At 43.6% G+C, this 576,716-nt stretch overlaps 2 protein-coding genes and 1 long non-coding RNA gene across 8 annotated transcripts; 1 reads left to right on the forward strand and 2 right to left on the reverse strand.

The window, feature by feature from the left end:
- Nucleotides 1–146,562: 146,562 nt before the first annotated feature.
- SEPTIN7 (septin 7) lies at nt 146,563–412,630 on the reverse strand. 6 transcript variants are annotated; one of them, XM_030204198.1, is made up of 16 exons: nt 363,286–363,290; nt 362,448–362,453; nt 355,328–355,332; nt 350,735–350,834; nt 308,806–308,912; nt 285,738–285,838; nt 255,713–255,847; nt 242,909–243,026; nt 238,412–238,504; nt 229,793–229,889; nt 211,740–211,791; nt 210,065–210,190; nt 200,002–200,022; nt 175,900–176,035; nt 159,850–159,987; nt 146,563–147,053 (listed from the first exon to the last, which is right to left on the reverse strand). In XM_030204198.1, exons 2-16 carry the CDS (start codon nt 362,449–362,451, stop codon nt 146,955–146,957), a joined length of 1,332 nt encoding a protein of 443 aa, XP_030060058.1. In that variant the 5' UTR covers nt 362,452–362,453; nt 363,286–363,290; the 3' UTR covers nt 146,563–146,954. The 6 variants fall into 6 exon arrangements, with proteins under 6 accessions (XP_030060058.1, XP_030060083.1, XP_030060066.1 ...); XM_030204223.1 differs by lacking the exons at nt 355,328–355,332; nt 362,448–362,453; nt 363,286–363,290 and adding exons at nt 406,917–406,918; nt 412,460–412,630 and having other exon boundaries at nt 350,735–350,831; XM_030204206.1 differs by lacking the exons at nt 355,328–355,332; nt 362,448–362,453; nt 363,286–363,290 and adding exons at nt 406,917–406,918; nt 412,460–412,630.
- Nucleotides 328,700–341,340, reverse strand: LOC115470742. Its single transcript, XR_003942234.1, has 4 exons — nt 341,267–341,340; nt 338,654–338,659; nt 333,568–333,577; nt 328,700–328,710 (listed from the first exon to the last, which is right to left on the reverse strand). It is a non-coding gene; the product is annotated as an uncharacterized LOC115470742 (long non-coding RNA).
- A 17,577-nt stretch (nt 412,631–430,207) lies between the features above and the next one.
- On the forward strand, nt 430,208–546,522 carry HERPUD2 (HERPUD family member 2). Its single transcript, XM_030204253.1, has 9 exons — nt 430,208–430,520; nt 444,051–444,446; nt 457,463–457,540; nt 458,915–459,019; nt 477,757–477,911; nt 492,051–492,173; nt 498,648–498,965; nt 514,855–514,966; nt 545,858–546,522. Exons 2-9 carry the CDS (start codon nt 444,300–444,302, stop codon nt 546,017–546,019), a joined length of 1,200 nt encoding a protein of 399 aa, XP_030060113.1. The 5' UTR covers nt 430,208–430,520; nt 444,051–444,299; the 3' UTR covers nt 546,020–546,522.
- The last annotated feature ends 30,194 nt before the right edge of the window (nt 546,523–576,716 follow it).

Genomic DNA, 576,716 nt, shown 5'->3' on the forward strand with positions numbered 1-576,716 from the left:
CCCAAAACATACACCTAGACTATCACAGGCCACTTAGTATAAGGACCACTGAGTTCTAACATCGTTGAAGATTGAGCTAAAAAAGTAAATTTTCAATAAATTACGAAATAACTCATAATCACTAGTATATCTAATTTGTTTAGGAAGAGAATTCCAGACTTTGGCGCATTGATAAGAAAAGTTAGCATTGTGGATTGTTTTGTAAGATACATTTCTGCAACTAGGGAAATGTAAAATGAGATGTTCTCTGGATGACATGGAAGCATTGTGTGACAGTAAATCAATGAGTTCAATCGTATAGGACACTGACATACCAAATAAAATTCGATGGACCAATGCACATAGCTTGAACAAAATTCTGCTCTTTATAGCCTTTATTTATTAGCCTTTAAAGTGGACTAACATGGCAACCATGCTACTGCAATAAAAATAAGAATGCATTAAAAAAGACTGGCATCAGAGGTTCTCCTCTGTTACTGTAGTAAGAGTTTTCCTCTTTAAAGCAAGTTTAGATATGTTAGGCAGAACATAGAAGTATATGGCCTAAACCAGTGGGTTGTGTCCTCAAATAGGGTCACAGAAGCAGGGCTGCTAAATAGTAGTAGTAGTAGTAGTACCTCTCCTAAGCAGTGAGGATCCTAGGTCGGCTGCCACCAGGGCGGATCGCCGATGTACACCCCCCCTCCGGGTGCAGCATGACACCCCCCCGGCGCAATGACACCCCCCCCCCCGAGTGTAGTCTTGGCTGCTGGGAGCAGCCACGTGGCTCTCGGCTCCGCTGGCTCCCTGCTCCCTCTGCCCCGGAACAAACCTGTTCTGGGGCAGAGGGAGCAGGGAACCAGCAGAGCCGACAGGCGCACGGCTGCTCTCTGCACCCCTCCAGCGGCGTGCACCCGAGGCGGACCGTCACCACAGCCCCGCCCTTGGTACGCCACTGCTCCTATGAGCTTTGCCCACAAGTGACAGTCAGCATAGGGTCTGTGAGTCAGTGAATGATCACAGGCTCTGGCCCTTTCCTCTTCTATGGACTTTGTGTTAGGCTTGAAACCCACATAGAGCACTGAAGTCTGTCAAAGCTCACTGACACAGAGGGATATTGTAGTTCGGAAAAAAATTTTTAGTTCTAGTTTTTATTCATGTGCAAAACGTAATTTTAATTCTTACTTAATTCTAGTTCTATCAACAGAGTTAATTTTAGTTTTTATTCTGTTACAAACTCATGACAAATAATTTCAGTTCTTGCTTTTTAAAAATTTTTTATTGTGAACAAAACAGACACAATTATAAGCAGATCAAGAACAGCCCTCAGGATATCACATGCACATAACTTAGTGCATTTTTTCAGTGTAAAACCAATAACACATGACTAAAGTCCTGATGCTCAAAACTCCGGCACTATTCCGAATAGTGCCGTAAAAATAGCAGTGGAACAGCGCCGAAGAACAACGCCCTAATGCTCAACGCTAATGAGATGCAAATATAGGCACGCTCATAGTGTTTAGCATTAGGGAGGTTTGGCGGGAGGATTGAGCTTGGCGCATGTGCAGAAGAGTTCTGCAGTAAACATGGCTCCTGTGCGCATGCGCCTGGTAAAACCCAAATGTGAAGCACACATTGGCATCTGCCTAAATATAAGCATTTTATATTTATTTTTAGCATGGATGTTTAAGTTTAGATGCAGGAAACAGATGCCAATGTGTGCTTTCACTTGGGTCTGCTGTTTCTTACAACCAGCTCTTAAGGGCTTGCACAGGCTTCCGAAATCCTCTCTTCCATCTCCCTAATGCCTGCTCCAACCTGGCATTATTTTTTTGCAGCGATAAGACAGTTTTGTTTCAGGCAGGGGAGTAGCCAGACTTCGGTGGGAGGGGGGTCCAGAGCCCAAGGTGAGGGAGCACATTTTAGCTTCCCCGGCACCGCCGACCTCCCTGCCACTTTTGACCCCCCCCCCCCCAGCGCTGCCGCCCATCCCCTGTCCCTTTTGCCCCCCCCCCCGCTGCTGCCAACCCTACCCCGTCACCACCAGGTACCTTTGCTGGCAGGACGACAGGACTCACAGAAACAGAATCCAGATCAGCAACGCGCCAGAGACCAGCACTGAAGAGGACTTTGGCTGGCGGGGGATGGTGACCCCCACCAGCAAAGGTACCTGACGGCGGGGGAGGGTTGGTGGTGGCGGGAGGGGGGGGTCAAATGTGGCAGTGGAGGGTTGGCGGCTGGGGGGGGTGAAAGCATGAGGGCCAGGGCTAAATCTGCGGGGGCCCATGCCCCCGTGGCCCCACCTAGCTACGCCCCTGGTTTCAGGCTCTGTTTTCTGAGCATTGGGTAGGAATAGAAAACAACCTCATTAATATGAGCTTGACTACATTGGCATGCTACTTGCGTTGTTCATCTGTGCACTCGTTTGTTCCCACGCTCCAGGCCTCTGAACATTCTGTGCAGGTACATGCGGGTACTAGCACCCACATTTACTTTTGAGCATCGAGGCCTTAGTGTTTTTCTCCATGTGAAATGAAACCAATAGACAAACAGACAATGTCCACTATAACAGTTCGAGTTTAGCATGTAGTTTCAGAAATACTCTCTCATGTCCAAGCTACTTTCAAGTCTGTTTCTTTGGCCAGCAATCATCATTCCACACAGAGAAAAGATCCTTATTCATAAGTTTGTGATGTTGCTGCAGACAGAAGATCTAGAGCCAGAAGAAATAATGTGTCATAGACTGCACTTCTCTGATGCCAAAATTGAAAAACAGTCTGCGGTATTATTTGTAGGAGTCTAACTTCTGCAATGTTCTTGTTTATTTGCACTTCAACTGTTTCTTGAACCTGAGCAGGACTTCTTACTTCTGTCACTTTCAGCTATGTGGCAATATAAATAAGTTTTCCTATGCCTACCAAAGTGCTGCTGAGGGTGTTAAGAAGGAGGTGATCCACCGAGGTGGATGAACACCAACTCCCACGAGAGAACAGCAGTTAGAGGGAAGTGGGAAGTGGATCAATGACTCCAGGGAGACGGGATACTGAGGGTGTTGACATTTGAACTCTGTCCTGCAACAGGTGGCTCACTTTCTGAGAAGGACTTTTTGCAGATTTTTTTCATTGCTGCCCAATCAATTTTGAATTGTTTTTTTTTTTTTTGGAAGTACCAGAATAACCACAACTGAAGGATCGAGAAGGCATGCAGCAACTGAAAGATGATCAAAAGTACTGCTATTGACAGTGAAGGCACTGCTGCGTGTCAAAATCAAGGAAAATTGATTGTTGAATTCTTGTAAAAATGTCTCCTTCGTGCTCCTTGGTACATTTGTCTTTTCTGTGTAACATTGCAAATTGAGTAAAGAAGAAATATTATAAGACAGGGAGCATGAATCGCTTTGCAGTGTGTCTGGTCAGCAAATAGTTGCAACAAACTGCAAAGTTCCTCCAACTTTGTCCATTCAGACTGTAGCATGGAATCAATATTCAATCCAGAAAGAACCTCATTAATATTTCCTTTCAGCTCAAGAAGACGTCTTGACATGTCATAGGTGCTGTTTCACCGTGTAGCACAGTCATTTAGAATTCCTTTACCACACTTATTACTGAGTCTCTCTGTAGCCACAGAACTTTTTCTGAAGTTATTAACCATTTTGCACGCCTTCATCAGGATATCAACATAGCTGTTTCGATATAGATTCTTAATGGTTTACTGAATCCAATGTGCCACACAACGTATCAATGGACAGATTGTGTTATGAAGAATATCAAATTCTAAATTCAATTTTCAATCACCCCATTCTCTTGTGAAATTTCATCAGACACTGATATCAGGATCAACATTGTCTTCTTCTTCTTCTTCATCTGATTCATCCCTGTGTGAATTAGCAATAGGTGATGTACCATTTTCCACATTACTGCTTTGACTATATTTGCACCATTATATTTTGCCAGGCTTGATACCCACTCTATCAGACTTTTATCTAGGCATTGTGCAATCACATCCCCAGTATGTGTTTATGTTTATGTTTCAACAATTTTTATTGAAGACAAACTGAACTTACACTTCACAATAGGATGTACCTGATATTCAGAAATACTGTATCCTGTTACGCTCTGTAATACCTTATTATACATTGCTTCATCTTCAAATTTGTATTTTCCTCTCCTCCTATCTTCCCCCCCTCCCCCCCTTTTCCCTTCCCCCCTCCCCTCCCCCGAAGATTACACTGCGTTTATTACAAATTCCTATCATATGACATCATTCTGGCCCATCATAACTTGTTAAGTACAAGACTTCTACCACGATGTGTAAGAGTACTTATAAAGGGTCCCCAAATCTTTAAAAATCGATTTTTCCTTTTGTAGGAGCTTTTAGCTTCTTTCAGCTCCCACATCAACAGTTGGTGTATTTGATTTCTCCAATGCCAGTATTCAGGAGGATCAGATGTAGTCCATGACTGCAAGATACATTTCCTTGCAAGTAAATACAATTTGCGGCAAAGTAGCTTTTCATCTGCCCTCACTCCCCTAAAAGAGTCCGGGCAATCCAGGACCAATTGTATAACTGTTCCTCGGACCCGCCTTGACACCACAAGGGACACAAAGTTCTCCACTCTTCTCCAGAACTGTTGTATTCTTATACATTCCCAAAATGCATGATAGTAAGTATTTTCATTGCTATTACATTTCAAACATATGGGCGTATGTATACCTCCTGCTCTAAATAGTTGTACTTGCGTGAAGTATGCCCTGTATAAAACCCGGAAAGCGCATTCTCGATAAAGTGCCCCACTTATCAGTTTAGGTATTCCTCTTATATGAGCTACAATATCCCAATTTGCAAGACTTGTCCCCACATCAGCTTCCCATCTTTGTCTAAGCTGGGCTAACTCTACTCCAGGTCTTAACAACCATATCTTCCCCTGAATGGCAGAAACGGATGGGGCTTCTTCTGAGATCTCTATAAACAGCTCCTGAATCTTTTTACCTAAACCATTTTTTAGTGCTTCAATATCTAAGGTCTTGATATAGTGTTTCAACTGACAGTGAGCATATATATCGCCCCATGCTAATTCCCCCTGTTGGAATATTTGCCCTAATTGTTTGATCTGACCCTCTGAATTAACCACCTGTCCTATATTCCTAATACCTGCCTGTGCCCACCTCACAAAAGCCTGATTCTCTAATGTATGTGTTTATGTTTATTAAAAAATGTAATATACTGCCGCTTCTTGAACAACATTGCAGCAGTTCACAATAAAATAGAATAAAATCGAAACAGAAAAGAACTTCATAATATATAGGACAGAAACAACCATACTAGAATAAACATGCAACCAGGCAGCTCTACTGAATAGGCCACTGACGACCAGCAACCCGCATTAAGAGGAGGGAAGTGGGAAACCAAAAGAATAGAAGAAAAGTGAGTTTTTAAATGGACCTTAAAGCAAGAAAAAGACAGTTTAGATGTAAGGCTAGAGGGAGATCATTCCAAAGTTTATGAGCAAGAAAGAAAAACACAGTGTAATGGGTAGCCTCATAGTGAGCTTGATTTGGGGATGGGAGAACCAAGTGGTGTGAATCAATGGAACAAAGAGAACAGGAAGGAGTATAAGGGATAATAAGAGAGGAAAGATAAGCTGGTGAACTGGAGTGAAGAGTTTTGTGAGTAAGACAAAGAATTTTAAACCAGGAATGATATTTAATTGGAAACCAGTGGAGTGAAGACAAAAGAGGAGTGATAGAATCAAACCTGTGTGCTTTACAAAGAAAACAAGTTGCAGTGTTCTGTAGTGCCTGCAGATGACGGAGTTGAGGGTGTAGAAGTCCCACATACACCATATTAGCATAGTTAAGAAGGGATAGGACAAAAGCATGCAAAAGAATGTATAAGTTAGAAAACTCAAGAAATTTAGAAACTGAGCGAATATGCCTCAGAACAAAATAGCCACGTTGAAGAACAGAAGAAATCTGGGAAGAAAAGGAAACAGCTGAATTGAAAACAACACCAAGATACTTAAACGAATCTACAGTGGGAACTGGTGAGTTAAAAAGTACTAGCATAAGTGTGGGACCAGAAAGAGGGCCTGAAATCCAGCAAGCGACAGTCTTCGAGGTGTTTGATACCAAATGATTAGCAGAGATCCAATCAGAAACAGCATTAAGACATTCTTAATCTAGGTATAAAGGAGACATGGGACAAAGCAGGAGAATATCATCAGCATAAATAAAAAATGTTATGTTAAAACTTTGAATCAAAGTTGCAAATGGGCTAAGAAAACAACAGACCGGGGGCGGAGCAAGATGGCGGCCGTAACATTCTAACGCGAAACAACTCGAGGAATTTTGCTGGAGTTAAGCCTTTCACATTTGCCTTGTTGTTGCTTTTAACAACGATTTACTCTTACCTGTTTACCACGATGCCTCATACTAAGAGAAAGGCTTATGTTAGAACGGGAGCCCAGCCGGTTCTTACATCGACACCAACCCAGCAAACAATCGAAGGATATCTCGCGAGAACCAGTCAGGCGTTGGGAGTTCCCGCTGAGCAATGTGCGCAAGGAGAAGCCATACTCCAGGGACAGGACATATCGTTGTCCCCCCCAACGCGTTCTCCTCCGCCGCAACCGGCAGAGATCGGCTCTAGAGGGGAATCACGGACCCACGAAAGTGGAGGTCTTGTATCACATCTGGGCCCTATAGCCGAAATCTCTCCCGAGGCCCTTTTACCAACTGAGGCTCAAGCTGCGCCGGTAACACTTGAGGCAATATGGGGGACGCTCCAGACTGTTCTGGCATCAACAAGTAAGATAGAATCTTTAGTAGTAAATGTTCAGACTTTGACTTCTTCTTTTACTACTATGAAAAATGATGTTGCAGATAAGATAAATCATTTATCAGAAGAAAATATTAAGCTGAAGGAAACTACTGTAAAATTAATACAAGACAATACTTTGATACATGGGAGATTGGAATATTTTGAGAACTTTAATAGGAAACTAAACCTACGTTTTTTGAATTTCCCCAAGACTCCAATCTACCCACCCCATGAAATTTTCAAAAGATATCTAATAGAAAATTTGAAATTTTCAGAAGATAATATACCTCCGCTGAATAAAATATATTACCTTCCAATGAAAAAAGATAAGGAAAAAGAAAGCGATATTCAACCGGATGGAAAAGACCTCAACATATCAGAACTATTGGAATCTTCTCTGACAGAGTTTACTGAACGCCAAACTCTCCTGGTATCTTTTATTTTTCAGCAGGATCTGGAAAATGTTAGGAAAATTGCGTTGAGAAATTTACAAACCCCATTTTATGGGAGTAAAATTTAGATATTTCCAGACGTAACGAAACAGACGCAAGCCAGGAGAAAGGAGTTTTTGGCACTTCGATCAGCAACATTGGCTCTAGGAGCCTCCTTCAACCTGAACTATCCATGTAAATGCAACATCAAATATCTCGGGGTTAAATATGTTTTCCTAAACCCTGAACATTTAAAACACTTTATTGCTCAGAAAAAGATAATTTAATACATGTTTTTGCCTAACAGGTATAATTTGCCTTAAGTAATAGATTTAAAGAGATATAATGTAAAATCTGGTTTAAATTTGGGCTAAGCCTTTCTACTTTGTTGAATTATTTTTTTCTTATTTTGAAATCTCATCTCCTGAGTAACTGCTTAAACCCCTCACCCTATGGTGGTCTAATACAAGTGATACAATTTTTGTTTTTGTATATTATGTTTATATTATTAATATGTACTACTTTGCCTACTCAAGATTTAAATGCTTGTGAAAAAATTGAAATTGATAAATAAAAGAATAAAAAAAAAAAAAAAGAAAACAACAGACCCTTGAGGAACCCCATATGATAAAAGGAAATTAGCTGACTTAGAAGAATCAGTGACTATAGAAAATGACTGAGAGGAAAGAAATGAGACAAACCATGAGAGAACTGTTGCAGAAAGACCTAAAGAAGCAAGATGAGATAGTAGTAAGCTATGATCAACCAGGTCAAACGCGATGAAAGATCTAGTGAGACTAGGAGAGTGACCTTACAGGCATCCAAGTTGGAATGAAGTTCGCTCAAGAGCGCTGCTATAGTAGTTTCAGTGCTGGGGATGAAGAACAGATAGATCAGAAACCCTGGTGGACAATTGATTAAATACAACACGTTCAGTGATTTTAAATAGAATACATAAGTTGGAAACAGGACGATAACTTTCTGGAATTCCAGGATCAAGCAAAGCCTTTTAAAGTAGCGGACAGACTACCGCCTTCTTCCAGGATTGAGGGCAGGGCCGTGCCGATGCGGTAAGTGAGGTAAGCGCCGCAGGGGGGCACCCACCCTCGCCCCGGCGCCCCAGCCCAATCGTGGACTTCGGACGTCCCTGCTGCCCTCACAAGCGTAGCGCTTTTGCGAGGCAGCTCTGGCTCTCCCTCCTTCCTTCCTTAGTTCCCGCTCTGGCTCCCCGATCAGCAGCCCCCCCCCCCGCGTGTTTTAACCTTTACGCGATGTCAATCAATGAAGAACGCACAACAGACTCGTTCCCAGCTTCTCTCTTCACACAGTGTCCCGCCTTCAGCGTCAGCGATGATGCATTTCCTGTTCCCGCGAGGGCGGGACACTGTGTGAAGAGAGAAGCTGGAAACGAGTCTGTTGTGCGTTCTTCATTGATCGACATGCGTAAAGGTTAAAACACGCGGGGGGGGGGGGGGCTGCTGATCGGGGAGCCAGAGCGGGAACCAAGGAAGGAAGGAAGGAGGGAGAGCCAGAGCTGCCTCGCAAAAACGCTGCAGCCTGCCACATGTAGGGGGGAGGGCAGGGGAGAGGAGAATTGTTGGCCATGTATGGATGCAGGGCAGGGAGAGAGAAGAAATCACTGGACAGGAGGGGAGAGGGCAGAGCAGGGGAGAGAATTGCTGACAGGCATTGATGGGAGGGCATGGATGGGAGGGCAGAGAGGCATGGATGGGAGGGCAGCAGCAGGGCCCAGGGAGAGGACAAATTGCTGGAAGGGGAGGGGAGAGAGGAGGATTGCTAGCTATGGATGCAGCAGGGAAGGGCAGAGAGGGACAAGGATGGACATGGGGGCCCATGGAGAGTACAATTTGCTGGAAATGGAGGGGAGGGGAGGGGAGAGAGGAGGATTGCTGGCTATGGATGGAGGAGGGAACGGCAGAGAGGGACAAGGATGGACATGGGGGCCCAGGGAGAGGACAAATTGCTGGAAATGGAGGGGGGAGGATTGCTGGCTATGGATGGAGGAGGAGGGAAGGGCAGAGAGGGACAAGGATGGACATGGGGGCCCAGGGAGAGGACAAATTGCTGGAAATGGAGGGGAGGAGGATTGCTGGCTATGGATGGAGGAGGAGGGAAGCGCAGAGAGGGACAAGGATGGACATGGGGGCCCAGGGAGAGGACAAATTGCTGGAAATGGAGGGGAGGAGGATTGCTGGCTATGGATGGAGGAGGAGGGAAGCGCAGAGAGGGACAAGGATGGACATGGGGGCCCAGGGAGAGGACAATTTGCTGGAAATGGAGGGGAGGGGAGAGAGGAGGATTGCTGGCTATGGATGGAGGAGGGAAGGGCAGAGAGGGACAAGGATGGACATGGGGGCCCAGGGAGAGGACAAATTGCTGGAAATGGAGGGGAGGGGAGAGAGGAGGATTGCTGGCTATGGATGGAGGAGGGAAGGGCAGAGAGGGACAAGAAGGGACATGGATGGGAGGGCAGGACCCAGGGAGAGAGAAGAAATTGCTGGAAATGGATATAGAGCAAGAAATGAAGAAGAAAGGAGGAAAGTAAAGAAATAAATGGAAAGGAAGCCCTGGAAATGGAGTTAAGAGGACAGATAGCAGCAGACTCAGATACTGGGCCAGCATGATCGGAAAAAGAAAGTCACCAGACAACAAAGGTAAAAAAAAATCATTTTATTTTCATTTTAGCGTTTGGAATATGTCCACTTTGAGAATTTACATCTGCTATCTTATTTTGCAATGTATAGCAATTTGTTTCTAAGAATATTGCTGACAGTTCCTGTCAGTGTGGCAAGTGGTGAGCGATCATTTTCACCGGGGGGGGGGGGGGGGGGCGCCAACTGATAGTCTGCAGGGGGGCGCCAGAGACCCTAGGCACGGCCCTGATTGAGGGACATGCCCTGTAGAAAGACTTTGAGAAATCAGATGAAGAGCCAAAGGAGTCAAACCATGACTAGAGTATTTGAGCCAACAGGAGGGGAAAGGATCCAAGGAGCTAGTAGTAAGCCACATGGATGAAAGCAGATTAGTGAACTGAGAAGGAAGAGAGAAGGAGGTCCAAGTGGCATTCAGTGAAGAAGTAGAGCTGGAGGATAAACTGCAATCTGGTGAAAATACAGATGGGTCAACAATGGGACTGGTTGAAGGAGGAAGAGATTCTTGAAGGCTGGAAACCTTAATAGCAAAAAATGATGCTAAAGCATCAGCTGTACGACAGGATGATGAGGAATTAGAGGGAGGGTGAGAATTTCCGAGTAGGACATTGAGAATGTTACATGGAACATATATATTACTTCTTTAGGAAAACAAAACCTCAGTTTCTCTGCAAAGATTGCTCTGCTTTGTTGCATCATTTCCAGGGCTTTGGCACTGCCACAAGGTTTGAATTTGGGACCCAAGCTTTTAAGCATGCTTCTTTGAAAGCTAATGAAAAATTGTATTATTAGTCCAATAAAAATGTATCATCTTATTTTATTTTCTATGTTTTGTTTTATTTCTATTTATTACCTTTAAAAGTGGACTAACATGGCTACCACATCACTTTTCTCCAGGCTGTTTCTGAATTCAGATGAATCAATCGTTACTGGACTGCTGGTAGCAATAATTATAACCAAAACTGATTTGATGCATACACAGACCGCACTTTGAGATTCATGAATTCAGAAATGGTAGGATTCTGACTTACTGGATTCTTTTGGTTACTGGTCATTGAATCGTCCAGCTTAAATTTTTTTTCTTGCTGACTCCTTTGAATGTAAGATTTCAGTTTCTGTTTTATGGAAATGATCCACATGTTTTCTAAGACTGGTTGGGTTTTTTCCCCGCTATGAGCATGTGGCCCTCACATTCGCTTTTAAGCCTGGTTAGGCACCTGCGTTTCTTTGTATTCTTGCAGTATTTGAAAAATTCCCACACACCACTTTCCCTCTTCAGTCCAACAAATAACTTGGACAGACTCATTTTATTTTCCTGAAGTCGCTGATATTTCTGCTCTTCTGCTGGGCATTTAAAAAACTTTATTTTCAGTATTTGCACGACAAACCCACAGATTTTGTTGCCAGAAAATGTGGTTATAGTTATAGCTGATTTGGAGTTTAAAATATATTTGGCAGGTTTCTTAAATAATTATTGACAGGTAGTCTTCTTGGCTAGCTTTTCAGCATACTTGGAAAGAACTTGCCTTTTGTGATCTGGGTACTTCAGCTCGACAGATTGCAGTGGGTGGCATGACTGGCCGGGGACCTTCTCAAGCTGTACCAGCAATACCACACCCAAATGGCACAGAAAAAACCCCACTGCTCTTCGGCTCCATATATTATATTGAGAAGCGTAGCCAATGCGTGGTGGGTCGGGGATCTTCTTCTAAAGCTCTTCAACTTGGCTGATTGCTGTGGTGTAGCCATAGGTGGGCCTGAATGGGCTGGAGCCCAGGTACTCAGTGCTAAGGTACTGTACACACTCAACAGTGGCACGGGCACACTCTTTGCTCAGCTCAGCTGTACTAGCTACCAGGGAATCTAGGCCAGCTGAGGATGACACTGAAAATGCTGCTCTTCACTGTCTAGCATCATCTTCAGCTAGCAGGGCTTGGGATCCCTGCTAGCTACTGTTAAGAGTGTGCCAGCCCAGGCCGGAGGGTTGGAAAACAAGTCTACATCACTTACAATTTTTGTTCCACTTTAAGAAAGTTTTATTAACGGAAATTAATAATAGTTCTTATTCTATTCAGATCAATAAATGTTTTATTATCCAAATTTTCTTATGAAAAATATGATATCTTTAGTTCTAGTTCTCAAGAACCAATGACCAAAACTTTTCGTGCTGATTATTATTCTTGTTAACAAAAATATACCTGCTGACCCACAAGGCCTAGTGCTGCTATTTCTGTTGCAATTACTATTGACTTCATGCTTTGGATAAGTTGGGGTGAGAAAAAGGAAGTAGATGAAAAGAGGGGGAGAGGAGGTCTGCTATTTATTTTCATCATCATCATCTGGGATTATATTGAATAAATATTTGGGAAGCTGACTTAAACCACAGCGCAACTCGTTTTTAAAGACACCTGCTGATGTGTTTGTTTTCATGAGCTGACATCCACTCTTCGTGAAAATGCTTCATAAGCACACAGAAATCATCAGCCAGTTTCATTACCTTTCAGTACTTGCTGTAAAACCACTGAGGTCAAGCCCGCTAATTTGATTTATAACCCAGTGTTAAGAGGCTCAGCCATGGAGAGCACTCGGACAGCCTGGAATGGTAGGAAGTGGATAGGAAATATTCAAATATATACCAGTCATAATCTCCTAGAGGACTTAAGCTTGCTGCTAAAAATATCGACCTCAACTAATCTCCTTACCATCAAGAGTATATTTTTAGGAATGGATCATTTTTCAGTAAACAGAAAGCTCTTCATTTGTACAGCAGAAGAAAATAGATGTCTGTAGAGGTGTGGAGTAAAGTCAGCGTGTATATTGTTACTTTATAAATGTTTATTTTCCTATATACCACCTACAAGTTGAAAAACTATCAACACAGACACAGTAGGAATTTTCCTGTTCCTGGAGGGTTTACAACCTGAGGTAATAGAGGGTTAAGGGACCCTTTTACTAAGCCATGGTAGGCTCTACATGCATGCAGCACACGCTGAAATGAGACTACCGCCAGGCCAGTGTGCCCTCCTGGCAGTAATTTAAGATGTGGCGCGTGCCCATAATGCCTGGATGAATTACTTATTTATTTCCTCCTACACGTGCTGGTTCCAGCGGCAATCGGCACTTGACACACACCATGTGTGTAGCGTGTGAGCCTTTACTGCTAGATCAATGGGTGGTGATAAGCAGGGGCGTGGCTAGATGTCATGGTGGGAGGGGCCCAGAGCCCGAGGTTTGGGGCACATTTTGAGTGCGCCCGCTGCTCCTCCACCGCCACGCCTTGCCTCGCCCCCCCACCGCCTCGCCCCCTCACAAACAAATACCTTGTGTCAGTGTGCACAAGAGGAGCAAGAAGAAAGAAGAGCAGGGGGTAAGCCACAAACGCGGCTGCACCAGAGATCGCGCTGAAGAAGGCTTTGGCTGGCGGGGGTTGGGGACCCTCGCCAGCCAAACCAGGGGACCGGATGAAATTTGCAGGGGCCCAGGCCCCCGTGGCCCCCGGTAGCTACTCCCCTGGTGCTAAGGGCTCAGGTCGGTTTTTGGCATGCACTGGTTTCATTTTTGCTGCAGGCTCTCTTCCCGTCCCATTTTTTAAAAACCCAGTGCGCGCCCAATACATGAGCCTACACCACCACAGGATACTTTTTTCTGTGGCTTAGTAAAATGACTCCTAAGTGATATGCCTAAGATCACAAGGAGCTGCAGTGGGATTTAGACCCAGGCTTCTCTGTTTCTCAGCCTGCTGCTCTAACAGGCTATGTAAGTAGTACAACAAGCAACACGTCTAAAGAACAGAATCCAGTCAGTCAGACTATGTGAATTTGTTTTTTTTAATTTTTTTTAAAACCGAAATGCATTAAACTTTGGACTTCAGACTCAGTTTAAGAACAGAGACACCACCCTGCTTATAATCGAACGAGAAAAACGCCCAAGTTCCGACCTAAATCGGGAGATGGACGTTTATCTCACAAAAACGAATAACGCGGTATAATCAAAAGCCGAATTTGGACGTTTTCAACTGCACTCCGTCGCGGATGCGGACAACGTTGATGGGGGCATGTCAAAGGCGTGGTGAAGGCGGAACTGGGGCGTGGTTATCTGCCGATCAGAGATGGGCGCCTTTCGCCGATAATGGAAAAAAAATATGCGTTTTTAGCGAGAATTTAGGGCACTTTTCCTGGACCCTGTTTTTCCACGAATAAGGCCCCAAAAAGTGCCCTAAATGACCAGATGACCACTGGAGGGAATCGGGGATGACCTCCCCTGACTCCCCCAGTGGTCACGAACCCCCTCCCACCACAAAATATGCCGTTTCACAACTTTTTATTTTCACCCTCAAATGTCATACCCACCTCCCTGGCAGCAGTATGCAGGTCACTGGAGCAGTGGACTTCAGGCAGGTGGACCCAGGCTCATCCCCCCCCCCCCCACCTGTTACACTTGTGCTGGTAAATGGGAGCCCTCCAAACCGCCCCCCAAACCCACTGTACCTTCGTGTAGGTGCCCCCCTTCACCCCTTAGGGCTATAGTAATGGTGTAGACTTGTGGGCAGTGGGTTTTGAGGGGGATTTTGGGGGCTCAACACCCAAGGGAAGGGTGCTATGCACCTGGGAGCTGTTTTACCTTTTTTTTTTTTTTGTAAAAGTGCCCCCTAGGGTGCCCGGTTGGTGTCCTGGCATGTGAGGTGGACCGGTGCAGTACGAATCCTGGCCCCTCCCACGAATAAATGTCTTGGAGTTATTCGTTTTTGAGCTGGGCGTTTTCGGTTTCCATTATCGCTGAAAAACAAAAACGCCCAGCTCAAAAAAAGATAAACGTCCATGTTTTTTCGAAAATACGATTCGGTCCGCCCCTTCACGGACCCGTTCTCGGAGATAAACGCCCATGGAGATAGGCGTTTCTGTTCGATTATGCCCCTCCACATAAGCTACTTAGTCCACTAAATACTTGTTTTATCTAGAAAGTGGTTAGTTTGTTTTTGATGATCCAAAAATAAAACAAAGGACATTTAAAACCTGGCAATTGCTTTCTAAAGATAAAAATAAGGAAGGCAGTCATACAAAATTTATTTCCCTAGACTCTGGGCACTAGGGGCGTGTAAATCGGAAATCTTTCTGAAATCGATTCAACAAATTTTGGTCTGATTTCCCAGTAGCTCTGAAAACTGTGAACAATTCTTTCGAATTGGAAGCCTGTTGAAAATTCTGCCATAATGATCTATGGGTGACTTTCGACAAGACACACAAAGAAACCTTTGGTGGAGATGAACAGCAAATAAGGCACAGATACTTCAGAAGTGGCAAGTGTTTGTGAGATATGGTTAGAAGCTAGAAAAAGATAACAGAGACAGCAATCGAGAGGGATTTTTATGTGTTCTACATTTTGTACGTGTTGTGTAGTTACATCATTGATTCCTAAAGTTGTCCTTGGGGAACCCCAGCCAGTTGGGTTTTCAGAGTATCCACAATGAATATTTATGAGATGGATCTGCATAGGTATGCAAATCTATGCCATGAATATTCATTGTGGATATTCTGAAAACCTGACTTGCTGGGGTTCCCCCAGCACAAATTTGGAAATCCCTGTTACATGGTTTGTTTTGTTTTGTTTGCTAAAGAGTAGACATGGAGGCTCTGCCATATCTGGCCTCATATTCCTGTGGCCCTTCAGCAACTGGAAGTTTACAAACTTGCCCTCTCTGCCAGGGAAGGATTAACTGGTGGATCCTAGGCAAACAAGTGAATTGGATTCCCTACTGTAGTTTCAAACATTTTTTATTGGTGACCACCAAACTCAAACATGAAATTGTTGATCTGCTGTTACTAATCTGTAACTTGTCATTAAAGTCATCCATAGTACCTGAAGATTAGAGGGGGACCAATGTGGTGTCAATTTTTAAAAAGGGTTTCAAATCGTACTATAGCAACGATTTACAGTTAAAAGTCTCTTAATATATATTACGTTAAAGGTTAGCATCCATTATGTTAATAGTGTTATTAACTGGAATAAAGTAAGAAGGTAACTGGTAGAAGTCACTGCTAGAATTTTGTTAGTATTTCAAACTTGTTCTAAAGGTTTGTATAATAATAACTTCAAATAAGAATGCAACAAGTATAGGAGCGCTTCGAGTATGTGTAATGTCTTTTACTCCTAACCCTTATTCACTTGTTCAGAACCCTTATTTTATCATCCTCACTTTAATATTCCCTTATCTCTTATTTGTCCTGTTTGTCTGTCCTGATTAGATTGTAAGCTCTTTTGAGAAGGGACTGTCTCTTCATGTTCAAGTGTAGAGTGCTGCGTACATCTAGTAGCGCTATAGAAATGATAAGTAGTAGTAGTAGTAAGGGTGATCCGGGAAATTACAGACTGGAAAGTCTGATATCAGTGCCGGGTAAAATAGTGGAAACTATTAGAAAGATCATGACAAAGACTGTGACCTATGAGAGGGAAGGAGGGTAGGATTTGGAAGAGTAGGGGAGAGGAAACCAAAATATCAGAAAATAGTTACATATTATGGTGCTTTGTATGTGGGGGAACCTTGAAGAACCAACAAGGTCCCCAATTACGTTGAGAAGTTATCTTCTGCTGATTAATACTGTCATTTGTTAGGCTGACAATAAGAGGATTTTTAATTTTTTTTGCAGAGAACTAGAGGAAGTTTGAAGGAGGGAATTGACATTAAACTTAAGGGAAAGAGCTCAGAAATAATGGAGTCAGTATTCAGCAGTAGCAAGCGTTTTTTAAAATTCCAGCCACAGCTTTGAAATAAACCCTATGTATTCTGCGCTTTTACTCAGATAGGTGGTGCTGAATAGATAGACAACCAACTGCCAGTGGTTTTCAGGATAGTGACGCTATTCAGCCGTTATATATATGATTATGGGGTTCATTTTCGAAACAGAAAAACATCCGAAAAAAAGCACATTGTGACAGATGGACATTTTTCATGCAGATCCCATTTTTTAGACATTTTTCTATACAGTTCATCTGTAGTGCATCCAAATCACAAGGAGGCATGCCGGGGGTGTATTCAAGGCAGGATTTGGGTGTTCCCAACACTTGCATGTTCTTCTGCCATAATGGAACAAAGCAAAATCGTCCAAGGCTAAAACCTAGACATTTTGGGCTAGACCTGTTCTAATAATGACTATCAGGCTTACTTTCGAAAGAGAAGGACGCCCATCTTTCGACACAAATCGGACGATGGGTGTCCTTCTCACAGGGTCGTCCAAATTGGTATAATCGAAAGCCGATTTTTGGCGTCCCCAACTGCTTTCCGTCGCAGGGATGACCAATGTTCACGGGGGCATCGGAGGCATAGCGAAGGCGGGACTTGGGCGTGCCTAACACATGGACTTCCTTGACCCATAATGGAAAAAAAAGGGTGTCCCTGACGAGCACTTGGACGACTTTACCTGGACCTGTTTTTTTTACGACCAAGGCACAAAAAGCTGCCCAAACTGACAAGATGACTACCGGAGAGAATCAGGGATCACATCCCCTTACTCCCCCAGTGGTCACTAACCCCCTCCTACCCTCAAAAAAGTATCTTTTAAAATATCTTGTGCCAACCTCTATGCCAGCCTCAAATGTCATACTCAGGTCCATGACAGCAGTATACAGGTCCCTGGAGCAGTTTTAGTGGGTGCAGTTTACTTCAGGCAGGCGGACCCAGGCCCCCCCCCCACCTGTTACACTTGTGGTGATAAATGTGAGCCCTCCAAAATCCACCAGAAACCCACTGTACCCACATCTAGGTGCCCCCGTTCACCCATAAGGGGGGGCACCTATTTTTTTTCTACTTTAGATAATGTTGACTGTTGGAAGACTTTCCAATTTATTTACTACAGTATTGATGGTTCTTATTTGTTTATGTTTGGATATATTTGTACAAAGAAAACCACCCCAAAGGGGTGGAGGTACACTGGTTCCTACGTAAAAGGTTGCAGAAGCAAGAGTAGGAAAGGTAGGCTCTTCTAAAAACCGGAGGAGACGTCTATAAAGAAACAATTCTTTATTGCAAGTGAAGTGGCAATGACTCTTTGATTTGTTTTTATATTATTTTTAATTGAATTTTCAATACATACCACAAGGATTGCACAACAAGCAATTAAATAATCAACAAAGCTAAAGAAACAACAATATATGATCAGAAACACTTCAAGAGACCACGTCAAGGAAAGCAAGAGCACAGAAACAAAGCACTGAAGGGAGGTAGCACCAATCAATATATTCTGAACCCAATATTAGTATCACCCTCACCCCTCATAAATTCCAGCAATAATCAACCCCTTAGATACCATTTGTATTTAGAAATTCAGATAATTGTAAAATCTCAAAGAAGACACATATATGCCCTTGAAAAGAAATGAAATATTTTACAAGGACATTTGAGCAAAAAAAGTAGTTCCTGCAGACAGGACTCTCGGTCTAAGGAGCAAATAGTACTTCTTTCGAGATTGGATGGTTCAAGAAAGATCAGGAAATATACTTAACTTCTGACCACAAAGCAAAGACGTCTTTTTCAGGACAGTAAGCTTATCCTGTTCCTTAAAGAATATGACCAGGAGAGTGTCCTATTGGAAACATCAGGAGATTCTGAAAAAGCAGACACATGCAATGTGTGGAAGTAGATAGCAGGTCAGGCCCATCACCTTCCACACTCCTCACAATCTTCTGTACAGGCAAATAATACAATTTAGAAATAATACTGGTATCCAGATGTGGAAGATTCAAAATCTCCAAGAAACAGTTCCACAGGGTGTATATCAAGTTCTCCAATAAACATACATATAATAAATGAGTCTAGTTTTTTTGAAGGTGATCTATTCCAGAAAAGAAGCTCAATGAAATTCAAGTCTTAGGCTCGGAGAGAAGAGTAAAACCCTGAGTTCAGGGAACAGCCTCTCTCAGAGGGACAAGCTAAGGGGTCCCTTCCTCCCCTAGATGTGGTCCAGTAAAGATGCAGGTAGAACCACACAGGGTAGAGTGAGTCTTGGCTCCCTCTAAAGACTAAGAGGAAAGGAGAAAGCACAAGGTTACCAGTCTGGTCCATGGCTTTCTCCTGGTGCATACTCAAAGGAGAGAGCCCTGTTCCCAAAGAGACTAAATTGATCAGAGCTTGCCAGTCCAATCCACAGCTGTCTTCTGAAGCACAGAATGCCAGAGAGAAGAGGAGAGACAGATCAACAGGGAGATCTGATCCTGATCCTCAGAAGAGAGAGAGAGAGAAAGAAAGAGGGAAGCTGCTGCTTGTGTACAGTTGTTATCAAGGAAAGGATTGGATGCTAGAGAGTGCTGGGATCAGGGCCATAGCAAGCTAAAAATGCAACCTTTGCGACTAATCCACTCCCCTCCTGAGGACAAGCCACCTGTCTGTACGCCACCCCCAAGCCTACCTGACCAATGCCCAGGATTCAAAGTGGTGGCTGCGACCTCTAATAGTAGTCCCGTGTGATTTTGGTGCCTCCTCCTCCCTTGTACCCTGTGCAACTGCACCTCCTGCACATACCTTGCTATGGTCCAGCTGAGACCCTGGGAAAGATGGGAGGTATGACGCATGGCTTAGGTGTTTTATGACCTACCTGATCTAAGAGAAAGAGAGCAACTGGGGAACACAGAGAGAGAGAGAGAGGGGAGTGAAGTACAGGGCTTGACCTATGCCCATAAGATAAAGTTGTTAACTGCAAGGACTGATAAAGCGGAGAGAGGCTGCTAGCCACCTTTAAAGAGATGAAAAACACAATTCAGTCTGTCCAGTCTCCAAGGAGGTGTGAAAGATGTATGAGCATGAAAGAGAGATCAATGCTCAGAGGAGACCAAGAGTTATAAATGCTTTAAAACAGTTGCAAAAAGTATAAAAAAAAAGTTTCACATTGTTCTAATGGATTATTTCCCTTAGTGGCTTCCTATCCCTTATTTTGTATATATCTACACAATATTGGAGGGCCCAATAAATGGGAATTGTATTGTAATTAAGACAATCTTCTAGCTACATGTATGTTTTTGACTCTATGGACTAGACTCAGCAAATGGCACCCAAATTTGGACGCCAAAAAAAATCCAATCCGAGCGCAATTCTATAAATTAGGCTTCAAGTTGTGCCATTTTTAGAATAGCGCTTAGAGATGATTTCCCGCCAAACTTTGGACACAAGGATATACATCAACTGAAACTGGGTATAAATCCTGGCATGTAAGTTAGGTGCACATCCCCGGTATTCAATAATACTGCACGCATCTGTAGTGAAGGCCCCTGACACAACCATGCCCTCTTCCATGGCCACAACCCCTTTTAAGTTGTGTTCTAAAATATTTGCACATGATCTTTCTAGAATAGTGGCTAGCAAGATGCATGCCCAAATCCTAATTGGAGCCAATTAACTGCAACTATTGTTTGTTAGCACCCAATTATTGCTAGTTAATGACTCATTGCACAATGAAGTGGCGCACGCAACATGGGCATGCACCCAAATTTCAGCATGCAATTTTGGGCACCATATATAGAATCCAGGCCCAGGGTATGTTTATCAAAATGCTAACCAAATATTTAAGCCTGCCATTAGGGGAGGCTTAGTCTATGTGCAGTGGGAAAGAAGGTTTTGGGAGATTTGGAGACAAATTTTAGGAAGAATGTATAAATCGTAATTTACACATCTAGGTCAGGATTTGTAGTTCTGATAGTGTTTTAGAGCATGTTCTGCTGTTCTAAAATACAGGCAGAAATAATACATGTGTAGGTGCAGACAGAAATAGAAGAGTAGGGGAAGACCAATTTTAGAAAAATACATGTAGGAAAAATAAATGGAAAAATGGAGACTTATATGCAGTCCTGCTTTCACCTAACTAGTCATTTTGCTAAGCTGCATGTGTGTATGCTGGCATGTTCACACAGAAGTGGCAACCCCTTCCCCCACTCTGAAGTCCCCCCCCCCCCCCCCCCGGCTCTGAATCTTCTCTCTTCAGAATACCCCAATCTTTAATATATTATTTCCCATCTCCTCAAATCCTCCCCTCCCAATCCCCATATCCATTCCCCCCTAAAATCCCCCAATCTCTCCAGATCTGATATCCCCTCCAGAACCCTCGATAAGCTTGACTTCTGAGGCCAAGCCCCACCAGAATTTGTCCAAGCCCTTCCACCAGTCCCAAGCTCCCCAGTGATCCCAGGATTTAACCGGAGAGAATCCCTAGTGGTCCAGTGGAATGGAGTGGGAGTGCCCCCCCTCTGCACCTTCCTCTGGTGTCAGAATGGCAGCACTGGCCTCTAGGGCAAATCTTGTTGTACTGTCACTTGTGGCCAACCTACCATAAGAGGACAATGACCTCTAGTGGTATTACTATGACACTTCCACCATTTGAGCACATGGAGCTGGTTGGGGTAAAAGCAGAGGGGTACCTCTCCCACCTCATTCCACTGAACCACCAGGGATCACCTCCAGATAAGTCCCAGGGGTGGCTGGGGGAGTCTAGGAGACCAGAGTGGGGGGAGGGGTTAGTTGGACACATTTGGGTTGGCCTCAGAAGTCAGGCTTATGGGGAGCTCTGTGGGCAATAAGATCAGGGGTGTTGGGGAATGGAAGGAGGGATTGGATAAGGGGATTGGGAGGGGGAGGAATCATGGAGACTGGGGGATCAGATCTGGGGGTTTGGGAAATCATGTGAGGGATCAGGGGTTGTATGACTACTTTTTTGGGGGAGGGGAAAATTCTACCAGGGGGTTTGAGACTTGGGGAGGGTGAATCTGATTGGGGGAACTGTAAACTTTGAGGTTGGGGGGTTAGCCAATAAGCCATAGTGAAAGGGTAGCTTTTACGACAACTTACTGCACTTTGTGGGAATGAGCAGGTGTAAATCCTGAAATTTACTTGTTGGGACAGACACGTGTATTCCATATATTATACTGGTAATACATTTGCACATTGATATCATGCCCTAGCTACCGCCCACAACACGGATACAGCACAACCCTCCCACATGAGCAAAGCAGTTATATACATGTATAGAACAGTGGCTGTCTAAAATCAGATTTTCCATGTATATACTATATACATATGCGAGTGCCAGTTTTTACACATGTATATCAGAATTAGGGCTTCTAAAATCAGGGCCTTGATGTGTTTTAGCCACAGACCTTAACTAACCTGTTTGTGCACCGGTCTCTAACAGGCCATAGCAAGCTATGTGTAGGTGGTGTGGCTGCACAGGGTGCAAGGGAAGATGGGGTGTGAAAATCGTGCCCCTTTCATTGGTATCCCTTGCAAAGTGGGTGGGGCGGGGGAGTGCAGCAGCATTTGGGGGTATTTGCACAGGGCGCGGGCCGGACATGCTATGCTCCTAGTAGGGTATCCCTCAGCCCCACTGATCTGAGAGGTAACCTACATACAATATCAATAAATTGGATGAATAATTACAGAAAGGAAATCAAGTTAGACTGAAGCAAGATAACTGTAGCAGGTTCATAGTTTATTATCAGTTTGTGCCCTGCAATCCTTACTCTCTGCTCTGATGTGTATAATTCGAAGCAGACAACAGCCAAGTCGAAGTCTCTATCTGTGTGAGCAATTCTAGACACTGCATCTCAAAAAAGATATAGTGGAATTAGAAAAGGTACAAAAAAGGGTTACGAAAATGATAAAGGGGATGGGACGACTTCCCTATGAGGAAAGGCTAAAGTGGCTAGGGTTCTTCAGTTTTGAAAAGAGATGGCTGAGGGGAGATATGAGAGAGGTCTATAAAATAATAAGTGGAATGGCTTGGGTGGATTTGAATCGCTTGTTTACTCTTTCCAAAAATACTAGGACTAGGGGGCACGCAATGAAGCTATTAAATAGTAAATTTAAAACAAATCAGAGAAAATACTTCTTCATGCAATGGATGTGAAGAGATGCCACAAAAGCAGCTTCTCCTCACTGCAGTAGAAAAATAACTGTGGTAACCACGCTCTCATGGTAGGCGGGAAGGCACTCACGCATGTGCAGTGGAATGACTCTCGTGCTCCACAAAGCTCTGGTTTTTAGCTTGTTACAGGCTCTAGACTGGGCAATGCAGGATTGCATTACCCAATTGTGAGAATTATGGCCTGCTTGTCCTTGGGAGAAAAATATTTAGAGAAATACATACGGTATAGTACAGGTGACTGCAATTAATCATAATGCATTTTACAATAAAACTTATGTCGAAACAGAAAATGCAAATTGTATTACATTGTTACAGAATGATTAAATTTCAGTTTAGAGTTAAGAAAGATATACAGAAATACTCAAAGACCATATAAGATTGAATTAGAATTCAACTTTTTGTTGTAAGAACTTATTACAAAGAAAGATTCTTAGTGATTTCCGGAAACTAGTACAATCTAGGATACCTTTCATATTTTTTGGTAATAAATTCCACCACTTAGCACAGCTGAAAGGAATTTTCTTACAGGCGGGGTACTGAAGAAATAGGAAGTCCTTGGATCATCGGATGGAATTATGAGCAGGAAGTTCAATCAAGGGAAGCATGTAATCCGGTGTCAATTCATAAATGATTTGGAAGGCAAATGCACATAATTTATAAGCTACCCTAGATTTAATCAGTAACCACTGTAATGAATGAATGAAGCAACAGAGAAGCTTTGTTAAATCGTGAAACATTACAAACAAGTCTTGCTGCTGTGTTTTGAGCAGTTTGTAATTTCTTCACTATTTTGTATTTGCAGCCCACATAAACTGCATTGCAATAGTCGAAATAGGACAGTTTGATCTAAGCTTCTGAATAATAAGAACATAAGAAAATACATTAGCCATACTGGGTCAGACTAACGGTCCATCTAGCCCAGTATTCTGTTTTCCAAACAGTGGCCAAGCCAGGTCACAAGTACCTGGCAGAAACCCAAATTGTGGCAACACTCCATACTACAAATCCCAGGGCAAGCAGTTGGACTTTATACTAGCTATTTCCCATGTCTGACTCAATAGCAGACTATGGACTTTTCCTCCAGGAATTTGTCCAAACCTTTTTTAAATCCAGATACACTAACTGCTGTTACCATCTCCTCTGGCAAAGAGTTCCAGAGCTTAACTATTCACTGAGTGAAAAAGTATTTCCTCCTATTTGTTTTAAAAGTATTTCCAAGTGTCCCCTATTCTTTGTACTTTTGGAACGAGTAAAAAAATCGATTTACTTCTACTCATTCTACACTACTCAGGATTTTGTAGACCTCAATCATATCTCCCCTCATCCATCTCTTTTCTAAGCTGAAGAGCCCTAACCTTTTTAGCCTTTCCTCATACGAGAGGAGTTCCATCCCCTTTATCATTTTAGTCGCTTTTCCTGGAACCTTTTCTAATTCTGCTATATCTTTTTTAAGATACGGTGACCAGAACTGAACACAATACCCAAGGTGCGGACGGACCATGGAGCTATACAAAGGCATTATATTATTTTCGGTCTTATTCCCCATCCCTTTCCTAATAATTCCTAGCATCCTTTTTGCTTTTTTGGCCGCCGCTGCACATTGAGCAGAAGATTTCAGGGTATTACCTACAACGACACCCAGATCTTTTTCTTGAGCACTGACCCCCAAGGTGGACCCTTGCATCGGGTAACTGTGATTCGGATTACTCTTTCCAATGTGCATCACCTTGCATTTGTCCACATTAATTTTCATCTGCCATTTGGTCACCCAGTCTTCCAATTCCTAAGGTTTTGCTGCAATATTTCACAGTCTGCACGTGTTTTAACAACCTTGAATAGTTTTGTATCATCTGCAAATTTGATCACCTCACTCATCGTACCAATTTCCATATAATTTATAAATACGTTAAATAGTACCGGTCCCAGTACAGATCCCTGTGGCACTCCACTGTTCACTCTCCTCCATTGACAGAAATGACCATTTAACCCTACCCTCTGTATTCTGTCCAATAACCAATTCCTAATCCACACCAGAAGCTTGCCTCCTATCCCATGACTCTTTAATTTTCTCAGGTGTCTCTCATAAGGAACTTTATCAAAAGCGTTCTGAAAATCTAGATACACTACATCAACCAGCTCACCTTGTTTATTCACGCTTTCAAAGAAATTAAGCAAATTGGTGAGGAAAGACTTCCCTTGGCTGAACTCTTGCTGACTCTGTCCCATAAAACCACATTTGTCTATGTGTTCTATAATTTTATTCTTTATAATGGTTTCCACTATTTTGACTGGCACCAACATCAGGCTTACCTGTCTATAATTTCTTGGATCACCCCTAGAACCCTTTTTAAAAATCAGCATCAACATTGTCCACCCTCAAATCTTCAGGTACTACGGACGATTTTAACGACAGGTTACATATTACTAACAGCAGATCAGCAATTTCATGATTGAGTTCTTTGAGTACCCTTGGATATATGCCATCTGGTCCAGGTGATTTACTGCTCCTTAATTTGTCAATTTGGCTCAGTACATCTTCTAGGTCTACTGAGATTTCTTTCAATTCCACCGCATCACCATCCTTGCAAACCATTTCCGGTACAGGCAGATCTCTTACATCTTCTTCCGTAAAGGCGGAAACAAATAATTCATTCAGTTTCTCCGCTATGGCCTTGTCATCCCTGAACGCCCCTTTTGCTCCTTCATCATTTAACATTCCCAAGAATTCCCTCACAGGCTTTCTGCTTCTGATGTACCTGAAAAAGTTGTTACTGTGAGTTTTAGCCTCTGCGGCAAGTTTCTCTTCATATTCTCTTTTAGCCTTCTTTATTACTGTAAGCCCCGCCACCCAGGAGCCAACCACACCTTACCTTTACTTTATTCTTTGTAGTCAATGACCTTTACCTCAGGTGTGGCGCTCTTCTGGAGGATGGTCTAACATAAATTATATAGAAATTAAGGAAGGAGAATGGGTTAAGAAATGAGGAAAGTTCAGGGAAGGAATGGGATCAATTTTACTTTTCTTAAATTACACAAATTTTATTAAAAAAAAACTTTAAAACACCAAGTTATAAGAAAATATTTTTATGCAAACAAGAGAAAGCATGTACAAACAAAAAAAAACTTGATAAGTAATGTTTTTTTTCACGAACACCTTTTTAATCACAATTTTTAATGTTATCAACTCACTGTCTAAACTAGAAATGATTCTTTGTGTCACCTTTTTGTCTTTCAGAATTAATTACTTCAGGAACTTAGTTTAGCAGGTAAGTATTATTTTGTGTTTGAATTATTATTCCATACATTTAAATGTCCATCTGTCACCTCACTTTATTCTTTTGGGTCTTTCTGGTTATTCTTCATGTTTTTCCCTTTCTTTAGTTGGAGATCTTAGATGTTCTTCCCAGGTTTCTCCGCTCAGGAACCCTACTGCCTGACTTTAAGAAATCAACAAGGCAATACTCTGAAGCTATACTAAAACTATCATAAGAAATTTTATTATTTCCCTATGCTAACTAAGAAAACAAACAGCTAATTCAAAGAGTCCCTTCTGACCCTCCCCACAAATATATCCTCTTATAACAGTCATGTACTCACAGGGCACCAACTATAGACTACTAGCTCAGAACAGGCTTTTGTTATATTTATTTTGTTACATTTGTACCCTGCACTTTCCCACTCATGGCAGGCTCAATGTGGCTTACATGGGGGGGGGGGGGGGGGGGGGGGGGCAATGGAGGGTTAAGTGACTTGCCCAGAGTCACAAGGAGCTGCTTGTGCCTGAAGTGGGAATCGAACTCAGTTCCCAAGGACCAAAGTCCACCACCCTAACCACTAGGCCACTCCTCCACTACTTTTCATGTGAAAGTCAAAGTGATAATTTTCTCATTTATGCTCTCAGCCACCTTATTCATCAATATATTTTAAACAAGAGCATATTAGAAGCAAAACCTCAAATATCATATACTACCAACTTTTACTGAGGTCTCAATGATAGTGTAAACAGCTCTTGATGCTAAAGTCAGAACAGCTTTTTTTTTTAATTGTAGCACCTGCCAGCTCTGTACTTTCTCACCCAGGGCTGTCTATTATATAGTATGAAAGTAAAATATTTCTACATTCCAGTTCTCTATTAATAAAGATATTAACATTTAAATTTAAATAAACATGTATCCAGAACAGTATTATACAGCACTAATGCTGCTGCTGCTTTTTATAATCAATGACAGATTTCTTGTTCTGTACTTTAAAACACAGGGTTTCCTCCAATGACAAGCAGCTTTAAATACCCACACCAGGGGTGTAGCCACGGGTGGGCCTGGGCCCACCCACTTTGGGCTCAGGCCCACCCAGCGACGATGCAGAGCGACGACAAAAGAATTGATCCCCCGCCGGCACGCAGGCCTTCTTTCCCCTCCCTCCCTCCCTCCCCTTCGGGCAGCGCCGCAGTCTATCGCTACAGCTGAGCAAAGCTGCAGCGCACCGGGTTCGTCTCCGTCCTGCCACTACTTCTGCCCTCTGGCTCCGTGATCTTTGTTTGCTTATCTGCAGCGGTTCCGGATCTGTGTGCTCCCAGGGCTGTCTGTGTAAGCTGCCTGCGACTGCTTCCTCTGCACTGGGCCCCACCTCTTCAGAAGAGTAGGCGGGGCCAGCGCAGAGGAAGCAGTCGCAGGCAGCATACAGACAGGCCTGGGAGCGCGTGGATCCGGAACCGCTGCAGAAGAGCAAACAAAGATCACAATGGAGCCGGAGGGCAGAAGTAGCGGCAGGACGGAGACGGACTCGGTGCGGTGCAGCTTTGCTCAGCTGTAGGGATAGACTGCGGCGCTGCCCGAAGGGGAGGGGAAAGAAGGCCTGCAGCCAGGTGCCAGACTGTCGCTGGGGAAAGGGAGGGAAAAACGTGTGTGTGTGTGTGTGGTGGTGGTGTGTGGGTGGGGGGTCGGGGAGAGACAGGAGCACTGTTGGGATGAGGGAGTGAGACAGGGTAGAGCTGGGGAGGGACGGAGAGATGCTGCAAGGGGAAAGAGAATGAGAATTGTTGGATATGGGTGGGATGGGAGAGGGAGAGAAAGGGCATGAGAGAAAAAAACATTTTGGACATGGAAGTGGAAGGGAGAGGTGAGAGGGGAAATGTTGAACATGGCAGTGAGGGAAAGGAAGGATGGAGAGATGATGATGGTGGTGGTGGGGGGCAGAGAGAGATGTCAAACCAGGGGCTCAAGGCAGGGAGAGGGAGAAAAGTTGTACATGAAGGTGGAGAAGAAGAGAGGAAAGGAGAGATGCACAAGTGAGGGAGGGGAGAAAGAGGGAAGATGGATCCAGGGAGAGAAGATAGACAGTGGATGGTAGGGAAGAGAAAGGGAAAATGCTGGACAATGGGGGAGGGAAGAGAGAAAATTTTGTGCCCACCCACTTTGTGCTCAGGCCCACCCAAAATTGGCTGTCTGGCTACGCCACTGACCCACACTAAAACAGCAGTGCCGGTCTCTTATTCTTCTAAAAACAATCTGAATGCAGCCCTTGTTAAAAATTTCCCTAAATCTCTCAGGGAAATTTATCTGGGACACTAGGCTACCTCTCAGATGGCTCTTTCCTCAAATTGGGCCCAAATATAAAAGGAGTTTGCTTCAGGAAATTCTTTAGCAGACACTAAGTCAATCACTCCAGTCCCTAAAGCCTAATGTCACCACGGGCTTCACAACTCAACTACTTCAGGCACTCTTGAATGATAATTTCAGAATTCCTTTTAAATTAAGTTAAAATTCAGTTCTCTCACACAGCACTCAATCATACAGCCTACTTTGACAAGAATACCCACCCAACTGCCTTCCATAGCAGTTTAGAACTCTGCCCAGGACTCTGACAGAACCCTGCATGCAGCTCTGTCAATGTTCTGGGCACATGCTGCATTTTAAACCCTTTCACCATCCTAATACAACCATTTCAGGAACTTTCCAGCCAATGCAAATAATAAAGCAGCAGGCCCAGCACAGCCTGCTCTCTCTTCCTCCCTACAGCTGCCACACATGTAGTAGACCTGCGAACGTGCACCAGAACACAGTGCACCGGTGCACAGACTCTCTCTCTCCCCACATGCAGCAGAGCATCCTGTCACAGTGGTACTTTCGCGGCTTCTGAGCTCTGGCTGCCCTATACCAATGCCGTTTAGGACTGCTCTGACTGCAGCCACAGCCTCAATCCACACCAGCCCTGGACCACAAGGTATTTTATTTTATTTTTAATTAAACCCACTGGGTTACATTAATGCTTTGCATCTGACTTGCCAGTGCTTATGTTGCTTCTTATTTCCTTCGTTTGGGTCCTTTTTCCATTCTGTGAAGGACAATATTTTGGCTGTAATGGCCACTTTTACTTCAACTTTAACCATGCAAGCTAACATTTTCTCTTTTTTCCACCTTTGCAAATATGTGGAATGCATCTGGACTGGGCTTCCAAGATGGTATTTTTGAATAATATCCATGCCTGATTTAGTGTCCTCACCTTCCAGCCTTTTTTTTAACCATTTTCCTCATTTTATTATAGTCACCCTTTTGAAAATTAAATGCAGCTACAGTAGATTTTCTTTTGCGGGTTCATCCCAGATAGTAGCTCAAACTTTATCATATTATAGTAACATAGTAACATAGTAGATGACGGCAGAAAAAGACCTGTACGGTCCATCCAGTCTGCCCAACAAGACAACTCATATGTGCTACTTTTTGTGTATACCCTACTTTGATTTGTACCTGTGCTCTTCAGGGCACAGACCGTATAAGTCTGCCCAGCACTATCCCCGCCTCCCAACCACCAGCCCCGCCTCCCAACCACCGGCTCTGGCACAGACCGTATAAGTCTGCCCAGCACTATCCCCGCCTCCCAACCACCGGCTCTGGCACAGACCATACAGTGGGGGAAATAAGTATTTGATCCCTTGCTGATTTTGTAAGTTTGCCCACTGACAAAGACATGAGCAGCCCATAATTGAAGGGTAGGTTATTGGTAACAGTGAGAGATAGCACATCACAAATTAAATCCGGAAAATCACATTGTGGAAAGTATATGAATTTATTTGCATTCTGCAGAGGGAAATAAGTATTTGATCCCCCACCAACCAGTAAGAGATCTGGCCCCTACAGACCAGGTAGATGCTCCAAATCAACTCGTTACCTGCATGACAGACAGCTGTCGGCAATGGTCACCTGTATGAAAGACACCTGTCCACAGACTCAGTGAATCAGTCAGACTCTAACCTCTACAAAATGGCCAAGAGCAAGGAGCTGTCTAAGGATGTCAGGGACAAGATCATACACCTGCACAAGGCTGGAATGGGCTACAAAACCATCAGTAAGACGCTGGGCGAGAAGGAGACAACTGTTGGTGCCATAGTAAGAAAATGGAAGAAGTACAAAATGACTGTCAATCGACAAAGATCTGGGGCTCCACGCAAAATCTCACCTCGTGGGGTATCCTTGATCATGAGGAAGGTTAGAAATCAGCCTACAACTACAAGGGGGGAACTTGTCAATGATCTCAAGGCAGCTGGGACCACTGTCACCACGAAAACCATTGGTAACACATTACGACATAACGGATTGCAATCCTGCAGTGCCCGCAAGGTCCCCCGGCTCCGGAAGGCACATGTGACGGCCCGTCTGAAGTTTGCCAGTGAACACCTGGATGATGCCGAGAGTGATTGGGAGAAGGTGCTGTGGTCAGATGAGACAAAAATTGAGCTCTTTGGCATGAACTCAACTCGCCGTGTTTGGAGGAAGAGAAATGCTGCCTATGACCCAAAGAACACCGTCCCCACTGTCAAGCATGGAGGTGGAAATGTTATGTTTTGGGGGTGTTTCTCTGCTAAGGGCACAGGACTACTTCACCGCATCAATGGGAGAATGGATGGGGCCATGTACCGTACAATTCTGAGTGACAACCTCCTTCCCTCCGCCAGGGCCTTAAAAATGGGTCGTGGCTGGGTCTTCCAGCACGACAATGACCCAAAACATACAGCCAAGGCAACAAAGGAGTGGCTCAGGAAGAAGCACATTAGGGTCATGGAGTGGCCTAGCCAGTCACCAGACCTTAATCCCATTGAAAACTTATGGAGGGAGCTGAAGCTGCGAGTTGCCAAGCGACAGCCCAGAACTCTTAATGATTTAGAGATGATCTGCAAAGAGGAGTGGACCAAAATTCCTCCTGACATGTGTGCAAACCTCATCATCAACTACAGAAGACGTCTGACCGCTGTGCTTGCCAACAAGGGTTTTGCCACCAAGTATTAGGTCTTGTTTGCCAGAGGGATTAAATACTTATTTCCCTCTGCAGAATGCAAATAAATTCATATACTTTCCACAATGTGATTTTCCGGATTTAATTTGTGATGTGCTATCTCTCACTGTTACCAATAACCTACCCTTCAATTATGGGCTGCTCATGTCTTTGTCAGTGGGCAAACTTACAAAATCAGCAAGGGATCAAATACTTATTTCCCCCACTGTATAAGTCTGCCCAGCACTATCCCCGCCTCCCAACCACCAGCCCCGCCTCCCACCACCGGCTCTGGCACAGACCGTATAAGTCTGCCCAGCACTATACCTGCCTCCCGCCACTGGCTCTGGCACAGACCGTATGTCTGCCCAGCACTATCCCTGCCTCCTAACCACCAGTCCCGCCTCCCAACCACTGGCTCTGGCACAGACCGTATAAGTCTGCCCAGCACTATCCCCGCCTCCCAACCACCAGCCCCGCCTCCCAACCACTGGCTCTGACACAGACCGTATAAGTCTGCCCAGCACTATCCCCGCCTCCAAACCACCAGCCCCGCCTCCTGATCTCGACTAAGCTCCTGAGGATCACTGTTTCCCAGGGGACCCAACACCGCCACCTCTTGCACTACACCCTGCACACCACCAAGGACCAGATCCAAAATGGCTCCCCCTCTCGTCAGTTCCTGGACCAGCTGCTCCAAGAAGCAGTCGTTTATTACATCTAGAAATTTTATTCCCCTGGCACTCCCTGATATAACATTTATCCAGTCAATATTGAGATAATTGAAATCACCCATTATTATAGCATTGCCCAATTTGCCAGCTTTCCTAATCTCTGTAAACATTTCTTCATCCGTTCGTTCTGCCCCAGCGGACGGTAGTACAGCCCTACAAGAATACTCCTTCCCTTCACACATGAAATTTCTATCCATAACTATCTCGCTTATCCTTTCCCTATTCTCTTCTTCCCCTGTTTCTTCTATTTTATCTAATTAATTGTATCTGTACCACCTCTGATCTGGCGTTAGCCTATCAGTGCATTATGAGCCACTTTGAGCCTGCAAAACTGTGGGAAAAACGTGGGGTATAAATGTACAATAAATAAATAAATAATGATTCCAGGCTGCTATCTGTGTCATGTGGAATGTTTATTTTATTTGACTTAATTCCCTCTTTAACATATAGCGCAACCCCCCCCCCCCCCCCTCCAATTTGATCCTCTCTATCATTGCGATACAATTTGTACCCTGTTAACACTGTGTCCCATTGATTGTCCTCTTTCCACCAAGTCTCTGAGATTTTTTTTTTTTAGTTACATTTGTACCCTGCACTTTCCCACTCATGGCAGGCTCAATGCAGCTTACACGGGGCAATGGAGGGTTAAGTGACTTGCCCAGAGTCACAAGTAGCTGCCTGTGCCAGAGGTGGGAATTGAACTCAGTTCCTCAGGACCAAAGTCCACCACCCTAACCACTAGGCCACTCCTCCACTGCCTATTATATTTACCTCATCATTTAGTACTGTATATTCTAATTCTCCCATCTTATTTTTTAGGCTTCTAGCATTTGTATACATGTACTTCAAATTGTGTTTTTTCCTTTGATCTACAAGCAGCTTAGAAGTTGAAGGGGATAATGCACATCCTTTATCCTGCTCTCTCATTAAGCACACCTGGCTTATTTTAAGCAGTGTTGAAACCTTTCTACTGGGATTCCCTAAATATCCTGTTTCAATAGTATCCTTCAAGGATACTCCACAGTGAACCCTGCGCTCCTGGGCGACTGTCAGCTTTCCCCCCATTCTAGTTTAAAAGCTGCTCTATTTCCTTTTTAAAAGTTAGCGCCAGCAGCCTGGTTCCATCCCAGTTAAGGAGGAGCCCATCGTTTTGGAACAGTCTCCCCCTTTCCCAAAATGTCACCCAGTTCCTAACAAATCTAAATCCCTCATCCCTGCACCATCTTCTCAACCACGCATTGAGACTTCGGACCTCTGCCTGCCTTTTGGGTCCTGCACGTGGAAAGGGGAGCATCTCTGAAAATGTGACCCTGGAGGATCTGGACTTCAGTTTTCTATCTAAGAGCCTAAATTTGGCTTGCAGAACCTCCCTCCTGCATTTTCGTATGTCATTGGTACCCACATGTACCAAGACAGCTGGTTCCTCCCCAGCACTATCTAAGATCCTGTCTAGGTGACGCGTGAGGTCCACCATAAAGCTTTAAAAACGTTTGTTACCATTGCTGATGCTTGAGGCTCAAAAGAAAGGTATTGATCAAATATTATACCCAGGATTTTCATATTCTGTTCTAATGGATATTTGCATTTGTCTATGGTGAATTCTTTAGGAAGGTAAGAATGAAACATATCTGTAAAGACTAGAAATTTAGTTTTTTTACAATTTTAGATTGAATGCTGATGTCCATGTTTCCATTAGGTCCAAACCTGATTTAATGCTGTTCAGAATTTCATTAATATCATTATTAAATGGTAAATAAATGGTCACGTCATCAGCGTAAATGATGCTTTGCCAGGCATGGGTCCTTCTTCCTGCCATGTCCTACCTCAGCACAGAAGCAGACTTCTGCCCGCCACCAGAAGCCTCCCCTCACACCCAGGGATGCAGAAGGGAGCCCAGCTCAGGAGCAGGAGATAAAGCAGTAAGTTACTGCTTCACAACCAGGTGTCTTATTTCCATTCAAACTAGGGGGGGGGGGGGGGGGGGGGCTTAAGGCCTGGCTTGTCTCTTGGTGGCCCTGGGAAAATCTGTCAAGGGCTGTGACGTCCTAATTCTCAGACCAGAGCTGCAACACCTGCAAGCCCATGCTGTAATCCTGCCAGGCCACCAAGCCATGCTGTAACCTTCACCAACTGACTCACTAATTTAAAAAAGCTAGACTTATGCAGCCAAGCCCAAAAAGTATAAATAAATAATTCTGTTTTCTACTGTTATCCATCACTTGCTAGGGAAAAGTAACAACTCTCATTCCAAAAAGTTAGGAACATCTATGATGTCAAGGGGCATTGGAGGCTGACTGCTTTCCTCTTACTTTCCTTTGTAACTGAAACACATGTACCTTATTCAACCACAATAGCACCTGTATTTGTTTCTTTATCGGACTTGGCAAACGCCTTTATGGCACTATGTAAGCCACATTGAGCCTGAAAATAGGTGGGAAAATGTGGGATACAAATGTAACAAATAAATAACCTGCTTTAGAGCCATCAGCTCGGCACAGTCAAAGATGAGGATAATACGAACAATATTGCAGATGACTAGCCAGGTGATAAAGTGAAGGATAAAGCAGATTAGGGAGATCCAGGTGTCCCAAGGCTCTGTTCAAGCATTCCAGAGGAAGGGGCCATGTTTCACAGGCTGCCAATACCTCATCAGCACCTGTGAGAGGAAGAGATCTGAGTCTGAATAAAAGGTAGGTCTTCTTTAACACATTGATTCCAAACATGGCAGACCCTGCTTGCAGAGCGAGAGCAGTACAGAAGACATACACGGATCATCACTACCAGAGTTTTCACGTAAGAGTTTAAAAGATAATTTGCATGTAATTTTTACATATTAGAAAGCTCTGCACCACTTTAGAAGAATTTGAAGGTCAGGACATGGACTTGGAATGTGGATAGAGGGAGAAAGGTGATTTGTATTTCTAGCTCTTATATGTGTGTGAGTAATGTATCTGTGAGGATAACCTATCTTTTAACCACACAACAGAGAAGTACCAAGGATAAATTAATTTGTATTCTTCACTTTTCATATTTGGCTGAGGACATCAAAAAGATTTTAAGAAAACACTGGTAATTACGCCAGAGCCTAAAGACCAATCACTGACTGCAGCACATACCAGAGGACAAAATCTGAAAAACAAGTTGGTCCCATTGGCCCTTGCTGCTCCAAAGGTTATAAATAAGAAATCTAGTCATTTCAAATGTGGCAAACACATGTTTTGTAAACAAATGATTGTGTCTGTGTTAGGCTTCTCACGGAAACACGGGGTTTGTGAACCCTTGGACCACACAGGGTCTAGAATACACAAGGGAGGCTAGGCAGAATACTAGACTAGGACTCTCAGACAAACAATACCACACTAGGTAGAAAGTGAACAGGCTCAAGAACAAGGACTGAAAGCTGCCAAGCAGCCACTAAGAAAGAAACACAGACAAGGAATACAGACCAGAAACAAGACTAGGAACTAAGCAATAAAACCAAAGCTAAACTACACACAAACTAACTAGAACCAGACAAGGAACTCAGACTAGAAACTGGACTAGGCAGAAGTGCACAGAGCACACCAACATACCAGGGACCTTAGACGATGCAAAGGCAAACACAGAAGTTTCCAGGTGGTTAATAAAGCCCATCAGCAGCTGAAGCAGCTGAAGTTCAGTTCAGCTGCAGGAATCACAAGGCCGCTATGGGTGCTGTTCAGGCACAAACAAGAAAAGCAAGTCTGGCAGCTCGGAAGATCCGGACCGGATTGGGCTAAGTCTGGAACATGTGACAGTCCATAGCAGTCACCGGTTCTGGCCACCAGAGGGCGAGGTGAGCACAGACAAGGAAACAGTCAAATCTTTGTATCCCCTAACAACAATGTTTTCGGAGGCATTTTAGCATAGAGATAGTTTGGGGTGCTCTATTGGCAGAAGGCAAAGGCCATAGGGCAATTATATTACAATTTGATCTTTCACATGCCTTTGATTTAGTTGATCATTGTATGTTGTTGGAAATCCTAGATGGGTTTGGTGTTGGAGGTAATGTTCTATCCTGGCTAAAAGGTTTTCTTACTTTTAGGGCGTACAGTGTGAAATTTAATAGATTCCTATCTGAGTCATGTTAGACTGTTAGGCTGTCACTGAAATGCTTTGATGTTTCACTTATATATACTGTCACCTACCAACATTTGCTTATTTCCGATCTGACGAAGAAGGGCAACCTTTGAAAGCTAATCAAGAAATGTATTAAGTTATGTCCAATAAAAAAGGTATCATCTTATTTTCTTTTCCATGTTTATTTTGATTTATTTCTATTGATTACCTATCTGAGTCATAGAAGGCCACTTGTGGTGTTCCACAGGTTTCACCCCATCACCTACTCCATTTAATGTATTAATGTCTACTTTAGGTCAGGTTTTAAGCTCTGCTGGTTTTAGAATTTTCAGTTACGCAGATGATATTACCATATTTCTTCCTGTCTCTCAGATAGCTGAGGACATTGTAATTAGAGTAAGAGGTTGTATCCATCTACTTGAGACATGGCTTGAAGCTTAATAAGGATAAGACTACATTTCTTTTATTAGGACAACCTACTAATATTTGTCCTGATAATATATTGAAGTTAACCAGTTAACATTTCACTTTTGAAGAAAATACTATGATCCTTGGTGTTACTATATCAGGAACTCTGTCTTTGGATTCCCAGGTGAATATACTTATTAAGAAATCATTTCTGTTGATGAGAAAACTTAGAAGAATACGTAACTGCTTTTATCTTCATATTTTTAGACTGATTGTCCAAAGTTTGCTTCTGTCTAATTTGGATTATAGCAATGCTATCTCTGCAGGCTGCCAAAAAGGTCTTTTAAAGAAGATTCAGACTATTCAGAATAAAGCCACACGTCCAATGTTTTCTGCTCATAAATATGATAGGTTTTCTCCATTATTGCGGGACCTCCACTGGTTACCAGTGGAGTACATAAGTACATAAGTAATGCCACACTGGGAAAAGACCAAGGATCCATCTAGCCCAGCATCCTGTCCACAACAGCGGCCAATCCAGGCCAAGGGCACCTGGCAAGCTTCCCTTGGCTCGAATTCAATTTAAAGTTTGTATTTTAGTTCATAAAATTCTTTTTGGACAGTCAACAGACTATTTGCTCAGTTGAGTCCAAATGTCTAACAAAAACAGAGGCCTTCGAGATAGCCTTTTTACTTCATTACCCTAGTCCTGCTAAATTGAAAAATAAGACCATTTATTCTGCAAGCCTCGTGTTTCAAGCCCCAGTGTTATGGAATTCTCTTCCTGTACAATTAAGAAAAATGCAGAATTTATCTACTTTTCGAAAAGCCTTGAAAACTTTTCTTTTTAAGAAGTTTTATGATTAGATTTTACTTTTTTTCTTCTTAATATGTATTAACTAATTAGTTGTTAATTCGTAGGATATGCCTGCTCCTTCTTGTTGTGATCTGCCCTGAACTCTTTTGGGTAGTTGCAGAATATAAGAAGTGAAGTAAAAGTATATTAAAGTTAAGGTTAAACTATAACAATTTACTAATTGTACATCAGATTTTGTTGGTTGTTGTTTGTCCCTGTAATCTGTAATATATTGGAAAAACATAAGACTCTCAGAGCATAAGAGCTGCATAAAAAGAGGGCGGCCGATGGCCAACTTAGTTGATCACTGTAAAGAAAAGAATCACATGATGAGGAACAAAGATTCTGCATATTACAAAAACTTTCATCCACAGAGAGGTGGCGATCTTAACCGGTGCCTAAAACAAGAAGAACACCACCACATTTTTGTTCAACACTTTTCAACCTTCAGGGCTCAGATTCAATTTTAGATCTGCCTGTTTTACTTTAAAAAAAAAAAGATGAGGGGTGGAACTATGCCACAGCCTTTTATGGAGAATGTTTTATGAGTTTTAAAAATTTTTTATTCATTTTTTATTAGGGCTACATTTTAATTGCTGTTAACTCTTTGATTAATGCATTAATCACCAGCAGCGGCGTTAGACGTATGCTGCCTGCAACCTGGTCTGAAGCTTTTCCTCTGACCCGTCCCACCCATGCAAAAACAGGAAGTGATGTCAGAGGAGCTGGGACAGGTCAGAAGGAAAGTTTCAGAGCAGGCCACAGGCGGCATGGACTAGATTCTGTAAATGTCATCAAACAGTTGGCGCTGAAAAATTTAAACACTGAGCACAAAATGTCTAAAACCATCTAGGAAATGGAGATTTTTGAAACAAGAAGATAAGATGCTTTTTAGGTTCGAAAATGGCCATGTTCGCCACTTGACTTTTGGATGTTTTCAGCAAAATGTCCAAAATTGGATTTACACAAACCAGGACTTGTAGCCACCAACTCAAAGAGAGTGCTTAAAACAGTTCACACCAGTATAATATAATAGAAATTTTTTATGTATGTAGAGTACCCTCAGATATTTACCACTATTACTGCAGTCAATAATGCTGCTACAAGGTGGCATAGCACTTCTTTCATCGGGTAACTCTAACAAATATTTTGGGAGGAGCAACATATGCTCATTTTTTTATGCTTCCCAATCACCTCAGTGCTATAAAATCGCTTATCACTTTTAAAAATGTATATACTAGGTGAAAACTGTACACTTATCTTAGCAAATTCTTGCCTCCCTGGCAGAACTATCTTGCCTTGCTGAAACATTCATCAGTTGCCTTCCCCTGAAACCACCCGACTCTGCAGGGTTTCAATCACTTTCCTCAGGGACAAGGGTTAAGGCTGCATAATTCTTTTCTTCCTCATTCTTTTTTCTTCAGCACCCTCTTTCCTGCCCAGTGCATCTGTAGACTGTCTTTCTCTCAGCGCCAATTCAAAATGGCTGCCGAGAGTTCAAATGGCGGCCTCTCAAGACTTCTGCAGAAGTCTTACAAGGTCACTACTTGAACTCTCGGCAGCCATTTTGAATCAGCGCCGGGAGAAAGACATCTGCAGATGCGCTGGGCAGGAAAGAGGGGGCTCTTTCCTGCCCCAAAGAGGTTACTAGACCACCAGGGCACCATACTAAGGTAAAGGAGGGGAGGGGTAGTGAATGGAGTCATGTGGGTGGAGGGAGGCTGGAAAATTGGGGAGAGAATATAGATATGGGGGAGAGAGAAAGAATCTGGCTTTCTTTGGGGGGGGTCAAAGTGACAGGGGGTGGGGTGGGGTGTGACAGGGGGCGGGGCATGTGCCCTTCTTTTCCTTAGGGCAAATACAGTAACCCTAGCCACAGTGCTTCAGAAATACTAATATTCAGGGGTTCCCAAACTTTATCGGTTCGCGGCACCGCCCTAGCCACATGGGTCTCCGCGGCACTCCCCCTAGCCACATAGGTCTCCACCCCACCACCACATAGGTCTCCCTTTCCCTGCAGCCCTCAGCCTTCCCCAAATCCAGCATCGCTCACTACCTTCCTTCATGTCCAGGATTGCTGATGCTTCCTTCTCTTTTTTTTGCTGCTGCTGCAGTGCTTGCAGCTTACATTTTCGGGCCATCTACGATTCACAAAGACACTTCAGGGCCTTCCCAGTCTGCCACATCCGGCCCTCTCTGATGCAACTTCCTGTTGTGAGGGCTGCACGCAGCAGAAGGAAGTTGCCATAGTGCTTGTGTGAATTGTGGACGGCCCGAAAATGTAAGCTGCAAGCATTGCAGCAGCGGCAGGGGAAGAGGAAGGAAGCAGCAGATGCCGGGCCTGGAAAGTAGGGAGCGATGCGCCACGGCACCCCTGAGAGTTTGCTGTGGTGTACCAGGGTGCCGCGGAGCATAGTTTGGGAATCTCTATTATTAATGAGGTCAAATCTGGTAATCATTTTTTATGAATTAGTTCTCTCGACAATTTTTAAAATTATATTCTTTTTATTACAGTTTCTTCAAGGGCTCTATTTGTTCTTTTTGAAGTGGTTGATTTTAAAGGTAAATGCATTCACCTTTTCTATATAACTTTTAGACTGTCCCAATGCCTGAGGATAGTCTAACAATTAAATCCACTACTGCTTTTGAGAATCCAAGCACGAAATATTTTCAGCTGTGCAGAACCCTGCTAACAAAATGTAGGAATTAGGACAACAGATATCTATCACTTAGTGCAGAACCTCAAACTATCAGGGATCATTCAGAAACCTCTGTAAAAAATTCACAGAGCACCAACCATATCCCTTACTGCAACTTCTGCCTTCTGATCCTCCCAGTCTATGTTAAGAAAATAAGAAAAAGAGGAATATTTATCAAAGCAAACTAAGCTTCATTTCAGAAAAATTTAATTGCTTAAACTGTTTTTTGTTTAAATGTGCATGCAGCTGCTAGTAGCCTGTATGGTAAGAACAAATGAGAGGATGAGTTGAACTTTAATACATCCTGTTTACACAGAGATAGTGACAGTTGAGGAGAAGCATGCAGGAACCAAGGGGCCGACTAAGGAGGTCTTTTACTAAGATGCACTAACATTTTTAGCTGGCGCTAAATGCTGAGACGTCCATTATGGATGGCTGGGCTGGCTGGAAGCTGTGTTCACATCAGGCTCCTGCAACTTAGATTAAACAATTTGTTTTTTGTTTATTTACAACTCAGACTTTTACAGACTTCTGATCAGTCTGTGTTTAGACATTAGTTCTCAGTTTTACTTTGAACTACTTTCATTTATTTTGTCTGCAGAAAGGAAACTTATCTTCTCTTCTTATTACAAACAACTGTCCTCATGTTTTATTACCTGAGCTGGATCTATTTGTACATCTAACACTCCTGGACAGCAAAAAAAGCCTATAGCAACCTGCCTGAACTGGACCATCCAAAAATATCAGAACCAGTGGCATAGCTAGGTGGGGCAACGGGGGTCTGGGCCCCCCCCCCCCAAATTTCATCTGGGCCTCTGGTTTTGCTGGTGGGTTCCCTAACCCCTGCCAGCTGAAGCCTTGTCCTGCGCCGATCTCCAGTGCCGCCTTGTTCCCTGACCTGCTCTCTCTTTCTTCTCACGTCTGGCACGCTCCTTTTAGTTTCAGTTTCACTTAAAGGAGCGTGCAGGACGTGAGGAGGAAGCGAGAGCAGGGCAGGGAATGTGGCAGCGCCGGAGACCGGTGCTGGAGAATGCTTCAGCTGGTGGGGGTTGGGGACCCCTGCCAGCCAAGGTTTTGCTGCTGTGGGGTGTGGTAGGGTGGTGGGGGGACTGGCGAGATGATGGGAGGACCGGCAAGGCGGTGGGGGGGGGATGGTGATGGGCCACCAAACTAAAATGTGCCTCCCACCTTGGGCTCTGGCCCCCTTCCACCACAAGGGTCTGGCTACACCCCTGATCAGAACTAGAAACTATAATCTGTGAGATGAAGTTTTATTTTCTCTACAAATCTATTTTTAAGATACTGATTCTGTTAAAACTAAAGTCCACCATCTGTATTAGTCTCCAAAGAAATTTACACAGTTTTTACACAGAAGTGCAAAGTACAGTCATTTGTTTCTCTTTTACTGACAGTCTTTGATCTCCCAGGCCTCTCTCTCAAATAACTGGGAAAGCTTTTAATCCTATAGTGCCAACTGGTAAGATTACTGATCCTCAGAATTTTTTAGGGCATAGTTCCACACAGTTAAAAAGAATATGCTTAGGCCCAGCAAACCAAGAGACCTTGGGGATCCCAGTTGTGTGAGTGAAAGGAAACTATATTCCCCACCAACCAAAGAGAAGGCAAAAGTGCAGGTCAAACACCTACATAACAGTGCTTAAAAGATCACTTCACTGCCATACCAAAGCTACCCCCAGCACCCCGAGATCACCCTTTGGAACTATAGGACTGATGAATACCAGATCAGCAGCTAAGAAATCTTCAGTGTTCCATGATCTTGATATTTTAGGAATAAGTGAAACCTGGCTAGATGAAAACGGGGGTTTACCACTGGCTGAACTATGTCCAACAGGTTTCAATATCCAACATCAACCAAGACCAGGAAGACAGGGTGGGATGCAATCAAACTGTGCAGAATCACCATTCCCCAACTAAATGAATCAGAATCTCTTTTAATCCAGTTTGAAGAGGAGAAGCGAATCTTGCTGCTCATGGTATACTGAGCACCTTGTAACAAGAACTCCTGGACCTGATTACTCAAGTGACCCTGAAATACCCTAGGATAGTGATCATAGGAGATTTCAATCTACACATCAAAACCCCAGATACCACCACAACTGCCTTCCTGGACATGATGACAGCACTAGGATTCACAAAGGCGATCAATTCTCCAACCCACAAAAAGGGTCACATACTAGACTTGGTATTCTACAAAGGGGTTGACATCCCAAAATTCCAAGGTAGCAGTATTGAAATAATACCCCAATCATGGTCAGACCATTTTCTAATTAAGTTTTCCCTAAGTGACCACCTGAAACAAATGGCACCTCCCAGAGTTTGGAAGGAGATCAGAGACAAAAATAAAGCTGACTGCTGGGAATTTCCTAGAAGCCTTGGGACCATCTACATGTGGATGAAAAGACAGATACAGTGTCAGAACAGGTTGACATTTAGAATACACACTTAGCTAAGACCTTAGAGAAAATGACACCACTAAAAAGGTCTTATGCCCCACTCACAAACGCTCACCTTGGTTTTCTCCAGAACTTCGGATCCTTAAATGGGAAGGACAGAAACTGGAAAGGCGATAGCGTAAATCTCACCAGATGAAGACAGGCTAAACTGTAGGAAACGCATGACACAGTATCGCCAAGCCTTAACAGCAACAAAAAAAACCAACAATATTTCTCTCAGTGCATTGCACAGGCTGCCAATTCAACCATGCAGCTGTTCAGTATAGTAAACAGCCTACTGCAACCCCCACAACAGAACCAGCCTGCCCAGTCTAAACTGAACTGCAATGATTTTGCCGCATACTTTGCCAACAAAATAAAAATCTCCACCTGGATTTACAGGCAGTCCCATCCAGTCTCCAATCAGCTAACCAGGAGTGAATAATCTCGCCCCCTCCTGATACAGACATATGGGACACTTTTAATCCAATAACACAGGAGAGCCTTGACAAAATCCGAAGAGACCTTCAACCAACTACATGCTCCCTCAACCCCTGCCCATCAAAGATTGTGCAGCAGGCAAGCAGGGGCCTCATAGAAGGCACCACAAAAATTGTGAATGCCTCTTTTTCTAATGGGCAACTACCAACAGCATTAAAAAGGGCAGTGGTGCACCCTTTGCTAAAGAAAAACAACATTGACCAGGACAAACTTGAAAGTTCCCAGCCAGTATCTAACATCCCATTTCTAGGAAAACTTGCAGAACAAACAGTCTGTGTTCAACTCATTGATTGGCTAGAAGAGAGAAGCTGGCTAGATCCATACCAATCTAGATTCAGACCTGGTTATGGAACAGAAATGGTCCTCGTATGCCTACTAGATGATCTTCACAGAAACTGAGACAGGGGATTTGCCTCAGTGTTAGTACTGCTAGATTTCTCAGCAGCTTTTGACACTATGGATCATGATACCATGTTAGCACGACTGGCAGAAACAGGTATCAATGGAACAGTACTTGCTTGGTTCAGATCCCATCTTTCAGACAGGCAGCAGTCCATAATGTTTGGCAACACCTCATCGCCACTATGGGCACTGACCTGTGGGGCACCACAAGGATTAATACTGTTACGTATTCTGTTCAATATCTACCTCAAGCTACTAGACAAGCTGATTCGGTCAATGGACCCTCAGTTCTACATCTGTGTGGTTAATGTGCATCTACTCATACCCATTGAACCAGACTTACCTACAGCTCTGAATAAAACTGATTATCTGTCTAACATCAATTCAATAATGGGCTAAACACAGCAATCTTTGCCTGAACCCAAGTAAAACTGAGCTTCTCTGGGACCGTAATACAAGTGGACACATACTTGATATCAAAATCTCTTTTGGGAAGTAAGAACTCCCCCTCAAATCACAAGTCAGGAACCTTGGAATACAGTTAGATTCAACACTTACTCTGATTCCCCAAATCCAAGCAACTTTCAAGAGCTGCTTCTACTATTTGCATCAACTTATGCTACCTCTGTTCTTACACAGAGAAGGCAATTTCTTGTCTCAGTTGTCCGTGCCATGATAACATGAAGACTAGATTACTGCAATGCAATTTACACTGATTTGGCTACAAAGGGTCTGCACCAGCTCCAATTGATTCAGAGTGCTGCAGCAAGACTAATAGAAGGTTGCAAGCGACGTGACCACATCACACGATTTTTGCAAAAACTTCATTGGCTACCAGTACGCTACAGGGCTAAATTTAAAACTGTTTGATCTTCAAGGCCCTTAAAGGAAATGGCCCCAAGTACTTGAAGAACAGAATCACCCTCTACACACCTTCAAGGATACTAAGGTCCTCCCAAGGAGTATCCCTAACAACACCCTCTCCAAAAAACATTACACGATGTGAGACCCACAAGCGAGCCTTCTCTGGAGTAGCCTCCACAATCTGGAATGCACTCCTTGAAAGGCTTTACTTAACACAAGACTATCTCTACACCAGGAAGCAGGTTAAAGCTTGGCTCTTCATATTATCTCCACACTCACACACACACACACACACACACACACACACACTCTCTCTCTCTCTCTACACACACACACACACACACACACACACACACTCTCTCTCTCTCTCTCTCTCTCTCTCTCTCTCTCTCTCTACACACACACACACACACACACACTCTCTCTCTCTCTCTCTCTCTCTCTCTCTCTCTCTCTACACACACACACACACACACACACACACACACACACACACACACACACACACACACACACACACTCTCTCTCTCTCTCTCTCTCTCTCTCTCTCTCTCTCTCTCTCTCTCACACTGACATGGGCTGCACATACTGCAGCAGGACATGTTTATCCATTCCTACCCTAGCTAATATTTAATCAGCTCTCTGACCTCATGTGCAACTTTCTTTAAATTAGTTCCCTTATTTTCTAACTCATCTTACTCTCTTACCTCTTACTCTCTTACATATCTATCTGTTGCATCTTTGCTTATACCCTATGCTGTCTATTAAAATGTTTTATTACATATTATGTTGACATAGCATACTGTACCATACTTTGTACTGTTATTGAATATTTTTCCTGCCGTAATTGTCTATTACTTATGTTTGATATATTCTTATATTCTTACTGTACACCACCTTGAGTAAATTCCTTAAAAAAAGTGGTAAGTAAATCCTAATACATAAATAAAATAAAATAAATATGTCTGTTTCTGTATTCTGGTAAACATGTTTTTCTTTTCCTTGGTCTTACAGCTGTCTTTGATTTGATATATCATGGTAGATTTTTATGCTGTCTCTCTGATCTTGGTATATATGAGGTCAATTGTTTTTGGTTCTATGCATACTTTTCTGATCGTACTTTTCATGTTTTCTGGTCTCTGTGCATCAAAAACACTGAAAACTGTGGTTCCGCAGGGTTCGATAATTGATCCTTTGCTTTTCAATATCTATCAGTTCTTCTTCAGACTCTTGGATTTCTTTTCTTTCATGTATGCAGATGATATACAACTTCTTTATCCCCTTGATACCTATTCTGCAGACACTATTGCATTAGTTTCTTCAAAGCTTGATCGCATTACTTCTTGGTTAGCAGATAATGGTCTCAAGGTCAATCTTACAAAATATGAATTTATGGCACTTACTGGCAACACTCCCCTCCCTCTCTCTGTCATTTCTCCCTCTGTGGATGGTGTGCTATTACCAGCTTCTCCCTTCATTAAAATTCTTGGAGAAACTATTGACACATCTCTGAAATTTCATTTACAAATTTCTCAAGGACTTAAGAAATGCTTCTTTATTCTCAGACTCTCTCAGGCTCGATGAGTTCACTTTTTCCTTCATTTTAAGACACATCTTCTCCTTTCTTTAGTCATCTCTAAGATTGACTTTATCAAGGTCTCCCATGAATACAACATAAATTATAGTTAATGCAGAATTGTGCCATCAAATTATGACACAATAAAAACAAGTATGATCATGTTTCTCCTCCCTGTGACTAAGCATTAGTTGCTAGATCCTCATGTGTTTCGTATAAGATTCTTTTTCTTACACACTAAGGAGCCCTTTTACTAAGCCGTTGAATTGTAGGCCCAATGCATGTCAGTTTGGAGTTACCGCCTGGCTACCGTGTGGCCTGTGCGGTAATTTCATTTTTGAAAAGATATTTTCTGGCTATTTTATTTTCTGGCGCACAGCAAAAATTGGGTGGTAACTCTGACTTGATGCGTGTAGGTGATTACCTCAGGGTTAACACGAGAGACTTTACCATTAAGTCAATGGCTGGCGGTAAGGTCTCAGACCCAAATGAATGCGTGCCAATTTTTATTTTGCTGCATTACCATTTTTGGCCCCCCAAAAAGGCCTTTTTTGCAGGTTCGCTGAAAAATGGACCTGCTCACATCCAATACATGTGTCTACACCAGCACAGGCCACTTTTCAGCGCAACTTAGTAAAAGGACTCCTAAGGGCACTGTTTACTGAGGTGCGTTAGTGTTTTTGGCACACCTACACTTAGCACGCGCGCTAACCATGTAGGCACCTACAGGAATATTGTAGGCACGTACATGGTTAATGCGTGTACATGGTTAACATGCATTAAAAATATTAACGGGCCTATAACGCTGCATAGTAAACAGGGCCCTAGGTTTATCAACTCTGGCTTACCTGGTTTGCTGCCTACTTGTCCTTATGCTCAAGCTCTTTGTTCTTCAGAATAACAACTGTTAACTATTCCTTCTCACAGAAAGGTTTGTTTTCACATCGCTCGTACAGTGCTTTTTCTGTTGTTGCTCTCACTTTATGGAACTCATTGCCATTGTATATTAGACTGGAATCTTCTTTGACTAAATTCAAGGCTCACCTCAAAACGTATTTTTTGAGGCCATCGTTGGACAAGTTATGCACTAAGTTGACATTTTTGCTTCCTCACTGTAGAACGCTAATATTTGGACTGGCTATATGGTTATGTCACTTTTTCCCCATCATTTTGGGGTTTTTAAATTAATTTTTAAATTGTATTAGTTTTAATTAATGATATATATAGTTTTTATGTTTATAATTATTTTATATTAATTGTAGTTCGATTCCCGGCACAGGCAGCTCCTTGTGACTCTGGGCAAGTCACTTAACCCTCCATTGCCCCATGTAAGCCGCATTGAGCCTGCCATGAGTGGGAAAGCGCGGGGTACAAATGTAACAATCAGTTATATCTGGTTAGGATATGTTAATAAAACTACTTTGTAATCCTTATATATCTGTCTTGTCAATTGTTTTTGTTGTATTTTTTCTTCCCTTAATTTAATTTTTGCATCCACTATGATTTTTAGTAGAATGTACGGTATATCAAATAAATTTGAACCTTAAACCATGAACTTAAGTTAGATGTCAGTGCACACAGTTCAAAGCTAAAAGGGCTTGGCTCACCATAAATAATTTTTTCCTTCAGAGGGAAAATAGTGTAAAAATAAGAATGAAGAAGTCTCCTAAAAGCGATTATATTTGGGATATGTTCAGGAAAAAATCAACCCTATTCATCATGGCTTGAAAACTACATGGATTGTTCTGGAGGATTTTTTTTTTTTTTTTTTTTTTTACATAGATGCTTATTCCATTCTCTCCACCCACTACGTGACCTGGCTTGAAGACTGGGACACCCACATGTAAACACATTTTTAATTAGTTTCTATCAGCCCTCTCTCTTGTCTGAACATATTTATTCTTGCTTGAAATTGCTGTAAGGTTATAGAGTACTGTCACAGCCATGTGGCTTTTATTATTTCTTATGGGAGTGAATTTGAAATTTGGCACATATGAAACATTTTTTAAACCTTCCAGCAAAACAGAAAAATTAGTAGGAACAAAGCTTCATCTTTTATTCTATTAGTTGACACAACATAAAATGGTAAGACTGTCCTTAATTTTAAACATTGGCTTATACATTCCTTTCCTACACAAAAGGTGCTTTTAAAGAGCTAGTATTGGGACCAGCCCAGTGCATGCTATGTGTAGGACCTAGATTCGATTTCTGAGTCAGAGCTTCTGCTTCACCAGGCCATTAGAAACTGGGGATGCTGTGTGGATCTGGTTCAGAGCCCCTGCAGGAGGGAGTCCTAGTCATCACTCAGTGGCAATATCTTGTGATTAGATTTAGGACACATGATTGCAGGGTTCCAGAAGGAGCTGGTGTGTTGCCCTGGCTAAGGGCCATTGCATTCTGCACGCTCCTATCTAGCAATGATTACCACTGTCAGTTAGTAATCAGTCCACTTAGCTGCACTGTACTCTATTTTTACTGCTATTATTATTTGGAGCTCTTTTCATTTCTTCTGATTATATTTTATTGTGAACCGCTTGGAGAGTGCGCTCAAGGGCGATATATCAAAACTGAATAAAACTTGAAACCTGAAAACTTGATTGCCACATTGGCTGCACTAGATGAATTGAAAGGAGATATAAATTGAAGAACAATGCTAGTATAGGTGTGAATAAGGCCTTATGGTGCTAAATCAAGTTTTCAAGTTTATTCATTATTTTCTATCCAGCCCATCAAATAGATGTGTGGGCAGCTTACATGTTAAATGTATATAGAAGTTATAAAAAAACAAATAACATGTATCATACAACCAGACAATGACAGGACATGACCAACAGGAAAGAGGGTAGACGAATAGAAGGGCAGAGAACTGAGTTAGACGCCAGGGTGGGCACAACATGGTAAGCCATGGTAAGCACGGCAGGAATGCATCGATGTTTAGGGGTGTTGTCATGAGTATTGCTCTTCCTTCTATTGTGCTGACTGTATCAATTCCATCAAGATTTTTCACCATTTCCCCAAGTCATTACATATTTATTTTCACTGAGTTTCTCTCCCTTATTCTCCTTTGAGTGTTACAGCTTTTCCTCTCAGATGGGCTGAGGTTCTGGCCATCTCCTTGCCTCTGGGGTGGCTAGATGCAGACTCTGTGCAGAAGGCAACAATTTTGGCTGAGCAACTGAACTTAGTTTGTTCTGAGTACTACAATAAAGAAGATTTGCTTAAGAATTGAGAGTCTACTGGTAAAGCTTCTACTTGAGGATTGTTTAAGCTGGCTGTTGAAGCTACTCTCTACTTTGCCTAGAACAGTACAGGAAATCAGTGTCGAAAAAAAATATTTCCCAATGCTCAACACTAATAGTATGCAAATTATATGCATATTGTTAGCAGTGAGCATTGGGAAGTTAAAGGGGAGGAACGTGCCTGTAAGCAAAGCTCTTGTGCTCATGCCCAGTCAAACTGGGGAGCAGGGAGTCATTGCAGGGAGAAGAGGCACTGGTGCCTTCTGGGACAATATGATCTCCAGCACAAGTCAAGAGAACACTAAAAAAAATGTAAACAAACTTTAAAGCTTCGGCATCATCGGAAAGGCATCTCTTTTCTTCAGCCTTGTGGCAGATAAGATTTGCAATTACACATAAAGCCATTTTTGATAGTACAGCACCAAACAATTTGACAGCATGCCATAAGATTTTGTGACCCCTGATGTAGGCAACTTTCACTGAAACATGGCTCCGTGTCAGATCTGTTCAATTGTGGTGCTTTATCAATAAACCTCTTGTTTTGACCTGTGAGACTTCCTTGTAGCTTCTTGTGGATTTCCATTACCTTACCCTACCCCTCTTCTTTTCAGATCGTCATCTACATTGGGAATTTCTTCTGGTTCTGACTGATCCTCAGCCTACTGCTCTAACCATTATACTAACTCTGCTCTGCATGGACATCTGTGAGACCATTTAATTAGATGGATGTTCTTATGCTGCCACACAGACACTCATGCCCCTTGTTTACCCTGTTCATAATTTGGGTATTTCAGTTTGCAAATGGATGCTCATGCTAGATGTTTCCAGCACACAGACGTCCATCTCATGTATTTTCGAATATGTGGTACCCTGTTTGAAAATATATATGAGATGGATGTCCATTTGTAGCGTTCTGACTTGGATGCCTCTATTCTGAGTTGGACGTCCTTTCAAAAATGCCATTCCACGTCTGTAATACCAAATAAATGTCAGTTTAATGCCCAGTTAGAATAGTAAGGTTAACGTGCAAATATACAAATAAACTTATTGTAATAACTATAGTATAATGTCAGTATCATACACATTTACATAGCACATTATAATATTCATACTATAGATCCTAATAAAAAACTTAAACTGCAGCAGAGGAAGAGGGAGTGGCCTGATATGCAGCCGCTTTCCTCTTCTACTGCTTGTGCTGAAAAGCGTTGGAGAGAGAGGAGATCAAGGAAGGGAAGCTGTGGAATGCAGCAGGAGGGGGGAAGAGTGTTGCAGGTACTGTGGAGGAAGGACAGGAGGAATCCTTTCCACACATCTATCCAGGACACGTCCTGATAAGTGTCTTTCTATACAGACACAGAGCTGGAATAGCTCCTCTTGTTGGACCAGAAGCTTCAGGTGTGCCAGTTCATCCTTAATAGGAGCAGCAAGGCCCATTGAAAGTAGGCTCAGAGGGCTGGCTCATTTCAGTTGAGAGCCCAGTTCTAGAATTCTGTAGCACATTCTGTTACCACTTGACGGCCCTACAAGGGGTCATAATGTGATTCTCAGTGATCTGAGCTCAATGAGGTTTCCCAAAAGCCTTAGAAGGAGCAGCCAGAAAGAGTTCCAGGATGTTTAGGTCAGTACTGTTCAGAGGCATTATAGTATTTTCAGTCTTATTCACCATCCCTTTCCTAATAATTCCTAGCATCCTGTTTGCTTTTTTGGCCAGCGCCGCACATTGAGCAGACGTTTTTTTAGCGTATTATCTACAATGACACCTAGATCTTTTTCTTGGTTGATGACCCCCAAGGTGGACCCTAGCATTGGGCAACTTTGATTCGGATTATTCTTTCCAATGTGCATCACCTTGCATTTTTCCATATTAAATTTCATCTGCCATTTGAATGCCCAGCCTTCCAATTTCCTAAGGTCTTCCTGCAATATTGAGTCATCTACAAATTTATTCACCTCATTCGTCGTTGTGATTTCCATTTCATTTATAAATATGTTAAATAGCACTGGTCGCAGTGCAGATCCTTGCGGCATTCCACTGTTCACCCTCCTACATTCAGAAAAATGACCGTTTAACCCTTCCCTTTCAATAACCAATTCCACACCAGAACATTGCCTCCTATCCTATGACTCTTTAAGTTTCTCAGGAGTCTCTCATGAGGAACTTAATCAAACATTTTCTGAAATCTAGATAAACTACATTAACTGGCTCACCTTTATCCACATGTTTATTCATGCCTTCAAAGCAAATTGATGAAGCAAGACTTCCGTTGGCTGAACCCAAGTTGACTCTGTCCCATTAAACCATGTTTGTCTATATGTTCTGTAATTTTATTCTTTATAATAGATTCCACTATTTTGCCCGGCACCGATGTCAGGCTTACCGGTCTGTAATTTCCCGGATTACCCCAGAACCCTTTTTAAAAATAGGCATCACATTGGCCACCCTCCAATCTTCAGGTACTATGGATGATTTTAACGACAGGTTACATATTACTAACAGTAGATCAGCAATTTCATGCTTTTCTTTGAGTACCCTTGGATGTATGCCATCCAGTCCAGGTGATTTACTACTCTTTAAATTGTTGATTTTGCTCAGTATATCTTCCAGGTTCACTGAGCTTTCTTTCAGTTCCTTCGCATTATCACCCTTGAAAACCATTTCCGGTACAGGCAGATGTCTTTCATCTTCTTCCGTAAAGACCAGATGAAGTCGGAACCCAAGCCTGCACTGATGTAGGAAAGCATTCAGTTTTTCTCACGTGCCTACACACTTCTCTGGAACTGGCATACACAAATCTGGGGGCAGAACAGCTGGAGGGCTTTCACTCTCTGCTGAAGAGTCTGAAACTGTCCCCTCAGTTCTTGCAAGGTTGCTGCACGGGTTTTCAAAGTCTGTGCCACAGACTCCATTTTGACCTAGCCTCTGGCTTTGGGCTGCTACAAGTTGTCAGGACCTCCACTGGGCAGATATGTAGATGGAGCAACAAGGCCTAAGGTAGGGTGAAGCAGTGTAGGCAGTGTAGTGCAGGAATTGGGTGTGGAGCATAAACCAGGCATGAAGCAGGAACTAGGAACAAAGCACAGTAGAATAGAACTCTCTAGTAGGCAGTAAGGAGGATCTGGGTAGCAGTAAATACAGGAGGCCCATCAAAAACTGTTGTAGCAGTAAGGATTGTATGCATGGCTCTCTTTATATATGAAGCCAGATATCTGAAGACCCTGCAACATGGTGATCTGTCTAGTGATGAGCATTTAGTGATAAAGGATACCAAACAGGTATTGTCTGATTTTTGATCTGTGGGAAAAGAGAAATGAAGTCTTTCCAAGAAGGACTCTGGGAAGAAGGAAATCCAAAGGATGAACCAGAGACACCTACCCCCCCCCCCCCCCCGATTTTCAGCACTATTTAACCGGCCAGGAATGACTCCTAGCTGGTGAAATAGCCTTAAGCTGGCTAATATTCAGGGAGAGATAGCTGGCTATCTCGGCTGAATATTAGCACTTAGGAGCTAGCCCAGTCACTGGCTATGTCTCGTGACATAGCCAGTTAGCTCCAGTATTCATTGGCTGACCAACTAAGTTTAGCGGTCAGACAGACCTGCATAAATAGCAGGTCAATCTTTGGCTGCTATGAACTTAACTGGTCAGCCGATTAATATTGGCTTAACCAGCTATGTTTATAGCGACCAAGAAAATACCGAAAATTCAATGGCTGTCGCCAGATACTGCCCAGCATTCAATTTCCAGGTTCACAACCAACCGTGCAATAGCCGGGCTGCCTCCCACAGGCTATCAGCCCCCTAGTATTCTTGCAGCTTACTGAAGATGTCTGAAAAACAATACTGTGTAGACTCATTTTTCCCCCCTTGAACCTTTTGTGAGGATTGCTCTATGGAATCTATCAGACTGTTTTTCCTCTGATTTTTGTGCATTTGTACTGTTTTCACTGAGTTTTTTCACGAGTAAAATTTACTTTCTGGTTTAGAACACTCAGTGTGTGGAGATTTTTCTTGAAAGACCGAATGAAAGAATCCTTGGACATTACAGCATGGCTTCCCCCCCTCCCCCATCCTAGAATCTGTATTCCAGACACTACAACTATGTTTTCTTTTTTACTCTGTAGCATCTAGAGCAGGGGTTCTCAACCCAGTTCCCGGGACACATCTAGCCAATCAGGTTTTCAGGATACACACAAAGCAGTCATATGTGTTACTATGAAGCCTGGTATGACACTGACCCCTTGGATGGCATTTTCCCTGTTACATAGACCAGTGGTTTCCAAACATGTCCCGAGGAAACTCCAGCCAGTCAGATTTTCAGGTTATCTGTAATTAATGTTCAATAGACAGATATGCATGTACTGCCTCCATTGCGTGCCAATTTTTCTCATGTGTCCTGAAAATCCAACTGGTTGAGGGTCCCCCAGAACAGGTCTGGGAACCACTGAATAGACTGTTCAATATTCAACCCCTGCACTGTGCTCCTGGCCCAACAGCGCTTACCCACAAAGCTTCATCTGTCACATAAGGGCTCCAGCTTTGCAAAGCACAGCCCAGAGCAGGTCCATTATATTAGGATTCATACAGTGGTCTCAGTCTTCATATACGCAGCTCTGGCAATATCCCAGGACCGGGCACCAAGCCTGCAATGCCCACTTAGTTAGAGCACAATACCGAGTTACTGCATATCATCAAACATGAAGTATGGCATGCTGCCACTCTTCCTTCCTGTCCCTTTCAAACCAGCTGCTTTCAGTCTGAGAAAAAAAAGAAGGCCAAGTTAGAAAAAACAGACAAGATTCTTGAAATGGTTTTGCTTCCCAATCACTGGTTTGTCTGTTGTAGCCCAGCAGGGATGACTGGTTGATGCTCATTGCCTAACAGCCAAGCTGGCCAAACCCTCTCTCACTTCTTCTCTCCAGCAGGAACAGAAGCAAATGGATATTTTACACGTGTATTTAAATATTTTCCCAGTAGATATTTTATGCTTCCTTTAAATGTGGTTTGTGTCTTTTCTTGTAGGGTTCGTTGGGTGTGAGCATGATGGGCAGAAGTACTGTTACTAATGTACGCATACAGTGTCATATATGTAGTGCATGTGTGTGAGAAAGAACATGCAAAGTGCTGAATAGTTGAGACTGTTATATGTGGAGCAGTGTTAGCTTGATTATATAGAAAGTAGGTTTGCTGAAGTGCTTTGAAAATGCACCTTCAGCAACACTTGTTGTCAGGAGGGAATGTCACAATAACTGCAGCCTTCTTTTCTCCCTCCCCAGTCATGAATACACAATATTAGTAGGGTGCCTAGGCCCAATGCACCCTGATGCATGGCCACTGAGAGGGGAGGGGAGAGATTTCCCAGTCCCGGCCTTCAAGGAGGGCCTGGTGCCAGCAATCAAAAGAGACTGTTCTGCCGGTCACAGGTCCTTCTTCCTGCCTATGCGGAAACAGGAAGTTACTTCATAGGAGGCAGGATACAACAGGAAGAAGGACCTGTAGCTGGCAGAGCACTCGTCTCTCTCGTTCACTGCTGCGAGGAGGAGCAGCGGCAGCAATTGAGGGCGGCGGTGGGGCCCTGAAGATTGTTTGCCCCAGGCACAGCTTTGTCTCTCAGCGGCTCTGCCCTGATGGATGGAGGAACAGAACCAAGAATCCCTGTGCTGTAGTAGATAATGCTACAACCCAAACCGCAAAACCAGCCTTAACTGTTATGTGGCTGGGAAGATCCAAAGCAGGCAAATAATTTAATTTAAAACATTTCTATTCTGCTCCTTTCACTTAGTTGGAGCATATAGGATAGATTACATCATACACAAACATTATGCAAAATGAAAAAAAACTCAACAACAGTAAGACATAACAAACAATAAACAATTATAACCTATAGCACATGTTGCAGACCTTACAGATACTGGGGCTCAGAAATAGTAAGTCTGAAATCACAAGGGCCTGGAGTTAGCACAGATGTGGCACATTCCTGAGGACTTACGCCTGCTGAAACCTAGTGTAAATCCTCGCAACTGACTGGTGGCTGTTGGGCGCATAAATCCCACATTCTATAACATCGCACCTAATTTCTGGGAATACCCCAGCCCACTTATACCTTGGAGTTGTGTGCTGTGAAATTTAGGCGTGCGTGTTATAGAATAGGGCATAGGACAGATGCACACATAACTCCAAAGTACTGCCAATTAATTCCAATTAATATCAATAATTGTTAGTACCTAATTGACTAATTAGTCTATGCATACATCTGGAATTTGCACCCAACTATAGGCAACCTATATAGAATCTGGGGTAGGCAACCACCTGGGGGGGGGGGGAGGGAGGTTATCAGCATGTAGCTTTAAACAATGCTTTGCAATGGTAGCCTGTTTTACGATGCATTTCAGGTCATTACAAACCCCTTTGTTGGTCACCCTGGGTTTGGAAGTGGCAAGGTCAGTGGCATGGTGAATGAGGATGTGGTCAGTTCAGGACCTATTTTATAGAATTCCGTACCTGAAGCTCTAGGCCTGGAGAATGATTTTTCATAGTTCTGGAAAGACCTAAAATCCTACTTGTTTAGGAAGCTTTTAGAAGTATAGTAATCTATTTTGTCTGTATGATTATTTACTTTTGTTGGTCAGTATTTTTGTTTTTGTTTCATTTCTTTGTTATGCCCTTGTTATTTCTATTATGAGTGTTTTTATTGTAAGTTGCCTTGTACAAGTTTTTGCTAGGCTGATTATAAATTTTATACATAAATACTGTACGCAAAATTTCTTTCCACTTATGCAACTACAGAAACCTTATTAGTATGTGGTGCTTATACATAACAAGCGTAGGGCAGCTGGTAATCTAGTAGAAAGGATACCTGCTTATATTCTCAGTGCCCCTACTATAACCAATAGGATTTCATTTTCACCTCTTGTCTGATCTCAGTGATAGGCAGGCAGAGCAATAGCTGACTGGTGTACAATCTGGCCTCCTCCAAAGAGGGAGAGCTAGGAGGGATATATTATAATCAGGAGGCGGGACAAGCTGCAGAAGGAAACTCCTCTGACTCACTGTTGAAGTCCTATCTTTGGTTTGTCTGAGAGCTTCACAGCTTCTGACCCTAGCTGCAAGGAGAGTACCTTCAAGCCTAAGCTTAAGCCTTATAGACCAGAAATTATATGGACTTAGTACTGTGCTGCCCAAGCCAGTCTATTAAAGTCAAGGCGTACCCAGGAATATCTAGGTGTCAGAAATTTGCTTATCTATGCAAATGATTGGTGCAGGGCATAGAGAGCTCTCACCACTTTCTTTGTGATATTGAGGAGAAGGAAAGAATGGTCTATCATCTATAAATCTTTTCCAACAAGGTGACAGATTTCATCCCATCCACTGGTGGTCTAGGAACACTACTGGGCTGAAGGAAATACATAATAATCCACTACAACTACAGGGTTCCTGAGGATCCAAGAACACTTCAGCTGATCCCAACTGCAAAGAACCTGCACCGGGGTCTCAGAGCCCTGAATCTCATGGCAGCCAAAATCTGACCTGTAAGTGGAACCTGTAGTGAACTGTGCTGCACTGCTACCCACGGAAGCAAGCATTTGCTTAAAGGAACAGTGTTTACCCCCTGCTACCTCAGTAGTAGGAATAAGGAGATAAAGGAGAGTTGGACTTTCTCCAAGACTGGAGTTGGGAGCGAATAGCCTGAGAAACTTTGTAAATTCTTATTTATTGTCATTTCTTGGCTTCTACATTTGCTGCCGCCTCTGCCACATTGTATTGTGACTTCCATTGGTTCAGAACAACAGCTTTGGCTTAGAAGATAAAAGGAGAGAATATGGAGAAAACATGGAAAGCTGCTTATTGACCTCCCAGAGGATTCTGGTCCCGGCCCTGGTCCCATCCTACAAATATTTTTTTTATGTACAGGGGTTATACACAATCCAAGTCCAAGCCAGGTGACTGCCTAGGTGAAACAGATGAGCCCCAGCTTACACAGGGGCAGGTGCAACAGGAGAAGGAGGAGAACTAGATTAGGGAGCAGACTATCCATTCCAGACTCAACCCTCCCCCTTCTTCTCTGCAGGCCATCTGGAAAGGAGAGGCTGGAGCAGAATACCCTGCTGCTCTGGAGTCTGAAAAGTGACAGAAATTAAGCCCTGAGTTTACAAAACTGTGCCTTTCACAATCAGATACTTTTTTTTTTTTAACCTCTATCTTTCATCATTCCTCTGACTGTTCTTTTGCAAATAAGCTCAAACGACACAAAGATGGCTTCTCTAGTCTGGCACAGTTTAGCTCGCTGCTTTTGTACAAAAGAAAAATACATTTTCTCTTAATGTAAATTTACGTATAAAATAAAGAAGACATTCAAGCATACATAAACTAGAGAGACCACAAATGACATGTTTATATCTGTTTATAACAGACAAAAGGAAAGAAAGTTTATCTGCAGTAGAAACATTTTTTTCCTTGAGGTGTACTTTTCCCCCCCCCCCCCAAGGAATATGTTCAATATGTTAGCACATTGGACGCTTGAAGAGCAAAACCTGGTTTAAAAAATTAATTCTCATAATTAAATTCACTGTTTATCAAAGGCACATATATACAGTATAGAGCAGTAGTCAGGGCCAGTGATATAGGGATGCAAACTTAGAAGTTAATTTTTCAAAATGATTGGGGTGCTAACCCCAATGGAAATTACCCCTCCTTGGACACAGTCAAGGAGTTTGCTCAATATTGGGAGTGCTCAAGCACCTACACCTACAGACATGGCTTCTATAGGTGCAAACAGGGCTCCCATGCCAGAAGCCTGCCTAAAACAGTGGGCAGCACAGCCTGCTGAGAAGCTTTAGGGATCCCTTACAAATATCAGCTCTGAGCCCCAGCAGGTGTAACACTGGCCCTCCTAACAATTTTGTTTCAAACTACAAACATAGAGCTCCTTTTACAAAGTGGTACTCAGTGATCCACTCATTGATCTATGTAAAAGGAGTCCATACAGATTTTACCACAAATTAGATTTAAAAATGTGATTGTGCTCAGTTTCAAGTTACTTTTTATGCATGTTCCACTGTCAGAACTAGAAATTTATGTTTTAAAGCTGTACAGATTATTACACAAAACAAGCAATACGTGCCTGAATACCTAGATTGCAGCATCAGGTCATGTGAGAAACTCCTAGGTTATTGCTAAATGGAATGAAAATCGAGTTGTAGAAGAGCTCTCTCAGGTTCAGACTTGGCGTCTGTACTTCATAGAGGGATACTACAATTACAAAAAACCCCCGAGGAGAACAAAATAAATAGATGAGAACAGTAGCTCACCACATCAAAAAAATCACTCACTTGTCAATTTGTGTGCTTTAAATGTATGTGAACGTGCTGGGAGTCTTCAGTATAAAAACCAGGTTCATTTAACATGTGGTCTTCAAGAGTCAATTTAATGATCGCCGCCCTGTTTTGGGCTGTTCCATTTGTGCTCAGTATTGTGCGACCAATATGCAAGTATTATAAATCGATATCACAATATGTATAATAAAAATCCCAAAATATCAGCAAACTCATAGTCCACTAATTGACTTTGCTATGACAGTCCTGTATCTGAAAAAGCACACAATAACTTGTAACACTTCCAGGACTCCTTATATATCACTCAAAAAACCCATTAGAAATGATGGGAAGATCCAACAAAACACTCCATTTTGCAGAGTCCTTCTTCAGGAACCACCATCTGCAGTACAATGATTACAATCTCAAACAGGTATTATCAACATGTGCAAGGACTCTGATCCTTGCACATGTTGATAATACCAGAGAATGTGGTAAAGGTGGTTAGCTTAGCAGGGTTTAAAAAAAGGTTTGAATGGGTTCCTAAAGGAGAAGTCCATAGACCATTATTAAAGTGGACTTGGGGAAAATCTGCTGCTTGTTTCTGGGATGGGTAGCATAGAATGTATTGTACTTTTTTGGGATCTTGCCAGGTACTTGTGACCAGGGTTGGATACTATTAGAAACAGGATGCTAGGCTTGATGGACCTTTGGTCTGCCCCAGTATGGCAATACTTATGTACACATGTACTTATGTGCTTATGTCATGACTGCTGATAGTGTAGCTGCTCTTAACACCACTTAAAGAGGTTGCAATAAGTGCAGTTGTGCTATCAGCAGTCCTGTAGTATGGGCACTGTAGATAGAAGTGCCGTGATAATTCACTTCCCTCCTGTCATCTCCTCCCCTTCCCTCAAGTCCAAACTCCTCTCCCTGACTTCCTCTCCGGATCCAATGCTCCTGTCAAGACCCAATTCCTTTCAACATCCCTCCCTCAAAAAATCCCATTCCTGATCACAAGCTCTGCTCCCCACTACAGATCCCAACCTTCTCCCTACCCCTCTGAGCCTCCCCAAACCTACTGTATCTAGGTGTCTCCATGGTGGTACAGTGGTCCAGGGTTGGAGCAGTCCCCCTTCCACTCCTGCCCCAGGATTGTATCAAATCCAAAATGGCACCGATGACCCCTAGTGGTATTTTTGCAGTACTAATGATAGAGGGCATCCTTCCCTATATAAAGAAAATCATTTTATATGTGTAATCCTCCATTATAATGAGGATTACTAAGTGTCATCATGAGAGAACTCGCCAGTGTTTTCTAAGGGGAGGGTTGTGAGTTGTAGGTGGTAAAGGATCTAGCCCAAAGGGGTGCGTTCCTGGGTAAGTTGCAGAGGAAAATGGTTTTCATTGTTGAGTGACAGTGTGGGGGGGAGTTAGGTGTTAATAAATGTTAGTGATGGGGAGTGCATGAGGTCTTTGGTTGCTTGTACCCCCATCAGGACCCTTGGAGAAGGGAGAGTCCTGGATAGGTTCAAGACTGAGGCTGACCAAAGAGGTGGTTTCTGCTAATTTCAGCATTAACCGGGGAGAAGGAGGAGTGCTCCAGGTGGGAAATAGGGGACCCCAGCCTGGGAGCAGGAACAGTGAAGAGCTGTTTGGAGCCAAAGGTGGTAGCCCAGAGAAGTACTCCTTTGGAGGAGAGGAAGTGGACGGAAAGGAGGTCTGAACCACAGGAAGATCTGCTTGCTTTGTTTTAACATGTACATATTATAAGATTCTAAATTGCCTTTAAGAAGAAACACCATATCCCTAAATTGCTTTGGATTATAGTTTGGAATTTGATATTGAGTTGGATTATAAATTGACTGTTTGCTTCAAGGAAGAATTGAACTGCCTGTTGCAGAAGTTTAGTAAACTTTGGTTATTTTTGCATAACTCTCTGGACTGGAGTCTTTTCTCTGAGGCCCTCATGATCCAAAGCCCGCGCTGTTCCAAACAGCGCTCTACAAATAGCGCTGGAACAGGGCAGGGCTTTTCTGCATCGATGATCAGAGATAATGCATGCAAATTTAAGCAGCGCAATTATCTCTGATCAAGGGATAGAAGTGCGGGAGAATTGTACCTGAGCATGCGCTCAGCACAATTCTCCCGCACTTGTTTGACAGGTCTGGGCTGTCAAAAGCCCAAAGCTGTCAAACACAGGGGCTGGAGGTCCATGGGACGACCAAGCCCTGACTACCCCTACCGCTAGCAAGGCAAAACAGGGGCTGGAGGTCCGGCGGACCTCCAGTCCCCTCGACGATCTCACCCCCCCCCCCTCAAGTTCAGGGAGGGCTGGAGATCCAGTGGGTCTCCAGCCCCCCCAAACCCCCAGAAAATATCAAGTGGCCACCACCGGCCAAACCCTCTCCCACTCTCCCACTCAGCGAGCGACGGGGGGGGGGGGGGCTGGAGGTCCATCCCAACTTCCCCCCCCCCCGCATTGTTGTACCAATCCCTGGTGGTCCAGCGTGAGTAGGAGTAGTGACAACCCCCTCCCGGCCCCCCTACCCTCTCCCACCCTCCCACCCAGCGAGCAAAGCCACCCCAACTTCCCCCCCCCCCAGCGTTGTCATACGAATCCATGGTGGTCCAGCATGAGTCGAAGTAGTGACAACCCCCCTCCCGGCCCCCCTACCTTTAGTTGGAGGGACGCAGCCTGCTTCCCTCCTCTTCCAGTGGGTGACACCGCAAAATGGCGGCACCCAGCCCCACCCATTGCATCCTGGGATGCACTGGGCAGGGCTACAGACCATGTAAGAGAGCGATTTAGTCCTGCTCAAAACCCTACAGCCTTCTGGATTTTTATCTGGCCCCCAGCCTGCGCCCAGCTCAGTAAATCAGAAGGACTAAGACCTTTGATATGGTGTGGAAGAAACAGTGATATCTGATGGATTCATCATGGCCCTGGTCTCAGGGTGCCCCTGACCCACGATGAGCTAGCTGGTGGCCAGAACTGCGTGAGTGGTGAGACATAGGTTATATATGGAAGGATGCTACCTAGAGGTAGTACTGTGAAACTACCTCTAAGGGTAATTAGCTGGTCCAGGCTCCATTTGGAGGGGACAGGGCTTGCGTCTTGACAGGGGGATGAGATCCGGGGGGGGGGGGGGGGTCAAGGGGCAATTTACTTTGCCCTGATAGGGGGAATAGATCTAGATGGGGGAGACAGTGGTGTTGGTGTTGTGTCTAGACATGAGGATTGGACCCGGGGATGGGAGGAAGATTCAGGAAGATGTGATGCCAAGGCAGTATTTTATATATTACGTGGTCCAGTACTGCTTTACATGCTGTGGCAGATAGTGGGGGTGCTCCTGCACTATAGGACACTGGATATAATGCGGCATCCATGCAGCAAGTGTTGCCTTGTACGGTAAATGTAAGGCAGTTGCTGGGCATGTCCTCTGCGCTTACCACACAGGGTTTGCATTTACTGTGCACTAGTGGCTCCTAAAGCACAGTAAATGCAACAATTTACTGCACTTCAGAAAACACGCCCCTTAGTATCTTCACTATCTGTATTGGATTGCGCCATTTTTTTCCAAGATGTGCTTATAATTCTTGCTTAACGGAAAGAACTATGAATCTTATCATGCATACACGTAAAATGCAATCTCATTAGTGCATACTGGAGGGCTGCCTGCATTTTCCACAAAATCGATTACCAGTCTAGCTACTAGTTAAACTAAACTGAGTAATGTAACCCTACAAATGAGCAACTACAAATAGAAAAAAAACTTCCAGAGTTTTGGGAGTTACTCTGGATACTCATTTGACATTGGAACCTCAGATAAATCATTTAAATAAGATGATATTTCTTAAATTACGTCTATTGAAAATAATTAGATCTGCTTTTTTTTCTGAACATTTGAAAGTGTTGATGCTATTATTCTATCTCAGATTAATATGTTCATATGTGGGACTATACTTGAAACTGCTTAATAGGCTACAGCTTTTACAACATACTGCTGCAAAAATTGATATTTGGATGCTGTAAATTTGATCATGTGACACCACTGTTGAGAAATTTACATTGGTTGCTGATTCATGTATGAGTAGAAGTTGAGGTTGCTTGTTTACTGTTTAAAATCCTGCATGGTTATTGTCCTTATTTGCATATCCACTTAATAACTTTTCAAGTTTTTCAGAGAAATTCTCGTTTTCATTCATCATTGTTACTTGGATTTCCAACTATTAAGAAGGTTCGATATAGAAGAGTCTTAGATAATTCATTCTATCATGTATCAATCTACAAAAATATGGAACTCTATTCCTGAACAAAATCGTACTTTTCTAGAGTATCTTTCATTTTGCAAAGCTCTGAAAACGTACTCTTTTGATTTCCATTATGATCTGATACTTTACTAAATGAGTTTTGTAACCTGCTTGGATTTCTTATTGACATAAGCGGGATATAAATACCAAGAATACAATAGAATAAAAAATAGAAGCTCAGCACAATTAATTCAAATGATTCTACCTTGAATTCACAGACATTAGCAAGTTTGAGACACCCTTGTGATTATAGTAGTATAAATAAATCAGTGGCGTAGCCAGATGGCTAATTTGGGGTGGGCCTGAGGTTAAAGTTGGTGGGCATGACATTTTCTCTGTTCCCTCACCCTCCCCCATTCTCTGATCCTTCCCTTCCCTCCCCCCCTCCCCCATGCAAAATGAATATCAGAGTTGCTGCGCATCCCTAAGCCCCACCAACTGAAGACCTTTCTTCTCTGGCAGCCAGGAATCTTGGAAACTGGTGAGGCTTGAGGATACCCACTAGGCTAAAGTGGGTGGGTCTAAGGTGGGATGAGGCTACAGCAAGGTGGGATGGGGTATGGTGGGGTAAGTTAAAATGCTTAGGGTGGGTATGAGGGGGTACACCTATGTCAGCAGCAAAGGGACAGTTGGGGCACTTTTGAACACCGCAGGGAATGACCCTTGCACTATGTATCAGCTACTTCCCCCTTGTGCCTCTATTACTGATGTATTTTAATGCATATTGAATACATTCCACAAAACTCAATGCACAGTAAAATAATACACCATATTAAACAGATAGCATTTGAAGTGTTCTTCAAATATATACAGGTACTTTAACATTGGCTCCCAGTCAGCCCTAGCTCTCCAGTCCAGCATCTTCCTGTTGGCTATGTGAACAGCAGTGTTGAAGCAGCACTGGAACAGAAATCCTGAGGTTACTGGCAAGTATAAAATGATTTATCTATCAATGTTTTTGGTGGGTTGCAAATGGCCACCAAGCTTCAGCTGTACTAGCCTTTAATATACTGTTGAGTTATCAAATATATTTGGAATATGCATTATCTGTATTAACTGTGCCTAATGGTTAGAGTAGCAGGCTGAGAACTCGGAAAACCAGGGTTCATATCCTACTTGAAATCTTGGATGTCACAATCCTCAGTAAGCTCTTCAGGGACAGGAAAATACCTACTATACTTCAGTTTAACTTGCCTTGAGCTATTACTGAGAAAGATGTGATGCAAATCCAAAATCTAGTACACTAAGCATATTGTAAAGTAATATAAGACTCTACAAATGTCACTCAGGACCTACAGAGCAATTCTAGCATACCATAATACCACTAATTTACATAAGTCACACAACAAGGGTCTACCTAGAAAAAGGAAGCAATGTAAACTTTGTGTTAGGCCAGTGGTTCCCAAACCTGGTCCTGGAGGCACCCCAGCCAGTCAGATTTTCAGGATATCCACAATGAATATTCATGAGATTTGCATGCAGTGGAGGCAGTGCATGCAAATCTCTCTCATGAATATTCACTGTGGGTATCCTGAAAACCTGACTGGCTGGGGTGCCTCCAGGACCAAAGTTGAGAACCACTGTGTTGGTATTACGACATCAATACACCATATTTTCCATTTTTATTTATTTATTAGCCTTTATTAACATGTCTTCCACACTACTTTATCCTAAACTACAAATAAAATTCTTTTTTCTACCTTTACTGTCTAACAATTTACTTTTTCTAAATGTGTTGATCCCAGTCTCAGGTTTCTGCTTTCCTCTGTCTTTTAACTCTCTTGCCAGAGTTACCTGTCCATTTGCCATTTTTTAATCTCTCCTCCTTTTCCTTTTAGCTTTCTTCAATGTATTATTCTTTGCCTTTGTCCAGATTTAATTCATTCTCACTATTTAGTCTACTTCTTTGTACTATGTCTACCTATAACTTTGCATCTCTTTCCCTCTTCCCAGCTCTCCTATTCCCTAGTCTTTCACTACCTCTGTCCTCTTCCCCCTTATATCCCCTCTTTTTCTCTCCTCATTCCAATCAGCATCTTCCCTCTTTCTTTCTATCTCTCTCCCTTCCAACCAGCAGGGGTACAGCCATGGGGAGGAGGAGGATCTGCCCTCCAATTCTAGGCTAAAGCCCCCTCCAAAATTGTGGCACCAGTTTAATGGCTGGTGGAGATGCCCAAGCCCCACCAACTGAAGAGGTCCACTGGAGAGTCCCATCTGCCTGAACAGCTCTAAATTCAGCAGCATGTTTCAACCACCAATGGACTTGGGCAGCTGAACTCTTTGGCTGGGGGGGGGGGGGGGGACTTGACCATCCCTGCCAGCAAAGTTAAGATTTAAATATGGGGAGAGGAAGCAGAGAGGAAACACATGGTCCCCTCAGTCCACTCCTGCCCCCCCCCAAATTGATTTCTACCTATGCATCTGCCATTTAGCATCTCCCCTCTTTCTCTCTCTCCCCTTCCCCAGCATCTCCTCTCTTTCTTTCTCCCCTTCCATCTAGCATCTTCCCTCTTCCATTCAGCATTTCCATTCTCTCTCTCACACACACATACCTCTTCCAATATTCATCTGTCCTCTCTCTTCCCCATTCCATCTAGTGCTTCCCTCTTCTTCCCCTCAATTCAGCATCTCTCTTCTTTCTTGCTCTCTTCCATCCAGCATATCCCTTCTCTCTCTCTCTCTCTCTTTCTCTCTCCCTCCCCTCTTTGTCTACCCTTGGCATCTTCTGCTGCCTCTGCCCTCTGACATTGTGGTGGCAGCGCAACAGAAAGCAGTCATGGGGCTGCAGCCTCTATATTTATGGCTGCCCCAGAACAGGATGATGGTATTGGAAGAGTCAAGACCAGCAGCTGCAAACATGGAGATTAGAATCCTGCAACCTTGCAACTGCTTTGCATTGTTTGTCACTGCTACTACTGGTCTGGAGAAGCTGCAGCAAGATGGAAGTGGTGAAGGTCATGGTTGTGGCTGAGGAGGCTTAGCCTCCCCAAGCCTCTTATACTGGGTACCAATGACAAGGAGGCAAACATTTTAGCTGGACCAGGGCCCCCTGTAGCTGTGGCACTAGGATAAATAGAAAACAGGGGTAAATGCCAACTCATAGTAAAGCAACTTTAGAAAGGTGTAGCATGAATTGCATCCTTGACAGACAGAAAGAAAGTAATTTAACTTATAGGCCCAATGGAGGCGTATTTTCAAAGAACTTAGACTTACAAAGTTACTTGGCAATATGTGTCTTTATACTTGCACAAATGCTGCAGAAATAGTGTCTAGATTGTGTGCACTGATATCTACGCCCCCTTGGGAATAGGCTTAAATGTTAGAACACAAAGAGGGGCATAATTGAATGAAAACGCCTATCTCCATAGGCGTTTATCTCCGAGAACGGGTCCGTGAAGGGGCGGACCGAACCATATTTTTGAAAAAAATAGACGCCCATGTTTTATTCAACAATGTGTGAGCTGGGCGTTTTCGTTTTTCAGCGATAATGGAAAATGAAAGCGCCCAGCTCAAAAATGAATAAATCCAAGACATTTATTCGTGGGAGGGGCCAGGATTCGTAGTGCACTGGTCCCCCTCACATGCCAGGACACCAACCGGGCACCCTAGGGGGCACTTTTACAAAACCAAAAAAAAAGGTAAAAGAGCTCCCAGGTGCATAGCACCCTTCCCTTGTGTGTTGAGCCCCCCAAATCCCCCTCAAAACCCACTGCCCACAAGTCTACACCATTACTATAGCCCTAAGGGGTGAAGGGGGGCACCTACATGTGGGTACAGTGGGTTTGGGGGGGTTGGACGACTAATAAGCATTAAGCAGCACAATTGTAACAGGTAGGGGGGATGGGCCTGGGTCCACCTGCCTGAAGTCCACTGCACCCCCTAACAACTCCTCCAGTGACCTGCATACTGCTGCCAGGGAGCTGGGTATGACATTTGAGGGTGAAAATAAAAAGTTGTGAAACATCATTTTTTTGTGGTGGGAGGGGGTTAGTGACCACTTGGGGAGTCAAGGGAGGTCATCCCCGATTCCCTCCAGTGGTCATCTGGTCATTTAGGGCACTTTTTGGGGCCCTATTCGTGAAAAAACAGGGTCCAGGAAAAGTGTCCTAAATTCTAGCTAAAAACGCATACTTTTTTCCCATTATCGGTGAAATGCGCCCATCTTTGTTCGGCAGATAGCCACGCCCCAGTTCCGCCTTCGCCACACCTCTGACATGCCCCCATCAACTTTGTCCGCATCCGCGACGGAGTGCAGTTGAAAACGTCCAAAAATCGGCTTTCGATTATACCGCTTTATTCATATTTGTGAGATAAACGTCCATCTCCCGATTTAGGTCGGAACTTGGGCGTTTTTCTCGTTCGATTATAAGCAGGAGAGTATATGTGGACTCAAATATTTCATAAAGAGCAAGAACATACATAAATCACAGCTCCTCTCCAAACTCCTCCTCTGAGCAAGTCTACTTTACAAGTGCATCCGGAAGTGGTAGCATGGAATGTTGCTGCTAATTGGGTTTCCGCCAGGTACTTGTGACCTGGATTGACCACTGTTTGGAAAACAGGATACTGGGCTAGATGGACCATTGGTCTGACCCAGTATGGCTACTCTTATGTTCTTATGTCCTGCATTTAATTTTGGCTTGACATAATTTTATAAGAGGTTTTTTAGGCACATAAATCAACGCTTTACATCAAAAATAGTTCTATAAAATTACCTTCACAGTGGTCTCTTACAAGAAATGCAAGATATATTTTAATTGCAATGTTACATATTAGAAAAGCAAGCATGTAAGATGGAGGAATGCACACAAACTACTGCTACTTATTTCTATAGTGCTACTAGACATACATAGCGCTGTACACTTGAACATGTAAGAGACAGTCCCTGCTCGATAGAGCTTACAATCTTCAGGTTATGTGGCATGGAAACAGCATACTGGGCCACTGCTTCTGGCTACATGTGCCAACTGAGGAACCCAGGGTGTCAGACTTAAGGTATCCTAACTTCTTCACAAGTTTGCATATGAATCCCTTAATAAAACTGGTCCTGTTCAATGATTTTATGGTGCTTTCCCCTGGTAATAAGTATGATAAACTGTTTCATGATGGCATTTTTATTAGCAAAGAAACATATCATTGCAAACTGAAAAGCAGCAGGAACCACCTTAAATGATACAGTGGCATTGCTTTACACAACCTGGATACTAGAAAAAACTCTCAGCTGGAAAAATCATGCTCAGTCATTGGAGGATATTCCTGAATGTGTGAAGTCTATATCTGAACTCTTTTTAATACAGCATAAGGCGTGCTAATTAACACCTAACTTTAGATGATAAATACAGTATGATATTTTACCAAGGAAAATGATTTCTTTAATACTGAAGTTAGATTTAAGGCTGCTGTCAGGAAGGGGGTGAGCAGAGAAGGATGGTAGAGAATGTATTGCCAGTGAGAGAAAACATAAAATGTATTTGGAAGGTTACTATTTTGAAGCATGGAGTGAAACAGAAAAACTGTTTGATGCTATGTACTTTCATGAACAATGTTAATAAAAAGATTTAGGTGTTGCATTTATGACACACATAGGTACATATTAAGAATTTGCAATAAAAATTCAAAGTAAAAAAAAAGGAATCTGGTATGTACATAGACTTGCCAAATTCATATATTTAATATAACAATTTTTAAGAATATCACCAACAGTAGTACAAATTTGCAACATTATGAACGAAATCTAGGACTAATCAGTATTTTTCTCAACATTTACACATTTGATATCATTGTGTTCTCCCCATAAATTTTTGGCAGCCTGGTGCATGAAGGAGTAGGTAGCTGGGGATGGAGGAATACTTCACAGTATTATAAAATTTTCTGTTATTTATAAATGCAACCACGCTATTTCTGCAAACATGTAAGCGTTTAAAGTAAATGCAAAATCCAAGGCAAAAATTTAATTGTATAATTTGATAACTTCCCCCCTTAAGCAGTTATGTGGACTACCATTAAGTGAAGACGCCTTCCAGGGACGTTACCACACCGGAAAAGTTTTTTTCCCCCAGCAACCCTCCCGGAAATATATAGATTTATTTATTTTATTTATTTATTAGGATTTATTTACCGCCTTTTTGAAGGAATTCACTCAAGGCTGTGAACAGTAAGAATAGATCGAACATGAGCAATAGGCAATTACAGAAGTAAAAGTATTCAAATAACAATACAAAGTATGGCATAGTATACTACTTACATGTCCTGCTGCAGTATGTACAGCCCGTGTCACTCCTTGTGTGTGTGAGTTAGACTAATGAGTTAGTTTACTTCTTCCATTAAAGGCCTGGTTGAAGAGCCAAGCTTTCACCTGCTTCCTGAGATAGAGATAGTCTTGTGTTAAGCGGAGCCTTTCAGGAAGTGCATTCCAAAGTGTGGGGGCTACTCCAGAGAAGGCTCGCTTGCGGGTATCACATCGTGTACTGTCTTTTGGAGAGGGTGTGGTTAGTGATAGTCCTTGGGAGGACCTTAATGTCCTTGGCGGTGTGTAGAGAATCATCCTATTCTTCAGGTACTCAGGGCCATTTCCTTTAAGGGCCTTGAAGATCGGACATAGAGTTTTAAATTTAGCCCTGTATTGTACTGGTAGCCAATTAAGTTTTTGCAAAAATGGTGTGATGTGGACACGTCGCTTGCAACATTCTATGAGTCTTGCTGCTACATTCTGAATCAACTGGAGCTGGTGTAGGCCCTTTGTAGTCAGATGCCGATTTCTAATTAAACTAATTGCAAATAAGCCCACCATTCTACCTCCTTATTCAAACCCTCTGGCTCCATAGTGTTCTAATTGTAAATCCACGACACCACAAATATTTGTCATCATTTCCACCCTGCTTGCCTCCCTTTAACCTTTCTAGTACCACAAACTTTAAATCTGCTTCTACATGTTGAAAGTCCATCCAGTGTTGTACTAAAGGTACCCGAACTGCATCTGTGCAGATCTTACTCAAACGTCCAATAATCCGAGATTTAATAGCTCAAACTGGATATCCTATTGCAATTTTGGACAAGGACAACATAGTAACATAGTAGATGACGGCAGAAAAAGACCTGCACAGTCCATCCAGTCTGCCCAACAAGACAAACATATGTGTATACCTTACCTTGATTTGTACCTGCCTTATTCAGGGCACAGACTGTACAAGTCTGCCCAGCAGTACTTCCCGCCTCCCAACCACCAGTCCCGCCTCCCATCACCGGCTCTGGCACAGATCGTATACGTCTGCCCTCCACTAACCTCACCTCCCAACCACCAACCCCTCTTCCCCCCACCTGCTCCGCCACCCAATTTCGGCTAAGCTCCTGAGGATCCATTCCTTCTGCACAAGATTCCTTTATGCATATCCCACGCATGTTTGAATTCCGTTACCGTTTTCATCTCCACCACCTCCCATGGGGGAGGGCATTCCAAGCATCCACCACCCTCTCTGTGAAAAAATACTTCCTGACATCTTTCCTGAGGCTGCCCCCCTTCAACCTCATTTCATGTCCTCGCGTTCTACCGCCTTCCCATCTCCGGAAAAGATTTGTTTGTGGATTAATACCTTTCAAATATTTGAACGTCTGTATTACATAGTATTACAAGTATTACATAAACTACTTTCTCTGTAGTGCAATCAGTGGAAAACTTTAATTTGTAACATTTCGCTGTCCTAGGGTGAAGCGCTTCCTGTACTTGTAGCACATGTGGACAAACTCGACAATGACCGCAAGGTGTGTGTCCCCCTGTCACCACTTGACAGTTAGATCTTTCTATATACTGAGACTTACAGACAATCTCTCCCAAGTTTTTACTTCTAGAAAAAAGCAAATTGTGCAGGAAGTTCGGGAAGTCTCACAGGACTTGAAACCATGAAACGTCCTGCAGAGTGCAGCTCAAGTATATGGAGAGACCAATCCCTGTGCAGCAGGGGCATAGTTACAGGGGGCCACAGGGGCCTGGGCTCCCGCAAATTTCATCCTGGCCCCTGGTTTGGCTGGCGGGGGTCCCCAATCCCCACCAGCAGAAGCCTTCTTCAGCGCCGGTCTCCAGCGCAGCTGCGTTTGCTGCCTGCCCCCTGCTCTTCTTTCTTCTTGCTCCTCCTGTGTATGCTGATGTCATCGTACACAGGAGGAGCAAGAAGAAAGAAGAGCAGGGGGCAGGTAGCGAACTCGGCTGCGCTGGAGACCGGCGCTGAAGAAGGCTTCAGCTGGGGGGTTGGGGACCCCTGCCAGCAAAGGTATTGGTTTGTGAGGGGAAGCGACAAGGAGGCGAGGAGGCAAGGCAGTGGGGAGGTGGGGAGGAGGCGAGGTGTGGCATGGGGGGGCACTCAGAATGTGCCCCCAACCTCGGGCTCTGGCCCCCTCCCACCGTGAGGTCTGGCTATGCCCCTGCTGTGCAGAGCCAGGAAAGCCATTTCAGAGACAGCGCTGTGAATAGGGAGGTAAAAGCTGGTGACTATGAGAGGGGGAGGGGCATGAGAGAATGACTGGCTAAAGGTTGGAGGAGGCATGAGAGAGAAACTGGGTTAAAGCTAGGGTTACCATTTGTCCGGATTTCCCCGGACATGTCCTCTTTTTGAGGGCATGTCCGGGGCGTCCGGCGGGTTTTGCCTGCATGCACGTTTGTCCGGATTTCTGGACAAACGTGCGTGCGGGAGGGCGCGCGTGCGTGCAGTTGCGCGATCCATCGGCGCCGTGGGTCTCCCCTCACCTTCCTTACCATCTTCCCTGGTGGTCTAGTGATAGTGACGTCTTTCGGGGCAGGAAAGAGCCCCCTCTTTCCTGCCCGGAGCTCTGCCTTGCCCATCCTCCTTCTCGGTCTCTGCTGGTGATTCAAAATGGCCACCGAGAGTTGAAGTCTCGCGAGGCCGCTTCAACTCTCGGCGGCCATTTTGAATCCTCAGCCGAGACCGAGAAGGATGTAGGCAAGGGCAGGCAGCGCTCCGGGCAGGAAAGAGGGGACTCTTTCCTGCCCCGAAGACGTCACTAGACCACCAGGGAAGATGGTAAGGAAGGGGAGGGGAGCATGTGACAGGGGGAGGGGAGTATGTGATGGGGGGGTGCGGGGGAGGGGACTATGTGAAGAGGGGAGGGGAAAGGGGGCGGAATTACGATCCAAAAGGGGCGTGGCAGTGGGCGTGGCGGGTGCAGGCGGGGGCGTGGCATGTGTCCTCTTTTTCAGAGGACACAAAATGGTAACCCTAGTTAAAGCTGCAGGGGAGGCTCTGGAGGAGTGGGACATGAGAGAGAGACTGGGTGAAGGCTGTAGAGGGGCGTGAGAAAGAGACAGAAAAAGAGATTGGTGGGGACCCAGGCCATAGTGATATGTGAAACAAAGAGGTAGTGGCCTCTCTGCTTCACCTATGAAGGCATGTTTTGGGAAGGGAGACTGCTGCTCTGCCAGTGACTTGCAAAGGCACCTTGAGGGACTGATTTACTAAAGTTTCTTTACCCAGAGACATAGAATAGGAAAAGAGCCTTAGTAAATGAGTTTCTGAAAGAGCTACTGCTGATCTGGCAGGGGATTCCCATTCCTCTTCTATCCTCCCCACAATCCCCCCAAGAAAAAATAAAATTCACTGCAGACAATGTTGGAGGGGTGGGGAAGGAGAAGCGAGAGAGGTCTGGGCTGCTGGCTCCTAGATTTAATGAAAATTTGTCGAGGCTTGCCGTAAAAACACATCATACTCTTAAATATTAAACTTTAAATGAATATTTTCATTTGGGTGTCATCTCCATCACAGCAGCACAGTGGAGGAGTAGCTTAGTGGTTAGTGCAGCAGACTTTGATCCTGGGGAACTGGGTTTTGATTCCCACTGTAGCTCCTTGTGACTCTGGGCAAGTCACTTAACCTTGCTTTGCCCCAGGTACAAATAAGTACCTATATATACTATGTAAATTGCTTTGAATGTAGTTGCAAAAACCACAGAAAGGTGGTATATCAAGTCCCATTTCCCTTTCCTTCCAGTGCCAATTGCCGGATGCATTATGAAGTAATACAAAACCCTGCAAAAAGACTATTCAGAACCTATAGCAAATATGCCATACCATAACAGCAGAAAACCTTCCTGTGAAAAGGCAAAATTACATGTATTACTCTAGGCCCTAGAAAAACAATACACCTACTGTTGGAAAAGCAAAATCAGCAATGGCCAGCCATCTTTTTTTCCGATAATACAGTTGGGGCCGGCCAAATGTCAGCGATGGCTGGGTTTGAGATGGCCGGCATCGGTTTTGCCCATAATGGAAACTGAAGCCGGCGATCTCAAATCCGGCCAAATCCAAGGCATTTGGTCATGGGAGGGGCCAGGATTCGTAGTGCACTGATCCCCCTCACATGGCAGGACACCAAGCGGGCACCCTAGAGGGCACTTCTAAAAATTAAAAAAAAATTAAAATAGCTCCCAGGTGCATAGCTCCCTTACTTTGGGTGCTGAGCCCCCCCAAAACCCACTCCCCACAACTATACACCACTACCATAGCCCTAAGGGGTAAAGGGCGGCACCTACATGTGGGTTCAGTGGGTTTCGGGTGAGTTTTGGAGGGCTCCTATTTTCCACCACAAATGTAACAGGTAGGGGAGGATGGGCCTGGGTCCGCCTGCCTGAAGTCCACTGCACCCACTAAAACTGCTCCAGCGACCTGCATACTGCTGCGATGGACCTGAGTATGACATTTGAGGCTGGCAAAAAAAGTTTTTTTAAAGTTGTTTTTTTGAAGGTGGGAGAGGGTTAGTGACCACTGGGGGAGTCAGGGAAGGTGATCCCCGATTCCCTCCGGTGGTCATCTGGTCAGTTCGGGCACTTTTTTGGGACTTGGAACTGAAAAAAAAGGGACCAAATAAAGCGGATCAAATTCTCGTCATGGCCAGCTTTCTTTTTTCCATTATCGGGCAAAGCCAGCTATCTCGTAGCCCCGCCCCCATCCCGCCTTCTGTACCCTGCCTTGAAGTTTGGCCGACTCTGCAACGGAAAGCAGTTGGCACTGGCCAAAATCAGTTTTTTCGATTATACCGATTTGGCCGGGTTCAGGAGATCGCCGGCCATCTCCCAATTTATGTCAGAAGATGGCCGGTGATCTCTTTCGAAAATAAGCTGGCTGGTTTCCTACACAAGTCCTGGGCACTGGCTAACTCCTTGGGTCAGGTACTTGAACCAGGGCCACAAACAAAAGTGTTCTATTCTTGTGAGCTGGGTGAAGGCCAGGGCTGGGCTTGATGCCGGTAGGCTGTAGGGTATTAAGCCACTCATATCTATTTTCCCTTTAGTCTCTGAGCAAAAAAGACTTCACTTATACTCCAATGAAACTCTCCACTTCAGGTTTTTATAGTAAATGCAAATCACTTTTACTGGAACGCTGCAACAGGCAAATATCTAAACTTCATACTGCTTTTGTAACAAACAGTTCACTTTTGCTGAAAGGGTCTTTGTGCCAGTCCAAGACTATTGGTAAAACTTCTAAATACTAAATTGATAAAATCAGAGTGTTTACATATCAATCTAGTTCTCCAATACCCATCCTTTCTAGCAGAATAATCCAAGGCTATAGCTTCCGGCTCCTTCTGCAGGCAATCTGTCCCACCAGGCTTTTACCTGGTCACTGGACTTCCTCAGAATCAGACTTCTGTGTCTGTCCTCATCCTATTCCTCACAAATGTGCACTTCTTCAAGCTGCCCCCTGTCTTCGAAAAGGCTTCTGCCTGCTCCACTCCCAGGACGGGTTAACTCTTTCTATCCACCTGGAGCCTTACTCTCAGTTAAGGAAGAGTGGAGGAGTGACCTAGTGGTTAGAGCACCGGTCTTGCAATCCAGAGGTGGCTGGTTCAAATCCCGCTGCTGCTCCTTGTAATCTTGGGCAAGTCACTTAACCCTCCGGTGCCTCAGATACAAAGTTAGATTGTGAGCCCTCCTGGGACAGAGAAATATCCAGACTACCTGAATGTAACTTACCTTGAGCTACTACTGAAATAGGTGTGAGCAAAATCCAAATAAATAAATGCTCTTATTAGCAGAAACTTCCTCTTTATTCAACTTTAGGGTATTGGGCCTAACCAGGATACCCCCTCTCCTCATGGGTCCTGGTGGGGATGAAGGCAACCAAAGACCATATATGCTCTGTAACTGCAAAGCTTTTATAGCCTTCAAACTCCACCCAAACTATGACATCTACTATCCTTCTAACCCCACATGCATTGCCCACAGCAATTTTCATACAACCACTCCTCTCTGGGCCAAGCTCATTACCCTCCTACTGTTCTCTCATTAGTTCTAGTAATCCCCAATATATCTGGGGATTAAACTTATATGATTTTTATATACATTTTCAATAGAATTTTTAAATAATTATTTCAGGTTGTCTATGCAGTTCACAACCTCTTCTTTTAGTTGGATTGATTATTCAAAATACAAAGATATCAGAGAGATACATTTCCCAAAGCTGACATATCCCAATTTACTAAATTCAAAATAAAATACTTTATTCTGCCTTTTCTGACTGAACATTTGATTTTTTTCAGTCATGTTGTTCCTAGTCAGTATTTTCTGCTTTCCTCTGTCTTCTCTAAAATCTCTTTCCAGGGTTCCCTTCCATTTTCTTTTTCTCCTCCTGTCTTTTTCCATTCCTCCCTTACATCTGTCTCTGATAATGACCTTTTTGTTTAAGCCTTTTCCACTATATCTTTCTTTTCTGCCTCTCCTATAAATTCAACTTTCGCCTCTTTGGTATCTGCTCTGTTGTTCCATGATGAGCAACATCTGTTTTCCATAGATTGCTCTGAATATTTGTAAGTGATCAACTTATACAGCATGTCAGCAGCTAGTAATGCAGATCAGCAACCTGACAGATGTGGCCACATGGGATGACTGGTCTGGCCCAACCCAATCAGTCCTATCCTGAAAATGCAGTGACCTTTCCCCTTATGTCTGATGCTGAGGGCATTCTTAGAATATTCTGTTTAGAACGTAGGCTTTGTTAATCATTGCTACTCAGAACTCTATCAGTGTCCTCAGTTCCCTCTCTGTGTTTCACAACCAGGTGGCTAAACCTAAGGGGCAAGAAGACTGTAGAGAAAACAGCCTGCTGTGAAATTTGTGCCATTTAGGTTTTTGTAGCATTTTGGCTCTGATTTCTTCTGGAATGATTGCATTAGCAAATCTTTGAAGAGAAAAGATATATAGAAAGAAACCTGTTACAAACGTTTCAGTGGAAGGGTGAAATCTAAAAATCGAAGCCAGAAAACAAAAGCGAGCCTTTGGACTGTTTTTTTCTGTATATGGAGCATGGTTTAATGCCAATAACCCTCTTTGGTTGGGGATTCCTGGGTCCCAGGCTGCAAAGTGCAACTACAAACAAATGATTTTGTTCATTCGCAATTTTATACAAAGTCAATTAGCAATTTGGAGCTTTATATTTAGAACGTGAGGTTTTTTTTTAAAGCAATGCAAATTAATAATGTACAATTTAACAAGGAGGGACAGTCCCTGCTCAAGGAGCTTACAATCTAATAGACAAGTGAACGGTCGGTCAAATTGGGGCAGTCTGGATTCACTGAACGGTAAGGGTTAGGTGCCGAACGCAGCATTGAAGAGGTGGGCTTTGAGCAAAGACTTGAAGACGGGCAGGGAGGTGGCTTGGCGTAAGGGCTCAGGAAGGTTGTTCCAGGCATGGGGTGAGGCGAGGCAGAATGAGCGGAGCCTGGAGTTGGCGGTGGTGGTATTTCCTCGATTGTTTTCAAATCATTAGGTAATGCGTTCCACAGTTGCATACTCATGTTGGGCAGACTGGATGGACCATGCAGGTCTTTTTCTGCCGTCATCTACTATGTTACTATATAGTGGAAGAACACAGCACTATTCCAGATACTATACAGGATCAGAAATTCTTTATGTCTACAAGATTATGATACTTTTAATAGGTGTTGTAGTACAAGAGCTAGAAAGACCACTCCAGTCCATTCTCCAGGACTGATAGTTTTTCAAGAATTTTAGAAGTGCAGTTCTATCTGAAATGGAACTATTTCCTCTTTCTTAATGCATTATGGGTTGAAACTTGTACATCTAAAGTGAGACTTCTATGGTCTGTGTCCCATATATAGCAAGACAGATCAGGATGAGCTGGAGTGGGCTTCAACGTCAATTCCAGTAGTTAGGACATAAGGACAGTGTTGGGCAGACTTCTACAGTCTGTGACCCGTAAATGGCAAAGAAAGATCAAGTGCTCATATTTCATATCGGATTTATTGTTGGTTTAATAATGAACTGATAATCAATGTGACTGTAGGGCAGACTGGATGGACCATTTAGGTCTCTTATCTGCCATTATCTAGTATGTTACTATGGAGCTCATTTTCAAAAGAGAAAGATGTCCAAAAAGTGGCATAAATCTGCGTTTGGACGTTTTTCTCACCAAACGTCCAAATTGGGATTTTCAAAAACAATTTTTAGATGTTTTTCTATGAAGTCTGGCAGAAGTGTGTTCACATCACAAGAGAGCATGTAAAGGGCAGGATCTGGGTGTTCCTAACACTTAGACATTTTTCTGCCATGATGGAACAAAACAAAAAACATCCAGGGCTATAAGTTGGGCATTTTGGTCTGTTTTATAATAAGCCATAAAAAGTGCCTTAAATGACCAGATGATCACTGCAGGAATAAAGGAATGACACGCCCTTACTCCTTCAGTGGTCACTAAACCCCTCCTACCCTGCAAAGATGTAAATGAAACAGTACATACCAGCCTTTATGACAGCTTCAGATGTGATGTCCAGTCCTATTAGAGCAGCAAACAGGTTCCTGGAATAACCTATTGGTCAGTGCAGTGCACTGTAGAGAAGGTGACCCAGGCCCATAATCTACTCTATTACACTTGTGGTGGAAAGTGTCATCCCTCTCCCCAAACCCCCTCAAAACCTACTGTACTCACATATAGGTGACAATTGCAGCCATAAGGACTATTTTAGTGGTGTATAGTTGGGTACAGTAGTTTTTTTTTCATGGGTTTTGAAGGGCTCACCATACACTATAAAGGGGTAAAGGTGAGATGTGTACCTAGGACCTTTTATGTGAAGTCCTCTGCAGTACGCCACTACTCTGCTGGGATGCCTGTGTGGCCAATCTACTAGGAAAGCTGGCTTGATTTTGTGCATTTTTCATTTGGATTTTTTTGTTATTTTTTGAAAATGGTCCAAAAAGATAGACATACTAAGCACAACATCTTGGAAATGGTCATTTTCAAAGAAATAAGATAGACATTTTTCTGGTTTGAAGATGGTAATTGTCACTACTTGATTTTTGGACATTTTCAGCAAAATGTTCAAAATTGGATTTAGACATCATATCGAAAATGCCCCTCTTTGTAAAGTTGGGTTCTTATAACAAAGTATGGCTTTGTTCCACATATTAAGAGTTAGAAAGATGTCACTTGTAGCACAGCTGTGCAAATGTTAGCTATCTATGTTATCCTGACCCCCCCTCCAAACACACACCTTGTTTTTATATTCACAGGGGTCTTTTATTTGTCTGTTTTCACACCCATCACCAGTCATCACACTGTACTGTTAACCTTACACATTCAGGTGAAGCAAATGTTTTTGAAATTGCTTATGTCAAAATCCCCAGTCACATATACCGCTTAGTTTAGCTGTATTTAACAATATAGGCCCCAGCATTTCCTAATTCAAGGGTGTACGAATATTTGTGCTATGATAGTTGGAGTGAGTTGACATTAAAAGCACTTCTGTTTGGAGAATTTTTTTAAATGTTGTGTATTGCAACACTTTCTATTTATTGAGGTTTGCACAGCCTGTAAATCCTGCACCAGCTAATGAATAGATTATGCCCTTCAGTCAGGGCCGTGCTAACACGGTAAGCGAGGTAAGCACCGCAGGGCAGCTACCTTTCCTGAGGTCAGCTCACTTGCAAAATGTTTTACCTGAAGCTGTGATTTTCCTCTCTCCCCTGCCCTCCCCTCTTCGACCACAGTGCACACTGAGGCAGGCAGGCTCTGCTGAAGCTGTTTGAAAGAATACAACCAGTGCTATTTATGTCTTTGGTGTGGGACGAACTCCTCATTCAGGGTGAGCTTGAACAACATTCAAATTAAAGAGAACAGCCAGGTTTGGAGAGAGGTGTGCAAGTGAGACTGGGGAGAAATAAAAACTAAATAGTGTAATTGTTAAAATCTGTAAATGGTTCAAAGTTTTTGGGGTTTTTTTTCTCTGAGTTTGTACACTGAGAGGAGGGCATGACTGCAATGATGTTTGCATAATTTTCAGGTAACCCGATAGCTACAGCTAAAAGCCATTTCATTGGCTGATGGTTCCAACAGTAGTTTCAGAGAAAGTTTAGCTGACGTAGTGCAGGAGAGCTGGTAAGTGAAAATCTGATTGTTCTTTTTGGGTGTTTGTTTTTATATAAAAGATTCTCCTTGGATAGGGAAGAGTCTGTGATATGTGAAAATATATTTTGCTTTAATGAAATTGCTAAACTTTAGAGTCAGAGACTTATCAATGATCAGAAAAAGAAAGTCACCAGACAACAAAGGTAGAGAAAAATCATTTTATTTTCATTTTAGTGTTTGGAATATGTCCACTTCGAGAATTTACATCTGCTATCTTATTTTGCAATGTATAGCAATTTGTTTCTAAGAATATTGCTGACAATTCCTGTCAGTGTGGCAAGTGGTGAGCGATCATTTTCACAGTTAAAAATCATAAAAAACTAGTAAAAAATGCCCATTTCAAAAGGGAAGGAAACAGGCGCTAGCAAGGCCATCCCCCACCCTCCCTTCCTCCCTCCCTCGCTGTTCCAGACTCTGCCACCCCTCCATTTTCACCCCCCCCTTTCCATGACCCAGTCGACCCCCCTTCTCGATGAAAACCGTCCCCCGCCACCGTCCAGTACCTGTGCTGACGGGGGACCCCCAACCCCCGTCAGCCGAAGTCCTGTGCTGGCCTTCGAGGCGTTGCTTCTTCAATGATTTTGTGTCCAAGTTGCATCTGACATCAGACGCACGCAAAGGAACTTGAACCGAAGATCATTGAAGAAGCAATGGCGCGAAGGCCAGCACAGGACTTCGGCTGACGGGGGTTGGGGGTCCCCCATCAGCACAGGTACTGGACGGCGGCGGGGGACAGTTTTCGCCGAGAAGGGGGGGGTCGACTGGGTCGCGGAAGGGGGGTGCAGTGGGCTGTAACACAGGGGGAGGAGTAGGGAAACACGCTCGCGTGTTTCCCTACTCCTCCCCTTGCTTTGGTATCAGCTGTCACTGACATCACCTCCTGTTGGAGGTGAGAATTATTATATAGGATTATTTGCTATCAAGTATTTTGCAAGAAAGGCTTGTAAGCCTTGCCATGATTGCTATTGAGAATGATATATGTACCCAGTTAGATATCAAAGATTTAATTACTAATTTTGTGAACATGAAAGCATGAAAAGCTAAGTGGTTGTAAACCCTCTATTTGTTCAGCAATCCCACAAAGATGCACTCCATCTTTCAGCTCCTATTTCCTTTGCATCTTGTGCCACATTGGGGGGGGGGGGGGGGGCGCCAACTGATAGTCTGCAGGGAGCCACCAGAGACCCTAGGCATGGCCCTGCCTTCAGTAAATTACCGCCACCCTTCATAATCCTTTTTAGGATATAGGCCCCATTCTGCAGCGCCCATCTGGGAAATGGGAAGAAGGATTGGGTACCAGATGTTGATACTATTTTGTCATAAACAGCTCTCCAGGTTTCAGAAAAAGGAAAGGGTTTATCATATACAGACACTGCAACAATTTTAAAAGGAAAGCGTTCCTTGAAAGCCTCCACACCCTCATCAAATGCTCCTAGAAATGCTAAAAAATCTGCCCGCACATTCCTTAATCTACACTTCCCCAGCTGCAAAGGAGTAAAATACAAACTAACACATGCGACCAGCTTTTCTTACACGAGCACGCAGCTGTGGAATGCACTACCAACTAGCTTGAGAACAATCAACGAAATAACTTTCGCAAATCTCTGAAAACATACCTCTTCAACAAAGCCTACCCCGAAAATCCATAGTGTAATTATAACACCCCACCACTCCAACCTTCCCTGAAAGTCTTCTTTATATAATTGTTTGATTAACTCTTGGTGTTATCCTTGATCCTTTGTAATATCAACTGTATCTTTGTTATCCTTGATCTCTGCAACACCAAATGTACCTGCTACCCTGGAATGGCAATGCCATAACAGGTCGGGAGGCGGGGCTGGTGGTTGGGAGGCAGGGATAGTGCTGGACAGACTTGTACAGTCTGTGCCAGAGCCGGTGGTGGGCAGCGGGACTGGTGTTTGGGAGGCGGGGATAGTGCTGGACAGACTTGTACGGTCTGTACCAGAGCCGGTGGTTGGGAGGCAGGGCTGATGGTTGGGAGGTGAGGATAGTGCTGGGCAGACTTATATGGTCTGTGCCAGAGCCGGTGGTTGGGAGGAGGGGCAGGTGGTTGGGAGGCAGGGATAGTGCTGGGCAGACTTATACGGTCTGTGCCCTGAAGAGCACAGGTACAAATCAAAGTAGGGTATACACAAAAAGCAGCAAATATGAGTTATCTTGTTGGGCAGACTGGATGGACCGTGCAGGTCTTTTTCTGCCGTCATCTACTATGTTACTATGTTAGGTCTATGTAAGCCACATTGAGCCTACAAATAGGTGGGAAAATGTGGGATACAAATGCAATAAATAAATAAATAAAAGCATGTCAATTTCAGACAAAGCATTTATCATCAACTTTTGTGATAAAGCCCTATGTGTCCTGTGCTCATTTTGCCCGCTCCAAGGCTCCCTATCATAAACATTCCCTCAAGAGGTTGATCTACATTTCATCCCAAATCTCTGTAATCCTAGGGAAAAACTGTCAAACTCTTGTTATTAGAATTATCACCCATTCTAGTAGCTCAGGAGCTTTCTCAGTTTAGGCAAATGAGTTTGTTGTCCATGACAAATCTTTATTTGCAGCTCTTGGGCTCTAGAGTTTTTCCATTCAACATGCTATTTACCTGCCTGCCAAACAGAAGAATGATCAAATATGAGAATGTATAGGGGTCTTTTGCAAAGGCGCGCTAGCGTTTTTAGTGCATGCTAAGTTTTAGCATGTGCTAAATGCTAGAGACACCCATATATTCCTATAGGTGTCTCGTGTTTAGTGTGTCCTTATTTTTGTGTGCGCTAAAAACTCTAGCATGCCTTTGTAAAAGGATCCCATAGTTATTGAAGTCAAGTTCCACTGGAGTTCACTGGGAAGCTTATTCTGGTGTGGAAAATGTTCTCTTGTCCTGAAGAACATGCAATGGTCCTTTCCAGGATGGAGGAATATCTTCCTCCAGTTCCACCGGTGACATAACCCCTGGCAGAATGAAAGCATGATAGAGAAAATAGCATGGAAAAAAAAGAGGAGTAGAGCACATGGCAGGCTAAAGTGTATGAGAAGTTTGTCAGTGTGCAAGGGGAGTGTTCATTGACAGGTCTAGAGATGCATGATTGAAGACAACAGCTGTATGTATTTACTGCTGCCTTAGGCAGGACTAGTACTATGTTGATCTCTCAGGGTTCAGGGAACCTCTGCATAGTTCTCTACTCTTGATATGGTATAAGTAAATACTTCGAGACACCACTAGGCTCCTTCATGGTGTATAATATATTGCATTCAGTTTATATAGCCACACTTCTTCTGGATCTCTCAAAAATACTTTACCGTTCTCTGCTTGGTTCAGAAATTATACAAACATTATCCACAGTGTACTGACTGGCTCTAATTGCTTCAAGTGATACAAGTATCTCTTACTTTGCCAAGTTCGTCTCTCACCAGAGAAGTTGTCTTCCATCATTTCCAAGTCTCTATTTTGCATGGTTTCCTACGATGTTGACTATATATATCCTAATTAACTGTTTGGTTTACTTGACTGTTAGCCAAAGTTCCAATAGAACAAGATAATAATTAAGTTCTCTCACTCAATGATCTTGATTTATGTACTTTTACTATTAAAGAATGACTCGCTTACTGCAAAAACTGGCAGCTATAGCAACCATGTTGTTAGAACATAAAAACAGAAGCTTAAAATATTTTAGAACCCTTCCAGGGGCTATATAAATATAAGATGCTTCGGTGCCTAGATTATTTATAGTCACTGAAGTTTAACTGCTGCAGTTCCATCTATGACCTTCTCTTATTTTTGAGTCATACTTTTGGTTAGTTTTCACAGTTTTGCACAAGGATCAGCATGGTAGGGAGTTTAATTGAAACTGTTTTATTTATTTATTTATTTATTTTCTATCTTGTTCTTCTCTGGGAACTCTCAAATCAGACTGCAAAATATTTAGAATATGTGGAGGGGCATTTTGGATATGATGTCTATATCTGATTGTGGACATTTTGCAAAAAAACATCCAAAAAACCAGAAGAATATGCAGCTTTGTGTTTCAAAAATGACAATTTGCTGGATGTTTTTCTGCTCATCTTTTAGGGCCATTTTTGAAAAGAAAAGTCTAAGGGAAAAACACACAAAAACAAGCCATTGGAATGGATTGGGGGGCCAGCATTCTTAGTAGACTGGCCATACAGATATCCTAGCAGAACAGTGGGGTACTCTAGGGGTGCTGCAGTGGACTTCACATAAAAGGTCCCAGGTACATAGCTCACTGGCACTCCTTTATATCGCATGGTGAGCCCTCCAAAACCTACCAAAAACTTACGTACCCAACTATACACCACTACAATAGCCCTTATGCCTGCAGGTGTCACTAATATGTGGGTACAGTAGGTATTTAGGGCCCCTTTTACAAAGCAGCGGTAAGCCCAATGCAGGCTTACCACTCGCTAAAAAGGAAGTACCATCAGGCTACCGCAACCGCCCTGTGGTAATTCCCACCCCCAGTACACCGTCATATCCAGTGCTACAAAAATGTGTGTGTACCAGGCAATAATTAGTTATCGCCGAATTAGTATGGGAGCCCTTACTGCCGCCTCAAAGGGTGTCAGTAAGGGCTCCCCCCTGAAATGGCCGTGCGGTAAGTGCTTCATTTGCTGCGCAGCCACTTCCTCAAAAAAAAAAAAGAAAGACCTACCTTTTATCTGCTGTGGTAAAAGGGGGCCTCAACGCACTTCAAAAATACTTGCTGATGCCAGCACTGCAAGGTATTGGTGGGATATAAACCTGTATGGTATGGTTATGGTATGGTGTTTCATTTTAATATTATCATTAACATACCCTTTCTTCTTACCCTAGCCTTCCTGAACAGATTATAGCCTGGTATCCCAGTCATGGCTCTCCCTGGACCACATTTATTTATTTATTGAGAACATTTATATCCCACATAATCCCAACATAGCAGGCTCTCTGTGGCTAACAACAGAGAAATTACATCATACCAATGGAAGGATGGGACAGAGAATAAGGACATCTCTGTGACTGCCACTAAACCCAAGTCAACCTTTTCTGTCACAGCCTCTAGATCTAGAACCTTATTGCCCATGCTATGAGCATTATTTTACACTGCAGTTCATATGTTGCTCTTTTTCCTCCATTTCTATAGAGGTATTTAATGCTTTACTTATGTAAGGGCTTTTACATTTCTTGGGGCTTTGATCACATATCCCCAATTATTCTAGTTTAAATTCCTCTTCAGGAGATTAGCCAGTCTGCTGCAGAAAACACTTCATCTCTTCTTTGATAGATGAATACCATCCCTTTTGAGCAGCCCTTGGGAAATCATTCCATGGTCCAGGAAGCCGAAATGTTCTTGATGGCACCAACCGCGCAGCCATGCATTCATCTCCAGAATGTGAGTTTATCTACCTTTGTCTTTGCCCTAGATAGGGATGATTGACAAGAACACCACCTGTGTAACTATCTTCTTCACCCTCTCTCCCAGAGTCATGTTGATACATTTGGAGGGGTATCTAGTAGTTTCATTCATGCCAACTCGGATGAGCAGCTTCAGATAATAGTAGGCTTGATAAGTCTCAGCAAACTCTCCATATCATATCCAATCTTGGTTCCTGGCGGACAGCACACCTCTCAAGACATCATGTCTGGTCAGCAGATGGATGCCTCTGTACCCCTCAGAGGGGAATTGCCAACTAGTGGTCACTGATTCAGCAACTTTGGGAGTTTTGAGTTTTGGTTCCTCCTGTTGCTAGGATCAGGGTGACAACCATTGGACCAAGTGAAGCTCTGGGTCCAGGGTGCCAGTGAGTAAGGGCATCAAAATACCAAGCCTCTGATCTCACTTCATCTACAGATTAAGCCTTTTCTTCCCATCCCCCCCCCCCAAGTCTCTCCTCTTCTCCCTGCATCTCTCACTCCCCTGTGTTCCTGTAAAATGTATGTTAGTAGCTGGCGGCAGAAGCATCAACCTGACAGGCTACCTTCATCTAGCCCCTGGGTCTTCCCTCTGCTGTGTCCTGTTTCCTCTGATGCAATTTCCTGTGGGCTGGACATGGCACAGGGAAGACCCAGGGGCTGGCTGAAGGCAGCCTGTCATGTTGCTGCTGCTGCCAACTAAGGAAAACTTTACAGGACTGCAGGGGAATGGGGAAAGAGAGTCTGGAATGGATGTGTGTGTGAGGGAAGGGGTAGAGATAACTACCCAAGGGAGGGAGAGATGCCAAACCCAAGGCGGGGAAGGAGGGAGGAGGAGTAGAAACAATTCAATTTGGGGGGGGGGGGGGGGGGAATGCCGCCAAAGCAAGTTGGCTCAGGATACCACTATCCCTTGAGCCAGCCCTGCCTGGGAGGCTATCAGCTACAACATGGATACATACTGCTTCTTCAGTTGGAGGAAATACACATGCATGAGAGGCATGTATAGGTTTTTTTTTTTAAGTACTTGTTTCATCCAGGGCTTTTTACATGAGGGATTAGGGAAGTAATTTTTTCTTAACCCTAGAACGCATATTGGGGGCCTTTTAGGCCCCCATGCTTACATTTTTGCTATTATCTGCAAAATTACTTTAGTTAGAATTTTGAAACTCAAGGTATTACTCAAGTATGTCATTGTTGATAATATCCAGTTGTTCATATAATTTTTTTTCATAGGCATTATGGTGTAACAATGCTTGTTTGGTGAAAACTACATCTGTACGAATTGGGGGCCTTTTAGGCCCCCGCTGTTTTTATCATGTTCTCAGAAGTGTTTGTGTCTCAAGTTACTTTATTTGTACTCAGTAATGCTGGTGGAGGGGCCAGGGTGTGGATAATAACATGTGAGGATGTCATGTGATTTTTGGAGGGAGTGATAAGGCCATGACATCACCTCAGGTCCTCTGAACACTGAGGACAGTATACACTGTGAGCTAATTGCTGAAGGACCTGTGATAAGATAAGCTGTTGAGAGGAAATCTGTTTCATTTTCTAACATCTAGTCAGCAATGGCACAGTCTTCCTCCAAGTGTCTGACTGACCAAGAGATTGAAGCAATTATGTTTCAAAGCGATGATGAAAGTGAACTATCTTTGTCTGATGAAGAATATCTGCCACCAGCTAATCAAATATCCTCATCCAGTGATTCTTCTGATGATGAAGAAGTGAATCTAGTGGATCCTCAAGAAGTGATAAGTAGAACATCCAAAACGAATGTTTTTTGGGACAGTAATCCTACATTAGTCGGACGTACTCCAATACACAATATTGTGAGACAGGCTCAAGGAGCTGTGGGAAGTCCCAGTTACTTTACCCCTAAAGATGTATTCTGTACTTATTTTTCTGACAATATTGCAGAAGAGGTCCTATTATGTTCAAACCTAGAAGGAAGACGTATCGCTTCAGCAAAAAATAAGTCCTGGAAAAATATCTCAAAAGAGGAACTTTATGCATATATTGGACTTTTCCTGCTGGCAGGGAGTCAAAAATCGTATGATGTCCCAATACGAGAATTATTTCTGGACCCACTTTCTGATCCACACTATAAGGCGACAATGTCAGTGGGCAGATATGAGGAAATTAGAAGGATCATTCGCTTTGATGATAAGCGAACTTGTGCAGCGAGGTTTGAAACAGACAAATTAGCCCCTATCAGTTATATCTGGAACATATTTATCAAAAATTGCACAAAACTTTACAATCCTAGTACTAATGTTACTGTAGATGAGCAACTTGTACCGTTCAGAGGACGCTGCAAATTCATACAATACATGCCCAGCAAGCCAGCCAAGTACGGTATAAAAATCTTCTGGATGTGTGATTCTGCAAATTATTATGGCATAAATGGCGTAATCTACTGTGGCAAAGAGGTTGGTGCACCAGTACAGAAGGATCTGGGGTCTGAAATAGTCAAAACTCTTGCTGTTCCAATATTCAATTCAGGTAGAAACATCACCATGGACAATTATTTCACCAATGTTGAACTAGGCAATTTTCTGCTTGCAAAAGCTATTACACTTGTTGGTACTATAAAGCAAAACAGACGAGAAATTCCAGCAGCACTCAAACACAATCGTCAGCGAGCACTTTATGAGAGTGTCTTTGGATTCAATAACAAAGCGACTTTGGTATCTTACAAGGCAAAGAAGGAGAAATCTGTAATTTTACTCAGTACCATGCATCACGATTGCAGTGTTGACAGCAATAACCAAAAATTGAAACCAGAAATCATCCTGCATTACAATGCAACAAAAGGAGGTGTAGATAAAATGGATGAGATGGTGGGAGAATATTCATGTAAGAGGCAAACAAAACGATGGCCTGTAGTACTATTTTCAAATATGCTTGATGTAGCAGACCTAAATTCATTCATTATTTATACAGAAACTCATCCTGAATTTCATGCACAGAGGAAGGACAGGAGACGCTTATTCTTGAAGGACCTTTGTCATGAACTTGTAATACCTCACATGATAGAGCGAAGCGACTTGAAATGCTTGCCAAAGAAAACTAAAGAAGCAATGAAACGGTGTGGCGTACAGTTTCAGATTACTCCAGAGCCAGGAGAAAGAAAACGAAAGCGTTGTTTCATGTGTCCAAGAAACATAGAGAGGAAAACTGAGCGATATTGTTCCACTTGTAAGGAAACTGTTTGCAAAGAACACTCTTCTGAAAAAATAACATGTCAGAATTGTTTGGAAGACTAATATAATAGAAAAGAAAGTTAGAATAAAAATGTAGCTGCAGCTAGTTTGCTATAGATTTCTATGCATTTTTGTGTGTTTTCATGTCTTTGCGTGAAATTTGGGAAAAAAAAGATTTTTTGGTGTTTTCTGTGAAAAATTATAATTAAAATGTTGTCCACTATTCATATTTTATTGAGCAATTTTGAAATAAACTTGTGAAAGTTATTTAAGTGTGTTTTTCTACATTATGTGCATGGGGGCATAAAAGGCCCCCATGACGTTAATATGTATATTTTTAACGTCATGCGTTCTAGGGTTAAAGACATGTAGCTTATTTCCTCCTTCAAAATGAAACCAAGTTAAAATTGCAGCCTCATTACTTAATAGGTGGCACTTAGATGTGTAAGTTTGTAAAATGTGGTAGCTATAAATGTGGAAGTTGCCAAATCCGTGCTGTTCATTTTTTCAATGTGTATATATGTAAAAAGGCTTCTTCCACTCCTGCAGATATTTTAGAAAAAGCACTGTGTTGGCAGAGCTTTTTCTAAAATACCAGCAGAATGCAGCATGTCCCAACTTGAATTCCGATCTCCACATTCTGTGTAAAATTGGCTTTTTAGTAGATTTGAGTTTGAATTTTGTTTTAAGAACAACCATCCAGAAAATTGCAATTTTAAGTTCACAACCTGCTGTAGAGTGAATTTAATTATAAAAAGAAAAGGGGCACAGTGTACATACTCAACGGTCATGCCCCATGAATCTCCCATGATCCCAGGACTTTCACTAGGGTGCCGCTACACATGCTGTGCGCAAAGTGCAGGAAGGGTTAGGTTGCTTTTCCAGACCTTGCTCCTGGGTGTAGCTCAGCTTAACTTCCTCAAAGAGGGAGCCAAGCTAGCGTGCTTCCACTGCTTTAGCTAGGCCACTAATCTTCATCTGGTATTGCATTCCTCATTCAAACACATTTGAAATTTGTGGTCCTAGTAATTGATTACAGTTATCACAGTTTCAGGTCCATCTTTTCAGCAAGAATTGGCTCCACGTGGTTGAAGCTCACTTGGATGAGCAGTGAGGTACCACATGAGCAGGGAAAGAGGAGAGGGAATTTAGATTTAGCTCATGCCTCTCTAAATAGTTCCAGGTGAGTTACATTCAGGTATAGCGGGTATTGTCATGTCCCTGAAGAGCTAGCCATTAGGCTGCTACACTTGATTTGAATTTGAGGAAAACGTTGGCAGTGGATAGTGAAATGAGAGGAAGTAGCATGCTGGGACTGCTGCATTAAGTTGTGTTCAGTATGTCTGCTTTCTTATTTCATACAGTGCAGAACAAAACTGGATGATGAACAAGCCAGAAGAAAGCTAAACATTCACCAAACTTCTTGTAAATGTTCTATAAATAGATCAATCCTCACTTCTGTTCAGGAAGGTAGCAAAGTAAAGCAAGAGAACAACAGGATGAACATTGTGTTTGTTCTTGGCCAGTCTTGGCTTTGAGGAAACCCTGCCGGGACACCATAAACAGGATAACAATAGTGCTTTCAAAATCTAACTTCTCCACTGCAGCACCACAAGCTGCAACATAGGAGGTTGACACTTACTCTGATACTTCAGTCAAACTATGTACCCACACACACTAAGATGCTGACACATTCTGCAATCACTTTCTAAAACAAAGGCATTCTTTCCAAAATAATAGTTCTATCACTGCTGCTGTTTTATATTCATTATGCTGCCCATGTCCTGCATGATTCAAAATACGTGAATTTAAAGAGATAGAGGCCTTTTTACTAAACTGTGTGTTAGGCCCTTAACACATGTGTAGTGCGGGAAAACAGGCTACTGCAAAGTGCATTTTGCGGTATTTCTCCCTTGTCCGTGTGCTAACAGCACATTAACTATTTTCTTTAAATTGTTTTGGGAGAGGGTGTGTCATGGTCAGAGAATGGCGTGGAAGCAATAACCAGCTAGCATGTTTAGATTACTGCATGCTAATTGGTTAACACGGAGCTAATGCGGGAGCACTTAGGGCCAGATTCAGTAAATGGCGCCCAAAGTTAGGTGCCATTATGATCCATGCTGACAGTATTTTGTAAAGGGCAATTGTGCAGATCTTTACAGAATAGTAGCTTCGCATGCTTTCTGTACCTAACTTTAAACGACCTATACAAAATCTGAGGGGTAGGATCTCCTAAATAAGAGGTGGTGCCACATTAACGTTTGCAAGGTGCCACATGTTAATGTTCACATCAGTGGCATAGCTACAGGTAAGGGTCCCAAAAAACAACAAGGCAAACGATCTGCAAAATCCAATATGGGAAAGAAAGCCAGCAGATCAATATCACAACAAAAAGATTTTATTGAAGATACCGTGTATGAACAAATCGCCCGACACAGGCCGTGTTTCGCCCACCCAGGGCTGCGTCAGGGGCTACAATGAACAAATATATAGTAATTATCATAGATCATAATAAATAAAATATCACACACATACGAGCATAATATATCAAATATATAAATTGACAAAAAATAAATAATAAAATATGGACTATTACTAGGTGTACATAGAGAGTATACTAGAATAATTACATGCACTGTCATACAATTGTTGCATTACATACACATCCGGGAAATTATAGACCGGTGAGTCTGACGTCGGTGCCGGGCAAGATGGTGGAGGCTATTATTAAGAATAAAATTGCAGAGCATATACAAAAACATGGACTGATGAGACAAAGTCAGCACGGATTTAGTGAAGGGAAGTCTTGCCTCACCAATCTAATGCATTTTTTTGAGGGGGTAAGCAAACATGTGGACAATGGGGAGCCGGTTGATATTGTATATCTGGATTTTCAGAAGGCGTTTGACAAAGTGCCGCACGAAAGACTCCTGAAGAAATTGCAGAGTCATGGAATCGGAGGTAGGGTATTATTATGGATTAAGAACTGGTTGAAAGATAGGAAGCAGAGAGTAGGATTGCGTGGCCAGTATTCTCAGTGGAGGAGGGTAGTTAGTGGGGTCCCGCAGGGGTCTGTGCTGGGTCCGTTGCTTTTTAATGTATTTATAAATGACCTAGAGATGGGAATAACTAGTGAGGTAATTAAATTCGCCGATGACACAAAATTATTCAGGGTCGTCAAGTCGCAGGAGGAATGTGAACGATTACAGGAGGACCTTGCGAGACTGGGAGAATGGGCGTGCAAGTGGCAGATGAAGTTCAATGTTGACAAGTGCAAAGTGATGCATGTGGGTAAGAGGAACCCGAATTATAGCTACGTCTTGCAAGGTTCCGCGTTAGGAGTTACGGATCAAGAAAGGGATCTGGGTGTCGTCGTCGATGATACGCTGAAACCTTCTGCTCAGTGTGCTGCTGCGGCTAGGAAAGTGAATAGAATGTTGGGTGTTATTAGGAAGGGTATGGAGTCCAGGTGTGCGGATGTTATAATGCCGTTGTATCGCTCCATGGTGCGACCGCACCTGGAGTATTGTGTTCAGTACTGGTCTCCGTATCTCAAAAAAGATATAGTAGAATTGGAAAAGGTACAGCGAAGGGCGACGAAAATGATAGTGGGGATGGGACGACTTTCCTATGAAGAGAGGCTGAGAAGGCTAGGGCTTTTCAGCTTGGAGAAGAGACGGCTGAGGGGAGATATGATAGAAGTGTATAAAATAATGAGTGGAATGGATCGGGTGGATGTGAAGCGACTGTTCACGCTATCCAAAAATACTAGGACTAGAGGGCATGAGTTGAAGCTACAGTGTGGTAAATTTAAAACGAATCGGAGAAAATGTTTCTTCACCCAACGTGTAATTAGACTCTGGAATTCGTTGCCGGAGAACGTGGTACGGGCGGTTAGCTTGACGGAGTTTAAAAAGGGGTTAGATAGATCCCTAAAGGACAAGTCCATAGACCGCTATTAAATGGTATAACTTATAAATTTTTAGGTATAACTTGTCTGGAATGTTTTTACGTTTGGGGAGCGTGCCAGGTGCCCTTGACCTGGATTGGCCACTGTCGGTGACAGGATGCTGGGCTAGATGGACCTTTGGTCTTTCCCAGTATGGCACTACTTATGTACTTATGTACTTATATTTTCTTATATATGCTCTTTTATGTACATGTATATATATATATTATTTATATTGGACAGTGCATAGCGATATGTTTATTCATGTAATTATTCTAGTATACTCTCTATGTATACCTAGTAATATTCCATATTTTATTATTTGTTTTTTGTCAATTTATATATTTGATATATTATGCTCGTATGTGTGTTATATTTTATTTATTATGATCTATGATAATTATTATATATTTGTTCACTGTAGTCCCTGACGCAGCCCTAGGTGGGCGAAACACGGCCTGTGTCGGGCGATTTGTTCATACACGGTATCTTCAATAAAATCTTTTTGTTGTGATATTGATCTGCTGGCTTTCTTTCCCATAGCTACAGGTAAGCCCAGGCCCATCCATTTTTGGCTTAGATTCACCCAGTGACAGCACCTCACTCCTCTCTCTTCCTCTGGCAGTGTGCCATCTGCCCTTTCACTCAATCTCACCACCCCTCTCCAATGTTCCTCAGAGCAGAGAGCTGCATGGGAGCGGGGATGGTGTGGTAATTCCCTTCAGGCCTGCAGGGATCCCGCAGGGATGGACCCAGGTCCGCGGAGATCCTGAAGGGATGGATCCAGGTTTTGCGGGGGCCCTGTGGAAATGCACGGCGATCTGAACTTTGCCTCTCCTCCCCCGAGTCACAGGGTGCCCTCCTGGCACATACCTCAAGTCACCCTGGTGGTCTAGTGGATTCCTTGTAGCAGGAAAGATCCCCAGTCTTTCACGTCTGCTGCCGCTGACTCTCCCAATAATTTTCCTATTATTTTCTATGGGGAAATTCAAAATCAAAATGGAGATGTGAATACTTGAAAGTTCCATGATGCGAGAAAAAAACCTTAGGGGTTTAAGTAAGCTGTCCGATTGGCTGAGCCACATCAGATAAGCCATCCAAGCCAGCGTTTCCCTAGTAACTGTTCTGAGTCAGTTGGTCAGAAGACAGAAGAGCCGTGGAAGCTCTGCTATGGGGTGGCTGCTGCACTAGAATGGAAAGTGACCTGAATCTAGTGTCTGTGTGAAAGGAAAGTTATCTCAAACCAGTATGAAAGACATGGTGGAGGTTGTGGTTAACAATAATTCTGAAAAGGGTTTAGAGTTTTATATTTAAATCTTTTTATTATTATTTCCAGTAAGAGGTTGTCCATTACAAAATCTGCGTATCTGTACAGCATATCTGTTTGGCATTGTAATCAGCTCAGATCAGAAGATCAACAAACAGTTCTCTTACATTAACACCCCCCCCCCCCTCCTGTTCCCTGTCCCCATCCTACAGCCACTCTGCACTGGGGATGATTAAAAGAGAGAAAGAACCTTACATTATTACATGTCAAGTAAACGACCTCACATGTGGTGTTAGTGTGTCCGAAAAAGGCGACCATGTGTCCTGGAATTGCAGGCCCAGTCCTTTTGTTATGTCTTGTATTTGGAGGTGCTCCATCCGCAAATTCTGAATCATGTGGTGGCGTCACTGTTGGATAGTAGGTCCATTATCTGAACGCCAAACCTGTAATATGGATTTGATTGAAAGTAACACCAGTTTCCTCAAGAATTGGTTGCTCTCTCGTCGTTTGGGCATCTCCAGAGTATAGGCGCCAAACAAGAGGAGAGTGGGTGTGACATGCCACCGACTGCACCCATAACTTGGCAAAGTATTTGAGAAGGGTGATCCAGAAGTCTTGTATTCTTGGGCCAACCAAATGTGGCCTAGATGTGCTTCAGGTGCTTTAAACTTAGAACATTCATCTGAGGACCCAAAGCCCATCCGGCTGGCTCTGTTCAGTAGAATGTTGAGTCACAGCGCAAACTTATATCATGTCTCTCTGTGTAGTACACAGCCTGAGAAGGCAGAGCTATAAAGTCCTGCAGTTGGCCACCCGTAAACAAGTATTCAAATTCCTGAGTCCACTGTCACACTAGAGTGGCATAGTCGACATCTGGGGTTGTGTCAAGTAGTGCCCTTTGGTGGAATCTTAATGGGACCACTGTTTGAGCTCCTAGCGTGAGGGTCTTGGACAGCACCTCTTGAAAATTCTCCGTTAGGGCTGTCCAGTCCAGTGAAAGGGCATAATGACATGCTTGGAGGTATGCCACATAGTCTGAGGGAGGGATGTGGTGCTCCTGTTGTATGATGAAGGGTTTTGGTTTTCCTTCCGGGTCGATGGAAGTGTAGCAAGTAGTGGATGCCTTCCCGTTGCCAACATTTAAAGACGCTTTCTCCCATTCCTGCTGGGAAATCTGGATTCCCACAAAAAGTCAAATATAGTGTTGAGTTAGGTGTAAAGGAAGATTGGCGGTAAATCCACCTCCAGGTTTCCCTTGCTGCTTTGTAAAGATGCTTCTCGTAGATGCCCCTTGGTAAAGTGGACAAGCTATGGAGTATGCTGCTGATGTGAATCCTGGGGACCAACAGGGTCTCTAGGTCTGCAAGAGAAAAGACATTAGAGTACCTAAACTAATAGTTTATATGTCTCATTTGGCTGGCCACTGAGAAGTATTTTACATTGAGGAGGCCCATATCTCCATGGCAGATGGGGGTCTGCAATACCCTAAGAGGCAGCCTTGGCTTCTTCCCCTGTCATATATAGTGTTGCATAGCCCACCCCAACTCTCTCTCGTCATGTCCTTACAGAAACAGAAGCAACATCTGAAACAGGTGTAGCCACTTGGAGGCCAGAATCATGTTATACAGGCAGATTCTGCCCCACAAAGAACGGATAGACCCCCCAAAGACCAAATTTAGTTCTAGTCTCTGATGGCAAACAAGGTAGTTAGGTCTGACGGGAACTGAATCCCCAAATATTTTATCTTTGCCTCTGCTCAAGTTAGCGGAAACATCCCCACCCAATCTTCTCAAACTTCTCTAGTGACCGGTAGCGCCACAGACTTATGTAAGTTGAGTTTAAAGCCTGAGAGCCCTCCATATTCAGTAATCAGGTTCAGAAGCACTCCCATAGACTTTTGGGGATCTGACATGATTACCAATAGGTCATCTGCAAATGCTAGGCCTTTGTTCAGTGCGTCCTGCATTTGGATTCCAGCTATGGTCCGGTCTGCAGAGTGTGGAGAAGGGGCTCTAGTGAAAGAATGAAGAGCAACAGTGACAGGGGACAGCCATGCCTAGTCCCCCTAAAGATACTAAAGGGTGTAGAATATGTCCCATTCACTGTAAGGTGGGCCAAGGGTTCGGCATAAAGGGCCTGAATTGCATTTAGGAACCACCCTTTGAACCCAAATCTTGTCAATACTTCAAACAAGTAGGGCCAGCATACCCTATCGAATGCTTTTTCCACATCCAGGCTGACCACTAAAGCCGGGGTCTTGCATGCTTGGCAATGTGCCATGGCTAAGAGTATTTTCCCTACGTTGAAGACTGACTGCCCTTCACAAAGCCTACTTGAGCTTCTGTTACCAATGCCGGGAGTATTTTTCCACGTCTCATTGCCATAACCTTAGCTAGTAGTTTTATGTCTACGTTGAGAAGGGATATAGGCCTGTATGAGTCAATCCTTTCTTTGGGTTTTGCGGCTTGGGTATGAGTGTGATTAGGGCCATATTAGAATAAGGAGGGAAAGAGCCCTCTTCCACGAGGTAGGAGTGTAAAAGTCCTATAAGCTGATTTTGAAGACTCATAGTTGCCCCCAGAGAATCCATCCAGACCCGGGGCTGACTATGTTTTCAAAGAATGGATAGCTTGTTGTATTTCCTTGGGTTAGACGGGCTTGTTGAGGGCTGTTATAGCTTTTGGTGTTAGTGTGGGCAACGCTGCCGCTTCCAAAAAATCTGCTCATGGAGTGGTTGTGATCGTTCCCTGGTGTAGGTCCATCGGTGGTGTTCCTAGGGGGGCTGACACCCGGGGTGGATCGCCGATGCGCCCCGCCCCCTGGGTGGGGCGCCCCCCCGGCGAAAGGACACCCCTTCCCCGCAAAAGAACCCCCCCCCCAGGTGCACGCTGCTGGGGGGTGCCGTGCGCGCCTGTCCTTCCTTTGTTCTATGCTCCCTGTTCCTGTTCCGGGGCAGAGGGAGCATGGAACGAAGGAAGGACAGGCCCGTGTGGCACCCCCCCCCCCAGCGGTGTGCACCCGGGGTGGACCGCACCCACCGCCCCCCCCCCCCCTAGGAACACCACTGAAGTCCATATAGGGTGAAGAAACAGTCTGTAAACAGTTGTTGGATTTTATCATGATTCCCAGTGACAGTCCCGGCCTCGCCCCTCAAAGCTGGCACCACCCGGGAACAGCCCCCCCCCCCCCAAGTTTTAACTAGTCACGCCATCAGTTTCCCTGACCTGTTACTATACTTAAAAATTTTAAATTTCCGATACAGCAATGAACATGTGGTTTGCTCATGGATGAGAGTATTTTATGTTATTTGGGCTAATATATGCCATCAGTGTTTTGGCATATATTTAAAAAATAAAAGCATTTAAAAATTGCATTATTTTCAGAATCAGAAGTCTTCCTTGCCCATACCATCAGCCAGCTGCAGAATCCTATAAAGGGCCTTGCCTAGTCAATCAAATGAGATAATAATTTGTTACTTTTGTTACCATGTAAATAAAGTTGGTATTTATAACAGGCTCATGACTTACCAGCCCTTTGATGCAATCAAGTATTAAAGAGCCATTTTTTTAGGGAATCTAGTTGACCTTCTAATTGCATTATACTGGCTGATGCCCTTTTTATTATTCCATGCACTCGTATATGATATTATTTGCCCCAGCTGGTCTTTGTGGTGACTATTAGTTGAGACAAAGAATTCCCATCTATCCTTCAGGTGGTTCTGTAAGTTTTAGTTTGTTGCTATTTATTTTATGTATTTTTGTTACATTTGTACCCTGCGCTTTCCCACTCTTGGCAGGCTCAATGCGGCTTACATGGGACAATGGAGGGTTAAGTGACTTGCCCAGAGCCACAAGGAGCTGCCTGTGCCTGAAGTGGGAATCAAACTCAGTTCCTCAGGACCAAAGTCCGCCACCCTAACCACTAGGCCACTCCTCCACTGTTGCTAGATTGCTAGTTTGTTGCTAGGTATGCCGGGAAGCACCAATAATGCTGTAGCTGAAATGACTGTGGGGAGTCAATATCAACCCACACTATGTAGTAATCTGATATGCCCCCTGGGCCAACCCTGGCTCCTATTACTCTGTGTGTTAGAATGTAGTCCAATCTGGACATGGTTCCATGTGCTCGCGAAACATGTGTGTAGTCTCGCTCCCCAGGATGAAGAAGATACCAGGGATCTACTACGTCTAGGTCTTTGGTGAATTGGTATAAAACCCCTTCTCCAGGACTCTGAGCATGCATCTTTCCTGGGGTGTCTGATCAGTCCAGGGCCCTTTCTAAAACCAAATTTGAATCTCCAACCACCAGAAGGAATTCCTAACTATAGGTGAGCAATTTCTATAATAGGGAAGGATAGAACTGTGGTTCATAGGGGTGGGAGTGTATAAAACTAGTAGGGTATGCCAAGTGCCATGAATCCATAACCGCAACAGCAGGTAAAGTCCCTCCTCATTCTTAAAGATTAATTTGGCCTGGTAATTAAGCTGGTTATGTATAAGCACTGCCACCCCTCCCCTCCTCCTACACAAGGTGCTATAGAACACTTCCCCTACCCATTTCTGCTGGAGCTTCCTGTGTTCTTTGTCAGTCAGTCTAGTCTCTTGCAGGCATGGTATATCTACTTTATGGCGATTTAATGTTTGTAATATTTTAGTGTGCTTTAAAGGGGAGGAAATTCCTCCCATGTTCCATGACGCTAACCTACAGGACCAGCCACTGCCTCCTAATGACAAGAGCGAAGTCAAGTAAATATGTGAACAGAAGGACCCCAGGGCACCCAACCTTGCCGTACAGTCCTCCCCGCCTTCCGATACCGCAACAGCTTGCATCTCAGTAGCTTTCACCAAGACATTAAACGTTAACACACTGAAGAGAGAAAACAAAAAATTCTCCGGTGCAGGATTTGGATCCCCTGAAGTAGCAAATACTCGCCCCCTCCCCTTCCTATCTCTATCCTATCCTTGCCCTGAGGCTGAACATATTTAACTATCATAGTGCGTTGTTTTCCTTATCAAAGAACAAACTTGGAGTCACTGGTGTGCAAAGGGTTCCCCCTTCCCCTCACGCTGTACTTGTTAATCTGTCCAAGTAGCAATTACTGGTAGATTGTATTGCGTCCATGGGAGTAGTACTCCCTGCATAAGCCATGTTTGTCTCAATGGGTCCAGGTTTTAATGTGGAGTTCCTAGTTCACTTTCTCCATTAAATTCTTCCCACCGATCTCAGTTGTCTGGCCCATTTACATATTGAATTTGTCAGTACGAGGCAACAATCTCCAATTTATCCAAGAGACTACATTTTATGAGCTCCATTGTCTGTCAGTATATCCTCTGTGCAACTACTGATTGACCCCTGATGAAGGTTTTTTTAAAAACCGAAACACGGACCGTGTTGGGTCCTTAATAAAGTTTTTTTGGAGCATCTTACCTCTTGTCTTGGATTGATCCCTTGAAGTTGTTTTTCCACCTGTTTTTTCTGTGTTGGATTTTTGTGGAAATTTTTGGACCTTTTTTGCGGGCATAAGGTGTTTTGCCAGTCCTGTGCCGACTTAGGCATTGTATAAACATTCCACTTCCTTTCATAGAGGATTTTTAAAGTTGCGGGGTATTGTAGCTGGAACTTTAGTTTGTGTCTATTAGGCTGGTGATATAGGAAAGAATGCCCATCTTCAGGCAGACAGCAATACTGAATAATCCTGAAATACGCGTATGGTCTGCCCATCAAATTTGAGGTCTTGCTGCTGAGATTTGTAGGCCCTGAGAACTGCCATTTTGACTTGTATCTATGGAATTTAACCATAACTGCTCTTGGGCAGCGAGCTCCGGCTTTCAGCTGTCCCAACAAGTGCGCTCTTTCAAGTTGTATGGGGCCCCCCTCCTGCTTGTGGGTATGTGACCAATAACCACGTTTCCAACATTTCAGCTAGGGTAGCATTGCTTACCAATTCCAGGAAGCTATTATGCACAGGTTGTCCTGCCTCAACCTGTTTTCCAGGTCATCGATTTTCTCCTGCTGGGCCTGCACAAGTCCTAATCGCGCCACATCTGAGGTATGTGAATAGACAACGTCTTCTACCGCAGACACTCTGAATTCCAATTCTCCAGCCTGTCGAGATAACTCTGCGGTAAGTTGTGACATCCCCACTATCTATTTGGAAAGTTGGATAATGCGGGCATCTAGTGCTTTCACCACAGCTGCCATTATTCCTGGGTCTAGCGTATTTGGGGTGGAGACTTGTGGAAGGGGTTCCGGAGAGGCCGCCATTTCTGAGCCTGTTCCCCGTCCCCTTAGTGTATCACATCTCTGGACTTTGGCTACGGACCCTGACATTGAGTGCTGTAAAAATTTGTCCATAGACTCCCCCCGCCTTCCCAGGCAATCTCTTGGTGTTAGTTAGGCCGAAGTTGTAATTTTAGCACGTTTAAAGCAAGGATGAAGGGGGATCCTTGAGCAGCTCTCCTAGCTTCCTTCTGTTGCCACTCACTGCATCACATGACCTGTCAGGGATTAGAATTTTAAACCTGAGTGAGTGATTGGTCTGAATGGGAACAGGCATAGGCACCCGGTATAAGAGGCTTGGGGAGGCTACGCCTCCCCTGCTGTAGCAGGATGGATCAGCTGTGGAGTCCCGCTGCTCTGGGGGGGTTTAAATTGTTGATTTACCTCCATCCTCACAGCAGAAGCTGCAGTGAAAGCCTCTCTAGCCTTGTGTAACCAGTTGTAGAAATTGGTTTATGGTTTAATTTGTTTACCTTACTACTGGGAGCGCAGGGGGGGTTGGCTGGAGGTGTCCTGGGTTGCCAGGGAGATATTTAACGAGGATGACTTCCTGACCTGCACATGAGCAGTTCATACCAAAGAGACTTGCACTGACACATGAGGACAGATAGCAGCAGAATCAGATAATGGGCCAGCATGATCAGAAAAAGTCACCAGACAACAAAGGTAGAAAAGATCATTTTATTTTCATTAAAGTGTTTGGAATATGTCCACTTTGACAATCAGGTGCTCAACATTAAAAGTTTATATTTATTTATTTACTTACTTATTTATGGCATTTTATCCCACATTAAACATGAATTAGTGTGTTTTGTGGCTCTACATGAGAATTGTGATGATATGATCCCTTGTTTCATATTGTTGACGGTCTGCATTTTCCGTATGGGTGGTATATTGGTGTATTAGGTTCTACCCAGTGTAATATTTATGGTACACTAAGGTTCTGAGTGTGTTTTTGCACAAAGTTGTGCATAGTGTTTTGCAGTTGAGCGATTGTGGTTAGAATATGCTTTGAGCAACCACTTTATTCTTTGACATATGATACATATCTAATATCTAAATTTAATAAAAGGTATTAATTGTGACTTTTATTTTTATTTATTTTTTTCTGTGTGTTATCAGACAATTATGGATTTAAGCTCCACCCCTGGACCCACCCCTAACCCTGCCCCCTTTAGCCTCCCCAAACAGTTGGGCCACCGACCGCCTATGGGAACAGGTGAGAATTGGTGAAGATAAGAAAAATATACAAATCTTTTCTTTTAAAAGTGAAGTGAAAGTTCAAGAATTGGGCAAAGTGTAAGTGAGAAGAATAAGCCTAAACACTAAGGGTGATGTGCGAAAGAGGTTTGACAGAATCTCCAGAAGGAACAGCTCTTCTCTAATGATAGAGAGAAGTGAAAAGAACAGGTCCTAGAAATTAAGGAAAATTATTAGATTTTATTTTTACACTAATCAGCGTCACCACAGTTGTTATGAACTTAAACCTCAGTTCTAAATTCAGTACAAGAAGTCAGGGTTTTTTCTCATTTGAGTTTTTAGGTGAGCTCTACAACCATTGTGAGGAACATCTGCACAGAGAGAAGAGTTTCCCTGCAATTCACGGAACCCACCGTCAAGAAAGACCAAAAAGACCAGAGAACCAAGAAAGACCACATCTAAGTACAGTCACACAAGCTTAAGGAAGGACTCTAGGATAGTAAAGCACAGTAAAACAAAGGGTTATATACTTACCTGAAGAAAGAGCTGAGAAGTAGGAAAGCAGGGTTCCTGTAATAAAGCAAAGTTAACAGAAAGAATCAGTCCTTATAGGGGTGGGGGAGGGGAGTTCGAAATTAAGCTCATTTATAGTTAAAGTTGGATAGCTGGAAAAAAATACTTATCTGATGGCCTGTCTCATGACAGAAGAAATTTGTTTTCCTGAAAGCCTGTAACAGGAAAGTGTTCAGCAAAAACTAGTTAAATTGTAAGGGTCAGCTGAGCTCATAGATTGAGTAAAACTTACTTTTGTCAAAGGTTCATTTGTTAATTGAAAAATTTGAGAACATTTTGGCTGCATTTTAAAGACCATTTGCATATGAATTGCAGATTTAAATAAAGCTTTTTATAAACTCACCATCTTTTTGAGTGGCTTGTGACTCAGAAAACAGAAAAATCCTAATTTAGGTTCACTTCCTCCACTTTACTTTGAGTAGAGTGGACGAGGTTAGTGAACATTGTATCACCTTGTTCTACAGAATCAGCTTGAGGTATTTCATGACTACAAAATAACCGGTATAGTAGAGCTGGTAGCACACTCTTGGGACCAGGAGGTAAAACAAACTTTAAACATGAGAACATGATTTTGGCTCGTTAATGCACAGCAAAGTAGAAAACTTGAAGAATGCAAGGCTTGGATATGGTGGAGATTCAAAGCTATAAAGTTTTTTTGCTTTTTTAGAAACTGAACTTGACTTACTGACTTGGGTTTTCTGTCACTTTATGTTTATGGCTATAAAATATGAAACCAGCCTATTGAAAGTTTGTCTGTCATATCTGCTGTTCTCAGGATTAAACAGTGCTCAAATGCAGAACCTAGATGTGCTCAGAGTTCCAAATTTGGATAGATTGAGGTGAGGCTTGTATTTTGCCTTGATTTTTCTTACCATGATGAACACCAGCTAGTACCCTATTGTATCAGCAGAACCTTAAGAGGCCAGAAAGAATTATTTATAGATCTTACTCTGCCGACTTAATGATGATACCCTTGGCCAAACTACTATCAACCAAAATCTCAACCCATACATATACGTAGACGATGTAACGATCTACATCCCATTTAAACAAGATCTAAAGGAAATTTCCAGTGACATCAACCAAAGTCTACACATCATGCATTCATGGGCGGATGCATTTCAGCTGAAACTCAATGCAGAAAAAATCCAATGCCTAATACTCACCTCTCAACATAACACGAACAAATTCACCACCATTAACACACCAAAACTGAATCTTCCAATTTCGGACACCCTAAAAATTCTTGGAGTTACCATTGATCGACACCTAACACTTGAGAGTCACTCGAAAAACACAACCAAGATGATGTTCCAATCAATGTGGAAATTAAAAAGAATAAGACCTTTCTTCCCAAGGACCGTCTTCTACAACCTGGTACAATCAATGGTATTCAGCCATCTAGACTACTGCAACGCACTCTACGTTGGCTGCAAAGAGCAAATAATCAAGAAACTTCAGACAGCCCAGAACACTGCAGCTAGACTCATATTTGGTAAAACAAAATATGAAAGTGCTAAACCCCTACGAGAAAAACTACACTGGCTCCCACTTAAAGAACGCATCACGTTCAAAATATGTACCCTAGTTCACAAAATCATTCACGGAGATGCCCCAGCCTACATGTCAGACCTGATAGACTTACCACCCAGGAATACTAAACAATCATCCCGCACATTCCTTAATCTTCATTTCCCCAACTGTAAAGGTCTAAAATACAAACTAATGCATGCGTCAACCTTTTCCTACTTGAGCACACAATTCTGGAATGCGCTGCCGCGCAACTTAAAAACGATCTATGAACTAACTAACTTCCACAAACTACTGAAGACCCATCTCTTTAACAAGGCATACCACAAAGATCAACAAATGTGAACTCCTCCACATATATCCAGAATTGCTTTACAATATTCGATTGTTATACTACTATCATGCTCTATCATTACCATGTTACCCAAGTTCCTTCTGAAATACTAAATGTCTATTTTCTTATATATTTCCACTATTCTTGATGTATTGTAAGCCACATTGAGCCTGCAAAGAGGTGGGGAAATGTGAGATATAAATGCAACAAATAAATAAATAAATAAAATATATATACACTTACCTTTCATTCTCTGTGTAACACCTGCTCAACTTCTTTAGGGCACAACTGGATACTTGTAGAGCCAAATATCTCACAGTGATCCCAAGTTCTTCCAACAGAGAGAAAGACATGTTTTAAGGCTTTAGAGTTCTAGGTTTTCTATGGGTTCTTCAGTAAATAAAGCAAATGGATACACTAATTTTAGAGCTGCCCCAAAGTAGTTAAGTGGTTGTGTACAACCTACAATCCATAAATTTGAGAGAGTGACTCCTCTTTTTAAAAAGTTACATTGGCTTCCGGTTCATTCACGTATTAAGTTTAAAACAGCTTGCATGGTTTTTAAAACTTTAATGAGAGAAAGTTCAGTCTCTCTCTATATTTGATCATGTTGTCTACTGGATGTGCTTTTCATTCTATACATGTAAATACTTTATTGTTTCCAACATTTACTTTAGCTGAGTAACTTTTCAATATTTAGCTGCAAACATTTGGAATGATATTCTTTATCAGATTAGATCTATTTTGTCCTATTTTTTTGTTTAGAAAACAGTTGAAGGCTTTTATTTTCAGATATAGACTTAGTCTAATTTAGTCTGTTCTATTTTAGTGTGCTACTTTGTAATTCCAACTGATTGTGATGTTTCTTTTCTTTAAATCCGCAATGAATCCTATGGATATATAGTGGAATATAAGCTGCAAATAGAATAGAATCCAGAGTTCCAGACACAATAGTACAGTTCAGTAGGCAATCATTCACTTCAGCAACAGGAATTTCCAGTAACTCCCAGAACCCTACCAGGATACAATAGAAATCTCCCAGGCAATGGGGTTCCTTTTGTTGTGATCTGAACACAAACTGATGGAGATTCTTTTTTCACTGGTGGCAGTTTTGCTGCACTTAATCCTTTGGCACAGAATTACTAAGGAACCTCTACCAGCTCCATCTTACAAAGTAACATAGTAAATGATAGCAGTTAAAGACCAGCATGATCCATCCACTCTGCCCAGACACATAACCAGGGTTGTAGCTGCAGCTGTTGGAACACCCGTTTAGCTGTGCTGGATTCATGACTCACAAGCGCACTTGCATGGGTGACAGTCATTTTGAAAAATTTAGTTTTCCTAAAATAAAGAGGATTTAATTGTAGAGCAGTAAAATTAGGATAAAAGTATTAACAATAGTTGCCTTACTTGTAGTTGCTGTACTTTTACTTTTTACTCAAAAAGTATCATATTAGGCAATAACTTTTTTACTTAAGTAAATTTATGTGCTCTTCACTGTACTTTTTACTTTTACTTAAGTATTAAAATATACATTTATTTTAACTTTTACTTAAGTACTTTGACCTAGTACTTTGAACACTGTCCATGGCTTTGTATACTGTTCATAAACACTTTCATTCGTGAACAGTGTTGCATCTAGGTGAAAAGCCTCTTTTTAAGGTAGAACACTCACTCCCTAATTCACTACAGCCCCCAGATAAATTTCAACCTCCTTTCTAAAATATTGAAACTCCTCTATACAGTGGCATAGCTAGGGTAGTTGACACCCGGGACCGGTCATTTTTTAACACCCCCCCCCCCCCCAAATCCAGTACTAGGCATACCGAGAATACAAAACACTCAGGACCTATAAAGCAATTCTACCATACCATAAGCAGTAATTTGTACGAGTCACACAAGGAAAAGGAAAGCATCTTAAACACTACAGTGAGCACTAGAACATCAATTCACCTATTGTAAAACGAAAACAGATTAGTACAAATCGTCGATCCTGCACAGTCAATGCCACAGTTTTCACAAACACAGATACACCCTAATCCACTATAGAATAAGTAATCATAAACTTTCTATTTAGACAAAAATTAAACTGAACCGATGCCAGACTCTGCAAACAATGCAACACCACAGAAACAGAAAATGTCCCCTAGTACTGTGCAAAATATAAAGACAGCAGATGTAAATTTGAAAAAACTAAAAAATACCAATCACTACTTTACAAATTAACAAATAGAAATAAAACAAATACAGAAAATAAAATAATACCATTTTATTGGACTAATACATTTAGCTTCCAGAGGCCAAAATCGCCTTCCTCAGGTCAATACAGTATAGTGCTGTTACAGTATCCTAGCCTGAGCTGAGGAAGGGGGTTTTGTTCTCTAAAAGTTAAGTCAAAATGTATTAGTCCAATAAAAATTACCTTATTTACATGTTCTATTTATAAACATTTATTAACACCGCTACAATACTATATCCTAAAGCAAAAAAATAAAAATATATATTTTATTTACAGTTTGTGGTCTCTGGTTTCTGCTTTCCTCATCTTCTTTTCACTGTCTTCCTTCCATCCAGCATCTGTCTTCGCTCTCTCTCTGCCATCCAGTGTCTGCCCTCTCTAATGTTCCTTCCATCCACTGTCTGCCCTCTCTCTCTGCCCCTTCCATCCACTTTCTGCCCTCTCTCTCCCTTCCATCCACATCTGCCCTCTATTTCTACCCCTTCCATCCACCATCTGCCCGAGTCTGTCATCTCTCTCTCCCCCTTCCATCAACATCTGCCCTTTCTCTCTGCCCCTTAAATCCGTCTGCCCTCCCTCTCCCATCCATCCAGGGTCTGCCCTCCCTCACGCTCCCCCCTTCCATCCAGGGTCTGTCCCCTCTCTCTCTGCCCCCTCTTTTCAGCCCCCAGCCAGTTCTCCCTTTTCTCTCACCAGTCCCGAGCTTCAGCCCCAGCCAGTTCTCCCTGTCCCCTTTAAAGCACCCAGTCCCCACAGTTTCAGCCCCTGCCCCTTTTCAGCCCCCAGTGCCAGTACTAGCCCCCTTATCCCAACTACCCTCCTTTTCAGCCCCCAGTTCCAGCCCCTTCATCCACCACAGCCTTGCATCCCCCCTTTTCAGTCCCAGACCCATTCTCCCACCTGCCCCAGGCATGGACCCATTTTCCATCCTGCCCTCTTGTCAGACCCCAGTTCCAGCTTCAGACCCCTTCTCCCATCTGAGCACTCCCCTCCCCAGTCCCCTTCTCCCCTCTAAGCTCCCCAATCCCCTTCTCCCCTCTGAGCACCCCTCTGAGCTCCCCCACCACTCCCCAATCCCCTTCTCCCCTCTGAGCACCCTTCTGAGCTCCCCCACCACTCCCCAATCCCCTTCTCCCCTCTGAGCACCCTTCTGCGCTCCCCCACCCTCCCCAATCCCCTTCTCCCTTCTGAGCACCCCAATCCCCTTCTCCCCTCTGAGCTCCCCAATCCCCTTCTCCCTTCTGAGAACCCTTCTGAGCTCCCCCACCACTCCCCAATCCCCTTCTCCCTTCTGAGCTCCCCCACCCTCCCCAATCCCCTTCTCCCCTCTGAGCTCCCCAATCCCCTTCTCCCTTCTGAGAACCCCTCTGAGCTCCCCCACTCCAATCCCCTTCTTCCCTCTGAGCTTCCCCACCCCACCCCACTCCCCTTCTCCCCTGTGAGCGCCCCCTCTCCCATCTGAGCCCCCCCTCCGTCGAGAGCTGCAGCTCTCGTCTTCTGCCACCACCCTGCCTTTTTTTTTAAAAATCCATGCAGCCCGCGACGCAGGCAGTGCTTCCCGTCTGCCTTGCGTGCTGTGAAGGCAGAAAATCATCTCGCTGGCATCGGGCCTTCCCTCGCTGTGTCCCGCCCTCAAGAAAATAGGAAGTTACCTCAGAAGGGGGCGGGACACAGCGAGGGAAGCTCCGACGCCAGCGAGACGATTTTCTGCCTTCACAGTATGCAGGGCAGACGCGAAGCGCTGCCTGCGTTGTGAGCTGTATGGATTTAAAAAAAAAGGCAGGGTGGTGGCAGAAGACGGAGCACCCCCCACCCGCTGGCACCCGGGGTGGACCGCCCCCCCACCGCCCCGCCCTTGCTACGCCACTGCCTCTATAAAAAGCAGAAATACGAGATGGAGCTTCTTTTCTAGGAATTTCCTTAAGGTTTCAACCGGAAGTCTTACTCTAGCTCTTGCTGTTCTAGGAACCCTAACCCTCCTGAGTTGTCAGAGAAAGAGAGAGAAAATTCTAGTAATTGTCTAAATTAAACTCACTAAATCTTAAACACCTTCCACTGAGGAATATTAGAACACCAGCTAATACCTCCTTCCTGATGTCATAACTATAGCCCTTATTTTAGAAGCACTATTCATGTTTTCGATGTCTGAAGGTATAGGAGAAAGTGGGATGTTTGACCAAGGTAAACCAAATCCTGGATAAATAGATGTTAAAAACACTTGTTTATTGATGAAAAAAGACTTGACACAACCGTTGTGTTTCGGCCGTTAGGCCTGCATCAGGAGTCTCGGTTGATAGGCAAACATCTGATAAACACGTTTAAAAGTATGCGGTGAGGTGGTCCGTATAGTGGGTCTGTAGCTCAGTCACTGGAGAACTGCTGATGCGGACGTTGAAAAACACGTAATGTGTTGATCTATGAGGTGGGTCTTTAAGAAGACCTTTTTCAAAGAAACTTGCTCGTTGACAAATGGAATGCCAGCATGAAGCAAAAACGCAGAAATATGAGATGGAGCTTCTTTTCCAGGAATGTCCTTAAGGTTTCAACTGGAAGTCTGACTCTCGCTCTTGCTGGTCTAGGAACCCTAACCCTCCTGAGTTGTCCGAGAAAGATAGAGAAAATTCTAGTAATTGTCTAAATTAAACTCACTAAATCTTAAACACCTTCCACTGAGGAATATTAGAACACCAGCTAATACCTCCTTCCTGATGTCATAACTATGGCCCTTACTTTAGAAGCACTATTCATGTTTTGGATGTCTGAAAACTGGAATTTAGACATCCATCGTGCATGAATGTCCAAATTTTTGTTGGATTATTTGTAGTAAATAATTAGCAGATTTTAGTACACACAGCTTCAGCTTTAGAAATGTTAATTTCTTTCTTCATCTCTCTCTCATTCACCCCTGAATAATTCACTGCTGAGTCACTTTAAAGTTGAAGTAACAAAACATCTGTTTACTCACAGTTTGCAGTTAGATTATAATCAGACAGGCTTATATATACATATTACTATACATTTGTATTATCAGCTCCTTCCATGTGCTTAGATGGTAATGGATGCTCACACCACCATAGATCCTCTCAGGTTAGGAGAGATCATGAGCTCCATGTGCTCCATGTGCTGCATGTGCTGCATCTGCTGTGTCTAACCCCCACAGGAAGTTGCATAGCTGTGTGACCTCTCTAAGTAATTCACATCAGAGGTCACAGAGTAATCACAGAGAAATAATAGGTGACAGGCAATGCATGTAAAATACAATTACATTCCAACAAACCCCTTCTCATGCATAACTGTCATGCAATTATTTATTCATACAAAGTCCAAGCTTTATACGCAGATTCACAAAATGTTCTCTGGGTAACGGTTTGGTCATGATGTCAGCTGTCATCTCACTGGTGTGACAATAGTGTAGACTGATGACCCCTTCTTTCGCCAACTCTCGCACGTTGTGGTATTTCGTTGCGATGTGCTTGGTGCGTGACTGAACCTTGTCATTCTGTGACAGTCGGATGCAGCTCTGATTATCTTCCATTATCTGGATTGGTCTCTTTTCAGCTATTCCGAAATCCAGCAAAAGTTTTTCAATCCACATCAGTTCTCTGCACGCTTCCGATACGGCCACGTATTCAGCTTCTGTAGAAGACAAACTCACAATACTTTGTTTATGACTGGCCCATGAAATGCGTACATTTCCATACATAAACACATATCCACTAGTGGATTTATAATCAGAATGATCCCCTGCCCAATCTGAATCACAGTAACATATTAGTTTTGGATTACTATTGGCTGAAATCTTTAATTTACAATCAATGGTACCCTTTAAATACCTTACCATCCTTTTAACTGCAGTCCAATCTGATTTGGTAGGTGAGCTGACCCTTCTGCTCAAAATTCCTACTGCATTTGCTATATCAGCCCTGTATGTGGTAGCTAGATATAAAAGCTTACCTATGGCTGATCTATATTGGATGTTATCTGGTAAAGGTTCTCTTACTGTTTCATCCTTCAGAAAATCAGTGATCATGGGAGTGCTTACAACTTGGGCATCTTGCATACCTAAACTTTCAATAAGCTCATTTATTTTCTGCTTCTGGCTTAGAAGATAAGAACCATCATTTTGTTTCTCAATTTCTATACCAAGATAGTATGACACATTACCCAGTTCTTTTATCTCAACATTGAGGTTTAAACACTTTACAATGTCCTTGTACTCTTGCTCACTTTCGCTTGCAATGAGCAGATCATCAACAAAAGCTAAAATGTATGCATATTGTCCATTTGTGCACCTAGTGTACAAGCATTTATCTGCTTCACCTTGCTTAAATCCTAAATTTGTCAATATTTCATGCAATTTATCATTCCAACATTTTGCACTTTGCTTTAATCCATAAAGACCTTTGTTTAATTTACACACTAGCTGTCTTTGTTTTGTATTTATGAAACCTGTTGGCTGTTCCATGTACAAGTCTTCAGTTATATCTCCGTGAAGAAATGCTGTTTCCACATCAATGTGGTTGACTTGCATGCCTTTTGAGACTGCAATGCTCAGAAGTGTTCTTATTGTCGTGTGTTTCACTACAGGTGCAAACACTTCATCAAAATCTTCTCCATATTTTTGAAGATATCCCTTTGCCACTAGTCTGGCTTTATACCTTTCCACTTTTCCTTGTGCATTCCTTTTTAACTTGAATACCCATTTGCATCCTATAGCTTTCTTGCCAGGAGGTAATTTTGTAAGAATCCAAGTATTATTTTTATCCAATGCATCAATTTCTTCTTGTGCAGCTTTATGCCATTCAGCAGCTTCTTCTGCTGGCATTTTCTCAATCTCATCCCATGTTAAGGGCTCTTGAGCTTCTGCTGACTTTGTTAGGTAAGACAGTCTTAGGGGTGGAACACCTTTGTTTTCCCTGGATGAGCGTCTGACAACAGGTTGGTCTGACCTTTCCGCATCCTCAAAATCTGAGAGTCCTTCTCCAATTGATTCCCCTTCTCCAACTGTACTGTCTTCTTCAATGATCCTTTCTGTGTCTGCTTCCTCTGCCTGTTCCTCGTTAGATACAGGTGAGTTGCTTTCAGACATCTGCCTTGGTATGGCATTTATATACACTGGCATGTCTATTATGGTTCTAGTTTCATATTCTGGATGATAAGGCTCATCTGGGATAATCCAGCCTTTATCAACCCTTTTGTTTTCATCAAAATATGTAACATGTCTTATGCCAACAATGCCAGTTTTCAGATTCAAAATTCTATATCCTTTGTGTCCTGGAGCATAGCCAACTAAAATGCCCCTTTCTGTTGTGGAATCCAGCTTATGCCTTCTTTGCTTTGGTACATGAGCATATGCTGTACTTCCAAATGTTCTTATGTGTGACAGGTTTGGCTTCCTACCATGCCATGTCTCATGTGGTGTGCGCTCAGCGCCTTTAGTTGGCATTCTGTTTTGTAGGTACACTGCTGTGAGAATGGCTTCCCCCCATAGTCTTTTAGGGAGATTGCTATCTGACAGCATACATCTGGTCATTTCCACAAGTGACCTAAATTTTCTCTCTGCAACAGAATTTTGCTCTGGTGTATAAGCTACTGTTGTGATATGTTGAATGCCTTCTTGTTCTAGAAATGTGCGCATGCTTTGCGAAGTGAACTCACCACCATTGTCGGTCTGAAGAACCTTTGGTTTTCTTTCAAATTTATTGCTCACCATGGCTACGTATTTCTTCAGCATGTCTGTGACTTGACTTTTCTCTTTCAGCAAATAGGCCACACAATATCTAGAGAAATCATCCAAGAATATTAGCACAAATCTGTTATTTCCCAATGATGGGATATTAAACGGTCCACATAAGTCACTGTGTATTAAGTCCAGCACTTTATTACTCCTATTTCCTGTGTATGCAGGAAATGAGGGTCTCACACCTTTTTGAGTAACACAGTCTATGCATTTCTCCATTTTACCAGCATCTGCACTTATCTGAATGCCGGTGGCCAGTTGCTTACTGTAAAGATCCTGGATCACCTTAGAATCACGATGTCCCAGGCGGCGATGCCAGATTTCCAGACTACATTTACCATCATTCTTCCTTACTTGCGCCATATGTGAGGCTTCACCTGAAATGTTCAGCTTATAAACATCATTATGCATAAAAGCTTCAGCATACACTTCATCATTTTTAGAGATTGTGCACTTACTATTTTCAAAATGAATCACAAATCCCTTCTTATCTAATGTAGATACACTAAGCATATTGCAAACTGCTTGGGGAATATACAAGACATCACTTACAGGAATTTCTTTAACTTCATTAGACACTTTGCATTTTAAGAATCCAATACCTTTTGCTTGGATCTTAGCAGTCCCTGCGTTTGCAGTTTTAAGAATTCCTTCTTCTGGACACATTTCCTGAAAGAAATCTTTACAATTGGTTAAATGGCATGTGCTCCCTGAATCCAAAATCCAAGTACTTTCATTTGAATTATTATTTACCATAGTCAAAGATTTTTCTGCCATTAGAAAGCCCTTGTGTTTATCTTTGTCCTTCATACATTTCCTGGTTTGAAAATTCTTTAGTTCCATTGGCTTAGGTGAGCTAGAGGGAGTGTTTTGTGTTTCCTTACACCATTTAGATACATGTCCCTCCTTTCCACATGAGTAGCAAATCAGCTTGCCCTTGGGTGGAGTTTTCCCATAGCTCCGCCTTCCTCTGTTCTTTGCCAAGAAATTTGTTTCATTTCTCTCTGACTTGCTTTGAGAACACATCTCCTCAGAATCATTTATTATGCATTCCTGCCTTAGTTTTGATGTTGTCTGTTCAAAAGATTGCCCTTCAATGGCCTCATTTACAGACCTAAAAACATCAAACTTCTTTGATAGTGAGGTAAAAAGAAATGCTCTTTTCAATGCATCACACATGGGAATTCCTGAAAGTTCTAACTTTTGAAATGAAGACATAAGATGCATAATGTGATCATTACATTTACTTTTATCCCTTAATTTGGTTTCATTCAACTCTGCCAACCAAATTGGTTGCTGCTTTGCATATGTAGTTGCATACATAGTTCTCAGTTTATGTAAAATGTCCTTTGGTGTATCTTTTCCCTCTACTAATATGGCTTGTTTTTCAGAGAGAGCTTCCAAAAGCATGCACTTCACATAATAGTTTGCATTGTCCCATTCAGCCATATTTTCAGCTGTTCTGTCTTGGTCTAAGCATATACCTAATCTTTTTGCTCGAAGGAAACATATGAATCTTAATTCCCACTGCTGATAATTAAACTCAGTTAATCTAGGCACCTTGAGAGAATAGAACAATGGTGAATTTCTTCCCTCAGCCATTTTCTTAGCCTTCTGTCTGCTGTGTGGGGGGAGAGAGAGACAGACTGAATCTTTCCTTTAAAACTTAAGAGAAAAATGTGGCCTTTTTTTCTGCCTGGTAATATTTCTCTTCTTTTTCAATTCCTGAGCCCTGGGCCCATAACCCTTTTGTTGGATTATTTGTAGTAAATAATTAGCAGATTTTAGTACACACAGCTTCAGCTTTAGAAATGTTAATTTCTTTCTTCATCTCTCTCTCATTCACCCCTGAATAATTCACTGCTGAGTCACTTTAAAGTTGAAGTAACAAAACATCTGTTTACTCACAGTTTGCAGTTAGATTATAATCAGACAGGCTTATATATACATATTACTATACATTTGTATTATCAGCTCCTTCCATGTGCTTAGATGGTAATGGATGCTCACACCACCATAGATCCTCTCAGGTTAGGAGAGATCATGAGCTCCATGTGCTCCATGTGCTGCATGTGCTGCATCTGCTGTGTCTAACCCCCACAGGAAGTTGCATAGCTGTGTGACCTCTCTAAGTAATTCACATCAGAGGTCACAGAGTAATCACAGAGAAATAATAGGTGACAGGCAATGCATGTAAAATACAATTACATTCCAACAATTTTGATTTTACAAAACCAGGAAATGGATGTCTAAAACTGCAGTACATCTACATTCCAGGGGGTGTGAGGTCTGGGCATGTTTGGGCAGGACTAGGGAGGGGCCAAAATGTAGACATTCAATCCGATTTCAAAAGGGGAAGGGGCATCTATGTCCAAAAAGTTGAATGCCGTTATTTAGAGCTGGTACTTGGAACTCCTAGGTTACAGAAAGATGCTCTGAATGAGCAGCTGTCTACTGGAGAGATTAAAGCAAATCGTCTCACTATTCCCCAGGGGTTGCTGTCCCCTCCCTCCCCCAAATGTGAAACTAGCATGGGATACAGAGCTGTATGAAAATTTCAGGATCTATGATGGTGCTAAAATCTTTTGTAAATTAACTTCTTAACAGATCTAGGTGCAGAGTTCAGGAGTAGCCTAATGGTCAGCACAGCAGCCTGAAAAGCAAGGGACCCAGGTTCAAATCTTACTTTAGCTATTTGGGATTTTTTTTTTTAATTGCGAGCTGTCCAGGGACAGAAAACTATCTTTTGTACTTGAATATATAAGAAATCTGCAAACCAGAAGGCTATTACACTGCTTCAATAGCCTCCTTGGAAGGCTCAATTTAAGTAAAAAAAAACACAAAAAACTCAAACACCTGATGTGGGATTTGAACCTGGGTGACCTGTATCTAAGTCCATTACTCTAACAATTAGGCTACTCTTTGGCTCTATATGGATGTCTATGTGCCAGAAAACAAATGGGCAGATGATTCACAAGATCCAGAACAGCAGCAGATCATAGGAGCTGAAAACCAAAATTATCCATCATGTATTCACCATATATAAAACAATAAATACATAAATAGTTAAAAACCCAACATGGCCATGTTTCACCCTACGAAGGGCTTCATCAAGGGTTGTTAAAAGACTGTCAACAGATACATAAAGATATGTTAGTATAAATCATAAATAATGTAACTAATACAGCTACAGATCATAATAAAAATCATGTATTAAAAAAATTAGCAATTATAAACCACAGAGCTAAGCCAAAAGACATGCATGTAAAAGGATAAACCAACTCTATGTAAAAAACATGCATAAAAGTATTTAAGGCAAATAGAAAAACTCACATACCCCAGAGGTGTAGTCAAGTATGTCACCTACTGGTAAAAGCTGTAAGAGATGAATCCGTACATAATACCCCCAATTCTATATAGTGCAACAAATTTCATGCATAAATCTGGTCATATTCTGTTTTGCGCGTGCAACTTAATTGGCTTAACAAGCCAAACAGCGCTAATTGCCACTTAAGCAATTATTGCCACTAATTGGCTTTAATTAGAATTTACACGCACAACTTTCTAAGCGTATTCCATAAAGTGATGCACAAAAATTCTAAGACACAAACCTGATGGGAGGGACATGGGCATTCTTAGAATTTACATAAAGTGTTATAGAATATGCCCATTCTACGCATAACTTAGGTGTCGGCATTTACACTAGGGTTTTAGTTGGCGTAAATGCCCGCAACTAAATATAGTTACAGGAAACGGGTGCTAGGTGTATTCAATAAACTGCGCTTAAATTTAGGCATGTTCTATAAACTGCTAACTTTAGGCATAGTTTATAGAATGTGTAGGCGTATTTCTTTCGGCACTGATTTTTGTTTTTAGGCATCATAAATAGAATCTAGCCCAATAAAGTTTAAAACTTTTGCCTAAACTGCCAAACTAAAAGACAAATCACACATACCTTTTTCTTCATGCAGCAGCAACAAGTGGTGAAACAGTCATTACTGTTTTAAGACTGGTTATATCTACTAGCTGCTGTGGGGTTATAGGTCACAGTACAGAAAAATCCCTTTTGAAAAATCAACACATAAATTTATACATCAGACTAGTATAATACCTTATTTTGTAAATTGTAGTGTATATATATAGATATATCTATATATCTATATATATCTGATTCTTGCAGTCTATTTATGGGAGCTCAATTATAAAATGCCCAAAGTGTGCCCAATTGGCGCATATTGTATGCAGGAAAGTAGATGCCTACTTTCCTTTTTAGAATATTAGTGTGTGTGTATATACGTACATATTTCCTTAGGTGTAAGCACTTACACCAATTATGCGCATAAATATGTGCCCACCCATGCTCTGCCCAGATGCTGCCCTTATGAATACCCACCTGTAAACTCCATGCTACTGAAGATATGCATATAGTTACAGAATAATGCATAGGTGCATTTTTGGCATGTATGTACACATATATACATGTATCTGCTAGTGTTCTAAATATTTATGCATACAACTGGTATGTAAATGATAGTACCCACTTTATAGAATTACCCCGATAATGCCAAGCAACTTAAACTGATGAATTCATCTGGCAACACTGAAATATATAATGAAAATGGAAATCCATGCCTAGTAATATTTGGCATATGCAGGCCAGAGAGAAGAAAAAAAAGAGAACAGTTGGGAACAATAGCTGCCAGGGATGGATATAAAAAGTGAGTAGCAATAACCAAGGGACCTCATGACTGGAGAGAATATTCAGCCAATTATACAATAAAGGAGAAAGAGATTGCTTTTACATTAGGTACAAATACCATTCTCTTCTCAGAAAAGGCATTAAAGGACACACTGGTGGAGAATAAAGAGTTCATGGACAGAAGTTAGTTGTAAGAATTATACTAACAATGAATTAAAATTACTTGACCAGATAGGCAAATCAATTGCCCATCTGGGAAGGAGTCTCTCCTTAAAAAATGTTCTCTCACATTCAGTAGGTACAATCTCCCTCTTCTGGACTTTGTGTCTATTTCTGACAAACTAGGAGCCATAATGTGAAAGGCATGGAAAACTTGGATACCATAAAATACCATCATTTAAAATAAGGACAAAAAGCTAATAGGACAAGAGGAAAAAGCTAATTATTAACAAATCACTGGCAAAGGTGAACTGGGATACACAAATAACTGGCAAGGTCACCAAAGGGAAATGGGAGGTATTAAAATAATATTGCAATGTCGCCAAGAAGTATTTATAGCAATCAAATAAATGTAAGAACAAAGTTAAAATCCTACTTGGCTCAAGTCAAGAAAAAAAAATGTTTGAACCAAAAAAAGGTCTTTAAATCATAAAAAGGGGGAGAGAGAAAAGACAGCAAACAAACCTGGAAGACTTCTTTTAAGTACAACAAAAAGGAAAATAAGAGAACCTCATTGTGCCTTTTTTATTTAATAAGATTCATATTTATTTCTGCTGATTATATCGTAGTGATTATATCGTAGTGATAGGGTGAATCGGATTGGTGGAGGGGTAGCATTGTATATTAACGAGAGCCTTGAATCAAATAGATTGAAAATTCTGCAGGAAACAAAACACTCCTTGGAATCACTGTGGATTGAAATTCCATGTGCAAAGGGGAAAAGGATAGTGATAGGAGTGTACTACCGTCCGCCTGGCCAGGACGAACAGACGGATGCGGAAATGTTAAAGGAAATCAGGGACGCAAACAAACTGGGCAACACAATAATAATGGGGGATTTCAATTACCCGCATATAGACTGGGTTAATGTAACATCTGTACACGCAAGGGACATAAGATTTCTTGATGAAATCAAGGACAGCTTCATGGAACAGCTAGTTCAGGAGCCGACAAGAGAAGGAAAAATACTAGACTTAGTCCTTAGTGGTGCTCATGATCTAGTGCAGGGGGTAACGATACGAGGGCCGCTTGATAACAGTGATCATAATATGATCGGTTTTGATATTGGCATTGAAGGAAGTGAAACTAGGAAATCAAGTACGCTAGCGTTTAACTATAGAAAAGGTGATTACGACAAAATGAGAAAAATGGTGAAAAAAAGACTGAAAGGAGCAGCTCGCAGAGTAAAAAACTTGCATCAGGCGTGGATGCTGTTTAAAAACACCATCCTGGAGGTTCAGGACAAATATATTCCACGTATTAGAAAAAAGGGAAAAAAGACTAAACGTCAGCCGGCGTGGCTAAACAGTAAGATAAAGGAAATCATTAGAGCCAAAAAACAATCCTTCAGAAAGTGGAGAAGAGAACCAACTGAAAGTAACAGGATAGATCATAAGGAATGCCAAGCCAAATGCAAAGCGGAGATAAGGAGGGCAAAAAAGGACTTTGAGAAGAAATTAGCGTTGGAAGCAAAAATACATAGTAAAATTTTTTTTAGATACATTAAAAGCAGGAAACCGGCCAAAGAGTCGGTTGGGCCGCTGGACGAAAATGGTGTTAAAGGGGCGATCAAGGAGGACAAAGCCGTAGCGGAGAAATTAAATGAATTCTTTGCTTCGGTCTTCACCGAGGAGGATTTGGGGGGGACACCGGTGCCGGAAAGAATATTTGAAGCGGGGGAGTCGGAGAAACTAAACAAATTCTCTGTAACCTTGGAGGATGTAATGGGTCAGTACAGCAAGCTGAAGAGTAGTAAATCACCGGGACCTGATGGTATTCATCCCAGAGTATTAATAGAACTAAAAAATGAACTTGCGGAGCTACTGTTAGAAATATGCAATCTGTCCCTAAAATCGAGTGTAGTACCGGAAGACTGGAGGGTAGCCAATGTTACTCCGATTTTTAAGAAGGGTTCCAGAGGAGATCCGGGAAATTATAGACCGGTGAGTCTGACGTCGGTGCCGGGCAAGATGGTGGAGGCTATTATTAAGAATAAAATTGCAGAGCATATACAAAAACATGGACTGATGAGACAAAGTCAGCACGGATTTAGTGAAGGGAAGTCTTGCCTCACCAATCTAATGCATTTTTTTGAGGGGGTAAGCAAACATGTGGACAATGGGGAGCCGGTTGATATTGTATATCTGGATTTTCAGAAGGCGTTTGACAAAGTGCCGCACGAAAGACTCCTGAAGAAATTGCAGAGTCATGGAATCGGAGGTAGGGTATTATTATGGATTAAGAACTGGTTGAAAGATAGGAAGCAGAGAGTAGGATTGCGTGGCCAGTATTCTCAGTGGAGGAGGGTAGTTAGTGGGGTCCCGCAGGGGTCTGTGCTGGGTCCGTTGCTTTTTAATGTATTTATAAATGACCTAGAGATGGGAATAACTAGTGAGGTAATTAAATTCGCCGATGACACAAAATTATTCAGGGTCGTCAAGTCGCAGGAGGAATGTGAACGATTACAGGAGGACCTTGCGAGACTGGGAGAATGGGCGTGCAAGTGGCAGATGAAGTTCAATGTTGACAAGTGCAAAGTGATGCATGTGGGTAAGAGGAACCCGAATTATAGCTACGTCTTGCAAGGTTCCGCGTTAGGAGTTACGGATCAAGAAAGGGATCTGGGTGTCGTCGTCGATGATACGCTGAAACCTTCTGCTCAGTGTGCTGCTGCGGCTAGGAAAGCGAATAGAATGTTGGGTGTTATTAGGAAGGGTATGGAGTCCAGGTGTGCGGATGTTATAATGCCGTTGTATCGCTCCATGGTGCGACCGCACCTGGAGTATTGTGTTCAGTACTGGTCTCCGTATCTCAAAAAAGATATAGTAGAATTGGAAAAGGTACAGCGAAGGGCGACGAAAATGATAGTGGGGATGGGACGACTTTCCTATGAAGAGAGGCTGAGAAGGCTAGGGCTTTTCAGCTTGGAGAAGAGACGGCTGAGGGGAGATATGATAGAAGTGTATAAAATAATGAGTGGAATGGATCGGGTGGATGTGAAGCGACTGTTCACGCTATCCAAAAATACTAGGACTAGAGGGCATGAGTTGAAGCTACAGTGTGGTAAATTTAAAACGAATCGGAGAAAATTTTTCTTCACCCAACGTGTAATTAGACTCTGGAATTCGTTGCCGGAGAACGTGGTACGGGCGGTTAGCTTGACGGAGTTTAAAAAGGGGTTAGATAGATTCCTAAAGGACAAGTCCATAGACCGCTATTAAATGGACTTGGAAAAATTCCGCATTTTTAGGTATAACTTGTCTGGAATGTTTTTACGTTTGGGGAGCGTGCCAGGTGCCCTTGACCTGGATTGGCCACTGTCGGTGACAGGATGCTGGGCTAGATGGACCTTTGGTCTTTCCCAGTATGGCACTACTTATGTACTTATGTACTTATGATCCAGAAAACAAGTCATCTTTGATAAATTATTGTAACATAAAACAATAAACATAAAACATAAGATTAACATAACAAAAAAGATGATACATAAAAGACTGAGATAAGAACATCTATGTGATTGTATTTTCAATATAAATGCTATTAAATAAATAAGGCACAATAAGGATGACTGGCTGGGTGTGTCCCAAGGACTGGTTTGAGAACCCCTGTTCTACAGTGTACATATTTAAATCCGTAAAAAATTTGTGACCACTTGCAAGATCTCTCAGACAATCCAGGACCTTTTTGTGATGTTTGCTCACCTACCTGATGAATTTTAAATGCATAAAAGATCCTGAGTCAATTCTCTTCCACCTTTCAGAAGGCATTATTATCTGCTCTCTTATTTATTTTTATTTTTTTTACTTGTTTTGCTTCATCCTATGCAGCCCCAGTATTTGTCTGTTTTCTAGGCTTTATCACTGTTTTTCCACCTTCAAATCATCACATATGATCACCTCTGGCTCCTGACCTGGTTCATGTACAGTAGCATTTCACCATCTTTGCATTATATACTGCTCCCTCAGAAATGTTCATCCTAAATACATGATTTTGCACTTTTTCTCATTAAATCTTAACTGCCAACCACTTGATGACTTCTAGAATTTTCTTGCCCCTCCTTCCCAGAGACGGTCAATCACGTCTATCAGACCCCTTGTATTCACTGAGTTTGAAGTTGGTCTGTGCTCTGAAAATGGCAAGAACAAATCAAGCATACATATGTAGTATCACATCATACCTTATGCCAGTGTTTCTGAAGTCAGTCCTGGAGTTCCCCCCTTGCCATTCAGGTTTTCAGGATATCCAAAATGAATATGCAAGAAAGAGATTTGCATACAATGGAGGCAGTATATGCAAATAAATCTCATGCATATTCACTGTGGATATTCTGAAAACCTGAATGGCAAGAGGGTACTCCAGGACTGACTTGGGAAACAATGCCTTATGCTACGAGTATCTTGTTGGGCAGACTGGATGGACCGTATAGGTCTTTATCTGCCATCATCTACTATGTTACTAAGAAAGTAAGAAAATACCACTGATCAAAACAACTTTTCAAAGCATCAGCCTGTAAGAAAGCAATGCCTACTAAAAAAATATAAAAATAATAAAAATAGTTGTTTTGAATTGACTTCAGATGTTCAGTTGTGTTTATATGAGCTGAAGGACATGCCTTTTTGTGTCTCAAGCAATGTCAATATCTAATGTGCAGTTACTTACGATCCTTAGTGACAGTCTACTTTCCAGTATTCCCTGAATCCCCAAATGATTCAATGCAGAGATAGTTGCACTCCTTTAAATGGATTTTTCATCATTACTTTAAGTACATTTTTGAGACGGACATGGCTCTGCCTGATATTTTTAACTAGGAGTGTCACTTCAATTGCTAGATGCTATTTACGACAGTATAATAAAAAGTCAAAACCTAAATCATTGCTACCAGGATTAACAGTGTTGCCCAACTAAATTAATCTGTGCCTGCAGCTAAGGATAAAGAACTGAGAAAAGAGCCAGTCCTTCAAACAAGCGAGAAGGTGATTTTTAAAAAAAAGCGAAGATATTTACCTGTAGCAGGTATTTCCCGAGGACAGCAGGCTGATTGTTCTCACATGTGGGTTGATGTCCGCGTCGGCCCAGGAAGTGGCAAATTTTTGCAAGCAAAAAAGTACAGTTTTGCCAGTCTTCTGCCATGCGAGCAGCGCGCATGCGGGGAAAACTTCCTACCCATCGTGCGAGCCTGCCCCTTCAGTTAAATCAAAAAGCAAATAAACAAACAAATAACTCCAAAGGGGAGGTGGGTGGGTGTGTGAGATCAGCCTGCTGTCCTAGGAGAATACCTGCTACAGTTAAGTATCTTCGCTTTCTCCGAGAAGAAGCAGAGCTGCTTGTTCTCACATGTGGGGCATCCCTAGCATCCAGGCTCACTCAAAATTAGTCAATTGGGTCTCGCAACGGCGAGGACAGAATATAGATTGACCTGAAAATATAAACAACTAACTGAGAATGCAGCCTGGAGCAGAACAAAAATGGGCCTAGGGGGGTGGAGTTGGATTCTAAACCCCGAACAGATTCTGCAGCACTGACTGCCCAAACCGACTGTCATGTCGGGTATCCTGCTGAAGGCAGTAGTGAGATGTGAATGTTGCAGCCTTGCAAATCTCTTCAATGGAGGCTGATTTTAAGTGAGCCACTGATGAAGCCATGGCTCTAACATTATGAGCTGTGACATGGCCCTCCAGAGTCAGCCCAGCTTGGGCATAAGTGAAGGACATGCAACCTGCTAGCCAATTGGAGATTGTTTCTTTCGATCCGAACAGGATCCCATCGGAAAATGCACAAACAACTGGGTGGACTGTCTGAAGGGCTTTGTCTGCTCCATGTAAAAGGCCAATGCTCTCTTGCAGTCCAAAGTGTGCAAACTGCTTTCGCCAGGGTGGGTATGAGGACGGGGAAAAATGTTGGCAAGACAATTGACTGGTTCAGATGGAACTTCGACACCACCTTCGGCAGGTACTTAGGGTGCTTGCGGAGCACACCTCTGTTGTGATAAAACTTGGTATAAGGTGCATCCACTACTAAGGCCTGAAGCTCACTGACCCTATGAGCTGAAGTAACAGCCACCAAGAAAATGACCTTCCAGGTCAAGTACTTCAGATGGCTGGAATTCAGTGACTCAAAAGGAGCTTTCATCAGCTGGGTGAGAACGATGTTGAGATCCCATGACACTGGTGGAGATTTGACAGGGGGCTTTGACAAAAGCAAACCTCTCATGAAGCGAACAACTAAAGGCTGTCCAAAGATAGGATTACCCTCTACACGGCGATAAGCACTAATCGCACTAAGGTGAACCCTTACGGAGTTAGTCTTGAGACCAGACTCTGATAAGTGTAGAAGGTATTCAAGCAGGGCCCTTGTAGGACAAGGAAGAGTATCTAGGGTCTTGCTGTCACAACAGATAGCAAACCTCCTCCATTTGAAAGAGTAACACCTCTTTGTGGAATCTTTTCTGGAAGCAAGACAGACTCGGGAGACACCCTCTGAAAGACCCAAGGAGGCGAATTCTAAGCTCTCAACATCCAGGCCATGAGAGCCAGAGACTGGAGGTTGGGATGTAGAAACGATCCCTTGTTCTAGGTGATGAGGGTTGGAAAACACTCCAATCTCCACGGTTCCTCGGAGGACAACTCCAGAAGAAGAGGGAACCAAATCTGACGTGACCAGAAGGGTGCAATCAGAATCATGGTTCCGCAGTCTTGCTTGAATTTCAGCAAAGTCTTCCCTACTAGAGGTATGGGAGGATACGCATACAGAAGGCCTGTTCCCCCATGCAGGAGAAAGGCATCTGACGCTAGTCCGTTGTGGGCCTGAAGCCTGGAATAGAACTGAGGGATCTTGTGATTGATCTGAGTGGCAAAATGATCCACCGAGGGGGTGCCCCACACTCAGAAGATCTTGCGGGCTATGCCCATGTTCAGTGACCACTCGTGAGGTTGCATTACTACTACTACTACTTGACATTTCTAGAGCACTACTAGGGTTGCGCAGTGCTGTACAGTTTAACAAAAAAGGACAGTCCCTGCTCAAAGGAGCTTACAATCTAAAGGATGAAATGACAAGTTGGGGCAGTCTAGATTTCTTGAATACAGGTAAAGTGGTTAGGTACCAAAGGCGACACTGAAGAGGTGGGCTTTGAGCAAGGATTTGAAAATGGGCAGGGAGGGGGCCTGGCGTATGGGTTCAGGGAGTTTATTCCAAGCATGGGGTGAGGCGAGGCAGAAAGGGCGGAGCCTGGAGTTGGCAGTGGTGGAGAAGGGTACTGAAAGGAGGGATTTGTCGTGAGAGCGGAGGTTACGGGTAGGCCAGACTGTTTACGCCTGCCAGATAAGTGGTTTGGAGAAACATGCCATGACGGCGCGCCCAAAGCCACATCTGTACGGCTTCCTGACACAGCTATACCAGAAGAAGCAACGACAATAGCGATTTTGCCTTTATTTCTAACCTTGGCTGGTAAAAGATTTATGGGAAACGTTTTGCCTGTTCCTCCTGATGCCTCAAGAAAGAACAGACCCCCCAGCTTGTAAATCTATAGTCTGTAAAACTGAAGAATATGATTTTTTTTTTTTGGTCTGTAGTCAAGTAAGGTTCACTTTTTTGTACAAAATCTTGAAGGTTTGTTTGGTCATAGTTTGTTTCTCAAATGGTTTCTCGATCTTCAGGATTTGGCAGCCTTCGTTTTGGTCTTGTTAGTCCAACTTCACCCAGCCCCCGGCTAGGGCTCTTCAGCTTGGAGAAAAGGCGGCTGAGGGGAGATATGATAGAGGTCTATAAAATAATGAGTGGAGTTGAACGGGTAGATGTGAAGCGTCTGTTGACTTGCCCAGAGGCATAAGGAGCTGCAGTGGGAATCGAACTCAGTTCCCCAGGATTAAAGTCCACTGCACTAACCACTAGGCTACTCCTCTTTGCTATTTCACAGTAAGCTAACAGGATAGCAAATAAGGTTCGCAGCTTAGATGTATAATGTGTTGCAGATGCTTCAGACACTGTGTTTTATCCAGTGCTGGTCATCTTGCAGCAAGCCTCATGATAAGTTTGTAATAGTTTTCCATCAACAGTTTTGAGAGTTTCAAAAGATGTACAGCCTTTCACATAATGAAGTAGGAGACGTGAATAGAAGCACTCAGAATTATTGGGGTGTACTGTACATACACATCAGAGGGCATCAGTTTTGTAAATGCCAGGATGTTCAGGCACTGGAATCCCCTGTTTGTCAATTACATATTTTCTTGGACTTATCCCATGTAAAGCACTTTGGGACATCACAGTAGCTTTGCAAATTCATGGTTTTGGCATAATTTGAAGAATGCTGCGAGAATGGTTTCAGGAGGGTGTTTCAACCTTTGTTCAAGATTTTCAGCTTTAAACATTGACAGTGCTGAGGGGTGTGTGAAAATGGCTGAGTGGGAGTGTCAGTGGCGTAGCCAGACTGCCAATTTTGGGTGGGCCTGAACCCAAAGTGGGTGGGCACAAAATTTTCTCTCTACCCCCCTCCCCCAGCAAAATTTAGTCACACTTTTCAATGAGCTTTCAGAGGCCAAAACCTCCTGCCTCAGGTCAGTATAATGCTGTTACGGTATCCTCTCCTGACCTAAGGAAGGAAGTATTGGTCTCTGAAACTTTATTAACACAGTTACCATATTACTTTATCCTAAATTAAAAATAAAATTATTTTCTTTACCTTTGTTGTATGGCCATTTACTTTTTCTCATTGTGTTGCTCCCAGTTTCTAGATTCTGCTTTCCTTCGTCTTTCTCTTGCCAGGGTTTCCTGTCCATTCACCACCTATGGCTTTTCATCTTTTCCTCACCCTTGTTCTCCACATGCCCCTTCCTCTTATTCTCCAGTCTTTGTCCTCTCCCTCTTTCCATCCAGCAGCTCCCCTCTTTCTCTCCCCATCCTTCCAGTGTCTCCCCTCTTTTTTTTGCATCCAGCGTCTCCATTTTCTCCCTACCCTTCCATCCAGAGTCTTCCCTCTTTCTCTCCTTATCCTTCCACTCATCTACCCTCTCTCCTGATCCTTCCATCTAGTGTCTCTATCTCCCCTCTCCTTCTATCCAGTGTCTAACTCTCTACCCTTTTCTGTTCAGTCTCCTCCCTCTCTCCACATCCTTCTAGTTTCTCCCCTTTCTCTCTGCATCCTTTCATCCATCTCCCCTCTTTCTCTCCCTATCCTCCCATGTCCAGCAGCTCTCTTCCCTCTAGTCCCTTTTTCCTCTTCCTTCCTTGTCCAGCAGCTCTCCAGCCCCTTCCACCTCTCCCTCCCATGTCCAGCAGCTCTCTCCATTCCCTCTAGTCCCTTCTTCCTCCCTTGTCCAGCAGCTCTCCAGCCCCTTCCTCCTCTCCCTCCCATGTCCAGTAGCTCTCTCCCTTCTCGCCAGTCCCTCCCATGTGCCAGCAGCTCTCCCTTCCCGTCAGTCCCTTCTTCCTCTCCCTCCCATGTCCCAGACGCTCTCTCTCCCTTTCCTCCAGTCCCTTCCTCCTCTCTCCCTCCCATGTCCCAGCAGCTCAGCCATTTTCCCTCCAGGCCCACCCATCCTTCGCACGCTGTCGCTGCCCTTTTGTCCCGCAGAGGCAGCGTTCAACGTTTCCTTCCTGCCCTGTCTTCTCCCCAGGCTCCGCTGCATCGTCCCTGCAAGTGGAATCCTCCTTTTCGGCCGTCGCGCTGCACTGCCGTTCACACAGGCAGCTTCGCTCCTCCCCCGCCGCGTTCATCCGGCCCTAACAGGAAGTGCATCAGAGAGGGCCAGAATGGACGCGGCAGGGAGGAGCGAAGCTGCCTGTGTGAACGGCAGTGCAGCGCGACGGCCAAAAAGGAGGATTCCACTTGCAGGGACGATGCAGCGGAGCCTGGGGAGAAGACAGGGCAGGAAGGAAACGCTGAACGCTGCCTCCGCGGGACAAAAGGGCAGCGACAGCGTGCGAAGGATGGGCGGGCCTGGAGGGAAAATGGGTGGGCCTGGGCCCGTCCAGGCCCACCCGTGGCTACGCCCCTGGGGAGTGTACTGCTGAGTGAGTGTGAATGGGTATATTAGAATGGGTGAGTGTGTAGAACGGTGACATCACACTGAGCAATGGTGGTGTGAGAGAACAGCTCCGCATGCCATATTAGAAGCTTCAGAATATATAACTGCTGAAAGCGGACGTGGAGAGCACAGACTAAATAAAAGTACATCGGAAGATTTACGGCGGGCAGAGATGTCTGAAAGAGACGCAGCAGGGCCCCGTAAGTCCTTAAAAGACTTTACTTATATACCGCACCAGAACACGGACAAAATGGCGCCTGCAGATGAGCGGGGGAAAAAAGCTAGCGCTGAGTGTAGCATCTCCCCGGATGAGAGAGCGGAGGAAGGTGAGCTTTCAGCTAGGGACTTCTGGGCACTGCTGGATGTAATCCGCTCTGATATAAAGGCAGTTCGCAAGGATTTTGCAACACTAGCAGCGGACCTCCACGGAGAGATCATAGAGCTGGGAAGGCGGGTGGAAGACATTGACGACCATGTGGAGGGCCAGCAGGAGGCTTTGAATACTGTGGAAAATACACTGAAGGAACACAGCAGGCCTTGTGCAGATCGCTAGGGGAGAAAATCGAACATTTGGAGAATCAGGGAAAGAGATCCAACATCCGCATCCAAGGGGTCCCTGAACAGGCAGAATACCTGGATTGCGAGCGGGTCACCCAGCAAATTGCGAGCATGCTGCTGTGTGAGGAAGGGCAAGAAGTGGCCCCTGAATCAAAGTGGATCGTGCCCATAGAGTAATGGCGAGGCTGAGAGCTAATGCGCCACGAGATATCATTGCATGCTTCTCAGAATATAAGGTAAAAGAAGCGATACTTCGCAAGGCGCGTAAAAAGGAGGTTCTGCAGTGGGACTCGTTCCCTATTGAAATTTATCAAGATTTGGCCCCTGCTACACTAAAAAGACGAGTGGAGCTGAAGAACTTTACTAGATACTTATGTGACAAAGGGATCATGTACAGGTGGCAACATCCATTCGCTTTGGCCTACAATCAAGAAGGAAAATGGAGCCAGATTATGAACGTGGAGGAAGCACGTACAACATGGCCAGAGGTGGAGGCGCCTATGGGGAGCACGGAGGAGCACAGTAGATCGGAATCAACTTCTTGGCCGGACCGGCAGCGCTGGACACGTGTGGAAAGAGGCAAGGGGCGTCTTACCAGACAACAATCGGATAAGAAGCTGACACCCTCACAGAATAATATGACTTGAATATCAGGACATGTGTACTGGTAATAAATAGGAGTTTGGTATGGCTTTTGTGAGGGTGGGCAAGTGTGCGGAGGTATGGTGAACAGAATGTGGTTATATATGAATATGTGGGGAAGTTGTATGCAATTTTGGCATTTGGATGGTTACCGTTCTCTACTTTAAGTGGTGGGATAAAGTTGACCCATCGGTTGAATAGGGGGGAGGGGGGATACGGGGGGGGGGGGGGGAGGGATACACGGAATATCTCAGGAGGGGGCTTTTAACACACATATGAACTGGAGGCAGAGTAAGACCCTCGGGAAGGCTAGTACGGAAGGTGGTAATATGCCTCCATGACAGAGCTAACTTGTTTATCCCTAAATACAAGGGGCCTTAATTCCCCTATAAAACGTAAGAGGATGTTTAGAGAGGCGACGCGGGTGGGAGCGGACATACTGTTTATACAGGAGACACATCTGTTGCCCAGACACGAACACTTATTACAACACTCAGGATACCCTCTCCAATATTTAGCATCTAATCGGCACCAAAGCAAAACAGCAGGTGTGGGGATACTCTTTAAACAAGGCTGCAGCTGGGAGATACAGGAGGTCAAAAGGGATCCTGGGGGTAGATTTATTTTATTTTTATTTATTTTATTACATTTGTACCCCGCGCTTTCCCACTCATGGCAGGCTCAGTGCGGATTGTGATTGTGGTTTTGAATCTAGGGGGGCAAACATACACATTAGTGAATATCTATGCTCCAAATCAATCCCAGGGAGATTTTTATGCTTTGCTTGGCACCCAGCTCTCGAGGTATGTGCAGGGGGAAATACTGTTAGGAGGTGACTTTAATTTAACAATAGACCCCGTGGTGGATAACTCGACCGGGATGGCGGGATATGCTCAACCAGAACGGGATAAATTACTTCAATTTTTGAATCATTGGAGGCTGGTAGATATTTGGCGGGTGATGCATGGGAGTGAGAGAGATTATACGTGCTACTCAGCTCCACATGACACATATTCGAGAATAGATATGTGGATGGGAAGTGCAGGCATAACCCTCCAGGCAGAATCTACAGAGATTCATACCCGATCGTGGTCGGATCATGCTCCCATCTCGATAGTGCTGAGGGGATTTCCAAAGAATAGAAGGATCAAAAATTGGCAATTCCCTGATGGGATATTGGATGATCCAAAAAATGTTCAAAGAATTGAAAGAGAAATTAGGGAATTCCTGCAGTTTAATGATACGCCGGGAATTACGCCAGAGATCTTATGGGAAAGCCTGAAGGTGGTGACTAGAGGGAAACTGATATCATTGCAATCATACATGCAGAAAGATCATAGGGAGAGAGAAACAGCCTTGAGACAAACAGTACAACATCTAGAATCGTTTGTTAAACAAGGCCAGGCTATGGCCCGCCAGCAGGAAAACCTGCATAGGTCTAGAGTACAGTTGTTAGACTTCGAACTTCAGATTATTAAGGAACAAATGCAGCGGGTGCAACAGGAATATTATGAATTTAACAATAAAGTGAGTAAATTAGCTTATAAATTACGACAAATTAAGGGACATAATACCATTGGTAGAGTGAGAACGGAGGATGGGCAGAGCTGGGATCAAATAGAAGAGATCCAGAGAGTATTTGTGCATTACTATCAGAAGCTCTATCAGCCGGAGGGACATTTAGCTGAGAAAGCCCTCCAGAACTTTCTGGACACAGTAGATATACCTGGCTTGAGGGGGGCAGAGCAAGAATTGTTATCAGCCCCCATAACATTTGAGGAAGTGACCTTGGCCCAGTGGCGTTCCGTGCTTGGCTGACACCCGGGGTGGATCGCCACTGCGTGCACCCCCCAGGGTGCAGTGCAACACGGCACCCCCCCTGGCGTGGACCCCCCTGGCACAGCGCCTCTCACTCCCCCCCGAACATCCCCACCTGCCTACCAGCTGAGCTCCGTGCACTCGGCACCTTGAATCTGCAGCGCTGTTGACTGTAAAAGAAGAAAACCGTCTTGTCGTTGGCCCTTCACTCACTGAGTCCCGCCCTCTGATGTAACTTCCTATTTGCTCGAGGGCGGGACACAGTGAGTGAAGGGCCAACGACGAGACGGTTTTCTTTTTTTACAGTCAGCAGTGCTGCAGATTCGAGGTGCCGGGTGCACAGAGCTCAGCTGGTAGGCAGGTGGGGACTGTCTGATATGGGGGGGGGGGGGGGAGTGAGAGGCGCTGCACGGGGGGGGGGGGGGGGAGTGAGAGGCGCTGCGCAGGGGGGTGCCGTGCCATGCCGGGGGGGGGGTGGACGGAGCACCCCCCCCACCCATTGACACCCGGGGCGGACCGCCCCCACCGCCCCCCCTTGGTACGCCACTGCCTTGGCCATAAAAGGTTTGCCTAGGGGAAAGGCTCCGGGTGCAGACGGGTACAGCAATCGCTTCTATAAATGCTTTCACTCTATTTTAGCACCTATACTACTTAGAGTATTTCATGACATTCGGCTGGACTCTGTGCTCCTACGGTCCTGGCGGTTGGCCACAGTGGTATTACTTCTTAAACCGCACAAAGACCCACAAAGTTGTGGATCATACCGGCCCATATCTTTATTGGGCACTGATTATAAAATCCTAACCACAATTTTGGCCACCTGGCTGCAAAAGGTGCTGCCCCATTTGGTACATGAAGACCAAGCGGGGTTCATAGCGAATAGGCAAACCTTTGACAACACAAGACGGGCACAATACATATTAGATAGAATTAAGCAGGTGGGGCAACCGGTGGTCTTTCTCTCATTGGATGCTGAGAAAGCATTCGATAGAGTGCTGTGGCCCTTTTTGTTTGCATTATTGCGGAAAGTGGGCATTAGTGGGCAATACCTACACTGGGTCGCAGCGCTCTACCGATAACCTATGTCCCAGTTGCAGATTAATGGCACATACACTGAATCATTTGAATTGTGCAGAGGTACAAGGCAGGGGTGTGCTTTATCTCTGCTATTGTTCGCATTAGCTATGGAACCTCTGGCAATCCTGGTTAGAAATGACCCCAAGGCGCAAGGCATCCGAATAGGGAGGCAAGAAACTAAACTTATGCTTTATGCAGATGATGTCTTACTTACGCTTTCACACCCCGAGGCCTCATTAAGAGCAGTGATGCAGATACTTCAGGTGTATGGAACAGTAGCAGGTCTCAAGATTAACATTCAAAAATCAGAGATCATGCCAATACAATGCCCTGCAGGGTTACAAGAGGAATTACAATCTCATTTCCCTTTCAAGTGGTCTACTAAGTACATCAGATACCTGGGGGTTAATTTAACACCAGATATGGGGGACCTATTTCAGGAAAATTTTGTCCCCAAAATACGACAGCTTTTGCAAGAATTAGAGAGATGGGGGGGGGGGGGGGGCTGCAATTGTCGTGGATGGGTAGAATAGCAGCGGTAAAGATGACAATGCTCCTCAAGTTGCTATACCTATTCATGGCGGTACCTGTCTCTATACCGCACACCTTCTTTTGCACGCTTAATAAGAAAATGTTCGCCTTTATTTGGCGCAAAAGGCCACCTCGTGTGAATAGAATACTCTATCAATTAAAGAAGGATGGGGGCATGGGGGTACCGAACTTTGGGCTATACTATAGAGCTGCTTTATTCCAAATGTTATCCACTGTGCAGAGAGGTCCGAATAAGATGTGGACCTTTGCGGCTCAGTGGGGGCTGAAGGGGGTGCCCTTATGGGCGGTGGCGTGGCTTCCTTTACAATTGTTGAGAGGACTACTATCGGGCTTGAGGGGTCAAATGAAGGTGGTGCTAGGGGAATGGGTAAGATGCAGAGCGGCCTGGTTTCCGGGGCGCAAATATCATCTGACTACGCCCATAATATATGCCACAGATTTTATTCCTGGTAGGGGAGAAGGGGTGTATGGGCACTGGTCAGCAGCATCCCTACGACTGTTAGGGCAGATCTGGGAAGATGGGAAATGTCATTTGTTTGAAATTTACAAGAGGAATTTGGTTTGGGGGACAGGGACAAGTTCTATTATATGCAGACTAGACATATGTCCAAATAGCCTCATGCAAACTGCTCCTCAACAATTCATAACAAACCTAACAAATCACATAAACTACATGCTACAAAATGGACTCTTCCCAAAAGAAAAAGGAAAAATCCTACTCACACCAATTCCTAAAGACACAAAGAAAAACACGAGCGAAATAACCAACTACAGGCCAATTGCATCCATACCACTAATAACCAAGCTAACCGAAGGTATGGTAACCAAACAGCTCACAAACTATCTAGACAAACATTCAATACTGCATGATGCCCAATCAGGATTCCGTTCGAATCACAGCACAGAAACAGTATTAGTCACCCTAATGACCAGATTCAAACAAAGAATTGCAACCGGCAACAATATACTCCTCTTACAATTCGACATGTCCAGCGCCTTCGACATGGTTGATCATGAAATCCTAATACACATACTTGAATACTTTGGCATCGGAGGAAATGTCTTGAATTGGTTCAAGGGGTTCCTAACCCTGCGCTCGTATCAAGTCACATCAAATTCAACCACGTCCAAGGCATGGATACCTGAATGTGGAGTCCCACAGGGATCACCTCTCTCTCCAACTATATTCAACCTAATGATGATCCCTTTAGCAAAACTCCTATCAAACCATAACCTCAACCCGTACATATACGCCGATGATGTGACAATATACATCCCATTCAAACAAGACATCAAAGAAATCTCCAGCGAAATCAATAAAAGTCTACACATCATGAACACATGGGCAGATGCATTCCGCCTGAAACTGAACGCAGAAAAATCCCAATGCCTGATACTCACCTCCCAATACAACACAACAGAATTCAACGTGATAAACACACCAAACCTAAAACTTCCAATCTCAGAAACACTAAAAATCCTTGGAGTGACTATCGACCGCCACCTAACACTCGAAACTCACGCAAACAACATAACCAAGAAGATGTTCTTCAGCATGTGGAAATTGAAAAGAATTAGACCATTCTTCCCAAGATTCGTCTTCCGCAGCCTAGTGCAATCCCTCGTCCTTAGCCACTTGGATTACTGCAACTCATTATACGCTGGCTGCAAAGAGCAAATACTAAGGAAACTTCAAACAGCCCAGAACACAGCAGCCAGGCTCATCTTCGGAAAACCTAAATATGAAAGGGCAAAACCACTACGAGAGAAACTACATTGGCTTCCACTCAAGGACCGCGTTACTTTTAAAACTTGCACACTAGTCCATAAGATCATTTACGGTGAAGCCCCAGCGTACATGTCTGATTTAATAAACCTACCACCTAGAAACGCCAAAAGATCATCCCGAACTCACCTCAACCTTCATTACCCAACCTGCAGGGGCTTGAAGTACAAGACGATACACGCGTCAACCTTTTCCTACAAGAGCACGAAGTCTTGGAATACATTACCACGCAACCTAAGAATGATCAACGAACAAGCCTCCTTCCGTAAACTACTGAAGACACACCTGTTCGAACAAACTTATGGAAAGAGCCAATACACATAGAGACCACTCACTGTCCACAATGCAATACACATCCACATCTGATCCATCATCCCTTTATCCAGTCAACCATACATTCGTCCACGGAACTATGTACACTATATGTCTAGGCGCCTAATAATGCCCTTTTTTCCCATTGTCTCTTTCTAATGTCTCTGTGTTTTGTCCCATTGTTATACTACCAACGATATTCGAATGCCTCGCACAACTCTGTTCAATGTAATCCATAACTTAGTTGTAACAAATGTATTTCTATTATTCAAGTCTTATTGTAAGCCACACTGAGCCCGCAAATAGGTGGGAAAATGTGGGATACAAATGCAACAAATAAATAAATAAAATCAGAGACTTTGTACAGAAGAAAGCTAGAGAGGATTTGTCTCTGGAAGCCACAGAGCTTGAAATGGCAATGAGATCTGGGGAAGGTAAGGGGGGGAATCTCCCGAATTTACAGAGCTTTACTTCATAAGTCCCAACCATTAAATAAATGTATTCGTAAATGGGAGTCCCTACTAGGTAATACATATGCACCAGAGACTTGGAAAAAGATATTTAAACGACTGTTGTCATTTTCAGTGGCTACCCCCTTGCTGGAAAATGGGTATAAAATGCTGTACCAGTGGTATTTGACTCCTAGCCGGTTATCACGCATTTTTAAAACTGGAGTGGCGAAATGCTGGCGCAACTGCGGGGCAGAAGGAACATTTTGGCATGTGTGGTGGGATTGTCCGGTGATACAGCAGTTCTGGAAGGACTTACAGATGCGACTGCTGAGCGGCTTGGGAGCCGAGGTTATGCTAACTCCTGGCTTGTGCTTGTTGAATGTATCGATGAGGGGAGGTCGTGGTTCTTGTCACGGCCCTTTGTCCTATATTGTTACAGCAGCCAGGATTTTAATTGCAAGATATTGGAAACAGCCGGCGACTCTCACCGTGGATCAAGTGCTGGCTAAGGTGGACTACTGTTGTTTAATGGACAAACTTACAGCCTTAAGGCGAGGGGGAATAGTGAGATTTCTAAAAACTTGGACCCCTTATATGGAATGGCGGGGTTTAACCGGATGATATGTGGACTAAGGGGGTCTTCCAGCGCGGGGAAAATGTTATATACCTGAGATATCCAGAGGGGAGGAGGGGGGGCGGGGGGTTGTTGATGATGCATAAATGTGAAAGTGCCTAGATTGATATGTTAGGCTTGGATGATGTTATGTAAAGAAACATTTAATAAAAACATTTTTAAAAAAAGAATGGGTGAGTGTGAGTGAGGGTGCGCTGAAGTGTTCTACCATTGAGAGGAGGTGCGAGAATGGGTGTGAATGGGGGTGTGGTACTGAGGGAGTGTTTTGCTGAGGGGTGTGTGAGAACAGGAGAGTGTGAGTGTTTTGCTGAGGTGTGTGAGAGAATGGGTGAATGTGAGTGGGGGTGTGCTACTCTGTGGTCTGTGAGTGAGGGTGTACTGAGGGGTGAGTGTGCATGGAAGTGTGCTACTCTGGGGTGTGTGAGAACAGGTGAGTGCCAGTGGGGGTATGCTATTCTGGGTTGTGTGAGGTCATTTTGCTGAGGGGTTGTGAGAATAGGTGAGGATGAGTGGTGTGTTTTGCAGAGTGCTGTATTATAATGGGTGAGTGTGAGAATGGTTGAGTGTGACAGGGGTGTTTGGCTGAGGGGTGTGTGAGAAAGGGTGACATGACATTGAGTTTAATACTCCCTTAAATCAGAAAATGTGGAGACTGGATCCCTACCTAGCACTAACTTTTCTTTTCTGATCAATGTGAAAAGCAGGGATTTTGCCTGCTGGCGTGCACCAAGCTTGTGTTAACTTTTTAAAAAATTGCTTTTGTTAGAGGAAACATGTTATGGGTGGAGTACATGTGGAAGCGTTAAGCAGCTAGTGTGTTCACAAATTCACATTAGCATGCTAATTGGCTAACAGTGAGTTAACATAGGAATACTTAGCGAGGTGACAAGTGCTCCTGCATTAATTTTTTTGCAAGTCCCGTGTGCTAATTAGCATGGCACCTATAAAATTTAAAAAAATGAAAAAGCCCTAAATACCGTCACATTGAATCTGAGCTTAGCATGTGGGAACGTCCGCATTAATTTATTTATTGTATTGCATTTGTATCCAACATTTTCCCACCTTTTTGCGGGTTCAGTGTGGCTTACAATAAGTTGTGAGTGATAGAAATACATTAAGATGTACTAAGCCCAGATTCTAATGTCCTTTAGTAAATGGGCCTCTTAATGCACACAGAATCTATTTAATGTGCACCAACCTACAAGTTAATGTGCCTTGTCAATTTGCATTTGTTTAAAAAGTGCTAATGCACATTAAAATCATATATTTCAAAATAAATGAGTGAACCAAATCAAAAAAGTCAAAACTGGGGAAAAGGGCCAAATGAATCCAATGCAAACCAAAATTGTAGCCCTGTGCACTTCACTGATACAAACATATATCTCCCATGCATATTCACTGTTGGTATCCTGAACACCAGATCCATTAGGTAAGGCCCTTTTTCAGAAACATGATTATATGATCCCAAGAATTAGTTTTGGTTTTACTTTGACGATTCTTTGGTGGTAGCTTTAGAGGAATTCTCAGCTCTGATGCTTGTAGTCCTCCATAAGGTCTGGTTTTCAGCTTAACTAAATATGTGAAGTAACCATATTCTTACACTACATTAGAGCTGTACCAAATAGCATATTTTACTATTCAGCCAAATACAAATAATTGACATTGAGCTTCAACATAATAAATAATAAAAGAAGCAACATGAAATCAGAGATCAAGTGCTTATTTCACTAGGACTTAGCACAGAAAAGCCCTGGATTATTTGTATTTGAATTTAAATGCCTATGCAGCACAAACCATTTGGCTGTTATAATGCTACATATTACACCAGTGATTCTCAAACTGGGTTCCTGGGAACCCTAGTGTTCCTCAAACTCTGTTTAGGGGTTTCTTAAGAAATTAGATTATAGAATCTGTTTGTATAAATATACATATGTTTACTTAACGTGAGGGTTCCTTGGTGTATAAAAAAATATTTATGGATTTTAGTTTCTCCCTTATATGGTAATGAAGTCCTGCCCAGCGCATCCCAGGATGCACTGGGCAGCACAGGGGGTCGCCATTGGAGGCAGCACTGGAAGGAGGGAGTGCTGTTCTCTCCTCGTCAATAATTATTTCAAGGTACGGGGGAGGGAGAAGGGTGGGTGGGGGTATATAGCCCACTGGGCCACCAGGGAATTACTTTTTGTGTTGGGGGGGGGAGGTTAAGGGGCCTAGGGGGTCCATTGGACCTCCAGGCACTGTGCCCTTGTGTTTGGGGGGTGCACTAGGCCGCCAGGGCCTGTCATTGTGGGGTCCGGGGGTCCAGTGGACTGCCAGGACTGACGGTGGAAGCCCGGGCTGTCTTGCATGGACCGGGGGGGAGGGGGGGGTGCAGAGAGGAAGAGCCTTAACCCTAACGTTAAGGCACTATTCTGATCATAGGAGCAGAATACCGGAGCTGGATTTAAATATATTTTAAATGAACGCTGCAGTATTCCCTTTGCACTCGCACCAGGCACCCTCTGATTATGGGCGCTGGGTAAATGCAGGAGCTGGTGGCCTCTAGTGCCTGCATCTATTTTGATCATTGGGTCCAGAGTGAAAGAAAGTACTTTTGTATTTTGCAGTACCTGAAGCCTAGATAATGCCTTTTCTCTCTCAAACAACTGTGGGGAAAAACCTCAAACTGGATTGAAAGTCTCCAGATTTCCCTTTCTGTGGTCAAAAAGCAGAAGAGAATAACTGGTAGTATTGTGCAAGCTGATCAGTTGCCAACAAGAGAAAAGCTCCCTGGTTTTGCCAACAGACAAGTTATCAGTCCCTTGTCTTATCTTGTCTGTCCTCTGATTGGCTGCTAAAGAAATCACCTCATTACACTCTGGAACTTTTGGTCATTCTGGGACAGACACTCTTCTGAATAATCAAATATATCCAGCTGAGTGCAATGCTTGCAGGCTTTTTTTTGTTTGCTTTTAAACAAAGGGTCAAAGCAAACGAAGACCTGAGAAGAAGGAGTTTATATTTCAATCAGTTCAGGTCACTTTTTTCAGCATTTTATCAACATATCCTATATAATAATTCTCACCTCCAACGTTCTATGCGTCTTGTGCCTGTGTCTTCTTCGGAGTTGGTCTGCTAGGCTCCGTAGCTCAGGCTGACATCACACGCAGCACTGACCAACCGCACGATAGCAGCACGAGGCCCCGCCCCGCCACCCTCACCGCCACGCCCTCCCAAGGTCACAGCTGCTCCCCCCCTCCACCCCCTCCTGAGGTCACCGCAGCCACTGCTACCCCCTCCACCCCCCGAGGTTGCCACCGCGCCCCCCCTCCATCCACCACCCGGCCGGGCCCCATGCATTGAAATCCCCTCCAGCCACCCATGTCCAGCGACCCTCCTCTCCCTCCGCCCCCCCCTCCAGCCACCAATGTCCAATGATTCTCCTCTCTCCCCTGCCTCCCTCCAGCCACCCAGGTTGTCCAGCGAATTCTTTGGGGCAGGCAGGAAAGATCCCCCATTTTGTCTGCTTGGTGCCGGTGCTGACCCTCCCCCGCTGCCAGATCGCTCTTCAAAATGGCCACGAGTTCTGTAGATAAATCTCTCTTATCCGTCCCCTTCTCCTCTACTGCTAATTCTAGACTCCGTTCCTTTTGTCTTGCTGCACCTCACGCTTGGAATAGACTTCCCGAGCCTGTGCGTCTAGCCCCGTCTTTGGCTGTTTTCAAGTCCAAACTTAAAGCCCACCTCTTTACCACTGCTTTTGACTCCTAACCACTGCTCACTTGCCCTGTCCTTTATCCTCACCTATTTATCCCCTTACCCCTAATTGTTCTGTTTACCTGTCTTATCTAGATTGTAAACTCTTTGAGCAGGGACTGTCTTTCTCCTTCTATGTTTGTGCAGCGCTGCGTACGCTTTGTAGCGCTATAGAAATGATAAATAGTAGTAGTAGTAAGAGTAAAATATGTTTATTATTTAGAGCTGCTGGTAATTTGAAATAAAGGGAAGGTCTCTATATATCGAGTATATAATTTCTTTTTATTATGTAATCCCGCTCTGAACCTGTAATAAAGGATTTTGCAGGATTTTTTACTCTTTCAATACAAAGACTAGGGGATACTCAGTTACATGGAAATACTTTTAAAACAAATAGGAGGATATATTTTTCACTCAATAGAAATTTAAGCTCTTGAACTCGTTGGCAGAGGAAGTGGTAGCTGTGGTTAGCATATCTGGTTTTAAGAAAGATTTGGACAAGCGTATGGCGGAAAAGTTCAGAGTCTGCTATGGAGATAGACATGGGGAAGCCACTGCTCGCCCTGGAATTGTTATTTGGGTTTCTGTCAGGTACTTGTGACCTGGATTGGCCACTGTTGGAAGGAGGATACTGGGCTACTGTAGATGGAACATTGGTCTAACACAGTATGACTATTCTTATGTCCTTGTGTTATGTTCATACCAGAATCATCCATCAACTTCATTTTCAATCCCTTCATTCTAAATCTTGCTTACTTCAGTGCACTAACAAAATATACTAAAAATAAGAATTCAAATGTACTGTTTGAACAGGAAAAGATTCAGTGTGTCTGTAAAATGGCCATCACTAAAATTACTGCTATTAAAACTAACTCCAGCTCACAAGGAAAACGTGCTAATGTAACATGATGTTATACCGTACTCACTTATACTATGTCCAAAAATTAAATACGTTGACAGAGACCCAATCAATTGAGAAACCTCCACAATCTTACAGTTTTGAATGAGGAACGCTGCCACCTTCTGGTCAAAAGTATTTTATCTACTAGTCACAAATCAACTTGCTGAATAAAGTTCAGTTACCAATTGAGGGTGATTTTCTAAATAGGCCACTTAGCCTAAGCTGCATAACTATGCCTATTTAATAAAAGAACATCTATTTCTATTACTATATGAACATCGCTATTTTAGATGTTAAAAAGGCTTATAAAAATTACCCCTGAAGTGACAATATTTGTGAAGCATTCTGATGAACAGATGCACTAACTCCACGGAAAGAGCCCTTCCCTTACCAATCCCTTAGCGAATCGGTAAAAAATAGGTATGCATGAAGGAAATCGCATGCGAATGAGCTGCTCGCTGTTAGCTCATTTGCACACGATTTCCTTCCTAAGGAGGGGAAGCCAGTTGGCCAGCTGAGCATGCGCAGAGCAGCCAAGCGTTATGCTGGTTGCTCTATGAATGCCAAAGACAGCTTCATATACGCAGACAAGCTGCATGTATAACCGTCAATAAATTGCCGGGCATTTTGTGCAGCAGAGGGAGAGAGCGGGACCCTAGAGAGACTCGGGGACCGGGACGTGTGAGGACGCCCAAATCAAAACTATCTGGACGTCCCTTTGGATTATGCCCCTCCAGGTCTCTCTCAGCCAATCATAGCGTGTTTAGCTGACAGCTAAACGCGCTGTGACTGGCTGAGAGAGAACTGGAGGGGCATAATCCAAAGGGACGTCCAAATAGTTTTGATTTGGGCAACCTCGCACATCCCGATTCTCTCCGGTGGTGGGCATTTCGGGCACCTATGTAAGAAAAACATGTCCAAGAGAAGGACACCCATCACAAAATCTGAAGAAAAAAAAACATCTTTTTTTTTTTTTTTTTTTTTGAGTGAAAGACATCCCTGACGAGCACTTGGATGTTTTTTTCTTCCGATTTTTGTAATGGGTGTCCTCCTCTGCATGGGTCCCACTCAGAGCAGCCCCAAGGAGAGGAGCAGACCGCTCATTTGGTTTTCCACAGTGCATGGGGTCAGAAAATGGCTGTGCATCTACCTTGCATGCACATTATAATACTAATTAGGTCATTATAACAACTTTTAGATCATTTGCATTCCGTTTTCATTAGCTGCTACTGTGAGGAAAATGGTTCGGAGAACCCTTTTGTGCAAGTCTTGTTTTACACTTGCTCGCTAGACTGGCTAGAACTGGTTTAAAAACCACATTGCTAGCTCATTAAGTTTAGTGCATCTGGACCTGAATATCTTTACTGGATTTTAAGTTTTGAAAACTTAAACTATATACTGCACTGAGGTCATACTATTGGTATGTGCATCCTTGAGATTCAGCCAAATCTCTATCAACTACGTAGAGAAGTGTGTTCATTTGGAATTTTTTTCTGTAAAAGGCAGTAGTCCCTGAAGCCAAGAATAGGACAATCCTCCTGGTTTCTTTGAAATAATTAAACATGTGGATCAGAAGCCATGATTGCTTCTCTGGCATTTGCTTAACCTGGAATGTCTCTTAACCTTGAAGCAGATGGCCATGGGTCTGAGGCAGGTAAGAGCAGTGTAGAGGTCTTTCTGGAGAAAGATACAGAACTACAGATGGAATACTAAATGTATTTATATACATGAAATAACTTATGCATAGTACAACAGATTTATTTTCATTGTTATAGAGATCAATGGTATAATGTGTTTGGTGGAGTTTACATCTGCACAAATTAAGACTGAGGCAATCTGGCAGCCCTTTATAAGGGTCTTCACAGAATAAGCGGGTGTGATTTACATGTACCAATGCGACAAGTAGTCTGGTTTGTGTCTGATAGGCTGCTAAGGGTGACAGATGAGCACATTGCTTATTTCTGCTTTATATTAGGATACATACGTGTTTTCTTCTCATTTTAGTTACCTTCCTGTTCCTCAATGATATGGAAAAGATCAAGTGGAAGTGGATTAGTGTTATTGTTAGCAGCTCAATATTGATGGCAAAGGTATAGAAATGATTTGTAGTAGTGCAGTAGTATAATTTAGATTACCATTTTATGGTCATATTATTTTGAATGATATATATGCTGTTGCAAAAAGATATCACGAATTCTTAAAAATTACGCAGTTTTTTTTTTTTTAATTCTGTATTCTTCGTAATTTTTCCTGTAGAATTTCTCCATGATAAAGGCCTGACAAACCCCCTTTCCCCAGCATTCTCTCTTCTCAACTAGCTTGAACCCCCCTTCCTAAACTTAATCACCCTACTCCCTACAAGGTTCAATCACAATTATTGACCTCCTCTCCAGGGTGGACAACCCCAAGCTTTCTCTCTTTTCCTCAGCAAGCAGGCCCAGTTCAATCTGCATCCCACTTTCTCTGTCAAACCCCTTCCCCTGGGTTTACCCCCATAGCATTCTCTTTCATACCCCTCCAGCACATACATCCCTATAGCTGTTACTAAACCACAATAATCTCCCTCTAGTATACCCCACCATAGCTCTCTCTCTCAAACCACCCTACCCCCACTCATAGGAGCCGACTCTGTGGGTGCTTAAGCACCCCCAGTATTGAGAAAATTCCTTGTATGTGTCCAGGGAGGGGTTATTTCCATTAGGCTTAGCACCCCCAATAATTTTGAAAAGTTGGCTCCCCCACTGCTCTTTCTGAAGCCCACATATGCCATTTCAGCTTACTCTCCCCTTCCCCACCCTGGGACACTCACCCAACTCTCTCCTCTCTCCCACAGCAGTCCCCCCATGGCTTGCTATCCTTTTCTCTCACCGCATTCCACTACCCCCCCCCCCCCCCCCCCCAAACACACCCTCTTTCCCCATACACCTCTGGCATGTGCACATACCACAGGCCACAACCACCTCCTCTGCTGCTCTGGCTCCGACTGCAGAATTTGAACTGTTTGGGATATCACAGATCCTTGTACTTCAAACTTTAGTCAGCACCAGGAGGAGGATATGGCCCAATAAGCAGCTCCACTCCATTTCTGCTAAGTATCACTGGGGTGGGGGAAGTAGAAGGCAAGCCTGGGAGTGCTTCAGATACCACAAAGGGCATGAAAGAGGAGGGCAGTGGAAGAGGAGAGGAACAGCACAAGGTGGGGGATTTGTTGGAGGTGAGGTGGGCAACAATATAAGTTGCCAATGTCTTAGCTCCTGTGCAGAATGTGTGCAATTTCTGTAATGCGCAGCAGCAGAGTTCCCCTGGGAGCAGAAGTTGCAGTACAGTATTTTTTATTTTATATGGTGACTCAGTTCTGTTGCAAAAAGGTTTTGGCAAAAAGTGCCTTCATAGAAGCTTTCAGACTCATCCAGGTTTTTATTTTCTTTATGGCCTAACAACGAACATAACTGAACGTTTCATGAACATGCTGTGTCTAAATCACAATGCTTGCCATAACAATTCAATTATGGATGACTATATTACGCATGGCCTTGTCCTTTTGTAACTGTTACATCAAACTTATTCTGGGGCTGAATTTACATTATAATGGCATTTCCCCCCCCCCCCCCCCCTCCCCAATATTATACCCTTTATATTGATCATGTCCCCTTTTCCTATTTACTTCTAATTGGAGACCTGGTTGGGTTGTTTTTTTTTTTTTTTTAAATATCATTATGTTGCATCTCAATTATAAAAAGTTTTTATAATTCCTATCTTGCATTTCTTGTGCCAGCATGCATACTTTTATTACTGTTTTACCTCATGTGTATATAGCTCATTGAGATCATGCTTCATATATGTAATAGTTTCTTAATATGTTGTCAGCTCCTTTGGGTAGTCCTATGAAACCAATAATACAGGACACAAGTGTAAAGATGGCATCAGTAAGCTCCTAAGAGTAAGTATGTGACTTTGAGGCTTATTTTCAAAGCACTTAGCCTCCCAAAGTTCCATAGAAACCTATGGAACTTTGGAAGGCTAAGTGCTTTGAAAATATGCCTCTTTATATCTACTTCTGTACCCCCTATATAAAACTCTGTACCTTGAACCTCATCATTGTTTACTCCTAGTAGCACCTGCTGGAAACTTGAAATGTACATTGAGTAAACAACTACTATGGACTTGAAAAATAACATTATAGAAACATAATATGACAGAAGGCCACGAGGCTCACCTAGTCTTCCCAGTGCCTCCCTACTGTAGACCCCACTTAATTCTCAGCTTTAGCTTCATTACCTCACAGCTAAGGATCTTCTGTGCTTGAGTCTGCCACCTTGAATTCAGTCACTGTTTGAAATATCTACTACCACTTCTGTGAAGAAATACCCCTGTTCTGTAAATCTGTTCTTCAGAAAGGAACAGATTGGTGCTTTACTCTTGTTGTACTTCATTATGCCACTAACCTAAACAATAAACATTCAGAGGCAGATAAACTGGCCTTCATATTCTCTCTCTATCAGGAAGTGAAATGTTACTCAGACCATCGCAAAATTTAGGGACCTTTTTTACTGAAGTGCATTAAGTTTTGGCTTAACACACTAGAATGTAGAATTTTAATGTGCGGCAAGCCCAAAACTAATGCCACATCAAGAAGGGTGATCCTAGTATTTTATGTTGCAGCTTGTATGTAAACATTCAGATTAATGCACAGTAACTGCTCTCGGTTAATGTGGAAGCACTTAATGCCTCCTGTTTAGAAGATGGAAAGTAGTCCCGTGTTAACTCTCTGTTCACCATTTAGTATGAAGTGTAGCATGCTAGTTGATAATGTTTCCACACCCACTCTCTACCCATTCCACACCCCCTACACAGAGAGGCAAACTACTGCAAAACTCCTTAATGCACTCATGCAGTGGCATGTTTCTCCACATTAAACATACATTATGTACTTAATGCTCTGATAAAAAGGTCCCTTCATCTGTAGTGTCATTCCTTTACTTGAAGAAATAGCAGGTTAGCTAGAAATTGAGCTGTAAAATATAGATGGAAATTTCTATAAGCAGTTTTACAAAGTTCTTTAAAAAGTTCAGATCGTCATTATATTACATCATATTGTTTATTTTGTGACTTTATACAATACAAATAAAAATACAGAAATTCAATATATGAAAACAGCTAAAAGTTAAAAAAAATTTTTTTTTTTGGAAAGGCCACAATTCTCATTTCTAGCTAAATCAGAAATGATACAGATGGGTGTAAGCAGACTGGCTGTCATCTCAGAGAGAATAAAGGTGGCTGTGGAAGATAAATCAGCAGGACACACAGAAGAAATACAAGTATATTTTTGACACAATGAAATATATTGTCAGCATTGCCCCATGTCTGTAAACTTGCTTTTCTTTGCTTTTTATACATATATTTATGTCAGCTTTTACTTAATTAAATATATAATGGTTTTGTTTTGTATGTATCTTTGACATTCAATTACCCTCAAGATATTCTCTCTCAACTTTTGTTTTTCAAAGTTTCAGGACAGTACGTAGCTCAAGAAGCGTTCTTTACTGTATTTAAGCACAACAGAAGTTCTTATAAAGTAAATTTAACCCTTTAGTGTCCAATGTTCCCGTAATAAGCCATATGGGAACAGATTGATGGGAACATTGGACACTAAAGGGTTCAGCATTTTTATTTTATTAATATAATTGGCCCTTAGAAGCTATTTCTGCTGGGTTGTGTTTTTTTTTTTTTTTAATCTTCTCTCTAATTATGTTTTTGATTTGCCATACACTATATTTTTTTGTCGAGAAGTAAATTTAAATACTCAGCATTTTTATTTTAATAATATAACTGATCCTTAGAAACTATTTCTATTTTTTTTAAAACCTTCTCTAATTATGTTTTTGATTTGCCATATACTATATTTTTGTCATCAAGTAAAGATTTACCTATCAGCATTTATAGTATAAAACAGCACTATACTTTTTACAGGTATGCAATATTACCCTGAAAAAGAACCACAGAAGTGGAAAGAATACCAAAGTCCCACATGAGAATCACAACCAGACGAGAAGTGGGAACAGGATCTGGCTCTTTAAAACAAGATCTGACTCGACATGGTACCATGTTTCGGCATATATGTGCCTGCTTCAGGAGTCTGCAGAGATGTAAATGAATCACAAATATGAACATACAGAAAATCACAAATGTGAACAAAATGTTAAGGTGAAAAATATGAGAGCTATATGGACAAATGAATTGACCTTAGTGAAAATATTCGACAAACGCAAATATTTTCAATGATGTGCTACTTTAAAGACACATCATTGAAAATATTTTCATTTGTTGAATATTTTCACCAAGGTCAGTTCATTTGTCCATTCTTTTACCTTCACAACTCTCAATGTTTTTCACCTTAACATTTTGTTCATAGGACACCTAACTTTATGTATTCATTTGTCTCTCAAACATCGTCCATTTCAGATGACACTCTTATCTCATTTGCCTTAATTTAAAAAGATGTCACATCTCTTACTTGTTCTTCACCATATACTTCATGTTCACTTCACCCGTGTTCTTTGATTCATTGTCCAATAATCTTATCACATTTATTTATTTTAGTTACATTTGTACCCTGTGCTTTCCCACTCATGGCAGGCTCAATGCGGCTTACATGGGGCAATGGAGGGTTAAGTGACTTGCCCAGAGTCACCAGGAGCTGCCTGTGTCTCTATTGAATATTTTTATTACAGTTTTACTTTATTCTTCATATATTACAATTTTTAGACATTCACATTTGTGATTTTCTATACGTTCATATTTGTGATTTATTTACATCTGTGTAGACTCCTGAAGTAGGCATGTATGTGCCAAAACATGGTACCTTGTCATCATCAAACATTTTTAACTACATATCGAGAGTCCTTGGTCTGTCTTGAAGAGTCAGATCCTGTTCCCACTTCTCATCTGGATGAATTATTATCCTGAATATTTGCAATTTCACTGTCCCACCACATGCTAGACATGCCCATTCTTACCAGCAAGCACTGGTTCATTTCAAACTCATAACTAAAAATGGCTTCTAGTATTTTCTCAATCTTGCCCTAATGAAGAATTTGGTCATAGACACCATTCTTCAATCTTATGTATTTGACATATTTTCTACACCAGTCTATGTTTTCAATAGGTGGGTCAGAACACTGCTCTTTCTCTACAGTACTATCACATTTACTGTGATCTCCTCAAATTTACACACTAATGGAAAACAGCCTTACCAATGCCTATTGGCTAGGAATGCAATTTGCATTAATAGGTTTAAACATTTTTACACATGATTCACCCTCTTCATAAAAATAAGACAATTCCAGTATTATTTGGTTTTCTTGAACTACTGCTTAGGTGTCTTTTTTTCCCTACACAGAGTGATCCTTAAGTCCTGAGTTTATCCTCTGCTGCTCTCTGCAAGTTTATACATTCTAGACAGATATTAAACATATTTTGAACTTTGCATCTTTTCTTGACTCTCCTTCCTGTTCATTTTAAATGAACTGCTTTCCCTTTCTCATTTTTCTCTTATAAATTTAGCACTTGCCCATTTGCCTTTTTTCTTCTGACAAATCAGTACCTATATATTTACATTTTAGATTATTTCACTTCTGCTGAAACACCCCCACACTGGAGTTATACTATTAGCTTATGCGTCCTTATTTATTTCATTTGGATTTGGCTCATGCCTTTTTCAGTAGTAGCTCAAGGTGAGTTACATTCAGGTATAGTATTTCCCTGTTCATGGAGAGCTCATCATCTGAATTTGTACCCGAGACAAAGGAGGGTTAAGTGATTTGCCCAAGGTCACAATAAGCAGCAGTGGGATTTGAACTGGGCTCATTTACATATATATATATATATTTTGTATCCCTTTCTCTATAAGCCTCCTGAATACATACATTTGGAAATAATGATCTTTGACTAACTTGATTGTAATTTAAAAAAAAATGTTTTGTGGACTTTATCATACAATAAATATTTTTTAGTAACCTTGTACCATGTCTCCTGTTGATACATCTTGTGTAACCACTTTTTCTATTTTCAGCGTGTCTGACATACATCTACTTTTGCTTTAAGGTGGATTTTATCTGGAAATGACCAACTGGCACTTTTATTTTTTTTTAATTTACCGTAATACACAAATAGAATGTTAAAGGGAAGAAAAAATATGCAAAAAACAGCTTTATTTACTGATTCTTACTGCATAAAAAGAGAAACTACATTTTATTTAGAAGGGTCATTATATAGAAAATACCTAATTTAAATGTAACAAAAGGAAGCAATAATGATATTAAAGCTAAGGAAATCACTAAATGAAAATACATATATAAAGAAAATCCCAGAACAAAAAATAGTTATAAAAAGCCTGAGGAGCTTTGTAAGCCTATAGGTTTCTTTCATACGTATTTTCAAACAATAGAAGTGTCAAAAATAGGTTCGACTTTCTCTCTTTTTTTTTTTTTTTTTTTAATTAGAGTAATTGAAACTAAATGCTGCACTGTATGGAAACCTTGCATTATATTTGGAAAGCACAGGCTGTAATATTATGACAGTTTTTCTCTTCACTGAAAACCATCCAGAGTCCTTTTATTTTAGAATATCCTGTAGGTCACTGACCACCAGAACATGATTGTACAAATATTGTTACATTAAGATGAAGACAGTTAAAAAAATTAAAAAGGAAAGTAAGTACTCAGCATTGATGGTCTAAGTATGCAAACCCCTCAACAATCCAAAGTATCAATCTCCATCGAGAATAAAAAAAAATATCAAGCTGACCAATCCACCATTCTGGAAAAAACTGAAACAGGTTTGGTCACATGAATCCAGCATTCACTGACATCCAGGTTGGTATGCTAAGAATGGAGTAGCTAGTTGATCAATACAATCTTTTAAAATATTTTCCCTTTCTTCTTGTTCTTCTCCAAAGTTCTAAAAACAAAAAGAAAAAACAAAATAACCATTTTAAACCTATCCGGGTCAAAGACGATCAAGAGCCACTGTGCAACCCACCAGACACCTTTGGGGTGGCAGCCATGCTCTCATGGTAAAACAGTTAGCACAAATTATGTTCAATGTAAATTTTATTGAAAAAAAGAAAAAAAAAAAAAGACAGACTAGTCCACCACTGTAGTAACTCCCCTTATGCTCCAGTTTTGATATGAACAGCTACACTAAGGGAACCAAACTCAGTTATCAAGCCTAGATATGACAAGAGGTTATAAAAACAAGTAGAGCATATCAGGTAATTAGGAAATGGTTATAGTGAAGGATACATACCTGTAGCAGGTGTTCTCCGAGGACAGCAGACTGATTGTTCTCACTTGGGTCGACGTCCACGGCGGCCCCAGGAACGGCAATTTTTCAAAGCAAAAATCTTCAAAGTTTTGCCAGAGCCTTCTGGCACGCGGAGCGTGTGCATCGCGAATGGGCGGCAGTCTTCCCGCCCATCGCATGAGTGTTCCCGCTTAGTTATATCCAAAAGCAAGAAACAACAAGAACAAAAACTCCAAAGGGGAGGTGGGCAGGTTTGTGAGAACAATCAGCCTGCTGTCCTCAGAGAACACCTGCTACAGGTATGTATCCTTCGCTTTCTCCGAGGGCAAGCAGGCTTGCTTTTTCTCACACTTGGAGTATCCCTAGAACCCAGGCTCACTCAAAACAGGTCAATTGGGCCTCGCAACAGCGAGGACATAACAAGGATTGACCTAAAAACCAGAACATCTGAGTGTGCAGCCTGGAAAAGAATAAAAATGGGCCTAGGGGGGTGGAGTTGGATTCTAGCCCCCGAACAGATTCTGCAGCACCGACTGCCCAAACCGACTGTCGCGTCGGATATCCTGCTGAAGGCAGTAGTGAGATGTGAATGTGTGGATTGATGACAACGTTGCAGTCTTGCAAATCTCTTCTACAGTGGCTGACTTCAGGTGAGCCACCGACGCCACCATGGCTCTAACACTATGAGCCTTGACATGACCCTCAAGAGTCAGCCCAGCTTGGGCATAAGTGAAGTAAATGCAATCTGCTAGCCAATAGGAAATGATGCGTTTCCCGACTGCGACTCCCCTTCTGTTGGGATCAAAAGAAACAAACATTTGGGCGGACTGTCTGAAGGAGCTTGTCCGCTCCACGTAAAAGGCCAATCCTCTCTTGCAGTCCAAGGTGTGCAACTGATGTTCACAGGGCGGGTATGAGGATGGGGAAAAAATGCTGGCAAGACAACTGACTGGTTCAGAAGGAACTCCCGACACCACCTTCAGCAAGAACTTAGGGTGCATTTGGAGGACTACTCTGTTGTGATGAATCTTGAGATAAGAAGCATGCACTACCAAGGCTTGAAGCTCACTGACTATGAGCTGAAGTAACAGCCACCAAGAAAATGACCTTCCAGGTCAAGTACTTCAGATGGCAGGAATTCAGTGGCTCAAAAGGAGGCTTCATCAGCTGGGTGAGAACGACATTGAGATCCCATGACACTGGTGGAGGTTTGACAGGGGGCTTTGACAAAAGCAAACCTCTCATGAAGCGAACAACTAAAGGCTGTCCAGAGATAGGCCTACCTTCTACACGAGAATGAAAAGCACTAATTGCACTAATATGAACCCTTACAGAGTTGGTCTTGAGTTGGTCTAGGGCCTTGCTATCACACCAGATGGCAAACTTCCTCCATTTGAAAAAATAACACCGCTTTGTGGAATCTTTCCTGGAAGCAAGCAAAACCCGGGAGACACCCTCAGAAAGACCCAAGGAAGCGAATTCTACGCTCTCAACATCCAGACTGTAAGAGCCAGAGACTGGAAGTTCGGATGCAAAAGCACCCCCTCATTCTGAGTTATGAGGGTTGGAAAACACTCCAATCTCCACGGTTCTTTGGAGAACAACTCCAGAAGAAGAGGGAACCAAATCTGATGCGGCCAGAAGGGAGCAATCAGAATCATGGTTCCGCGGTCTTGCTTGATTTTCAGCAAAGTCTTCCCCATCAGAGGTATGGGAGGATATAGATACAGAAGGCCCATCCCCCAATGGAGAAAGGCATCCGACGCTAAGTCTGGAACAGAACTGAGGGACCTTGTGATTGAGCTGAGTGGCAAAAAGATCCACCGAGGGGGTGCCCCACTCTCGGAAGATCTTGTGTACAATGCCCATGTTGAGCGACCACTCGTGAGGTTGCATTATCCTGCTCAACCTGTCAGCCAGACTGTTGTTTACGCCTGCCAGATACGTGGCTTGGAGAAACATGCCTTGACGGCAAGCCCAAAGCCACATCTGGATGGCTTCCCGACACAGGGGATGAGATCCGGTGCCCCCCTGCTTGTTGACGTAGTACATCGCAACCTGATTGTCTGTCTGAATTTGGATAATTTGATTGGACAACCGATCTCTGAAAGCCTTTAGAGCGTTCCAGACCGCTCGCAACTCCAGGAGATTGATCGGAACACCTTTTTCCTGGAGGGACGAAACTCCTTGAGTGTGAAGCCCATCGATATGAGCTCCCCACCCCAGGAGGGATGCATCCGTTGTCAGAACTTTTTGTGGCTGAGGAATTTGAAAGGGACGTCCCAAGACCAAATTGGGTCGAATTGTCCAGCACTGAAGGGAATTATGAAAATCGGTGGACAGCTGGATTGCATCCTCTAGATCCCCCACAGCTTGATACCACTGGGAAGCTAGGGTCCATTGAGCTGATCTCATGTGAAGACGCGCCATGGGAGTCACATGAACTGTTGAGGCCATATGGCCTAGAAGTCTCAACATCTGCCGAGCTGTGATCCGCTGAGACGCTCTGGCCATGGAAACTAGAGACAGAAGATTGTCTGCTCTCGCTTCGGGAAGATAGGTGCGAGCCATCTGTGAGTCTAGCAGAGCTCCTATAAATTCCAGTTGCTGAACAGGAAAAAGGTGGGACTTGGGGTAAGTTATAACAAACCTGAGTAGCTCCAGCAGTTGAATAGTCATCTGCATGGACTGTAGAGCCCCTGCCTCTGAGGTGTTCTTCACCAGCCAATCGTCGAGATAAGGGAACACATGTACTCCCAGTCTGCGTAGCGACGCTGCAACTACTGCCAAGCATTTTGTGAAGACCTTGGGCGCAGACGCTAGACCAAAGGGCAGCACACAATACTGGAAGTGCTGCGCTCCCAGACAGAATCGAAGATACATCCTGTGAGCTGTAAGTATCGAGATGTGTGTATAAGCATCCTTTAAGTTCAGAGAGCATAGCCAATCGTTTTCCTGACTCATGGGAAGAAGGGTGCCCAGGGAAACCATCCTGAACTTTTCTCGGACCAGATATTTGTTCAGTGCCCTTAGGTCTAGGATGGGACGCATCCCCCCTGTTTTCTTTTGCACAAAGAAGTACCTGGAATAGAATCCCAGGCCTTCTTGCCCTGGTGGAACAGGCTCGACCGCATTGGCCTTTAGAAGGGCGGAGAGTTCCTCTGCAAGTACCTGCCTGTGTTGGAAGCTGAAAGACTGAGCTCCCGGTGGGCAATTTGGAGGTCTGGATATCAAATTGAGGGAGTATCCTAACCGGACTATTTGAAGAACCCATCGATCGGAGGCTATGAGAGGCCACCTTTGGTGAAAAAATGTAAATGTCCCTCCGACCGGTAAGTCGTCCGGCACGGACACTTGAACAGCGGCTATGCTCAGCTGGAGCCAGTCAAAAGCCCGTCCCTTGCTTTTGCTGGGGAGCCACAGGGGCCTGCCTTGCTGCATGCTGTTGACCAGAACGGGCGCGCTGGGGATGAGCCTGAGAAGGCTGTCAAGGAGGAGGATTGTACCTACGCTTATTATAGGTGTAGGGAGCATTCTTCCTTCCCCGGAAAAAACGTCTACCAGATGAGGTGGAAGCAGAAGGCGCCTGGCGGGAGAGATTGTCCATAGCGGTTTCCTACTGCGTGATCTGATCAACCATTTGCTCGACCTTCTCACCAAAAATGTTATCCCCCCTGGCATGGGACATCCGCAATTCGCTGCTGGACTCGATTATCCAGGTCAGAGGCACGCAGCCATGAGCGTCTGCGCATCACTATACCTTGGGCAGCAATTCTGGATGCAACATCAAAAGTATCATAAGCACCCCTGGACAGGAATTTACGACACACCTTCTGCTGCCTGACCACCTCCTGAAAAGGCTTGGCCTGCTCCGGAGGGAGCTTATCAACCAAGTCCGCCAGTTGCTTCACCGTGTTCCTCAAGTGAATGCTCGTGTAGTGCTGGTAGGATTGAATTTTGGCAGTGAGCATAGAGGCCTGATTAGCCTTCCTCACAAAAGAGTCCAGGGTTCTAGATTCTCTTCTTGGGGGCGCCGAAGCAAAGTCTCTAGAACTCCTGGCTCTCTTGAGAGCGGAATCCACAACCATAGAGTCGTGAGGTAACCGACTTCATCAACTCAGGATCTCTGTGAATCCGATATTGGGAATGGTGGGATTACTTAATGGTTTCATCCAGTTCCGCATAAGTGTCTCCTTGAGCACATTATGCAAAGGAACCGTAGATGACTCCTTAGGTGGCGAAGAATAGTCCAGGACCTCAAGCATCTCAGTCCTGGGCTCATCCTCAGATACCACTGGGAAGGGAATGGCCACAGACATTTCCCGGACAAGTGAAGTGAAAGAAAGACTCTCCGGGGGAGAAAGCCTTCTTTCTGGTGAAGAAGTATGATCGGAAGGAAGACCACAAGACTCCTCTGAAGAGAAATACCTGGGATCCTCCTTCTTCATCCCACGAGGCATCCTCATCGGTGTCAGACAGGAGTTCCTTAACTGTAGTCCTAAACTGGGCCCGTCTTGACGCTGAGGAACCATGTCCTCGACGGCGATGTCAAGAGGTCGACTCCCCTGCCAGCGACGATGAAGCTCCCTCCATCGATGTCAACGGGGAATCGACCTGGGTGGCAGGCGACACCGGCGTCGAGGACCTCACCACAGGCATAAAGCCAGCCGACGGTACGGAGGGCACAAGCAACCCCGGCACCAGAGCAGACTGACGCAGCAACCCCTCCAGAAGACCTGGAAGAAGGGCTCGGATGCGCTCATATAGAGTCGCCGTCAAGCAAGGCTGCGGGGTCAGTACAGGAATCGGCGTCAATCTGTGGAAGTCGAGGAGGCGGTACCGGGCTGCCCGAAGACCGACACCTCTTGAATGCCCCGGAGCTCTCAGTACTGTATTTGGAAGGAGACAGATGACAATGCTTCTTCGTCTTCGCTCGATGCACGTCATCGTCACTCCTCGGTACCGACAAGGAGTACTAGGAATCCACACACCTCCTCGGGGTCGGGTCCGAATCTGGTTGGTCTCGTGGGGCCTGCACAGCAGGAGACTTCGAGACAGGTGGAGACCCTCTCAACGTCTCACTGCTCCCAGCAGGTGGTGGTCTCCAGACAGCCATTACCTGCGCTCCTGAAGTCAATGCCATCCACCTGAGTACTGATGTCGATGCCGAGGAACCGGTTGAAGCTTCGAAAAGTCAGTCTCGAAGAGCTTTTCTCGATGCTTGTGTCCGCTTTTTCAGGCTAAGACACAACTTGCATGCGTCTGGGCGATGGTCGGGCCCAAGGCACTGAAGACACCACGCGTGGGGATTGGTACCCGAGATCGACCGGCTGCACCAAGTACACTTCTTGAAGCTGCTGGGAGTCCTCGATGACATGGACGGAAAAATAGCGGCACCAAATCCACGATTGTGGCTAAAGAAAGCACAGAAAAAGGAGAAACCGCGTACGCGTAGCCTAAGAGGGCCACAACGGAGGAGAACGGAAACTTAACAGGCCAAAAACTAAGAGCTAAAGGAAATTTTTTTTTTAAAGGGAACAGGGTAAAGAAATAAAAGAAGACAAAACGAAGTAAAAAACTTTAAAAAAAAAAAAAAAACAGCAAAGGCTCGTTCCAAGGGCTGAAGAGAGACCACAAACGCAGCCACTCTCTACAGTGGAAAAAAGGGAACTAAGTGGGAACACTCACGCGACAGGCGGGAAGACAGCCGCGCATGCGCACGCCCTGCACGCCAGAAAGCTCTGGCAAAACTCTGACGATTTTTGCTTTGAAAAATTGCCGTTCCTGGGGCCGCCATGGACGTCGACCCAAGTGTGAGAACAAGCAGCCTGCTTGTCCTCAGAGAATTACTCTTTCAAGCTGAGCTAGAAATAAAGGACACTTCATGAAATTGAATAGCAAATTTCAAACAATGCAAAACCAAATTGTGGAATTAATTGCTGGAGGATGTGATGAAGGCATTTAGATTAGCTGGGTTTATAAAGGATTTGGACAAATCTTCTGGCGGAAATCTAAAATTGATAATTAGAAAGACTTGGAGGGCATTGTGAAAACCAAATAATAATTAGAAAGAAATACTATGAGGCTGAGTCCTTTCAAAGAAAATGAGTATCTGCAGTTTAGTGTGTTTAGAATCGCTCTCCTCCATTAGCTTGTAAAAAAAGTGGGAAATACAACATATTACTGTCAAAGATAAGATACCAATGCTGGAAAAAAAAGCCTTGGATGTTTTCAAAAGGCTACCATATAGCTGTGTAGATCTATAGGTTGGGGGGGGGGGGGGGGGGGAGAGAGCAGTGTACTCATTCTTCATGCTGAGGTGATAGCAATCAGGAATAGTAGCAGCCACATGACCAACTTCAACAAAGCAGAATGCATTGGCTCGAAAAGGCAGCTTCACAAGCTGGTTAAGAATGACATTGAGGGCTTCCACACTTTAGATTTCATGCTCCCAATCATCTCATGAACCTAGAGAAACCAATGGTGAAGGGAGGATGGGTGACTGCCCACAGACATAAGCAAGCTGCAACAACACTCAAGATGAACCCATGGCATATGTAATCCTGTTCTGAAGCTGTATATGAGGTATCAGAAGCAACCCTGGATCGCACAAAAAATGCTTTATACACGAAACTGCTAAACCGCTCTAGTGGAAGCCATAAAATTTCAGAGCAGAGAGCATTTACAAGTTGCAATGATCATCTTTACTTTCAAGAGAAGTCGAACTGGAGAGACCGGCTAGTGTTTTAACATCTATGCCATCAAGGTTAGAGAACACAGGTCCAGATGTAGTAGTCCACAGCTGTTGAGAGACCAGTAAAGGAAACACTTCCCTTGCTAACTCAGATACGGAAAGCAAGCTGGATGAAACCATCATGCAGCTACTATATCATCCTGACCTTTTCCCGTTTGTAATGGGTTCATTACATCACATATAGGTAAAAATGCATAGAAGAGGTCTGAGCTCTAATTTAGGTTGAAGACACTGGTTTCTAATCTGCAATAGTCAGGCCTTCTGTAACACAAAAGGTATTTGGTGTTGTCCTCCACAGCAAATGGATCCACCTTAAGTGTGCCGCAGTGATTGAATATGATGTCAATTGATCTCCAGTCAAGGAACCACTTCTGTGGCTCTTGTATATGACTCAATATGTGACTGAGTGTTAAACTGTCCTAAGAACCCAGTATATATACATGGCTCTCAGCAGTATCCAGTGAGCAATGGCCCATTTCCAGATAGCTACCACTTCCCTGCATAGCGCACAGCAGCATTTGTTCAGGTATAATACAGTAACTTGGTTGTCTGTCCAAAATTTATTTCCCACAGGCACTGGTGTGCACACCAGGAGGACATAAGAACAGCCATACTGAGTCAGATCAATGGTCCATCTAGCCCAGTATCCTGTTTTCCAAACAGTGGCCAAGCCAGGTCACAAGTACCTGGCAGAAACACAAATTGTGGCAACACTCTATACTACAAATCCCAGGGTAAGCAGTTGCTTCCCATGTCTGTCTCTATAGCAGACTATGGACTTTTCCTCCAGGAATTTGTGTAAACCTTTATAAACCCAGATACACTAACCGTGTTACCACATCCTCAGGCAAAGAGTTCCAGAGCTTAACTACCCTGTTTCCCCGAAAGTAAGACATCCCCCGAAAATAAGACCTAGTAGAGGTTTTCCTGAACTGGTAGATATAAGGCCTCCCCCGAAAGTAAGACCTAGCAAATTTTTGTTTGAAAGCAGGGCTGCCGAGAGCCAGACAAGGCCACCCCTGGGCCCCCCCCCCCCCCCCCCACCCACCCTATGTCGCTCCCTGAACTAACCTTAAACGCCTCCTTTCACCTTCGCAGCAAGCAGCAGCAGGGCAGACCTCTCCTTCCTTCCATGCCCTGCCCTCGCGGACGTTACGTCAGGTGAGGGCGGGACACGGAAGGAAGGAGTGGCCTACCCTGCTGCTGCTTGCTGCGAAGGTGAAGGGAGGCGTTTAAGGTTAGTTCCGGGAGCGACGGAGGGCAGGCGGGCCAACCCCGATCCAACCCCGACGTTTCCCTGAAAAATAAGACAGCCCCTGAAAATAAGACCTAGTGCATTTTGGGGGGCAAAAATTAATATAAGACAGTGTCTTATTTTCAGGGAAACACGGTATTTGTTGAGTGAAAAAATATTTCCTCCTATTTGTTTTAAAATTATTTCCATGTAACCTACTTGAGTGTCCCCTAGTGTTCGTACTTTTGGAACGAGTAAAAAAAAAAAAATTGATTTACTTCTACTCGTTCTACACCACTCAGGATTTTGTAGACCTCAATCATATAAGCATTGCACTCAACTCTAAAGGGTATATTTGAGAAGTGCTCTCCTACCTTACTGTAAACATTTGCTTTACCGCTCATACTGAACACAAATCAGAGCGGTTTACAAAGATAACAATAAAATCAGAAGATGAAAGGAACTCCAAAACCATGGGGATAGAAAAGTAAAATACACACACATGTATCGATCATTCAGGGACTCCAAAAGATGGAGAAGGAGGAAATGGGAAGGAATCAGGGAAAATCGGGGAAGAACTACTGTGTCATTTAGTCAATCCCTCATGGCATTCTAGTGTCAGGATGAAGGGAATGCTAAGGGGAAAAGCTAGGTCTTAAGGGCTGTTCATAACAGAGACTAGGAGGATTCTGCTCTAAGAGCGCAAGGCAGAATTCCAAAGGAGCAAGGAAGGATGCAGAATTTCTAGTTTTCCCCCCATCTATTTGGGGTGAAGGTGGGAGAACATGTCAGCAATCATGTAAGGAACTAAACAGTGGACCAGAGTGTTAAGAATGTGGAGAGGGACCAAACAGATGCAGCTGTTGCAAACACGTCAGATGAACAGGTTATTGACATCCCAGACGGTGTTACTGAAGAGGAGTTTCATCGCTACGTAGCTGTTGATTACGATCTACAAACAGCTGACGACAGCACTGATGTCCAGATAAGCAACTACATGCAGGCAATGACGGCTGATGATGAAACAGAGGATGAAATGAGCAGCGAGGCACATGGTGATGAAATTCAACAACCTCCTGTCACTTTTGTAAGAGTGCTGGAGAGTCTCAACACCATGCAGGCCTATCTGGAGACCACTGGATGTCAGTGCTATGACAGCTTTTACCGTCTGGCAGACGTAGTCTATGGAACTCACAGACCCAATAGTGTACAGAGGACTATAATTGATTACTTCAAGTAAGCCTAAAGTCAGTTAATGGAGACTGTATACTGTATGTATAATAAACAGTACTGTACACATATGTTTATCAGATGTCAAGCTTCTTTGGGTCACAACAGTTAAGTGCACGCTCTGGTTAACTGCATGCATTTTTTTGGTCCCAGACCCTTGCACTTAAGTGATTGCAGTGTGTGGTGTGTGTGCGTGCGTGTATGTGTGTGTGTATGACAAGCCCTCATGAATTCAGATAATTTTTTTCTTGGGGGTGAGGGGGGGGGGGGGGGAGGGTCTGTTTCAGAACCATTGGATGACATAACCCAAAAATGTAGTGGATTTCATCTTGTTTGTTAAGAAAGGAATCTTGCTAATGACTTGGACTCGCCATGGTCAGGACACATGCATGTTGACATTGATGGACCATTGGTCTGATCCAGTACAGCATCTTATTTTCTTACTGAACTTCTAATCTCTGCTTGGCTGACTACTGCAAGTATTAGCTAGGAAACACTAGCCTCTTGTGGACTGAGTTTAGATAGTTCAACAACTACAGTCTATTGAGTCTTGACTTTGATAGCTTTTGGGCTTGCAGGCAATATACAAGAAATTAAATAAATCAGATAAAAAACCGTGACCATCTTGAATAAGAATTTAGGATGAGTAGGTAGGATTATCTCATTATGATGAAACTGAGCATGAAGTTTGTATATGACTAGCTTGAGGTTCATTGATCTTTCTAGCTGAAGTAATTGCAAACAGAGTATTTTCCAGGTTAAATGTCTGAGGGGTAAGAATGCCAATGGTTTCATCAGATATGAAAGATCATCATTCTGGACCCTTGAAACAAATAGTTTCTCTATTGGTTACCTGACATGAAGCCGCCCTTTTATGAATTTCAAAACATTAGGACACTGAGAATGCAGAGCTCTGTCTCAAGGCATGATAGGCAGAGAGTGCATTAAGTTTTACTCAGAGATGATGTCTGCAGACCAAGTTAAGAAAGATAGTAAAGGTATGGAAGTATATTTGGAGGACAAGGAAATGGGTTATGCCCATTCATAAAGCACCAGATTGAGAACCTTCATTGGAAAACTATGTATACCTTGTGCAAGCTTTCCTTGCTGTTGGGGGAGACAGGTTAAAGGAGAAAACTAGGCACTGCGTTATGTCCATGCTGTTAAAACAAGGAGCTTGAGAATATAGCAGGTCGGATGCCCCGATCTTGCATTAAGGCGAAAAAGATTCAGAACTTGCATGGAAGGAGAACAATCTCTTGAAAAAAAGGAAATCAGTTCCTATGAGGCCAATATGGTGCTGTGACCATCATGCTGGGTCTCCTTTGGGATTTTTAACAATTAGTGAGATAGGTGGATAAGCACAGAGAAGGGGTCAAGTCAGTTTATGGCTAGCAAATCATGCACTAGTTGAGAAGTGGCTGCATGCACTGAACAAGAGCTCATTATTGTAAGCATCTGAGTGCATCATTTCCAAAAATTACTCTGAAAAGCTTGGAGATCTAGGAGTCACTTGTAAGGCTCAATAAGTCTGCAGTTTACCAACTGGTTTTGATTCCCTGGTATGTAAATGATTGGACTGCTATGCGACTGATGAGTACAAGTCCTACATGTGTTCTGTTTCTCAGTATAGCTGAAGGAACCTAACATTTTTGTCTGCTGATGTAACATACTGTCATTTGATTGGCTTTAGAGAAGAGGTATCACTATTCGAAGAGCATAAAACATTACTCAACTCCAGATGAATGATATGAAGCAGTGTCTTGGCTTCTGACCACATTCCTTGGTTGAGTCAAGGGTTTACGTGAGCTACCCAACCTATGCTCACTGAATCCTATAGTTAGTATGCACCAATTCTCCTGAAGTGCAATGGGAAACACTAAAGCAGACTTGTTTTGACTGTCCACAGCTGTTACCAAATTTGAAGGGACGGTGATGACAAACTCTGGACAAAGTCTAGCTTCACTCATTATACTGAAACTTGAGATCCCTTTGGCTATCTCATCTTGAGGTAAACAAAGGCACCACATACACCAAGGAGGCCATATGGTCAATCTTTTGTAAGCAGGTTGTGGCTGTGACCCATGGGGAGTAATAAATATTTCTAATCTAATGTGAACTTATCCACCACACAAACCTCAATTGGTGGTTTGAGGGCCTTACAATGCAAGAGGCCCAAGACAGTGTATGGAGAATTACATCAATCACAGTACATTGACTAAAAACTAACTTCAAATTAACAAAATAAAACACTCCAGACCTTAACAAATAAAAAAGGTTTCAGTTTCCTTCAAAACAAGTGGTGACAGAATCTTTGCAGTCTAGCGCTTGAAACATTTTTCCCCTGGGATCTTTTCCTGTCAGCATATTGGGAATGTCTTCATCTTGTTTTTCTGTAGCTAATACTACAGATGTCTTCTATTTTGTTAGAACATAGCATGGTGAGATGACACAGCTGTGGGCTTGGAAGATAGCACAGTGGGAAGATGATGCAGCCCGAGGAAGATTCAAGAACAATACAGTTAGGGGTTGGGGCCCAGAAAAGGTGTATAGCCTCAGAGTGTGTGTCTGTATGTGTCTGGGTAGTGCTGGTGGGAGCGGGGAGAAACGGGGGACACTGCCTCAGTCTCTTTAGACAGGGGGACATGGAATACAAGTGTGTACAGAAAGAAAATATGCCACTCTGCCCTTCCATCAACTAATCCACATAAATATAAATGGGGGATCTACGCTTTACAGCCTCCCAATCTGATCCTCCTTCTTCCTTCCAGGATCTTGTCCAAAACTTGTTTAAACCCAGCTTCATTATCTCCCTGCAGCCACCTCTTTTCCAAGCTTAAAAAAGTCCTAACCCATTTAGCCTTCCCTCTTTAGAAGTCATTCCATCCCTTTTTATCATTGTGGTCACTCTCTTCTGCGCCTATTCTAATTTCACTATATGTTTTTTTTTCAGATGCACATTTTTGTATTTGAGATTGACATATTTTTGTATTTATTTTCTTTCTAAGAAAAGAGAAGACCATGCATGCAATAAGGTAAAACCCAAAAGGAAAACAAACAGCTAATCTTGGAAAAAAATGAAGAAAAATAAATTATAAGGAGCTCACTGGTATCCCTAAAATGCTTTTAACACCAAAAGAGATTGTGTCATTCCAACTCATCTGTTGACTTCCTTTTAGTTAATTTTTAATTTGCCAAAAAACCACTTTCTGGGTATATGCATATTTAATTACCTGGAAGATTCTGCTGTTCCAAATACGTTGCTGAGCCTCCCAGTTTGATTTTTCATCTTCAAACTGGCGACGTTTTTCCTCTAATTCTTTGTGCTGTGCCTCTAAGTTCTTTTTCATTTGTTCATGTCGTCGCTGAAGCTGTAACAAAATACATATATATTTACATATTAGATATAACTGTGGTTAAAAGGCTAAGAGACATTTATTAGGGCAATAAATGTAAGGCATCTGTTTGCTAATAGTTGTTAGTTGCCTGCCAAAGCTGGAAGTTGTTATTTTCTTTTTAACTAAATGTGCCTCAATTTTTTTTAAACTGCTAAAGAGAGGTGGTAGTTGAGAAGTACTTTCTAAAATTTACTGTATTAGTCCTAGATATCTTTCCAATGTGGTTGCGAATTTTTTGTTTTTGGTCCAGCAGTTTTTCTGCTTCTTTGGGTTTCCTGAAATAGTAAGCCTTCATGCACAACTTGCTGAGATTCCCCACTATTCTTCACTTTTATGTCCCTCTAGCCATCAGGTTTCATCAAGGAGCTTTCGCTGAAACCCCACCCTCCAGGAGCTAAATCCTGCCTCTGCAGCATGCCTAGCTGCCCTGGAGAGCAGAAGACATCTGGGAACACCACTTCTCAACAGGTCACAGGACTGACCTTGAAAAGTTTTTTCTTCTAAATATTAAAACTGCATGCTTCAAGTCCAATCAACACTTTTTCTGTGTTGAAAGGAATAACTGGTACTGTTCATAAATGGTTCTCCTCTTTTCTAAATAATGTTCCTTTAGGGTCTCAATCTCTCACTTGCTCCTCCCACTCCCTTTCTTGTAGTGTCCCACAGGGTTCAGTTCTATTCCTTTGTTATTTAACTTGTATGTTAGTCCTTTAGCATTGCTCGTTCAATCATTTGTAATCAACTCATTCCTTTGCAGATTAGTTTCTACTGATACAATATACAGATCTGCATTCAAATTGATCTGAAACCAATTCAAGGTTGCCTTCAGAAGGTTGCTAGATGATCAATATAATCTTGTTCTTAACCCAGACAAGACGATAGCAACAGATTACGGGTCTTCTACCTACACCTTCTTTAAATCCAATCCTGTGACAGGCAGATTACTTCTGTATCTTCATTTAAATACTTGGGGATTTTATTGATTATGCTCTTTTTTAGTCCCCTGGTTTCTTATGTTCTGAAGAAAATTTTTTGTCAGCTTTATTAGGAACATGGTGGACCTAGAATCTCTGTGTTTATCGTATGCATAGATCAGTGTCAATATGACTATTGTAACATTGTTTATGTTGGCATTACTAAAGCAAATCTAAAGTGATTACAGACACTTCAGAATACTGTAGCTCGCATTATTTGCCGAGCTAAATATGACAGAGTCACTCCTCTTCTTCAGCAATTACATTAGCTTCCTATAGAATTAAATTCAAGGTTCTCACTCTGACACACAAGGCTCTTCATATTGTTACTCCTTCTTATTTGGTAACTTTGACTATTCTTTATACACCAGCTTGTACTCTTCGGTCACTTACTGATAACAGATTGGTGTTACCACCCCCCTTCTAGGGCTTGTATTGAACCCACATGTGCGTCAGCTTTTCATCTTTTCTCCAGCTTTATGGAATTCACTGCCTCAACCTATTCAATTAGAAAGATCTTGCTCTCTCTTGTACTGCTTTAAAAACCTACTTCTTTCAATTAGCATTTGGCTCTCAGTGATGTCACCTTTCACCCAATTATTTGGCCAGTACCCTGCAGCAGGCAACCGTTAGAATACGTCTTTTATGATGTTATTTTGGGTTATGTTTGATTTTAGTTTGGGTGAATGATCTATGTTTCTTGTATGAATGGAATGTTTGTTTTAATTCCTATAATTTTATGGAGTTTTTAAGATAGTATGTTTCTTACATTATACTGTATATTGTAAACCATTCTGGCTTGCTTTGCAAATAGAGATGGTATAGAAGAAGAATAAATGATAAACTATAGGGAAATAGAGAAGGTGCAAGTAAACAGACCTATTTAAAAAAATGTACAATAGCTCTGCTTTAAAAAGTTAAAAGTGCAATGGACCACTGTTATTCAGCTGATATTTGATTTTATAAGTAATCCTATGCAAAGATAAATAAATAAAAAACCTCCATTTACCAGAATACAAACTGTACATTGGAAAGAATAATCTGAATCACAAGTTACCTGATGCTAAGCTCCACCTTGGGAGTCAGCACTTAAGAAAAAGATCTGGGTGTCAGTGTGCGGCAGCGGCCAAAAAAGCAAACAGGATGCTAGGGATTATTAGGACAGGGATGATGAATAAGACCAAAAATACTATAATGGGTCTCCACATTGAGTATTGTGTTCAGTTCACCGAATCTTAAAAAAGATATAGTGGAATTAGAAAAGGTTCAAAGAAGAGCGACTAAAATGATAAAGGAGATGTAACTCCTCTCATATGAGGAAAGGCTAAAGAGGTTAGGGCTCTTCAGCTTGGAAAAGAGACAGATGAGGGGAGAAATGATTGAGGTCTAAAAATCCTGAGTGGTATAGAACGAGTAGAAGTAAATTGATTTTTTACTCGTTCCAAAAGTACAAAAGACTAGGGGACACTCAAGGAAGTTACATGGAAATACTTTAAAAACAAATAGGAAGAAATATTTTTTCCCAGACATGGGAAGCAACTGCTTGCCTTGGGATTTGCCAATTTGGATTTCTGCCAGGTACTTGTGACCTGGCTTGGTCACTGTTTGGAAAACATGATACTGGGCTACATGGACCACTGGTCTGACCCAGTATGGCTACTCTTATGTTATGCTCTTATGCATTGTTTTGATGTATTTAGAATTTAGGTTAAATCTTTTTTTTATTGAAAATTCAATAAAAAGGCAATTAAACAAGGTAAAATTATGTATCATACCTGATAATTTTCTTTCCATTAATCATAGCTGATCAATCCATAGACTGGTGGGTTGTGTCCATCTACCAGCAGGTGGAGATAGAGAGCAAACTTTTGGCCTCCCTATATGTGGTCATGTGCTGCCGGAAACTCCTCAGTAATGTCGATATCAAAGCTCCATCCGCAGGACTCAGCACTTAGAGAATTACACCCACGAAGGGACACTCTGCCCAGCTCACCACCCGCCGAAACGGGGGAGGGGAATTAACCCAGCTCATCCCCCCACAGTGGGGAGGGGAATCCGTCCAGCTCATCCCCGCAGAGCGGGGGAGGGACACCACACCCGCCGATGCGGGGGGATCTGGCTTATCCTGCAACCGCAACCGCGGGAGGAGCTGACTGACCCTAACACCGCCGAAGCGGGAGGGGTACAAAGCTGCCCTACAGCCGCACGAAGCGGGAGGGAGTGCCGGCAGAATTTAAATCTCAATCCAGCCCCGTAAAACGGAGGGGAGAGGAATGCAGCAGCTCACTGTAACACAAACTCGTCTCAACTCTTGAAGAATCCAAGTGAAAAAAACTTGAACACGAAGTCTTTCTGAAGTAACTGAGACTAAACTTGAACCTGAAATTCAACCAGAATAAAAACAGTACAGATATCTGGGAGGGGCTATGGATTGATCAGCTAGATTAATGGAAAGAAAATTATCAGGTATGATTATACATAATTTACCTTCCATATATCAAGCTGATCAATCCATAGACTGGTGGGATGTACCGAAGCAGTACTCACCCAGGGCGGGACATTGAAATCCCTGACCTCAACACTGAAGCTCCAAACCGGGCCTCCGCCCGTGCAGCCACAGTCAAGCGGTAATGCTTGGAGAATGTATGAGCCGAAGCCCAAGTTGCCGCCTTGCATATCTCTTCCAAGGAGACGACCCGGCCTCTGCCATCGAGGCCGCCTGAGCTCTAGTGGAGTGAGCCTTCAGCTGGATAGGCGGCACCTTCCCCGCGGCCACATAAGCCGCTGCAATGGCTTCCTTGACCCATCTTGCCACTGTAGGCTTAGCAGCCTGCAGACCCTTACGAGGACCTGCAAACAGGACAAACAGATGATCCGATTTCCGGAACTCATTGGTCACTTCCAAGTATCTGATGATGACTCGTCTCACATCCAGATATTTAAGAGCAGAGTACTCCTCTGGGTAGTCCTCCCTACGAAAGGAAGGGAGACAGAGCTGCTGATTCACATGGAAGCGAGAAACAATCTTGGGCAGGAAGGAAGGCACTGTGCGAATAGTCACTCCTGCCTCAGTGAACTGCAGAAAGGGCTCTCGACATGAGAGTGCCTGGAGCTCGGAAACTCTTCTGGCTGAAGTGATAGCCACCAAAAAGACTGCTTTCAACGTCAGGTCTTTCAGAGATGCCCTCGACAAGGGTTCAAAAGGCGGCTTCTGCAATGCTCTTAGCACCAGGTTGAGATTCCACGCAGGCACCACTGAGTGCAGAGGAGGGCGCAGGTGATTAACTCCCTTGAGAAAGCGCACCACATCTGGCTGCGAAGCCAGGGAAGCACCCTTCAGGCGGCCCCTGAAGCAAGCCAGAGCCGCTACCTGGACTTTAAGGGAACTGAGCGACAGGCCTTTCTCCAGACCTTCTTGCAGGAACGCCAACACTGAAGAAATTGGAGCAGTGAAGGGAGAAAGTGAGCCTGCTTCACACCACGCTGCAAATATACGCCAAACCCTGGCGTAAGCAGTAGAAGTAGAGCGCTTCCTCGCTTTCAGCATAGTGGCGATGACCTTGTCTGAGAAGCCCTTCTTTCTCAGACGCTGCCGCTCAATAGCCAGGCCGTAAGACCAAAGGGGGAGGGATCCTCCATCACCACGGGACCCTGATGCAACAGGCCCTGCTCCACTGGCAGTCGCAGAGGATCGTCGACTGAGAGCCTGATCAAGTCCGCATACCAGGGACGTCTGGGCCAATCCGGACCCACCAGGATTACCCTGCCAGGATGCTTTGCCACCCGGTCTAGCACCCTGCCCAACATGGGCCAGGGCGGGAACACATAGAGAAGCTCTTGAGTCGGCCACTGTTGGAGAAGAGCATCTACTCCAGGGATCGAGGGGTCCCGTCCTCTGCTGAAAAAGCGCGGCACTTGGCAATTGGCCGATGACGCCATCAGATCTAGGCTCGGCTGGCCCCAGCGCTTCGTGATGTCCAAGAACGCCTGAGCAGATAGCTGCCACTCTCCGGGCTCCAAGGTATGGCGACTGAGAAAGTCCGCCTTGATATTCATGACTCCGGCAATGTGGGCCGCTGACAGCTGCTCCAGGTTCGCTTCTGCCCACTGGCATAGATTCATAGCCTCCTTGGCTAGAGGGGCGCTCTTGGTACCTCCCTGGCGGTTGACATAGGCCACAGCCGTGGCATTGTCCGACAGGACCCGTACCGGCTTCAACACCAGTACCGGGATGAACTCCAAAAGCGCCAACCGAATGGCTCTGAGTTCCAGGAGGTTGATAGACCACTTTGCCTCTGCAGGAGACCAGAGCCCCTGCGCTGTCTTTCCCAAGCAGTGGGCTCCCCAGCCCGACAAAGAGGCGTCCGTCGTGACGACAATCCACTCCGGGGTCACCAGAGGCATTCCCGCAGAAAACTTGTCTGTCTGCATCCACCAGCTCAGCGCTTTGCGCACTGCTGGGTCCAAGGGAAGGCGCACAGCATAATCCTCCGACATCGGAGTCCAGCGCTGCAGCAGAGATTGTTGTAGTGGTCTCATATGAGCCCTGGCCCAGGGCACTACTTCCATCGTGGCCGTCATAGAGCCCAACAGCTGCACATAGTCCCACGCCCGAAGAGGAGAGGCTACTAGGAACTGGTCCACCTGAGCCTGAAGCTTGACAATCCGATTGTCTGGCAGGAACACTCTGCCCACTTGGGTGTCGAATCGAACTCCCAGATACTCCAGGGACTGAGTCGGGCGCAGCTGGCTTTTCTCCCAGTTGATGATCCATCCCAGGGAGCTCAAAAGAGCAACTACCCGGTCCACAGCTTTGCCGCACTCTGCATAAGAGGGGGCTCGGATCAACCAGTCGTCCAGATAAGGATGGACTTGTACTCCTTCCTTTCGCAGGAAGGCCGCGATGACCACCATTACTTTGGAAAAGGTCCGCGGAGCAGTAGCCAACCCGAACGGGAGGGCTCTGAACTGGAAGTGTCGGCCCAGGACTGCAAAACGCAGAAAGCGTTGATGAGGAGGCCAGATGGGAATATGCAAGTACACTTCCTTGATGTCCAAGGATGCCAGGTACTCCCCTGCCTTCACTGCCGCTATAACAGAGCGGCGAGTCTCCATGCGAAAGTGCCGCACTTTCAAGGCCCGATTGACCCCTTTGAGGTCGAGGATAGGCCGGACAGAACCTCCTTTCTTTGGTACCACAAAGTAAATGGAGTAACGCCCCTTGCCAAGCTGACTTTCTGGCACCTGAACGACCGCACCCAGGCGGATCAGATTGTCCAAAGTCTGCTGCACTGCCACAGCTTTGACCGGAGACTTGCAGGGAGAGAGTACAAACCCGTCTCTTAAGGGTCGGCAGAACTCTAGCTTGTAGCCGTCTCTGATGACTTCCAGCACCCAAGCGTCTGAAGTTATTGTGGTCCACTCGCCCAGAAACGAGGACAGCCGTCCTCCAATCTGCACTGGGGCGTGGACCAAGACCCCGTCATTGGGTACGAGACCCTGGGGGAGGACCGGAGGGAGCACCTCCGGGACGGCGGTCTCTGCGAAAGGAATGCTGCTTGGGGGAGAAATTCCTCTTAAAGGAAGAGGGGGCAGAGGAACCCGACCTGCCCGGGCGGTACCGACGGGCTTCCTGAAACCGTCCTCTGGAGGTACCGGGACGAGTGCTAGCCCGAGCCCTGACCTCTGGTAACTTCTTGCCCTTAGACGTGCCGAGATCGGTCACGATTTTGTCCAGCTCGACCCCAAAGAGCAGCTTGCCTTTAAAAGGCAATCTAGCCAGGCGGGATTTAGAGGCGTGGTCAGCAGACCAATGTTTCAGCCAAAGCCACCGCCGCGCAGAGATTGTCTGAGCCATGCCTTTAGCTGAGGCCCTCAAGACATCATACAGCAAGTCTGCCAAATAGGCTAAGCCCGATTCCAGGGCCGGCCAATCAGCCCTCAAGGAATGATCCGAGGGGGAAGCCCGCTGCACCATAGTCAGGCACGCCCTGGCCACATAGGAGCCGCAAACTGAGGCCTGCAAACTTAAAGCAGCCGCCTCAAAGGACGACCTTAAGGCCGCCTCCAATCTTCTGTCTTGGGCGTCCTTTAGGGCCGTGCCACCTTCCACCGGCAACGCCGTTTTCTTAGTCACCGCAGTGATTAAAGAATCCACGGTAGGCCACAGATAGGCCTCACGTTCACTTTCAGTCAAAGGATAGAGGCGGGACATAGCCCTAGCCACTTTAAGGCTCGCTTCAGGGACATCCCATTGAGCCGAAATTAAGGTGTGCATGGCATCATGCACGTGGAAGGTTCTAGGCGGGCGCTTCGTCCCCAGCATAATGGCAGAGCCAACAGGGGCTGAGGGAGAGACGTCCTCCGGAGAGGAAATCTTCAAAGTGTCCATGGCCTGTAACAACAGGTTGGGCAAATCCTCTGAGCTAAAAAGCCACGCTGCAGAGGGGTCATCCGCTCCATCCGAGCGGGGATCCGTCTCCTCCAAGGAATCCGCAAAGGACCGTTGGGAGAACTCATATACGCTGCCCTCATCTACATCGGAGGAGACAAAGTCCTCCAAGGCCTGGGAATCAACCTGAGGGCGTTTACCTCTGGGAACCTCAACCTCTTTACCAGACGAGGGAGCAGGGGCAGCGTTTTGCATAAGGAAGGCCTGATGCAGCAGCAAAACAAACTCGGGGGAGAAACCCCCCAGACTGTGCACTTCCGCAGCCTGGGCTACAGCCCTAGACGCACCCTCAACCGGCGCTCGCAAGAGCGGGGGAGAGACATGCTGCGCATCCAAAATGGCGTCCGGCGCGACACTCCGCGAAGGAGCCGCGCGGGAAGAACGGCGCTTAACTTTAGCCGCTTTTGTGCCGTCGCCCAAATTAAGGGCGTTCATGGCATTAATGTCTCCAACCTCAAGGGCGGCCCAAGAAGAAGCCGTCCGAGCCGCGTGGCCGGCCAAGATGGCGGAGGCGAGGAGCGGGGGATGGGCGTTTATGGCGGGAAAAACCGCCACGCCGGAGGAAGGACCGGGACATTCATCGGTCACGAAACTGGCACCCAACAAGGGCGAACCAGGCTTTAAGACCCACGCATCCCCTCTAGAAGCGCTCAAGCGATCCGGGGAGCGACTCTTTGCGCCCTCGCCCTCCGACGCCATATGCCACGAGGAGAAGAATCGGGGAACCCCCTGCCCGCTATAAAAAGGTAAAAATTACCTGCTTGCCGCTCCGAGCTGTAACGACCTGGTGTCCCAGTGAGTAGCTGCAATAAACGTTTAAATAAACGTCGAAATAAACGCCTTTAAGGACGTTCAAAATTTTTTTTTTTTTTTTTTTTTTTTTTAACGGAGCCAGCGGGAGGGGGGAGAAAAGGAGGGACCTGGCACCACCAGGTTTGCACTTGCTCAAAACAGCCCTCAACCCCAGGCACTCAACAAAACCTAAGAATTAGGCTTGGAGGCCTAGCCAGAGCTGCTGCTGTGTGAGACCACCACCTGCTGAGATAGAGAACATACTGAGGAGTTTCCGGCAGCACATGACCACATATAGGGAGGCAAAAGTTTGCTCTCTATCTCCACCTGCTGGTAGATGGACACAACCCACCAGTCTATGGATTGATCAGCTTGATGATATGGAATATATAGGTTCATGCCTTTTTTTTTAAAAACAAATCCAACGCCCCACGTATCCCCTTCTCAACCCTAACCCATTACATTGTAATGTAACCAGTTTATATGGAAAAGCAAGATACATGCACTGAAAAACCAAGATGATGTTCAACTCCCCCCCTTACCAGATTTCTTCCTAAACCGAACCCCCTCCCTCCCCACCCAACCTGTATAGTATTGTGAAAGCTATGGTGTATGAGAACTGAAAAAAATGGAAGAGCAAATGTTGTGAACAAAATAGTCAAATATTAGGCGAAATGTTACCCAAAATCAATGAAACTAAGGGAAGACAGACTTTGGCTCTTATAGCCTCTCTCCCAAACAGTAGAGCACTTCACCACAAACATTCAAGTCCTCATTTACCGTTCCACAACCATCCTTTCCCACCAAAGTAGAGAGAAAGAAGAAAACAAAACGAACATCAGGAACCTCTCATGGCAAGGGGACCAAAACCATCTGGCCCAGCAGTTAAGCATATTTAAGATGAAACTGCGAGCCCTAGATAAAGAGAAGATATGTAAGGATCCCAGACTGACAAAAAAAACGCTTCTTTCACTTAGCAGACCCACCCTCTGCTTCCCCAGCAACATATTCCGGTGGATCATACTAAGCCATCCCCAGAATGATGGGGAGTCTGATGCTGTCCACTCTTTTAGGATTGATTTCTTACCGAATAATGCTGCCTTGCACATAAACACATGGTGACCCCCACTCTGCATGGGGAAAGCTTCACATATACCCAACAAAAAGCCAGCAGCTGATAACAGAATAGCCAAGCCCAGCAGGCCTTCCAAGTAATGAATTACCTGCTTCAAAAACTGATGTATTGCAATGCATTCCCAAAATGCATGAAAAAAGAATTAGGCCACTAAGACAATTTCAAAGGGTTGTGTCAATGCCGCCCATGTGAAACTGGGTCTGGGCGAGATATGCATGCTAGAACACCCTAAACTGACATTTTGTAAGTTCACCACTATCGTTAACTGTGGGATTCGACAAATCAATTTACCAAGATCCAGTGAATCAGGTAATTATGAAAATCCACCACCTATTTAGCCATCAGGTATAAAGTGTTTTTTTTTTTTTTTTTTGAGAGGAATACTGTAGGAAGGCTTTATGTAATGTTGAGACTGACAAGCAGTCCCTATCTTCCAAGTTTAGGAGGGAACTCAACCTATCACCATGACCAACAGTCAAAGTACATATGTGTTGCCATACTGAGACAGACCAAAGTTTCATCAAGCCCAATATCCTGTTTTCAACAGTGGCCAATCCAGGTCACAAGTACCTGGAAAGATCCCAAAAGTCCTTATATAGTGTGGGTTTGTACTTTACGTTCTTGTAACTGGAGTAGTGTTACTTAAGATATTCCCAGGAAGCAGGGGCGTAGCTATGGGGGGCCATGGGGGCCTGGGCCCCCGTAAATTTAGTCTGGGCCCCTGGTATTGCTGGCGGGGGTCACAAAGTGGAAACATTGTGACACAATTGATGGTGAGCAAACAAATCCTATTGCTATGTTCTCCACACATGTGTACATCTCTCTCTTCCTTTTTCACAGTCTGCAGTGCTCGTAAATTCAGCTATACTGCAGCATTAGAAATTCATACCAACAACTCTAGCTACTAGGGGCGGGCTTTTGACTTATGTTTTCATGTCTTTTTTTTTTTTTTTAAATTTTTGTCCTCTATCATTTAAGCACCTGTTATATAATACCAAAAAGGTATTATATACTACTAACTAGCTTTAGAAATGCTAGTTAGTAGTTAGTAGTATATAATACCTTTTTGGTGACCTGTTCCTTCTAGTGTGTATGCACACTCTGCTGAATTCTTAGGAAGATAGTGCTTTATAACACATTTTGTTGTGTGTGTGTATCTATATCTATATATACACACACACACACAACAAAACATATGCGCACACGCCCTTTTAATAGTTGCATTTTACTTTTTATATTAACAGTCCATTTTCATTTTTAATAGCATATGTATGTATCCAAATATTACCGATGAATGTTAACTAGTATACAGTTATGTATGCGATTTTAAATGTGTTTATATTTTACTTATATTATCATTTTATTTTTGTGTAGCTTTGATTGTGACCCGAGGCAGGCATCTGCCGAAACACAGCCCGTGTTGGGTTCACATTCTGGCGCTTTCGTTAAAGAACTTTTAAGATCTATACCCCTGGTTGGTCATCACTGCCCCTTGGTTCTTGTTGAATTTGTGTAGAAGCTTCTTCCTGTTTGTGTTTTTGACCAAGTAAATATCTGCCAGCTGTACAAAAAGGCCTTCCCCTAAAGCCTGTAGTGGTATCAAAGATCCACCTGGCTGCAGCACCTGTTCCAGACATGAAATCCCCAGTCTCCCACCTACAAAAGGTCCCAATGGCAATCCCAGGAATAAACCCAGCATTCCCTTGATTAGGCAGCAAAACTGGAGGTGTATGGGGTGACACCCCAATAAGTAAGGGTCTGCCATAATTCCCGTATGTAAAATGTTGCCCCATGTTTCAGATGGAAGCTCCTTGCTGGACACTTATAAAAGGAAGTTGGATACAACAGCTCTGCCTCTACACTAAAGAGGGTTTAATCCTCAGTGCAAAAACCAATCCCCCAGATGTCTAGCCAGACAGGCCTGGTTATACTTAGACTGCCCATTAACCAGTAGCATAGATATAGAAAGATTTGGTTTTTTGCCACTCCAGCAATATTGGGATAGATGTTGATGAACACGAATGTCTCTCTGCAATATCTTAAGTGGTAGCATTTGGAGAGTATATAACCATTTTGGGAACTCCACCATCTTATGTATCCTGCCATGAAGCCTTAGAGGTAATTTTTGTCAGCCCGATAAAGTTGCTGCAGTTGAGTATAACAGATGTGAGATAAGATGATATAACTCTGAGGACTGCAAGGATAGGTGGATGCCTAGATATTACAGAGAGTGGGCTTCCCAACACAAAGGGAACAATCCCTCCCAACTCTGCTGTACTTGGTCTGAGGATGCCAGTACCAGGAATTTCTATAAATTTACACAAAAGCCTAAAAAATCACCATATTCTTCAAAGACTTCCCATCAGAGCTCCAAGCGATTATTGTGGATTAGAGAGGTGTACCAATATGTTATCGCAAAAGCAGAAATTTTAAATACTGAGGTCTTAAAGGGCACCCCTATAATCTCCGGATTAGCTAAGATATCTCAAATGAGAGGGATTCAACACCAAAATGAAAAGTAAAGGTGATAGGGGCACCACTGATGTGTGCCCTGTCGGTCCAAAAACGATTGCGAAAAATCTCATTCACCCACATGACAGCTTTGGGAGCTGAATATGCAGCCTGCACTGAATAAAAAAAAACAAAAAAAAAACCCCCAAAACAACCCAGTAATCCCATATGCCTGACAAACTTTAACGAGAAAAGTCCAACAAACATGATCAAAGGCCTTCTCAGCATCAAAACTGATGAGAAGAGCAGGCAATTTGTGTTTTTGCACCATTTCTAAGAAGGCCAAGATCTTGCGAAGATTTTTAGTAGCCGTCCAGCCTCTAACAAACTAGACCTCAGAGCCCTCCACTAAGTAGGGAAGAATCCTAGCTAACTGGTTCGCCAAGGCAAATAGCTTGGCCTCAAAATTTAATAAACATATGGGCCTATACAAGTTGGGAGAGCATGGATCCCTATCTGGTTTCAAGAGTACAATCATTTGTTCTGTTTGAAGGGACTCCAGCAGGATCTTATTAGTGACCATGTGACTGAACAAATTCAGAAGCAAGGGCCCAATATGTTACTGTAAAATCTTATAAAATTGAGCCTTGAAACCATCTAGCCCAGGCTCAAACACTGCCCTGGAGGGCCAGAAAGCTCACCATCTGTAAAAGGAGCATTCAATAACTCTGCCCAGGAAGGAGCAATATATAAGTACTGAACATTATTCAAATAGAGCCATCCCGGGTATCTGCAGCCGACAAAGCATATAGACTTTCATAAAAGCATTTAAAAATTGCATAATTTTCATAATCAGAAGTCTTCCTTGCCCATACCATCAGCCAGCTGCAGAATCCTAAAAAGGGCCTTGCCTAGTCAATCAAATGAGATAATAATTTGTCACTTTTGTTACCATGTAAATAAAGTTGGTATTTATAACAGGCTCATGACTTACCAGCCCTTTGATGCAATCAAGTATTAAAGAGCCGCTTGGAAAGGCAGTGGACTTCCGAGTGCCCACAGCAACCCTACCTTTGATTACCTGCGTCTCTAAACGCAAAATTTTCTTGATCCTCATTTTCTTCCAGCAAGCAGCATATGCTATAATCTCTCCCCTGAGCACTGCCTTAGTCATGTCACCTGGGCAGCATTGTTCAGTGTGTATTTATTCCATTTTTTCACAAAAAAGAATGGAACGAATGCTCCCAGTAAAACTCAACTGGAAATTGCCATCTAAACTCCCTGCTCTCTAAAGGAGCAAGGTCCAGGGACACCCAAACCAACATATGGTCAGAAGTGCAACATGGACAAAATCACTGATGTAACCAAATGTTTGAAAAAATTTGGAAACCAAGATGTAGTGAATTTTTGAATGAGTAGAATGAGCTCTAGAAAGGTGTGTATAATCCCTCTCTCCCGTGTGAAACAAATGGCCAAGAATCAACTAGATCTATAGTATTGCACAGCAGAAGCAACCCTTGGATAGGTAAACCCATAAATCCCCTGTAGGGTGAGAGCGATCCAGAGTGGGGTCATAGACTGCATTAAAGTCACCCCCAAAAATAATATCATGGTGGACCTGAAGTAAGAAGGCATTGACAAGACTAGCAAAAAAAAAAAAAAAAAGCCTTATCATATGAACTGGGTGCAAAGACATTACATAAAATCAAAGGATGTTTAAGAGTTACCCTGGCCAATACAAAGGTGCTCTCCAGTCCACGAATTACAAAGTAGATTTGTATACCCATGGATTTCCTAAACAAAATTAGAACTCCAGTTTTTCTACAAGAAGCGGGTGACTTCACCAAGGAGCCCACCCACCACCTCTGAAACTTTTGATGTTCTGCAGAGGAGAGATGGGTTTCATAACACTGTGATATCAATTTTATGGCTATTAAGAAATCATAATATCTTTTGCCTCTTAATGGGGGGGGGGGTCTCTCCCCCCCCCCCCACACACATTCCAAGAAGGTAGTTTGAGAGGGCTCATTTATCCAAGTTCCTCATATAACGAGAGAAAAATAAAACAGTCATAGCTTAATTGTAGTAAGAGTGGCCTCCCAGCCCCGGACTGCCCCACACAAGACCAAATGTGCTTGTCAAAAAATTGGCCTCGCCCTCCACATCATGAGATGCCCCCCAAGAAGAAGAGGGAAAAAAAACCCATACACAGCAAAACAGTGATGAGAACAAAAAAAAATAAAGCATCCAAAAATCTAAGATCAAACCGAACCTCTCCCTCCTCCTCCCCCCAAAATGTGTTTAGAATTTTAAAATGATTACATCACAAGGAAAACTTTATGGAGGGGGGCATAAAGGCAAGTGTTTCTTGTATTTCACTTTTATTGAATCACAGCATTATAAATATACTTCTACTACTGGATTATCTGCCAGAGTATAATCCAGCTGTTGCATGTCTCATTCTCCCACCACCAACATACACACAAACCAATCAAGAAAATCATGAAACTGAATACATTTCTATTCTTTCCAAGTCAATGGAATATTGAAAAGAGATTACATATAGCCGCAGACTGCTGGAAATTTGTCAGTCTGACTAGGGGCAAAGTAACTTTCTGAATACTGAATGAAACAGGCCCAAATCTGGCCTGGAGGAAGAACTGGGGAAACATTGAGATGAAAATGGACCAGATCATACCAAATATTCTAGAGATATGAAGTCCCTAAAACAGAGGTTTTTAACCTTTTTTATTCCCTCGTCCCTTCTTCCTAAACCATGTGTACACTAGTGACTATTGACAGTTAAATATGTCACTATCAGCAACTAACAATGTTGCTAACATGTAACTACAGTGGTACACAGTTATACTACCAAAGTCACACAAAGCTACAATGCTACATAAATTGTACATAATGTTGCATAAAATGACTTGTTTACAAATGATACATGCAAGACTTATGAATGAATTATCTTAGTAATAACGATTCAGTAATTTTAGTCATTAGGTCACATGATTTGCACACGGTGCAAATGAAGTAAATAAACTTAAATTTATTTACTTCATTAATGAGAGCATTGCTGATGCTTACTCTTGACCAATGCTTGAAACTGTGGTTCAGTTTTCAACAGTGCAACATGCATATTGCCACATACATTCCAGTATGTTTCGTTTCTGAGCAAATTCCTTTCAAAACTCTAATTAGTGCCTTCATTCTGTTTAGAAAATTTCAATACATTACCTCTGATTTCAAGACCCTTCTCCACACCCTGTTGGGGGCACCACTGGTTAAGTACCCTTGTCCTAAAATAATATTCATGCAATTCTATGGAAGAAGTAACTGCAGCAGTTACAGAGTGTTGACAGTGAAATTTAAATGGGTACACTAACTTCTCTTTCAAACCCAAGAAAACGTTATACAGAGGAGTTCAAAACTATGATACTCCCACCCACATAGGCACCCCTCCTCCCCCCCACCCACAAAGGGGCTGAAGGAATTCTATGAGCTATGCCATAACAAGTGCTTTCCCACTTGTTTAAGGGTAAACTTATGAATTTTCCCTTGGATTTTTTTTTATCGGAAAAAGGAGCAAATGGAAGAAAAATACACATTATAAAAGGAGAGAACAGCAATATCTATTTTATTTATTGGACTATAAGATGCACCAAGGTCCTGGTATAAAAAATAAAATAAATATCAGGAAAAAAAAAGTATTTCAGTGACAGACTCAAAAACAGCTCTCATTTTGAGTATTTTGGACCATAAAGGGGTAAATCTTATAACCTCTGATCATCCCTTCCCTTCCACTCCATTCTCAACTGCTGCAGAGTTGGGCACCATATAACAAAGGCAATTGTATGGCCTCATGTACCAAGCATTTTCCCCCTTTTACAGAACATAAGGAAAACCATTTAGTAAAACTAAAAACTAGTCTGTCTTTCTTCCTGTGGTAGCATATCTAGATATTTATTGTGCTGTCACAATACATATGTACCTTGCATATTGTTAAAATATTTGTCATAATATGGCTTCTGTATAACTAGTTGAAATACTTTTATGATTTGGTGCCTGCTCTGTGTTACCTCAGCTTCAGAGTCCTTCAGTTTCTGAACTTTTTCTTTGACCTTCATCTCAAAGACCTGCTCCATTTCCATCTCCATTTTTTTCATTTTAGACACATGTTCTCTTCTTTCTTCTTCCATTTGTGCCAAGGGGCTCCTGTAGTAAACACAAAGCAGAAATTATACTGCCATCAAATGTCCTAAAATGTGATCAGACAACCACCATGCTAAAAAAGAAGACTTTTTCACACCTTTAATCTATTTTCCTTGAGTTTTACTAGATCAGTCCAAACCAATGGGTTGTCTCTTCCTGACCAGTAGATAGAGGTTGATACACTGAACGTTTAGAGTGACGTCACTGGTATGAGAGGCTGTGCAGGCTGAAAACTTCAGTATGTTAATGCCAAAGTAGGAGACGTACTAGATATATTCTGCAGATTTTGACAGCCTAGCCAAGGAAATTAACTTTGGTGACACACTAAAAACTTCTATAGAAATGGGAAAAGGGAAACATCTGGAAAGCAGTGTATACTAATGCCCATAAGTGAGATAAGATTCTGGATCTGGAGGCTACGATGGAAGATAACAGCTGGGATTTAGCAGTGATCATAGATGTGGTTCATGTAGAACCATTATTGGGATCTAGCTACACTGAGAAATATGTTCAGTAAGGGAGGCATGGAGGCATTGTGTGTTAAAGATAATAAACAGAAATAAAACAAAACATAAAAAGGAAAATAAGATACCTTTGTTATTGGACTAACAATACAATTTTTGATGAGCTTTTGGAATGCTCTCCTGCAGGAGATGGTGGAGATGAAAACGGCAACAGAATTAAAAAATGTGTGAAATAAACACAAAGGAATCCTGTTCAGAAGGAATGGATCCACCGAAGCTTAGCGGATATTGGGTGGCAACACCGGTAATTGGGAAGCAAAGCTAGTGCTGGGCAGACTTCCACAGTCTGTGCCCTGAAAATGGCAAGGACAAATCAAGGTGTACATACAATGAATTTATCTTGTTAGGCAGACTGGATGGACCGTACAGGTCTTTATCTGCCGTCATCTACTATGTTATTATATTTTGAAAGCAATAACTTCTTCAAGCCACTGTGAAGCATCTGAAGGACATTACAGTGAAGTTCTCAGAGAATGGGAAAACCATGAGCTTTGGGTTGAAGTTTCACCTCGAAGAAGAAGACCAGGATAAAGTCAGAGAATGCAGAGCTATTGATGAGCTCTTAAGAGACTGTGCAAGTACTTTCTTACTTGAGGAGTGTGGCGACTCCCAATCAGTAGCCCAGAAGAGAGTGCCAGAGTAAGCAAGTAAGATCTGTCGCACAAAGTTTACTATGAAGAAGATATGTAAAGTGAAGGAGTGGGCTTGGAAGGAACGGAAATGTTTTGAATGGAGACGCCTCTGAAAGAGATGGTGCAGTCTAAGAGGGTCCCCTGGGAGTGAAACAGAGTTCTGATCTGCAGAAGGTATTGCCTTCGAAAGCTAATCAAAAAATGGTTAGTCCAATAAAAAAGATATCTTACTTTCTTTTCTATGCTTTGTTTTATTTCTATTACCTTAAGTGGACAAACATGGCTACCACATCACTATGTTGAAGACAAAATTAAAGTGACAGAATTGCAAGACTTATGGTTAAGGAAAAGACACTGTAGGTTAATCTAGAAAGAGGGAAAGGAAATTATATTTGCACTGGTGTGATAGAGTTTTTTTTTTTTTTTTAAAGTCTAGAACCTTCACTTTTGAAAGAACCCTCTCCACCCCTGTTTTAATACTGAACCATACCACCTGGTGATCACTGGATGTCCCACAATCACCCACTATAACATCAAAAACATTCTCCCCATTTGTAAGCACTGTCCAATATGGCCCCATCCCACGTTCTATTACCAACTGCAGGAACAGTTCTCCCTGTACAGAATCCAGGATATCCCTCTTCAAGACAACCTCATATAAAGGGATACTCCAATCAACATCTGGTATATTAAAATCACATATTAGTAATTCCCCTTTCATAGCTATATTTTGAATGTCTAAATTCTCTGTTCACTTGTGCCTGTGAAGGCAGCTTGCATATCACATCAATGTATAGGGAATTTCAATTTCCTCTTTCCAGATTAACCCACTGTGTCTCTTCCTTACCCTGTTACTTTACCATTATCTTTAAAATATGCCACTCTTTCTCTCTTTCCTCCTTAACAGATTACAGCATGGCATAACTAAATCCCAGTCACAGTTCTCCATGAACCACATCTCTATGACCACCACTAAATCCAGGTCAGCCTCTTCCATCACATCATCTAGACCAAGAAACTTATTTTTCTGCTTTTCATTTTCTCTGTTTTGATATCTGGAAAAAGTATGGTGTGTTGTTACCAGCACCAAAGGAGGCCCTGAATTGAAAATGCTGCCTAACGCATAAAAACTGCAGAAAGCGCTCAGAGTGCTGTTGTATAGGAATGTGAAGATATGCTTATGTTTATTTACACGTGATGAGCATGCCTTTTTTTTGTTTTGTTTTTTAAACAAACAAATCAAAGCGATGTATGGGGCCATTAAAATAAAAAGCACTTTCCTTGTAACTTCATAGTATGCCTGACAAGGACTAGGCAGGACTAATCTATGATCATTTAGCGAGTGTAGACAATGGGCTGAAGTATACAGAATTGTCAATGATGCCAAATAATCAGGTACACCTGTATGAATTGCCTTGTGAGCCAGGGTAAATTTTAAATTGAATCCTCAGATGTATAGGTAACCAATGTAACTTTATCAAAAGTGGAGTGACATGATGAATGTCTAGCATAACAAACGAGTTGCTATATTTTGAAGAGTCTGAAAACGTTTTAATGCAGTGTTTGGAAGACCAGAATAAACCACACTGCAATAATCTAACTGAGAACAAATGAAATCATGAAACAGTGTATTGTAAAGCTTTAAAGTACAAAACACCTCTTTACTGATTTAATCCTTTGAAGGGCATAAAAACCCCGCTTTAATACTGCTGAAATTTGACTGGAAAATGTCAATTTGGAGTCTATTAGGACCCCAAGATATTTAAAGCAATCAACAGGAGTTATATGTTCACCAATACCAGTGTCAGAGAAGGAACTAAAACTTGGCCTGTAAGCCAACAGTCAGATGCTCACAAAGTCAGAGAGAAACATTATCCAAACACTAGTAAAAAAAAACCCGTTTCTGATGCAAATGAAATGGGGGCTAGCAAGGTTTTCTTCAGAGTGTGCATGTGCCAGTGTGTGTGTCCCTGCCCTCTGCCCTCTCTCCCTCCCCCTCCCCCCTCTAAGTCCAGTCCTTCAGTGTTTCCTGCTGTTCTGTGTTTTTGTTACAGAGAGAGTGAGGGCATCTCTCTCCCCTCCCCCCTCTGAGTCCTTCACAGTTTCGTGGGATTTCCTGCTGTGCTGTTTTCCTTCACTCATGGGGAAACCGGATATCTCTGGCGCTTCACACTTCCGGCTGGAGGCTTCAGTGGTGCCTTTTATATATATAGAAGATAATTTTAAGAGTCCAGAACTGCAGCAAATACAAATTGGATTATAAAAATATGCAATCAAAACCCAATTATTGAATTAAATGGACTAAGGGACTCAGATATTAAAGATAGCCAAGGAATATGGATCCCTGTGGAACATCACACTTTATTGGGTAAACATCTTTATTGTACATCCTTACTCACCTAAAGGTGCGATCCTTTAAAAAAAAAAAAAAAAAAAGACACAAACCATTTCAACACTATCACCTAGTCCAATCTCTGTTCGGCGGTGCAGCAATAAATCATGATCAATCATGTGAAATGATGCCGACATATCAAGTGAGACTGCTAAAGCAATTAAACCTTCATCAAGTTTACTATGAATCTCGCTTAATAACGAAGGTAAGAGTTTCTATGCTAGAACCCAGCCTAAACCCTCACTGTCGTGGATGAAGAATCAGCGATGTTTCTAAATGATCCTGCAGCTGAGAAAAAAAACTATGCTCTGAAATCCATTTTGCCAAAAATGACAAACTAAATATAGGACGGTAACTTGCTGGTAATGCAGAATCAAGATAAGAATTCTTCAAAATTGGACAAATAATGGCAGACTTGAGAGGACTAGAAATATAACCTTCTGTCAAAGTTTTTGTAATAAGTTGAAGAACTACTGGTAAAAGATTTAAAGATGGAATTTTTAACCAAGAAGAGGGCAACGTATCCAGAATACATGTTGTAACATTAATTCCAGTCAAGGTTTTGCACAATAGGTACAATGATGAAGACTAAAAGAAGTCCACTGGGTATTGAATGATACAAAAGAATCCGATGTTGAAGCTTGTCCAAATACTGAAGTTAAAGAAACTATTTTTACTGACAAAAAAATGAGCAAGAGAATTAGCTGACGGCATAGTAGATTTTACATCTATGCTTTCCTCGCCCTCTGGTGGCCAGAACGGGTGGCTGCTATGGCCGTTCCAGATTTCTGTTCAGTCCGGTCCGGATCTTCCAGGCTGCCAGGGTTGCTTGAGCCTGCACAGCATCCGTAGCTGCCTGGTGATTGCAGCAGCTGAGTTCCAGGTGCTGCTGGGCTTATTAGCCATTTTGTTACTCTCAGCCCTTGCATCATCTAAGGCCCTGGTACGTGGGTGCTTGTGCACTTCTGCCTGAGAGACTGTCTGGACCTGATTCTGCGTTTGCTGGTTTCCTGCCTTTTGAACCTTGCCTGATCCTGGACTTTGCTTTGCTTGCCGCCTGCCTTTTGAACCTTTGCCTGGACCTGTCTTCTGCTTGCTGGCTGACTGCCAGAGACCTAGCCTGGATTTGCCAGTACGTCTGTTCTGCCTTGCTTCTGGTGTGGGGTGGTTTTGCCTGCCACTGCTGCTCTTCGGCAGTGGACCAAGGGCTCACAAACCCAGTTCCTGTTTAGTAAACGTGACAGTAGACAAATTATTTACAGGTAAAGATTGTTTTAATGAATCAGAGAAAACGATTTCTTAGAAGAATCACTTGCTTCCAAAATTAACGTGGCATAATAATCTTTTTTGCAAGCTTCAACTGATATGTGTAATACCGCTGTGCACTTTTATAGGCTTGAAGATTATCAAAAGATCTCTTTTTGCGCCACTGTGTCTCTCTCTATGTCTTAATGTTGATGAAGAAGAATTAAACCTGAATGAAACCATGGTTTACTTTTAACACCAAACTCTTAACAGGATGGAGAGGAGCAACCTCATCTAGCTTGTCTAAAAGAATACTATTCTAAAGATCAACTTGATCATCTGAAGGTAAAAGACCAAATTTATCTGGGAAAAGATCTGAGAGTGGTGAAAAAGCATCAAAGTCTACTGAATGTAAATTCCTAACAGTCCAGTCTACTGGACTCAGTTGATCTAGAGTAATCGCTGATGCTAGAATAAAGGAAACCAAAATAATGATCCGTTCAAGGTAAAGGATCAGAAATAAAATTACTACACGATAACACAGAACAACAATTGGTTAAAACCTGATCTAAAGTACGACCTACTATGTGTAGGAACATGAACATAGTAAGTAAAGCCTAAATCGGCCAAAAATGCAAGAAAAGAAGCAGAATGAGAAGACAAATCTAGCCACATGAATATTAAAATCCCCTAAAATATGTACATTTGGAAATATAATAGTGAAATCTGCTATCATTTGATAAACACACTCCCAAGTCACAGTAAGAGACAGAGGACAACAGCACAGTAAGTATGCAATGCAGTATACCCTGTAACACTAACAGAATTTCTGAATAAAGGAAACCCCTTTTCCAGATAGCCTATTGGCATAAAAGACTTCAAAGTCTTGATGGAGATTCTGAAATAAAATACATTCATCTCCTGGTCAAAACCAGGTTTCCACTAAGCCAAAGATACAAAATCTATGCTGAATTAAAAGATCACAAACTAAGTGGGATTTAGATTTAAGCGAACAACAGTTAAGTAGCCCACTGAGTTGGACTAGAAAGAACACCGCTATGATTCTGCCTACTCACTGTGCAGCGCTAAGGGTGGGTGCTGTAGAATACCGGGGTAGAATAAGAATTTGACATTATCAGAACAGTAAAACTAAACAACAAAAACAATATAAAGAACAACTTTCTAAGACCTCTCAGGCAGCTCCCAGTTGGTGAGAGGTTATAAGTGTGTGCCTGATGCAAAGAGCTCCTATCTCTGAGAGAGAGAGAGAGAGAGAGAGAGAGAGAGAGAGAGAGAGAACGCGCTATATGGATGTTGTAGAGAAGTCCCATCTCTACTATGGCAGTCCCTGTGCTTCCTTAGGAAGAAGGACGTCTCCTAAAAGGTAAGCATCACCCTGGTGCAGCAGGAAGTAATCCTACAGCCAGGACCAGTCCACCAGGGGATGCAATATCTTCTCGCACCAAGGATGTGTCTAGCTGTTGCAGTTGGTGATTCCATTATCAGGCATGTAGATAGCTGGGTGGCTGGTTGATGTGAGGATCACCTGGTCACGAGCCTGCCTAGTGCGAAGGTGGCAGACCTCATGCGTCACCAAGATAGGATTTAGATAGTGCTGGGGAGGACCCGGCTGTCTTGGTATATGTGGGTACCAATGCCATAGGAAAATGTGGGAGGGAGGTTCTGGAAGCCAAATTTAGGCTCCTAGGTAATAAGCTGAAATCCAGATCCTCCAGGATAGCATTTTCAGAAATGCTCCCTGTTCCACACGTATGAACTAAGAGACAGGCAAAGCTCTGGAGTCTCAATGAGTAGACATTGCTGCCTGGATGTATCACCGCCATCTGAAACTAAACATGACCAAGACTGAGCTTCTTATCTTTCCCCCTAAACCAAACTCTCCTCTTCCCCCATTTTCTATCTGTGGATAACAATCTCATCCTCCCTGTCCTATCAGCTCGTAACCTTGGGGTCATCTTTGACTCCTCTCTTTCCTTCTCTGAACATATTCAATAAACTGCTAAAACCTGTCGTTTCCTTCTCTATAACATCACCAAAATTCATCCTTTCCTTTCTGAGCACACTACCAGAACCCTTATCTACACTCTTATTACCTCTCACTTAGACTATTGCAATGTGCTTCTCACAGGTCTCCCACTAAACCATCTCTCTCCCCTTCAACCAGTTCAAAATTCTGCTGCAAGACTTATATTCCACCAGTGTCGCGCTCATATTAGCGCTCTCCTCAAGTCACTTCATTGGCTCCCTATCCATTTCCGCATACAGTTCAAACTCCTCTTATTGACTTACAAGTGCATTCACTCTGCAGCTCCTCAGTACCTCTCCATGCCTTATCCCTCCTTACACTCCTCCCTGGGAACTTTGTTCACTGGGTAAATCTCTCTTTTCTGCACCTTTCTCCTCCACTGCTAACTCTAGACTTCGTTCCTTTTATCTTGCTGTACCATATGCCTGGAATAGACTTCCTAAGTTGGTACATCAAGCTCCATCTCTGGCCATCTTCAAATCTAGGATACAAGCCCAACTTTTTGATGCTGCTTTTAACTCCTAACCCTTACTCACTTGATCAGTACCCATGTTTTATCATTCTCCTTATCCCATATTTGTCGTGTTTGTCTGTCCTGATTAGATTGTAAGCTCTGTTGAGCAGGGACTGTCTCTTCATGTCCAGTGTACAGCGATGCATATGCCTAGAAGAGCTATAGAAATGATAAATAGTAGTAGTGGTGGTGGTGCAGGGGACGAGAGATTTAGATTTGTTAGGAACTGGGCAACGTTCTGGGGAAGGGGGAGCCAATTCCGAAAGGGTGGGCTCCACCTTATCTAGGTGGGACAAGGCTGCTGGCATTGGCATTTAAAAAGGAGATAGAGAAGCTTTTAAACTAGAAACTGGGGGAAGGCCAACAGTTGCTTAAAAGCAAAATGGTTTGGAAAAAGGTATCTTTCAAAGATATCACCAAAAGAGGGCATCCCGACTGTGAGATTGCAATAGAGACCATAGTAGAATAGTAGACCAGTGTCTTTAAATAAAAAGCAGACAGATTATCAAGATTGCACATCACTCATACATTTACTCACAGAAAGATGTACACCATATGTCTTTGTGTCTTAATTCTGCCCTTTAAGCTTCCCATTGTCTCCTTCCAATGTTTCAATGTCTATGTCCCATTGTTACATTCTTAACGATACTTCGATTGTCTCGCATAATTCTGCACAATGTAATCCACAACCAAGTTGTAACATATTGTATTTCCATTATTCATATCATATTGTAATCCACACTGAGCCCGCAAAAAGGTGGGAAAATGTGGGATACAAATGCAATAAATAATAATAATAATTATCACTGTCAACTGTTGAGCTATCTGTGAAGAACAACAAACATTGTTTGAAATATTTATATGCAAATGCCAGAAGCCTAAGAAATAAGATGGGAGAGTTAGAATATATCGCACTAAATGAAAATATAGATATAATAGGCATATATATATACATATATATATATATATATATATATAGATATATATAGATATATATAGATATAGATATATATCTCTGAGACCTGGTGAAAGGAAGATAATCAGTGGGACATTGTCATACCAGGGTACAAATTAATTCACAGTGATAGAGAGGACCAAATTGTGGAAGGGTAGCATTGTGTGTTAAGGGGGGCCTTGAATCAAATAGACTAAAAAAATCTGCAGGACACTAAACACATCTTAGAATCCCTATGTATAGAAATTCCACATATAAAGGGGAAAATGATACTGATGGGAGTGTACTACCTTCCACCTGGCCAGGATGAACTGATATAGAAATGTTATCAGAAATTAGGGAGGCTAACAAACTGGGCAATACAATAATAATGGGTAATTTCCATTACCCTGTTATTGACTGGGTAAATGTAACATCAGAGCATGCTAGGGAGGTAAAATTTCTTGATGAAATCAATGACTGCTTTATGGAGCAGCTGGTTCAGGAACCAAGAGGGGAAAGATTCTAGACCTAGTCTTTAGTGGAGTGCATGATCTGGTGCAGGAGGTAATGGTGCTGGAGGTAATAGTGCTGGGGTCACGTGATAACAGTAATCATATTAAGATCAGATTTGATATCAGCTCTAAAGTATACACAGGAAATCCAATACACTAGCATTTAACTTTCAAAAAGGAGACTATGATAGAATGATTAAAAAAAACAAACAAAAAAAAAAAAACCAACCAAACAAAAAAACTTAGAGGAGCAGCTGCAAAGGTCAAAACTTTACATCAAGCTGTTCTAAAGTACCATACTGGAAGCCCAGGCATATTCCATGTATTTAAAAAGGAAGAAAGAAGGCCAAACGACAGCCGACATGATTAAACAATGAGGTGAAGGAAGCTATTAGAGCTAAAAGAAAATCCTTCAGAATATGGAAGGATCCAACTAAAAATAATGGGAAACAGCATAAGGAATGGCAAGTCAAGTGCAAAGCACTGATAAGGAAGGCAAAGAGACTTTGAAAAGAAGATTGTGTTGCAGGCAAAAAACACATAGTAAAAACTTTTTTTTTTAGGTATATTAAAAGCAAGAATACGGCAAAAGAATCAGTTGGACCACTAGATGACCGATGGTTAAAAGGGGCACTTAGGGGGGGGGAGGAGCAAGATGGCGTCCTAGCTGTGCTCACGGAAGCTCTCAACTGTTTGTTGGAATTTTCTAACTTTTCCCCGATTTCTAATTATGCCTCATACCAAAAGAAATGTCAGAACATTCCCCACCCCAAAGCCATGCTACATAGGGCTACAGTCTTGCTTGTTGCTTTTCATGTCCCCCTCCCAAGAACTTTTATTCCCTTAGACAAACCAAGAGAATAAAGTTAGAAAACCGCTCAAATATTTGCTTCCCCCCCCCCCCCCCCCCCCCCCCCCCCCCCCCCCCCCCCCCCCGCTGGGGCTCAGGGAGCAGAGGGGTAGAGGAGAACCTACAAACCTCTGCCGGAAGTTATGTGGGTACCTGTGCCAGACTACCCAGAGAGCTGGAGCCCCTGGGCTGAAGCTCAGGACAAGGAGACTCCTGCAAATCTGACAAATGGAGCAAGGACCTTGGTCCAAACTCTAGGAGCAACTGGCCCACAGACCTAGGGCCCTTGGTGCAGACCATGGTCTGCTAGCCAGAGAATCAGGTATACCTCACTTACTAACAGTGCACCAGACAACCTCACCTTCTCATGGATGCAGAATATACTGATGTTTTTAGCCTACAACAGACCCTTATACCAGTGATATTACTGGAAAAGGTCAGTATTGATACTTCTAACTGCTGGTTGGGAAAGAACACAACCCATTGGTTCAGACTGGTCTAGTAGGAAGATAAGGAATGTACAATGAAAAATAACACTTCACAGAATGATCTGGCTGAATAATTCTAAGGGCAAATGTATTTTCTGAAATCTTTAGTTTAAAAATTATGTCAACATGAATTCCTCAACTCTTGTACAAATAAGTGCTTGGGATCAGCAATTTTCAAAAGCCATTTACCTGGATAAGTACTAATTTCCCTGGGTGAGAGGGCTGTCAAAATTGCTCACCCTAAGTCTGGCTAACAATATGAACAGGATTCCACAATACACACTTTCAGCTCCATTAAGGGGGCTGGGGCAGCATTTTCAGGGGGACAGGACAAGTCAGGGAGGAAAAAAATGCATTTTCAAATCTACTTGCGTCATTTTTCATTCAAAAGATACCTTTAAAAACTGGTGCAAGGACCATGGATATAAAGTAGCTACAGATTCATTTTGTTGAACCCAAGTATCTTGAACATTGTCATGAGCTTGAAAACTCAAAAAAAATTCAACTTTTTTTATTTTATTAGGCTTATCCCAACTGCAGCACTCAGTCCACACTTTCTTCCTCTTGACTGAACTTGTTTCAAACAGTTATTCAGTCAATACCCTCATTGATAAGTAACTTTATGTAATTTTGTAAGCCACATTGTGCCCATTTTTGTGGGAAAATGTGGGGTATAAATGTACTATAAATAAATCAAAACAGAGAAAAGAAAATAAGATACATCTTTTGATTAGCTTTCAAAGGTAGCCCTTCTTCAGATCGGAAATAAGCAAATGTTGACAAATATTAGAATATAAAGTGAAACAGAGGCATTCCAATAACAGTCTCATAGGAAAAGGAAGAGGTAGGTTAGGTAAGAAACAGGGAAAGCTGGGTGGATGAGAGAGAGAGAGATGTATGGCAGATAAAAGTGACTAAGCAGTAGAATTTTATGGTTTACAGTGGGATAAAAAGATCAAATCTTTGTTAAGCCCTGTTTGGTGGGTGTCAAAATATTTCATCATTTTGACTTCAAAAGGTCTTGCATTCCTGGATTGTCTTAAGATTTCCTTTCAGTGTTCTTAGCATAAGATCACAGATTCAATGTTCTGGTTTTGTAAAGTGCTGTCTCAGAGGTGGCATCCTGGTTGGCACTGGAGTGTTTAATAGTGTGTCTGTGTAAATTGAGCCAAGTCTAACATCTAGCTTGTTTCTCCAATATAGCATCCCTTCACACTTTTTGCATTGAATGATGTATACCACATTGGAGGATAAGCATGTGAATGACCCCTTATTCTGAATATTTTTCCTATGCGAGTGACTGTAGGATCCTGTGAAATGTGTTGGCATAGTTTGCAGCTGGGAATATTGCAAGGGCATGTGCCATTCTCCTCTTTTAGAGCTTCTAGTTGGAGTCTGCTTTTCACTAATTTCTGCTTCAAATTAGGTGGCTGTCAGATGGCCAGCACTGGTGAGGCTGGGAATATCTCTTTCAGTACGTCATCCTCCTGGAGTATTTTTCTAGCACTGGATTGTAAATCTCTACAAGAGCGATTCTCTCAGTGGGTTTCTTCTCTTTGTACTGCAGTAGGTTTTCTCTGCATTTTAAGGGAAGAAGCAATATTCTTGGAGACTATTTTGAGGTTGTAGCCTTTTTGTTTGAAGGAATCAGTCAGGATTTTGAGATGTTTAGTTTTGTCTCCTGGATTAGAGCAAATACGGTGGTATCGTGTGGCTTGGCTGTGTATAATGAATATTTTTGTATGTGAAGTTAGAGTTGTGGAGATAGCTGCATCTGTCTGTAGGTTTCTTGTATATTGATGTTTGTACGTAGCCACTGCTGATGGAAACTGTGGCGTCTAGAAAGTTGACTTTCTGGGGAGTAGCCAATTTTATTATAGGATGGTATGTACTGAAAGAACTGTAAAATTGTTCGAGAATCTCTTCTCCCTAAGTCCAAATCATGAAAATATCATCAATATACTGGTAGTATTTTAAGAGTTTAGTTTGAGATATATTTAAAAACGTCTCTTCCAGTTCTGCCATGAAGAGGTTAGCATATTGGGGGTGCCATTCTGGTGCCCATGATTTACAGATAGATATCATTGTTAAAATGGAAATAGCTGTGTTAGAATACATTTAATTAATATTTTAATTGTTTCAGGTGATACTGGTGGTCCAGGGTAGATGTTTTTAGGAATGTATCACATGCAGCTATGCTATCTGCACGGGGAATGTTGCTGTATACTGCTTTTACATCCATTGTGACCAGAAGAGTATCCGGTGGTAGCTGCTTGGTGTTTTTTTTTTTTTTTTTTTTTAAGTTTGTTTAGTAAGTCTGTGGTGTCTTGTATGAAGCCAATTGTCATGTACACAAAAGGTTTAAGAATCCCCTCTATAAATCCAAATATTTCCTCTGTGTGTCATGTATGAAGCTGTTTGTCTTGTACACAAAAAGTTTAGAATCCCCTCTGTAAGTCCAAATATTTCCTCTGTAAGTGTGCCAATGCCAGATATGATTGGCCTGCTAGAGTTTCCAGATTTATGGATTTTAGGTAGCATGTAGAATGTTCCCACAGACTGGACTTGAAAAATATTTGGGCTTTCTATCCTAATATAAACCATAAAATTCTACTGCTTTGTCACTCTCTTATCTGCCATATGTCTCTCTCTGTTTCTTACCTAACCTACCCTTCCCTTTTCCAGTAAGACTATCATTGGAATGCCTGTCATTTTATATTCTGATATTTGTCAACATTTGCTTATTTCCAATCTGAAGTGTTCCTCTGGAAGATAATCAAAAGAAGGTATCATCTTATTTTCTTTTCTATGTTTTGATTTATTTCTATTTATTACCTTTAAAAGTGTCCATTATAAATCTATGCATTAAATTTTGCCACACCATTAAACAAGTCGAGTATGATGGGCAAAAAAGAGGTAAAGAATCACATTTCCCAGAAATCTGATCTAGAAAGGAGGACAAATTAATTTATGCAACATCAATAGTGATTTTGTTTTAATAGATCAATACAGATTTGAAAAGTAGGACTTTTAGAGATTGATCATGTAATTACTCCATTCACAAAACAGTTAAATATTGGTAAGTGATGATTAGACTGCCACAATACATTTTTTTCTGCAAGGTATGTTCAATATCTGTGTTTAGATTACATCTATTATATTTTGTACAAGTCTACTATATATTTCTACCCCTTCCCCAATTTTCAGTTCACAGAATTGCATATTTTGGAAATAAAGAAACTGTTCTAGAAGTATGCAGAGTTCAGTATTCTCCAACTTATTCACTCCGATATAACAAACCTATATTTTGTATTTTTTGGTACCTGAAGGAGCTAGAGTCTGCAACACACAGAAATTATGTAACAGGAATCACTGCATGGATTATTCTAACGCATCAAAAATGAAGCAACAAAATGAATTTAAAAAAATGGTACATATAAAATCCAAAGCAGAAAAACCTTCATAAAACAAATGATGAATGCCTCTCATGATATACAGAATTTTAGGTTAGGTGAAATATTGATAGAAAAATCTTAGATACAAAAATCAACCACCACGCAGTAACAAATGCCTTTTGTTATCAATATATACAAGACATATACTTAACATTTACTACCTGAATATACCCTTAAACCCAACTGCTCCAAAAATAAAAACCTAAATTTATTTTATTTAGATTTTGCTCACACCTTTTTCAGTAGTAGCTCAAGTTGAGTTACATTCAGGTACACTGGATATTTCTCTGTCTCAGGAGGGCTCACAATCTAAGTTTATACCTGAGGCAATACTAAATACTACTAAATACTAGTATTGCTACAAACTGGAAGTGGAATATAAAGGAAGGAGAAATTAGGCTTTATCTGCTAATTTTCTTCCCTTTCGTCTTACCAGACCACTCGAAGACTTGTGTGTTATATCCATTGACCAGTAGGAAAAAACTGTAAACATAGAACTATGTGCTCTGCTCTTAATCGGCACTGTGCAGATCCTTAAGCTCAATATTTTGATAATGTAGTGGAACCTCTCATGGTTGAAGAAACTACATCTTCATACTCTTTCCCTGCGTCTTTTTTTTTTTTGAAAGCAGTAGGAACACAAACTGTCATTAAACAACCTGACAAACTATTAAAACCAAAATGAATCTTCAACGCCAAGATGTCTGTATCCAGAAGCTTAGACTCTGGTACAATAAATCAGGGCAGGTAGCTGGACTGGTCCGGTAAGACTAAAGAAAAGAAAATTAGAAAGTAAACTAATTTCTCCTTCCTTAGCATCCAAACCACACCAGTCCACATACGGGATGTTTCAAAGCTGTACCTACAATGGGAAGGATTCCGCCACTCCTGCTTGAGCTACCATAGAAACATAGGAAATTGCAGGCAGATATGACCGTATGGCCTATCCAGTCTGCCCATCTATACCAAGCTACTATTCATTCCTCTCCCAAGAACCTACGTACTTGTCCCAGACTTCCTTGAATTCAGATAGTCGTCCTCTCCACCGGAACACCATTCCACGCATTGAACACCTTCTCCATGAAGAAATATTTCTTTAGATAACTGCTGAGTCTGTCTTCATCTTATGCCCTCTCGTTCCAGAGCTTCCTTTCAATTCAGAACGATTCACATCCTACGCATTTATGCAATGAAGGCATTTAAACATCTATATCATGTCCAGGGCTTTTTTTGTACTGACACCTTTTTTTTTATTTTTTACTTTCTTTTAGCAGGAGACTCCTGCTCTGGCAGGTCATCTCCCACAAAAGTCCGAGTCTCCCACTGAGCGGCTCCATGGGCAAGCAGCAATATTTCCCTCTCACTGACTGGCAGCCAGACCCAACACAAAAGCAACCTGATCTATGGCATGTGCGTGTTGTGACACCAGTGTCCTGCCCTGTGACCTGCTGCAATTGAGAGAGTGTCGTCATCTTTTCACAGATATATTATCTTCCTGTGAAATTGGCAGGATCACAAGAGATCTCAGATTCCCCTTTGGATGTGTCTGCACTTTAAGAGATCTCTGACTCAGAAAAAGTTATTCGCTCTACATTGTCAGGTGTTAAGACAACAGTAGCAATCAAAGTGTGGATGATGAGACTTCTTTAAAAATAGGAATAAGGATTTCTTTGGATTAAAGATAAGGCTTTTTCCAGATGTGACAAAAGAGGCCCAAAAAAAGAAGACGCCAGTTTCTTTTAAGTAGACCTGGAGTCTTACAGATGGGAGCTTCCTTTTTTCTGTATTATCCTTGTAAATGTATAGTTAGATTTCACTCAACAAAATATGTTTTCTTGAACCTACACATCTCACTGAGTTTTTGGTAACCAAGAGAATTGAAAGTGAGACCTAATAGTCCTGTCCTGAAAAAGTAATCTCTCTTGTAACTACATAGTTTCATCTTTTCTTTTTTTTTCATATGTTATTCTTCAGCTTTCCACGTTTCTAAATCTTGAATCATAGATTGTGGACTTGAGAATGTTAAAAACATAATATGTAATGAATCTCAATGATGTGATGTGAATTCATTTTTTTTCTTGCTAATTTTCTTTGTAGAAACAATGTTGTATTGAACTACTTTTCTGTACAAGCGTTTGCTTGAAATTTAAAATAAATAAATAAATAAATAAATAAATAAATAAATAAATAAAGAGAGAGAGAGAGAGAGTGTCGTCAGGAGAACTGTGCTCACCATCGCTCCCTCCAAATCTGGCTCCAAAGCTTCTCGCTTGCAGCAGCTGACCAATACCACATAACATCCTTGACCTGCTGAGGCTGCTTTTGCTGCAGCACCCTGCCCCCCCTTCCCCCACACATACCAGGGAGGATGGTTCAGGCCAGGGTAGGAAGTCTGAGGCTCCAGCACAGCCAGTCAGCCTTAAGAGGAACTGAGAACCAGGGCTCAAAGAGGAAAGCCTGAGGCTCCGGAGAAGACTGCCGACCCCCCCCCCCCCCCCAACACAGCATCAAGGCTGAGAAGGAAGCAAGCCCAAGGCTCCAGGCAGCACAGCCAGCCCTGAGGATCCTTCCGAAAGAGAAAGAGGGAGTGTTGAACATACTCTGCTACAGTGCCCCCCCCCCCCCCCACCTGCACAAGTCACTTCCCACCCTTCAGAAACTGACCCAGTGTACTGTAAGTGCAAGCAAGGTAAGAGGAATGGGCCTGGGAGAAGACAGAGAATGGGAATGGACGAGGAGATGAATGGGAATGGGGTGATTATGGTGGATATGTAGACACGGGGGGCACAGAGATAACAGGGGGGGAGGAGATTGGGAAGGGCAGAGGAGATAGACTATGGGGGATAGTAAGGGGATATGGCTGGGCTGATGCTAAACTACAGGGAGGAGTGGGAAGAGTAGGTCTGATGCTGGGCTACAGAGATGGAAGGGGGGGGGGGGGGTGGATGAGGAAGGTTAGGGTTGATTCTGGGCTATAGGGGTGGATGGTATTCCATTTTATATTAGTTCAGTGACCATTTATCCCACACATTCTTGAATTCCACACAGACTTCCTAAAATATTTCTATTTGCTGTTTTGATCATTGCTGCATACTGAGATGAGGATGCTACAGTATTGCTCACATAAAATTTCATCAGCCTTTTAGATGCCCAGTTCCCCACTCTCACAAGGTCCTTCAGCATTTCTTCAGTCTAATCATGTTTGAATTACTGTCATACTGAAATTTGTGGGGTAAAGAGCTTGGAAAATGTTCCTCCATCTGAGCTGCAACCACATCCCCTCAAACCCTGTTCAAGTGCTTTGTGAGCTGGAACAGCCAGGGCTGAGAATCCTATCATTTCTCAGATTCTGTCTTCTCAGTCACCCAGTCTGCCCATCCATGCCACCTACTCTCCCTTTCCATCCCTTAAAGATACTATGTACTTGTCCCAAGCTTTATGGAATTCACATAATTTTCAAATCCACCTCCTCCACCGGAAGGCCATTCCACAAATTTACTACCCTTTCAGTGAAGAAGTAATTCCACAGGTTACTTTCCGAGTAGCCTGGCATCAGCCTTTCCTTTCCCTTCAAAGAGATATAAACAGGATGGAGTCAGTCCAAAGGCCAATTACTGAGGGGTATGTTGTCAAGTATTGGATGGAGGGAGTGAACGAATAGAGTATGTTGTTAAATCCAACTAAAATAGAACCTTTGGTACTGAATCAGGAGTTAGTGTGTTTATGATATTTGAGGTTTGTTAGGTTCTGAGATTTTGATGGCATTGTGTTTCTGATTTGGCAAGACTGTTCTACTTTCTGGTCTGTGTGCTAGTCTGGTTTGTTGTCATTTGAGTATAATGGAGCTGTAACAGCTTACAGAAATTATTTACAATGAAAAATCACAAGTTATTTTTCATCTCCTAGTAAAAGGAAATGAGATAATGAAAAAGGAATCAATGAGCCTGAAAGCACCTGCTTCATCGTCGCTGTCTTGTACTGAAGAACAAAATAATGACAATCATTGGCCTACTTGTTGGACTTCAAAAACAAACAAAAAAAATTTGCCAAAAATATGACTGGCTTTCTATACAAAATAAAATAAAAATTTTTATTTTCTAACAAAATAAAACTTGGTTGTAGGCCATGACAAAAAGTTGGAATGCTTGGTGTTGAGAAAAAAAAAAAAAAAAAAAGAGAAAATACTGAATGCATGGGCCAATAATGAAATTACTTATTTTGGTGAAACACAACAGCAGCAGTCAACATCCCTACAGAAGAAATTATTTGGCTACAAGGAAAGTTCATCCCTTGAAGCTGCTTCGAGAATGCTTGCAAAAGCGAACAAAGCGGTGCTAGAGAATGTATGTATAAAATCCCTTGGTCATGAGACAGGTAACTGCCAAAAACTTTTGCAAAGCTTACAAAGTGGTGAAGAAGAACCAGTCCTTTAATAATTTTGAAGCCAAAATAGACATACAGGAACTTAACAGTCTTTACATAGGCCACATACTTCACTCTACAAATGTGCACATCAACACTGTTAATCATATTAATAGTAAAATAAGAAAAAAACTTGGTTCAAAATATTGTAAATTCTAAAAGTAAAATATCATTAATAATTGATGAAGGAACAATCCTCGGTCAGAATTCTATATTGATTCCGTATGTCCGGGTATTTATCACAGATTGCGGAATGCCTGCACCAGTAAATTTATTTCTTGATTTCATTGAATTACAAGATGTAACAGCAAAAGGGATGTTCTGTTTATTGCTTCACCACCTCCAGTCTTTGGTATGACAGAGGAATATCTGCAGGATTATTTGGTTTCTGTTGCTTGTGATAGAGCAAATGTAATGTTGGTGGCTCGTGGTGGAGTTGAGAAATTGCTAAGAGACAAAATTTCCTTCAATTCTAGTAATGGTACTGTGCTAATCACAGATTAGAATTGTCAGTCCTCCTAATGTTTTTTTTTCCTCTGAAATGATTCCTCTTAATATATTAATTCAAAAGGAGTGAAGCCTGTGAAACTGGGATTACTTTAATCAGCGGGAATTGGATTGGAGATTCAAGGGTTTGTATTGTTAAACAATTTCTGGTTTTAAAAGGGAAAAAAAATGAAATCAGGTGTATTACTTTCACTAATATTGGACAATAAGTATGTTTCCAATGAAATTGATGGACTATGCACCGTTATGGTCTTGAAGAAACCAACCAGATGATCAATGTGGAAAAATGATTTAGATAAATAATAACTGGGGATAATCGGGTTAATACCACGTTTTCTTTGTTTGCTGTTGCTTAAATTGATCTCCTTGTCTTGTTTCACTCTCCCTATTTATTTTGAGGTCTAAGAAAGAGAAAGATTGTACAAAATCCATTTATCTTGTTGAGATTGTTTTCTTCAAATATTGTTTTAATGTACAATCATCTCTGTTTTACTGTTTTGCAAGTGATCCTTGTAAAATGAAAAAATTATAAATAAATGATTTAAAAAAAAAAAAAGAATTGTCAGTCCATGATGCTGTAAAAGCTGTTTCAGGAAAAAAATAAATTCTAAACATTCATTGATAAGCTGAACCTGCTGTACCACGCTTCACCAAAAAATGGTAGAGAATTACAATTGTGTTCAAATAAACTGGAAATTCAGGTTTTGAAAACTGTGGAGATTTTGTGAAGATTTTAAGCACTCGCTGGGTAACATCTAGTTTTCAATCTGTTTCTGCAGTATGGCAGGATTATGAAGCATTGGTACTTCATTTTAAAGAAGCTAATACGGATTGTACCAGTGACAGGAAAAAAAGACAGAGCATGTATAAAGGTATGCTAAGGAAGATTGCATCAGTAGAATTTGTGTTAGATTTAAGATAGTTTTTGAAGTGTATCACACAATTTGAACTAAGCCTAGATCTACAAGGACGTAATATGGATCTATACAGAGCAAAAAACAAAATTAAAAGTCTCGTTCAAATTTTTGGAGACAGAAAACAAAATCCTGGATCTCACTACAAAACATACATTACTGCTATATTCAAAGAGATTGCCTTACACCAAAAAGATAGGAAAGATGACCCTTCAATCTGACCAAATGTGTTTTATGAAAGTCTGAAAATCTGTATAGCAAAGTGACTGCTTGATCATGAAGAAGTTGATCTACCTAAATGGGCTAAAGTGCTTGATAGCAAACAGTGGTCAGAGGACATCCAGAAGCATTTAACATTTGATGAAACCGAAATAAGAAAATTATCAAAAAGGTTCCATCTGAATGAAAGAGATGATTCATGGATTCCGAGAATATCTACTACTACTAATCATTAAAAGGAAAAAATAATTCCAGACAAATTGCCTTAAAAGCTTACTCTTGACATCATTCCAATTTCCTTGAGTGTGAAAGGATTTTCACAGATCAGCCTTGTTATGACTTCATCAAGATCTTTGTTGGTAATCACAAAATCAGCACTGAGATATATATTGTCCCTTGGAACCTCTCGTTTATATCAGTGGTAGAGGATGACGACAATGACTTCTGTAACTTCTTTGGTTCTTGGCTCACTGCTGCAGAGTTGCCTAGGATACCCAGCTCCAGGAGGAAGACTTTTTGGCCAATCCGGTGGTTAAACATATAACCCAATTCAGTGTGTTATTTGTAGTCCCTGATATTACCAAGTTAAATCAGTGCTTCATGTTCCATAATGTGCTACTTCTGGAAATGTGAAATGTTGGGGAGGAGGGGGGCGAGGGTGAAGGAGAAAGGGGAAATCCCAGTAGAGGGTTCACAAATATATGTTTACCTAGGGCCCAATATCTGGTTTTGGTGGATTGGAGTCTGCTGCTGAAAAAACTTTCTTTGATAAAGACCATCTATGTGCAGCAGCCCTTGGAAAATCATCCCTTGGTCAGGAGGCCAAAACACTCTCGATGACACCATTGGTGCAGCTTTGCATTTATCTCCAGGGTGCGAGATTCTCTGCCTTGGCCTTTACCCTTGACAGGAAGTATTGTCGCGACCACCACCTGCTGCATGCCTATCTGCTTCACCTTCTCTTCCATGAAGTAATTTTTGATATGTTCAGATGGGTATCTAGAAGTATCATTCATGCTAAAGTTAGCTTTGGCTCTGGATGCTGCGTCCGAACTACAATGCCTCAAAAAGGTGTGCAGTGAAAATCAGGTTGCTGCTTTGCAAATGTACAATGGCGAGACTGATCGAAGTTCTACGCAGGAAGTAGAAACACTGCTTGTGGAATGTACCCATAGCACTGAAGGCAGCCCCTTGCCAACCAGAAGATAAGTTGAAGACATCAATTCATTAATCCACTGAGCAATTTTAGCCTAGGAGGCTGCCTCATCCTGCCCTGACTCCCTAAAAAGAGCAGCCTGACAGACTTAAGAAATTCAGTGGTCACTTCTAAATACCAAGCCTCAAAGATTCAAAATTCTTACCATAATCCTCTCCCCCAGCACAAGGTGCTGGTGGTTCAAATGGAACAGAGTATTTTTGGGAGAAAGGAAGGTACAGTAAGAATAGACACTCCTGCTTCTGTAAAGCAAGTACATGGATCCCTGCAAACGATGGCCTGCATTTCCAATACTCTTCCGAGTAAAAATAATGGCTAGCAAGAACACCACCTTCAAGGTGAGATCCTTAAATGTTAGTCTCTTGAGGGGCTCAGAGGAAGCTACAACGGGAGGACAAGGTTAAGATTCCACTGTGAGCAGACTGCTAGAAGAGAAGGCCAAAGGTGGCTGACACCCTTCAAAAAATAGGAGCTTTCTGTGCTACTTTCTAAATCCCTGGAAGTTTTGGATCTTTCTCCCTCCACCACCCAGGAGGCAGCCAGCACGCCAGGAGATCCCATTCTCCAGAGCACAAGGAAATCCTCCAGAATCTCTCTGATGCACCAGGCAATCCAAGAGCTAAATCACAGCAGGGTGAGATTCCCTGGAGGTAAGTTTCCATGTCACTTTGCCTATGTCCACTCTATCTCTTGCCACCAAAGACTTAAGGTAGACTCCTGGGTGGAAGACCCGTCTCCCTTTGATCTTACACCTTGGCTCTTGAAAGGTCAAGGCTGAGGTGTAAAGGTTACTCTAATGATGCCATAACTAACCTGCTGCAAGCCAGGCCATTTTCCACTTTGTCAACATATGCTAGAGTCTGGAGGCTGACAGCTGATGTTTGGGAAGAACCCTTTCTCCTTTTGTGCTATGATGGCACACAGTCTAGCCTTTTTGCAGGATGGTTTCAAAAAGGGCTTAGCTGTTATGTTAAAGGTCCAGGTTGCTTCCCTGGCTTACTTTAGAGGGCATTTGCAGAATTCTTGGATGTGAATCCTGATGATCCAAAACCTCCAGGGATTTAGAAAATAGCACAGGAAACTCCTATTTGAGAAAAAGCCTCACCAACAGGGAGTTCACCTTCCTCTAAAGGAACCTTGAGACCAGAATGCCTAGAAGCTAATGAAGGAGCTTGCTCAGAGAGCATAAGTGACAACAAAGACTCCGAACTCCAGCTGTCCAACTGCCCGAACCACAACTGCCTTGCAGCTTAGAGGTCCTGAGACTCCCCAGAAGCAGACGGCAACTCCTGAGAGGGCTGAGCTCTTTTCAGCAAATAAGCTCGGTGCATTAAAAGAACAAAATTTAGATAGAGTGGATGGGCCACACCTCCAAGATCTCTAGAGTCAAGCCCTTTGCCTCCTGGGTGCTTAAATCTGGGGCAGAAGCATGCATGAATAAATCTGTCATCAAAGCAGTCAGGACACATGGGCTGGCCCTGAAGAATCTCCACTTTCTGCCCGAGACCACGCTCATAGCAACACAGGCAAGAAAACCTGGCATCCCAACACTCAATGCCCGGCTTCCCCACAGGAGAGCAAAACTGGCTAAGGGAGCTTTAGCTCAGAAGTGAGCTGTCGAGATGAAATTTCTGTGCTAGACATCCTGCCTACACAGACCAAATGTTGCAGCTGTTGCAACACCCATTCAGAACTGTTCCTTTCCACCAAATGTTGACAAGAAAGGTCTGTGTGTGTGTAAGGGGGGGGAGGTGCGGGTGTCAGGGAATGGGGAAAGGATCCAGGTTTCCCTGGGTATTCCTTGACCAGACAAGGGCTATTCATAATTGCTGTTTCTCCAGTTCAACTGTCCCAGCAAATTCACTGGACCAGGAGAGGCTTCAACAGATCAACTTAGGAGATATGCAGAGATCCATCTTCTACCTACTGGAGACAGAAATACTAAGCTTAAGAAGATGCACAGTACCCTAATAAAGGCAGAGCACATAGTTCTGTATTTTCTATCAGCACCAGTTGGTTGACAGATATAACCACAAGTCTTGGACTTGACGATACTCTCACCCTTCTATAAATGCTTTTTCCTTAAGGACACTAAGGAAAACGCGCATATATATATATATAAAGGGAAGAATATCTAGTATCAGAACTATATAGCAAATGTGTTCACAATACAGATTGCTCTTAGAAACTAAAAAAAAAAAAAAAAACCCTTTATTTCCAACCTAAAGATCATGACAATTATGAACAAGCAACTGTGTCATTGTGAGAACTTGGTAAATAAAATATAATGCATGTTTAAAAAAAAAAAAAAAAACAACAACAAAAACCCACACAGTTGAAGATCCAAGAATCCTTTTCACCATGTCATAACAGCAACTGAAAAGTGTGTTTAGAGTATACTAAAACTGTGCTCAGTCATCTTTTGAGTTCTTTTCAATGTGGTCCATTTTACTGACTGCTAAAAACTTCTTAAAATAAAAAGGAGCTATACAAGTTTGTTCCCAAAATACCAAATAATAGCTATTTTAGCTATATGAGCTCAATTGCCAAATCTTAAGGCATCAATTTCATTTTCTAATTCTTGAAGACATGGAGTAAAATGATATGATTTCACACAGTCTAACTAGCCTCTGCAAACCATATGCAACGTAAAACCCTCTGGACCAAATCAAACTGGAACAGATTTTAAAATTTTGTGTAAATTTGACAAATTCATTCCATTCCCTTATGATTCTCCACACTTGCATGAGATTCTTAGATTAGTTTCAAACTGCTAAATCTCTAAGCTATAATTGTTTTTAGATATCAAATCAAAAATAAAAGTTTGAATGGAATGAATATGACTTTTCAAACACTAAAGCATTAACCAGGAGGCTAACAAACAAATTTAAGTGCCATGCATAGCAATTCTATGCTGCAACACTTTTTCAATAGGAATTTGTTTTATAGATTTTTCAATAATTTACTTAATGAGTAGTATTGTTGGAACAAACTAAGAAAAAAAAAGATGAAAAGCAAATACTTAAGTTTATTTTTGTAGGAACATTAAAACTAGAATTATTGCTTAGGTCTGAATAACTTAAATGACCACTTACATGCCTTCAACTGTGTCAAATCTAAAAAACAAAAATACAGAGACTTAGCATGCTTAAACAAAAAACTAAAACAAAAAAATAAAAAGTGATTTAAAAAAGCACATTTACCGTGACTTGTAATTTTTAAAGCTTAATGAGATTAATAAATGAATTCTGAAAGCAAGATCTTCCTTATAAAACAAACTTACATTGGTTAAAGCAGATTGTTTTTATTTTGAAAATCGATAAGCTAGACTGGGCAGTGGCTTGTATTAATCTTAACAGTGATGTAAAAGTGCTTCTACTATAGCTCTCAAAAGGACATGCAAGTTATTATTACTTGGTAGAAATATATATATATATATATTTTTTTTTATCAAACTGGAAGCCTCACGTATATACTAAAAGCACCACAATAAACAACCACCAGTCTCATTTACTACCTACACTTAATCAGTGCCATTCTTCTAAAGATATGGCAACAAAATATTATGGCACGCAATGACAAGTGTCACTTTAAGAACAGTACAAATGCATTACAAAACCTTAATCGAGATTAAGGCAACATGCAAAAACCAACAGAACATTTTAAAGATCTAATGCTATCAAAGAACCCCCAAAATATAAAAACCTTAATACCAAATTCTTATAGCTATATAAGCACATAATTTCTGGATTAATATCTATTTCTTCTTTACAGTGGGTAAGGTGGGCAGTTATGTACCCCATCAGCTGCTAATATAATTCCAGGAGAGAAAACTATTTGCAGTTCAAGCATAGTCATTTTTTTAAAAACCCCAATTTTACAATTATCTTAAAACAACTTTGTAAAACAGCGAACCTAACTAAAAGATATAAATAGGAATCATAATATGGTTATGGGAAGGAGATGAAGTGATTGAAAACCAGGTATGACCAGAAACAAGTTATAGTCAGGGACATCAGAGTAAACAGGAGGGGCAAGGCACACATGCGATTTTTAAGGAATTGGTAAGATTTGTTATAGAAAACAAATTCAGTAGATAACAGGATCAGAGTGTTGTGGGCAGGATAACGGGGATTTAAATATATTGCTAGTTTATAGGGTACCGTGAAAGGAAATGATCTGATGAAAGAATTTTATTAATGGTATGTCTGTTATTGTTACTAATAGTTTTAGATTTTAATGTGTGTTTTGAAATGTTATAATAGAAACATGAAAGCATCTTGGTAGAAACTACTCATGATTTGGGTTTCATACAGGTAGAAGAGGAACCCACAGACAGGCCCATAAGTGAGTTCTAGCTTTCTGCAGGGAACTAATACATGAGAGAATGAAGTTGTTAAACTACACTGATTACGCTAGTACCCTATTCACATCATTCTGTTAAAATGCTTTTGCATAGAGGAAATGGGGTAGGGGAGAAGATCTTTAACTAGAACGGTGTGAGGATGGGTACGTGAAAGAGATGACATAAGAATAGCCATACTAGATCAGACCAATGGTCCATCTAGCCCAATATCCTGTTCCTAACAGCAGCCAATCCAGGTCACAATTATCTGGCAGAAACCCAAATACTAACAAGATTCCATGCTAACAATCCCAGGGCAAGCAGTGGCTTCCCCATGTCTGCCTCAATAACAGACTATGGACACTTTCTCCAGGAACTTGTCCAAACCTTTCTTAAACTCAGATACTCTAACTGCTGATACCACATCCTCCTGCAACATGTTCCAGAGCTTAACTATTCATTGAATGAAAAAATATTTTCCCGTTTCATCGAGTTTCCCCCGGTCTTTGTACTTCTTGAAAAAGTTCAAAACAAAAAATTTGATTCACTTCTACTCGTCCTACACCATTCAGGATTTTGTAGACCTCAATCATATCTTCCCTCAGCAGTCTCTGTTCCAATCTGAAGAGCCCTAACCTCTTTAACCTTTCCTTATATAGGAGTTGTATTTTCCTGAAATAAAAAAAATAAAAAGGGGAAGAGACCATCAATGAAAGGGTAGTTGAAAGAAATAAAGGGTTGGTAGAAGCATTTGAGAAAGTGACCCCCAATGACATAAGTGCAATGTAAACAATTAGAAAAGTGATGATGAAAAAATAAGGATGAAAGGGATTATTTATTGATTGGGATTTATTAACCACCATTATGAAGAGATTCACCCAAGGAGTGTACAGCAGGGTACAGTTTAACATAAAACTTACAATTTTGTTAGAAATGTTGCAGAGAAATGGCTGAAATGTGTATTAAAGAAATTAACAGTGTGAAGAGGGGACATTGTGCACAGATAAATGCAACCTCTGAAACCTCTGAAGAGAGGTCAAGGATTTGAGCAAAGTTATGAGAATGATACTGTGTTCAAGACATCACAGCTCAGATTTGCAGTTTTTGGATTTCTTTCTTTTTTTTTTTTTTTTTACATACAGAACATGTAAATATCAAAGAAAAGAAATGAAGAAACATAGAAGAAAAACAAAGATACAATAATTCTAGATAAATCAGACATTTTAGCTATACAATTTATTTACCCAACTTTTTTTATATCTGAATCACGGTAAACTCCAGTACCCTGTTCAGACCACTATAGCCTCTCTTTTAAACTAAAACTGGAAAGAAATTAACAATTGTTCAAAATCTACGAATACGTTACATTTCTTCAAAACTAGAGGCAAAATTGACACACTCTAATTCTGGTCTAATGAACAATTCAGCAAATCATTCACCTCAAACCCATTTACTAATTTCATCCATCAGTGGAATGATATTAGTAAAACAGTCCTTGACAAACTTGCACCTATAACAAACAAGTCTCATCCTAAATAATTATCCCCCTGGTTTAAATTAGATCTTCTACAAATAAAATGCAATTGCAGGAAACAAGAATCTGGGCCAAAAATAAATCCACTGAACAATGGATTAAATGGGAAAAAAAAAGCCCCTAAAAACACACAAAAACATGATTACCAAAGCAAAAACTTCCTACTACTCCAAGCTCAAAGGTGATACAAAAGTCAACCCAAGGAAACTACTTAGCAGGGGCGTATCTGCATGGGGCCATGGGGGCCTGGGCCCCCGTAGATTTGGGCCTGGACCCCCTGCCGACGACCCTCTCCACCCCCCCTCCCGCTGTCACCTATCTTTGCTGGCGGGGGACCCCAACCCCCGCCAGCCGAGGTCCTCTCTTCCGTTGCAGCAAAGCTTCCTGTTCTGAGTCTGACGTCGTGCACGAACAACGTGCAGGGCATCAGACTCAGAATTTGAAACTGAAGGAAGCTTTGCTGCAACGGAAGAGAGGACCTCAGCTGGCAGGGGTTGGGGTCCCCCACCAGCAAAAGTAGGTGCCGGTGGCAGGGGAGGGTTGGCAGCGGGAGGGGGGGGGGTTAAAATGTGCCCCCTCACTCTGGCTCTGGCCCCCCCCTCCCGCCGAAGTCCAGATACGCCTTTGCTTCTTAGTAAATAGTCTACTGAACACTCAGCCAGCATCAACTGCAATAGAACTCACTCCAACTACAAACCAATTGGCGACATATTTTGAACAGAAAATAACTAAAATCAGACTAGAGCTAAATAACTTTCTTACATCAATTGATTACTTCCTCAACCTCCAGAATCAATTACCATCTTGTTCTCATGCAGACAGATCTTGGTCTGCTTCTCACCCAATTACTATTGATCAGGTAGTCACACCCTACTCAAATATACAAAATCACAATGCCTATTTGACACATGCCCTAGTTACCTACTCAGATCAGCTCCTAATCTACTCATCAGTTACTTACACTCAAATCTTACTCTGATGCTATCTCAGGGTCTGTTACCCCTCAAAATGGCATTACATTTACTCCCATACAAAAGAATATCCAAGCAAGCTTAAGTATAGTCTCCAATTATAAACCAATGGCCTCAATTCCTCTAAAGTTATGGAAGGACTTGTCACGCAACAATTAATGGAGTATCTCCAATCCATTCCATCTTGCACAGCTCACAATCCGGTTTTAGACCCTCTTATACTACTGAAACTGTTCTTACCACCCTCTTAGCCAACTTCAGAAGAGAACTGAGTATTGGCAACAAAATATTAATACTTCAGTTTGATATATCTAGTACCTTTGACACTGTTGACCATAATATTCTTCCAAATATCCTCGACCATTATGGAATCTATGGAGCTGTCCTGAAATGGTTCTCTGGTTTTCTAAAGTCCAGATCATATCAAGTCAAACAATCAGGTGCAATTTCTTCAACATGGTCTCCTGATTGTGGAGTACCTCAAGGTTCTCCTCTGTCCCCCATCCTGATCATTATCATGATGAACAACCTAGGTAACCTACTAGAAATAATTGGTCTATCATCATTCATTTACGACACTATCGTCACCATTTATAATCCATTCTCTAAAGAATTATACAAAATAACGAACTTGATCAAATTAGGCATCAAATTAATGGAATCTTTGGCATCTAATTTTAAATTAAAACTCAATACTGAACAAAACAACATTTCTAATAGTAACTACCCTATAAATCTGAATAATTTTACATTAGAGAACATTGATGATCCCCTTGACTCATCAATGAAAATATTAGGAATCACGATTGATCAATTCCTTACCCTTGAAACTAAGGTTTCTAAGGTGGTCTCAAGTGTCTTTAATTCACTTTGGAAATTAATGAGATTAAGACCTTTTTTCACTAACTCAGTCTTTCATACTTTGGTTCAATCCCTAGTACTTTCGACTACTGCAACTCCATTTATGCAGGAAATAAAGACGGCCTTATCAAAAAATTACAAACTGCTCAAAATACCACTGCACGCCTCATATGTAGATCACCTTGCTTCGCCAAAGCAACTCCTCGTCTATATAACCTACACTGGTTACCAATAAAAGATAGAATATCTTTCAAGTTCTGTGTTTATATTCACCAAAATCTGTATAGTTCTGCTCCATCATATATGAACAATCTCACTGGATTACCCCCATGTAATGCTGCATCATCATCCAGGGAATCTCTCATTCTGCATTTCCCTATTTGTAGGAATGCCAGTTTCTCATATCAAGGTACTAAAATTTGGAATTCTGTACCAAAAACAATTAAATGCACAGATGATTACCTGTCCTTCAGAAACCTACTGAAAACTCTTTTTCAAGTTAGCCTTTCAGAAAACAAAGAATTCCATTTGAACATTATCCATCCATACAATTATTTCACTTCTTCTTTCCTCCCTAATCCTATCTAGCTCTAATTGTACCCATATTTAATTGTACCCATATTTATTCATCTTCACTTCTTTGTTTACAAACTTAATTATGATTTAATCTTCTCTATCTACACTTGCATCCAGGCTAATTCACCACATATGTGATATTTGTTTTACAAAGCCAATGTTATAGCATTATTTACTGTACACATAATCTGTTTATACAATTTTAAATATGCATCATTCATTTTGTTAGGTAAGGCGCATTGAACCCGAGACTCTCGGGCTAATGTGGAGTAAAAATGTCATAAATAAATAAAAATAATAAATTCCCCCCCCCCCCCCCCCAATACATCTAATCCACATAGTTGGGGAAACAGCTAACAATAAAATCTTGAAATTACAAGATATAAATAAAGGAATGCAATATATGACTGCTATATAATTATCACTACCTGCACCCAAAACGTAAAGAGATACATTAACATAATACTTCAAAGTACTTTCATCCTTTTACATAAGAACTACCTACTGCAGGGCTTCCCAAACCTGTCCTGGAGACCCCACAGCCAGTCAACTTTCCAGGATATCCACAATGAATATGCATGTGATACGTTTGCATACACTGGAGGCTTGGTATATGTAAAAATTAATCCCATTCTAGGTCATAAGTACGTTGCAGGATCCCAAAAATTAATTGATTAACCGAGTTAATTTGCAGACTTTTCCCCGTCTACCTTAATTTATGGACTATTTCAGCTACACTAACTGCTTTTATCACATCCTTGGACAAATTCTGAAATATTATAATTTTGTTTTCTCCAATTTGCTGCAAATGAACTACGGAGTAACCTCATGGCATGTTCCCTAGACTTCGTAGTAATGCAAGGAGTCTCTATAATATGGCTGCAACTCATTTTTTCATTCACTTCACAGTTTGTCCCTCAGGTCTCATCAGATGACCAGAAGGCTTCCAATATTTCACCCAGATTCTCTTTCAGATACAGTGATAAGTGAAATATAGTAGGACATGATGCTTGCAAACGGTCCCACTGAAAAGATTCAGATAGCAAGTACCGCCTTATCTGGGATGATCTCCAGCAAGTGGCACATGTGAAGTGCTGCAATAACCTACAGTGGTTGAAAACAGAACACAATTCCAAATCAATTTCATGCCCCCATGTTCGACTCAAAAGCGCATGGTTCGGGGTAAGGTATCTTTCAAAGATATCACCAAAACAGGGAAGATAAGGTATCCTGATAGTGAGGTTGCAAAAGAGACCAGAGTAGATCAGGTGTCATTAAATAAAAATAAAAATCAGACAAAAGATTGCAAATTAATACTGTCAAGTACTGAGCAGGATGTAAATACGAACAACAAACAGTTTGAAATGTCTATAAGCGAAATGCCAAGAGCCTAAGAAATAAGAAGGGACAGTTAGAATATATTGCACTAAATGAAAAATGAGATATAATAGGCATCTCCGAGACCTGATGGAAGGAGGAAAACCAGTGGGAAACTGTCATAATGGGGTACAAATTATATTGTAGTTATAGGGTGGATCGAATTGGTGGAGGAGTAGCATTGTATATTAAGCAGAGCCTTGAATCAAATAGATTGAAAATTCTGCAGGAAATAACACACTTCTTGGAATCACTAGGGATTGAAATTCCATGTGTAAAGGTGAAAAGGATAGTGAAAGGAGTGTACTACCGTCCACCTGGCCAGGATGAACAGACGGATGTAGAAATGTTAAAGGAAATTAGGGACGCAAACAAACTGGGCAACACAATAATAATGGGTGATTTCAATTACCCTGATATTGACTGGGTAAATGTATCAGGGCATGCTAGGGAGGTAAAATTCCTTGACAAAATCAAGGACTGCTTTATGGAGCAGCTGGTACAGGAGCAGATAAGAGAAGGAAAAATTCTAGACCTAGTCCTTAGTGGAGCGCATGATCTGGTGCGGGGAGGTAATGGTGCTGGGGCCGCTTGATAACAGTGATCATAATATGATTGGATTTGATATTAGCTTTGAAGTATACATAGGACATCAAATACATTATTGTTTAACTTTAAAAAAAGAGACTATGATAAAATGAGAAGAACGGTGAAAAAAACAAAAAACAAAAACAAAAACAAAAGAGCGGCTGCGAGGGTCAAAATTTACATCAGGCGTGGATGCTGTTCAAAAACACCATCCTGGAAGCCCAGGCCAAATATATTCCACGTATTAAAAAAGAAGGACGGAAGACCAAATGACAGCCAACATGATTAAAAAGGGAGGTGAAGATAGCTATTACAGCTAAAAGAAAATCCTTCAGAAAATGGAAGAAGGAACCAACTGAAGAAACAGCATAAGGAATGTCAAGTCAAATGCAAAGCGCTGATAAGGAAGACTAAGAGGGAATTCGAAAAAAAAAGATTGTGTTGGAGGCAAAAACAAATAGTAAAATTTTTTTAGGTATATTAAAAAGCAGGAAGCCCGCAAAAGAATCGGTTGGACCGCTAGATGACCGAGGAGTAAAAGGGGCGATCAGGGAAGACAAAGCCGTAGCGATTAAATGAATTCTTTGCTTCGGTCTTCACAGAGGAAGATTTGGGTGAAATACCGGTGCCGGGAATGGTATTCAAAGCTGACGAGTCAAAAAAACTGAATGAATTCTCTATAAACCTGGAGGATATAATGGGGCAGTTCTACAAACTGGAGTAGCAAACCTGGAGAGGATGGTACTCATCCCAGAGTACTGATAGAACTGAAAAATGAACTTGCAGAGCTATTGTTAGTAATATGTAATTTATCCTTAAAATCGAGCGTGGTAACGGAAGATTGGAGGGTGGCCAATGTAACGCTGATTTTTAAAAAAAGGTTCCAGAGAAGATTTGGGAAATTATAGACCGGTGAGTTTGACGTCGGTGCCGGGCAAAATGGTAGAGACTATTATAAAGAACAAAATTACAAAACATATTCAAAAGCATGGATTAATGAGACAAAGCCAACATGGATTTAGTGAAGGGAAATCTTGCCTCACCAATCTACTACATTTCTTTGAAGGGGTGAACAAACATGTGGATAAAGGGGAGCCAGTTGATATTGTGTATCTGGATTTTCAGAAGGAGTTTGACAAAGTACCTCATGAAAGACTCCAGAGGAAATTGGAGAGTCATGGGATAGGAGGTAGTGTGGTAAAGGCGGTTAGCTTAGCAGAGTTTTAAAAAGGTTTTGGTGGCTTCCTAAAGGAAAAGTCCACAGACCATTATTAAATTGGACTTGGGGAAAATCCACTATTCCTGGGATAAAGCAGTATAAAATGTTTAATACTTTTTTGAGATCTTGCTATGTATTTGTGACCTGGATTGACCACTGTTGGAAACAGGATGCTGGGTCTGATGGACCTTTAGTCTGTCCTAGTATGGCAATACTTATGTATTTATGACTGTAAAGAAGTATTCAGACTTGATTATTTAAATGTATTTTCTGATCCTTTACAGCCTGAGTTGGGAACTGTATTTATACTAGGCAGGACATGGTAGGGAAAGCAAGGGTAGAGGAATAGTGTTATATGTTAAAGATAATATTAAAGAAACAAAATTGCAGGACTTATGTGGTAAGGAAAAAGCACTGTGGATTAACCTGGAAAGAAAGAATATACACAGTATCTAACACAGTTAGACACAGTTCCACATAGGCAACCGAAAAATAAACTGAGTGCCCTCTAAGTTAGAAACTGGTTAAGGGAAAGGGGATAGAACTTGATATACCGCCTTTCTATGGCTACAATCAAAGAGCTTTACAAGTTATATACAGGTACTTACTTTGTACCTGGGGCAATGGAGGATTAAGTGATTTGCCCAGAGTCACAAGGAGCTGCAGTGAGAATCGAACCCAGTTCTCCTGGTTCTCAGGCCACTCCTTCAGAGGGAGGCAGAGGGTAGTTGTAAATGGAGTTCATGCCAAGGAAAAGGATGTTACCCGTAGTACTGATCTTAAATCTGGCTTTTTTTTTTTTTTTAACACACATCTTTGTGAGTGATAATGGAGAAGGGATGTCTGGTAAGGTTTGTCTCTATGTGGATGATATCACTCTCTAATATGGTAGATACCCCTGATGGTGTGGATAGCATGAGAGGATCTAGCAAAACTTGGAAGAATGATCTAGAAATTGGCAGCTAAGATTTAATGCTAAAAAATTTAAGGTCATGCATCTGGGCTGCAAAATCCTTAGGTAGTGGTATAATATAAGGGGTGAAGTACTTCTATGCATGAATAAAAGAGCAGGACTTGAGTGATCATATCCAACAAAATTAAGGTGGCCAAACAGGTAGAAAAGGTGACAGCAAAAGCCAGAACGACACTGGTTGCATAGGGAGAGGAATGGTCAGCAGAAAAAGGCGGTGATAGTGCCTCTATACACATCTCTAATGAAGCCCCATTTAGAGTACTGGAGACTGCACTTCAAAAAATTAACAGGATGGAGTAGGTCCAAAGGGTGGCTAGTAAAATGGTCAGTGGTTCTTGTCAAAGTGTGTGGGGACAGTCTAAAGACCTCAATATGTATTCACTGGCAGAAAGAAGATATGGTAGAGAGATTTAAACATCTCTGTGGCATAAATGTACAGGAGCATGGTCTTGAATAACCTTATTTACTTTTAATAGTATGGAACAGCTTGTATCTAGCCAACCTGAAATTCTAAGAGAGAAAAATAATGGGAACAAAGCTTAATAAATGGACAACTGGAATAATATGTACTATCAAATTAAAGAGCTGAACCAGATAGAAGACATTTATGTGAATTTTTAAATTATCATGAACAAAAACTAGTCCACAAACTTTGTATTTGTACGTAATTGATAAAGATATGAATGGTAATACCACCTGTATGTAATTACTCACTTTGTGAACTGTCCTTTGTTTTTGTTGTTGTCAACTCCATTGCATGTAACAGCTGCCAGTTTTCTACTTCTATAGTTCTCATAATGTACATTGTTTGTAACATCCTTCAAGTCCTGCATGTGGGTTCTGTCAACAAGTTACAGATTATATACATTTTAAGTATCAGTTTAAAAACTGCATTTAAAATCTGGAAAATATACTATAGAATAAAATGTAATGAGAAAATAGCCATACCAAAAGTTACTAGAGTGCACATGACATAGACCTGGATATTGCAACTGAAGTCTTTTTAAATTAATAAGTGAAGGATCATTAAAATCCAAAGTCAACAAATATGTTCCTTTGTTTGTCAAATAAGGCTTCTCAACTGCACCTCTGCAATGTTCAATATGTAACAATTCTCTCACAATAAAAAGCTCACTGTTAAAAAAACAAAAAAAAAACAAAAACTGGATTGGAGTAACACAGACACCTGACCATACTGTTAAGCTAAGCAAGCTGAAAGCCATTTCTGGTTTCATACAGCTTGCATTACAAATACAAAAATATTCAATGACAGACTGCAATGAAGCCACTGCAGCTAAGTCTAACATGGTAGGATTTGGACTATGTTCTTTCATTTTTTAAATCCATAAAATTTGGTAAGATACTGAACTTTAAAAATAAGAAACAAAGAATAGACATTTTGAAAGTCTATTTCTATTTCAAGTGTTAATTTATAGACTTATAACTTGCTCTTAGGAAAAATATCACAAAGGCCTAGTAAAAAAAAAATCATTAAACCCACAATGCAATTGATACATAATTTCACAGTAAAAACAACCCAGCCTAGCCATTCACAAATTCAGCAAGTAAAGCTCTCACAAATTTATCTTAACCTTATCAAATAACAATGTTTTCTATCTTCTACAGAACTGTGGATAGCTTAACTTTCCCCTCAAATAAAAGGGTATCCATGTGAAGACTTGTTTCTCAAGAGCTGTTACAGACATAGCAATAAAACAAATTTAGTTTAAAATTTATAAATACTGCTTGTTCACTTAATATAGGTACTTGTACTCTACTAGCTGAACTATGGAAAGCATTAATAAGCAAGATGATCAAGACACTGACATTATTGCTTACTTAATTTTCATCCTAGCATGATAAAGAAAACTGTGCATAGTCAATGACATGAGCTTAAGGCAAACACACAACTTATTCCCTTCTGAACATGAGGAGGAGGAGGAGTAAGAATAGGCTTTGAAGATTACATTATTATAACCTTGTGCTGGATAAGTAATAAAAATAATTTATCAGGGAAAAAGCTGGTTATTTGTCCATTTTAAAATGTAAATAAAAACATTTGTTCTGGAGAATACATTGTAATGTGGTATGGTTATAAAAGCGGAATAAGATGATTAAAAAAAAAGAATTCATTTTTTTAAAGTCTATTTAAATTTTCCACATTAGCTGAAGCCTGTTTTTGTATAGTACCAATTTATGAAATTTCTGCTGGAATCTAGAACCTGGAACTATGAACAAAACATGATATAAAGACCAGTAAAATCTATTTATATGCCAGATAGGCCTTTTTTCTGTCCCCTTAGCTTATACTATTTGTAATCATCCAATCCCATTTTCATAAGTGTTATATTTTTAGTTGAAAAGAAACATTTTATCCTTTGCTGCTTACCTTATCAACATGTTTCGTAGAATTGTGAAGTCACAGTGTTCACCATTTTCCACTAAATTAAAACAAAAAACAAAGTTTGTAAGATAAGATTCAGCAAACACTTATTCCACAAGCACTTTTCCTGAGAGTTGTGTAATTTAATAACTATACAGTGAAGTGTAAAAGGCAAATTTGCTCTGGAAGTTGACCACTAGTGATTAGAGCAGCAGGATGAGAACCAGGAAAGATAGTCAAATTCCCCTCTAGTGCTCCTTGTAAGCAAGTCACCCAACCTCTCCACTGCCTCAGGAATAAACAGGGCTAGATTTACTAATATGCATTAATGCATGTTATTTTACCCAACTTGAGCCAGCAAATGAATTGTCAACGGAACTTATATATTAACAATGTGTGTAAAAGTGAAGTAACATTAATAAATCTAGTCCTTAGACCTTAAGTTCACCAGGGACAGGAAAATATCTACATATATCTAAATGTGACTTGTCTTGTGCTACCAATAAAAAGGTATAAACCCAATTAAATAACTTAGCAATAGTTCATGAAATTGTAGTGTGAGCTAACAGGTTGATAGTTTTAACCTTAAACAAAAAAACAAGCATATTATGTTCTTATATCATTACTATATTTCTATTTAAAGTAAGTCACCGTGTGCATGGATTTCACTTACGCTTAGTTTTACAGGAATAGGTGGATGGACTTAACAACTAACTTATGAGCATTAATGTATTTGAGACCGAGCAAGGGGACATGGACTGTTCTGAAATCTCCAAATAGGCCACATAGTAAGTCATCCTTTGCATAAATGGCATAAGTAACAGTCTTCAGCTAAACCAGTCCAAACCTATGGGTTAAAGATCCCAGTGACATTACAACAGGTGGTGCAGCCAAAACATTCCAACATGCTAATGCCACTCAAGATACCAAAACAAGAGGAAAAACCAAAAGAACCAAACTGAACCAAGGGCCCTATAGCACTATTTTTGTAAAATCAACTACATACAGACAGGTAGTAGACCTAGGACCCAAGAATCTAATGAATTCCTCAGTCTGCTGGGTTGGGTCTTGGACTGTTCTAGCAGGACTAAAGGAAAGGAAATTAAAATGGAAGAACAAAGTTAACCTTTCTTATCCTACTAGACCTGCCCAGACCTATAGAATGTACTATAGCTTTTATCCCACAGGGCACCACATCTCAGGACTGCCCTCACAAGTGTTGTCCCTCCCAAATCAATCATCAAGCTTGTAATGTTTGACAAAAGAATGGAGGGTGGACCATGCTAGAGTCATGAAAATATCTCCCAAGGCAATAACCCCTTCTTCGGCCTAGGATGCAGCCCAAGACCTGGTAAGCTGAGCCTTAAAGTCCTGAAGACCCTCTTTCCTCTTTATAAAAGTACGCCAGCTCAATAGCTAACCCATTTCAGTGCACAATTGAAGATTTTGAGGCTACATTACATATCCCTTGTCAGAATCATACATGGCAAAAAAAGATTCAACATCTGAAAAGAATGTGACCTCCCAAGTATCAAAGAAGCACTTTGTGAACTTTCAGCTTATGGAGTGTCTGCAATAGTCCTGGCAGAGGATCCCTAAAAGGCAGGGAGAAAATCCACTTTTGGCAGGAGGGAGAGGGAAAAAAAAAATAATTTGTGATATGGGAGACCTCAGTGTCCCTTCCTCCACCTTCTAAAATAGAGATGATATGGTGAATGTCAAGTCAGATCTAATCTGCAAGTTAACGGCCTCTATAGAAACCATTAACACACTGCAGGTGAACCGTCTAACATTTGTCTGTTAGCTTTCAAATGACAAAATGAGCACTATGTCTGCCAACCACGGGGACACTCCCCAGCCACAGAACTAGGCCTGAAACACCCTCCAGACCCTGGCCAAGGCCAGAGGCATGGAAGATTTCTGAGCCTTCAGGAGCATGGCAGCAAATAAGGGAAGGTATCCTATCCTTCAAGGGCACCAATTTTCAAGGGCTAAACCATAAAGGACCTGGATCATCCATGAGAACTGGCCCTTGGTAAAGTCCTTCCTTTCTACAAGAAAGTGAAGGAAACACAAGGAGCCGAATCAGATCTGCATATCAAGGCTGGTTAGGCCAATCTGGCACCACAGAATGACCAGAATACAGGTGCTTTGCAATCCTGCATATCACCTGACATATCATGGGTCATGGCGGAGAATGTTCAGGGTCTGAAGCTTGGTCTATGGTTGCTCCAGAGCATCCAATCCCACTGATCTGTACATTCTCCTCTGGCTGATGAAGAGGACATTTTGAATTGTCAAGTCACCATCATGTCAAATACTGGGACTTATTTAGTATAGAGCTGTTTGGTTTTGCAGATCAGCCAGCTTTGTATATATAACTTATTCCCTTATTTATGATCTAGTAGGGCACTTAGCTAGCTTGTGTTTTCTTGACTTTTACAGGGACAAGTTAGACAGGTTTGCTTGGCCTAAAATAATGGGCCATAAACTTTAAAGCCTCTGTTTGTTTCAAACAGACTCTGAATTAATACAGAGACATTCTCAGTGGACAAGTATGAGTCATAAGTATTTGAGGGAGGGAGGTTGCACAGGGCAAAAGATGGATAATTGGGAAAAATAAAGAAGCAGAATTATGTGAAGGTGACCTTAGAGGTCAGAGTTGAAGAATACTAGATAAGTAAGAGAGAAAATATAAGGCATTAAGTGATTGCCACAAAATGTGCTTGTTAGATTACTGAAGCTTAATTTTGTCCAGTCAGATTTTTGTTACACTTCCAGGGAAATAAACATCAGAGTGATTTTATTTTCCTTATACTGAAATTTAGACTGATATAAATAAGAATTTAATTTTCTGTAACATCGGGATAAAAGAATATTTTATTGTAACCATTTAATACATTTTAGGATTATTATAAAAGAGAAAAACTAAACTCTGGCGTGTTTCCTTTGCCAGAAGGGCTTTCTTTCAGTCTCTTCTGAAGTTGTTTAGCTTCCATTTAGAGGCAAGAGGGTGGCTATACAGACTAACTGGTGCTCTACCATTAGGTAGATGGCACATGAAGAGCTCCCACTCCCCTGGGTCCAGTGTCTGTCAGCTGAGAAAACCTCACCTGGACATTGTCCACCTTGCTAAATGGGATGCCAAGTGTGCCAGCAGATGAAGCTCAACCCATGCACAGGGCTAATCCAACTCCAGGGAGACCTTTGCACTCTTGGTAGCACCCTGTTTGTTGACATGCACCACAGCTGTGACATTGTTGGATACCATAAACACTACTCATCCCTGAACCAGGAGGGAGGACGTGAAGCAAGGCCAAATGAATAGCTCTCACTTCCAGATGATTTCTGGATCACTCGACCTCCTGGGCTGATCAGTGCTCTTCAGCCATCCTGACAAACAGGGGAGCTCCCTGGTCTCCAAGACTCACACCTGAGGTCACCAGAGTTAAATCCTACGAGTCCAAAAGAGCCCTCTTCAACAGATATGGGACTTGCCACCACTGTAGTTAACTCAAGATCAATTCCAGCAGGGGGAGCCAAACCTTAAACCAGTGAGACAGCAGGGACTACAGAGCATGCTGCATAAGCCACATGTGGACCCTTGCCCAGAAAACAACCTCTAGGGTTGCTGCCAAGAAACTGAGCAACTGCAGGAAGTCCCAGGTTTTGGAGCTGAGTGCATACAGAGCTCTGGAGCCACAAATGAAGCTCCTCTGGTGGAGATGTGCTTCTCATTAGGGATCATCTCTCTTGAGATGATCCTCTATTTGTTCCTCCATCAGAATACCAGGCACACACTAACTCAGACTTGTAGTCTTGAGTTTCTGCCTGTCTCACACTACTGACTGTATGGCCAAGGCTTCCTGCAGTGTCACTTGTAACCACTCGCCTCCACCTACCCTCCCTCTCTTCCTTCCCATCCACATTAATTGATTTGATTACTTTATTTTTTGTCTATTAGATTGTAAGCTCTTTGAGCAGGGACTGCCTTTCTTCTATGTTTGTGCAGCGCTGCGTATGCCTTGTAGCGCTATAGAAATGCTAAATAGTAGTAGTAGTAGTAGTAGGCTTTCTTCCCTGATGCTCTGGAAAGAGACACCACTGCAGCAGACCTCGACTCCAAGCCTCTTCCAGGCCTCAGTATCAAGGCATGTCTTTTAGGCAAGGCATGGGTCTCGAGTATTTTCTGAATTGATTCTGCTCTTTATATTAACTAAGTTGAAGCTGCTGCAATGTTTTCAGCAAAGAAGCACTCCTTTCCATTTGTTGATCTTCTGGATGAGCTGCACTTCAAAGGCTGCCACTGACACTCATGTGCATTACAGTAGGTGTGGCCACGTGCTCCTGAATCACCCAAGGTCTATCAGAACCAAGGTCTTGGGTCTGTGGAGGCTATTACACCTTCTCTTATGGTACAGGGGATAAGCTGGCAACTTCGGTGCCTTGCTTCAATGGGGAGCATTGGCAAGACATCTTTGCCTTCCCTCGATGTTCTGAATCCCATTTCTTCAGCAACAATGATGAGCTCTATTCCTCTCTCAGACAATGACTGCTCCCACTGGGCTCTACTGATGTTCAATCTTGAGTGACCAAGACACTCAATATTGATGCATCCCCAGCATTCGATAAAGATCTTGGACCACTAGGAGACCAACGATTAAGAAGATAATCAGCTGGTTTAAAAGCTTCTTTTTTTTTTTTTTTTTTTTTTAAGCACCACAAATTCTTCTTTGACATCTGTGAACAGAAAATATGGTGAGAGGAATCATGGTTGGTATCTGTAATGGATACGGTCCTGTTGCACCAGGAATACCTTTCAAAGTCACTTGGAGTCTTCTTCTGGGACATCTTGTCCAGAAAAGCCACAGTGAATCAAACAACTCGATGGTGACAAAAATACCCCAGCTGCAAGCTGAAGGCCTAAATATGGCCCACACTGAGCTGACGCAGACAAAAAAAAAACCAAAAACCTAAGGAACTACCAGATAGATGCATAAAGACCGCACAACAACAACAGAACCTACAGACTTTGAAGAATAAGATAACAGTTTAGAGCACCTGCGACAGAAGAACATGTTCGATCAACTTGGAAAAGTCTAGACTGAGGTCCCATGTGACAGCAGCAGGCAGAACAGGCATGCATGTGCAGTGAAACTATCCAAAGGCTTTTGAAAAAAGTTACTGAAGCACTGTTCCCTGTACCAGACTACATTGGAGATATCACCCATACATGAGGATTTTACATACCTGCTTATTTTAACAGAAAAATCAGCTTGCAAAAAAACATGCCTTACATGACAGCACTTATAGTGAGTATACAGATGAAGTTACATTGTTAGTCCATGGTGCCCTGAAGCAGCTAAACAAAACTCTGGCCATTGTCGGATAGGGATAAGATAAAAATAACACTGATATGAAGCCCTGAGCAGTTTAAGGTAAGTTGATGAAACATTGAACATGTTATATAGCGAATGCTACATACCTGTAGAAGGTATTCTCCGAGGACAGCAGGCTGATTGTTCTCACTGATGGGTGACGTCCACGGCAGCCCCTCCAATCGGAATCTTCACTAGCAAAGTCCTTTGCTAGCCCTCGCGCGGCCGTCTTCCCGCCCGAAACTGGCTCGAGCCGGCCAGTCCAGTATGTAGCAAGACAAACTCTTAAGGGAAGACACAACTCCAAAGGGGAGGCGGGCGGGTTTGTGAGAACAATCAGCCTGCTGTCCTCGGAGAATACCTTCTACAGGTATGTAGCATTCGCTTTCTCCGAGGACAAGCAGGCTGCTTGTTCTCACTGATGGGGTATCCCTAGCCCCCAGGCTCACTCAAAACAACAACCATGGTCAATTGGGCCTCGCAACGGCGAGGACATAACAGAAATTGACCTAAAAAAATTTACCAACTAACTGAGAGTGTAGCCTGGAACAGAACAAACAGGGCCCTCGGGGGGTGGAGTTGGATCCTAAAGCCCAAACAGGTTCTGAAGAACTGACTGCCCGAACCGACTGTCGCGTCGGGTATCCTGCTGCAGGCAGTAATGGGATGTGAATGTGTGGACAGAAGCCCACGTCGCAGCTTTGCAAATTTCTTCAATGGAGGCTGACTTCAAGTGGGCTACCGACGCAGCCATGGCTCTAACATTATGAGCCGTGACATGACCCTCAAGAGCCAGCCCCGCCTGGGCGTAAGTGAAGGAAATGCAATCTGCTAGCCAATTGGAAATGGTGCGTTTCCCTACAGCCACTCCCCTCCTATTGGGATCAAAAGAAACAAATTGGGCGGACTGTCTGTGGGGCTGTGTCCGCTCCAGGTAGAAGGCCAATGCTCTCTTGCAGTCCAATGTGTGCAGCTGACGTTCAGCAGGGCAGGAATGAGGACGGGGAAAGAATGTTGGCAAGACAATTGACTGGTTCAGATGGAACTCCGACACGACCTTTGGCAGGAACTTAGGGTGAGTGCGGAGGACTACTCTGTTATGATGAAATTTGGTGTAAGGGGCCTGGGCTACCAGGGCCTGAAGCTCACTGACTCTACGAGCTGAAGTAACTGCCACCAAGAAAATGACCTTCCAGGTCAAGTACTTCAGATGGCAGGAATTCAGTGGCTCAAAAGGAGGTTTCATCAGCTGGGTGAGAACGACATTGAGATCCCATGACACTGTAGGAGGCTTGACAGGGGGCTTTGACAAAAGCAAACCTCTCATGAAGCGAACAACTAATGGCTGTCCTGAGATCGGCTTACCTTCCACTTGGTAATGGTATGCACTGATTGCACTAAGATGAACCCTTACGGAGTTGGTCTTAAGACCAGACTCAGACAAGTGCAGAAGGTATTCAAGCAGGGTCTGTGTAGGACAAGAGCGAGGATCTAGGGCCTTGCTGTCACACCAGACGGCAAACCTCCTCCAATGAAAGAAGTAACTTCTCTTAGTGGAGTCTTTCCTGGAAGCAAGCAAGATACGGGAGACACCCTCTGGCAGACCCAAAGAGGCAAAATCTACGCCCTCAACATCCAGGCCGTGAGAGCCAGGGACCGGAGGTTGGGATGCAGAAGAGCCCCTTCGTCCTGCGTGATGAGGGTCGGAAAACACTCCAATCTCCACGGTTCTTCGGAGGATAACTCCAGAAGAAGAGGGAACCAGATCTGACGCGGCCAAAAAGGAGCAATCAGGATCATGGTGCCTCGGTCTTGCTTGAGTTTCAAAAAAGTCTTCCCCACCAGAGGAATGGGAGGATAAGCATACAGCAGGCCCTCCCCCCAATCGAGGAGGAAGGCATCCGACGCCAGTCTGCCGGTGGCCTGAAGCCTGGAACAGAACTGAGGGACTTTGTGGTTTGCTCGAGATGCGAAGAGATCCACCAAGGGGGTGCCCCACGCTTGGAAGATCTGGCGCACCACTCGGGAGCTGAGCGACCACTCGTGAGGTTGCATAATCCTGCTCAATCTGTCGGCCAGACTGTTGTTTACGCCTGCCAGATATGTGGCTTGGAGCACCATGCCGTACCGGCGAGCCCAGGTCCACATGCTGACGGCTTCCTGACACAGGGGGCGAGATCCGGTGCCCCCTGCTTGTTTACATAGTACATGGCAACCTGGTTGTCTGTCTGAATTTGAATAATTTGGTGGGACAGCCGATCTCTGAAGCCTTCAGAGCGTTCCAGATCGCTCGTAACTCCAGAAGATTGATCTGTAGATCGCGTTCTTGGAGGGACCAGCTTCCTTGGGTGTGAAGCCCATCGACATGAGCTCCCCATCCCAGGAGAGACGCATCCGTGGTCAGCACTTTTTGTGGCTGAGGAATTTGGAAGGGACGTCCCAGAGTCAAATTGGTCCAAATCGTCCACCAATACAGGGATTCGAGAAAACTCGTGGACAGGTGGATCACGTCCTCTAGACCTCCAGCGGCCTGATACCACTGGGAGGCTAGGGTCCATTGAGCAGATCTCATGTGAAGGCGGGCCATGGGAGTCACGTGAACTGTGGAGGCAATATGGCCCAGCAATCTCAACATCTGCCGAGCTGTGATCTGCTGGGACGCCCGCACCCGGGAGACGAGGGACAACAAGTTGTTGGCTCTCGTCTCTGGGAGATAGGCGCGAGCCGTCCGAGAATCCAGCAGGGCTCCTATGAATTCGAGGTTCTGCACTGGAAGAAGATGGGACTTTGGGTAATTTATCACAAACCCCAGTAGCTCCAGAAGGCGAATAGTCATCTGCATGGACTGCAGGGCTCCTGCCTCGGACGTGTTCTTTACCAGCCAATCGTCGAGATATGGGAACACGTGTACTCCCAGCCTGCGAAGTGCCGCTGCTACCACAGCTAGGCACTTTGTGAACACCCTGGGCGCAGAGGCGAGCCCAAAGGGTAGCACACAGTACTGGAAGTGGCGTGTGCCCAACTGAAATCGCAGATACTGTCTGTGAGCTGGCAGTATCGGGATATGTGTGTAGGCATCCTTCAAGTCCAGAGACCATAGCCAATCGTTTTGCTGAATCATGGGGAGAAGGGTGCCCAGGGAAAGCATCCTGAACTTTTCTTTTTACGAGATATTTGTTCAGGGCCCTTAGGTCTAGGATGGGACGCATCCCCCCTGTTTTCTTTTCCACAAGGAAGTACCTGGAATAGAATCCCAGCCCTTCTTGCCCGGATGGCACGGGCTCGACCGCATTGACGCTGAGAAGGGCGGAGAGTTCCTCTGCAAGTACCCTCTTGTGCTGGAAGCTGTAAGACTGAGCTCCCGGTGGACAATTTGGAGGTTTTGAGGTCAAATTGAGGGTGTACCCCTGCCGGACTATTTGCAGAACCCACTGATCGGAGGTTATGAGAGGCCACCTTCGGTGAAAAGCTTTCAACCTCCCTCCGACCGGCAGGTCGCCCGGCACGGACACTTGGATGTCGGCTATGCTCTGCTGGAGCCAGTCAAAAGCTCGCCCCTTGCTTTTGCTGGGGCGCCGCGGGGCCTTGCTGAGTCGCACGCTGCTGACGAGAGCGAGCGCGCTGGGGCTTAGCCTGGGCCGCAGGCTGTCGGGAAGGAGGATTGTACCTACGCTTGCCAGAAGAGTAGGGAACAGTCTTCCTTCCCCCGAAAAATCGTCTACCTGTAGAGGTAGAAGCTGAAGGCTGCCGGCGGGCGAATTTGTCGAATGCGGTGTCCCGCTGGTGGAGAGACTCTACCACCTGTTCGACTTTTTCGCCAAAAATGTTGTCCGCACGGCAAGGCGAGTCCGCAATCCGCTGCTGGATTCTATTCTCCAGGTCGGCGGCACGCAGCCATAAGAGCCTGCGCATCACCACACCTTGAGCAGCGGCCCTGGACGCAACATCAAAAGTGTCATAAACTCCTCTGGCCAGGAATTTTCTGCACGCCTTCAGCTGCCTGACCACCTCCTGAAAAGGCTTGGCTTGCTCAGGGGGAAGAGCATCAACCAAGCCCGCCAACTGCCGCACATTGTTCCGCATGTGTATGCTCGTGTAGAGCTGGTAAGACTGGATCTTGGACACGAGCATAGAGGAATGGTAGGCCTTCCTCCCAAAGGAGTCTAAGGTTCTAGCGTCCTTGCCCGGGGGCGCCGAAGCATGTTCCCTAGAACTCTTAGCCTTCTTTAGGGCCAAATCCACAACTCCAGAGTCGTGAGGCAACTGAGTGCGCATCAGCTCTGGGTCCCCATGGATCCGGTACTGGGACTCGATCTTCTTGGGAATGTGGGGATTAGTTAAGGGTTTCGTCCAGTTCGCAAGCAATGTCTTTTTTAGGACATGGTGCAAGGGAACGGTGGACGCTTCCTTAGGTGGAGAAGGATAGTCCAGGAGCTCAAACATTTCAGCCCTGGGCTCGTCCTCCACAACCACCGGGAAGGGGATGGCCGTAGACATCTCCCGGACAAAGGAAGCAAAAGACAGACTCTCGGGAGGAGAAAGCTGTCTTTCAGGAGAGGGAGTGGGATCAGAAGGAAGACCCTCAGACTCCTCGTCAGAGAAATATCTAGGATCTTCCTCTTCCTCCCACGAGGCCTCACCCTCGGTGTCAGACACAAGTTCACGAACCTGTGTCTGCAACCTCGCCCTGCTCGACTCAGTGGAGCCACGTCCACGATGGGGGCGTCGAGAGGTAGACTCCCTCGCCCGCATCGGCGAAGCTCCCTCCGCCGACGTAGTCGGGGAGCCTTCCTGGGAGGTGGCCGCTGCCGGTACCGCACGCGGTACCGACGTCGGGGACCTCAACCTGGGCGATGGGCCAGCCGGCGCCACGCTCGACGGTACCGGAGGCGCAAGCACCGCCGGTACCGGAGGGGTAGGGCGCAACAGCTCTCCCAGAATCTCTGGGAGAACGGCCCGGAGGCTCTCGTTTAGAGCGGCTGCAGAGAAAGGCTGTGAGGTCGATGCAGGCGTCGACGTCAGGACCTGTTCCGGGCGAGGAGGCTGTTCCGGGCTGTCCAGAGTGGAGCGCATCGACACCTCTTGGACAGAGGGTGAGCGGTCCTCCCGGTGCCGATGCCTGCTGGGTGCCGAATCCCTCGGCGACCCAGAGCTCTCGGTGCCGACGCGGGGAGGAGACCGGTGTCGATGCTTCTTCGACTTCTTCCGAAGCATGTCACCGGAGCTTCCCGGCACCGACGAGGAGGACGTAGAATCCATCCGTCGCTTCCTCGGGGCCGAGGCCGAAGAAGGTCGGTCTCGAAGGGGGCTGTACCGCAGGAGCCCTCAGGGTGGGAGGAGACCCACCCGAAGGCTCACCGCCACCAGCAGGGGAATGGACAGCCCTCACCTGCACTCCTGACGATGCACCACCGTCCGACGACATCAGCAGACGAGGTCCCGGTACCACCGACGTCGATGCAGCTATCCGATGTCTCGGCGCCGATGCAGAGGCCCGATGCCTCGATGCACTCGATGCAAGGGCGGCCGAGGAAGATGGTCTGGACGCTGACGACGTCGATGCACTCGAAGATCCCGGTGCCGATGCCGACGAAGAGCCCGAGAACAAAACGTTCCACTGGGCTAGTCTCGCTACCTGAGTCCGCCTTTGAAGCAGGGAACACAGACTACAGTTCTGAGGGCGGTGCTCGGCCCCCAGACACTGAAGACACGACGAGTGTCGATCAGTGAGCGAGATAACCCGGGCGCACTGGGTGCACTTCTTGAAGCCGCTGGAAGGCTTCGATGTCATGGGCGGAAAAATCACGCCGGCGAAATCAAAGTCCGAAATGACGGAAAAAGAGCACCAAAAACTTTAGAGGGAGAAAATCTCGACCGAGGCCGAAAAGAGGCCTACCCCGACGACGAAAGAAAACTTATCGGGGCCAAAAGCTGGAAATACGGGGAGGATTGAAACGAAACCCGGTGGAGGGGTTCCGGAGCACTTCCCGAGTACAAGGAAAGCTTTTATGAAGAAAAAAACACGTTCAACAATATGGACGCGCGAGGTCGACTCTCCGGGGCTCGACACGGCGAAAAATACGACCGTACCGAGTGCGGACAAAAGAAGACTGGCCGGCTCGAGCCGGTTTCGGGCGGGAAGACGGCCGCGCATGCGCGAGGGCTAGCAAAGGACTTTGCTAGTGAAGATTCCGATTGGAGGGGCTGCCGTGGACGTCACCCATCAGTGAGAACAAGCAGCCTGCTTGTCCTCGGAGAAAGCAAGCAATAAGAGATATTTCAGGTCAACACAAGGAATTCATGCTGATAAGACAGCCTCTGAGTCCACTGAATTTATATTGGAACTATTTGAGGTTTTTTTCCTTCCATTTCAACAGAACTAATATTGAAAACGTATTCATGATTGCTCCTGTACGTTAAAATTAGTTTTTGCAATTGATGGTAGAATATATTGCGATTTTGTAGTTTACATTGATGCACAAAACTAACCCATCTGGAGACAGTGACCCAGAAAGCAGACAACAGAACAAAAAAGCATTACTGGAAGTTGATCAGATAGCATATGCAGAGCTGTACTACAAGTTATATACCAGTGAAAGAGAATACTGTACAAAACAGCAAGAACCTGGGAAAGAAAAAAGTTTTAGCCAGGTGAGTTCATTAAAAAGACAAAAATTGAGCAAGATGGCGACATGAAGGTTAGTGAAGCTGGGGGGGGGGGGGGGGGGTGTCTTTTTTGGCTCAACTTTCCATGCAAACGTGTGAGGAAATTGAACTCAAGTATGTGTTTTTGAACCTGGCTTCTTTCTTGGATTCTAAGCAGAGGGCTACTCCACTCCCGTTAGGGACTGTTACAATGACATCAACTCTGTGAACTTAAAGATTGAACCTGTATGATTCTGTAACATCTTTTCTTCCTTCCTTATGTTTTTGATATTGTAGATTCCTGGAATTGTGTTTTGTTTCACACCTTTTTAGTGGACTGTAGATAGGACAATTTAATCTTAACCTTTATGATACAATAGCAACTTTCTTTAATATTTTCCATTGTTTATGTCTTTTCTACTGCAAGATGTTTCTTGTAATTGTTTACATTAGCTTAGAAAAGGACAAAAATGAATGTAACCTGGAATGAGAAAGCAAAAAGAGGCGATGAGAACACTAAATAGCTGTTTTACGAGAAGAACCTAGTAACAGACAAGCCCTCAGAAAACATTATAGAGGGAAGTAGTAAAAATGAAGTGGCAAAGGTAATGAAAACGATGAACAGAAAAACCACAATCAAGGTATTCCAGAGGACAAAATCAATAGGAATGGTAGTGTTAACAAGACTATTAACAGCGATTTGAATGCGTGAAGGGAGACTGCGCTAGTCTCAATCTCTTCCTCCTCCCAAAGACTGCTTCATAATAATCCAACATGACTTCGACTTCCTAGTATCATCCATTATCCTTTCCTTTAATGTTTTTAGTCTCATGCATTAAACCAATGGTCCTGTTTCTCATACCTCACACCAACACTATCTGCTTTTGTCTCACCTAGAACATAAACCAAACGGAACCCTGGAAAGGAGATAACAGCAATATACAAGAATTGAACTGAATCCAAGAGAAAAGGAGATGTGCAGGACTACATTAATTACAAAGGATAACACTGAGTCAAATTAGAGAATAAACATTCTGACAGCCACGAATATGATGTTTGTATTGAAAATCCTGCTCAAGAAGAACAAAGCAAGGAAAAAACAGTATATGATTTTTGTCAGTCTGTAAAAGGCACACAAGGTGCCCAGACAGCTGACTTGGTGACGCAAGAAAAAGTGGCATCTCAGACATTTACATATAGCTGGTGAAGAACCTAACATACAACACACATATAAGATGATGGAAGAAACATGACGTGGCCCACCCAGTCTGCCCTGTGAAGTGCCTAGAGTTGTAACTGCCATTTCGTATAGGGTATCCCCTGTGCCTTCTTGGGAGTGTAAAACAGATATTCCACCGATGTTCTGATATGAACCACCACTCCATAAAGGGTGCCCAGAGACCTGTTTCAGTATGAGGACATTCCAGGAATCCACCATCCTTTTATATGGAAAAATGTGAAGATACTTACCTGTAGCAGGTATTCTCTGAGGACAACAGGCTGATTGTTCTCACATGTGGTTGGCATCCATGGCAGCCCCAGGAATGGAGATTTTCCCAGTAAAATCCAGAAAACTTTGCGACAGCCAACAGAGCGCGGGACAGACACACTGCGCATGTGCGGCCATCTTCCCGCCCCAGTTATATCAAAAGCAAATAAAGAATAAAAAAACAACAACGCCAAAGGGGAGGTGAGCAGGTTGGTGAGAACAATCAGCCTGCTGTCCTCGGAGAATACCTGCTATAGGCAAGTATCTTCTCTTTCTCCGAGGACAAGCAGGCTGCTTGTTCTCACATGTGGGGTATCCCTAGCACCCAGGCTACTCAAAACAATGAATGAATAATGGTCAATTGGGCCTCGCAACGGCGAGGACATAACAAAGATTGACCTACGAAGAAACATCTGAGAGCGCAGCCTGGAGCAGAACAAAAAAAATGGGCCTAGGGGGGTGGAGTTGGATTCTAGACCCCGAACAGATTCTGCAACACCGACTGCCCAAACCGACTGTCGCGTCGGGAATCCTGCTGAAGGTAGTAATGAGAGGTGAATGTGTGGACTGATGAGCAAGTCACAGCCTTGCAAATCTCTTCTATAGTGGCTGACTTCAAGTGGGCCACTGACGCTGCCATGGCTCGAACACTATGAGCCTTGACATGACACTCAAGAGTCAGCCCAGCTTGGGCGCAAGTGAAGGAAATGCAATCTGCTAGCCAATTGGGAATGGTGCGTTGCCCGACAGCAACTCCCCTTCTGTTGGGATCGAAAGAAAAACATTTGGGCGGACTGTTTGAAGGGGCTTCTCCGCTCCAGATAGAAGGCCAATGCTCTCTTGCAGTCCAATGTATGCAACTGACGTTCAGCAGGGCTGGTATGAGGACTGGGAAAGAATGTTGGCAAGACAATTGACTGGTTCAGATGGAACTCCAACACCACCTTCGGCAAGAACTTAGGGTGCATGCGGAGGACTACTCTGTTATGATGAAATTTAGTATAGGGAGCATGGGCTACCAAGGCTTGAAGCTCACTGACACTACGAGCTGAAATAACAGCCACCAAGAAAATGACCTTCCAAGTCAAATACTTCAGATGGCAGGAATTCAGTGGCTCAAAAGGAGGTTTCATCAGCTGGGTGAGAACGACGTTGAGATCCCATGACACTGGTGGAGGTTTGACAGGGGGCTTTGACAAAAGCAAACCTCTCATGAAGCGAACAACTAAAGGCTGTCCAGAGATAGGCTTACCCTTTACATAATGAAAAGCACTAATTGCACTAAGATGAACTCTTACAGAGTAAGTCTTGACAGCAAACTCTGACAAGTGTAGAAGGTATTCAAGCAGGGTCTGTGTAGGACTAGAGCGAGGATCCAGGGCCTTGCTGTCACACCAGATGGCAAACCTCCTCCATTTGAAAGAGTAACACTTCTTCGTGGAATCTTTCCTGGAAGCAAGCAAGACTCGGGAGACACCCTCAGAAAGACCTAAGGAGGTGAAGTCTACACTTTCAACATCCAGGCCATGAGAGCCAGAGACTGGAGGTTGGGATGCAGAAGCGCCCCTTCTTTCTAAGTGATGAGGGTTGGAAAACACTCCAATCTCCACAGTTCTTCGGAGGATAACTCCGGAAGAAGAGGGAACCAAATCTGACGTGGCCAAAAGGGCGCAATCAGAATCATGGTTCTGCGGTCTTGCTGGAGTTTCAGCAAAGTCTTCCTCACCAGAGGTATGGGAGAATACGCATACAGAAGGCCTGTTCCCCAATGTAGGAGAAAGGCATCTGACAGTAGTCTGTCGTGGGCCTGAAGCCTGGAACAGAACTGAGGGACCTTGTGATTGATCTGAGTGGCAAAAAGATCCACCGAGGGGATGCCCCACTCTCGGAAGACCTTGCATACCACGCCCAAGTTGAGCGACCACTCGTGAGGTTGCATTATCCTGCTCAAGCTGTCAGCCAGACTGTTTACGCCTGCCAGATACATGGCTTGGAGAAACATGCAGTGACAGCAAGCCCAAAGCCACAACTGGACGGCTTCCCGACACCGGGGGCGAGATCCGGTGCCTCCCCTGCTTGTGGACATAGTACATGGCAACCTGGTTGTCTGTCTGAATTTGAATGATTTGATTGGACAGCTGATCTCTGAAAGTCTTTAGAGCATTCCAGATCGCTCGCAACTCCAGGAGATTGATCTGAAGATCTGATTCTTGGAGGGACCAAGCTCCTTGAGTGTGGAGCCCATCTACATGCGCTCCCCACCCATGGAGAGATGCATCCGTGGTCAGCACTTTTTGAGGCTGAGGAATTTGGAAGGGATGTCCCAAGGTCAAATTGGATCGAATTGTCCACCACTGAAGGGAATTGTGAAATGCGGTGGACAGCTGGATCACATCCTCTAGATTCCTCGCAGCTTGATACCACTGGGAAGCTAAGGTCCATTGAGCAGATCTCATGTGAATGCGTGCCATGGGCGTCACATGAACTGTGGAGGCCATATGGCCTAGCAGTCTCAACATCTTCCAAGCCATGATCTGCTGAGACGCTCTGGCCATGGAAACGAGAGACAGAAGGTTGTCTGCCCTGATCTTGGGAAGATAGGCCCGAGCTGTCCGAGAGTCCAGCAGAGCTCCTATGAATTCTAGTTGTTGAAGTGGAAGAAGGTGGGACTTTGGGTAATTTATGACAAACCCTAGTAGCTCCAAGAGTCTAATAGACATCTGAATGGACTGTAAAGCTCCTGCCTCTGAGATGTTCTTCACCAGCCAATCGTCGAGGTAAGGGAACTCTATGTACTTCCCAGTCTGCATAGCGACGCTGCGACTACTGCTAGGTATTTTGTAAAAACCCTGGGCGCAGACGCGACACCAAAGGGTAGCACACAATACTGGAAGTGCTGTGTTCCCAGACGGAATCGAAGATACTTCCCTGTGAGCTGGAAGTATCGGAATGTGAGTGTAAGCATCCTTTAAGTCCAGAGAGCATAGCCAATCGTTTTCCTGAATCATGGGAAGAAGGGTGCCCAGGGAAACCATCCTGAACTTTTCTCGGACCAGATATTTGTTCAGGGCCCTTAGGTCTAGGATGGGACGCATCCCCCGTTTTCTTTTGTACAAGGAAGTAGCTGGAATAGAATCCCAGCCCTTCTTGCCCTGGTGGAACGGGCTCAGCCACATTGGCGTTGAGAAGGGCGGAGAGTTCCTCTGCAAGTACCTGCCTGTGCTGGAAGCTGAAGGACTGAGCTCCCGGTGGACAATTTGGAGGTCTGGAGATCAAATTGAGGGAGTACCCTAACCGGACTATTTGAAGAACCCACCGGTCGGAGGTTACGAGAGGCCACCTTTGGTGGAAAAATTTTAACCTCCCCCCAACCGGCCGGCACAGGTACTTTTATGGCAGCTATGCTCAGCTGGAGCCAGTCAAAAGCCTGTCCCTTGATTTTGCTGGGGAGCTGAAGGCCTATCTGGGCGCACGCTGTTGACACGAACGAGCGCGCTGGGGCTGAGCCTGGGAAGGCTGTCCGGAAGGTGGATTGTACCTACGCTTATAAGCATAGGGAGCATTCCTCCTTCCTCTGAAAAAACGTCTACCTGTTGAGGTAGATGCTGAACTTCTCTATGCAACTTTTTCCCTAGACCAACTTTATGTTGCTATTTCAAGACTCCTGTCTTTCAACCTAAATGTAAAATCAGACCATCAGTCTTTCCTGATGGTCTGGTTTTATACATTTTTATTATGATTGTGCTACAATTCCTCTTATTATTTTGTTTTTTTTAACCTCTCCAAGGATTGATGATTTTTATTTATCACTAACGTCATGGCATCATTCATATATGTATATTTATCTTATATTGTTTCAATTCTTAATCTGTACACACGCCACATGTTATCAGTTTTGTGTTGAGTATACAATCTATTTGTTCTTTATCATTAATCTTGATGTCAATTTTAATACTCAGTATCATTTCTTTATTATGGAGTTTTTTTCATGTAATCATTTTACTTCAATATAGTAGATAATGTCCTTTATTTATATGGATATATCTTGCTTATTTTTTGTATGATATTCTTCATGATATAAATCTTTAATGATACCGTTTCTCTTTTTGACTATTGTTACTCTTATTTTTACTTTATCTTTGTTTTAAGTTTTATTTACACATTGTTCAATGTTTTTATCTATAGAATCCTGATGCAGGCCGCCAGGCCGAAACACAACGTTGTGTCGAGTCATTTCTAAGGAAACATTAATAAACTGTGTTGATTTTATTATTAATCATTTGTTTGGTCCCGGTTCTTTGGACAACCCTGGTTTACTTTTCCCACTTTTATCTCTGTTTGCTGCCCCGTGGGATCTATTGAGTTCTCCACGTACGTGGATCCTCTTTATCTTTTATTAGATACATTTCCAGAAATCAAATTGCAAAGCAGAGTAGGATAAAGGTGATAGCTACAACCAAAGGGATCCAGTTGCTGAAAATAGGCCATCAGTAGATACAAGATTTTTTTTTTTTTCTTTTTAAACAGCAGTGATCTCTCATCCTTACCTTCTGCTACTCCCCATGGATACTGTCTTCCTCGGACCCTTTTGCCATTGACTTCTATGATAGTATTACTACCCACCACAGCAAGAGGTAAACGGTCCTACAAAACAGAACCAGTATTGTTAACTAGTCCTTAACATATACTTGACCTTTTGTTTTTTTTGGTAATTTAAAAGGATGGTTTCGTTATATAGAGTTTCATGAAATCATTTCAGAGTTCTACATTTCCTTGTTTATCCCCTTGTATTCAAAAGCTTAAGCAATCAAAAGAAAATTTTTTTCAGCGAGGTGGTAAGGAGTGATCATCAGTTGTAGGGGATGAATTAATTTCACTATCTTTCTCAAGAAGAAAGTAGTGCATTTTGCACATTCAGTGCTCTAAGATTTCACCTTTGGGAACTTTATGTCAGTCCAGCTGTCAAGAGGTCTGCTTTTTGTAACTATACTTGCAATAACATCATCAACTCAATACAAAATAATGTTATATTTTCAGTAGTGCTTACCTAATTAAAATACAAGTTTATGACAAAAATGCTATTTAATATTCAGGCATACCTGAACAGCGGTGAAATTACTATGTGCATCAGCATGACAGCAGCAAACCGAATAACTACAATATTCTCAATATTCTAAAAATACAAGCCTCCAAAATTCTAGTGGGTTAAATTCTAGTTTTATATTCTTATTTTAAGACAGCAAAGTTTCTTAATTTTAACAGGTGTTCTCAGAGGACAACAGGATACTGTCCCCACTCCACACACATGGGTGAAACCATCCATTGCAGCCCAGGCCAGAACAAATGTAAATAAAGCTCTCAGGGATAGAAAACTACATTCACTAGGGTTTCTTATGTCTGCATCATCATGGGAAACTATCTGCTCCGTATGTAGCTATTATAAGAAAAAAAAAATCAAATCTTAGGGGAAACAGGTAGGTTTTGTGAAAACTATATCAGGCTGTCCTCAGAAAACACCTGTAACTTTCTCCAACGACAAACAGGATATTTAGTCCTTAAACATAAGAATCCCCAGCTATAGGTTGCTATTAACACAACAGGGAGGCAAGAAAAACCAAAATGGTAATGGTGACCCAACTTCTTTTGCTGGCAATGGGCATTTATTTTTTAACACAAGGCCCTAGAGAGATTATGTAGGACAGACCGACCAAATCTGTCACAACCTTTCCAAAGAGTAATGGAATGTGAATGAGTAGACAAAGTCCATGCTGTAGTCTTGAAAACGTCACCTCCTTGGAAGAGATCAGGTTGGGGCACCTACATAAACCATAGCTCTAATATTCTGAGCCTTGACATGTTCTCAGAGAGTGAAGTTTGCCTCAGTAATAAGTGATAAGATGCAATCTGCTATTCAATTAGACAGTGTGTGCTTGGCTATGACAGCACAAGTTTACTGGAATTATAAAAACAAAGCAGGGTAGACCTTCTAAGGACTTTGGTCTACTCCAAATACAAGTTTATCTTATATTTAAAGTGTGTAATTCACATTCACTTCTATGTGGCCTGAAGAAAAATAATGGAAAGATGATTCATTGTTTAAGGTGGAAATCCAATAAGTACCTTAGGCAGGAATTTAGTGAGGTATGGAGAAATTGTGTTTTACCTGATAATTTTCTTTCCCTTAACCGCAGCAGATGAATCTAGAGAGCACTGAACTTTGTCTTATAAGACAGTAAGCTCCTTGGTTAGTCAGTATTTCTCATAGCAAAGCAGAAGGAATAAAGAGTCATAACAGAACCCCTTCCACACACAGAAGCAGCATGAACAGTAGAAAACAGCAAAAACTTAACACCAAAATGATCCATTACCCTAAAGAGAGAAATGAACAAGCCATGAGAACAGAGCACTGAAGAAAGATGGGATAATGGATTCACCTGCTGCAGTTAAAGAAAAAAAAATGATCAGGCAAGGCAATTTCTCCTTCCTTCACACCTGCAGCAGACCAATCCCAGCGTACCTTTAGTGTATACTCTAGTGGATCCTCCTTTACTTCTATCCACTGTCAGTTGGTGTACCGCAGGGATCCGTCCTGGGACCTCTTCTTTTCTCCATCTATACTTCTCCCCTTGGTACTCTGATCTCATCCCATGGTTTTCCATATCATCTTTACGCTGATGACTCCCAGATCTACCTCTCCACACCAGAAATCTCAGCCGAAATCCAGGCCAAAGTATCAGCCTGCCTGTCTGACATTGCTGCCTTGATGTCTCAATGCCATCTGAAACTAAACATGACCAAGACTGAGCTCCTCATCTTTCCCCCTAAACCAACCTCTCCTCCTTCCCCATTCTCTATTTCTGTGAATAACACTCATCCTTCCTGTCTCATCAGCTCGTAACCTTGGGGTCATCTTCGACTCCTCCCTCTCCTTCTCTATACATATTCAGCAGACTGCTAAAAACCTGTTTTCTTTCTCTATATCAGCAAAATTCGCCCTTTCCTTTCTGAGCACACTACCAGAACCCTCATCCACACTCTTATCACCTCTCGCTTAGACTATTGCAACTTGCTTCTCACAGGTCTCCCACTTAGCCATCTCTCTCCTCTTCAATCTGTTCAAACTTCTGCTGCACGACTAATATTCCACCAGTGTCGTTATGCTCATATTAGCCCTCTCCTCAAGTCACTTCACTGGCTTCCTATCCATTTTCACATACAGTTCAAACTCCTCTTATTGACCTATAAGTGCATTCACTCTGCAGCTCCTCAGTACCTCTCCACTCATCTCTCCCTACATTCCTCCCGGTAACTCTGTTCACTGGGTAATCTCTCTTATCTGCACCCTTCTCCTCCACTGCTAACTCCAGACTCCGTTCCTTTTATCTTGCTGCACCATATGCCTGGAATAGACTTTCTCAGCCGGTAGGTCAAGGTCCATCTCTGGCAGTCTTCAAATCTAAGCTAAAAGCCCACCTTTTTGATGCAGCTTTTAACTCCTAACCATTAATCACTTGTTCAGAATCCTTATTTTATCATCCTCACTTTAATATTCCCTTATCTCCTGTTTGTCTTAATTAGATTGTAAGCTCTGTCGAGCAGGGACTGTCTCTTCATGTTCAAGTGTACAGCGCTGTGTACATCTAGTAGCGCTTTAGAAATGATAAGTAGTAGTAGTAGTAAATCCAGAGACTTGTGGGATGTAGCAAAGTAGTCCTCATGTAGGGTAGGAATTCGAAACTCCCGTGGAAAGCACCAAACGGACAAAAGGAGAGTCTGCTGAAGCCATAATATCCAGATAATGCTTGGAAAAAGGATGCAATGAGGACCTAGTAGCTGCTTTATATATGCCTTTGAGGAAAAAAAAATAAAACCTCGTGATTCCACTCATTGTTAGGCTCTTAGCAGAATGTAGTCAAAGAGAAGCTGGCAGCCACTTGTCGGGAAGAAGGTACATAAAGGCAATAGCCTCCTTAACCCAGTGAGAAATAAGTGCCTTAAATGCTGCATGACCCTGATTCAGGCCTGCAAAAAGAACAAAAAGATGATTGGACCACCTGAGAACACTGGTAGCTTGCAAGTACTACTACAAATCATTTCTATAGCGCTACCAGTCATACGCAGCGCTTCACAATTGAACATGAAGAGACAGTCCCTGCTCAAGAGAGCTTACAATCTAAATCAGGACAGACAGGACAAATAAGGGATAAGGGTAAGACAGACAGGACAAATAAGGGATAAGGGTAAGACAGACAGACAGGACAAATAAGGGATAAGCGACTATTGATGAGAGGAAGACAAAGGTTACGAACAAGTGAAAAGTTAGGAGTCAAAAGCAACATTAAACAGGTGGGCCTTTAGCCCAGATTTGAAGGCGGCCAGAGATGGAGCTTGATATAGCATCTCAGGAAGTCTATTCCAGACATAGGGTGCGGCAAGATAAAAGGAACAGAGTCTGGAGTTAGCGGTGGAGGAGAAGGGTGCAGTTAGGAGAGATTTACCTAGTGAACGGAGTTCTTGGGAAGGAGTGTAGGGAGAGATGAGGGTAGAGAGGTAGTGAGGGGCTACAGAGTGAATACACTTTTAGGTCAATAAGAGGAGTTTGAATTGTTTACGGAAATGGATAGGGAGCCAGTGAAGTGACTTCAGGAGAGGGCTGATAAGAGCATAGCAACTTTGGCAGAATATTAGTCGTGCAAGTACTGGAGAAGCACTTAATGAACATCAAGGAAACAGAGGAAGTGAAAATCTGTCTTGCAATCTTATCCCTGAAAAAGAGGCTGGCTAAGATGAAAAGCCAAAACCACCCCGGGAAGAAGGAAAGGTGCGAACAGTCACTCCTGAATCCAAGAAGGGAAGGAATGGACCTCTGTCTGACTACGCCTGTAACTGAATCAGAGAAAGGAAGGAATGGATCTCTGCCTGTTCACGTCTGTAACAAACTATAAGAGCGAAGGCAACAGCTACTAAAATATTTGAGAAGATGATCTTTCAAAAGTAGCCTGCTTCAGAGGAGCTTGTTCGGTTGAAGCCACCCCGATATACTGAGCTTCGCCAAAGGTCTCCACACAAGACGCTAACGGCAGCTCTGAGAAACCGGTGACCACTGGGACAAGACAGACTGGTGGAGCAGACACATGTGAGCTCCAGCACAAGATACCACTTCCACGGACACCACTGTAATGCTCAGCACCTGAACATAATCCCGAGCTCGGTCGCAACAAGCAGCAAATTTGCTCTTGAAGTTCATCTCTTCTCCATTTTGTGAAAGACGCCTGGCCCTGGGTCATGTCGAATCGTACTCCCAGATATTCCAAAGTCTGTGTTGGGACCACATGACTTGTGCAGACTGACACCCAACCTAAAGACTGCAAAAGTGTCATGACCCAGGTCACTTGACAACTTGCCTGCGCTGATATGGCCCCCGAGTATCCAGTCAGGGATGCACTCTGATTCCCTCTTTTCTCAGGAAGGCGGTTACCACTACCACAACCTTAGAAAAGGTTCTGGGCACTGTTGCTAACCCAAATAACCACTTGAAACTGAAAGATGCCCTAGACTTGCAAAGGGGAAGAACACACCTGTTGAGGGGGCTAAAGAGGAACGAGCAAGTAGGCCTCCTTGAGCTTCAGAACTCCCAAATATACCCCAGGCACCACTCCAGGGACAGGTCTGCTGGGTGAGTGGGTTGGGGGGGGGGGGGGGGCTGGTTTGGATCTAGTTCTGCTACCCAGGGACGGGGCATGCTCCAATGAAGGCCGGGGGTTATGCCTTCCTACCAGCAGATAATTTTTTTTATATTTTATCTGAGTGAATTGAGAGAGAGTGAAGAAGACTAACTGCCAATTTGTCCTGGAAGATACAGTGCATGAGAGAGCAATCCATTTTGGTGTTGGGGGGGGGGGGGGGGGGGGGAGAGAAGAACAGCACCTGTAAAATGCTGAAAAGCAGACAAATTGAATGAGCCACATTTACACACTAGAAAAATAATCTAGTACCCCTACTCAGCTTCTAGCCCTGAAGGCCACGCAGAATGTGCCATCAGAATGCCCTACCTCATGGCAGACACAGACTAGACTGCCTGACTGCCCCAGCCTATCTTGACCTGGGGCTCCAGCATCTCTGCTGTCCTTGGCCCTCTGGATCCACCTAGAGGGAAATACTCCAAGTACATTACAAAAGAATTAGTCCTTGACAAAGGGCATAAATTATTATTAGTATTATCATCATTATTTGGGTTATGTGTTGTTGAAGGGAGAACTTTTGGAAAGCCTGGCAGCTGCAGGGGAAGCCTATGGGGAGTACACCCAAACAGGGTAAACACGCAAAAGGGGTGGGGGATACGGACCCACACACCTCAGGTAAGGCCCTGTAGGAGGAATGAGCCAAAGCTGCACACAGTGACACTCAAAAGTGCGCCTGGGGGTCTGCGGAGCTAAGCTCTGAGCTCAACCAGTTATGGTCCCGAGACTGAATAGGGAGTGGCTTTCAGGCTCGACCATACTGTTCAGCCATGGCAAAAACAGTGGGGAGCTAGGTCAGGAATAGGAGCAGGTCAAGAAGATCCCAATGTCCTATCCTGCACATCCCACCCTCCTCCGGCAAGGTCTTTTTTTTTTTTGGTTTGTTTTTTGTGCCGTCAACCATCAAAGAATCAACTAAGGTAATGTAAGGCTCCAAAAATAGAAGAAAGGCAAGTCGTGGCCCAGACCACCCTGAGACTGGAATCTGGGATGGTCCACAGAGTCAAAATGAGCATGTGCATAGCCTCATGTAGAGGCAACGCTTTAGTGTGCTAGCCATTCCAGGAATAGAGACTGAGGGGTTTAGCGACTCCGAGCTATAAACATTCAGAACCTTCAGGGCCCTAGCCATAAAAGAAGTTAAGTCCTCCTTGGGGAAACAAATGTTAACAGCTGTAAAAACAGCCTCCTTTCAGCCAGAATGTCACCCTGTTCAACTCCCACAGAATAACAGAAGGTAGCTGCTGCCAAGCCTGATGCACACAGAGGGGAAGATGGAGACCAATAATCTGCCTCAGAGTGGTTCAAAACATCTTCCTTCACTCACAGAACCCTATTGCAGAGGATAAGGACACAGAAACCTTCAACTGCCGTTGAGAGAGATAGGCAGAAGACTGTGTATGCTGAGGAGACTGCTGCACTGAAAAAACAAATGCTGGGAAAAAAAAGGCACCTGTAGCCCAGGAGTTACAAAACAGTCGGAAACCTTACCAGCACATGTATGTGGTCCAGAAATATGCCCAGCTTAAAGAGGAAGCATGGATCTTGCAGCTGAGAGAATCAAAATAGATTTAAAATGGCCACGGAAGCCTGAAAAACCATGTCAGAGAACTTCATCTGAGGAGTGAGAGGCTGAGGCTGCGACTGCACAGCCAAAAAGGCTGCTCTACTGAAATGCCCTCAGAACACCATGCTGACATTTCCCCAACGCTGCTCTCTGCTTAGCATAGTGAGAGCAATGCTGACAAGGCTCTGCACCCATCACAAGGAATAAGTGAAACCAAGAGTAAGCCCAAAGAGGGAGAAAAATGTAAAGGAACACTCCAAAATCTCCAGGAACAAGTTTTGACACCACTCTGGCCCAGAGTATACTGGTAGCAGCAGTTGCAACCCTATCTAACATCCAAGTACCTACATAAGCAGGCAAAGCTGCTGCAATTTCTTTTTTTTTTTTTTTTTTTTAACTCTTGAGGAAGGAAAGTGGTTGGATAGAGATGGGGTGAGAGGAGGAGCTTAGCACCACCGGATGTACCCTCTTAAAGCCAGCACTGCTTAGCCTAAGCACCCCCATGGCTCTACTGAACTGGGAAACCCAGAACAGGAGCCACAACACAGAGAAACCAGGAGCTTGCGACAGACTGTCCATCACATGCTGGAGACAGAGATATACTGACTAACCAAAGAGCATAACATCCTATAATACAAAAGTTCAGTGCTTTCTATCTCCACCTGCTGGTAGATGGTCACAACCCACAAGTCTCTGAATTCATCTGCTGCAGGTGAGAAGGAATGTGTCTACATTCTATTGTGGAAAAACTATGTAGAGCTTATAGTCACCAAGACCTGGCATTCACTGAATCTGTATGCCGAAACCACCAATACCAAAAATGAGATCTTTTAGGTCAGGTACTACAGCTCACATGAGTCTAGTGGCTCAAAGGGAGCTTTAATCAGATAAGTTGGAATCACACTGAGGTCCTAAGATACAGCAGGTGTCTTGACTGGATGCATCAAGAGAAACCTCACATAAAGCAAACTAAAGGCTGCAAAGAGATGGACTTACCTTCTAAATCAGAACTGAGCAAATTATGGCACCCCCAGGCCAAAACATGAGATTGAGTTTTACAACCCTCTTATGCTAATATAAGATGACCTGTTTTTTTTTAGCTCATTGATGCATTAACTTCATGATTTCTTTATATCATCATCAATGGAGCTACAAATCTAGTAGGTGGGGGTTTTTTCCCCTCTGCATTTTGGCAACAAATTTCACCACCAGTGATCTGGACTGCTAGAGATTCTCAATGACTCCCAGACTAAGACTGTCACCATCCTGGCTGTCTATCTGGGCACTGTGACCTCTGCAACCAACTCTTCCCAAAGTCAAATGCAGCAACTTATTCCAGATAACCCTCCTTTTGTTTCACATTAGGGCAGTCACTGTCTAAAAAAAAAAGTGATGTGTGCGCATATGGCTGAAGCAGAGTTTATGAGTGCCTGCCTGTGTGGGCATTAGTGACCATTAAATTGTCTGCGTTTTGCACTCTGCACTAGGAACAGACTCTTCATTGATAGGCAGGTCCTGGCAACAGGTGGAAGAGCATTAAGCATGCTGATTGAGGCTGCCATCTTGAGTCTATTCATTATAAGTTGTGGCAATAAAGAGGTAGTAAGCATTTAATAGGCAGTGAGTTTGTGCAATTTAATGATTTATTTTGGACTGTATGATTGTCTTTCACTTCCTACTTTCTATTTATGCATTGTAGTTCCTTTCTGTACACTGCTTTGATATAGCAACATTAAAAGGCAGTATAGCTAACTGATCTTTGTCGCTGCGGAGTCCTATGCACAAGTACAGTGTAAGGCATGGCTGAATGGAACATGCCACACAGGAACAAAGCCAAAGCAGACCAACATCAAACTTACCTTGATCTTCTTAACCAATTTATTCTCTTCATCATCATCAGTTTCTGGAAATTCATATATCTTAATTTTATGCTCTTGGATTTCTTTCATTATCTAAAATGGAAATATGAACTTAAGAAAATACTTATTTTGATTCAATCTGTGGATGCTGGCAACATTTTCTATATATATTGATTCAATCTGTGGATGCTAGGAAAATCTTCTGTCTATATTCTCTGAACAGGCTAGTTGGGAGGTATGCATGAATACCTTTGAGGTCCACAGACAAGGTGCACAGATTGACCATTTTAGTTCCATTAGCTTTTCTGAATTATGCCTAGCACTTTACACAAATTGTTTTACACTAAACAAAGGTCTCCCTTATGACAATTATACATTTAGAAGGTTTTCTTTTTATATTAAACCAAACTATCTTTGCTAATATTATAATCCTAGTTGCTCATGCAGATGCCACAGGAAAAAAAGCTTAATTGATTGATTAGACACTGACATTCTCAAAGGAGAAAAGCAATAAAAAGTTGTACTGATTATTACAAGGGCTAACAAGGAACAAACCCTTTACAATTTAAAAAGTACTAAAATTAATTGTGTAAACATACACATTCTCATGTATTTTCCCAAGAGAATGCATTTCATGATTTGTAAAGTTTGCAGGGGCTGCAAAAGAGACACTGGAGTGATTACCTCTAGTGTGAGGTTGTCAACTTCCTGCACAAGTTTGAAAGAAATGAAATTACTGTTAACTGCACTTCTGGGATTAGAGTATCACATCCAGAATACAGTAACACATTAGGGGCCCTGTTTACTAAGGTGTGTTAGTTTTTAGCGCATATGCTAACCATGTAGGTGTGTACATCGTTAACGCATCTATAACACTGCTTAGTAAACAGGGCCCTAGGTGACAATACCCAAAGTCTAACTGGACCATCTGGTCTCCTGAATTATTCTTATCCATGCTGCCAAAGATATATCCCAGCTACAAGCTGCAAAGAGGGCAATTCTATAAATGGGCACCTATTTGGAGTTTATTCTATAAAAAAGTAGGTGTCTGCTTTCCTTTAATACTAATGCAGCAAAGCAAATATGTGCATATATTTTAAGCATGACCAGCCATAGAGCTAGAAAAATGCACATAAAATTACATTATTCTGTAATTTATGCATGTAACTATGCGCCCAGCCCAGATGCTGCCCATGTGGATGCCTAACTTCAAAATACATACCTTCACATTTAGGCACCATTTTACAGAACAGTGTTTAGCTGAAATATTAGCATTTACACATGTGACTAACTCTGGGGAAACATGATTAAAGTCAACAGAAACAAAAATTAAGGGTTTTAATGAACTCTATTAGAGAAAACCTGTCTCTTACCCCGCTAGTTCACCCTGTTAGATGCTTTCCCCCCTGCTTACTCCTTGTATACTTTTCTAAGCTTCCTATTCTGTAATTTTATTTCATGTTTTGTAAGCCACATTGTGCCTGCATGAGTGGGGAAATGTGGGATATAAGTGAACAATAAATAAATAAATAAAACAACTTGTAATACAACAGTTTAATCCCATCCTTTTATTGGGGATGGGGGGGAGAAGGTTACCCATGACATGAAAATCACCCACTCTCAACATTTTGGATCTGCGACTTTAGTCATGTTTTCCCAGAGACGGTCAGAACTGTACACACATACACAGATGTGCATGCTAGCATTCTGATCATTTACGTGCTTTCTTGGAGCCTAAATGTTGATGCCCTTTTTACAGAATTACCTCTGAGTTGCGACTTCTACAGATCATTCCTAATCCTGTACTAATCCTAATACTGTACAATGCCTTGAGTGAATTCCTTCAAAAAGGTGATAAATAAATAAAATAAAATAAATAAATCCAAGATTATTTTTGCCATCACCCTCCTTTGTATTCTAACGTCGTGGATAGAAAACATTGTTAGATCCAGGTTTAATTCACCCTTAACACTATCCTCCCCAAACCGATCTTAGTCACAAGGTTCTACAACAGCCCAAACAGCCACCAACACCAGCATGGCCACTGCCCAAACATCTAGCCTCCTAGGTCACCATGACCTTTTGAACATCTTTGTATGCAGCTGGTATGAATGACTGGTAAGGAATTAATAATGCATAGTTTTAAATATCCTTAAAAAATACCATAATATAGCATTAAGATTTGTCCCACTGCCTCTGAGGAAGATTTTGGGGGGAGAGAGAAGAGACAATATGTAGCTTGGAAGGGATCCCCTCATACCAACTTTCTCCCTCCTCATTCATACCTGGTCCTCCCCACCAGATGTTCTCTCGCAAACTACCCCAGGTGCCAATTCCTTCTTCTCTATCATACAAAAGATCCGCTTGCACACCCAATCCCCTCTCATTACTGTCTCATCCCCCCTTGCACCTTCTCCCATCGAATCCACTCTTCTATTCCACCAAGCCAATTCTCTCTCTCCTTTACCAATCTAACTCCTCTCTCCTCCCCTGTAGTAGTTATTTGCCTCGTCTAGACAACTGTTTAAAAATGTGGAATTAAAATGTGTTAATTTGCCTAGTAGATCGCATAAGGAACCTGTCACTACCAAACCTACTTCAAATCCCCCATACACAACCCAAATCCCAAGCTGGCAAAGGAAATCTGGTGGTGCCTAAGGCCACATCTTTTCCCCTCTGCCGCCTGGAGCTGGAATGTCATGAAAGTGCTCTAGCTGGCAAAAGACAAACCCCCAATATTCAGTGCTATTTAACAGGCCATAACACCTGCGGACTAAATAGCACTTAACCGGATATCCGCTGATATTTAGCAGGGGATAACCAACTAGCCCCACTGGATATCCCCAGTTATTCGGTTATATCAAGCGATATAATTGGCTATCCACTGATTTTTAGAGTGAGTTTAGTGGCCATATTTGACCGAATGAAACCGCAGAATATCTTTGGATGGTTTCAAGGTAACCGGCTAAGTCTCGACTTAGTCTGTTATCTTGAATCCAGTCAAAAATAAACCGGATATTCAATGTCTATCACCAGAAACGGCCCGGAATTGAATATCCAGGCTCAGCGCTGACCATGGGAATTAGCTGGTCTAACTCCAGCAGTCTGAAAATTGGCCTCAAAGTGACCCAAGGCAGTTCCTCCTAAGCCCAAATAAGCAGTCAGAGACAGGTAAAATAGATAGGCAACTCAGAAAGATGTACAAGTGCATGCATTCACTAACTACAGGTGCCCTCAATCCTCCATGATTCCACATGAACTAGCCAATTTTGTAGTCCTTGTCACTACTTTGGAAAAGAAATCTCTTAAAAATCTTTTAACAACAGCAATTTGCATGAAAACACAAGCACAACTGTTAAAGGACTCAACATGGGCCATGTTTCAGCTACAGTGCCTGCATCAGGAGTCCACAATACACGAGTCCAAAAGAGCATGTGTCAGATGCACAATATTATATACTAGGAATAAATGCCCGTTTCTGAGCGCAATGAAACGGGCGCTAGCAAGGGGCCCCCTCCCTCCGAGCTACTTGCCTTGTTCGGTGTTCGCGTCGCTGTGTGGGGGTAGGGTTTTTTTTTTGTTTGTTTTGTTTGCTGCGCCTCCGTGGCCGTGCCTGTGGCGTTTCGGTTTCATGCCTCGAGTGTTATAGCTCCGCCCTCGACGTCATGACGTTTTGACGCGAGGGCGGTGCAGACACTCCAGGGCACACCGGATATCTCGGGCGCCTCAACTTCCGTGGAGGCTTCAGAACGTTGGGGTTGCCTTTTATATAGAGAGATAGCTCATAAAGTGTAGTAGAGAACCTATAGGGGAACTAAAATAGCATTCTCCCACAATGGTAAAAACACTGATAAAAACAGCTGCAACATTTAAGAGTCAATCCAGCAGCACTTCTCCTCCACAATGTGGTCCTTTTAACAGTTGTGTACTTCAAGTGTTTTCATGCAAATTGCTGTTAATAAAAGATTTTTGAGAGACTTCTTTGGCTACACGCTGGTTTTTTGTCATCTCTGCTGTTTGGCTGCTGCTTTCTGACCTGTAGAAATTGGTCCCTCTTCTTTGCATCTCTTCACACTGAATGTGTCTACACGATCTTGTCATCTCTTCCACTCAATCAAGGCACTCTATTCGAATGCTGCTTTATAATATTTTACAACATCCATTGTTATTTCGGCTCAATATTTTATATTCTGAATACTGCTTACTATAGATTTAATCTTGGTTTTAAATGCTAGGATTATAGCTGGAGACCCCATCACTATATACCCATATCAAATGAAAAACCAAACCACTAATATCTCCTCACTTGAGAACAGATCAACAAGTAACTGAAGCACATATAGCGTTAAAGGGATAACAACAAGTAAACAAACAGGCCAAGCTATACATTTTCAGTTTCCAGTAAGTTGTCAAGCCGACATGGTTTCTAAAGTTCTTTAGCCATTCCAAGTAAACCAGGCAAAAGTCAGCAGTGATAAAGCATAGGCCTCTATTTACCTGTCTTTTAAACTGTTGGCACTCCTCTGGTGTGAGGGTATCTGCTTTGGCAATAAGTGGAATGACATTAACTTTCTCATGTAAACGTTTCATGAACTCAATATCCAGAGGCTTCAATCTGAAAAAAAAGGAGCAACTTCAAAAATCAAAACAAAGAAATATTTTGCATTTTAACATACAACAATGGTGATCTGGGAGTGTTACAGATGGAACCAAGTGGATAAACATTCATAAAGAGAAACTTAGTACAACTTTAAACTTGCTTCTAATTTTTTTCAATAAGACCAAGTGGGAAAGTATGCAGAGCACTATTCATGCAATTCTTTCCAAACCAGCTGTGTGGTCTGTCTGTGTCAGATAAGAGAGGAGAGGGCAGTCTTGTTCATAGAGGCTGTGAGTAGTCATAAGAGGTGAAGGGAGGTACGGGGTTTGAGGGTAGATGGGTAGTTAGGGAAAGAGGAATTCCCTAACTTCTATTTTACACAAAGTGTTTTTATGCTGCAGAAACAGGAACTGCTTCTCCCATAAAATCTATTGGGCGTTCTTTTTTTTCTGCCGGGGGGGGGGGGGGGGGGGTACTTATTCTTTGGAAACTTAGGTCCAACCTGGCCCATTTTCGAATTCAATGTGCGATTTCATTGGGTGTTCCTCTGTGGCAAGTTCTATTCCATTAGATTTTCAAAGGATTATTTTGTCTCCAGACAGACATTCTTGATCCTTTTGTATAACTATAATTCCTTCTAAATTCTGCTGTGTCATAATTAATCAAGTTCAAACATGTAAATTCATACTTCAATATATAAATTTAGGAATTTGGTGTGCAAATCATGGTAAGGAAAATTAGGAAATGTGACAAAAAATGTAAACACTATACATGTTTGTGAAACAGATGCAAATGTCTCCCAAACTGGCCCAGAAAGGCTGACGGCCCACAAAAAACCTCAAGAATTTAGCACATAGAACAATAAATTCTAGTCAAAAGCAGCGTGTGTGGTATTTCTGTTTTTTTTAAATTGTCCAACATTCATCATAAATGTTGCCAGGAAACATATCTGAAAGGAATGAAATACATTGAATGAAATATACAAAAAGGGAAATGAGACCTACAGAAACTTAAGTCCCCAAATAGTAAAATAAAATAGAAAACAATAGGGAAATAAAAGCAGACAGGTGGCATAATCATTAAGGCTTGAAATATCTTGTTAACAGCTAGTAAGGTTTGTCTCTTTGCAGATGATGCCAAAATTTGTATTAGGGTAGACACCCCTGATGGTGTGGATAACATGAGGAAGGACTTAGCAAAGCTAGAGTGGGAGGTCTGGAATTTGGCAGCTAAGATTTAACGCTAAAAAATACAGGCTCATGCATTTGGGTTACAAAACCCCAAGGGAACGGTACAGTTTAGGGGGTGAAGAACTTTTGTGCACGAAAGAGGAGAAGGATACGGGTGTGACTGTATGTGATGATCTTAAGGTGGCCAAACAGGTAGAAAAGGTGACAGTGAAAGGTAGAAGGATGCTTGGGTGCATAGGGAGAGGAATGGTCAGTTGGAAAGAGGAGGTGATAATGTCCCTATATAAGACTCTGGTAAGATCTCATTTAGAATATTGCACCTTCAAAAAGGTATAAACAAGATGGAACTGGTCCAGAGGGCTGCTATGGTCCTCGTCAAAGCGTATGAGGACAGATTTAAAGATCTTTCTTGGAACGAGGGGCCATAGGACGAAGGTGTAAGGGGACAAACTCAGAAGTAACCTAAGGAAATACTTCTTTAAAGAAAGGGTGGTGAATTTGTTGAATGGCCTCCTGGTTGAAGTGGTGGAAATGAAAACAGTGTCTGAATTCAAAAGAGCTTGGGACACGTACATAGGACCTCTAAGGGAGCGATAGGGTGAGTTGATAGCATGGATGGGCACACTGGATAGACCATACAGTTTTTATCTGCCTACATTTTTCTATGTTAATTCTTAACACACTAGAAAATTAAGTTACTTATCTGTTACAGGTATTCTTTTTATATTGCAGGATACAAGTCCTCACAAGGCGACGTTGACAGAATCCACATGGAAAGTTCTCCAACTTAGAATACACTAAGTTGAGTCACTAAAACCCACAAGCACCACTTATTGCCTGCCACTGTTGTGCAGGACCACTTTGGTCTATATGCCGCTGTCCCACCCTTACCCAAAGGAAGCTGTGACAATGCCCATGCACAGTATTTTTAATCTTGTGCAGATGAAGCAATGGGAGACCCAACCTCTCTGCATATCAAGCCAGTAAGAAGGTCAACCCTATATATAGAGTCCAAAAGGTTCTACGATTCAAGAAGCGCTCTCCCATTTCAATCATACCTTTTTCCGATGGCTGCTCCTGATATCAAATATCCCCCACAACACTGCTTTCATGGTATTCCAAATCACTCCATTTGAAACGGACTCCGCCTTAAGAATGGAATTATCTAAATATTTTGCCACTCCCTTACTGATAGAGTCTTCTAGTAGGGACTCAATCTTCAACATTATCTCCAATCTCAGCAGGGTTGGCAAGTGATCAGAGCAGAAGCAGCAAGGATCTCTCTCTCTTAGATCTGGTAAGCTAATTGTTTTTCACACAAAAACATATCTGACTGTAAGCATCATGTGATGGTGAATACAAGGTATATTTTTTCCTATATTGTGCTCCCACCATATATCAATTAACTGATACCATTCCATCAACTCTTTCAGTATTTTACGGTTACTAGTGTCTCCCTGCCCAACACTTTTAGATGAATCCAACTGAGCATTAATTATATTAAAATCCCTCTCAATATGCAAGGTGCCACACTGAACTCCTGTACTTGCATACTGAAAAAAAAAAAAAAAAAAAACTGCCCCAGCCTACAATGGACTCAAATACCCCACACCCCTCTTTTCAGATGTTGCCCATTAGAAGTTAGAGACATGAGGGTAGTCCTTATTGTGGAGCAAATATTCTTGGTTCTCTTGATGTGTGTTTATTGCACATGATGGTACCTTGTAACCTTTTACCCTTCCAAAATAGAAGACGCCTCTTCTGCCATGGTTTAGACCTTTAACATTAATAGACACCAGCACACAACCTATCTTTGTTACCATTTCTCAGCCATTATACCCAGTCAACACTACTGCTCATTTAGGATACCAATGAGCCCCCCCCCCCCACACACCTCCCTTTCCAGTTCTCCTCACACACCCCTCTGCCTCCTTCTCCTCTGCCAACCACTACGAGGTGTGACTTCCTCAACCAAGCCCAGAGTACCAAACATAAACCCACCCCATCGACTTCCACTACCTTTTATTAACACACCAAACATTCAAGAACCAAACATTCAAACCAACCCCTACCCTTCCCCGTGTTACCCATATCAATTTCCCACCATAATCACAATCATACCATCAATTATTCTACGAAAAGCTAATCCCATCACTCCTATAAATGTTTAATACCAACTACAACTGGAGGAAACTAAGTGAAGAACCACCCCTTGGCCATCAGGTTGAAAACCTCTTGGAAACGCCATTATAGGTGTAGAAGCCAAACAGGTATAACCACTTATACCCGATTCCTTGTTGTACAAGTTTCAGCAACACTGTTTTAAATGGCTCACCTCCTCTGAAGAATAACAGGGGCTATATCAGCCAGCCCCTACTCTTGGAGGAAGTCCCTCACCGCTGGGAGCAGGACCTGATTTTTGATTCTTCCCCACAACCCTATAATAATTTTTCCCTTTATCCTTCCCATACCTCTCCCTCACTTAAATTGATTTTTATCCCAACACTCCTTCCAATTTTTAAACACTTTCCCCTCAAGCCATAACTAGTGCACCATAACATGCATCAGAGAAACACGTACTGTTCTATTCATTAGGAAACATGCAAAGCAATATAACTATGTTGGAACTATTCTAGCATTCAGATGTCTAGGAGCCAGATAGATGCACAAAGGTCCCGTTAAGAATCCGTCTGCATTTCCAGATCAGTAAAAATTTACCAACTTAGAAACACAGAGGGATTCACAAAGAGAATCGCATGCAAATAAGCTGCTCGTTGCTTTTGCGACCCAGCTCATTTGTATGCGATATGGGGGAAGCCAGTCGGTGAGCTGAGCATGCGCAGGTCAATTGCTATGCTTGGCTGCTCTGCGCATGCTACAGACGGCTCTCATACACGCAGACAATCTGCATGCATGAAAGCAGTAGATGTACCCTTTTTTTTTGCAAGCATAAAAGCGCGGTTTTTTTTTTTTTGGACAGACCTGTGTTGGGGCTCCCTGCCGCTGGGAAAAAGTGAAAAAAGCCTAGAATATGCTCACTGCTGCTCTGGGCTCTGAGGAATCAGAATCAGGGCTTCGTTCCACCCCCAGCTGTTCCTGCTGCTTCCTTCTATTGTCCGGCTGATATCCTGGAATGTCCATCTCCCATTGGCCCCTGCAGGGCTTCCCTGATGACATCACTAGAGCTCATTGGATCCGAACTTTCCGGTGTCCCCCTCCAGTAGTGAGTGGGCAGGACATCCCAGGCTGACACTGTCCAATTGGTTTAGACCCTCTCTGTTGTGCTTCTAAGCATGGGGGATGCTGTTTCCCAGCAGGTCGTTTGACCCTTGTCTTCCTTGCATTTTTGGTAAGTCACCATTACTTTATGCTTTACATTTACTGCCTTCCCCCAATTTCTTGCCAGTAAAATGTCATTTGAGAAAAGAATCATGGCACAGCTTTCATACACGCAAAGAAGCTGTGTGTAAGCCGGTGTACTTTTTTTTTTTTGTGCTCCATCTTCCCTGCCTTGTTTCTCCCCTTCTCCTACTTGCGATAATGAAGAACACCAGACCTCCCGTTAAAATTTCCACGGTAAAGGTTGGGATTGCTTTTGTGTATGGGGTCGGAAACGGCTGTGCATCACATTGCATGCACATTATAATAGTAATTAGCTCATAATAATAGCTTTGCATTCTGTTTTCGTTAGCTGCTACCGTGACAGGAAAATGGCTTGAGAACCCTTTTGTGCATGTCCCAGCTAGAACTAGTTTAAAAACCATGTTGCTGGTTCTTTAAGTTTAGTGCATCTGGCCCTGGGTGTGCAGATCTTGGCTGGGATTTTGACTGTGTGCAAGGAATTTAGTTCCAGTCATTACTTGGTGTATTGCCCTGCAAAGACCTCAAATTCCTACTGTGCGCAGGAAAATTATTGCAGCCCAGTTCTTCCAATACTATCCAAGCTTCAGCACTTGTTTGTATCTTCCTGGGCTTGCCAGCAACAGTGATTAGTAGACTAAATGGAAACATCTATAACAATAGTTCACAGATTGTAGATAACAGGTCATTTCGCCCAGATCCTTTTATTTTTGTAATGGAACGCTCGCCAAGTCCTGATATATTGCATTTTTACAATTGTCCCACAAAATATCTTTCTGAAGGTGCTTTTTTTTGCAAGACTTCCTCCTTTGCAATGTATTTGTGGAAACACGCTATAATATCAAAGGGAGCATAGTCCCTGTGCTTGCCCTTGCTCAGATGCACCTGTTACATCTTAACAATCCGGTGATCTGGAACCTCTGTGTCTGATCTATTTGTGCTGAACAGGAAATCACAAATTTTGGTTACTACTCGTATGCAGTCCTTATATTGTTCGATTTCTGGTATTCTTTTACACCTTAGGCTGCACCTCTGGTATCTATTTTCCAAATCCTCCAGCATCTCCAATATATCTTGAAGTCTCTTTTGGCTCTGCTGTTTATCTGATTGTAACCCACACACATAGCCCTTTGCTGCATCCATGCACTTCTCAGCCTGTTTCACTCTGTTACTACTTTCTTGCACACCTCTCTGGATTTCAGCTACAGTTAATTGTACATCCTCATGCACAGCTTTCATCTCAACATTTAGTGCTCAAAAACAGTATGCAACATCTCTTTTTGTTACCTCCCATCATTTGTCATGTTCACTGTGAGATCCTCCTCATCCGAGTCAGTCTACTAACAGTGCCATCTTTGCCATGTTCGCGTCTTACCAGAGTGTGACCTTCGGCAATCCTCTCCATGAAGTGGCATATTTAAATTTCTCCAAATGCTTTCTTGTTGCCATCCAGGTTCTGTTCACTCACGGTGTTTTATTGGTACAGATGCATTGGAGCACAGGGGGAAAACTTTTGACTGCCCCATTGGGGCTCAGTTCTTAGGCGCCCACTCCCCAGCAATTATGTCACATCCTCCCACTGCCAGTTTCTTAGTAACAAAAGGAATATACCTTAAGAAAGCCAAGTAAATATGTATCAAGCTTTCTAGAAACCGTAAAACCAAATAAGATGAAGCCTTCTCCAATTTGTTCAGAAAGTGACTTTGTTCTCCAATGAAGAACAATTTATTGCTAGCCGCAGAGACGGCTCTGAAGAGAGAAATATTCTCCAAAACCATTCAACACAACTGTTCCAATCAGGATCCAAAGACTTTCAACTCTAAAACCTTAATGGGCTGAGATGTAGCTGAAAATGGGTATAAGTCTAATGGTAAACCTCTCCAGAAAACAGTGTGTGTGTTACCAAACAAAATACCATCACCAAGGAGGCAGACTTCTTATTTGATTAGTTAATTGTCAAATTATTTCACCTATCACCAATCTCAAGGCAAATAAAAATCAAACTCTCTAAACAGTTAAAATTATTCAGCTCAAAACAGCCAATTTTTCAAAACTCAAGGTAATAAATCTGACAACATACACGTCCCACATAAGAAAGAGTTATTCATTGGGAACTCACCAATCATACCACTGAAAAAAGATGGCAGTTGGAGAAGATACAGAACACAATGACCTAGTAACTTGTCCTTTTCCACTATACTATTTTGGCATACTGCTGTTAATTTGTGAACATTAGGGTAGGAAACTCTCTATTTGGACCCGTTTTGCCCGTCTAAAACAGAAAAAAAAAAAGGAAGTGGCTTGGAGCCTAGATCAGTTCACATAAGTCTGCAGACCTTGAGGCCTTTATTGGCTTATTGTGTGTCACTCTCTTTAGGGGGAGGAGGTTAAGGAGAACTCAAAGTTCCTGATTTTCCCAGCACATGTGCAACTCTGTGCACTCTGCAGAAAGACTCTCCACAATAATAAGATTACCTTGATTCTGTCCTACATTTCTCCCTGCTTGGTTGGGGCTTGTCTTAACAGTCTCTGCTACCTAATTCTATCTATATTACTGCTGCAAACAAAGTTAAATGATTGTTCACTTTTTATTTGTTGCATTTGTATCCCACATTTTCCCACCTATTTGCAGACTCAATGTAGCTTACAATATAACATCATGGCAGGCGCCATTCAAGAGTAGATAAACAATTGGTTACAAACAAAAGAAACATAATGAATATGATCAATTCAATAAATCAGAAAACAGTCAGATTATCAAGTAAGTAGTGATGCATTGGAATTTCTATTGTTAATTGTTATGGTAAGCCTTGTTAAAAAGAAAAGTCTACTGATTTTCGAAAGCTGGTTAGGTCATGAATAGTTTTCAGATCAAGTGGTAATGCATTCCACAGCTGCGTGCCAATGTAGGAAAAGCAGGACACATGTACTAGTTTGTATTTTAGACCTTTAAAGCTAGGGAAATGAAGACCCAGGAATGTGCGTGCTGATCTTTTAGCATTCCTGGGTGGCAAATCAATAAGGTCTGACATGTATGCTGGGGTATTACCATGAATGACTTTATGAACCAGAGTGCAAACTTTGAACACAGTACGCTCTTTAACTGGAAGCCAATGGACCTTCTCTCTAAGGGGCTTTTTAAAGTATCTGGTACTTTTCCAGAGTACTATTTTGGTATACTACTGTTAATTTATGGCCATTAGTTTAGTATTTGGACACGTTCCTAAACAGGAAAAAAAACGGAAAAACAAAAAGGGGGGGGGGGGGGGGGGGGGGGAGGCTTACATTCATTCAGATACACAGCAGCATCAAGGGTTTGCAGGCTAAGTCATTGATGGGGCCCCACTTGAAGTATTGTGTTCAGTTTTGAGGCCACATCTTGCTAAGGACATAAAAGAAGTTCAGAGAAAAATGACAAAAATGATATGAGGTATGTGCCAAATGACCTGAATACGTATACCCTAGAGGAAAGGAGGGATAGGAGTGATATGATATAGACATTTAAATATTTGAAAGGTATTAATATGCAAACTAACTTTTTCAGAGAAGGATGTTTATAAATCACTCATTCCCTATGCCCCCTTTTTAAACTGCTCATTCCCTACATCCCCATCCATTTTCTTCATTGAGTAGTTAAGTATCTCCTCTCCTTACCATCACCCCCCCCCCAAAAAAAAAAAAAAAAAAAATCAGAACTACACCTCACCCTCTCCCATGACTCTGCATTCTGTTACCTGGGACTGAAATTATAGAACTATCTTCCCCTCTACATTAGGAACCAATTCTCTCTCCTCCTTCAAGAAAGCACTTAAAACTCACCTTTTCATTCAGTCTTTTAACCTTCCTGCCCATTAGTTCAATCCCTCCTTCCTCTTATTTCCTTTTTGCTCTATCCCCTTCTTTTTAATTTTATAAACATTGTAAACCACATTGAAGCCAATTTTCTGACCATAGCACAGTATTATAAATAAGTGGTAGAACTAGAGGACATGAACTGAGGTTACAAGGGGGGGGGGGGGGGTCAACTTTGGAGTAATGCTAGGAAGTACTTTTTCATGGAAAAGTTGGTGGATGCCTGAATATCCTCCCAAAGAAGGTGGAGATGAAAACAGTTACAAATTCAAGAATGAGTGTGATAAGCACAAAAGGATTACTATATGGAAAGAGAATGGAATAAAAAAACAACTTAGCTGTGCTTAAGCAGCAAATCCAGTAGTCGGAAAGGCTAGTATCTGGCAGATTTCTAGGTCTGTGTCCCAATCATGGCTAGATAGATGTGGTTGGGACTGGAGCAGACTTTAATGGCAACTCCAGTAGTTGAAAACTGAGCCAGTGCAGGGGCAGCTTTCTATGATGCTTCCTGAAAATGTCAAGGCAGCTCAAGATCAAGTATGCATATGTTATCATATAGGAGTTTATCTTGTTGGCAGACTAGATGGACCACGGCAGGTCTTTTATCTGTCATTATATACTATGTAAGAACATGGCAGATTCTGCAAATATGTATCAAAATTCTTACACCTTTAAAAAAACTGCATTTTTTTTATTCACTGGCAGTCAACCAAGTGCTTCCAATACTGGTTCCATATGCTCTCTAGGGCTCAGCTTCACCAACATCCTAGCTGCTATGTGTTATCTAAGTTGGCACACACACACAAAATAAATTAGCATTAATACTGATAGACCTGAGTGTGTTACCATAAATAGTGCACTTGACATGCCAAGAGGCAAATGCCCAAGTCATTAAACTCTGCTTTTGAAGAAAACATCTCTGTGATCGTCTTTGTGGAACGCAATTGGAAGGGTTCAAGTGACAACTACTACTACTTCCTATAGTACTCTTTAATCTACACAGTACTATATAAGGATTAGCAAAGTCACTTTCTGAAACCTGACTTATAGGAGACAGGGGTGGTATGGCCTCAGTATGGGAAGGCTGGGTGGTTGTCTAGGTGTAACTGCTTTGGAGCACTGGATACTTTGACTACATCCAAGAACTTATAGCTGTGCACAGATAAAGAATACCAAGGAGACTAAGCCTCTGCTAGATTCTCAGTGCTCACCTACGCTGACAAGCAAATGTAGCCTATTGAGGTTAAAGGATCCCACATATTTCAAGGCATGGAAGGGAAACCAGCTGAAGGTAGCTGCAAAACTGGATCACTGTTGGATTCAGCTGCCTAATTTGGAACCAGAGTGGAAGGCAGACGTGGAATCGCTCTATATCAGGCGTGGGCAACCATGGTCCTCAAGAACCACAACCTAGATTCCTATAATGAATATGTATGAGATCTACTTACATACAATGGAAGCAGTACATGCAAATCAATGTCATGAATATTCATTGTGGAAATCTTAAAATCCTGACACAGTTGTGGCCCTCAAGGACAGCAGTCATCCACCCCTGCTCTAGATATAAATCCAGCAACTACAAAGCAGGGAGAGAGCTGAGCAGAAGTTCGGCTGAGATAGTTGACTTAGCTGTTAGGGCTATTATGAAACCATTTCTGATCCTAACCACTGTGAAACTGTTATAGTTCTGAACTATTTTAGAGCTGAAATTCCTAAAAAGCTAAACAGCTAGTATAGTTGAAACACAGTAATCTGATCACAGTGCTAGGGTCCACCTTGGGAGTCAGCACCCAAGAAAAAGATCTAGGTGTCGTTATAAATAATACGCTGAAATCTTCTGTCCCATGTAGAGCGGCAGCCAAAAAAGCAAACAGGATGCTAGGAATTATTAGGAAAGGGATGGTAAATAAAACCAAGAATACTATAACACCTTGAGTACTGCATTTAGGTCTGATTGTCATATCTCAAAAAATATATAGTGGAATTAGAAAAAGCTCAAAGAAGAGTGACCGAAATGATAAAGAAGATAGAACTCCTCTCATAAGACGAAAAGGCTAAAGAGGTTAGGGCTCTTCAGCTTGGAAAAGAGACGGCTGAGGGGGAATATGATTGAGGTCTACAAAATCCAGAGTGGTATAGAACGAATAGTAGTGAATTGATTTTTTACGCTTTCAAAAAGTACAAGTGGACACTCAATGAAGTTATATGGAAATACTTTAAAAACAAACAGGAGAAAATATTTTTTCACTCAGAGAATAGTTAATCTCGAACTCATTGCTGGAGGATGTAGTAACAGCGATTAGCATATCTGGGTTAAAAAAAAAAAAGGTTTGGACAAGTTCCTGTAGGAAAAGTCCAGTCTGCTATTGAAAAATAGACATGGGGAAGCCATTTCTCATCCTGGGACTGGTAGCATGGAATCTTGCTATTTGGGTTTATGTCAGGTACTTGTGATCTGGATTGGCCATTGTTGGAAACAGGATACTGGGCTAGATGGACCATTGGTCTGACTCAGTATGGCTATTCTTATGTTCTTATGTAGTCTGGTCAGGAAATAGCTTTGGCTGAAGTTACAACTCAGGCTAGAGGACCGACCAAGAAAAGGTAAATAACTCCCACTGTTCCTGACACGTTGAGTGAGGGCAGTTAAGTCTCAGAAAAGCTGGTTCCTAAATCCAGTTCTCCATAGCTTTGGCATAAGAATGCAACTACTAGATACCGAGGCCCATGGCTGAAAGTGAGTGAAGTAAATCCTATTTGAGATTTTTCCTGACCAAACGAGTTTGTGTAGTGTAGCATAAAAGCCTATTTTTTGTAAACCTTGAGACCAGAGCGTACTGTTTCCTCTATACCTGTTCCCAGTACTCTAGGGGGCTCATTTTCAAAGCACTTAGACTTACAAAGTTACATAGGAACCTATGTAACTTTGTAAGTCTAAGTGCTTTGAAAATGAGCCTCTTTAAGAGTCCTTCAAGCTTGTGTCCACCTCAAGTAATGGAAGGATGGTTGTGCTTGCATTGGTCCCTGAGAAGCTAAGTGGCTGAAGACTTAAGACAAGGCCTGCTCTGACCACTAATGACAGTGGTCAGCCCTCTAGGCTTTTCCCTTTGTTTCAAGGCAGGTCTGAAAAAGTGTTCACGTGGAAGAAACATTTAAAAATGGATGCACTTATAGAAAAAAAAAAAAAAAAAAAAAAAAGACCTTGACTGGCTATAGTATCAAGTGCAAATTTGAGAAGCTAAAGTTGCAACTATGTTGAACAGCATGGCAATGAGAAAAAACAATAGCTAGAAAGAAGTGATCTAAGATGACAAAATAAAAGTGAATAAAGGCAAGAAATTCTGACCAAAAGATAGATGTTCACTGGATAACAGAAGCAAAAATCAGCTGAATTTTCCACCTTCCCCTGAGGCCTAAAATGGGAGTGGCAATAGTTCTCACAAAAATAAAAATCAAAGTGCAGTATTAAAAAAAACACACATACATGCACAAACTTTCTAGAAAGCGCTAGAACAATCAACCAGAGTAAGCATGAAGCAGTTATATGGCTCATCCGTGCAGGTCACTGTACTGGTTTGCAAAAAAAGATTTTATAGCCGAACATTAGATTTATCATATACCATCAAAGAAATTACTAAGGGGTCCTTTTACCACACTGCAGTAAAACGTGGCCTCGGTGCGTCTTTCACGTGTTCTAAACATTTTTACCAAAGCTGGAAAATGGCCAACTTTTCCTATTTTTTGAATTAATGGCCAAGCGCTAATTTTGCCATTAGCACACAGGTATTAAAAATATTACGTGCATTTATCAACATCTATTTTGTAGGTGGTAAAGGGTCATGGACTTGATATACTGCCTTTCTGTGGAACAACCAAAGTGGTTCACAATCTATACAGGTATACTTTCTCAGTCCCTACAAGGCTCACAAATTAGTTTTTGTACCTCGGGCAATGGAATTTAAGTGACTTCCTAAGGGTCGAAAGGAGCTGCAATGGGTACTGGGTTCTCAGACCACTGCAACAACCATCAGGCCACTCCTCCTGCGCTAATCTGTTAGTGTGCTGAAATGTAAATGCGCTGATTAGCACAGAAACACTTACTTTCACCACTCTCAGACATGTCCTCTCTACGATCAAAATAAAAATATTTTTTAGCATGTGGTTTTGTGCATGCAGATTTGAAAGTTACCAGAGGACACTTGAGCATGTCCCACAGTAAGCCATTTTAGCCGTAGTTAAGTGTGCACTAGTGCTTTCTGCAGCTTAGTAGAAGGACTCATAAGTGATAGTGTTACTTACCCATGTCCTGAAGGTGCAATGAAATATAAACAACAATGAACTCTGTTGTCTGGCATTTGACGTCTGTTCACACGGGATTCTGCATTTAGATAATCTTCAAATTTGCTGTCAATGTAGTCAATAACTGGTTGCCAACTATAAAATAATAATAATAATAAACCCTTGAGACATGCTCTATATCTGTTTAATGGGATATACCTATACTTGACAGTTTTTGATGGCGATTCAGAGGTACTGAGGCAAGACATGGTGAACTTGAAAAAACAGAAACAGTAACAAAGCACTTAGATCAGGGTTTTGAAAGAAGAGAGACCTATTAGAAGCCTATAGTTTACCATTAAAAAGTGTTACAGAACCCAAAAATTGGAGGATGGCTAGCTAATGCCAGTGGCGTAATCATGGGGGGTCCTTGAGGGTTGGGCTGCCCCCCTCTCAATTTGAGTTCAGGCCCCCTCACAGGAATCACTATGGGGTGGCAAGTGCTACTCCACAAAATAACAGCTTGTCATTCCTTTGCCACCCCAGATCCAAATCACACGCAAACAGTCCTGATACTCTCCCAAGCCCAATTATCTTCTGCATGTTGTCTCACCCTTCCCAACGCCACAGACCTGTCTGTTCCCTCGGAGTTAGGCAAATGTGCCATGAACAGAGCTCCTAGTGAGGACTGTGCTTGTTCCTAACTCCTCCAGAAAGACAAACTTGAGTGAAAGAGATGAGAAGCCAAAACCTAAGTCTGTGCTGCTGTCCCCACCGTTCCTTGTTTCTGCCCAAGCACTGGAAGTAAGTAGAGAAGTTTCAACTTGTTTGCAGCATTAGCATGAGGAACTGCAGAGACAGTAGACTGGATTCGCAGGTACAGCAGGTTTAGCCATGGGATGAGAGGCAGGTGAAAACAAATAGTGATAGCAGGGGGAAAAGAAGAAAATGCTGGAGGAGCAGATTGGGAAAGGAGAGAGGAAGAAAGCATGGAAACAGGCGTACTGGAGAAGAAAACTGAGGGAAGGAGGAGAGATGTACATAAGTACATAAGTAATGCCACACTGGGAAAAGACCAAGGGCCCATCGACCCCAGCATCCTGTCCACGACAGCGACCAATCAGGCCAAGGGCACCTGGCAAGCTTCCCAAACGTATAAACATTCTATACATGTTATTCCTGGAATTGTGGATTTTTCCCAAGTCCATTTAGTAGCGGTTTATGGACTTGTCCTTTAGGAAACCGTCTAACCCCTTTTAAAACTCTTCCAAGCTAACCGCCTTCACCACGTTCTCCGGCAACAAATTCCAGAGTTTATGTGTTGGGTGAAGAAAAATTTTCTCCAATTTGTTTTAAATTTACTACACTGTAGTTTCATCGCATGCCCCCTAGTCCTAGTATTTTTGGAAAGCCACATCCACCTGTTCCACTCCACTCATTATTTTATATACCTCTATCATGTCTCCCCTCAGCCGTCTCTTCTCCAAACTGAAAAGCCCTAGCCTCCTTAGTCTTTCTTTATCGGGAAGTCATCCCATCCCCGCTATCATTTTAGTCGCCCTTCGCTGCACCTTTTCCAATTCTACTACATCTTTCTTGAGATTTGGCGACCAGAATTGAACAATACTCAAGGTGTGGTGCACCATGGAGCAATACAACATCCTCACACCTGTTTTCCATACCTTTCCTAATAATACCCCACATTCTACTAGCTTTCCTAGCCGCAGCAGCACACTGAGCAGAAGGTTTCAGTGTATTATCGACGATGACACCCAGATCCCTTTCTTGGTCTGTAACTCCTAATGTGGAACCTTGCATGACGTAGCTATAATTCGGGTTCTTTTTCCCCCGCATGCATCACCTTGCACTTGCTCACATTAAACGTCATCTGCCATTTAGTCTACTTGATTTACTGTTAAAGCCCCCGTCACCACCCCTTACTGTATCAATAAACCAGTGACCCTTGATTTGGAATTCCACTGGTCCTCCATCCAAAAAAGATGTGTGAGGGGAATGTGGTAAGTTTTATGAAATTTAAAGAAACGGGGAATCAGGTGGTAATTTCTTTTTTTCCCAATTATTTTTATTAAAGTTTTAAATTCAAATAACTATCACACAAGGTGGTAATGTCTTCTGGAGGGAAGAGCATAGGGAAGGAGAAGGGAGGAGGAATAAGGTGATAAGGAGAAATGTGAAGAAATGGTGACTGAACAGGGGGAAGAGTATCTGGAGGCAGAACAGTGAGGGCAAAAGGAAGAGGGAAAGTGTTTGGAAGTAGGGAGGAAGGGTACTGCACATAAGTAGAGAAGACTGGAATCAGGGAGGAAGGGAGCAAGTGCAAGGAATGAGTACAAAGGGGAAATACTGTCTGGAATGAGTGTTTGTGAAGAGGGAAGAGCAACTACAGATGGAAAAAAGATGAGAAGGGAGAAATGTGGGGGATGGATGGAGAGACTGAAGGATCTGAAAGGGCAAGAAAGAAATTAAGCAATATGAAGAGAAGGGACCATGGAAGGGGTGAAAGAATGTGAAAAAAGGGGGCCAAGTTGAAAGAAACTTTAAAGCTATGGAAGGATTAAGAAAGAAGAAAGGGGGTGAATGCTAGGAGGGGCTGTATGATGGAGATGGTGCAGGAATGAGCGTCAGAGAAAAGTAGATGAAGGTTAGGGAGGGGTGAGTACAGAGGATACCAACTGGGGTATCGAGAGAGGCCAGAAGAGAGAAAGCGAGAGATGCAATGGCAGAGTTGGGAAGAGGGCAAGGCAAATGAGAGGTGAAAAGAAGACAGGGAATTGGATGAACACAGAAAAGAAGAATGATATATAAAATCTAGCTATAAGTCAGGGAACATAGAAATGCAGAAAAAAGATGTAAGGGACAAATCTGTGTTGTAAAGAAAAGGAAAAAGACAGGAGGCCAGAGAAGAAATGTATCTAGAAGGTTGTTGGGCTGTATAGAGAGAGGTGTGACCAGCAGAAGAAAGGGGGTGTTGATGCCTCTGTATAAGTCGTTGGTGAGGCCCCATCTAGAGTATTGTGTTCAGTTTTGGAGGCCGTATCTTGCTAAGGATGTAAAAAGAATCAAAGCGGTGCAAAGAAAAGCTACGAGAATGGTATGGGATTTGCGTAACAAGACGTATGAGGAGAGACTTGCTGACCTGAACATGTATACCCTGGAGGAAAGGAGAAACAGGGGTGATATGATACAGACGTTCAAATATTTGAAAGGTATTAATCCGCAAACGAACCTTTTCCGGAGATACGAAGGCGGTAGAACGAGAGGACATGAAATGAGATTGAAGGGGGGCAGACTCAAGAAAAATGTCAGGAAGTATTTCTTCACGGAGAGAGTGGTGGATGCTTGGAATGCCCTCCCGCGGGAGGTGGTGGAGAGGAAAACGGTAACGGAATTCAAACATGCGTGGGATAAACAAAGGAATCCTGTTCAGAAGGAAAGGATCCTCAGGAGCTTAACCGAGATTGGATAGCAGAGCCGGTAGTGGGAGGCGAGGATGGAGGTTGGGAGGCGGGGATAGTGCGGGGCAGACTTATACGATCTGTGCCAGAGCCAGTGGTGGGAGGCGGGACTGGAGGTTGGGAGACAGGGATAGCGCTGGGCAGACTTATACGGTCTGTGCCCTGAAGAGCACAGGTACAAATCAAAGTAGGGTATACACAAAAGTAGCACACATGAGTTGTCTTGTTGGGCAGACTAGATGGACCGTGCAGGTCTTTTTCTGCCGTCATCTACTATGTTACTATGTACAGACCCTGAGAAAGAACTTACATCAGGAAGTGGAAGAGAAAAAGTGGCCCCACTTGAACAGAAAAATAAAATGCCCACAGACAATAAAGGTGGAAAAGAAAAAGATTAGATTTTTAGGAATTAGAATATGCCAGTTTTAAGAAATATGTCTGTTACTGTATTTTGCAAAGTACAGAAAGAAATGCATTTTCGTTTCTCTTTTTCTAGTCTGGCTTTTTTTTTTGGGGGGGGGGGGGGGTGGAGGTGCAGCTTCCATTTCTCATTTGAGGCTCATTTTCTGTATTAGGTGTGGATCTGTCCATGTTTTGTTTATGTGACATAGGTAAAGCATTCAGCTACTGAAAAGATTTGTAGCAGTTTGATTTGTTGTGCTTTCCAAAAATGAAGTGTACTGTTGCTCTAGATGTTCTGTTTGCACTGTTGCCTTTTGATAAGTGGGTTACAAATTTGCTATATAGGCTCAGAGTATCTTTTTCAAGGTTTTGTGGTACTTCAATAATGTTGCTGCTGTTCTTGAGGTTATACCACAGTCTGAATTACCCAGAATCTATTAAGTAAACTTTAGTAACAGCACTAACTCTCAAGACACAAAGAGTAAAAGTGTGCATTCAAGAGAGTTTGGGCACCTAAAAATTTCAAATGTATGAAGATTGCTTGTGCACATGTATACCTAAAAATTAAAGTGCTACAACTGACTGGAAAGTTCTTGCACATATACGTGCACTTAAAATAAACAGGTCAAGCATACATGAAAAAATACCTGAAGATTAGAAAAATTTAATTTTAAACAAGCACAAACTTTTTTCTTGGCTACACACATCCCTAACAAAGCACATTCCAAAAAATGAAAACTTTTTTTTAATCACTGTTGTGTGCGCTAATTGGGTTGGTCCAATTCTCCTTCCTGCCCTTTATTCTCTTACCCCCCCCCCCCCCTTACTTAGCTACTTGTGTCTCCTTTCACAATCAAACAAAACATTTCCCAGACTAAAAACCCTTCAGGGAAACCTATGCAGAACTATGCACGAACAACTGGCAGGCCAAGGACCCTGGTAAGCTCCTTCACTCTTCCAGGGCGAGTTTTGAACTGGTCTAGCAGGAATCAAGGAAAATGAAGATACTTACCTGCAACAGATATTCTCCAAGGACAACAGCCCATTAATTATCACATGTGGGTGACATCCACATCACTCAGTGTGGAATGCTTTTATAGAGCAGCTCTTAAAGACTTATAGCCCCAGCATCCCCACTGCATGTGTGCCAGTGCCTTCCTGTTCACTGCCAGAGCACAGGACCAGCAGTACAGTACAATAGCTATACAAAAACTCCAAGGGGAGGTGGAAGAATATATGAGAATAGCCTGCTGTCCTTGGAGAATACCTGCTACAGGTAAATATCTTTGCTTTCTCCGGGGACAAGCAGGCCAGATAATTCTCAGATGTGGGACTCCCTAGCTACCAGGCTCACCTCGCATGTGGGACTCCTTAGATACCAGACTCACCGAAAACAACAGTAGGACAACTGAACTCGCAATGGTGAGTTCAAAATACTAATCAAACTAAAACTATACACAACTGTGTGAGAGTGGATCTGGATTCTAGATCCCAAACAAATTCTATAGAACTGTCTGTCCAAACCGACCATTGCATCAGGTATTCTGCTCAAGGCAATAGTGAGATGTGAATGTGTTGACAGGACAAAGTTGCAGCCATGCAAACTTCTTTTATAGAGGCTAACCTCAAGTGGGCTACTGACACAGCCATGGCTCTTAACATTATGAGTATTGACATGACCCTTGAGAGTCAGCCCAGCTTGGACATGTGAAAGAAATGGGTCATTCCATGCCAAGTGGTCTAAAATTTAAAAAATGGTGGCATTGCAAAACAAAACCAGTGTTGTAGATCACAATTTTCTCTTTCAGATGATACTGTTCACAAGCTGATTCAGGCAGACTTTTTAATAATTGGCTTTGAACTTTGGTATATTTTACCTTTTGCGCTGACAGTGCCAACTTTGAAGAGATCCTGCAGGGCGGTTATAGAAGCTAGTTAGTTGCAAATCTGGCAGTATTATGTTCAGCACAAGCATAATGCTTGTTCAAAATTTCAAGTCTGTATCCTTGTTTGCATGGAAGTTGTTGCGGTCTGAATATTGGTCCAAATATGTTCCGATGAGTCGCGATCAATTTTGATGCACACTTTTGAGTCAACTTGTTTGACTGGATTTTGCATCCATAATGTTAAAATGTATTTCATCGGAATTAGCATCAAAAACTGTACAGGATTTGAATTTTTTTAGCCACTCATAAATGTGTTTGGATTTTATTAGACCCCAAAAATGGCATTTTGGTAAAAGTCGTGCGCTCATGGACTGACAACCTTTCAGAAAAGGGGGTCTAGATCTGCAACTATTGCAGTTAGAGACCTCAAATTTTGGGAAACTTTGTTTAAAACCTGACTCACGCAACAGATAAACTTTGAACAAAATTGGAGACATGATGGTGGGAAGGTTTAGATCACTTGGCATGGAATGACCCAAATGCAATCTGCCACCAACTGGAGACTATACTTTTCCCAATGGCGACCCCCATCCTGTTGGGATCAAAAGAAACAAAGCTGGATGGCCAGTCTGTAGGTCCTAGTCTGCTCCAAGTAAAAGGCTAATGCTTGCTTGCAGTCCAAGGTGCGCAGTGTCCTTTCACAAGGATGGGCATGAGGTTTGGGAAAGAATGTTGGAAGAATGATTCACTGGTTCAGATGGAACTCCGATACAAACTTAGACAGGAATTTAGGGTATGTGCAGAGAACTGCTTATTTGTGGGATAAGCAGCATAAAATGTATTGCACTGTTTTGGGATCTTGCTAGGTGCTTGTGACCTGGATTGGCCACTGTTGGAAACAGGATGCTGGGCTTGATGGACCTTTGGTTTGTCCCAGTATGGCAATACTTATGTACTCGTTACGATGAAATTTATTGTAAGGTGGATACGCTATTAGGGCCTGAAGCTCACCGACTCTGCAAGCTGAAGTAACAGCCACCAAAAGCAAGACCTTCCAGGTCAAGTACTTCAGATGACAGGAATCCAGTGGTTCAAAGAGAGCTTTCATCAGCTGGACGAGGACAACGTTAAGGTCCCATGACAGGTAGAGATTTGATGGGGGGCTGTGTCAATTGCAAACCTCTCATGAAGCGAACAACTAGAGCTGTCCAGAGATGGGCTTACCCTCTACAAGGTGAAAGTAAGTACTAATTGCACTGAGGTGAACCCTTAAATTGGTCTTGAGACCAGATTCAGAAAGGTGAAGAAGGTATTCATGCAGGGTCTGTGTAGGACAAGAAAGAGGATCTAGGGCCCTGCCCTCACACCAGATGGCAAACCTCCTGCATTTGCAAAAGTAAACACCTCTTAGTGGAATCTTTGCTGGAATCCAGCAAGACCCTGGGAGACACCCTCAGAAGATGCAAAACAATCAAATTCTAAGCTCTCAACAACCAGGCCGTGAGGGCCAGGGACTGGAGAACCCTCATTTTGCATGATGAGAGTTGGAAAACACTCCCATCTCTAGAGTTCTTCGAAGGATAACTCCAGAAGAGTGAACTAGATCTGCATGGGCCAATAAGGGGTGATCACAATCTGTGTGATGAGAGTTGAAAAGCATTCCAACCTCCAGGGTTCACTGGAGAGTAACTCCAGAAGAGGGATTTAGGCTTGGGCCAATAAGGGGCAATCAATCAGTTCTTCAGTCTTGCTTGAGTTTCAGAAAAGTCTTCCCCACGAGAGGGATGGGAGGATACGCATACAGAAAACTGTTCCCCCAATGGAGAAGGAAGGCATCCGACACTACTCTGTCGTGTGTCCTGACCCTGGAACAGTACTGACAGACTTTGTAGTTGAACTGAGAGGCAAAGAGATCCACCAAGGGGGTGCCCTACTCTCGGAAGATCTCATGGGTAACACTTGTGCTGAGCGACCCAGCAGTCTGTCGGCCAGGGTGTTGGATTGACCTGCCAGGTATGTGGCTCTGAGGATGATTTTGTTCTGGATGGTACATTGCCACATCCCTACAGCCTCCTGACACACAAGGGTATGATCCAGTACCCCCTGCTTGTTGGTGTAATATACTGCAAACTTTAAGTCAGTTTGAATGAGTACAATATGGTTGAACAGCTATCTCTGAAAGCCTTTACAGCGTTACAGATCACCCATAACTCCAGGAGGTTGATCTGAAGAACTGTTTCCTTAGCTGATCACCCTATGTGTGAAGCCCATCCAAATGAGCTCCACACCCAGGTGGGATGCATGTGTTGTCAGCACCTTCTGGGGCTGAGCAATTTGGAATGGAAGTCCCATGGTCAAATTGGATCAAACTGTCCATCAGAGGAGGGACTGAACCAATGACATCTGCTAGGTTCCCGGAGGCCTGACACCACTGGGAAGCCAGACTCTACTAGGTGGTTCATGTGTCAATGTGTCAAAGGAGTGACATGCACCATGGAGGCCATGTGACCTAGCAACCTCAACATCTGCCAAACTGTGACTGGCTAGCTCAAATCCGAGTGGCGAGTGCGACTAGAGCATCCACCCTCGGCACAGGGAGAAAAGCTCACGCCTGCTGTGTGTCATAGGGCTCCTATGACCTCCAGTTGTTGAACGGGACGGAGATAGGACTTGGGGTAATTTAAAACAAATTCTAGTAGCTGCGGCAGGGCCCTTAGGTCTGATGGGGTAAGGGTACAAATTTTAAGGAGATCTTGTGCCCTGTTTTATTGCCTGAATTGTCTCCAGATATAGAGTCAGAGACAGAATGGCCATGGGCCTTGTGGGACCTGATGATATGTACCCAAACCTTTGTGAATCCTTTAGACAAAAAACAGAAATAGAACTGCCTGTCGCACTGCTTCGGTGGTATGTTGTTTGAAATGTCCTTGTACAAGATCTATGTTGGTCAAATCTCGAGACGCATCATCAGATTGACTTGAGCATAAAAGTATTATCAACTGAAAAAAACTGGAAGCATTTTCAGTTAAGCATTGTCTGCAATACCAGCATGCTTTTAATGATATTCAGGCACTAGTGTTGGAACATATCCCTTATTCTATAAGAAGAGGAAAACATCAGAGATTGTTAGCACAAGATGAACAGAACTGGATTGGATTTTCAAACTGAAATCACTGGAACCAAATTGACTTAGTTTAAATATTGAAATATTGAATGGCAGAATTTCTTCTGAATGGTGATATGCTAGCCGGCCCATCTGTTCAGATGAAAATTCTAATTGACATGTGTTTTTAGCTCAAGGATTGTTAGCTACATAGATGGAAGTGATAGGCTGGTATCTATTTAAATGAGCAGTCACCATTTTTGTTTTTAGCAGCTGGATTAAACATTGGAGAAGGAAAGTCTTGGTGAGTAAAAAGATTAATTGTTGTGAAGAATAGAGTTAAATATTTTTAAGTCAGGTCTATTTTCAGAACGCTATTGAGCTCTGAGCAGCTGTTTGGAAGGTCCGTAACGCAGTGGCACTGGAGCTGTGAAACGCTGGCCACGTCGGACGGAGTATTACAGACAGCAGGGATGTGGTGCTTGAACCTGCAAGATAAGTGTTGACTTTCTGTATGAGATAATTCGAACTGTCTATTCATGGACAGGCAAATTTGGAAAAGTTATACTTTACTTTTAGCCTTCAAAGTGCATGGGTTTAAAAATTTTAAAACAAAAGGGAGGTTTTTTTGTGTTTTTTTTTTTTTTACAGCCAATGATTAAACGAAGAGGGAGCACAAATGATATGTTAAAGCTACCCTTATTTCTCTGAGGCTTTTTCCTACCCTTAAAGAAAAAACGTTTAACATCTAAGGCTGTATTTTTGTTCACAGTGGGACTTTTTTTTTGGACTAATCAACTAATAGCGAAACCATGGCAAATGTGCAAGCCAACATCATAGCGGCCACCAACCACAAAGAAATTCAGACCAGCCATAAAGCACAACCATCAGAAGTCCACCTGGACTCAAGCAGAGCCACTTTGACAAGTCCAAGAATTGCTCGATCCTGCAATTTCACAAATGCTGCAACCTGGGATCCCACCAACTTTCCATCATGGGCACCCTTCAAGACGGCACCTCCTTCCACAGGAATCATAGTCTTCTTCACTGCTATGCCCAGCGTATCCACCACTGGCTGGCAAAGCACTCCAGAGCATCCCCTGGCAGCAGATAAAGGCATCTCAGGAGCCCCTTCCAGGGCCTGCCACTTCTATAACTTCTGAGATAGCACCCTAAGAGGAAGGCCTTAGGCAGTCTGCAAAGTCCCTCTAGGATGGGAACCCTAACCATCAGCTTCTCTGTCAACAGAAATCCACAAGGCCTCAGAGACAAACAAATCAGTTGACCAAGCTCTTCTTGGTGGAACAGGTGGAAATCTTCACCAGTTGTTGAACAGGTACCAATGATTCAGAGAGAGCTGACAGACCATATCAGTAATTGTTACTTCTGCATTGTGTTTCCAGTTGGAAAAAAGGTTTGTTAAAGAAAAAAGTGGATTGTGCAGTATCCAAACAATCTATCAGCTATACATCCAGTACCCCTTAGAGAAGGGCTGCCAGTTCCTGATGCACAAGAATCACTCTCAGATGAATCTGAGGACTATGAAATTTCTGGTCCTGAACCATCAATCAACAAAGGAAGACAGCACCCCTACATGCAACAACCAAACAGAACGAAAGCAAAGTAGGGATGGACAACAGCCTTCCAATAAAGGTCAGAGGCCAAACTTGAAGGTAGATGGTATAAACATTTTTTATTAGCAACACTTTGGGTCTTAAGTTCAGCCCTCTCAGCTTATTCATGAGTCTTCTGTGAGGAACCGTATCAAAGGCTTTGCTGAAATCTAAGTAGATTACATCTAGCACATGTCCTTCATCCAGTTCTTTGATCACCCAGTCAAAGAAATCAGATTCGTTTAGAAGGATTTCCCTTTGATAAAGCAATCTTGTTTCAGATCCTGTAACCTGCCGGATTCTAGAAAGTTAACTTTTCCTTCAGTGGCAACTCCATTATTTTTCCTACCACTGACGTGGGGCTTACCAATCTGTAGTTTCCCATTTCTTCCCTGTCCCCGCTTTTGTGAAGAGGGACCACATCTGCTTATCTCCAATACTGCAGAACTTCTCCAGTCTCTATACTTAAGTGGTCCTGCAAAGATTTCTCTGAGCTACCTCAGTATCGTGGGGTATATCCCATCTGGCCCCATAGATTTGTCTACTTTCAGATTTTCAAGTTGTTTAATGAACACTTTCTTCCATGAACGGAGCACTATCTATTCCATTCCCAGATATACCCTCAGCAGCCAACTGTGGTCCTTCTCTTCAGTGTTCACAGAAGAAAATCCTGGAGAAGTATTTGTTTAGCACATTTGCTTTATCCTCATCACTCTCCACATAGCTGCTCTCAGCATCTCTGTCTTAAAATTATATTCCTAGCTTTTCTCCTTTCCCCAATATATGTGAAAATGGTCTTGTAACCTGTCTTTACATCTTTAGCCATGTTTTCTTCCACTTGTGCTTTTGCTAGCCATATTTCTCTCCGTTACTTTAACCTGGTAATCTTTTCTGTGATCCTCTTGTTGAGTTCTTCTATATTTCTTGAAGGCAGCCTCTGTTGCCCTTATTTTTTGGCCACTTTTTGGAGAACCATATAGGCTTGCTTTTTCTCTTATTGTTTACTTCCCCTGCCATATTTATAAAACTTTCAGCTTGGACCACTGCCTTTCCACCTCTATGCCTACCCATGCTCCTTCAGGTATTTCCCCATTTTTCCAAAATCAGCATGTCTGAAATCCACTTTTGATTTTTGTGCATCTGCACTCCGCTTTTGCTCTTATATCGAACCATATTGTGTGATTATTTATTGCCTAGGTGGGCACCCAGTTGAAAAAAATTGGAAACCAGACATTGGAAACACTTCCTTTATTTGTAAGCACTAGATCCAGTTGCCCCTTCTCGCGAGGGTTCTGTCACTATTTGCCTAAGCAAAGCACTTTTGTCAACTACTGTGTTGCATCTCAGTCATTTGCTCTGACAATTTGTCAAACTTAGGATGTGGAAGGAAACTCGCTCAAGCTTCTAAGCACCAGTACTGAAAAACAAACATGTGCAAGTCCGAGCAAACCCGAAGTACACATCAGTGGCTGTTTTCTGCACTTAAATATAAGCCTTTCAAGTGAAAAAAATATTTTTGAAAAGCTTGTATTTAAAGGTGCAAAAAGCACCACCAAGGTGTGCTTCACTTTCGGGTTTGCCTGGCACAAGCGCACAAGAGCTGCACTTACTATGAAACTCATCACATACACCAAGCATATTCCTCCCGCTTGTTTTCACTTTTACTGCATGCATTGAATGCCATTAGCTTTGAACACTGGAGGGCTATGTATCTGCACAGGTCCCTTGGTAGGGGGCTGGTGCTGTTCACTTCAGAGCTGGAGCTTTGAACATCGGGGCCATAGAAAGGCAGCTGGAAAGTAGAAAGCTTTAAGAGGCTCAAAGTTAGAAAAGGAGTACTCCAATCTGAGATAAAGCAGGAAACTATTCCACAGGGCTGGAGCCGCAAAGCTAAAAGCAGGACTGGCAAATTGCCTCCCAGTGGACTAGACAATAGAAAGGAATGACCAATAAGGAGATTGTAAGGGATGAGCAGGCTGGCTTAAAAGGAAAAAAAAAAAAAAAGAGTGGGAACCCTGAGAATTTAATCTGGTTGGTCAGCATTAGACAGGAAACAGCGAAGATGACTCAAAAGGAGGACTGGACAATGCTGTTGAGTACACAGTTTATTGAACAATCTACAGACATGACACAGCTGTTTTTTGTCCAACAAGGCCTGCCTCAGCAGTCTCTTAATGTTGTTAACCTAGCAAATGTCTCAACTCAGGCTAAAACTGTAGAAACAAGCTATGCTGGTAGTGGGTCTTGGCGGGAAGATGAAAAACCAGCGTACTATGGCTGTGTTTTAAACCAATTGAAGTCTGTGGATTTAGAAATTAGCAAGACCAAGGAAAGGCAAGTTACAATAATCAGGTTCAGAAATAACCAAAGGCAGAAGGAGGGTACGAAGAAACAGGAGCTCAAGTAATGGTGGAATGAAATTTTCCTCAGGGTAAAGCAGCTACAGAATGAGAATACCATTTGGGATGCAAGAACGAAAGGAGAGCACTTGGTCAAAAGTGACACCCAGGATCTTGATGGCTGTCTTGTATGGGAGAGGAGTGCCCTTCACAGACACCATGGAAGAGGTTGTTTAGAGAAGCTTGTACTGTGCAATGTTGAGTTTACGTTCACTATCCAAAAGGCAATCAACAACCCTATCTAGCTTAGAGGATAATGCACTAAAGCTGATAAGGAAATGAGAATCGAAGGGGAAGAGAAGCTAATTGAGAAACTGGCGTGGGAGAGTTAGAGGGGCGAGAAAGATGTTTAAAATAAAAGGACCTCTCCCGGAGGAAGTGACGTTACCATCTAAAATGGAGGCTTAAACAAGAGGCTCAGTTGGGGCTATGTGGTATCCAGCTATTCCCCAGGCACTGACAGGCTATTAGGTGTGGATTGAAGGGTGAGAAGGTGTGACATTGTGCAGCTGAGGATAAATGAGCTGTGAAGAAGGGACAGAGAGCCGGAGAGAGCAGCAGATGAAAGTTCCTTCTCTCCTACCTGGTGGGGGTCGGACAGGCTCTGCTTGAGAGGGCGGGAAGCAGCGTGAGCTAACACTGAGCCAGGACATCCATGTTACCAGGGATTCCTGGGCTGCTGAGAGACAGGGGGCTCGTGTGAAGATTTCAGCACATTTGGAGAATATCGTGGAGGACACAGAGAGCTGCAGCTGCCTGTCGGGAGCCCAGTACAGTATTTGCCCAAGAGTCTCTTATGTGAAGGGCTGCATTCCTCGCTATCTCAGGAGCCCTGTGATCTGTGAGTTTCATACATTGTGTCTCCCTTCTTTGCTATGGAGTGACTGTGTGGAGGAGGGTTGACTGACAGGGTCTTTTGCACCGGGCTGTAACAGGCAGACTTGGAGAATAAAAGCAGTTTATGTACGGGGATTGAGCTCACGCTGTGATAATTAACTGCTAGCCTGCAGCATATGATACATCTTTAAGGAAGAAAGTGAGTTGCTGGAGTGGTGACATGTGACATTGGAAGCTAACTCCTGACCCGGTATCTGCAAGATAATTTTGTTTGGATTAAAAAACGGATTGCTGGGAGGAAATGACGTCACGATCCAAGGTGGCGGTCTGAACGAGGAGCTCCGCCGGGGCTGATAGTTGTTGGCACTACAAACTTGCTCATACAGTGAGAGACTGATTGAGAACGACAGAGAGTACGCCTCCAGGCTATGCCGCAAAAAAAAACCCTTGAGCGATTCCGATATACACCGGAGCATCGCGAAAAAGTGAACGAAGGGAGAGTGGGGCCGGAGCTGCAAGGATCCAAGATGGCGACTGCACACGCCCCACAGGAACACATGGTATGGAGCGAGGAACCCGCAGAGGCTGCAAGTATGTTGCAATCGGATGTAGCAAGGCTGCTTCAAGACTTAAAATCTGACTTCGCGGGGATCCAATTAGATGTCCAAAATGCCCTCAAAGACATCAGAGCGGAGATGCATGAATTGGGGTCACAAGTGGGCGAAGTAGAAGGGGGGTTGGTGACCCTTCAATCGGAGGTGGACTATGCGGAGGAAGGCAACTGAGGAACAGGAGGAGTTGGGCCGGCTCAGGGAGCAAATTGAAGACCTAGAGAATAGGTCTCGGCGGAACAATTTAAGATTTAAAGGTATCCCTAAGCTAGATATTTTTTCCAACTGTGAGGCTGTTATAAAAGAACTATGCCAGCATATTTTGGCCTCGGGGTCGGATACCCAGCCCCCGGAGATACGCATTCAACGTGCGCATCGAGCACAGGGACCCCGCAGAGATTCAAACCCGAGGGATATGGTTGTCTGCTTTCTAGACTTCCCCATAAAAGAACTATCCTTAAAATCGAGCATGGTACCGGAAGATTGGAGGGTGGCCAATGTAACGCCCATTTTTAAAAAAGGCTCCAGGGGAGATCCGGGAAATTATAGACCGGTGAGTCTGACGTCGGTGCCGGGGAAAATGGTAGAGGCTATTATTAAAAACAAAATTACAGAGCACATCCGAGGACATGGATTACTGAGACCAAGGCAGCATGGCTTTTGTGTGGGGAAATCTTGCCTGACCAATTTACTTCAATTCTTTGAAGGAGTGAACAAACATGTGGACAAAGGGGAGTCGGTTGATATTGTGAATCTGGATTTTCAAAAGGCGTTTGACAAGGTACATCATGAAAGGCTACAGAGGAAATTGGAGGGTCATGGGATAGGAGGAAATGTCCTACTGTGGATTAAAAACTGGTTGAAGGATAGGAAACAGAGAGTGGGGTTAAATGGGCAGTGTTCACAATGGAGAAGGGTAGTTAGTGGGGTTCCTCAGGGGTCCGTGCTAGGACCGCTGCTTTTTAATATATTTATAAATGATTTAGAGATGAGAGTAACTAGCGAGGTAATTAAATTTGCTGATGACACAAAGTTATTCAAAGTCGTTAAATCGCGACAGGATTGTGAAAAATTACAAGAGGACCTTACGAGACTGGAAGACTGGGCGGCTAAATGGCAGATGATGTTTAATGTGAGCAAGTGCAAGGTGATGCATGTGGGAAAAAAGAACCCGAATTATAGCTACGTCATGCAAGGTTCCACGTTAGGTGTTACGGACCAAGAAAGGGATCTGGGTGTCATCGATAACACACTGAAACCTTCTGCTCAGTGTGCTGCTGCGGCTAAGAAAGCAAATAGAATGTTGGGTATTATTAGGAAAGGTATGGAAAACAGGTGTGAGGATGTTATAATGCCGTTGTATCGCTCCATGGTGCGACCGCACCTTGAGTATTGTGTTCAATTCTGGTCGCCGCATCTCAAGAAAGATATAGTAGAATTGGAAAAGGTGCAGCGAAGGGCGACTAAAATGATAGCGGGGATAGGACGACTTCCCTATGAAGAAAGACTAAGGAGGCTAGGGCTATACAGCTTGGAGAAGAGACGGCTGAAGGGAGACATGATAGAGGTATATAAAATAATGAGTGGAGTGGAACAGGTGGATGTGAAGCGTCTGTTCACGCTTTCCAAAAATACTAGGACTAGGGGGCATGTGATGAAACTACAGTGTAGTAAATTTAAAACAAATCAGAGAAAATTTCTCTTCACCCAACGTGTAATTAAACTCTGGAATTCGTTGCCGGAGAAAGTGGTGAAGGCGGTTAGCTTAGCAGAGTTTAAAAAGGGGTTGGACAGTTTCCTAAAGGACAAGTCCATAAACCGCTACTAAACGGACTTGGAAAAATCCAAAATTCCAGGAATAACATGTATAGAATGTTTGTACGTTTGGGAAGCTTGCCAGGTGCCCTTGGCCTGGATTGGCCACTGTCGTGGACAGGATTCTGGGCTCGATGGACCCTTGGTCTTTTCCCAGTATGGCATTACTTATGTACTTATGTAATCCTGAAACAGGCCCGGTTGAGCAAAGAAATTACCTGGAAGAATTACAAAATAGGGGTCTTTCAGGATTTGGCACGCACAACGCTGATGAAGCGTGGATCATTCAGAGAAGTTACTGGATTTATGTGTACTAAGGGGATCAGATACAGATGGTTGTTCCCCTTTGCAGTTTGGATTACAGAAGACGGGAAATCCCGCAAGGTTACAACGCCGGAGGAAGTGTGGTCGGTGTTGCGGGCCATGGGATGTCAAGATGTACCGGTGCAGAATCAGGAATCGCAAACTCAAGTGGCTCCTAGGAGAGATTCAGTGTGGCAAGTGGTGGTGGAGCGAGGAAAGAAGAGGGACAAGCAGGCTTCCTAAAGTGGGGGCTGCTGAGACATTACGGACACATGGGTTGTTACCGCTTTGCTACACTGGACAATAGAGCAAACCTGGACTCGAAAGGACAGCTGGTTAGCATGCTTGATGTGGAGTTTGGGGCAAGTCACTTGGTTGCTTTGAGAGTAATCACTTTAACAGGTGGAACTGTGCTACCCAAATTGGAGTGCGTCACGAGCGGCTGTTATACCTAATAGTGGTGTTGACTTCAAGCTGAACTGCTGAGGCTGGAGAGGAAGAGTGGAAGATCTGGTTTGCCAGAACGATGGGATGTTTCTGGGAGAGGAAGACATCCGGACTGTATGATTGGCTCAGAAAGCACACATAGGACTTGTGCTGGCGCAGTTTGGTGTTAGACAAGAGAGTTTTTGGGGGGGAGGAAAGCCTGTGTTTAAGGGTTATAAGAGGAGTGGGGAGGGGGGTTTGTCTAATGATATATATGATCAAAGCCTCTGGAAACATATGTTACTTTTCCTACTATGGCTGATCTTCTGGACCACAGATCGGCAAAGGGAGGGGTGAAGATGAGGGAAGGCGGGAGGGATCTGGGGAAACACTAACAGTAGGATCCTGGAATGTGAATGGGCTTCACCATCAGGGGAAGCGGGACCGAGTGTTTAGGAATTGAATAGGTTAAAATGGGATGTGACGATGATTAAAGAGACACATCTGAGACCAAGAGACACGCATTTATTGCGGCGCCGGCCCTTTACAGAAGTACTGGTACATCAGGGACGGGAGGCCAGAAAGGTTGGGGGAGTAGCTATAATGGTGCGGCACACCTGTGGGCTAAGCATACAAGAAGAATTTCGGGACTCGAGTGGCCGATGTTTGGGGATTAGGGGACTTCTACAAGGTAAGGAGATCACATTTATTAATATTTATGCACCTAATGAAGGTCAGAAGCAATTTTTTTGATTCTCTGAAGGAGGAAATCCAAGGTTTTATTAAAGGCCAAGTGATCATAGGGGGGGGATTTCAATATTGCCCCAGACGCGGATTTGGATCATTCCATGGGAAGGAGGGCAGTTGGAAACGCCGGTCGTAAGGCGTTCTTGAACTTTTTGAAGGAATGTGAGGTAGTGGATTGCTGGAGATTATTACATGGAACACAGAGAAATTACACCCATTATTCACATGCAACACAGTCTTATGCGAGGTTAGACAGTTTGTGGGTACACCACAACAGTTGGCATATGATAGAAGCAGCAGAAATAGAGACTTGTCAGGTCTCTGATCACGCTCCTATATGGATTAGGTTTAAGGGGCTGGGGGGCTAGGCAGAGGGGGGGGGCCTACGGAGGCTCAACGAGACTCTATTGGGAGATGAAACAGTGAGGGAGGACATCAGGAGGGCGATACAGGAATTTTATCAACTTAATGATAATGGTGAGGTTAATGATGGATCCTTATGGGACGCTATGAAAGCAGTGGTTAGAGGAGTTTTTATTAAATGGGGTGCACGGAGAAAAAGAGAAAGAGGTCAGAAATCCTTGGAGTTATGAGCTCACCTAGTACAACTGGAAAAACAACATAAGAGGCAACCCACAAAAAAGTTGGGGGAGGAGCTTACAGCAGTAAGGGGAGCACTGGCACAATTGCAAATGATAGAGATTGAATATATGCAAACCAAGCTGAAACAGCAGACCTTTGAGTTTGCTAATAAATCAAGCGCTTTTCTGGCACGTCGGTTGTGGGCGAGGCGAGTGAAGACACTTATTCAAAGGCTGAGAGATGGTAAGGGGGGTTGGCATTATGCAGATGTGGATATATCTAGAAGCTTTGGGACATACTATGAAGAACTGTGTAAGAAGGGGGAGGATATGAGTAGGGGGGAAATAGGACAATTTTTAGATCAGCTACAGCTCCCGTGTCTTAGTGAAGCTGAGCGAGTACGATTGGGAGAACCGATAAGATGGGGGGGAAGTATATGGGGTAATTAAGAACCTCCCGAATGGGAAGGCCCCAGGATTGGATGGTTACACTGCTCGGTTTTTTAAGTGTTATGCGGAGGAGTTGGGGCCCCAGCTTATCAGGCTAGGGAATGGAGTATTGGAGGGAAGGGGGATCTCGAATTCAATGATGGAAGCAGGGATCTCTTTGTTGCTTAAGCCAGGAAAGGATCCCACTGTATGTGGCTCCTATAGACCCATTTCACTTTTAAATGTTGACGTAAAGATACTGGCCAAGGTGTGGGACAACAGGTTGGGACGGGTCCTACCAAAGTTGATAGGGGATGACCAGTCGGGGTTTATCCTGGGTCGACAGGTGGGTGACAACATTCGCCGTACCCTCCACTTGCAATGGGAAGCACAGAAGAGACTCCCAGGGGCAATACTGTTAACACTAGACGCCGAAAAAGCATTTGACAGGGTTGACTGGAAGTTTCTGAAAGAGGTTATGCAGCGTACGGGTCTTGGGGATAATTTCTGCAGGTGGATAGCAGCCTTGTATGCGGCGCCGAAGGCCTGTATACCTCCTTTTTTGCTATTGAACGTGGAACCAGGCAGGGCTGCCCCCTGTCGCCCCTTATGTTTGCTATAATATATATATATATAGATAGATAGATAGATAGATAGAGAGAGAGAGAGCCCTTGGCAGAGAGGTTACGTGGCCATCTAGAGTTTCGGGGTTTCACAGTGGGGAAGAGGGAACATTGCATGGCACTGTATGCGGATGATCTGTTGCTTTATGGGACAGATCCAGGGAAAATGTTGGAGGTGGTGGTGGATGTCCTGGGGGAATTTTAACAGTATGCGGGGTTGCAGATTAATATGGAGAAATGCGAAATATTAGGCATTTCGCTCTCCCAGGAAGAAGAAAACTGTTTGAAGCAGAGGTTTGCTTTTAAGTGGGCCGGAAGTCATATTAGGTATCTGGGGGTTTGTATTCCTAGAGATCTGAGTAGAGTCTATGGACTTAATTATGGCAAACTAGTGGAGTGCATTAGAATTGAATTATCACGGTGGAAAGGGTTGTGGCTGTCGTGGTGGGGGAGGATGGCGGTAATAAGGATGAACGTCTTGCCTAGGCTGTTGTTTCTGTTTCAGTGTTTGCCGGTGGCGGTCCCCAAGCGGGAGATGCAGCAATTACAACGCCAGATATTGCAATTTGTATGGGACGGCAAACATCCCCGGTTAGCGGGAAGGGTGATATGGGGAGAGATTGAAAGAGGGGGTAGAGCAATGCCTCGGCTTGAGTGGTATTATCAGGCTGCTCAAGTCAAGATAGTACTGGAGTGGGAAGGGGGCAGGCTTAAGACAACAGGTCAAGTGGAACAATCGTACTTCCCACATAGGGGTTTAAAATTGTTACTATGGACCACTGAGGGATTGGGGGGGGGGGGTGTTGGCGGGCGTGGATAACCCATATCTTAGGCACATTTTGACTGTATGGGAGGAGTTTCGGAGGAAGTGGGGACAGGGAGATGGGGTCTCCACTAGGGCGGGGATAAGATGGGAGCCGAAGTTCGGGGCCGGGAAGGATAATCGGGTTTTTGTGCGATGGGATCACTTGGGCCTTTCGAGTTTTCGAGATGTGCTCCAAGGGGCCCAGATTAAGAGCTTTGAGGAATTGAGGTTACAATATGGACTCCCTGAAGGAGATCGTTTTTCTTACTTAATGATTAAGTATTTTATGGGAGTGATGGGATGGAGGGGGGGCAGCCCTCAGGATAAGGAGAGCTTGGAGAATTTAAGTATTTTATGGGAGTGATGGGATGGAGGGGGGGCAGCCCTCAGGATAAGGAGAGCTTGGAGAATTTATGGGGTATGTTACGGAGGGTGCCTAGATCCATCTCGGTGCTATACAAATTTATGAGAGGCAGTGACCCTGCCCCCTTTCGCTTCAAGGGAGCATGGGAATCAGACTTAAATTGCTGCTTCAATGATCAGGAATGGGAGAGGATATGTGGGGAGGTTCAAAAGGCCTCCACGTGCGCTCTAGTGCAAGAGAATGCATACAAGGTGCTATTGAGGTGGTATTACACTCCTGAGAGAATTAGGGGTATGTACCCTAATACTTCTGACCGGTGCTGGAGATGTGGTAAAGACAAGGTAAAATTATGTATAATCATACCTGATAATTTTCTTTCCATTAATCATAGCTGATCAATCCATAGACTGGTGGGTTGTGTCCATCTACCAGCAGGTGGAGATAGAGAGCAAACTTTTGCCTCCCTATATGTGGTCATGTGCTGCCGGAAACTCCTCAGTATGTCGATATCAAAGCTCCATCCGCAGGACTCAGCACTTAGAGAATTACACCCACGAAGGGACACTCTGCCCAGCTCACCACCGCCGAAACGGGGGAGGGGAATTAACCCAGCTCATCCCCACACAAGTGGGGGAGGGGAATCCGTCCAGCTCATCCCCGCGGAGCGGGGGAGGGACACCACACCCGCCGATGCGGGGGGATCTGGCTTATCCTGCAACCGCAACCGCGGGAGGAGCTGACTGACCCTAACACCGCCGAAGCGGGAAGGGTACAAAACTGCCCTACAGCCGCACGAAGCGGGAGGGAGTGCCGGCAGAATTTTAAGTCTCAATCCAGCCCCGAAAACGGAGGGGAGAGGAATGCAGCAGCTCACTGTAACACAAACTCGTCTTAACTCTTGAAGAATCCAAGTGAAAAAACTTGAACACGAAGTCTTTCTGAAGTAACTGAAGACTAAACTTGAACCTGAAATGCAACCAGAATAAAAACAGTACAGATATCTGGGAGGGGCTATGGATTGATCAGCTATGATTAATGGAAAGAAAATTATCAGGTATGATTATACATAATTTTACCTTCCATATCATCAAGCTGATCAATCCATAGACTGGTGGGATGTACCGAAGCAGTACTCACCCAGGGCGGGACATTGAAATCCCTGACCTCAACACTGAAGCTCCAAACCGGGCCTCCGCCCGTGCAGCCACAGTCAAACGGTAATGCTTGGAGAATGTATGAGCCGAAGCCCAAGTTGCCGCCTTGCATATCTCTTCCAAGGAGACGGATCCGGCCTCTGCCATCGAGGCCGCCTGAGCTCTTGTGGAGTGAGCCTTCAGCTGGATAGGCGGCACCTTCCCCGCGGCCACATAAGCCGCTGCAATGGCTTCCTTGACCCATCTTGCCACTGTAGGCTTAGCAGCCTGCAGACCCTTACGAGGACCTGCACACAGGACAAACAGATGATCTGACTTCCGGAAATCATTGGTCACTTCCAAGTATTTGATGATGACTCGTCTCACATCCAGATATTTAAGAGCAGAGTACTCCTCTGGGTAGTCCTCCCTACGAAAGGAAGGGAGACAGAGCTGCTGATTCACATGGAATCGAGAAACAATCTTGGGCAGGAAGGAAGGCACTGTGCGAATAGTCACTCCTGCCTCAGTGAACTGCAGAAAAGGCTCTCGACAAGAGAGCGCCTGGAGCTCGGAAACTCTTCTGGCTGAAGTGATAGCCACCAAAAAGACTGCTTTCAACGTCAGATCTTTCAGAGATGCCCTCGACAAGGGTTCAAAAGGCGGCTTCTGCAATGCTCTTAGCACCAGGTTGAGATTCCACGCAGGCACCACTGAGTGCAGAGGAGGGCGCAGGTGATTAACTCCCTTGAGAAAGCGCACCACATCTGGCTGCGAAGCCAGGGAAACATCCTTCAGGCGGCCCCTGAAGCAAGCCAGAGCCGCTACCTGGACTTTAAGGGAACTGAGCGACAGGCCTTTCTCTAGACCTTCTTGCAGGAACGCCAACACTGAAGAAATTGGAGCAGTGAAGGGAGAAAGTGAGCCTGCTTCACACCACGCTGCAAAGATACGCCAAACCCTGGCGTAAGCAGTAGAAGTAGAGCGCTTCCTCGCTCTCAGCATAGTGGCGATGACCTTGTCTGAGAAGCCCTTCTTCCTCAGACGCTGCCGCTCAATAGCCAGGCCGTAAGACCAAAGGGGGAGGGATCCTCCATCACCACGGGACCCTGATGTAACAGGCCCTGCTCCACTGGCAGTCGCAGAGGATCGTCGACTGAGAGCCTGATCAAGTCCGCATACCAGGGACGTCTGGGCCAATCCGGACCCACCAGGATTACCCTGCCGGGATGCTTTGCCACCCGGTCTAGCACCCTGCCCAACATGGGCCAGGGCGGGAACACATAGAGAAGCTCTTGTGTCGGCCACTGTTGGAGAAGAGCATCTACTCCCAGGGATCGAGGGTCCCGTCCTCTGCTGAAGAAGCGCGGCACTTGGCAATTGGCCGATGACGCCATCAGATCTAGGCTCGGCTGGCCCCAGCGCTTCGTGATGTCCAAGAACGCCTGAGCAGATAGCTGCCACTCTCCGGGCTCCAAGGTATGGCAACTGAGAAAGTCCGCCTTGACATTCATGACTCCGGCAATGTGGGCCGCTGAAAGCTGCTCCAGGTTCGCTTCCGCCCACTGGCATAGATTCATAGCCTCCTTGGCTAGAGGGGCGCTCTTGGTACCTCCCTGGCGGTTGACATAGGCCACAGCCGTGGCATTGTCCGACAGGACCCGTACAGGCTTCCACACCAGTACCGGGATGAACTCCAAAAGCGCCAACCGAATGGCTCTGAGTTCCAGGAGGTTGATAGACCACTTTGCCTCTGCAGGAGACCAGAGCCCCTGCGCTGTCCTTCCCAAGCAGTGGGCTCCCCAGCCCGACAAAGAGGCGTCCGTCGTGACGACAATCCACTCTGGGGTCACCAGAGGCATTCCCGCAGACAATTTGTCTGTCTGCATCCACCAGCTCAGCGCCTTGCGCACTGCTGGGTCCAAGGGAAGTCGCACAGCATAATCCTCCGACATCGGAGTCCAGCGCTGCAGCAGAGAGTGTTGAAGTGGTCTCATATGAGCCCTGGCCCAGGGCACTACTTCCATCGTGGCCGTCATAGAGCCCAACAGCTGCACATAGTCCCAAGCCCGAAGAGGAGAGGCTACTAGGAACTGGTTCACCTGAGCCTGAAGCTTGACAATCCGATTGTCTGGCAGGAACACTCTGCCCACTTGGGTGTCGAATCGAACTCCCAGATACTCCAGGGACTGAGTGGGGCGCAGCTGGCTTTTCTCCCAGTTGATGATCCATCCCAGGGAGCTCAAAAGAGCAACCACCCGGTTCACAGCTTTGCCGCACTCTGCATAAGAGGGGGCTCGGATCAACCAGTCGTCCAGATAAGGATGGACTTGTACTCCTTCCTTCCTCAGGAAGGCCGCGATGACCACCATTACTTTGGAGAAGGTCCGCGGAGCAGTAGCCAACCCGAACGGGAGGGCTCTGAACTGGAAGTGTCGGCCCAGTACTGCAAAACGCAGGAAGCGTTGATGAGGAGGCCAGATGGGAATATGCAAGTACGCTTCCTTGATGTCCAAGGATGCCAGGTACTCCCCTGCCTTCACTGCCGCTATAACAGAGCGGAGAGTCTCCATGCGAAAGTGCCGAACTTTCAAGGCCCGATTGACCCCCTTGAGGTCGAGGATAGGCCGGACAGAACCTCCTTTCTTTGGTACCACAAAGTAAATGGAGTAACGTCCCTTGCCAAGCTGATTTTCTGGCACCGGAACGACCGCCCCCAGGCGGATGAGATTGTCCAAGGTCTGCTGCACTGCCACAGCTTTGACCGGAGACTTGCAGGGAGAGAGTACAAACCCGTCTCTTAAGGGTCGGCAGAACTCTAGCTTGTAGCCGTCTCTGATGACTTCCAGCACCCAAGCGTCTGAAGTTATTGTGGTCCACTCGCCCAGAAACGAGGACAGCCGTCCTCCAATCTGCACTGGGGCGTGGACCAAGACCCCGTCATTGGGTACGAGACCCTGGGGGAGGACCGGAGGGAGCACCTCCGGGACGGCGGTCTCTGCGAAAGGAACGCTGCTTGGGGGAGAAGGTCCTCTTAAAGGAAGAGGAGGCAGAAGAGCCCGACCTGCCCGGGCGGTACCGACGGGCTTCCTGAAACCATCCTCTGGAGGTACCGGGGCGAGCACTAGCTCGAGCCCTGGCCTCTGGTAACTTCTTGCCCTTAGACGTGCCGAGATCGGTCACGATTTTGTCCAGCTCGACCCCAAAGAGCAGCTTGCCTTTAAAAGGCAATCTAGCCAGGCGGGATTTAGAGGCGTGGTCAGCAGACCAATGCTTCAGCCAAAGCCACCGCCGCGCAGAGATTGTCTGAGCCATGCCTTTAGCTGAGGCTCTCAAGACATCATACAGCAAGTCTGCCAAATAGGCCAAGCCCGATTCCAGGGCCGGCCAATCATCCCTCAAGGAAGAATCCGAGGGGGAAGCCCGCCGCACCATAGTCAGGCACGCCCTGGCCACATAGGAACCGCAAACTGAGGCCTGCAGATTTAAAGCAGTAGCCTCGTAGGACGACCTTAAGGCCGCCTCCAATCTTCTGTCTTGGGCGTCCTTTAGGGCCGTGCCACCTTCCACCGGCAACGCCGTTTTCTTAGTCACCGCAGTGATTAAAGAATCCACGGTAGGCCACAGATAGGCCTCACGTTCACTCACAGCCAAAGGATAGAGGCGGGACATAGCCCTAGCCACTTTAAGGCTCGCTTCTGGGACATCCCATTGAGCCGAAATTAAGGTGTGCATAGCATCATGCACGTGGAAGGTTCTAGGCGGGCGCTTCGTCCCCAGCATAATGGCAGAGCCAACAGGGGCTGAGGGAGAGACGTCCTCCGGAGAGGAAATCTTCAAAGTGTCCATGGCCTGTAGCAACAGGTTGGGCAAATCCTCTGGGCTAAAAAGCCGCGCTGCAGAGGGGTCATCCGCTCCAACCGAGCGGGGATCCGTCTCCTCCAAGGAATCCGCAAAGGACCGTTGGGAGACCTCAGAAACGCTGCCCTCATCTACATCGGAGGAGACAAATTCCTCCAAGGCCTGGGAATCAACCCGAGGGCGTTTACCTCTGGGAACCTCAACCTCTTTACCAGACGAGGGAGCAGGGGCAGCGTTGTGCATGAGGAAGGCCTGATGCAGCAGCAAAACAAACTCGGGGGAGAAACCCCCCAGACTGTGCACTTCCGCAGCCTGGGCAACAGCCCTAGACGCACCCTCAACCGGCGCTCGCAAGAGCGGGGGAGAGACATGCTGCGCATCCAAGATGGCGTCCGGCGCGACACTCCGCGAAGGAGCCGCGCGGGAAGAACGGCTCTTAACTTTAGCCGCTTTTGTGCCGTCGCCCAAATTAAGGGCGTTCATGGCATTAATGTCTCCAACCTCAAGGGCGGCCCAAGAAGAAGCCGTCCGAGCCGCGTGGCCGGCCAAGATGGCGGAGGCGAGGAGCGGGGGATGGGCGTTGATGGCGGGAAAAACCGCCACGCCGGAGGAAGGACCGGGACATACATCGGTCACGAAACTGTCACCCAACAAGGGCGAATCAGGCTTGAAGACCCCGGCATCCCCTCTAGAAGCGCTCCAGCGATCCGGGGAGCGACCCTTTGCGCCCTCGCCCTCCGACGCCATATGCCACGAGGAGAAGAATCGGGGAACCCCCTGCCCGCTATAAAAAGGTAAAAATTACCTGCTGTCCGCTCCGAGCTGTAACGACCTGGTGTCCCAGTGAGTAGCTGCAATAGACGCTTAAATAAACGTCGAAATAAACGCCTTTAAGGACGTTCAAAAATTTTTATTTTTTTTTTTTTTTAACGGAGCCAGCGGGAGGGGGGAGAAAAGGAGGGACCTGGCACCACCAGGTTTGCACTTGCTCAAAAGAGCCCTCAACCCCAGGCACTCAACAAAACCTAAAAATTAGGCTTGGAGGCCTAGCCAGAGCTGCTGCTGTGTGTGACCACCACCTGCTGAGATAGAGAACATACTGGGGAGTTTCCGGCAGCACATGACCACATATAGGGAGGCAAAAGTTTGCTCTCTATCTCCACCTGCTGGTAGATGGACACAACCCACCAGTCTATGGATTGATCAGCTTGATGATATGGAAGGGCTCATTTCTGCACATTTGGTGGTCCTGCCCCCGGTTGATACCGTTTTGGGAGGCAGTGATGAAAGCACTGGTAAGAATGTTTGGAGATTCCATGGTGTGCAGTCCACAGGTGTGCTTGCTGGGGATGTATAATGACAGTGACTCATGGGAACGGAGCAAAATGTTACGTTGGGGTCTGGCGGCAGCAAAATGCCTGATAGCTCGGAAGTGGCGAGTTACTGGCCCTCCTTCCTTGGGGGATTGGAAAGCAAAATTAGAACTCATAGCTATGGAACACTTAACGGCATACCGTAGAGATGGGGAGCTACGGCGCAAGAGAGGATGGTCTCAACTGCAAGAATAGGTGGGGATAATCAAACTTTGATAGGAACGGGTGATAGTTGGGGAGGGGGGAGGAAGGAAGGAAGGGAGGGAGGGAGGGGGTGGTAGGGAAGGGAGGAAGGGAAGAGGAGGGCTAGAGGGGGAAGTGAGGCAATTATATGCTTTAACAAATTTAAGGGGGTAGGACAGAACTGAGGGTGTAGACCCTTGTTTATAGTGATTGGGAGTTGATATTTCAATTTTCACCATAAGGGTGACTGGGTTGTTGTTTTGTTCTTTTCTGTTATATTATATGGATGTCCAATATTTTAGGTCAACTTGGCATTATCTGTACTGTCTTAAATGTTGAAAGTTGCTTCATTAATAAAAATATTTAAAGTGAAAAAAAAAAAAAGGACCCCTCCCCCCCCCAAGATGGAAACTTGAGGAACACCAGAGAGCAAGGGACGATCAGTGGAAGTGACACTAGAAAAGTATCTGCTGTAACTGAATGTACATTACTCCAATAGTTTTCAGGCGGTATACCAGAAATTAAAAAATTGTAGAGCCTACCTTTAACTAAAAACATGGCAGCAGTAGAAAGGAAGCTCTCTTGTCCTGTTGCAATGCTTTGCTAAGGTTCTGTCGGAATGATTGCTGTTACTTTTCTATCAAGCATTATATTTCCTGTCTTACTTCCATGATTCTGTTTATTAGATTGTAAGTCACTTAGATCTACTTGTTAGTAAAGCCAGTACAACAAATTATTGTTAATAAATACATACATATTATAAACAAGTACGTACATCTGGACATGTATGTAGCCTTTCCCATGAAGTCAGAGAAGTAAAAAAGTTGAGTTGTTCTCCTCTGCTATTCTTCAGCACAAATTTACTGACTTATGACTAAAGAGATAAGCTCGATAGGATAGGGCAGCGATGGCGAACCTTTCAGAGACCGAGTGCCCAAACAGCAACCCAAAATCTAATTATCGCAAAGTGCCGGTACTCATTATGGGCGGGGTCACCACATATGACTCCACCCATATGATAGCCACACCCCTTACACCAGCCATGGCACATATAAACAGACATCATTGAAAATATTATACTAGTATAGTAGAAAAAAAAAACATGATTTTCTTTCATTATAAATCATTTCTGTAAGCTGTTACAGCTCCAGTATACCCAGTGCAAAATAAGTCAGCAGATGTAAATTCTCAAATTGGACATATTCCAAACACAAATGAAAATAAAATGATTTTTTCTACCTTTGTTGTCTGGTGATTTTGTTTTTCTATCCATATTGGTCCCTAGTCGCTGATTCTGCTGCTCTCTATCTGTTCTCTTAACATCCGTTTCCAGGGCTTCCTTTCCATTTATTTCTTTACTTTCCTCCTTTCTTCTTCTTCATTTCTTGCCCTGCATCCATGTCCAGCAACCCTCCTCTCCCCTCCAGCCACAAATGTCTAGCAACCCTCCTCTCCCCTCCAGCCACCCATGTCCAGCCACCCTCATCATCTTCCCCCCTGCCCTCCCAGCACCAGGCAGGCCTCCCTCCTACCAAGCACCAGGCCTCCCTCCCACCGAGCACCACCCAGCACCAGGCCTCCCTCCCTTCCACTGAGCACCCAGCAGCACGCCTCCCTCCCTCCCACCCAGCACCAGGCCTCCCTCCCTCCTTCCCACCCATGCACGCAGCAGCACCCAGCACCAAGCCTCCCTCCCTCCCACCCAGCACCAGGCCTCCCAGGCTCAATCCCACCCAGCACCAGGCCTCCCTCCCTTCCACTGAGCACCCAGCACCAGGCCTCCCTCCCTCCCACCCAGCACCAGGCCTCCCTCCCTCCTTCCCACCCAGCACCAGGCAACCTCACCCTTCTACCCAGCACCAGGCATCAGGCCTCCCTCCCTCCCGGCCACCCACCATTAGGCACCCAGCATCCCTCCCTCCCACCCAGCACCAGGCCTCCCTCCCTCCTTCCCACCCATGCACGCAGCAGCACCCAGCACCAGGCCTCCCTCCCACCCGGCCACAGGCACCCAGCACCCCTCCCTCCCACCCAGCACCAGGCCTCCCTCCCACCCGGCCACAGGCAGCCAGCACCCCTCCCTCCCACCCAGCACCAGGCCTCCCTCCCTCCCACCATCAAGCAGGCACCAGGCCTCCCTCCCACCCAGCATCAGGCCTTCCTCCCTCCCGCCCACCGAGCACCAGGTCGCCCACCTGCGCGCCCAGCCACTTCCCCTTCTTCCCCTTCATCCTTCGTGCAACAAAAAGAAGAAGAAAAAAAAACAATCGTGGCACCGTGCACCATCCAGTTCCCACCCCGAAATTTAAAACTCGTCACTGCGCGCTGTCCTGTTCCCGCCCCCCCCCCCCCCCCCGAAATTTAAAACTCCTACCTGTCCTGCTCGGAGTTAAGGCGGCGCGTCGGCAGCGACAGCACCAGTCAAAAGCGTGCTAGCTCGGCGTGCCTTCAGCTTCCCTTCTGTCTCTCAAGCTCAGAGCTTGAGAGACCGTAGGGAAGCTGAAGGCGCGCCGAGCTAGCACGCTTTTGACTGGTGCTGTCGCTGCCGACGCCGCCTTAACTCCGAACAAGACAGGTAGGAGTTTTAAATTTCGGGGGGGGGGGGGGGGGGGGGGGCGACGACGACTGGACTGGACGGCGCATGGTGCCGCAATTGCTTGTTTTTTTTGGTTTTTTTTCTTTCTTGTACGAAGGATGGGGAAAGTGGCTTGGCACGCGTGCCATAGGTTCGCCATCACTGGGATAGGGCTTCTAAAAATCTATGTCCGAGGGATACAAGCAGGTCTTGCTTACACTGAAAACTATCCATTGTAGACTATGCGTGCAAATAGATCAATACATTAAATAGTTCAGAGTCTTATGCCAAGAAACCCTCTATTGCTTCAGGTACAGCTTTGACAAAGCAAAAAACAGGCTTGGTTTATCATAAGTTGCCAGAACATATATACATGTGGAGACAAAACCACTGCTGAAATGCTTTCAGGAGGGAAGATAAAGACCTAATTATTTTAGTTGCTTAACATAGAAGGGTTAATAAGTCTTTACAGAAAATAAAACAAGAAAACCTAGTCCTTACCAATTACTATTGTCTACTGCATCTCCAAATCCTGGTGTGTCAACTATTGTGAGGAGTAACTGAACACCACCTTCTTTTATTAAAACTTTTGACTGCTCAACCTATAAAATAAGAATTAAAATAATTACATCTAAGCAGACTACAGCATAAAACATTTTAAACCGATAAGAGAAACAAGAATATAGCGTAGATCTCAAAAGGCTTTTTTTTTTTTTTAATTAAATCTGCCAGTGTTGTGGAGACATCCAGATAATAAATTTAAGACTCTCATATTTCTATAGACCAATGGAAATCACTCTGGAAGTGAAGATTTCTACAAGGCCAAAAACAGTTTGCTACGAGTAGCCTAGTGATTTGAACAGCTTGCTGAGAAGTAGGGAAGCCAAGATTCAAATCCTGCTTGTCACTGACGTTTCTTGTGATCTTCAACCTCTACTACTTCAGGTACAGCTTTGACTATAAGCCCACTTGAGCTAGTAAATAACTATCTGACAACTGTCTTGAGCTCAGGTTTGGAAAAAGGCAACTGATTAAATTTAAAATACAGATCTACTTTTTCCACTGAAAAAAAAAAAAAAGGGACCATTTTAATCCAAGCCATTTTTTGGCCTCCGCTAGGCTTTTAACATACAAGAGCTATGTAAACACCCCTCAGTCAAGTGATGCAATTTGACACAACAGCAACATTTAAGATACTGTGGTTGCCGATAACAATTAGAAAAGGGGTAGAGAGACAGATGCTGGATCGAGAGAGAGAGGGCAAGGGGAGAAATGCTGGAAGACTGGATAGTAAGAAAGAACTAAATGTGGATACAGGCAGAAAATAAAACTCTAAGAAAGCCAAAAGGAAGAGAAAAATGACGAACAGGAAATCCTGGCAATAGAGTTAAGAGATGATGAGAAAAGTAGAAACCAAAGACTGGAACCAACATAAATGAAAAGAAATACATGGCCAGACAACAAAAGGTAGAAAAAAGAACTTTATTTTTATTTTAAGATTAAGATAAAGTAGTATGATAACTGTGCTAATTTTTTTGTTTTATCTTTAGTTAATTTGTAATGTAGTAAATGGAATATTTGAAATTTATATTTACTATTTTTATAGCATGGGGAAAATATTTTTGTTTTTCTGGTGTTATCCTGCATGCCAGAGTTAGGTTTTTGGGCGTTTCAGCTGATTTTTTTGTCTACATATTTTATTAATTTATGGTAAGTCTTAAGGGTTCGTTGGGCCTAGGGACTTGTGTACTATTTTCAATGATACCTTTTTATATGCTCCGTGGCTGGTAAAATGGGTGCGGCAACTGTAGAGGTGGAGCCATAGTGACTCTACCCTTACAGTTGGCACTGTATGAGTACTGGTATCTTTTTCCTACAAAAAAAAAAAAAGCACTGCCCAATTATGGAAGTAAGTGTTACAAAGATTTGGCACGCTGCATTAGATCTTACCATATGTAAGTGTAAAATAAGCATTTTCAGTACCAAAGATTTTATTCCAACATTTTAAGGAGAAATATATTACCTGTTCATTTCACTCCTTTAAATCCATCTAGATCAGGAATTCAAATCAAGTTTTAGGATATCGACAATGAATATGCACGAGATAAATCTGCATTGTGGATATTCTGAAAACCTGACTCTAGGTGTCCTGAACACTGGGTTGAGATCCCCTATATTAGGCTAATCCATACCAGCGGGTTGTGTCCTTTCCTAACTAGCAGATGGAGGTAGAAACTCTGAACTGTTCCAGCGACATCACTGATATAACGGCTGGTGTATGCTGGAATCCTTCAGTATCGATACTGGCAAAGCAGCATAGGACCTCAACACAGCGACTAATAAATAAACTGAGTGTCCTTCGTACAGGGCCTAAAGTAACTGACTGGAAGACTGATGCAGAAAACTACTGCAGGTAGCAGCTTGCATTTTGTCACAAGATCTATGTGGACCTACAATGCAGGATTGGGTCTGGCACAGGAGTTAGATCATGCAGTGACCATTAGCACAAATTAAAGCGAAGATACTTACCTGTAGCAGGTATTCTCCAAGGACAGCAGGCTGATAATCCTCACAAGTGGGTCAACGATCTGCACTGGCCCAGGAATCAGCACTCCAAATAACAAAAATCTTTGCTAGAGCCTTCTGAGCACAACACACGTCTGACTGCGCACGCGCAGGGTGTCTTCCCACCTGTATGCTCCTCAGTTCAGTCAAAAGTAAAAAAGAAAGATAGAAAGGACAACTCCAAGGGGAGGTGGGTGGGTTTGTGAGGATTATCAGCCTGCTTCTTACCCTGGTGGAACAGGTTTGACCGAATGGGCCTGTAGAAGGGCAGAGGGAGTTTCTCTGCAAGTACCTGCTTGTGCTGAGAGCTGAATGAATGAGCTCTCAGTGGACAATTTGGAGGTTTGGTTTCCAGATTTAGGGTGTATCCTAACCGGACTATTTGAAGAACTCACCAGTTGGAGGTTATGAGAGGCCACCTTTGGTGAAAAAACATCAACCTCCCCCAACTGGCAAGTCATCCGGCACAGACACTTATGTCAGCTATGCTATCTTGGAGACAGTCAAAAGCCTATCCCCTGCTTTTACTGGGGAGCAGAAAGCCTTAGGCACACACTGTTGACGGGAATGAGCACGCTGGGACTGAGCCTGAACAGGCTGGCGAGATGCCGCAGTGTACCTACGCCTAGAATAGGAATAGGGAGCACTCCACGACCCACCAAAATACCTCCTAGTTGAGGAGGCAGGTGAGAAGGTGCCCGGCAGGAGAGAGAAGCCATAGCATACATGTGCTTCTTGATCTGGTCAACCAGATCTTCCACCTTCTCTCCAAAAAGATTATCTCCCCCAGCAAGGAACATCTGCAATCTTCTGCTGGACCAAATGGTACAGGTCAGAAACACGCAGCCAGGAGAGTCTGCACATAGCTATACCATTCTGGATGATACATCAAAAGTGGCGTATGCGCCCCTGGCCAAGAATTTATGACACGCCTTCTGCTTCTTGACCAGCTGGCTAACAGGTTCAGCCTGCTCCTGAGGACAGGCATCGATCAAACTAGACAGCTGCTGCAAGTGGATGCTTATGAAGAGCTGGTATGACTGTATATGGGCAACGAGTGTGGCTGCCCGATACATTTTCCTCCCAAAAGAATCCAAGGTCCTAGCATCTCTGCCTGGGGGCGCCGAAGCATACTCCCTAGAACTCTTGGATCTTTTGAGGGCGGAGTCCACCACCATGGAGTTGTGGGGTAACTGAGACCTCATCAACCCAGGCTCCCTGTGGATCCGATACTGATAATCTGTCTTCTTCGGGACAGAGGGGACACCCAGTTTCGCATAAGGTGTAGTCCAGGACCTCGAGCATCTCAGCCCTGGGCTCATCCTCCAGGTCTACAGGGAATGGCATGAGCCATTTCCCGCACAAAAGATGAGAAGAAGAGGCTCTCAGGTGGAGACAGTCTCCTTTCAGGTGGAGGTGAAGGTTCAGAGGGAATCCCCAAAGGACTCATCTGAGGAGAAGTATCCGGGATCTTCCTCTGACTCCCGTGAGCATTCTTCCACGGTGTCAGAGAGCACTTCCGAAACTGAACCCGCCTCAACACCGAAGACCCATGGTCTTGATGGCGATGTTGAGGGGCTGACTCCCACATGGACTGCAGCGAGGCTTTCCCCATCGACGTCGATGGGAGCTGATAGCAGAGCTGCAAGTGGCGCCGTGCTTGAAGACTACACCGTGGGTGGACTGCCAAATATCACTACAGCAGACGGCAAGGTAGGCGCAAACATCCCCGACGCCGATGCAGTGTAGCGCAGTACTCCTTCCAGAAGCTCTGGAAGCAAGGCTCAGATTTGCTCGTCAAGAGCCACCATCGGGAAAGGCTGTGGGGCCAGTGGAGCAGTCGGTGGCAGAGTTGCCTGGGTTCAGGAGCAGGAACTGGACTGCTGGGAGACCAACACGTCGGCACCTCTTGTATGGAGGAGAAGCGGTCCTCCTGGCATCGACACTTCTCGGGTGCCGATGCCCTCGGCACCCCGGAGCTCCTGGCACCGTGCATCGAGGGAGAACGGTGACGGTGCTTCTTAGCCTTTGCCCGATGCACCTCACCGAGGCTCCTCGGTGCCAACGTTAAATCTCCATGTTTCCTTGGGGTCGGGTCCGACGATGGACGGTCCCGAGGGGCCTGCATAGCAGGAGGCCTCGAGGCAGGTGAAGACCCACTCAATGCCTCACTGCTCCCAGTGTGTCTTGGTCTCTCAGCAGCCATGCCTACCTCCACTCCCAATGTCGGTGCTTCCCTTGATGCAGATGTCAACAACGCGGACCTCGACGTAGGACTGGACCAAGCCCCAAAAAGTTTCTTTCGCTGAGCTTCTCGAGCCAGTTGAGTCCTTTTCTTCATACGAAGACAAAGGGCCCAATGAGCTGGGCTATGGTCAGGCCCAAGGCACTGTATAAACTACGAATGGGTATCTGTGACTTAGATGGTCCAGTTGCTCTGAATACAGCATTTGAAGCCACTGGGAGTCTTCGATGACATGGAAGGGAAGACCGCCCTAGCCAACCAAATAAAAAAAAAACGTATTGTGCTGACAAGAAAGCACAAAGAAAAACCGGCCGCGCAAGCCAAAGGACAGCCGCAACTGAAAATAAAGGAAACCTTACGCGGGTCAAAAAATTAAAAAAATAAAATGAAACTAATTTTTTTTCAAAGACAATAAAGAAAATAAAAGCGAAACGCCAAAAAATGAAGGCAGTGAAGGCTTTCCTGGGCAAAAAAAATGGAGCTAGATGAGAACTGCCACTCCTCACGCAGAAAAATAACTGAGGAGAGCGGCCGCGTGGCAGGCAGGAAGGCACTCTGTGCATGCGCAGTAGGACACGAGTCACGCTCAGAAGGCTCTAGCAAAGATTTTTGCTATTTGGAATGCTGGTTACCGGGCTGGTGTGGATTGTCAACCCACTTGTGAGGATTATTCAGCCTGCTTGTCCTCGGAGAATAGCTATTCCATCCTGATGTTGGGAATTTTTGAAGACAGCACAACACGACAAAATTCAAAATTAGCACCAGGTCTGAGGCAATGCATAAGAGTTGGACCCCACTGCATCAAGCTAATATCAAATACACCCCTGGTCCCCCCCCCCTCCCTGCCAAATGATCCCTGGTAACTCCCTCCCTCTCACTAATATTAAAAATCTATATCTATATGAGGGAGCCCACTAAACTACCATTTGTTTTTGCAGTTGGGGTGGGGAGGGGGTGGGTTGGCAATGGGTTGGCAGTACCACCAAATTTTGTTTTTTAAAATCCATGCAGGTGGAGGGGCAGCTTGCGGCATCAGTTCAGAGGGTGCCTATTGTCAGAACATTGGTTTGGGGGACCAATGCAAAAAGCCCAGTGCTTGATGGATTTTTTGCCACCCTGGAAGGGTCAATTTGTGAGCCAATCACCACTCACGAACTGGCAGGAAGGGTGACATTTTGCAATGAGCTACAGAAAACAATTTGCACACTCAATGCTTACTGAGGAATTTTTTTATCTTGTAATCACAAAGTACAAGCTGCATGTTGAGCCAGCTCTGTGTGTCTTTCTGCATCGGCCCCTAAATTTGGAACTGGTCAAATGGAAGGTGACAAAGAATAGTGGAGCAGTAGCCTAGTGGTTACTGCAGCAGACTTTGATCCTGGGGAACTGGGTTCGATTTAGAGACTTGCACGGGAACGGGGCTTGCGGGAATCCTGCGGAACCCGCAGGATTCCCACAGGGACGGAAGCATTTCCTGTGGGGACGAAAGTAGTTCCTGTGGGGTTCCCGTGGAAGTGTATATGCTGCACTTGCACCAGTCTCTCACCTACCGAGTACCAAGTTCTTTGAGTGCTGTCTCCTCCTTGCTTTAACAGCACAGATGTGGAAAGCCTCCATTAAGGAGGTGGTAGAGATACAAATGGTGACGAAATTCAAAAAGGAAGGGGATGAACACAGAGGATATCTATTTAGAAAATGGAAGTTATAAAAAACCTAAACTTAAATGGCTGCATGTGTGTGGATGTGTCGTGTGACACTTACATGGTGACTCTGGCTGTGATAAACTAGGGCCGATACCAGGAGACCTGTACGGTCTGTGTCTCATATATGGCAATCTGGTTTTGGATGGGCTGGAAAGGGTTTAGACAGCAACTTTAGTGGCTGGAACATGAGGACAGTTCTGGACAGACTTTTACGGTCTGTGTCCTGCAAATGAGAAAATGAATAGGCTGGAGTGGGCTTTGAGGGCAACTTCAGCAGTTGGAACATAAGGATAGGGCCAAGCGGACTTCTATGGTCTATGTCCCAGAAACACCACAGAAAGACCATAATCACGTATATAATATCACAGTCATTGTTGATTTAATCATGAATTGATAATGATTGTGACTATTGGGCAGACTGGATAAACGGATCCGGTTTTTATCTGCTGTCATTTACTATTACTATTAATCCTCTCTGCTTCCGGGCTGATGCACAGACCTCAGCTCTGACATAAGCATGAGCATCAGATGCCACCTGACCTACTGGCGCGTGCATGTGGTGATCTCTTAGCACACAGTGCCAGCGAATCAGAGAAGTCTTATATGTGTGCACCAGTGTGTTCCAACTTCCGTTCCTTCCTTGCCTGCAGTGCTGCGGCTCAAACCCAGAGACTAAGAGAGCTGACAGGAATTTTTTTAAATGTACCATTAAATTCTTGTGGGTGAGGACAGGTTAAATTCTTGCGGGGACGGGTAAGATTCCCCATGGGGACGGGCAGGGATGGGTTAGATTCCCTAAGGGGATGGGTTGGATTTCTGTCCCCGTGCAACTCACTAGTTCGATTCTCAATGCAGCTGCTTGTGACCTTGGGCAAGTCACTTAAACCTCCATTGCCCCAGGTAACAAAAACTTAGATTGTGAGCCCTCTAGGGACAGAGAAAGTACCTGCAACACTAGAAATGATTAGTAGTAATAGTAATAGTGGTAAATAGGAGTTCATTCTGAGGAAAGGGATATCATTACCAGTGGTGTACCAAGGATCAGTTATTGGTCTTTTTTTTTTTTTTAAACATTGATATAAGCGATATTATGGAAGGGCTGTCTGGAAATGTTTGCTTCTTGGCAGATATGTGGGTAATCAGAGGGGGATCTAGTGAAGCTTGAAGAAATTTGGCAGCTAAGATTTAATGCAAAAAAAAATGCAGGGTCATGCATTGAGGCTGCAAAACCTGAAGGAACAGTACAGCACAGGAGTAAAGTACCTTTGTACCTTGCTTGGGGGGGGGGCTTGGGGGTGATCATATCTGGTTATGATAAAGTGGCCAAGCGGGTAGAAAAGGTGGTGGCAAAAGCCAGAAGAATTCTTGTGCGCACAGGGAGAGGAATGACCAGCAAGAAAAATGAATTGATAGCTCCTCTGTATAAAAGTCTCTGGTGAGAGCCCATTTAGATTACTGTGTACAAATCTGGAGACCACACCTTTAAAACATAAATCGGATGGAGTTAGTCCAGAGGGCAGCTACTAAAATGGTCAGTAGTCTTTGCAATAAAGCATCACAGTAGGTATACTCTGGAAGGAAGGAAGGAGAGGAGAGATATATTAGACACATTTAATGTATAATAATCAATTGAAAGGACGCTCTGGAATGAGGGGACATATAATGAAGATGAAAGAGGGTTACCAAAACTAGGCCAAAAGTGGGCCACACACACCCCTCTCGTCCAAAATCGATCCAGATACCCATCAGCCCTCCCCCCCCAAACAAAAGTGCCACTCTTGCACCACCTGTATGACCTCTCCGGACCTACCTTAGAAGCCCTAGTGGACTAGTCAGGGCTGCAGCAATCCTCAGCTGCTCTTGCCCATGCTGGCTCCAATCTCATAACAGCTGCTGGTGGGACCTCCAGCAGCAGTCTTGGTGTCAAAGTTGAAACTTGGCTGGCCATATTTCTTTGTGGAAAAGGTAATGGATGCTCAGAATGGCCTCCTAGTGAAGGAGATGAAGACTATCTGAATTCCAGAAAGCATGGGACAAGAATACAGGATCTTTAGGAGAGAGGAAGGGCAGACTGGGTAGGCCATATGGTCTTTTATTTGTTGTCATTTTCTATGTTTCTGTATATTAATACCTTTGAAGTATTTACATTAACAAATCGTTTTTGGAGACAAGGAATAACTAGAGTGATAAACTGAGGTTGCAGGGTGGTAGACTTAGGATTAACATTAGGAAATACTTCCACAGAGAGGGTGGTGGATGTCTGGAATATCCTACCAGTTGAGGCTGTGGGGACATAAAATAGTGAAAGAATTCTAAAATGTGCGAGATAAACACAGAGGATCCATATTTAAAAAGAGGATGAAATCCAATCAAAACTTAAATGACCTTATAGCTGTTGATATGTTATGATGAGCAGCAGTAGTTTGATGAAAACTCTAAGTCCTGAAAATGGCATAGACAGATCAGGATCAAGATCTTGAATGTATCATATTCACATGATATGCTATGACTGTGGGTGCTACATCTCTCAACTAAGGGGGGAAGACATCCTAAGGTTCAAATTAGCAAGTAAAATGTTGTTACTTAGCAATATTGTGGTATTGTTGGATCATATATTGCTAATTAATGTGATAATGCTGTGGCTATAATAATAGAACTATTCAAGGTGTTTTGATATTGTGTTCCAGGACTACATCAAACATATAAACGACAAGTGACCGTACTCACTCGCAAATGCGCAGTAGAGACTTCCCTCTCTGTCCCGCCCCCGCGTCAATACGTGATGACGGGGGCGGGACAGAGAGGGAAACTGCGCTCCCCCCCCCCCCCCGAGGTCGGCGCCACCGGTAACCCCCCCACCTCGAGTCACCGCCGCCACCCCTCCACCCGGAGTCGCCGCTGCCGCCACCCCTCCACCCGCCCCGTCTCATCGCTATTCAACTTACATCTCCGCAGCAGGCAGATCAGCTGAGCTGCCGTTGGCCTTCCTTCCCTGCCTGTGTCCCGCCCTCACCGACGTTACGTCACACGAGGGCGGGACACAGTCAGAGATCGAAGGCCAACGGCAGATCAGCTGATCTGCCTGCTGCGGAGATGTAAGTTGAATAGCGATGAGACAGGGTGGCGAACTTGGGGGGGGGGGGGGGGGGGAGCAGACAGCGGCGACCCACCAGTCCATTTTAACGGGCTCAACGGCTAGTCATATATAACTAACTATGTGGCTAGCATGGTGGTGAACTACTGACTGCGTTATTTGTGATGCCAGTGTTTAGTAAAGGAGTGTATCCTGCACAGAGGTACAACTCTGGCCGCCTTGTTGCGCAGACTGGATGACCATACTCTGGTCTTTCTGCTATCATTTCTCTGTTAGTATCTGATGAGCAAAGTGAAATATTAGAAATGTATTTAGTCTTAGTTTCTTTTTTTTGCAACCCATTAGATTCTTCAATGTCCATATATGGGCAAGAAACAAACCAGTAACATCTGGAAGAAATCCAGAAAACAGCAACTAGTATAATTCACAGCTAAGAGTCCAGCTGTACCCTATCACCTGCCTTGACAAATATTCGTAAGGGATTCATGGAAACTTAGTTCAAGTCCTAAACTTTCAAACTTGCTTACAACTTCATTCCACATGGCTGTTTCCCATGCACTCTTAAAGATCACATCAACATTTAATAGTATTATGTAGGGATTCACAAAAAAATGTTAAGAAAAGCAAGTGCCAGAAGAAAGAAAAGAAGAAAATTGATAGACCATCAATTTGTACTTCATGCACAATAACATCAACACTAATGAAATTACTCAATAAGGCTATCTTTAAAGCCTTAAATTAACACTTATATTGATTTAAGACAAAACCATAGAGCAACAGCAATGCTTTCCTTCTTGCAACAGACACACTTTTTTTGTCTTGTAAAGAAAAAGGTACATGAGGCAAAAGGGACTGCCAAAGGGCATATCTCCAAGGTCTCATCTTGGCTCTAGTCTCAACAGTTGGTTTACAAACCACTAGAAGACAAGTGGAAGTGACAAGCACCAGACTAACCCACAAAGCAGTCTTTTCAGTTCCAAAAATGATCTTTTCATTGTTCTACCGCTCACATAATGGTGATCTGAAACTACTGCAAAATCTTTAAAATGTATTTTTTTTTTAACGTATCCTTTCACAGTTCTCTTGAATCTTTCTTTACAAGGCAAATGTATACACACAGAATACATTGTCAGAGCCTGGGCTGAAGTGTGGTGCAGAAGTAATTCCAGACCTGGTGGGTTGGCAGGCAGACAGAGCAGGAACCAAGCCAGCAAACAGGTGACAACCAGGTAATACAGCAGAACCAGGAACAGAAGCAGGTATTAAGAAGGCAACAGTGAAAAGCAAAACAGGGTATAAACCAGGCACAGGATGGGCCCATCAGAATAACAGATTTGTATACAACAGAGGAAGAGCATACAAGTTTATCTCATACTTATTCATTGTGGGTATCCTAAAAGCCTAACTGGGTTGAGAACCCCTGCTCTAGGGGCAGAACAAAGGCTGGGCAAACACTGTGGCTCAACTGCAGTCAGCACTCTCTGGATCACGAGATCCCAGGACCGAGTCTCAGGACTCCTTATATACATGTACACTCATGCACCCCGTTGCACAGCAGGTATAAATCTGTACAAGAGTATGTGTGTTCTACTGAGGATTATATACAGGCATAAAACTGCCTACGTTGTCTTTATGAAGTAACTGTTTTGGGAAAGTTTCACAAGCAACTTATAAATTACTCCCAAAACATGAGAACCGATTTTCAAATATTCCATCTGCTTACATTTCTGGAATGAACAATACCTACAATAATAAATAATAATCTAGACAAGCTCATACCCATCATAAGCCTGTGGCTTTTCATTTCCATGGATTTGAATCCACGATAGTGAATGACAACACAGATATGGTGGAGCACCATTAGTATGCAATGGTTGGAAGGCAATGTTATGTAACTGTGTATAAATGGAGAACTTATAACTGGAATAAAACGGCATCAAAGATCAAGAGTTAAAATGAAAAATTCTTACCCTATTATTTTCTTTCCTTTGGTCGCAGCAGATGAATCCAGAGACAGGTGGGTTGTGACCATCTACCAGCAGGTGGAGAAAGAGTATTTATCTGAACTCTGTCTTATTGGACAGTATACTCCTGGCAGCCTCAGTATTACTTATAACAAAGCACATGAACCGGTAAACAACATAACTCCGTCCTCACAGACCCCCAAACAGCAAGTAACATCCTCCTGAAACAAAAACAAAGAAAGCAACAAAGTCACAGAGAGTACTTCCTTGAACCACTGAGCTCACCCCGGACACATTCCTTCGGCTCAGGGTGAGACTCTGGATTCATCTGCTGCGACTAAAGGAAAGAAAATTATCAGGTAAGAAAAATTTTTCATTCCTTAGTGGCAGCAGCAGATGAATCTAGAGATAGGCGGGATGTATCAAAGCAGTGCCTAAACAGGGTGGGGAGCAGAAACTTCTGCCGCCAGCACGGACTCCCCAAACACTGCCTCTGCAGATCTCAAGACTGACAATGAGACTGACATCGGTGATTACCACCACCTAATTGGGAGATGTCAATGCAACTCTGACTTAAGACTGGCTCCCCTTAACCACCAGGCCGTCTTCTCTGGTGCAGCCACTGAAGTTGCCGCTCGTAATTCTGTGACACTGGTTACCACCAGCTCAGGAGGGAGAGCTGCAAAGGCCACTTGTGGGCCCAAGCCCATGGCACTACCTCCAGTGTAGTCACCATGGACCCCAGCACCTGCACACAGTCCCAAACTCTGGATGCAGGGGACAGCACCAACCGAAGAATCTGCAGTCGTAGATGGTCTTGCCATTGCCTGGGCAGAAATATCTTGCTCTACGGTGTGTTGAAACACACCCCAAGATATAAGTACATAAGTAATGCCACACTGGGAAAAGACCAAGGGTCCATCGAGCCCAGCATCCTGTCCACGACAGCGGCCAATCCAGGCCAAGGGCACCTGGCAAGCTTCCCAAACATACAAACATACTCAAGAGATTGGGAAGGAAAGAGCAGACTCTTGCCCAAGTTGATAACTCATCCTAGGGACAGAGAGTTCCATTAATCTGGCCATCACTCGCATACTCTCCTGACATGATGCTCTAATGAGCCAATCATCCAAGTATGAGTGCACTCTGATGCCCTCCTTCCGCAATGCCATAGCTACTACCACCATTATCTTGGTCGAGAAGCTGTGGCCAAGCTGAAAGGCACAGACCGAAACTGAAAATGCCAGCCCAGCACTGCAAAGCAAAGGGAACACTATTAGGCAGGCCATATAGGAATGTGCAAATACATTTCTTTGAGGTCCAAAGCCATGAGAAAATCCCCTGGCTGAAGTGCCGCAATCACCGACCACACAGTCTCCATGCAGAAATAACATATATGGAGATAGCGGTTGACTACCTTTAGACCCAGAACGGGATGGGCAGACCCCTCCTTCTTGGGGACCATGAAATAGATGGAACAGTGGACCATCCTAGGTCCTGGCCAGAGATTGGAATGATCGCTCCTAACTGGAGCAATCGCTGTAACATTTCCTACACTGCCACCCGCTGCACAGATCAAGAAAGAATGTGACGGGAGAGCGAAAACTCCAATTTGTAACTGTCTCAAATAATGTCCAAGACTCATTGGTCTAATGTGATTTTGACCCACTCCTTGTAAAAGAGGGACAGCCCGGGATCAATAGGGGTCTCAACACCATCATTGTGAGGTACAGGGAGTAGAAGGAGCTGTAGAAGAGATCCCTCCGGTATGCCTGTCCAAATGAAAGGACCATTTCTGCTGATACCTGGATCGCTGAGCAAAGTCAGAGCGGCCCAGGTGATACTTTCTACTCTCCTGAAAACGCAGTTTAGGCTGCCCAGCCTTCCCAGAAGAATGAGGTTTACCTTCCGGCAGGAACTTGGAACCTCCAAAATCCTTTACCAACTTCTCCACCAATCACTGTTTGGATGCTGCAACCGCTGCCCAACGTCGCAACCTCAACAAACGGCGTGTTACCACTGCCAGGGACATCTGTTTGGCTGATAACTGAACCAAGCTGCATAAAGCGTTCAGCAAGCAGGCCAGACCAGGTTCCACATCTGTGAATTCTTAGGGAGGCTGCACCCCAGCTTCCAGCATGGCATCTGCCGCCTGCTGTACACAGAAATGGAAAGTGCTGGCCGCATAAGTTACATACCACAGCTTGCAAAGCAATAGCTGAGATCTCAAAAGAAACCTTTAATACAAGCCAAATGTATGAGAGCCGGTGTATTTTTCCCCCCCAAAACAAGCTGGAAGCCTGAACTCTCCTGCTTGGTGAGGGGGGGGGGGGGGGGGGGGGGGGTCCACTGATGCCAGGAGCCTGCAGTTGGCAATCTGCTGCTCTCTTCTGTGCAAAAGGCAGGAGGAGGGAGACAGTTAAAAAACACCTGCAGCCCTCAAGAAGAGCAGCCCCCCACCCCCCGCTGGGTTCTCGCTCGTGGGTTACAGAGTTCTCTTCTCTCCTCTGCTGCCCCCGCTTCCTTGCCAGGGTCAGGACACGGCAGTGGCAGCACAAGAACTCCTGCAGCTCTTCCGCATCTCAACAGAATTTCTGATGTTTGCTCCAGCATTCTGACTTACGGTTTCTCTGCCTGGCCCCAGACAGCTGAAGCAGGATCCTTTCCTCCCATCGCAGGGACTCATCGGCTCCCTACAGCCTTTCAAGTTGGATTTCTGTCACACTTATGAATGCTGGTTAAAAGCAGACCCTGCTGTTACAGTGCATTTGCCTACAGCACTCTCTGCCCTGATATTTTGTTGTGTGAAGCTCACTTAAATTTAAACGGGATGTCTGGAGCTGTCAGACCTCCCATTAACTTTTCCATGGTAAAGCTAGGGACTGTTTTTGTACATCAGGACAGAAAACAGGTGCATCGCCTTGCATGCACATTTGTACAGTAATTAGCTCATCATAATAGATTTGCATTCCGTTTTCATTAGCTGCTACTGTGATAGGAAAAGAGCTCAGAGAACCTTTTTGTGCATGTCTCGTTTTACTCCTGGCTTGCAAAACCGGTTGAGTAATGATGGTGAAAGGATGCTCTCAAATGTAGCCTTTTATCAGATGTTTAGTGAGGCTGATGCTTGCCTACTCTGGATAAATGAGTAGAGGGGGTAGAAAAACCACATTGCTGGCTCGTTAGCTTTTGTGCATCTGGGCCTTATTTACAGTACTGTATGTATTGACAGACAATATACAGTATTTCTCCAACAATCATTTACAAAACAAAAAATAAAAGAACTGTACAGTACAATAAAGTCTGAGTTCAAAACTAAACCAAATTAAATGGAGACCATTGCTTATTTTTTGAAGTCAGCAACCTTTAGTTGTTTCCTCGCAAACTCTCTCATGCACCTTAGGTGCACAAATTCTAAAGGTTCTGTCCCTTGTTCTTTTACAAAACTTTATCAAGAGAAGCAATTGCTTCAACAGGTGAAAGTTTCATAGTTGGCACATCATAGTCATCATTGTCACTGGTGGTGTTCTCTGGGATATCATGTTTTAGTTAATAGCCTGTATAATGTCCTCCTCTGACAATTTCTGTATTAGGAACACCTGCATAAATTATTTTCATCTCATTCTAACAAGTCACTAATCATTTGTGCAGAAATTCCTGTATCAAAGTCTTTTAATATATTGTAGGTACAGGCAGCTTTTTGTTCGTCTGTCTAGTTTAATGTGTTGATATCTGTTTCAGTGAAGCCTTCAAAGTTAAGACTCGCTCCCATAGTCACCGGAAGAACTGCTTTCGGCAAAGGCATCACCCAGCTCTCTCATCCAGCAGTTTTCAATGAATAGCTGTTTTACATCATCCCATGCCTTAACAATATACATTTCTTTCAATTCAACTTTTTCAGAAATTCAGGAATGTTAGGATTTTCTGATGAAACAAGGCCAGAAATTACCTCATCTGTAATTATGTTTGAAGTTCTTGGTTATGTTCAAGTGGTTGGATTTTGGATGTGATGTCCAAGGGAAGGTAAAGAACTCAAATTTTCCCATCTCCAGAGATCAAAGACTCCACTGGAGGGTGTGTGGGGCAGTTATCGAGCAACAGGAGTGCCTTTCCTCAAGCTTCTTTAAACGCAAATGCTTGCGAACAGGTGGAACAAATGACTTGTGAAATCATTCGTTAAGGCACTAGTTAGCCATCATTTTTGCTGCTTTTATAAATTACAGGCAATTTTGATTTATTTAGGTGACAATCATGGATTTTAAAATCGACCAACCAGAGTCAGAGATAGCTTGTGACTGCCAGTTTTATTTATGCATAACAGAAGTGATACAATCTTTAATTTTCTTATAGACAACTGTATTATTGGGCTGATTTTTTAACGTCAAAGCTTTCTGGTAATAATTTTGTGAACAAGGCCATTTCATCACAATTATACACTTGCTATTCTGTATAGCCTCCATTTTCAAGGACGGCCTTTAACTCGCTGGGGAACACACTGGTGGCAGCGTCATCTGCCAATCGGCTTTTCCCCAAAATCAGCAAGTATGACATTCTATGGCATTTCTAGAACCTATTCATGTACCCTCTACTAGCAGAAAATTCATGCCCAATCAAATGTCCAAATCTTTCAGCTTGTGCTTGGAGCACTGAGCCACTAAGAAGTGTTCCTTTAACTCGTTTTTGTGCAACCTACATGCGCAGTGCTTTATCAAGCTCAGGTTTGGCTACATAACACAAACACTTTTGTTCAAGGCCTTGTGAAGATTCAATGCATTTAAATGAAGTCACAGATTACCTTCATTTCCAAGCCAACCTCAGTGTTGATTCAGAAATGTTAAGGTCCTTTGAAATTTTAGCTTGCGACTCTCCTTTGTGTACTCTATCCACAGTCTATAATCTTTCCTCGACCGAGTAACAGCGCTTTTGCTTATTTCCATCTCAAATTGAAAAAAAATGCATAACTAGGCAGAAATACATCTCACCTTTGTCACTCTTGGACCAGAAAGAAAATTTGTTCTTGAAACTGCCACGTCATTTCCAGTACAGCCTACCACATATAGCGAAGTTACTTACCTGTAGCAGGTATTCTCCGAGGACAGCAGGCTGATTGTTCTCACATATGGGTGACATCCATGGCAGCCCCAGGTCCTGAAAATCTTCCTAGCAACAAAGGTTGCTAAAGCCTTCGAGCGCGTGGGTGCACGCACCATGCACGCATGACCATCTTCCCGCCCATCACACGAGAGTCCCGCTTCAATCAACTTATGAAACAAAACCAAAAAAAGGAACAACTCCAAAGGGGAGGCAGGCGGGTTGGTGAGAATAATCAGCCTGCTCTCCTCAAAGAATACCTGCTACAGGTAAGTAACTTCGCCTTCTCCGAGGACAAGCAGGCTGCTTGTTCTCACATAGGGGTATCCCTAGCCCCCAGGCTCACTCAAAACAACAAACAGGGTCAACGGCGAGGACATAAAAATTGACCTATGAAGAAACATCTGAGAGTGCAGCCTGGAACAGAATAAAAATGGGCCTGGGGGGGGGGGGGGGGGGGGGGGGGTGCAGTTGGATTCTAAACCTCAAGCAGATTCTGCAGCACCGACTGCCCAAACCGACTGTCGCGTCGGCTATCCTGCTGAAGGCAGTACTGAAATGTGAATGTATGGACTGATGACCACGTCGCAGCCTTGGAAATCTCTTCAATAGTGGCAGACTTCAAGTGGGCCACTGACGCTACCATGGCTCGAACACTATGAGCCGTAACATGACCCTCAAGAGTCAGCCCAGCTTGGGCGTAAGTGAAGGAAATGCAATCTGCTAGCCAATTGGAAATGGTGCGTTTCCCAACAGCCACACCCCTTCTGTGGGGATTGAAACAAACAAACATTTGGGCGGACTGTCTGAAGGGGCTTGTCCGCTCCACATAGAAGGCCAATGCTCTCTTGCAGTCCAATGTATGCAACTGACGTTCAGCAGGGCGGGTATGAGGACAGGGAAAGAACATTGGCAAGACAGTTGACTGGTTCAGATGGAACTCCGACACCACCTTCAGCAAGAACTTAAGAGTAGTCCTCCGCACTCACCCTATGATGAAACTTAGTATAGGCAGCATGGGCTACCAAGGCTTGAAGCTCACTGACTCTACGAGCTGAAGTAACAGCCACCAAGAAAATGACCTTCCAGGTCAAGTACTTCAGATGGCAGGAATTCAGTGGCTCAAAAGGAGGATTCATCAGCTGGGCGAGGACAACGTTGAGATCCCAGACAGTGGTGGAGGTTTGACAGGGGGCTTTGACAAAAGCAAATCTCTCATGAAGTGAAACAACTAAAGGCTGTCCAGAGATAGGCTTACCATGATAATGGAAAGCACTAATTGCACTAAGATGAACTCTTACGGAGTTGGTTTTGAGATCAGACTCTGACAAGTGCAGAAGGTATTCAAGCAGGATATGTGTAGGACTAGAGCGAGGATCCAGGGCCTTGCTGTCGCACCAGACGGCAAACCTCCTCCATTTGAAAGAGTAACACCTCTTCCTGGAATCTTTCCTGGAAGGAAGCAAGACTCGGGAGACATCCTCAGAAAGACCTAAGGAGGAGAAATCTACGCCCTCAACATCCAGGCCGTGAGAGCCAGAGACTAGCGGTTGGGATGCAGAAGCGCTCCCTCGTTCTGAGTGATGAGGGTTGGAAAACACTCCAATCTCCATGGTTCTTCGGAGGACAACTCCAGAAGAAGAGGGAACCAAATCTGACGTGGCCAGAAGTGAGCAATCAGAATCATGGTTCCGCGGTCTTGCTGGAGTTTCAGCAAAGTCTTCCCCACCAGAGGTATGGGAGGATACGCATACAGAAGGCCTGACCCCCAATGTAGGAGAAAGGCATCCGAGGCTAGCCTGTCATAGGTCTGAAGTCTGGAACAGAACTGAGGGCTTGTGATTGAGCCGAGCGGCAAAAAGATCCACCGAGGGGGTGCCCCACGCTCGGAAGATCTTGCGGACAACTGCCCTGTTGAGAGACCACTCGTGAGGTTGCATTATCCTGCTCAACCTATCGGCCAGACTGTTGTTTATGCCTGCCAGATACGTGACCTCGAGAAACATGCCGTGACGACGAGCCGAAAGCCACACCTGGAAGGCTTCCCGACACAGGGGGCGAGATCCGGTGCCCCCCCTGCTTGTTCACATAGTACATGGCAACTTGGTTGTCTGTCTGAATTTGGATAATTTGATTGGACAGCCAATCTCTGAAAGCCTTTAGAGCGTTCCAGATCGTCGCAACTCCAGGAGATTGATCTGAAGACCTGATTCCTGAAGGGACCAAGCTACCTGAGTGTGGAGCCCATCTACATGAGCTCCCCACCCTAGGAGAGATGCATCCGTAGCCAGCACTTTTTGAGGCTGAGGAATTTGGAAGGGACGTCCCAAGGTCAAATTGTCCACCATATCAGAGAATTGTGAAAAGCGGTGGGCAACAGGATTGCATCTTCTAGATCCCCTGCAGCTTGATACCACAGGGAAACTAGGGTCCACTGAGCAGATCTGATGTGAAGGCGTGCCATGGGAGTCACATGAAACTATGGAGGCCATATGGCCCAGAAGTCTCAACATCGGCTGAGCTATGATCTGCTGAGACACTCTGGTCATGTAAACCAAGGACAGAAGGTTGTCCGCCCTTGCCTCGGGAAGATAGGCCGGAGCTGTCTGAGAGTCCAGCAGAGCTCCTATTAATTCTAGTTGTTGAACTGGAAGGGGATGGGACTTTGGGTAATTTATAACAAACCTGAGTAGCTCCAGAAGTTTGAGAGTCATCTGCATGGACTGTAGAGCTCCTGCCTCTGAGGTGTTCTTTACCAGCCAATCGTTGAGATAAGGGAACACATGCACTCCCAGCCTGCGTAGTGATGCTGCAACGACCGCCAAGCATTTGGTGAACACCCGGGGCGCAGAGGCGAGCCCAAAGGGCAGCACACAATACTGAAAGTGCTATGTTCCCAGACAGAATCGAAGATACTGCCTGTGAGCTGGCAGTATCGGGATGCGAGTATAAGCATCCTTCAAATCCAGAGAGCATAGCCAATCGTTTTTCTGAATCATGGGAAGAAGGGTGCCCAGGGAAACCATCCTGAACTTTTCTCGAATCAGATATTTGTTCAGGGCCCTTAGGTCTAGGATGGGATGCATCCCCCCTGTTTTCTTTTGAACAAAGTACCTGGAACAGAATCCAAGCCCTTCTTGCCCCAGTGGCACGGGCTCGACCGTATTGGCGCTGAGAAGAGCGGAGAGTTCCTCTGCAAGTACCCGTCTGTGCTGGAAGCTGAAGGACTGAGCTCCCGGTGGGCAATTTGGAGGTTTGGAGATCAAAATGGGGGAGTATCCCTGCCGGACTATTTGAAGAACCCACCGATCAGAGGTTACAAGAGGCCACCTTTGGTGAAAAAATTTTAACCTTCCGCCGACCAGTAGATCGTCCGGCACGGTCACTTTTATTACGGCTATGATCGCCTGGAGCCAGTCAAAAGCCCGTCCCTTGCTTTAGTTGGGGTGCTGCAGGGGCCTGTCGAGGCGCACGCTGTTGACGTGAACGAGTGCGCTGGGGTTGAGCCTGAGCAGGCTGGCGGGAAGGTGGATTTTACCTACGCTTATTGTAAGCATAGGGAGCATTCCTCCTTTCCCCGTAAAAACGTCTACCTGATGAGGTAGATGCTGAAAGCGCCCGGTGGGAGAGTTTGTCGAATGCGGTTTCCCGCGGGTGGATCTGCTCAACCACCTGTTCGACTTTCTTGCCAAAAATATTATCCCCCCAGCAAGGAACATCCACAAGCCACTGCTGAACTCGACTGTCGAGGTCAGAGGCATGCAGCCATGAGAGTCTGCGCATCACTATACCCTGAGCAGCAGCTCTGGACGCCACATCAAAAGAATCGTAAGTACCCCTGGACAGGAATTTACGACACACCATCAGCTGCCTGACCACCTCCTGAGAAGGCCTGGCCTGCTCCGAAGGGAGCTGATCGACCAGGTCCGCCAGTTGCTTCACATAGTTCCGCAAGTGAATGCTCGTGTAGAGCTGGTAGGAATGAATTTTGCAGAAGAGCATAGCTGACAGGTAGGCCTTCCTCCCGAAAGAGTCCAAAGTCTGAGCCTCCCAACCCGGGGGCGCCGAGGCGTAATCTCTCGTACTTTTGGCTCTCTTGAGAGCAGAATCCACAACCCCCGAGTCATGAGGCAACTGGGCCTCCATCAACTCTGGGTCCCCGTGAATCCTATACTGGGACTCAACCTTCTTAGGAATGGTGGGGTTAGATAGTGGTTTCATCCAATTCCTCAACAGTGTCTGCTTAAGGACATTATGTAGAGGAACAGTGGATGACTCCTTAGGTGGCGAAGGATAGTCCAGTACCTCGAACATCTCAGCCCTGGGCTCATCCTCAGTTACCACTGGGAAGGGAGTGGCCGTAGACATTTCCCGGACAAAGGACGAGAAAGACAAACTCTCCGGGGGAGAAAGCTTTCTCTCTGGCGAAGGAGTAGGGTCAGAGGGAAGGCCACAAGACTCCTCAGAAGAGAAATATCTTGGGTTCTCCTCTGCCTCCCACGAGGCCTCTCCTTCAGTATCGGACAGTTCTCTGACTGCAGTCCGAAGCCGAGCCCGTCTCGACGCCGAGGAGCTATGTCCTTAATGGCGATGCCGAGAATTTGACTCCTGTGCTGGCAGCGATGAAGCGCCCTCCATCGACATCAAGTCAACTCGGGGGGGGGGGGGGGGTGGGAGCCGAGGCCGATGCTGCAAGTGACACCGACGTCGAGGGCCTCACCACAGGCGGGGAAGTCAGCAGCCACATCTATCGACGGTACTGTCGGCACAAGCATCTCCGGTACCGGAACAGATAGTCACAGCAGCCTTTCCAGGATCCCTGGAAGAATGGCATGGAGGCGCTCGTCAAGAGTGTCTGTCGAGAAAAGCTGTGGAGTCGGTACAGGAGTCGAGGCTAAAATCTGCCGAGGAGGCGGTACCGGGCTGTCCGGAGTCTGGCGCATCGTCGAGCGCATCGACACCTCTTGTATGGAGAGTGAGCAGTCCTCCCGGCATCAACACTTCACGGGTGCCGATTCCCTCGACGACCCGGAGCTCTGGGTACGTTGACGAGAAGGGGACCGATGATGGTGCTTCTTTGCCTTCGCTCAAGGCACGTCACCGGTACCCCTCGGTACAGACGAGGATGTGGAATCCACACGCCTCCTCGGGGTCGAGCCCTCGAGGCAGGTGGAGACCCACTCGATGGTACACTGTTGCCAGCATGTGATGGTCCTCTGGACAGCCATTACCTGTGCTCCCAAGGTCGATGCACTCTCCGATGCCGACATTGACACCGCCGCCGACCTCGGTACAGCTGTCGATGTCAACGCCGAAGTACCGGGTAAAGCTGCAAACAGGCATTCCTGTTGAGCTTGTCTCAACGCTTGTGTCCGCTTTTTAAGGCTAAGACACAACTTACATGCGTCTGGGCGATGGTCGGGCCCAAGGCACTGGATACACCACACATGAGGGTCTGTGCCTGAGATTGCCCAGTTGCACCGAGTGCACTTCTTGAAGCCGCTGGTGAGCCTCGATGTCATTGACGGAAAAATAGCGGCGGCGAAATCAAAATTTGCGATGGTGCCAAAGGAAGGCCCAAAAAGGGGAGAAAACCCGTATGGGCAGCCAAAATGGCCGCACACAATGACGAAAGGAAACTTGAGGGCAAAACTAAAGAAACTAAGGGAAAAACTTTTTTTTTTTTTTTTTGAAAGAAAAAACAAAACAGCTCGTGCACGAGCACGACGGAGAAGAAAAAAACGTCGAAAAGCAGACTAAAACAAAGGCTCTTCTTTTCTGGGGCACAGAACTGCCGTAAACAGCCGCTCTTGACTGCGGAAAAAAGAAGACTGAAGCGGGACTCTCGCGTGATGGGCAGGAAGATGGTCACGCACCCACGCGTTCGAAGGCTTTAGCAACCTTTGTTGCTAGGAAGATTTTCCAGACCTGGGGCTGCCATGGACATCACCCATATGTGAGAACAAGCAGTCTGCTTGTCCTCTGAGAATATCAAGTATCACATGAATTAATGGTGCGCGTATAATCTGTGCGCCACTATCATTCTACCAGAAAAAGACCTATGAGATTTTATATATCAGAGCTTGACAAATCCCGGATGCCAGGTTGCCATGGTGCCTAGAAATTGCACACTGGCACCTGAGATTTAATGTCCCCTCCCTAAATTTAGTGGTTTTTAGTTTAGTTTTGTTTTTTTAACACTACCTAGCATGTGTTATGCTTCTGCACTGCAATTTGGCTATGTAAGCTTGAACCACGCAGTGCAGGAAGCTCAGGAGTCACGCAGAACTTGAAACTGCAAGGCCAACCTCAACTTCCTGTTCCTCACGGCTCAAGTATACACGAGAGCTGAATTTCAGCAGGGGATATGAAGAATGCTGTTTCCTCTGCAAAGGCAGCCTGTGAGGTGAGGGGGATAGGTAGCAGTGTTAGAAACTGGGTGAAGTCTGTGGCACCGCCTTACTACATGTTCTCTTAATCCCATACCCTCAGCTTGGATCAAAGTTCCTTCTCTTGCAGTCTGACAAACTGCTAATTTTCTTTAGCACTATATTAATTGCTGAGTAAACACACACAGAACCTGTTAAGAAATATCCATGCACTAAGTACACTGTCAAGTATTTTAATGTGATGACAACACATGATTTTTTTTGATAACCCAAGTTACCGATCTCTAACCCAGGCTTGTTGGAAAATTTTTCAAAATGCTGATTATGAGCCTTAAACTACTGACACAATTCTAGGTTTTCTACTCATCTTATTCCTCCTGTGAGCAGCTTTTATTTTTCTAAAGTACATAAAATGCAAATTTGTTAATAGAACATATTAAGTTGTAAAAGTACTGTTAACTGGAAGCCAGTATCAGTTAATTCAAATACTTAGAACATTTTCAACTATGAACACATACCTGTACTGTCTTTTTAATTCTAAGTGAAGGGCCAGGATAGTCTGGGGAATACAAGTCTGTTAAGAATAATGAGTTGATTAGTGTTGATTTTCCCAAGCCAGATTCACCTAAAAAAAAAAACCAAAGACAGCAAAGAAGTCAATGAGAATAATATCTATCATCTGTCTGAATTTGAACAAATTTAATTTTTCCAATTTATACTGAATATATATTCACTATACACAACTGGCTATATTTGAGTAAAACGTTACGTTTTCAAAAGCAGATGAACAGGATCCGAGCTGCTGAGGTAATGATGAAAATGTTCTTATAGCACAGGATACTCAAACTTCCATCTATAACATTTTATGGATGTTTCATGCTAGAAAGAATGGTTCATTCACAATTTAGAAAATAATACAATGAATTAATTTTGTATTTCAAAAGCAAAAAAAATCCATCTATGAAAGTTTAATAAGAGACCATCTGTAATTTTGGATGTCTGGATACGCATGGAGGGGCATTTTCAAAAGAATACCCAGGTCAAGTCAGGATTGGGACATCCTGATCATAACATAAAAAAAAAAAAAGTCCATCTCAGCCATCTCTCAGTCATTTTCAAACAGGAAAAACATTGGGATTTCCTGTTAGAAAATAAAGTATGGTCTTCATTATCAGACCTTCCCTAATCTGGCCATTCGGCATATCTGACAGACCCCAACCAGTGATGTCATCGCACTGACTACGTGTGCAGGTTCTCTTCTGTTTTTTAACTTCATACACTGTTGGTTAGTGGTAATAAACAATACTGTACTCTAAATACAGATACAGAATTCCTTTTCTTTCATAAAGTATGCTTTCCGTATATTTTTTTAAGAGATTACCATTGTTTTCTGTATTATCTGACTTTTCACTTATTCAACGGCTCAGTCCCATTTATGTCAGATAATCGATACTGTACTGTAAATGAGCAGCATGTTCTCGCACTGAAAAGGGAAAATTAGGTTCTTACCTTGATAATTTTCTTTCCTTTAGTCACAGCAGATGAATCCATTAACTGATGGGATGTAACAAAGCACTCCCTAAGTAGGGTGGGAACGGGTAACTCCGCGAGCAAGCACTTGCGCTCCAAAATGCACATCCTGCCGAGCTGCCACATCCAGCCTGTAATGCTGCCCGAAAGAGAGATGAGAAGCCCAGGTAGCCGCACGACAGATCTCCTGAAGAGAAAAAAAAACACCCGTTTCAGCCCAAAGGACACTGCCCTCATAGAGTGCGCTTTAAACGCTTCAGGCGGCGACCGCCCTGAAAGCAGATAAGCCGAAAAAATGAGTTCCTTAAGCCATCGTGCTATAGTGGCCTTAGACGCCGGAAACCCCCGTCGGGGACCTGCCAACAGAACAAATAAATGATCAGAATTCCTAAATTCATTTGACATCTGCAGATACTGCCACAGAGCCCTGCAGACATCCAAAAGGCATAATTGCCCAAAGGAGTCTGGAAACTCCTCCTTAGAGAAGGAAGGAAGAAAGATGGGCTGGTTGAGGTGAAAAGCTGAAACCACCTTAGGCAGAAAAGAAGGCACCGTATGAACAGTTACCCCAGATTCCGAGAACTGCAGAAAAGGATCCCAACAGGAAAGAGCCTGAAGCTCAGACACTCTTCTAGCCGACGTCATTGCCACTAAAAAAAAAAAAAAAAAAAAAAATTGTCTTAAGAGTCACATCCTGCAGCAAGGGACAATCCGGAGACTTTCCCCCGGAAGCAGGCCAACACTGCCACTTGAACTCGAAGGGAACTGTAGGCCAGGCCCTTTTGTAGCCCATCCTGCAAAAACTCCAGCAAGAGTGAGACTGTCGCCAGAGTCGGCGAGATAGACTTTGGCGTACACCATGCCTCAAAGGTGCGCCAGATCCGAGCATAAGTCGCAGAGGTAGACCGCGTGCAAGCCTGCAAGAGCGTGGCAATAACCTTATTAGAATAGCCCTTGTCCTTCAATTGCACCCTCTCAAAAGCCAGGCCGTAAGACCAAAGCGGCAAGGAACTTCCATAGTCACCAGACCTTGAACTAACAGGTTCGGAACCTGAGGCAAAGGAAGAGGCGCGTCCACCAGCATCCGCAGGAGATCCACGTACCACGGACGCCTTGGCCAATCCGGGGCGATGAGAATCACCAATCCTCAGTGCAGGCGAATCCGAAGTAGAACTCGCCCTATCAAGGGCCAAGGAGGGAACACATACAGGAGGCCAGAGGGCCAAGGTTGAGCCAGAGCATCCAACCCCGCCGAGCAAAGATCTCTCCTTCTGCTGAAAAAGGGAGAGACTTTGGCGTTTACGCTCGACGCCATGAGATCCAATCCTGGAGTCCCCCGTTTGGCACAAATCTGAAGAAAAACTTCTGCCAGTTCCCATTCCACTGGGTCGATTTGATGTCTGCTGAGGAAATCGGTTTGCACATTGCTCTGACCGGCTATGTGAGCCGCGGACAGCAGCTCTAGGTGGCGCTCGGCCCAGTCGCAGATCTGAGACGCCTCCGCAGCCAGGGCCCTGCACTGAGTGCTGCCCTGGCGATTGATGTAGGCCACTGCTGTCGTGTTGTCCAACAGAACTTGGACAGGAAGACCCTTCGGCGTCCTGTGGAAGGCCAGAAGAGCCTGAAATATCGCTCTCAGTTTCAAGCGATTGATGGACCATCCCGCGTCCGCGGTGGACCACAGACTCTGAGCATAGCGTCCCCGGCAATGAGCTCCCCAGCCCAAAAGGCTGTTATCCGTTATCACCACACACCAAAAAGGAAGAGCCAGTGGCACCCCCTGCCGCAGCCTGCCGTCAGAAAGCCACCAATCCATACTGCGTTAGGCCGCAGGAAGCCACCGTAGTCTGCGTTGGTATTCCTGGGAAATCGGAGACCATTGTTGAAGCAGAGCAAACTGCAGCGGTCTCATGTGAGCTCTCACCCAAGGAACCACCTCTATGGTGGCCGTCATCGATCCCAGGAGCTGAACAAAGTTCCAAGCTCGAGGGCGAGGCATCCGCAGGAGCAGGCGGACCTGATTCTGAAGCTTGAGCCGCCTGTCGGGAAGAAAAACGAACCCCGAAGCCATGTCAAACCGGACCTCCAAATACTCGAGAGACTGAGAGGGGGGTCAGGTGACTTTTGGGCATATTGACTACCCAGCCCAGAGTCTGAAGAACTGTAACAACTCTGGCTGTGGCAAGTCGACTCTCGTCTGCCGAATCTGCTCTGATGAGCCAGTCGTCGAGATAAGGGTGAACTCTGACTCCCTCTCGCCTGAGAAAGGCAGCCACTACCACCATGTCCTTGGAAAAAGTCCGAGAGGCAGCCCCCAGGCCAAAAGGCAAGGTGCGAAACTGAAAATGTTGGCTCAATACCGCAAACCAGAGAAACCAATGATGCGGCGGCCAGATGGGAATATGCAAGTATGCTTCCTTGAGGTCCAGAGACGTGAGAAACTCTCCTGGCCATACCGCTGCAATGACGGAGCGCAGGGTTTCCATGCGGAAGTGTTGCACTCCTAAGGCCTCGTTGACTCTGCATAAGTCGAGGATAGGTCTGAACGACCCGCCTTTTTGAGGCACCACAAAATAGATGGAGTAGCGACCGCAGCTGCGTTCGGTGAGAGGAACCGGAACCACCGCTCCGAGCTTCAGCAACACCTACAAGGTCTTGTATACTGCCGCCCGCTTGATGGCAGTGCCGCATCAGGACTCCAAAAACGCATCTCCTACTGGGACGGCAAATTCTAGCCGGTAACCTTCTCTGCTCAGGTCTAGGACCCACTGATCTGAAGTAATCTTGGTCCACTCCTCGAAAAAGAGGGAGAGACGACCCCCTACTGCTGGAACTGACGAGTGGACCGGCGCCCCATCATTGTGGAGTATGCCCCTGAACTCCTGGACATTGCCCGGACCCCGTTGCACGTTTGTCCAAATGAAACGAGTTCCTCTACTGAAAACGGGTACATTGACCAAACCCCGCAGAGCGCCTCGGGCGATACCGGCGAGCTTCGCAAAAACGTGGCCTGGAAGAGGAGGGAAAAGAAGGACTTTTGGAAGAAGGCCTCGGCCTATCCTCAGGCAACCGTTGGGACACAGAATCCCCTAGGTCCTAACAATCTTCTCCAATTCCTCTCCAAATAATAGAAGGCCCCGAAAGGGTAACCTCACCAACCTTTGTTTAGAGGCCATGTCAGCCGCCCAATGCCGGAGCCAAAGAAGGCGGCTGGCAGCAACCACCACAGACATCTGCTTAGCCAAAGCTCTGACCAGATCATAAAGGGCATCAGCTAAAAAGACAGGGCAGACTCCATACGCGAGCCGACCTCAGCGAGGAAACCCACTCCATCGGCAGGCTGCTCAACCGCCTGCTGCAACCAGGAAAGGCAGGCCCGGGCTGCATAGGAACTGCAAATAGCCGCCCGTAAGAAAAGGCCCGAGATTTCAAAGGGCCGCTTCAGCGCAGATTCCAGCCGCCGGTCCTGCATATCTTTCAAAGCGACTGCTCCCTCTACCGGGAGAGTAGTCTTTTTAGTCACAGCCGTGACTAAAGCATCCACTTTAGGCATCCCAAAGAGGGTCAACTGATTTTCCCTCAGAGGGTAAAGGTGACACATAGCCCTGGCCACCTTCAAGGGACCCTCAGGGTCAGACCATTGACTGAAATAAGTTCTTGGATGGAAGCATGCACGGGAAAAGCCAGAGAAGGCTTCTTAGTGCTATCCATCCTAGGATCAATAGAAGAGGCAGCACCCTCGTCAGGATCTTCAATACAAAGGGCCTGTAAGGCATCAGAAATGAGAGCTGGCAGCTCGTCGCAGTGGAAAATCTGAACCACTTTAGGGTCATCCAACTCCTGTGGCAAGCAGCCACCCTCATCTGGATCAGTCTGTGAGGGCCTGCCAGACCCCTCAGACTCCCCGAAACTAGACCATGGGGGAGAACAGAGTGACGAGTCCCCCTCAGACGGGGTATTCACTCGTCTACGCTTAGCGTCAGCTAAAAGCTCAACCTATATATATATATATATATATATATATATATATATATATATATATATATATACACACACATATACACACAGACGACGTAACGATCTACATCCCATTTAAACAAGATCTAAAGGAAATCTCCAATGAAATCAACCAAAGTCTCCATATCATGCACTCATGGGCGGATGCATTTAAGCTAAAACTTAACGCAGAAAAAACCCAATGCCTAATACTCACCTCACAACACAACACGAACAAATTCAGTACCATCAATACACCAAATCTGAACCTGCCAATTTCTAACACCCTAAAAATTCTTGGAGTTACCATTAATCAACACCTAACACTGGAAAGTCACGCGAAAAATACAACCAAGAAGATGTTCCATTCAATGTGGAAATTAAAAAGAGTAAGACCCTTCTTTCCAAGAACCGTTTTCCGTAACCTTATCGAGACTATTGCAATGCACTCTACGCCGGCTGCAAAAAGCAAATAATCAAGAAACTTCAGACAGCCCAGAACACTGCAGCAAGACTCATATTCGGTAAAAACAAAATATGAAAGTGCTAAACCCCTACGAGAAAAGCTACACTGGCTTCCACTGAAAGAACGCATCACGTTCAAAATATGCACTCTAGTTCACAAAATCATTCACGGAGATGCACCAGCCTACATGTCAGGCTTGATAGACCTACCACCCAGGAATGCTAAAAGATCATCCCACACGGGCCATGCTTGTGCCAGCATTAGCATCTAGGCAGCATGTGCTGCAAAGCCCCACTGCTGATCTGCGTTTCCCACAGTGGGAGCAGCGCTTAACCCCTTCAGCAGCCATCAAATACAGAAAACAAAATGGCACCTTTGTGCCAAAACTTACCCTGCACAGATCATCAGCGGGAACCTCCCCTGAGGAGCTGGACACCACTCTCACCTCAGGACACCGAATCAAATGAGCTGCGGTCAAGCTGCACCGAACCAGGAGCTCAGGAGAAGTTCTCTCTCTCTTTTTTTTTTTTTTTTACTGTGATGAAAGTTAGAGGCAGGCAGCCACAGAGGAACTCCGGGAGGAGGGGGAATGGGGTAAGGCAGGGACAGGGAAAACCAAGTATGCCTTTAAAGTGGGCACCACCAGCCACAACACCCCCTGCTCTACTGGCAAAGCACAAGAGCCACCCCAGGCAGAAACCCAGGAGCTGAGAAGCGACGTCCACACCTGCTGGGAGACAGAGATATACTGAAGTCAGAAGGAGTGGGGCGTCCAGGAATACCATGTGCTTTCAGTGTTCTCTATCTCCACCTGCTGGTAGGCGGATACAACCCATTAGTTAATGGATTCATCTGCTGTTGATGGCAAGGAATGTCCAAAATGAAATGTAAAAAACACAAACGTCAAAAAAGCAAGTACAAAAACATTTGTCTGGCATCATTTGTACAAAAATGGCCACACAGACATCCCTGCAGAGCAGAGAGGCAACCTAGTGGTCAGTGTAGTGGACTTTAAATAATGGGACCCAGGTACAAATACCACCTTAATTCCTTTATATGTTGTGAGCCCTCCAGGAGCCAATAAAAACGTAGGGTACACCACTACAATAGCCATCATATAAGTACATAAGTTCTGCCATACTGGGACAGACCGAAAGTTCATCAAGTCCAGCATCCTGTTTTCAACAGCGGCCAATCCAGTTAACAAGTACCTGGTAAGAGCCCAAAAAAGTACAATACATTTTATGCTGCTTTTCCTAGAAATAAACAGTGGATTTTTCCCAAGTCCATTTTAATAATGGTCTATGAACTTATTCTTTAGGAAGCTATCCAAACTTTTTAAACCCCGCTAACTGCTTTTACTACATTCACGCTTGCAGGTGTCTTATAAATTCAGGTACAGTGGGTATTTCTATGTTTCAGGAGAGCTCACATATTTGTACAGAAATAAGAGTTAAGTTGGAGTAACAAAACTGGGTCCTGCTGGTCAAAGTTCATTGAACTGACCACTAAGCCGTTCCTTATACTTGCTTGCTGCTCTACTAGGAATGGCCATAATACCTGAAGCTGTCAGAGCCCGATATCAACTGTCACTTTTACTTCTTAGGGGGGTGGGAGGAGGTCAGTAGCCACTGGGAGATTAAAGAAGGGTCCTGCCTTCATACCTCCGGTCATCAGTTGCTCATTCGGGGCAACTTATTGTACCTTGGACATAAACTAGATAAAAATGTCCATTTTTGTCTTGGACTTTCTTCCCGTTCCATTATCGCCAAAATGGCCGGGGTGGGGGGGGGATTGAAATCCTGCCTTTTGAAAATCACAATTTGGATGTTTTCAGCAGATGACATTTTTGGCCATTTTGGGACATCCGTCTACTATGAAAATGACCACCACTGTGCTTTGCTCAGTTGGCTCATTTTATAATATGCTAAATATATTACATAGCAAAATTCATATAGAAGGAAACGACTGCCAAGACCTTTAAAATGTCTGTAGCACAATTGGTCTCAGTGTTTAACATTAACATATACACACAAAATACCATGTGACACTATAAGTTGTTTTACCCTTCAAATAATCTGGCAAATTGGTAGAAAAATCACAGTTTTAAAAACTGTCATTTTTAGATTAGAACAGTTTGGTATGAATGAAATAATAAAAGGCTGTCTCCACAGTTAACCTCATCTAATAGTTCTAGGAACAGAAAGGAAGGAAAACTGTATGTCTTACCTGATAATTTTCTTTCCTTTAGAGGCAGATGCAGCAACCAAACGTAAAAAAATCTAAATCGTTAAAGTCCCTAACGATTTTAAAATAACGAAAAATGCACCAAAAAAAAAAGTCACACATGCTGAGATCGGTAGTGAAACGTACAATGTATCAAAGAATCACAATACACATCGTTAATCGGCCCCCAAATCATGCGCAGAGCAGCCAAGCGTTATGTTAGCTGCTCTGCGCATGCCACAAACAGTCAAAACACAGTCAAATCGCAAGCACATGGCTCCCAAATAAAAACAAAAATTTAAAAAAAGGGTCGGGATGGGGCAAGGGCGCTCATCAGGAGCGTCCTGTACAGACGGCCTTGCCCCCCCCCCGCTGCTCCCCACTTTCCGCCGCTCCCCCCACCCCGAAAAAGCAAAATTCTAGCAGCCCCCTCCCCACTTTCCGCCGCTCCCCCCCACCCCGAAAAAGCAAACTTCTAGAAGCCCCTGCCCCCCTCCCTTCCTCACTACTCTCTCACCTCAGCTCCGCCTCCCGACATCCTCCGTCCGTGCCCCGCCCCCTTTTGGGGTCGTCGCCGCCATTCCCCTCCTCCATCGGGCCCCCCTTCCTCTTACCGGGCCCGTGCAGCGCCTCTCTCCTCTGTCCGAAGGCGCTGCACGGGCAAGAAGAAAGCTGAATCAGCTGATGCCTGCCTTCGCCTAGCTTCGATAGAGCGTCTTTCTCCTCCTGGGCCCGCCCCTGTCTGACTTCAGTAACCTACGTAGGTTACTGACGTCAGACAGGGGCGGGCGCAGCAGAAGAAAGACGCGCCATCGCGAAGGCAGGCATCAGCTGATTCAGCTTTCTTCTTGCCCGTGCAGCGCCTTCGGAGGAGAGAGGCGCTGCACGGGCCCGGTAAGAGGAAGGGGGGCCCGATAGAGGAGGGGAATGGCGGCGACGACCCCAAAAGGGGGCGGGGCACGGACGGAGGATGTCGGGAGGCGGAGCTGAGGTGAGAGTAGTGAGGAAGGGAGGGGGGCAGGGGCTTCTAGAAGTTTGCTTTTTCGGGGTGGGGGAGCGGCGGAAAGTGGGGAGCAGCGGGGGGGGGGGGGGGGGGGGGCAAGGCCGTCCGTACAGGACGCTCCTGATGAGCGCCCTTGCCCCCTCCCGATCCTTTTTTTATTTTTATTTTTTTATGTGTTTTCTGAGGTCCTTTGGACCAATCACAGCGCTTTTAGCTCTGCTAATGCGCTGGGATTGGCTCAAAGTTTGTTTATTTTTTCACTTAACACTTTTTCCTGCCACGGAGCTGTCCTAACGAGAGGTTAGTTTTCCTGCCTTTTTCCTGCGTAAAGGCAATCGGAAAAGGTTAGTGCATGTCGTTTCAATGGGGTTTTCACACTAATTGCTCATCTCCATTCCGTTTTCGTTAGCTGCTACTGTCGTCGGAAAATAGGCTTAAGTGCATGGAAAGGATAGGAAATTCTTCCCTGAGGGCTCATTTAACGATGAAAAACGTTTAGTGCATCTACCTCTTAGTCCTGCCAGACCAATCCAGATAAATAGGTAATTGTGCTCATCTACTTGCGGATGGAAACAGAAATAAGTAGTTCCGTGGGATTCGGCCCTGCACAGCTGTAGATCACTCAGTATACTGTCTAGCCAAGCCACAGTGCTCAAATCCATATCCTTGAGTAACCAAGGATAGTAGATCACGAACTCATTCTACTACTACTACTACTACTATTTAGCATTTCTATAGCGCTACAAGGCATACGCAGCGCTGCACAAACATAGAAGACAGTCCCTGCTCAAAGAGCTTACAATCTAATAGACAAAAAATAAATAAAGTAAGCAAATCAAATCAATTAATGTGAACGGGAAGGAAGAGAGGAGGGTAGGTGGAGGCGAGTGGTTACAAGTGGTTACTAGTCAAAAGCAATGTTAAAGAGGTGGGCTTTCAGTCTAGATTTAAAGGTGGCCAAGGATGGGGCAAGACGTAGGGGCTCAGGAAGTTTATTCCAGGCGTAGGGTGCAGCGAGACAGAAGGCGCGAAGTCTGGAGTTGGCAGTAGTGGAGAAGGGAACAGATAAGAAGGATTTATCCATGGAGCGGAGTGCACGGGAAGGGGTGTAGGGAAGGACGAGTGTGGAGAGATACTGGGGAGCAGCAGAGTGAATACATTTATAGGTTAGTAGAAGAAGTTTGAACAGGATGCGAAAACGGATAGGGAGCCAGTGAAGGGTCTTGAGGAGAGGGGTAGTATGAGTAAAGCGACCCTGGCGGAAGATGAGACGGGCAGCAGAGTTTTGAACCGACTGGAGAGGGGAGATGTGACTAAGTGGGAGGCCAGCAAGAAGCAGATTGCAGTAGTCTAAACGAGAGGTGACAAGGGTGTGGATGAGGGTTTTGGTAGAGTGCTCGGAAAGAAAGGGGCGGATTTTACGGATGTTGTAAAGAAAGAAACGACAGGTCTTGGCGGTCTGCTGGATATGAGCAGAGAAGGAGAGAGAAGAGTCAAAGATGACCCCAAGGTTTCGAGCTGAGGAGACAGGGAGAATGAGAGAGCCATCAACAGAAATAGAAAACGGGGGGAGCGGGGAGGTGGGTTTGGGGGGGAAAATGAGAAGCTCGGTTTTGGTCATATTTAATTTCAGGTGGCGTTGAGACATCCAGACAGCAATGTCAGACAAGCACGCTGAAACTTTGGTTTGGATGCAAGGTGAGATATCAGGGGTAGAAAGGTAGATTTGGGAGTCATCAGCATAGAGATGGTAGGAAAAGCCATGGGATGAGATTAATGAACCAAGGGAAGAAGTGTAGATAGAAAAGAGGAGGGGACCAAGAACAGAACCCTGAGGTACGCCGACAGGCAGAGGGATAGAAGTAGAAGAGGATCCACCAGAGTGAACACTAAAGGTGCGGAGGGAGAGGTAGGAAGAGAACCAGGAAAGGACAGAGCCCTGGAATCCAAGTGAGGACAGGGTATCGAGAAGTATGCTGTGATCGACAGTGTCAAAAGCAGCGGAAAGATCAAGAAGAATGAGGATGGAATATTGACCTCTGGATTTAGCCAGTAATAGGTCATTGGAGACTTTAGTAAGCGCAGTTTCGGTTGAGTGGAGAGGGCGAAAACCAGATTGTAATGGGTCAAGAATAGCATGTGAGGAGAGAAAATCAAGGCAGCGGCGGTGAACAGCACGCTCAAGTAATTTGGAGAGAAAAGGAAGGAGGGAGATGGGTCGGTAATTAGAGGGACAAGTAGGGTCAAGTGAAGGCTTCTTAAGGAGAGGTGTGACCACAGCATGTTTAAAGGCAGCAGGGACAGTTGCAGTGGAAAGTGAGAGGTTGAGAATGTGACAGATAAAAGGAATAAGAGTAGGAGAGATGGCATTAAGAAGGTGGGTAGGAATGGGATCAGAGGAACAGGTGGTACATTTTGAGGAAGAAAGGAGAAGTGTAGTTTCCTCAATAGTAACTTCAGGAAAGGAGGAAAGGGAATGAGGGGAAGGAGAGAGAGAGGGGGACGGACTAGTGGAGGGAGAGGTGGTGAGGTAGAGAAAGTCAGAAGCTGGATGAAAACAGTAGGCAAATCCTTCACTAACTTACAGATCCGTCACTGAGCCAGGATGGATGCAACAAGCCAGTAAGAACCAAAGCAGGTAGGCTTACCCTATACTGACAGGCAGGTATCTCCCCCAAGTCAAGAGGCGCACAGTCAGTCAAATGTGACTTTAGAAATTAGGTAAACTCTCTACTGACCGTCAGATATGTCACTGCCTTCGGGAGGCCGCACTTCACAACGTGCAACTAAAGAAAGCAGGCCCATACTCCACAGACAAGAGCTGGTTCAGAGTTAGGAGGCACTTACTCCAGCACTCAATGAAAGTTGGCACATGGCTGTCTAACACGCCGCCACAAGATGAGCCGAGGCACTCATGAAAAGATATATGAAAATGAAGACTTAGTGGAAACATGCCTGAAAAAACAAACAATGGGAGGGTTCTGGACTTGTAGGACTAAATGAAAGAAAATTATCAGTTAAGACAAATTTTTCCTTGCCAGACCAGTCCAGATGAATGGGATGTGTCAAACCAGTTCCCCAAATAGGGTGGGACTACTGTGTTGACAGAACAAATGTGACAGGCAAACGCCAGGCCTAGTAGAAAATGGAATGAGACAGGCATGGAGAAAAGACAGCCCACCCTCAAGAAAAATACAACATCCTGTGAAACACTGCACAGGCCAGCACCTATACCCAGCAGCAGAATAACAGGAGAGAGACCCAAGAAGGAAGAAAACGCCACAGCATTCTCAAAAAAGGCGGTCTATTCCAAACCGGCGCTGATCAGCATACATAAACCACAGAATAGGAAGCCCTTACAATATCTGACTGCCAAACCACTATCATGTTCTTTCACTATTACTAAATGCATATTTTCTATATAATTCTTATACAATTCTTAAATATTTCTTACTATGATTGCTTGCTAATATACTATCATGTTCTACCATTCATGTTACCCAAAATCCTACTACTTTCTCATGTATTCTCACTATTCATGATGTATTGTAAGCCACATTGAGCCTGCAAAAAAGGTGGGATAATGTGGGATACAAATGCAACAAATAATAATAATAACGAACCACTCCCCGAAGACTAGAAGGATGGCCATCTGGGAAGAAAAAACAGCCAACTATGCTGCTAGCCCAGGAAACTCAGAAATAAGCAAGATGGAAACCAGTAAGACATTAAATTGCTGCCACATAGTGTGAAATGGATACCCCCACATCCTCCTCAACTAGGAACCTACAAGTTAGCCTAAGATACTATCAGATGAGGTCAACCTAAATGGTGCTAGGTAAGTAATTACAAGTGAAAGAGGGATGAGGTAGCCCAACCATAGAACCACTTTATGTATTTACTTGAAATAACTTTCTATTCAGCTCTAGTTGATGGGCAGAACAGAGCAGTACAGGTACAGGCTAAAAACAAGCGAAGAACTCCATTAATGCATAGGAAAGCAGAATGTAAAGTTTAGAGACATAAGTATTGCAAAAAGAGGGTAAAACAAACATACAAGAGAAGGACATGGTCGAAGGGCAACTCTGATAATTTTAGCAAACGTTCACAAAAAGCTAAGTAGAAAGGTAAAATTATGTATCATACCTGATAATTTTTTCATTAATCATAGCTGATCAATCCATAGACTGGTGGGTTGTGTCCATCTACCAGCAGGTGGAGATAGAGAGCAAATCTTTTGCCTCCCTATATGTGGTCATGTGCTGCCGGAAACTCCTCAGTATGTCAATATCAAAGCTCCATCCGCAGGACTCAGCACTTAGAGAATTACACCCACAAAGGGACACTCTGCCCAGCTCACCACCGCCGAAACGGGAAAGGGGAATTAACCCAGCTCATCCCCACACAAGTGGGGGAGGGGAATCCGTCCAGCTCATCCCCGCGGAGCGAGGGAGGGACACCACCCCGCCGATGCGGAGGGGATCTGGCTTATCCTGCAACCGCAACCGCGGGAGGAGCTGACTGACCCTAACACCGCCGAAGCAGGAGGGGTACAAAGCTGCCCTACAGCCGCACGAAGCGGGAGGGAGCGCCGGCAGAATTTATGTCTCAATCCAGCCCCGTAAAACGGAGGGGAGAGGAATGCAGCAGCTCACTAACACAAACTCGTCAACTCTTGAAGAATCCAATTGAAAAAACTTGAACAAGAAGTCCTCCTGAACAGGAACTGAAGACTAAACTTGAACCTGAAATGCAACCAGAATATAAACAGTACAGATATCTGGGAGGGGCTATGGATTGATCAGCTATGATTAATGGAAAGAAAATTATCAGGTATGATACATAATTTTACCTTCCATATCATCATGCTGATCAATCCATAGACTGGTGGGATGTACCGAAGCAGTACTCACCCAGGGCGGGACATTGAAATCCCTGACCGCAACACTGAAGCTCCAAACCGGGCCTCGGCCCGAGCAGCCACAGTCAAGCGGTAATGCTTGGAGAAGGTATGGGCCGATGCCCAAGTTGCCGCCTTGCATATCTCTTCCAAGGAGACGGACCCGGCCTCTGCCATCGAGGCCGCCTGAGCTCTAGTGGAGTGAGCCTTCAGCTGAATAGGCGGCACCTTCCCCGCGGTCACATAAGCCGCTGCAATGGCTTCCTTGACCCATCTTGCCACTATAGGCTTAGCAGCCTGCAGACCCTTACGAGGACCTGCAAACAGGACAAACAGATGATCCGACTTCCGGAAATCATTGGTCACTTCCAAGTATCTGATGATAACTCGTCTCACATCCAGATATTTGAGAGCAGAGTATTCCTCTGGGTAATCCTCCCTACGAAAGGAAGGGAGACAGAGCTGCTGATTCACATGGAAGCGAGAAACAATCTTGGGCAGGAAGGAAGGCACTGTGCGAATAGTCACTCCTGCCTCAGTGAACTGCAGAAAGGGCTCTCGACATGAGAGTGCCTGGAGCTCGGAAACTCTTCTGGCTGAAGTGATAGCCACCAAAAAGACTGCTTTCAACGTCAGGTCTTTCAGAGATGCCCTCGACAAGGGTTCAAAAGGCGGCTTCTGCAAAGCTCTTAGCACCAGGTTGAAATTCCACGCAGGCACCACTGAGTGCAGAGGAGGGTGCAGGTGATTAACCCCCTTGAGAAAACGCACCACATCTGGCTGCGAAGCCAGGGAAGCACCCTTCAGGCGGCCCCTGAAGCAAGCCAGAGCCGCTACCTGGACTTTAAGGGAACTGAGCGACAGGCCTTTCTCCAGACCTTCTTGCAGGAACGCCAGCACTGAAGAAATTGGAGCAGTGAAGGGAGAAAGTGAGCCTGCTTCACACCACGCTGCAAAGGTACGCCAAACCCTGGCGTAAGCAGTAGAAGTAGAGCGCTTCCTCGCTCTCAGCATAGTGGCGATGACCTTGTCTGAGAAGCCCTTCTTCCTCAGACGCTGCCGCTCAATAGCCAGGCCGTAAGACCAAAGGGGGAGGGATCCTCCATCACCACGGGACCCTGATGCAACAGGCCCTGCTCCACTGGCAGCCGCAGAGGGTAGTCCACTGATAGCCTTATCAAGTCCGCATACCAGGGACATCTGGGCCAGTCCGGACCCACCAGGATTATTCGGCCCGGATGCTTTGCCACCCGGTCTAGTACCCTGCCCAACATGGGCCAGGGCGGGAACACAGAGAAGCTCCTGTGTCGGCCACTGTTGGAGAAGAGCATCTACTCCCAGAAATCGAGGGTCCCGTCCTCTGCTGAAAAAGCGCGGCACTTGGCAATTGGCCGATGACGCCATCAGATCTAGGCTCGGCTGGCCCCAGCGCTTCGTGATGTCCAAGAACGCCTGAGCCGATAACTGCCACTCTCCGGGATCCAAGGTATGGCAACTGAGAAAGTCCGCCTTGACATTCATGACTCCGGCAATGTGGGCCGCTGACAGCTGTTCCAGGTTCGCTTCCGCCCACTGGCATAGATTCATGGCTTCCTTGGCTAGAGGGGCGCTCTTGGTACCTCCCTGGCGGTTGACATAGGCCACATCCGTGGCACTGTCCGACAGGACCCGTACTGGCTTCAACGCCAGTACCGGGAGGAACTCCAAAAGCGCCAACCGAATGGCTCTGAGTTCCAGGAGGTTGATAGACCACTTTGCCTCTGCAGGAGACCAGAGCCCCTGCGCTGTCCTTCCCAAGCAGTGGGCTCCCCAGCCCGACAAAGAGGCGTCCGTCGTGACGACAATCCACTCTGGGGTCACCAGAGGCATCCCTGCAGACAACTTGTCTGTCTTCAGCCACCAGCTCAGCGCCTTGCGCACTGCTGGGTCCAAGGGAAGGCGCACAGCATAATCCTCCGACACCGGAGTCCAGCGCTGCAGCAGAGAGTGTTGTAGTGGTCTCATATGAGCCCTGGCCCAGGGCACTACTTCCATCGTGGCCGTCATAGAGCCCAACAGCTGCACATAGTCCCAAGCCCGAAGAGGAGAGGCTACTAGGAACTGGTCCGACAATCCGATTGTCCAGCAGGAACACTCTGCCCACTTGGGTGTCGAATCGAACTCCCAGATACTCCAGGGACTGAGTCGGGCGCAGCTGGCTTTTCTCCCAGTTGATGATCCACCCCAGGGAGCTCAAAAGAGCAATCACCCGGTCCACAGCTTTGCCGCACTCTGCATAAGAGGGGGCTCGGATCAACCAGTCGTCCAGATAAGGATGGACTTGTACTCCTTCCTTTCGCAGGAAGGCCGCGATGACCACCATTACTTTGGAGAAGGTCCGCGGAGCAGTAGCCAACCCGAACGGGAGGGATCTGAACTGGAAGTGTCGGCCCAGGACTGCAAAACGCAGAAAGCGTTGATGAGGAGGCCAGATGGGAATATGCAAGTACGCTTCCTTGATGTCCAAGGATGCCAGGAACTCCCCTGCCTTCACTGCCGCTATAACAGAGCGGAGAGTCTCCATGCGAAAGTGCCGAACTTTCAAGGCCCGATTGACCCCTTTGAGGTCGAGGATAGGCCGTACAGAACCTCCTTTCTTTGGTACCACAAAGTAAATGGAGTAACGTCCCTTGCCAAGCTGATTTTCTGGCACCGGAACGACCGCACCCAGGCGGATCAGATTGTCCAAGGTCTGCTGCACTGCCACAGCTTTGACCGGAGACTTGCAGGGAGAGAGTACAAACCCGTCTCTTAAGGGTCGGCAGAACTCTAGCTTGTAGCCGTCTCTGATGACTTCCAGCACCCAAGCGTCTGAAGTTACCCTGGTCCACTCGCCCAGAAACGAGGACAGGCGTCCTCCAATCTGCACTGGGCCATGGACCAGGACCCCGTCACTGGGTACGAGACCCTGGGGGAGGACCGGAGGGCGCACCTCCGGGACGGCGGTCTCTGCGAAAGGAATGCTGCTTGGGGGAGAAGGTCCTCTTGAAGGAAGAGGGGGCAGAGGAGCCCGACTTGCCCGGGTGGTACCGACGGGCTTCCTGAAACCGTCCTCTGGAGATACCGGGGCGAGCACTGGCCCGAGCCCTAACCTCTGGTAACCTCTTGCCCTTAGACGTGCCGAGATCGGTCACAATTTTGTCCAGCTCGACCCCAAAGAGCAGCTTGCCTTTAAAAGGCAACTTAGCCAGGCGGGACTTAGAGGCGTGGTCCGCAGACCAATGTTTCAGCCAAAGCCACCGCCGCGCAGAGACTGTCTGAGCCATACCTTTAGCCGAGGCTCTCAAGACATCATACAGTAAGTCTGCCAAATAAGCCAAGCCCGATTCCAGGGCCGGCCAATCAGCCCTCAAGGAAGGATCCGAGGGGGAAGCCCGCTGCACAATCGTCAGGCACGCCCTGGCCACATAGGAGCCGCAAACTGAGGCCTGCAAACTTAAGGCAGCCGCCTCGAAGGACGACCTTAAGGCCACCTCCAATCTTCTGTCTTGGGCGTCCTTTAGGGCCGTGCCACCTTCCACCGGCAACGCCGTTTTCTTAGTCACCGCAGTGATTAAAGAATCCACGGTAGGCCAAAGAAAGGCCTCACGTTCACTTTCAGGCAAAGGATAGAGGCGGGACATAGCCCTAGCCACTTTGAGGCTTGCTTCCGGGACATCCCATTGAGCCGAAATTAAGGTGTGCATGGCATCATGCACGTGGAAGGTTCTAGGCGGGCGTTTCGTCCCCAGCATAATGGCGGAGCCAACAGGGGCTGAGGGGGAGACGTCCTCCGGAGAGGAAATCTTCAAAATGCTCATGGCCTGCACTAACAGGTTGGGCAAATCCTCTGAGCGAAAGATCCGCACTGCAGAGGGGTCATCCGCTCCATCCGAGCGGGAATCCGTCTCCTCCAAGGAATCCCCCCCAAAGGACCGTTGGGAGATACGCTGCCCTCATCTACATCAGAGGAAACAGAGTCCTCTAAGGCCTGGGAATCCACCCGAGGGCGTTTACTTCCGGGGGCCTCAACCCCTTTATCGGACAAGGGAGAAGGGGCAGCGTTTTGCATAAGGAAGGCCTGATGCAGCAGCAAAATAAACTCGGGACGAAACCCCCCAGACTGTGCACTTCAGCAGCCTGGGCCACAGCCCTAGACGCACCCTCAACCGGCGCTCGCAAGAGCGGGGGAGAAACATGCTGTGCATCCAAGATGGCGTCCGGCGCGACACTCCACGAAGGAGCCGCGCGGGAAGAACGGCGCTTAACTTTAGCCGCTTTTTTTGCTGTCGCCCAAATCAAGGGCGGCCATGGCATTAACTTCTCCCAGCTCAAGGGCGGCCCAAGAAGAAGCCGTCCGAGCAGAGTGGCCGGCCAAGATGGCGGAGGCGAGCAGCGGGGGATGGGCATTTATGGCGGGAAAAACTGCCGCACCGGAGGAAGACCCGGGACACTGACCGGCCTCCGAACTGACACCCAACAAGGGCGAATCAGACATTAAGACCCCCGCATCCCCGCTAGAAGCGCACACGCGGTCCGGGGAGCGATTCTTCGCGCCCTCGCCCTCCGACGCCATAGGCCACGTGGAGATCGATCGGGGAACCCCCTGCCTGCTATAAAAAGGTAAAAATTACCTGCTTCTCGCTCCGAGCTGTAACGACCTGGTGTCCCAGTGAGTAGCTGCAATAAACGTTTAAATAAACGTCGAAATAAACGCCTTTAAGGACGTCCCAAAATTTTTTTTTTTCTTTAACGGAGCCAGCGGGAGGGGGGAGAAAAGGAGGGACCTGGCGCCACCAGGTTTGCACTTGCTCAAAAGAGCCCTCAACCCCAGGCACTCAACAAAACCTAAAAATTAGGCTTGGAGACCTAGCCAGAGCTGCTGCTGTGTGTGACCACCACCTGCTGAGATAGAGAACATACTGAGGAGTTTCCGGCAGCACATGACCACATATAGGAAGGCAAAAGATTTGCTCTCTATCTCTACCTGCTGGTAGATGGACACAACCCACCAGTCTATGGATTGATCAGCATGATGATATGGAAAGTCAGGTTCTCAGCTCAGTTTTAAAATCCTTATGACTGGAATTGCTATGGACAGAACGGGGGGATTCTTCTTCCTGGCTCCTCATACATGAAACAATGTACTGTGACAGGTTGACTCCGAGTGGGTACGTTTTGGAGACGGTAGAACCAAGCAGTGATCGTTTAATGAACAGAGGGCTCTGGAGGGGCAATAAGGAATAGTTAAACAAGAGAGTCAAGACAGATCTGTGAATGAGTAAGGGATGAGGGGAAGAGGTGATAGGAAAGAGCAGCAAAATGTCATCAGCATAAAGTTAAGCGGAGATTCTGAATGATTGTATGAGAGCAGTGAGGGGACTCAAGAGGAGATTAAAAAGAAAAGGACAGCATATAGACCCTTGGGGTACACCCCGATGTAGTTTTCTCCACTCAGATGTTATGTCAGAGCAAATGACCTGGAATGTGTGATGAGATAGAAAGGAAGCAAACCAAGAAAAAAAACTGTACCAGTGATGCCTAAGCAAGATAAATGTGAGAGTAAGAGGGAATGGTCAACCAGATCAACAGCGGAAGAGGTCTAGCGAGTCTGCTAGTACCTTTCTATGCTGGTCCAAGTGGAAAGGAAGTTTATTGATTAAGCGCTGCAATGATGGTTTCTGTACTGTAGTGAGACCTGAAACCAGACTGACGGGGACGCATGGCAAAGATTTTCTCAGAAAAGGATGCAAGATGGGTAAACACAATTTTTTTCTAGCACTTTTGACATTTAACAAAGATTTGAAACTGGGTAATAATGACAACGAATAGTAGGATCAAATGAGGGCTTTTTAAACATGGGACAAACTATTGCTTGCTTCCAGAGATCAGGGATTTGGCCTGAAGAGAGGCTGAAATTAATCAAGGACAGTAGTATGGGCAATAAATCTAACTCCGGTACCTTAAGCCAGGAAGAGGGAAAAGTATCACAAGGGCAGTAAGCAGTTTTCATGGAAGACATGATTTTTATTAGGGGAAAAAAGTTTGAATTTCAAAAGAGGACCAGGAACAATGTGGGATATAAAGTACTAGAGAGGTCTGCAACTCAGAAAAGAGGAAACTGGAGCAGCAGTGGAATACCAGAGGTATCTCCAACTGGTGCAGCTGTGAAATATCAGATGCCTACAATTCTGGAGAGAGGAGACTGGTGCAGCTGTGAAACACCAGAGAAGTCTGCGACTCAGGAGACTGCTGTAGTTGTGAAATACAGAAGATGTCCACCACTCAGGAGAAAGGAGACTGCTAAAACTGTAACCTACAGGAAAGGCGTGTAACTCCACTGAGACCGCTGTTGCTCCCACACACAGATGTCTGCAAGCCAGAACAGAAGAGACTGCAGAGGTTCTGAAATAGATAGAACTGCCAAGAAATGCCACAAGGAAACTCAAGTTGTTTGTTTTTTTAAACAAACAGAAACCAAAGCACGGAGTCTCTCCAAAAACAAGTCGGGCTCTGGTACCACTGTAATCCCCCACCGCCGGCAAAGACCAATTGAAGGAAAGAAGGAAAGCCGACAGGGACCCAGCACCAACAGTTCACCTTCAGCTCCAATAAAGCACCGCACCTCTAAATAGAGCCTCTACCTTATGGCAGGAGTTACTGCTCAACTGACTCTTAGGAAACCCCCCATGTCAGGAGCTGACAGAAATATCAGATGGGAGAATCACGCACCATCCACTGGAGACCGAATATACTGAGTGGTCTACAGCTGCACTGGGCCTCAACAGAGGCAAATCACATGGAACTATTTTCTATTTCTGTCTATATCCATTAGTAGATGAGCACAACTACCCATTCATCTGGACTGGTCTGGCAAGGACACAAAGGAATTTAATTTGCTTACTCTGGTAATGTAGAGACTAAAGAATTTTTTTGGATTACCACGACAGTCCACGTACACTGAACTCCAAAGCAAAGACAATTTAACCTGATTTTAAGAAAAGTAAGTGATGGCTGCTCATGAATAAATAACTTTGCAAAGAGTATGTCTGCTTCCAACATTTCCAGGACCACTCTTGAATGTCTTCTGCCTCAGGTAAGGCATTTGGTTGCTTGTGTCATCTCCTACTGTCACTAACCCTCTTCTCCTGCTGTCTGCTTTCCTAGCAAAATCAGGGCAGCACTGCTGAACTAGAGGTCTTTGCATACCAAGACAATATCTATTCATGATATTATTGGAGATTATGCTCTTGATCTCCTATGCCTTGATGAGACATGATTGAAGCATGGGGAAAATACCTCAATGCTTACTCCCTGATTATGCCTTCCTTTTCACCCCAAGGTCAGTTTAGAACAGGGGGCAATGTGGTGGCTGTTTTATTCTCCTCATTTTTTCTTTTAGAAGATATCACAGGATTTGTGATATATTGCAAGAATATCGGCAAAAGTCAGCATAATTGGCAGTTCTACGAGCAGGGTTATCCTAAACAGATAATTAAGAGTTCGAAAGAGCCCTCCATAAGCACCAGGAGTACTTGTTACAGGACAAGTCACCCGCTCCATGTGAAAACAGAATAATTTGTTCACTGTTATACATTACATATTCTGAACGATGTGTGGTGAATCATTAGAACATGTACTCAGAGTCCACCAATGTTTTTCAACACAACATTGTATGATTGCATATTCCAGAAACAAGAACCTGAGATATTTTATGCAAGTCAGATGTATGAACAGGTGGAGCTTCTGGTCCACAAGGTCCACCACATATGTGGTCACTATACTATTTGTGCTATTTTATTGGAAGTGGATCAAGGGGAACAGATTAAAATGGGGGAGTTACCAAATTTAAACATGTCACACCTGTATCACTAGTAATGCATTATATTTAGTGATTTGTTCTTGCCAGCTATACTACATTGATCAAACATCCCAGGCATTTAAGACATGCATGACAACATAAATACTGCATCAAAGAGGTAAGAGAGGAATCTGATACATTTTATGCACTATGGACACATGTTTGAAGATTAGCACTGTATAATCATTGACCACATTCTTCATACCATTACAAGAATAGAAATTGATCTTTTAGTGAAATACAGTTGAACCGGGGGGGGGGGGGGGGGGGGGGGGAGGAGTTAGTTCACAAATTGAAAGGACTGCATTTTATCTGTCTCAACAAACTTTATTAACACTCAAAGAAGAGAGCAGATTGCTCCTTTCACTCTTGGCATCTTTCTTCTGAAGCCGCCATCTTGTGCTGTTGTTGTTGGAATGTAATTGTATTTTACATGCATTGCCTGTCACCTATTATTTCTCTGTGATTACTCTGTGACCTCTGATGTGAATTACTTAGAGAGGTCACACAGCTATGCAACTTCCTGTGGGGGTTAGATGCAGCAGACACAGCACATGGAGCACATGGAGCTCATGATCTCTCCTAACCTGAGAGGATCTATGGTGGTGTGAGCATCCATTACCATCTAAGCACATGGAAGGAGCTGATAAGACAAATGTATAGTAATATGTATATATAAGCCTGTCTGATTATAATCTAACTACAAACTGTGAGTAAACAGATGTTTTGTTACTTCAACTTTAAAGTGACTCAGCAGTGAATTATTCAGGGGTGAATGAGAGAGAGATGAAGAAAGAAATCAACATTTCTAAAGCTGAAGCTGTGTGTACTAAAATCTGCTAATTATTTACTACAAATAATCCAACAAAAGGGTTATGGGCCCAGGGTCCAGGAATTGAAAAAGAAGAGAAATATTACCAGGCAGAAAAAAAGGCCACATTTTTCTCTTAAGTTTTAAAGGAAAGATTCAGTCTGTCTCTCTCCCCCCACACAGCAGACAGAAGGCTAAGAAAATGGCTGAGGGAAGAAATTCACCATTGTTCTATTCTCTCAAGGTGCCTAGATTAACTGAGTTTAATTATCAGAAGTGGGAACTAAGATTCATATGTCTCCTTCGAGCAAAAAGATTAAATATATGCTTAGACCAAGACAGAACAGCTGAAAATATGGCTGAATGGGACAATGCAAACTATTATGTGAAGTGCATGCTTTTGGAAGCTCTCTCAGAGAAACAAGCCATATTAGTGGAGGGAAAAGATACACCAAAGGACATTTTATATAAACTGAGAACTATGTATGCAACTACATATGCAAAGCAGCAACCAATTTGGTTGGCAGAGTGAATGAAACCAAATTAAGGGATAAAAGTAAATGTAATGATCACATTATGCATCTTATGTCTTCATTTCAAAAGCTAGAACTTTCTGGAATTCCCATGTGTGATGCATTGAAAAGAGCATTTCTTTTTACCTCACTATCAAAGAAGTTTGATGTTTTTAGGTCTGTAAATGAGGCCATTGAAGGGCAATCTTTTGAACAGGCAACATCAAAACTAAGGCAGGAATGCATAATAAATGATTCTGAGGAGATGTGTTCTCAAAGTCAGTCAGAGAGAAATGAAACAAATTTCTTGGCAAAGAACAGAGGAAGGCGGAGCTATGGGAAAACTCCACCCAAGGGCAAGCTGATTTGCTACTCATGTGGAAAGGAGGGACATGTATCTAAATGGTGTAAGGAAACACAAAACACTCCCTCTAGCTCACCTAAGCCAATGGAACTAAAGAATTTTCAAACCAGGAAATGTATGAAGGACAAAGATAAACACAAGGGTTTTCTAATGGCAGAAAAATCTTTGACTATGGTAAATAATAATTCAAATGAAAGTACTTGGATTTTGGATTCAGGGAGCACATGCCATTTAACCAATTGTAAGGATTTCTTTCAGGAAATGTGTCCAGAGGAAGGTATTCTTAAAACTGCAAACGCAGGGACTGCTAAGATCCAAGCAAAAGGTATTGGATTCTTAAAATGCAAAGTGTCTAATGAAGTTAAAGAAATTCCTGTAAGTGATGTCTTGTATATTCCCCAAGCAGTTTGCAATATGCTTAGTGTATCTACATTAGATAAGAAGGGATTTGTGATTCATTTTGAAAACAGTAAGTGCACAATCTCTAAAAATGATGAAGTGTATGCTGAAGCTTTTATGCATAATGATGTTTATAAGCTGAACATTTCAGGTGAAGCCTCACATATGGCGCAAGTAAGGAAGAATGATGGTAAATGTAGTCTGGAAATCTGGCATCGCCGCCTGGGACATCGTGATTCTAAGGTGATCCAGGATCTTTACAGTAAGCAACTGGCCACCGGCATTCATATAAGTGCAGATGCTGGTAAAATGGAGAAATGCATACACTGTGTTACTCAAAAAGGTGTGAGACCCTCATTTCCTGCATACACAGGAAATAGGAGTAATAAAGTGCTGGACTTAATACACAGTGACTTATGTGGACCGTTTAATATCCCATCATTGGGAAATAACAGATTTGTGCTAATATTCTTGGATGATTTCTCTAGATATTGTGTGGCCTATTTGCTGAAAGAGAAAAGTCAAGTCACAGACATGCTGAAGAAATACGTAGCCATGGTGAGCAATAAATTTGAAAGAAAACCAAAGGTTCTTCAGACCGACAATGGTGGTGAGTTCACTTCACAAAGCATGCGCACATTTCTAGAACAAGAAGGCATTCAGCATATCACAACAGTAGCTTATACACCAGAACAAAATTCTGTTGCAGAGAGAAAATTTAGGTCACTTGTGGAAATGACCAGATGTATGCTGTCAGATAGCAATCTCCCTAAAAGACTATGGGGGGAAGCCATTCTCACAGCAGTGTACCTACAAAACAGAATGCCAACTAAAGGCGCTGAGCGCACACCACATGAGACATGGCATGGTAGGAAGCCAAACCTGTCACACATAAGAACATTTGGAAGTACAGCATATGCTCATGTACCAAAGCAAAGAAGGCATAAGCTGGATTCCACAACAGAAAGGGGCATTTTAGTTGGCTATGCTCCAGGACACAAAGGATATAGAATTTTGAATCTGAAAACTGGCATTGTTGGCATAAGACATGTTACATATTTTGATGAAAACAAAAGGGTTGATAAAGGCTGGATTATCCCAGATGAGCCTTATCATCCAGAATATGAAACTAGAACCATAATAGACATGCCAGTGTATATAAATGCCATACCAAGGCAGATGTCTGAAAGCAACTCATCTGTATCTAACGAGGAACAGGCAGAGGAAACAGACACAGAAAGGATCATTGAAGAAGACAGTACAGTTGGAGAAGGGGAATCAATTGGAGAAGGACTCTCAGATTTAGAGGATGCGGAAAGGTCAGACCAACCTGTAGTCAGACGCTCATCCAGGGAAAACAAAGGTGTTCCACCCCCAAGACTGTCTTACCTAACAAAGTCAGCAGAAGCTCAAGAGCCCTTAACATGGGATGAGATTGAGAAAATGTCAGCAGAAGAAGCTGCTGAATGGCATAAAGCTGCACAAGAAGAAATTGATGCATTGGATAAAAATAATACTTGGATTCTTACAAAACTACCTCCTGGCAAGAAAGCTATAGGATGCAAATGGGTATTCAAGTTAAAAAGGAATGCACAAGGAAAAGTGGAAAGGTATAAAGCCAGATTAGTCGCAAAGGGATATCCTCAAAAATATGGAGAAGATTTTGATGAAGTGTTTGCACCTGTAGTGAAACACACGACAATCAGAACACTTCTGAGCATTGCAGTCTCAAAAGGCATGCAAGTCAACCACATTGATGTGAAAACAGCGTTTCTTCACGGAGATATAACTGAAGACTTGTACATGGAACAGCCAACAGGTTTCATAAATACAAAACAAAGACAGCTAGTGTGTAAATTAAACAAAGGTCTTTATGGATTAAAGCAAAGTGCAAAATGTTGGAATGAAAAATTGCATGAAATATTGACAAATTTAGGATTTAAGCAAGGTGAAGCAGATAAATGTTTGTACACTAGGTGCACAAATGGACAATATGCATACATTTTAGCTTTTGTTGATGATCTGCTCATTGCAAGCAAAAGTGAGCAAGAGTACAAGGACATTGTAAAATATTTAAACCTCAATGTTGAGATAAAAGAACTTGGTAATGTGTCATACTATCTTGGTATAGAAATTGAGAAACAAAATGATGGTTCTTATCTTCTAAGCCAGAAGCAGAAAATAAATGAGCTTATTGAAAGTTTAGGTATGCAAGATGCTCAAGTTGTAAGCACTCCCATGATCACTGATTTTCTGAAGGATGAAACAGTAAGAGAACCTTTACCAGATAACATCCAATATAGATCAGCCATAGGTAAGCTTTTATATCTAGCTACCACGTACAGGGCTGATATAGCAAATGCAGTAGGAATTTTGAGCAGAAGGGTCAGCTCACCTACCAAATCAGATTGGACTGCAGTTAAAAGGATGGTAAGGTATTTAAAGGGTACCATTGATTGTAAATTAAAGATTTCAGCCAATAGTAATCCAAAACTAATATGTTACTGTGATTCAGATTGGGCAGGGGATCATTCTGATTATACAGTGGGGGAAATAAGTATTTGATCCCTTGCTGATTTTGTAAGTTTGCCCACTGACAAAGACATGAGCAGCCCATAATTGAAGGGTAGGTTATTGGTAACAGTGAGAGATAGCACATCACAAATTAAATCCGGAAAATCACATTGTGGAAAGTATATGAATTTATTTGCATTCTGCAGAGGGAAATAAGTATTTGATCCCCCACCAACCAGTAAGAGATCTGGCCCCTACAGACCAGGTAGATGCTCCAAATCAACTCGTTACCTGCATGACAGACAGCTGTCGGCAATGGTCACCTGTATGAAAGACACCTGTCCACAGACTCAGTGAATCAGTCAGACTCTAACCTCTACAAAATGGCCAAGAGCAAGGAGCTGTCTAAGGATGTCAGGGACAAGATCATACACCTGCACAAGGCTGGAATGGGCTACAAAACCATCAGTAAGACGCTGGGCGAGAAGGAGACAACTGTTGGTGCCATAGTAAGAAAATGGAAGAAGTACAAAATGACTGTCAATCGACAAAGATCTGGGGCTCCACGCAAAATCTCACCTCGTGGGGTATCCTTGATCATGAGGAAGGTTAGAAATCAGCCTACAACTACAAGGGGGGAAGTTGTCAATGATCTCAAGGCAGCTGGGACCACTGTCACCACGAAAACCATTGGTAACACATTACGACATAACGGATTGCAATCCTGCAGTGCCCGCAAGGTCCCCCTGCTCCGGAAGGCACATGTGACGGCCCGTCTGAAGTTTGCCAGTGAACACCTGGATGATGCCGAGAGTGATTGGGAGAAGGTGCTGTGGTCAGATGAGACAAAAATTGAGCTCTTTGGCATGAACTCAACTCGCCGTGTTTGGAGGAAGAGAAATGCTGCCTATGACCCAAAGAACACCGTCCCCACTGTCAAGCATGGAGGTGGAAATGTTATGTTTTGGGGGTGTTTCTCTGCTAAGGGCACAGGACTACTTCACCGCATCAATGGGAGAATGGATGGGGCCATGTACCGTACAATTCTGAGTGACAACCTCCTTCCCTCCGCCAGGGCCTTAAAAATGGGTCATGGCTGGGTCTTCCAGCACGACAATGACCCAAAACATACAGCCAAGGCAACAAAGGAGTGGCTCAGGAAGAAGCACATTAGGGTCATGGAGTGGCCTAGCCAGTCACCAGACCTTAATCCCATTGAAAACTTATGGAGGGAGCTGAAGCTGCGAGTTGCCAAGCGACAGCCCAGAACTCTTAATGATTTAGAGATGATCTGCAAAGAGGAGTGGACCAAAATTCCTCCTGACATGTGTGCAAACCTCATCATCAACTACAGAAGACGTCTGACCGCTGTGCTTGCCAACAAGGGTTTTGCCACCAAGTATTAGGTCTTGTTTGCCAGAGGGATTAAATACTTATTTCCCTCTGCAGAATGCAAATAAATTCATATACTTTCCACAATGTGATTTTCCGGATTTAATTTGTGATGTGCTATCTCTCACTGTTACCAATAACCTACCCTTCAATTATGGGCTGCTCATGTCTTTGTCAGTGGGCAAACTTACAAAATCAGCAAGGGATCAAATACTTATTTCCCCCACTGTAAATCCACAAGTGGATATGTGTTTATGTATGGAAATGTACAAATTTCATGGGCCAGTCATAAACAAAGTATTGTGAGTCTGTCTTCTACAGAAGCTGAATATGTGGCCGTATCGGAAGCGTGCAGAGAACTGATGTGGATTGAAAAACTTATGCTGGATTTCGGAATAGCTGAAAAGAGACCAATCCAGATAATGGAAGATAATCAGAGCTGCATCCGACTGTCACAGAATGACAAGGTTCAGTCACGCACCAAGCACATCGCAACGAAATACCACAACGTGCGAGAGTTGGCGAAAGAAGGGGTCATCAGTCTACACTATTGTCACACCAGTGAGATGACAGCTGACATCATGACCAAACCGTTACCCAGAGAACATTTTGTGAATCTGCGTATAAAGCTTGGACTTTGTATGAATAAATAATTGCATGACAGTTATGCATGAGAAGGGGTTTGTTGGAATGTAATTGTATTTTACATGCATTGCCTGTCACCTATTATTTCTCTGTGATTACTCTGTGACCTCTGATGTGAATTACTTAGAGAGGTCACACAGCTATGCAACTTCCTGTGGGGGTTAGATGCAGCAGACACAGCACATGGAGCACATGGAGCTCATGATCTCTCCTAACCTGAGAGGATCTATGGTGGTGTGAGCATCCATTACCATCTAAGCACATGGAAGGAGCTGATAAGACAAATGTATAGTAATATGTATATATAAGCCTGTCTGATTATAATCTAACTACAAACTGTGAGTAAACAGATGTTTTGTTACTTCAACTTTAAAGTGACTCAGCAGTGAATTATTCAGGGGTGAATGAGAGAGAGATGAAGAAAGAAATCAACATTTCTAAAGCTGAAGCTGTGTGTACTAAAATCTGCTAATTATTTACTACAAATAATCCAACAGTTGTCTTATTGGATATTTTGGCAAGCCCCTGTTGCAGCCATGCAAAACAAGGAGCCCTTGCTGGAAGTTTCTTCCGTTTGCACCCAAGTGTTTTGTTTTCTTTGAGACATATTTTGGTGAATAAGTTTTATGTATTAATTTTTGAAGGTGAATTGATTGTTTTACATATCCTGTTTGATTGTTGATCTTGAAGTGGAGAAATAGTTTATGTGGCATTTTATGTCATGATATGGCTTTCTCCATACTACTACTAAGTTTTGACAATTATATATAAAAAGTAGGTCTTCATGACTGTTTTGGGTTCTAGAAAACAGCTCTATTTGTGTTACAAAAATGAAGAATTAGATCGCTGAGAAAGTGCTTACCTTTTTTCTGGTTCAATATTGTATTGTTGGAGTTAGCTATCTCCTCCTTTATTGATCAAACTGGTAGTGTATTTTGTCTACAGTTAATTGTTTTCACTGCCATTCCATTATTGTTTTGATTCCAAATATTCCAATATTGACTGGATAAATCTCTCATACTGTCACCCCCTCCATCTGTCATATCCTCAACCTCTCTCTCTCCACTGCAACTGTCCCTGACACCTTCAAGCATGCCGTAGTCACACCTCTCCTCAAAAAGCCATCACTTGACCCTACCTGTCCCTCCAACTACCGCCCCCATCTCCCTCCTACCCTTCCTCTCCAAAATACTTGAGCGCCGTTCACAGCCGCTGCTTTGATTTTCTTTCCTCTCATGCCATCCTTGATCCACTTCAATCCGGTTTTTGCCCTCTTTACTCGACAGAAACAGCACTAGTTTGTAATGACCTGTTCCTTGCCAAATCCAGAGGCCACTACTCCATCCTCATCCTCCTCGATCTATCCGCCGCTTTTGACACTGTCAATCATGACTTACTTCTTGCCACACTGTCCTCATTTGGGTTCCAGGGCTCTGTCCTCTCCTGGTTCTCCTCCTATCTCTCCCACCGCACCTTCAAAGTTCACTCTCATGGATCTTCCTCCACCCCCATCCCCTTATCTGTTGGTGTTCCCCAGGGATCTGTCCTTGGCCCCCTTCTCTTCTCAATCTACACCTCTTCCCTGGGCTCCCTGATCTCATCTCATGGTTTCCAGTATCATCTCTATGCTGATGACACCCAGCTGTATCTCTCCACACCAGACATCACCGCAGAGACCCAGGCAAAGGTATCAGCCTGCTTATCCGACATTGCTGCCTGGATGTCCAACCACCACCTGAAACTGAACATGTCAAAGACTGAGCTCATCGTCTTTCCACCAAAACCCACTTCTCCTCTTCCTCCACTTTCTATCTCAGTTGATAACACCCTTATCCTCCCCGTCTCATCTGCCCGCAACCGCAGAGTCATCTTTGACTCCTTCCTCTCCTTCTCTGCGCATATCCAGCAGATAGCCAAGACCTGTCGCTTCTTCCTCTTTAACATCAGCAAAATTCGCCCTTTCCTTTCTGAACACACCACCCGAACTCTCGTCCACGCTCTCATTACCTCTCGCCTGGACTACTGCAACTTACTCCTCACTGGCCTCCCACTTAGCCATCTATTCCCCCTTCAATCTGTTCAGAACTCTGCTGCACGTCTCATATTCCACCAGAACCGATATACTCATATCACCCCTCTCCTCAGGTCACTTCACTGGCTTCCAATCAGATACCGCATTCAATTCAAGCTTCTCCTTCTTACCTTCAAAATGCACTCAATCTGCTGCCCCTCACTACCTTCTACCCTCATCTCCCCTTACGTTCCCGCCCGTAACCTCCGTTCACAGGACAAATCCCTCCTCTCAGTACCCTTCTCCACCACCTCCAACTCCAGGCTCCGCTCATTCTGCCTCGCCTCACCCTATGCTTGGAACAACCTTCCTGAGCCCTTACGCCAAGCCCCCTCCCTGCCCATCTTCAAGTCTTTGCTTAAAACCCACCTCTTCAATGCTGCGTTCGGCACCTAACCCTTACTGTTCAGTAAATCCAGACTGCCCCAATCGGACTGACCGTTCACTTGTCTATTAGATTGTAAGCTCTTTGAGCAGGGACTGTCCTTCTTTGTTAAATTGTACAGCGCTGCGTAACCCTAGTAGCGCTTTAGAAATGTTAAGTAGTAGTAGTAGTAAATGTCTCAGGAAATGCTAGAGAGGTAATGTTTCTAGATTAAATAAATGATTAGCTGGTTCAGGAACCAACAAGGAAAGCTATTTTAGATCTAGTGGAATACAGGATTTAGTGCAAAAGATAATGGTGTTGAGGGTCCCTTGGGTAATAACATGATCAAACTTGAGATAACAACTGAAGACACTAAGGAAATCTACTGTGGATATTTAACTTTCTAAATGGCAACTATAATAAAAGGAGGAAAACTGTTACAAAAGAGAAAAAAAAGCTAAAAGAAGCAGTTGCAAAAGGTTAGCAGTTGAAAATTAGGCAGGATGTTCAAAAATACCATCTAGGTAACCCAGATGTATTTCATGTATTAAAAAGGTGGAAAGAAGGCCAAACAGGCAGCATGGCTATCAGAGCCAAAAGATCCTTTCAAAAAATAGATCCAAATAAAGAAAATCAGGAAGCTGCAGAAGCACTAGCAACTTAGATGCAACACCCTGATAAAAGCTAAAAGAGAAATTTAAAATAAGCTTGCTTTAGAGACAAAATCTCATAGTAAAGTCTTTTTTTCAGATATATTAGAAGCAGAAGGCCTGTGAAGGAGTCAGTTGGACCATTATATCAACAAGGAGTAAAAGGATATTTAATGTATTGCCTTACAAGTGAAGTTCATTGCTCTCATGATATGCACAAATCTACCCTTAAGGATGCAGGCAAATAAAACAATCCACACCTAAAATATTCACCAATCTACTTTCAAAACTCTCAGATTTGTGCTGTTATCATGGGTAAATCAAACAGTAATCAGAACAGTATGAAACCCCCCCCTCCCCCCACAAATCATAATCCAACTGACATTCTGGAGCTACTAAAGTTACAGGACTGGGATGACATAATTCTTCTGGAGTACCCAGTCTCATACTGGTCATGGAGGGAACACAGAGCAGACAGTTCATGGCCACTGACGAACCAAGGCATACAGACCCATAGCCCCATGCTCCCTGTGACAACTGAAGAAACAGGGTATCATGGAATTCACTCGAGGGCCCCTAGATCTAGGATCAGATGGCAGCCCTAGTGTACTGTAATAAGATCAACGGCTATCTGATACCTCCCGCTCTGTCTGCTGAAGAAATCTGAAGATTCCAAGTTCCAGCAATGTGTACCACTGACAGGTATTGTCAAGTGCTTCAATGCCCAATGGAAGAGGAGAAGTGCCTCCATGGACAGCAGCACATTCTAAGTTTCTCTCTACTTCACTGCTGTGCAACTTAAGACTCACTGCTCTCCCTTGAAGCAAACTGACAAAAGAGAGCATTGCAGCAGCTCTCAGCTCCAGACACTTAATCAACCATGTTGCTTGGGCTGATGTCCATTTGCCTTAAACCACCAAGTTCTGGCAATGAGCAACCCATCTGGCATTCACATTTGGATCTGGCCAAGAACAGGTCCTTGGAGACTTTAGCAAGGGCTGTTTCAGTCCCTTGGCCCAGTGCATGAGCCCCACTGCAGAAGGAGGAAGGGTGCGGGACACACAAGATTGCGGCGCTAACGCAGGATGGGCAAGAGAGTAGCGGCAGCAACAGCAGCCCAGCTTTGGACAGCCACACCAGGGGTTGTTCCAGCTCTGAGGCACCTGCTGAAAGTGGTGGTGGCGGCAGCAGCAACAGCAGTAGTAGCAACGGTGGGACCAGCTGCAGGGCCAGTAGGGGGTCTGGACTCGGTACCACCACCATAATAACCAAGCTTAGGGCGCGGCGGCGGAAGCCCCTCAACAGCAACCGCACTCCCTGGGCTCAAGGACCAGATCCATGGGGGAAGGTGCGAGCGGCCTCGGCGGGGGCCCTCAGGGGCCAGGGCTCACTCCCTGAATCAGTCTTCCTTCAGCATCCCGACAAGCATTGTTGGCACGCTCAGCTCGCAGGACTCTGGCAGCAGCACACCCGAGTTAAACAGGGAGCGGGCCAGCGCCGGGACCCCACAACTTCTCATTGGCTCACTGCCCTCGCATCTCTTTGGAAGTACGTCATGCCTTGTGGCATTCACAGTAACTACTAACCAATTCAGAGCCGAGAAAGCCATTGAGGCAGTAGCCACAATGTTATGCTTGGATTTCATTTGCTTGGTGCAAGAAGGTGGCATTTGAGAAATTGGAGACCACTGACAAATAAAGTACTGAAGAGGTCTCATGAGCTTTCGCCCAAGGAAGTACCTCTAAAGGTTGTTGCCATTGACTCCAGTACTTGTGTGTAGTCCCAAGCCCAAGGAGTCTGTTATAACAAATGATCATCTGTGACTGGAGCTTCAGAATCTTGTGCTCTGGGAGAGCGCCTTTCCTTTCTGGGTGTCAAATAGAAGCCCTAAATATTCCTGTGACTGAGAAGGGTTAACTTGCTGTTGTTGAAACTGATCACCAAGCCTAGGGACTGCATCAGCTGCAATAACTTGGAGGGGGGAGGGACGGGACTCTGATCCCTTCCTGATGAAGGCAGGCTGCAACAACTATCATGACCTTTGAAAAGATCCTGGAGATGTGGCAAGTTCAAGAGGCATAGCCTAGAACTGAAAATACACACCTAGAACTGCAAACCTTAAAAATTTCCAATAAGTCGGCCAAATTGAAATATGAAAGACAGCTGAGATCTACAGCAGCGAGAATTTCGCCAACAAAAACTGAAGCTATCACCCACAAGGCGTGATTCACTCCCTTGAGGTCCAACATAGAAAATTCCTTTGGATTTTTCTTGAGCAACAAAGTAGACAATACTTTCCCACACTTCACTCACTCTCAAGAGCAGGAACCATGGCTCCTAGATCCAGGAGGTTCAATAATGAGGATTTTAACTGCTTTTTAACAAGAGCTCCACAAGGAGACTCCAAAAAGAAATATGCCAGGGGGTGGGAAAACTCTAGTTTGAATCCATTCCCAATTACATCTAAAACCTACTGGTCAGATGTTATCCAAGTCCAGGCCTTGATAACATTGAATAGACACCCTCCTACTGGCAACCTCAAGGAACAGACCCAGACCCCCCATCATTGGGCAGAGTGAGAGGTTTACAGTTCAGCCCTTTGGCTTTCCCCTTTTGTCACCCTGAAGATAGGACCATCTCAACTGTTAACAAATGCTGCACGGAGTCATAATGGCCTGCTTTATGTTCTGCATCTCAAAAACTAAAACACTTAATGAAGAAGGTGACAAAGCTTTAGGTTTAATTTTCTGAAAGCCTTTGAGGCCAAACCGCACCTAAATCTAACTTACTGAGATCTTCACTAAACAATAACTTGCCTCTAAATGGGAACTTGTTGAAATGAGACTTATTTCATTTATAGCAAACCTATTAGGCAGGTTACAGTATACCTTTATAAAAATTGAAACAAAAGTTTCACCCATAAATCACACAACCCAATGCACAGAGTCAAACATGTTAATATGCTAAAGTTCCACTCTCAGCCTACACCAAAATAAATCTGCATAAACATATGCTTAGACACAGAGTCTGCAGCCACAAAAGATGCCTTGCCAACACTGCAAGAGCCATCCCTTGCACCTGAATCCATATTGAATCAGCCACACAGACCAAATCCAGTTCAAGATGAGCTATTATCTGAATCATGAGATGCAAGATCCTGATAAAGCCCATTAGACTGCTGAACCCAGCGAAGACAGGCACTGGCCATGTAAGCACTACAGAGGCTTGGAGATGCATCTACCTTGGGACCTTGAAATCTTTTAATTGCTGTACCTCTCAACCTTAATTGTAGTCTTCTTAGTGACAGCCATCGTTCCCAGAATTTCTCTGAATCCCAGAGTTTATGTCTCCCTTGTACCATGCAAGTTGAATTGCTGCTGCAAACTGAAGAAATGAGACTGTACCTCTGGCTGTGAAAACACTGAGAACAGCACAAAGTGCACTGACCTAAGTATTGTAATAAACACCATATTAGCAGCAGTGCTCCACTCCTTCCGCAAGAGCTGCCATGTTGGGCTAACTCAAAAGAAAGCAACTGCTGCCAGTAAACCGATAACTACTACTACTACTATTTAGCATTTCTATAGCGCTACAAGGCATACGCAGCACTGCACAAACATAGAAGAAAGACAGTCCCTGCTCAAAGAGCTTACAATCTAATAGACAAAAAATAAATAAAGTAAGCAAATCAAATCAATTAATGTGAACGGGAAGGAAGAGAGGAGGGTAGGTGGAGGCGAGTGGTTACAAGTGGTTACGAGTCAAAAGCAATGTTAAAGAGGTGGGCTTTCAGTCTAGATTTAAAGGTGGCCAAGGATGGGGCAAGACGTAGGGGCTCAGGAAGTTTATTCCAGGCGTAGGGTGCAGCGAAACAAAATGAAAACCGAAGCACAAAGCTAGTTTTATTTACAACATTTGTATCCTACATTTTCCCACCTATTTGCAGGCTCAATGTGGCTTACATATTTCCGTAATGGTGATTACCAGTTCCGGAAAAAAAAGAAATACATAGTTAAGGTAGAGGAGACAGAATGGCATAAGTATTCAGGAAGGAAAGTTCATCTTAAAATAAAAATCGGTATAACTTAGTATGAAACAATCATGAATATTAAACTTCAAAATTAGTATGAGCGATAGGAGATAAAGAATTAGATATTGTGAAAGTCCAGTGTACATCCTGTTAATTGACAATTACAGTGTGTTAATAAGGTAAGCTTTCTTGAATAAATTGGTCTTCATACAGAAATTAATTATGTCATGGGTTGTTTTTATGGTTTTTGGTAGTTCATTCCAAATTTGCATGGCTGTGTAGGAGAAACTAGATGCATTTGCAGTTGGGATAATGTAGATTCAGGAACGTACGAGATTAACTACTAGAGTTCCTGGTTGGTAGGTCTATGAGGCCTGACATATATCCCGGAGCTTCACCATGTATGACCTTATGAACCAGGGTACAAACCTTGAATTAAGTTAAGTACTGCTCTCAGTAATGCAGACTTGCAGCTACAGTGAGGCAATTTCTATCCTGCTCTGAGAATGACAAAAAAAGGGATTATGCAGGCAGAACAAAAGTGCTTACCACTGAAGCCTTGCCTGTCAGACCTCACAAACCTCTTTGCTTTACCATTTTTTAAATAAAATTCTTAGATTCTTGGAAATTGCCAGGGAAGGAAACAGTGCCGCTGAGAGAGGGGGACAGGGGGGCCCGGCGCCGCATGTCCCTTGCATGCAGCATTCTTTTCTTCATCCGTCGCCGGCAGCGCTGCCATTCATTCTCACAGGCAGCTCCGCTCCCCTCTGCCGCGTCTATCCGGCCCTCACTGATGCACTTCCTGTTTACGTAACATAGGACCAGATGGACGTGGCAGAGGGGAGCGGAGCTGCCTTTGAGAATGAATGGCAGCTCTGCCGGCGACGGATGAAGAAAAGTAAAACGGTTAAACGCGCGCGCGAGCGAGGAGGGCAGGGAGAATCTCTGGACAATGGATGGGAGGGCAGGGGGTGAGGAGATCGCTGGACATGGAGAGGAGGAAAGGGCAGGGGGGATAGAGAAGAGATCGCTGGACATGGAGGAGGGGAGGGGAGAGAAGAGGAGGGGGAGGGGGAGAGAGGAGAGGAGAGAAGGGGAGGGGGGAGAGGAGAGAAGGGGAGGGCAGGGGGGAGAGAGAAGAGATCGCTGGGCAGGAGGAGAGGGCAGGGCAAGGGGGAGAGAACTAAGAGATCGCTGGCTAGAAGAGGAGGGGAGGGGGCGAAGAGATCGATGGACAGGAGAGGAGGGGAGGGGGCAAAGAGATCAATGGACAGGAGAGGAGGGGAGGGCAGAGGAGAGAGAATTGCTGAACATGGATGGATGAATGGAGGGGGAAGGGGAGAGGAAATTTACTGGATATGGGTGGATGGAGGAGAGGCCATGGGAGAATGGAGAGTTGCTGGACATGGATGGATGGAGGGGAGGGAAGTCAGGAAGGAGATGCACATGCACATAGATGGAGTGGAGGGCAGTTAAAGGAGAAATGTTGGACAAGGATGGAAGGAAGGAGATGCACATGAATGGAGGGGAAGGAAGAGAGGAGAAATGCTGGACATGGATGAAGGGGAGGGAAGACAGAGGAAGTAGATGCACATGGATGGAGGGGAGGGGAGTGAAGAAATGCTGGATATGGATGGAGGAAAAATTGCTGAATTTAAGGGCTGGATCGGAACACTGAGGGCAGATGCTGAAACCGGAGGAAGGATAAGGACAGGGCTACAGATGCTAGACAGGACACATAAGGTCACAGGAGGATGGTGGACATGGTGAGAGAAAAAAATATCAAATGGAAAGAAGACACTGCATAAAACAGAAGACACTGGGACCAAAGCGAATAGAAAAACTAAATGATCAGACAACAAAGGTAGAAAAAAATATTTTATTCAGAATTTATTAATTGGAATGTGTCAGCTTTTGGAAATGTGCATCTGTGATATTTTTCATGTAAGTTTCCATTGTTCTAGTATTGCAGCATGGTGAGTGACTTCTTGAGGTAACTTTCCAGTTCAGTATTTTGCCTTCATATTTTTTTTTTTATTTCTAGTTCCTTGCGTCATATTTGTTGTCATGTGTTTTTCATGTGTGATCAAGGTGCAGTATTCTGCTAGCGTGTAGTATTTGCAGCCCTTTCTTCGTTTTGTTTCACTAGGTTGTGTACTGGTGTTTTAGATCCCGGTGTAATTATAGCACTGCCTTTCCACGCATAAGGTTGTAGCTCATCCTGTCCTTGGAATTAGTGCTGTTATGGTTTGGTAAGGTTATGAGTGGGTTTTTGCACAAGTTTGTGTATAGTGTTTTGCAGTGGAGAGATTGTGTTTTGGCCTTACTGAGGTGGCACCAAAACATCAGAAAAGGTGTAGAACCTAAATCGACACTACCTCTTGAAGGATCTACATATAGTGCAGGGGTCCGGCCCGGTGGCGGACAGAGGAGAGTGGCGGCCACCTCGGGGGGGGGGGGGGGGGGGGGCCAGGGGCGGCCTTGTCCTAGGCCCGGCCCAGTCACTCGGCGGCCCTGGAAGGAAGGATGGCGGGGGGGGGGGGGGGGGGGGGGGGGAGGAAGGGACCCAGATTCTGGGTAACCTCCTGAAGGAGCCAAAGCTGGCTCAAAATTTCCTCCACCTGCTCTATTGGAAGCCAACTGGCCCAGGACTGGGCCTCAGTAAACAAGCCCAGGAGCTGCAAAGAACACCGTACTCTATCTGTTGGAAATAGAGAATATAGAATTATGTATTATGCACTATAGGGGTATTGTGCAGCTCCAGTACATCAGTATTTCTCTCTCTCCACCTGCTGATCAATGGGCACTACCCATTCGAAGGAATTTTTTTTTTTTAAGATCAATGATTAATAATTCAGTCGCTAGTATACTGTGATAGTGTACAAAGCTGTGAAAGTTCTGAGGTCTAGGTTGATGCACAAAACTATTCCATTTAGAAACATCACCCCCAGGAGTTTGTAGAAATGTTACACGTTTTGAATCAGTTGAATCCTCTTTGCACCTGACAAAACAATAGCTGGAAATGTGAAAATAGTGATAGTGTTTGACTAAAGAATTTGACAATTTGACTTAATGTTTTTTCTTCCACAAAGTTGACATCTGTGCAAGCCTGGGGATCCTGAAGACAGCAAGGCCTCTATAACACTATAGTAGTGAAGCAATTTCAAAACTATTCCATAAGTGGCATCCTGAGAAAGGAATGTTTATGCTATAGCCTACCTAAAGCCAGATCCAATCAGAACCGTCACGGGTGAAAAAGCTTTATGAATCCCTATAAAAGCTTTATGAATCTTTTCTGCCCTTTGGAACGTCACCCGTAAGCTGAGACTCGCAAGGACAGTACCTAGGACCCTCTGTTAGCTGCTGCCTCATATTCCAGAGTTCCTGACAGCCATAATTCATATTCACATCCCTTTATAAGTTATCTATATGTTATGCATAATTGATCTCTGCTAGTCAGGGTCAACGTTTTCACAATTTCAGACTATGAGAGCTCTGCAGTTACATAAATACGTAAGTATTGTCATATTGGGACAGACCAAAGGTCCACCAAGCCCAGCATCCTGTTTCTAACAGTGGTCAATCCAGGACACATGTACTTGGCAAGATCCCAAAAAAGTACAATATATCTTATGCTGCTTATCCTAGAAATAAGTAGTGAATTTTCCCCAAGTCCGTTTTAATAATGGTCTATGGACTTTTCCTTTAGGAAGCCATCCAAACATTTTTTAAACTCTGTTAACTGCTTTTACTACTTTCTTTGGCAATGAATTCAAGAGTTTAATTAAACATTGAGTGTAGCTTCATCACATATCCCATAGTCCTAGTATTTTTGGAAAGAGTAAACAAATGATTCACATCTACCCGTTCCACTCCACTCATTTTATAGACTTCTATCTTGTCTCCCCACAGCCGTCTTTTTTCCAAGCTGAAGAGCCCTATTCAGCCTTTCCTCATAGGGAAATCTTCCCATCCCCTTTATCATTTTCATCGCCCTTCTCTGCACCTTTTCTAATTCCACTATACCTTTTTAGAGATGCGGCAACCAGAACTGAACACAATATTCGAGGTGTGGCCACACCATGGAGCGATAAGGCAGTATAACATCCTCATTTTTGTTTTCCATTCCTTTTCTAATACCTAACATTCTATTTGCTTTCTTAGCTGCCGCACACTGAGCAGAAAATTTCAATGTATCAATGACGACCTCTAGATCCATTTCCAGGTTGGTGACCAACGTGGAACCTTGATTATGTAGCTATAATTCAGGTTCCTCTTTCCCACATGCATCACTTTGCACTTGCTCACGTTAAACGTCATCTACCATTTAGATGTCCAGTCTCGTAAGGGGCGGCAGCAGCAGCATGGGGGGGGGGGGGGGGGGGGGGCGGCGCTAGAAAGTGCCTGACGGCCCAGAGTACTCTCAATCCGTCCCTGCTCCTCTGGCGGTGCCTCTTCCTCTTGACTTCATTACAAGACATGAAATGGTGACCTACATAGGAGCAGGATGCTTCTTAAGTAACCTTGGAAAACACTTGAGCCATCAAGAGGGCTGTTCTATTTTTACCTACCTGCTGGAGTTACAGGAATTTGTTAGGGTTTATTGCAGAGCATTTTTGTCTACATTTTCCAAAGCCTATCTGGGTTAGTAATTTGGTAGAATGACAATGGGTGAGTTAAATTTTTGTTGTCTATTTTTAGAACTCTTGCATTCAACCCTGCGATTCTGCTCTCTCCCCTGCCCCCCCTTCAGTCCCCAGCATTTCTGCTGTCTCCCCCTGCTGCCACCCAGCGTTCCTGCCCTCCCCAGTCACCCAGCATTTGTTCTCTTCCCTGCCCCCACTACAGCCATCCATCGATTCTGCTGTTTCCCTTACCCCCCTTCAGCCACCCTGCGATTCTCCTGTATCCCCTGCCCCCCCTTGAGCCATGGAGCGATTCTCCTCTCTCCACTGCCGCCCTCCATCCTTCCAGGGATTCTGCTCTCCCCCCTGCCCCCCTTCCAGCCACCCAGTGAATCTGTTCCCTCTTCACTGGCCTTCCTGCAGCGACCCAGCGATTCTGCTCTCTCTCCTGCCCCCCCCCCCCCCAGTCACCCAGCGAATCTGTTCTCTTCCCTGCCCCCCCCTACAGCCACCCATCGATTCTGCTGTTTCCCTTGCCCCCCTCTTCAGTCACCCAACGATTCTGGTCTGTCCCCTGGCCCCCTCCCCCAGCGATTCTGTCCTCCCCTGCCCCCACCAAGCGAATCTGCTCTCTTCCCTGCCCCCCTTGCAGCCACCCAGCGATTGTGCTGTGCCCCTGCCCCCCCATCTTTCTCCTTTGCATCCACCAAGCGATTGTGCTCTCTCCCCTGCCCCCCCTTCAGCCACCTATCGGTTTTCCTCATCTCTCTTCTCTCTATTTAAAATGCACCTCCAGCATTCTTTTGAAACCTCCAAAATTTCCAACGTTTGTGCATTGGTGTAGATCGATGTCTGGCCCGCCCTCGCGTCAAACGTGATGATGTTGAGGGCGTAGCGATGCGATTGGTTGAGTGCCATTGCTCCACCCTTGACATCATCACATTTGACGCGAGGGTGGGGCAAACACTCGTGGGCAAATTTTGATCTACACCACCATGGATTTAGAACGTTGGGACTTGTGGAGGCTTCATTAGAACGTTGGAGGTGCATTTTATATAGAGAGATTAATCTAGAGAACGTTACAGTATGCCCAAGTCTTACCTCCAGCAAAAGACCAGGGCAGGATTAAAGCACAAGCAAACTAGGCATATGACCAAGACCCAAATATTTAAGAAGAGTCCTTTCAATGGGCTAATTCTATGGCTCCTAACACCAAATTTTGTCACGGTATGTCAGTTGCTCGCAAAAGAAAAAGAACCGGGGATATGGGGGGGGGGGGGAAGGACCAGAGTTGCTCATAGAGATCCGAACTTCTCTATCCCTTGTGCATTGTTTTCTCATTAACAAGAGAAGCAAGTAGCACGTCTTACCTGGTGCTACCTCTTTCTTAATTTTCTTTTGCAGTGAGCTACATAGCCTATAATTGTCTAAGTTTTAAAATGCATTTTGTATTATAATGAGGGGACCAATGTGCTCATTAGCCTAGGGTCCAAAGAGTTAAATCCTGCCCTAGAATAGACTATGAACTATTAACAACGAAGGGAAAATATTTAGAAAACTAGGATACCAACATTAGAAGTCTGTACAAAAGTTTTTCTTTGTAACTTTTTTTGGTCTTATATTGGTTTTTTTTTTTGTTTTGTGGTTTATGTTTTCAGATTTTTTTCTGAGGGGTGGGAGGGGCTTTTACCCAGGATGCTTATGCTTCATCTTTTTTGAACTTTACTGCTTTTACATTTTTTCTTGCCTATCTTTTAAATCAGTTTTTAAAATTTTGCTCATTTTCTAGAAATTGTTTTTTAAAGTATCAATTTGTATATGTTCTTTTGCACTTTGTCTCCAACATCCTCTTTTGAGCTGGCAGACAGCAGCTTCGAGTCACAGTAACTCGATTCATATCTGGGCCCCTACGCAGGCTCCCTTCAAGCACAGGCACCTATAAATATTCTACCTGCAGTTACTAACCCAGATACGCATAAGTAAACAAAATGAAGTTAATTCAAAATTATACCACCATCCAAATTCTACCATAAAAATCAATCTCTATATATTTAAAGTATAGCTTACCTACTACCATCAGTGTGAACTCGAAGCCCCTCTTCACTGACTTTCTGTATACTTGATTAGGAAGATTTGCAAACCCCACATATCCTTCAAGGTTCTTCTGCTGTTAACACAAACACAATTGGATTAAGAAATGCTTTTCTTCTAACAAAGTACTTTGTGGTTAAGTTCTATTTAATTGAGGATTACTAATCTATTACCAATTCCTGAGCTCAGCTACACAGCAAACTCAACTCTTCATATTCATTGCAAATGATTTTCAGATGCCAAAAATTAGAGGCATCCAACAAACCTGACTTTTTAAAATATTTTATTTATAATTTTCATCCAAATTTAACAACTCACAAGAGAAGATTACAATATGAGAAAATTTACAATATCTCTAATATCTATTACAATTGAAATGTTTACACTCTACTTTCGACCAGAAATATACAGTAATAGGATCCAAGAAGAGAACAGGAAAGGGGAAAAAAAAAAAAAGGACAAAGTTTTTACAGTGGTGTTGTTGTTACCAAGTAAACCTTCCCTAAGCATATACAGTATGGTCTGGTAATCCTACTACTACATTCACATCCTCTTTTGAAACTAAAAACTCCTCTTAACTGTTTAGGATCAAAAAACTGAAATAATTTGGCTTCATATGATACTCTGCATATACAAGGAAATTTTAACATATAATTTGCTCCAAGTGCCAGAGTCCTCTGACGTAGTGCTAAAAAAACACTACGACTTTTTTGGGTCTCTCTAGCCATATCAGGAAATATTCTTATTTTAGATCCAAAAAAAGTAGATTCTAAATGTCTAAATGAAAGTCTTAAGACTGCGTCGCGGTCCATTTCTAAAGCAAAAACAACCAAAGCAGTCAACCTCTGAGAAATTACTTCCAAAGATGATTCAAGAAATGATGTCAAGTTCATCGCTTCTCCTCTGTTCGGTTGGAGAGTCTCTGAATTTGATTTATTTTGTAGATATTGTACCCGAACAATAGGAGGTAAGGAATCACTTGGCATTCCTAATACCTCAATCAGATATTTTTTCACCATATCAATCGGGGAAATTAAGGGAGATCTTGGAAAGTTCATGAATCTCAAATTAAGTTTTCTTGATTTATTTTAAAGATATTCTAAACTTCGTAACATATAATTTTTATCCCTAATTGAGGTTTGACTGATAACTTCCAAAGATTGCATTTTCTCTCCCAATTGTTCTATTTTAGAAGTATGTTGATTAGTTGTCTGTGCTTGCTGGAGGGCAACTTGAGATAACTTAATTTCAGCTGAGTTCTTTATTGTTTGTTGTTGTAAAGAGGAATGCAAAGCTGCATTTTAATCCCAAAGTGACTCTAATGTCACCAGGGCAGGTTTTTTAACACATTCCACTTGAAAAGCCAGAGGGGGGGCATTAGCAATTTGCCTCAGTGTACTCACAGTCTGCTCTTCCACCAGTTCAGCCCTCGATGTTAACACTGCTGAAGAGAGGCTCCCTCCCTGCTCTCTCAGCTCCTCTGTGGAAAGCTGTGACACAGGACTTTCTCCAGCTTCCAACCCTCTTGGTTGCGGGGGAGCCGTGCGCATGATAGGGCTGAAAGAAACCCCGTCTACACTGTCTGCCAGCTCATTAGTTCCGGCTCCGATAGCAGGGGAAGATGTTTGACTCGGGCCAGAGACCACACCAAATTGCTCAAGCGTCTGCTGCTGTAGAAGGTGGGTTCCACTCGGAGTTGAGGGATTAACCCGAGTTTTCCCTCTCCTTTTCCCCATAGTGATAGGGAATCAAAGCCCTCTCGCAGCGTTCTGAAAGAGCAAGTTGAGCACGTCTGGTACAACAGCTCTCTAAGCGGCCATCTTGGATCCTCGCCCTCACGAACCTGACTTTAAGAAACCCATTAGAAGTTATGGACCAAGAAAGGGATCTGAGTGTCGTCGTCGATAATACACTGAAACCTTCTGCTCAGTGTGCTGCTGCAGCTAGGAAAGCGAATAGAATGTTGGGTATTATTAGGAAAGGTATGGAAAACAGGTGTGAGGATGTTATAATGCCGTTGTATCGCTCCATGGTGCGATCGCACCTTGAGTACTGTGTTCAATTCTGGTCGCCACATCTCAAGAAAGATATAGTGAAATTGGAAAAGGTGCAGCGAAGGGCAACTAAAATGATAGCGGGGATGGGACGACTTCCCTATGAAGAAAGACTGAGGAGGCTAGGGCTTTTCAGCTTGAAGAGACGGCTGAGGGGAGACACGATAGAGGTATATAAAATATTGAATAAGTACATAAGTAATGCCATACTGGGAAAAGACCAAGGGTCCATCGAGCCCAGCATCCTGTCCAAGACAGCGGCCAATCCAGGCCAAGGGCACCTGGCAAGCTTCCCAAACGTACAAACATTCTATACATGTTATTCCTGGAATTTTGGAGTTTTCCAAGTCCGTTTAGTAGCGGTTTATGGACTTGTCCTTTAGGAAACCGTCCAACCCCTTTTTAAACTCTGCTAAGCTAACTGCCTTCACCACTTTCTCCGGCAACGAATTCGAGTTTAATTACACGTTGGGTGAAGAAAAATTCTCTCTGATTTGTTTTAAATTTACTACACTGTAGTTTCATCGCATGCTCCCTAGTCCTAGTATTTTTGGAAAGTGTGAACAGACGCTTCACATCCACCTGTTCCACTCCACAGGTGGATGTGAAGCGTCTGTTCACACTTTCCAAAAATACTAGGACTAGGGGGCATGCGATGAAACTACAGTGTAGTAAATTTAAAACAAATCAGAGAAACTTTTTCTTCACCCAACGTGTAATTGTCTATCTCATTAGCAGACTTTTCCTCCAGGAATTTGTCCAAACCTTTTCTAACCCAAATTTGCTAACCATTGTTACTAAATCATCTGGCAAAGAGTTCCAGAGCTTAACTATTCGCCGAGAGAAAAAATATTTTCTCCCATTTCTTTTAAAAGTATTTCCATGTAACTGAGTGTCCCCTAGTCTTTGTACTTTCGGAACACGTAAAAATTCAATTTACTTCTACTCGTTCTACACCACTCAGGATTTTGTAGACCTCAATCATATCTCCCCCTCAGCCATCTCTTTTCCAACCTAAGAGCCCTAACCTCTTTAGCCTATCATACGAGAGGAGTTCCATCCCCTTTCTAATTTTGGTTGCTCTTCTTTGAACCTTTTATAATTCCGCTATATCCTTTTTTGAGATACAGTGATTAGAACTGAATGTAATACTTAAGGTGAGGTCGAACCATGAAGCGATACAGAAGCATTATAATATTCTTGGTCTTATTAACCATCCCTTTCCTAATAATTCCTAGCATCCTACACACACTGGGCAAAAGATTTCAGCACATTGTCTACATCGACACCTAGATATTTTTCTTAGGTGATGATCCTCAAGGTGAACCCTAGCATCAGGTAACTACGATTCAGATTATTCCTGCCCATGTGCATCACTTTGCATTTGTCTATTTCGTTATATACGACCAAAATTAAATTGTTGTATTTTGGTACCTCCGTTTCAGATATTCTTAAGCCTATAAAATCAAAATCAGGTGAGCAACTTCCTTTTGATATTTCTTCAAGAGTTGGACTATGAAAAATCAGGTTAATAATCTAAGCAGAAAGGTTTTAAAAGTTACGTCAATTAAGAACTATGAAGTCTTCATTTTTCCAGGAGGATTTTCAGGTCTTATTACAGGCATTGATCTTGACTCAATTTGATTATTATATTGCTCTATAGGATGGTTTACAGCATAAGGAGAAATTAGGTCCTACCTGCTAATTTGCTTTCCTTTAGTCCCTCCACACCGGCCCAAAATGACTGATGGGTTATGCACGCCTACCAGCAGGTGGAGACTGAGAACACTGATTTTGAGTCAGCCAATAAGACCCCCTGCTCAGTCCCCTGAAAGCCTCAGTATTCACGTATCAAAGCAAAAAGGACAGAAACCAGACATCTGTGCGCCAGTCGATTCACACAGCCACCTAAGAGACCCTGCTGGCAACTGTCGAATAGTTCAACTACACCGAACTAAGTCAGCAATGTGCAAACTTGTAATACCAGTTGTGTAATTGGTCTCTGCATTTTTTTAAAATCCAAATAGCGCTCCACACAGACAAGAGTGAATGGAAATAACAACCACAAAGCCACCAAACTGAACAGCACCGCATAGCGACTGAAACAAACAAATCTGATAACGTATATAGAGGGATCTGAGCTGGTCCGGAGGGATTAAAAGAAAGCAAATTAGCAGGTAGGACCTTCCTTACTGTCCCTCTGGACCAGGCCAGAATGACTAATGGGAAGTACCAGAGCAATAATTCACGGGAGGGACCGAAACAGAACCACTGCAAGATTACCCTGACCGAAAACAGAATCTCGGCACACCTGGACATCTATGCAACAATAGCAAAAGATGCCTGGAATACCCACCAGAGAACATTCCGTCTAAGTTGAGGCCTGCCCTCTCATAAAACAAGTAGAAAGAAAAAAATCTCCAAAAGACAGAACCAAGAGACCATTCAAGTCACCAAACAAGGGTCACTTGAGACACATCTAGGCCTCCACACGCTCTACATATCACACAGAGACAGCTATCACACTGTCCGCACAGCCTATTTACTTGAGGAACAGTGGTCCTACGAACCCCTGGCTAAGCATAGAGAAATAAGGACCATAGACTAGAAATACTTCAAGTCTTTGCTTAAAGCCCACCTCTTCAATGCTGCGTTCGGCACCTAACTCTTACCGTTCAGTAAATCCAGACTGCCCCAATTTGACGGCCCCTTTCGGACTGACTGTTCACTTGTCTTTTAGATTGTAAGCTCATTGAGCAGGGACTGTCCCTCTATGTTAAATTGTACAGCGCTGCGTAACCCTAGTAGTGCTTTAGAAATGTTAAGTAGTAGTAGTAGTAAATACGAAAGGACAACAAGATCTTTTGGTGAAAGAAAAGACACCCCCAACAACAAAAAAATACCATCTGCTGAGTAAGGTCCACTAGAGAAAGAGAAGGAAGAGAAAGGGATGAAGCAGAGCAAAAAAATTTAAGCCTGAAATCACAAGGAGCAAACAAAGGACCACTCAGAAGACGTAAGAGACCAATACTGTTCAGGGACCTCAACATCTGAAAGACTCACAAAGGGCCTCCCCCAAGGGTATCCCGAATGAAGCCAGCGTCGCCACCTGACCAAAAGAAAAGCAAAGGCTATCCACCAGTCTAACCCACTCTGCAGCAAAAAATAAATCAAGTATCTGTGGCACCGCAGAACAGCATTGGACAACCCCATGGGCATCACACTGATCTCTGACAGCAACCAAAGAAGTAGAGCAGTGCCAAGAAGTCCCTCAACCATCACTTCCGGAGAAAATTGCCACTGTCTGCTGCCTCACCAGAAACAAACCAGAAGACAAACGAGCTAGACAGGCCACGGCTGTTGGACACGGAAGGTAAGAACTACAAATTTGAGAAAAGTAAGGAATGACTCCACAACAAAGACTATGAAACCAAACCGGAACCAAGATCCAGGCACTGTGCCTCTCCATCCACTAAAAGACAAAAAGAGGAGATTTTCCAGCCCACAAGGGAGGCCCCACAGTCCCTCAAAGCAATTGCCCGCCTAACCTATGAGGATAGCAATCCCATCCATCAGCAGGCAACTGATCTTGCTGCTCCGACAGATGAGAACAATAAAACAGCTGTATCAATGACAGACCACTGCTGCATCCCCGAAGAGAAGCTTAAACATGCATAGCCACAGACAGAACACTTTGATCCTGAAACCTGAACCCTCGTCCTAGCTGACGTTGTGGGTCCCCCAGGCCTTGAGACTAGCATCGAGAGAGATTTTTGTCCACAGATTGGGCTCCGAAGTCCCCACTGGAAACTGCGAAGCACAACAGCCATGATTGGCAGCATAGCCTTCTAAGCATGACAAATGAGTCAACCACTCAGAGAGATTGCATATGGGTTAGTAGGAAACCCTCAGTCCAGACAACCCCTATGTAGCAATAGACTTGTGGCAACAAATAAAGCAAAAAAAAAAAAAAAAAAAACAGCTGAGCTGCTGGAATCAAAAAGGAACTCCTTGGCTCCCAACATTTGAGAAAAAAAAAAAAAAAAAAGATGTAATAGGTCTCCAGAAACCAAGAAAAAACGAAAAACAAACATCTGAATTCAACATGAGAAATCCACAAAAATCCCAAACGCCCCATGCTGGGAAGGTGCCAAGTATTGAGGAAGCCACAAGGAATCTTGTAGCATTCAGAAAAAATATGTTCAAAATGGTAGTAAAACTAGGTTGACCGAGGGAATCAGAGATCAACTGTTTCTCCTGTTGCGCCATCCTCGATCTGTAGAATGGCTTACACAGATTAGGGGAAGGCATTAAGAGAAATGCTGATGACGACATTGCTTCATGAGGCAGAGCCATGTGAGACACATTAACTGTCTCTGGAGACTTCGGAGACTCAACAGCACGTTGAAGGAATCACTGTCAAGCCTTTGTATAATTTGACTTCGAGGATCCTGAAGAGAAAGAACAAGAAGGCAGCAAGCTTCCCTAAATCCTGAAATAAGTGTAGCCACAAATAGGGTAAGAGATCCTGAACAGGCAAGGAAAAAAGTGATTCGATGTCAGATAGGCCACTATCTGCAAACGGTTATAGTTATGAATCCCCTGTAAATGGTGAGGAATTGCATGTTGATAAAATAGCTATGGAGAGAACAAAATTGTAAACCATGTTCTCTCAAGCAATTTCATGATTCAAAACTTTCAAATTCAGAATACAGCATATAAATGCCAGTGCAGTGCAGAAACCGAATAAAGAAAAACTGAAAACCAGCGCCGGCGAAAACAAAATTGCCGACGGCATGTCCGAAGCGCCAGTAACATTCACAGAAGCTCAATTGGAGCAGCTTACCTCCGCTATCGCGAAAGCGTGGGAGCCAAAGTGGATAGCCCTAGATCGGAAGCTAGAAGGGTACCAGACCACGCTGGACGGATTACAGACACGCGTGATGTAGAAGTTAGAGTCGCAGCGGTGGATGATGATACGCACGTCTATGGCCCAGATATAGCAGGACTACAACAACAATTGAAAGCGCAAGCTATTAAGCTGGAAGATCTTGAGAATCGTTCCCGTAGGAACAATGTGCGCATCGTGGATCTAGCTGAATCGCTCCCAGAACGCAATTTGGAGGTATGGCTAGAGACATGGTTATCTAAAGAATTGGCCTTGACAGATTCTATGGGGCCAGTGGTGATAGAGCGGGCCCACCGTGTTGGGAGGAAAATGAGGAAATGGAGACGCAAAGCAGGCCACGAGTGATAGTGGCTAAGCTGTTGAATTATAGACATAAGCAAGAAATCCTCCAAGGGTTTCGTCTCAAGAGGGACTCTAAAGTATAACGGGAGGAATGTCCTGATTTTTCAAGATTTTTCTACGGAGGTATAAGTACAGAGAAAGCAATTCCATCCAGTATGTGCAAGTCTGGCTGCTAAAAAGATCCGCTTTGCGCTTCAATATCCAGCACAGTTGCGAGTGTTCATACAGGACACATGGCACACATTTCACACTGTGGCAGAAGCTCAGAAATACCTGCGAGACAACAGTATACTTTACCTGGCAAAAAAGTGAGTCACCAAGATTCAGATAACAAGGGGACCATAGAGATGAGAAGTAAATAAGTAAAAGACAGATATATATTAAGTACATGGTGGAGTGGGTGGGGGCTCCAAGCACAATTCCGTGACTAGGCTCCATAACCTGAGAGTAGCTGGGGAATGGAGTGGGTAGAAGACAGGGTGGGGGAGAGGAAAGGGAGGGTTTGGGGGGGGGGGGGGGATGCAGAGGAGAATGGAAAGAAGAACATTACATACATTTTGACTAAGTGCCAATAGAAGGTGGAGCCCGTTAAACTTACAAGAGATAGGCGAGTACGGAACACCTATTGACTATGAGGGGAAAGGGGGGAGAGTGGGGAACCAGGTTAATGGGTTGACCATAGAGACGGAGGTAGAAACGCTATGCCAGTACGGATAGTTTCATGGAATGTGGGGGGCATTAGCACTCCCACAAAACGTTCAAAGATACTACAGGCATTGCGTAGGCACAAGGCTGACATTGCCTGCCTCCAAGAAACCAGATTGAGTGATCAGGAGCACGCTAAGTTGCAGAGGTTCTGGGTGGGAGAAAGTCACACAGTAGCAGCACAGGGACGAAAGGGGGGCCTGGCCATACTGATCCGGCGGGGGCTCTCATGCACAGTCACGCCAGTGACACAGGAGGGGCAGGGACGCTATGTAATACTGAAGGTCTGGTTGCAGGGTGTGGAGTTTTTGTTGGTGAATGTTTATGGCCCTAATGGGTATGTACCTGGATTTTACACAGCCTTAGTCAATAGCTGCCTTCAACACAAAATAACAAAATTGGTGGTTTTGGGAGACTTTAATATGGCCTCAGACCCAGAGATGGATACCTCGAGCCCAACCTCCCCGCATTATCATGGACAAAGATTTAAGGAGTTTTCTGCTTTCCGGAGGATGCTGGGGTTGGTTGATGCCTGGAGAGTTTTACACCTAACTGCTTGAGAAATATAGAATGCCCCAATCTATCCACCCTATCAGATTAACTGTTCACTCGTCCTCTAGATTGTACACTTGTCTTTAGATTGTTCTCTTGTCTTTTAGATTGTAAGCTCTTTGAGCAGGGACTGTCCTATGTTTAAATTGTACAGCGCTGCGTAACCCTAGTAGTGCTTTAGAAATGTTAGTAGTTAGAATACACCCATAGATCGCGGGCACATGGAACTTTGGCTCGCTTAGCCTATATACTGGTAGAATCCACCATGTTCCCTATGATACAGTCCGGAGGTGGGTCCAGAAGAGATATCGGACCATGCCCTTATATGGATAGATGTAACGGTTCCAGCAGACAGAGGGGGAGGGAAAGGATGGAGATTTCCAGCCTATTTACATGGAGACACGCAGTTCAAAGCTTATTTAGCAAAAAAATGGGAATCCTACGCGGAATATAATGGAAAGCACGCTGAGGCGCAACCAGTATTATATTGGAGTGCATCCAAAGCAGTGCTCAGGGAAGACATCATAGCATATTGCAGTATTAGGCGCAAACGTCAGGCAGCTAGTATTATACATCTAGAAAAACAATTTCAGAAGGCCAGGCGGACGCATATGCGACGCCCCTCCTCAGAAACATTGGAGGCATTAAAGGTAGTTCAGGTAGCGTTAAACACCTTGTTACATGAACGGGAAGTCCGGTCCTCGTTATATTACAGATATAAATTGAGTAGATTTGGGAATAAGACAGGCCCGATGCTAGTGAAGGTGATTAAAAATTTGGGGAGGGCCTCGCGCCATCACAGTTTTGAAAAATCAAGCGGGGGTACTGGTCAATTCTAGGGAAGAGATTGGAAAGATTTTTGAACAGTATTACTCAAACTTATATACTGCTGAGCCAGCAAGTGATGTGCGTGAGGTGCAAGAATATTTGTCAAGGGCCGGACTAGAAAAGTTAACAGGGGAAGACAAACAAGTTAAATGCTCCGTTAACGTTGGTGGAATTGCAGGGTGCAATTAAAGGGCTAAAGCCCCGCACGGCCCCAGGGCCGGACGGATTTTCGGGAGAGTATTATAAGTTGCTACCCCCGGAGGCATTAATTTCCCTGTTACTACGAGGGAATAATAGAGGTAGGACACTTCCCAAAATACGCCAATACAGCACTGATAACGTTGATTTCAAAACCCGGAAGATCCCCTGACAGGGCAGCCTCATATAGGCCAATCTCACTCCTTAACGTTGATACCAAATTACTGGCTAAAATGATGGCAGAACGATTGGCAGAGTGCTTGCCGCGATTGATAGGTCAGGAGCAAGTTGGATTCGTGAGACACCGGTAAGCCACGCAGAATGTCCGTAGACTGCTGTTGGCAATGGCGGCATGCATAGAGAACGCGGAAACAGCCTGGGTAATTAGTTTAGATGCCAAAAAGGCGTTTGATCAAGTACAGTGGGAATATCTTTTCCATACACTAGAACATATGGGTTTTAGAGGATGGTTCCTGAATACAGAGTTCTCTATTGTCATCCAATGGCAAGTGTAATTGTTAATGGTTTACGAGGGGGGGGGGAGTTTGAAATTGGGAGGGGCACTAGGCAGGGGTGTCCCCTGTCCCCATTGTTGTTCGTTTTAGCCCTGGAGCCCTTGTTGCGCACATTGAAAGCCGCAAGACACATCGAGGGTGTATCATTGGGGAACCAAACTATAAAAGTACTGGCATATGCTGACGACTTACTATTGACAGTTACTAATCCAGAGAGATCAACAGAGGCCTTGTTAGAACAGATTAAACACTATGGGCATAAATTAAATTTATCGAAGTCAGCAGCACTCCCGGTGGGGGCTACGGGTAGGGGGAGTTTGGGAGGGGGGATTCCCTTTCAGATGGCCCCAGGTAAAATTAAGTATCTAGGAGTTATGATCACAGCAGAGTTAAGTGAGCTGTACGAGATCAATATCCAGAAACTCTTAAAAGATACAGCAAACAGTCTAAACGCATGGACAAAGTTGCCCCTCTCCTTGCTTGGCCGAATAGCATTATTTAACATGATCATGGCCCCTAGATGCCTATATGTCCTACAGACTTTGCCATTATACTTGAAAAAGAAAGAGGAGAAAGAACTGGACAGAGTAATACAAAAGTATCTTTGGAGAGGCAGGAAGGCCCGTTTATCTATGAGAGTACTCTGTATGAGTGGGAAAGCGCAGGGTACAAATGTAACAAAAATAAAAATAAAATAAATACCAGTGGAATATGGAGGCCTAGGATTACTAAACATGAAATATTTCAATGTAGCCAGTGGAATGAGAAATGTGAATGATTGGTTTCGAGGAACAAGTGACTTTTCTGCTACCAGAGTGGAATTGGACCTTACTCCAGGGATCCACTTTAGCAATTATCTGCATACTGCGGGAGTGCCCATCCCGCGGACACTGCAGCAATCATGGAATCAGCAGTGGCGACCTGGAAGTGGGTCTGCAAAATGCACCACTTTTCGGCGAAAATTACACCCTATTTGCCTGTATGTGACAATGTGGCCTTTGAACCAGGCCGTATGTATGGGGCATTTCGGAGGTGGAGGAAACAAGGTGTGGAATATCTGCTACAGGTGGTGACAGAAGAGGGACGTATGAAACCTTTTGTGGAGTTACAGAAAGAATTTGGTTTGAAAGATGGTGATCAGTTTCATTATGGACAGTTGAAACATTATGTGGCATCACTCCCTTGGGAGGATTTGGCAGAGGATGTGCAGGAGGAACTTACGTTGGCCTTTTCTTTGGAGGCTCAGCAAAAGGTGCCGCTATCACATCATCATCGTCACATAAAGGATACCATGCCAGAGACAGACTATAGAACACTCCTCCTACAGATGTGTCTGAAAAAGATATTATAATACGTAAAAGAGGACCATCCCCAGACTCTCCACTGGGCTATAGGAATTTTAACAGCACATCAGCAAGTCCTTTGCTAACCATATCACTAAAGAGAGGAGAGAACTCCTGTACACTGATGAAAGAAACTTAGCACTGTATGTAGCAAGTCAGATAAATTAAGGATCTCTTTTTTTTTTAATCAAATCATTCAGGCAACCCATTTATCTACGCAGATGACATCATCTCCATCCCCTTCCATTCCTCATTAGATGAAATCACAGATCTGATTGAAGTTTTTCCATCTTGGAACGTTGGGCTGAGGTATTTCGGTTTTAAGTTAAACAAAGACAAAACTCAGTGTCTTGTGCTCTCGTCCGTCCATGCCAGATTTTCCTCAAGCTCCCTTGTCATTAAAGACCAGACCCTCCCTATTTCACAGAGCCTTAGACTTCTGGGTGTTGAGCTGGAACCTCACCTGCACCTGGATCTGCAAGTGCGAGCGGTCTCCAAGCGGATGTTCTATGCAATGTGGAGGCTGTGGCGTGTTAGGTTTTGTCTCACCAGAGAGCTCTTCCGCACACTCGTCCACTGACTGGTTCTGTCTCACCTGGACTACTGCAGTGGGATTTATGCAAGTTGCCAGGAGCACCTGCTGAGGAAATTCCAGACTGCCCAGAATACTGCTGCAAGACTCATCTTGGGCAAATTGCGCATGGTTCCTGCGCAGCCTCTACGTTTCAAAACTACACTGGTTACCTGTGAAAGAACGACTCGCATTCAAGATCTGCTCATTGACATAAAATCATCTATGGATTAGCTCCGGAATACATGATTCCTCTAATAGATCTCCCACCTAGAAATGCCATCACTACAGCCCGTTCCTTTTTACAACTACATTACCCATCTTGCAGGGGTGTTAAATCCAAGCTTCTTTTTGCCTCTACTTTCCACTACTCCAGGCCAAAGACTTGGAATGCTCTTCCCCTGTTCCTGAAAACGCAAGCTGACCACCATCTTTTCAAGAAGCTGCTGAAAACGTATCTTTTTGAAAAAGTGTATCCCATTCGTAACTCTGCTGTTTAGCCTTCCTAACTGCTGCTAGCGTATTATCCTTTTCTACTGTAAACTTCATGTGTTGTGTCTTTTAACTTTTGTAATTCATGGAAGCCACATTGTGCCTGCATTTGTGGGAAAATGTGGGGTAGAAATGAACCATAAATAAATAATAATAAATAAACCGGAATAAAATAGCCTTTAGAAAAGCTAGAAGCATGTGCTGAATTGTAATGCGGCACCAGTGCCCTCACTGGACCCAAACATGAAATTCGGGTCCAAACTGTCAGAAACAATGGGTGAATGCCAACACAGTCCCAGACCTTTCTGAGCTGGCACATGACATGTTCCCTTAGAAGACTAGAGAGAACCAAGTGTAGCAACTGGAAAGTCAAAACAAACCCTTAATGCTCATGGGGACGGGGGCGTGTCAAGATGGCTGCTTAACCGGTCGGATGGTAGGGAGCTCTGAGCGTTTGGGGAGGAAATTTTATTCTTCTTTTTCTAAAAATGCCTCATTCTAAAAGAAAGGGGAAGCTAAGGGTAGATCCTCAGCCTACCTTGACGTCCTCCCCGGCCCAAGCGTCTCTTGAGCGGTACTTCGCCGGTTTTTCCAGGCTTCAGAGGGAGGAGGATCCCATAGCAGGAGTTCCCGGAGAAGCGCGATCCCCGCTGGGAGAGGAAACCTCCCTTTCACCACCATCAACGCTGTTGATTCCTCCGTGTCCAGCGTCGACGGCGTCCCTGGAGGGAAACCCCGCCGATCCCGGAAGTGTATCGGCAGGGGTAACCAGCGAGGACCCGGGTATGCAAAAGTCGACTCTGAAGCCTGAAGGAGTTTGGTTTCCTTCAGTGAAAAATCCGGAGGTGACACTGGAAACGATTGGGGTGATGTTGGACCTGATGAATACTACACTACAAAAAACTTCAGGTGATGTGCTAAATTTAAACACCAAGTTTGAAGAGCTAAAAGTAACTGTTGAATCTGTTAAAGAGAACTTAACAAAGCAAGTGGCTAATCTTGGAAAAGAAGTAGAATCGTTTAAGGAGTTTAAGACTATGTTTGTTAAAGATAACACGGATATAAGGAGAAAAATTGAACAATTAGAGAACTATAACAGACGGCTTAATCTCCGTCTGTTAAATTTTCCTAAGCTATCGGGGGTAACTCCGATAGATACATTTAGAAGATATCTAAATGAGATTCTCAAAATTCCCCTGGATGTTATTCCTCCGGTGAACAAAATTTATTTTATTCCTAAACCAAAAGGGGAACTGCGAGGAATGGATAATATTACTCCGGATCTGCAAAATATCTCTGACATTCTGGAACAATCCTCAGAAACAATACTTGATAGAGCTACATTGTTGATTTCTTTTGTATTCGAACAGGACTATAATAATGTATTAAGACTATATTTTCGCAATATTAAGGCTCAATTTTGTGGTTCTAAGGTCTGGATTTATCCAGACGTTATTAAACAAACACAACAAAAAAGAAAAGCATTTCTTGCTCTGAAACAGAAGACAATTGATATTGGTGGTTCTTTTTTCTTAAATGTAAGAGAAGATCCACCAACAGGTGGAAAACTCAAGCACCCCACGAGAAAAAACAAAAAATGTATAAAAAAGTGGGAGTACGACCAAGGAGACCAGAAACTGGAAGATGTGCTAAAATAGAATGATATACATATGTAAACTATGATGATATTGAACAGAGGTGTAATGACAACCACATAAGTGGGAATAAACATAAAAAGTATAGGGAAACCAATATTATTCCCATGGTTTCCCTATACTTTTTATGTTTATTCCCACTTATGTGGTTGTCATTACACCTCTGTTCAATATCATCATAGTTTACATATGTATATCATTCTATTTTAGCACATACATAGATGTATTGACATACATATTTTATTATTAAATTTAATTTTAAATATTTGCCATCATAATTCGTCACTTGTTCTCACCATTCATTATGTATGTACATTTTATATTATTTTGTTTTTATTATTCAGGTTTACATTCACATATACATTGTTGATTTTTAACAGTTATTGCTTATATAAGACATGTTCTTGTACTCTACAAATTCATTTTTATTAATTTATTATATGTATGTTGTTCATTTTCATTATTACTATATATATATTTTTTAATATTTCCTTATATCATTTTACAAAATTATCATTTGTACTATTTTATGAGTTCATATAATTTACTGTATTTATTGCTTTAACTTTTTATTTAACTTTTTATTTAAAATATTTTCTCTGTTCCTTTATTACACATATCATATATAAATGTATTTTTTATAGACTCCTGATGCAGGCCTGACGGCCGAAACACGACGTGTCGAGTCTTCTAACCTTTAATAAAGTGTTTTTTAAGAACATCTTCCAGTTTCTGGTCTCCTTGGTCGTACTCCCACTTTTTTATACATTTTTTGGTACTTTTTTCTTGGCATATCCATCTAAATGTGTGGTTAAGTTAGGTCAGAACAAATATACTTTCTTTTCACCGGAACAACTGAAATCGTTTCTAGATATGAAACAGTTGAAGTAATATAATAATCTGGAATATAAAACAGCCTTTACTCAATAATATTGTTTATTTCTTTGTTTGAAACTTCTCTATCACTCCCCCCTCAACTTTGGGGTCTAAGAAAGGCTAAATTATTTTCTTCTTTAATGAATAGTTATTTCTTAATCTTCTTGTCCATTGTAAGATTTTTCTCTTTGTAGGTTTTTCTTTTTTTCTTATTTTCTGGTAAAGCACTGGATGAGAATGTTATGATGTGTATTATTTGCCTGTGTTTCTAGCAAGGATTACCTTGTTAAATGTATAATAAAATTATAAATAAAGTTTAAAAATAAAACAAACCCTTAATGAATATCTACTAAGACAGTTGGAGCAAGCATTAAAAGGCTGTAAGTTCCAGCTCTTATTTGAAAGGGACACAAACATTAACCATCTAAAAAAAGTACGGATTTTGCCCTTGCATTATTCAGATTTTGGCATTCATAATAGACACAGGCAATCATTGCCAGATATTTTCCCTTGTATTTGACAAAAAGACTGAAAGAGCCAAATCCCAGCAACCCCCATCAAGGACTTAATGACCTTCCGATTCTGAGCCTTACCAACGGAAGACCAATGCTGAAGCAAGAGAGCTGTAATGTCCTCCTGCACATGCACAAGAATCTAGAATGCCCTATGCAAGAGAAAGGCCTGCTAGAGTAGCAAATTCCTCTCACACAGAGAACCACAGCACATAGTACAGGAGCCTCCCGCTCCTGCCCCAAATAAGGAATGTGGAAGTCTCCGCCCTGCAATATCCCCAGCACACAAGCCCTCGTCCTCCAAGGGCTGTTCCTCCAGATCCCCCAAAAGGGGACCCTCTGCACCTTCCCGCACACTGCCCAAGGGAGGCAGGCACTCAAGGGACGCCCCCCCCCCCCACCCAGATCCACCTCCAACTGGGGTAGGAAGGCTGGAGAACAAAAAACCTCCATATCAGTAGCACAAAATGCATAGGAAATCGCTCCCCCTCCCCCTGGGGAGTCCCCTCAGCACTTCCAAAGAGTCCGATATAAAAGTTGTGGACCGCTGCAAGAGTCGCCTGGTCTGTTCCTCTGCCATAACACACACAAAATGGAGGAAATTCCCACCGAAAGCCCACCACTCTAGGAAGCAGCTAACACCCAATTCAAAATGGTATTACCACTACAACAGCCCAAAACCAAGAAGTTTTTTTTTTTTTTGGTTTAGTTTTTTTTTTTTTTTAACGCAACTCCGTGGCTCCAGGCTGTTCAGACGCCATGCCAAGACAACAAACCTGGGCAGCAGTAAAACCTCACTGCTTGGTAATCGAACATCGGGACCAACATCCAATCAAAGGAAGAGGCACCAGAATACAACCCCCAAGCCCCTGCAGGGAGACAGCGACGACAGCGGGCTAAAACCACTGCACTGCCCTGCTGAAGAAATAGCACTTTACTGTTTTTTTGTTTGGGGGGGGGGGGGGGTCTTTTTTTTCCTGCTTTTTCTGAAATAGTGGCCGTTGCCCGAGGTTCTGTAAACTTCCTGCCCTCGGAGGGGTTGAGGCCAGTAACGGACCAGAGTTCACCTGACCCACAGACATTCAGGGAAAGCTTGGGGACAAGGAAGGGGGAGAGAATCGGCCACCCGAGTTTAACACCCCCCGAGGCATCAGCCTCTGCCAGCAAAATATACCAAACAGTGCACAGATTCAAGAGAGAGAGAGAGAAAAAAAAAAAAGAAAAAGAAAACCTTAATCTTCCCACCATGACTATTAGAATTATCTGCTTTTTTTTGTTGTTGTTAAAGATGACAGAAATTAGAAAGAAAATCAGAAGAGAAACTGAGACCAACACATCTACCACCTGCTGGAGACTGAGAATACCAAGGAATTCAGTGGGCTGGGCAAGTGTCAAAATCAGTGTTCAGTCTCCACCTGCTGGTAGGCGTGCATAACCCATCAGGCATTCTGGTCCGGTCTGGAGGGACACTAAGGAAATTTCTTTATAAACCTCTACTTCTTTAGAACACAGCGGCAAAATTAATTTATAGGTGTAAAAAGATTGATGGGGCATCTCCTTTACTGTGTAAACTACACTGGCTGGCTGTTGAAGCTAGGGTGGAGTTTAAGGTGGCGTACTGGGTGTATAAAATTATTATGGGAAATTGTTCATCTTTTACTGATTAACTTTCCCCTCTATGAGACTTGGTTCTTGTTTTAATTCTTTACTTAAACTGGGATTTCCATCAGTTAAGAATATTAAACTGAAGCAATTTCATGTAAGCTCTTTGTTAGCTGTCCAGCAAGATTTTCAACATGGTACCTTTGCAAATTAGTTTTGTCTAATAATTTTCAATTTCATAAGGATTTAAAGACCTTTCTTTTTAGTAAATTTTAAGATTTTAAATTAGTGAATTTTAACTTTGATCTATGTTTCTCTGTTATGATGAATTAGCTGCCTCGGTATCTGTTTTATGTTACCTGCTTTGATTCCTGATAAGCACCAGAATAGTGTCCTAACCTTTGCAGCCAATCCTTTCAGCTTCTTTTTAACCATTTTCCTTTTTTTTTTTACAGTCTCCCTTTCGAACATGAAATGCAGCTACAGTAGATTTCCTTTGTGGCTTCATTCCAGATAGTAGCTCAAACTTGATCATGTTATGATCATTGTTTCCCAGGGGACTCAACACCATTACCTCTCATACTATGCCCTGCACACCATTTAGAACTAGATCTAAAATGGCTCCCCTCTCTTTTCAGTTCCTGGACCAGTTACTCAAGGAAGCAGTCATTTATTACATCTAGGAATTTTATCTCCCTGATGTAATTTATCTAGTCAATACTGGGGTAATTGAAATCACCATTATACTGTTCCCAATTTGCCAGCTTTCCCAATTTCTATAAACATTTTTTTCATCTGTCTGGCTAAATCCATGCTGACTGTTCTGTCATATTTGTCAGTACGTTCATTAATTTTGTTTCTAGTAGTTTCTATCATCTTGCCCAGCACTTACATCAGGCTCACCAGTCTGCAGTTTCCTAGATTACCCTGGAACTCTTTTTAAATTTAGAATTACGCTGGCGGTTTTCCATCTTCAAGATTCATCTTAAATGATAGTAACCTAATAGTAAATCAAGTTTTCAATACTCTACCCTATAAACCCTCTGGCGCAAGGGAAAATTAGGTTCCTACCTTGGTAATTTTCTTTCCTTTAGTCATAGCTGATGAATCCATTACAAATGGGTTGGGTCCATCAACCAGCAGGGGGAGACAGAGAGCACTGAAAAACCATAGTGCCTCATGGCCAGCTAGCTCCATCAGCCTCTTCAGTATTTGAAGCTTCCAAAGCAGTGTTACACTGCAAAGCATAATAACATGAATTTTCCTCACAGCGGATGAACGCCCCAAAACTGGAGCTATAACTCAAAGGAGGGAATGAACTCATCCTCCTGTAACTGAACAGAAATCCTGAAGACTGTTTTCCAACTTCTCCCAATGAGGGAACATATCTACAGGAAAAACTAAACATAAAAGTAACATAAATCACATAATAAACCACTGAGGGAGGGCTCATGGATTCATGTGCTATGACTAAAGGAAAGAAAATTACCAAGGTAAGAACCTAATCTTCCCTTCCTTGTTATCAAGCAGATGAATCCATTATGAGTGGGATGTATCAAAGCAATCCCTAGATAGGGTGGGAACAAGCCACACCACGCGCCAGCACTTGTGCTCCAAAATGCGCGTCTCTCCTGGCAGCCACATCCAGCCTGTAATGTTGGGCAAACGAGAGCTTAGAAGCCCAAGTAGCTGCACTACATATTTCTTGAAGAGAGAGTGCTCCAGTTTCAGCCCAAGAAGAGGAAATCGCTCTTGTGGAATGTGCCTTAAAGGTTCCAGGCGGAGGCCGGCCAGACAGCAGATATGCTGAAAAGATAGCTTCTTTGAGCCAACAGGCAATAGTGGCTTTAGACGCTGAAAACCCTCTGCGTGGACCTGACAATAGAACAAAAAGATGGTCAGAGGTCCTGAAGGCATTTGACATGCGCAGATATTGCAACAGAGCCCTTCGCACATCCAGAAGGCACAACTGCCCATAGGCTTCTGGAAACTCCTCTTTAGAAAAGGAGGGCAGGAAAATAGGCTGGTTTAGGTGAAACGCTGAAACCACCTTAGGCATGAAGGAAGGCACCGTACGTACCATTATTCTGGACTCTGAGAATTGCAGAAATGGGTCTCGACAGGACAGCGCCTGGAGCTCAGATACCCGTTTCGCCAATGTCACGGCCACCAAAAAGACCGTCTTTAAGGTCACATCCTTCTCCGAAGCTCGCCTAAGCAGCTCGAAGGGCGAACACTGAAGGGCCTTTAAAATTAACCCCAGGTTCCAGGCTGGACACGGGGCCCGCACGGGAGAACGGAGCCGAAGCACCCCTCTAAGAAACTGTGTCACATCCGGACAAGCAGCCAGAGAGAGGCCAGCGACCTTCCCTCAAAAACATGCTAAGGCTGCCACTTGAACACGCAGGGAATTATAGGCCAAGCCTTTTTGTAAACCATCCTGCAAAAAGTCAAGTATCGACGAGACAGAAGCCCGCATGGGTGTAATCGCTTTAGAAGCGCACCAAGCCTCAAATTGGTGCCAAATCCTGGCATAAGCCACGGAAGTGGAACGCTTGCGAGCCTGTAGGAGAGTGGAAATGACTTTACTGGAATATCCCTTGTCTCTCAATTGCGCCCTCTCAATAGCCATGCTGTAAGATCAAAGCGGCAGGTGTCCTCCATGGTCACCGGGCCCTGTGACAACAGGTTCGGTACCAGAGGTAACGGCAGGGGATCCTCTACCAGCATCCGCCAGAGGTCCGCATACCACTGCCTCCTGGGCCAATCCGGAGCAATGAGAACCACCTCTCCTTGGTGGAGCCAAATCCACAGGAGTACTCGCCCTATCAAGGACCACGCAGGGAACACATACAGGAGGCCCTGAGGCCAGGGTTGAGCCAAGGCATCCAATCCTGCCGAGCGAGGATCTCTCCGTCTGCTGTAGAAGCACGGGACTTTGGCATTTGTGCTTGACGCCATAAGATCCATTACGGGCTTTCCCCAGTTGGCACATATCTGCAGGAATACTTCCGTCTGCAAGTTCCCACTCCGCTGGGTCGATCCGATTCCTGCTTAGATAATCGGCTTGCACGTTGCTCTGACCTGCAATATGAGCTGCTAACAGAAACTGCAGATGAAGCTTGGCCCAGTGGCAAATCTGCGCGGCCTGCGCTGCTAGTGCTATGCACCGAGTGCCTCCTTGGCGATTTATGTAGGCCACTGCTGTCATGTTGTCCGACAGAACTCTGGCAGCCAATCCTTCCAGGGTCAATTGAAAGGCCAGAAGCGCCTGGAAAATCACTTTCAACTCCAAGCAATTGATGGACCACTCCGACTCCTTGGGCATCCAAAGACCCTGGGCATGCCTTCCCCGGCAATGTGCACCCCAGCCCTGAAGGGGAATCCACCCTTCTGCACTTGTCTTGCGGCCATCTGTCAGGGGAAAAACGCACCTGACGGTAATCCAAGGCCAGACTCCACTGGAGGGGATACAGAAAGCAGGGCCGCAGGGGACCCCTGCAAAAGAGCTCTTTTTAACAGGTATGCATTATGCAGCAATAAAACAAATTCAGGGGAAAATGGCTCAGTCTGGCCTCCCGGTTCCAGTCCGGGGGAAACAGCTCTTTTATCAGCCTCCACACGAGGCACCCCTCCAGGCTCAAACCCCTCCGCCTCAGCGGGGGGTCGCGCCATGCTGTTCCAAAATGGCGCCCGCTGCCAGCACCACGGAGCGGGAGGGAACATTGTTCACCATGCTCGGGCCGGCTCTACTGTCTGAAAAGCACGCCTTACAGAGCCCCGCTGTAGATTTGCGCTTGCCACAAACGGAACAGCGTTTAACTTTCTCAGCAGCCATCACCGAAAGCGGCGGAAATTAAAAATGGTGGATTCGCGCCAAAATCGTCCCAAACGCGGGCCCTCCCCGGAGGAGCTACAAAATGCTCTTATCTCACCAGACTGAGTCTCCGAGATCCGGTCATGCTGCACAATCAGAAGAAAACCTCTTTTCTGGGGTCGCAGCGCCAAAGCGCTACACAACTTTTTTTTTTTTTTTTTAAACGCTATGAGGAAAGTTTGAGGCAACAGCGAAAGAGGCAAATTTCCAACTCTGGAGGATCAGTAGCGTGGGAAAGGCAGGGAAAGGGCGAACCTATGTGCCTGCATCCACAGCGTGGGCAAAGACAGGGACAGGGCTTGCCTATTTGTCTACTTCCACATCGGGGGCCGGGTAAGGCAGGGAAAGGGCTAACCTAACTGCCTTTAAAGTGGGCACCATCAGCCACAACACCCATGCTACAACTGGCAAAAGCACAGGAGCCACCCCGGGCAGATTTTCTGAAGGAGCTTGAACAAGCTGCAACCACCCTGCTGGGGAGATAGAGAATACTGAAGAGGCAGATGGAGCTAGCTGGCCATGAGGCACTATGGTTTTTCAGTGCTATCTCCCCCTGCTGGTTGATGGACACAACCCACTCGTAATGGATTCATCTGCTTGATGACAAGGAAGTGATTAGCTTCTCTTTAGCTTGTCGATTTGGTTTATTACATTTTCCTGGCTCACAGATTTATTTCAGTTCCTCTGATTCGTTACCATTAGATTCTCCTTGGCAAATAATTAAATTTAGTCTCTCTACTAGGGCCTTGTCCCAAGTGTCTTTTACTCCTTGATGATCTAATGGTACAATTATTCCCCCATAGGATTTCTGTTTTTAGTGTACTTGGTAATGGACTGCAAGGGGAGACTGACTTTTCTCATGAAGCAGGTCAAGTAGACAAAACCACAGCAGAGGTAGATCTGGTGATAAAAAGAAAACCATAAATGCAGAGTCCGATCAAAACCAAATCTGCGACAAATTGGCTGCTCTGTTTCTGGAGAAACAAGCTGTAAATGAAACTCCCCCCACTTCCTCCTCCACACATGACCAAAAAAAAAAAAAAAAAAAAAAAAGACCCCCACCCGAGCCACCCCCCCAATCACTTTCTCCCCACCCATCTCACCCATAGGCCCTCCCCAGGCCTACCTTAGGAAGAACTAGTGCTCTAGTGGTGTCCTTGGGAGCAGGAACCCAACTCATTGCCTTCCTGTGCTGCTGCTCCATCACAGTGACTGCCAAGATTTCCTGTGGCAGCCACCCATGGGAGCTCCTGGCAGCCATTTTGTGACTGGAACCAGCAGAGACAGGTGGAAGTCTTTTGCCCATGCTAGTTCCAATTGCAATATAGCTACCAGTGGGAGTCTCAGCGGCCACTGCATGGAGCAGCAGCACAGGGCAGAACAAGTGAAGTTCATGCCTGCCCTACGAAGACGCCACTAGACCACAGGCCTTCTTAAGGTAGACCTGTGGAGGGAAAAACGAGTTTTGGGTTTCAGCCAGAAATGCATAGGCATTTTCAGTCAAAACCTGAACCAGATTTTGTTTTGGTGCCAAAACTGAAATTCGGTTGGTCTCTACTTAAATGTTAGCCCATTTCTATTATACTCCCAACCTGCACGGCATGGGCTGGGTGTACGTTATGGAGGGACACCAGTCACAACTTTAAGACACTCAAAAAGTAAACAGTTGTTTCATTTAAGTAGAAATGGACTGCTTTGCTTATCCTCATTTGCACTGGTAAGGCTTAGAGAAAGCAAGACACTGACTTTGTTCCTTTCCTGGGACATCCTAAACAAAAGTTCTACTACATAATCTGTGGTACTGAGATGTGCTCATTTGCCTACAGCAGAGATTCACAACCTTTTTCATTGTATGGACTCAACCTCCAAAAATTTAAGGGACTCCCAGTTCATTCCCAACACTTCCCAGACTCATTCCCCTCTGTACCAAGCCTAATCCCCACTAACTTTCCATCTCCTATCCCCTTCCTGTTTCCAGCAGTCTATCACTTTCACCTCCTCCCCCCACAATTGCCTTTGATATCATCCCTACAGCTGCTGTGTTCTTCCATCCCCTGCATCTACTGATGCCGCTACTGCCATTTTCAAGGCCGCTGCTTATACTGCCTTTAAAGTGCTTCTATATTCTGCTCATATAGCTTACTTACATCAACATGAACAGTCTCCCTTCTCTGTGTCCCACCCTATAACAGTTTCATGCATTCCTGGAAGATCTAGCCAGTCATGTTTTCAGTACTATCACAATAAATATGTATTAGATATATCTGCATATATTGGATACCTGTTGCATATACATGAGAGAGATTTCCATACAGTATGGAAAACCTGAGAAATCGCTTGGTATGTCTCCATGAGAAGGTTAAGATGCACTGGTCTAGAAGATGTCAATGGTGGTATAGCAAAGAGGTGTTGTAAAGTCAATCAGTGGTCTATAAAGTGAAAGACTCCAGTACAATGTCTGCCAGTTTCATATATGCTTACCGAGTACTTTCTACACTGCCTTTTCCGGCAAAAAAATCAAGGCGGTGTACAATCTAAAAATCAGTAACAGACAATTTGGAAGGAATGCCAATAAAGAGCAAATCATATCAATCCTATGCAATTAACAGCACAATTAACCACAGATAAATCCGAGGCAGATAACCACACAAGGGGAAGAGATTTGGGGGATTTAGCTCATGCCTTTTTCCAGGAGTAGCATAAGGTGAGTTACAGATGACTGAGGGGTAAAAGGGGCAATCAGGGAAGATAAAGCCATAGCGGAGAAATTAAATGAATTCTTTGCTTCAGTCTTCAGCGAGGAAGATTTGGGAGAGATACCGGTGCCAGAAATGGTATTCAAAGCTGATGAGTCAGAGAAACTGAATGAATCTCTCTATAAACCTAGAGGATATAATGAGGCAATTTGACAAATTGAAGAGTAGCAAATCTCCTGGACCAGATGGTATACAACCCAGAGTACTGATAGAATTGAAAAATGAACTTGCGGAACTATTGTTAGTAATATGTAATTTATCTTTAAAATCGAGCATGGTACCAGAAGACTGAAGGGTAGCCAACGAAACGCCGATACTTTAAAAAGGTTCCAGAAGGGATCCGGGAAATTATAGACTGGTGAGCCTGACGTCGGCAAAATGGTAGAAACTATTATAAAGAACAAAATTGCAGAGCATATTCAAAAGCATGGATTATTGAGACAAAGCCAACATGGATTTAGTGAAGGGAAATCCTGACTCACCAATCTATTGCATTTCTTTGAAGGGGTGAACAAACATGTGGATAAAGGTGAGCCGGTTGATATCGTGTATCTGGATTGTCAAAAGGCAATTGACAAAGTACCTCATGAAAGACTCCAGAGGAAATTGGAGTCATAGTGTTTTATTGTGAATTAAAAACTGGTTAAAAGAGATAGAGTAGAGTTAAATGATCAGTATTCTCAATGGAGAAGGGTAGATAGTAGGGTTCCCAAGGGGTCAGTGCTGGGACTGCTGCTTTTTAACATATTTATAAATGATCTAGTGAGGTAATTAAATTTCCTGACGACACAAAGTTATTCAAAGTAGTTAAATCGCAAGAGGATTAGGATTGTGAAAAATTACAAGAGGACCTTTTGAGACTAGACGTCTAAATGGTAGATGACGGCTAATGTGAGAAAGTGCAAAGTGATGCATGTAGGAAAGAGAAACCCTAACTATAGTTACGTGATGAAAGGTTCCACTTTTGGAGTCACTGACCAGGAAAGGGATCTCGGTGTCATTGTTGATGATACAGATGATACACTGAAACCTTCTGCTCAGTGTGCGGCAGCGGCTAAGAAAGCAAACAGAATGTTAAGTATTATTAGGAAAGGAATGGAAAACAAATATGACGACATTATAATGCCTTTATATCGTTCCATGGTGCGACCGTACCTCAAATATGTTCAATTCTTGTCACCGCATCTCAAAAAAGATATAGTGGAATTAGAAAAGGTACAGAGAAGGGAAATGATAAAGGGGATGAGACGACTTCCCTATGAGGAAAAGGTAAAGCAGCTAGGGCTCTTTAGCTTGGAGAAAAGACAGCTGAGGAGAGATATACTGAGAAGCATGTCACCAGGGATAGCCTCCGGTTGTTAATTATTAGTTACATTTGTATCCCACATTTTCCCACCCATTTGCAGGCTCAATGTGGCTTACATAGCTTGTTAATTTCATTCCTCTTAGTATAACCACCTTACCATGTCTTCCCATTTGGATATTTGCTTAAGACTGTACAGTACTAGATGTTCTTCTTTTAGTGCATTTACTCCTACTCTCTGGTATGTCCTGTCTCTTGAGATATACCCTGAAACTAAGAAGTTCAAGTCAGCATTACAAACCTTTTATTTCAGTTAGGTTTATCCTGCAGCCTAGATCATTTAATATTTTTGGCCAGTAGCTTGGGCCCATATGCAGCACCCAGCATTCAGCTGTCCTCTCTCAAGTACTCAAAAATGTTTATTAGTGATAGAAGACTCGACACAAAACCGTTTCAGCCAAAGGACTACCTCAGGAGTCTTTGTACTTTATGCCCATTGACACATTAACCGTTGGATGTGGATGTTTGTATTCGTCAGATAAAGTAAACAAATGGCAAAAGACCTCTGTTTAAAAAACGCAGCAACACGCAGTCATGCTGTCAAAGCATTTTGCCATGCATTTTGCTGCAGAAAGGTCTTTTTCAAGGCCACTTGTTTACTTTATGTCCATTGGCATATTAACCATTGGGATGTCTGCATTCTACAGATGAAGTACAAAGGCTCCTGAGGAAGGCCTTTGGCCAAAACACAGTGCTGTGTCGAGTCTTCTATCAATAAACATTGTTTCATCGATAACTTGAAGTTTTCCTGATTTGTCTTTGGGAGCGTCTTAAGCCTTCCCACGGTCTTCTGCTTTTTCGTGGGATTTTAGTGTTCCTCCACCACTATGGCCTCTTTGCGCGATTATTTCCATACCAACATTTATTTTTGTACTGTGTCAGTGGTTCCCAAACTTGGTCCTGGAGGCACCCCAGCCAGTCAGGTTTTCAGCATATCCACAATGAATATTCATGAGAGAGATTTGCATGCACTGCCTCCACTGCATGCAAATCTCTCATGAATTTTCATTGTGGATATTCTAAAAACCTGACTGGCTGGACTGCCTCCAGGACCAAGTTTGGGAACCACTGCTGTACGTTAACTCCCATTATGGAAGGGATTAGGGAACCGATGTAAAGATATTGGATCCAGTGTAAGGAACACCATCAGATCAGGGAGCTGTATGATAGTATCTTTTTAATACAAACTACTGAATGGGAAAAACTGAAAGCCAGACTATGCTTAAAAAAAATAGTTTGTGAAATTAAAGACAACATTCAATCTATAAACTATCAATTGAAACCTCAAATTTCCAAATGAGGGAATTCAACAGGAATTTATATACCCTCTATCATACGAATAAATTCATATAATTGGTTTCCAAAATGCAGAGGAAAAAAAAAAGAACCAATGAAAAAAAAACTCCTAAAAGGAGAAAAACAATTGTTTGCAAAAAATCCTCCCTGATAAACTATCAACATTAATCAAAAGTGAATGACTGCGCTTTAAAACTAAATAAATTTGTCACTAATGTTCAAATAGTACAAAAAAAAAAAAATCAGCAGGCCTGAATCAAGAAATACCGAACAGCAATAGTAGGGTGTAACCCAAACCAGCATTTATCTTATAGGACTTCTTCACAGTTTTGTCCTTCAGTGCAGTATCCAACAAACATCACTCCCCTTCACTTATCCCACTGTGGGACAATTAGGTTCTTACCGTGATAATTTTCTTTCCTTTAGTCATAGCAGATGCAGCCATAACAGATCGGTTGTGTCCATCAACCAGCAGAGGGAGATAGAGAGCACACTTTTTTCAGTGCCTCATACCAGCTTGCTCCACTGCCTCTCTTCAGTATTTGAAGCTTCCAAAGCAGTATGGCAAACTGCAATGGGAATAACATGAGCTTTCCTCACAGCGAACGATGGCCCTACAACAAAGGGCATTAACTCAGAATGGAGGGAATGAAACATCCTCCCGGAGAGCATAAACTCATCCTCCACTGAGACATAACTGGAGGGAATAAACTCATCCTCCCGGAGGGAATAAACTCATCCTCCAAAACTTGAAACTGGAGGGAAATAAGTCATCCTCCTTTAATTGAACAAGAATCCTGAAGACTGTTTTCCGACTTTCTCCCAAGGACGGAATCTCCAGGAAACACGAACAGAACCTGAAATAGATTTACAGCAGATAGCATCAGACAGGGAGGGATCATGGCTGCATCTGCTATGACTAAAGGAAAGAAAATTATCACGGTAAGAACCTAATTTTCCCTTCCTAGTCATCAAGCAGATGCAGCCATTACAGATGGGATGTATCAAAGCAATCCCTAGATAGGGTGGGAACAAGCCACACCACGCGCCAGCACTTGCGCTCCAAAATGTGCGTCCCTCCTGGCAGCCACATCCAGCCTGTAATGTCGGGCAAAGGAGAGCTTAGAAGCCCATGTTGCTGCACTGCATATCTCTTGAAGAGAGAGTGCTCCAGTTTCAGCCCAAGAAGAGGAAATTTCTCTAGCGGAATGCGCCTTAAAGGCATCAGGTGGAGGCCGGCCGGCCGGCAAGCAAATAAGCTGAAAAGATAGATTCTTTAAGCCAGCGGGCAATAGTGGCTTTAGACGCTGGAGACCCTCTGCGAGGACCTGATGGCAAAACAAACAGATGATCAGAGGTCCTGAAAGAGTTAGTAACTCGCAGATACTGCAGCAGAGTCCTGCGCACGTCCAACAGGTGCAATTGCCCAAAAGATTCTGGAAACTCCTCCTCAACAAAGGAGGGCAAGAAAATAGGTTGGTTTAGGTGAAAACGCTGAAACCACCTTAGGCAAGAAGGAAGGCACGGTCCGAACCGTGACCCTGGACTCTGAAAACTGCAGAAAAGGGTCTCTACAGGACAGCGCCTGGAACTCTGACACCCGTCTCGCCGAAGTAATGGCCACTAACAATGGTCATTAATTTGTACAGCGCTGCGTAACCCTAGTAGCGCTCTAGAAATGTTAAGTAGTAGTAGTGTCAAATCTTTCTCTGAAGCACGCCGAAGCGGTTCAGAGGGAGCACCCTGAAGGGCCTTCAGCACTAGCCCCAGGTTCCAAGCTGGACAAGGTGCAAGCACGGGAGGACGGAGCCGAAGCACCCCTCTAAGAAACCGTGCCACATCAGGATGAGCAGCTAAAGACACGCCTTCAACCTTGCCACGCAGGAAGGCCAACGCTGCCACTTGCACCCACAGGGAATTATAGGCCAAGCCTTTTTGTACACCATCTTGCAAAAAGTCCAGAATCGGCGAGACAGGAGCCCGCAGGGGTGTGATCTCTCTGGCAGCACACCAGACTTCAAACTGGCGCCAAATCCTGGCATAAGCCACGGAAGTGGACCGCTTGCGGGCTTGCAGAAGTGGTAATTACTTTATTGGATAGCCTCTGCTTCTCAATTGCGCCCTCTCAATCGCCAGGCCATAAGACCAAATCGGCCGGCGTCCTCCATGGTCACCGGACCCTGTGACAACAGGTTGGGAACCAGAGGTAACTGAAGGGGATCCTCTACGAGCATCTGTAGGAGGTCCGCATACCAAGGCCTCCTGGGCCAATCCGGGGCGATGAGAACCACTTCTCCTGGATGCAGCCGAATCTGCAGGAGCACTCTCCCTATCAAGGGCCATGGAGGGAACACATACAGTAGGCCCGGAGGCCAGGGTTTAGCCAAGGCATCCAACCCCGCCGCGCGAGGATCTCTCCATCTGCTGAAGACGCACGGGACTTTGGCATTGGTGCTTGTCGCCATTAGATCCATCACAGGCTTGCCCCACTTGGCACATATCTGCAGAAACCCTTCGTCTGCAAGTTCCCACTCCGCTGGATCGATCTGATGCCTGCTTAGATAATCGGCTTGCACGTTGCTCTGACCTGCAATGTGAGCTGCCGACAGAAACTGTAGATGCAGCTCGGCCCAGTGGCAAATTTGTTCGGCCTGCGCGGCTAGAGCTCTGCACTGAGTGCCGCCTTGTCGATTTATGTAGGCCACTGCTGTCATGCTGTCCGACATCACTCTGACAGCCAATCCTTCCAGGGTCACTTGAAAGGCCAGAAGCGCCTGAAACACCGCTTTCAACTCTAGGCGGTTGATGGACCACTCCGACTCCTCGGGTGTCCATAGACCCTGGGCATGCTTCCCCTTGCAATGTGCGCCCAAGCCTTTCAGACTGGCATCTGTCACCACTAGGAACCAATCAGGGAGCGCCAGCGGCATTCCTCGCCGCAGCATGCTGTCTGAGAGCCACCACTCCATGCTGAGTCCGGCCGCAGGGAGCCAAGAGAGTCTGCATTGGTAATCCTGAGATACAGGAGACCATCTTTGGAGTAGAGCATACTGTAGAGGTCTCAGGTGTGCTCTCGCCCAGGGCACCAGTTCCATGGTGGCCGTCATCGATCCAAGCAGCTGGACAATATCCCAAGCTCGCGGGCGGGGCATCCTCAGGAGCAGACGGACCTGATTCTGAAGCTTGCACCGCCTTTGCTCGGGTAGGTACACATACCCCGAGGCTGTGTCGAACCTGGCCCCCAAATATTCTAGAGACTGCGAGGGGGTCAGGTGACATTTGGCCAAATTGACGACCCAGCCCAGAGATTTAAGTACTGAGACCACTCTGGCTGTTACATGCTGACTCTCTGCAGCAGAGTTTGCTCGAATGAGCCAGTCGTCCAGGTACGGGTGAACCCGAATACCCTCTCGCCTTAGAAAGGCAGCTACTACCACCATAACCTTCGAAAAGGTGCGGGGAGCTGTGACGAGGCCAAAAGGCAAGGCCCGGAACTGGAAATGTTTTCCCATCACCGCAAACCTCAGAAACTTCTGGTGCGGGGGCCAAATTGGAATGTGCAAGTAAGCTTTTTTCAGGTCCACAGACGTGAGAAACTCTCCTGGCTGTACCGCCGCAATGACGGAGCGCAGGGTTTCCATGTGAAAATGCCGCACTCTCAGGGACTTAATTCTTTTAAGTCCAGAATAGGGCAAAAAGACCCTCCTTTTCGCGGCACCATAAAAGTAGATGGCGTAGCGGCCGCAGCCGTGTTCGGCAAGAGGTACCAGGGACACGGCCCCTATCTGAATCAGACCTTGTAAAGTCTCCTCTACCGCTGCCCGTTTGGCGGCAGAACCGCATCGGGACTCCACAAACACGTCTGTTACAGGGGCGTCGAATTCTATTCTGTAACCATCTCTGATCAGGTCCAAGACCCACTGATCTGAGGAAATGTTGGCCCACTCCTCGGCAAAGAGGGAAAGACGTCCTCCGATGACAGGACTCGAGGAGAGGGCCGGCGCACCATCATTGAAAGGGTCGCCCCTGAACTCCAGGCCTTGAGCCAGTGGCTGTGGAACGTTTGTCCGAGTGAAAGGAGTTCCTCTGCTGAAAACGGGCACGAGAAGTGAACCCAGCAGAACGCCCCGGGCGGTACCTTCGAACTTCACGGAAGCGAGGTCTGTAAGAGGAGTGGACCGCTGCACCCTTAGAGTAAGGCCGAGGCCTACCTTCGGGCAAGCGCTGGGGTTTAGCCTCACCCAGGCCCTTCACAATTTTCTCCAACTCCTCACCAAACAGGAGAAGGCCTTGAAAGGGCAACTTCACCAACCTTTGCTTAGAGGCCATGTCCGCCGCCCAATGCCGTAGCCAAAGAAGATGGCGAGCCACCACTGCTACTGCCATGTGTTTTGCCGAAGCTCTGACAATATAAATGAAGTCAGCAAGAAAGGACATCCGCGGAGCCAAATCTGAAAAGGGCTCCGCTCCATCACCGGGCTGTTCCACTGCCTGTTGCAACCAAGCCAGGCAGGCTCTAGCAGCATAACAACTGCATGCAGATGCCCGAATAGTGAAACCTGCAATTTCAAATGACCGTTTAAGTGCTGATTCCAGTCTACGGTCTTGAATATCCTTCAGGGCAACAGGGAGGGTAGTTCTCTTTGTCACAGCTGTGACTAGGGCATCCACTTTAGGCATAGCAAAGCGAGCCATATGCTCCTCACTCAGAGGGTATAATTGCCCCGTAGCCCTGGAAACTTTCAAAGGTCCCTCGGGGTCAGCCCATTGAGCTGAAATAAGCTCTTGGATGGAGTCATGCAAAGGAAAGGCTCGAGCAGACTTTTTGGGACTAGCCATCCTAGGATTCACAGAGGAGGCTGTGTCACTGGCAGGGTCCTCAATAGAGAGAGCCTGCAGGGCATCAGAAGTAAGCGCTGGCAGCTCATCACGGTGGAAAATCCTCACCGCGGAGGGATCGTCCAGATTCTGAATCACTTCTGCACCAGACTCTGGCTCCTCAGACCATGAAGGCCTGCCAGAGTCCTCCGAATCCTCGCAGCCTGACCACGGGGGGGGGGGGGGGGGGGGGGGGGGGGGGGGGGGAAGTGGAGGTGCAGCACTCTCTGAAGGGGAATGAGCCCTTCTGCGCTTGAGTTTGCACTGCTTGATTGGGTTCAGGAGGGGGGGGGGGGTTGCATGATTTAAAAAAGCTAAAGTATGATGGGGTTGCAAAATGGTGATGTGGTCTGTGTCACTCGAGCCCTTTAAATGAATAGGTCTCTTCACTCCCACTATACGGCAGTGGCATAGCAAAGGGTGGGCCTGGGTGGGCCCAGGCCCACCCAGTAGCAGCACACCTATGATGTGGCTGGCAGAGATCCCCAAGCCCCATCAGCCGAAAACTCCCAACAACTGTTCCTCCTGCATACCTTGTAAATGGCAGATCTTTGCCTTCAGCGAGCAGCGACTGTTACATACTGCTCGCACCAGCCCCACAGCCTTCCCTCTGATGTATTCCTGCCTATGCGGAAACAGGAAGTTGCATCGGAGGGAAGGCTGTGGGGCCAACATGAGCGGTGTGTGTTAGTTGCTGCTCGCTGAGGGTGAAAATCTGCTATTTAAAAGGTATACGAGGGAGGTGGGATATTTGAGAGTCCATTTGGCATGCAGGCGAGAGAGGGAGAGACCAAATCATTTGTGGGACAAGGTGGAGTTCTTCACACCCATTTTGGGCCTAGGCCCACCCAAAATTGGGTGTCTGGCTATGCCCCTGCTATATGGATTATATTGTCAGTCTTATGTGTGCACTGTATTCAGCAAATAATTAAATTAAGAAGTTCAAGTGGTGACCTCAGCGGGTGCTTCTTGCCTGTGAAACCTCTTTAGCAAGATATTGGCTCACCCGATTGAATGCAATTATATTTAATCCTTATTCCAATTAAAAGTGGATTTAATTATTCAGTACTCTTCTTAAATATTGTCGGACTGGGGGCACTACATCCGACATGCGTGTTTCGCCTCCATGGGCTGTCTCAAGGACTGTCCCCTAAAAAGAATACAGCAATGTGTGAGAAGAATCCAAAACCAAAACATTCTAAAGCTCTTACTGCAGCGTTGTACACATTATATGCAAGATGAAAACGGTAACGGAATTCAAACGTGTGGGATAAAGATAAAGGAATCCTCAGAAGGAAGGGATCCCCAGAAGCTTAGCGGAGATTGGGTGGCAGAGCCGGTGGTGGGAGGCAGGGCTGGTAGTTGGGAGGCGGGGATAGTGCTGGGCAGACTTATACGGTCTGTGCCAGAGCTGGTGGTTGGGAGGCGGGGCTAGTGCTGGGCAGACTTATACGGTCTGTGCCAGAGCTGGTGGTTGGGAGGCGGGGCTAGTGCTGGGCAGACTTCTACGGTCTGTGCCCTGACAATGGCAGATACAAATCAAAGTAGGGTATACACAAAAAGTAGCACACATGAATTTATCTTGTTGGGCAGACTGGATGGACCGTGCAGGTCTTTTTCTGCCGTCATCTACTATGTTACTATGTTACATAATCTGCCAATTATCAGGGAATAACGCCTGAGGGCATACCCAGGCTAGAATCCACGGGGGGGGGGGGGGGGGGGGGGTGGATTAGAAGAGGCCCGTGCCGGGCTTTGTGGAAGAGCTCTTTTAAGCATGTATGCTTTATGCATTAATAAGCCAAAATCAGGGGAGAAAAACTCACCCTGCGCACCCGGATCTCTGCCGGGGCTAGTAGCTCCCATATCAGCCTCACTCTGAGGCCTCCCCCCGGGCTCAGGACTCTCCATCTCAGCGGAGGTCGCATCATGTGGTAAATTCAAAATGGCGCCCGCTGCCAGCTCAGAGCGTGAAGAATCGTCGCTCGCCATGCTCAGGCCCGCTCTAACGTCTGTACTGCACGATTTACAGAGCCCCGCTGCTGATCTGCGCTTGCCACACTTGGAACAGCGCTTTACTGTCTCCACAGCCATCGCCGAAAACGGCGGTAAAATTCAAAATCGCCCCGATCGCGGGCCCACCCCGGAGGAGTCAGAAAACACTCTTACCTCACTGGACCGAGTATCACAGCTCCGGTCCCACAGAAAAGGCAAGGAAAAACCTCTGTTCCTTTTTTTTTTTTTTTAACTATGTGAGGAAAGCAGAGGTAGATAGAACTCCGGAGGCTCAGGTGAGTGGGAAAGGCAGGGAAAGGGCGAACCTATGTGCCTGCATCCACTGTTGGTGGGGAAGGACAGGGAAAGCTAAGCAATGTGTCCACATCCACGGAGGTATGGGTAAGGCAGGGAAAGGGCGAACCTATGTGCCTTTAAAGTGAAGCTGCTATAGCCTCCAACACCCCTAACAACTGGCAAAAGCACAGGAGCAACCTCCAGGCAGATTTTAGATGGAGCTCGAAGGAGCTGCAGCTACTCTGCTAGGGGAGATAGAGAATACTGGAGAGAGGCAGTGGAGCAAGCTGGTATGAGGCACTGAAAAAAGTGTGCTCTCTATCTCCCTCTGCTGGTTGATGGACACAACCCATCTGTAATGGCTGCATCTGCTTGATGACAAGTAAAGAGCTCCTTTTTTCACTAGAGCTTGCTGCTTCAGAAGTCAGTAATCTCAAGAACTTCACAATCCAAATACCAAAGCCAAGATGGCTGCGGATCTTAAGAAGATGCCAACTAATAAACCCTCCAATCAGGAAATTAGAATGCTTTAAAATCACAGCATGCTTAGAAAAAATGGCCTAAATTTACCATGTGTGGACTGAAACATAAAGCTAGCACTGACCACCCTCCCAAAGCTCTGCTACCGGTACTAAATTTTACCAACTGAAATCACCCAGAAACAGCTTAAGGAACTTCAAAACAAGTGTTTGACTATATTTGGAAAAAAAGAAGCCCCATATTACTCTCTCAACTCAAGCAACTGGGGGCAGTACCCTATTTCAATTTTATTATCTGGCAGCTCAGCTTCAATTACTTTTAGTGGCAGAATCAGCCTTCAGTGCAGTAGCTGGTACATATAGAGCAATACTACCTAGGGCAAGTTCCTTGATCCTGTTATGTGCATTTACCTAAAAGGAAACTGGGCTGAACCAAAAAATGAATAACCTCTATGCTAGTCTCACTATGATGGCTTAGGAAAATTATAAACTGCTGAAGGATTAAATATGGATGCTGTACTCTTACCAAGTATAAGGAATTCAGGCCTGGCACTAGTGGGGGGGGGGGGGGGGGGGGGTGACTGACAACGTGACAACAATGAGCAGTGCCAGTTTGGTTAACTGTTTGAGGAAGGGAATGTTGTCCAATTAAAGTCCAGCAGGAGCACTTTCTCCTGTCAGCTTCCAACAGAGATTTTTTTTTTTTTTTTTTGGTGGAGGGGGTGTGTATCTTCAGCATGAATACTATAAAGTGTGGGATAGACCTGGGGAAAACAGCATTTAAGAGATTGTGGGATCAGAGAGACAGCATAAAGGGGTAATTTCACAACTCTGCACCCTGTTGAACTCTCCCCTGTCTACCAAGCACATCACAGTATAGGAGACTTACTTATTTCATTAGAATAAGGATACTTGGTTAGATACATATGAGAAAACACTGAAAGTTGCCATACTCACACAGATGGTGCAGAATGATTAAATAAAATATACCTAAACAGCTCAGCACTATGCTGGAGGATGAATGGCCAGATGAGAAGTCATACAGTTCTGGTGGGAATTCACTGTGATGAAAGTATACAAGTGACCCAGGCTGACTTGGACCTGGATCCTAAAATCATTCCCTTACACACCTCTTTAAGTCAACCCTGCAGCAGAAAAATTGGTACACATATGTGATGCTACTGTTTGCTATAGTGGTTCCAGCTTGGAAACAGTATTATGCACCACAGAACAAATCCTTTAGTTAAATGACGGTGGACTTTGTCATTAGCTTGCTTAAAAAAAAACATGATGCAGTTAAGAACTTCGTTTTAACATGGGCTCCTTTTGAGCAGGGTCTGCCCAGCATACATCTGACTAAAGCCAACAAAAATGTCACCCAATGTGATGCAATTTGTCGGAATTAGGAAAATTGGAGGGCTGGGGGTTACTGAGGGAAACTACAAAATATAGATCTATAATAGCTAAACACAGAACATAACCAAAAGCAATGTCACAAAGTAAAAGGTCTTTGCTTTGTAAACTTTTTGAATGCAATAAAAGTCAAAAGAAAAAAAAAAAGATCTTGTGCTGAAATTGCCTGCTGTGTGGCCTTCATTATTGAGCTGAACCAAACCTGCATGTGTGTCAATGTCTTTTTGATAGATTACACTGCACTGAAACATGTTTGTGATTTTGCCACACATTTGATTAGGGATGATGAAGCAAGCAAGCAGCCTTCACCTCAGGCCTGTCCAAGCATTTTGAAGTTTTGAACCCAGATACCTGGTGCTGCTCCTTTGTGACTGGACTTTTAACATTGTTGCTGGGGGAGGCAGATGGCTTTTCCATCAGCAAGGACCTGTTGCAATCCAAAGTCAGCTGATCTTTGTTGTTGGGGGGGGGGGGGGGGGGAGAGAAAGAGGGGAAGATGACACCTCTTCTGCCTCATAATGGTTCAAAGGTGGTTCAGGCAGCTTGGTTATAGTCAGTCAAGACAAAGCAAACATTTGGAGTACTCAAGTTCTTGATCATTCTCCTATATTGCAGGCTGGGGCAGGTCCCTGACCACCTGGGACATGCCACCAAAAAAGTAGAGAATTTAAGACACTTTTTTCTTTGTTTTGTTGTGTGAATTCAAGATGAACAACAAAATCCAACAACATACTGAGATTAACTTCTTAAATGGAAGATATTTGTTTTCACATCCATTCAGCAGAATGGAAAAGGTAAAACTGAACTGCTGAGGTCACTGTGTGTGGGAAGGGACCATGGATGTTCAGCACAGTACAGACTCCTGCAATGACATCACCTACATGTGCACATAATTTAATCCTGCTTGTGGAAGAAAAAAATGTTTAATGCTGGATATTAACAAAAATATTGCTTTTTTTTTTTTTTTTTTTTTATAAATAACTTCTCTCTGACCATCTGTGCGTGTCAAGTCTTACAACCTGCCTGGTTGGCTAATTTGAATAAATACAGAAAACATTCTTTTCCTACTTTCAGCTACAAAGAGAACTCTTACCGATATTATTCTACTGTGCTTACAGAAATTGGAAAAAGTAGTATAATGTATTATAATCATATTTAAAAAGCATGCTTTTACAGTAGGCCCAGTATACAAATGATAATGAGCAATACTTACAGCTACTTTGTAAACAATATGTTTCCACCATTCATATGTTGCAGATACATCCACAAAGGCATAATAAAATCAGGAATTCCAAGTATTGTATGTTGCAGTAACCAGTCCAAGCAGGCACAGTATCAAAGGAGCAAAGCAAAACAGAAGAAAAAAAAAGTTAGATGTGTGCGTTTTTACAGTCATTTTGTAAACTGTATATTAGAACTTTCATTTATAAACAGAACATGAACCCCATTTCCAATTTCAGAAGCACTTTATTATTTAGCAACCTAAGAGTCAGTTGCACACTGAACTCCATTTTTATATTGCTGGCTTTCAAGACTAATAACGTATTTCCCCACTAGAAACCCAATACCCGATTACTTTTGCATTGTGCCTCAACCACCACTTTCATGGCCAATTTTTACATCAAGATATCCCAACTACTAAAAACATCTCTCTAAATATTTAAACACACTAAGGCAGTCTATTTATTGATGGCATTTGTATCCCGCATTATCCAAAACAAGCTCTGGTTCAATGTGGCTTACATCAAACTTTTAAAGCAAATTACAATAAAAGTATGTTTAATACAAAAACAAAGATGCAAAAAAAAAATTGCTTTGAGCAGAATTAGAGTATGGAGGTTGAAATAAGTTTGTTATATTGGCAACAATATGTATGCTAACAAAAGGGCTCTAATATTTACTATACTTTGAATTACATTCATTACAGATTAAAAAAAAAAAAGTTTTACCTTCACATTTTCACTCAAAGGTGACAAGAGAACAAAACACTAAATTTGTGCATCCTTAATGTTTGCATGTTTTTGTGTCCAAGGGCTATGTGTCAGAACTTTATATTAGCAGTAACCAATTTGACAACAAAAGGGAGGGGGGAGAAGGAGCAGCAGTGAAAACAGATTTTACCAGTAAATATTGCATATTCTATAAAAATTTGAAGAACTCGCTACTGACGAAGCTAGTATGCTGTAAAAAAAAAAAGCAATTTTTGGACACGTTTCCAATCTGTCTTGACCGGTCACCTAGTACGTGCGCATGTGCATGCATGGAGAAATTAGGTCATACCTGCTAATTTGCTTTCCTTTAGTCCTTCTGGACTGGCCCAGAATGACTGGTGGTTGTGCATGCCTAACAGCAGGTGGAGACTGAGAAGACTGATTCTGAGGGAGCTAATAAGAGCCGTGCTCAGCCCTTGGAAACCTCAGTATTCGCATAGCAAAGCAGCCACCTACCAACAACGAGACTTTGCTGGCCACTGATGAAAAATTTCAACTATTCCAAACTGAGTCAGCAACATCATCAGTAATGTGCCTATGTGCAACTGAGTAGAAACAGTTGACTGATTGGTCTCTTTGCGAATATAGATATATATATTATTTATTTTAGTCAAACATCTCCCCATAGAGACAACAGCGAATGAAACTATCTCCAAGAACAAAACAAATACTGAATAGGGAGGGCTCTGGGCCGGTCAGGGAGGGACTAAAGGAAAGCAAATTAGCAGGCAAGACCTAATTTCTCCTTCCTTAGCGTCCCTCCGGACCAGCCCAGAATGACTGATGGGAAGTACCAGAGCAGCAAACCACGGGATGGACCAAACTAGAGCCACTGCAAGATCCCGGTAAACAAAAACCGAGACCCGACGCAGCTGGACATCTGTTCAACTATATCAAACAAATAACGATGTCCAAGACAATCGAACATTAGAGCTCAGTTCCCGCCACGTGGGCCGCTAAAAGAGCAACCAGATGCAATTCTGTCCAGCTCATGAGCTGATCTAAGTACTAGAATACCAAAACCTAGAACCTCGTCAGAGTTGCCAAAGAACACTCCTGTCAATTGGAGACATGAATCCTTTCAGAACGAGCAGAAGGAAGAAACGTGACCCAAGACAGCAAGAAACGACCTGTCAAAATACCGAACAATGGACACACAAGTTAACTGTGGAACTAAGCACTCTCCCCCTATCACGCAGAGGCAGTTATCACGTAACATCCGCAAAATCCGCCCCTTTCTTTCCGAGCACTCCACCAAAACCCTCATCCACACCCTTGTCACCTCTCATTTAGACTACTGCAATCTGCTTCTTGCTGGCCTCCCACTTAGTCACCTCTCCCCTCTCCAATCGGTTCAAAACTCTGCTGCCCGTCTCATCTTCCGTCAGGGTCGCTTTACTCATACTACCCCTCTCTTCAAGTCGCTTCACTGGCTCCCTATCTGTTTTCGCATCCTGTTCAAACTTCTACTAACCTATAAATGTACTCACTCTGCTGCTCCCCAGTATCTCTCCACACTCGTCCTTCCCTACACCCCTTCCCGTGCACTCCGCTCCATGGATAAATCCTTCTTATCTGTTCCCTTCTCCACTACTGCCAACTCCAGACTTCGCGCCTTCTGTCTCGCTGCACCCTATGCCTGGAATAAACTTCCTGAGCCCCTACATCTTGCCCCATCCTTGGCCACCTTTAAATCTAGACTGAAAGCCCACCTCTTTAACACTGCTTTTGACTCGTAACCACTCGCCCCCACCTACCCTCCTCTCCTCCTTCCTGTACACATTAATTGATTTGATTTGCTTACTTTATTTTTTGTCTATTAGATTGTAAGCTCTTTCAGCAGGGACTGAATTTTCTTCTATGTTTGTGCAGCGCTGCGTACGCCTTGTAGCGCTATAGAAATGCTAAATAGTAGTAGTAGTAGTTCTCGAGGAATGAAGTGCCTGCAAAACCCCAGACAGGTCCTAGAAAAATAAGAAGCATAGACTAGAAATACTAAGGAATGACCAGACTTTCTGAAGAAAGAAACTGGTAACCAATGTTCTCAAGGGCCCAAGCCACCGAAAAAAAAAAAAAAAAGAGCTCAAGAGAGAGACCAACTAGGTCCCCTAACTCGTCCATGAAAAGACTCTGAAGATAAGAGGGGAGAGAAAAGAGCACAAAAGAAAGAAGCAGAGTGAGAATAAACGACGAGTGAAATCACAAACAGTAAAGAAAGTCACTTGGGAGACAAAAGAGACGAACACTGTCGCAAAAAGACCACACAGTCTCAGAAAGATTCAAAAAGAGTCACTCAAGGAGCAAACCGAGCCAGCATGACAACCTTACTGAAAGGGAAAATAAGGTTATTCCCCCCAGCCCAAAATACACACGTATATATGGCACTGTTGAACGGCAGCAGACTAGTCCACGGGTATAGGAGAGATGTCCGACGGATCCCGAACTAAGACAAAAGCCAAAGAAGTAAAGCTTCAACAAGAGCAAGCATCTGAACTAAGTCAACAGAAGAAGATCCCCAGTGTCTGAAAAATGGGTCCATCAGCGACAAGGCAGAAAGCATCAAAAGGCTGTACATGACCCAGTCACAGACCCTGGAAAGAACTGTGAGTTGCAGAACTACCGAACTATTGATAGGAAGGACCACCGAATATGGCCTAGGAGATCAAACAAACAAACAAAAAAAAAACACGAGCAAATCCGGGAACTGTGCCTTATCATCCCTCAAGAACAACCTAGAGGAATCTCTGTCTCACAAGAAGACTCACAGCTCATAGAGACTGATGTCACCGTTCTGACAGAGGAGAACAGACACACAGGGGCCTCCCTGACAGACCAGCGCAGAGTTCCCAAAGAGATGGTGCCACTCAATGTCGCAAGAATCACTTTGACCCTGGAACCACAACCATCATCTAAAGCCTAACCAAGGTAAGAGACTGGCAACAGAGAGAAAAATTAGCTCCAGAAAATTTCCACTCTCAACCGAGAAGCTGAGCAGCCAAGATGGGAAGCATAACCAAGTAAGAAAGACTGTGTGAGGGATAGGCAAAACTCCCTCCATCGTGACAACTGCTCAGTAGCGATAGAGCTGTTAAGAGGGAAAACAGCTGAGATCCTCAGACTCCCAACTCCTGGAAAATAACAGATACAGGAAGCCAACTGACCTCCACAGAAAAGGGGGGAAAACAACAACAACAAAAAACCTCACAGCTGACTACTCTGCAAACCCAACAGGAGGAAATCTGCAGAAATGCCGGACTTATGTTGGGGAGTTCCCAACTCATTAGGGAGCCACCAGGAAACGCGTAGCAGTCAGAAAAAAAAAAAAAAAAGACAAAAACATGTCTGACTGAGGAAATGAGAAATGAAAGTCAGTCCTGGTGCACCATTCTCGCACTGTAGGATCTCAGCTAGACAGGGTTAAACAGAGCAGAGGAAGGATGTAAGAGAAATGCTGAAGATAGCAACCCCTGGCGAGTCTAAGCCACGTGGGGCGCAATAATCACCATAGGAGATAGTAAGGGCTGTAGGCAGCATGCTGAGAAAGGCACTGTCAAGCCTTTGAATAATTTAGAGTTTGAGGATCTCAGAGAGGAAGAACAAGGCAGCTAGCTGCTTCAAATGGTGAAAGAAATGAGGTCATCAATGAGAAATTAGATCACAAAGGAGAAAACATAAACAAGAGAAAGTGAATCAAAATCCACTAATGGCAATACACGCAATTTGTGATAGCTAGCAAACTTGTGCCAACACCTGGGAAAAGGATACTGATGTGCCAAGTATGGAGAGAAACAGTGGAAACCATAAGCCCACAAAAAAAAAAAAAAAAATGCTTTGACTCGAAATAACAGTTATAAATTCCTTGCAGTGGAAACCATAAGCCCACAAAAAAAAAAAAAAATGCTTTGACTCGAAATAACAGTTATAAATTCCTTGCAGTGGAAACCATAAGCCCACAAAAAAAAATGCTTTGACTCGAAATAACAGTTATAAATTCCTTGCAAACAGCTGAGGAAAGTCCACTGATACACCAGGTATGTAGAGAAACAAACTGTAAACTATGTAGGATCCTTTGAATAGAAAAAAACTGTCAATGCAAACTACACAGAACAGCAAGTAACAAACATTACAGAAATTCCTCAACGTCTGGAATACTGAAGGAAAAAAACCATATGGTTCCCCAAGGCTAAAAGAAGGTCCCCCTGAGAATAGACCCATAGAAACAGAAAAAATATGAGAAACTGACATGCTGTCACAATCTCTGGTGGACATACATTGTGCCTTTTCTAAAGTGTAAAAGTCTTTTTTTTTTTTTTTTTTTTTTTTTTTTTTTTAACAGAACATGACAGAATAGGAGAATCATCCCCAAACCATCCACTGGGGTTACAGGGAAGGTAACAGTTCAACAGATTGTGCTTGAGAGGAGATGAGCACCTAATGTAGCAGACAAGAGAAAGTAAGGAGATCTTCCAACAGTAAGGATCATCGAGCACACCATAATATACAATAGTGGGAGATGAACCCACAAAGACAGGTGCTCAAACAGTTGCTCTAACTAAAAGAGCACAACTCACTAGTCATACCAAACCAGTCAGACAGCCCTCTGGAAAAAAACTCCACATGAGCAAGGCTAGAAGCATGTGCTGAACCGCCGCAGTACCAGTGCAACTACTGGCTGCAAACCTGAAAGGCATGAGCAATTAGCAGTCCCAGAGATTATCAGGGCTGGCACACGTCTAGAACCCTAGAATAGCAGAGAGAACATAGCACAGCAGATAAAACGATAAAACAGACTCAATAAATAAGGGTGTAAATTCCAGGAGAATACAAAAGGGAAAGAAACCTGAATCATGTAGAGAAACTTTAGATCATGTCTTGAAATTATATAGAGATCACAGAAATTCTAAATAACTTGTGTCTGCATTAGTCAGCTTTCGGCAGGCAAACACACCGTCAACAAGCAAACTGTACTAGTATAAAAACCAATAGGTTATGTCCTTGCAGATTTCCAATTCTAGAAAAAAATATTAGCTATTGACCATACACCATACAAACTGTAGAGAAGTACAGACAGTTTCCATGCCCCATTTAGATATTGTGTCCTTGCAACACCCAGAATCTAAAGAAATTATTTTGTCATAAGAAAAGAATCCTTACCAGAGATAGTTTTATTTACATTCATATTGTATCAGATTCGATGCAAGGAAAGGGAAACCACAGGAGAGTAACGGAGCCTCCCGCTCCAGACAAACACAACACATGGCAGTCTGCACTCTAGCTCACTTCACCATAAAGCATTTGAAAGAAAAAAAAATAGAGAGCGTCTGCCCCCACACACTCAAACCTCTCATTCTGCAATGGCTATTCGACTTTCAAATTAGCGTGAAAGGCAGAGGAAATCTTCCCCCTCCAGAGGAGACCTCATAGCACTAACGAAGAGGTCGCCGAAAAAATAGCAGACCGATCAGAAAGGTCTGCGCTGCTCCTCCACAGCTACAAACAAAATGGTGGAGTTTCCCCACCAAAAACCCAAGTGGTGTAGAAAACCACTAAAGCCATACTGAAAACTGGCACTGCTTCACTAAACCAAGAAGTCCTCATGCCTCCACACTGTTTGGGTTTTTTTTTAACTGAACACCTGTCCAGAACAACCACCTGGTGCTTGAACCCAAACCAGAACAGAGGAAGAGGAACTATAACACACTCCCGAGCCCAAGACCCTGCAGGGAGACAGCCATGACGACAGCAGGCTAAAGCCATTGCACCTGCTTGCATTTAGCTTTGCTTTGGGTGTTTTTTGTTTTAATATCATAGTGGCTGTTCCCCACGACTCTGCAAACTCCCTTCACTCGAAGGGGTTGAGGCCAGCAACAGACCACAGTCCACCCTGAGAGCTCAGGCATACAGGGAAAGCTCAAGGATAGGAGGGGGGGAGGAACCCGACCACCAGAGTTTAGCATCCCTGTGGGCCTCAGCCTCTGCCACCAGATATACATCTGTGCGCTGTTTTGATTAAGAGAAAAGAAAACTTCGAACTTATTAGACTGAGAAAGAAATAGGTACATTTACCTGAGCCAATAGAAATTAGAAAACAGAATAGACATTTTGAGACCAAGGGGCTCACTACATCTACTGCCTGCTGGAGACTGAGAATACTGAGGTTTCCAAGGGGCTGAGCATGGCTCTAATTGGCTGCCTCAAAATCAGTCTCTCAGTCTCCACCTGCTGGTAGGCGTGCACAACCCATCAGTCATTCTGGGACTGTCAGGAGGGGACGCTAAGGAAATTCCTACTCTCTATTCCTCAATTTGATCTTAAAATGTGTACTAAAACATCAGGGGATTGCTGGAACAGCATAGAAGTGAATGTAAATGTAAACAATTAAAATCTCAAAAATAGCATGAAAAATGACTTTAAAAAAATGGTGTTAACATCTCACCTCCTAGGATCATGATCAACTAAGACGTGTGAATAAAAGAAGCACCAAGAAAATAATTTAAATAGTCTTCAAACATTTTAACATAGTAATGCTGCCTCCTTAGACCACAGCAACATAAGGGGGTGGGGGGGGGGGTGGGCGATATGAGTTAGGGAAGATTACAAACACAATTCTAAAAACTAAGCGGCGTAATACTCCCATATATATTTTATTATTTCAGTTGTTTTAAATCAAGAAATGATTTTAGATGATCAGGTGAATAAAAGGTGTATTTTACCTGTCCCAGTTTAACAATACATTTGCAAGGATAGGCTAAAAAGAATATCCCTCCTATTTCAGATGTTGACGACTTCATTGCCAGGAAGGCTTTCCTTCTTTGCTGGGTAGACTTAGTTACATCAGGGAAAATCCGCACTTTAACGCCTCCAAAACAGGTATTCAAATTTTTAAAGTATAGTTTCATAATATTGTTCAAGTCCTGTTCAAAAACTAGTGAAACAATCAGGGTAGACCGTTCTACTGTTTCATCTAAAGATTGCTCCAATATAGCTGAGATATTATTTAAATCCAAATTTGTATTTCCAGCTTCTTCCATTTTCCCTTCTTCTCCTTTACGATTAGGTATATAGTATAATTTATTTATAGGAGGAATTGCTTCAAGGGGAATTTTTAAAACCTCATTTAGGTATCTTTTGAGTACTTCATATGGCTTAATCCCAAGGAGTTTGGGGAAATTCAATAGACGTAAGTTCAATCATCTTGTTAAAATTTTCAATCTGTTCAATTCTCCTACGGATGTCAATATTATCTTTCACCACCGTTTGTTTAAATTCTTGGAAATGATCTGCGTCCTTTTGGAGATTTGAAACTTTTTCAGCTATTTCCTGTTTCACCGAATCTACCGTTGATTTTAACTCTTGTAGCTTAGTGTTAAAAGTGTTAACTTCACCTGATGTTTGTTGAAGAGTCCATTTTATTCAATTTCAGCCAAATCATTTCTAGACTTATCTCCTGCGCTTTCTCCGAGGCTCCTGCCTCGGTTCTAGGTGTTCTCCGTAGCGGTGCCGGTCCCTCGCTAGGAGTCTCACCCGAAACACTTCCGGTAGGGCGTTGATCTCCTTCTAGAACCGCTGCCGACACCGGGCACGGAGGAGTCAACATTGGTGGTGGAGAGAGGGATATTTCATCTCCCAGCAGGGCTCCGCTTCCCCAGACAGCCCCGCATTGGGATCCGCACCCCTTACAATCTGGGAGGCAGGCACGAAGTAACGCTCGAGACCCAGTTGAATCAGAGAGGATGTCGAGGTAGGCAGGGGTACTATTCTCGTCAACTCCTTTCATTTTGAATGTGGCATTTTAAAGAAAATATTTATTTTCCGCCGGGTTTACGGGAACGCTTCTCCAACACGTCTTGTTACACCACCATCTTTAACTCGCCCCCTCTCTCTCAAAACAATTTAAATAAATCAAGAAATAAAACCACTATGCATAAACTAGTCCAAGGGAAATTCTGCGCAAAACAAATTTGAAAATTATGCACACTATTTGTAAGTTATTTTGTGCAGAATGCCCCTATAAGGGCTAGCATCTCCCCCAGGCATTAAATACCCCCGCCCAGCAGTTTTCTATGCACTTTCATGCAGACTGCCACCCCATTCCCATGACATGCCCAACCCCTCATCCACCTTCTTTCAGCCCCCCACACTCCATCCACCTTTTTTTTAGCCCCCTCCCTGCATCCACACGCCCATACGCTTTTCCAGCCCCCTCACGCCATCCACCCTTTTTCCCTAGTCCTCCTCCTTACACCCCATCCATATTTTTCCAACCCTTCCCAGGCCCCCTTCCTGCACCCACCTTTTTTCTAGCTCTCCCTCCCACCCACACTCACTGGTCCAGTGCTGTAAGAGAAGGAGGAGCTGCAGAGTCACAGGTTAGGCTGCTTTTTGCTCCTCCGTTGTCCTGGGCCCGACTGTTCCTTTGAATTGCAAAAGCCCACTTTTGACCAGTGCTTTAAATATATATAACACTATGTGGAGCTGCTTGTCGGGTGGGGGGGGGGGGGGGGGGGGAGTTGGAGGTAGAATTCTGCACTGTGCAGTAACACAGAACTCCCCAAAAAGTAATAATGGTTAAAGGAATACTGACATGTCAGTATAGAGCAGTATATTAAATCAATAAATCCAAACCAATCCAATTCAGTCATGGGGGAAGGGGGGGGGGGGTAAAAGTTGATTTTTAAGATCAGTTTCTGCTGTTTGTAGAAGCCAGGTATCCCCTCATCTCCAAGGGAGCATAGGGAGTTAGCAAGTTTGCACTGTCATCTTAGGCACTGAAGATTTCCTAATGTTTTAAGGCCACTTTTCACCTGTCCCCTAAGCATAAAAAAGCATTATAACAACATGCCTGTCTGATTCACCACAGCTGCAAGTCGTGCTGCAGAGTGAGCTAGTAAGTGTGCCTTTCATGTCTTGTGTGATGCTGTTTTAAATGCTGATTTTAGATATCAAAAAATTCTTATCTTTATATAGTTCTGATTGGTAGGATCACTTTTGACTGGTGCTTTAAATATATAGAATACTTCAAGGAGTTGCTTGTCAGACTCACAGCTGCATAGAGAACTAGGAAGTTTGCACTGCCATTCCCATGAACTGCAAAAGATCTATTAATGGTTTCTGTTTCTTATTTGTTCCCAGCTATTTTATCACATAGGCGATACCCACTAGATGTAAACCATAGGCATGTACTCTCCGTATTTTGAACTAAATATATATGGGCATCTATATAAATAAAATCCCCCCTCAAACGTTCTGTAGCTCAAATCCCCCCTCAAACGTTCTGAAGCTCACTCCCTGACAGTGAAGCACTGAACTCCTTTACTGTTTGTAGGCTAGGCTATCACCCTCACTCATAGACACACCCTATCTGCACATAAAAAGCAACCTCAATGTTCCAAGGCCCACTTTGTGGCTTCAGGGTTTGGAAGTTCAAAGCTCTGTAATCACTTTTAGTAACTATCTGTGCCCTGCCCTCACGTCACAACGTTATGACGTCGAGGGCGGGTCATAATGAACACAAGTACACGAAGGTAGGAAGCCCATTCTGTCATCTCTCTTTCCACTCCCCAAAGCAGCCGTCATTCCCATACAGTACCTACGCGTTCCCCCCCCCCCCCCCCCAAAATCCAAACCCCGTCTTCCTCTCAGAGATGCCCCTGCACGTCACCCCCCTCCAAAAACGACAAACCACTCCCATCTGTCTCTCAGCCATGCCTCCACCCGCGCAACGGCACTCCCCTCCCCGACATAGGCCCCGCCCATCCCCCTACGTGCACGGTCGCCCCCCTCCAAAATCGCTAGTCCCCATCTGCTACCCTCCCTTCCTCTTACCGGGGTCCCGGTGCAAGAACTGAGGGGCAAGGTACCTCACAAATTCTGCTGCCTTCCGTTGTCTTCGCTATGAGCTCTGTGCCCTGACTCTCTGGTCCCGCCCAACAGGAAATTAGGACGTGACCAGTCAGGGCACAGAGCTCATAGCGAACACAACAGAAGGCAGCAGAATCTTCGAACTACCTTGCCCTTCAGTTCTGCCGCTGCGGCTGGGACCCCGGTAAGAGGAGGGGAGGGTAGCAGAGGGGGGTTGCCGATTTTGGAGGGGGGCCGACGTGCACGTCCACGGGATGGGCGGGGCCTATGCCGGGCATCGGAGGACCTTGCTAGCGCCCGTTTCATTGCTGCCAGAAACGGGCCTTCATTACTAGTAAATACATAAAATAACTACCCATAATTAATACTGTAGTTATGTACGTTTATTAGTGGTTCTACATTTAGTATTGCTATTTCTTTATTTGCACGGTCTTATAAGTTTGTAGTATTATGTAATCATTAATGTATTTGCTTTTATGTACTTGTTTTTCATGATTTGATACTAATAGTGATTTTATATGTTTATTAAACAGTCTTTACTGCCCCGATGCAGCCATGCAAAGGCAAAGGGCAAAACACAGCCTGTCTCAGCCACCTGGTTCTTTTATCTATTGTAGTGAATAAAATCCTTTTAAATGTAAGATTTTCTTCAGGTCTTCTCCTTTGCTTTTACCACACTGGATCTTGCAGATCATCTGTCTTATTGGTTTTTTTGGACCAATACTTTTCAAACAACTATCCTAACATCTCATTTGCTGATCTTTGATAAAACACACACACACACTGTATAAGTATCCTAAAGAGAAATGTCACAAAGGACAAATTTGAAAATATGCATAAATAAAACTTGTATCTGTAGTTTCCCAGTCCCTGGAGGTCATCCTCATTACTAGTTTCCTCTATGCTGTGCGGCCGCACACCGTCTAGTAATAGGCCGCACAGCTGTTCTGGTCCACTATGTAGCTGATGCACCCACACCTGCTCTGTCTACCTCCCACCGCCTCTGCTGCTTTCCCAAACTAGCAGGTGCAGAGGCCAAAAAAAAAAATAAAAAAAAAAAAAGAGCTTTGCAAGGCCACGCTGTACATAAATCTCACTTCTTGTTGTTGCCAGCAACAGCCCCTGCAATGACTGAATGTTGTTTTCCTGCTGCTTGTTTGGGAAACAAGCAGTGGTGTGGGGGGTGCCATGGGGAAAGAAGAAAGAATTTTGATATAGCTCTTTTCTGTGTTGGAATCAAAGTGGTTTACCTTTTATTATATGTATTTTCCCTGGCACTACTGGGCTCACAATCTAATTTTTTTTGTGCTTGGAACAATGGAGGATAAGTGAAGAAGGTACAAGCAGGATGGAAGAGGGGAAGGAAAGGGAAAAGACGCTGGATGGAAGGGAGCAGAGAAAGAAGGCAGAAGCTGGATGAACAGAAGAAAGAGGGCACGTGCTGGATGGGGAGGAGGGAAGAGGAAGTGAAATAAGAGCCAGGGTGAGTGAAAGAGGTGGCAAGCTCTAGGTAGACACAGCAAAGAAGGAAATTGAGGACTAAATTGTAAGAAATTAAATCTGGACAGAGCCACAAAATAATTGAAGAAAGCTAAAAGGAAAAGGAGAAAAAAATTGACAAATGAACAGGAAGTTCTGGCAAGAGTTTTGAAAAGACAAGGATACAAAAACCTGAGACTGGGACCAACACAACTGAAAAAAGGAAAATGGCCAAACAACGGTAGAAAAAGGAATATTTTTAGTTTTAAGATAAAGTAGTGCGGTAGCTGTGTTAATAAAAAGTTAAAAATAGAAAATGGAAATAAGGTTATATTTTTATTGGATTAAATACCTTTTAAATTAACTTTCAGAGACCAGAACCTTCCTTCCTTAGGTCAGGACAGGATACCATAACAGCACTATACTGTCCTACCCTGAGGAAGGTGGTTTGGCTTCTGAAAGCTAACTTAAAAATGTATTTAGTCCAATAAAAAATAAAACAAAATTGGAAAATGATATATTTATTAATTTGTAATATAGTGTTTGGAATATGTTAGTTTTTGAAATTTACATCTGCTATCTTTATATTTTGCACAGTACAAGAAGTTACTTATTCTATAAAAGGGAGAGGACTGTTGCAGGAATGGAGGCATGAATTTATGATACTTCAGGAGTCAGACAGCACACACCAGAATGAGAGAGAAATCTTCTTTATTTGCCAGCAAACAAAGTAGAACATCAGCCTTAAGTCTCTTCTTCTCTTTCTCAGCTCTCTTTGTCTCTCTCTCAGCTCTCTGTGTCTTTCTCTCAGCTCTGTGTGTCTTTGTGGCTTCTGTCTCAGCTGCTTCTCTTCTTATGCTGTCTTCTCCTTCTTCTGTCTGTTCCTTCTGTCCTTCTCTCTCTTCTGAGCTCCTTCTGACGTAAACTGCTTCTTCTCCCACTTAAATACAGTTCTATCTAGCCTAGCCTAGCCCCCTTACTCTCCAATTGGTTAAGGAATAGATTGATTACCTTGCCTCAACCAATCAGCTCTATACAAATATCAGTTACATAGGTTCCAGACATCCTAAACTGACCTGTGACCTGGGGCCCCTTACACCAGACATTTGGGCTCCAGTCTCTTACATGTTATTATGATTGATTTCTCATATTCCTAGTACTAACTGCTAACTAAACTCTGGCATTCATTAAAGGGGTCAAGGGCCAATCTTACTTAATGGCATACATATCGGGTTATTACTTTCAAGACCATTTCTACATTTTACCTATAATTAATCAAGGAGAAGAGAGCTGACTAGTCCTGACCTCTTTCACCTATCAGCTTATACATTGAACCAGCCAGAACTGCAGATAATTCAAAACACATGTTTGCCTCTTCACTGCAGTCTTTGCTTAGAAAGTCAGACAAAGAATTGAACAAATATTCTACATAGAAATTACAGAATAAAACATATTCTAAAATAAGCATCCTTATAAGACATATTCTACATACTTATAATGGTCTATATATCTATATCTAAGCTATCTTCTTATAACAAAATCTACATATCAAGAACTTCTGAAATTATTTCAGCTTTAAACTACAGTATGCCTAACAGTATACAGATGTGCCAGCTAGCATTGGCAATTCACAAGGGTGAAAGAAATTCCTGTCTCTGACCTTTCTAACCTTTGGCTCAGCCAAGCCAGACATTGAGTAATTAACCTGAACCATCTGGCATTCCTTCACTTTAGTTGCAAGGTAAAAAAATTGAACTTTTTAACCACCAGACCTTTTAATATCATTTCTTTGTCCACTGCCTCATTCCCCCCTTTGAGACTAAAATCAGCTTATGCAGAGATAAGTCTCACAACTCAAACTCTGGAGATTATAGTGGTCCTAACTAGGAATAGACTTATGAACCACCATTACCCTACTTGTTAAGGTCCGACGGCATACTGCCGAAGCACATGAGGCCAGGAAACAAAACAACAACCCTGCTAAAACTAAGTTCCAATAAAAAATAAAACAAAATTGGAAAATGATATATTTATTAATTTGTAATATAGTGTTTGGAATATGTTAGTTTTTGAAATTTACATCTGCTATCTTTATATTTTGCACAGTACAAGGAGTTACTTATTCTATAAAAGGGAGAGGACCTGTGTTATTCTTGTTTGAGAGAGATGGTTTTCCGATAGCATTGACTGTGCAGGATTGATCTGTACTAACCTAGCTTTTTTAGTTTTCCAATGAGCATATTAATGTTTTAGCGCCGACTGTAGTGTTTGTAGTGCTGTCTTATCCTAGTTAAGACCTTGTTGTGTGACACATGGGCATTACTGTATTGTTTTCTATCCAGGGTGGTTGAAACTACAATGGAAAATTAAATACAGCTTGCAGATCAGCGAAAAAGGGGGGCTAAACTAAGATTTGATAATGCAATTGAAAATCAAAGGCAACTTGAGCACCAAAGGAAAAGGCAAGCTCAAATAAGGAGTATTGAAAACCAACAAGAAAATTAAATACTTCAGTACCAAAGACAAACACAAGCTGCTATCAAGAGGCCAAGAGACCGGACAGCAAAATGCTCAACGTTTACAAAGTAATCATAACAGAGAAGCCATTAGAAGACAAAGTCACATTTAGAAGGGGCAGCTTTTTCTTACAATTCAAGTTTCATTTCTCGTGTTAAAGACAAAAAATGTAAATCATCATAAACGAGTTAAAAATATATACTTATAGTGTTATTAGAAATAAACCTTGCTCTTCTCAATTATAACATACTAACCTACTGTTGAGTGGTTCTCTTAGAGTTACTCAATTTTGCACATAAAAAACTATTATACAAGCGGTATGTTCAGGGAAGAAAATAAGCACATTTTATATTTTAAAGACTCCACTAAAGCGGCAGCACAGCGGAAGGCTTTTGCCCCATCTGTTCCAAGCTGTTCTCCCTCAAAATCCACTTTGCTCTGTGGTATCTCTCTATGTTGTGGGTGACTTACAAAGGAACTACCTACACTTGTGCTGCAGTGGCAGAGGCTCAAGAGCTCTTATATCAAATTGAAGGGAGAGGGTGCGTCTACCTCTTCCCATGGCTATTGAGCTGCTGCCTCTCTTCTCCAGGCTGGCTAAAGTTGCTTTTCTGCTCCTGTAGGAGTCAGCTGTTTCAGGACTGTGATTTACTCACAGTCAGATGTTCGAAAGTGTGCCCCAGGGCACAGAGACTCGGGCCGCTCCTCGAGTGGACGTGGGCTGCTACCACCACGGTGGGTGGCATGTGCTGAGTGGAACAGCGCAGACTGGTCGAGAGCTACTCAGGTTCCATGCGTCGAGCCTCGGAAGTTGTAGCCAAAGATTGCTCCTCTCACCTGCTCTGCCCGGCTCTGCCGCTGCGTGCGAAGCGCTCCCCGCTCTCTTCCTCTCCCTGCAGCCTCGGGTGGGCGGCCGGCTGATGCTCCTCTTGGTGTGCAGCAGAGGTTGGGGGCGCTGCTGCCTAGCTGGCAATGCCCGGGTGGGCGCCGAGGCCCAGCAGGGGTAGCGCTGCAGCCCTGAGGCAATTCAACACAGGCAGGGAGGAAGCTGCAGTCGGCTCTTGGCAGCAACTTGTCCGGAGAGGATGCCCGCAAGATGGCCTGGATTCAGCAGCGCTTCCCGCCACCACCCAGGTGAGACCATTGGTCTGTACCAGGCCGTGTCCATGTGTGGATCGAACGGTCCCGTTCTCAGCTGATTTCTAGCCTGGGTCATTGGAGCTAGCTGCTCCTGTGACCATCTAATCAGCGGCCATCTTGATTTTTATATCATATAGGCAGCACACAGACCTCTCTATGTCTTAAGTGTGGGCGAGGAATTATTCTTATCACTCATTTTGGATTTGCCCTAAGATACAGAATTGTTGGATCAAAATTAGACATTATATCTGTTTTGGGTGATGGGGTGTTGGGTTCAGTTGAACAGTTTAGACTAGTCAAGGGTGTACCACAGTCAGCATAAGGGTAAAACTTATTCCGTAAGCTGTGTTTGGTGGTGCATAAATGTATCCTCCAATATTTGGTATCATCAGAGCCTCCGCATTACTGGCACTGGAGAAATCAATTACATCTGTTGGGATGGGGGTGGGGGTTTCTCTGGTGGTATATTTGTTCTTGAATTTTTGGCTCAGAGGGTCATAAGAGTACAGGGCTTCTGCAGCTGATTTATCTGTAGCGTCTGGACTGGGATATGGGGATTCAGGAGGATCTGACTGTAATGTTCAAACAAAATTGCGATTACTATGGTGGTATTTCATTTCAATAAAATTGTTTAAACATAAAGCTTAGATACCATAGCCCTGGGCCTGAATACACAACAGATTCATGACAAGTACAAATGGACTTGCTCTAACACAGGAGATTTGTATAGGACAGAGGTAGTCCATGCAAATCTGTCATGCATATTCAATGTGGATTATCTTGAAATCCTGACTTCCTAGGTGTGTTCCAGGGACTAGGTGAAAACCACTGCTCTAATACAATCATTCTGTTTTTGTTCTCTCACCTACCAGAGCAGAGCAGTCAGTTAAATGAACTATACATCCATTATCAGTCTTTTTCCACACCCTGCCCTGCATTTTCCAATATTTTACTTTGTGCCCCTCTCCCTCATTCCAGCATCTTCCTTTTATGTACTCACCTCCTGACCTTCACTTCACGCATCCGACTAAGTAAACCCTGGTCCTCAAAGGCCGTCTCTCAAATCGGAGGCCAATACAGAAAGGCACATAGTAGTCATGCACCAATGGCTTAGCATTTGGCTTCTACCACAAGATTAATGGAAAAATACTCAACACAATGCAGTAAACAAATTAAGTGTGCAGAACTTATATGTTCATCAGGAAAAGCCTGTCAGACACGTGCACAAAAGTTGTGCAGTAATGGTGTCTTCACTATGCATGTATCGGAAGAAAATGAAGTACCAGCTAGAGACTTGCACGAGAACCGGGTTCACGGGGTTCCCGCAGGGATGGAAGCAGTTCTGCGGGGTTCCCGTGGAAGTGTACGATGCATTTCTGCCAGGCACTCACCTACTGAGTACCAGGTTCGAGTGCTGTCTCATCCTCCTCCACGCTTTAACAGCACAGATGCAGAAAGTCTCCTTTAAGGAGGTGGTAGACACACAAATGGTGACGGAATTCAATAAGGTATGAGATGAACACAGATGATCTCTAATTAGAAAATGGAAGTTATAAAAAAAACTTAAATGGCTGCATGTGTGTGGATGTGTCGAGTGACGCTTAGATGGTGACTGCGGCTGTGATGAACTAGGGCTGATACCAGACAGACTTGAAATGTTTGTCTCCCATATATGGCAATCCGGTTTAAGATGGGCTGGAAAGGGCTTAGACAGCTACTTTAGTGGCTGGAATACGAGGACAGTGCTGGACAGACTTTTACGGACTGTGTCCCGCAAATGAGAAAACTTGGGCAGACTGGATGGACCATGCAGGTCTTTTTCTGCCATCATCTACTATGTAAATAGGCTGGAGTGGGCTTTGACAGTAACTCCAGCAGTTGGAACATAAGGATAGGGCTGGATAGACTTCTGTGGTCTGTCTCAGAAACACCAAAGAAAGACCATAATCAAGTATATAATATCCCATTCATTGTTGATTTAATCATGAATTGATAATTGAGTGTGACTATTGGGCAGACTGGATGGACCATTCAGGTTTTTATCTGCTGTCACATACTATGTTACTATTAATCCTCTCTGCTCCCGGGCTGATGCGCAGGCCTCAGCTATGACACAGGCACAAGCATCAGATGTCACCTAACCTACTTTCACGTGCATCTGATTCACAGTGCCAGTGAATCAAAGACAAGTCCTACATATGCACACCAATGTGTTCCAAGCTCCATCTTCTGTTCCTTCCTTGTCTGCAGTGCTGCAGCTCGAACCCAGAGAGACAGCTGACCACAGTTTTTTTTTTAATGTACCATTAAATTCTTACGAGACTGAGTGGGGACAGGTTAAAGTCTTGTGGGATGGGTTAATTCTTGCGGGGGATAGGTAAGACTCCTGTCCCCGTGCAACTCTCTAATACCAGCACAAATCCGAGCATGAACCAGAATGCTGTGCTCTTAGACTAATTTATCCGCAGAATATGGTGCTTTTGCTTTCTTTGGAAATGTGCACAGAACTACTACCTCCCATTCTGCCCTTTTAAGTTGCAACTACTTGTTATGATTCCAGAAATAACAGAAAAAAATGGCATTGAATCCTCATCACTTGTATGCTAACTTACATCTAGTAGTGAATTTCTTGTGTTGTAAGCAAGGGATTTTTAATGCACACACCTCTGTGCATTGCAGAGAAAACCTAATGGCCTCACTACCGTTCACTTTAATGTATTGTGCACCTACTTGTACCCCACACATTAACTTCAGTGCCGATGTTGATGTGATGTTCTCAAACCCTATAATTTGTGACAAACAAAAAACTAAATTTTATTTTTGTTGATATGAGTCAAAGGAAATTAATTTTATAAAAAAATAAAAAATTGTTCAATTTTATTTTTTTATTTCAGTAGCAAGTCACAAAAGTTTTATCTTCACTCAAGACTAGGAACTGACATGGCTAAGTTTTTTTTTTTTTTTTTTTTTTAATGGGGTTGAATGATAGATATTCACACTAAACTTACAAAACATCAAGAACAACTAGGATGCCTTCCCTCACAGCTTGCTGAACAAAAAACACATTCAAATTATGTCATTTCAGTAAACACAACACAAAATCTATCCATTGCCATTTACTTTGTGAAGTAACAAAACCTCAAGCTACTAGAAACTGTAGCAAACAGAAATGGCAGTGATCACTGCCACAGAAGAACAAGCACGACCTCACATTACTAGGTCAGACTGACAGCAGTGGTCACAGCTGCAAGGAAGAGTGCAGAATATCTAGCCCAGGCTGGTGGCAGCATTGACAGCTACAGAATGCAATGGTAGATTTTATAGATATGAGAGCCAGAGAGAGAATTTCAAGTACCTGACTCTCTGCTCTTCCCAACCTGTAGGAAAACATGGGCCTATATTCTACTCAAATTTTGAGTGGCACACCTCCCAGCACTTGGTGACATACATAGTAACATAGTAGATGACGGCAGAAAAAGACCTGCACGGTCCATCCAGTCTGCCCAAGAAATGTGCCACTGTTTTGTGTATACCTTACCTTGATTTGTACCTGTCTTATTCAGGGCACAGGCCGTACAAGTCTGCTCAGCACTATCCCCGCCTCCCAACCACCAGCCCCACCTCCCACTACTGGCTCTAGAACCACTGCACTAGACTAACACAGCTACTACCCCTTTTAAAGTTCTCATCACTACAGGATGCTCAGATCCACACTAGCATCAGGGCACTGCTCTCAGCACCACCACCAGAAATGGTGACTTAAATGGCTAAGTATTCCTTTTTAAGCACATGTGTAGTTAACACACCTCTCTAAATAACCTTAACCCTAGAGGGTGGAAACAGGCAGTAATTTGACTCTAAGCTCTAATTTTTATTTTACTTTTGTTTTTTTTAACAAATATTGGCATAGGAAGACAATGCATGCCCTTTGTTCAGGGTGACATGTTACTCTATTATACCATGACTTTAATCCATTACAAGTTTACAATGGATTAATAATGACATTTTTTTGTACTCCATTCAAACAATGTTTTTAAGATGTAGAATAAGTTACAGAGGCATGGATAGCCAGGCCTCGTTTTATACAGCAAATTAACTGTCACTTTTCCTTTGAATCCTTCCAGCTTTTTAACTTTAGGCTGAATGAGACAGGGACTCCGTGTTAAAGCACAGTACGAGAATCAGGGCTGGGGAGTCAAATACACCAAACCTTCAACTCGGATGCTAACTCCTATTTTTCCATTGTCTGACTCCAACTGCAACTAATATTAGGCTTTAATTTTTTTTGTTCCGAATCTAAGCACTTATATTTACCAGCGATCCAAAACATGTAAGTATAAAATTGTAAATTTACCATATAAGTTTTTATTTTGAAGATGAAGTCAGTACATTTTTTTTACTGACCAACTCCACCCAAAATTGCTTCAGACTTCCAACTCCACAGCCCTGATGAGAATGCTGGGAGCAGCCAAAGAAAACTACAAAACAAAAAAAACCTTTACCGCTACCCTACATTTCTACTTTCTCCTGCATATAGAGGAAACTGGAGTTCAGCAGTGAGAAGTTTGTTCATGGTGAAAAAGTGAGGGTAGAAGATACAATAAAGTCTGTGAGGTAACGAGCTGAAGGGTCAAGAAGAAACAAAAGTCCAAGAACTATAAATAGTGGATGAGCTGGAACATCTGCAGAATAAGAAGCTAGATATGCCTTCAGGAAAGGGTTGAAGGCACACCAAGGCAGTTGGGTTTCAGATTACCACAACAAATACACAGATGACAGATTTGCATTAACACAGACCCATTATATGCAAATTTGTCTCCTGTACATTCCTTGTGGTAATCCTGAAAAACCTAACTAATGTCCTGATGATCAGAAACAAACACCTGTGGCTAGAGGCCAATAGCACCATACTAGCACCCGCGTTTGCTCCTGACTGATGATCAGAGCCTGCAAGCACATAACACGCTCGCTAGCTCTGTACACCAGCATGCAAATGACAGGGCACTGCTCAGCGAGCAGCTTGCCAAATATTGATGCTGCTCCTGCAGCAACTAGAGACTTGCACGGGAACAGGGTTCCCGCAGGGACAGAAGCAGCTCCTGCGGGGTTCCCGTAAAGTGTAAGCTGCACTTGTGCACGCCTCTCACTTACCGACCAAGTTCCTTGAGTACCACCTCCTCCTCGCTTTAACAGCACAAATGCGGCAGCTCTCCATTAAGGAGCTGGTAGAGACACAAATGGTGACGGAATTCAAAAAGGCATGGGATGAACACAAAGGATCTCTAATTACAAAATGGAAGTTATAAAAAACTAAACTTAAATGGCTGCATGTGTGTGGATGTGTCGAGTTACACTTAGATGGTGACTCCAGCTGTGATGAACTAGGGCTGATGCCATGCATGCTCAGGCACAATCCTCCCTCACTTTTCCCCTATGATCAGAGCTAACAGCATGCCAATATTTGCATGCTATTAGCTCTGATCATAGGGGCAGTATAGCCCCATGTTGTTCCGATGCCATTTTTAGATCTGGTTTTTAAGTATTCCTGGAGGGATATGAAACACCAAGCTATAGCAGTGAGTGACATGACCAGTTTAAAAGATACCAGAGGGTAGTGGTACAAATACAAATTAAGGGTCTCCCAAGAACATTTTGCTAAAGGTTCTCCTCCCCTACTGCCTTAACATAAGAACGGCTATTCTGGGTCAGACAAATGGTCCATCTAGCCCAGTATCCTGCTTCCAGCAGTGGCCAATCCAGGTTACAAGTACCTACAAGAAACCCAAATAGCAACAACATCCCATACTTCCAAACCCATGGCAATGGCTATGGATTTTTCCTCCAGCAACTTGTCCAAAACCCAGATATATAAAACCGCTGTTACCAAATCCTCCAGCAGTAAGTTCCAGAGTTTAACTATTCTTTGTGTGAAAAAAAGTTGTACTTTTTGAAAGAATGAAAAATCAATTCACTTTCACCCATTCTACACCACTCAGGGCTTGATAGACCTCAATCATATCCCACTTCAGCTGTCTTTTTTCCAAGCTGAAGAGCCCCAACCTCTTTAGCCTTTCCTCATATAGGAGTTCCAACCCCTTCATCATTTTGGTTGCTGCTCTTTGTTTTGTTTCAACTGAGGGAGCACAACAAAGTATTTTTGAAATTGATGCACTTCTCCACTAGCTTTCTCCAATGAAGGAAATCATCAGCCCCCACCCACCCAACCAAAGAAGTCAGAGAAGCATACAAGTGCTTCATTGCCAGCTGTCAGGCTGAAATCTCAGCACAAGAGCCTCAAAAACCGGTAGCTATTATTGCCAGAGTTTGATCTAGCAACAGAGGATGAGGCATTTCTGCTCTTGCCCCCAGCACATGAAGCAGCACAAACTCCTGTACTGGAGAAAGAGCCCAGAGCACAGCAGCTTTTTTTTTAAGTAATGTCTGCCATACACTGCCTCTACCTGTATGTACAGCAGAGCTTTCCAAACTATGGGTTGAAACCCCTTTGGGGTCATGACCCATGACCTGGGTGGGCTCTCTATAGCAACAGCATTCTGCACATTGGGGGGGGGGGGGGGGGAGAGAGAATGTCAATTTTACTTAACCACAATCATGGGACTACAGCCACAAAAAGATCGATCAGCACTGCTAAACGTAGCTGGGCTCACACTCCTCACAAGACTGCTTAAGCAAAAGTTACACTAGAGCCAGTGATGTAGAGAACCACATGAAAGAAGGGGGGGGGGGGCATGACAAGACTCCTCTATGCACAAAATTGGATGACTATCCTGCTTATTTTCGAAAGAGGCCGGCCATCTTCCGACACAAATCAGGAGACGGCCGGTCATCTCTCAAGGCTGGCGAAATCGGCATAATCGAAAGCCGATTTTGGCCGGCCTCAACTGCAGTCCATCGCAGGAGTGGCTAAAGTACAAGGGGGCGTGTTGGAGGCATAGCGAAGGTGGGAAAGGGGCGTGCTTAACACATGGTCGCCCTCAGCCGATAATGGAAAAAAGAAGGGCGGCCCTGACGAGCATTTGGCCGACTTTACTTGGTCCATTAATTTTCAGGACCAAGCTTCAAAAAAAGTGTCCAAACTGACCAGATGACCACCGGAGGGAATTGGGGATGACCTCCCCGTACTTCTCCAGTGGTCACCAACCTCCTCCTACACAAAAATAAAAATTAACACATTTTTGTTTTTTGCCAACCTCTATGCCAGCCTCAAATGTCATACCCAGCTCCATGACAGCAGTATGCAGGTCTCTGGAGCAGTTTTAGTGGGTGCAGTGCACTTCAGGCAGGGGGACCCAGGCCCATCCCCCTCTTACCTGTTACACTTGTGGTGGTAAGTGTTGAGCCCCCCAAAACCCACCGTACCCACATGTTGGTGCCCCCTTCACCCCATAAGGACTATGTTAGTGGTGTACAGTTGTGGGGAGTGGGTTTTGGGGGGGGATTTGGGGGGCTCAGCACCCAAGGGAAGGGAGCTATGTACCTGGGAACAATTAATGAAGTCCACTACAGTGCCCCCTAGGGTGCCCGGTTGGTGTCCTGGCATGCGAGGGGGACCAATGCACTACAAATGCTGGCTCCTCTCACGACCAAATGCCTTGGATTTGGTCAGGTTTGAGATGGCCGGCCTCGGTTTCCATTATCGGCGAAAACCGAAGCCGGCCATCTCTAAATCCGGCGATCTCAACATTTAGGTTGACTAAATGTTGAGATTTGGCCTGCCCCAACCGTATTATCGAAACAAAAGATGGCCACCCATCTTGTTCAATAATACGGTTGGCTCCGCCCCTTCCTGGAGCCGTCCCCGGAGATGGCTGCCTACGTTCAATTATGCCCCTCTATATATTCACCTATCTGCTGAAGATGGTAGCAATGGGGTACACTAATTGCCACAACACTGGTTAATTTCAAGTTACATAACACTACTTCACTATGAAGAGACTTGTGCAATTCTGCACCCCCCCTTTTTTTTTTTTTTTTAATTTGGAAGAAAAGTCATGTAGAGTTTTCACTGTTTGTCATTTTTCTTTTAGTTATGAATCCCCTTTATGTTTTCACTACCTATATTATGGAAACTGCTATGCCACACGTTTTTGTAAATGCAGGTGTAGTAGAGTTACTTACCTGTAACGTAGGTTCTCCGTGGACAGCAGGATAAGTCAGCCACATATGTGGCTGACGCATCCTGCTTGTCCTAGGAGAAACAAGTTAGAAAAGGATCCAATTTAGGCTCTTCCCTACCTACAGGATGTTCCTCCAAAAGAAAATTAAATTAAGTTTCAGTATAGGAAAAAATGTAGAAGCTACAAAATAGTCAAAAAACTTCAGTAACTTATTACATTGTATCATATTATATTTGCATAAATCCTTTACATAACTTTAAACACTTTACATTTGCATGTACATATTTCTGTAAATCATCCATTACATAACTTTAAAAAAAATTTCTGAAATAATCCACGTTAAAAAGTTTTGTTCTGCAGAAAGTGCAGATTAATAAACCCCCAAATGTTTAAGATGCACCGAAAGTGAGCATCGATGGGTGGAGTGAGGGCCTTGACAAAAACAGGATTTAGTACGAAAAGGGAGAAGGGGTGTGTACGATAAATCAACTACGCGATTTCTACCAAAACTCCACAAGTATTGAAGGACCCAGGCGAGCACATTGCCGGTGCAGACCACAACCAAGAAAATTCTGTGTAAAAAAAAAAAAATCCATATGAACTCCGGTCGGGACCTCAGAAGTGTCCGGGTCAGCTCCGCCTGGATGATTCGCACAGACAATGCTTCAACAAGAAGGGCAGCAGAAAGAAGAAAAAACAAACAAACAAATGAATAAGCCTCCATCCAATGTCTACAGAAAAAAAGAGCGCATCATCGTCGCAATGATCGGAAGTCAAGGCAGCAGCCCTAGGAGCAAAAAAAGCAGCCACGCGGAAAGACCCAACACCACCTACCCCTCATAGGCCCGCAGGGAGAGGCCTGAGCTGTGAGGGGGGGGGGGGGGAGGAGGCTCTCGCTCACTTACGCACAAACTGTCACCCACAACGAACGGCACGGGCCACAAAGTTTCAAACGCTGCCCGCCACAAGCAAGCACACACATATGCCACCGCCTCTCCCCAGAGCGGAGGCACCGCGTCCTTTTCCAGGGAAAAAGAACTGTAAACCCTTCACCTGAAGACACTCACCCATTCTGCTGTTACCGCCGCGCTACGTCAGCCGCTTTCACTACTACTCTCTTGCTGTACTACTGCTGCTGCCGCCGCCGTGGCTCCACTCCCAACTCTGTCTCGACTGACTCTCTGACCGGGGAAGGACCCACATCCGCTGCTGCCGGCACCACCCCTTTGCTCCAACTCCTACAGGAGCAGCCGCTATGCTGCCTTCTCTTTTACGCATGCGCAACGAGAGAGGGGAAAAAAAAAGCGAGGTATTCTAAATCGTCACTACGATCTTTGAACAGCGTAACATTAACAGTTTTTAAGTTTGTGTGGTTTTATATCCCGTCAGATTTTACGGTTTTTGCGCTTTGGTTGCACAGATTACAGTAGCCAATAGGTTTTCTGTATAGTACTGTTGGGAATTTAAAGAAAGTGCTGCTGTCTCCAGTCTCCCCCGTTTCCACCTCTCCCCTTCATACATTGAAATACACCGTGATATGGTTTTGTGTAGTTTAGGAAGCGGCTGGGGTGGGAGTATTTGTGTGTGATCCAAATATGGTAGGAAACATTAGGAGGAAGCTTTCTTCTTTACCCTCCCCAGGCCGTTCTTCTCAAGTAGAAAGAGGAAGTGCGCGTTGTTGTCGTTCTATGCAGAGTCAGTTCTTTAGTGTAGTAATGACGTCAATGTGTCTAACTCGGTTTCGTGAAGTTTGATGCCTGTCAAGCTTCAAATCATTTTCGGCACATTTTCCCCTGTCTAAAATCTTTATTCCTACCCTCGGAGAAAAAAAGCGAGAAAGCAATCTTATAACTTTTGCCTACTTTCATCCAAATGTGATAAAAAGAGCAGCAAATTGGGGATTGAAGAACACCAATTTAACAACAAACTTAACATTAAATATAAATTGACCTGCAATCTCCGACAATCCACCTCCATACTTTTTGGAGGATTAACACGCCCGCTCGCCCCCCAGCGGTATATACAGAATTGCAGCCAGATCCCCAAACCAACTTTAAGGAATTTTATATAACAAAAATAAATACCGTAGGTCTGGATTTAACCATAGACAACTGCTTAGACCACCAGATGTTTAAGACACCAAGTATCCAAGCCACAAAGGAGCCTTCTTTCACTTATTTTAGGGCCATCCACCAACCTTGCTAGGGCTGTCCAGTCCACTCTATACTAACACTCCTAGTCCTATTCCTACTTTCCTGTCTCCAGGGGACCTCCCTTCTGTTCTTCAAGCTGCAAGGAATGATCCTATTACTATCACCGCCTATTATTTCTTTAGTGGTACTAGATATACACAAACACATAAAACCCAGTTTGTGCTTAACAGAGCTTACAGTCTATTCAAAACAAATAGACAACAAATGTGAAAGTTTCAGTTATTATGGGAATGATTAATTCAAAAGGGGAATAAGAGCTTAAGATCTAGAAAGAGTTAAAGCCTGAAAAATATTGGATTTAAATAGAAGAGGCATACAGTGCAGCAAGGTAGTCAGTGGAACTAGGTGAGAGACACTGGAGCCATACCAACAGTTTGCCCAACACAGCATTAGAAATTAGCTTAGTGGTGGGGCCAGAAGTTGGTTTGGTCTTTCCAAACAAAAATATGTTTCACTGCTCCCGAGTGGAAGGAACAGAGAGTCTGGTGTTGGTTGTGAAGAACATGGGCACAGATAAAAGTGACTTTTACCAGATGAGCAGAATTTTCAATGAGGGGTGTGGGGAGTGATGAGAGATAATGATGAGCTACAGAATAAATGCACTTGAAGGTGAGTAAGTGAAGTTTGAACTTTGTGCAGAAACTGATAGGGGAACAATGAAAATTTTATGAAATGACTTGAGAAGGGTTGCAAGTATAATGACATTTGTGGAAAATATGATATGCAGCAGAATTTTGAATAGATTGAAGGGGAAGAGATGATTCAGTGGCCAAAACAATGAAGTGTGCTCAGGTTTTGCATAGGGTTAGCATGGGTTTAGCTCACAAATTTGTGGGTGCATGATGTAGAAAGAGGTTTTGCATACCAGCTAACTCAACACAAATCCTTAAGCATATGGCACATTAAAAAATATTCAGCGCAGAGCGAAAGCCCAAACATAACACCGGGGCCTCATTGCCAAGTCTTAGGAGGCACAGGGGACCCACAACCAAGGGCATAGCTACCATTAAGTGAGCCTAGCAAAAAGCTGGGGTCTGTCTCCTCCCGAGTCCAGAAAGCAGAAGCTCATCTGAATAGGATAGAGAAGCCACAGAAACAAAAACAGCAACGCAGGGCCTCAAAACCTGTGCACATGCATCTACTGTTTCTGCCCCCCTCTGATATGATGTCACATCAGAGGTGGTGGGGCTGAGAAACGCAGAGCGTGCACTGACTGACTCAAAGGCTATGCACTGCTATTTTTTGCTTCAGCCTCAGAATGCTGGCAGCACAGACAGGGTTGAGAGGCAAGATGCTGGACAGTGAAATAGAAGGGGAGATTGGGACAGATGCTGGACATGGGGAAGGTGGAAGGGCTGATGGGGAGTGTGCTAGACATGGAGAAAGTGGAAGGGAATGTAATACCCCATGGAATGGGTATTACTAGAGTGATAGATTTTTCCAGAGCCCTGCGGGAGGGAGGTCCCTGCCAGAGGGCTGGAGTGGTAGGATGTCCCTGGATGGGAGGAAGTCCAGGCCATAAGGAATGGTTTTGAAATAGAATGCAGGAGATAAAAGTTGCTCTTCTGGTGAATGGCGGGCGGGGGGGGGGGGGGGGGAGGAGTTGCGAAGGGGATAAAGGTTGGAATTGTGCCCATAGAGAGGTTGCCTGATGGTCTCTTGCCAAGGGACCAGAAGGAGAAAAGGGAAATCCTAAGTGAGGAGTGTGATCACTGACTATAAAGGAGGGTTGGGGCTCCTGAAAGCAGCAACCGGGAGACTGTGTGCTACGGGTGGGCATGTTTTTTTGAAAGTGAATACTTGTTATCCTTCCTGGACTCTAGACAGGACTCAACTACACTTCCCTCGTTGACAACTCCTATTATATCTACTCCGTAAAGAATAATACTTGGAATACTTTCTATTAATTTCTTTAAACTATCAGTAGATAACCCTTGAATTGTGCCTTGCCGTAATTGTGGACTTTAGTAGTAATTCTCACTGAAAATATGATGTATATAATTATTACCTAAAAAGTAGTGATGATACTTCTTTCTGTACAAGTTTTCTTGTAAAAAAATTGAAAATTATAAATAAATTAAAAAAAATTGTGTGTCCTCTTTAAAATTACATACTACATAACAGTACCAGTAGCATATACATTAATATTAAAGAAAAATAAAAAGGCAAAAGACTGCTTACTTATGTCAGATACACAAACAAGAAAGCAGACTAAAATAAAAACAAAAAAACCAAAATAAAGAAAATATCTTTATTAAGAACAATACCCGACGTGGCCTGAGGGCGAAACGTGGCCACGTCGGGTATTGTTCTTAATAAAGATATTTTCTTTATTTTGGTTTTTTTGTTTTTATTTTAGTCTGCTTTCTTGTTTGTGTATCTATACATTAATATTATACTAAACAAATTACAGCTGCCTCTCTTATAAAAACACTGACAGATCTAATTCCTGGTTCAAACCAGAATGCCCTCCCGTGGGAGGTGGTGGAGATGAAAAGAGTAATGGAATTCAAAACTGTGTGGGATAAACACAAAGGAATCCTGTATAGAAGGCATGGAACCAAATTAGCTTATTGATGATTAGATGGCAACACCAGTAATTGGGAAGCAAAGCCAGTGCTGGACAGACTTCTATGGTCTATGCCCTGATCATGGCTGGACAGATTCAGCTTCAGTAGCTGGAGAACAAGGCCAGTGCCGGGCAGATGTATACGGTCTGTGACCTGAAAATGGCAAGAACAAATCAAGATCAAGTATACATATGTAGTATCACATCATACCTTATACTATGAGTTTATCTTGGTGGGCAGACTGGATGGGCCATACAGGTCTTTATCTGTCGTCATTTACTATTTACTATGTAGCTATAATAGCCATCTCAGAAACTTGGTGGAGGGAGGATAACCAAAGGACACTGTGATATCAGGTTACAAATTACTCCACATTGGATCAAATTGGTATAATCAAATTGTAGAAGGATGTCTCTATATGTTATAGAGGGCATTGAGCCAAACAGGATAAATATTATGTAGGAAAAAGATTTGCAATGTGTAATCTTTATAGATAGAAATTTCATGTGTGACGAGAAAGAGAATAGTGTTGGGGTATACTACTGTCCACCTGGCCAGAATGAACAGACAGATGATGAAGTATTAGCAGAAATTAGGGAAGCCAGCAAGTTTAGCAACAACATAATAATGGGTATAAAGGAGTTTAACATCTGAGGTATTTTTTTCTCCACAATATTTTTCATATCTTTTGCAGACATTGAGTGCAGGCAAGCCATAACGGTGTTCCTTTTGAGATGAGCATTTTTTTATTTTTCATGATTTCAATTACCCCAATATTAACAAGATAAATGTTATTTCAAGAAATGCTAGGGAGGTAAAGTTATTAGATTTAATAAATCACTCCTTTTTTTAGAGCATCTGGTTCAGGAACCAACAAGAGGGGAAGCTATTTTAGATCTAGTTCCTAGAGGAACGCATGAACTTGGTGCGAGAGGTGATAGTGTTATGGCTACTTGGCAATAACAATTATAACATGATCAAATTTGATATAATAACAAATTGACTGCATTAGCATTTAACTTTCAGGAGCTAAAAGGAAGACCTGCAAAAGTTAAGAGTTTAAATTAGGCATGGATGTTGCTCAATAATACCATTCTAGAAGCCCAGAACAAATGTATTCCACATATTAAAAAGGTTAGTAGGAAGGCCAAAGCTGGTATGTTTAAAATATGAGGTGAAATAGGCCATTCTAGCATATAGGGGGCAATTCTATAAAGGGCGTTCAAAGTTAGATGCCCAAAATCTAAGCACTAAGCTAGTATTCTATAACAGCAAATCTGTGTGCCTAATCTGTTATACTAGTACTAGTAAAAAAGGCCCGTTTCTGAAGGCAAGGAAACGGGCCCTAGGCAGGCAATTCCTCTCCCCCCCCCCCCGTGCTACGGCCCCCTGGCCCCCCCCCCCAGACCGCCAAAAACCACCCCCCGCCGCCGTTGTATACTACCTGTGCTGACGGGGGACCCAAACTCCCGTCAGCCGAAGTGTTGTTGTGCCCTTCGCGTTCCTTCCTCATCTTCTCTGGAAGTTCCTCTGCGTGCGTCTGACGTCAGGGGAAGCCTTGCCTCAGCAATCTGGTACTTTTTTTTAAGGTGTCAATAAGCATAATGATAAAGGTAAGGCAGCTGATATAGGGTAGCTAGATTTCCAGAAGGCTTTTGACAAAATCCCTCATGAAAGACCTCTGAGGAAATTAAAAGCCATGGGATAAAAGGCAATGTTCTGTTGATTGGGAGCTGATTACAAGATAGAAAACAGAGAGAAGGGTTAAATTACCAGTTCTTTCAATGGAGGAAGGTGAATGGTGGAGTACCACAGGGATCTGTACTAGGACTAGTGTTTTTTAAACGTATTTATAAATGATATGGAAATGGGAACAATGAGTGATCAAAATTTGCAGATGACACTACAATTATTCAAAGTTGTTAATTGCACGTGGATAATGACAAACTGCAGAATGACCTTGGCAGATGAAATTTATTGTGGACAAGGGCAAAATGATGCACATAGGGAAGAATAACAAATTATAGTTTTATATGATGCTAGGTTCCACATTAGGAGTCACAAACCAGGAAAAGGATCTAGGTGCCTTCATGGATAAGATGTTGAAATCTTCTGCTTAGTGTGTAGTGGCAGCCAAAAAAAAAGCAAACAGAATGTTAGGAATTATTAGGAAAGGAATACAGAATAACATAAATATCATAATGCTTCTGTATCGAGGATGACCAAAATGATTAAGGGGATAGACACTCGAAGAAAGGATAGGAATTTTGGACAATATACAACCTGATGATAGAGGTCTGTAAAATCCTGAGTGGAGTGGAACAAGTAAAGGGGTATTTATTGTTTACCTTTTTTAAAAAGTACAAAGACTATGGGAAATACTATGAAGTTACTAAGTAGTATATCTAAAACAAATTGGAGAAAGTATTTTTTCACCCACTACATTGTTAAACTCTGGAACTTGTTGCCAGAGGATATGGTATAAGCAGTTAGCTTACCTGGGTTTTAAAATAGTTTGTACAATTTCCTGGAAGAAAAGTCTGTAAACAATTATTAAGTTAGATCTGGGGAAAGCCACTGCTTATTCCTGAGGGTACGTAGCATATGTACATAAGTAATGCCACACTGGGAAAAGACCAAGGGTCCATCGAGCCCAGCATCCTGTCCACGACAGCAGCCAATCCAGGCCAAGGGCACCTGGCAAGCTTCCCAAACGTACAAACATTCTATACATGTTATTCCTGGAATTGTGGATTTTTCCCAAGTCCATTTAGTAGTGGTTTATGGACTTGTCCTTTAGGAAACCATCTAACCCCTTTTTAAACTCTGCTAAGCTAACCGCCTTCACCACGTTCTCCAGCAACGGATTCCAGAGTTTAATTATGCATTGGGTGAAGAAACATTTTTTCCGATTTGTTTAAATTTACTACACTGTAGTTTCATCGCATGCCCCCTAGTCCTAGTATTTTTTGAAAGCGTGAACAGACGCTTCACATCCACCTGTTCCACTTCACTCATTATTTTATATACCTCTATCATGACTCCCCTCAGCTGTCTCTTCTCCAAGCTGAAAAGTCCTAGCCTCCTTAGTCTTTCTTCATAGGGAAGTCGTCCCATCCCCGCTATCATTTTAGTCGCCCTTCGCTGCACCTTTTCCAATTCTACTATATCTTTCTTGAGATGCGGCGACCAGATTTGAACACAATACTCAAGGTGCGGTCGCACCATGGAGCGATACAATGGCATTATAACATCCTCACACCTGTTTTCCATACCTTTCCTAATAATACCCAATATTCTATTCTCTTTCCTAGCCGCAACAGCACACTGAGCAGAAGGTTTAAGTGTATTATTGACGATGACACCCAGATCCCTTTCTTGGTCTGTAACTCCTAACGTGGAACCTTGCATGACGTAGCTTACTACATTTTAGGATCCTAACAGGTACTTGTGATCTGGATTTGGCCATTGTTGGAAATAGGATGCTGTGCTAGATGGACCTTTTCTCTGACCCAGTATGGTAATTCGTATGTACATTCAGTATATGACATTTGTATCTATAATGCTCTTTAGGTTATTTTTTTCTAAACTTCCATAGGAAATGAGATGACTCATTTTCCACACATTTTAACTCAAAGCCTATCATTTGTCCGTGTATTTTCTTCCTGTCAATTTCCAGTTAATGTAAACACTTGTGATCCTTGTCTGGTCTTTGTATATTCTTTCTTTACCTATGCAAACATTTCCTGGTCTTATTTCCTATCCTACCCTGGAGGCTTATAATAGTTTCCTATTAATTTTTATCATTTCTTACTCTTAAGTCTAGTGTGTTACCACAGAGGCAGACTGATTACACCAGTTCCTTATTCAGACCTAATCTGTTTCCTGAACTTTACAGTCATTTCCTCTACTTCTGTTGTGTCTGCCCTTTTTATGAACTCTGTGTTCTGGTCTATAACTTCCCAATCTGTTTCTGGATGTAGCGAAGCTTCATGCAGCCCAAATCTAGTATAGTAAGGTATATTTGCTTTCATGTTGCATTCTATATTCTTAGTTATTAAGCCATGAATGGTCACAGAAAACACTGTTATATTACTTTCCTCTATCTGTTTATAGAAATCTCTTAAGTGATAGATCATAAAATAGTAGTTGGGGGTCTGGCCTGGTCAAGATTTGATGATAGGTCAGGTGTATGATTTTCCTCAGGGCTTGGTATTGTCATTGCTATTATTTAATGGTTACTCAAAACCATTATTAGCACTTGTTTATTTAGTTTGTCATTATGCGCTGTTTTTTTTTTTTTTTTTAATGACATCCAGTTGCAGGTCCCCTGTTGCTATTCAGACTGCAAGTGCTTGCATGGGGCTGTTTCACAGTGGTTGGAGAGCAACCAATTAACTTTAAACTCAGATAAAACAGAGTCTTTGTGATATGGTAGAACTGGTAGGTGTGGGAGTAAAAGCCCTGCAAGAGGCACTATTTAGTACTAAGAACATGTATACCCTGGAGGAAAGGAGAAACAGGGGTGATATGATACAGACGTTCAAATATTTGAAAGGTATTAATCCGCAAACGAACCTTTTCTGGAGATACGAAGGCAGTAGAACGAGAGGACATGAAATGAGATTGAAGGGGGGCAGACTCAAGAAAAATGTCAGGAAGTATTTCTTCACGAAGAGAGTGGTGGATACTTGGAATGCCTTCCCCCAGGAGGTGGTGGAGATGAAAACAAAAACGGAATTCAAACATGCGTGGGATAAACATAAAGGAATCCTGTTCAGAAGGAATGGATCCTCAGGAGCTTAACCGAGATTGGATAGCAGAGCCAGTAGTGGGAGGCGGGGTTGGAGGTTGGAAGGCGGGGATAGTTCTGGGCAGACTTATACGATCTGTGCCAGAGCCGGTGGTGGGAGGCAGGGATAGTGCTGGGCAGACTTATACGGTCTATGCCAGAGCCGGTGGTGGGAGGCAGGACTGGAGGTTGGGAGGCAGGGATAGTGCTGTGCAGAATTATACGGTCTGTGCCAGAGCCGGTGGTGGGAGGCGGGACTGGAGGTTGGGAGGCGGGGATAGTGCTGGGCAGACTTATACGGTCTGTGCCCTGAAGAGCACAGGTACAAATCAAAGTAGGGTATACACAAAAAGTAGCACACATGAGTTGTCTTGTTGGGCAGACTGGATGGACCGTGCAGGTCTTTTTTTCTGCCGTCATCTACTATGTTACTAATGTAACCTAACTTTAAAAGATACAGATTCAGGCCAACTTCTTCATTGCTAAAGCTTGTTGCTTGAATAGGCCTCAAGCCTACTTACAGTGAAAAGGACCTTTGCTAAATTTGGTCAAGGCTATGAGAACAAAAACAATTTTAACAACTTTGTTTACATAAAACTATGACTTCATGGTCAGAACAGCTCAGCTACCGGCACCTCTAGCCCAGTGTTTAGTCCTCTAAGTCACAACATTGGAACCCCCCAGATCTGTTGTTCCAGACTGTGAGGCTCACCTTACTTAAGGGAAAGGTAAAAGAAGCTTCTGAAAAAAAAAAAAAAAAACATTAATTTTATCTGGAGCAGTGAGAGCTGCTGTCAGTGAATCAGATGACAGCCCAGATCTGAGCCACCCACCTTATGAAGACATCTGAAGCTTGTTAAATCCGTCCCTGCCATCTGCTCCTGCCTGCTGGTCTGCCTGCCCATGCCTGAAGAGTGAAAGCACCTGACGGCCTGCTATCTGCTCCTGCCTACTGTCTGATCATCACTGTGGTGGCTCCTGTATTCTCCTGAGAGATTCAACAGCTCCATGACTGATTCTACCTCCAGCATCTGTGAGAGTGGGAGAGTTTTTATCATCTGTCAGGTTGTACCTGTTCTTTTCATGGTGCCTGGAACTTAGGAATCCTAACTAGTTCAAGACTAGGGTACAGAGTATGCTTTATTTTCACCTTGCCTTGACAGGTACATAAATACTCACTGATTCACTGAGTTTAGGGTAATTAAGCATATGAGCATTACTTCTGATTTAAACTCTTTCTACTGCTGCCAGTATACTAAATTAGCTTTTATATTTTTCTACTATTTAAGCCTTGTGTCCCATTCTTTTCAGTGTGTATTTTTGGGCTATAATGAATTTGGGTCTGTAGTTGGAGGAATGCTTGCGACCTGATCTAAATCCCAGAGTGCTACCTTACTTTGTTTTGTCACTATTTGTATGTTCCCTCATTGCCTGCCCTTTACCTGGAGTAAGGTAATTGTGTATGCCCCAGACAGAGAGCTATAGGATCACCTGGTCATGGTGGGGAGGGGTATGTTTTGCCTTGTCAAAGGGTCTGTAGCTTGGGAGTGTGGCTGTATGAGGACTTTATATTTTGAGAGTCATATTTCCAATGTTGACAGGGTTTTGTTTGGTTCACTTCAGATGTTGTAGCCCAGTTGACATTAGTGGACTAATCAGTGTTGAAATATCTTGAAGAGATTAGACAATGAAGCTACATAAATATTGCCAAGATGAATTGGATTATGCTCAAGGTAGGGTTGGATCAGAATTTTTCTATTTCAACACATTGTGGCAAAAAGATGATTTGTGAGGGTACATCTGAAAGTTCTTCAAGCGGTTCAAAAAGACAATTTATTTTTAACAAGCCTCTATACCTGCTGAAATTTCTCTTTTAAATAAATAAAGGTTTATCATATGTTCCCACTCAGTCATATGGTCCATTTGTGGTTCAAGTAAAAATGCGTAAGTTGTATAGGCAATTAAAACTTGCTTTATTTTCTCTTATTCTACAAGTGTTTTAGACAATCATCTACTTTGCTGTCTATTAAGTTATCATGGTGCTCTATGGGATCAGCTGACAGCAATCTATAGGCTTTTGAAAGATTGGTAAATCAGTACATTCAGGCTATTTCCCCTTATAGGATTTGATTTAATAATTTGGAAAGAATAGCTTTGATATCTTTGATGCATGATTCTTCAATTGTCATAAAACCCGCAATAAAAGTGGTGGGATAGTGATGTAGGATCACCAAGATTACATAGCAGAAAGCCTGTAAGAAGATCCAATGGAAGAAATATAGAGAAAGATCAAAATGGTGGTTAATCAAGCTTATGGTAGGACTTGCTATGGAAGAAAAACTAGACCTGTGAGTGTTTACCTACTGGGAAATTGCACTCAGATCTGGGAAAAGGTGGGGTTAAATAACTAATTTCAGTGTCTTTTTAAATAAATTACTCTGCCTATTTAACAAAGGCAGTTTAGAGGAGTAGTTTTGCATTTAAAGTCTCTGTTAGTTTATAGTACAGTTTAGCATTTAAACTTGATAATTGTGTTAGAGTTTAATATAACATCATTTTACATAAGAACATAAGAATAGCCATACTGGGTCAGACCGATGTTCCATCTAGCCCTTTATTCTGTTTCCAACAGTGGCCAATCTAGGGCATAAGTACCTGTCAGAATCCCAAAAAAGTAACAAATTCCATGCTACCGATCCCAGGGATAAGTCGTGGATTTCCCCATGCCTATCTTAATGGCAGATTATGGACTTTTCCTACAGGAACTTGTCCAAACCTTTTAAAAATCCAGGTAGTCTAACTGCTGTTACCACTTCCTCCAACAATGATTTCCAGAGCTTATATATTTGTTGAGTGAAACAATATTTTCTCCTATTTGTTTTAAAAGTATTACCATGAAACTTCATGAAGAGTCCCCTAGCATTTGTACTTTTTGAAAGAGTAAACCCATTCTGCTTCACTCAAGATTTTGTAGACCTCTATCATACCCCCCTTCAGCTGTCTCTTCTTCAAGCTGAAAAGCCCTCTCTCAAGCCTTTCCTTGTATGAGAGGAGTTTCATCCCCTTAATTATTTCGGTCACCCTTTTTTAATATTTTCTAATTCTGCTATACATTTTTTGAGGTATACAATCATGGCCGCCGAGAGACTGGGCCGGGCCCGGGACAAGGCCGCCCCCGGGGACCCCCCCACCCCCGAGGTCATCATCATCGCCGCTCCCATCTCCACCTGCCCCCTCCGTCCACCACCAGGCCGGGCCCCCCTGAATTCAAATAATAGCGCCTCACCTCACTCCGTGTGAAAGAAGCGCAGCAGCGGCAGTCTGCAGATTGCCTCCCTTCAAGCCTTCCCTCCCTGTGTCCCGCCCTTGTCTGACGTAACTTGCGCGAGGGGGGGACACAGGGAGGGAAGGCCCGAAGGGAGGTGATCTGCAGACTGCCGCACTTCTTTCACACGGAGTGAGGTGAGGTGCTATGATTTGAATTCAGGGGGGGTCCGGCCCGGTGGTGGACGGAGGGGGGTGGGTGGAGGGGGGGGACTGTGGCACCGGCAGTGGCATACCTAGGGTAGTTGACCCCCGGGGCTAGTCATTTTTTAACACCCCCTCCAAAATGCAGTACTAGGCATACCGAGAATACAAAACACTCAGGACCTATAGAACAATTCTACCATACCATAAGCAGTCATTTCTACGAATCACACGAGGAAAAGGAAAGCATCTTAAACACTACAGTGAGCACTAGAACATCAAGTCACCTATTGTAAAACGAAACCAGACAGAATAGTATAGATCGTCGATCCTGCACAGTCAATGCCAACTGAAAGCCATGTCTTTTTCACAAACACAGATACATCTAATCCACTATAGAATAAGTAATCATAAACTTTCTATTTAGACAAAAATTAAACTGAACCCCCAAGATGCCAGACTCTGCATACAATGCAACGCTACAGAAACTGAAAATGTCCCCTAGTACTGTGCAAAATATAAAGACAGCAGATGTAAATTTGAAAAAACTAACAAATACCAATCACCACTTTACAAATTAACAAATAGAAATAAAACAAATATAGAAAAAAAATTATACCATGTTATTGGACTAATACATTTAGCTTTCAGAGGCCAAAACCTTCTTCCTCGGGTCAATACAGTATAGTGCTGTTATAGTATCATATCCTGACTTGAGGAAGGGGGTTTTGTTCTCCGAAATTAGTCATAATGTATTAAAATTAGTCCAATAAAAAGATTACCTTATTTACATGTTCTATTATAAACATTTATTAACACAACTACAATACTACTTTATCCTAAAGCAAATATATATATATATATATATATATATATATATATATTATTTACAGTTTGTTGTCTCTGGTTTCTGCTTTCCTCATCTTCTTTACACTGTCTTCTTTCCATCCAAATCTGTCTTCGTTCTCTGTCTGCCATCCAGTGTCTGCCCTCTCTGCTGTCCCCTCCATCCAGTGTCTGCACTCTCCCTCCCTTCCATCCAAATCTGCCCTCTGTCTCTGCCCCTTCCATCCACCATCTGCCCGTCTGCCCTCTCTCTCTCTCTCCCCCTTCCATCCATTGTCTGCCCTTTCTATCCCTTCCATCCACTGTCTGCCCTTTCTGCCCCTTCAATCCATCATTTGCCCTCCTTCTCCCATCCATCCAGGCTCTGCCCTCCCTCTTGCTCCCCCATCCATCCAGGATCTGTCCCCTCTCTCTGCCCCTTTTTTTCAGCCCCCTTATCCCACTTGCCCCTAGCTCTAGCCGCAGCCCACATCTCCCATCTGCCCCCTTTTCAGCCCCCAGTTTCATCTCCACTATCCCACCAGTCCCCAGTTTCAACCCCAGCTCTGAGCTTCAGCCCTATCCACTTCTCCCTGTCTCCCTTTCAGCCCCTAGACCCCACAGTTTCAGCCCCTGCCCCTTTTCAGCCCCCAGTCCCAGTACTATTTTTATTTATTTATTACATTTGTACCCCGCGCTTTCCCACATAATGCAGGCTCAATGCGGCTTACATAGTAATTTGAAATACAAAGTCATATAATAGAAATTTCAAAACAGTATAAGTTGAGCTTGATAGTGTATAATAAGTTGAGCTTGATAATGTATGATTAGGATAAGAGAGGGTAGACAGGATAGGATAGTATAAAGGGGTAAGGAGGGATAAAATAAAGGGGGATGGAGAAGAGAAGGATGGGATGAGTAGAGAGCGAATGGGGAGGTGTGGTAAATAAAACCAATGATGAGGTCGTCATCTAAGTCAGAACAGAATTGGGAGTGGAGGTTGGTGAGATTAGGTTGGGACATTAGGATAGGCTTGCTTAAAGAGATGAGCTTTCAGCATTTTTCTAAAGGGCAAGTAGTCATTCAAAAATAGCAAGGTATCTTTCAAAGATATCACCAAAACAGGGAAGATAGGGTATCCCGACAGTGAGGATGCAAAAGAGACCATAGTAGATCAGGTGACCTTAAGTGAAAATCAGAAAAAAAAGATTGCAAACACTGTCAGCTAATGAGCAAGACAGTAAATAGGAACAACAAACAGTTTGAAATGTCTATATGCAAATACCAGAAGCCTAAGAAATATGATGGGAGAGTTAGAATATATTGCGCTAAATGAAAAATTAGATATAATAGGCATCTCGGAGACCTGATGGAAAGAGGATAACCAGAGGGACACTGTCATACCAGGGTATAAATTATATCATAGTGATAGGGTGGATCGAATTGGTGGAGGAGTAGCTTTGTATGTTAAGGAGGGCCTTGAATCAAATAGATTGAAAATTCTGCAGGAAACAAAACACTTCTTGGAATAACTGTGGATTGAAATTCCATGTGTAAAGGGGAAAAGGACTGTGATAGGAGTGTACTACTGTCCACCTGGCTGGGACGAACTGACAGAAGTAGAAATGTTGTCAGAAATTAGGGATACTAACAAACTTGGCAACACAATAATAATGGGTGATTTCAATTACCCTGATATTGACTGGGTAAATGTAACATCAGAGCACGCTAGGGAGGAAAAATTCCTTGACGAAATCAAGGACTGGTTTATGAAACAGTTGGTACAGAATCCAACAAGAGAAGAAAAAATTTCTAGGCCTAGTCCTTAGTGGAGTGCATGATCTGGTGCAGGAGGTATCCCACCTACCCTCCTTTTCAGCCCCCAGTTCCAGCCCCCTTTATCCACATGTCTTGCATTAGGGCCCCCCTTTTTAGCCCCAGACCCATTCTCCCACCAGCCCCAGGCATGGCCCCATTTTCCCTCCTGGACCCTTCTCAGGACCCAGTTCCCTTCGCCCATCTGAGCCCCTCCCCAATCCCCTTCTCCCATCTGACCCCCTCCCCCAGTCCCCTTCTCCCATCTGACCCCCTCCCCCAGTCCCCTTCTCCCATCTGACCCCCCCTCCAGACCCAACCTGACTACCAGCTCCGATGACAGCTGACAGTCCTCTTCCTTCTCCTGCCACCACCCTGCCTTTAAAAAACGAAATCGGTGAAGTGGCATTGCAGGCAGCCCCTCGCGTCTGCCCTGCTTGTAAAAGAAACAAATCGGCTTGCCGGGCCTTCCCTCACTGTGTCCCGCCCTTGCGGAAATAGGAAGTTACCTCAGAGGAGGGCGGGACACAGTGAGGGAAGACCCAACGAGGCGATTTGTTTCTTTTACAAGCAGGGCAGACGCGAGGCGCTGCCTGCGACGCCGCTTCACCGATTTCTTTTTTTAAAGCCAGGGTGGTGGCAGGAGAAGGAAGAGGGCTGTCGGCTGTCATCGGAGCTGGTAGGCAGGTGGGGACTGCAGCGACAGTGGCCTTTTTGGTGTGAGCAGAGGGAGCGGAGCACCCCCTCACCAGCTGACACCCAGGGCAGACCGCCCCCACCGCCCCGCCCTTGGTACGCCACTTGGGGCCGGGCCCCCCTTGGAGGCCCGGGGAATTTTGTCCCCCCTGGCCTCCCCCCTCTCAGTGGCCCTGCTCCAGCTGATTCAGAATGCAGCAGCAAGACTCATAGAAGGTTGCAAGCGACATGACCATATCATACCATTTTTGCAAAAACTTAATTGGCTACCAGTACAATAGAGGGCTAAATTTAAAACTCTATCTCTGATCTTCAAGGCCCTGAGTACTTGAAGAACAGGATGATCCTCCACACACCACCAAGGACACTAATGTCCTCTCAAGGACTATCACTAACCACACCCTCTCCAAAAGACATTACACAATGTGATACCCACAAGCAAGCCTTCTCCGGAGTAGCCTCCACACTCTGGAATGCACTGCCTGAAAGGCTCCGCTTAACACAAGACTAGCTCTACTTCAGGAAGCAGGTTAAAGCTTGGCTCTTCAACCAGGCCTTTAATGGAAGAAGTAACTAACTTGTTAGTCTCACTCACACACAGGAGTGACTTGGGCTGCACATTCTTCAGCAGGACGTTTATCCACTCCTACCCTAGCAGAGATAATATTTAACCATCTCTCTGACCTCATGTGCAACTTTCTTTAAATCAGTCACCTTACTTTCTAACTCTTCTTACTCTCGTACCTATCTATATGTTCCATCTTTGCTTTACCATTCACTATCAATTAAAATGTTCTATTACGTATTGTGTTGACATTGTAAGTAGTATACTGCCATACTTTGTACTGTTGTTTGAATATTTTTACTGCTGTAATTGCCTATTGCTCATGTTTGATCTATTCTTATTGTATACTGCCTTGAGTGAATTCCTTCAAAAAGGCAGTAAATAAATTCTAATAAATAAATATTTTCAAACTCTTGGATCCCCTGGACCATCAGAGGTGCCACATTCCATGAATTATAAACTTTGAATAGGTAATTTTCACTATCATTCATCTTGGGTCCAAGCTATCTATTTTTATTTCTATTTTAACCTCAATAGTCTCCACGTTCCCAATGTAAATATACTTGTGAATTGTTCAATTATCCATTGAGTATCTAATGTTTTTAAAATATCTTAATTAAGAAAAAAAACCTACAACTTATCTGATAAGCTTTCAGCAAATAAAAGTGACAATCATCAGACATAAATCCATGTTTTGCCTCCAGCTGCATCAGTTGCTTCATCATGGTTACTTCTGATGGTCTGGGATCCAGGACTTTGAAAATATAGTATCAATAGCTACTTGTACAATATCCTTGTGGACATGCTGAGTAAACAACATTTTTGAGCTTGGGGAATTTAGATCTCCCTAGTTATCTGAGCAAATTCCTTTAAAAACTGTCCTCATACTGTCCATATTCTTTCAGAGACCCCAGTGAAAGGCAGATATTATTCTGGGTTGCTTCTTTCATTTGCAAAGCAATGTAACATATTTTCCTAACTATTGTATGCCCCAGACACATTGAAAAATCTCACTCTTTGGGATAGTCCACCCTTAGAATCATTGGAATTTCCTGTCTGATCTACCCCATTTTACCAGTTTTTTTTTTCTCAGATAGTTTTGCACATGGACAGATAGGCTAACATCTACACGTTTTCGATCCTCTATGTAATTCCAACATTCCAATGGGTTGGAAAAAAAATAGTCACAGAAAAAGCACCCCCCCCCCCCCCCCAACACGCTAAGTATATCAACTCCAGAATTACACAACTGGAGTGTGGCCGTACTGTCCGCCTGTCGTTTCCTAGTAGTCTTTCTTCTATGTTTGTACAGCGCTGCGTATGCCTTGTAGCGCTATAGAAATGCTAAATAGTAGTAGTAGTAGTAGTAGTAGTAGTAGTAGTAGTTCAGTAATCGCTAGTTGTTTGTTTTATGAAGGCAACATAACCTGACATTTAACCTCTGCCAGAAACCAAACAGCTGCGATGGCATGTCTGTTTTATCATTCTCACCTAAAGTAATTCCTTTATCCCTTGATTGTTAAGCTCTGTCGAGCAAGGACTGTCTCTTCATGTTCAAGTGTACAGCGCAGTACATCGCCATACATCTGTGCTATGGAAATGACAGTAGCAGTAGTAACTCTTCTCCCCACTCCCATACTTTCTCTTTCTGTCTTTGCGAATAGTTCTTTCATTTTGATACAGGGTCACCCCTTTGCTTTTTGCAAAGACCGCCGATTTTAACAAACCAGTCAGCTTGGCATTCAGTACTAAAGAACGCGGCACTGCTTTTACTTTCAACCCCAGGAGGGCGTTGATGTCATCTTCCACTGGAGCTCCACCCTCACGAGGGAGAGGCGTGGCTTGGTCGCCCATTCTGCGCATGCGCATACCGAAACCGTCTTTCCTCGCGCTTCCCGGATGTCTTCTTCCGTCTTGTGTATTTCTTCATAGGTATTTGGGCTAAGGCTGTCTGTTCTTGTCTGTACTGAGGGCAGTTGCCGATGACAGGGAGGGATTGTGACGCATTTCCGGTCTCCATCTTACTTTAAAAACAAATTTTGGGGTGGTGGGGTAGTAAAACTACATCTTTGGGTTCAACTAGTGAGCCTCACGTAAGGGGCAGCGGGAGCCCCGGCGCAGGGGTCTGGAGAACGGAGCGCCCGGGGCCGTCGACAAAGGAGGAGGAGGAAGAGATTCTGAGCGGTGAGTTGCAGTGCGAACTTAAACCTCAGCCTGAAAAACAGTATTAACTACCTGTTAGGGTGCCTAAAGGGTCCTTGAATGTACCTTGGATGGGATGAGGGTGAGGGAGGGAGGGAATCAATGCTGTATATGAGGGTTGGGGTTAAATGGAGATGTCGAACATGGATGTTTGGTTGTGTCTCCTTATTTCTATTGGGATTTTTGTGTTACCCTTATTGATGTAAGGTTATTGTTTATAAAAATAATGTTAAAAAAGGAGGGCTCTGTTAGTAGAGAAACGGAGCTTTCTGTTTGTAAGGGGTGGGGTGGGGGAATGGCTGGTTAAGCCTAGGATTCTAAGAGCGACTGCTCCTGCGGAAGAGGAAGTACGATTACTTGTTACTTCTAAGTTGATGATAGCTTTATCAGACTTAGGGCTCGATGCACAAAGGCTCAGTTACTGTTTGCGACTGAAGCTGTCAAATGCATTTGACAGCACACAAATCTTTGGTGTCCAGTGGACCGCCTCCGTCCTCCTGGCCCTCCTGACACCCCCGCACCTCCTGACCCCGCCCCCTGACGTTGTGGTCCGGTGAACCCTGCAGCCCTGCGGCCTTCCCTCGCATCTCCCAGTCCCTGCCTCGACCCCTAGCGCCCCCCCCCCCCAAGATTCACCCTGGTGTTGTAGTGACGCCCTGCCCTCAAAAAAGTTGGAGACAGGAGCAACACCTCCTTCCTCTTTATATGGTGCTTAGCTCTGCTCAGTGCATCCCAACCATTTTGGAGGAGGCGGTGCCCAAGGCAGGAGGTGTTGCTTTTGCCAAGGCACAGATTGTTCAGCAAGCAAAGGGAAAGTGGATAGTGTTCTGCTAGATAAACAAAATATAGTTGGTTGCTGTCTAGTAGCTGGTGCTAACATTTTACCTGCTAGGTGGCTTCTTAACATCAGGAGAAAAGACCACTTTATTGAGAGAGTTTATAGACACCAGCAGGGCAATGCAGGAAAAATGTTCAGGTCCCCCCCCCCCCAAATGTTTTACCTGATACTGGTGGGTAAGTGAGGCGCTAACTCTATTAATTGGTGGGTGAGCAGTTGCCACAGAATTGTTAGCTAAAGAGAAGCTAGAGGCTGTCATAAGAAGTTAAGAATACCCAGTATACCTAAATGTAATTCATCTTGAGCTTCTACTGAAAAGGTATGAGTAAAATCTAAATAAATTAAAAAATAAAAGAATGATTTCTTTATACCTTTTTTTTTATTCTGCTTTTAAGTTGGGCTGATGCTTAGCTTTTAATAAAACATGTTCCACGTGATCAGTGTCTCCAAATAGATGATTTTCACACATACCATGATAGTAATGAACCTAAGGCAGGGTATGGTGGAGTATGATCTCAGTCTCTCAAATTTACTTCTAATGCTGTTGTAATACTTGAATTGTACCAAAGAGAGTTTCATTCTGGAATTCATAAGATGTTATGTGTATAGGCAATTTATTCAGGTGTGCTTGGAAATTCTTTTCAATGAGGCCTGTGGCACCCAAAACAAAACTTTCCACCCTTGAACCAGAGGTAAGGGCTGCAACCAAAACAGTGGCAGGACTTTAAACCAGTGGTTCCCAAACCTGGTCCTGGAGGCACCCCAGCCAGTCAGGTTTTCAGGATATCCATAATGAATATTCATGAGAGAGATTTGCATGTACTGTTTCCACTGCATGCAAATCTCTCTCATGAATATTCATTGTGTATATCCTTAAAACCTGACTGGCTGGGGTGCCTCCAGGACCAGGTTTGGGAGCCACTGCTTTAAACCATGATGGGACATAGTATCCATTGCCACCTGCCTACACCTCTGCATTAAGAAGTAGAAGAAATGTGGGAGGGAGCTTGTTCAGTTATATGAAAACTAGCCGTTAAGCCCGTAACAACGGGCTAGTTTTTTGTTTTCCTATGGCCTCCCCCCGTCCACCAACTCTGCTCTCTCCCCTGCCCTCCCCCCCAGCGTCTGTTTCCCTCCGTTCCGCCTCCTCCTTCCCTCCCTGCTCCCTCCTCCTCCGATGTCCAAGCCCTCCTCCCTATTGGGCTGTACTGCTGGTGGAGGCGGGGCTTGGACTTCTACACTCTCAGCGTTCCGACTCTACTGTGCATTTGCAGGTGAGTCGGTCACTTGCCGTTTATATGTTTGATAGTGAGTATTACTACACTTATTCAGTACAACATGTATCATGATAAATCTGCAGCATTGACCTCCTAGATCATGTCCTCCTCCATTTTAGATTACTGACTTTGATCTCTGATGGGTTTCCAGCATATCTTATCTTATCAGTAGAATATTTGTTTGCATATGCCTTATATACAGCCTAAGTAACATAATGCCACTAGGCATATCACATTATAAATATATGTTAAGAAAGCACGAAGCTTGATACTAAATGGTTTTTGAAGTTTTTTTTTTTTTTTTTTTTTTCCCCAAAGAAGAGGAGAAGGGGGTTTCTTTTGGGAATTGCAAGAGATGTGAAGCCCCACTGAATATGCCATTTACCCTTTATAGACACATCTCCGGTATTATGGTGAGGGTGCCGTGCATGGCAGATACATAGGAGGCTATAAGAGTACAAGCTTTCTGTGGGGTAATTCTTTTATCTAGCTGCCAGTTCGGAGGTTTGCCAGCCGGAGGTGGATAGGTAGACTCTGTTCACTGGGGTATCTATCTCAAACTCATAGTTGTAGTTGAATTTACGGATGTTATGGCTATAACTACATTACCTTTGGTTATTCAGAGGGGGGGGGGGGGGGGGAGAAAAGTCGATGATACATTTTATGGTTGTATTGATCTAGTATATCTAAGCACCTATTATGTTACTCCAGTTCATGAAGAAATATTGTTGTGTATTTTGAAGTATCATCAATAAAAAATGTTGAAACATAAATATATGTTAAGAAATGGAAAGGAAGTTAAATTAATAACACAGAGTAGTGGAAGGTTGAGAAGAGGAGACTAGTAGAGACGGAAAGGTAAGGGAGCCAAAAGATTGCTTAAAGAACCAGATTTTGAGGTGGGGTTTGAATTTTGTTGAGAGGTGCTTTAAATATGATGTAGTCTGGAGTGGCATTCCATAGCGTCCCCAGATCAATCCAGAGACTTGTGGGTTGTGCCCCTCCTCTAGCAGGTTAGATAGCGAGAACTCAGAAGTTTGCTACAATAGAGCATGTGCAGCCAGCCTCCCTTCAGTATTCTCTCTATCTAGCAGGTAGAAGGGAGCATGAAGTGCAGCTCTGTGACTTGAGGCTCCTATCCCGTTCCCTCGGGTGTGTTGAGCTTTCTCTGGGGTTGAGGTGCTGGAGCACATTCTGGGATACACCTGGTGGTGCCAGGTCCCTACCCTTCTCCCCCTGTCAGCCTACTTAAATTCTGTTGAGGATTTTGGCTGTATTCCTCTCCTGTCTCTTAAAAAAAAAAAAAGAACCAGACGGAACGATTCTCCAGTCCAGCCTCATTTGGCTTGCTTGGCGCTTGGAACAATTCTCCGTTCAGCTTAATTGGAACGTGAGCAGGGCTGGGACTGCGGAGAAGGTAAGACTTTTGGGGCTATGTCCGTTCTGTTGGAGTCCGTTATGCGTGGCTCGCACTGTGGGGCACGGTGGCACGTTGCTTCCCTGCGAGTTTTGTTCCGCGACTGTAGTGAGTCATAGTGCGGATCAGGGGATCGCATGTTGGGCGCCAAAAGGATCATTTCTCGCTTGGTGGGAAAGTCTGTGACTGGAACGGTTGATCTGCCGGTGCCATTTTCTCACTAGCGCCACGGTCTCAGGATGTGGCGGCAGGATCTGCTGGGGCTCCCTCCGACAGAGAAGCCTCGGTTTCTCTCCCAGAAAAGGCTATTATGGGGGCATTTCCCCCGGAGTTTGTACTCTTTTGCTCAAAGCGTTTTTATTGCGCTCTGAGGGAGAGGGGCAGGAGGCGGCAATTTTCGAGGCTCTGCTGCCTCGGGCTCTGAGTTCATACAGAAGCCGCCTAAGACGGCCCAATTGGGTTTAAGGGGCCGGTAGAGTGGAGGAGTAGCATAATGGTTAGTGCAGCAGGCTTTGAACCTGACTGTCTGGGTTTGTTTCCCTCTGCTGCTCCTTCTGTCCGTGAGCAAGTCACTTAGCCCTCCATAATAACCCTGGGACGACATATGGATTCGGAGGGTGTCCCAGGGTCAGGGGAATCCTTTTCAGGGCACCTTGAACAGAGGGAGTTGCCTGCGGGTGAGGGAGTTGACCTCACCGCGACCAGGCTCTTAAAAGGGAAGAACTGATTCCGTTCTTTATACAGGCATTGTAAGTGCTAATTTTATATCCTCTGCGGTTAGCTCTTCCATTTGGTCGGGCACTAGGATGCCGGCGGAAGCCTGTTAGGTTTATGAGGTTATTCTGTTCTTGGGTGTATGTGCGGGCTTGATTATTAGCATTTGTATGCGCTACCAAACACAGCGCTGAACACCTGACATTTATTTATTGCATTTGTATCCCACATTTTCCCACCTATTTGCAGGCTCAGTGTGTCATAAGAGAGAGTCCCTGCTCAAGAGCTTACAATCTAGTATAGCTCCATCTTTATTGCCACTCCACATGGCACTGCTGAGGCCCCAGTGCTCCCCTGGGTTCAGATGTGCTTGCAATTCAGGCTTTTTTATATGTAGACCTTTCAGGAATGTGATTGGGAAACTAGTGTGGAGCACGCCAGTTTCTGCATATTGGTTTTCCACAGCTTTGAGTCTTCCTCAGCTTTCCAGGGGCGAGGTAGGTGACCCTTTAGTCCCCTGCAGCTGTGCCGTGACAGTGAGAGCCTTATGCTGCTGCTTGGAAAGTACTGCCTATCTGAAAGTCTCCTGGTAGAGATGCCTGTGCTTCTCGAGGTGAGTTACAGTAAGACTATTTCTGGATCCTCCTTGAGGAGGTTCAGGGGGTGTGTACATCTTTAATGGAAGGGAGGAAGGGATCAGGATTAGGGATCCTACCCTAGGTTTTCACTCTTCCACTCTTCTCCTTTCTCAGACATGGCAGTACAGTGTTTTAGTAGTCAGGCTTAAGGCTGTTGACTACATGTTTCTGTGAGAAATGTTACATTTTGAGGCTAGTGCAGGCCTCTCAGGTTTCTCTCGGTTTCCTTGGTAACCCTGCACCCTCTGGGCTCCCCTGGTGGCATTTGCTCTGTGGGTATTGTTTACATCAATCTAGTTTTATTGAGGAGGGCTGCTGGCCTTTCAGCCTGAAGGTTATAGGTTCAAGGCTTTTTTCCATCCTATTAGATACTGTGGGCTCAGCTAGATTTCCAGTGGGGCATATTTTATATCATTATCTCTTATGGCTTGCTTGGCCAAGTAGTTCTTACATGACTGGAACAGTTTTCAGAACTCTTCAGTTTTAAATTTTGCTTCTCTCTCTTTCTTCCCTCATTCGGCTGAAGGCTCCAACAGCGTTGGACTATGTTCAGGGGTCGTTCCTTGGGCCCAGAGCCGCATGCGGCCTTTGCAATGGTATCTACTCAGCCGTTGATCTTTCCTTTCCAAGGTTCTTCGATTTGTTTTCCCTGGACACCGTGAGCTTCTTTTGCTCTGCGATGTTGGCTCAGGTCGGATAATGACTCAAGGCATGCCTCTCACCGCGTCGGAGTGGCGTGTGGTTCTCGGCCACTCAGCTCAGGGGAGTTGGTCCCCCTCGGAGTCCAGGTTGCAGTTCAATCTCATGGAACTTCGGGTGTTTCGGTTGGCACTCCTAGCTTTCGAGATGATGTAGAGAGTTCAACCAGTCCGAGTTCTCTGCGACAATGCGACGGCGGTAGCGTACGTCATTCGGCAGGGCGGAACTCGAAGTGCTCCGCTGGCAGAAGAGGCATCCGTGCTGTCTCTTGGGGCAGAGAAGCGTCATGTTCGGTTATCGGCGGCTCACATAGCGAGAGTGCTAAGTGTACAGGTCAACTTTTTCAGTCGCAATCGCTTGGATGCTGGGTAGTGGGAGCTCTCTCCGCCGGCTGTCAGCCAGATTTCGGATCGCTGGTGGACTCCGGTGATTGATTTAATGGCTTGATTCTACAATCCCAAGGTGACCCGGTTCTTCAGCAAAGTGAAGCTGTGACCAAGTGGTAACAGCACTGGTCTTGTAATGCAGAGGTAGACGGTTCAAATTCCACTGTTACTACTAATAAAGCTGTGAGCAACAACAGTTAAGAGGCAGAGAGTTTGAGTCCAAAGGAATATTCTTCAGCCCTGGCCATTGGAGCTTCTATATGTCTTTCCTCCGTAGCCGATGGTCGGTCAAGTAGGGGGGAAATCTCTCGTCTTCCGGGTCCGGTAATACTTATTGCGCCGGACTGGCCCAGATGTCCTTGGTATGCGGGCTTGATTCGCCTCCTGATCGACGAGCCGTTCCACCTGTCTCACTGGCCGCGTCTTATCCATCAGGGGCCGGTAGTCATGAAAGATCACGCTCCATTTGGGCTTATGGCCTCGCCTTTGTACGGTCGCGTCTGAGGTGTCCAGGATAGCCGGAGGCGGTTTTTGGGACCATGTTACAGGTGCGCAAATGTTCCACTTCTACTGTGTATGATGGAGTGTGGAGGTCGTTTGTGGCTTGGGGTTCCTTGGCAAGCATTTCCCCTCATCAGACCCTCTTGGGTCCGTTCTGGCCTTTTTGCAGGAAGTGATGGTTAAGGAGCTGTCGCTAAGTACTTTAAAGGGTCAGTTAGCGGCATTGGCTTCCTAGAGGGGTCGTTCGGGGAGCCACTCCTTAGTGTCTCTTCCGGAGTTCGTTCATTTTCTTCGCGGTGTAGGGCATCTCAGACCTCCTTGGGTTCCGGTGGTGCCGGATTAGAATTTGAACCTGGTCCTTAGGGCGTTTCGGCGGTCTCCTTTCGAGCCCCTGAGTAAAGATCTTGAATGTTTTTAAGTTGGAGACTGTGTTTCTGGTGGCAATGGCTTCAGCCAGGCAGGTGTCTGAGCTTCAGGCCCTTTCGTGCCGAGCCCCTTTCTCCGTATTTTTCAGAGGCGGGAGTGACAGTTCGAAGGGTGCCGTCCTTGGTTTATAAGGTAGTTACGCGTTTTCACGTTAACTAAGGAGTGGTGTTGCCATCCATCCTTCAAGCAAGAGAATTTCCCTCACAATTTTCGAGCTCTACGGGGTTTAGACGTTATGGGACCTCTGATGTGTTATTTGGAGGCGACTAATTCATTTCGAAAGCAGATCATCTTTTTGTGCTGTTCGCAGGTCATAAGAAAGCGAACATGACCTCTAAGGCCACGGTCGATCGGTGGCTTAGGGAGGCTATTGCGTCAGCTTACCTGTTGTTGGGGGATTCTTTCCCTATTCACATTTGGGCACTCTCCAAGAGGATTCAGGCCTCTTCTTTTGCGGAGTGTCGTCTGGTGTCGTTGGAGGACATTTGTTAAGCGGCGTCTTGGTCATCTTGGCATTCCTTTGTTTTTTTTTTTTTTTTAAAATTTATTATTTATTTATTATTAACATAAACAAGCCTTACATCTTGTATTAGAAACACAGAGTTAGAAAATCATTTAAACATATGATTATCAAAATCATTAACATAAGATATATTTTCTCTTCCTTAGACCTCAATAATTGGGGGCGTTCCAACAAGACAAGGAGATCAAAAGGAAATATATCAAAATAATTAAGGCGTTACTCTTTTTACACAATCTTAAATATTAATCAGCTATTGTACTTCTCACTGGAGTTACACTGGAGAGCTTTTTTTGATCCAAAAAAAGTTTTAAGTTGGTCTGACTCAAAGAAAACGTATTTCACATTTTGATATTTCACAATACATTTGCATGGGTAGGATAACAAGAAACTAGCTCCAATTGCCCTGGTTTCCTCTCTAAGTAAAAGAAATAGTTTCCTTTTTTCTTGTGTCATCTTAGTAACGTCCGGATAAATCCAAACCCTTGATCCACAAAAATTTTTCATAACATTTTTAAAGTATTGTTTCATGATAGCATTAAGATCTTATTCAAAGACCAATGATACTAATAGAGTTTGTCGCTGAGATATATCTGAAAATGATTGTTCCAACAGTGCTGAGATATCTTGTAAATCCTGATCGCTGGTCTGAGGATTGGTCTGAGATCGAACTTGTTTCATTTCCCCCTCCTTATTTTTAGACAAAGGGATATAATAAATTTTGTTAACTGGAGGAATCAAAGAGGGGGAATATTGTAAATTTTCAATCAAATATTTTCTAAAAAGTTCCGTCGAGCTCAGGCCAGTTATTACCGGAAAATTTTAATATCCTTAAATTCAGGCGTTTGTTAAAGTTTTCAATTTGTTCAATTTTCCTCAATATCACCGTTTTATCTTTGATCAAAGCGGCATTAACCGATTTCAGCGAAACAACTTCTGATTGAATCAAGTCAATTTTAGTTGTAGTATCAGTTTTCAGGTTTTCCATAGTTTCAGTTAAAGTATTTACTTTACTTACAAGAGATGAGGTCTCCTGGGCAGTATGTGCGACCGTTTTAGTTAAATCTTGAATAGCTCTCCAGATTAGTTCCAGCGTGACCACCTGGGGAGCCTGAATCTCCAACGATGATTCCTCTGCCCTCGTAGAGTGGGGGCCGCCATAAACGGATCCGTCGCTCTCGCCTTCCGAGGCAACTGGATCTGACCCTTTCTCACGCCGAGAAGCTGGGCAAGGTGGGTGATTAACCTCCGGTGGCGAAAGTGATGTTTCAGTTACCAAGTGAGCCGACGTTCCTTCATCGACGCCCACAGCGGTCTGCTGCATTCCGGCTTGTTGTGAAAGATTTGTTGTGAATCGGTCGAGAGTTATCTGGACCGACGAAGAGGTACGAACCGATGGCGGTAGGTTCTTTACCACTCCTTTTCTCTTACAGTGCGGCATTTTGAAAGACAAACAAGAAAATATTATATCCAGAGATGCTCGAACGCTCACAAACAAAGTTGAGTCACCATCTTGGAAACGCCCCCCAGCCACCTGGCATTCCTTTGTTATGCATTGCCGTCTTGATGTTGCTGCGCGTCGAGAGGCGCTTGTTGGAACTTCTGTGTTGGCGGCCGGAGTAGGCCGGTCCCACCTTTGATGAGGATTGCTTTGGTACATCCCACAAGTCTCTGGATTGATCTGGGGACGCTATGGAAGGTAAAATTATGTCTTAACTGATACTTTTCTTTCCATTAGTCCCTCAGATCAATCCAGAGCCCCTCCCTGGAATTCGCTTTCGTAATCTCTGATCGGATTCACTATACTTCAGTCGGTTCTGTTCATGTTCCTTTGTCTCTGGACGGGTAAGGCTGTTAGAGTGTATTTATGTTTACATTTCTAAGTTATAGTAGCTCGGAGAGTTTCTTCCAAGTTTATGCTGCTTTTGCATAGACAGGAGAGTGTTCTATGGCTCTTACTGCTTTGGTATCGTTATACTGAAGTGAGGCTGGCTGCACATGCTCTATTAGAGAGAACTCAGAAGTTTGCTACATCTAACCTGCTAGAGGAGAGGCATAACCCACAAGTGTCTGGATTGATCTGAGGGACTAATGGAAAGAAAATTATCAGGTAAGACATAATTTTACCTTTCAAAGTGCAGGTCTTGGGTAGCTTCTCCTGTCCTGGACCTCAAGGGGTGGATTCTTGTCTGCGATTTCAGGGTATCCAGATAGAAACACTCAGTCATTGCCTCGATGCAGCTGGGGGAGTTGTTGACTTCCCTGGACCTCGCAGAAGCCCATCTCCACTTCCTCACTGCTGATCATCACAAGAGATATCTGTATTTCTGTGTGTTGTGGTGGCACTTTGCTTTGGCCCTTGCTCTTTGGCCAGGTTAAGGCGCCCAGCATGTTTTCCAAGGTGATGGAGGTGGAGGCTGTGCAGCTCTGATGTCAGGGTATTCGGCTTCATCCCCGCTTCGATGATTGATTAGCTATTTCGGGCTGACTCAACTTCGGAAGCCAGGTTGCTTCCTTGTAGGTCATTTCTCTCCTGGAATCCCTGGGCTGAGTAGTGAACAGGCCCAAGAGCCATTTGACCCTGTGTCAGTATCTAGAGTATCTCCATGACTCTGGAGGTGGTGCCATGGGAGAGGGCTCATATGCTGTCTCATTGGGCACTGCCCTCTCAAGACTTTCATCGTTCTCTTACACTCACGCCTAGGGCAAGGATCAGTCTGGCATGATGGGACAGTCCAATGAACCTTTTGAGACTGGTCCCTCTGGATCCTTCTCAGCTGTTCCCCACGAATGCAAGACTACTTGGTTAGGGAGCTCACTGTCTTGGGTGTATGGCACAGTGTCAAACCAGGAGGCATTCTGATCCATCAACCACCAGGAGACTCTGGTAGTCTGTCTGGCTGTACAGGAGTTTCAGCTTATCTTGGGAGAGAAAGTGGTCAGATTACAGTCGGACAACGCTATGGCAGTGGCATACATCATCGGTCAGGGGTGGAACTAGGAGTCTGGTGGTGGCTCTGGAGGTGGAGACTAGAGTCTCTGTTGGTGAGCAGAGATGCATCTGTAGGCTGTCTCAGGGGTCCAAATTGCAGGCAGAGATAGTGTGCAGGTGGACTCTCTCAATCCTTCTCTCCTGGATCCAGAAGAATGGGAGCTGGGACTTTAGGCCTTCCAGCTCCTTATGGACTGTTGGTGACCGCTTCAATTCGACTTGATATCATCCAGAGTCAGTGTGAAAGTGGAGCATTTTTCAGTCTTAAGGGACCCGACCTCTCAAGGATAGATGCCTAGGCCAGTAGTGGACCCCCCCTCCCATTCCCAAGTTGTTTTCCATGGCTTCTCATTAGTCGCTGCACATCATCCTCATTTGGTCTTACTGGTGTCATCAGGTTGTCCTCGCAGACCTTGGTATGTGGATCTCTGGCATCTGCTGGTGGAGGACCCACTACCCAGGGGTTGAGATCTGCTCCAGCAAGGGCTGGTTAAAGGAGGATCCACATCCCTACAGCATGGCCATTGAGAGGCAATGGTTAGAGAAGTTCAGGGTTTCCCCCAAGTACTTTCTTCCTGCTTCGTTCCAGGAAGTCCTCTATGTCCCTGGTTTATGTGTAGGTCTGCCATGTAATCCTGGTGTGGGGAACAGTCCCTTTGTCCCCGGAGGACTTCGGTTCCCAGTGTTTTGGGTTTTCTTCAGCAAGGACTGGAACAGGGGCTGGTCTTCAGCTCCCCTGAGGGTCTGTGTGGCTGCATTGCCCAGCTTTTGGGGGAAGGGGAAGAGTATTTTTCTGGCTTTGCTTAGAGAGGTATCTCTGAAGGGGATGGCATATCTGTGCCTCCCTCTTTGTCCTTTTTCTTTCCTTCTTGGGACCGTAATCTGGTCCGCTGGGTTTTGTCCAAGCCTCTGTTTTTTTAGCCCCTGTGTTTGGCTTTCAGCAAGGATCTTATTCTCAGGATGGTGTTTTTGGTGGCCATCACCTCTGCTAGGAGGGTTTCTGAATTGCAGGCCCTACCATGTCTGTATTCCTACCTCTCCTCGGAGTATTCCATGTCCTTGTGCATGCTACCATCCTTTTCTTCTGAAGGTGGTGTCTCCGTTCCATGTGAATCAGGAGGTTTGTTTTCTTTCCATGATGATGATGCTAGGATTGCTGCCAGATTGTTGGAGGCTTCACAAGCTGGATGTTAGGAGGACGCTGCTCAAGTACCTCAAGGAGACTTATGAGTTTTGTCTCTCAGACCACCTCTTCGTACTTTTCCATGGTCCTCGGAAGGGCCAGGCGGCCTTGAAGGCCTTCATTGCGAGGTAGATTAAGGTGACTATTGAGTCCACTTAAATCAACAAGTGCCTCGGGCTCAAAGCTTACTCTACTAGGGCTCGGACTGCTTACTGGACAGAGGCCTGGGCAATATCCCCTGGGGAGAGTCGCTTCATTCCTTTGCTAAGCGGTATAGATTGGGTGTGCCGGCCACAGTATGCTCAGCCTTCAGCAGAGCTGTCATTTGGAGGGGCCTTGTCTTCCCCTGCCCAATGGATCTGCTTCGGTACATCCCATTGGTTCGAACAGTGGAGCTGATGCTAAGAAAAGAGAAATTGTCTATCTTACATGATGATTTTCTTTACTTTAGTCAGCAACACTGTTCTGAAGTCCTGCCCTTGAAAGACTTCAGCTTGGAGTTCTGGGTGTGCTCTGTGCTTCCTTTTCAGCGCTTCTAAAAAAACATTGGAAGCCATACGAGTTGTTATGATATGGTTATATCCTGGTATATGCAGGGTAGCAAGTGCCACTCTACAGTGTTTTGCTTGCTTGATTATCCTTGTAACTGCAGTAGTTGATGGGGCATGGGTGTGTTATAAAGAGATCACCTGCTGCTTGAGAAGAATGCATACTGGATTGTTCCGAGGAGCACCTCTGCTTATGTTTGTGATGTCACTGGCAGAATTCAGTTTTCTCTACCACCACCTGCTGCTAGGAAGGGACAACACCCAACAGTGTTGATACCCGATAATTTTCTTTTCTTTAGTTAAGAAATAATTTCTCAACCTCATTCCTTTAACTGGAAAGCATTTTGAACACATTTGAGGTCCATTTTTCCTTTTACAGTATATCATGAGATGGTTAAGAGATTGTGTTTAATAAAGCTTTATTGCTTGCAGTATCTTTCTTACAAGAGTATGTAATGTGATTCTATTTTGTGCAAGCCTTTATGTATGTTGTCAGTCTTTTTTTTTTTTTTTTTTTTTTTTTTTTTTTCTTTGAATTTGCATGCTATTTGTTTATGCTTGCACTACAATTTAAAAGTAAACAAAGTTTGGACATGCCGTTGGCGCCCATGTCCAGAACAGCTATTTGATTTATATAAGACACAGCGACCAATGCCGGTGGGATACAAGGCATTCTTGAAGAGATCTACTTTGATGGCAAAACGAACAATTCTGCAGTTGTGGCTGGACACGGAGGGCCCAAGTGTAGCACACTGGAGGTCGGCAATGATCCATTGTTGCTCATTAGAGAAGAAAGGAATCATAGACCTGGCCTCAAAGAGAGGCGGCATGTTTTGTAAAACCTAGTCTCCATTCTGGGTCTCTCACCCCAGTTGCAAGGAGCAGGATTTTGAATTGTTAAAAGGGTTAGATAAGGGTTGTGTGTTGGGAGGAGGTGGGTAGAGGGGGGTAGTAGGGGAAGAACTGTATAAGAAAATCAGCAATCTGGAATTACTTTTAATTGTACCATTAATATCGCAGTTGTAATGTGTCAGTTGTTCTGGATGTGAATAAAATAAGAATTGGAAAAAAAAAGTAAACAAAAATCTAGGAAGGGCAAAAAAGTGTAGGATGGAATAAAGGTTTTTATAGTAATATAAAAATAGCACAGGTCAGATTTTGAACATGATCACTATTTAGGATTTTCTAGTATTGAGGCCACAAACCTCATTGAAGCATTGAACTTGAGGGTCAAATGTGAACCTTCACATTTTTCTTAGATGTGCAAAGTAAGATGAAAAAAAAAAAATGTACTGACATGAAGAATAATGGTTGAACCTGGAGGCATCCTTCTCATTCTTTTCATAATTCACTGCTATTTTTATTTTCTGCAGGCTGGCTCGTGGATTACAAATGGTCAGACAGTTGCTCAGTGGTTTAGAACATCATCAGCTACACATGATTTTCAGAAGGCTTATTTTGGTACTTTTCAGAATGGATGAAGGTTTGCCATCTGGTCTCCGAAATGAATGAATAAGTGGTCTTTTGTGTTTTTAAACACTAAACTACACCAGATTTGCTTCAAGTGAGGTTAATAGGGTCTTTTATCCTTCCTGTAAGATTTTTTTTTTTTTTTAAGCAACATGGACCAAAATGTGATGGATAGTCCAGTGACTCTTGTCATTAAAGCTCCCAATCAAAAATATGATGACCAAACAATCAGCTGTTTCTTAGACTGGACAGTCGGAACACTAAAACATCACCTATCCAAAGTTTATCCTAGTAAACCGGTAAGAAGTTGTATCTTTTTGTGTAAAATCTAGCATCTTCTTAATGGCTTTTTATACGTAAGTAAATCTGCATGCAACATACAGTATTGTTGTAGATTGTGGAACACACATTCAGTGCTCAGACCAAGTTGTGTGAAAGTGCTTCAACTTCATAAGCTATATCTAAAAGATGAACTAATTTTCCTTGTGGATGTATATTGCTAAGAGAATTTGTAATCCCTTGATAAAAAAAGTTTTCCTTCTATTTTTAGCTTTTTGTATTAATATGAATTAAAGTGCTGTCTGATCTTCCCTACCTCAGGTTATATTGAACAGACTTTGAAATCAGTTTCCTGACTGACTTGTTGGTAGTTGGAAGGCCAGAGGTGAAAAGAACAGTTTTGTGGGTCAGAGCTGTGGAACATTTTTCACTCCTAGTATTTAGAAAGTATTCTTAGGAGTCGGCCAGATGTGCTTCATAGTTTGTTTGTTTTTTTGTAATGGGTTTCTGGTTATCAGCCCTCTGTAAGTCCCTGGAGAACAGTGTAGGGGCATTAATAAGAATGTCTTTCAGTCTTGGGGATTGAAGGAAAAATTCCTTTTAGCCACTTGTTGCTCTCCTCCGTTTTCTTTTGTTACTGTGTTTCCCCCATCTCTTCTCTCCTCCGTTTTCTTTCTCATTTGAAGAGCACTTTTTCAAAACTCAGCCCATTTTTTTTTGTCAGTTTTGAGCTATGTGATTAATTTTGTTCATCAAGGCAAGATTCAGTTACCACATCTTATTTCTGTGCCAGAACTCATGGGGCCCAATATTCAGATCACGGAAGGTAGCCGGGCTGCCTCTCGCAGTCAGCACTGAGCCTAGATATTAAATGCCAGGCCTTTTCGGTTACCAGCATTGAATGCCCAGTTTATTTTTGGCTGGTTTGAACTTAACCAGCCAAGCCAAGTGCTGGCCGGTTGAGTTTGAACTAGCCAAAGAAAAGATATTCTATCTATTCACATGACCATGTTTGGCCACTTAACTGGTGCTGACTATTCCCAGTTAGCTGGTTATATCGCACGGTATAACCCGTTATCCGCTGACTGGGGATATTCAGCAGCAGAAAGCTGGCTATTTCCCACTGAATATCACCAGAGCTGGCTAAGTAATATTTAACCAGCCAGGTGCCACATTTTTGGCCTCTACTCAACCTCAGGCAGGTCAGTACTGACCTTCGTATCCTGTACTTTCAGTTGGAGATCTTTATGGTCTGCCCATTTGAAAGTAAAGAAAATACCTTTTTTTACAGTCTTAGACTTAATAAAAGCATATGTACACATCTCATTCAGGCAGAGCAGACAGAAATTCTCAGGTTTGTGTTGGGAAGGCATGATCAGTTTCACTTGCTAACCTCCAATGTAACTACAGCCCCCAGAATTTATCACATCAGTGGTGTTGGTGGTAACAGCCTTTCTCTGGAAGGACAGAATGTTGGTTCACCCCTGTCTAGAGTAATAGGGCACAATTGAAGCAGAAGGATCAGTAGGCCACTGCCCGAGTAATACAAGTCTTCTGAGGTGGTAGGTTGGGTGGTCAAGTCAACAAGGCCAGAGGTAAGCTGGTACTGTTGCAGATGATTTAGGGGCACATGGGACCAGAAATGTGAACATGGTCAGTAACTACCTTCAAGTTTTTGGCGTTCAGAGCAATAAAGCTGGAGCTGGTCTCATGTGCTTAGGCACACATGAGCCCACTCCAGAGGGCATTGCTTACTAGATGCTTCTACAAATTTCCTAAACTATGAAGTTTGATTTTTTTTTTTTTTTTTGTGGAAGAGCCACTTGGAACCTTGCATGGTGGCTCAACAAAGAACATCCCCTTTAGAGGGAGCCAGTTGGAATACCCAGATAGGTTAGTGGTCCGTATTTGAAGGGCTGAGGCATATGTCGGGGGCAGTGAAATCTAGAGAAACAAAGTGTCCATAAACAGATTGTCTTGGTCTCCAAGCATGCTGAAAGGAAAGGCAGTCTGGGTATTTTTGGACAATGACCAAATCCACCAGGAGATGTAGTTCAAAGCAGATATATTAAAGCACCAAAACAAGAGGACCCGATGGGCTGTGTTTCGGCGGATTCAGCCGCCTTCATCAGGGTCACTACGCATAACTGTTTGTGAAAAGAAAACATAATAAACATTCATAATGTCACATAAAAAAAAACCTCTTAAAAACATGCATCAAACATACAATATAAGATGTAATATAAAAATAAGACATAGAATATAAAAAGTATAAAAAGAAAGTGGACTGCAATGAATAAAAATATCACAATATGGTGAAAAGTTTAAGAAAAGAATATAAATGTAGCATATAATAGCATTTAAAAATTGTACATATATAAAAAAAGGATATAAACGTAACAGTGAGTCAGGGGCAGAGGTAAACATTACAATGGTAAGAGATGAGCACACAGAATTTAGTCACTACTAAAAAAAAAACAAAAACTCATTAGAATGGTAAACAGATAAAAAATAAAAATGAGGTACCTTAGGACACTGCGACAACTAACAGCAGCGTCTGGTACAGAAGATAAAGCAAATAAAAGCAGCAGCCGCCACTGTAATAATTAAAAATAAAAACAAAACAAAAAATCAAATATACATAGCAGCAGTACTTAAAAAGGATAACATTAGAAAGACAAAGTCGGGTCCTCTTGTTTTGGTGCTTTAATAAATTTGCTTTGAGCTACTTCTTCCTGGTAGATTTGGTAATTTTGTCATCCTATACTCCTGCTTTGGCTTCTGTGTTTCTGTAGAGGCTGCCTTCCTGCTTCTGCTGTGGACATGTATTTGGACAACGCCATGTCGGTAGCATATGTCAACAAGCAGGGACAGACCACGAGTTTACAGGTAGCATAGGAAGCAAGTATACTCTTGGCCTAGGTAGAACAATTTGCAGAACTGTCATTAGCTCACATAGGCAAACTGTGTAAGTAAGCACACTCCTGTGGGAGAGTGGGCATTCTCTGAGGAAATGTGCACCATTTTCGGAGATGGCATGAGAGGCCACCAAAATGGGATCTCATGGCCACAAGAAGCAACAATGCCAAGACTGCAATATTCTTCAGCCACAGAAGGGAGATGTGGTCTGGTGGTGTATTGTTGCAACCATAGCCCACAGTGGAGCTTACTCCTGGCAGAATTCCGCCCCCCTCTCCCCCCCCAGAAGTCTATGCAGGCAGCAGTGGCTTTTCTTAATCTCCCTGCTCTGATTGTGCAGCGAGGAAGTGCATAACACATACTGGGCTGTGTCTTCCTCAGATGTCCTTAGTCACATTGCTTAGTATAGCTCCATGGTTCAAATGAGCAGTCTGGCCAAGGATGGCAGATGAGGATGCAACCTGATGTCCAGCTGTTCACCATGATTGGGGCACGGAGAGAAGACTGGGCGGGCTGGGAAATGCTTCAGGTTGTAGCATGTGGGGGAGTGGGCATAACAATCTTGGGGGCTATGCAGAGTCAGGCCAGAGTGGGGGTATCTTGTGGGTGGATCAGAAAGAAGGTGAAGTGAGGTAGAGACCTGCATGGGAATGGGGTTCGCTGGAATCCCGCGGAATCCATGGGATTCCCGCAGGGACAGAAGCAGTTTCTACGGGGTTCCCATGGGGACAAAAGCAGTTTCTTCAGGATTCCCGTAGAAGTGTAAGCTGCACCTGCGCAAGCCTCTCATCTACTGAGTACCAAGTTCTTTGAGTGCTTCCTCCTCTTCCTCTTCCTCCTTGCTTTAACAGCACAAATGTGGAAAGTCTTCCATTAAAGAGGTGGTAGAGAGACAGATGATGACTGAATTCAAAAAGGCATGGGATGCTCAAAATGTCAGATACAGAGCAAATAACAGCTACTACTTTGTTGGCTACAGTAGCGTTACCCTCTGACAAGATGTGGATTAAAAAAAAATTCTTTCAGAAGAAAGATAAAACTTTAAGTGGTTTGCAAATTCGTGTTTTTCCAGATCTAGCAAGGGAAACGCAAAGGTGACGGAAAATTTTTTGCAAATGAAACAGGAGGTACTCCAAATGGGAGCAACATTTTATCTTAAATACCCATGCAAATGTTTAATTTCCTACCAGTCAGTGAAATATGTATATTTTGATCCTGACCAATTGTCCTCCTTTATAACAGCTAGAAGAGCTCTTCTATAAGAAAAACCGAATAGAAACCTGTCTGAAACTCAATTTGATATAAAGATTTTCCTTTCTCTCCTTTATAGGACTATTGGACTCTGGTAGTGGATTTATATGAAACTATAGAATTATTTAATCTGTGTACAGATAATTTCCCTTAGAATTATTACCATAGTGGAATTTTTCTTTTGCAAGTGATATGCTTGTATAAAATCTAATATAATAAAACGCACCCTCAACGTTCTGAGGACAACGTTCTGAAGTCACTCAGACTCCCAGAACGGTTCGTAAGTTCGTGGTGGTGAAGCCACTGAACGACTTGCTGCCCCGCCCTCGCGTCAAACGTCATGACGTCGAGGGCGGAAAACCAACAGAAAAATGAAAGAAGGAACCGCATCAAGGAAGCGCGTGTTTCCCTACTCCTCCCCCTGCCAAGGAAACGCTGGCTACTAACCTAGAAAACCACCCAAAAGCTACATAGATAAAATGGAGCCCCGCCAACAGAATGACCGAGGTCCAACCCCCCCCCCCAAAACAACCAACAAACCTCAACCGAAGAAAAGAAATCCCACAAAAAACACGAGGTGCAACCCCCCCCCCCCCCCCAAGCCACCCACCGTCACGTACCTTTGCTGGCGGGGGACACGAAACCCCGCCAGCATAAGTCCTGTCTTCAGACTCCGGCGTGATCTTCAGCATTACTAGCCTCTGCAGGCAGGGCTTCTGTGCGTCTGACGTCATGCACGTACAGGACGTCAGACGCACATAACCCCGCCCAGCAGAGGCTAGCAATGCTGAAGAACATGCTGAGTCAGCAGACAACACAGGACTTCTGCTGGCGGGATTTTGGGTCCCCCGCCAGCAACACTACGCAACGGTGGGTGGGATGGCGGCGGCAGCGGGACTATCGTGGTGGGTGGGATGGCGGCGGCAGGGGGGGGGGGGAACATCGCGCGGAGGAGGCAGTGACGGCAAAAAAACAAACCCCTGCAATCTAGCAGCGCTTCCTTCACTCATCTTCAAAGCACCGCTTCCAGAAACCCCTGCCCCCACACACACACTCACTCATCTGGCAGCGCTACCAGACCCCCCCCCCCCCCCCCCACACCCCTCTTCATCCAAGTTGAACACCACAACACAACCCTCCAACACACACACTCTCTCTCTAAAAATCTCATCTGCCAGCGCATCCTGAACCCCCCAACACACACATACACTCTGTCTCATATGGCAGCGCTTCCAGAAACCACGTACACACACACACATATACACACCCACTCTCATCTGGCAGCGCTTCCTAAAACCCCTGCCACACCCACACACAGTCACTCACTAATCTGGCAGCTGTTGCTGAACCCCCCCCCCCCCACACACACACACACACACACTCACTCACTCTCATTTAGCCACACTTCCTAAACCACCCCACCACCACCACACACACACACACACACACACACACACACACACACTTTCTCTCTCATCTGGCAGCGCTACCTGAACCCCCCCCCCCCCCCCACACACACACACAAACTCACTCTCATCTGCAAACGCTTGATAAACCACCCCCCCACACTCATCTGGCAGCGCTTCCAGACCCCCCCCACACCCCTCTTCTTCCAAACTGAACCACCCAACACACCCCCCACACCCCTCCAACATACACACTCTCACAAAATCTCATCTGCCAAAGCTTCCTGAACCCCCCCCTCCACGCACCCCACCCCCACACAATCACTCTGTCTCATCTGGCAGTGCTTCCTGAAACCCCTGCCACCCCCCCCCCCCACACAATCACTCACTAATCTGGCAGCCGTACCTGAACCCCCCCCCCCCCAACACACACTTACTCACTCACTCTCATTTAGCCCCGCTTCCTGAACCCCCCCCCCCCCCCTACACACACACTCACTCACTCATCTGGCAGCGCTTCCTGAACCACCCACACCCCTCTTTTTCCAAGCTGAACCCCCCCCACACCCCCAAAACACACACACCCACACTCTCATCTGGCAGCGCTTCCAGAAACCCCATACACACACGCACTCACTCTATCTCTCATCTGGCAGCGCTACCTGAACCCCCCCTACCCCCTCCCCCCCCCACACACACACACTCACTCTCTCTCAACTGGCAGCGCTTCCTGAAACCCCATACACACACACTCCCTCACTCTGTCATCTGCCATTGCTTCCTGAACCCCCCCCACTCCCCAACACACACACACACACACACTCACTCTCTCACTTTCATCTGGCAGCACATCCTGAATCCCCCACACCCCTCTTCTTCCAAGCTGAACCCCTCCAACACATCCCCCCCACCCCACACACACACTCTCTCTCTCTCTTCCTCTCCTCCAGCACACCAATTGCTTAGGTGCAGTGGCAGCAATCTCAGACACCAGAGAAAGAGGGGGGGCCTGACACCATAGAGAGAGAGGGAGGGAGGTATCTCTGTCACACACACACTCTCTCTCTCTCTCTCTCACAGACAATGTGTTTGTCTCTCACTCTCATACACTCTATGTCTCACAGTGTATCACATTCACTCTCTATGTGTCACACAGTCACTTACATACTCGCTTGGTCTCATACACTCAGTCTCACAGACAATCTGTGCCTCACACACACTCTCATTCTCGCACACACTGTATCTGTGTGAAACACACTCTCTCTCTCTCTATCACACTGTGTCTCCCATACGCAATTGCACACACTCTCATTCTCACAGACACACTCACACCCAGACTCACTCTCTCTCTCTCACACACACACACACTCGCACTTTCACTCTCTCTATCACACACAGTCACTCTCACATACACTCTCCAAAACATACACATTATGAGGAAAACCTTGCTAGCGCCCGTTTCATATGTGTCAGAAACGGGCCTTTTTTACTAGTGTATAATAATAAAGAGATTTAAACACTCAAAAAGGCATGGGATGAACACAGAGGATCTCTAATTAGAAAATGGAAATTATAAAAAAAATAAACCTAACCTTAAATGGCTGCATGTGTGTGGATGTGTTAAGTGATGCTTGGATGGCAACTCTGGCTGTGATGAACTAGGGCCGATACCAGGCAGACTTGTATGGTCTGTGTTTCATATATGACAGTCTGATTTAGGATGGGTTGGAAAGGGTTTAGACAGGAACTTCAGTGGCTGAAACATGAGGGCAGTGCTGGACAGACTTTTACGGTCTGTGTCTCACAAATGAGAAGACAGACTGGAGTGGGCTTCGGCGGCAACTCCAGCAGTTGGAACCTAAGGCTAGACCTAGATAGACTTCTATGGTCTATATCCCAGAAACACCAAAGAAAGATAATAATCAAGTATATATTACCACACTTGTTGATTTTTAATCATGAATTGATGATGAGTGTGACTATTGGGCAGACTGGATAGACCGTTCAGGTCTTTATTTGCCCTCACTTACTATGTTAGTATTAATCCTCTTTGCTCCCGAGCTGATGCACAGACCTCAGCTCTGACATGGGCACGAGCATCAGATGTCACCTGACCTACTGGGGCATGCATGTGGCGACCTCTCAGCACACAGTGCCAATGAATCAAGAGACAAATCTTACATGTGCGCACCAGTGTGTTCCAAGTTCCAAAGTCCATTCCTTCCTTGGCTGCAGTGCTGTGGCTCAAGTCCAGAGAGAGACTGAGAGAGCTGACCGGAATTTTCTTTTATGTACTACTACTACTACTTGTAATTTCTATAGCGCTACTAGACGTACACAGCGCTACCATTAAAATTCTTGCAGGGATGGGTTTGGACGAGTTAAATTCTTGTGGGGATGGGTAAGATTTCTGTCTCTGTGCAACTCTCTAAAGTGATGTATGTGCCTAGGAAGAAAGAGGTAAAGGTTTGTGTGTGGAGCATGGAGAAACGAGGCAGTATGTGGAGAGGGGTGAGATAGGTAGGGATTTGTGTATGGGTGGGAGAGGAGGGGGGGTATGTGTGTAGGAGGGGCAACCTCAGGGACAGAGAAGTAGGGGTGTTTAGAGTTAGAGGAATAGAGAAGGAAGGGATCAAGGAGAGAGTACTGCATTTGAAGTGAGAGAGCGAGAGCTGAGGAGGGAGAAGCCTGAAGAAGAAAACATAGATTTATATTAAAATAAAGATAGATAAAGACCACATGGCCTGTCCAGTTTACCCATCCAAAATAAATCCAAATCCATGACTAGAATGTTACTCATACTAACATTATAAGAACTTAACTTAGAAACAAACAAAAAAGTACATAAAAATAAGTTCAAATCGCTTTCCTTTACTTCCTTCCTGTAGGGAGCCAAGTTGATGAAGAATAAGGAGCAACCCCCCCCCCCCCCCCGCCCATTAAAAACCAAAAAAACATTCCCATAGAACCTGGTGGAAACAAGTTAGAAAATCTTCAAATCCCCTTCTATTTCCTGTTGTCACTTTTCTGGTCCTTTTCTACTAAAGTTGTTAAGACTATAGAGCTTTCCCATGTTTGCAGCTTAAACAAAAGCATGGAATGGCAATTACAACCCTAATTACTTTACTGGGCAGATTGGATGGGCCATGTTGGTCTTTGTGCTAGCATTTACAGTTCTGTACAATCCTGTGTGATACATACTTATTATCCAAGCTAAAAATACCATATCGGAGATGGAAAGTTTTTGTTTTTTTTTTTAGTAGAAACATCAGTGTCCTTGTGCATGAACAAAAGGTGTATTGGCCTTTTTTTTTTTTTTTTTTTTACTATATTTTTGAATAGGTTTGCCAACAGATCCTTAACTCTATGGGTTAAAACCTGGTTCTTAGTAAAGTCCTTGTAAAAGTTCTGGTTTTTTTTAAAATAACATTTGTTTCAGCTTTGCTTTTTTTTGTTTTTGTTTTAAACAAGTGCTTTCAATGTGGGGATTAGATTAGTATCAACAGTGCTGCTGCTGATTGATGGATTGATTTTTGTGAGCATCCCGTGGGCAATGGAATGAGGAAATCAGCTTATTTGAGAGTGTGATCATTGCTTGCAGAGGAACCTTTTTATATAAAATAAATCTGCTGCCTATTATACTAAACAATTTACAATAAAACACACAATCTTTAAAACATCAGTTTCACATTCTTAAACAAAAAATGGACCTGCCAGTGCAAAAAGTTTATATCGTTATCTGTCAATACCAGACTCCTGTTCAATGTGTTAAACTGTTGTATTCAGACCAAATATGGACTAAATACTAACTGCCCATCTTAATTCAAATCTACTATTGTAGACTGTAACATCTATCACTGCTAACATAGGACAGACTGATTGCTCCTATCAAATAAAAAAGGTTTTGCTAAAAAGAAAAGCCTTGAGCTGCTTTAAATGTAGCAATATTTGTTAGCAACTGTAGAGTTGCAGCATGCTGATTCCACAGGATAGGTCCAGCATTTGAAAAAGTAACTTTCTCTCATAGGCAGATCAAATTTATAAGTAGCGTTAATAGTTAACAGTTTTGTGTTTTTCTCATGAGCGAAGTGCCCTTGCAGATCTATGTATCTTTTGGATAGATTGTAAATGAGAAGGAGCATTGTTCTGTAATGTTTTTATCAATCAACATAAGATTCAGAGTTTGACTTTGAGACACAGGGAGCCAGACTTGATGTTTAACGTAGTTAAAGGCAGTGCAGATACAATCCATCTGACAGAAATATATTTCCTTGTCATCTATACCAGACCAGTCCAGACTAATGGGTTGTGTCCATCTACCAGCGGAAGGAGACAGAGAAAACTGTTCCAAGTAAACCACCCCTTAAGGGTATCGTGCAGCCTGGCAGTATTTTCTCTGTCTCCTAGCGGATGGTGGACGGATGGTGCAGCTGCTCTGGATTGCTGGCTGGTATCTTCTGGTGACAGTGGAGCCAGGGGTGTGCTGGTTGCTGTGTTGGGGCTAGTTTTAGATGATACAGCAGTGGTCCTGAATTCCTCATCTGCCAGCTAGGGTGATATCCAGTGACCCTGGTTCCCTCCCCTTGCTGTCTTTCTAGCAGGGTGATAGTTGATTGTGGCATGGAGTAACTTGGCTCCCCTGTGGGGTTCTTCTTCTTCTGTGGTGGTAGGTATTTCTGAATGTCTGCCTCTGAGTTAAACCTTTATTTATTTCTGTCACTAGTGAAGGAGGTTGTTTAAAAAAAAAAGATTTGGCTTTATTATAGAAGCCTTTAATACCTTCTACTCTAGCTGATATGTTACTTGTGAAGAGTTTTAATACTGGTGGGGAGACTAAGCTTCTGTTAAATGTTAGGAATTTATTATAACAAGTGAAAATATACTGGGTCCAATATTCAGCCGGTGGTGAGCAGTACTTTTGTGTTCCACCACCGGCGTTAAACCCAGATATTCAGTGCCAGGCCATTTCCAGCAACCAGCATCAAATATCCAGTTTTTTTTTTTTTTTTAACTGCTAAAAAAAAAAAAAAGAAGCAGTTATTCAGAGCTAACTAACTGATTAACTTTTTAGCGGTTAAGGATAGGACAGCTATTTATGTGGCCTATTTTAACTGTTCTGCTCTGTCTCCTGATAGGCTGTCTCTACTCAGGAGATTATCATGCAGTTAACCAGAGTATAGAATATCACTGTGAGAACTCAGAACTCTTGAACCAAAATCTTTAATGGAAATTCAAACAAAAGGAATTAACTTACAGTTCTGGAGTTTTGAACAAGAGTGTCTGCCCTGCAGATCCGAGTCTCTCTACAAGCTCTTTCTCACTACAGAGATAAGCTGGGAGCTTTCAGCACTGGCTGAAGAGTGGATGCTGTTAATTCTTTTAAACTGGTAATAACTTGGTTATTTTACCGTAACTTGAAGGGAGAGTATGCAACAAATAGACTTACATACAGATCTTACAAAAGCATGCTGCAGACACACACTCAACCCCAGTTGAGAGAGACTGGGTTACAGCCCAGCATACACAGGGACAACGGCCAGCCAGTAGGAAAAGTCCCATAACACATAGAGAACTAGGACATGTGCTCAGGAAAAGCCTATCACAGAGCATCGCAGGAAGACTAGGATTTGTAGTCCAAAACCACTTCCCTGCCTGGGCACAAGCACTGTAAATTGCTACAGGCAGTGCAATCTGATATAAACAATGTCCAACATATGCATATAAACAACAAGCAACCTGCCTCCATGCAAGTAGGGCAGAACTTTAACCACTGAACATACCCGGTTAAGGGCTGAATATTCATTCCAAACTGGCTATGTCGCTAACCGTGGATATGCTATTTAACCAGTCAGTAGCCGTGTCTTGCCAGTTAAATTGCTTTGTATATTGAGGAAGGGGGGGCCTTGTTTTTGTTAGAGATGGGCTGTTATTTGAAATGAGTGTCTCTTGCTGGTAATAGAGCACCTTCTTCTTGAAGAACTAGCTTTTTGTTGTTGTTGTTAAATAGAAGCACACATGACAGAGATCAGGGGGACGGCAGAGACACCGGAGTCCCAGGCTAAGGTTGGCCTGAGTGGACCAGCAGGTCTGTGTGTGCCAGCCATATAGCTGGGCATGCTGGCTTGCTAGCCAGTGCTGAAAGTCATGCGGGAGCTGGTAGCTGAGTCGGGTTTCCAGAATGAATATGCATGTGATGTGTGCCCCAGTAGGGCATGGAGTCCTCAAAACACACGGAGGGCAGTGCAAAGGTCAAAAGGAAAGGCTTTATTCTGTACCACAGGAAAGATAAACATGCTTGTTTCCTCACAGGCTACAGTCACTTCTTAACTCTGAAGTTCAAGGACATTTCTCCTTCCTCCTTAACTTGACTTGCTGTTGACTGCACAGTTCTGGGAATACTCCACCCTCAGGTTCCCGCTTGCTCTCTTGCTTGGAAACCTCTGTATTAGGGCCTTCTGCTTGCTTTTTCTCCTCGAAACCTCTGAATTAGGGCCTCGCTGTTCAGCCTCAGGGCTTTTAAAACCCTCCTGGCCTGAATCCTGCCCCTTTGATTCAGGCTGAGCCTCAGCAGACCAGCACCACCTGCTGCAAGGTGGCTGAACTGTATTAGCCTCCACCTTGGCAGACTTGGGCACCTGCCAAAAGGGGAATGAACTGCACCAGCGAGGGAGTGTTTCCAGCACCTATGTCATTCACACCCTCACAATGCATAAGAGAAGTTCATTCATCGTCTTCATTATGTGCATATTTATTGTGGATATCTTGAAAACCTGACTGGCTTGAGTGTGTTCCAAAGCCTGGGTTGAGAACCCCCTGCTTTAAATACTCCTGCTGGCATTAGGTCTCTCTCCCCCACCCCCCACCGAGATCACATGATAGGAAGAAGAGGAAGTGAACTGCTACACATGGGGTCACTTCGTTCTCTGCTGGCTTAGACCAGACTGTCTATGTGAACTTCGGGTTCACAAAAGCAGTTGTTTAAGCCAGCAGAGGAGGAGAAAGTGACCCAATGTGCAGCAGCTCACTTCTTTCTCCTCGTGCCATATATTCTCTGTGGGAGAGGGGGCAGAGAAAGGTGAGTGTACCATTGGGGAGGGCAGGGGAGGCTGGAGCTTGAAGAGAGAAATAAGAATTTTTGGGCTATAAGAAGGGGAAATTTTGTGTAAAAATGCTATAAATAAACAGCTTGGAATTTTGCAGATTTCCCCCAGGAGTATCTAAAGCTACAAGGTCAAATTTTATGCTCACTAAATAAATTGAGGGGATAAGTAATGGCAATTGGTGTGATAAGGATGTGATCAAGTGTTATCTACCTTAGGGCCAGCTGCATAAAATGGGCACCACAGCAGGTAGTGCACAGTAGCTATTAGTATGCAACCCCCTAAATGTGTTTGCTCCACACCAGTATTGATAGTGTCGCTTCTACAAATGCTTCTTCATTTTTCCCATTTTTTCCTCAGTCAGCGAAGGATCAAAGACTTGTGTATTCTGGCAAACTACTTCTTGATCACCTACAGTTGAAAGATATTCTCAGAAAAGTAAGTTTCATATAAATGTCATTGTTATGTTTTAGGGCCAATGTACAGATTATATGTATTGCTGGGGAAAATGTGAAATATGGAAGTAGTGTGTGCACTGAAAATATAAATGAGTAAAGGGTCTCAAGGTATTCTACTATGTTTGTTCAGATTTAATATACCACCTTTCAACAATCCAAGGTGGTGTACAAACTTAAAAAAAAAAAAGTAGCAATCAGAAAAGAATTCCAACTTATAAAAGGAAAGGAGAAAAGAAAACGGAGGGGGATAGAGGCAGGCAGTAGACAGGTGTGCACCGTGTAATGCCCTCGTACATCTGAGATAAAAGGTGGATTTTCAAAGTGGCCTTTAATTTAGGGTAGGAAGCTTCCAGTTACAGCTAAACTATTTATGGCAGAAATTTTGAATGAAATAACTTTTGAAGAATTATTGTAATCATGGGGGTGGGAACAGACACAATCGTATAAGGCTACTTTCCTTGTAAGAAACTATGCTAAAAATATAAAAGAACAGTGAAGAAATGGCGTCTGCCCATTCTCTCTTACCTTGCTAGTTTTACATCTTTTCTCCTGTTTTTCCACTGTTAAGGGTAGTTAGGGTTGATTTATGGTCGGTGAGAGTGGTGTATGCTGGAGACCTGAGTTTGATCCCAAAACTGTTTCTTGGCTAGGCAAGAGTGCCTGCCTGGTGAACCTCTACAGAGGACATTCATTCAACTTTCAAGAGCTCAAGTCTAGCCATTTCTTATTTACTGGGTTCCAGAGGGAACTGTGTGGTATGGCTCCTGTTTAGGAGCTATGGCTGTAGTATATTTTGGTAGGGTTGAAAATTGAATTAGGAGGAAATCATAGGTAGCTGATGAAAGCTAATGGTGATGTAGTATGTAGTCCATGACGCAGTTTTTCATTTGAGCTGGTGGGGGTGAGGGGCTATGAGAGTGTCCTTTTTAAGAAAACAAATTTATGTACCGCTTTGTGTTCCACTATGTGGTAATGACACTGATTCCTCACACGAGGAACAATTAAGAACTAACAACATTAAAACAGTAGACATAAAAGACATTGTAATAGAGAGAGAGAGAAGGAAAAAGTCCCTTTATTTTTTTTTACTTTCCACTTTTTCATCTCTTATGGGAAGCACCAAGGCACATGCTCCTTTCTTTAGAATTCTAACCATTCAGAAGTTTCTCCACATCCATTTTAGATGCTGCCATCTTATACAATCAGGAAATTGAATTAAATAGCAAACCTTGGGAGGATAAGTGTAACTTTTTTTTTTTTGTATCTTTAACCAAAGCTTCAAAGCGGATTTTTGTCTTTGTAAGTTTCTCTAAAGTTAATTGTTTTAATTACTTTTTCTGGTGTTGAATTTTAGCAAGATGAGTATCACATGGTTCATTTAGTGTGTGCCTCCCGAACTCCTCCGGGATCTCCAAAACCGAGCACCAGTAGAGAGAGCATTGAAACCAGCAGCAGTTCTGTAAGTTACTTTGTGTGAGAGCGTGAGCTCAGCTGTTTTATTTGTATCCCTTATTACTTGTGAGCAATATTTTTGTTCAATTACTGTTAATTTGTGACCATCTCTGGGGAAAAGGTGACTAAAGCAGCAGCTTCAAATGTTGAGACTGGGTGATTTTCACGTCATGGGTCCATAAGCAGTCTGAAAAAGTTACGTTTGAACTTGGGTAACTTTTTCTTTTTTTTTCCACATACAAAGATGGGGTTTGGACTGTTGAATTACAAATTGTTCTAACAGAATTCATTAAAACCTCTTTTTTTTTTTTTTTTGGGTTGTTTCTGATGATTTTAATTGCCTTTTCCCAGAGTTGGTCACATTTGGTAATACTGTTTATTTTAATAATACAACACATTTGGTCATCAGTTTGCCCATAAATTTTTTTTATTATCCAGTTCTTTCAATCGCCTGTTTACACTTTAAACTAGCATTTTGTATATCTGATAACAGCCATTAAAACGGTGAAGTGTATAATGCTTAAAAGGAAGGTCTCAAGTTTTATGTCTTAGAAAGCATTTGAAATACATGGTCACTTTTTTTTTTAATTTCTGTTCTGCTTTGGATGTCGGCAGAGAAGGTTTTCATCAAGAAAATTGAATAGGTGTGTGTTTCAGGATATGTACACTTGGGTATTAGTCATACTATATGTACATAATTTACTTATATATGGTCTAAGAATGTTACCTTGAAACCAGATCAGTTTGGTCCTCCCAGGTATTTTCCATACATTTGTATGAAAAGGGTATTGAACTAAAAAAAACATTGTTAGACACATTTGTCAGTCCTAAATCTCCTATTTAACTACAGATGTAAAATTACATAAGAACATAAGAATAGCCATGCTGGGTCAGACCACTGGTCCATCTAGCCAAGTATCCTGCTTCCAACAGTGGCCAATCCAGGTCACAAGTACCTGGCAGAAACCCAAATAGTAGCAGCATTCCATGCTACCAATCCCAGGGCAAGCAGTGACTTCCCCACTGTCTATCTCCAATAGCAGACTATGAACTTTTCCTCCAAGAAACATGTTCAAACCTTTTTTTTAAACTCATAAGTACATAAGTATTGCCATACTGGGATAGACCAAAGGTCCATCAAGCCCAACATCCTGTTTCTAACAGTGGCCAATCCAGGTTATAAGTACCTGGCAAGATCCCAAAACAGTATAATACATTTTATGCTGCTTATCATAAGCAGTGGTTTTTCCTCAAGTCCATTTTAATAATGGCGTATGTGTTTTTCTTTTAGGAAGCTATCCAAAACCTTTTTAAAATCCTGCTAAGCTGCTTGCCTTTTTTTTTTTTTTTTTTATTATTGAGAGCAAAATAAACCATATACAATAACAATGACACCAAGGGAACTATCGCCAAATAGATTACAATAGCAAAAGCTAACTCTAATCCCAGATACAAACACCTTATGCTAACACAACCCTCTCCCCTCCCAAAGAAAAAAAAACAATCCCCCTCCCCACTTATGAACCAAGTAAAGAAGAGTCATGGTGTGAGGTCCATTGCACATACAGGTGCCAAATATGGTGATAAGCCAGTATATGACCTGTGCACAAGGCTGTTAATTTAGAAATCAAGTGAATATAGTCTAATTTGCGCAGAATCGCACAAAGACCAGGAAGAATGGGTTTCTTCCATGCTGCTGCTAGAACAAGCTTGCTGGCCACAAAAACATGTGTAACCAGTCGATGGATGGGTGACTTCACTCCCTGGGGTTTAAAATGTAAAGGGCAATAATCCATTTTCAAGGGATAAGAGACCTGGGTTAAACGGAAGACAAATTTCAAAACATTAGTCCACAATGTTTGGGCATGAGGGCAGGCCCACCAAATGGGGAAACGTATCCCCCTCTAGCCCACACTGTCACCAGCACAGAGTTCACCCCAAATGGAACATTTTAGCCAAGTACAGAGGGGTGTAATACCAGCAATAAAGTATTTTATAGCCATTTTCCACTAAAGTATTAAATATAGATACTTTAAGTAGAGATTTAAACACCCATTGTACATATTCATAAGATACACCCAGTGCCTTCTCCCACTTCAACAGGTAGTGCATAATAGGCTTGCGATATGACAGAAGAGCCCTATATAATCGGGAAACACCCTCCCTCCCTCCTTCACCAACCATTGCTCCCTCAAGAAGGGTCTCTGCCATGCCCAATTCTCCCCTCGCAGCTGGCAATACTGAAAAATAGGCCATATTCCTTGTGTGCGTCATCAAAGGAGAGTAATTGCCCCCTCCTCCCATACCTGACCAAGCTCACAGAGACCCAAGCCCTCCCAGGTGCGGGATTGAGGCGCCCGTTGTTTGAAGCTGACTTTCCACCCCTGCTAAATGCTTGTGAAGTAGATCCTCTGTAAGATATCATTCCTTTCATACATGAGCCCTCAACACCATAAAGTGTCCACACATAACAGCTTTGAGGCCTTCCCACAAATTTACCTGGTGAAACCTCTCTATTATCATTCAGTTGGACATAATCTTTAATCTGGTGCTCAAGCTGCGAAACATTTGTCATATCCAATAACAATGTATCTTCTAAGCGCCAAGGCAATGGAACTCACAATGCCGAAGAAGAATTTAGCTGGGGCATGATCCGACCAGGTGCAAGGCACTATTCACTGAAAGTGAAAAAGATGAAAAATTGAGCCAAAAATCAACTTGAGAGGAGGAATTATGCACAGAGGAAAAATATGTGTAATCCCAATGGACAGGACTGGCATGTCACCAAAGGTCCAGCAGCTGCCAACGTGCGAAAAATGTATGTAACAGTTCACGATCACGTTGCGTGTATTGTACCCTTACTGCAGAATTATCCAGCTGAGGGTTCAAAGTGAGGTTAAAATCTCCCCCTTATAGTAGAGAACCCTCCCTGTATTTCAAAAGAAACTGGTCTAGATGGTTAAACTCCCTATGATCTGCATTGGGGCCATATGAGTTTACTAAAGTATACTTCTGATTCCTTATAGAGAAAATGAATAACAAAAAACGTCCCCCTTTGGCCCTAATAATCTTCACAATTTGCCAAGATTTGGAGTCTTTAAAAGCTTCCAGACCCCCCCCCCCCCCCCCCCAAGTGTCTTAGTATTATCACAGAAGCAAAATAGAGGAGAGGGTAGTTTTACGATGGTGACATAAATGTTCATGTGTTGGTTTTAGATGAGTCTCCAGAACCAGGTAATATCCACCTTAAGTTGAAGGAACTCCCGAAAAAGGAGCTGCCGCTTCATAGGCGTATTCAATCCCCTGACTTTCAGGAGCACTAGTGATATATCAGACATCTAAGTAAAAGATTGAAGAAATCAAATTGGAATTAACCCTACAACCAGTCCTCCCCTCAACTTCCCAACCTAGCATCCTCCCCCTACTCGCATAACAGTGCTTCCATATCTTCCCACCCCATACCCTCCTCATAAATCTGAGACACCCCACTTTCAAAAGGAGAGGTGTCAAACAGAGGAAGTGTCCCAAACCTCCACCCACAGCATAAACTTCAAAAACAGTAAATAAAATTAAACTGAGAAACCCCAATAACCAGTGGATAAACAGATAACGCGTTATGAGCAAAGAAAGAGAGCCCACAGAATATTCAATAGCCCAGAGAGTCTGGACTGCCCATCCCCCTACTACATGCAGAAAGTAGAGTCTTGCAATATGCTGTACCCCATAAACATCCAAACATTGTACAGCTTCTGGCAAAAAACAAAAGGGTTCAGGTTATAACATCAGATGAGTTGACCAGCAGATTGTTGGTGTTGCAGGCATTTATGTCCCTTCGCCACCCGTTGCCACTTGGGGTGAGAATGTAAGTTGGAGGCGGATCGAGCTGAACTCGACGCTGGAGTCGCCACCATTGGACCCCCCTCTGGAAGAACCTCGCAGGTCTCAAAGAGAGATTTAACGGTGTAGGTGCCCATCTTTATAGAAAGCAAGGGCAAAAGGATGCCTCCATCGATACCGAATGCCCAGCTCACGAAGCTTCAGAGTGACAGGTTTCAGGTCAGCCCGAACATTTAAGTGTAGCTGAGGCCAAATCTTGATACACTTCCACATTATATGAGTCCCATTGGAAGTTGTTAACTTGGCGGGCTGGTTTTAATACACATTCTTTAAGCTTGAAATTTTGGAAATGGGCAATAATACCCTTAGAAAGATTGTTCTGTGTTGGACCCAGAGCCCTGTGGGACCGCTTCAGTAAAATAGCTCTAGGATCTATTTGGGCCCTGGCATTTGATAGCAAGGAGCTGAGCAGCCATTGAACCACAGATTCACAGTCTAAATATGCTGGAGTTTCAGGGAGACCCTGGAAATGCAGGTTTTGCCGGTGGCTGCGATTTTCCAAATCTTCTAGCTTGTTGGCCAAGATGAATATCTACATAAGTACATAAGCATCGCCATGCTGGGACAGACCAAGGGTCCATCGACCCAGCACCCTGTCTCCAACAGCGGCCAAAAGAACAAACAATTTGTCCCACTCATCCCAGAAATAGTGGATTTTTCCCACATCCATTCAATAACATTCTATGGCCTTTTCCTCCAGGAAGCCGTTCAACCCTTTTTTAAATTGTGCTAAGTCAACCGCCTTAACCACTTTTTCCAACTATGAATTCCAGCGTTGAGTGAAGAAAAATTTCCTCCGATTCGTTCTAAATTTACTACACTGTAGCTTCGTTGCATGCCCCCTTGGCGTAGTATTTTTGGAAAGCATAAACAGACGCTCCACATCGACCCTTTCCACTCATTATCTTATAGACCTCTATCATATCTCCCCTCAGCCGCCTTTTCTCCAAGCTGAAGAGCCCCAGCCTCTTCAGCCTTTCCTCATAGGGAAGTCATCCCATTCCCTGTATCATCTTTGTTGCCCTTCTCTGTACCTTTTCTATTTCCACTATATCTTTTTTTTTTTTTTTTTTTTTTTTTGAGGTGCGCGACCAGAATTGCACACAATACTCGAGGTGCGGTCGCACCATGGAGTGATACAATGGCAGAATAATATCCTCATTTTTGTTTTCCATCCCTTTCCTAGTACTACCCAACATTCTATTTGCTTTCCTAGCCGCAGCAGCACATTGAGCAGAAAGTTTCAAAGTATCATCAACAATGACACTTAGGTCCCTTTCTTGGTCCATGACTACTAACGCTGAACCCTGCATGACGTAGCTATAGTTTGGGTTCCTCTTTCCCACATGCATCACTTTGCACTTGTTCGCATTAAACGTCATCTGCCATTTAGACGCCCAGTCTCGTAAGGTCCTCTTGTAATTTTTCACAATTTTCCTGTGATTTGATGACTTTGAATAACTTTGTGTCATCAGCAAATTTGATTACCTCACTAGTTACCCCCATCTCTAGGTCATTTATGAATATGTTAAAAAGCAGAGGTCCCAGCACAGATCTGCTACTTGCCAATCCAAGGAGCCCACCACCTCTGATTGCTCATCTAGTCAGTTCTCGGCTTCCTTCAGACGATTACCCAGATCGTGGATCTCACCATGCAAGTCTGCTCTCAATGTTGCGAGGTCCGAATGGACCACCTTAAGGTCAGTCTTGATCTCCTGAAGCCAATCCTTCAATTCAGGAAAAGGCGCCACCTCGGTCACCAAGTGGCCATCTCCTGTTTCAAACAAATCACGAGACGACAGTCTCCTGGACTGTTCCAACTCGTGTGGGGCCACTTGCTGCTGGCCTTCCACGTAAATCCTGGTCGACCCGATCCACTGAATCTAGACACGAGCTCCGCCATTCAACACTGGCAGCAAATGTCACTGGATGCTGAGGTATCTCCAGATAACGCTGTGAGCAGACGGAAGCATGCTATTCAAGCAGCCATACTGCTTTGTGATGTCACTTCCAAGCCAAGCTAACTGCTTTTACTACATTCTCTGGAAACGAATTCCAGAGTTTAAGTAAATGTTGAGTGAAGAAATATTCTCTGACTCATTTTAAATTTATTACTTTGTAGCTTTATTGAGTGCCCCCTAGTCCTGGTATTTTTGGAAAAAGTAAACAAGCGATTCACATCTACCCGTTCTACTCCACTCATTATTTTATAGACCTCTATCATATCTCTCCATATCCGTCTTTTCTCCAAGCTGAAGAGCCCTAGACGCTTTAGCCTTTCCTTATAGGGAAGTCGTCTCATCCTCTTTATCATTGTCGTCGCCCTTCTCTGTACATTTTTTAATTCCACTATATCTTTTTTTGAGATGCGGTGACCAGAATTGCACACAATATTCGAGGTGCGGTCACACCATGGAGCGATACAATAGCATTATAGCGTCCTCATTTATGTTTTCCATTCCTTTCCTTAATAATACCTAACATTCTATTTGCTTTCTTAATCGCTGCTGCACACTGAGCAGAGGGTTTTAGCGTATCAGTTATGCTAACCACTGTTACCACATCCTTTAGCAGTGAGTTTCAGAGCTTAACTATTCTTTGAGTGAAAAATTTTCCTCCTATTTGTTTTAAAAGTATTTCCATGTAATTTGAGTGTCCCCTGGTCTTTGTACTTTTTGAAAACGTGAAAAGTCGATTCACTTTTACCCGTTCTACACCACTTAGGATTTTGTAGATCTCAGTCTTATCTCCCCTCAGCCATCTCTTTTCCAAGCTGAAGAGCCCTAACCTCTTTAGCCTTTTCTCATATGAGAGGAGTTTCATCCCCTTTTTGTCATATTGGTTGCACTTCTTTGAACCTTTTCTAATTCTGCTCTTTTTTTTTTTTTTTGATACAGTGTCCAGAATTGAATGCAATTCTCAAGGTGAGGTCGCACCATGGCGCGATAGAAAGGCATTATAATATTCTTGGTCTTATTTTTGCATCCCTTTCCTAATAATTCCTGGCATCCTGTTTGCTTTTTTTGGCTTCTGCTGCACACTGTGCAGAAGATTTCAGCATATTGTCTACACTGACGCCTAAATCTGTTCCTTGGTTGCTGACTCCTGAGTGGACCTAGCATTAGGTAACTATTATTTGGATTATTCTTCCCAACGTACATGACTTTGCATTTGTCCACATTAAATTTCATCTGCCATTTGGGTGCTCAGTCTTCCAGTTTCCTAAGGTCTTTCTGCAATTTTTAAATCCGCATGTGTTTTGACAACTTTGAATAGTTTTGTGTCATCTGCAGATTTAATCGCCTCACTTGTTCCGATTTCCAGATCATTTAAAAATATGTTAAATAGCATCAATCCCAGTTCAGATCCCTGCGGCATTCTCACTATTCACCCTCCTCCACTGAGAAAAATGTCCATTTAAATCTATCCTCTGTTTTCTGTCCAATAACCAATTCCTAATCCACAAAAGGACATTGCCTCCTATCCCATGACTTTTTAATTCTCTCAGGAGTCTCTCATGAGGAATTTTGTCAAAATCAGCTTGGTAAAAAATATTGCTAAAACCTGAGAAATAAGCGTATACTAAGGTTAACCCTCTTTCATGTTAAGCTCATTGATTTTATGTTGTCTTTTTTTTTAATTAAAGAATTCAATAGACAAGCAAATATACAATACAGTGGTTCAAGTTTAACTTTCAAAACAAATCCAATGCCTAACTAAACCTCTCCCTACCCCTTCCCCTAAACTAAATGAAGGCATTTAGTAAAAAAAATAGCACATCAGATAGCCGTTGTTTTCATTGTAAATGATGCGCAAATCCACTTCCAAATTTTTCTTTTCCAGCGCTATCTTAGGGTGTCTGTAGGTAGTATACTAGAAGTCAGTAATTGTGAGTATTCAACAGCAAGGAATAAAAAAAATTAAAAAAAAACTATGCAAATTATGAAGAGTACAAACATCTCAGGAGACCACAGGACTATGCAAAATGGCAGTATCCAATAGCCACTGTCACTAAGCCCAAGAGAATTGATATAACATTTGCTAGAGTTGATACTATATCAGCTTCGGTAATATATGCGCTTTATTGTTTCAGAAGTGGTTTCAGGTGAAAGCTAATTACTTGGAAGTCAATAAAAAGGTAAAAAGCAAAACAATGTTTTCAACTGGTTATTAAACATAATCACTATCTAAATGACCTATCACTAAGGTGTCCCAAGGTTCCCTTCCGTATAATAATGAACCCGTACCCTATCTCCAACCGGAAAAAAACTTTCGCCACCAACAGGAGAAGAAAAGAGAAAAAAAATTATTATTTATCCGTCCAAGGATGATCACAACATCAAGATGTTAATGGCACAACTAGCCGGTCATCAACGAATATAAGAGGGGAAGGGCTTGTACTCTGATGACCCATACCCCAAAGAATAGTGAACATCCAGAACATATATTTACCCCTCCCCCCACACAAAAAAACCCAAAAACAAACCAACAAAAAAACCAAAACCATTCATATGCATCACACAGGAGCCCACGGCATATCCATTGGAGCCCTCGGAGCAAACCTCTTGCAGCGCCTAGAGAGTTCAAAATAAAACTCCGGGCTCTGGGAGATAATGAAGAGATATAGGGTTCCCATATAGACAAAGTTTTTTGTTGCATTTTAGGGATGTGCCTACATGAAGCTGTAAGCTCAAATTTTTTATTTATTTATTTATTTTAGTGATAATACAAAGAATACACAAATACACTAAAGAATATAATATACATAGAAAACATCTCTACAATCTGGTTACAACAGTCCACCAAAAAGAGGAGGAGTGGGATTCAAGATTGATTAAACCAAAGGAAGTTTGGTGCTATTAACTTAAAGTTTAAGGAAAAACAAGCAGTGGTACTCCTTAATTAACAGAACCATAAAACCAGAGATGGAATTAGCATTGGTTTTTCTTCATATCAAGGAATGATCTTAATTGTTCAGGTTCAAAGAATATAAGCTCAATTATTTTAAATGTAAGGAATATGAAACAGAAGGTTGAGCCAGATCATTTACCCGAGAACTAGGGAAGTCGGGGATTAAATTATATTGATGCTACTTGGATAAGTCACTTAATCCTCTATTGCCTTGGATACAAATTTAGATTGTAAGCCCTCTGTGATAAGAGAAATGCTTTATCGACCTGAATGTAAAACACCGTGAGCTAAATCCAAATTTAAAATACTATCTGTACCATAAATTTGAGTACAGTTAGTTGTTTGCAAAGTTTATTAGGAGGGAGACATTGGGGATGAAGTGTGGACAGATGTCAATTTTATAGATTCATAAATTCTGATCTGTTCTTACCTGTTGTTGTTCTTTTAATGTCTTCTTGATAATCTGCTGACCTTATCTCCATCTATCCTATAAAGGGGGGGGGGGGGGGGGGGACCTCCCATTCTTTTCACTTGCAAAGATTCTGGCCTCTAAAAGTTGCTATATTTCTGTCTTCATCCTGACTCTATAGGTTGAAAGGGAGCTGACTCAGGAATAATGCCAGGAAGTAATTTTTCACAGAGATGGTGGTAGATACCTGGAGTGCCCTTATGTGGGAGGTGATGGAGATGCAAATGGTAACGGAATTTTAAAAAAATGCATGGGATAAACAAAGGAATCCTGCTTAGAAAGAAAGGATCCAAAGAAGCTTAGTTGAGATTAGATAGCAACACCGGTAATTGGGAAACGAAGCCAGTACTGAGCAGACTTCTACACTCTGTGCTCTGATCATGGCTGGACAGATTCAGCTTCAGAAGTTGGAGATCAAGGCCGGTGCTGGACAGACTTCTACGTTTTGTGCCCTAATTATGGCTGGATAGACTTGGATGGCCTGGAGTGGAGTTTTTCAGGGACTTCGATTACAACTTCAGAAATTTTAGAATAAGGACAGTGCAGGGCAGACTTCTACGGTCTCTCTGAAAATGGCAAGGACAAATCAAGATCAGGTATATATATGAAGTATCACATATCATATGTAATGAGTCCATCTTGTTGGGCATACTGGATGGACCGTACAGGTCTTTATCTGCCGTCGACTATATTACTATAAAGCCACTTTTTCCTCTGAAGCAGACAAATTTTGTCCCTGACGGTTAGAGCTGGGTTTTCTGAGGAAGCTGCAAGAAGCCAGTTTGTCAAGGTAGGGAATATCGGGTGTGTCTGTAGGAGATGCTTTCATAAGAGAACTCTACTGTGAGCTGGAGAAGATTGATCAGATATGGCAGTGAATGACCTCAATGAAGCTCTGAATCTGAAGTAGAGAGACTATTGCAACTTGAATAGACCTAGTTACTATTGCATTTGATTCCTTGCCATCTGTTTCGGTGCTTCAGACTTGCTTAATGTTCACTATCTACAACCCAGTGCTAAGCCATCATGATTTGTCAGTTTAGCTCCTACACAGAGAGAGACTTGCTCTTCTCATGCTCTGATACCTACTTTCTATTTAAGATTCAGTCCTTCAAGGATGCCATTCTTTGCCATGACATCTTCAACCTATGAAATATGCAAAGAGCTCTAGAGGCCTTTCTAGGTCTGGATTTTGTTTTTCTCCCATGTAGTAGAAGAGTACTCTGGGGACTCTGTCTGATTGTCCTCTCCAGCTCACAATAAGTTCCCTTATGAGAGCATTTTTACCCATGATTCATTCAATGCATGGCAAGAGAGGTACTAGTAGATGCCTTTTGTGCTCTTGAAATTCTTAGAGACCCTCTAAAGCACTGTTGCTATACCAATTTATAGCCTTTTTAGAAGAACAGCAGCTTCATATGTGGCAGACTCTCTGCTTTATTATTTGAGCCTGTCTTACAAAAAGATGAATGTGAAATATAAAGTACAACTCTTAATACTCCTCTGTTGTAATAGAATTGGCCATGAAGAAAGCAAGGAAGTGCAGCACATTCTCACACACTTCTTGCTATATATCCTAAGCTCTTGGAGCATGTGGACAAGGTGTTCCAAAGGGCAGTGCAAATTGATTTTGTGGTATGAGATATTTATGCCATCTTCCAGAGGTACAGTGTTTGTTCCTTTGGGGATAAGCCAGTTGAGAGACTTAAGCTAGCAGTCATTTTAATAGAAGCAGATAGGTTCCATCTTATGCATGCATCTTATGACTTAGTTGACACCTCTTTGAGGATTTCAGTTACCGACATTGACACCAAATGTTTTGCATAGTTGCATGCTTCTGGTTGTCCACACAAAGCTGGCAGACACTCCATGTGCTGGAGATGCCTTATTTTGAGAAAGCAAAGGAGACCCTGAATATAATTTAAAGACTGCTGTTCCAATTTGCAGTACTTCTCCACTGTACCACCACAGTCTACATCAGGGCTACTCAAATGTTTTGAGTGGAGGTCCAGAAACTTTGACTGACTGAAAGCAGAGATTTTCAAACTATCACAAACGCATCATGTCTCATGTGATGGTGAGTTTAAAAAAAAAAACAACTTAATCGTAATATACACATACAATTGGGGCTGCACTCTAATTGCAATTAATTCTGTGATTTAATGCATTAAATCATTTTTGCAGTGTTTCCTGCCTTCTCTAAAAATATCTTTACTACTTCCACTTCCAACCCCTGTCCTTGGTTCAATCTGACATCTTTTCTCACATCCACTATTCAGCAACAGCCCCCCACCCATGCTAGTCTACCTTTTAAAGGTGGTCTTCTGTTGATCCTTGCTAGCAGCAGCATTGCACATATGCAGCCTGGTCCAAAGCTTTCCCTCTGATCTGTTCCTCCAGGCAGAAATAGAAAGTGATATCAGAGGAGGCAGGACAAGCCAGAGGGAAAGCTTCAGCTTAGGCCACATGCAGAATATGTGCAATGCTGCCACTTCCAGGACCAGCAGAAGACCAACTTTAAGGTAGATAAGTGAGGGTATTGAGAGGGAGGGCAGATGCTTAACCCTGGGTGGGGGTAGCAATGTAAGCTGCAGAGCTGGCGGGATCACTGATGGAAACTATGACTGAGGCAGTGAGCTCCAGAAGCTACGAGAAGAGCTTGGTGCTGCTCACCACCAAGTTTGTGTCACTGCTCATGGGGGTGGAAGGGAGGGAGGAGAGAGAGATAATGGAACCCATGAGAGAGAGAGAATGGACATGGGGGAAGAGTAGAGGGAGGGAAGGTTGAGAAAAGGAGAGTTGTTGGATCTGGGGTTGGGAAGGAGGGAGATTTCAGTCCTTTAGGGAAGGAAAGGGGGATGGGATTTGATATACCACCTTTCTGTAGTTGCAGTCAAAGCAGTTTACATATTATATACAGGTACTTATTTTGTATCTGGGACATTGGAGTGTTAAGTGACTTGCCCAGCGTCATAAGGAGCTGGGGGGGGGGGGGAATAAAATGCCTTCAATTGTTCGATTTAAAATTTTTAATAAAAATGCAGCCCTACATACAATCTGTATTTCAAAGGTAATTTTTTCACAAAATTCTAACATCTAAATCTTTTGTAAAAGAAGCTTTTAGGAGTAACACCTCAGCGAGAACAATGAAACCTGTTCTTAAATTTCAACATGTTTTTATAATTTGGAGAATGAGTTTGCAATTCTCAAAGCCCAGTGTAAATGCTCATGAGAAAATTTCTGCATTTTGATTTAATAATGTTCATTGTTGAAAATGTTGACTCACATATGTATGTTGAGCCAAACATTGCAAATACAGCAGTTGCAAGTTGCCTGTTTGGATTCTGAGAATCACTGACAAACTTGCCTCCAAAATCTGTAGTGTTCGCTTCTTGAAACTTTATTCTCATAGTATCCACAGCTTGAAGATCAGTAGTCCAGTTGAAAAAAAGGGCTGCCTGTGAAACATAAAACTTGGTTTCAGCTGTTTCAGTACAGTCATCAACTGGAGGAACTAAAAATGGGTTGGCAACAAACAGGACTGTGGTTTCAAGACCTTTGAAATCCTGGAAATGTTCCTCAAATTTTTGCTGGAGCACAAAAGATCTAGCAGTGCCCAACAGGTGAGATGATGGATGAATTACTTTTTGTTGGACGTGTATTAACTGACCATTAGCTAAATCATTTTCAAATATACTCAATTTAGCTTCAAAAGCCTGACATCTGGATGCCAGATTTATTACTGTCTTCTCGTAAGAAAAGTTTATTTAAATATACAGTCATATCAACGAGGAAAGCAACGGCTCCCCATCTACTCAGGAGTACTAAAAAATGAAAGAAACTCATCTACTTTTTTAATTGTCACGCTTTTGAAGAAATTCATAGACTTCATTACGAAGATGCCAGAGAATACTTTTACCCTTAATTAGCCAGTACATTATTATATAGATCGTAAAATCAGTTGAGGCTCAAGGAAACGTAAAAAAAAAGGCGATACTGGAGTGGGGAATTACATTGAATCATCATCTTCACCACATTCATTTCATTTCAAATTTAGCATTAAACTTGGAACACAAAACAAATTTGATGCAGGACCAGGTTTGGGGAACTACTGTCTTATGCCCTTCTATTGTGTTCAACCCCCATTCTTTACCAGGTGCCTCAGGGTAGTGGCCACACTTCTGAACAATCGGGGAATATTAGATGATCCTATCTTGACAGCTGACTTTTTGCACCTTCCTCAGAAAACCTAGCTCCAGCCTTTGGGGACAAACCAATTTGCATCCTACAAAGTTTTTGTTTCATAGGTAGAATTCTGGACATAATACATGCAAAAGATTTTCTGCCAGTGGACAGATGGCAATGTTTCATGTTCATTAAACTAAATTTCTGACTGTCATGACCAAGCTCTGTTTGCAAATAATTGGGTCATATGGCCATTGTGGTACATGTTTACCTGAAAGTGAGGTAGCTTCAAAGGGTTCTCATGTCTAATAGTACCTGCATACCAAGCCACATCCTTGAGTTCTTCTACAAACTGTGCTTCAGTGGTGGATGTCCAAATTCAGCCTGACAACAGTTGTTTAGTTTGACCCACCCAAATATTACTCTTTCCAAAGAGGTGCTTCCAGCACAGGATAAGGGAGCCCACGTTGACTAGGTTCCTTGAATGAGGTGGAAGTCTTGAGTCTGAAAAACTGCTCTGCCTCAGCTATCTGGAGCTTCAACCTTTTTGAAGACTGTTCAGTGTTAGTGCAAATGATAACCAAGTTGCCTTGTCAACAAGCAGGGAGAAATGGGATCCCTTCTATCTGTGCCAGGAAGCAGCAAAGATGCACCCATTGCATCTAAATCAGACAGGTTATATCCCCAACATGCAGAATGAAATAGCTGACAGATGTGGCAGAGTTCTTCAAACCCACAGGTAGACCCTGGATCAGAGAACTCTGCACAGTATCATGCCTCCTCCCCCCCCCCCCCCCCCCCCCCCAGACCAGCAACAAAAGCAAAATTGCAAAGATCACTTTTGTTATGGCTTTAGTCCACTCTTCTTATTTATTTATTTATTTATTTATTTATTTATTTATTTATTTATTTATTGCACTTGTATCCCACATTTTCCCACCTGTTTGCAGGCTCAATGTGGCTTACAAAGACCTGTTATGGCATCGCCATACCAGGGTACAAAATACAATTGATGTTATACAGAGTCAAGCAAAACAAGAGGATCTGGTCAAGCAGTTATAGATAGATAGATATTTTCTGAATAAAGGTAGATAGGAGTTGTCATGGTTAGTTATGAGATCTTCTGGTAAGCCTTGTTAAAGAGGTGAGTTTTCAGAGATTTGCAGAAGCTACTTAATTCGTTGATCAATTTCAAGTGAGTTGGGAGTGCATTCCACGCCTGCGTACCTATGTAGGAAAAGCTGGTCGCGTGTGTTAGTTTATATTTTACTCCTTTACAGCTGGGGAAGTGTAGGTTAAGAAATGTTCGGGCAGATCTTTTAGCATTTCTGGGTGGCAGGTCAACGAGGTCCATCATGTACGATGGGGCATCTCAGTATATGATTTTATGAACAATCGTGCAGGTCTTGTATGTGGTACGTTCTTTAAGTGGAAGCTAGTGTAGTTTTTTTCTTAGTGGTTTTGTGCTTTCATATTTTGTTTTTCCAAAAATGAGCCTAGCAGCGGTATTCTGGGCTGTTTGTAGTTTCTTGATGGTCTGTTCTTTACAGCCGGTGTAAAGTGCATTTTAATAGTACTATTGATTGTACTAGTTGGCGAAAAATGGCCCTTGGGAAGAAAGGTTTGACTCTCTTTTTAGTTTACACATGGAATGGAACATCTTCTTAGTTGTGGTTTTCGAGTGTGAGATTTTGATCAATGGTGACTCCAAGAATTTTCAGAGTTTTTGAAACGGGGAGGGGGAAGTTTGGTGTAGTAATGGTAGTGAATTCACTTGTGTTGGGAGGTGAGTATAAGGCATTGTGTTTTTTTCTGCGTTAAGTTTTAGCTGAAATGTGTCTGCCCAGGAGTGCATAATTTGAAAGCTTTGGCTGATCTCTTTGGTGATTTCCTTTAGATCATTCTTGAACGGGATGTAGATCGTGACATCTGCATATATGTATGGATTGAGGTTTTGGTTGGCTAGTAACTTGGCGAGGGGTATCATCATTAGGTTGAAGAGGGTCAGCGAGAGGGGGGATCCTTGGGGAACTCCACATTCAGGTGTCCATGGTGCTGAGATAGTCGCATTAACAGTTACTTGGTATGATCTCGTGGTCAGGAATCCTTTGAACCAACTCACAGGTTGAGTGTCGAGATGCCCTAGTAATTCCCTAGACTTAGTCTTCTCTTTATGCTTATTTTCTCCGCTCCTTCTACTTACAGCAAAGATGCTACATAGGTTCCAGTAGAGACAAGTACAGTGATTTTCATATTGCCCTACTGGCTTTATCAGAACTGGTTTCCTTTTACTCAAGGTTTGCAGTTTTATCTCTGTGCAGGTTTCAAATATTTCCATTGTTGATCACTCAATGAGGGCTGCCTTCTTCATCCCAACCTCAAATCCCAGCATGGAAATTTGAGCAGAGTGGAGTCCTCCATCCTACAGCTACCAATACTTATTCAAGATATTAATTGCTGCATGGGAACCATCTACCAGATATATCTATGGTATGCCTTTAAGTGGAAGAGGTTTTTCATCTAGTGCTTCATGTATGGTAATAGCCCTTTTTGGAGTTCACATGAAACCATATTGCACTACTTAAATCATTCCTGTCGTCTAGGGCTGTAAATGTCCTCTATGGAAGAGTATTTCTTGGTGCTTACTTGGCCTGTCATGCCATGGTTAAGACATTCTCCTTTCTGCTATCTTTGCTTGATCTGTGGAAGGACTTCTGCATTTCAGAACACTTGAAGAAATTTTATGTACACAGGAACCTCCAGTGTCGTCCTTGCATTTCTTACGAAGTTTCCATTTAAGCCTCCAGAACCTGCCTCCCTCACACATGTTACTTGGAAAGTCTTTCTAGTAGCACTTTTAGGTCTTGACATTTAGCCAAGGTACTTGAGCTTTAAACTCAAGCTTTAGAAATGTTAAATAGTAGTAGTAGTAGTAGTAAACTCTGTTTCATCATAACAAAGTAGCTCTTTTAGCTCAATCCTAGTTTTTACCCAGGGTAGTATCTTTCTATGTTAACAAGTAAATAGAATGCTGGAATCACTAAGTATCCACATGAGAGGCCCTCTCGCTTGCCACCTTAAAAGAATTGAATCCACATGAAAATATACGTTAGGGACAAAGGAGACAAACAAGCAAAGTTGGCATTCCAGAAGCCAAATGAACTTTGGCAAACTGGCTAGCATTCTGCATCCAGTTCTGTTATAAACAAACTGATGGCACTCGAATCAGTAAAATAAAGTGAAATCTCATCAAATCTGAGCCACAGTAGCTACTGTCTCTGTCCTGAAGTCTGCTTCTCTGGATATCATATGTAGAGCCATGACAATAATGCCTTTCCTGAACAGATGTTTTGCATAGAGGGGTTTGACCAGAAATGCAATTCTTCCCACCTTCCTGAGAGTTACATTCTGTTGTTGAGGTATGGAATGAACTGAGATGCTGAGGAGTGTGCTGGACATGGGAAGACCAGCATATGATCAGAACTTGTATTTAGAAGCTCAGAACTACCCTGATGATGTGTGATTAGTCAGACAAGTGTATGATGTCAATCTTATTTTCTCAGGAAAACTTATAGGTAAACAACAATACTATTTCACCATTTATAAGATTTTAAGCATTTTCTCACTCTTTGGCCATCAAACCAGCATCTGCATGAGGTGGATGAAAAGACAAAACAAACAAACTACCTTCATCATGTGACTCCATTAATTGTACTTACAAAAAAAAAATCAGAATAGCAAAGAGCTACAAAACTTGACTTTTGTTTTTATATTTTGATATTTGAGACCTTTCCTTTTAAACAGATGCTTATTATGATTCTAGTGCGGGTAAAATAAATATAGAAGTAAAGCAATCCTTTGCAAAATATTCTCCCCACCTACAAGATGTTCATGTGACAGTAATAGGCTGCTCCAGATTTACAAAGAGCATGATAATATTCCTCAACTCCTAAATAACACGATTTTTGTTCAGGTTGTTGTTTCAGAGCTCTGTCCTCTAATCATTACACACAGCTTGGAATGAATTACCACTTAGGTGTATAATGATTAGAGCACAGAGTTATGAAATTGGGTATTATGGATTGAGCCTAATAACACTGAATTTGTCTCCAGCAAGTCACTTCTTTGGGGACAGTAATCAAACTGCCCACATTGGTGCAAATGCTAGAGTTTACACCAACAATTCTTGCTTGGATTGCCATGGGTTCAAAGTAGCTACTTATTTGTGTTCTTTATGTCCATGCAAAAATTTGAAGGAAAGTAATGGATGTAGATTTTAAAAAATGCATTCTGCACTTGTTAATGTTCTCCTCTGACCTACACCCTCAAGAATGCCTCTTGATAATGCAGGTGAAAGTGTGCATGTTGTAGATGTAAAGCAATGCATGAACTTTTTCTGCACTTAAGTATAAGTAATTTCCAAATCACCAATCTACATGGATAAAATCTATTTTGTCTCTGAAAACCAGCTTTCAAAATAACCCCCCCCCCCCCCATTTTCAAAATTTAGTGTAGATGTATAGAGCAGGGCCATGTAACCATGTGAGTTATCCTGTTTAGTGCTATGTACCCTGGTACTATATGTAAATAATAAAAATCAATATTAATTAGAACTCGTTACCATTATTTATAAAAGACCATTTATTTTTTGCCAGCTCTAGACCTGTACACAGCTTCTGTGGCTTTAAAGCACTGGTTTTCAACCCTCACCAGGTCTGCTTATCAGGATATCCGCTATGAATATGCAAAATGTTTGCATATATATTCATTTTGAGAACCTGTGATGGCTTACATATTTTGCTTACTCAGTAAACAAGACCACCTGATGTGGCCTAAAGGACTGGCATGAGAACCCTTACCTTAAAACTTATATCTGTCAATGGGTCTTATTTCATTTGCCTATTCACTAAGGGGTCTTTTTACAATGGTGTTGGTGCGCACCAATCAGGCACTACCGCTGGAGTACCACAGGACCCCAGCGGTAGTGCCTGCCCCCTCTGCGTGCCATTTCTGGCGCACTGTTTTAAAAAAAGTTTTCTGGGCCGGGGCTTACCCGGCAGTAGGTGGCGGTAAGGGATCCCCTGAGAAATGGCCGTGCGGCAAGTGGTTAACTTGCCACATAGCCATTTCCTTTAAAACTAAACAAAATGCCTTTTACCTGCTGTGGTAAAAGGGGGCTTGGGCCGATGGCAACATGGGCCCCCTTTTACTGCAGGTTGGTTAAAGGGGCCCAAAATCATTTAACAATTAATGGCTTAGTAAAATGTCTTAAATTTTTTAAGAATTCAGAACATCCAAGATCATCAAATTCGTCTGTGAGCCAAGAAGTTTTGACAACATCTAGTGGTTCTAGTTCAGATGGGCTGAGACAACGTAACCTTATACAAACACAGAGCAATCCTGTGCACAGCCACTCTTTCCAGAACTTAATGCAGGGGTAAGTGATTCCTCTTTAGCTGTCATTCCAGCACTGCTATTTGCTTGCTTTTTATAGGTTTGGGAGTGGGTTTATTGATTTTTTTTTTTCTTTTTTAACAAAACAAACCATAAAAAAAACCCTATACAAGGAGAAATCAAATTTTGCTGGAGTTGGAGGAAATGTTCCCTAACCACCAATGCATTTTGCTCAAAACTGCATCCTTTCTGTGAGCATAAAAGTTTAACTGCAGTAAAACAAGCAGGGACTGATTTTAAAGTGGGTGCTAACATTTATGTGCCAATTCATGCACTTAAATGTTTAGAATAATGGCATATATGTGCTGGTATAAGTGTTTGTCCTTAAATTATACTTGTGTATTTTACTTTGCTAGTATTCTATAAAGGAAAGTAGGGGAACCTGTTACAGAATTACCCCCTTTAAAATCTTTCAGTTTTGGCCAATCTTTTCGGACTCCTCCTACTCCATTGATAGAAAACTGACCAGAACCCCTTGTCTTCATTTCATTGCACTTTAAATTATATTGTTGGATAGTATCTTAGTAAAAGGAGTCATTATAAGGACAATAAATCTCATATTAGAATGATAAGTATAACTTTTTGAAAGAGGTGGTTGAATAGGTAAAAGTAGAAATTAGCATTCAGAAGGGACAAGGGATCTCAGATGGGAAAGCGAGTTTGAGAAGCTGAAGCAAGTGGTTTCTAGCCTAAGGCAGCAAAGATAACTAAAGCATAAATTAAGGAAAGCAGGATGCCAGCTGTTTTAGCTGTATTTTGCAGAGGTGGGAATGCAAGACTGAGAAGTGAAAAAGTGTGCAGTGTGACAAGTTAAAAAACAAACAAACCAGGAATACTGAACAAATCTGTTCCCTGAATAAAGGTTTGAGGAAAGGTCTAAATGTATGACAGAAGTATGTCTGCTAGATGAGCACAAACTACCTTCTTTACAAAGGAGAGTGTTTGAATGGAATTGCAAAACACATGGGTGAGGTAATGGATGTTAAATTTGAACAGATCATAGCAGTGGAAGTGACAATATTATCCAACAATTCATTGAAGATGCATGCGGTTTTAGAGGACTGGAGAAGAATGGACGTATTATCCCTCTTTGTATTAAAAAAAAGAAGAAGAAAAAGTTGGGGGAGGGGGGTGAGATTTCCTTATCGTTTCTGCCATATCAGTCTAAACATTTAGGATTTTATTCCTTTGCTCTCCTGTCAGCAAATGGAGGCAGAGATATATTTTTTTCCAGTGACATCACTGGTGCATAGACTGGTGCTTTCTGGAATTCTTCAGTATGGCCTTGCAAAAACAGAGTAAGATCCAATGTACCACACCCATGCCCCATCTGACTACTGCAGCATATAATTTTAATTCATATCTATACACACCGCTAGAGTGAGAAAGCAGAAACTCAGTGAGTCCCTTATAAGCCACCGTTTCCTGGATAGAAGCCAGACTTGATATGGCAGGATTCAAGAAAAGAGGACAGTTGGACACAGATCACCAGAGCCTGCAGAATAGACACCCTGACCCCATGTTCCCTCAAGCAGAAGAAATGGTATGCATCCCTGGAGGAGGAGGAAGCAAGAACATCTCAGAAACAGGAAGAACTGGCGCTCAAAAAACCCAAAGATATCAAATTGGTGACCACTAGGAAGAGAAAGATAGTGGTGGCTGGCGACTCTCTCCTGAGGCTTGCAGTTATCCGCTGACCAGACATGATGTCTTAGGAAGTGTGCTGTCTTCTTGGTGCTAAGATCTAAGATGTCAGGGAATTAGCTTAGAATCATAGTCTGCTGTGACACCTTATCAGTGCTTTTTTTGTAGAAAAAAGGTGCCAGTACTCATTGTGGGCGGAATCACCACATATGACTCCACTCCTATTATAGCCATACCCACATTTGCCACACCCCTTATACCAGCCATAGCGCATATAAACAGACATCATTGATAATATTATACTAGTATAGGAGAAAAAAATAACGTGATTTTTTTTTCAATATAAATTTCTGTAAGCTGTTACAGCTCCAGTATACCCAGTGCAAAATAAGACAGCAGATGTAAATTCTCAAATTGGACATATTCCAGACACTAAAATGATTTTTTTCTACCTTTGTTGTCTGTTGACTTTGTTTTTCAGATCATGCTGGCTCAGTATCTGATTTTGCTGCTATCTGTCCTCTTAACTCCATTTACAGGGCTTCCTTTCCATTTATTTCTTTACTTTCCTCCTTTCTTCTTCATTTCTTGCCCTACATCCGTAAGTAAAAGCTGGGTCCTCCGCAGACTTGACTGTCCAGTGGATCCAGCTTTGGCCTATTTTCTACATCCATGTGCAGTTTTTCTCCTCTTCCTTTTCCCTCATCTCCTTCCTCACTCTTCCCTCATCTCCATCCATGTCCAGCATTTCTTCTTTCTCCCTTCCCTCTCCTCCATCCACCCATGTCTAGCAGCCCTCCTCTCCCCTGCCCTCAATCCACCCGTGTCCAGCGACCCCCCCTCGTTCCCCCTGCCATCTACCCATGTCCAGCAAACCCCCCTGTCCCCCACCCATATCCAGAGACTCTCCTCGTTTCCCTGCTCCCCCTCCCCGACCCAGTCCCCATCTGCTTACCAGCTCCGTGCCTGCGACCCTCTTCTCCTGCCACCCGGCACCGTGACCTAGCCTTAAAAAAAATCTACGAAACGGCAAAGCGGTGCCTCGCGTCTGCCTGTAAAAGAAGAAAAATCGCCTCGTCGGCCGTCCATCCCTCACTGTGTCCCGCCCTCTGATGTAACTTCCTATTTCCGCAAAGGTGGAACACAGTGAGGGAAGGCCGGCCAACGAGGCAATTTTTCTTCTTTTACAGGCAGACGCGAGGCACCAGTCCGCCACTTCTTAGATTTTTTTTTAAAAGGCTGGGTCACGGTGCCTGTTGGCACGGAGCTGGTAGGCAGGTGGGGACTGGGTCGGGGAGGGGACCTACAAAAAAGGTGCCGGTATGCCGTACTGGCACAAAAAAAGCACTGCACGTTATTCATAGTATTGTGTCAGTATTAGCTTGACTCCATTTCCATCATAGGTCATAAAAAACCTCTTTAATGTTCAAAATATCATTTTATTTTTATCTAAGTGCGCCTAAGATGCCAACATTTACACCAGGTTTTGTCAAGCGTAAATCTGGTACGCCCTTCATGGAATAGCACTTATTGTTGAATTTTTGTTGTTTTTGGCTCTTATTTTTGAGTTCTATTTACAGAACTCCCTCCTAAATGTGCCTCTCTAGAGATGGGGAGGGGGGAGGCAGCATCTGGAAAGCTGTGTATATTTGGTGTAACACATGTAAGGCTTGTTTTACAAAGCCGCTCTAGCGATTCCTGTGCAGCTAATGAGAGGCAGCCCATAGGAATTGAATGAGCTTTCTCTCATTTACTGCACCGAGAATCTGTAGTGTGGCTTTGGAAAAGAAACTAGGTTTTGATAAAGGCCTGTCATGCTTATTTGTTAGTCTTGATATCTCTGCTGCTTTTGACTCTCTAAACGCCTCAACAAGATTGTATGATTTAGACCTGTGTTTACTAAGCGGCACTATGGGCGCGTTAGCGTTTTTAGCACACATAAATGGTTTATGCGAGTTAAACGCTAACGCGCCCATAGAAATGTATAGGTGCGTTAGCGTTCAACGCGCCTTAAATTTACAGGCACGTTAAAAACGCTAAAACACCTTAGAAACATACTCCTTAGAGTCCCTTGGGATAGGCAGAATGGTATTAGTTTGTTTTTTTTGGCAGATAGGTATTTTTATGTAGTTATTGGTTGTCATCAGTTGACTTTTTTTTTTCTAAAGCAATTCATAGCGTACCTCAGGGCTTTGCCCTATCAGCAATGTTGTTCATCCTGTACATGCTGCCTTTGTATAAACTTTTAGGATGCCTGAGGTTACAATATAGATTATATTCTGATATTCAAATTTGCTTCAATATGCAGAAATCCCCTTAAGAAAGCTCTAACTATTGTTATGCCTACAATCGGTTAGTACTTGGATGAAGGCAAATTATTGTTTAAAACTAAAAATGGCCAACGTTCAAATTTTGATATCTGGTTAAATACTACCTAATTTTTCCCTTCTTCACTGTTGATGAGGTTCAGATTCCGACATTCGATATCTTGGTGTGATTTGGATGGTTTTTTTGTCTGAAAAAAAAAAAAAAAAGTGCATGTCTATGTAGAAAGAGTGCAGAAAGTTTTTCATAGATGCATATTGTTTGCAGTTTAAAGGACTACTTGAGTCCTTACAATTTTAGAAATGTGGTACAGTGTCTTGTGAACTCTTTCTTTTAGGTTTACCCAAATCATTATTTAGACCATTGCAAATAGCTGAAAATGCGTTTCTAAATTTGAGGATCAACCACAAAAGTGGAGGAACAGGGATCACTACAAACGTAGAAAGGTAAACAAAAAAAGTAGAGTAGTCAACAGGACATAGCCAAAGATACGAGGGAGACAATTGCTGTCATATGCAGGGTTTATTCTTAGTGTCAGACAACTTGACATAGCACTGTGTTTTGGCCAAACTACCTGCCTCAGGGGTTTAAAACACACAAATTTTATTTAATTTATTTACCGCCTTCTTGATGGAATTCACTCAAGGTGGTTGAACATACTAACATACCATCATATCACAAGAAGATAAAAAAAACATATGAATAAATCAATATATAAATAAGTATGTAAGTTAAATGTATCAAATATTTGTATTTAAATAGTAAAATACAAACAATTAGGATGTCATACGTCAAATAAAAAAAAATCAAATACACCAATACTGGCATGTATTGGTGTATTTTGATTTTTTATTTGGCGTATGTATAATATCCTAATTTGTTTTGTATTTTACTTTTAATATTATTTAAATACAAATATTTAATTGGTACTTTTAACCTACATATTTTCATTTATATATGGATTTATTTATATATTGGTATGTTTGTGTTTTAGACTCCTGATGCAGGCACTTTGGCTGAAACATAGTGCTGTGTCAAATCATCTACTGACGCTTTATAAATAAACCCTGTATATGATGGCAGTTGTCTCCCTCATGTTTTTGGACATTTCAGATTTGATCATATTAATTCTACCTTGATCTATCTTCACTGGTTACTGATAAAATGGTGAATTTGAAATAAAATTCTTTCTAATTTTCAAAATTGTTACTAATAATGCTGTAGTTTCTGTTGTTTCAAGCTTAAACGTACATATTTTCCATGTAGGCCTCTTTGATCAGCATCAGATGTTAGACTGGATGTTCCTTCATTTGGTCAAGTTAGATGAATATTGGAATTCCATTTTTCTACATTGTGGGTCCAAAGTTATGGAAAACGTTCCTCACTAATATGAGATCAGTTAAAAGTTTAAGTCTCTAAGAAATCCCTTAAAACATTTCTGTTTCAGCAAGCTTATAATGGTATTTGACATTTTAAAGGTGGAAGACTTTGACAGTAAAATGGTTTGTAAGGATGACTAGATTTTGTTTTGTTCCTTTATGTTAATTTTATTGTATGTGGTTTTTTGTACCCTGCCTAGAATTTTTAGATAGAGCAGGTTATATATTTTAAAATTAAACATAAATAAAATTAAAGGCAGTAATGGCAGTGACTGACCTTAAATTTTGTGGCAGTCGTAGTTGCATTGGCCTCCTAACAAAATGAGAACATTTAAGTTTTGTTGGTTGTCTGATATTTTAGATTACTAAACTGAAATCACTAAAAGAGCATTCATTCAAACATCCATTTGCTTAAACACTAACAAAAGACTTGTTGATTGAATATTAATGACATATCCTGAATCAAAACCTGTTCAAAATCTTAATGAAAAAAGGAGGCAAAGACCTCAGAAAGGGGTCTGTGGACTTGTATTTTTCACAGATGGCTATAGTCACAACAGACATATACAGTCATTGGCCAAAAATCTCTCAATTTTCAACGTTGTTTAGTATTTTAATTTGGTCATCACTTTTTCTTTTTTTTTTTTTTTAAATCTTTTTAAGACATAAACAATAATTGTTGTGGTACTGTGCATTTAACTTTCGTAAATCCCAACGGGGTTCCCATTTCACCTTGTGGCTTCTTCAGGGAAATTTACTCATGTGTGCTAAACTCTGCAAAGAGAAAAATAGTCGAAATATGTACTAAAGATGAACAATTTCTGGAAAAACAGTAGTGATGTTACTTAGTCATTCAATAGCTCATGTCATTATTGATACCCAGTACAAAGAAACAAAAAAATATGACACAAGATGCCATACCTTCATAATTCTGTCAGGTTTCTAATTGATTCAGATTGTCCCACGACATGATGCTGGACAATGTCAATTGTTAGAAAAAGGCGGCCCATTCAACTGAGATATTCAATCCACTTGGTTCTAATGATTTCAATTTGTGGAACCAGCATTATTCTATCCACCATAACTTTAGACCTCTGTTGTCCTCTGTTGAAAATTTTTGTATCTGTTTGTACCGGTTATCAAGTAATGGCATAAGTTACTGAATGACTGTGAGTAACATCGCCCCTGAGGCCCTGCTGCTCCCCAGTCAAAGCAAGAGACAAGCTTTTGAGTGGCTCCAGCAGAGCATAGCCTTAGTAAGTGTTCATCCTGGGTGACTTGCCGGTCAGGGGGAGGCTAAATTTTTTACACCAAAGGTGGCCTCTTGTATCCTCCGACCGATCTTCAGATAGTCAGTCTGTCTTGGATACATCCTCAATTGGCATCTAAAACATCCAAATGGCCCACTAAGAGCTCATTCATTCAGTTCTCAACACAGGCAGGTACTTGCAGAGGAACGTTCCGCCCTTCTAAAGGCCTATGTGATCGAACCCTTTCCACCAGAGGAAGAATGGCAGGGATTCAGCGATGCTGAAGGAAAGGATAGTGAATTTCCTGGAAGCCAATAAGTTGCAAGATCCGAGACAACATGGTTTTACCAAAGGGAAATCGTGCCAAACGAATCTCATTGAGTTCTTTGATTGGGTGACAGGAGAATTGAATCAGGGACGAGCTATGGACATAATCTACTTAGATTTCAGCAAAGCATTTGACACGGTTCCCCACAGGAGGCTCTTAAATAAACTGGATGGGCTGAAGATAGGACCTGAAGTGGTGAACTGGATTAGGAACTGGTTGACGGACAGAAGCCAGAGGGTGGTGGTGAATGGAATTCGCTCACAGGAGGGAAAGGTGAGTAGTGGTGTGCCTCAGGGATCGGTGCTGGGACCGATTCTATTCAATATATTTGTGAGTGACATTGCCGAAGGGTTAGAAGGTAAAGTTTGCCTATTTGCGGATGATACTAAGATATGCAACAGAGTGGACACCTGGGAGGGAGTGGAAAACATGAAAAAGGATCTGAGGAAGCTAGTGGGTGATAGTATCTGAGGATCCTAGGCGACGAAACAGTGTGACAAGGCGGTGGCCGTAGCTAGAAGGTTGTTAGGCTGTATAGAGAGAGGTATGACCAGCAGAAGAAAGGAGGTGTTGATGCCCCTGTATAAGTCGTTGGTGAGGCCCCACCTAGAGTATTGTGTTCAGTTTTGGAGGCCGTACCTTGCGAAGGATGTAAAAAGAATTGAAGTGGTGCAAAGAAAAGCTGCGAGAATGGTAAGGGATTTGCATTACAAGATGTATGAGGAGAGACTTGATGACCTGAACATGTATACTCTGGAAGAAAGGAGAAACAGGGGTGATATGATACAGACGTTCAAATATTTGAAAAGTATTAATCCGCAAATGAACCTTTTCCGGAGGTGTGAAGGCGGTAGAACGAGAGGACATGAAATGAGATTGAAAGGAGGCAGACTCAAGAAAAATGTCAGGAAGTATTTTTTCACGGAGAGAGTAGTGGATGCTTGGAATGCCCTCCCGCGGGAGGTGGTGGAAATGAAAACGGTAACAGAATTCAAACACGCGTGGGATAAACCTAAAGGAATCCTGTTCAGAAGGAATGGATCCTAAGGAGTTTAGCCAAGATTGGGTGGCAGAGCTGGAGGCGGGGATAGTGCTGAGCAGACTTATACGGTCTGAGCCAGAGCCGGTGGTGGGAGGCGGGGCTGGTGGTTGGGAGGCGGGGATAGTGCTGGGCAGACTTATACGGTCTGTGCCCTGAAGAGGACAGGTACAAATCAAAGTAGGGTATACACAAAAAGTAGCACACATGAGTTTGTCTTGTTGGGCAGACTGGATGGACCATGCAGGTCTTTTTCTGCCATCATTTACTATGTTACTATTCTATTCCAGGTACTTCCTTGAGGAGAAGAAAATGGGGGGGGGGGGGGGGGATGCGTCCCACCTAAGGACCCTGAACAAATTCGTAGTCCAGGAAACGTTCAGGATGGTTTCCCTGGGCACCCTTCTCCCAATGATTCAGAAAAATGATTGTCTATGCTCTCTGGACTTAAAGGATGTGTATACTCGCATCCCAATACTTCCAGCCCATTGGAAGTGTCTTTGATTTCGACTGGGAATACATCACTTTCAGTACCGTGTGTTGCCTTTTGGCCTCACTTCAGCTCCCAGGGTCTTCAAGTGTCTAGCAGTAGTTGCAGCATTGCTGTATAGACTGGGAGCCCATGTGTTCCCATATCTCGATAATTGGCTGGTGAAGAGCACCTTAGAGAAGGGTGCTCAGGAGTCCATGAGGATAACTGTTCTGGTCCTTGAGCTTCTTGGGTTCATTTTTAAACTACCCCATCTCCACCCAGTCCAGTGATTGGCGTTCATAGGAGCCCTGCTCAACACAGAGGGTTCGAGCCTACCTCCCAGCGACGAGACCGGAGAATCTTGTCTCGCTGGCTTCCAAAGTTCGTGCCTCTCAGTATGTCACAGCTCGGCGGATGCTGAAATTGTTGTGCCACATGGCTCCCACAGTGTAAATTACACCCATGACACGTCTTCACATGAGATCAGCTCAATGGACCCTGGCTTCTTAGTGGTATCAAGCCACAGGGAGTCTAGAAGATGTCATCCAACTATCTCCAGAGCTTGTATGCTCTCTTCATTGGTGTACAATTCCATCCAATTTGACTCTGGGACTTCCATTTCAAATTCTTCAGCTTCAAGAAGTGCTGACGATGGATGCGTCTCTCCTAGGATGGGGAGCTGATATAGATGGGCTTCACAGTCAAAATGCTTGGTCCTCCCAGGAAATGAATCTTCAGGTCAACCTCCTGGAGCTTCGGGCAATTTCAAATGCTCTAAAGGCTACTACTACTACTATTTAGCATTTCTAAGGCTTTCAGAGATCGGCTATCTCACCAAATTGTTCGCATCCAAACAGACAGTCAGGTTGTGATGTATTACACCAATAAGCAGGGGGGCACCGAAGGCCATTCGGATGTGGCATTGGGCTCACCAACAGGGCATGTTCCTTCGAACCATTTATCTGGCGGGTGAAAACAATACCCTGGCTGACAGACTGAGCAGGATAATGCAGCCATGTGTGGTTTCTCAATTGGGCATAGCCTGCAAGATCTTCCAAGCGTGGGGCACCCCCTCGGTGGATCTTTTTGCCACTCAGATTAACCACAAGGTCCCCCAGTTTTGTTCCAGGCTTCAGGCCCATGGCAGACTGGCATCAGATGCCTTCCTCTTCAATTAGGGGACAGGTCTCCTGTATACGAATCCTTCAATACCTATAGTAGGAAAAACTTTGTTGAAACTCAAGCAAGACCACAGAACCATGATACTGATCACGCTGTACTGGCCATGGCAGATATGGTTCCCTCTTCTTCTGGAATTATCCTCTGAAGAACCGTGGAGATTGGAGTGTTTATTGACACTCATCACACAAAAAGAGGGGTCACTTAGACATCCCAACCTCCAGTCTCTAGCTCTCACAGTTTGGATTTTGACAGCCTAGAATTTGCTTCCTTGGGTCTTTTGGAGGGTGTCTCTCAAGTCTTGCTGGCTTCCAGGAAAGATTTACTGTTTTAAATGGAGGAAGTTTGACTTCTGGTGTGAGAGTAAGGCCTTAGACCCCCTTACTTTGCCCTACACAGACCCTGCTTGAATACCTTCTATACATGTCAGAGTCTGGTCAAGGTTGTTTTTCTTTAGCAGAGGGCGAACCACTGCCCTTTTTAATATTGTTGATAGTTGCCCATTAGAAAGAGAGGTGTTCACATCTTAAACTTTTGTTTACTTTGGCAAATGCGTCGCCCACTTGTGAGAATATAAAGCCTGCGGTCCTTGGAGAATACCTGCTACAGGTAAGTATCTTCGCTGTACTCCCACTGTTCATGCACAAGTGCCTTCCCGCCTGCCACAAGAACATGGAACAATCAGTCTCTCCATCTGCGATGAGGAGAGACTGTGTTGCTTACGACTCCTTGTGTAATTTTTCTCTCTGAGCTATTGTATTTTTTTTCCTTTTTGGGGGATTGTTTTTACTTCTTTCCTTAAAGTTTTTTTTAGTTCATATGTCCTAATTTTAAGTTCCCTTATTTTTTCTTGGGCTCTTGAGGCTCTCTTTGGCCTGAGCTATCACCGGAATTTTTCCCCTTTAATTTGTTCTGGTGATGTTTCCCCTTTTTCTGTCACCACTGAGTTGTTTGATTTGGCCACTGCTGTTTTCCCTTCCATGTCATTGAATGTTCCCAGTGGCTTCAAGCTCTGTGATCAGTGCAATCGGGTCATCTCTGGTGCTGACACCCATTCCTGATGTATCCAGTGTTTGGGGCCAGGCTATAATGCTAATAATTGTGTTATTTGCTTGCATATGTAGAAAAGGACACAGTTGTCCATATAAGCTCGAAGAGAAAATATTTGGAGCCAGGTCCAAATTGTCGATGTCGGTATTGACTTTGGGGTCTGCGCTTGCACTGGCATCTGTCCCCATGGATGCTAGACCAATGTCTGACACTGGGAGTGGGCATGTATTGATCAGGTCTCCACCTCCCTCAGGGCTATCCATTATGCAGGGCCCCCAGGACTGGTCAGCATTAGGGAGGTGCTGGAGCGTGCTGGGTGTTTTTCCATGCAGCCGGGACCAGGTATCAGAGTTGATGCTGGCAGTTCAGCCAGCTGTCTCTGAACTGGCACCCCAGCCTTTCTTGATGTTGACCCTCCAGGAGCACTTGGCAGGGATGCTCCAGCAAAGTGCATTGGCATAAGGGGTGCTTGCACCAGCTATTCCTCTACCTGCTGCCTATCAAGGCCTTCTGCCTGAGTTGAGGTCTTGATAACATAAGCATTGCCATACTGGAACAAATTGAAGATCCGTCAAGCTCAGTATCCTGTTTCCAACAGTGGCCTATCCAGGTCACAAGTACCTGGCAAGATCCCAGAACAGCAAAACGGATTTTATGCTGCTTTATCCTAGAATATGCAGTGGATTTCCCCAAGTCCATCTTAATAATGGCTTATGGACTTTTCTTTTAGGAAATTATCCAAAGCCTTTTTAAAACCCTGCTAAGCTAACTTCTTTTACCACTTTCTCTGGCTACGAATTCCAGAGTTTACTCGTTGAGTGAAGAAATATTTTCTCTGATTTGCTTTAAATGTACTACTTTGTAGCTTTTTTGCATGCCCCCTAGTCCTAGTATTTTTGGAAAGAGTAAACAAGCGATTCACATCTACCTGTTCCAATCTTCTATCATGTCTCCCCTCAGCCCATGCAGTTAGGCCCTACATAGGCATCGGACCACCAAGAACATCTTGTTTCGGCTCTCAGCACAAGGAGGTACTTGGAGAGGAACTCTCTGCCCTTTAAAAAGCTCATGCAGTTAAACCCGTTCCACCAAGGGAAGAAGGGAAAGGATTCTATTCCAGGTATTTCCTTGTTCCAGAGAAGATGGGAAAGGGGGGGGGGGGGTGGGATGCATCCCACTTGGGGTAGGGAGCTCACTTGGTTGATCTTCACACGCAAGGTGCTTGATTAGCTCAGGAGACAGATCTTCGCATCAACCTTCAGGAGCTGTGGGCAATATGGAACACTCTAAAGGCTTTTAGAGAGAGGCTGTAAAACCAAATTGTACTCGTCCAAATGGACAATCAGGCTGCAATGTATTACACCAACAAGCAGGGAGGTACCGGAACATGCCCTCTGTATCAGGAGGCTGTCCAGGATATGAGAGTTATTAGAGCCACGTATCTGGCTGCCAAATCCAATATCCTGGCCAACAGACTGAGCAGGGTCAAGCAACTGCAAGAGTGGTCACTCAGCATGGGCGTTGCCTGTGAGATTTTCTGAGATTTTTTGCTCTATAAGGCACTTTTGTTTGTGTTTTTATGTATGATTTTATATCGATTTGGTTTTGATGGCTTTTATTTGAAGCTTTTAGTTTTAAATACAACATGCATACTTTTTTATATAATTTTGATACCGATGTTATTTATATGGGTATTTAATTTTTATGATTTATATATTTTTAATTTGAATGTTTTAATATTAGTTCCTACCCCTGATGCAACCTATGGGCAAAATGTGGCCATGTCGTGTGACTGTTCTAATAAAGCTGACTGCTTGTTTTCTGGCACTATGACTAAATTGCAAATCTTTTGCTTATGTTTTGCTAAACCTCCACCAGTGTCATAGGACCTCAACGTCATCCTCGTCCAGCTGATGAAAGCTCCTTTTGAGCCATTTTATTCCTGTCCACTGAAGTACTTGACGTAGAAGGTCTTGTTGTTGTTGGCTGTTACTTCAACTCGCAGGGTCAGTGAGTTTCAGGTTTTAGTAGCGGATCTACCTTACACAAAATTCCAGCATAACAGAGTAGTTCTCCACACGCACCATAGGTTTCTAGCTAAAGGTTTTGTTGGAGCTCCATCTAAATCAGTCTATCCTTCCAGCATTCTTTCCCAAACCTCACATATATCCTGGTGAATGCACACTGCACACCTTGGATTGCAAGTGAGCATTGGTCGTTTATCTGTAGTGGACTAGGCCCTACAGACAGTCCACATAGCTTTGTTTCTTTTGATCCCAACAGGATGGGGGTCACAATTGGGTAATACACAATCTCCAGTTGGCTGGCAGATTGCATCTCTTTCACTTATGCCTAAGCTGGGCTGACTCTTGAAGGTCATGTCAAGGTTCAGTCTCGTAACATGGTCTTTAGTCCACACATTCATGTCTCACTATTGCCTTGAGCAAAAGTCGGTTTGGACAGACAGTTCTGCAGTTTGTTTTGGGTCTAGAATACAATTCCACCCTCTTAGGCCCGTTTTGTTCTATTCCAGGCTGCACTCTCAAACAGTTTGTATATAGTTTTGGGTTAATTTGAATTGGAACTCGCTGTTGTGAATTCCTATTATCCTAGCTATGGATTCCCACATGTGAGAATAACATGGCCTGCTTGTCCTCGGAGAAATCGAAGAAAACTTACCTGTAGCAGGTGTTCTCCGAGGACAGCAGGCCATTAATTCTCACATATCCTCCCACACTCCCCTTGGAGTTGTCTTGTGTAGCTATTTTATTGTATTTATGGTCCCGTGCTCTTGCAGTGGGTGAAAAGCACTTGCACATATGGTGGGAGCGCTTCATGAGCTCTTAAAGACAGATGTAAAAGCGTTCCACACCGGGTGATGTGGATGATGTCACCCATATGTGAGAATAGCCTTCTGTCCTCGGAGAATGTTTGCTACAGGTAAGTATCTTTGCTATACTGCCCCAAGTAGTGGGCTTTCTGAGCAGTTTACAGTACAAAACAGCAGCAAAAGAATAGAAAGGAAATAGAATAATAATCAATAGTAAAGCAAAAAAAAAAAAAAAACAATCAGCAGTGACTTTTTTTTCCCAGTCATCAGGAAGGGGGCTGAAAATTGAAACCCTTATAATTAATTAAATACATCCTTAAAAAAGGAACGGTTTTAATTTCTTTTTGGAAACTTCCAATGATTGTTCAGTCTCAGTGATGCAGGGAGAGTGATCCAGAGAGAGAGCCCAGAAACACACAAAAAACTTTTTCCCTAATAATTTCTAAGTGAATAACTTTGAAGGATAGGACTGATTGTTGGTTTTGTTGTAAAGAGCGCTGGATTGTGTTTGGTTCACACAATTAGAAACATTGTCCAGAATTGTGGGTGAAAAAATGTTGTGCTATCTCAAATACATTGAATCTATATAATATGTCTGGTAAATGATTATTCTGTTTGGTTTGTAGGCATGTAGGCAACCAGCTTCCTGGACAAATGATGCCTGCTGGATTTTCTGCATACCCTGTATTCAGTCCAATGCAGATGATGTGGTGGCAGCAAATGTATGCCCGTCAGTATTATATGCAATAGTAAGTAACTTCTACTCTAGTGTTTTTGCAACTGATCTTCAAGTTATATGAAGCCTCACTGGCACCACATGCAATGCGAGGACACACCTCTAATATTCAGTAACTTGTACTTCTGGTGAGCTCTACTGAAATTGGGCATCATTGTACCTTGAGTATTGTGTTCAATTCTGGTCGCCGCATCTCAAGAAAGATATAGTAGAATTGGAAAAGGTGCAGCGAAGGGCGACTAAAATGATAGCGGGGATGGGACGACTTCCCTATGAAGAAAGACTAAGGAGGCTAGGGCTTTTCAGTTTGGAGAAGAGACGGCTGAGGGAGACATGATAGAGGCATATAAAATAATGAGTGGAGTGGAACAGGTGGATATGAAGCATCTGTTCACGCTTTCCAAAAATACTTGGACTAAGGGGGTATGCGATGAAACTACAGTGTAGTAAATTTAAAACAAATCGGAGAAAATGTTTCTTCACCCAACGCATAATTAAACTCTGGAATTCGTTGCTGGAGAACGTGGTGAAGGCGGTTAGCTTAGCAGAGTTTAAAAAGGGGTTAGACGGTTTCCTAAAAATAAGTCCATAAACCACTACTAAACGGACTAAGGTAAAATCCACAATTCCAGGAATAACATGTATAGAATGTTTGTACGTTTGGGAAGCTCGCCAGGTGCCCTTGGCCTGGATTGGCCGCTGTCGTGGACAGGATGCTGGGCTCGATGGACCCTTGGTCTTTTCCCAGTGTGGCATTACTTATGTACTTATCCTATGGGAAAGGTTATATGATAGTACGACCCTCTTTCCACTTAAATTTAAAAAGAAGAGGTTAGTTTAGTTGTTTTTTTGTTTGTTTTAATGCACTTCTGCTCTGTATCTTTCATATCTGTATCAAACAAGAGTTCTATTTTGGATTCTGAGTACACATTCACCAGGTCTACCTTAAGATTATGGACTTGTTTGGATACATTCCAGAAAGAAAAGTTTTTAAAATAGAGCTACATTAACTGCTTTTACCATATCTTCTGACAACTAGTAACAGAGCTTAACTGTATATTGTGAAAAAAAAGTTCTCCTGTGTTTAAATGTACACCTGTATCATTTCATGGTGTGCCCCCTAGTTTTTGTACACACTTTCTAAAAGTACAATTGATTTGTGGTTGCCCTTCTCTATACTTTTTCTAATTCTGCTATATCTTTTTTGGAGATGGCAGTGATCGGAATTACACATACTTGGTGTAGTCTCACCATGGAGCTATACAGAGGCATTATGATATTCTCTGTTCCTTTCCTAATGATTCCTAACACCGTATTTTGTGTTTTTTGGCCATTGCTGCACAAGGAACAGAAGATTTCAAGCTAGTTCTCAATGACACTTAGATCCTTTTCCTGGGTGGTAACTCCTAATATGGAACATAGCATCATGCGGCTGTAAATTGGTTTATCTTCCCAATATGCATCACTTTACCGTTACCCACATTAAATTTAATTTATCTGGATGCCCAGCCTTCCAGTCTCCCAAGGTCCTTCTTCAATTTCTCAAAGCCCACATGTGATTTAACAATTTTGAATAATTTTGTGTCTTCTGCAAATTTTAATCTGTTCACTTGTCATTCCTATTTCCAGATCATGTAAAATATGTTAAAAGGCACTGGTGGCAATAAAAATTCCTGTGGTACTCCACTGTTCACCTTCCTTCATTGAGAAAATTGTCCATTTAACCCTGCTCTGTTTTCTCTTAATCAGTTCTTAGTCCACAAAAGAGCATTGCCTCCTATCCCATTGCTTTTTAATTTCTTCAGGAGTTTGAGGGACTCCGTTGAAAGCTTTTTGAATGTTCATAAATACTATATCAGCCAGCTCACCTTTATCCACATGTTCATTCTTGTCTTCAAAAAATGTAGCAAATAAATTTAGCTAACAGAAGCCTTGCCTTACCAGTGTCGTAGTAAACCATGTTTTATCTGTATTCAGTAATTTTATTCCTTGACAGTCTGTACCATTTTGCCTGGCACTGATGTCTACCTCACCAATCTATAGTTTCCTGGAACCCTTTGGAAAGTACCCAACTGAATAGCAATTTTTTCCATTTTTTGTGTAGTTCTTTCAGTACCCTGGAGAGTATACCATCTGATCCATGTGATTAGCTGCTCCTTAGCTTTCCACTTTGGCCTATTACATCTTCCAGGTTCACAAGATTTGATTTAGTTCCTCTATTTTGTTGTCACTTTTTAAATACTATTTCTGGCATCAATAGCTGTCTTATATTCTCCTTAGTAAAGACTGAAGCAAAGCATTCATTTAGTCTTTACACTATGGCCTGTTCTTTGAGATCCCCTATTTTCTCATTGGTAGTTTAATGGTCAAGCTGAATCCTTCACATGCTTTCTGTTGCTGGTGTACCTGAAAGTTTGTTTTTGGCCAGGTTCTTTTCAAATTCTTCTAGCCTTCCTTATCAGTGCTTTTCATCTAACTTGCCAGTGCTTATGCTGTTTTCTGTTAGTTTTCTTTTGTTCAGATTCTGTTTCCATTTTTTGAAAGATTCTTTTTTGGCTTATATATCCTATCTTCATCTCGCCTTTTAGCAATTCCAGTTGTCTTTTGGCCTTCATTCTACCTTTCTAATATGTGGAATACATCCTGTTCTGGGCTTCTAAGATTTTATTTTGAAACAGTGTCCATGCCTGATTTAACTCTTAAAAGAATAGCTGAAAAGGTTTAGCTTTTAATTTTTTTTTTTTTTGCCATTTTCCTCATCATAGCTGTCTTATTAAAAGTTAGATGCTAATGTGGTAGATTTCTTTATCTAATCTAATCAGATTAGTCTGTACTGCTAAATTCCCACAAGGGTCTGAAGTGATTTACAATAAGGTACATCTACAATACAGGCACAGGCAAATTATGGTGGACTGGAGGATATAAAGTATTTCTATTTTTTAATTTCAAAGTTAGCTGGGCGTAGGAGCGATAGTCATATATGTCAAACCGTGTAATTATTTAAAAACAAGACAGGATACTTTAAAATAATCTTGGCATTTACCGGCAGCTAGTGTAGATCTAACAACAATGGGGCAACCCTATCGAACTTAATACAACAAAGGCTGCAATCTTGTAAATTGTTTATTAGGAAGACCAACATACACCGAGTTACAATATGCTCTATAAAGTAAGATTGAACCACTAGAAAAAAAATGTTTAGTATCAAAAAAAGGCTTGACTAGTCCTCTTAGTTGACAGAACACCTTTATTGTCAAATTGCTTATTTGAGGTTCAAATGAGAGAGTTTTGAGTCAAATAAACCCCCCAGACCCCGAGATACCTTTGCCTCTGGTAGTGGCCAAGATGAATCTAAAGTAATCTCAGCTGGTACTGTTGATATAGTATTACTACACCAGACATTCTTAGTTTTATTGGCATTGAGAATTAATATATGTCTGGTAGCCCAGGCCTTTAGATTATACAGAATGAGACCGCTAAGTTAAAGCAGTAGTATCAGAAGCAAGGAGCCAGATAAAGATATCATCTACATATGAGAGTAAGCAAGCACCTAACGGTTTAGCTTTAGTGTCTTTACGCCAGTTATTATCTGAAAGTTGATCATGTTGTTATGATCATTATTGTCAAGCAGACCCAGGACTATTAACCTATCACATTAATTCTGCATTCCATTAAGGACTAGATCAGTGATTCCCAGACCTGGTCTTTGGAGGCACCCCAGCCAGTCGGGTTTTCAGGATATCCACAATGAATTCGTGTGAGAGATTTGCATGCACTGCCTCCACTGCATGCAAATCTCTGTTATGAATATTCATTGTGGATATCCTGAAAACCTGACTGGCTGGGGTGCCTGCAGGAACAGGTTTGGGAACCACTGGACTAGCTATAAAATAGCTCCCCCCTCCCCGAAATCCCCTTGTGCAGTTCTTGAAACAATTTCTCCATGAAGCAATTATTTCATCTAGAAACTTAATTCCGTAGCATTTCCAGACCTGTATCACGGGTTTCATCCTGAAGCCCAGACTGTGAGATGTTTAGATTTCCCATTACTCAGTGTGCAGTACAGAGGTGAACTCAATCTTGGAAAGGGGGTGATGGCTTATTCTGCCTCCACTGAAGTAGCCCTGCCAGTCAGAGGGAATGCATCTCAGTGGCAGTTACATTGCTACTCCTTGGGCTGACAAGGGATTCCCAAGGATTCTGCCAGCATGTCATCTATGGAGGAGGCAATGAAGATGGAAGACAGGAGGGGGAGGGAACAAAAATAAATAATTAATTTTAATTTTTCCTAAAAGGAAAACCACAAGCAAGACTGAGTCAAGCACATGAGTAGGGACATCATCTGATGGTCCTGGAGCAGAGCCAAGAATGTAGTGTAAAGTTCTGAGCATGCACAGCCTTTCCCACATGCATCCATCTCCTTAATTCCTCAGTTTTGTTTTCTTCAGACAGGAAATGATTCACCAAGTTTGTGTTTTGCCCATGCCCAAAGCGGGGCAAGAAAAGAAATCCAGAATTTCAAGATGCCTCTTATGCCTGGGTTCTGACCATGATCAAAACATCTGTAAGCATTATGCTTGAATGCCACCATTAGCACAGTGGAATCATCTTAATAGTCTGTCTGGACATTTTGATGCTAAGAAAATGCTCCTATAAAATTTTGCAAAGCCTCTGTGCAAAATGCATCATCTGCTTAGACTAGCTGAATATCCCATGGATAAGCTGTCAACATCTAGGAGCAGTGACCCTGAGAATCCAGTTGTCCAAAGTGGAGATCCCATTGAGGTATTCAGACTCACAGCACTGCTGCTTCTAGAGCACCTGCAGAAGTCCGTGGAACGGCTTCTTGTGTCGGCTCTAGCTGGAGCAGGCCAGTCCAGACAGTTCTACAGCTAAGAGAAGGCACTTATTCTCTCTGCAGCAGTAGCTAGGAGAGTAAGTGAACTCCAGTCACTGATAACATATAACTCATGTAGGTAATGCCATCATCCCAAAATTGTTGGACACATCTCACATTTTGCTTAAGATTCACGCCTTTCTTCCTAAATGGAAGAAAGTGATGCTTCCTACCTTTTCTACAAAGCCCATTCAATTCTTGAGGGGGAGCCCTTCGTGCACTGTATAAAACAAACTGTCACTTGCTACTTCAAGAACTGAATCATCAGAAAAACAACTTTTCATCTCATTGTTACTAGAACTGGAATGGCAGTTGTTTAAAAGGACTTTAGCAAACTGGCTGGCTTCTTTATATACAGTGCTGCGAACAGGTAGATATTCCTCTTGGCTTCAAGGGTGTCTCATCAGATTAGAGCTACTGAAGCCTGCCCCACTGAACACCATCTGCAAATCATCTACACAGTCCCCTCTTCATATTTTCACAGCATGTTGTTTGGCTAACACCTGTTGACCAAAGGCACTGTGCTATGCTGAAACTTTATTGTCTGTCCTTATAAGCTGTCAGCTCTTGCGCTCAACTATGTAGGGTGCTCCAAAAACTAGTAACTTAAGATTTGGGGGTTGCCCACTTGTATGCCTGACTCTATCCTGTTTGTTGATTAAAAGAACAAAAAAGGTGTTTTTCTGTAGATAGAAAATAGTTTTGAATCCTTTGAACTTTGTAACTGAGTAGTGGGGGTGTAGCTATGTGGGGCCACAGGGGCATGGTTCCCCCCTTCCTGCCGCCGCCAACCCTCCCCCGCTGCCACCGTCGGGTACCTGTGCTGGCGGGGGTCCCTAATCCCCGCCAGCCGAAGTCCTCTTCAGCTGGTCTCCAGGCCGGTGCGTTGCTGCAGCTGATGTGGAAGCCTAGGATTCTGTTTGTGTGTGAGTCGTCCTGAATTCTGCACAGCTACTTCAAGAACTGAATCATTCAGAAAAACAAACTTTTCATCTATTTACTAGAACTGGAATGGCAGTTGTTAAAAGGACTTTAGCAAACTGGCTGGCTTCTTTATATACAGTGCTGCAAACAAGTAGATATTCCTCATGGCTTCAAGGTTGTCTTATCAGATTAGAGCTACTGAAGCCTGCCCCACTGAACACCATCTGCAAATCTACACAGTCCCCTCTTCATATGCAGGACATCAGGACGACTCGCGCACAGAATCCTAGGCTTCCACATCAGCTGCAGCAATGCGGCGGCGGGGAAGGGGAGGGGCGCCGGGGGGAGGGTCAAAAGTGGTGGTGGGGGGCTAAAATGCGCCCCCTCACCTTGGGCTCTGGACCCCCCTCCTGCCGAAATCTGGCTATGCCCCTGCTGAGTAGCTGAAGAGACCACTGCATGCTCAAATTTTAAGTTCCGAGCTCTGGGAGCTCAGTTCTGCCCTGGCGCTGTTAGATGAACTCAGCTACTTGTGTGCCTCATCAATCCTGCTTTGTTTGTGTTGGCCAGCTAGTTGAGAGCTCCATCTAGTGGTGATGAGTTGCTGGTTTTATTAATTTGAACATCTGAAAATAAAAGCTATATATTTTTTTGAATTTGTTTCAGTCGAGCAGTAGTCTCAGCACAAGCAACATCCAGCAACGAATCACATCAGCCTGCAACACCGGTAAATGTAGATCGTATTGCTCAGAATGAACCTGCAGCAGCTCAAAATGTAGCAGCCCCAGAGAACAGACCTATGAACCAAAATGTACAGATGAATGCACAGGGTGGCGCTTTGCTGAATGAGGAGGATTTTAATCGAGACTGGTTAGACTGGATGTACACCTTCTCCAGGGCTGCTATTCTCCTCAGCATTGTGTACTTCTACTCATCCTTCAGTCGCTTTGTCATGGTGATCGGTGCTATGCTACTAGTTTACTTGTGAGTATACGTAGTTTTCTTCTTCTTCTTTCTAAAGCAGCATGAATGTGCAGGTAAGGCCACCGTCATTGAGGTTTTTTTTTCTGTAGATGCAGAATTTGGGGGGGGGGGGGGGGGCAGAGAGTTCAAATGGAATTGTTAATCTTAGTCCTGTCCAGCCAGTCTTGATCTAGTTTGTTATTCTGCCAGCAAATGGAGACAGAAGAAACCTTTGTCAGTTTCCTTAAAGGCTGGTGCAGCTGGAGAGCATACTAATATATGCCATTGTCAATGCAAATTTCTGTGAACCAAAGAGGGTTTCCAAAAGATGGGCAAGATGGGATAAAACATTGGATCGTTTCTTTGCGCCTGATCCTACGAGGCCCTAGTAAGAGGAAAACTTTCAATTAGAATGGGAGATCAGGGGGGACAGCAGTCCACCAAAATCACTTCTTTTTCCATCTTTCAAGTCAAATCTTTGTACTTTATATACGAGAGGATTCTGGACTATGGCAAGATTTGAGGAAAGGAAATTACAAGGTAAGTTTTTAAAATTTCTTCTTTTGCCTGCCATACCAGCCCAGAGGAAAAGTATATACAAAACTGCTTTTTGATAGGACAAAAGGTGGCCAGAGCAAAATTTTCTCCTGGATTGTACATCTGGTAACACTTAGCAAGGTAGTGCTTGTATAGACAGGTGGCCACCCCATAAATGCCTTCTGGAGGAATTGACTGTCCCTCTTTTCAAAAGGTGACATTCTAGTAGAATGAACTCAATATTTATGGAGTCCTAGCTCTTGCTAGTGTAGGCTAAAACAGTTCTTTATAAACTATCTGGCTGTGGATGCTCCAGAAATTTCTCTTTTATAAAAGTAATGGTCAGTCTAGCAGAAATTTGTAGAGTTGGTGATATTCAGGAATGTGCCATAAAACTGTGTGTAAGGTTATGATAGGCAGTTCATGCCTCCAGAGCAAAGGCCACTGTGGACCTCGGGGACTAGTTGGTTCTACTAAAATCTGTGACCTGCATATTTGCTGGCAACCATCTTGATTTCTGCCTTGAAAATATAGTTTCCCAGCTCTCAAGCTGCCAGTTAAGATGATGGGCAGAATTGTTTCTGGCTACATCCTCAGAGCTATTCTTTGGGATTCTGCCAGGTAGTTCTGACCTGGATGGCAACTGGAGGCAGGCTACTAGGCTGGATGGACCATTCCTATGTATGATTTCTGATTGCTAATAATCTTCAGTTCATTCTAGTTTCTTGCATTTGTTTGTCAGTGAAAATCACTTGCTCGGCTCCTTGCATCCTAGCCTATCCAAGTTAGTGCTTCTGTAAATCCTTGCTGGCTGCCAGTATCTGAAGGTATAGGAGTAAACAGCAACAGGACACTGATCCTCTGCTGGACTGTGTAGGATTTGTACCCCGCGCTTTCCCACTCATGGCAGGCTCAATGCGGCTTACATAGGGCAATGGAGGGTTAAGTGACTTGCCCAGAGTCACAAGGAGCTGCCTGTGCCTGAAGTGGGAATCGAACGCACTCTGGAATGTTATGCACTAGAGGTGTAGCTGGAAGTCCATTTTTGAGGGTTTCTAAAAGTGGAGTGAGGGGGCCCAGTATTTTCCCCTCATCCACCCCCCGTCCTGCCACCATCACAATAAAATATCTTTGCTGGCGGGGATACTAAGCCCCACCAGCTGAAGTCTCCTGCAGGAGTCCTGCCTGTGCTGAATGAGCAGTACTTAATTCAGTAGGCGGCCGAAGGGCACCTGCTGAAATAAGTGCTGCTCATTCAGCACAGGCGGGACTCCTGCAGAAAACATCTTTGGCTGGTGGGGCCTGGCATCCCCGCCAGCTATGAAAGCAGAGGGGGCCGAATGGAAGGTCGGGGGAGGTCTAGGCCCCCCCAAGGCTCCTCGTGGCAATGCCACTGATATGCATAACTTATATTTAGCTGATCTTTGTTCTAAACTCCATTAATCTACATAACATACATAACTAATGATAAGGAAAGATTTATTTACAAGAATAAAATATAAACAAGAAGGAAAATAAAGGATATAAAAGTTATGTATAAATGTTCAGAATTTAGCAGAATAAAATTTAAAGTTGTTTACAGTTCTTTAAATGTTGGAATAAACACATACTCCCTATGTCCCAAAAATGAGACCACTTGTTTGTTACCCGATAGTGATTACAGCTCTTGACTTAAACAACCTGCGTGGGTGATGCAAGTCTCTCTCTCCTTGAGAACAGCTGGAACAGCAGATTGTCATCTCAGGCACTGCTTGCTCTGAAGTGTTCCGACGTTGATGAGAAGTTTCATAGTAACATAGTAAATGACGGCAGATAAAGACCTGAACGGTCTGAACTCATTTTACATGGTATGTAATACTTTATATGTATATGTGAGTTTGATTTGTCCTTGTCATTCTCAGGGTACAGACCGTAGAAGTCTGCCCAGCACTGTTCTTGTACTAAAAGTTCTGAAGCTAATGTTGAAGCCCCTTAAATTTACACTCCAGCCCATCCATATCTATTCAGTTACGATCAGGGCGTAGACCGTAGGAGTCTGCCCAGCACCGGTTTTGCTTCCCAGTTACCGGCGTTGCCACCCAATATCCGCTAAGAGTCCATAGATCCATTCCTTCTGAACAGGATTCCTTTGTGTTTATCCCACGCATGTTTGAATTCCATTACCGTTTTCATTTCCACCACCTCCCGCGGGAGGGAATTCCACGTATCTACCACCCTTTCCTTGAAAAAATACTTTCTGACATTACTCCTGAGTCTACCCCCTTCAACCTCAATTCATGTCCTCTAGTTCTAAAACCTTCCCATCTCTGGAAAGGTTCATTTGCAGATTAATACCTTTCAAATATTTGAGTGTCTATCATGTCACCCCTGTTTCTCCTTTTCTCCAAGGTATACATGTTCAAGTCGGCAAGTCTCTCCTCCTACGGTTTGCAACGCAAATCCCGTACCATTTTTGTAGCTTTTCTTTGCACCGCTTCTAGTCTTTTAAAGTTTAACTCTTGTCATGGCAGATGCACTTTATGAACTGAACTAAACCATCCAGATGAAAATGAACCCTCAATGATCACATGTCCCTGGACCTCTGGCTCAGGGGAAGAGAGCGAGTGTTCCTCTGCCAAGATGTGACTAGATGAGTATACCAAGGACACCTGACTGTCTGGATTTCTCATTTATCCAAAACCTGTGTGGTCTACTTTTTGCAGTAAGACTCAGTTGGTTATAGGTCATAGCACTGAAACATCTAATAGGCCAAGGCTACACTAGGGCACCCAGTCCTCTTGAATCCTGAGATATTTCATTGTTCTGGACTTCTCCCACTTGCCATCAGAACTTCTGGAGCTACCCCAGTAATTGTTCACTATTAGACTGTTTCAGGCAGTTAAGGCTCACTGGACATTGCCTGGATGATCACCCCGGAAATGAGTCAAAGGCCTGAAGTAATTCTTCAGCCCAAGTGAGAAAGAGGCTCTCGCTCTCATGTTGCCTGAGGGCTCTTGGTGCTTACCAGACTGTTAATGCTATAGTTGAAGTTTTAACCCAAATAGAATCCCATAAACATAACAGGATACTTACATAAAATAAATTTACATACCAGTCCTGTAATGGAACACCACAAAAAAAATTATTATATGAAAGTAGAGAACATAAAATTTCATTCAAGCCACCTCCACAACTCTATTTTGCACTGCTAACATAGGCTAGAACTTGGTTTTCAATCACTGGTACTCTATAGTGCTTGCTTCAGCCCATGTGTGTAATGAATAAATTCTCCGAGGACAAGCAGGCTGCTTGTTCTCACGATTGGGTCGTCGTCCGCGATGGCCCAGGAGACGGGCAAATCTCTAAGCAAACAAAAACTTTCTAGAATGCACCAGTGCGCGAGCAGAGCGAACTGCGCATGTGCGAACGGCTTCCCGCCCGCAGTGCGAGCATGCCCTCGGTTCTTTTTCATCCGTGTCTGGAGTGACACGGTGTTCCGCTGTGTTCATATTTGGCCCAGGAGACTTCTTCTAGCGTTACTGCTTCCCTTTTTCTTCGTTTTTGTGTTTTCACAAAATTAAAACAAAAAAACAATTTAATTTTCCCTTCTGTTTCTTTAGTTTTTCCACTAAAGTTCAAGTTTCCTTCTTTTTTCATTGCGGGCAGCTTTTAGGCTGCTCGGCCGGGTTTTATTTTCCTTTTTTTGTGCTTTTTTTAATTGGCACAATCGAGTCCTTTAATTTCGCAGCTGCCATTTTTCCGTCCATGTCATCGAAGACACCCAGCGGCTTCAAGCGTTGTACTCGGCGCAACCTGACCATCTTGGGTACCGACCCCCATGCGTGGTGTCTCCAGTGCCTTGGTCCCGATCATTTGCCAGCTGCTTTAAGCTGTGTTGTTTAATGAAAAAATGGACCCAAGTGTCTCGGGAGGCTGAATGTGAAAACTTATTGCGAATCGGTCCAATCCTTCGGCATCGGTACCGAGGTTGGCGACGTCGAGGGAAGCATCAACTTCGAGAGCGCAGGTAATGGCTGCCGAACGACCATATCGCGCTGGGAACAGCGAGGCATCGAGTGGGTCTCCACCTGTCTCGAGGCCTACTGCTATGCAGGCCCTCTGGGATCGACCTTCGTCGGACCCGGCCCCGGGGAGGTGTGAGGATTCCACGTCCTCTTTGGTACCGAGGAGTCTCGATGACGGACGTTGAGCTAAGGCTAAGAAGCACAGTCATCGATCTCCTTCCATGCGCGGTACCAAGAGCTCTGGGGAGCCGAGGGATTCGGCACTGAGAAGCGTTGGCACCGAGAGGACCGTTCACCCTATACAGGAGGTGCTGATCGTCAGTCTTCTGGCAGCCTGGTACCGTCTCTAGAGCCCCCTCAGATTCTGCCACCAACTCCTGCGCCGGCCCCTCAGCCTTTTCCGATGGAAGCTCTTGACGAGTGCATCAGGGCCCTTCTTCCAGAGCTTCTGGAGGGATTGCTGCGCCAGTCTACTTCGGTGCCAGGGGTGCTTGCGCCTTCTGCACAGACTGTTGAAGCGACATCTGGTCCTTCGCCTGTGGTGAGGTCCCCGTCCTCGGTGCCGCTTGCGGCATTGGTGTCGGCTGCCACCTCGGTCGACTGTCCGATGTTGGCGGAGGAAGCTTCGTCGCAGTCCAGGCAGGGGTCGACTTCTCGACATCCCCCTCGAGGTCACCGTTCCTCGACGTCGAGACAGGCTCCGGTTCGGGCTGCTCTTAAGGAGCTTTTGTCCGATACCGATGATGAGCGCTCGTGGGAGGAAGAGAAAGATCCCAGATACTTTTCTGAAGAAGAGTCATATGGGGTCCCCTCTGATCCTACTCCACCAATTGAAAGAAGGATGTCTCCGCCTGAGAGTATTTTTTTCCTCCTTAGTTCGGAAAATGTCTAAGGATATTCCCTTCCCTATGGAGGTTGTGGATGAGCCCAGGGCCAAGAAGCTCGAGGCCTTGGATTATCCTTCTCCACCTACAGAGGTTTCAACAGCTCCCTTGCATAACACAGTCGGGGAAGTTCTTATGCGAAACTGGTCATTCCCTCTCTCTAATCCAGTGGTCCCCAGAAAAGCTGAGTCCCAGTACAGAGTCCATGGAGAGCCTACTGTTCAAGGAGAAGCTGCAGTTTTTTGGGACAGGCCAAAGGCTAATGACTTGCCTACCGACAGCAACTCACATTGGCTCTTGGCTCAAGCAGCTCCTTGCAGAGGCAGTCTCTACCCTTTTGATGGCCCATGTTGTCGAGTCCGTACCACCAGGGAAGAGGGTTGAGATTCTATTCCAGGTCCTTCCCCACGCTAGCTTTCTGATCAAATAACACTTCAGGATGGTTTCCCTGAGCACCGTACTCCCCATGGTTCAGGGCAACGATTGACTCTACTCTCTGGACTTGAAGAGCGTTTATACACAAGAACTGTTTTTGATTTTCCATGGAGGTATTTCACTTCCAATACCTTGTGCTGCCTTTTGGGTGTTCCATGAATATCTAGTGGTACTCGTAGCATTGCTGAGCAGACTGGGAGTCCATGTGTTTCTTATCTGGCTGATTGGCTGGTGCAGAACACGCTGATGGTACTCAGGAGTCCATATGGAGAACTTTTTGGGTGTTGGACCTACTGGGGTTTGTTTTACAATACCTTCAGTCCCATCTGTTCCCTGTCTCCCATTTGGAGATAATTGGAATCCTGCTGGATACTCATCGGGCTTGGGCATTTCTTCCTGTGCCGGGGGCAGATACTGTTGTCACTCTTGCCACTCAGGTTCAAGCCTGTCAGCCCAGGAGACAGCTCTTCCTATTCTCTTCTGGAACTCTGAATGATCTGGAATGCTCTAAAAGATTTCAGTGATAGGCTGTTCAGTCACTTTGTACTCATTCATATGAACAATCAGATTGCAGTGTACTACCCCAACAAGCATGGGAGCACCGGATTGCACCCTTTGTATCGGCGCCATCCGGATATAGCACAGGACAGTCCATTCGGGACTGCTTCTCAGAGCCATTCAACTGGCGGACAAATCCAACAGTCTGGTCACGCGTCCACACGAATGACCTCTTAATATGGGTGTTGCCTGCAAGATCTTTCAACTGTGGGGCACCCCTTCGATGGCTAGATCCCCTTTTTTTGCCCTGCACAGGCCCTGATTCTATATCTTCTACATCTGTCTGAGTTTGATCTGAAACCTAACTTGGTGGGGGTTCACCTCAATTTACTCAGTGCTTCTCATCTTCGCATAGGGGATACTCCCATCTCTTGACAGCCTCTAGTTGTTTGATTCTTGACAGGCTTGCTTTTGTCACGGTCCCATTTACACCTCCATCTGTGTTATGGAACCTCAACATTGTTCTCCCCAGTTGATCAGCGCTCCTTTTGAGCCGCTTGTTTTCCTGTCCCTTGACATGCATGACTTGGATGGTCTTGTTTTTGATGGCTGTTCCTTCGGCTCGCAGGGTCAGTGAGCTTCAGGTCCTGGTGGTGGTTCTACCTTACCCTAAATTTCATTGCAGTAGAATAGTTCTTTGCACACAGCCTGAGTTCGGCATCGGGAACCACACAATATCTAATTGGCTACCAGATATTTTTCATTTTCTTATGCTCAGGCTAGGCTGCTCAGGAGGGTCCTCTTCAGGCTCATAATGTCAGAGCCATGGCTGCGTCATTAACTTCCATTGGGGAAATTTTCTAGGCTGCTACGTGGTCTTCATTTAACACATTCATATCTCATTCCTGCTGCGTTGTTAGCCTCCATTGGGGAAATTTGCTAGCCTTAAGCAGCATGTCCAGTGTGACAGTTTGATTATATTGTAAATACAGAATTAGTTTGGGTTGTAGAATCCAACTCCATCCACCTAGGCCTATTTTTATTCTGTCCCAGGCTGCACTTTTGACGATTTGCATGTGGTCACAGGTTCATCTATTTTCTAACCTCGCTGTTGGGTGCTGCAATTCATCATTGGTTGTTTCCAGTGAGCCTGGTAGCAAGGGCTTCCCCACATGTGAGACTATTAGTCTGCTTGTCCTCGGAAAAAGTGAAGATGCTTACCTGTAGCAGGTATACTCTGAGGACAGCAGGCTATATATTCTCACATAACCTCCTACCTCCCATTGAAGGAGTTTCTTTATGCTATAGTATTGTACTGTTGGTCCTGTGCTCTCATGGCGGGTGGGAAGGCACTCACCCACGCACAGTGTAGTGTGACTCACGCTCCAAAGAGTCTGTAAAAGCTTGATACAAACATGGACCGCGTTACCCACAAGCATTGTCCCGATACCTAAAATACTGCAGCAAGAATGATCTTCAAACTTAGCAAATACAACAGTGTATCATCATACTTGGTTAAACTGCACTGGCTCCCCATGGCCGAAAGAATCAAGTTCAAAGTTGCTTACATAGGTTATCACATACTTTATAGTCTTACATCTAGTCTGTTAATTAATATATCAACACTATGCGTGACCATATCCACAAGGTTGAAGGGGCAACTATTCTTGTCCTCTCTTTCGCATAAACCCTTTGAGTTGCTGCCAAGATGAGAGCATTTATCTTGTGCAACCTTGGCAACCTATCCTGCTCATCCCTGAAAGGAGACCCATACAGAGGCTCTAATCGGAAATTTCTTCACAATCATATCTCAGAGGACCTTCGTTAGGCTATGAATCCCTGCCAAGAAGGGACCTTCAGGGATTTGGTCTCCTTTTCCTGCTCCTCTGAGATATTCATGGAGCTGATGGGCAATGGAAGAAGAGACTGTATTTGCCTACTTGCTGCCTAGCTGCATTTCTCACATTTTGTTTTTCTTGGAAGCTTGAAAGGGCCTTTTAGTTTTAGGAATGAAACTTTTTATCTCACCTGGTTCCTGAGATTGTCCAGCCTCTTAAGGATTGTCCAGGAACTGGATGGGATCTTGAGAATGCTGTACAGAGGAAGAACTAGAGAAGATATCCCTAACCCTAGATTGCTGCCTCATGCAGCTGCCAACCCAATGCACCTGAACAGTGTGTTAAAAACAAACAAAAAAAAACCTCAACCCTGAAGAAAACAAGGAGTTGTCACCTCTTCCTGTGGATGGTGGAGACAGAGTACATTAGAGATCCCAAAAGGAGCTGGGGTGAAATACATTGATCACTTTCTATGAAGCTATGATAGCTGCCTCTGATCTAGGGGAGTGCTTGCTCGAGCCAGGAGAAGAGGTGTCATAGTGGCTACCCCAATGGACTGAAAACCAAAGGTTCAAATACTGCTTCTGCTACTGATACCCCTTGTGACCTTGGATAAGTCACTCACACAGTCACTTTCACTCTCTTCCCCCCCACCCCCCAGTTGTCTCAGGTACTCAGATTGTAAGCTGTTTGGGGTTGGGATGCATTTCACCTGAATGCTTAGACCTCTGTACAATGTTGTGTAGATGCAATAGTGCTATAGAAATAAGATTCTCCAGCCTTCTATCCAATCCCAACCTCCAGGCTGAGGGTGTGGTATTCCTTGATCTATGAACGTGAGACACCTGCTTGAAGCTAGGTTGCAAGACCAGTGGCATCTCCATTGAGGCAGACTTCAACCAAAGGCTCTTGGGCTGTCTTTTTTGCCTCACCACTGGTCCCCATCCAAAGGCTACTACTGATATCTTTTAAAACTCGAATTATCTGTCAGATGGCTTTAGGATTTAAATTGTATGTACTAACTACCACCAATCTTTTTTAAATCCAAAACTTTTTTACTTATCACTTGTCTAAGAGTGCAATTACGCTGTTTTTATAAATATACTAGTAAAAAAGGCCCGTTTCTGACACAAATGAAACTGGCGCTAGCAAGGTTTTCCTCAGAGTGTGTATGTTTGGGAGAGTGTATGTGAGAGTGAGTGTTTGAGAGTCAGAGTGAAAGTGTGAGTCCAATCCATGCTCCTCTGTCACCTGGCCCCTCCATTCATCCCTATCCAGCAATTCCGCTGTCTCCCTGAGGCCTGCCCTGCAATCCATATGCATCCCTGGCCATCTGTCCCCTCCATTCATCCCTATCCAGCAATTCCCCTCTCCCTGAGTCCTGCCCTTCCAATCCATGCCCATCCATGCTCCTTTGTCACCTGGCTCCTCCATTTTTCCCTATCCAGCATTTCACCTCTCTGCCTGAGGCCTGCCCTGCAATCCATATCCATCCATGCCCATCTGTCCCCTCCATTCATCCCTATCCAGCAATTCCCCTCTCCCAGAGTCCTGCCCTTCCAATCCATGCTCCTCTGTCACCTGGCCCCTCCATTCATCCCTATCCAGCAATTCCCCTCTCTGCCTGAGGCCTGCCCTGCAATCCATATGCATCCATGCCCATCTGTGCCCTCCATTCTTCCCTATCCAGCAATTCCCCTCTCCCTGAGTCCTGCCCTTCCAATCCATGCTCCTTTGTCACCTGGCCCCTCCATTTTTCCCTATCCAGCATTTCCCCTCTCTGCTTGAGGCCTGCCCTGCAATCCATATCCATCCATGGCCATCTGTCCCCTCCATTCATCCCTATCCAGCAATTCCCCTCTCCCTGAGTCCTGCCCTTCCAATCCATGCTCCTCTGTCACCTGGCCCCTCCATTCATCCCTATCCAGCAATTCCCCTCTCTGCCTGAGGCCTGCCCTGCAATCCATATGCATCCATGCCCATCTGTGCCCTCCATTCATCCCTATCCAGCAATTCCCTTCTCCCTGAGTCCTGCCCTTCCAATCCATGCCCATCCATGCTCATCTGTCACCTGGCCCCTCCATTTTCCCTATCCAGCAATTGCCCTCTCTCCCTGAGGCCTGCCCTGCAATCCAAATCCATCCATGCCCATCTGTCCCCTCTATTCATCCCTATCCAGCAATTTCCCTCTCTCCCTGAGTCCTGCCCTCCCAATCCATGCCCATCCATGCTCCTCTGTCCCCTGCCCCCTCCATTCATCCCTTTCCAGCAATTGCCCTCTCTCCCTGAGCCCTGCCCTGCCCTCCCAATCCATGCCCATCCATGCTCCTCTGTCCCCTGCCGCCTCCATTCATCCTTTTCCAGCAAGTCCCCTGTCTCCCTTCCATGACCCCCCCTTGCATCCATGCTCCTCTCTCTCTCCCATGTCCCAGCCTGGCCCGCCCTCTTCTCTCCCCCCCCCCCCCCCCTTCGCATCCATGCTGTCGTTTCTCCCCTGCCCTCTCGCTCCCATTGTACTTTAGTGGGCACCCTCTTCTCTCCCCCCAACATGGGTTTTTTTTTTTTTTTTCTTGTTTTTAAATTTACCTCCGTGGCGGTTCCGGCAGTGAAGTGTCAGGGAAGTAGGCGGTGCTCCCGACGTCTAGGTTTCCCTTCGCTGTGTTCCGCCTTCTTTTGACGTCATCCTTGACGTCAGAAGAAGGCGGAACACAGCGAAGGGAAGGCTAGACGTCGAGAGCACCGCCTCCTTCCCTGACGCTTCGCTGCCGAGCGTTGCGATTGGTTGAGTGTCATTGCTCCGCCCTCGACGTCATCACGTTTGACGCGTGGGCGGGGCAGACACAATGCGATCTCACCCCCTTCACTTAGAATGTTGGCTAACTAACAGAGGCTTCATTAGAACGTTGGAGGTGCGTTTTATATAGAGAGATTTGTACTAATGTTCTCGTTTTGGGGAAAAGACCTCAGTGGCTTTAACGGCTTGATATCAAGACACGTTATAAACCTCACAAAATACCACCATCATTGGTACAAAGAACCCACCTCCCTCACACTTTACTTTTTACTGATATAATTCAATACACTGTACTAGGCAGACTGGATGGACCGTGCAGGTCTTTTTCTGCCGTCATCTACTATGTTTGGTTGCTATTCTCTAAACATATTACAAAATATTGCAGAAAAATTGGACAGGAATTAGAGAAAAAAAGTCTATTACTCGCCCACCAGCACAGCATCAGATATCAGTTGCAAGTTGTAACAAACTTACAAAATCTAACGTCAGTACCTCTGGTATAAGTAATCAGACTAATTATATAAAGAAGAGAAAAAGGAGGAAGGAAAGTTTATTCCTCATACCGAGCTTCTCATTTTTACCCCCAAACCCACCTCCCCACTTCCCCCGTTTCCTATTTCTGTTGATGGCTCTCTCATTCTCCCTGTCTCCTCAGCTCGAACCCTTGGGGTTATCTTTGACTCTTCTCTCTCCTTCTCTGCTCATATCCAGCAGACCGCCAAGACCTGTCGTTTCTTTCTTTACAACATCCGTAAAATCCGCCCCTTTCTTTCTGAGCACTCTACCAAAACCCTCATCCACACCCTTGTCACCTCTTGTTTAGACTACTGCAGTCTGCTTCTTGCTGGCCTCCCACTTAGTCACCTCTCTCCAATCGGTTCAAAACTCTGCTGCCCGTCTCGTCTTCCGCCAGGGTCGCTTTACTCATACTACTCCTCTCCTCAAGTCACTTCACTGGCTCCCTATCCGTTTTCGCATCCTGTTCAAACTTCTTCTACTAACCTATAAATGTACTCACTCTGCTGCTCCCCAGTATCTCTCCACACTCGTCCTTCCCTACACCCTTTCCCGTGCACTCTGCTCCATGGATAAATCCTTCTTATCTGTTCCCTTCTCCACTACTGCCAACTCCAGACTTTGCGCCTTCTGTCTCGCTGCACCCTACGCCTGGAATAAACTTCCTGAGCCCCTACGTCTTGCCCCATCCTTGGCCACCTTTAAATCTAGACTGAAAGCCCACCTCTTTAACATTGCTTTTGACTCGTAACCACTCGCCTCCACCTACCCTCCTCTCCTCCTTCCTGTACACATTAATTGATTTGATTTGCTTACTTTTTTTTTTTTTTTTGTCTATTAGATTGTAAGCTGTTTGAGCAGGGACTGTCTTTCTTCTATGTTTGTGCAGCGCTGTGTACTCCTTGCAGCGCTATAGAAATGCTAAATAGTAGTAGTAGTAGTCATACAAAGGTCACAAAACAGAGAGAGAGAGATTCTTAGCTATAGAGAATTAGTTTCTACGAAGGGGGGGGGGGGGGGGGGGAGTATCCCCTTTGGGAAAAAATAGGCCATGGGACAAATGTGAAACTCACTTTCCAAGCATGGCTAGTTTTTCAGAGTTTCTTTGTCTGCAGTGTGGTTTTATAGGCTGTGGTGAGCATCCACCTGTACTCTACCCTGGACCAATCATAGTAACGTAGTAGATGACGGCAGAAAAAGACCTGCACGGTCCATCCAGTCTGCCCAACAAGATAAACTTATATGTGCTACTTTTTGTGTATACCTTACCTTAATTTGTATCTGCCATTTTCAGGGCACAGACCGTAGAAGTCTGCCCAGCACTAGCCCCGCCTCCCAACCAGCCCCGCCACCCACCACCTTCTCTGCCATCCAATCTCGGCTAAGCTTCTGAGGATCCATTCCTTCTGAACAGGATTCCTTTGTTTATCCCACGCATGTTTGAATTCTGTTACCGTTTTCATCACCACCTCCGGGAGGGCATTCCAAGTATCCACCACTCTCTCCGTGAAAAAATACTTCTTGACATTTTTCTTGAATCTGCCCCCCTTCAATCTCATTTCACGTCCTCTAGTTCTAGCGCCTTCCCATCTCCGGCAAAGGTTCGTTTGCGGATTAATACCTTTCAAATATCACCCCTGTTTCTCCTTTCCTCCAGGGCAGGGGTAGGCAACTCCGGTCCTCGAGAGCCACAGGCAGGTCAGGTTTTCAGGATATCCACAATGAATATGCAGGAGATAGATTTGCATACCATGGATATCATTGTGGATATCCTGAAAACCTGACCTGCCTGCAACTCTCGAGGACCGGAGTTGCCTACCCCTATTCCAGGGTATACATGTTCAGGTCAGCAAGTCTCTCCTCATACGTCTTGTAACGGTGCTGCATATTTATTTATTTATTTAATTTATTTCTTGCATTCATATCCCACATTTTCCCACCTATTTGCAGGCTCAATGTGGCTTACAAAAACCTGTTATGGCATTGCCATTCCAGGAGACAGGTACAGTTGGTGTTATAACAAGATGATAGATAAGGAAAATAGAGCTGAACAAAGTTAAAGAAAGATGACTATCAGAATAGGGTGAAGTGGTAAGTTGTTATAATAAGCTATTGATTCTCATTGTAGGCCTTGTTGAAGAGAGAGGTTTTCAGTGATTTACGAAAGTTAGTTATTTTGTTAATCGTTTTCAAGTCTTGTAATTGGGTCTTTCATATGTGCTGGAGGATTGCAATTGGTGTCCTTGCCACACCGCTTCTCAGTAAATTACATTTGTAACAAGTTATACCAGGTAACTGAGTTGCCCTAGCAACGGGAGGCCCCATCAGAGTCTGTGACCAGCCAGAAATTCCTTCATGAGGCTGATAGTGTAGAAAGATGGGGGATGGGAAATAGTGCAGCATACCTGAAGTAGAACATTATAGCCAAAAATTATACACATCTTATAGACAACACCCTGTGGTGGTTTTTTTTTTCAACATTAAACTGTGGTAATTCACATAAATGTCTTCTAACATTCTTTTATACAGCAAACTAATAGACTTCTACTTATCTTGTTTTGATTTTGCGATGCGATTCTCCTGGCTCTATGGAGCTGTCTGTTTCGCCTTCCAAGGTTTCATCGAGAGATACAGTACTTTGCACTGTTAAGAGCACTGCATCTCTGCTTTGCTGCTATTTTTTCAGCATAAGCCTGCTGTCTTGCTAAACAGGCTTTTTTACTTGCTGAGCAAGAGAGGGAAAATACCTTGATCTATGACACAGACTGTTCCAAGAGTGACTGATAGTAGATGTGAGATACTAGCAGGTAGGATAAGCTGCCACAGCTGTGTGGTATATGGTTGGTTTTGTGTGGGCTTTTATTTTTCTGACTTTATTTGCTGTCTTCACAATGGATGAGAAACAAAAGCCTAAGAACACACTTGATGTCAACATGGGGCACACACAGCCCCTTGGGAGAGCGACGGCCAAGAAACCTGTCACTTGTGAAGTCCTCTTTTTTGGTTATAGCTTCACTGGAGATAGACTAGAAGGTCTCTACACTGAGGTGCCTACAATGTATTGGGCATGGAATACCAGTGGGCTTCCTGAGTGTATTTAACCTCTATAGGGAAACTGATAATGGCAAAGATTTTCTTCTGTCTGCATCTGTTGGCACGGAGACATCATCAGTGCATCTGCACTAATCTGGCAGGACTAAAAGGAAACCAAAATAAACTGGCCTTCTAGTACTGATCCTGGAAAGCTGGAGTCTTGGGGATTTTATGGGTCCTTTTAGAAAGGTACCACAAAGATGCACAGGGAAAAACTTTTGGAGATCAAAAATGACCAGCCTTTAGAAGTACACATAGTGACATCATATACAGAGGTAATATTAGGATACTGTGTGAACTGTAAACTTATTTTGTATGCTAAATCTTATTTTTGACCTAGCAGTTTCTTCTGCTCATTTTGGACTTCTAGCTCAGTAGGAACCAGGGGATGGTTTCTTGGCCTTTATTTGCAACTACATGAAGATATTCCCCCTATTTTATAAACATTCCTTCATGCAACATACCTAGTCTGCCATTGTAGTTTCTGGTACTGTCACCTTTGAGCAAGGACCCATGATTCTCTTTTTCTCCCCCTGGGCTTGTGTATACTGTCTCAGCCGCATCTGACTCATGGAGCAGAAGGGCCCAACTCAGGAAGTGAACCAGGGAGCTTCTGTCCAGTGGTACGCTAAACCTGGGCTGGCAGACAGCTCAGTAGTAAACATTTTTGCGAAAACATTTTGCTGGAAAGTTTGTAAATGTTTTGCAAGGGCTTTCATAGCATTTTACCCTAATTTTAGGACATCTACAGCGAGTCAAATATCTTAAGCATAATTTTTTTTTTTTTTACAGTAAACATGCTTAAAGGAAAGTCAATGAATGCTTAGAAAAATTGGCAAACTTGACAGTAGGTAGAAAGCAAGATCTGTGTTTATCCACAGAACAGGATCAGCAAGGATGGCAGCAGCAGTTGAAGCTTCTCACACTCCCCTTCCAATGTGACGTAAGCCCTTTACCAGAGGACCTAGCTTAAGGCTGAGAGGGTAATTCTGTTTCCATGCCCATTTAGTCATTACTCTTCTGCTGAGGTTTGACAGGATAGAGCTGATGAAGACTAAACTGTGATGGGGCCTGGAGTAAGACCACAAATTCATGCAGACATTAAAGACTTGGTCACCCAAGCCAGGTTTGATATAAAGGTGAAAAGTTCTATAGTCCTGTGCCAATTCTAGTGAATCATCCAATGCCCAGTGAGTTACTTTGTTAATGTTATGTTAAATGATTGTAAACAATAAAAAGTTAGTGCTTGCTTCTTACTAGTTAAATTCTTAGGTTTTTTTTTTTTTAAACTTTATTTTTAATGTTAAATAGGCATCAAGAAGGATGGTTTCCTTTTAGGCAAGATGGAGGTCAACAGCAAGCCGCTAACAATGCAGATGTGAATCTTGATGGACAAGTTAATAACCCCGAATTGCAAGAAATGGTAGGTGAAAACAAGCTGATACTAATGCCCATCACTTTGTACTTAAGTGCTGTCTTTCTGTTTGTCTTCCCCCCCCCCCCCCCCCCAATTTGGTTAGCAATAACTGTATTGTGTTTAGGGGAAGTCCTGCTAACGTTTCCTGCTCTTTGTTGCTCAGCACAATTTAATAAGTTATTTAAGGGTGCATATGTGATCTATACTTTGTAAATTTATAACATTTTAATCCAGATTGTTCCCATATCAGGATGCCAGTTTAGATATGTTTAACAAAGTGTGCATAATTAAACATTTTTGGAAAATAAAAAAGCCAAAACAATCTGTTAGCATTTTGTTTTGATGATCACATTACTGTTTTATCAAAGGCCTGCATAGAATAATAGGCCTTGAACTTCTTCTGAAACATAAATGTGAGTTTCCTGCTGGAGTTTGAAAGGCAGCACGTGCCTACAGCAAAGGGTATCTTGGTTATTGTGTTTAAAAGTGACTTGGAACAGTTTACTGACCGACATCAAGGTTGTATGACCCAATTCATGATGGATGGACTCATTTGAGAGATGTTATAGCTTCTAGGGAGGGGATTTGGGGTCTGGAATTCACCAAAGAAACAACTGAGAGTGAAACAATCAGTTTGTAGGATACATATATTGGAGGGGGATGGGGTCTGATCAAGAAGAGTTTATTGTATATAAGGGGCATTGTTGGTTATGATTTCTGTACAGGTGTTGATTATAGTTTTTACATACTGTACTATTCTTTGTTTTCTGGTTCTAATGAAAATGTTCCAAATTAAATTAATAAAAAAAAAGCAAATGAGTATCAAGTATGGCCTTTCCAGATGGCCTAAGACTTAAGTGGATCGGTTACAAGGATACATTTTTGATTAGTCTGTATCACCTCTAAAGTATTTGTTGTTTTTATTGAAGAGAACAAACCATAATCACAGTAAGCAAAGGAAAGAAACAATGTTTTGTGAATAACATAGTAATAAGCATTATGATAGCATATTAAAGGAAGATGCTACACTCTCTCCCCCCCCCTAAATATCCAGCAAATTGAGTTCAAAAATACAAAGTCATATGAACAGCAACACAGAAAGGTAAGGGGCCTTGACCCTTATGACCCCTTTTAGGTTGAGGGCCCATGGGACATGGGCAAGAATAGACTATATCTTTAAGTCAGGACACACATTCCCCTGGGTGATAGAGGCAGAAATTGAACAAGTGGTAATATCAGATCATGCACCAGTGTGGGTGGACCTAGAAGCCCCAGGGAATTATAGTGAAATTAGAGAGTGGAGATTCTCGAGGCACTTGGTGAGAGACAGCGAGTTTGAGTACATACACAAAAAATTTACTCACACCTGTAGCCCTAACTTTAGATCCTTTCCTATTAGTCTTTCTATTTTAAATTTGTAGCCTCATAGTTGTTTGTGTTGACCATTTTGATTGAATTGTAAATTACTACTACTACTACTTAACATTTCTAGAGCGCTAATAGGGTTACGCAGCGCTGTACAATTTAACAAAGAGAGACAGTCCCTGCTCAAAGAGCTTACAATCTAATAAATTCCAGTGAGCAGGGACTGTTTTGTGTTTTGGTAAATATCAGACTCGGAACCCAGTTAGAAGGCATCATAAGATGCATGGGGCGGGGGGGTTCCATATAAGGGAATTTCTCCTTATATGGATGTTAAACCCTGCCTGGGCAGGGTGCCACCATATTGAGGTGGCGCCGGACAAGGAGAAGGGAGTGCTAGTCCCTCCTCCTCCAACTTCTAAGGTACGGTGGAGGGGGTTGGGTTGGGAGATCCCTCCACCACTAGCTCACCAGGGAAAGCTTTGCGATGGAGGAGGATTGTTGGGCCCCCTTTTGCGGGTCACAATACTCCATGCAGTGCCAGAGTATTGATCATCAGGGCATGAATAGGTGGATGTGAAATGTCTGTTCACACTTTCCAAAAATACTAGGACTAGGGGGCATGCGATGAAACTAAAGTATGGTAAATTTAAAACAAATTGGAGAAAATGTTTCTTCAGCCAACGCGTAATCAAACTCTGGAATTCGTTGCCGGAGAACGTGGTGAAGGCAGTTAGCTTAGCAGAGTTTAAAAAGGGTTAGACAGTTTCCTAAGAATAAGTCCATAAACCACTACTAAGCGGACTTTGGAAAAATCCACAATTCCAGGAATAACATGTATAGAATGTTTGTACGTTTGGGAAGCTTGCCAGGTGCCATTGGCCTGGAATGGCCGCTGTCGTGGACAGGATGCTGGGCTCGATGGACTCTTGGTCTATTCCCAGTGTGGCATTACTTATGTACTTATGAATGAACAGTTGTCTTTAAGTGTCTCTCGGTGCATTTCTAGTTCATTTCAATAAATGAATTACAATTGTCTGACATAATTGACATGAACTGTTCACAACTGTCAGATTCTTTAATTGATGTAATAGGATGGGTTGTATGTTTTTTGACTACAAATAGTTCTTTAGGTTTATCCATAGTAGACCGAATCCTAGGATCAAAATAATTTTTATTTAGCCAGATCTAGCTCGGATATATAGGGTTTTATCAAGGAGATGCAACACTTAGCACAGATAGGCGTCTCTTTGCTTTTAAATATTAGACTTCGGTCTTCTCTGCTTTATTTTGTTAAAGGTGCCTGACGGTGTAGCTGGAAATCAGTCTGAAATATTGTGGTGTAAATGTTCAGGTATTTTGGCTTAATTAAAAAGTGCTGTAGTCTTGTAGGCCTAGTATGCCTGGTGTTTTTCTTGTCTTTTAACTTAGGAAGTGACTACATTCTGCTGCCCTGAAATTCCACCCATTCCTTTCTCTGCTTTTCTCTTTTTTTTTTTTTTTCAATGATTTTTTTAATAACAAGCCAATTAACATACATGAGAACATTAATAAATGCTATAAAAAAAGTACAACAGTTGCAATGTAAATAATCGGGAATATAGCTGGAGTATGAGGGGGTTAGTGGAGAGAGGAATAGTATGTAATGAAGACTCTGAAAGTTATCAAAAGGTAACCATAATTTTTCAAAATGAGAAAAGCAATGGGATTTCTGTGAAGCTGATTCTTCATATGACTGAATGGCACAAAGATGATTCCACCACTCATGTACATTTAGGTTGTTATTATTTTTCCAGTGAAGCACACTAATATGAGAGGCCAGTGTTTTTCTTACATAGATTCTGTTTCAGACAAAGATGCAATTTTTGATGATTCATCAAATTAAAGTGGTCCCTGGCTTCACTTTTGTTAACCTGCTTCGCTATGTAGATGGTATTCTCATAATCCTATCACCTAAGCTTGGTTACAAGAAAAAATGTTGAATAGGTATGAAAGGAGAGCCAACAGGGCCCTGGAAGCTGCCTTTCAGGTATATATGACATGAAAAATCCATGAGCTTACTCTACTGTTGGTTTTTTTTCTTAATTACTCAGTGAAGTCTTGGCCCCTCCTTAGTTACTCACACCTGTAGCCCTAACTTTAGATCCTTTCCTATTAGTCTTTATATTTTAAATTTGTGGCCTCATAGTTGTGTGTGTTGACCATTTTGATTGAATTGTAAATTCCACTGAGCAGGGACTGTTTTGTGTTTTGCTAAAGTGCTGTGTACACCATTACAAATAATACAGGTCCCTGTTTGGGCTGTCCTGTCCTGTAAGGCCTTCCATACCCATTTTTTTTCCAGTTAACCTCTTAGTAGAGGACAGTTATGACCCACTAGTTTTGTCCTTAATCCCACTCAGATTAATTCCCAAAGCAAATTCCTGCAATTTAGAGGACTAGCAGAAGTTCACATCAGAGCTATTTTTATATTGTTTACATAGCCACTAGATGCTGCTATTTTGCTTCTGAAGTTTACGTGGGTTTTATTATACTGGTGAAAATAATGCCTAAATGTAGTGGGATAAATACAGTAGTATACTTGAAGTTCTTCAAGGACAAGCAGACTAATATTCTCAACATGTGGGTAATGCAGTCCCTTGTTGTCCGGTCCAGTGCTTGTAACAAGCTTTTATAAACAGTCTTATGGAGCTCGAGCAGTGCTCCACTGCGCATGCATGAGTGCCTTACTTTTTTTCCATGGTGAGGAGAGGATGCATTTTTTCCCCACTCACCTCAAAGCTACCGGTCCAGTTCTCTCCTGAGGTCTTTTGTGCCTTTTTTCATTACTTCTTTGTTTGAGTTATTTTCTTCCCGTTTTCGCTTTATGGCTTTTTTTCTTCTTTTTTTCTGCCTTTTCCATGGCTCTGTGGGCTGCATTAGGCCTGAGCTGCAGTGTCACTTTCCTTGTATTTTCTCTCTGGTGTGTTGTTTTATGGGTCACCATCGAGCTTTTTTTCCTCCTCTTCTAGTCACTTTCAGTGTGGCTTGGTGCCTTCTAACTGGGTTCTGAGTCTTACCAGAACCCAGTTAGTCAAAGTGGGTCATGGGGACCTCTTTTTGGTGCTATATGAGGCCTCAATGTCGATGTCTGCATCATGTTTGTGGTGTCTGTGTCGCAGGTGGTTCCACTCCTCCCTTGCTTTCGGTCGCTATTGGGGTCTCGGGAGCTGACCTTGTTTCGTTTGTCAGTGCCGACTGATTGATGCTGGTATGCAGTGATGTCATCGGTATTGAACATCAGCTTCAATGTCATTTTTTGTGCATCCGTGGGTTTCGGATCGGTGTCTAGGATAGTCGACGATACCAGCTCTTCGGGCATCGGTGTCTCCCAGTCACTGTACCAGATCTCGATGCCCTATTGACGACTCTGAGCAGAAGAAGCTGAGGGTCCAGAGTTGCATTGGAATCCAAGGTGCTTGACCAGTGATGCTTCTCCACCTAGCCCTGTCGGGGCTTTACCTATGGGGCGCATCTGATTTCTGTGCACGGGCGTTCATGATGCTTGTATCTGCCATACTCCTCCTTTCAACGGTTTTGCCCTCAGCCTGTAGCCCTACTGCTGTTGCAGGTTGTCTCAGTTTCTGTGTACTCTGGGGCTTGTCATTTGCTCCGTTCCTGTCAAAGGCATCAACATCACGGGTGCTTGCGCCTGCCATGCCTCTTCAGTTAGTCTACGAGACTTGGATGAGACCTCTGGTGCCGCTGTGGCATGCAGCACAGACATCGATTGCCACGATCTCAGCATCTGCATTGACACTCTGGGATTTTTGTCATTTGTTCCCATCAAGGGCATCGATGTCGCGGGTGCTTGTGCCCGCCATGCCTCTTCAGTCAGTTCACATGCCTCGGATGAGACCTGTCATGCTGCTGTTGCATGCAGCACCAGCATCGATTGCCATATCGATTGATGGTCAAGTTGCCTGTGTCGGCACGCTGGAATTTTTTTTGTTAGTTCCTGTCAAAGGCATTGACATCGTGGGTGCTTTCACCCACCGTGCCTGTTGAGTCAGTCTATCGGGTGCGACCTGCGGTGTTGGTGTTGCATGCAGCACTGGCACCGACGTTCGACTTTGGGACTGGAATACTACCTTGATGTCCCTACTGGAGCTCTGGTATCGGTCGACGCATCTTTGGTCTCGGTTCCTGGCTGACACCGATGACAGGCACAGGTACATCAGTGCAAGATCTCTGACGTTCTTCTAAGCAGACGTCTATCTGTGGCACCTTGTCTTCTGCAGAAGTTATGACAGCTACCATCCTACTCTCTTTTCAGTATGGAGGTTTAACCCAGAGCTCAATTTGACCTCCTGGGATTTTGCTTCTTCTGGGGAACTGGGGTCTATCTCCTCCTTCACATCTCCCTGATGTTTCTGAGAGGATTTGGAGGCTCCTTCTGTCACTCCTCCTCCTTCCTGAGGAGACAGCATCTTTATACCTTTTTGTGGCTTCCATGGATTTGTCAGCCAGTAGCCTTCTCGCTCCATGGTAGTTTTATAAAGCCACACTTCCAATTCTCGCTGTGGCAAATGAGTTCATAAGTACATAAGTATTGCCGTACTGGGTCAGACCAAAGGTCCATCAAGCCCAGCATCCTGTTTCCAATAGTGGCCAATCCAGGTTACAAGTACCCGGCAAGATTCCAAAACAGTATAATATATTTTATGCTGCTTATCCTATAAATAAGCAGTGGATTTTCCCCAAGTCCATTTTAATAATGGCTTGTGGACTTTTCTTTTTGGAAGCTATCCAAACCTTTTTTAAACTTCACTATGCTAACTGCTTTTACTATACTCTCTGGCAAAGAATGTCAGAGTTTAATTACATGTTGAGTGAATAAATACTTTTTCCAATTTCATTTTAAATTTACTACTTTTGTAGCTTCATTGTGTGCCCTCTAGTCCTAGTATTTTTGGAAAGAGTAAAAAAAAGTGATTCACGTCTACCCGTTCCACTCCACTCATTATTTTATAGACCTCTATCAATTTTTGTACAAGCTGAAGAGCCCTAGCCGCTTTATCCTTTTCTCATAGAGAAATCACATCCCCTTTATCATTTTCGTTGCCCTTCTCTGTACCTGTTCTAATTCCACTATATCTTTTTTGAGATACAGTGACCAGAATTGCACACAGTATTCGAGGTGTTGTTGCACCATGAAGTGATACAAAGGCATTATAATGTCCTCATTTTTGTTTTCCATTCCTTTCCTAATAATACATAACATTCTATTTCTTTTCTTAGCTGCCGCTGCACATTGAACAGAGAGTTTTTCAATGTATCATCGATGACACCTAGATCCCTTTCCTGGTCAGTGACTCCTAATGTGGAACCTTGCATTACGTAGCTATAGTTTGGGGTCCTCTTTCCCACATGCGTCACTTTGCACTTGCTCACATTAAACATCATCTTCATTTGAATGCCCAGTCTCCCAGTCTCGTAAGGTCCTCTTGTAATTTTTCACAATCCTCTTGTGATTTAACAACTTTGACTAACTTTGTGTCATCGACAAATTTAATTACCTCACTAGTTATTCTCATCTCTAGATCATTTATAAATATATTAAAAAGCAGTGGTCCCAGCACAGACCCCTGGGGAACCCCACTAACTACCCTTCTCCATTAAGAATACAGACCATTTAACCCTACTCTCTGTTTTCTATCTTTTTAACCAGTTTTTAATCCACAATAGGACACTACCTTCTATCCCATGACTCTCCAATTTCCTCTGGAGTCTTTCATGAGGTACTTTGTCTCAAATGCCTTTTGAAAATCCGGATACACAATATCAACTGGTTCACCTTTATCTATATGTTTGCTCACCCCTTCAAAGAAATATAATAGATTGGTGAGGCGTTCTCTCCACTAAATCCATGTTGGCTTTGTATCATTAATCCATGCTTTTGAATATGCTCTGTAATTTTGTTCTTTATAATAGTCGCTACCGTTTTGCCCGACACACAATTCTTGTGTGCTTCCTCTCATTTGCTGCATGGGCATCGCTAGTGCGGCTTTGTAAAAGAAGATCTAAGTTAATTTAATTGGGCATTTATAAACTGATTTTATTCACTGTATAGGTTCAAGTGGTTGTACAAAAACATTACATAGTAACACATCATGCTAATACAGCAAAATTCCTGACTCCTGAATATTTCATTTCAGATGATACAATAAGAATACATTCTTCTTACTAATACAGCAATGTTTTTTAAATTATCCCCAGCTACAGCAGATCCCACAATCACAATATTTTTAATTTATCTGATCCAGCCACTGGTCAAACAGTCTAGTTTTAACCAGTTTTCTAAATGTAAATGATTTATCTTCCCGTTTTAACTTTTTAGGCATTTTATTCTGCATCTTGGGGGGGGTGGGAGGCATGCTTTTCAATATGGTATTTCTAATAATAATCAATTTCTAGCCTTTGGAAGAAGGAAACTCTACTAAAACACAGTTCATAGAACGTAAAGCCCATTTTAGGCCATGCACACCAGCTTACTTAGAGGGCCAATACCCCAGCCTATTTTGTGAGTATTTGTGAAAAGCTTACATTTCACATGGAATGAACTGGCAGTCAGTGCAGATCCTTCAATAATGGGGATGCTCTGTCCCACATATGAGCCTTTTTTAAAATCAACTTTGCTGCAGTGTTATGCATTGTTTGTAACTTAGTCATCAATTTGACTGATTCTCTCCTCCCCCCCTCCCCCCCCCCCCCCCCCCCGAAAAAAAATATTACAGTAATCTAGCTTTTCAGTGGCAATCATCTGAATCACACTTTTTATATTGGGGATCAAAAGATAAGATTGCATCTAATTTGTAAGTATCATCTGAGTAATTTGACCTTCTATACATAATTCAGAATTAATAATGACCCCTAAACTTCAAATAGAAGAGGAAAATGGAATAGTAACATCGCTCAGCACTGAATTCATAACTGGCATCTGAATTTTGGATCCTACAACCCAGAGTATTTGTCTTTTCTGGGTCAAATTTCAATTTTTATCCAATGCCTCATCTTTACAAAATGTTCATTAAGAACTGTAGGGGCTTCTATTCCATTTGTAACTGGAAATATTACATAAATGGAGTGTGTGTTGCAACTCTTCTGATATCTCAAATATTGCGGTAAATCGGTGACAAAGGAGATCCCACTTCACTCAGGATTTTACAGACCTCTGTCATGTCTCCCTTCAGCTGTCTCTTCTTCAAGCTGTGAAGAGCCCTAACTTTAGCCTTCTCTTTTATGAGAGTTTTTTATTCCCTTTATCACTTTAGTTTCCCTTCTCTGTATCTTTTCGAAATTCCACCATATCTTTGAGACGTAGTGACCAGAATTGCACACAATTCTCAAGGTTTCTGTGCACCATGGAGTGACACAGAGGCATTATGGTATTCTTTGTTTTATACTCTTCCTTTTCTAATAAGTTCTAACATGGTTGCTTTTTAATGTGCTACTTACACACTGAGCAGAAGATTTCCAAGTTTGTTTATATTGTCCATGATTATTCCTAGATCCTCTTCCTGGGTCGTAATTCCTAATCTGGAAACTAGCATGTTGGTATAATTTGGGTTATTCTTTATGTGCATCACTTGCACTTGTCCACATTAAATTTAATCAGTCATTTGGATGCCCAGTCATCCAATCTTGGAGTTCTTCAGTTTTTCACAGTTTGAATGCTATTTAACAACTTTATGTAATTTGTTTTTGTCATTGTCAAGCTTGATATTTCACTTTTCCCATTTCCAGAACATTTATAGATGTTATAAAGTACTGGTTCCAGTACAGATCCCTGTGGTACTCCAGTTAGAAAATAGGTCACTTAGCCATATTTTATTTCTGTCTTCTAACCAGTCCCAGCAGCAGCAGGCGTGTTGAAGTTCTTGACCAGGGGCACTTTCAACACTTTTGATGTGGCATCAAGGATCTCTGCTCAAAGTATAGCAATGCACAGACTCTCATGGCTGCGTGTTTCTGACTTCAAACACTCTGTTCAGCAGCGGTTAGCGGATGCCTCTTGCTAGGGGGAATAACCTTTTCGGAGATCGCTGACCAAATCAAGAAGCATACTGATGCAATCTCTTCTCTCTCCCGCTGGGTGTTTTCTGCATCCATCTCCTCAGTTCGGAGGATTTTTGGCAAGCCAAGGAGCAATTCCTACTACTATTCTAGGCGTAGGTACTTCTTCGCCAGCCTGCTCAGGCTCAGCCCCAGCGTGCTCATTCTCATCAACAATGTGCACCTAAGGCCCCTGCTGCTTCCCAGGCAAAGCAATGGACGAGCTTTTGACTGGCTCCAGCAGAGCATAGCTGCAGTAAAAGTGTGTGTGTGTGTAACGTAGAAGGAGTATGGACATGTCACCTAGCAGCGTGCACAATTTATAGAATACTATAAATTATGTGCATTGCAGGGTGCACTTAGGCATACCCACTTATGCCCATCATTGACATTGTGTGACTCTGCCTATCATTAGGCACTCTGAAGTAGATTTATGCTACTATTCTATAATAGCTTAGGTGTGTCCTCAAGCAGTTATACGATTGGGGCTGAGCACACCCCTATGTGACACCTGTCATTAGGCACCACTTTACAGAGTAGCCATCGTATTCTTTTGGCTAATGCTTCTTTCACTTCACTTTTTAACAATGCTATCCATTTGGTCTTCCTTCTTCCCTTTTAATATATGGGATACATCAAGTCTGGGCTTCCAATATGGTATTTTTTTAAATATCCGTGCCTTTGTAAATTCTTTTTGCATCTTCTCCTCCACTTTCCTCATTTTACCATTGTTGCACTTCTAGGCACTCCATCACAAAAAGGATATAGTGGGAATAGAAAAGGTTCCATCACAAAAAGGATATAATGGAAATGGAAAAGATTCAGAGGAAGTTGACTAAAATGGTTGAGTATGGAAAGGTTAAAGAGAGGAGCCATGAGAGCAGTCTGTACAATTATGTGTGTGTTGGGGAAGTATTTTGCAAGCACTTAGACTTACAAAATTACTAAGAGGCATATTTTCAAAGCACTTTGGGAGGCTAAGTGCTTTGAAAATGAGCCCCACTGTGTGTCAAGTATGTTAGATATCTGTTAGCCTTAAACATTCCAGTTTTGTTGCCAAATGTGGTAAAAGCAGTTAGCAGAGTTGGATTTAAAACTTTAAACACATAAAATGATTGATAGACTAATTCCATATGGTCTGTCTAGTCCGCCCATCCACATCAACTGCTAAGCTGTACATTCCCGTTCTTTCTTTCGGAGATCCTCTGTGCCTTACCTATGCTTTAGTAATTCAGATACAGTCTTTGTTTCTATCACTGGACGGTTGTTCCAAGCATCTTCCAGACTTTCCATGAAGTCTATTCCTTTTCACCCTCATCCTATGTCCCCTCATTCCAGAGCTGCTTTTTCAATTGAAAGAGACCCATCTCCTGTGCATTTATGCAGAGATATTTAAATATCATTCTTCTTTCGCGTCCATACCAGACCAGTCCAGACTAATGGGCTGTGACCATCTACCAGTAGATGAAGAAAGGAGAAAAATGGTTCCAAGTAATTTGCCCCTTAAGTGTATTGTGCGGCCTGGAAGGCCCAGCATTTTTCCTCTGATTCCAAGCAGATGGTAGTGGATTGTGCAGCTCCTATGTGGTTCTTCTCTGTTAGCTCCAGACCTGGTGGTTTGTCCGGGTGTCAGTTGAGCAGGGGGTTGTTGCCGATGGGTCTGGCTGTGTTCCTCACCAAATAATTGATAATACTTGGGGGTCCTGGGTCCCTCAGCCCCCAAACTAAGTAACATCTGGTGGTGCTGGGTCCTCTTCCCCCTCCCAACTATGGTGTTTCCTTCCAGCTTGCTGTCTTTGCTGAGGGAGAACTATGTGGAGGTCAATAAGGCTATGTCTTATTCTTTAGTGGCCTTTGTGTGACACCTTTCTATACCCTTTCCTGCTAGCAGGTAGGAAGCATAGGAGCCAACTTTTCAAAATTATTGTGTGCAGTCCAATGGGAATAACCCCTCCCTGGACACATACAAGGAATTTTCTCAATATTGGGGTGGTCAAGCACCCACAGCACAATCCAAGTAGCTGGCTCCTGTGGTAGAAGGTACAGTATACATTTCCCTTGTATTGAAGTGTGGACTTTCCTGAGGTAAGCGCTGTTATTTTTAGTTGGTAGGCTGCTGTTTTTTGGGACTTTCTTAGCTAATTTACCACCTGGCCACTGTTGGATAGTGGGCAGTTTGTATCGGGAGCTTTACTTCAGGGTTGTTTTCATATTTTGCCTTGACCCATGGGTAGCTGCCTCTTTTTGTTTTGGCAGGCTTCACCTTTGAACTGGTCTTGGCTGTCTTCTCTGTTTTGATCTCGATTTACCGCTGGCTTCTGGTATTTAACTAAGAAAACAAAAATAAACAAGAGGAAAATGGTATCTCTTTCTCTGTAATTTTGGCCATTGGTGCAATCACGGGGGTAGTTCAGAGTCCAGCACCCTTCTGTACCATGTGATTCTGGCATAATAGATGGTGCTGAGAGGTCATCCACCCTTTAAGTGCATACTGTTGGCTTTACTACCTTCTCTTGGGGCTCCCAGGTGCTTTTGGGTGATTCTTTCGGGGTTCAGCTTGCCTGATTGTTGTGCAGGAATAACATGCTGTTATGTGGAGTGGGCTGAATTTTTTCCTTGGGCTGGGCAGTGCCACTTCCTTTGGTAACTACAACCTTAAGGACTGCCGGTGGCCTCTGTGGGACCTTATTGTCATGCTTTCGGCTTTCTTGAACCTGTCATACCAAGGTCATCCGCTGGCAGAGTTGGAGGCGGGAGACATGGCTGCCTTAGTCAGACTTGTCTGTTTCTGGTCTCCCATGGTACCACTGCAGCACTCTACTGCAGTCTTGGTCAATTGTACTGGTGCCAGTCTCAGGTGGTTTCCCGTAGCCTCAGCACTATTTCTGGTTATTGCACCCGTATTCAGATTCTTGGGCAGTTGTTTTGCTACTGGTACACTATTTTTCTGTACACGACTTTTTTGTTTCTCTAGTATTTTGATTGCTATTTTGGGGTCGGTACTTTTTCCCGTCTGCATGTGCAGTTGCATCTAAGGCTGTTCCTTCCATGTGATGCAGAGAAGAAGTCTGATGCAGCTGATTCTAGCAGTAGTTTTCAGTTCCATTCTTGAAGTCCTGGATTCTCGGCCTTCTTTAAGTTGGAGTGCTTCTCTCTCTATACAGCAGTCCTATGTCTGATTTCCCAGCTGTGGTTCTTGTTTCTTCTCAGAGTTTTTAGTTCAGCTCTCTGATCTGAAAACATAACTCCATTTCTGTGGTGGAGAGCAGCTCTAATTCTGAATATTGTGCACTTCATGTTAAACTAGCTCCGTCCATGTCTGGAGTTCGTCTCCGTCTGTAGTGGTCAGGCTCACTTCCAGCTCAGAGGTGGAGCGTGTTCTCTTATCTAAATGGGGAGCTCTACTTCTTCATCTTCCTTCGGCACAAGGGCAGGGAGGTGTTGAGCATCACTTCTTCTCTGAATCTGGAAGCATGGCTCTATACCAGCTTCTTGAGCATAGCTTCATTTGTTCCATGTTGAACTTTGCTTTGTTATGAATATTGACCATGGCTCCTTCTCAAAATATGCAGTATAGGCTCCCTCTTTTGATGCTTACCGTGGCTCCATCTCTGGATGCTGAGCATGGCTCTTGTCTCGGGAGTATGTAACATAGCTCTATCTCTGGCCATTGAGCATATTTCTGTGTTAGCATGTGCACCATTGCTGCATCTTGGCTTATTCAGCATGCCTCTGTTGCTGAATGTGGGGCGTGGCGCTGTCTCTGGATATGGAGTATAAGTCTGTCTCTGGTTGGCCGACAGTCCTCCATCTCTGAATATGAGGCACAACTCTTATCTGTGGATATGGAGTGTATAAGTCCATCCCTGGTTGGGCCATAGTCTTCCATCTCTGAATGTGGGGCATGGCTTCCTTTTGTTTGTACAGCATCTATCCGTATTGAAGATATAGCTTAGTTCCATTCTCGATTGTAGAGCTGGCCCTGTCGTTACATATCAAATGCAGCTTCATTTTGGAATAAGGGGTATAGATCCATTTCATCAAGTAATCACATCTTCTTATCTGCTCCAATTCTGGGTCTGGAGTGCTGTTTGGTCCCTGGATGTGCTCCCATACCTGGTCAAGGAGCACTGCTGCATCTCTGGAGCACAAACACCCTACTGTCTCTGGTTGTGGAGAACTCCCTTGCTTTCCTTTGGTCTCTTCTAACTGTGGAGTGTGTCTCCTTTGATCAGTAGAGCACAACTCGGCTGTGTGGTGGAGAGTGGGACTACCTGGCCTCACATTGCTGCTCATCCTGTTTCTATAGGGAGCATACAGTTTTCTTCTGTGGTCTGCCACAGTTCTGCCTTACCACAGGACCTTACTCCATCTTAAGTCGGAAGTGCTTTATTTGTCTCTAAAACAAATCTTGTTCCTAAGCCTTCATGCTCTCTGTAGCTTTGTCCTGGCAGGGTGAGTGCCTCTTTTCTCCTGGGCAAATGATGATTGATTCCATCTCTGCTCAAAGGCTTACATGGGCCTTGGTGAAGGATTGTGCCTTTCTTTCTATAATTCTTTGTTTCAGGTTGGACTACAGTGTTCTGTGCCTTTCTTTCTATAATTCTTTGTTTCAGGTTGGACTACAGTGTTCTGTGCCTGTCTCCTAAGTTCTCAGCTGTTTCTATTGTTATGCATATTGTGCCAGTTTGTGGAACCTTAAGTTTATTGGCCCTTGATAGGTATGGCTTGGCACCATCCCTCTTATACTTTGTAATTTTGGGGCTTTTACCTAGTACCTAGCATATTTTACAGACTTCATTCCCCCCCCCCTTTTTTTTTCTTGAAGGGGTCATCTCAGCTTCCTTGCATCACCCTTTCAAATTTGTCCACTTGGGTTGGTTTCTTAGAGGGTCAACACTATTTTCTTGGACCTCTTCTTGTTTCCCTTATGCTGTGCATGCTATTGAGTTCTTTCCAGGGGAATGGTTAACCTTTACATATTTCATTCCACCCTATTGGGATCACTGCTTTGCTACATCCCACTAGTCTGAACTGGTCTGGTATGGACGCGAAGGAACAATTTTCCTATTTGATTTATCCTAAGTGCTGTAGATTTTGGCGTACCTGGTTTATTTAATCGCTTATGTCAGTCGGGAGATGTGCATCTCCTGACTCAGTATGATATTTGTATGTCAGTTGCGTATGAGCCATATTATATGTTAAATCTACCACTGGTAGACCTGGTAGCTTTCGAGTGTTCAGTCTTTGTCATGATGGATGTTTGGAGCACCATTGCTTGGCTACTCAAAATACTGAGCATTCTAGGCTGCAGAATACACAAGGGGTTAAATTACTTGGAAATATTTTTCTCTGTCTCCATCTGCTGATAGATGGTCACAACCCATTAGTCTGGACTGGTCTGGTAGGACTAAAGGAAATAAAATTATCAGGTAAGATATGTAATTTTTCCATATCTCACCTATCCCACTTTTCCATGTATAAGCATTTATGGACCCTTTTACTAAGCAGCGGTAGGACTAATGTTCAGGTAGCATATGCCAAATTCACACTACTGCTCGGAGAACAGTCACCTGGCGGTAATTTATATAAGTATTGCCATACCGGGACAGGCCAAAGGTCCATCAAGCCCAGCATCCTGTTTCCAACAGTGGCCAATCCAGGTCACAAATACCTGGCAAAATCCCCAAAAAGTGCAAAACATTTTATACTGCTTAGCCCAGAAATAGTGGATTTTCCCCAAGTCCAATTTAATAATGGTCTATGGACTTTTCCTTTAGGAAGCTGTCCAAACCTTATTTAAACTCTGCTAAGCTAACTGCCTTTACCACATTCTCCGGCAATGAATTCCAGAGTTTAATTACATGTTGAGTGAAGAAACATTTTCTCAGATTCTTTGTAAATTTACTACTTTGTAGCTTCATCGCATGCCCCCTAGTCCTAGTTGGTGTGCGCTGTTTCCTGTGGTAGAAAATATTTTTCTATTTTCTACCGTGGGGGTCATGCCTGATGGTAATTGGCAACGCGATCACATTAGCGCATGCTGCATGATTACGGTGTGAGTAGTGCACGAGTCCTTACTGCTAGGTCAATAGGTGGCAGTAAATAGCCATGTGCTACTTTTAATTTTAGCAGACGGCCATTTACTGCTCCAATTTTTTTTTTTTAAAAAGGCCCTTTTTCCCAGCACCAGTAAAAAATGGCCCAGCGCGTACATACTACCGCAGGCCACTTTTTACTGCAGCTTTACTAAAAGGACCCCTTAGAGCTTTTAAGTCTGTTTCCCTAAACTTTATGATGATCAGTAACCAGTTAATAGCTGTTTTCTGGGCTGACTTTATCCCGTTTATATCCTTTTTGAAGATGCTGTCTCCAGAATTTCATAAAGTACTCCTATTGAGCTCTCACCAAACACGAATAAATACAGAGACACTATCCCCTCCATTTTCCTTCTGCTGTTCCCTATGCACCCATGTCTTTCTGACTTTTGCTGTTAACTTTTCTATCTGTTAGGCCATCTTAAAATAATCGTGATTACACCTGAATCCACTCTTTTTTTTTTTTTTTTTTTCCTGCACCAAAGTACGTCATCCCTTGTACTATACTATGCCCTTGGGTTTTTTGTAATTAAAATATATGAGACTGCGTTTGTTTTCTAAGCATTAAATTTCATCGTTATTTGATATACTTCAAATAAAATCATCTATGTGGTTAAAATAATCTGGGGGAAGAATGGAAAAACACAGGCTACCTAAAATAACAATATATTCCATAGCATTAAAAAAATTCTAAAATTTTAATAAATTAATAATAGAATTCATGAGAGAGGGAGGAAGTGAAAAGAAGATGACCCTTGTGAGAAAGCTGTACCAAGTGGTCATGAACTATTGGTATGCAAAATGACCAGCTAATTATAGTAGAAAGGAAAGTTTGAGTAAAATTGGCTTTGAATTTCTTAACACTGAATGGAGTTCTAAAGGGGGTGAATTCCATTGTTTTGGAGAGACAACCCTAAAGCAGGATGAGTGAGCTGAGTGCGAATGAACCTGTACATGTTGGTGAGCAGCGAGCACAAACTGTGTGACATATGGAATCGTTTTTTCAAAGCACTTAGAGACTTACTTAACTAGGAAACTTTGTAAGTCTAAGTGCTTTGAAAATGAGCCCCAAGGTATAAAGAAAACAAAAATGAAGGAGAACTAGTCTGCAAAATCTAATGGGTGGCAGTAAGTGCTCTTCCCTGAAAAGGCCGCACTTCAAATGCTTCACTTGCCGCATGGCCATTTAAAAAAAAAAAAAAAAATCCCAGTCCTTTACTCGCTTTGGTAAAAGGGAGCCTCAGCGTGTGTCAAAAACACATGCTGACACCACTGCAGGCCCTCTTTTGCCACAGCTTAGTAAAAGGACCCCTAAGATTTTTTGAAGGCTGTACAAACAAAATGGGAAGTTGGTGTTCAACAATAAAAAGTGAAATTACCCTGTCATAATTTTTGGCCCCATGAATTCATTTTACTAATTTTCTGGATCTTTTGTAGTCTTCTAAGCTGATACTGGGGTAAATTTTGTAGAAGTGAATTACAGTAGTCAAAGCAAGATATTGCTAGGGAATGAACTAGCAGTCACAGTGCTTGAACATCCAAAAGTGAATGAATTATGCAATTTTGTCATAATGTAAAAAATGATCTCCTCATTGAGTCTTAGCTGCCAAATTCTAGATTATTTCCCAAGTGTTTGATTTCTCTTCATGTTATCCAGGGTGCCTGTGCTTTGTGGATGATACCAAAACCTGCAACAGAGGCAAACCTTTTCTGATTAACATTTTTTGTAAGCAGTATTGGAGAATGGCTAAGAATTGGGGGGGAGGAGGGATGTGTGGAGAGGAGCCAAGGAGGTAGGAGAGGGATGGGAAGAGAATGGAAGCGTATAAGTAGGATAAGGAAGATAAAAAAAACAGAAGAAATGGGATCTAGTAATGATGATATAACCAAATAAAGATTGCAAACAGGTTTGATTGGGTTTAAAACCAAATTTGAGAATTTGGATTGTTCATTTGATTAGACATTTTCAATAAAAAAGATATACTACTAAAGATTGCTGCACTTTGCTGCCTTCTATAAGAAATGCTGAGAGAATAGTATGAAGGAACAGAAGACAACTTAGGGGCTCTGTAAAACTCCAAAACTAGTATATAAGTGCAAAGCCTATTCTTTAAATGCATGGGGCATGTCCAGCATCTGCTTACATATACCACACAGGGTGCCCTATGTATCAGCAGACATGATGCTAGTGTGTGATATCAACCCACTTACTAGCTGTCACAGCTGGATACTGCATGTATCACAACAGCTGGCCAGAGACCAGCCTGTTAGCCCTCCAATTTTTTTTATTTTTATTTTTTAATTTTCAAAATCATATATTGAACCATAGAACAATGAAAGACGTAGCATGCTGTTTAAAGTAAAATAATAAAGAGAAAAATTAAGAACATTACCAAAGCCCCCCCCCTCCAAAAAAAAAACCCCCAAAAGAGATGTCCTTTTAGGGGGGTTAGAAACATAAAACTGAGAGGCAATATCCATTCTTTAATTTAAAAGCAAAATGAGAGAAGAATACACAAATCAATGCAACATTTCTTTAAGACACTTGAGATCTGAGAGAGAGATTAAGTTGCAGGCAACTTTTTAGCAAGAAGCCTTTTTAGGTGATCAGGAAACGAAATGATGTATCTATTCTCTTCGTTTTAAAACACATTTGCAAGGGAAACATGAAAGAAACTGAGCACTACCTTGAAGAGCAAGAGGTCTCGGAGCCAAAAACCTTATTCTACTAGTTTGAGTAGACTTAGTCGCATCAGGGAAAATGGGAAGGTTTTAACCCTAGAAATAAAGCGTTTCACTTCTGGAAAAAAAATTCTTTTAAAACTAAGGGCCCTGTTTACTAAGCTGCGCTATAGGCACTCTAGCATTTTTAGCGTGCGCTAAAAACTGTGCACCTTAGTAAACAGGGCCCAAAGAGGGGCATAATCAAACGGCGCCGGCGAAATCGATCGTCGGTGATCTATTTTGGCGGCGCCGCAACAGCTGGCCAGAACCGTATTATCGAAAAAGATGGCCGGCCAACTTTTGTTTCGATAATACGGTTGGGGCCGGCCAAATGCCACAGATCGCCGAGTTTGAGATGGCCGACTTTGTTTTTCAGCGATAATGGAAACTGGAACCAGCCATCTCAAACCCGGCCAAATCCAAGGCATTTGGCCGTGGGAGGGGCCAGCATTCGTAGTGCACTGGTACTTCTGGATGTTTACATCTTGCTGAACAGTTATGTTATGACTTACTTGTTCAGGAGTGCTGTATTTTGTGATACTGTTTTTGAGAAATGTTCAAGAAAGACTTCATACAAATGAAAAATGTCCCTGACGTGCACTTCCCTTAATAGCCGTCTTTCTCTCCGAAAGTACACTTCTCTTAATGGCCGTCTTTCTCCCTGAACAGGGAAATTAAAAGTTTTTGCACACTGCTTTTTTTTGTAGTAACAGTGGGATTTGAACCAGCCACCTCTGCATTACAAGACCAGTGATGTAACCACTTGGCCACAGCTCCACTGACTTGGGTGTCCCTCCCTTTTGATTATACCCCTCCAGGTCTCTCTGAGCCACTCACAGCTTAACGCACTGTGATTGGCTCAGAGAGACCTGAAGGGGTATAATCAAAAGGGAGGGACAGCCAAATAAGTGAAGCTGTGGCCAAGTGGTTACATCATGGCTCTTGTAATGCAGAGGTGGATGGTTCAAATCCCACTGTTACTACAAAAAAAAACCTGTGAGCAAAAACTGTTTTGATTTCCCTGTTTGGGGAGAAAGCCGGCCATTAAGAGAAGTGCACTTTCGGAGAAAAAGACGGCTATAAAGGGAAGTGCACGTCAGGGATGGCCATCAAGGGAAAATGAACTGCAGGGACATTTTTCATTTGTATGAAGTCTTTCTTGAACATTTCTCAAAACAGTATCACAAAATACAGCACTCCAGAACAAGTAAGTCATAACATAACTGATCAGCAAGATCCTTTTTTTTTTTTTTTTTTACGAGCTGGCCGACTGGCTTCCCCTCCTAGGAAGGAAATGTTTTAAAGTTTTTTTTTTTTGGGGGGTGGGAGGGGATTGGTGACCACTGGAGGAGTATGGGGAGGTCATCCCCGATTCCTTCCGGTGGTCATCTGGTCAGTTTGGGCATCTTTTTGAGACTTGGTCGTGAAAATAAATAGACCAAGTAAAACCGGCCAAATGCTCATCATCGCCGGTTTTCTTTTTTCCATTATCAGCTGAAGCCGGCCATCTCGTAAGCACGCTCACATCCTGCCTTCACTACCCTGCCGACACGCCCCCTTGAAGTTTAGCCGCCTCCGCGACGGAATGCCGGCGAGTGTGTCCAAAAATCGTCTTTCGATTATACCGATTTGGCTGGTTTTAGGAGATGGCCGGCCATCTCCCGATTTGTGTCGGAAGATCGCCGGCGATCTCTTTCGAAAATAAGCCTGTTAGTCTCAGTCCGTCACTAGAGCAAAAACCACAATTGGTGGTACGAGTGACTTAGGTCTCCACAGAGGTATTGGATGTCTCACAAGTTTTGCAGATATCATTGGAGGCCGGAGATGCTATTTGGTTGTATCTGGTGAGGAAATTTTTTTTTACTAGTACATAATATACCTTCTCTAAAGGAGGAAATGCTTCTACAGGAAAGTACTAAGACCTCCAGTAAATATTTCTTAAACATCTCTTTAGCAGAAATAACAGGACTGTGTGGAAAATTCAGATTAAATCTTCTGATATTATTCTCCATATCAAGTTTTTTTTGCCAGTTTAACATTATCCTTTTGCAAAATTTGGGACAAAGAAGAGAAATCTAAATTTCCTTTTTCAAGTGCTTGAGTTTTTGCTGAATGTTCCAATAAAGTATTCTCATACACTGCACATTTTCCTTGAATATCTTTAGTCAATCCAGTTAATCAAGTTGCTTATTCATACATAGTACCTTGCCTTGCACAACTGATGGCATGATCTGGTCGGGAGCTGGGTCGGCACTGTCTGCACTTTGTGGGTCACTGCTGGTTAAAAATAAAATAATGGTGCCTCGGAGGTACAGCTGATTGATGTAAAATGTTCTCTACTGGGGCTCCCTCTGTGTACTCTTCTCCAGAGGAGTTACTTGAGATATTTATAATCCCCACTTTTTTCTTCCTATTACATCTGGATAAGTCCATCCATGGAAATAAAGATCACTTTGTATAATCTAATTTGTCTCACTTGTATTTTGCCACCTTTTGGGCACAAATCTCTTGTTTGTATGTATCCATAGACCTAAATGTTGTTGATTTTGCTCGTATGCAGATTCTGTTAAGGAGTGCTTTAAATTATCCAGTTTAACATTCAATTAATTTTGCTGTTCACGTATAATATTACTTAACTTATCTATAGTCAACAACATCAGGTCTAAAGAACATCTGATATGGACTGCATTCCATCTCTCTACATAATCTTTATCAACCAAATATTGTGGTTCTTTATTCAGATGGAGCCCCCTTGGGACCCTTTGAATTTGACAATATCAACTAAGGTCTTAGCATGAAACTCCAATCTGTTAATGTATTTTTGTAACCTTTGAATATCAGACCAATCTGTAGCTGTCCCTTCTTCCGGAGACACAAACTCTTTCAGTGGACTTTAATTCAGTAATGCACTCTGTTGACAGGCCCGATTTGCAGTCCCACCCAGTAGCCATTCTTCCCCTGAATTTGACAATCTGTATACTCTGGGGTATCCACTATTTCTGGGGTTTGAAAATATCCAAATTACACAACCCCCCCCCCCCCCACCCCCTGTTTTCAATAAACTAGTCAATATATAAAATCACAATAAAAATTTTGATGCTTGGAGTGAACAGTTCAATGCAGACAATCTGCCATGAGACAAACTATGCCATTGTAATGGAAGAAAAGGGAATAAGGAATACATAAACGTATAGGAATTGCCTTTCTGGTAGTGCTGGGCAAGCTTGTATGGTCTGGGTCCTGTATAGGGCTATCCAGTTTAGGATAGGCTGGGGTGAGGGGGGCTTCAATGGAAACTCCAGTAATTTGAAATGTGAGGAGAGTGCTGGGCAGACTTTTACAGTCTGTGTCCCACAAATAATAAAACTGATTTGGATAGGCTAGAGTGGGCTTCGACGGCAACTTCAGTAGTTGGAACCTAAGGACAGGGCTGGGCGGACTTCTATGGTATATGTTCCAGAAATACCAGAGAGAGATAATGATCATGTATTTTATATTGCATTCATTGTTGGTTTAATCGTGACTTGGTAATGTGTGACTGTTGAGCAGGCTGAATGGACCGTTCAGGTCTTTCTCCGAGGACAAGCAGGCTGCTTGTTCTCACTGATGGGTGACGTCCACGGCAGCCCCTCCAATCGGAAACTTCACTAGCAAAGTCCTTTGCTAGCCCTCGCGCGCCCGCGCGCACCGCGCATGCGCGGCCGTCTTCCCGCCCGAAACCGGCTCGAGCCGGCCAGTCTTCTTTTGTCCGCACTCGGTACGGTCGTGTTTTCGCCGTGTCGAGCCCCGGAAAGTCGACCTCGCGCGTCCAATTTGTTTTGAACGTGTTTTTTTCCTTCGGGAAAGCTTTGTCCTAGTCGGGAAGTGCTCCGGAAACCCCCCGTCGGGTTTCGTGTAAATCCTCCCCGTACTTCCAGCTTTTTGCCCCGGTAAGTTTTCTTTCGTCGTCGGGGTAGGCCTCTTTTCGGCCTCGGTCGAGATTTTTTCTCCCTCTAAATTTGGTGCTTCAAATTTCGCCATTTCGGCTTTTGATTTCGCCGGCGTGATTTTTCCGCCCATGACATCGAAGCCTTCCAGCGGCTTCAAGAAGTGCACCCAGTGCGCCCGGGTTATCTCGCTCACTGATCGACACTCGTCGTGTCTTCAGTGTCTGGGGGCCGAGCACCGCCCTCAGAACTGCAGTCTGTGTTCCCTGCTTCAAAGGCGGACTCAGGTAGCGAGACTAGCCCAGTGGAACGTGTTGTTCTCGGGCTCTTCGTCGGCATCGGCACCGGGATCTTCGAGTGCATCGACGTCGTCAGCGTCCAGACCTTCTTCCTCGGCCGCCCCTGCATCGAGTGCATCGAGGCATCGGGCCTCTGCATCGGCGCCGAGACATCGGATAGCTGCATCGACGTCGGTGGTACCAGGACCTCGTCTGCTGATGTCGTCGGACGGTGGTGCATCGGGTGGAGTGCAGGTGAGGGCTGTCCATTCCCCTGCTGGTGGCGGTGAGCCCTCGGGTGAGTCTCCGCCTACCCTGAGGGCTCCTGCGGTACAGCCCCCCCGAGATCGACCTTCTTCAGTCTCGGCCCCGAGGAAGCGACGGATGGATTCGACGTCCTCCTCGTCGGTGCCGGGGAGCTCCGGTGACATGCTTCGGAAGAAATCGAAGAAGCATCGACACCGGTCTCCTCCCCGTGTCGGCACCGAGAGCTCTGGGTCGCCGAGGGATTCGGCACCCAGCAGGCATCGGCACCGAGAGGACCGCTCACCCTCTGTTCAGGAGGTGTCTATGCGCTCCGCTCTGGACAGCCCGGAACAGCCTCCACGCCCGGAACAGGTACTGACGTCGACGCCTGCATCGACCTCTCAGCCTTTCTCTGCAGCCGCTCTAAACGAGAGCCTCCGGGCCGTTCTCCCAGAGATTCTGGGAGAGCTGTTGCGCCCTACCCCTCCGGTACCGGCGGTGCTTGCGCCACCGGTACCGTCGAGCGTGGCGCCGGCTGGCCCATCGCCCAGGTTGAGGTCCCCGACGTCGGTACCGCGTGCGGTACCGACCGCGGCCACCTCCCAGGAAGGCTCCCCGACTACGTCGGCGGAGGGAGCTTCGCCGATGCGGGCGAGGGAGTCTACCTCTCGACGCCCCCATCGTGGACGGGGTTCCACGGAGTCGAGCAGGGCGAGGTTGCAGACACAGGTCCGTGCACTTGTGTCTGACACCGAGGGTGAGGCCTCGTGGGAGGAAGAGGAAGATCCCAGATATTTCTCTGACGAGGAGTCTGAGGGTCTTCCGTCTGATCCCACTCCCTCTCCTGAGAGACAGCTTTCTCCTCCCGAGAGTCTGTCTTTTGCCTCCTTTGTCCGGGAGATGTCTACGGCCATCCCCTTCCCGGTGGTTGTGGAGGACGAGCCCAGGGCTGAAATGTTTGAGCTCCTGGACTATCCTTCTCCACCTAAGGAAGCGTCCACTGTTCCCTTGCACCATGTCCTGAAGAAGACATTGCTTGCGAACTGGACCAAGCCATTAACTAATCCCCACATTCCCAAGAAGATCGAGTCCCAGTACCGGATCCATGGGGACCCAGAGCTGATGCGCACTCAGTTGCCTCATGACTCTGGAGTTGTGGATTTGGCCCTAAAGAAGGCTAAGAGTTCTAGGGAACATGCTTCGGCGCCCCCGGGCAAGGACGCTAGAACCTTAGACTCCTTTGGGAGGAAGGCCTACCATTCCTCTATGCTCGTGTCCAAGATCCAGTCTTACCAGCTCTACACGAGCATACACATGCGGAATAATGTGCGGCAGTTGGCGGGCTTGGTTGATGCTCTTCCCCCTGAGCAAGCCAAGCCTTTTCAGGAGGTGGTCAGGCAGCTGAAGGCGTGCAGAAAATTCCTGGCCAGAGGAGTTTATGACACTTTTGATGTTGCGTCCAGGGCCGCTGCTCAAGGTGTGGTGATGCGCAGGCTCTCATGGCTGCGTGCCGCCGACCTGGAGAATAGAATCCAGCAGCGGATTGCGGACTCGCCTTGCCGTGCGGATAACATTTTTGGCGAAAAAGTCGAGCAGGTGGTAGAGTCTCTCCACCAGCGGGACACCGCATTCGACAAGTTCGCCCGCCGGCAGCCTTCAGCTTCTACCTCTACAGGTAGACGATTTTTCGGGGGAAGGAAGACTGTTCCCTATACTTCTGGCAAGCGTAGGTACAATCCTCCTTCCCGACAGCCTGCGGCCCAGGCTAAGCCCCAGCGCGCTCGCTCTCGTCAGCAGCGTGCGAATCAGCAAGGCCCCGCGGCTCCCCAGCAAAAGCAAGGGGCGAGCTTTTGACTGGCTCCAGCAGAGCATAGCCGACATCCAAGTGTCAGTGCCGGGCGACCTGCCTGTCGGAGGGAGGTTGAAAGCTTTTCACCAAAGGTGGCCTCTCATAACCTCCGATCAGTGGGTTCTCCAAATAGTCCGGCAAGGATACACCCTCAATTTGGCCTCACAACCTCCAAATTGTCCACCGGGAGCTCAGTCCTACAGCTTCCAGCACAAGCAGGTACTTGCAGAGGAACTCTCCGCCCTTCTCAGCGCCAATGCGGTCGAGCCCGTGCCATCCGGGCAAGAAGGGCTGGGGTTCTATTCCAGGTACTTCCTTGTGGAAAAGAAAACAGGGGGGATGCGTCCCATCCTAGACCTAAGGGCCCTGAACAAATATCTCGTAAAAGAAAAGTTCAGGATGCTTTCCCTGGGCACCCTTCTCCCCATGATTCAGCAAAACGATTGGCTATGCTCTCTGGACTTGAAGGATGCCTACACACACATCCCGATACTGCCAGCTCACAGACAGTATCTGCGATTTCAGCTGGGCGCACGCCACTTCCAGTACTGTGTGCTACCCTTTGGGCTCGCCTCTGCGCCCAGGGTGTTCACAAAGTGCCTAGCTGTGGTAGCAGCGGCGCTTCGCAGGCTGGGGGTGCACGTGTTCCCATATCTCGACGATTGGCTGGTGAAGAACACATCCGAGGCAGGAGCCCTGCAGTCCATGCAGATGACTATTCGCCTCCTGGAGCTACTGGGGTTTGTGATAAATTACCCAAAGTCCCATCTTCTCCCAGTGCAGAAACTCGAATTCATCGGAGCCCTGCTGGATTCTCGGACGGCTCGCGCCTATCTCCCAGAGGCGAGGGCCAACAACTTGTTGTCCCTCGTCTCGCGGGTGCGAGCGTCCCAGCAGATCACAGCTCGGCAGATGTTGAGATTGCTGGGCCACATGGCTTCCACAGTTCATGTGACTCCCATGGCCCGCCTTCACATGAGATCTGCTCAATGGACCCTAGCCTCCCAGTGGTATCAGGCCGCCGGGGGTCTAGAGGACGTGATCCACCTGTCCACGAGTTTTCTCGAATCCCTGTATTGGTGGACGATTTGCTCCAATTTGACTCTGGGACGTCCCTTCCAAATTCCTCAGCCTCAAAAAGTGCTGACCACGGATGCGTCTCTCCTGGGATGGGGAGCTCATGTCGATGGGCTTCACACCCAAGGAAGGTGGTCCCTCCAAGAAAGCGATCTACAGATCAATCTTCTGGAGTTGTGAGCGATCTGGAACGCTCTGAAGGCTTTCAGAGATCGGCTGTCCCACCAAATTATCCAAATTCAGACAGACAATCAGGTTGCCATGTACTATGTCAACAAGCAGGGGGGCACCGGATCTCGCCCCCTGTGTCAGGAAGCCGTCAGCATGTGGCTCTGGGCTCGCCGTCAAGGCATGGTGCTCCAAGCCACATATCTGGCAGGCGTAAACAACAGTCTGGCCGACAGGTTGAGCAGGATTATGCAACCTCACGAGTGGTCGCTCAATTCCCGTGTGGTGCGACAGATCTTCCAGGCGTGGGGCACCCCCCTGGTGGATCTCTTCGCATCTCAAGTGAACCACAAGGTCCCTCAGTTCTGTTCCAGGCTTCAGGCCCACGGCAGACTGGCGTCGGATGCCTTCCTCCTGGATTGGGGGGAAGGTCTGCTGTATGCTTATCCTCCCATTCCTCTGGTGGGGAAGACTTTGTTGAAACTCAAGCAAGACCGAGGCGCCATGATTCTGATTGCTCCCTTTTGGCCGCGTCAGATCTGGTTCCCTCTTCTTCTGGAGTTATCCTCCGAAGAACCGTGGAGATTGGAGTGTTTTCCGACCCTCATCACGCAGGACGAAGGGGCTCTTCTGCATCCCAACCTCCAGTCCCTGGCTCTCACGGCCTGGATGTTGAGGGCGTAGACTTTGCCTCTTTGGGTCTGCCAGAGGGTGTCTCCCGCATCTTGCTTGCTTCCAGGAAAGACTCCACTAAGAGAAGTTACTTCTTTCATTGGAGGAGGTTTGCCGTCTGGTGTGACAGCAAGGCCCTAGATCCTCGCTCTTGTCCTACACAGACCCTGCTTGAATACCTTCTCCACTTGTCTGAGTCTGGTCTGAAGACCAACTCCGTAAGGGTTCACCTTAGTGCAATCAGTGCATACCATTACCAAGTGGAAGGTAAGCCGATCTCAGGACAGCCTTTAGTTGTTCGCTTCATGAGAGGTTTGCTTTTGTCAAAGCCCCCTGTCAAGCCTCCTACAGTGTCATGGGATCTCAATGTCGTTCTCACCCAGCTGATGAAACCTCCTTTCGAGCCACTGAATTCCTGCCATCCGAAGTACTTGACCTGGAAGGTCATTTTCTTGGTGGCAGTTACCTCGGCTCGTAGAGTCAGTGAGCTTCAGGCCCTGGTAGCCCAGGCCCCTTACACCAAATTTCATCACAACAGAGTAGTCCTCCGTACTCACCCTAAGTTTCTGCCAAAGGTTGTGTCGGAGTTCCATCTGAACCAGTCAATTGTCTTGCCAACATTCTTTCCCCGTCCTCATTCCTGCCCTGCTGAACGTCAGCTGCACACATTGGACTGCAAGAGAGCATTGGCCTTCTATCTGGAGCGGACACAGCCCCACAGACAGTCCGCCCAATTGTTTGTTTCTTTTGATCCCAACAAGAGGGGAGTGGCTGTAGGGAAACGCACCATATCCAATTGGCTAGCAGATTGCATTTCCTTCACTTACGCCCAGGCTGGGCTGGCTCTTGAGGGTCATGTCACGGCTCATAATGTTAGAGCCATGGCAGCGTCGGTAGCCCACTTGAAGTCAGCCACCATGGAGGAAATTTGCAAAGCTGCGACGTGGTCATCTGTCCACACATTCACATCTCATTACTGCCTGCAGCAGGATACCCGACGTGACAGTCGGTTCGGGCAGTCAGTTCTTCAGAACCTGTTTGGGCTTTAGGATCCAACTCCACCCCCCGAGGGCCCTGTTTGTTCTGTTCCAGGCTACACTCTCAGTTAGTTGGTAAATTTTTTAGGTCAATCTCAGTTATGTCCTCGCCGTTGCGAGGCCCAATTGACCAATGTTGTTGTTTTGAGTGAGCCTGGGGGCTAGGGATACCCCATCAGTGAGAACAAGCAGCCTGCTTGTCCTCGGAGAAAGCGAATGCTACATACCTGTAGAAGGTATTCTCCGAGGACAGCAGGCTGATTGTTCTCACAAACCCGCCCGCCTCCCCTTTGGAGTTGTGTCTTCCCTTGAAGTGTATTGTCTTGCTACATACTGGACTGGCCGGCTCGAGCCGGTTTCGGGCGGGAAGACGGCCGCGCATGCGCGGTGCGCGCGGGCGCGCGAGGGCTAGCAAAGGACTTTGCTAGTGAAGTTTCCGATTGGAGGGGCTGCCGTGGACGTCACCCATCAGTGAGAACAATCAGCCTGCTGTCCTCGGAGAATACCTTCTACAGGTATGTAGCATTCGCTTTATCTGCCATCATTACTATGTTTCTTTCAAATGATACATAAACGTATATTTCTGGTTGTATCCAAATACTAATCCTATATAATAATTCTCACCTCCAACGTTCTATGCTTGGGACCGTAGCTCCCTGGCTGCAGGTGGACTGCGAGGCAGACACGCACGGACGTCAATGACGTCAAAACAGCTGATTCCAAGGCAAGGAGAGAAGTAGGGAAACACGCGCAGCGTGTTTCCCTACTCCTCCTACTGCCTCAGAATCAGCTGTCACCCCCCGCGCTACGGCCCCCTCGAAACCCACCCCCTTCCTGAACCTGTCGATCCCCCCCCCCCCCCCCACCGAAACGCCGAAAACCGCACCCCCCGCCGCTGTTGTGCACTACCTGTGCTGACAGCCGAAGTGTTTTGCCCTTCGGGTGGGTTCCTCAATCATCTTCTCAGAAAGTTTAACTCCGTGCGTCTGACGTCAGATGCATGCAGAGGAACGTCCCGACAAGATGATTGAAGAACCAACGGGAAGGAAAGAACAACACTTCGGCTGTAAGAACAGGTAGCACAACAACGGCGGCGGCGGCGGGGGGCAGTTTTCGCCGGAACGGGGGGGGGGGGGGAACGACAGATTCGCAGAAGGGGAGGGTTCAAGGGAGCCGTAGCACGGGGGGGGGGGGGGGGGGGGGAATTGCCTGCCTAAGGCCCATTTCCTTGCCTACAGAAAAGGGTCTTTTTTACTAGTTACATATATCAGAATGAAATATGGGTATCGTGGTTTCAGAGCAGTGGAAACCGTGCCTATACTCTGGTTGTGTATGTTTCAGATAGCACAGCTAACATTAATATTAATGTAATTTGTATTCTACTAATACCTCACATTTCTAAGCGGATCACAATTCACAAGAAGCTGGACATATCTAGGAAGTTAAAATAGTAATTAACAAAACGTATATTCTCATATAAAATCTACTAGTCTGTACAATTATTTAGATTGCAAAACCAGAAATTTAAAATAGCTTGAAATAGAAAGTAAGAGTTTGAACATCTTTACCAAGGTGAGCTGCTTGAAAAGGAAAAAGTGTCAATCTATTTTACATTTTTTAAAAGAGGAAAAGTAAATAGAGATGTTGATCTTGTAGCTCAAATTTTTGAGAGAAGGTGAAATGACCTAAGAGTGGAGCTTAATCCATAGATTACTTTGTGAATAAGACAGTAGAATTTAAATTGAACTCTAGCATGAACCATTAACCAATGACTTTTTACAAAGAACGGAGATACACTTTCAGACAAAAATGAAATGGAAAACCCAAGAAAGCAGACACTGAGCTATGCAATACTGAATAAAGAGAAATACCAATTAATTTCTTCCTCTAATGCAGTTTCAAAATCTGACTTTTTTTTTTCATTTTCTAAAAAATCATTTTTGTTTCCTGTTGCATTGATCCTGGCCTATCTTTAGTATGTCCTCTTGTTTTCACTTATTCCTTTCCAGGATCTCATTACCATTTCATTTTTCTTCACTCTCCCTTCCCCCATCTTCTTTTCTTTCCTTACCTCTGTATCAGAAAGTGATCCTTCTGGTTATTTCTTTTATCTTTTTTATCTAAAGTTTTAATCCTCCTCCCCCTCCAGTCCTCGTCTCTTTACTTCCTACACTTACTTCTCTAGTCCTTTCATTCCCACCTGTTCTATTCCTTTGCCAGCTTCCTCCTATTTCATCTTTCAGTCACTTTCTAGTGCCTCATCTCCTACTCTGCCTCTTAGTTCTCAGCTTTTCTCCACCTCTAGTCCCCTTCCCCCCTTTACTTCCACAATTCTATCTTCTCTCACCTCCTTCAAAGGCCTGTCCTATTCATTGATCTTTCTCGTCATAGTTCTCTGCCTCTTTCTTCCTTTTCCCCAGCATCTGCACACCTATCTCCTTCTCAAATATTCATTTTCTCTGCCTTTACTTCTCCTTTTCTCCAGCAGCATCCCTCTGCTCCTCGATCTCCACACTGTACATTCCCTTGATTCCTCCCTCCCGTGTCTATTCTTTCTTTTCACTCACCAGCATTAAATCCTTCTCCCACAATCATCCCCCTTGACCCACTCCCACCATCAGATCCTTCTCCTGGCAGTGTCAGCCTACTTGTTTCTCTCCCCCTTTTCCTCCTCCATAATCCAGTATCTCCCTCGGTCTCCCTATTCCCCTCATCCTGCATCATGCCCCCCTCCCCTCAAACAGTCCAGTCATGGCTCTTTCCTATTGCTGTGACATTGCCAACACCAAAAAGCAGTGCACCATAGTGCCTCACACTAACATAAAAGAAGTCATTAATGGATCCTGACCCCTCTTGCTACACTTCCTGTTGCCATGTGGGCATGACCTGGTAGTGCCTGGGTATGTACTTCAGTGCAAGAGTCTATGGTGAGTTGCTTTTTTTTAGTGCTGACACTATCATGGCAACAGGAAGGAGCTGTGACAGAAGGAATTGGTGTGTGTGTGTGTGGGGGGGGGGGGGGGGTGAATTCTGGATAGAAAGGGAGGTAGAGGTGCTGGACCTCATTAAGGTAGGGAGGGAGTAATCCTGCAGTGTTGGAGGGATGTAATTGCCTACTCCACCTCCCTTCCAAAAGAAAAAAAAAAAAACAGAACAAAAACTATGCCTATGGTTCAATCCATGCCCTACTTTTGTCCTGGAATGTCTCTTCTCATTGTGAGTAGGGCATATTCTTGGGCTCTTGCCCTGACAGTCGCTGCCATTTTTCAAATACTGACCTAAAATGTCTTTTCTTTAATAGTTGATGTAGTAAGTGATGTTCTTTAATAGCTGGCGTAGTAAGTCACTTATATCTTTATTTTAAAGGAGCGCCTAATGGATGATGGACTCGATGATGATGGCGGGGAAGATGCCACCGAAGATGCTAATGTAGCACAACAGCCTGGACTTCTTGCCTCGGCTTGGTCTTTCATTACTACCTTCTTTACTTCACTTATCCCTGAGGGGCCTCCCCATGCTGCTAATTAGACTTACAAGGAACTTTGTTGGCAGCATATTGGCTGCGAGAAGTATTTTAAATAACAGTGCAATTTAAAAAGAAATTATTACTTAACTTTTTTGATCATGATGTATAAAAGTGTATGTGTGGTTTTTTTTCTTTTTCAGCTCTCTCAAATACAAATATTATAAGCACAAGAGAACTACTAAAAGGCTTTTTTAAAAAAAACATTCCTTTGAAAAAAGGAATAAAATGTAATAATACCTTGTCTTCCATGCTTTATTTTAACCAATTTCAGTTATGTGTTGCCTGCAAAGAAGTGGTTGTGTAGATTTTGTTTCCTTTAAAGAGCTGTTTCAGTATAACTAAATCTCAAGTTTGTTTTTGGAAATGCAAAGGATTGACTTCTTTTTATAATTTCATTTTTAAATGAAAAAAGTTACATTTCGCATCTAGACTTTGTGTGACATCATAGATTAATGACCACATTGGAACTTTCTCTTGCTTGCTTTTATCTTCTTATCTCCTAAAGCAATATATATTGTTTGCAAGATCAAAATTCCTCTGAAAACTACTAAGCTGCTTTTAAGCAAGTAGAGTATGCAGTTCTGTTTTGGAAAGGATTACCTTTTAAATAGAGCACCTCTTTAAAATGAAGTACTGATGAAATCTGATCTCATTGTAATTGTTTCTGATATATGCATTATTTTTTTATTTTTATTATTTTAAATACAGATATACTGAAAAGTTGCGATGTGTAACTATAGCCTTTTTAAAATAAAGAAATCTGTTAAACTATTTATATATTAGAACTGTGTGTGTTAAATATTTGTGTGTATGCCTAAAGTTATCTATGCAGTAAGGATGCATCATCTCAGCCAGTCAGTTGCCTTAGTAGGAGGCAAGTGCCAATCTTAAAAACCTGCCAGGACCAGTGTCATATCTGTAATGAAATGTACGTATTGCACGTAGTGTGTTTCTCTGAACTCGTGATACTTACGGCTCTCTCTCTCTCGTGCTGCTCTCTCTCTCACGAAGTAAGTTCTAATAGTATGCAATACAAATAATTTTGAATTTTTCCATGCTTAGCTAGAAAAACTATCTTGTCCTCTTGGCATTTCAGTGAACTGATCTTAGAGACCCTAGTATTAACCTCATGCACATATTTTGACTAGTTTCTTTGGGTTGTAGCCAAAGGTCTGTGGTGGTAGTTCATATGGGTTGGCCATCTTGGAGGGGAGTGAGGCACAAGCAGGATCTGAACAGTGACATTAATGGTTATGATTTTAGAACTGTGGTATATTGTTTAGCAAGGCAAAAGGTGCCAGTTGCCTGGCACAAGAATGTAAGTATTGTACTGATTGAAGGAAGTTCAATCACACAACTTCCAAATGGTCTGTGACACATGGGTAAAATAACCTGTAATTTAAAAAAAGAATTCAAGAATGTACAGTTCAGATTTTTTTTTATTGATTTTATGCTTTTCCAGCGCATCTCATCTTTCTTATACAATCTGAAGTTCTGTTTTTAATGTCTTTTTTTGTACATCCGATTGGAACAAATAAAGGGAAAAACAATCGTTTTTGACATAGTCCCATATATGTTGATAGTGGTTATTGGAGAAATTAGGCCACAACTTGATGAGAAATATTTTGGGACTTAAGCAGAACATGTTTATTTTAGAAACACAGTAATACATACAGAAATTTGAAACTTAGGAATGGAATTGAAACTGTTGGTGATCAGAACTTGGAGGGCAATGAGCTAGATGGTTGCAGACCACCTGGAAAAGCTGGAACCCTACCAGCTAGTTATAGTGCCTTATATAGCATTAAGACCTATCCCTGAAAATCCTCATTGGGCCAGCAAAGGGCAAACTCTAGTTAGGTACAGTACTTAAATCTAGCTACTGCAGGGCTCTTATAAAACATATTAACACAAAAGAATTGTATACAAGTAACACTTGAAGAAACCTTATACTTTCCACCTGGTTCGATATAATCATTGTTCATGAACAGCAACAGGAAAGAACATTGCTGCACCAACAGCTTGAAACAAGCTCTTAGTAGTGAGGAGTCCAGAGGGGAAAACAAGCAAATAATAGTTAAAATTTAATGCCAAGAAGTGCAAAGTGATGCACTTGGGGTGCAGAAACTCAAAAGAGAGATACCGAATAGGAGGGGAGAGATTAGTAAGCTTGACTCAAAAGAGAGACCTTGGGGTGTTGGTGTCAGAGGATATGAAGCTGAAGAAACAATGTGACATGGCGACAGCTGTGGCCAGAAGGATGCTAGGCTGCATAGAGGGGTATAACCAGCAGAAGAAAGGAGGTGTTTATGCCCCTCTACAGGTCATTGGTGAGGCTCCACTTGGAGGAGTATGTTCAGTTTTGGAGGCCATATCTTGCTAAAAAGACTGGAAGCGGTGCAAAGAAAAGCTACAAAAAATGATATGGGATTTGCGTTGCAAACCGTACGAAGTGAAACTTGCCGACCTGAACATGTGTACCTTGGAGGAAAGGAGAAACAGGGGTGACATGATACAGACCTTCAAATATTTGAAAGGTATTAATCCACAAGCAAACCTTTTCTGGAGATGGGAAAATAGTAGAACCTAGAGGACATGAAGGTTGAAGGGGGGCAGACTCAGGAGTAATGTAAGGAAGTATTTTTTCATGGAAATGGTGGTAGATATATGGAATACCCTTCCGCAGGAGGTGGTGGAGATGAAAATGGTAATGGAATTCAAACGTGTGGGATAAACACAAAGGAATCCTGTTTAGAAGGAATAGATCTACGAAATCTTAGCAGAGATTGGGTGGCAACACCAGTAATTGGGAAGCAAAACCAGTGCTGGGCAGATTTATAGGTCTACGTCCTGATTATAACTGAATAGATATGGATGGGCTGGAGTGTAAATTTTAAGGGGCTTCAGTGTTAGCTTCAGAACGTTTAGTATAAGAACAGTGTCGGGCAGACTTCTACGGTCTGTGCCCTGAGAATGGCAAGGACAAATCAAACTTGGGTATACATATAAAATATCATGTACCATGTAAAATGAATTTATCTTGTTGGGCAGGCTGGATGGACCATTCAGGTATTTATCTGCTGTCATTTACTATGTTATGTTACTATGTTAATCCAAAGAGAGGGTAATAGCAAATTTCTTGGAAAGAACTAACAAATACCTAAGAAAATACTCATGAAGGCCCCAAGGATGGTTGACCCTCTTGAAAAAAAAAATTCAAGTAGCCATCTCTATTGCTCTAAAGTCAGAGACAAGATATACAGGAACAGCCCAATTCTCATCTAAAGTTTCCAAAATCTCCGTCAATTTAGCTGTTCTCAGACATTGGAGACAAGTCAGTTCCATGTCCATCTTGCCCTTTCTTTAAAAGTAAAGGGCAATGGAGAATAGTGAAAAATAGAAAAAAAAAATGAAAAAATCTGTACCATGAGGAAAGGCATTTTGAGAAATAAAGCAATAAAAATACATGTGCTGCGGAGAGCTCACTGGATGCGACCACTCTGCTCTGCAAAAACAATGAAGACTGCTGGTCCCGCGTAGTCATGTTGAATGAGAAGGCACTCATGCATGCATGGTGGGATGCTGCAAAAGGCTTCCTAAAACTATAGAATGCTGGGTAGCTTCCGCATCAGGCTCCAATGGATGTCACTGAAATGTGAGAAACAATGTCCTGCTTGCCCTCGAAGAATAAAGAAAGTTTATACTCGGTGGATAAATCACTCAAAAAAGGGGAAATGCCCCTTGATCTCAAAATAGTGAATGTCAGGCCATTGTTAAAAAATGTTAAATTAGATCATACTGTGGTTGATAATTACTGTCCTATTTCCTCATTACCCTTTCACACAAAAATGATTGAGAAAGTTGTGTTAGGGCAATTATATGATCACCTTCAGAAATATGAGATACTGGCCCAACATCAATTTGGTTTTCGTAAAGAACATAATACTGAGACACTACTGATATCCCTTGATGGCGTCAAGGCAGGCTTTGATAAAGCAAAATGCTTTTATTGGTTACTGTAGACATTTTAGCAGCCTTTGACACCATCAATCATGACATATTATTTAACCATTTACAGGCCATGGAATTAGTAGGTACTATACTGTGCTGGTTCCAATCTTTTTGGAAGAAAGGGGGTTTTGTGTATTTGATGGCAATGACTGAGATTGTACCTTGCAGAGCAGGTGTGTCTCAAGGTTCGTGTCTTTCTGCAATTCTTTTCAATCTTCTACCACTCTGTTCGTTATTAAGATGTCTTGATGTGCAATACAAATTTTACGCAATTATATACAATTTTTAATTCCAAATCGAGAGCTCTTTTGATAGCTTTGCTGTGTTGTGCTTATGTCTTGCTAGCATTAACCAGTTGATGGAAGGGAATCACTTAAAACTGAATATTTCTAAAACATAAATTTTGATACTTTCAGGCTCTTTCGATACTGTTGCTCCCAGTTTATTTAAAATGAACTCGGTTAAGATTCCAGTTTTGAATGAGATCAGGGATTTTGGGTTCCAGTTGGACTCTGCACTCACTATGAAACAACAAGCTCTGAATGTGGTTCACAAAGTTTTTTTATTTTTTTTTTATTTTTTATAAGGTTAGAACAGTAAAGCGTATGAAGCCGTACATCAATGATTTGAATTTTCGTAAGATATTCCAAATTGTTTGTCCATTAATGGACTGTTGTAATGGTCTTCTTATTGGCATTACAAAGAATTCACTTAGGGCTTCTTTTACAAAGCCACGCTTGTATGTTTTACCAACACGTCCCCCGAGATCTTCTCAGAAAGGCTCCTTGATGTGCCGTCTTATTAATTGGTGCAAATGGAGGCGTGTAGATCCTCCATTTTTTATATTACAGGCCCAAAATTATGGAATGTGTTACCCATTGAACTTTGTATGATACAGAATCACAATTTAAGAGAGAATTCAAAATCTATTTCTTTCTCCAAGTATATGGAACAATGAGAACATAGCTGTAATGTGTTATTCATAGTTTTGCACAGCTGATTTTTTTGTCTTGAAGATACATTTTGTATGTTGTTTGTAATACTTTATTATGCATGTGATTTTGTTCCTTGTGTAGAAGTTTTAAGATAATGAGGGTTATAAGGGTTATAAATAATGTTATCATTAGCATTTGCAAATCAGAACAGCTTACAAATATTTTCCAAGAGAACTCATTATAAATTAAAGAAATGATGATTATACAATGGATTCTCAATTTTAATATTATGGGGCTCATTTTCAAAGCAGAAAAATAACCAAAAGGCAGCACAAAGTGACAGATGGACTTTTGTTTTGCCAGAATGTCCAATCACTATTTTCAAAATCCATTTTAAAGACTTTTTCTATGTAGTTCATCTGCAGTATATCCAAATCGAAAGGGGGCATGTCGAGGCAGGATTTGGGGTTCACAAAACGTGGACATTTTTTTTGCCATAACGGAACAAAGCAAAAACGTCCTGGGCTAAAAGACATTTTGATCTAGACCTGTTTCAATCACGACTAAGTCACAAAAAGGTGCCCTTAAATGACCAAATGACTACTAAAGGGATTGAGGCATGATCCCCCTGCCCCTTACTTCCTCAATGGTCACTGACCCCCTTCCCGGCCTTCCCAAAAATGTAAAAGAAACAGGAGGGGGGAGGAGGAGGGGGGAGCAATAAAACTGCAGACACTGCGAGAGGGCAACAATAGGGGGGGGGGGTTCAGTTCCTAATGAAGCGAATGCGAAACAGGAGCTCGCTGTAGAGCGAACCTACTAGAAAACGCCCAAAAAGATAAGTGCTAATAGCTGCATATAAAATTTAAAAAGTGTAAGCGAAAAAATGTGGCTTCTGCAACCAATGCTAACAGTACTGACTCAGTCCCTTGTAATTTGGCTTTAGACCACTTCATTCAACTAAGACAATAACTTAGTAGTAGAACCAGATGAAATAAAAGGAATTGAAAATGAGAGTATAAATTCAGCTAAAAAGTGATCTGACTTTTAGCTGAATTTTGTTAGGAAGTTGTTTCCAAACAATATCTCTGGCATTTAGTTGGAAGTAAGAACTAGAGAAAGTTGTCAGGAAATCAAGGATATGCCCTCTCTCATGCATTGGTTGCATAGTAAACAGAGTTAGTGACATGAATATAAGACTGATACAAAATCAGCCACATCAGGGTCTGTCTTATTCTCCAGGTGTAAATTAATATCCCCCAGCATCATTAGTAGTCAAAATGCATTGCTTGTTAGGATTTTAAAAAAAAATCAGTAAACTCTTGCTATGTACTTTCCCAAGAACTGGAGGCTGATATACTAAAATAAATTTCAATGAACCTAAAAAAGATAAATCTAATAACTTACAGGAAAACATTTCTAATCCTGGAATAGAAATGAAATCAACTAAGGTAATAGTAAAACAAACAAAAAACTTTATAAATTAAGACTAAACCCTGCCCTTTTTATCAGGTCTAGGAGACTAAAATGTTTTAGCCTGAAGGGCATATCTCAGGTAAAACAAGAGTCATGTTTTTATTAAACCAGGTCTCAGAGATGAATTCAAATCATACTCGTGAATTGCCTTTCAGGTCTCTTATGATGATACCGTTATTGAAGACAGATCTGGCATTGAAAAACAGGCAGGGAATAGGAAGATAAGTTGAATCAATAGCTGGATTTATCCTTACCAGATAATTAAATCTAAAATCAATCCTGCATCTATATTCTTTCTTATACCTGCCAAAAGAGTGTTTGCCTACAGTGAGTTCTATAGGTTTGTTAAGAAAGAAACAATGGTCTAATGATAAATTTCAATAAATTGAACTTTGATGAGAATGTCTTGTATGAATCATAAATATGATAAATATCATACATTACAGCCCACCCAAAGAAGTTATCAAACAAGGAATTCTCCAATGCATAATTAACAATTTAAGATGATAAAAATAAAAAAACCATAATTAAATAAAAGTCCAAAGCATACTAATCTCTGTTAAGCATTAAAAAGTAATTTGCCCAAAATGTTGCCCACAAAGGGGAATACTAAGGAGCATTACACACCCCTTAGGCATGCTGCTTTGACGGTGTAGCTCAAACACAGCCCGCTTTTGTGCTGCAGAATGTCGGCTGGTACTCATGACATGATGGAGGAGAAGCGGGGCTAACGCCACACTGCAGACTTCCCAGCAAACAAGTGGAGCCTAATAAACATTCAAGAGCAATGAAATCTAAAATCACAAAGAGGCTTATTTTCAAAGCACTTAGCCTCCCAAAGTTCCATAGAAACCTATGGAACTTAGCCTCCCAAAGTGCTTTGAAAATATGCCTCTAAGTGAAACAGTCTTTAGTTGCATGTTACTATATTACAAGCATTGAATTGTTCTGTTGGACATATTTCAAGTTTTGCTCTGTTGGATATACAATAAAGGTTTTTACACTAAGAGGTCCTTTGTACCACAGAGTTTTTCTATTTTTGAACTAGGCCTCCCTTTGTCATTCTTCTGCTGTCCCTATTTTTCTCACACCTTTTTTTGTGGGGTACCTGTTCTTTTGTTTTTGCCTAAATATTGTTCTTACCCACAGAGGTGATGAGAAAAATCTGTGTCCTGTTCCTCAAACCTAAGTTGAGCCCTGGTCCATTAGAGTACTAAGTGAGATCACATTCTGTCCATCAGGGCATGTTATATCCGCAGTGGTTTAGAGTTCCCATCTGCAGCACCATCCTGCATTTTGTTGCCTTGCTAGGGGGTTTAGTTCTGAGAGCACTCTCTGTAAACCTGGAAGATGTAATAGGGCAATTTGACAAATTAAAGAGTAGAAAATCACCTGGATGGGATAGTGTACATCCCAGAGTACTGATAGAACTAAAAATGAACTTGCAGAACTATTATTAGTAATATATAATTTATCTTTAAAATGGAGCATGGTACTGAAAGATTGGAGGGTGGCCAATGTAACGCTAAATTTTTCACAAGGGTTCCAGAGGTGACCCAAGAAATTATAGACTAGTGAGCCTGATGGCCAAGAAAAATGGTAGAGAGTATTATAAAGAACAAAATTACTGATCATACATAGGCATGGATTAATGGGACAAAGCTAACATGGAATTAGTGAGGGAAAGCTTGACTCTCCCATCTCCTGCATTTCGGTAAGTGGTTGATATTGTATATCTGGATTTTCAGAAGGCATTTGTCAGAGTACCTCATGAATGACTCCTGAGGAAATTAGAAAGTCAGGGGATAGGAATCAGTGTTCTATTGTGGATTAAGAATTGGTTAAAAGATAGAAAACAAAGAGCAGGCTTAAATGATTAATCTTCTCAACGGAGAAGGGTGAATAGTGGGGTTCCCCAGGGGTCTTTGGTGGGACTGCTGCATTTTGACATAGTTATAAATGATGTGGAAACTGGAATAATGAGTGAGGTGATTAAATTTGCTGCCTACAGAAAGTTATTCAAAGCTGTTAAATCACAAGAGGACCTAATGAGACTGGGCATCCAAATGGCAGGTGGATTTTGGATGTAATAGTTCAAAGTGATGCATCTAGGGAAGAGGAATCCAAATTATAGCTATGTGAAGCAAGGTTCCACATTAGGTGTCACTGCCCAGGGAAAGGATTTATGTACCATCATTAATTATATTTTGAAACCCTCTGCTTAGTGTGCAGAAGTGGCTAAGCAATCCTGCAGAAGGACCTCTGTTGGCTGACACACATATATGGGAGTGGAGTAGATATTGCACAGTTCACACAAGAAAATGTTTATGAACAACTGGGAAAACTGATCGTGGATAAGCTATGGGGCTAGATGAGATACATCTGAGGATATTGAAGGACCTCAAAGAGGTTCTGGTGGGACATGGCTATTCATTTTGGATGTTCTCATGTATTTTTGAACAAGAAACTCCCCAACATATTTGTTGTTCAAAAATGACTGTGAGATGGATAGTTTTTGGACGTTATGAGCAGGATGTTCTAATTCTGAATTGAGAAGAGTAGCAACAGAATCAGGCTCTTCAAAGAACAGACCAAGGACATCGAATATTGAAATCAAGTTTTTGAGAGAAGACTCTAGACGGTACCATGTTTCAGCACTGGGAGTGTCTTCTTCAGGCGTCTACATAAATATAGGGAAAGATAAGAACTTCTTTACATAAAAACATTGAAAAAAATAGAAAATTAAAAAATTTAAAAGCAGATATTAAACAACAAAGGACAAAAGTGGAGGAGTGGCCTAGTGGTTAGACCACCGGTCTTGCAATCCAGAGGTGGCCAGTTCAAATCCCGCTGCTGCTCCTTGTGATCTTGGGCAAGTCACTTAACCCTCCATTGCCTCAGGTACAAACTTAGATTGTGAGCCCTCCTGGGATAGAGAAATATCCAGTGAACCTGAACATAATTCACCTTGAGCTACTACTGAAAAAAGTGTGAGCAAAATATAAATAAATAAAAAGATAAAATTATTGTGAGGTAATGAGATATCAAAAAATATAATAAAACATATGCTACAACATATAAATGTGGTGAAAAATGAAAAGAAGAAGAAAAGCATCTGATGATGTACATTGTTATATGGACAAAATTTGTCCTTTATTCCATTTATGTAATAATGTATGATATGCAGTGCTTTTTAAACAATTGTTTCCATCACATCCACCTTTTTGTCATTATGCCACAATGTATATTGCTTACTGCATTTATGTAACAATAATTGCTTGTTACATTTTGCATACACATTATAGTAACACATGTTTTTTTTACCTCTTTTCTTCTTTTGTTTTTTCCTTGTTTTCTTTTTTCTTTTTCATTATGATATATTTTTTATTTCACACCTACCATCCAAATTGCCAGTCAGTATAAACCTGCTTGTATTTTAATAGTTGACAGCATAAACATGTATGCATTTTCCCTTGTATGATCATACCTATCATTTCCAAATACGTGCCTATACCCTTATTCCAAACTCCATTTTATCACCCCACATGTTCATGTTTCATATTTTTTTATACACTGTCCCTATATCCATTCATATATACACTATTTCTCAGATATTTTTCCTTCTTTCTATACACACGCAATTATTTATACAACACTTTTTTTTAACTTCATATTTCACTTATACTCCCCCTAGTGGACACTTTATTATCCTTCGTTTCAGTTTCTACCCCATAACACTTCACTTTTTTTACATGTACTGCTGTGGCTTAAACAACATTGTCTGGTGTACTTTTCCCTACCAATTCATCCATCCACACACTCCTTTTTCATTCCAAAATTCGAGTTTATCAATTTGTCTTAGACATCTATTCGATTGCTATATTTATTATTTTTTTAATCTTCTATGGCCCATCTATTCATCCAGATCTTTCTTGTTTTTCTCCTCTACAGTTTGAGTGCATTCTATTTTCTACGCTCACCTATTACTCGATTCACTACTTATATTTCCAACAGGAATCATCTCTACACACTCTGATTTCCATTACTTCCCTTCCTATACTTACCATCATTCTGTTTATTTTCTTACCGCTGTTTATTTTCTCATTCATTTCAAACACGCCATCCTCAATGCACCATACCTTCGTTGATATTCTCTGTGCTGTCTTCCTACACATCACCAACAACACATGTGCCTCTTTTTGGTGCCTTTTTGCAGTCGTTTAAACCCACTTGCATACAGTAAATGTTTTTCCTACAAACGAGTGGCGTTTAGAAGCCTGTTCTATACTACATTCTAGTTCTACAAAGGTCTTTTTAAAGGTAAGAGCCCACCTCGTTGCCTATCCTACTTCTATTTTGCCTGTCACCTATCTTTTAATAGTTTGTTCATCCAGTTTCATTGCACGACACATTCCCGTCTGCACGTTTCAATCATTTCACACTTTCCTCCACTTTTTCCTGTCAGTGTTTCTACAAGGCCGGGCACTTCCACAGCCTTTCTTCTAATCTCTCAACTAGTTTATCATACATTTTCCAACTTGCAAGCTTTCTTCTCCGTTAAGTTAAAACCATTCATGCTTTACATCTTCACTATCTTTCCTTTCTCCGCACAGTTCTTACTGCATTTCCCTTTGTCTATCGTTTATCTTCAACACAAGGTAGCAGTTTCTTTATTCCTTTCACCCTTAGAGTCGTTTTGTTCTACCATACCGGTCACTGGTCTCTATATATGTGCAGCTTGCAATGCTTATCTCATGCATATTTTAGTATCACACACCGGTTCATTTTATAGTTACTATCGTCATTCTCCATCCAGGTCTGTTTTCTTCTCTCTAGGTGCGACCATCTTTTCTCAAAAGCATGTGGCGTTTATCTCTTTGAGCCACCTCTCACTATTTGTTCTACACTTACATTACTCTGTTCCCTTTATGTACATTACATTCCTATGGCATTTACCATAAGTACATAAGTATTGCCACACTGGGACAGACCAAAGGTCCATCAAGCCAAGCATCCTGTTTCCAAAAGTGGCCAATCCAGGTCACAAATACCTGGCAAGATCCCAAAAAAGTACAAAACATTTTATGCTGCTTATCCCAGAAATAAGCAGTGGATTTTCCCCGTCCATTGTAATAATGGTCTATGGACTTTTCCTTTAGGAAGCCATCCAAACCTTTTTTAAACCCCACTAAGCTAACTGCCTTTACCACATTCTCTGGCAACAAATTCCAGAGTTAAATTACACGTTGAATGAAGAAATATTTTCTCTGATTTCGTTTTAAATGTACTACTTTGTAGCTTCATCGCATGCCTTCTAGTCCTAGTACTTTTGGAAAGAGTAAACAGATGCTTCACGTCTACCCATTCCACTCCACTCATTATTTTATAGACCTCTATCATATCTCCCCTCAGCTGTCTTTTCTCCAAGCTGAAGAGCCCTAGCTGCTTTAGCCTTTCCTCATAGGGAAGTCGTCCCATCCCCTTTATCATTTTCGCCACCCTTCTTTGTACTTTTTCTAATTCCATGATATCTTTTTAGAGATGTGGTGACCAGAATTGAACACAATATTCAAGGAGCAGTTGCACCATGGAGCGATACAAAGGCATTATAACATCCTCATTTTTGTTTTCCATTCCTTTCCTAATAATATCTAACATTCTATTTGCTTTCTTAGCCGCCATAGCACCCTGAGCAGAAGGGTTCAATGTATCATCAACGATGACACCTACATCCCTTTCTTGGTGACTCCTACCACGTTCGGATGCACTAAACATCCTACTTTTCAATTATGTCATTAGATACATGATTTCTCCTTTTGTTTCTTGACCTATTCTCTTTTCTTTCCTTTTATTCAGTTACTAGTAAAACAGGCCCGTTTCTGACACAAATGAAATGGGCGCTAGCAAGGTTTTCCTCTGAGTGTGTATGTTTGAGAGAGAGTGTGTAAGAGTGACTGTGAGAGAGAGAATGAATGTGCAAGTGTGTGTGTATGACAGAGAGAGAGTGAGTGTGGGTGCGAGTGTGTCTGTGAGAGAGAGAGAGAGTGTGTGTGAGACAGTGTGAGAGTGTGTGCGCGATACACAGTGTGAGACATAGAGTGTGTGAGAGACAGTGTGTGAGAGTGAGAGAGAGAGAGAGAAAGAAAGACAGACATTGACTGTGAGAGTGTGTGCCAGAGATACCTCCCCCCTCCTCTGGTCTCAGGACCCTCTCCCCCTCTCAGGTCTCTGGACCCCTCCCCTCTGGTCTCAGGACCCCCTCCATCCCCCCTCTCTGGTCTCAGGACACCCTGCACCCCCCTCCCCCCCAGTCTCAGGACCCCCTCCCAATGTCTCCCCTCTTTCTTTCTGCAGCCTTCCATCCAGTGTCTCCTTTTTTTTCCATACCCTTCCATCCAGCGTCTTCCCTCTTTCTCTCCCCATCCTTCCACCCATCTACCCTCTCTCCTGATCCTTCCATCTAATGTCTCTCTCACCCTCCATCAGGCATTGGCTATTGGCTCTGCAGCTGCTCCTCTCGTCTCTCACATCGCTGCGCTCCTCCGGGGTCTGCTCCAGGGGCAGTGACATGAGAGGCGAGAGGAGCGGCTGCAGAGCTGGCAGCCAATGCCTGATGGCTGCCTGCGGTGCCGCGCTTGCTTTTTAAAAACATTTTTGGTGCTTTAATTAGCTCTTTTTGTTTTTGTAGTGGCCACTGCTGCTCAACAGGAGAAGCAGCAGTGACCGGAAATGGGAGCTGGCGCTGCGTGTTTCGCGGGAGATTTGGCAGGTCTGTGTTGGGTGGGTGGGTGGGTGACGACCTCGGGGGGTGGAGGGGGAGCAGTGGCTGTAGTGACCTTGGGGGGGGGTGGAGGGGCAGTGGCATACCAAGGGGGGACGGTGAGGGCGGTCCGCCCCGGGTGCACGCCGCTGGGGGGTGCCACGACACGCCTGTCGGCTCCGAGTTAGCTAACTTCGCTCATTCGCTGCAGCTCCCTCTGTCCTGGAACAGGTTACTGCAGCGAAGTTAGCGAACTCAGAGCCGACAGGCGCGCGCTGCGGCACCTCCCCTAGCGGCGTGCACCCAGGGGGGGGAGGTGTCATTTTGCATTGGCGATCAGCCCAGGGTGCCATCCAGGCTAGGAATGCCACTGTGGAGGGGGAAGCGCTGGTGACCTCGGGGGGGGGGGGTGGAGGGGTGAGCGGCAGCAGCGACCTCATGAGGGGGCATGGCGGCTAGGGCGGCAGGGGCGCCCTTGCCCCAGGCCCAGTCTCTTGGCGGCCCTGGGTGAAGATGTTGGTGCGTGTGGAGGAAGGGCTGAAGCTGCTCCTGCAACGTTCCAATGTCTCTTATTGCGGTAACCATCTCCTGACTTCAGGCAAGCAGGCTTCTACTGCGGGAGAGTGACGTCAGGAGATGGTTACGAACACAGGTAGCCTCATTGGAACGTTGCAGTAGCAAATTATTATATTAGATTATTTCATCTCCTCTCACAAATGTTATGTCTTTCACTTTTTAGTTTGTTTCTATCTCTCTCATTATGCACTTTTTTCAGACCACAACTCCCTTTCAAGAAGAGACTTACTCCTGAATACTTTGTCCACATGTTTGTTCAGACAAGGTTAGTATTTGTACCACTTATACACATACAGCCATGTTCCCGAACACGTCATTTTTTAAGATTGACATTTGTTCATATTTTCTGCTGTCCAAATTATATATATTTTTTGTTATTATTATTTAAGTATATTTTTTCTTCCTCACACCAGTTATTTTACCACATATAGACCCAGTTTCATTTTTATGTATATGTACATACATATACACATATATGTATTTGTACACTTCCATTTGCTCCCAAATTTTGTCCATATAACAATGTACATCACCAAATGCTTTTCTTGTTTTCATTTTTCACTGTATTTTCTATTTTGTAGCATACTTTTTATTATATTTTTAATATATTTTTTATTAAGTATTTTGTTATTTCATTATGTCGCAGTAATTTTGTGATATTTGTCCTTTGTCATTTAATATCTGCTTTTCAATTTTTTTTAATTTTCTAATTTTTTCTATTTTTATATGTAAAGATGATCTGATCTTTCCTTATATTTATGTAGACTCCTGAAGAAGGCACTCCCACTGCCAAAACATGGTACCGTGTAGAGTCTTCTCTCAATAAACTTGATTTCAATATTGGGTGTCCTCAGTCTGTTCTTTGAAGAGCCTGATTCTGTTCCCACTCTTCTGCTCCTGAGATTGTCCGTGGGACTTTGTTCTTTCCACTTTTGTGGTTGCATTGCCAATTCTGAATTGGACATTCTTTTAAAAATGTCCCTCCATATTAATATGTTACTAAGAAACAAATAGTATGTTAGGAATTATTAGGAAAGGAATGAAGAACAAAACTCACAATATTATGATGCCTTTGTATTACTCCATGGTGCTGCCACACCTTGAGTGCAATTTTGGTCACCATATCTCAAAAAAGATATAGTGGAATTAAAAAAATAAATAAATAAAGGTACAGAGGAGGGTGACGAAAATGATAAAGGGGATGGGATGAGTTCCTTATGATAAAAGTGGTCTTCAATTTGGAGAAAAGAAAGCTGAGGTAAAATAGGATAGAGGACTATAAAATACTGAGGGGTCCTTTTCCTAAGATGAGCTGTGCTAGTGCAGGTGTGTGTTTTGGGCGCATGCAGATCCATTTTTCAGCGCACCTGTAAAAAAGGCCTTTTTAAAATTTATGCTGGAAATGGACGTGTGGCAAAATAAAAATTGGTGCATGTCCATTTTGGGTCTGAGACCTTATTACCAGCCATTGACTTAGCGGTAAGGTCTCATGCGTTAACCGTGCGGTAATCGTCTACATGCATAGAATGATGATTATGCCTGGTTTCTGCACTGCGCAAGAAAATAAAAATTGTTTTCCGGTGCATCTAGTGGGCATGTTTAAAAAATGAAATTACCACAAGGGCCATGTGGTAGCGGGGTGGTAATTCCAAATTGGCACATGTTGGGTGCATGTAGGTTCCTACACGCCTTAGTGAAAGGGCCCCTGCGTGGCGTAGAACAAGTAGATGTAAATCTCATGTGTACTTTTTACAAAAGTACAAGGACTAGGGGGAACACAATGTAGCAAATTTAAAACAAAAAAGAGAAGTTATTTCTCCACTCCGTGTGTAATTCATTGCCAGAGGAAGTGGTTAGCATAGTAGGGTTTTTAAAAAGTTTGGACAATTTCCTAAAAGAATAGTCCATAAGCCATTATTAAGATGTACTTGAGAAAAATCCACTATTTCTACCTGTGATAAGCAGCATAAAATCTGTTTTACTCTTTTGGAATTTTGCCTGGTACTTATGACCTGGATTGGCCACTCTTGGAAACAAGATACTGGGCTTGATGGACCTTTGGTTTGTTCAAGTATGGTTTGCTAGTGATCCTAGATGGGAACTACATATTAGCATAACTTGTGACACATACTGTGATAAGGCAGGTAAACATGACCCTAGACAAAGGCAGCCAACCCTAGAACTACCATACCCAGAATCCTTTGGGAGACTGAAAGAGAGGGGTGGACCCAAAAACATGGAAGGGACCTCTGCAGGAATGGAAACAACTCCAGGAATTGGGGGCCAGTTACTCCGGCTACCAGCAGAGGGAGCTGCAGTCAAGAAGCTCAATTTCCGTGGTTGCGGAATCAATATATAATGCCTCCCAGCTGTGAGGAGGAGAGGGCGTATCTCCTGAAAGCTCTCAGGAGTGTGGGAGAGGAGAAAGTCTGAACCTATGGAGTATGTGGAGCAACAAAAGGACCTGCTTCCAGGACTTCCCTGCGTAGAAGAATAAGCCAGCATGGACTGGGAAAATACAAGAGCCAGCCTTGCCAACACATAAAGGCAGTTGTGGGAGGCCACAGGATTTTTGGTTACTGTGGAGTGGGAGGTGAACTGCCAGCCCTGCTTGCTGCAGGGCGGCAGGAGTGCTATAATAAGAAAGGTGATGTGCTCATGTTGGGGTTTTTTTTGCTTTTGAACTGAACTTTGTTTAAGTTGTTGAACTGACTTTACTTAAGTTAGTGAACTGAACTTTAATGGACCTTTTGAACTGAAGAGAAGATTGGTGGTGGATTATGTTTTGGGGAACTGGGTTTGCATTAAAATTTCTTTTTGTTTGAACTGAGTTTGGCTTAAGGTGTGGTGCTGCACCAGAACCCTGCGCCCAGAATGGGGCTTCTGGTTACCTCCCCAAAATAGAAGAGGAGGACCCCTTTACAATACAGAACATAGTCGCCAGACCCTCATCTAATACAGAGTAAGGAAGCAAATTAGACATGAAAAAGTGTAGACAAAACTAAAATGGAAACATCAAGAAAGCCAGATTCTATAAGCAGTGCAATGCTAGGAAAAGAGAAATCTGTGTTTCCTCCTGTACTGTGCAAAATATAACAGAAAGTATGCACAGTTCCCAAAGCTAACACACTCTGACATATTGTGTGATGGATAGGAAAACTATGAACGTGACAGTTGCGGCTGGGAAGGGGGGAAAGGGGGTCTGTGTGCAAGTTGGGCCAGGGGCCCACAAACCTGTGATCCATCTCTGGTCATGGGGCCTTCCATCTTGCAAGTATTGCTAAAAGCTCTTGTGGTCCTGCCCCTCAGAAACAGGAAATGTATTTCAGAGGGATTGGGACCGGCAGAGCCTTTAGCAGCACACACAATCCCCCTAATTCTATAAAAGTCGCCAAAACTTGTGTGCACAAATTTGGCCATGCATCCAATTTGCGCATACAGTTTAATTGAATGAATTAATTATTGCCAATAATTGGCTTTTAAATAAGGGAAAGGGGGAGGGAGAGGGAAATGGGACTTGATATACTGCCTTTCTGAGGTTTTGCAACTACATTCAAAGTGGTTTACATATATTCAGGCACTTATTTTGTACCATGGGCAATGGAGGGTTAAGTGACTTGCCCAGAGTCACAAGGAGCTGCAGTGGGAATTGAACTCAGTTGAACTAAGAAATTATTGGCACAGATTTAATTGGAATTTACGCTCGTAAATTTTGGCATGACAAAAAAAAAAGGGCACTGAAACGGGAGGGTTAAGGGTGGAACAGGGGTGTTCCTAGCATTTACCCACATTGCTATAAAATAAGGGGGGATATGCACCAAATTTAGGGCCCTGTTTGCTATGCTACGCTAGCATTTTTAGTGCATGTACAAAATTAACACGTGCTGTGTAGGCACCCATAGGAATATTGTGGGCGCCTATACAGTTAGCGCGCACTGAAAGCACTAATGTGCCTCTAGTGTGGCTTAGTAAATGGGGCCCTTAGGCATGTGCATTTGCACCACATTTCAGTTGCTGCAAATGACTATGCCTAAAATTAGGCACCAATCTCGGGCATAAGCACTGTTCTATAAACTGCACTTAACTTTTGAGTGCGGCTTATAGAATATCACTTTTTTATCCACCATATATAGAATTCACCCCAATGCAGAAGCCCCCCCCCCCCCCCCGGCTTTTCTCTGCTTTATTGCTGCTGCTGCTACGTGTCCCAGGAAGTAGCTTAGTGGTGGCAGCAGGTATCTGGGTCCAGAGCTAGGACTGATGGCATTTTCTGCACAGCTCTTGAGATCTTCTATTAGGGAATCTGGTCTTCAGATTCATTGCCAGGAATAAAAAACCTTAAAATATTCTGGTATTCCTCCCCCACTAGAACAAACATGTTCAGGGACTCAGTATCAATCTGCTATCAAGTTCCAGCTAATCTCATAGCACTACTAACAAAAATTAAATGGGGACAGAGATGCCTGCTGAGGATAACTGCCTAGTCAATGAAGACCCTCAGGCCAAAAGTGAACCTGATTATCCCACTGCTACCGCAATATGAAAAAAAAAGGGATCCGTCACGTGATGTGCTTCCTTGCATCACTCCCTGACATCCACTAGTGGTTAAACCCTTGGCCACCTGAGAATCTCAGCACTGTTCAGCACTGCACCTTTGCCCCTACTGAAACAACTTCCACCCATCAATTAGGTTCCCGCTTGCCTGACAAGTTCCTACTTCACAAGTTAATTTCCTAGGGTTTCTGGGCACACCAAGACCTCACCACAATCTAAAGTCATGATTCCTAGAAAGAAAAATACCCATAGACCCTTGACTTCAAAACACTGAAGTGTTTGATTTTACCTAGGATTCTAATCTGTCTCAGATACAGAACTAACAAATTAAAAAGTTTATTATTAAAGATGAAAAATGAACTGGTAAAGATTCTAATGCACAGCAAGGGGCATGCAAAATAAATAGAGATTTTACCCAGGAACCACTCATACTTCATCTTAACTTGTCTCCAGAGTTAAATTCTGATAATTTTCAACCCTTCTGTCTTATGCTGTCCCAGGGACAGACTCGGAGCACTGTTTAATCTTTCTGGCAGATTTGTTTCTGCCAGTTCCCAGCTGCTTTTATCTCAACTGAAAAACAGGGATTTTTTTTTTTTTGCCAGATTCTTCATCTAATTCTCAGCAGTAACTGATTTATTTTTCAATTGCCAGAAGTGGTATCTCTAGACAGAAATATTTGGAAGGCTGCAGGGGGCCACATTAATGTGACATTTCCACATATCACATCCACCCCTAAAGCACTGTTCCCAGGTTTTTAAATTGGCTATAAAAATTACAAGGCTCTTCTATACAATTTGAAACTGGCTAATTTTGTTTTCTAACCATCCAGTAGAGCTGCCATTAAAATTATTTGATAGCATCACACACCCTATAAGGCTGTGAAGTTTGAAGCCTATAGAGAATAGCACACAACCTTAATAGAAACCCTGCACCTCCTGTTCTATAACACTCTCCATGCATCTACTGAAGTTCTCCAAATAATATATGTGGAGCAAAGCAACTTAGCATACAAGAAAAATTATATATTAAAATTCTGGTCTCACCTCAGTAATGGCAACACAAACTGCTTCTATTCTGAGCCACTTTAGGGGTCCTTTTACTAAGGTTCACTGAAAAATGGCCTGTGGTAGTGTAGACACGGGTTTTGGGCGCACGCAGAATCATTTTTCAGCGCACCTGTAAAAAAGGCCTTTTTAAAAATTTTTGCCGAAAATGGATGTGTGGCAAAATGAAAATTGCCGCGCGTCCATTTTGGGTCTGAGACCCAAATAGACCCAGCCATTGACCTAGCGGTAAAGTCTCATGTGGAAACCAGGCGGTAATGACCTACATGCGCCAAATGCCATTTGGCGCATGTCCAATACATGTGGCAGAAAATTATTTTTCAGTCACGTATCGGCTGCGCGGAAAAAATGAAATTACCGCAAAAGCCACACAGCCATGCGGTAACTCTATTTTGATGCACGTTGGGCGCACGTAGACACACGGCTTAGTAAAAGGGTCCCTTAGTGAAGTAACAGAAGAAAGACCTACACAGCAAATGTGCCATAACAAAAAACAGTATTAATTCCCAGGACTCAAAATAGCAACAACCAAGACTATACCAACCTATAGTTTTGCCCTGTGCAATTTGTTCATTGGCATCCTTTCATCCACAGCTAATGAGAGGAGATGGTAGGATGGAAACAATTTTTGCGTCCCCCTCTATATTTGTGTTCTGTATGGTCACACTGCTCGCACACCCCTTGGTGTGGCATAGACAACAACCTTACTTATGAAAAGGCAGCAATGCTAATGTTACACCTGGCCCTAGAGTTCCAATATGGTACATGCTTTCCAAGGCATGTTTAAACATGTGGATAAAGATTAGGCAGTTAATATAGGTTGTCTAGATTTTCAGAAAACTGTTGACAAAGTTCTTCATGAGATACTCCTGAGACAATTAAACAGTCATGGGATAGGAGGCAAGGGGGCTAATTTCTAAAGCACTTAGACTTACAAAGTTCCATAGGTTACCTTGAGATGTATTTTCAAAACATTTAGGGCCCTGTTTACTAAGGTGCATTAGCGTTTTTAGCGTGCACTAAAAATTAACGCATGGTAATACTAGAGACACCCATAGGAATATATGGGTGTCTTTAGCGCTAAAACACTAGCGCACCTACAGCGCGGCTTAGTAAACAGGGCCCTTAGACTTACAAAGTTACATAGGGGCCCTTTTACAAGCTGTGGTCAAAAAGGCCCTGTGGTAGCAGCGGTGGTTGATTTTGCCGTGTGCCAGGGCCCTTTTTACTGCAGTGGGTAAAAAGCCCGAAAAAAACACATGGCCATGTGGTAAGCTTGCACTTACTGCGTGACCGTGTGGTGTGGGAGCACTTACTGTGACCCACTGAGATGGCGGTAAGGGCTCCTGCGCTACTGCCGGGTAACCTGCTGCGGTGTATTTTTTAAAATCCAGCAGTGCCGGAAATATCACGTGCTGAAGGCAGAACTAACGCTGGTGGCCGCGTTGGGCTGGCGGTAGTTCCAGGTTGCTGTTCGACAAACCTTTAGTAAAAGGCCCCATAGTAACCTATGGAACTTTGTAAGCTTAAGTGCTTTGAAAATACACTTCTATGTTCTATATGGATAGAAAGCAGAGAGTATGCATAAATGGCCAGTTCTCTTAATGGAGGAAGATAAATAATAGTGTACCATAGGGACTGGTGGTTTTCAACATATTTATGAATGATCTGGAAATGAAATGATGAGTGAGGTGATTGAATTTACAGAAAATTCAAAATTAATCAAAGTTGTTAAATTGCATGGAGATTGTGAGAAATTGCATGATGATCTAGGGAGACTAAGAGACTTGGCATAAAAATAGATGAAATTTAATATGGACAAGTACAAAGTGATGTATATAGGGAAGAATAGCAAATTATAGCTTCATAATGCTAGGTTCTGCGTTAGGAGTCACTACCCAGAAAAAGATCGAGGTACCATCAAGGACAACACATTGAAATCTTCTGCTCAGTGTGTATGTGGTGGTGATGGTGGTGGCCAAATATGTTAGGAATTATTAGGAAAGGAGCAGAGAATAAACCAACCTATTATTATGCCTCTGTATTGCTCCATGGTAAGACTGCACCTTGAGAATTGTGTGCAATTCTGGTCGCTGTATCCCAAAAAGATATAGCAGAATTAGGAAAAGTACAGAGAAGGGCACCCGGAATGATTAAGGAGATGGAATGACTTATATGAATGAAGGCTATTGAGGTTGGGGCACGTCATTTTGGAAAAGAGAGATGGCTGAGGGGAGAAACCAGGGTGCTAAGTGGTGGAATTCACTGCCAAAGGCAATCAAGAGTACATAAGCACATAAGTATACAAGTATTGCCATACTGGGACAGACTGAAGGTCCATCAAGCCTTGCACTCTGTTTCCAACAGCGGTCAATCCAGGTCACAAGTACCTGGCAAGATCCCAAAACACTACAATACATTTTATGCTGCTTATCCTAGAAATGAGCAGTGGATTTTCCCCAAGTCATTCTAATAATGGCTTAAGGACTTTTCTTTTAGGAAGCAATCCAAACCTTTTTTAAACCACGCTAAGCTAACTGCTTTTACTACATTCTCTGGCAATAAATTCCAAAGTTTAATTCCACATTGAGTGAAGAAATATTTTCTCTGATTAGTTTTAAATTTACTACTTTGTAGCTTCATTGCATGCCCCCTAGTCTTAGTATTTTTGGAAATAGTAAACAAGCTATTTACCTCTACCCATTCCATTCTACTCATTATTTTATAGACCTCTATCATATCTCCCCTCAGCTGTCTCTTCTCCAAGCTGAAGAGCCCTAACTGCTTTAGCCTTTCCTCATAGGGAAGTCGTCCCATCCCCTTTATCATTTTTGTCACCCTTCTCTGTACCTTTTCTAATTCCACTGTATCTTTTTTGAAATGTGGTGACCAGAATTGCACACAATATTTGAGGTGCGGTCGCACCATGGAGCATTATATGTGGCTTTGCTCCATATATAGTCTCATTTTTGTTTTCCAGACCTTTCCTAATAATACCTAATTTCTATTTGCTTTCTTAGCTGCTGCTGCACATTGAGCAGAGGGTTTCAACATATTATCAACGATGATACCTAGATTCCTTTCCTGGTTGGTGAGTCCTAATGTAGCCACATTGAGCCTGCAACTAGCGGGAAAATGTGGGATATAAATGTATTAAATAAATAAATAAATAATGTGGAACCTTGCATTATGTAGCTATAGTTTGGGTTCCTCTTTCCCACATGCATTACTTTCCACTTGTTCACATTAAACGTCTTTTGCCATTTGGATGCCCAGTCTCCCAGTCTCGTAAGGTCCTCTTGTAATTTTTCACAATCCTTTTGTGATTTAACAACTTTGAGTAACCACGTGTCATCAGGAAATTTAATTACCTCACTAGTTACTCCCATCTCTAGATCAGAGTCAGCCTGATTACTTGGTATTTCATAAAAGACTGAAAGCCCTCCTCTTTGAGAGATTCCTATCCTTTAATGGAGTATTTTAGATTGCAACTGGCCATTAATGGTCTATATTTGATATTTTGTTTATGGCTTTGTAAACTTTGTCTGTTGTTTATTTAGAGTTAGCCACATTGTTCGGGATAATGGATATATATATATATATATATGTCAAAAATAAATAAATAAAAGACTATAAGATCCTGAGTGGAGTGAAACAGGTAAATGCAAATTGCTTTAAAAAAAGTACGATGACTAGAGGACCCAACATAAAGTATATTTACAACAATTAGAGAGAATATTTTTTCATGCAAAGCATAGTTAAGATCTAGAACTCGTTGCTGGAGGATATGTTAACAACAATTATTAAACCTGGGTTTAAAAAAAGGTATGGACTAATTCCTGGGGCGAAAAGTCTATAAATAAGAGTTTATAGACTTTTCGCCCCAGGAATTAGTACCAATATACTTAATAAGAAGGTAGACCCAGGGAAAGTCACTGTTTATCCCTGGGAGTAGGTAGCATGGAATCGAGCTGCTTTTTGAGATCTGCCAGGTACTGGTGACTTGCATTGGCCACTGTTCGAAACAAAATGCCAGGCTAGGTGGATCTTTTGGTCTAAGCCACTATAGCACCTCTTATGTTCTCATATCTTCCAGGGATTTTACTTTATGGACTATAGCTCATTCAGAAGATTGCAGTCAAGATGTTGTTGAGGGTTCATAATTTTAATCAGGCTTCCTCCTTCTGGCATCACAACACTGGCTCCCTGTCTTTTATCACATTAAATGTAAATGATTGTTACCCATTGTACCCTATTCTCCAACCAGCTTCTGTACTTATCTAATCAGTTGATTCCATATACTCCTGTACATTTCCTCAAATCCTGTCATGCCTCTTTAGTTACCATTCCATCTGTGCCAGTTTTGATTTATTCGCACACTGCCTGATTTAACTATGCTTATAGAATGCTGAGCATAGATTTTACAAGTAAGTAAAGCTGCTCTGGAGCAAATCAAGGCAGCATCTGTTGTTGCCCAGTTTATCACAGTTAAAAGCACAAAAGGGGTCAATTTTAGAAAAGTCACAGAGCAAAAAAGATAATTAGCTAGATTTTCAGCTGAAATACGCCTAAATCTAGCCTATCATAAACCCATTCTAGGACTGTCTCTTGAGCTTCCCAATATTGGCTAAATTTCTGCGCCTTCTGCAGTCTCAGCAATCCATCCCTTACTCAGAAGATATTTTCCCTCCTTATTCAGTGGCTCATAATTTGTTTTTCTATTCTCAAGGCAGTCTTATTTGCAACAGTTCATGGGGGCACTTTCTTTCACCGTCTGATCATTTTTTAATTAGATTTTTGGTTAAGGTCCCAGTGAATCTCAAAGACATTAAATACCATAATCTGGCATGTATTCATTTTTGCTCTATGTATTAATAGCATTCATATTACTTAGAAATTGGCCCTTCTGGAGTCCAATTTAATTGATTAAATCAGTGGAACAATAACCTAAAATACTCTATAGCTCCTCAGGAAAAATCCCTGTGACTGAAGTAGCCAGGAAAAAAAATAGTATGGTGTTATGCTGGTTTACGGCTACTGAAACAGCAGGATCGCCATCTGGCATATAAATGAAAAAAAAAAAGGTACATCCATGGGGAAACTTATTAAAGAGAAAGTACATGCCAAGTACTTTAATTTAGAGATAAACAAAAGCTAAACAAAACAGTATCACCAAGCATCTTGTCCCTGCTGGCATTGGCATAGATGCTACAAGATTGTTCATGGCCTTTCTTCTCAAACTCATTTAGTTTATCTGATTTGACTGCAACAAGCTCTGGTCACTTTTTTTTTTTCATAGCAAATTGGCCATGATTTGGCCTTCTTTTACAGATGATTTTTTTTTTTTGCTGAGATCCTTCCTCTTATAACTTGGGTGATTCATGCCCAGAAACCTGATATGAAGGCACTAATTTTAAAAACCTTTGATTGTTTTGCTGAACTAATTATGGGGTGGTTAAAAGGGTTTAAACTAGGTGACTGCTTGTCTTGTAAACTTGTAAAAGTGGGAAAAGATGTTCTATTTTCCTTCACTGCTTTTGCCGACTCTTCTGTGAGACGAGGAATGCCCCTGCTGAACCTCTTTTAAAGAAACCAGGCTTTGATTCTAACACCCTGTCTTTCTGTTGTCTGGTGTTTGACCTTCCCTTTCTTTGGAAACTGATAGAGAAACTAGTTTATAGGCTGCTGGTGGGTTATCTTGAAAAGGTTAGTATCAATTATACTTATCTGGTGGTTTTGATGGCATCTTGCTGTATACTGTAGAGTTTACCAGTTCCAGTTTTCTACAGAGTTGATTTTTCACTAACTCACATAAGATATTCTCTTTTGAGTGAGCAATCCCTGAGGCAGGTGGGTGTTTCCTGTCGAAACATGGCCCGGTGTCAGGTCTTGTAATGAATGGTGCCGAATAAAGACTTGTGTACTTCCCGTTTGGCTGGAAGGGTCTAATTAGTTCATTGCCATGTTTCGGCATTTGTGTCTGCATCAGGAGTCTTTCTACTTTACTTAAGAACAAATGAACATGAAATTAAACATCATACATATTCAAACTGACATACATGTTTTAAAAAATAGATTTAAAAGGGAGGTGTGCTATGTAACAATAAAAAACTCTAATCAATAATAAATATCAAGAAATGATAAAAATGAATTAACAATCATATGATTATCAATAGAAATCAAACAAAATAAAACATGGAAAAGAAAATAAGATGATACCTTTTTTATTGGACATAACTTAATACATTTCTTGATTAGTACTGCCATGTCATGAGTCCTCTAGCAGCTGCTCTGGACATCCTACAAAGTGAAACTAAATGTTACTTGGACTTTTTGGTGCCTACTTTGGACATGTTGAAAACAAAGCTGAATAAAGTTGGTACAGACCTTAAATATGCCTCACTTCTGGTTTATGCACTTCAACATGGGTTTGAAGAGTGTTTTGGTCATTATCTTGATCACGAAGATTTGATTCTGGCCGTAGTTATGCTGCCACAGTTTTGTCCTCGTTGGGTGAAGGTGATGAAATGAAGAAGAAATACAAAGAACTTCTTTTTGAAACAATGAAGTCAGTGAAGCTGTCATCAGAGCAAACTGCAACAGCTTCATCGAGCAGTGATTGTGGTGATGAAGATGACTTTTTCTGTTTTCAGAATGTTGATGGCAGTGACAGAAGTGATGTTGCTGCTGAATTGTACATATTTCTAAGTGAAAAATCTCATGAAGTAATCAGTGCATCACAATTTCCTCATATCAAAGCACTGTTTTTGAAGTATGGGTTTGCCTTCAAGTGCTCCAAGTGTTGAAACGCTTTTCACCATAGGTGGACAAATTATGACTCCAAAAAGATGCAGAATGACAGACAAACATTTTGAAATACAATTGCTCCTTTGTTGTAATAGGAACTGTTTTAGTTAAAACATTAGCAGGTGTTATACTTCAAAAATAGTATCTTGATATGAGGAATGTGTCATTGGACCTGTTTCTAAATGACATTTGAAAAACTGGAACCCTATGATCAACCATTTTTGATTGAACAAGTTTTTGTTTCTTTGCTGGCATTGACACCAGAAGAAGGCTCTGCCTGGTGCTCCCTACACTGAGGACTACTGAATATAGATAATGTTTGATTGATTTCTACACTGCTCATATGCTCATATTTTCATGTTTTTTCCCTTATTTGATTTAAATATCTCAGTAATTGTACTGAATCCCCAGTATTTGAGGACTTGAGAATTTTCTGTTTAGATGTTTTCTTCGATAATGGATGGATTTCCAATTGCTAGAATTAATTTTATATAATATAATATCAAAAACAACTGTATATATCCAAGAATTGAAAAGTAACTAAAAGAAACATTACTTTCATTAAACAAGTAATTAGTAACTGTAATATATTACTTTTTCCTTGCAGTAACTAGTAACTTTAATATATTATTTTTACAAAGTAACTTGCCTAACACTGCATATAGAGCAAAACACAATTTGCATAATCTGTTATATTTCATTCCCATATAAACTGTCTGGTCCCTTGACAAGTGGTGTTTCATTCTTGTAAAGTGAGTAAAAATGAACAATTAGACTTACAGACTGGGACTATTTATAAAGATAGGAATAAAGAAAGTTCTCCACAAAAGAGGAAAACTTGTTCATAGTGACCAATCAGATTCCTTGTTTCATTCTCCCAAAGAATAAAAGATGAAACTTGATTGGTCAGTATGGGCAGTTTCTCCACTTTTGTGAAGAACTTTTTTTGTTTTTGTTTATTTTAATAAATTGGCCCCAGTGAACCAAGGCACCTTTCTATGCACATTCCAAATGAAAGCTAAAAATAAAGAGCATATAGAAATGACACAGAAGTGCAAACTTTCTTCAGAATATAAAAGGATTATAAACACAGCCATTTAAACTCAAAGTGTGGCCTGCTGCCTCTTTTAGGATTCTGTGCTTGGAGAATTTGGAAAGTAGCACAGTTGACATGATTTGCTATATTTCATGCTCATGTCTAACACCAGTTCTGGCAGATGTACATTCCAAACACTGACAAACTCTAATCATGGCAGAGAAACTAAAATGACTTTTTCTACCTTTGTTGACTTGTCATTTTTCTAATTATGTTGGTCCCAGTCTCTGGTTTATGCTTTCCTCTATCAAGTCCCTCTAATTGGACCAAGAGGGATCCAAGATGGAGCTGTTATGAAACACGTTGGTGGGAGCTCCTCTTGCTGTGTGGTGTTCTGGCATCATTGATCCTGCTGCCTACGAGGCAAGAGGTAAGGGTGTGAGCCGGGGGAATCCCTATGCACCCCGGACTGTACCTCAATTTTGCCAGACCACTTTACCGGTGGGGAGAGGGTCTCAAGTTTCATCTTCTTCTTCTCCTTCCACTTCCTCCGTGGTGGTGACAGCGGAGAGCAGTGAAGACCGGGCTTCATTGAGCCCAGTCAAGAGAGTACCTCTACCGCGACCCAGAAGCAGTACACCCGTGGCTGGGGTGAATGGTTCTAGCCCAGTATGGGTGCTTGATCTGCTTGCATTAGAGGGCCCCCTACTGACAGTTTCAACTCCCCTGGGAGCTGCTGTGGAGCATCCTTGCAATATGGGGAGGCAGCAATCACAACAGGCTGTGAAAGACATCTTGCAGTTCAAGGAGAAGGTTGCTTCATATTTGGAGGTCCAGGATATCAAGAAACTAGGTGGGGTGTCCTTAGAGTCACTCTGGGATGCCATTCATGGCTTGAATGACTCCTTGCTGAAGCTTTCTGGGAAAATTTGTTTCGGATTTTATTCTTTCTGAAGTTGTTGTGGCTAATTCAGAGAAATTAGACCAGCAGGTGACCAAGGTGAATTCTCTGGAGAATAATGTGCAGCAAATGCAGCAGCTGACTACTGCATTAGCTGAAGATAAGACATATGAGCATCGTAGATTGGAATATCTGGAGAACCAATTTAGATGTTTCAATTTGAGACTTCTTAATAATTTTCCAGAATTGCCTTCGATGGCCCCAATTGATACGTTTAAAAAAATGTCTTATGGAGATATTGGGGCTGATATTCAGACCACAGGAGTTAACATGGCTAACTCCCGCGGTCACCGCTAAACCCAGATATTCAATGTCGGGCTGTTTACGGTGATCAGCATTGAATATCTGGTTTATTTTTGGCCGGTTAGAGGATAACAAGCTATGTTGTTCTTCAAACTGACCTGGTTATCTTCTAACTGGCCAATGATATCCCACATAGTCACATGGCCAAATATAGCCGCTAAAGTGGGACTGATAATCAGCAGGTAGGCAGTTATGTTGGCTGATATAACCAGCTATCTACTAGCTGCTAACCAGTGATATTCAGCAGAAGCTAGTTGGCTATCCCCTGATGAATACTGCCATATAGCTGGTTATGGGAAATTTAACCGGCCAGGTGCCAATCCTGGCCAGTTAAATGCTTTTGAATATGGGGGTGGGGGAGGAGGACTGAATATACTATCATAGTCACTTCCACTGATACAGCCCAATATTTCTCCATAGGGAGACATTTGGATGAGAAGGCCACACAGGCTAAAGGAGCTGCAATGAATTTAACAAAAGTTTTGGAATCTTCTCTGGAGGTCTTCACACAGAGAACAACCTTGATTGTTACTTTTGCCTTTGAATTTATTTGCAATAATGTTTTTCATCTTTACTTCGGACACATGGAGGAACAGTTTTTGGGCTCAAAAAAGTGTATTTTTCTTGATTTGGCTAAATACTCTCAAAAAAGGTGCCAGGAGTTTCTGGCTTTGAAGCTTATGATTTTGGCCCTAGGGACATCTTTTCTTTTATGTTTTCCTTGCCAATTGTATGATAGTTTTTGAGCGTAAGAATTATTTGTTCTTGGATCCCCAGCAGCTGTTGATATTTATTCAAGCTAAGGAGGAAATAAAAGTCCATACTGGGTTCTCAGGGGTAATAAAACACTAAAAGTGTGGGCCCGAGTATTAAAGGTGGGACTGTGTCTTATTATGATACATTCTTGTATTTATTTCCTGGATCTTGGATCTAGTGTTCCTTATGTTGTGCACAAATGTTATCTTCAAATGTTTTGGAGATAGACTTTGTTTCCTGTGTTTTCCTTTTGCTATTGATCTTGGATCTAGTTTTCCTTATGTTGTGGACGAATTTTATCTATAATTTTTTTGGAAATAGATCTTGTTTCCTGTGTTTTCCTTTTGCTATTTTGGTAGGGGCAGAGTGAGTTCATCAACTTTCTGTGAGTTCCACTGGCACGGCTGAAAAAAATCCTCATTAACTGGCTGCTGGCTGTTTTCAAGTCCCATAGCAAGCAGCACTGCCTCTGTTTCTGGTTTTATTCCAACCAGGGGGAGCAAGGTAAAAGTTGGATCCCCCAGATCCTCTGAGTACTAACTTAAAAGTGAACTGTTTAGACAGCTGCTGCTTTCGGTATGCGGCGAACCCCATGCTAATGTAATCTGTTCTTCTATGCCAGGTCCCGCCCCCTCTGATTTGCCATTCTCTTCCTGTGGGGGAGGGACCTGACAGATAATGACAAGGCATGTCAGCATGGGAGCCCACAGTGTGCCTTGCTTTTCTATGTATACTTGACTTTGGTGCAGCTGGGAGATGAGAGGTCTAATGGCAGGTGGCAATAGGAAGAGGGAAAGCTGCTGCATTGGGGGGAGGGGGATTCAAAGAGAGAAAGATGGAGTAATGGCATTATTATCCGGAAAAAGAGGCATGCTGGAGTTCTTGTGGTGGGGTAGTTGTTTGGGGGGGGGGGGGCAGAGGAAGGCAAGATGCTGTAGATAATAGGAGGAACAGAGGAGAGACATTCTGCAGATCAAGGGGGCAGGACATGAAGAAGAGACAATGGATATCGAGGGAGCAGGGAAGGAAGGAGAGAGATATTGGAGATCATTGGGGGAGAAGGAAGGAGAGAGATGTTGGCGATCATGGGAGAAGGAAGGAGAGAGGCTGAAAATTATGGGAAGGGAGAAGGAAGGAGAGAGGTTCTGGAAATAATGAGGAGGAGAAGGAAGGAGAGAGATGCTGGAGTCCTGAGAGAAGGAGAGAAATGCTGGGATCATGGGGAGGAGGGAGGGATGGATAGAAATGCTTGACAATACATGGGAAGTTTGAGAGATGTGGCTATTAGGTTGCTCTGTCGCGCTCATTGCAATGACCATACTACACCTCTATTGAAACAGTACCATTGGTTGCTTGTGGAGTAAAGGATCATTTACAAAATAGCAGTATTGACTTTTAAGGCTCTTTGAATTGGCTACCTAGAATATTTAGCTAGCCTTACTATTCCCTACACACCA

This window comes from Microcaecilia unicolor, chromosome 1 (genome assembly GCF_901765095.1).
Source record: "Microcaecilia unicolor chromosome 1, aMicUni1.1, whole genome shotgun sequence".
Classification (NCBI taxonomy): Eukaryota; Metazoa; Chordata; class Amphibia; order Gymnophiona; family Siphonopidae; genus Microcaecilia; species Microcaecilia unicolor.

Coding starts and splice junctions, on each gene's coding strand:
- SEPTIN7 (XM_030204188.1), bottom strand. Junction 210,191..211,739: donor CTACGAAACATGTTGATAAG/GTAAGCAGCAAA, acceptor ACTTGTTGACAG/AACCCACATGCAGGACTTGA. Junction 200,023..210,064: donor AACAAAGGACAGTTCACAAA/GTGAGTAATTAC, acceptor TTTGTTTTTTAG/ATTTGACACAGTTGAAGGCA.
- HERPUD2 (XM_030204253.1), top strand. CDS start 444,300: ATGGACCAAAATGTGATGGATAGTCCAGTGACTCTTGTCATTAAAGCT. Junction 444,447..457,462: donor AAGTTTATCCTAGTAAACCG/GTAAGAAGTTGT, acceptor TTTTTTCCTCAG/TCAGCGAAGGATCAAAGACT. Junction 492,174..498,647: donor CGTCAGTATTATATGCAATA/GTAAGTAACTTC, acceptor AATTTGTTTCAG/TCGAGCAGTAGTCTCAGCAC.